The sequence below is a fragment of the Atractosteus spatula genome, chromosome 3 (assembly GCF_055471065.1).
Source record: "Atractosteus spatula isolate fAtrSpa1 chromosome 3, fAtrSpa1.hap1, whole genome shotgun sequence".
NCBI classification, from domain to species: Eukaryota; Metazoa; Chordata; class Actinopteri; order Semionotiformes; family Lepisosteidae; genus Atractosteus; species Atractosteus spatula.
In genome coordinates this window covers 18,508,509-19,070,451 of record NC_142708.1, presented here as the reverse complement: position 1 = coordinate 19,070,451, position 561,943 = coordinate 18,508,509, and the positions used below count along the sequence as shown (strand labels likewise).

Genomic DNA, 561,943 nt, shown 5'->3' with positions numbered 1-561,943 from the left:
CATAACAGTATGCTTAACTGACTCATTTACAAAAGCTGTTTGAATACATGCATTTAAATGTTCATTAGAAAATAGCTGACGTTTTCTTGTGTGGTACTGTTGGGATGCCAATAAGACTACCTGTGTAGTGTGAGTTATAGACTTTGTAGGCTTTAATACTAAGTGTGTTTGAAGTTGATGTTTTGATTGTAAACTAAAGCTTGCTTACTGGCCAATGCTAATTTTTATAGTAACGTCACACAGGCCAGCTTCCTGTGTAAATTCACCATGTGAATAAGGACGCTTGGCAGAAGTGATATTCCATGCCTTACCAGTTAATTCTGCTTCTTTACTAGAAGGTGAAAGAAGCTTCTGTTGACTGTTGAGGTCTGAAGTACTGCCAAGAAACAAATTACAAACTCTGACAAAAAATTCCACTGTGCTACTCTGTGATCAACAGACCACCAAATAGAGTTAACAGCTTACAGTCAATACAGTAAACCAGATGGATTTAATGTCCACAGGAAAATCCCTTCTGAAACTAAAATATAGCACTCTCAGAATTATAACTAGGGAATAAATGCACAAACAAGGTGGAGTGAAGTATTAGATTTTTGGCAACATCACAAGTCCTTCCTTTGCAAAGGGTGGTGATCACCCTAGAAAGTCAATTTCTCCACATTTATATACAACAAATAAGATGTTCTTCCAAAATGATTATTTCTCCTGGGAAATCAAAGTTATCAGTGACATAAAACTTTGATCAATAGTAAAAATAGGTATAATGGATTCTCTGGATGTTTTAGGTAACCAAAGCTATTGGTACATATTGCTGGTATAATATTTGGTGGGGGAAAGGTTATATTCTAAGTAAAGAAAACATTGATGGAGAAATAATATTTTTTGTTAATAAGGAATAATAATAATAATTTCTCCTTTTTTCTACCTTTGAATGAAATACATCAGTGTTATAGCTAATTACATGCACAGCCTGATTGAACACCTTATCCAACAGAGTAAATATTCATCTTCCATATGTTATTATTGAAGGAATAGGAGGCTTTGTGTCAGAACATGAATTATTTGCTAATCAGGGCTTGAGATCAAGGTTGGTGATGTCAATAGATCCATGCAGCAGTGGAAATGTATAATGTAGCTGTTGATATACTCAGATATATCCAAACTCAAACAATACATATAATTCTGTATAAGGAATACCTACACCATTGTGTAAACTCATTGAGAAAAAACATATGAGACCCATGGAGGTGAATTAAGCAAACAAGCTGGTTACATACAGCAGGATGTACACACTGGCTGAAAGGTCATGACCCCCCCCCAACTGAGTAATATGATGTGTTGGGCATCCTTGAGCAGCAAAGACAGCTTGAGGAGTACAGGCATGGATTCCAGAAGGTTCTAAGGCATGTGCAGCCAGATTCCATCTCATTCTTGGAACAGGGTGTCAGTTCAGTTGTGATTGTGACAAGAGTAATGGTGTGTGGGATTGAACTGCATGTTCTACCATTTGTTGTTGTGTTGCTGTGGTTGTTCTGGCCAAGGAGGGAGATGGACGTCTGTCTTGTGCTTCCCAAGCCAATCACAAATTGCCTGCAACAAAAAGAGTCTCTGTCTTGACTGGGCTCCCCTATACGTTTTGCCAGTGAGTTTATAAACCTATGCATTTATTCTTGTAAATACAATAGAAACACATTATTATTTAATCATTTTTTAGTTATTTCAGTTTACATGAATTGCCATTTTATATTATTTAAAACTGAAGGATAATTTAATTTAACATTTCTTCCACAAAATATAATTATACATAAAACAGATCATTTGACATTATTCTTACAATTAAATATGGATTTGTTTTGTCAACTGTACTTCTTGCTTTTGTTTAGTATCAGAGAGCTGTTATTGCCCAGCATCTCAAGTATATTTTAAAATTGAAAAACATTCTCAATTTAGTAAACATTTCAAGAGAGAAGAAATGAATCTAGATTACACTGTTATTCTGAATACCCCAGCAGCCATGTTGCACACTTAAATCCCAAGATGTACCTTGTAAACTGAATGATCTAAAATGTCATTACTTATAAAAATATAAATTGGCCAGAAACATATTATTCATTTCTCCTTGATGTTTTTGAAATATGCTGCTTTAGTTTTATTATTTGCTTTTATCATAACCTGTTTGTACCACTTTTTAGACAGTAGGTTTCAAATGTCTGAACTGTACCGCTTAACAGGAATACCTGTAGTCACACTCCAGGGTTAAGAGAGTAATGCACAATGTTGTGTATAAGTATCAACCATCCCCCCACAAACATGCTTCATGCCATGTGAGCATACTTCCCAACTTTAAAATTAACCTTTATATGTAGAATCTATATAGTATTCCAAGTAGTACATTTACATGGACTACTTGAAAACATTTTTTAAAATCCTATAAATGTTAAATACATGAAATTGACAGTGAAAACAGATTACATTTGTTTTCTTGATTATTAGACACCTTTGCTGCTGCAGCTCCAGATCAGCTTAGGTGTACATGAATTGTTTGAATGGACACAGACTTGGTGAAATGGTATATCCCTGTGTTCAGTGAAAGTGGTGTAACATGTAGATAATTTCCCTCAGGTATTTCAAGGCTGTCAAGCTGCAACTCTTAGTGATCCAACAAAGCAGCTATTAAGACCGAGGAGCTTTATGAACAAGTCAGGGATAAAGTGGTGGTGGAAGCACGGAGCAGGACAAGGGTACAAGAACATTTCAAAGCCGCTGAATATCCCTCTCAGCACAGTCAACATTTGCATCACACCACCCGAACACTACCCAGATCAGATCACCTTCCCACACTGAGCACCCAGGTAAGCACGAAGCTGGTTTAGAATGTCACTTTGTGGCCAGCAATGACCTCGACAGATCTGCCAAGTTCTGCACCCGGGATGGGAGTCAGTGCCCGCATATCCACAATATTATTTAACAGCCATTGTTGAAAATAAACTCATCTTAAATCGCTTTTGAGATATACTGCATACATGAGCCACTTGTGGTCAGATGGGACAAAAATGGACGTTTTTGGTATAAATTCAAAGCGTTACGTCTGCACTAAGCCCAATACAGCATAAAAACAAGTCAACACAGATCACCGCAAGTGTCAAGCATGATCGTGACTGCTTTATGTTATGGGGGATGCCTCCTGTCAGCTGGGTTTGGGAAGCTTGTCAAGAGCGAGGGGGAAATGATACAAAGCATATGCAAATCCCAGAGAAAAACCTGCTTGAGGCAGTCCAAGAAAATCCAAGACAAATGGGATAAAATTTACATTATTTCAGAGTGAATGGTCCTTGGGTATCCCAGTCAAAGTCCTCACCTTGATGCAATACAAAATATACATTTCAAAGACTTGAGATTTGCAGCCCATCATTGATCCCCAGCTAACTAAGCAATTGTACCAGGAGGAATGGGCACAAATTACACTGTCCTATTGTGGAGCGCTGGTAGAGACCTTTCCAAAAATGTAGATAGTAATTACTGCCAAAGGTGCTTCCACCAGGTATTGACCTTGGGAGCTACATACTTTTGCAATCATTAAAGTTCACTTTGAATATCTTCTTTGTACAAATAGTTATCCTCCCCATCGTGTGACAGTGTTTAGTTTAGCTGCATTCTTTGAATGAAAAAGTTTGTTTGAAAAACTGCATACTGTATGTTACACAAAAAGTGACAATACGAGTCACCACCATAACCTAAACAACAAGACTGAAAAAAATGTTAAGCGCCATTTTTAGATATATTTTTTTCAGTGCTTTGGTCTGTTAATGGAGCTGCTTGCGATAGATGTGAGCACTTTCAATGCACACTGCAACGTAGGTAAAATCACTCTAGTCATGGACCAATCAAATGTAATAAAGTGCTTTTCTATAATCTTGCCAGCTATGAAACACACAACAATTGGTGTTCCAAGCATTTTCTTGATTTAGAGAGGCCACTTATCCCATTGTTTGGCACAGATATGTTATGGCTTCTAGTCAAGCATGCCAGAATATAGAGTGTCCTTGGGCACAATGCCTGTCATACCATTTATGACCAACCTGTGATATACATTCAGATTTCAAGTTGTTTTTATTGTTTTTGAAAATCTTATAATTGAATTAATTTTACAGTACATTATTTTCGCAAATGATAGCACCTGTTCTGTATCATCTGTGATGTTTTTAACTTGCACATTTAAAAATTAAACACACAATTTTATTTTCAGTACTAATAAAATGACTGCAAAGTAGTTGTCAGAACATGTAAAAGAAATGTCACCATTAAAACACATGGAATTGTCAAAGCAGGCCCATCACATGTCAAATTTAACAAGGTTTGAATCAGCCACTGACAGTTTAAATTAGTAGGGAAAGGAAACACAAAGATGGTAAAATGCAGTATATTAAGCTCATAAACTTACTTAAGAAGTATTTGCTGAGGCAAAACTAGTATTTTCTCATGTAATACTGCATGCAATTTAAAATTGTTTGACTCTTTGAAATATGAAATATTTCAAAATACATTCATTGACTTTTAATTCAGCATCAAAGTTGTATTTTCCAGAAGGCTAATGAATTTCAATAGTATAATTAAGTATAAATAGTAGATTTAGTATAAATCTTCACTATCCTTCTTTACATTTTTAATTATCCTAATTAGTTACCCAGATCATCCACATTCCAGTTCTCTCCCTGCATCCTCTACCCTCCCACCACAGTACACCAGGAGTATAAAACTATACTGTTTCTGTGACTCAAGCTCCATGTGTACTTGATTTACTAATGTCAAGGAAAAATTGAAACAGTTATGTGCTGTGTTTGATCAAAACTTGGCAAACTATCAAAATACAGCTCATATTAGAACTGGCTACTACTGCTGTTTGTAACCCATGTACTGTACCTCAGGAGTAAATGTTATTGTTGTTTCCAGCTTATTCTGCTCATTATTTTATATTTTTTACTGCTGTTCCTCCTCTAAATGTTCGATTTGGGCCTTTTCTGTACGGAATCCTAAAAATGTAAAGAATAATTTTGCTCTGTGTTTACCTGATCTTAGAGTTGCACAGCTTGCTCCAGCTGGCTAAGAGGCTACGTTGCTATTCAGAAAGATCCGAGATCTGACCTGATTTTCTTATAACTTTATACCTACCTGTCTGCTCCCTTTGCTTTGCCTTAGCTGGTATGCTATATTTTTCATTTTGGGTGAAGCTAACATTTGTATTGATAATCATCTCACTACTACATTTCTGTACATTGAACTCTCCCATTCAAACTTTCATCCAGTTTATGTGTTTGGATGAGTGTCTAGCCCGTTGACATTATACAGTTGGAGACATTTTCAGTTAGAGACATAATCACTATTGATATTAAATTTTGTGCTTTCAATTGGTATTGCCCTTTCCTTGTATATTACTAAACTTAGACAAATCTTATCTCATCTGACCTGTATCATGCTAAGCACGTCACTTCTTTTTCTCTGTGGACTGCACTGAAGATGCAGTACTGGTGTAAAGGTTTACCTCATAAAATATTATTGATTTGGTAGGCCCTTTGAAAATGTGGTGGGTGAAGCCAAATCAAAACTGACCCTGCTACTGCCTGAACCTCAGGGAGCTTAACACTAAAGGCAACATGCTTGAGTGGCAGTGGAGGGCATCCTGAACTGCTGTTCATCTAGGTATTTGGACCAAACAGCTCAACTTCTTATCAAGAGGCTCTCACAGCTGACAAGATGAAATATTACTCCGAGATCACAGCAAGACGTTAGAGCAGCCATAGGAGTCTTTTCAGAAATTGTGACAGATGCCTGTACACTCTGAGCAGTGGGAAGATGTACCCACTTTGCTTTTTAACTCACTTGCATTGATTTACTTTTTTTTCTGGAAGGAATTGAAATAGTTTGTACCCTGCTCTGTTCTACCCTTTAACGGCAGGTTTTGTGGCTGTAGCTTCTCGATTCTATTTCCCTCTTTGGGCACAGCATCTAATTACATATTAAATCTAATGCAGAAAGAAAGTCTGTCATTTTGTCTTGTCCCTTGTGTAAATGTAATATTTCTAGAACCTCCATGAATGTCTAATTTTGTTCTGCTGCAACTGCGATAACAATACACTGACGCAACACAGTGAAAAGTTCATTGATAGTATATCATGGAAAGATTCCATATACAATTTAAAACATGCTTTTCAAAACTAGGTTTTTATATCTTAAATCTTAAATCAAATCTTAAATCAAGTATCCTGTAATTAAATTTAATATTTTCAAAGACATCTCTTATTATTTTAGATTTTCTATGTAATCTACTTAAAAGTTACTTTAAAATATTAATTTATATAAGTTTTGACTTTGTATATTCATTTATTATTCATGGATATGCAAAATAAGAGCATACGTACAATCTGCAAAAAGCAGCAAACTTTGAAAGTAATTATTGATTTTTGATAAATTAAAATATCAATAAATTAAGAAGATTGAAAGCGATAAAATCTCATAGTTTTTCAGGATCAGAGACAGAAATTGACCATATTGATAATGATTAAAACTAGGAGGAACAATAAATGTTGAAAATTCAAGTCACTGCACAGTGTGGGATTTATAAAAAAACTGAATGGCTTTCAAATGTTTTTGATAGTTGATAGTTCAAATCTAAAGTAAAACAGATTTCTGGTCTGACAACCACATGTTTAACCTCATTAATAAAGAAAGTTTCCATTACAGATACACAGTTCTGTTGTGGTAGCTAGCACAATCTACAACCCTCAGATATATTCAGATCGGCTTTTTAAATCAAAGCACTGGTTTTAACATAAAATGTATTGGACAAAATTTCAAATTCAATAGTTACATCACAGTTATAGGTTATGGAACATGTGCTCAAATGAATTCAACGATATTCTGTTTTATTTTTCCTAGTATTTTCTTTTCTTTTCGAGTGTATTTTTAAACTGTTGGGGAACTCATTTCCAGTCAATATAGTATGAAGTGCTAAATTTTAGAAATGACAGGAAGTCACAGGAAGGGAATCAAACAGATATTCCTTACTATTTAATTTGTCTATACAGATTCATTTTTAAAACTAAAACTTTTCATTTACAAATGCAATATGCATAATTTAACATCTTCATCATTATGCAAATAAGAATAATGGGAGCATATCATCGGAATGTGCAATTGAGACTATCTTAAAAAGTTAACAAAATAGGCAGAGTAGAGCATTTAAACAAAATTAACTTTTACATACACACACATTGATCTTTGAAATCTTTAGAATGACCAGATTAATTGATCGTGAAGCATAATTTTAAGTAATGGACTGTTGTCTGCTGCCTTGATGCTGTCTCGTTTGCCATTTTTCTGATGAATTAACTGATACGGGAGACTATAACCATGTTGAAGACAAGAAACTACAAAATGTATTTGGTGTGATGCGTAATCTGCAAAGATGTGTGTCTTCTCTTTACCGTAATTTTTAATGCTACAAATAAAAAATAATATGGCTATTTTTCCAATGTGGCCTAATTATAAAACATTCATATAGGACTTTAAAAGCAAAGATTCTTTCAAAAGTTTTACAGTGCTGTGGCTCAGATTTTCATATGAACTGCACTATGTGACCTGGTGATTAATTACAACTTGCAACAAGAACAAGAAACAAGTAAAATCCTGCAGTATTAAATGTTTATCACTAATAGGTCTTTACTAGGATATAAGAGCTATATAAATTGTATATTAGATGTTTTATTGATATTTTATCATTATTCTAGGATTTATTTTTTCTTGGGGCTGTCTTCTGTGGAAAAAGTTATATATTTTATCATAATGGAGCAACTGTAATTGCTTTTTTTCTTGTGCAAATTCTAATTTCAGTATGAAACCAAAACCATCCAGATACTGTGCATTTAAAGAGGTATGAAACAAAGTGACATTTTTTTTTTCTTCAGAGCTGTCAGAATTTTCCAATATACTTTGTCAGCATTTTGCTTGGAAAAAAAGAAAGTAATAACTGTGTCATGCGTCATGTCACTAAAGCTCCTTCGTATTTGTACATATTTGCAATACAGAGGTAACAGGAGTTAATATGGAGGTAAGTGAAATAGTACAATAGAATACAGTGCAATACACTGCAAAACATTATTAGCTGTCAGGAAATAAAGCATTCCTACCAATGAATTTCACCATGTGTAGGGGCTGTAAGTCTGTGCAGAGTGTGTCCATCCACTGTCCCTTGGCAGACAGGCCCAGAAACCGACAACAACCCTCATATCTTGTCCTCTCCCAGCAGGCTTGGGGAGTTTATCCGAGTCAGAGGTGTAGCAATTGTATTTCCTGACTTGAGATTTCGGGGAAGTAGATTCCTCTTATTTTTGTATATTGGGACGATAATGGAGGAGGTGCATCTCTGTCTCTGCCACTGTCAACATCGGTGAGCACACAGTCTTTCCTCTCTCTTAGCCCACAGTTTTTGTTCTGATCAGTTTCTACGGTCAGGCTGTGGTCACTGAGCCTGTGTTCTTTTAACGTTTGCTCTAGTTTTGAATTTTTGACCCTAACAAGATATTCTGCTATGGTAATATCTCCTTTCTGCATATGTTAAGTTCAGTATCACAATAGGATTTGTTGGAAAAGTTGTATTCCTGTATAATAGTTGCTGAGTTTTTTTTGTTTTTAGAGGTACTGTAGAGATTTGTAGAGAACTTTAGTTCAACTGATGAAGATAGTACCTAGATCTAGATCCTCATTGCTTGTTTCCTTATGGAGTGAAGTAAATGGATCCAGTCCAATGTCTTACATGCAGATGATGTTGGACGCACTCCTGTAAACTCTGCAGGAATTCTGACAGAACTCCATATTTTTTAGGGCTTTTGTCCCAGTTTTCAGGGTGCCATACTTTTCTATCACCTGCTTAACATTTTCTGCCAATTTTTCCAAATGGTTTTATTTTGTTGAAACAGTGTCCTGTGCCATAAATTGCATTATATATCTTATTTTTTACTGCTTATGTTGCCAGATAAAAGTATCCCTGATGGACTCACAGTAAGGCCCAGCTAGTTGTAACTTGCACTGTGCTACAGGGTGGTATTGCCCTGTGTTACGACCCCAGGTGTCTAGGAGTAAAGGGGTGTAACATTTAGGATGGGTTTGGATGCAGGTGGGTTTCTGGTGAGGGACTTAGGAAGCGTGACAACAAAAGTTTGGTGCAAAAGTGATTTATTTTAAAAAGTGAATAAGGTGACTGTTACGTATACAGGACACAATGCCACAGGGAAAAGGAACTTTAGCGGTGCCAAAGGAAAGAAAATAACAAAACCAAGTGGATCTAGCTAACACAGTGAGGTCTAACCTAACCCAAACAAACAAAAATCAAAAGGGTCTTCGGCATCTCTAACTTCCTTACACTGAACTAACTAGAACCAAAATACACGAGTGGCACACGCCCCTAATCTAGTGTGTCTAGACAAAACAAACCTACGTGTGCACAATGTAACCCGACGACCTTACCTATACCTTTTCCCCTGGTGTACAACACGTTCACAGTTAACAATGACACGACACAAGTGAACCAATTGCACGATTATGGGAATAGGGTAATACTGAAGAAAATACACGAGCAAAGAATAGGGTAACAAAATGAGCCCAAGCAAGGTAAAAAGGAAAGTAACAAGTGCTGGCAAGGTAATAACAAAACACAGGTGATCAAAACAAACAAATGGAGCCGAAGCTAACAATGAACAAATGTGAACACTTGCGAGTAAATAAGAACACGAGTCGAAGCTAACCCAAGTTGAGCCGAAAGCTGACCGAAGCAGAAAAGCTCTCGAGATCGGAACTTCTTTGGTATTTAAACTGTAGATCTAGTTGCTGATTGGTCAGGAGTTGATTGATGATGATGTCACAACTGCAATGATGGTGTAGTGATGGACCAATTGGGGGGGGTACCTGAATACCGAAGCCGAAAAATCAAAACAAAAACACGGACACGCACAGGGATGTAACACCCAGTTTGAAGTGATACCTGTTTTCCTGAGATCTGGTTTTCTTTTGGAATATAATGAATTTTTTCCAATTACTGACAGAGCCCAAGTGCTCCTGCAGTCTCATGATCTGCAGCTAATGTCAGCCAGGTCATTGGCATATTGTATGCATTTAATTTTAACTTTGTGGCCACTTTGTTCATGTAGATGATTAAATTTGTTCTGCTTAGACTACAGTCCTATCTCACTCCTTTTCTCCAAATATACAAATCTCTTACTTCCAATCATTACACTGCATTTATTTTTTGTATACTTTACTGTCAGTTTTCATTTATACTTTTTATACCATCATACTTTATACTTCATACTGTATACTTTATAGTGTTTTGTTGACTATACAATGTCAAGATTTGAAGCCAGCAAAGTGTGCAAATATTTCGCTTTTCTTGTTACACTATTTTACGAGGGTTTAAATTCGGTCACAGTTGTGGTGCTTTGGTAGGAAACATCCATTTTCTCTGTCCATTTTTCATCCATTCATTTTCTAACCTCTTTATGCAATGCAGGGTTGTAGGTGCTTAAGACAATCTCAGCAAGCAAAGTGCACAAGGCAGAATACACAGTGGATGGTGCACCAGTCCATCACAGGACTGACCCATACAAACAATTTTTGTTATCACCTAGGTTAACTTAAAATTCTCTACTGTCACTCTTTGTTAGGCATGTTTCAGTGATTCCAATTGCATCATACTTGCCTTTTAATACAGTAGTTTTTAGCTCTTGTATTTTGTTCCAAAGGCTCTTGGCATTTATTTATAAGCATTTAATTATACAATCCTTTGACATTTTGTTCCCTGTGTGTTTCCCTTGCATATTTTCCTTGTGTTATATTTAGATTATATTCTCCTCCCTTCCATTCTAGTTCAAATGATGTTGAATTCCATTGTGAGATCTTGCCACAATCAGGACAGCCAACCAGTAGGATATTACAGTTGTTACCTGTCCTAAAGATCATTTTAGCTTGTCTTAAAATTGGTCAGCCATTTGGCTTAACCTGCTTTACAGAGGGCTACCGTCCTGGCCAAAGTGAGCAAGAGGCAGCTGCAGAGGTGGAGATGGGGTGGAAGTGGGATGTAAATAGACATATGCGTGGGAGAGAAGGAGGTTACGTGTAGTATTTACAATGGTTCTGGGTGAGAAAATGATGTCAGCAGTGACTGCGAATCACTGACAGCTGTGTCTGATTGAACCTGGCTGTTGTCATCCCTCCCAAAGCTTCGTTAGAAACACCATTTAACACATTTAAATATGTGTACGAGAGGTTTACTCTTTAGCACCTATTAGTCATACATATAAGCACTGCTCTCATGTTCCAAGTTCTAAGTTTACCGTGCAAAGTTTGAAGATAGGGCAGACCATTAGCAAGACAGAAGTGAGCATTTAGAGCCCACATACTTATTTTTATATTAGTTTTAATTTAGATAAATTTTGAGCTGAGAAATACATGACAAACACAAGACAGCTGCAACATTAACATTAAGAAATTTAAACAAACAGCTGCAATTTTGTTTAACATACAGTACATATTTATTTATGGAAGATAACACTGTACATGTTGTAAATGAACATCGATGTTTAAAAAGTCATAAAAATTACAAAGGCAGTTCTATCAGTATTACAAAAGTTACATGCATAATATTTGACCTAAAAGAATTGGAGGAAGCAAATACACCCATTTTATTTCTTCTACAAATCAACCCTAAGTAGTGTTTGGGACAGAATTATTGCCTTTAAATAGTTATTTACTACAGTAAATGTATAAAAACAATAAAAGCATTGCAAAAATAGTTCTTATAAGATAAGATCATGGATACAATCCATGAAAGTCACATTTAGCCATTAGACACAATAACAGACACTTCAAAGTATAGAGAAAGTTGATGTACATATGTAACTGGTTTAAAATCAGACTGTGCCACACCGCCACTTTGGTTAGGTTATCATAGGCCAAAAAGGCATCAAAAAAAGAAAATGTAAATTCTAATAATGGCAAGCATGCAGCAGTACTTCTGCGCAAAACCTATTTATTTTTCTGCAATACATTGTAAAAAAAACAATAGACATTTGATATCACAACCTTTTGTATTTCTGCTCAAATACTCTCTTCTCTCATGAAACAGGCCCTTTTATGCCTCTAAGGCCGTGGTAATTCTCGTCCTAAACTTTTTAAAAATTTTTTAAATAAAATGTATTAAGAATGTACAAATACAAATAGAGTAGCATAAACCAGTACAAGAGGAAAAAAACACAATCAGAAAAAAACAATTAACTGCCAGCGATAATGAAGTAAATTATATAACCAAATTATTTTTTACATTTATCAAATGTTATCTTGCTTTCGCACTTTTCACATTTTTTATAGACTTAAAATAAATGTTTGAACTCCATCTTAAAAGTACTAAAAAGGATGTATTATTGGACCATTTTAATTTATGAATATGAAATTTACCCAGAATGACTAATTTACTATAAATAAATGCTTTTTTTTTCTCTTAGTACAACAAAATATCAAAATTCTTAAATCTAAAAAACAACTTTAATGCCTACAAACAAAACTCTGCAAGTCCGTCCAATACAACTTCACAGATATACTTCTTGTCCTAAACTCCTCCTCCAAGTCCGCACTTCTGTGGCATAGCACAAGTGGTACTTCATGTACGCGAGCATTCAAGGTGCATCCTTATGTAAAAAAGGTGATTGGACACCCTCGCATGACGTCACCCATTGCTTACATGGTTCACTGTCAAAGTGCTTTCCGTTGTTGATGCTTTTTTTCCAGGGGCTAAGTGCACATCTGTATTGATTTTTTTAAAGCAATTTTTCATACTCCGCTCGCATTTTGATGGAATTGAATGTTATCTCGCCTATTCTGGAACAAAAGTTGTGACATATTGTGGTCATTCATGCTCAAAATGGGCGAAGTAAATAACGAAAACCTGTCAATATCACTGTTCATTCAAAACATTGTACTAAAAAATACATTTCATCTCGTCTGTCCCATTATAAAAATGACAGTACAAAGAACATAACGTGTTCATTCACATAGAACAGGACTGATTGAAAGTGGTCAAAGTAAATAAGGAAAACATGGCAGTATATCAAATCTGTGCCCTATTAAATATTTTGTCTTTCCGTTTACCTAAGGTAAACAAATATCCATCAGTCGAAATGGGATAAAAAAGCTTTATGTCAACACTTCGTACCTAGAGTACATTCAGTATGAATTTAAAGTAGCCTAATTAAATGTTGTTTTCACATAAAATATTATACGTTTTAAAACTGTAAAAAAGTTCAATTTAACTAAAACATAAATATTTTATTTTCTGTGACAAATCTCAGTTTTGATAGATTAGAACGTGAAACGTCACCATTCTGTGATGAATTCTCTTCAGCGAAGTCACTCCGATGCGGACTTCTAGAAGGGTGCATAAAGGGCACATTGGGGGCGCTCATGAGCATATAAAGGGCACAACACTGCAAGTGTGTATATTGGGACATGGCCTAACTTGTCCCCTAGGAAGCAAACCATTGAGATTGATGCATTTCACAATATGTATAAAATGTCAATTTTGCAATTTCCTTACTTTATACATAACATATTAAACATATCATATTTTAAACATACTGTAGCGCTCTCAGGTTCACGTGGGTATGCGCCCTCAGCACTGCCGCCTCAGGTCGGCCCCCCCATCTCTGGGGACTCAAACCCGGGCCTCCAGCATCACTCAACATGGACCCAGCCAGCTGAGCTAAAGGGAAATCTTCCCTCAGCCCGACGGCTGCGGTCCCTGCTATTCACCGGGAAGGGCGGTGACATCACCGCGCTGGTAAGCCGGCTCGCACAACCTCTAATGTTGGCCATATGCGTTACAATACTATAACAATTAGACGTTATTTTACCCAATTTAAATTGCATGCATGATTAACTTTATTAGGGATTACTTGGTCTCTTCCAGCTCCGGAAAACATTTTTCCTCTGGCATAACAAAGACACCTATTTTGGTATGGGTCCAGTCTTTTGGGTCCTTAAAGCAGGAGGCAAGTATTACTGCATTACTGGGACAGGTATTCATTTTGAATGCACAGATCAGTGTTCCACAGCTTACTTTCGTGCAGGATGAATCAGGTTAGTGTTTCAGCAAATAACTGGCCTGATAATAGTTTCAGCATAGAATGAAAAGGAAAATTATATGTTAATCCGGAACCAACGCATTTCTCCCATTTCTGGGTTTGTCCTCCAGCTGCACTGACTCTATGCATATGTCATTGGACAGACAGGCCAATTATCTGCAAACAATTTCATAGACAGCAGTAACCTGAAAGGCAAGGTCGGAGACTATATTATAGCATTTGTGCATCATATAAGCAGTCTTTAAACTTCTAGAAACTGTTCAGTGTTTGAGTTTCCCTGAGTGAACAATAGTAAATAATCATGCAGAGAGCATATAATAGAATAAGAGGCAAATATGAAAGGAAATAACAAGAAAATGAAGATGACTAAAACTATTCATTTCTCATTGTAAGAGCTCGTTTCTGAGGTTTCCATGTAAATGGTAAGCTTTGCTTTCACAATATCTTCCTATATAGAGAGGTCCTTACCAAGTCAAGGCATTTAGATTGTGCCAACTTTGTAGTGAACAGAAAATACAGACCATGAAATCATAGACAGAACACAATCAGCATTCTGACCTGCATTAATACCCTTCCAGCTACGTTTTGCATTGTGACTATTGCAAATGAATACAGCTTCCTATTCCAATACTGATTTACCATTCATACTCTGCCCTTGTCTCTGATTTAAGTTATCTGCCAAGGGATGGCTCCCCTGCAGATTGCTTCATTATTACTTTCAGTTTTGTGAACATTTATATTGCTGTGTTCAAATAATGCTGGAAATGGGCAATTACCCATGGCAAGAAATAAAATGTGTTTTTTTTTCCCGCAATTTTACAGAAGTGGAAAATATATTTAAAACAAACCGCAAACAGGCAAACAAAAGACCAACAGCTTAGAAGGAGTCATAAAAGGAGTAGACAATCACATTGGTAAAAGATGCCAAATTACAATTAAAAGCCTCACAATTATGTGTAATTGCTTCTTATAGTTCACAAAGGGAATTTGCAATTGACTTTGACATTTATTAGAAAGGAGGGGTTCCTAGGAGAGATCTTATGAAATTTATCTCACTAGTTGTGCACATGGTTTGGTAGTCTTTGCCAACAACGTCTGATGGGTTATTATAGAGCCATGCCTGTCAACACAGTGGACTATTTCATTTGGATTCTAAAATTATTTTTTAAATATTTTGTTGAAATTTAGACATTATATTTATATATAAAAGTGTTATCTACCAGAGTAATAGAACTGGGCTTTCTTTCAAGTCTTAACATCTGCAATACAATAAATGTGCACTTTCATGTACCTTTCAAGGAGTAAAGATGCTGACATTAAATCGACTTTGATTTTAATAGTGTTATAATTGACAATTTCTTGATATGGTCCTTTAGTGCTGTAGTGTTATCTGTCAAGGCAGTTGCTGCAGCGGGTGATTGGTATGTTGTCATCTCAAACAGCAAGTACTAATTGTTTGCCCCAGGAGAGTTTTGGTTTGTGCACAGCAGGTCCTGTCTGTTCATGTCTTTAACGACTCATCATCTGGATCAAAGACAGCTACACTGCTGGAAAAGCATTATAGATCTTATTAAAAGTGTTTTCCCTAATTTCCTAAATGTAGTGAACAGACAAATGCAGTGAGTGATATGTTTTCTATCCTGACTGGATTGTGTTACAAACTTCGTGAGAAGCTCGCCTACCTACAAATTTATTGGCATATATCCTAAAAAATTGGTATTCTAAAATTTCATGTGACATTATTCTGTTTTTACTGCACTATGGTAAAACCAAATAAAAAAGAAATACTCCAAAATGCAAAAAAAACCTAAAGTTACTTTTTCGTGAGAAAATTCTGCACTATTGTATTTGTTTTAGTGTTTTATTGTTCTGATCAATGCTTTCTTCATATTTTAGATGGTTAAAATATATCCTAAATAACAAACTGTGCATAATTTGACATAATATGCATGCACCTAATTTCTTAAGCTACTTTCTGTTATCTTCCTTCTGTCAATTACAATATCCTTTTCATTATTATTAATTTGATGTGTTTTGCAAAGAATACAGATTTAGGCATGATGTTATGCACACAATATACTAAAATTAATATTCACAGAGCCTGCTTTGAAAAGATGTGAGAAAACATTTATTTTCTGTTCATTTACAAAGTAAGCAGAAAAAAGATTTGAAATTATGTTCCTGAGAAACAATAAGTGTTAGAATAGCAATTGTTTTGTGGAATTAAGTTAAATCGACTGGGATTTTTCTCATTGTCACAAGAGCCTGTGATGTAGGCATTACTAGGATCAGTAGTGAAACAAGAGGGAATACATATGGAAACAAGAATGTCTGACTTAATTCTCAGACATCTGATACCCTTTGAAAGGCATGGATCATAAATTAAACATATGCATTTGAATAATGCTGGGAAATTAAAGGGGAAATGTTGCCCTTAACAGCCCAGCATGTCAAGATCTTGGCACTGAGCAGCAACAAAAAAGCTGCAAATCCATTTTCCTATATAAAGCCCTCATTGCATTACAGATGGTGACAGATTTGTTTCCCAAAAGTAAAATGTGAGAAAGGATTCTTTAAAACAAAACAGCAAAAGCAGTACCAGATTTAACAAAGAATGTTAAAGGTTAAAAAACAGTGAGCAGTATTAACTTCAGATGCCATGCTCTGAAATTTGAAAAGTAAGAAAAAAGTTTAGCTGAACACAACGAAGTGACTTTCAGATCTCACTGAAATCATTTGTATGTTTTCTTATTGCTCTTTAAATGCAGTGTACCTTTATCATTAAAGTATTTTGTTCTGAATTCCTTAGAGTTCATTAAACACTTAAATTGTTAAATTATATCAATGAATACAAGTCAGAGTTTCACAGGAGTTTTTAAGGATTTCAAGGATTTGCCTTGAAAGAATGTAAAAAATGGTTACTTAAGAAATCATTACAGTTTAATCCAGCTTTTTTATTGCCAAATGCATTCTGCTTTGCACTGAAGGAGGTCAAACTGCCTGAGTAAAAATGTGTTATTGCTGTAGGTAACTGCTGCACTGTCTAGCAGAAGTCTTATAGCTTAAGGGCAAAAAAGAATGAGATTTCCATATTTGGCCTAAGGCACACCCCATTCATTAAGCAAAGACACAGAATTGACCCGACTTGTAAAATGTGGAATAGTATTGTATCAAGGCAATAAATGATTTCTCAGAAAATTGAGTTTATCTAAAAGTAGACTGTTAGGCGTGGAATATCACTAGAGAGCAAGTTAACAGCATACCCGATCACCTGAACAAGTTTTCATACGCTTTGTAAACAATAAAACCTGGGTATTTATGGGATATAGTCATTCTGATCAAAATATAAACTAATAAAATGTATAACAAAAAGCTACTGGATATTTCTGAAAGAAAAAAATAATTCTGCTTAAGTGAATTATAATTAATTATTTATAAGTTATTTTTTAACCCTTGAAGTTTTATGTTGCTTAAATTATGGAGCTTATACGATTGAAAAGTCCACAAAAATATCCTAAAGCAAAATAGCAAAAAGTAGTATTTTATGTTCTACTTAGGAAGATGTAATATTTTTTCTATTAAAAACAAGTATGTTTTTTACTGTTCTTGTTTAAAGAGAATGCTGTGCTTTTGCGTATACCTACATTTGTTTGTACTGTATCTATGGCTGCTGTTGTATTGGTATGCTTTATCTCTATGTTGTCTAAACATCTTTGTTGAATTAAATAAAAAAAACATCTGTTATGTAATCTTTTTATTCTAACCTGATCCCAGACCATATTTAAGAGATTAGCATAGTTTACACATTAACAGTTTCAGGCCAGGCAAATGCCTATTGTACTTCTCTTTGACAGATAGTGCACCATTAAAAAGAGATCATAATCAAAGTTTACTCCTATGTTTATTGTGTTGTTTAATGTTGCATGATGGAGTTCTGCAGATCATCAAAGAATTTAATTCTACTGTGCTGGTCAACTGCTGAATCTTTCAAACAGAAGAAAAGAATTGTGTGTTACAGCTGGGAGAGCAATAACATTTATTCAATTGCTAATTAAGACAAGGGAGACAGCTTGGGGGAAGACTTGTGATTCTTGTTGAATATTATCACAATTTTTTTTTTCTGAAATTCCAAACAAATATATTGTAGCAGATGAAAGGATAAATAATAAAGTTTAGCAATAACTTAAAACTAGTTCATCTAAAAACTACACTAGAAAAATACTATTGATGAAAAAATCCCTTCTTAAATTAAAATGCTTTGTGAAATCTCCTAACTTACAAAATTCAAATGAAGAAATGTGTTGCAAATGAATGTGCATACAATTAGACAAGAGAAATCAAAATCTTTCATTGTGCATATTTATACAGTCAAGGCAGAAAGTTAAGCATCATTTAAATTTCCTCTGTTGTCAACCCATTTCCTGGCTTTATACAGACTATGTAAATTGAAAGGAGTGATTGCTTTTCAAAGTTATCTGTCACATCATTTTAAAGGAAAGTGGCTTTTTGAGATGTTTAAAACTCATGAATTCATGACTAACAGAGCCTCTGCAAGGGATCTGAATTGATTTGATTCAATCCGACACCTCCTTATACAACTCAAAGAAAGCAGTGTTTCAGAGATTCTCTCCTGCATGCCTGTGATGACATAATGGGCAATATTAAAACCATCATCACCTCAGTAACTCTGACTCGTAGAGTGTTATAATCTGGTACATCATTTTATTTAAATGCATGAAATTAACATGTTATCTATTAACTAGTACTGAACCTGTCCTTTTTTTTACCGGGGGTAGGGACAGGGCAGCAAGGAAGGGTAATAATATTTGAAAACCTTGGTTTTTTTGGACCTTGGAGTCCTTGGTTTTAGAGTGTGAGATGCTAATGAAATGAATTGTGAATGATAACCCTTTGATGGTGGTAATGTAACAGCATAATTCACACAGGTTATGGCATGCAGGTATATGTCGCTGACAGGGAGGTGGGAAGAGAGAGTGAGGGTGCCACACACATCACCCACCCTTCGCTGCCAAGAAAAGAGCACAATTGTTTTATATCCCCACAGGAACAGCACACAAACAAAGGATTGAGCTGTGAAAGCTGGATATCATTATTACAAGAATCAGGTTACATCAGTCAACAATTAGTACACTGAGGAATGTTGTTTTATGGATACTCATAATAATAAATCTCATGCAAGAATGTCCAACAACATCATGTGAATGCATTTCTTTTATTGGGGAAAATACTGTATGTACCAAAAACAGTACAGTATAAAATAAATCTCTCCCACAAAAGCTTGAGTAACTGAACTTACTGTAGTAGTTCTGTGTCCTTCAGTCCTAGTCTTCTTGAAGACAAAAGTGACAATAATCTGTTTCAGCCACGAACTGTTCCATATACCCAGAATACGATGGCAGTACTCTACCTAACTACTTGCCACAATCTTGATAATCCTGACAAAAAAGCTAGGAACTTCTCAAAACTCAAAATGACAGCACCTTATAAGGAACACCTTTGATCAGATGGAGGGATGAGGGCAGCCTGGAAAGAGAAAGACTGCACTATTTCCAGACTTGTACACTCTAGATATAGTTTTGGTTTAACAGTAATCCTTAGATCACACTGTCGGTGCACAAGCACAGTCAGTGCTGACAGTTTGGGTATTTGGTTCAAAACACAGAAGACCGCGTTTTGCAGGTCTCTCCTAGCAGGTCTCCACAAAGCAGATTGAGGAACTCTGCCTTGCAGTCACTAGTTCCAGGCTTTGCCGAGACCTCTCAGAAGCAGAACTTTTCCTGCTTCTCACTGGCAGGTGGCCATTCTGATGACAAATCTAAACAGCCCAAGACAATAAAAACACTAGATCTGCACAATGAAGTCATGAAAACCTGAGAGAACTAAACTGTTTTTTATTTCTGCACTGTCCACAAACAATGAGGGACAAATGTCCTGCTCAGAGGCAGTTCACCCACTCAGTTTCCTGTTTACTGCGCTTGTTCAGTGTTGTGGTCAGTTCAAAGTCAGTTTCTTCCTTCGCTCTCAGCACAACACCACTTTCTCTACGCCTGTGGAAACTTCCCACCAAAGGTTTTTATGCACCAGTAAGAAGGGAGATGAGCAAAAGCAGGGTGTTGAAGCAAACCAAATGAACAGAATAAACAAATAAAAAGTAACTTACAGCAAATACAGTAGACAGAGAAAATATGGATAAAACATAATAAAGTGTTTGAAAACCAAAAATGAGAAATTGACATGCATTACAATCTATCAAATAAACAGTTATTTCCCATATGACTTAGAGTTCTGAAGACCCACATTTATATATTTAATTCTATAATGAGGGTGATACATACAAAATGTGTTATATAATAGTCATGTAAAAAGAAATAATTTTAAAACAATAAAGAAGAATACCCACTGCTTGTTTTTTTTCCTTCTTTGTTTCCCTGTTTTCCAGATATTACATAAATATTTAATCTAGTGAAGGAATGTCAAAGACCTGAAAAATACTTACAGGTACTTATAAGGTATCTATAATGTTCCCATTAACCATTCAAGGAGTGGAGAAGGGATGTAACCTGTTTTAATGGGATATCTATAGTGCCTAAAGCCTAAAGAATGTTATACTCGTATTTCAAGACAATTGAAGTACTGAGGGATTCATACCAGATAGAGAGTATAACATTTCTTTGACCTTAATTATACTGCTTTGATAGTCGAGGTAGGAGGGGATCTGAATAGATGTGAAAATCTCTGTCATCATAAAAAGGTTGCTAAAATGCCTACGTAACCTAGAATTTGAAATGACATACAGATTTTCAGCTGTATTTTCTATTTTATAAAATGATTTTCAGCTGTTCAAAAAATAGTAATTCCTCTGGAGACAGGTAAAATTATTGAAATGCACAAATCCTTTCCTTTTCTATTTGTGAAATGTACACCTTAATGTATGCCTTAATCTAAGTACTTAACTGTTTAGTTTCACTCCTTCAAGAGCATTGTCTGTATATTAAAGATACATAAATACCAGAAAACACCAAACAGTTAAAATATAATGAACATATGCTGTACTATACCACATGCAGTTGTTCTCCATTTGTACAGTACTTTATCCATGTCTTCCTAAAAAGATTAAAGAGTAAAGAAATTAAAATTTACATTACTAATATTGGAATGTGTTGTGTTAGTGTTTTTTTCTGTTAATATTATAATAAATTAATTATGGATCGGATAACCTGAAAGTTTTTTGGGCTATGTTTTGTTCTGCATTTTCCCGCTGATATTTCAGTGACCCCCTTGTGAGGCAGATGTGGTATCTGACTGCTTCCAGCACATTGACTATAATTATTATCCTGTTTCTGAAAGAGGTACTGAAGCGTTTTAACAAAAATGGTGCATGACATTGTTTAGTTTGGCAGGAAACAATACAGTCCCATGGTAGATGTCTAGGATGAGGTCATCAAGAAACAGTCAATAACGATTAAGTTAGATCTCTGAGTTGTCTGTGAAAGTACTGCAGGAATTGCTTGAATAGCAAACTAAGGATAAGTGTAATTTAAAAGGTAAGTTTTCCTTCATGATGAGGTATTAACTGGGATAATGGGTCTTTTCAGTTCAAACAGCTGTGCAGTAATTAGAGCTTTGATTTGAATAAAGATACCTTGTGTTAAAAATTCAGCTTCCTAACTGAAACTCTCTGTTTCACATTATTCCTGTATTTTAAGAAGCTTTCTGGGATGTTTCCAATAATGTGTCACTTTTGTGACACTTTATATCCCTCAAAAATGCCATCTGTAAAAAATAGTGTCTTTTAATGCATTACTCATGCAGAAATAGAAAAGACAACAGAATAAAAGTTACTTATATCCTGATTAATATGTATTTAACCGGATGAGATACACTTGTAAAAATATTCAGGGGGAAATTCATAATTTTGTAACTCAGAGTAAGCAATTATATTTTATCCTTAGCATTATAAGTGGCATTATGAAAGGAAAGAGCTACTTACGTGTACAAATTAAGAACAACTGGGCATCATTGTTACCACATTGTTTGAAAATATTTTGCCTTTCTTTTTAATATCACAGTATTACATTTTCTAATCTCGCTATTTTGTTAATAAGAAAACAATTTATTTCCCACCGTAATTTTAACAACAATTGTTTTTGTCCAACGTCTTTGTCAGTATTCAAAACATTCTTCATCTTTCATTCAGGCTTTGTATTTTTCCAAGATTCACACTTGTTAATTTTTATTATGTCGTGCTCAGAAATGTGCATATTCTGGAGAGAACAAACCTATTCAGCAGTACAATATTCATTATCAGCAATATCGTATCAGCCCTCAGGTTCCCATCAAAAGAACCATAGAAATTAAACCATCTGCTTTTGCCATCTGTGCTCTGTTTGTTAATTATTCCAGAGCCAACACTATTTCCCCCCCTGCATCCAGTTTTCATAGTAATATTGTGTGGCCAGTGTACTTCAGAGCTTTCAACATGTTAATAAAGCCTGTGTCACTTACAGAGCTATTATTGGCTGTCATCATTATATCAGTCATCGGCTCTTTAGCAGCAGTGATCTTGGTATTAAAGTTAATAAAACAAGACTGGATTCTGTAAGTGGCTAAATCAGGCTAGTATCTATTAAATAATGTGAACCATTAACAGAACCTTATTCTTGCCCCACATTTTAACTACTGACATGCTCACATCTGACAATGTGCCCTGTCCACTGTTTGAATACTCCTTTGTTGTTGTGTTTTTGTGTTTTTGCAGCTACTAACAATATCTATCTATGATTTATGTATTTAATATCATAAATCTTATACTCTATGAACTTATACAGCTGGAACTTTGTTTGCTATAGTTTTGGATGCTTGAACAAAGAGCTGGTGCTTTCTTTCTACAGTTGTTGCTAACTTAATTAAGATTCTCAGCCTTTCCATCCTCACACACAAGATTAATTAGTTAGCCCCAGTAAATTACAAGGAACCTATCTTAATTTACACAGGCTTTCATTTGTAAAATTGAAGCTGGAAACATGATGCTGTATTTTGATAGAAATCTAGAAGATATTATAAGCTGATCAGCTTAAAAAGGAGTTTGCAATAGAATATTGTGAGAGTGTTATTGACTATAAAATGACAAAAGTTATCATTTGGATTTCTTTTTCCCAAAACAAAATTGCATGGTTATAGGTAAGAAAGAAAAAAATCTTTAGGTGAAGATTTCTTGGAAGTCATCAAAACACTGCTTTTGTCTTTGCAAATCTTTTAAAAACCTAATTACATTGCTGTAAAGGTATATCAGACAAATCTAATTACATTTACATTTTTAGTAACTATATTTAATTCACACACTCACCTTGATACATTTAACAGTTATTTCCTTGAAGGTTTTGAACTCCTTCATGTTTTAATATTTGTTGGTTTTAACATACTGAAAACCTCTCTGTTATTATTATGTGAATTCTGTTACAGTGGTTGTCACTTTATGTATGTGATAAACATAGCATGATTTGCTATGATGTCATTTTTGTCGTAAGAGATGGAGAAGGTATGCTATGGTTGAACATCTTGAATGTTTGATAATGATTTGTAAGGGAGAAGACTTATTTGATGGCTGACTGACCTCATCTTGTTTTTAATTTTTCTAATGTTGTATGACAGCAGTGATCCTAATATACAGTTTTGTGGTATCAGCCATTACTATCACCCTTATATGTAAAGTAAACCCTGCTTTCTATTCATTCACCAGTTTTTACAGATGTTCAAATATAAGCATTATGCTGAATGCTGAATTATGCTGAATGCCTACTGCCTGCAATTAGGACATGAAACCTTTACACAAACCTTTATCTAAATATTTCTGAAAATATAAATAAACCATATCATATGCTCTGTGCATGTCCACTGTTCTATTCTATCTCTAGTTAACTAACATCCCATTTCCATACAGTCAATTCTCTAGTTTAGTTCTAATCATCATCAGCATAACCTTACAACTAAAACAAATTAGACATTTAATCTGTCATTATTTGATTCAATTTTCTTGCTCTTCATATGGGTGGATGTTACATTGGCAGTTTTCCAATCAATGTGTATTAGCCATCATGAAAGAACTGTTTAAGAGAGTTGTAATAACACCCAATAAACACCTTGTATGATAAGTACAATGACACTTTAAAAATTAAATTAAAACACTAGATAGATAATTGTTTTATATAAAGTATGTTTACTACAGTTTCTCTGAACCACATAAAAAGTAAGTGGTAATCATGACTTTTTTTTAATTGAAGTAACTGAGTAAAAAGCAAGTTGTGGAATACAGATTTCAGTTTTTCACCATATCAAGACACACTTATGATACAATAAAAATTCTCTCCATACTGATTAAAATTAATTATGCTTTCTAACAGTGATTTGATTTAAATACTACCATTCCAATCAATATCATTATTTGGTGGTTTTAGCATCAGTAGAACAGTAATAATAATAGTAACTATGCTGATTCTATTTAATTTGAAACTTTGTCAAATGTCTTTATGGACCCTAGGAATGTTGCAGATTTCTTCTCTGTGTGAGTGAAATATATACCGATATTTAATAATTTTGCTCTTATTGCCAAGAACATTCCCATTTTTCTTCTACTATTATCCCAGATAATTTAGTTTGTACTGTCATTTTGTTTCTGTAACTAGAATATTCTTCAGATCAAGATGATACTCTCCACCTTTGCTTGGAAATCACTAGCATATTTTGTAATAGCAAGTAAAGATACAGCCTCACTAGAAAGCAAAGTTTTGCCAACTGTAGGGCAAAGGGAGACTGAGTGAGGGCAACACTGAGGAACTGTGCCAGAAGAGCAAACACTTTTAGAAGGTGAAGGCGCCTTACTCTTTTAAGAATCTGAGGAGCCAAGAAATAGCTCCCTATTTCCACATCCAGTTTGACATCACATACAAAAATAGCAGCCAGTTACACCTTCAGGATGGATGATGTCTGTCCCTCATCCAACAAAGAGTGCAAAAATTGCCATCGGGCAGTGGGCTGGGACTTGACCGCTGTCCAGACAGCACTGTCTGAACAGCTGCCACCTATAAGAATAGAGCCTCCTTTTAGAAAGCACTCTAGCACTCTGAATGATAGTTACAACAGCTGGCAACATGCCTAGAGCCATCTAACTTTCCCATTCGGGGGCCAAACATGTAGTTGCCATACTGCAGAGTTTGGGCATCATTTGGCCACTGTGACCAAGGGGGGGTGGGAGTGACAAATAGGACTACCACTGACTTGTCTGCAGATTGAGACACCAATCTCACAGAGGTGGTCTATCAGCAGAGCTGTGTGTGTTATCTATTGTCCTTTTGGGACACTAAGATGCATTTTGAGTAAAAGCCATTCCGCGGTTTTGGGGCTGAACGTCTTGGATAGCATGCTTGACAATGGTGATTTTATCTACAGGGTAAGAAGGAGACAAGTGAGATGGGGTTCCATTCTTTGACGCCACAACTCCTATACATGGAGGTGGCTTCAGACAAAATTACAGTACTTTCTCTGGACTGCATGGTATTGAGCACCCTAGCTCACAGGGCAACACCAGTGGGTTGTGTTGTGAGGCTGGAACAAGTACTGTGTAAGAGGGATGAAAGAGACAGGTCTATTAAGCAGACTGTGATGCACGGGCCACCAAACAAATTTTTGCTTTAGGCACCATTTCCTGAATGAGGATACCCATAAGTGTGACCTCTACAAATGGCAGAGATGTGAGTGTGGCCTGGAGCTGAGACAGATGATACCATAATCTCAGAAGTGCAGTGTGGCCACTGCTTTCTAGGCTGCTTAGCTATTTGAGCCTAATGCACAGGAGCAATGTCATTAATGAGATTAATGAGAGGCCTCCTTCATGTGTGCAACCAGTACGATACTGCCTATCGCTGGGCCAAAGGCAAACCACAAAGTGACAGGGACATCTAACACAGGCACCTTTTCGCTGGCCAAAATTCTTGCCTGTGTCAGCCAGCGCTGGCAGTGCCCCCACTGTAATAGACAAAAGGCTCCAACCGGTGGCCTTGCTCAACTTCAGAATTGTGTCTGCCACAGGCAGCAGCAAGGGAAACAGATGAACAGAGACCTTCACTACGTCTCTTCCTGTGTCACTGTGGAGGGCACAAGCTTGTGATCCTGACCCTGAGGGAGGGTGAAAGCTGCAGGAAAGCAGCTAGGACTAGGTAATAGCGGGTTCATGTCTTTGAGGGGTGTATCCGAAGTGGATGTGGATGATAACCCATCCAATCCATTACTTGATGGGCTCTTTGCTATTGACCTCTGTGCTGGAAGGTTGCAGAAAGAAAAACAAAAGGTGTTCAAGAATATTATCAGCATGCGCCAAACCCAGGGATATAAGTGTCTTAGTCATCATCTGTTAGGAACACTTTACCTCACAGGTGATACTGATGTGAACAACAGACGCGGCAGACACAACACAACAAGCTGAAATATACATTGTGCAGCAAAGTAGCTCTTTGTTTTATTGTTATTGAAGTTCTGCTCTTTTGTTGGCGGAATATCCAAGGATCAAGATCAACTTGGGATACAACAATTGTAATGAGGGATCTGCCGGATGTTGTGCACAAGGGAGCACTCAACTCATCAGCTCTCAAGGATGTGTGTGCATCTGAACTCTTAATCCCTGACACACATCCTTGCCTTACATACAGCCCTTTACATTTCTTCCTCATTTTTAACATTTTATTAGGTACTGCAGGAAGCAACAACAACAACGTGATGTCAGAAAGCAGCCAGTGTGCTGTCAATATGAGGTGTGGAAGTAAATATCCTTTGCATCTTCCCTAGTGGTGTTTTTTTGTTGTTTTTTGAGGGGATCCTGCAGGCAAAAGCAGCCTAAGGAATGCAAAACAACAGACAATAGGTTGTCTACAGTATGTGACTTGCATAGCAAAGGGCTCCTTAGTTTGCTTGCTGCTTGCCTTGTTTTTCAGTTGTATGCTCCAACTTTCTTTCTTTGCCCATTTCTTCAGCATGGCACTAAAATACACAGAGGCACCAGGTGCTGAAAAGTGAAAAGAGAGGTGGGTGCACAGAGGGACTCACACTCACAGACAAAAAAAATGGAATTGTCTGGCTTTTCTAACTACCACCCTTCTGCTGTTGCTTTTTATGATTTAGGGCAGGGAGGGCCGATCTAAAGGGTCAATGGGGAATTCGGTTGCGATTCCTCTTATGATATTAATTCATTATTTTGCTTAGAAACGGGTTCCCTTTTTTTACACACTTCCCATACCTGTTCTGGAGAATGGTTTTGAGAGGAAGTACGTTATTCTTTTTTTCTCTCAGCTTTTCAAATATTTAATTCCAAATGTGCCATTCTAACACCCATAAATCAGAAAAGGAGGAATAATATGAATGATAACAACAGTTCAGCAGTTTGGTAAAAAAAAATGAAAGAGACACGATGATGGAATTACAGGGACAGCAAAGTAACAATTTGGCAGGACTCACCATTATGAGATCTATAATGTCAAAGACTCCCCCCCAGCTGCTTTGTGGGAAATGCACAAAGGAGCTGCTGCAAGGGTGAAGACGAGCTGGAGGAAAGGATGTGAGAAAAGATGTGTACAAAGGGGTGTTCAAGTGGGGAGATATTTATGCATAGGAGGAAAGTGGGCCAGATTAGATTTCGGTCACCTCCAGAACATCTGTTTAAAAACTCCATTAAATATATCCTTTATCTTAAATAACATGTTTCATGATAGATTATCTTAAGGTGCTTTAGAATAATACAATAGAGACAGGTATACAGTTATAAATACAATAAATTAAACAAAATTCAAACCTAGGGTATAGGTGTGTGTGTGTTTTTTAAGACAGGATTTTAAAGTGGTGACTTTCTTCAAAGATGTAATGTGGACTGTGAGATCATCCACCAGCCCTGGAGCAACAGAGCAGAAAGCACAATCTTTCAGTGTTCAGAGCCTGTTTTTTGGGAACTAAAAGAAGAGTCCAAATAACGCAGCAGAGAGGTAAGTGTATAGTGAGATATCATTTCACTAAAACTAAGACATACTGTTTAAGCCCTTAAAGGTGAGCACTGGTATTTTGAAATCCACAGGTAATTAGTGCAAGGAAGTTAAAACATATATATGCCCTTGCGTTTAATTTCAGTTCATTTAAGCAGCTGATTTCCAAACATGCTGCAACATGTTAAGAACATGTTTGGATAAACTAGCAGCAACTGCTTTTCTGCATCAGATTGGGAGAGATGTGAACAGATACAAGCAATGTTACAATGAAAAAGAAGCCTTCATAGCTGTCATAACAAGAGATTAAATTGCAAGTAATGGATGAAATGTAGCCCTAAGATTCTGAACCTGAATATATGAAGTAATTCCAGTTCATAAGGAGACTGTCCCGCCGTCTAAATTCAAGATCATACATACAATGACTTACGGGGCAAAAGGTCCACTGTGTCCTCAGTTATAAGTGGGTATATAGACATGTTATGTAAAGCCAAACACTTCAGGAGAGCACAGAATTCTGCCAAAAAATGCAGCATGGAGAGTGAATAGTAAAATCTCCTAAAAATAAAATGATTGTACTATGGATAATAAAATAAAAAATAAAATATAGAATTCAAGATACATTGCTAGGAAAACTTTAGAAACAAGTTATGGTGCCATGCATTTGAATGATATAAACACTGGTGCAGGTAATGTTATCAGAGCAGTGTTAAACAAATGCACAACAGAGTTTCTCTAAACCAAGTTACCCAAGAGGAAGAACCTGATTTAGAAAAAAGATGCAAAGGTATTACTATATTGTGCACTGTGGTGCCTACAAGAAAGGACTGGTACTAACAGTAAATTATGTCATTTAAAATACAATTTGAGCTGTGCAAGGTTTATGTATAAGAAACTTGCATGGCATGTGAATAAAAAATATGAAGCAGTTATGAGCAAAAATGTTCATGTTTTTGTTAGAAAAAGGAAATCTAATGTTTATAGAATAACAAGAACTGACATTATGAGAGGTTTGAAAATAATTAATGATGTGGAACACAATGTGTCAAAAGAATTGGCAGTTATTCAGCAAACTAGATAAGGCATGTTAACTCGGTATGTGTACTTTTGAGTTATGTTTCTGTTGTTGTGGTACAGTATAATTATACACCACTTACTCAAATGTTTAAAGGAAATACAATAATCTTTCTGATGAAAACCACCTAAAGGTGACTATAGTGTGCTTTGCCCATAACCTGTTGATACATGTCAGAATGAAGTTAAAAATGAACGAAGAATAAAACATAGAGCCACTGATTTGGGGAAACACAATAAATACATCTGACCTTGCACACAGCTTTCAGAATGAAAAATTCTTTCTAGTTATTTGCAAAACACTAATAAGCTCACCATGTCACTAAAAGGAGCATTAATTTTTAGTATCAGGGGTACTAAGAAAGTTCATCAGTCAGATTAAGTTCTCTGTCTGTGCTCCTTGGAGCCTTCCAAATGGAGAAAGGTGTTATTTTACTGATGTGTTTTCTTTTCTGAGCACTAGTAAAATCCGGGCAGTGGCACTGTAAAGCTGTGCTAATGAGTCCGGGCTGGGGAAGGGTCAAGTCTAGGTCCCAGGCTGACAACCTTTTTTTAGAAGCATAGAAGTTAAGAACCCTTAATCATTTGGAGCATTGTGGTTGCAATGTCCAGGCAAAGACATTTACAAGTAAAAACATACAAGTATAAGAGCAATTACAATAAACTGAAGATTGAAGAACAGTTCAGTATGCAGTTTCTAAAATCTCACAACAGAATAAGAGAGGAAAACACTTAATTACACTGCTATGCATCATGAGTCTTGCAATGAACCCTGGGTCATTAATAATGTCTTTAAAGAGCTAGATTAAACCTGAATGTGTGAATGCAGAGTTGAACTGTCTACATGCCATTAATCTCATGACAATGTTTTTTTTTAAAAGCCAAATCCAGACAAAAAACATTACAGCAATGCAGGTCTGCCTATACATTTCCAGGAAAATTGTGGTTCGTTCAAACCAATTAGAGAAAATTGAGCTCCTAATGTTAGCCCTCCCAAAAATCAGACTAAACAAACGTATGTCCTGGCTTTAATTAAAAATATATATGTATTTAAAGTATGTCATTTATTAATTCAATATGATAAATATTGAATATCAATACTAATAATGTAAATGCTTATTAATATGATGTACATACGTATACTATATAGATCCACCCATCCATCTACTACCATATGCCACTTATACCTGGTGAGGGTCTGTGCAATTCTGGAAATTATCATGTATAACATGGGACCACACCCTGGATGGAATGCATCTCAGGGTGGTATATACACTGTATATATTACAAGGAACAGGACTATGGTGGCTTTTTAAGAGCATGGAATTTCTATGCATTTTGAGCACAAATATTGTCTGTTCCCATATCTCAATGCCTAGGAAAAGGAACCATCTTATGACTTATAATTCTGCTTTTTGCTTATACAGTATAAAGTCAGAATTATCATCTCAAAACATCTGTTTCACCATTATTAAGGCTCATCAGTTTGGCACATTTGTACCAATGAAATAATCAAGCTATATATACTGCATGCATCTACTGTATAAGTTAGCTATGTCAGGCTGTTGAGCCTTAATAAGCTTTACGATATGGAAAGAGCTAATTAGAACATACGACTGTAAAAACAGTTAGAAACAAAGGGTGGCCATTTGGCCCCTATATAGCTTGTGTATGTTCTTTTCAGTAAAATCTCAGTGGGTTTGTTTAAAATATGTCTTGACGGAATTCCCTGACCAGAAAGATCAAGCAAAGAAGCAAGATGGGCAAAATGCTTTCTCTTGTTTGTACTGTAGCCTTACTTATGTTCTTATATTCATATTTTATAATTATGCACTATACTCATAACATATGAGTATATGTCTTGGGCTTTTAACAATAAACTAACCAGGAGATGGATTATTAAGCCCACCAAAAGCATTTGCAACATCTTCCAGGTGGTCTTCTGTGAATCAAGCCACTCCATGGCACATACAGATGACAGAGATGAGGAGGCACTATAAGGGTAATCTGTTGTATGAAAATATATACAGTAAGGGAAAGCTTAGAAGAATGCGGTGTACTTTTCAATCAAGAACCATCAGCTCACAGGCAAAACTAAATTCTTTAACAAGAAAAAACACAGTTATAAAATACAATCTTGAAGTGTCAAAACTACTCTAAATACAATGTCCCTTGAATCACACAAAATGTATCCAACTGACATATCCAGAATAGACAATTCAGATACCCATCCTAATATTTGAACCAAACAGGGAAGTGAACCGAAACTCAGAAATAGAAAGGATGGGATTAGGACTCATCCAGGATTGTGTGAATTGGGTATCTTTGAAAATATTTGTTTCTAGGTGAGAGAACATCTAAAAAGCATGAGATTGCAATGATTTGTGGTATATGCAGGCCACTTCCGGAGGACACTGAAGGAGACACACACAAGGTGTTTTTCCCACAGTGCCCCAAATTCTAACAATGTTACAGAGGGTTTAATAGTCTGAGTCCAGCTATCTTTTTACCATGAATGGTGGTTTAAGAGTATGCATTCTACTTATGGTTCAGTGGTTATTCTTGATGTTATTCTGCCTTTTCAGCTTTTTTGTGGTGTCACGTACAACAGCAAGTGTCTGCTCAAAATTCTCTCAAGCCAGGCCAGAGCCAGATATCTACAGTATGAATATGGATTAGTTTCCTTCCAATCAATCAACAAATAGATTGATAGAAATAGTTCCATTATACAAATTGGTATATAAAAGCAGAGGTTCATTCAGAATGGAAAGTAAGAGTGAAAAAACATTTCAGTTTTGAAACATCTTCAGATGTGAAGCAGTATTATGAAGGGAAAATCAAAGAAAGAAAAGGTAAAAACAAAGATGGGATGTTGGAAGACAAATTCCAGTGGGGCGTGTGAAAGGCAGACATTTGTAAATAAAGAGTTTGAAAAGAAAATGACTGTCTGGTGGGTGTTGGGAGTATATGTGAACACGATTTCTGAATAAGTCTGACTGCTCATATTTTCCATTTCTTAGAAGTCTTCAATGGATTTTTCAATGGACATTTGGATGCTTCTATTTGCATACATATACAATTTAGTACAAGGTAAAGGCCATTTAATTTCATCTGGACACATTTGGCAATATTTGAGTTTTATTTGGTCATGGTTTCCTAAGGGGAAAAAGAATCATGCGGAACCTTTTTTAATCTTTGTGCCGTTTAAGATGAATGATTCAGTGAACTGTGAGGCCCAAAGGCAGTGGAATTTATGGTGAAATTTAGTGTACTCATTAATTAAGTCAGTAAGGAACTTTTGACTAACCACAAATGGCAGTGCAAAAATAACTTTTCTCAGCTGAAATGTTTGTGGCTCAGAATTAACCACTCACCTGCTAAATCTTTGTTTTAGAAACCTTAGCTTTGCCCTATCACGTTTTCCTTTGAGTCTGTGTTATAAATTAGCCCCACAAGCAGTATTTTGAAAGCTAAATCATTCTGATTTATCCTGGCCATCACTTTCCTCTATTAGCTAAGAGTTGACTACATATAAATATCTAAAACAGGAATAGAGGAGGAAAAGTGTTTTAAAGTCAAGACATGGTCGGGGGAGGTTATACTTAAAGATTATCAAGACAAGGTAAACTCATTGTTCAGCACTTCAGTTCCTTTGGCACTTACTGTAGAAAACAGTTAGACCATTCTCTTAATTAGCTGGCTGCCTGCAGTCCTTTTAATCCCAACTATTTTACAAACACAGTAAGAGAAGTTTTAATTTGTCCATTCATCCTACAGGCAATGAGTCCAATCGTGAATCTAAGTAAATGAGATTTGACCTCTGGTATTTTTTACCTTTCTGAGGTTGTTTTCTGCTTCACCCTTAAGTGAAGTTTTTGTGGGTATGAGGAATTATATCATGATTAAGTCAGGCCTGCATTTTGCTTGTAAGCAGTTACTTTTTCATTCCCAACACAAAACTGAACAGAATTCACTGACTGTACTGCTAGTGGGTATCAAAAGTAACAAATGACGTTCTTCAGTGGATCACAGATACCAGAGGTTCAGCACCAACTGGAGGAGAGGCAGGTCCCTGAACACCAGCACTGTGTCCTACGATGGTCACTGTGTCATTGAGAAACAAGAGACCCCTGGCCAGCAAATCCCATCTTTCTTTTAGCAGAACTCATTCAACTGTGCACCAGTGTTAATGATTGAAGGAATCCTGGTGACAGTCCACTAGAGGCCATGACCAAGTCTCAAACCCATGATCATAAAGCTCAGTCTACACTGGGCTAAGGGCCTTTACTGGTTGAGCAAACAGAGCTACTCAGGACACCTAAATTGTGTTCTTTTGCTACCTTACATTGTCTCAAAGATGTGTCATCATAGATAACCTAAGTCTTTTTCATAGGTAACTCCTTGAAACTCAGCTTGAACTACAGCACATCTAATAACTCTTCCTTATGTTTCCGCTACCTTCATGTAACGCTATGTGCTTGTACAAATTAAATATTATCTGCCAGGTTCGAGTCTTTTGAATTTCTTTTGCAGCTTCTATAGTTTTTAGTAATAGTCCTCCTATTTTGGCTTTTTCTGCAAACTTTTCTGTACTTTTACATTAATTTTTAATTTATACTTTCCTACTTTTGATCATGCTTTTCAGCCAACAAGATAGCAAAGTACTTCACATGCTGGAACCAATTCATGCACCACTGAAGCAACCGAAGCACTGCACTTCAGGGTGACTCAAAGCAGCCATTATGCACTAGTTGCCCCATTATACCTACAAATCAGGTGGAGAAATCACTATACCGGGATCTAGATCATTAATGAAAATTAGGAGGAGCAGTGTTCCTTATAAAGACCCATGAGGGTCTTTGCTAATTACATCATCCCAATGTGTGCATTCACCCCATGTGCATTCATATTTACTCGCTATCATGTCCATTGAACAGTGCTTAATCCAAAGACTTAACATCACCTTGAATGCCTACCAAATGCTATTTAAGTTTTATTTTTATAAGAATTTTTTCAGCTCTCAAAAACTTCAAATACAGTACATCACATGCTTGATCATTTTTGTATCTGTTACCGCAATTACTTGTTAAAAAATAACTAGTTAAGCAAGAGCCGCCTAAATTATTGATGAATTTTAGATTCTGAAAATTGCCTATCCTACAGCATTATCACACAGATGATCCTATAGCATACAGTAGTTCTAAGTAAGATGTATTGGTCTAAAATTATTTGGTTCAGTTTTGTCACAATGTTTATGGATAAATGCTACATTAGCAATATTCAAGTTGGTGGATACTGCCCCATCCTGAGAAATTGTTTAAAAAGCTTTGATAATGATCTATAAAGAACATCTATTGTTTCCTTAGGAAAAACTAACAGAGAATGCTACCATATTGATTTGGTTATAGTGTTCCATGTCCACTGGCTATCTGTACTGTATAGTAATACTCATAATACAACTTATTACTGTTTATGTAATTTAATCATTCCTTACATATGCTATATATTGCAGTATCTGTATCATTGTAAGGTGACTTGAATAAGAATGTTAGCAAAACAAATACATATAATAACATTTCTAAACTTACAAAGCTCACATGGATTTTAAAGTAGTTATTCTTGCCAAATTTTGGAATTATGATTCACATAACTGTAGATGTTTTAGTGTTTTCCTGAGGTTATTGATTAAATAAAATCCCACTAAGGATAGAACACAGCATGAAATCAAGTAACCTCATCTGTGAAGAAATTCCCACCATTCTGCATTTAGTTTCTGTTATGAACATGGCCAGTGTATTCAATACATGTGTTATGAAGTACACCATTACTAGCCAGTACATCATAACTATCCTAAATCCTCTTGAGAGGTTTGTCTTTCACAGGTCACTTTTTTGGAAACAGAACACAAAGCCCTAGGATATAAGGCATTAGATCATTTTTTACTCTGTTCAGAGATTCTCTGCTGGAAAAAGGTTTTAATAAATTCAGTGACTTCATGAGTTATCTCAAAAGTAGTATTTGTACATTTTTCTCATATTATAGCCTGTTAGGTTAAGACAATATCTAAACAAGGTATTTGCCTTTGCAGTGACACAGTACATTTTTTCTAGACATCCAGACATAACATCATAACAATGTCCTATGACTTTCACAATAGTAGGGTCAGCATTCACCAAAATGTCTTTGATTATGAACTCTATAGTAGCTTATCTTTATTCTATTTTTCTTTCATTTCATATGATTCTGAAATTTCTTTGTTAGCTGTCATCTACCCATATTAACATAAACTACATCCTATTCCTTAAGGAAAATAAGCAACTTCAAATATTTTTTTATTAACTGCGTAGGACAGCCTTAAGCTTGTGTCTTGAAGAATCTCATTTTGAATTTCTGGTGAAGTGCCTGTTTTTTATTCATTCCAGTCAGTAAGTCAATCTTTAGTCTTAGGTTATAATCAGATTGTCTGCATAAGGTTTAAATCCTCTACAGTACAGTACTGCCTTCATGTAAAGCCAGTATTTTTTGGGGGGTTTTGTTGTGGACAACTAATATAACTTGTGGACAGAAACATGAAAAGTTTAATTTTTCTGACACTTTAGAAAGTTTGAGTGCTCTAGAGATAGAACAAGAGTATTTGCAGTTGGTTTGTCACTTACAGATGAAAGACAATCTTTATAAGTAGTAACATATAGCTCAATATTCATTTATACACAGGACACAAAGCACATGCTGCTTTCATAACTATGAAAACCATTCCATGTGTGAAACCAATGAGTACTGAATCTATTTACTACCTGTATATTTTGAAAACTGCCATTTTAGAAAATTGCAAACAAGTTGCAAATGCAGGCTGCTGGAAATTGCTGGGTGTTTGAGTTTTCCACCGAATTGACTGGAATCCTGGACTCTAAGTCATTCAGTTCTTTTAAAATGATCTGCCTTAAGAGAACCGACATTGTATTGGCTGAGCCCCATAATCAGCATACAGCAGCCTAGCAATGATCAAGGTTTTGTGAACAGTAGAAAGTGAATACAATCCTCAATGTTCATAAGGCAGAATTTGTAATGCTTTAGCTTGGGAGAAGAGATTACACAGGCACTTAGATCTAGTGTGGCTCTGCCATCCCATCCGGTTCTTTTTCTGCCCCTTTTCAGACAACATCTCCATCAATTGCACTAAAGATAGACCTCCAGGGAAGGAGAACTAAGGCTAAGAAAAGGTGTTCAGATTGTTCCCTTATCCCACAGAATAATGAATCAATTCCACTTACTTTCTGCTTTGACTCTGTTTTGAAACTGCAGGACTTTTATGTTTTAATGCCAGCAGGCAAATGCATGTGCATCAGTTGTGATCACGCAAATTACCACTTATCTTCAAATCTATGGTCATCTGTTGAGAATGTTATTAATTAAGATAGAAGCATGCCACATGTTTTCATTCAACTAAAGAGGAATTATAGTATTTTAATAGCTAATCCATGACAAAAACATATCAAATGTAATCAACTCATTGTCAGGTGTAACTCATCCTTAATATAATTTGTTCCTCTCTACACATTCCTACAGCACAAAATGCTTTAAATCTATCAGGATTAACGGTCAGCTTAAAGGAAAATGGCCACTATTTCAGTAGATCTGTATTCTGCACAAAGAAGATAAAGCATTAAGTGAAAACAATAAATGCAACATTTCTTCCTTGTATTAAAACATTCTTAATTAAACTATGAGAAAATATATATAAATAAGAGAAATACTGCAGCTCTTAATTATTATAATATATTCTCTATGACTACATTGAACTCTAGTGCTTCTCTAATAAATTGACATTTTCTCCATAAATATTTTCTAGTATTTGTTTTTGTTTTGATAACTCAAGTTTAAGTACATTTTTTTACTCTAGCAGATTACAGTATATAAGTTACAATCATACACTCTTTGCTGCCTTCAGTTTGGGAAACTAGATGGTAAACTTCAGTTTGTATCTTATAGAAATGAGAATACAATCACTAGTAAGTCAGGTGTTTAGTAAAGGTTTTGAAAGAGCAGGACAGGCATCATAAAAGGGACACAGGACACAACGAAATTTTGTTGAATACACACAGCTATCTGTGTATATTCAAATCTTTGTGGAATTTTAAATGTATATCTGTTTCTTAAAATATAACGAAAGTTTCCATGATAAGTAGGAAGTGACTGAATTTCAGGAACTCGGCAAATTTCCATCCATCAGTGGATAAAAATGACTGTTTCTCAAACCCAATCCAGACAGGACGCGAACTAGAAATAAGGTGGGGAATGGATTCATACTGACTTTAATGCATTTCTTATGTAGTGCATGGATTCCAATTGCATGGGCATTTTTCAGCTTATGCGTTCAATCTCAACAAGTGGAAATCCCCACGACACCTTAGTTGATCATTTCCAGCTAAAATATTCTGCATCAAATCCAATAAGGTGCAAAAAAGGTTTCGGGTCTTTGAAATTTAAGTGTGTCAAACTAAGTCTGCTCTTTCCAAAACGCTTCGTTTTAAAACCTTCATAAACCCAGGAAGGCATTTATTGTAGTGCATTATACTTCACAATTTAGTCATAAAGAGGTTGAATCTTTGGTTTTAATGGCCTGTAATCAGTATTCCTAAATGTCAAGAGCATCTTGACTCTTTTTGAGAAAATGCTTGTAGGAATAAGAATGGTGTCATTATTACCTCACTAATGTCCTTTAGCTGTGCAGCTATGTACACAGTTGATAGGTTTGTTTTGCATTATATATAATTATATAGTATTTTTAAACAATTCCATTATAGCTGCCATTTCTCAAAGGATCAGGGTGACATTTGACGTCATGCTCCTTTGACACATAAAATCTACACTCAACAACCAATGACTAATGTTCTATTTTAAAACAGAATACATGATTAAATGTTAATGTGTAACAAGTCAATATTTGAATGTTTGATGTGACAAAAATCACATTTCATTGTCTTACTGAAGTCACATTTGTTAAATGGATTAATTCAATAATCCATCTGATAAATTTGTCATTTTAACATTTGAGTTAATTAAGGATAAAACTCTACTTTTTCAAAATAATTATTCCTATAAATCCGTAATTGAAAATAACTGATTTAAAATAACATGGCCATCCTTGGGTGTCTCAAAAATTGTCATGATGTACTTTATTATCTTTCCAGTTTATAATAAGGAAGATACACAAAGATACAGATGCGTATTATTTGAGCTTCTATTAAGTACATGATTACTATGCCACACATGTAATATATTCGTTTTCTTTTTCAGCGATACAAACATCTGTATGTGTGGTCCCCCACAAACCCAAAAGACTAAAACAATGAGAACGGTCTAAACACCTATGACAATTATAAATACTTCCCTGAAAATTGTTAAGATATTGTATTCACCTTCTTCCAATCATGTCCATACACATTTTTATGAATGACTAAACTGAAACCATTTAAATGAGCTTAAAAAGTTAAATGAGCTGACTGTGAGCAGAACCTGCAAAGAAAAATCAAAACCTAAAATATACTGGTTACATAAATATTCACCCCCCCGCCCCCTTTGATATGGTAAACCTAAATTAGTTCAGGTGCTTAAATTTACTTTGACAAGCCACGCAGTTAGTTGAATCCCTTCTGTGGAAAGTGTTAGAGGTTCACTGATATCAGATTGAATACACTTTTATCTGTAAGATGCCTTTTTCGGGTAGCAAATTTCAAACAAAGATGCAATCACGAAGACAAGGGAGCTTTCAGAGAGACACAGGGATAATGTTGTAGAACTGCAGTGATCAGGAGAAGGGTATAAAGAACTCACCCCTAATACTCTTTTGAACATGGTGAAGTTGATCATTAGAAGTGGAAGGAGTATTATGCCACCCTGCATAGATCAGGTTGTTCCTGTGACATCGCTGGTTGAATACTTTTGCAAATATATATTAATTCCTCATAAGTGAGGGTGTCATTTCCTCTGCTGGGCACGTTAAAGGCAAGTTAATGTCAAAATTAAAATATTAAGTTTCGATCCTTTTAAATTTCATCGCTTCATCCTTTCAGTTAGAATCTAACTGAACTAGAAATTGAAACAATTTCCAATCTTTGTTGCTGTCTTAAAACTTTTTATTGCCACATTTAAGCAGATTATTTTTCTTTTTATATTTAAACAGAGCAGAATAAAATCAACTAGGACTCTAAACAATTTCCATAAAAAGCACTCCTAAATAGATGTATGTTTTTGTAGGCTCTCCTTCCTCATCTCAACAATAGCTCTTCCTGCCTCTAAATAAAGAAGATTTGAAATAGAAGTTGGTTATCTAGACACTGCCAGTACCAGATTCTAATTTTAATCCATTTTAAAGGTTTGATTTTTACTGAGTGATTTCGAATCAAATTATTCTGAGTTAAACATTTTGTATTATAAGCCTCTGATATCCAATTTATTTCGAAAAAGTAAACTTAATTTCTTTCATCTCAAGTGTCATGACCTGTTTACATGGACTCACTCAGCTGGAGTAACCACAGAGCATGAACAACATGATACGTTTCATATGATTCTCCTCAGCAGATTAGGAAATATCCAAAAATAGAAATTCTCAAACACTGCTTTATTTTACCGATATGAATGTGAACACAATATTCACAAAACTGCTCTATGTTGAAGTGTAGATATTCTATATAAATTAAAGGTTGAGCAATGTTCCTTTTACCCCAAAGCCAATCAGCTCAATGAAAACTATTCATTTATCACCTAGTTTTCTTCCACTCTCCCAAATCCATACAAAAATCAAATGCTTTTCGTTTTTATTTTTTTTGTCACTTTAACAGATTTTAACTACAATGTAATATCAGTGACGGCTGTTAATCGTAGCCGATCGTACGTATTGCCATAGCTTCAACCAGGCCATTAGTGATGGCGATGCACAGTGTCACAGTCTCGTCCTTCAAAAGTTTAGAGATGCAGATGAAATGTAGAAATAAGCGACCAGCTTCTCCTATCTCTCTTCTCCTATCTTGAGGAGCTCCTTTTCTAGGTTAAACTCCTTCCCCTAGAATATTCCACTACAAAGCAAAAAAGAATTCTACAAAATAATATTCAGAATTCTGATATACACCTTTCTCCAGTGAATACACAATTAAACAACGAGCATATTATTTATTATTAACCAAAATAAAACATCATACTCCTTTTATGTACAGAAATATTTTAAAGAAAATATTACCCCCCTCTTAATGATATGTTCTTACAAATCGTACTACTAAGCCAGCCCCTGTTGACAAGTCAGGGTTTGGGTCTTACAGTACATACTGCGGGAGAAACCATTTTGCTGGTGAGAAATCAAAACAAGGTATTTGTTTGAAATGCGTGAGTTAAACACCCAGTACGTTCATTTCACTTGTAAAACAAAGAAAACGGTTGTTAGGTTTGAGTTAATGTTTAATTTTGACCATACGTGAACAACCTTACTTTACTCTGTGTGTGCACCCACAGAGCAAGCAAAGCTATCCCCGGAATTCCAGGTAAAGTTTGTTTACGTTTGAAACCAGATTTATCGCCTGTGTTTAGATAGTAAAATGTTAACATATGTGTATGTGTGGGTACACGTGGATACCTTACGAGTGCCTGGTGATCTGGAAACGGAGTCTTCAGTCACACACAGAATTAAAGATTGCCAGGTATTAAAAAAAAGTTGTACCTGTTTCTAAGTAAGGCAATTTGTATCTCAACAAAAACTTTTGATATTACTTATTTTTAGGGTCTTAACCCAGAGGTGCTTTCCTATAATTTTGCTGTTTTCTGAAATAGCCAAAGTACAAAAATTAAAACAGATTAAGGTTACATTACATAAAAAATACTGTAACGCAACGGGGGCTCTGGCGGGCGCCCTTGCCGCATCAGGTCGGCCCCACACTGTCCGGGGCTCGAACCCGGGACTTCCGCGTCTCTCTGCAGCGACCTAGCCCCGTGAGCTAAAGAGAGATCTCTCTACAGCCCAGTAGCTGTAGTCCTGCTATCACAGGGAAGGGCGGTGACGTCACCTGCTCTGGTACGCCGGCTCTTACACAGTACCTGTCGGCCGTAAGCGTTACACTCTCCCCCGCTTAAATCGCCGTCCCCGGCGAAGGGCTATCCCATCCCGCTGCTGACACCAATGTAACGCAACGGGGGCTCTGGCGGGCGCCCTTGCCGCATCAGGTTGGCCCCACACTGTCCGGGGCTCGAACCCAGGACTTCTGCGTCTCTCTGCAGCGACCTAGCCCCGTGAGCTAAAGAGAGATCTCTCAACAGCCCAGTAGCTGTAGTCCTGCTATCACAGGGAAGGGCGGTGACGTCACCTGCTCTGGTACGCCGGCTCTTACACAGTACCTGTCGGCCGTAAGCGTTACAATACTACACCTCCTTTTGTCACCAATAGGCATTTACACTATAGGAATGAAAACAGTTTATTGAAAGTTCATTGTTACTTTAGTGGTGGTTAAAGTGGACACAGTCACTGCCAATGAAGAACCTGACTTGATACAATCCATAAAACTGTGGTTTCCACTGACTGCCAATAATTCATAATTGACTGGAAAAAACAATTGACTGTTGCTCTTTTTACAGCCCCAGGTACAATGAGTATTTTTGTCTCACGTTTAAATTGAAGTATTCTTTAAAAAAATATGTATTTAAATTAAAGTCTTTTGAAATGAATGTTTTGCTTGGGCAAAAGGGATTCACCAATTGCAAACAACTTGACCATTTATAATAGCACCATTTGACTTTTTCTATGTAAGACAGAGCCTTTGAATCATTGGCCATATTGTACACTGTGCTGTAGACAGTCCCACATTACCTACAGCAGAATGTGAGGACAGATATGACTGCCACTCACTGATGATACTGCAAGCACACAGGTACCCTGTAAACAGGGTGCTGTTGTGTAGCAGACCAAGGATACTCTGGCCGACTCATGCCCACAGTACCTAGCAGCCCATGGCCATTTGAATGCCCCTGTTAAAGGAATCCTGGTCACTGTCACCTAATGACATGGCACAGGCTCAGATTTGCTATTTATGGACTATAGAACTCAGGCTGTGCTTCAGATGAGAGCCTTTACTGGTTGAGCCAATCTGCAGCCTCAATGATTGCTTTTTTAACCTTTTCACTTTCATTCCACTCTACGCCTTAGTGCTCTGTTATTTCTATATCCATTTATATCTTGTATCCATCTATCTAACCCGGCTCTCACTTTAAACTTCAGTTATTTTTAAATTTAATGCAAATTAATCATGCCACTGACACATTAATGTCTTACTCTTCCTTCTAAATACTGAAGGAAATGTTCAAAGGTTTTGCACACCATAAAAATAGCTAAGCTAATTATGAAATAACCTTCTTCATTGCATAATATAGGAGTACAAATTTAGGAATATATTGCATTTTTAATGTAATACAGAGACTTGTGTTTTTTTATTTTTACAAAAACAAACTTGTTCCACTATAATTTATTCACAGTTTATATTGATTTATATTAGTTGAAGTTGAAGCAGAAGGGCGATTTAAAGAACTCCACTATGGGCAGCTTTTATTTTCATGAATCTTTTCATTTTTAAAATAAGTGGTAAGTTGCTTCTATGAATGTAGAGCATCAACAAACAGATGCAACACGTGAGATAGTTGTAATCGCAGAATAAATATAAATGCTACACATCCTGAATTGTGTGAATAAAATTAGAAGCTGGTGATTGCATTCAAATACTGCAGATAGCTCAATCACTAAACAACAGTGAAGATTTGGACCAAAATATTGTACTGCAAAGAAGAAATGGAACTACTGTCAATTTTGGAGCTCAAAATTGTAAAATGTATAAATTGTTTTATTTATTAACTTATCTGAGAAAATTGTTATTTATTTTCCATTGGCTTTACCATTCATCCGCTGCAGTTTTTTTCAGTATCAGTGTTAAAGGTGAATATTATTTTTTTTAATTGTATTTGTTTTTATTTTCAGAAATTATGTATTATATATTCAGTTTAAAAATCACTCATTGAGTGTCTTTTCAGGCATATGATCCAATGCATTTGCATATAAGAGAAACTACAGATAAATTATGCAAATTTTATTATCATTCAATACATTAAATTTTCGCAATAAAATTGGAATCAGGTTAAATTGTACCCCAATTATTTTCAGATACATAGAATCATTTTTAAACTTGATTTTACTTACTCCTTCAAATCTCAAGAGGTGGCACCCTCTTCAACTTTCCAACAACAACTCTGGTATGTTTGGACAATACAATGGTGTAGAATTCCAGCATCTACACCGTAAAACGAATTAATTTGACACTGACTAAATACACCTTTACAGGATTTCTTTTTCAGCTACCCGTCACTAAAGAGTCAAATGGCAGTTGGTGTACTTATGTATTATACAGTATAATAGGACTTGAAGAGTTTAGAATAGAACATGTGTTTCATAAAATTATTTAGCATAAACAAAAGGAGAATAAGCTGTACTAACAAATTATACTTTTGAGAGCTGACCTCTTGTTGTTGGGCACAGACCTGTGTCTTGTAGAAAAAAAGCTGAACAGCAGTGTTTAACAGGGTCCCAGTGGGTTTGGGCCAAAGAGAATTTTATTATTTTTTGAGGAAGTTAGGGAACACTCCAGATCAAGATGAAAAACTAAGTAAATGCACATGAGAGCTATAGCAGAGCATGTCTTCCATTAGCAATGGCAGTTTTATAGGTGACTGCAGTGCTGTGGAAGAATGCCAGCTGTTCAACAGTTTCTAATAATTACGGCCCTGTGCAGATATATATTGGAATGATGTCTAGATTCTAATAGACCACAGCACTTCAAAAGTATTCTGAACTTCGGAATCTCCTAAGGACAACACCATGTGTCCAGCACTGCAGATCTGGTTAGGAAACTGAAAGGAGAGACATTATTCAAAAAAGTAAGGGAAAGGTAGAAGTTGTCAATGTAAATAATATATTTTTAAAACTTTTTGTAGAGAAATATTCTTTTCATAATGTTTGCTTTCGAATTTTTCCGTCTACAGTAGAATCTGCCACAGTTAATTATACTGATTAACATGCAACGAATCAGTCCATCAATTACTTAGTGTTTTAATCACAACAGGAAAGATGATCAGATTATGTCAATTGTATCAGAAGATATTAAAGAAATACATTATTCCAATTAAAAATATTAATTATAGTAGTAATTATTTCCACCATACACGCATTATTTTTGTTCAGATGGAGGCGTTATCATGGTTTTTGTGGACAATATTTTGGAGCAAAAAAAACTTTCATTCCTTGACAGCTGCTTACAATTTGTTTGATCTTTTATCTTACTTTTATTGCTATTACCCTCAGAACATCTTGGGAAGGATGAAGACTGCTCTCCTTCAAAATAATGAGGACTGTCATAGCCATCCATCATTTATTCACCTCTGGGTTCAGGGGTTCACTTGTATGTGACAGATAGAGGAAACCCTGGCTAATTCAAAACCACATAGGAATGGTAGTCCCTTGCCAATCACATACTACTGTTCTGGGTATGTGATTCAACGCTGTGATTCAGAATCTGGTCTCTAGGATTTCAGCCTGCATTCCCAACAAGTTTTGTATAGGTTGAGCTGATACATTATTAGCTACGACCTGATAATAACCTCTGAAGATGTTTTTTTTTCTTCCATTTAATTTTTTTTGCAATAATTAGCTTCTTTCATTTACAATAAAAATGTTGGTATCTCATTTCAAGTGCTTTTTCTAATCCACAGCTTACATTGAGTAACTACTCAATTTCAGGTGGGCATGAGCTTTTAAGACCTAGGATATAAACTTCATTTGAATTGATAAACATTTAACATCCATCCATTTTCAATAACTGCTTATTACAATATAAGTTTAGGTGTATCAGGATATACCCTGGACAGAATGTCAGTACATCACAGGCTGCGCACACCCCCAAATTCACTCACACTTCATAGTCAAAATGAAAGGCTCTCCTGGCTAGATATAATCCCAAGATCCAAGAACTATAACGTAACATGACTAACTGTCATGCCACTGTACCACCTGAACAGTTAGTGGTTTTATACAGCTCTGATTCATATATATTAGCATACTGCACAATCTTTGTCCATATCTGTGAGGAGTCTCTGGACTGGAGCTATTTGTTTAGTTTCTCTAAACACTTTTTTGTCTATTTCTAATACAAAGTGCTTTCAATTTTTTATTTGTCTTTGTCTTAATAAAGCAAACTGAAAGATTTTAAATTGCTTTTAATTCCATGACATTGGTGGTATGTGTTACATTGCTGGATATACTTAAGCACAATGTAAACAAAATGTTTTCTTTTAACAGTACTTCTTTTACAAGGCCTGTTATCAAAGATGAACATTGTCCAGCAGTTACTCCAAATGTAGGCTTGTAGAAGGTTCACTAAGGTCAACAGTGTCTCTGTTGAAAGTCCTTCACCCTTTACCTTTGAAATCCTCTTTTTATGGTTCTCCAGCTCTGTCTCTGTTTCTGGACCTTGTCACTTTAGTTCCTCTCTAATCAATACATACAAGCAGTCCTCGGCATAACGCAGATGACCGTAGAAGACACAGAAGTATTTACAGATGCATGACAGAAAATCTTTGTTTACCCCTAGAGAGAGAATTATGTCAAAACTTGTTGAAAGGGTGGATATTAAATACAGGTTGTGTTTCATTCACAGGAAAATCCTCTTGACAGTGGGAAAAAATGTTATAAAATGGTGAACTAATAGGAAACTATACTGTTATGACGGCTGTCCTGCGATGTCTCTCGGCTAGAATTGGCCGTAAGTCACATTCTCACAAGAGCTCACAGTTTTCCAGGGCTTGCTGCTCTGAATGGATCTCCTTTTGGTGATCCTTCTTAATGAAAAATTATCCATTTCATTGTTCAATTCCTGTATCTCTATTTAATGCCAAGAAAGGGCTTTGATGGTGCTTCTTCATTATTCATTATTTCACCCCATCCTGTTTCCAGTACTGCTTCCTGATCTCTGGTCCATCAGACAGATACCTCCATGGCTTTTCCATGCGGCCATCTCACCCAGGAATGCTAAGCCCATTCCAGTTTGCCCTGTCTCCCAGAATTTGCTCTGCACTGCAATGCTCTGAAGTAGTCTGCCCTGTCTCTGGCTCAGGATTTCACTTCAGTACTTTTTTTCCCAATTTGCCTTTTTTTCAGGTCACTACTCTGCACTGCAGTTTCAGTTCTACTCTGCAAGGTGGCTGCTGGCCTCTGCCCTGCAACCTTGGACTCCTTTGCTGGCCTCCTCCTGCAGTTCCATCCCACTTTCAGGAGGCAGCTTCCATCAGCCAGGACCCTAGGGCTCTCCCCATGGAGCCATTTTTTCCCCTCTTCCTATCAGTCCTGCTCTTGTTCTGTAGTCCTGCCCTAGCAATTTGGTTTCTTTCTTGGACTGCCCTCTTTCCTGCTGCCTTTGGACTTCTCTTTGAGACAGCTACTTCTCCAGACTTAGGGCTCTTCTCTATTCTTCAACACTTTCTCTTGGGCTGTCTGGGTTACTTTTCTTTTTCTTTTTTTCCTGGCCTCCTCCAAGCACCCCAGGAGAGCCTTCTGTTTCTTCCCAGGGAGCCAGGAATCTTGTTTTCGCTTGAATGTCTGATGAGCATCACTCGGTCAGCCTGAACTCCCCAAGGATTCCTAGTTCTTGGCTCTGACTGGGACTGCCCCCTATAGCTGTGCTGACCCAGGGCTCTGAGAATTGAGAGGGGACTGAGGACAGGTCCTTTGCCTCCCGTCCATTGCAGATGTCTTCTCCAGTTGGTCCAGAGGGAGCCTGAATATCCAAGCCTGGCGCCTCTGTCAGAGACTTGAACCTCGGAGACCGAGATGACAGTGCACACCTGGCCTGGTTGTGGAGGGAACCCCCTGTAAGAGTGTGCGCCTTGAGTCAGCAAGGCGGACCTCTGTTTCAGTTTTCCCTTCCCTCCTCTCAGTTAAATCTAAGGGGCAAAGCACAGCTGTGCTCTGAGAAGGTTCCTTCTTTTTCTTTATCCTGTCCAGTGTATAGGCCTGTTGGTTTGCCATCCTGCATCTCTGGCTACTTACAAGGCTGTTCCCTTGGCTGTTCCAGACCAGTGCAGCCCCCCTCTTTCTGGGGACTTGGCAGCTGGTCCTGCCCTGAAGCCGAGGGTCTCGAATTCCAGTTGGTTTGCTGGGATGAGCAGTTTAATTTAGTGCCGGTGCTTTGCCATGCAATCCCGTCTCTTTACTCACCAGGGATGCAGAAAGCCAATATCTCTCAGACTGATGCACCTCACCTTGTTTTCTTTCAACATTAGGTTGAAATATATTTGTTAATATAAAAATATTAACCATTTAAAAATATTTTAATTTTTAAAGGACCACATGATTATTTTCAATTTTTAATGTTTATTAGATTTTGAGCATTGTCTCCATGAGATGGTGTGGGACCCAGAATAATGTAAATCTATTTCCCTTTGCAGCTTGGATGCTGACACATCTCCCCACACCAACCTCTTAAGACATACGCAATGTCTTGATTCAGGACTGTATGAAACTAGAATCTGTAGTTTGTGGGGTATATGAGCAGCTATATAGGAAGTCATTTAAAAATCAATTGGATGCTGCCAAACTATTTAATAGCAAGGACAATAAACATTTAATTTAATAAACACCTAATGTATTTTAAGAGTCAAAACCTTATAGCAACAAAATTGATTCTTAAAATACATTAGGTGTTTATTAAATTAACTCGCTGTCTAGTATTCTCACCATTAAAGAGACTGAAGACCATTTCTTCTGTTACTTCAGTGACTTTGTGCAAGTTTCTCTGCTTATTCCTTTTCTGGGTGCCATATATTTAATCATTATATTTAGTGTGTATTGATACAAGGAACAATTTGTTTTCTTTTCCTTTGTTAAATTCCATGATGTATACTTTTTGATTTTCTATTGTATAGATTGAGCTTAAGATGTAACACTCCAACGCTGGCTGGAGTATAGTTGTATTGTACTCTAAATTTGTAACATAATACATAAATGATAAGATCAGTGCAATTTTACAGCAATAATTTTGACCTTATTTGTCATTTACAATATTACTTTCAGGACATATTGTTGATTTTATAGTTTTAAATTAACATTAACAGCACAAATAAGCAATCAATTTGAAAGTCTATATCAGTTTAATAATGGACTCACTCAGGTGTAGCTAACTGATCTTTAAAAGACAAAATTTCAGCACCCTGTCTTTAAGGCACTCATCCAAATTGCACCACAAAAAAATGATAATTTCTAAATGGCAGGGACTAGTCTTCTTAACAGAATGAAACAATGCTACCTTTTGAAATGAACATGAGAAAATGATGTATGGACATAGTGTCAAAGAGTTTGAACCCAAGGAATGTTATGGATAGTGTATGCTTTATTGATTTCATTGGTAAGGGTAGACAATCATTTCATGCAGATAATACTAAATCTGAAGGCCAATAAAATAGCGTAGCGTTGAATCTTAAATATTTAAAAATGTTACAAAGCTTTAGTAAAGCAAATTTTTGATTTACCAGGCAGAAATATTTTGTAGAATTCTGAATATTTGAACATCACAGAGTCGTTTACCTATTTGTTGGGGCAACCTTAAGCAAATTTACTTATTAAAGTTACATGAAAATTGAGCTCAGCAAGCATGTAAAATCAATCAAGAAGTTCAGTTAGAGCTATATTTACTTAGAAATGTAAATTTACTTATTGTAAGCCACTAGTTCAATTAATTTGCCAAAATAAATGAGGACATGTAAAACCAATATTATTTGGAGACTGTTTAATGAATACATTATTTATTAACTGAAAACAGGTATTACCTGTTTGTAAACTCATCTAAAATTTAATCAGCTCTGCCTGGAACATCATAAACACATCTTTTAATGATATAGAGAGGTAAAGACTATAGACCTACATAAGAGATTTTTGCATTTTCAGACATTTTGTAATTAACTTTGACAATACATGATCTTCTACAGTAAAATAAAACACTTTTAATAAACATTTTACTGAAATAAACATCTTTCAAAATATTTAGGGACTCTTGAGTGCCTCATCCAATGTATGTGTTGAGTTAGGTCTTAGGAACAGCTTATGCAACTCACAGTAAATCTATGCTGAGCGACTCTGTCTGCAACTAGTATTCCTTAAGATAGTGATGAAATGGCAAAGCAGTTCTCCAGTTGAACTATGTACAGATCGCAGAGGGTCACCATATGATTACTTAAATACCACTCATACAGCTGAATGGCTTCATCAAGGGCCAAGTGGTGTAGTAAGAAGAGCCATTTTTGGTGCAGGTGCATTTAAACTCTACTATCTTTTTAAATCAAAGTGAATATTGGCAATTCAGTCTTGGAGAAAACTATGTATTTTGCTCCACTTGGCAAGTGCAAGAATCAAGCATTGAGAATGTTTGAATAAAAATATATATAAAAAAACCATTATTGTGAATTGAATACCATCAAATTAGCTAGACAAAACATTCATGCAACACAAGGGAAGATTTAATTGCTGAAATGCATGAAACATTTTACACTGATATTTGGATCTTGGATTTTTTTAAGTTAGGGATGGATAGTTACATGAATAGAGAGTTTTTGCTTACTCTTTTTCTGTTTTTTATTTTGGCTTTAATAAACTTTAAAAATATTGTTTCTCATCTTGGTACTTAATTTTCAAATACAAAGATAGGTGGTTGAAACAGCGGTAGGCAAGGACTGTTTTTTAATCTGATGCCTTCAGTAATAGGGAGGTCAGTGCAGGGACTGGAGTAACAGTGTATCGAGAGAAAAGCAAAGATCAGTTTAGCAGTAAGGATAGCCAAGAGAGAGTGTGTAGGGAAGAAGGTACCAGGGCTTGGACTAGCAGTTGTGTGGACTAACTGGTAAAGAAAGGGTAGGATTCATGCACAAAAACATGGCAGAAGCATGCCAGGGAAGAAAATGGAGGAGTCAAGTGAAACAGAAATAGAGATCCACAGAAGAAAATGTAGAAGAGACTAAACTGAAGTCAGTGTTTGAGATCTTGAGTTTAGTATGGTGGACTATGGCAGAGATGAAGGGGTAGTATCAGAGTAAGGGACAGGAAGGCTTGACCATTGTTAGTAATGGGAATAGATTAAAGTATACTAGGAATGTGAGAATACAGAAAGAACTGCAGAGGGCCTGTGGGACCCCTGAGGGACACCAAAGGTGAGAAAGTAAAAAAACAGACATGGAAGTCTTAACCATGAAACTGGAGGAGAACCAGATGAGAGCAGTACCAGAAATCAAGGTCAGCAACTGTTGAAAGGACAATAAAGGTGATCCATATTGTCAACGGTGTCAGACTGAAGGATTAGGATAGATCCGAGGCAGATAGTTTGAAGAGTGCATGTTGTAAGAGAAGGGCAGAGAACATGCTTGAGGTTTTTAGAAAGGAAGGAAGAAGAGATGCAAGGTTCTGAAGACCTGAAGAGTAGGATTTTTTAGTAGGGGCATACTGACAGCACATTTAAAAACTATTGGAAAACAGCCTGAGAGAAGAGAGGTGTTAAAGGGGAACTGCAGCACTCTTTTTATATTTCAGGGTTAGAAGGAATTCACATTGATGAGTGCACTATAAAACAACAATAAAATTAAAATCTACACAGTAACTTGTAAAAACCTCCAATTTACCATATTCTGCGATTCAGAATGAGGAAAAAAAAACTTCCAGTGACATGATGCAGCCTTATTACACAACCTTGCACAACCTGTATGTATTCGTTCATACATCACATTACATTAGTCATTACAGTGACTAATGAACAGGAAGGGGCCGCAGCATGTAGCAAATTATGGGAATTCTCGTTCTTGCCCATGGCAACACCAGGGGTTTGCAACAACATGGCAACTTACAGTACTTTCACCAAATTCATGATTTTGTGCTTAATTTGAAGTTGGTAAAGTTTTTCTGTAAAGTCAATGAATTCATTTTGTTACCGACATTTAATAACTGGTCTGAGAAATTAAGACTGCAGTTCCTCTTTAAAGAGGAAATGTAGGGAAGGATTAAAGGACGTCAGCCTGGCAGAGGTGAAGTAAGTTTGATCTTGGGGCAAGAAGATGGGCCAGAGAGAATCTGTAGGGAAAGTAGTTGAAGGTGGGGTGTTAAGTGAGGGAGGAGATGAATTGTTAAGTGGTTGTACTGTAGATGTCAGAGATTTTGGAGGAGAAAAAGAAGGCAAAATTTCACAGGATTTCACAAGACAGGGGAAAGGCTGAGGAGAGATAGGAGAAGAACGTGAAAGGATTGTGCAAAGAAGGCTGAAAATTGGAATGGTTGGCACAGGAAAATGCTGAAGAAAAGGATTAAAGAAGAGAGCAGTTAGAGGTCCATTGTAGAGGGCAATATAGATCTCTTTCATTTTACTTCAGCTCAGTGCTGAAACATTTAGTTTTAATGAATCAACTATGAAGTCATTTAAACTTACTTAAGATTTTTCATTAGGCTGAAAACCAAAGGAGCAGTATGAATTTTTCATTACTTTTCCAAAGAAATCAATTTTGCATCCTTTGACAGGAACTAGGTGTGACATTACTCTTAGAGTACGTAGGCACTAAACACTGTAATAAAACAGCTTTTCTAGAACCAAGAATTAACTACCTGGGTCTCTGTGATAAACAGAAATCAACAGCATTCAAAAGAGATATAAATTCAACAAAGAAAACCAAATCCATTCTTTAAAATAAAATACCCTCTTCATGAGAAATATGTTCTTTAAATTGCTGCTAAACTGGAGAGAACATGACTCCATGTCCCAAATACATACATCAGAAGAAGGGTTTCTGCCTGGTGGGTACCACCAAAAGGAAATCGTTATTTCCACAAATAAAAGAACACAGCCCTTTCTTCTAAACTTAAATTCAGTCCCTTCAGATTTTAATTATGGTTTTCTGTCTCTCAAGGAGAACGCCCAAAGTGCTGAAAACCTGGCAGCACCCACTCTCTGTAATGCTGCATCATAATAAGAGGTACAGTAGAGAGAAAGAAATGTATCTTGGCTGAACTTTTGATTGACTGCCCTGGTCTCTTGGTCAATTCATTCACCTTTTATCTTGCAATTTGAATAATGGGTGAACTGAGTAGTGATCAGAATGCACAGTGGTCATGCAATAACCCATACAGATATCCTTAATGCTCTTGGGGTGTGATGTGATATTGTACAGTGACATTACTACACTGGGTTCTCAACAGAATACCAATCTCATGGGTTAAGTCATAATTTATTCACATAGTATAACTGAGGCTTGTTTGGATTAAAGGGCCAGAAGGCATACCGTAGACAGTATTCGAGTCTAAACCTCTGTATTATTATAATGTGGTCACTATTCAAGTCTACTGCAGTTAGTCAAGGTCCAGACCTAAAAAAATCCTCCTTATGCCCTCTAGTGAAGTGGCTTTGAATACTTTTGAGAACACAGAATCTGACAAGCCTAAATCCACTTGATCCCGACCATAACCACCACAGTGCTTTTTTGTGCATAGGCGCATTCATGAGAGCCAGAGTCGTACACCCTAAAGGACCATGAACTGCTGCAAAAGGGTGATAATGGGGCTGACTTGCCATCATCTGAATGGAGAACAATTGGTCAGGTGACAGTTAAAAACCAGGAAGAAGCTTCTAGCTGTCAGTCTATCTGTCTGGGGGGGGACATCTTGTGCTATTCTTTAGAGGGGAAAAAGAAACGGACATGTCTGACCAACCAATCATGGAACTTCTAAAGCATAGTACTTAGTTGTGAGTTGCAGAATTCAGAGACACTTTGTATTTTGATGACCAATAAGCAGCTTAGATGCCTGGCTTTGTATTGTGAGGAAATTTACAAGGAAGTGTAAATTAAAAGAAGAGGTAGGTTTTCATGTTTTTTTGAAGACACAAGCACCAAATGACCATTTTGGCCAACTTATCACTTTTGCTTTTCACATTTTGAGTGAATAGTCCTTATCCCACCAGGGATCGATCTACATGGTTGTCTCCTGTTGATATAAACCATCCTGAAAGGTCCTCTTCCTTTCCAGTTGCTCTTCACTTGGATCTGTTCATACAAGCCACTGTATCTTCTAATCAACTCATCATTCTATCTTCATTATTTACCAGACACAAGAGCATTAATATTTGCTCCATAACACCCAGCTTCTAACATTCTCCATCTTAAGGATCACTTTTTGTCAGTGCTTCTGAGGATTCTGAATAGTTGAATCAAGTTCTCAGGTAGTTGTTTCTGTTCAAGACTAAAAAGTAATTTCCAGTCATAGCCAGAAACCCCAACAGAATGTGTTTTAAAGCTTGTGCACAAATAGTGCTGAAAATTGGATATGTAGCACAGTGCAATTTGCATCGTAATGATGAGGTAACCCCATTTCTTTCATAGGAATCTATTTTGGAGGATAAAGTGGCTTTTAAACCTAAGAGACATTTCAATCAGTGAGCTTGACATTCCTGGGTCTATTGAGGGATGAGAGACCATTAGTTCAAAAAGTTCTAAAAGGGGCTTTTCTATGTATTTCAGTTTTCACAGTCAAACAGGCTTAGACAGATGAATAAAAGGTCCACAGACAACCTTCTCTAGATTGTATTTCATTCACCTCCAGCAGCACCACTCTTTTACTCCATATACCTCATCTTTGTTCAAATGACTTTTGTGGCACTACATATCACTACTGGGGTTACAGTGCGGAGGCAGGCATCTTTAATAGGTCTTGGGATACAAACATTCGAACAAAAATGTAAGGTTAAAAAAACAACAGTGCTTTTTTTTTTTTACAAGGTGTGTAAATAAAATTTACAAATTCCAAAACAAAATTCAAACAAATCCTGAGCTTCTTTGTGCTGTAACTAGACCTTCTATTCCCTTTAAACTTCTCCACAAACAGCCAGGGTTGCCATAATATTAAACAGCATAAAAAACCCAAAGGTCTTTCTGGACTCTGCCCCCTGGTATTTAAACAGTTTGTGGTCCTCTGGTCCTTCGGTTGGTTAATTGATGAAGGATGGCAGGTCATTCCCCACAGCGTGCTGGGAAATGTGGTTCTGACAAGATTCTCCATCTTGTATTTCACATACAAATAAATATAAAAAAACAACTCGTTGAAATGGGAGTTTCACATACAAAATTGTTGATTGATTTACAGCTTGTAATTTCTGTCCAAATGAAGCCCTTTAAATATTTCAAATTTGTATAAAGAATGTAGAAAAAGAATTTCTTCTTTTTTTACCACCACTGTTTCACATTAAAAGGCACTGATGAAAACAACAGGATTATACCCTGGACTCAACAGAACCATCAGCCAAAACTGAGATGAGGTAGCTTGCCACCCTAACTTCCTCATGATTGGCAGATCTTGACTGAAATAAAATCTCTGTTCTCGCTTACCTATTGTCGATGGCCAATTGGACAATATAAGAGCTGCGATCATGTCCTTGGAAAATGCTGTCAACACTCTCCCACAGTAAGTGAAATCAGAAAATGTTCAGTTGGAAGGTGAGGAATCGAGGAACTGGAAATCAATTGTTTTTGTAGGATAATTAAATTCCTAGCCTGATTTAAAAGATGGGTTATTTTTATATTCAATGATGAAAAACATTGGGAGGCACAAACAGGAACAAATGGATTGCAGGTCAGAACAATAAAGGAGCAGAGGACTGTAGTCCTCTGTTTTGAATTCCATTGTGGCCTGTCTTGTTGGACCTTCCCTGCACATACTGTAGCTCCTATACATTTTACACCAATCAAGATCATAGATTACCTGGACCTGGAGCATGGCTCAGTCCGTTACCAAGAATAATTGTAATTTGCTTTCTGCATCACCACAATGATAATAATAGAAACCTTTATTTAACCAGATAAATCAATTGAGGCTCTCATTTATAATGATGAGATTCATCAACAATGAAGCAGCTATAGTGCAAGTTTCCAGGGGAAAAATGAAAAAAACAAAACAGAATGCTCTCCCCAATGAAAAGATGACCTATAGATTTCTAGAGAAATGTCACAAATGGAGGATCATTTTTGAAAGGGCCAACACATTACAATATGTACTGACAGTTTGATGATGTTTTTGTTGCTCATTAGAGCATTGAAGTCACAAGCCAACTATTTGTTTATATCTACTAACAAGTTACTAATAAGTTGCTAATTAGTTTTCTTGCAGCTCAATATTAAACAACAGTACCTTTAATCAATTAGTTAGCTACTACAAAAGGTTATTCAAATCTAGAATATGCAAACATACGTATCATATTTTCTCACAACCTGTAGTTCTCTAACAACCATACATATCACCATTTAAAAGATAAAATAAACATTTGACAGCTTGACATGATATAAATACACTTCTACTGTTAATTAAACCAGGAAAAGAAAACACAAAGCCAATGCTGACAGAAAAGTTCAACAAAGTTTTAGGAATTAAAAAAAAATGTAGCTGTATATTAAAACACAATCTGTCAATGATTTCTCTCTCTTTGCAAGGGACAGAAGCCAGGACAGTCCTTCTGTCAGCTGTTGCAGAATGATTGCATGTGCTCCACTTCCTCTGCAGTGCTGTCAGCTGGAGTTTTAATGGCAGCTCCTCTCTTGTTTCTGGTGCTGGCTAGTGTCATGGCCAGTTTTGTTCTGCTTCACCACTAGGAGTCCTGCAACATTTCCATTACCGGTGTGATGGTCCTCTTGGCCAACACTGATAGCATTGGCCTTTTCCACTACAATGGAGCTTGTATTGGCCTTTTATGTAGCAGCTGAACCTATGTTAGCAGAGGTATCTCCAAAGAGCTACTTTTAATGTTAACTGTCCTGTGTTGTGTGACTTAAGGACACTTAACTGCCCTTTTGTTATTTATAGTTAATTTTAATCTTTTCATTGTTTTACTGATATTTTCTAGTCTTACCTCATCATTGGTCTGCAACACTGTTGAATGCTCATTGTGATCCTTATCATCATATGATATATGACTAAATCACTTCAGTATGTCTTTCATCAAACTTCCCCTAATAGGTGCTGGATATGGGTAATTAAATGACGTTTTTCACATGCAGTATAGCTTCTTGTCTTACTTTGTAGAAGAAAATACAATTTTCAGCAACTTCGTCACTATAGTTACCCCTTTCCAAGAGACCAATTTTGCCACTTAGAACAGACTGTGGTGGGGAAGATATTGTCCAGGATGTATCCTGCCTTGTTCCCACTGTTTGACGGGATAGGCTTCGGCTCCCAGGCAATCCTAGATTGGACGAAACTTTTAGAAAATGGATGGATGGTTACAGACATTCTCATGAACAGAAAAAGGCCTTTTATTTTAGAACAACAGGTAAATGACCCAAAGGGCAGGTTTGTCTTGATTGCGGCTTCCCCAAGATTAACGTAAAACATGGTGTTACTGCAGAACAAGTAGTCTGTAGCGGCAGGTGATTTTAACTGCATAATGAACAGCACACTTCACAGTTTGTCAATGACACCTCTTTGGAACTGAAAATCACTTGCATGTCCCTCAGTCTGTGACTCTCCTGCTTGTGTGTCCTTCAGTCTGTGACTCTCCTGCTTGTGTCTGTGACCGATTCAGATCATGGCAAGCAATACTGCCAGATATGGAAAATATAATGCTTGCTTTCTTATGATATAAGAATAAGACAGTTTTGTGGCAAGGTTTGAAAGTGGATTGTACAACCTAGACAGCATGCTGAGAACGCCCCTGCTTCAGCTGCATTTACAGGGGATGCCATCAAACCAACCATTCAGTGACATTTAATCTATTATGCATTCATGTACAAAATATCACAACAATACAACACAAAAAAGTTTGATCTGATTGTCTACAGTACACGTAGCTACATAAACAAACTCAAAGAAGTAAATCACGTTTGCACCTACTGTATCCAATGCAAACCTCAATCTAGTATATACTGTACCAATCATACTGTACCAAAATACGATTTGTTGCTAAGCAGAAACTCTGATTACTATGGTAATAAAGCTCCTAGACAGCTTGTTGTTAAAAAGGACCCAGGCTGAGTAGTCTATCAAAGTACTTAGAACTCTGGAAGGAGCAAATACTTACAACCCCCTGGTAATGAATTACAGTGCCTTGCAAACGAATTCTATCCTTTCCTGTGATGTCCCATTTTGTGAAATTATAATTTGATGCTTATGCATTTTATATTCAAAACCTGAATACTTCTACTGAAGACTTCTGAGGGTTTGACAAGTGTCAACAAAAAAAAATGAAATATGATGATTTCCTAAATATGTATATGCTTGAACTCAATATTTAATGGAAGCATCTTTGGCAGCAGTAACAGTAGCAAGTCCTTTGGGTAAGTCGCTGCCAACAATGCATACTGGCTGTGTGCAATATTTGCCCATTCTTTTGGCAGATTTGCTCAAGCTCTCTTAATATCTTTGTGGATTGCTTATGGACAGAAGTTTTTAAGTCCTTCCACATATTCTCAATAGGATTCGGGAAACAATCAGGACTTTGACTGGGCCACTCAAGGACATTCACTTTCTTATTCTAAATCCACTCCAGTGTAGCTTTGGTTTTGTGCTTTGTCTCATTGTTATGCTTAAAGGTGAATTTTTGTCCCACTAAAGTAGGATTTCCTCTAAGAACAGGTTTGTGATTACTTTGCTTCATCTCTTTTTCCATCAGTATTACATATTTTTTTCCTTTCCTAGTTTATTCCGTTTCGAGGGACATCCTGATCTAGTGTCTAGTGGCGGTGTCTTGCACATCCTAAAGATTGACTTCACTATATCAAAAAAGTCTCAAAGTTATGAGACTAAAGAACAAACGTGTTAAACGTTTCTAACACAATTTAATTATACTTTGGTCTGAAATGACCAGTACATCTTCATAGACTGCAGATAATCCAGAAGTGCTTTGAATGCCACTCTCAATCAGAGCCTTTTGCGCTCTTTTAGCAATGTGATCAAATATTGTTCTTTTGAAGGTGAGACCACCATTCAAGATATTTTAAAAAGGTTTGAAATGTCAGCAGGCGTGGACATCCTAAAAAGTGAATAAAAAATGTTTAATCTAGAATTGTACACACTAGTCTGTGTTATTGTATATAGCCACATGCATAGTTTTATTATGGGCTTTATTAATTGTGCAATCTGTCAAAATAGGACAAAATAGGTCAAAATAGGACTTATACTGATCACTGTTACTCTTCCCTTAGAAAAGTTCATGTATAATGCACCTGAACTGTTTATCAGATGTGGTCTCTGCTGTAGAGTCATGTAGACAGAGGATCAGAAACAGATCTTCACAAAAATTTACCATGTGCCCTTTGTGCCCTTTCCATGTTAAATTGTTAAATGTGTGAAATGTTTATTCGATATGTAGTTAGGATCTGACTCTTACTCACATTGCATGATCTATTCTCAAGGTATCTGCTCTCTATCCCTGGTTGTAAACTAAATAAAAAAATAAAATTTGATTGCAGTGGTAAGTATAAAATCACAATATTATATCACCTTAATTAAACCAAATTAAAATGGAATAAACTTTCAAGACAAGTTTTCTTCTCCCACTCTTTTTACATGACTTATAGTTCATGCTTTGGATAAACACATCAAAAAAGCAAGAGACAATTTTAGAGGAAGCTATGTCAATGGTGTCATTACTGTATATCTTATCCACTTGACTGTTTCAAGGTGATAGGATATAATATTTCTCAAGTTATATGCAATTGGTTAGAATATAAATTAAGTTCTCAAAAGTATGCTTAAATGTGCTATTTGTTAATTTGTAATCTTGAAAAACAACACTCTGAATCTGAATCAAAATATGTAAGTCAACTAGAACAGTACCTTCTGCAAAAGGCCATAAAGCGAATAGCTCCATTTTAGTATTAGAACTGGATATTATCATTGTGTTAAAGGATATTGTTTGTAATAGGCTCAAAATTCTTTGCAATACACAGATAATGGGCAATCACACCCAATCCTACACACTCATTTCAGATACTTACCTGTCATTTGGCACATTAAAAGAGCTTGTCTGAACTGAGTCCAGAAAACAGGAGTGTGCTGTGCTGGGCATTCATTTCATGACTCTGGGTTATTCTTTGTGTGTGGAATTAAAGTGGCTGCCATTTGATCTCGTACAGAAAAACAAGACACGTCTTAGCTGCCCAATCAGAGAAACACAAACAAGAACTGTGCTCTGCTCTTCAGTTTGTCTTCACCTCTTTCACCTTCAGTTTCTGTTCCTCTAAATTTCACACAAGCATGCCAACTATTCTTCAGAGAAGCAGTTGAAGCTGAAAATGGATAATGTTTTTAGCACTAATCACAGATCTCATTTCCTAAACACAAATAAATGACATGAATTTTATAACGGATACAGAACGCTTGCTTTGTACCTCTTCAGGCAAAAAGTGAATAGCGCATTCATTGCTCTACAGTTTTATGCCGTTAAGATTTCAGTATTTTTCCTTAATAAAATATACACTAATAATGTTATAAAAGCCACTGTTCAGAATCGCATAATGCTTTCCAATTGTTATTACAGAATGTTATTATAACCTAGCATGTATTCATTTATTTTTATTATTAAGATCTCTATTTCATATTTTAAAAGCCTAATCTTTTTTTAATAAGCATCACTAAAATTAAAATTAAATTGCCAAATTTAGGCAGGAGCAAAAAAGGTATTGAAAGAGTCCACACACAAGAACATTTTACAGAAAAAATAATTTGTTTCATATGAACATAAGAAATTTTACAAATAAATTAGGATATTTGTCCTGTTTAGCTCATTGGATTGTAATTAGTATCTAATTGGTCTAAGGATGTCATCTAGCTGTTTCTTAAAAAACCTCAAAGTATCGGTTTCAACAACGTAAAGTTGTGTAAAAAGGTACCCTTTGTTTGAAGTTCTTAAACTTCCACTCAGTTTTCAATTGTACCTTTTGGTTTGTATTTCAGAGTTTTATTCTCTAAAGGAGCTGGTAAAGGTGAAATCCATTAGGTTGTCTTTGTCAGTATCTGTGAAAACTTTGAATACCTAAAAAGTTAACTGTAGCCATATTGGCACCTACAACATCTATTTCAACATGTGCAAAGAATGGGGAGACATGTACATAATTCATAAAACAAAGTCTGGGTACTCTAATGCCTGGCAATAAACCTTTTATGTCTCATGAAAGAGGAGTTATGGGGGTAAAATGCCCTTCAGTTCTCAACGAATCCAATAATTCTGAGATGGATGGGTACAATTACAGTACCTCGTTTTAAGAGGCAACATGTTATTGAAGTTGTAATGGCCGATGATGATAATTATGTTATAGTGATGATACTGTTTTCCATTACATATAAGATAAAATGATTGAAAAGTTTATGTAGACAGATAAATAGCCTGGCGTGAAAAACAAATGCATCTGAAGGCTGGCAGGGTTTTCAACAACTGTAATTAAAAGAACTGTATTCGGGCAGTTATGTACATTAGAACAGGCATTTAGAAATTTACAATTCACAATTTAGAAAATCCAGATTAACCTGCCAATGTTGTGTCAATCCCAAACATTGCTCACAATAAAGGGAAGGCATGCCTGCATTAAGCACATCTGAAAGGTCCGTCAAAGGGTCTTCTCTCCAACAACCTGAATATGTGCAATATCACTAAGAATCATGCGTTTTGTGCTCAATTCCAAAACGTCAAAAGCAAACACTGTGATAGCTCTCAGCAATAAAGGATGAAAAATGTTGTAAATACAATATGATAAAAGTAATTGATCTTTTTTTTTCTTCCCTGTCAGAAATAAAGCCAGCTGTTTTAGAGGTAAATATTTGTGCCTGTGTGTCTCATGGAGAGCAAGCTGGGGTAAGCGAAAAAGACAAATTCCTAATGCAAGAAATTGTATATGGCCAATAAAGTGATCATATCTTATCTTATGTTTGTAAAACAATTATGCAATTAAAAGTATAAAATTTACCTGTCTTGTTGAATTATCACAAAACTAAAAGCATGACTAAAAACCCTGATTTCAGGAGTAAACATTTACTCTTCTTTATCTGAAAAAGTAATGTAATAACCAAGGTGTGCTTATTACTCTTCTCTACAAGTCTTATAGGAAAAGAAACCTTGATGTGGAAAACAGAATGTTAGATTATACTGTATAGTTAAAGGCATACATTTTAAATTGAGGGATGTTGTGTTAAATATTTGACAACGCACTAATGGGACCTCAGCTTCATACTGTGGAGTTTTGTATCATTTTAAAATAAACAAAAATACCGTACATATACAGTAAGTGCTCTGCAACCACTCAAGAGAAGAGCAACCAGGCTCATTCCTGGACTTATGGCTGGTTTGGTCAAGTCTGGCACTGGAGTCCTGCATTTGCTTCTACAATATTTTTTACTTAATCTCAGACCTTAATGACCTAACTGAGGCAATTCAGTTGATGAGAATTCAAACCAGCTGTGCTTCCAGGTCTTAATTAGCAGCTAATTAAAAGGGCCCTCAAAAGCCTGCAGTAGACTAGCTATTGAGGACTTAAAAACGTTACAAAATGTCCTATGCTGAGTAAAAGATCTCGATCATTTCAGTCTTAAACAGAGAGTATTGTGAATATCATATTGTATAATAGAGTTTTTAGTTTCATCCTGTGCAATCTATTCAAAATAAGAACAGTGCAAGCTTATTGAAGAGTAAGAAATTATTTAAAAGAAAATATAGCTATCAAACATTATAAGTGTTTTTAAAAATGTGTTGCTGAACTGTTAGAAGTGAACATTCATAAACTCTTTAATTCAATGCACAGCACCTCATTTGTTTATGTTGTATATGGTATACAGTACATATGTATCTTCTATATGGCTTTACTTAAAGCTTAAGTTCTGACACCCTCAGCATAACATGTCAAACCAAGCCAGCAATAATTCATCAACAAAAATTGCAGAGCAGAGTTGGCATAACCATCTTACCAAGAGCACAAAAACATACGTCTGTGTCTTGAGTCTGCAAACAAATAACTGCTGTATCTAGTGCCACAACTCACAACCAACAGAATGTGTTCTCTAATTGGCCAGTTCATACAAAGTATAAGCGTATGGCAGAATAAGGAATTAAAAGGTAGTAACTGTGGTTAAAAACATTAACAACAGAAAACAGAAAGCACAGTTTTAAAAAAAAGAATTGTAGGACCTTTGAAACAGGAAAAAGAGCCATGGGATTTTTTAAACGAAATTTTTTTTGGACTTCTTGCTAGCTTAAGTTACTAGCGGCCACATGGCCTGCTCTTATTTCTAACATTTTTTATTTTTTTGCATCTCATAATTGTGCGGAATTCAAAACAAGGGATGTACAGCAGAAATATATGCACTACACAAGGTAAAAGCACAACCACATTTTAACACACTATTTGGTTTTGGTTAGCATGCAGCTAAAATAATTATAATAGTCTGCAAAGAGTTTTAAGAAGAGCTACTACAATAATTCCTGGTATCAATGATTAGGCCTACAGGAACAGGTTGAACATAATGAATGGCTTCAGCTTTGAACAAAGAGAGTACTTCTGGGAGCTTTGATTGAGGTATTCAACATCACAAAGAAGTCACGTCAAACAAATGCTATAAACATCTCAAAAGGACCCAAGGGCTAATATGTAATTTAAGAACAAGTATGTTCTGCAATGGAAATTGGAGGCATTTCTTCACACAGTATGTTTCATGATAACATGTGGAAAAGAGTGTTTTTAGGACTGAAAACACTTTATTTCACGAAGAGTTTTGGGACTATGGAACAAACTGCCCATCCATATTGTTGAAGCTGATTCCTTGGCATGCTTTAAGAAACATCTGGATGAGATCCTTGGATCAACATACTTCTAGCAACTAAATGAAGATGATGAGCCAAATGACCTCCTCTCATTCAAATGTTTTATGTTCTAACATAATACTAAGCCAACTGTTTGATGAGGCTCTTGGATAAGTCAGCTACTGGCAGCCAGTTTAACAAGATGGGATAAATGGTTTCCTCTTTTATGCAACCCTTAATGTTTTGTTTTTTCTTTAAAGGAATATGTAATATATATGAGAATCTGGTCAGGTATGTGTGTACCATTTTCCCCCTTACAAAGATTTATCATTGAACAAAAGGAAAACATTAAGAACAATGAAAATATTCCTGAAATACTGGTGGACCTTTTCCTTTTTTTGACCGAAGTCACTGAGTTATTGAGTTTGGATACAATAGAATTAGCAAAGACAAAATATTTTTATCTTTTAGTTTCAGCCATTGCCTGCACCAAAATGATAGTCACTCTGCATGTCAACAGTATTTAAATAACTATTTCTCATTAGTAAAACATGCAGTGGGGCACTAAAGTGCTTTATCAAAGTTAAAGAGCAAGGCCATGGTTTTCAAGTGCCTTTTGAAGACCTTGACAATTAAAGGAAAAATTATCAGCATATCAGGCTCTTCGCCAAAGCTTTCCAGCACTTCATTTACACCTGCCAAAAGCAGAATTTTTGCCATCAGCGCAGAAATGAAAAAGTAAGGGAAACAATCGTCAGTCTAATAGGTTGCAGTAGTTTACTGGGAATTGCAAAGGTTAGGGTCCAGCTATAATCACATTGTTTGTTCCTGTCAACCTCCATTGCTTCTGCACTACTTCATTGAGAGGTATTTATTCTGCCATGCTGCTAGGAACCATTTTTCCCAGTGAGCTATCTCAACTCAGCAGGGTAGCCTTTGGGACTAAGAAACCCTTGATCACCAGCCATGGCTGCACCCTGATATTTATAAATACAAAGCCAGCCGAAATGGCCTCACTTAAAGTTGTTTGTCATCGAATGTCTCTGCTGTTGCTACAGCAGCCACAGCCCAATTTGCCAACATGACTCAAACCAGCTTGCATCTGCAGGTGCATTCCTAGTCAGGATTTTAACCCTTGATATAGTCTGTTCTTTGTTGCTTTTGAGATGACATTGGAATCTGAACTTGTAGGAAAGAATGGCAGGATTGTTTTCAACGGGAATGCATCATGCAAAACAATGTACAATACCAGGCAGAGAGCCCATGGATGACTGATGAATGGCAGTGTGTCGTGAACAATGCACTTGTCAAGCTTGAGCACGTAATGCACCCTGAGAAAAACTGTTTTGGTGTTTTACTTGCATTGACAGAAATGGATGGAAGTATAAGCCCTTTGACACTTTTAAATAAACATATTTACCATGTGCCTGATGGTAAGCCATTGTTTCTTTTAAGGTACGCACAAGTATTGAAAGACTGCTGAAGTAACCCAGCAGCAAAAAATATTGTAAAGAAAGAACTATTCTTAGAATATAGAAATAATATATTAAAAATACTGAACTGCAAAGAGAATTTTGTCAACCTATCATAATAATACAAAGTCTACAACATGAAATTATTTAAAATGCTCAGGCATTCATAACTGCTTCACTATATCTTTAGCCTTGTTTATAACATTTCAATAGTTCAGATAAGTCAATAGTTCATTCGAAAACTTTTTTATTATTAAGCTAGGTGTGGTTCTGTGAAAGTATTTTTAAACTACACATAAAAATGCAGGAATACTGTGCTGTGCCAGTACTTGGATGACTCACAGCTTTCAGAGCAATACTTTCTGTTCACAGACAGTTTCAGTTAGAAGACTGGACTGGTTCCTGTATAGACATGGGGGCTGTGGGGTTTTAACAAAATGTAAGCATGGAGATCAACCCGCTGGGTAACTTTATTGAAAATGTGTGTATGGAAGTGTATGGAAATTAAGTCCATCCATTATTTATATGTCTTCTGAATTATGCTTTGTTGCTCTGAATTACTGATGTCTTCATACTTGCCTGGATAATGCACGCCTAGGCTTCAGTGTTACTGTCAGCTTGAGATGAAAAGTTAGAAACTTGCATCAAATGCATTCACCTGGGGTCTAGATGAAACGATTTATTTTATCATTAAAAATATATTTTTTGGGGGAAAATGAATGCTTATTTACAAGGAAATACCTCAGAAGAGAATTAACGTGCAATTTCAATTTGTCACCCATTAATTTCATCAATTGAAATAGCAAAACTGTTATTAGTTGAAAAGATTAACTGATTAACACTTTTGTAGAGGTGTTTTCTTCTGGGTAAATATGTAGCAATATCCCATATAATTTTTCATATTGAAAATACATGAACACTGTCTTTATAGTCAGGTATTTCATCTCCTGACAAAAACACTACAGCAGTCATTTGTAAAGATAGTAAACCCTTGACAATAGCAACCAACTGGAGTTGTGTAAGAACATGGAAATTAGACGTGAGGAACTCTGGATGACTGCTTGAGTTCTGTGGCATATTAAATTGAGCACTGGTACTGAAAAGTCATTGCAGTGCTATCTCTGCAAATGTTTTGATTTTGTCCCCTATAAAACTGATATTCCTAAATTTCAAAACTCAGACTAAACTTATGTGATGCCTTACTACACACAAAACAAACTAAATCACAAAACTAAACAGGTTTACCTTTTTAATAGAGAAACTTATGGCACTATGACTAAGCTTTTCACACAGATATCAAAGACTGATCTAGATGCTGTGAATCCTAATGGAGCAGCAAAGGAACAGTGAGAAAGAAATCATGTTATACATAAAATATGTGATTTGTTTTTAGATTTGTTAGTTATTGCAATAGATTCAAGCTGTTCTTGAATTAAACTTTAAAGGGAACTGCTCTAGGTTCCATTACCTGGAAATCAAAATGTAATTGATTGGCGGCAGACATTTGGCAGCTGGAAGTTCTCATGAATCTGTAGGCCTTCCCAGAAGAAACAAGAAATGCTTGTCCTTTTGCAGAAATATCACAAATAATCAATGTCAAAGAAAATTTAAATGAATTCACACCAGGAAAACGCCTTTGTTCCTCTCCCAGGTAGAACTCAGACTGTCAAGATGTTTCAGACAACCAAACATGGTAAAGGTCAGGGCTTTTCAAGAGTTGCTTGTGTGATTTTTTAAATGTTTATTTTTAGATCCTTAAACATATGGTTTAAAAGAACATATAGTTGACACACAGCCATATACTTTCTATATATTATACTGTGTGTGTAGCAGTACTCTTAGGCAGAGATGATTTTACCAAAAAGACCTGTTTAATTAAAAATAATGTTTTTGCAGCAACAAGAATTCTGAAGTATATTCTATCAGCAAGATAAAGTGACCCACTTTGTGAGTCATTAAACTGGAAAAGAGGAACTGACAGATTGAGCAACTTACTGGTTAAAATAATGTGTATTTTATAGTAAACCAATGAGATTCAGCACCTTGTAAAGACACTTTCTTAGATCAATAGTGCTCTTTGTAAAATATGAAAAGTATTGATCTGCTCCATCTCAGACAGATTTGTGGATTGAGAGACTAAGTAAATAATGTAGCTGCACTAGGTATTTGCACTCAATAAGATTTTCATTTGTATAAATTTTAAAAATATGTTACGACTTTGTCAACTGATAGATGATTAAGCATTCATTTAGGCAGCAGTCTTTTATCTCAAAGAGGAGGCCTTGAAGATTAATCACAAGCAAAGCAGCTGTCAAAAAATATTGGCAAACACTTAGACATAAGCTTTCTTATATATGCCATTTTTTTCGTGATTGACTCACTATCTGATACAAAAAAAACCTTCCACACATTTTAATGCAAAAGTAAATGGCAATATACAATGTTGAGAACCTCTGTGGAATCAAGATGAAATGAGACAAGCCTTGCAGACATGTGAGAAAAATCAATCTGATGGAAAATTGACAAACTTGTTTAACGTGTCGGCACCAGATCTGAGAGCTGACCCACAGAGACCTTTGCTTAGAAGCACCATGAAGCTACTGTCAGTTCTCTTAATTTGTTCAATTACACCACAAGAATCTCAGAGGAGGAGTCTACAAAACCTGATTTCACCTTACCTTTCTCTGTTCAAATAATAGCTTTACAGTTCTTCAGCTTTCCAAAAAAGTCAGAAAGTAAAGATACCAATAGCATTCCTAATAATATTAAAAATATATCATTAGATAGAATGGAATTCCAGATGCAACACATCTCATCTAAACAGGCATGAATAGCTCCCCTAAGAACAAAACTTTTGAATGAGCTTCCTACATTCTGCTTTGAAAAAAAAATGTCTGTTGCTTGTTCTTTGATGAAGTCCTGTGCCAATAAACAACAAGATAAGGCTCAGTCAACAGGCGTTGTAGCCATAAAGATAGCCAAACCGATGAGATGGAGAGCACATGAAATGTGTGTGGTCAAACTGCATTGGGATTCTGATCCTGTCTGAGCTGAGGTGCTCTGTGCCAGGTCAGTGATTGCATGGGAGACCTGAAATGAATAGCAGAGAAGCACAGTAAGTGGAGTTAGAGGATCACTCTGAGGATCTGTCCTCTGGGTCACAACTTCAATAATGCCACTGTGTGGTATTGCATTTAGTGTATAGTGCCAGAACACTTTATTTGGTACACTTTATTGTTAACACTTGACTGCTTTCCTACACCACAGTATATTACTTTTCCAAAATAGTAGTGTTAAACTAGATATGCTTTATGAAGTCAATTATGAAAGTGACACCCTTCTCTGCCAAACCACCACATATCCTTCAGTTTTCTTAATTCCTAAACGGAAACCAAGGTAAATATATAGAACCAAATGAGGTATTGTCATTTGTAGCATTTCACTGACTATTTCAAGGAACACAGGCTTGTAGATTTGGCAGAATATATTGGCTGTCTGACTTGATACATTCCTCCAGCCACATGACAGGACTCCGTCTGTGGTCAGACTGTATTAAACAGTAAAAACTGCAGAGTGTTTCAGCAACATTATTTTGGTTAAGAATTTATGAAGATTTTTTTTCACACAAATTCGTTTATTTTTAAGATGCCAGCATATGATTTGCAGGTTATCTTTTATTTTATTACTTTTTATTATTAATATTATATTTCTTATATTATATCATGTTATATATTATTTTACAGTATAGCAATAGAGATAGTGTAAGCACAGAAAGACCTCATATGGAGACAACACAAGACAACAATGTTGGTAAAAAATATAAATAACAGTTACAGAAATGAAACTGAATCCCTCATAAATGAACCCTTTGCAAAGTCTCTTACATGTGAAAGTATTTTAAGTAGTATTTAGACTATTTGAAGGAGCTATACATTGAGCTTTATATTTGGGCCTCATAATGAGCTATGATATTATCCAGAAGTTCCCAATTAACATTAACCTCATGTGAACGTTCCACCTGTAATTAAAGACTTTTGAAAAAAGAAAAGTGATTCTAACATATAACAATCTGTCATTTGAGGAAATATGTTAAATATGAAAGCCTAGGAATGACTCTAGTAAGAACGCAGTCTGACCAAGAAGAAGTGGGGACAACATGTTGGGTGTACTCCATGGAAGAATTATATTTTTTGAGGGACTTAAAGTGACTTGTGACTTAAAGTGATACTTGAGCCAAAATTGCTTATAAAACATTATCAGTTCTGGCACAGAATCATAAGTGAAAGACACAAGCTTGAGATTTTAACATTTTATCTGACTGCAAAGAATTGACTATGTACAAACCAATGATTTGGATCATGATGATTTAGACAAAAGATAAGAATAAAGGAAGATAAAGCAATATTAAAAGGTACAATTTGGAAATGGTACTACTGTACTAGGAAGGCACAATGTTTGACAAGGACCTCAAAGAAGTAGACAAGTATTCTTTCTCAAATATTATTTATATAATGTCTTTCAGAATGAACAAAGGAAGCACTTGTTATCCTTTTAACCACAAAAATTAATTTCCTGTAATTTGGTTGCCAGAACTACTTAAAAATATTGTCCATGGCACAGCTGAGTGTCAAAATATGTTGAAAGTAAAATGAGAGAGAAAAACTGCAGTCTCAGAATTTCTACATTACAGTGGGTTACAGGTAACATATTGTAGTTGCAAATCCATTCAGTAATTTCTCACAAAAACACAAAAGACTCAAAAAAGGAGATGATAATTGTTTTAAATGTATTAAAACTTTAAATGAACTTTCATTTTCCTAGAAAATATTTTGTTTATTACTTATGTTACAGTACATCTCTTTAATATTAAGTCCTACACTAAGTGCACACTTTAAACACAGATGATGGTAAGTTCAAGAGTACATTTTTTTTTAATTTCAATACTAAAATGAAACAAAATGTCATTTTAATCTTAAGTATTGCTGGCAAGGAGGTCTTTATTTATCAATACTTATGCAGTTTTTAAAAGAAACATAATACAGTTGTGAATGTTTAGAAATGAGAAATCTATATGTCATTGCATATAAAAGAACAAATGTCTTTAGTTGTAACAAATGACTGTTATCCAAATAGAGTACTTTATTTTATGTTTCTCCCAAGAGAAATTTCCAGCATTTTAATAACAAAACAGATGAAATAGCAATGATCATAAATGCATTTGTAATATTCTGGTTAAGTCAGGTGTTAAATTTCCAATCTGAATACAGGGTGCAATCTTGAGCTCTTTTTACCATCTATTGCAACCAATTAGGAGACTAAGGTTCTCCACAGGAACAGAAGCAAAATGTTGGAAATGCTTTCTTTTTTCACATGAATTCATCCCATTTTCTGTTAAGATAATCTAACATGAGGTCATTTGGCAGTTATTTTCAGTTCCTGGTCCTTAGTTTGTTCCCAGAATGGGGTGCTTTCTATAAGGGGCTTACATGTTCCCTCTGTGTACAAAGTTATTTTTTTGGGTGCTTGGTAGCTGGCTAGGTTAGCTGGTATCTCTGTTGTCCCTGGATTGGGATGGACTGGTGTGCTGGCCAGGGTGTTGATACCCTGTTTTCTCAACATATACTCCTGGTCTCCACAACCCTGACTGGGATAAGTGCCTTTCTGATAATGGATGAATGATATACTTGGGGAGATAAGCATATATTTTAAGTACACACAACACATATGCTGTCAAATAAAATACAGTGTGACAAAATGTTTGCAAAACTGGACCTTCCTAAAATCAGTTTAATCACTGTTTTCTGGCACATTTAACTCCATACGTCTGTCTCGAAAAGATTTTAACTTTCAGTTAGACTTTTTTGCTAAATAACATTAACCTATTTAAATACCCCATCATAGTCAATCCTCCTAGGATGAAGGTCTCTTCAATAAGGGGATAGATGACAACCTAGTGTCCAAAACATCTTAGTGAGGAGGTGATTGAAATCTATTTCTCTGCACAAAGCTCTATCAAGTGAGCTGATGTAAAAGATATATGATGGGGCATTCAAAATGTTTTGCAAATCACATAAAGACTCTAAGATTGTTGCATGGCTCACATTTCATTATCAAAAGAGACATCTAATTATTAATGATTGTATCCTCTTCTGTGAATGTTCATTACAATTCAGTTCTCTTCATGGTCACTGAAATGAACTTTTCAAAAGCTTGAGTTATTAAGCCATCGTTAAACTTTTGTGCATTATGGATGCAAGACTCTTGACCCTCATAGTGATGTGATAAGTAAAGTAGTTTAAACATATCAGAGAGCTGAGTCTGCTCGCTGATATATCCTTTATCTCCAGTCATGGACGACCAGTTCAGAAACAATCTCTGTTGTAGCTAGAGCTGTTGACCTGTCATGTTCATCTGCTACTGCATGTCAGTTCACAAGGCCAAAGTTGTATAGGCCACCATCTGCCTCTGTGGGATTGAACACTTAAATCAACTGCCCTGTGGCCCAGACTCATCCCTAAGGGACTATTATTGTTCTGACATCTCAGGTTGGTGCTGCCTGGTACATGCTTTCAAGATGATGAGTACTTCAACCATTCTATTGAAGAGAGATTAAAGGAGCAGTCAGTAGAGTTCCTTTATCAAGAAATTGCTATTTACAATGAAAATTGATTATAGTACTTTGAAACATAAAGTTTAGAAATTATCTTGATTCTATATACAGTACATGAGTTTCAGAACTTTCTGAGCTTGTCTTATACAGTATATACTGTATATATATGTATGTTGAGCACCAAATTACACTACCTCTTATTTTTTACCTTGCGTTATTTTTGAGTGGACATGACATACAGTAGGCATATTCATTATAATGATTAACATTTGTGATCAAAGATCAATAGCTGATCTACTGTGAGGTCCCCTCTAATAGCATGTAGCCTCCATTGGAACCAATACAAGATGTACATTAGTGATGCATGCTTTGGTTGTGTGGGATTCTGCAGCACTCCTATAGTGGTTGAGTCTTGACAAGCATGTACATGTTCAATGTGCCCTAGATGCCACATGTTACTTGAGCTCATCCCACAAACGTGGCAGAATTGTCACATCCTGATCCTGGGAGAAAGCTAACATGACATGAGCAATGTGATATCCTGCTAGTCCAGACTATCAATCTGTTTAAACATGTAGTCTTCCTCATCAATTGTTGTGTCTCACACATACCAATGAGCATATGGATTAGCACATCTGTGCCATACTCTCTGACTTCCATCTGGGAGCATTGCTGGAGAGAACATCTGAGGTGACCTGGTCCAACTTCCGATATACTGACATGAAGACATTACCTATGTCCAATCAACTCTTTCTGGTAAATTCACTTAAGTGTGCAATGGTGATTCATAAATGATCGATTAGTTGTAACGACACCAAACATTTAATCAGTATCCAAAATATGTATACTTTTTTATTTTTCTACAGAGCATAAATGCATAGAGGGATGTTTCTTTTATTGCTTGCTATACTGTATATACGTAGTAACACAAAACATTTTGAAAACTCCCCTCTATATATTTATAAATATACTGTATATAGTATTTAATATGCAGTAGAAAAAAGTATTGAACCCACTGTACAATAATCAGGGATGTTGTTTTTTTTTCTTTTCATTGGCAATGTATTAAACCAGCTGGAATATTTCTTCAGTGTTATTTCCTTTTTGATATCAATATTTTATAGCTATTCATACATTGTATTATTTTAGTCTATTCTGCAAATGCATTTGCTGAGTTGCAATGATATTTTCAAATGTCTACAAACTTGTGACATACAGTATCATGGTATATGAAAATGCAAATTCAAAATAAATGTTCAAAAGGGAAATTACAGTGGCAAGTAAACAAACTGTCAAAAGATCTACAGAGCCTATACATATTCATATTATGTTTTAAAGTATTAAGGCCTTTGTGCTACACGTACAACTATTTCTTTACATTTGTAACTGGATTTAGGCTCACAGGATGAAAGTGTTCACAGCTTGTGACCTTTTCAATTGAAACTACAGATTTGCACAATTAGCTACTCCTGAATGTCACTCCCCCCAAACAATTTGCATATAGATCAACATTAAATTTTGCATAGAAATGAGATGTTTTGGTTTTTGTGTTACCAATTTTCCTTTTTTACATTTTCTATTAAATGTCAGCATCACGTCTAATATTACCCATTTGCTTTTTCAGTTAAACTACAGCTGCTCTGTGAGTTGTAAACCATGTAATGGGGGTGGATTTGTCGAAACACAATCATGAATCTTGTGGGGTGCTTAATGTTTTAAATCAATGTTTTCTAGTATTGCCCTTTGATTTGCTACTTTAATATTGTAGGTTATCAATATTGAACAGCTCCTTCAGGGTTGCCAGCAGCCATATTACCCTGCAACTCACAACTAGCAACCCACTGAAGCTCAGCAGGTGTGAGCCTGGTCAGTACCAGGATGGGAGACCTCCTGGGAAAACCTAAGGTTGCTGCTGGAAGAGGTGTTAGTGGGGTCAGCAGGGGGCACTCACCCCGTGGTCCATGTGGGTCCTAATGCCCCAGTATAGTGATGGGGACACTATACTGTAAACAGGTGCCGTCCTTCGGATGAGACGTAAAACCGAGGTCCTGACTCTCTGTGGTCATTAAAAATCCCAGGGTGTTTCTCGAAAAGAGTAGGGGTGTAACCCCGGCGTCCTGGCCAAATTTCCCATTGGCCCTTATCAATTTCATGGCCTCCTAATAATCCCCATCTATGAATTGGCTACATTACTCTGTTCTCCTCCCCACTGATAGCTGATGTGTGGGGAGCGTTCTGGTGCACTATGGCTGCCGTCGCATCATCCAGGTGGATGCTGCACATTGGTGGTGGTGGAGGGGAGTCCCCATTACCTGTAAAGCGCTTTGAGTGGAGTGTCCAGAAAAGCGCTATATAAGTGTAAGCAATTATTATTATTATTAACATATCTGTTTTTGGTCACTTTGAGGCCTGGAGAATAGCCACAACTGTTCAATAGAAAAAACAGAAATTGCATGATATTTTATTTATAGTAGCACTCTATACAAACTACTGCTCCATACCAGAATGCAACTGAATGCCTTACATGTATAGTTCTAGTACTTCAAGGAAGAAACCTTTTATTATTTTCACATCGAAGGAACAGTCTATGATTTAGCCTATTTGACCTTTATAGGTGGCCCCTTATTGAGAAGGGAAAATGGCAAGAAAAAAAATGCAGATATGAATTCTATCTACATACAGTTGCTTTTTTAAAAGCATGAAAAATGAGTAGAATTCTGATACTTACAGCATTATAAAACAGATCTGCTTTAACTTTGTATCACCAGATTTAGAATTGAGATTTTTTGTATATTGTTTTGGACACAACTGATCTTGCTACAAAGTAACTATTCTAATACCTATTATATTTGGGGGAAATAATTTTAATTTTTTTATTCTGTTATTTTGTGATATGCATTTTGTGTTAAGTATAAATAAAACTGCATTTTTTAACTATTTCCTTCACTGTTTTTTGTCTGAAATTTTATTAATTTAATTAAACATTAAGAACATTATATCCCTTGAAATTTGATCTTACCCCTTTAAGTGCGATGAAAGAAGAAGAATAAACCTTTTGTAGGAAATGGGAGAGGTTTTTCTCAGTACCAAAAGAAGACCTTTGGAAGTGAAGAACCCTGCCTGAGCATAAACATGATTCAAGAATAATATTTTAAAAGCATCGTTTGAGCACCTTTAGAGCACAGTGGACCTTGAAGATGATTTTAGCAGTCTGGATGTAATTCTAAATATCCTTTGACTTATTTTTACTGTGTTTGAAGAATTGAGAATTGCACTTACTAACATAATACACTACAGAACTAACAAAAACACTACCTAAAACAAATCCAGGGAACACCTGGAGAAAAGAGTTCGAATAAGTTAAGTGATGATCAGATTTACCAGACAGTCATTGGAAAACAGAAGAAATGGGTTCTGATTAAGAAAGAAAGGATAAAAGGGAAGCTTTTAAAGTTTAGTTATTATTAAAAAGGAATAATACTGCAAGTTAGAAACTGCTCACTAAAAGCAAATACGTAAGCAGTAGGAATGTAATTAAGCCTGCGATGGCTTCAGCATTGAACTTTAGATTTTGAACTTCTTGGTAGACACAGTTCATAGTTACTTGCAAAAAGCTATGGTTACTAAAGATCTTCCATTCCTGAGAGATCTTACACTGCTGGATGTGGAGGCTTAGCAAATCCTGCTCTTCAGTAGGGTGCCTATTTTCTTTTTAATACTGAACAATGGCAGGTCTTCAGTAAGGATCTGCAAAATCCTTATTGCCACAACTGTACAGAGCATCAACCATCAAAGGCATGAAATGCTTGCTAGTTGCATTCCGAAAACTGCCTCACTTCACTTTATCTGTTGATAGCATAGATATTTACTGATATACAAACATTTTGTATTTCTGATTTATATACAGTACATTGACCTTAAAAGGCGACTACAGTGCAGCATCCTTCAAAAATAAGTAGACTAACCACTGAACTAATGGTTCTGGTCAAATCATGTGACACAAAATATAGAAAACTAAATCTATTAAGCAGCCCAGTAAAACTTAAGACATATCCAAAACAGTTTCTTCTTATCTTTGAAGACAATGGGTGCACTGTGTAAAGATATAAATTGACTGTGAGACAGCACTTAAGGCCCTGCGACATAAGCAGATCGGAGTTATATTGATTTTTTTAAACAGGTATAATTGCATAGTATAGTTATACTGTAGATAATTCAGATTTGCCTTTCAGAATACAGAATTTTAAAAAAGCAATGAGGTGTTAAACCAAACGACACACTAGTAATTTTAGTAATATTTTATATTATGTGTCTAGGCGACTGTATGGAATTGTCTCCTATACTAGAAAATTAATTCAGCCATTTGGCTGGTCCTGCACAAAAGACTTTCACAAGTTCTGCACTGACGAAACAGTTTTTCAATCACAGAAGTGAAGCCACCTTCAGGGCAGAACACCACAGCTATTTTAAGTAGAAACAAAATAAACCACTTCCCTGATTTTTTTTTCTCCGTGGCTCTTTAGAAAGAAAAATACAGTGATTGGCAGGAGGGCTAGCAGAGAAAAGCTGATTTAGTAAAGAAAAAATGTTTTCCTTATGTCAGAATCCAAGCCAAATAGATACAGAAAGTGACACTTTGTTTAAGAAAGCAAGGATATAAATATGTAAACAGTCTTGATTAGTTTGAGGTTTGATACAGTGATGCAAAATGAACTCAGTAAAACTTAACAGATATTTGTAGACTGAAGGCGAGGAGGTTTTTCTCCTCTTTACAAAGGATAGCCATACTGCAAATACTGTACTGTCCAAGAAATACTGTAGCCTTCTGATTTATCCCACCGGTCACATTATCAATCCAATTAATATGTACAGTTTTTCATTCTACTATTCTTACAGTGTTGAGAAAATGTTTTTGACCCCCAATATAATAATCATAGGATTTATAATTTCCTACTATGATACCCTTGTTTAATTGAAACATTTTTTAACCAACAAGCTTTATATTTTCCAATTTAGTGCTTCATAGATACAGTGGTAGAACAAAATACTTAAAAATCATTGTATTTGAAATAGGTGAAGCCCTAGTGTACTTAGTACAATTATAGTAGGTGATTATCAATCATGTGAGGTTAAGCAGACCTGCCTATATAATAGAGAAACGTGATTTTTGTCTTCACCATACAGTACAACCTAGTGGAAAAATGTCATGCCATGATCAAAGGAGTTCTCAGAAGACCTCAGAAAAAGATTAGTTAATGTTCATCAGCCTGGAGATGGTTACAAAACCATTTCTAAACATTTGGAGACCCTACAAATTGAAAAAATCAAGACCACAGGGACTCTAATCAGGACCTCTTGTTCTGCCAAGATCTCTCTAAGAATAACTAGTAAGACACAAAGAACAGCAGAACAACATCTATGCATCTGGAGGTCTCGCTCGCAGTGTTCATGCCTCAGATATCAAGAAAACCTGAACAGGAATTTTCATGGGAGGGGATAGCCAGGAAGAAATCAATTATCTCTGAAGAAAACATTGCTGCTCATTTCAGGTTCACCAAAGAGCATCTGGATAGTCCGCAAGACTACTAGAAGAATGTTCTCAGGACAGAGGAATCAAAAATAGAACTTTTTGGCCACAATCAGAAACAGTTTGCGTTGGAAAAACAAACACTGCCTTCCAATAGAAGAACCTTGACTGTCAAACTTGCCATTACTGACACAGCCATGAATTCTGCATTGCATCAGCAAATTCTGGAAGAGAATGTCAGGCCATCCATTCTTTAGCTGAAGCACAGCTGAAAGTGTGTCATGTAGGAAGTCAACGATCCAAAACACACAAACACATCTACAACAAGAAAATTAGCATCTTGGATTGCAAAATGCCAGATCCAGACTGAAACACACATAAATATTATAGTATAAACTGATGCGAGCTGTTCATGCAAGGAAACTCTCAGCTTCACCACCTCAAAGAGTTCAAACTGCTTTATTAAGACTTTCATCGAGTTCTAATTATGTTTTAGATCTAATTATATTAAAATATATACATTAAGAGTTCAAAACATTGAGCTCATTTTAGCACTGTACTTATCTTCTCTATAAATTATTATAGTTTGACAGCTGATTTTAACATGGTAAGTTCTACAAAGTCCACAATTTGCTAATGAGTCAATAGCAAATAAGTGACAACATAGTGACCAACTTTACGAGCTCCCTTGGTGCTAGCAGGGAATGCTGAAGTCATCACTTGCTAGGAAATTTAAATTCCTGTTTAATCCAGATATCCAATGTATGATCACAACACAAAGTTCATAACTCGTCTGCTCATAACTTGTTATTTCCAGTGGTTTCCACCTACTTTACCCTACCTACTGTGAAATTACATGCAATCTACAACTTAGGAGTTATAAGCTCTTTCCACTAGAAGGGTCTGCACTGGTCATTGCATGCATAAAGAAGAAAATGCTCAGTGTAATTATTGTGTAATTATACATCTATTCCTAGTAATGTAAAATGGCTCTGTAGCTGAGCTTGACATGGTAATGGTGTTAAATTTGTTTTTTTTTCCATTATGGAAAGGTCATATGAACATCTGGAAAACAGTCTAAGGACAGTAGCTAATATAAATGTATTTTCTAATCATAGTATATGTTTTCAGAGTAGATACCTGATACAGAAACACATATCAGTGTTGGGAAAATTACTAAGAAAACCTTAAAGACAACAGCTAAGTCCATGAATTAGGCAGTAAAAATTCACTAACATTGGATTTCTTGTGGAACCTCTGGTTCAGAAGTGATGCAGTGTGTCTGAGTACCTGTAAATACTATATGTAAGACTCTAGTTTTAATGTACTTTATGTTTAACATCTCAAAATAATATTTGTCACGTACAAATGTTGAAGCAATTACTTTCTATGCATTGGTGTGAAAATTAAACTTCAGTTCATTTACGTTGGGTTTGAAATTAATCAAGCTTCCAAGCGTTCATTTCAAAATTACAGTAATATTTAATACTGTGTCTGTATCTAAAATTCACTTCTCAAAATGAAATGAGAAAAAGAGTCAACATTCACTCAAGATTTCATTTCCATTTTTTCCAGGCCTATAGAGAATTTCATAGATTCTCCTTTTCAGGAACTTTTTCTATCCATAGGATGACATTGCCATTGTTTAATATGGGGCTTTTTACAGTGTTGTAGTGATTCAAGATGTTTTCCTTGAATATGTGCTACCAGCTTTCAGTTTGTCCATCCATGCTTTTTGGAATATTTAAAATATCCTATTATTTGCTTTTACCTTTATACTGCTGTGCTCCCTAAATGGAATGGCTGAAATGTAATCAACTCAGTTTACTGCTACAACCCTTCACAAGCAGCCTCTGCTTGGTCACATTGCAGGTGTACAGGTATCCTTTAATTATCAATTACAAGCTAAGGGGATTGGAGAGATGCAGTTCTCCCTGATACCTCTAAGCTCCCAAACACTTGGCATGTCACAGGGGTTGCCATTGCTCATGTTAATTTAAATAAGCAAAATCTCAACTGACTGCCTTGTCTGCCTGTAAAAGTTTACAGATGGCAGCCACCAGTTTTTGTGGGTCACTTCAGCTAGTAATGCAGAGGCAGATGAAGGGTTGATTAACTGCTGTCTGTGGGTGTCCAATGCAGGTCTTCTAAAAGAGGAAGGTGTCAAATTAAAAGTCTGTCTGTTTCCCTTGGTATTCGTTTACAACAGCTGCCCTGTCACCCAGTCTGAAAGAGAGCAAAGGGTTGTTAGCTGGTCATTTGGAATCCCGGTGATTGACACTATTAGGAAAAAAAAAACAGGGAAATTTACTGTACAGTGTGCAATTTTAGCAGAAGAGATAGTTTATTTCCTAATGTACAGTAAGTCATGTCCTCTTCTATTACCAGCTGTTTTATTCTGTTTTCCACATGGGATGGGTTTGAACAAATGGAAAAACAAAGTCACAGAACAGTCTCATTTTCTCTGCAGGTCAGTACTTTCACTGTTACTTTGGTGTCAGTTGCAACTGACCGGTTGCTTGCTCAAAAACATCACGACATGATCATACTTTTGTCTGTCACGGGAGACTTAACATCAATAAAACCTTTTTGCAGGTTTCATAAATCAAGCAAAGAATTCCTCTCTGCTCTGAAAATACATGGTAAGTCCTGATGTCTGAACTATCAATGACTCAAATAATGAAGTCAGTTTCAATTGCCATTATGAAAATGCTGGATGTTTACATCAGAGACTTTCTTTAAAATGAGTGAGCTTCCTTTAGTCTTACACATCCAATGTATATTTCCTAAAGTGAACAAAAATACAACCATGTTTTTTTTATTTTTTTATTACTGAAACAGAAGAACAATCACAATCAAACAAACTTAACAAAAATAGCATTATCCTTTTTTTTTCATTTTAGGTAATAAAATCAAATTGTCCAGGCGTTGACATATACTGTCTTCAGGGTAAGTGATTGAAAGTCAATGAAACACATGAACCCTCCTGGAAGTACCGTATATATTGCTGACAATTTGGATATCTCCATGACATACAGTACTTTAAAGGGTAATTAGTTCACCTATAGCCCTTTTTGGACACCTATAGAATTTCTATGGGTCTTAAAAATAGAAAACTATTTTGTATGCCTGAGCATTTGCATTTAAAATCAATGGTACGAAGGAAAAGAACACTGCCTTCTTCAAAATGACAAAAAGATTTATAAAAAATTGAACTTTCTCATAACAGAGAAAGGGGCTCTCTTTTACCTTTGTTATACATAGAAGCTACAAAAATGTAATCCTACACACTTCTGTGGAATTGAACTGAAGCACACTCTTCTTTTAAAATTAAGTGTTAGAAATGTTAAATGTCAAATTACATATAAAGTGGATATATATACCCTTTTTATAACTAGCATCTACTTCAATGTGTGTTATAAAAAGGAACAAGTAGAGGTTATTTCCACACTGAGTAGTACAAAGACGTTACACCCGAAGGAAACTCCACCGCTAGTGTTTTGTTGTCTTCCTTTCTGAGTGAATCAGCCTAGAATTCAGCTCTATTTGTTCCTTTTCAGCTTGTGTGCTGGTGAAGCTTCCCATTTGAACTTCTATAGTTATACAATGGCCTTACACCTAATAAAAAAGACAATGATATCATTCTAATAAAAGTTCTAATAAAAATCGGTCTTTCATATTTGCTTTGTCAAATAAAGGTCATTTATGAAGATCTTCAAAAAGGAAGAAAAGCAAGAAGTTAAAAATGAAAAATGTTTGTTTATATATTCTACATTCCATTATAAACATGGTAAGATGCGTGTTCTTTAAAACTGTTTAAGTACTTTAAGATTATATAATTACTGCATTGAAACAACCTTCTTTAGTAACTGATTAGGTTAATCAGCTACGATTGTCCAAGACTTTGCTATTTTACACAAACAATACCCTGCCTTACTTGCATAATCACGTGGTGATAAGATTACTTACTAGTGAGAGAATACAGGATTGACTTTAAAATGACACAAAATCCCACATAATTACAAGGTGTGCTTTAATAAGTAGCATATAGTTTTCTTTTGTTTTTTACTAAACAATTAAAAAATGTAATGGTATACAAATAATACTGTATATATGTCCAAACAAATATTTTCACTACACAGAATTAGGGCTTTTTAACTTTTTTATTGATCATTTTCTACTGCATGAAAGATCCAGGATAGAAATGATCAAGAACTCTTTTTATAACCCATCTTCCTTTACAACAAAAGGAATAATCTTTTCTTGTTTGCTCAAAGAAGTATGTCTATATTTTAACTTAAAATACAAAATCAGGTGAACCTGTGGTAGAGATTGGCAGATGAGTTATTCCAGATGTGAGCTTTAATGTTGTATTTTAAAGCACTGCAACTTTATAAGGTTGCACACATAAAAAGTACAAATAGAAACGCTTGAATACAATTTCAGCATTGCTTCAAAAAAGTCTTCCACTATTTTTTCTTCTAGCTTCTTATACTAATTGTATTGTCAGATTCACAAAGTATGATCACTTTTGCTTTTAAGCTTTACTAGTGTGTATAAAAAGATCCAAAATCCAACCATTAAATCAAACAAAAAAAGACAAACCAATTCCTAACTATTAAGAGTTCTGAGAAGATCTTAGTAATGACTTCAGACTGACTCTGAGCAAGTGTGCGAGATGAATGACCAATTTGTCAGAGGTTATGACAAAGAGGATCTGTTAGGAATCCAGCCCATTTGATAGGCTCTCTCCAAGGTTCTCTTGCAATCCTGCATCACAGTGCTGAATGTTATGTGTGGATACTGCTGGACCAACTGCTCCACAGTCTCTTCATTCACCTGTCAAAGAACGAACAACAAGGAAACCAAGTCAGCAATTAGTCACCCACTGGTAGCAGCTAAATTTGTTTGTTTCAAACACTTAAATGAAATTCAGTTTTTGACACTCTCATTAATGCATAACCTCAAGCCTGAGAAATAGAAATTGCACTGAGTCAAAAACAGAAACCAGTCAACTGTACATGCCACAAGTAAAAAATTCTGTAAACCTGACACCTAAAAGATGATAAGCATTTTCTTTCTTCCAGTTTCTTGTTTCAGACTGTCTGCTACATGAATGCCAGTGGTGCTAAAGAAATATGTATGACATAATGGTTCCCCTTAAAACTTCAGAATATAATAACTCAACATGCAACTCAAGAAACTCAAGTCTGTTAATCTAACTGGTGTACCTGTGCATTTTCAATTTCTTATAGTAGCCAGTGGGGATGCTGTAACTCTCAGGCATATGATTTACAAATGTAAGTACATGAAGTTCTTCTGGCTCTAGCCATACAGGCTGTGAAAAACAGAGTTACTACAAAACAGCAACCAAAAACTGCTGGAGTTTTATGTCTTGGAGTTTTACATTAAACCCATAATGCATTAGAGCCAGAGAAAAGTTAAAACAAATAGAAGCATGTGATGCAGAAGCTCAAAACTTCTGTTCAAAACTAAAACACCGCATATTCATCTACTTTATTTTTGACTACATATATGTCTACATATATGTCAAGACTACAGCACTTGACACTAGTAATAATAATAATAACAACAATAATAATTTTATACTGTATAGCACCTTCAAAGGTGGCTTCTCAAAGTGCTTTACAAAATGACAACAACGATAAAAAAATACACAAGATATGTACAATGAGAATACACAAAGAGAGGAGACAGTAGATGGAGGTACTGAATACTGTACAGTAGGAGCAAAGGGGTAAAGAACAGAACCAGTTAAGTAAAGGCTCTTCTAAAGAAGAAGATTTTAAGTCTAGATTTGAAGGAGTTTAGAGAAGGTGACAAGGAATGATATTAGGGTTTGAAAGTCTTGAGAAACAGATATACATGCAGCTTGCACAATATCCTTATATCTTCTAATCATCCAATTCAGGATTGCAGGGTAGCTGGAGCCTATATCCTTGTCAATGGGTACAAATGGGATACACCCTAGACAGGGCACACACAGACACAAACATGCACACACTCACTCAATGAGCCAGTTTTCCAAGTAGCCAACTGACCTACCAGTACCTCTTCGGACTGTGGGAGAAAACATTGAGAAAACATACAAACTCCATGCAGACAGCTCCCCAGGTCTGGAACTGAACCCCAGTCACCAATGCTGTGAGGCAGTGAGCCAGCGATACTTACCACTGTACCACTCCCAACTTGTACAATACAAATAATGCAAATGCTTTGATCTCAAGAGCAATACATCCAACAATGATTACCTTTATATATACGGTATAATAAATCAAAACACAGTAAATGTAACAGAAAACTCCTCAGCTACTGTTGACTGGCCACCCTACAGCTTGGCTCTAAAGTGTTGCAGTATGCATACAATCTAAGCATTGCCAAATGTCTGTCTGCAGGAGGTTTCAGTTTTACCTCTTGCCTAATGCTGCCAAATATGTCTTCTTATAAATATTATAAATATTGGCTAAAATGTCTATGTGTTGGAACTTCTCAGTATTTCAGACCAAGATTTTGAGCCTGGGTGAATTTTTGAGCAGGAAAGTCATGATTTACAGCTGCAAGTCAGTTCCTTTTGCTTATTTGTGCAAAAGATACAGGAAAGCTAGAGGGCACATCTTAACTGCCTTAAACAATAGATGCAATCTTCGTGTATTTGGGTGAACAGAGTGCGAGCATGTAGTTTACCTGTCTTTACAAATTAACAAAGTGCAAATGTGGTGTTGTACTGTGTTGCTTCAAATTTCCAAAACCACAAACAGAAAGTAATTCAACATTGAATTGTCCATCTACCAAGGTAACTCGATTATACCATCAATTCCCGTAGTGCTAGGCTGCCAGTATGTCAAACAGAGCCATTTCTTTATGCTCTGTTTACCCTTGATTTCACATTATGCACACTGATACACTGGTCTGTGTTATCTGTTGGTTAAGATCATTTACAGCTTCTTCCTAACATTTTTGATAAAGGCAACTTCAGCTGTGTGTTTAATCAACTTTAAGTCTGGAGATGAAAGTGTTACCTGACAACAGCCTGTTCCTATTCCCAAGATGAGATAAATACAACAACAGCATTATCAATGCTAAGAATCTTGAACAGTCTGACACTTCAGTGAAGAGGTGTGACACTGCTCTATCATGGTCACTTCAACAAGATAAGAACCCTGATCTAAAAAAAAAGTAACTAATTGAAATCTTTAGAGTTTGATGTTCTCATTGGCACAGAAATGTATGACAAATCAATCCAATTTTCTACACTCCACCACTTAAAAATACCTTACAGCAAAAACATGGATATTGAGCACCTAATTTTAAAACACTACTGTAAACAGATGCAGCCATCACAAATGCACAAGGTGTCAATTAGTGACAGTCATACCACTGTGACTGCGGTGTCACGGACCAGAGCATGTCGTGGCTTTTTTATTTTTTCTGATAATCGAATGTAGGACTACAGTACTATGTAAAAACTCCAGGTGGTGCAGTGAATCCCAACTCTCTTTACGGAAGTTTGTACAAGGTTTCAGTGTAGTACGTTCACCTTAAATAGTGATAAAGATATATGTTTTTAATAATTTCACAAAGTATCAAAGCATTGCACAAACAAGTGATCTCTAATATCCAACAACAATAATAATAATCTTTATACTTATATAGTGCTTTTCTGGACACTCCACTCAAAGCACTTTACAGGTAATGGGGACTCCCCTCCACCACCACCAATGTGCAGCCCCACCTGGATGATGCGACAGCAGCCATAGTGCACCAGAACACTCCCCACACATCAGCTATCAGTGGGGAGGAGAGCAGAGTAATGAAGCCAGTTCATCGATGGGGATTATCAGGATTGGTAAAGGCCAATTGGAAATTCGGCTAAGATGCTGGGAAAACACTCCTACTCTTTTCGTGAAACATCCTGGGACCTCGGTTTTATGTCTCATCCGAAGGACAGCGTCTTTTTACAGAATAGTATCCCTGTCAGTATACTGGGGCATTAGGACCCACACAGACTGCAGGATGAGCGCCCCCTACTGGCCCGACTACCACCACTTCCAGCAGCAACCTTAGTTTTTCCCAGTAGGTCTCCCATCCAGGTATTGACCAGTTGTGTGTTGCTGGGTGATACAATATTTAACCATTAAATTTAATTTCACAGCAGTAAAACAATTTTTTTAAATTAAGATATTAATAAACAGGACCGACCATAATAATGACTGCAATAGAAAGTATAGCTCTACTGGTTGTTTTTAACAACTTTGAGCAGCAAAATCAATCTCTTTTAAATCCTAATTCTGCAAAGCAATCATCTTATGTAACACCTTTTTCCTGATGACACAGAATAAAAAAGTGCTATATTCCAAGCCCACGTATGGCTAATTTGCCGTTTTTATAGAAATATACCATCGCAAAAGCAGAACCTTGCCAAAATAAAAGAAACACAACATCCTTACTGTGAAGATGCAAAGAAATAGGCAAAGTATTGTATACAAATGAAAAATAACACACCTGGAAATCAAAACTGAAAGATGAGAGAAATGGGAGGGGGTGTTCATACTAAATTCAAACTGTTCACGATTAGCTTTTTGTTTCTCTGATGAAGGTAAAACTGTCAGTGACATTTAGAAATTTAGAAGAGGTTTATAGGTGCTCAGAGTGAATGCTATGTTTTATTTTCTGGTTAATCCCCCAACCCCCCAAGTCCCCAGAGGTAATTTCCACCTGGAGTGTATGTGTCCTTAACATCTTGAATTCTCTGGGAAAGTATAGACAGTATAGGCCTGGTTCAGGGGTTGAATTCAATTTGGTTCCTCTTGGGTACTAAATCTGAAACATCAGATTTTTTTAGATGTCTTATTCACTACACACACTAGGAGGAAATATGCAAAAAAAACAACAACATTTACATTTGTGGGAAATGTAGTTTTTTGGTCCACTAATTCAGCTCACGTGCGATTAAAAAGTACAGTACTTCCTGTTCTGTTCTAAAAAGGCCTTTTAAATTAAAATGTAAAATAAAAAAATAATATGTAGAACTCTAAAATGAATAAATTAATAAATAAATTAATATTAGTTGATAGAATATGACCTTATTTTAGTCTAAGAAACCATGAAACTATCACCAGCAAAAATGTCAAAACATTGCGTTAAGCCATGTAAAAATTAAGCAAACTATTACATTTATATTCTTTTCTTTTTGTGGCATTTAGGGATGATTGAAAAGCTTTTTTGCAAAGTGCAACTGTTTCTCAAATTACATTTTTTGAAGAAAATAAAAAAGTCCCACTTTATATGAAAATTGTATCCTGTCTATCTAAGAGGTCCTTAATACTGTGTGCAAGACACTGAAATGTCATTCCTGGTGAAGAAACATTTTAAGGATAAAAGGTATCTTTTATCCCAAGAGAAATCATCAGTTTCTGCCACCATTTGGTCAAAGGAATAAACAGCTGAATTCAAAGATGTGGTCTGCTCTATGGTATACACAGAGCTACATACATAATGGATACATATGCTGCAAAATCCGTTCCATGGCGATTTTTTACTGTGATTTTGGTTTAAGCTAACAGTTAATTCTTAAAAAAAAGTATTTGGTATTGATGGATGTGTAGAGAGGAACAACTGATTTTAATGACAAAGAACATCTGACAATGAGTCATTTAGAAATGGTTAATAAATGTGATGGATCGGCTTCTACAGCAGTTCATGTTAGTGGCTTTTGTCCAATTTACAGGAGATGTTACGAAAATCTTTTTGATGATTCTGATCAATCTGAGTTAAAGATGGTTAAATGACTAGCTCGGTTCCTTCTCACCAACCCTAAGCTATAGTAATAACAATTAAACTAATTCCTGTTTCTGTTTAATTCTAAGGCTTTTGCATAAACATGGGCTAATTGTCAATACTTTAACAATTCTTTGGCAGTTATCAGGTACTCTAAACTACACCCATTTGCTTACTCAAAATCTATCTTTTCACTAATTCATATTTCCATATCCCAGACCAAATCAAACTTTTTTTTATCTCATATACATCCTATTGTTCAAATAAGTAAGACATACACAGAAGCACTGCACTTAAAACACAAAGCAGGCTTAATATGGTATATTTACAACAACTATTGCAATAAAATCAATTGTGAATTTATGTACATTTAGCAATAACAGAAAGCCCTTCCCATTTAAGTCTATTAAACCAAGCATTCAATATATTGTGAAAGTATACTACAATATGCAGTAAATATGTAGTAAATATATTATTTAATTTCACCTAAATTACTGGGACAACTTATGAAATCAAGATGAACCAGAGTCACATAATAGAGAAAGTGGTTCTGGCATCAGAAAAGAGTGTCTAATAGAGCTTAATTGTTCCAGATGTCACCCCACCCACGTGTTTAATGTGAAGTCTGAACTGAGTTCAGCATGTTGCTGAAGCATCCCCTTGAAATTGGGGTTATTTCTATTACAAAAATCCTGGAATGCCTACCTCCTCATGACTAGCAAAAAAGACTCAGCTAAAGCAATTTATGACTCCGCTTAAAATGTCAAAAAGCCAGCTGTGATGGTAAACTTACAGTCTAAATAGCAGCAAAGCTTGTCATACTGTCTGATAAGGGATGCCTGTATCTCATCTTATCAGAATTTCAAACTACAGATAATAGGTAAAAACAGTCACTGGGGCTTTGGTATGCTTCTTTATAAATGAGTTGACATTAGCAGTACCTGTAAGACTGCTCTTTTCACTGGAAGTGTATTACCACCGGACTATGAAAAACCCCTTCATTTCAGAAGACTCAGACATAAAGCTCCTTTGAATATGGAAAAGCGAATCAGTTTTTCTTCTTACAAAAAATCCTTCTCCTTCTTAAATAAGAAACAAACATTCTTGTCATATGATTCAGTTTTAATCTGTTAATCTCATCTTCTGTACAAACGTACATTGGAAAAGTGTGACTTGAAATTAGGATGCAAGGTTTGGCAGCAATGTGAAAACTGCGAGTTGTGAGTTCTGGAAATGGTTATCATCGTTTACATCAACTCCAGGGACTTTTAAATACAGCTCAGTGCAAAATGTCTCCTAAAGCAATGATGTAACTAAAGCTCCACATTCCGACGCTGACTGCAAAAACATCTAAATTTTAAGAGTCTATTATTTGAGATATGGAATAAGGTTTGAGAAATAGGTCTTCTGATCCTACAGATTCTACAAAATCCATAACATACAACATCTCTTGTATTTTATTTTTAAAAGAAGCTTTGTAATCTGTTAAAACAAACATCCAGATACATATTTTGTTAAAGTTACAATAACGCTTCATTATTCAGTTTTTTATAGAGTTATTTGACCATTTCAAAGCACATAGTCTGTATGGGAGGTGGAAGAAAAGATATTACATTCAGCCAAAGTGTCCGTTAAAAGAATCTCAAAACATGCCAATTCTTGCAAGATCTCTACAGTTTTGTATTGTTTTCAAATTTCATGAACACATTAAAACAGTGTCAGAATTATAAAGTAGATTATCCTTATGCATTATCTTGCCAATCTTTATTTCCTATCACATTCATTTCTTTACCACAGAGATTAGGCACTGTCCCCAGTCCTGAGCTAAGATTTGTTATTCAATAATTTGTAACTGACACATGTTGCATACTATTTTTATTGATACCCTGTAATTTGTACAGTGATAAAATCTGTGGTTAATAGCTGCATTACCCAAATACTGCACCAAGAATACACATAAAATGATTTTTTCACAATATGTCATACAGATGTGTGATAAGAAGCAAAAACAACAGATTCTTTCATATTACCAACTAGAGATGTTTTTTTTAATATAATGCATATTTCCAAACTTCAACCCTTATGTCAAATGGAGATTTTAATTTTTTAGGCAGATGGACAAACATTATGATTCTCAGTCATCTGTTTTACCCAATGAGCTATTCATTCAACACAAAATGAATAAAGATGAAAGGCAGTGCTTAAGAAATTTGGAAAAAAGCTGCAGTGTTATATAACGTTTCTTTCTCTCCCACGATTTGCTTCACACATGGACCTAATGTGAAAAATGAGAAAAGACACTGTAGTTCTGTGGTTAATCCTGCAGGAATTCTTAATTAATAAAAATGCCACCCTTTCCATAATGACCTGTAATATATAGCCAACAAATAAATCATCTGAAGACATTGTTGGTCCCTCTCACATGCACACTTTTCGCACAGTGCTATTTAGGGGAAGGGCAACATTTTAATGAAACAAAAATGGGAATATGGGCAGGCTAAAGCATCATTCACATATCAATAGTAATCATTGAACCGTCTTTAAAACTAGAGTCTGCTAAATCAACAAATCATTTTTTTCTCATTGGAAAATTGCTAACAAATCATTCAATGTTTATCATTTTTTGAGGTAATAGGTCACTTATGAATATCATAGGAAAAAAATCTTAAACTCTTGTGAGCACATGTTCATAATGTATATGAACATAGTGTGGAAGGTATTAGATGGATCACAGAAAAATAAAAGCTAACATGTCATGTTAATAACTACAGGTAACGTGCAGTCCACGTTAAGTTACTAAGTGATATATTTTTGTCTTTCTTTTGCTTAGTTAGTTTTCAACTCACAAAGTCTGTGTGTATACAGCTGCTACAAAATTAAATGGTGTATTACAGTAACACGGATTCCAAAGAACAAGGATTCCAAAGAAGCTTATTGATGTTTAAGCCCAATGGAATTTGTCTTGTAAAGTCTCAATAGACTTACAGTAACTGAGATTGCTTTTCCTGTCCCTGAAGTGTATAGACAAGGACCCTGCAGCCATCCTGAATGTTATCAAATGATGTTTGCTTAGGGACTGAACAGGTGCTCAGAATGCCCTAGAGAGAAAGAACTCACTTTTTACTTCTTATGTAGCTGGAGTATGTGTCCATGGGATCATACTAACGTACGCTCAAAAAAATTATATATTTTAAGTAAAATTACTTTCATAAGTTTTTATAGGCAGTAAAAGGCATCAGAAGATGCACCTTCAGTTGCAGCTGTTTGAAAGTGTTTAACTGGAACTGCAAGACTAATGCTTCTCATGTTGTTTGGGTTGGTTTCATCTGTAAGCATTGAGGGTGTATGTGTGATGTCTGTTTTCTCTTTTAAATATGAGAACCTATTTTGTCTTAGTAGCATACTTTATGCGCGTAAAATTGAAATGTGGATATTCTAATTCCTCACAGAAGAATCCGAATGTGGGACAAATATGGAGCAAAGAATGAGAGAGACTGTGAAAGGCTGGACTGGAAGCGGAATCAGAAAACATCCCATGACTCTTGTCCTTGTCCGTGTTTGGTGTAATAATTTTTGTGAGACATAAGCAAGGAAAGTCCTCCTCTTAATGGACCTCCCTTGTTTGGCTTTCCAGTTTTTATATCATTCAGACTAATAACATGCAAACATCTGTAAAATTTAACCCTGAATAATAAATACTTTTCTAAATACCTTAAAGGTGTGTGTTTTAATGTTTTCAGACACAAACCTCCAGAAATTCTCACATAGGCTTTTACTTTTTTTGAAGCATTATATCTGTTTCTCAATGCGACAGACAGAAATCCACCCATTTTCTTCCTGCTTCATCCAATACAGGGATGCCAGTCAGTCACAAGGCACACACAGACACTGACACACTCCACTTACACCCAGCCAGACATGGGAAGAACATACAAACTCTCCCCAGGGAGCAACCATTGTTTGGAAATGAACCCAGTGCCCCCAGTGGGGTGAAGCAACAATGCTAAACACTGCGCCACTGTGCTGCCACCCTCCCATAGACACAGATATAATTATATAAAGATTAAATCTTATATATAAAAATATAAATAAATATAGTCTCAGTGGATAAGCTTTTATAACACACTCCATTGACAAAGTGTCATGAGGTTCACAAAAACACAGTGCTACCTTAGGCACTGGCTCTGTTGACTTCCTTCTTAGCTCTAACCTCATTCAAATGTAAATAAACTTTCTGATCATGTCAAATTGCGTTACCGTCTGTTTTGCTTTTTCAAAGCAAACATAAAAACAAAACAACAAAAGAAGCAGACTATGAAGGAATGAGACAGATTTTAAGAGAAGCAGAATGGCACAGATTAGATATGGAATGACATATCACAACGAGTGGCATCTGTCATGCACCAGAAGCTCCTCTACACAGTAGATAAAGTGAAGACGAATTCAATACACTATCTGAATTAAGGGGAAATTCTAATTAGACCAGAATGAACAATCACAATGTAGAATTAAGACAGGACAGTGGGATTGGCACCTCTACTCTTAAAGGGGAACTGCAACGTCATTTTTATAATTTGGGGTTAGAAAGAATCAGCATCGATGAAAGCAATTCAAATCACAATGAAAAGTAAAATGTATACAGTAATGTGTAAAATCCTCCAATTTACATTGTAAACTGCATTACATTATAAAGAAGCAGGCTTGTGAATACATCTGTTTTAATCCAATAGAAATATTGCGCTCGACTTTTAGACTGTTTTGCCAGCACATAAAACTTGTTTACTTTGTGTAGAGATCACATTGGAACATTTCTGCATTGAAATGTCTGCTGCACAACCTGTACTTATTCATTCATACATCACATTATTTGGTTAGTCATTACAGTGACTAGTGAGCAGGAAGGGCCACTTCATATCGTGATTTTCTTAAACCCTCTCTCTCGCCCATAGCAAGATCAGGGATTTGCAACAACATTTATATACAATACAGTGCTTTCACAAAGTTCACAATTTTGTGCTTAATTCAGAATTAAACATTTGATACGATTTATTTTGTTACCAAGGTTTAATAAACGGTCTGAGAAATTGGGAACGAAGTTCCCCTTTAAATGAAGAGTGGCATGTAACAGATTAACCACTATGCATACAAACAGTGCAAAGAGATAATTTATGACCAAGTACTTCGGTCTTCAGTTTAACTTCTCATCTGAAAGACAGCACCTAATACAACTCTGTTTTCCCAGTCACCATACTAGTACATCAGTCCAAAGAGAAAAGTGCAACTTAATACTCCACTAACACCACTTTGAGCAGCATTGTGGTTATTCCATGAGATCTAACATCCTAGTACTGACCAGGCCCAGTCTTGCTGAGCTTCTGAGCTGCAAGGTTGTAACGCAGCTGCCAGAAATTATGTTAGATTAATAATGTTTAGACTAAATATAACTCTCTTCTGAAATATCCTCTCATTCTGGATGAACGCAATACATTAAAAGCATTTTATCAATGTGAATATTTTAGTACAGCTACTGTACAACTGTAGATAAAATGCACCAATATAAATATCTTACAAATCTGTCTTTTAACTACTGTATGCCTATATTCTCTAGGATCCACATTCAATAGAATGCATGAAAATATATATTTATTTTCTGTTTAGTCCAACATATTTGCTATAACAGTCCACAGTTGTAGTATAAATACTTCACAGTTGTCCATAAATATCTGAACGGTGCTTATCTTCACATTCCCCATGGATGAGACAGAAATCAGTCATGTAATAGGACGTAATGAAAGAAGATCATCACACAGGACTGAGGAGGTCTGGATACTAGCCTTTTAACAGGTCTGGACCAAGTGTGTGAAGGGATTTAGAGGGCTGTAGAGAGTAGAATGTTATTAGTAGGCAAGAGTGGTTTTATTTAATGACAACTTGATGTAAAAATGTCTGCATGTTTTAATTGTTTTCTTTTATCATTGTATTGTACAATCCAACAGGCAGTGATTATCATTGCTGGGGTCTTGCTGTGTTTCCTTCTGCTTTGTAAATACCATTTGTATTTCACACGAATAAAACTGCCATTAAAATTTGCTAAAAGTTTAATTTCCCTTTTTTCAGCTCCACTTCCACAAGCCTGTAAGTGCTACAATAGTAATAGTGCCAGATGTACTCATTCCAATGGGATGATTTTCTTTAATAACATCCCAAAGAAGAGGTTGTTTTCTGTCAGATCAGGTGCATATACTGTATAATCTGTTGGTATTTCCCCCTAGTAGCCAAGATTTGTCTTACCATTCCCCTTGTTCCTTTTATGTTTGTAAAGTATATGGGACTCACTAATGTTTTTCATTACCTAAATTTAAGCAGACACCCAACAGTAAGTCGTGAAAACTTCTTCTGAAAACATGAAGATAAGTGGGAGTCACAAGCTGTAAATAAATATTTCTCCAAAATCTGAGTCTAGTAATGTAGTTTAAGATATGATAAAAGCACCTGTGGCTCTTGTAGCTGTAGTGCATATTGTCTGTAAAGAACATTGAACAAATAGGCTGTAAAAAAATATGTGAGTTTACCTAAACAGTAAAACATAAAGCAGAGGGCATAAGAGGAAACTAGTGTAAGTGCATTTAAAACCACGAACAGGAGGGACATCCTATGTATAGGGCTGTGGGAGCATACTGTATAGTAACAAGCCATATTGCTGGAGCAAAGAAACTTGGATCAATAAGCATGGGCCGAATGCCTTCTCTTCTTATATTTATATGTACTCTAGTCAGTATGTAGCAAACCTGAGCATAAAAAGGGCCAATAAACATGAAATGACAGATGCATTATGACTGCCTCCAATCACTTTAAAGCAGCTGTCTGCTACTCCATCTCTTGACAGCTTGTTTTGTCAACTGACTCATTCAGTTCACAAAAGCAAAAATAATCGAAAGTGCGATGAACACTTATCCATCATAATACTTCTTATACAATTCCAAATTGTCATGTTAAAAAAAGAACAAGAATATATGAGAACACACAATTGTGATAAATCAAAAAGAAAAGGAAAGGGAAAAAATGAAAGACATGCCATATACTAGTAACTTTGGGGGGGGGGGGGGTAAGCACACTTAACAGACAGCACTATATTAAGTTCTTTGCGACTCGAGACTATGATCTTTAGAGCTGGAATTTCATACTAGACATAGTAAATAAAATGACGTGTACTGTACTTCCAAATGAAAGGGTGTTTTTCCCCCCATTCTTTCATAATACTCTACATCAAACATGTGGCAAACAGTACAGAAAAAGGTCAAACAGCACAAATCTGATGAGAAATGAATTGATTTGATTATTTTCATGGTCTGGATCAATAACACTCTTTCTCCACCGGGGTTCCATTGCCTGAAGGCAGTGGTGTAATCAATTGAGCCAAACAGAGCATGTCGTCTCCAGGCCCCGCGTTCGCTCTGATCTTTTCGGGGGGACTCTTGACGCCTGTGTAATTCTAATTTATGTTAACTGCACAGCTTAGACATTCCAAAGAGCGCCAGTTCGGTGGATAAAAATGGAGAGGCAACTAGTTTGAAAACTCTTATTACAAATACTTCGGGAATGATTTCCTTGGCATTTCATTTAACAAGATGAAATGGTTTGTAAATATGTTATTCTCTCTGGGCCTATATCTGCATACAAGACACTGAATACAGTTGATTTAACATAAGAAAATGCCCTTTACTTCAAAGCATGCTTCTGTACTTCAACAACATGGGATAGATGGGCATCATGTTATAATTCAGTATCTAATCCACATAAATTCTGGGCATTTCTCTGACATTCAAAATTGAAATGTGATTTAATGAACCACAGGCTTAGTTTTTTATAAGCATGTTTTATTTTTTCCTCAACGTTTTAGGATTTTCTTTTCATTCTAGATTCCTTTCTGCACAAAATACTATTTTTGGTCTTGATTGCAAAGATGGGGACCCCACAGTGAAAAACCAATGTAATTAATTTAAAATAAATCTCAGATCTACGGTTTCTTAAAGTTAAACACCGGAATAATTTTTCTTTGACACATTTTATGGTTTATATTTGTTGGAGGCACTTTAAGACTTTCTAACAATATACTGCAAAATCAAACACACAGAGAATGGGAATGAATTAAGTACTGAATGTAAATCCTGTTAAAAAATGGAATCAATGTGTGAGCAACATTGAAAACCTGTTAAATTAAACTCTCCAGCTTCCGACAATTTCAAACGAATGCACTAAGAGGGAGCTGCCAAAAAAGAACCACAGAAACTATTTACCATGTGTCAATGTGAATGACTACTTGTGCTTTCTGAAAGTGACAACAGCTAAAATCAGATTATTACTGACAGTTAAATCTGACCATAGTTAAATGGAAGCAAATGCAGGAAGCCAAGAAATGTGGGAAAGTAGGGTATTTCAAAATGACTGTACATCCTTTTGGTAGATGCCAGACTATTTGTATTTTATTTGTATCTCATTTTTAAGCTATGGATTTAAATATACAGTATACTCATCCTTGCTATACAAATCCAATTGGTACCAAAACTGCTGCCTGCAGGCGAAACCTCATAATAGACTCTGCAAAATTGTCCCAAGTGCTCTTAACTGGACAAAGGCCAACTAAGTTGTTGTGACCTCAAGTAAAATTTCCCACCACTTTTTATACAAGCATTTATGTTTAAATGTATTATGAAGCAGTTATGTGGAGAAATCAAATTTGCACAATCTCAATAGTACACATGATTAATAAACATGATGTGAGCTAATTAGAATTTCTCACTTAACAACAATTGTTTACTATGTTAGAGAATAAAGCTTGTGAAGTCAAAGACAGAATTAAACTCCTAACTGTAGAAGTAAGATAAAGCATCAAGACAGAGGCTCAAGGGGTCAGGAGTCATCAGGACCATTATCATTACGAGTGCAGAAGACTACAGCTGAGAGGATCGAACAATAAAAATGGAGGAACAAGCAGTATTTGCAGGGGACATTCACCAGTCGAACAAAAACAGGTATGTACTGTATATGTATTGCTTGTTTAAACGTAAGTTAAGTGCTCACTTAGAATAGTGTATGGTTGTTTGCTAATTTGATAAGTTTAATAATAAATATTAAAATTATAATGGCATGGGTTGACGTGTTACGCATCTGGGATGGTTCAGTACAAGGACACTGGCCTGGAATTTCATCTATGGAGTTTTCTCAGGACTACGTTACTTATTCAGCCCCATACTACCAGTCATATGACCCGGATTTTCACTTTCTATAAATATTTCTAGTTTCTATAATGTGTATTAAATCCCACACTTTTCTCAGTTATACCTAACATATGATTTTTCATCATATCATGTAGCAGTTAAAATATTCCAGTGTGTTAAAACAATTTAAGGGACAATAGTTACAGTCTATGTGCAACTGGACATTGTGTAAATATAGGACAGCATATACAGTATAGCACATTGAATACATAGTCCAGTGCATCCAAAATGTACATAGAGAATAACAATTGAGAACACAAAAGGAAAGGTGGGTATACAGCACAAATTCTAAATTACAAATTGATAGTTTTTGTGTTAAAATGAAATGTTATCTTATACAATATTATACTGGCATGTTATAATGTGATCGCTTGATAGGAACCCCATCAGATTGTGCCAAACCACCTCAAGGCTAATGGGACTCTAGAACAAGCTACACTTCCCAGCTACGCTTGCTTCATTCAAGAAATGGCTGGATGATATCCGCGGATCAATAAGCCACTAACTACGAGACAGGCTTGATGGGCCAAATGTCCTCTTCTCATTTGTAACCCTTCTTCTTATGTTCTCATAGGCAATAATATTACTGCAGAGTTTTAAGTATGTGGTGAATACCATGGTTTTGGCTAATGAGGGCTGCTGCTAAGAACAGACTCAGCCGAGCTCCACACTACATGTGAGAATGAGGAAGAGATGTAAAACTCCTCTTAGTAAATTCTATGTTTGGTAGACAACAATCTAGAGATCTAGAGGAGACTGTAGAGATGCAAGATGTTACAACTCAAGACCAATGAATGACTTTACTGCAAGTACAGGAGTTAACTTTTTTTCAAGAGCAAGAGAAAGAAAGATGAAGCAACTCTGTGCTGTGCGGATGAGCCCTAATTAAAGTAAAGAAGATGTTCATGGCTGCTGACTCTTGACTATTAGAGAAACAGAATGAAAAGTCTCTTTACACAGATCTACTTTCTAGAGTAGCGATACAGTCGGAGCTAATTAATATTCATGCAACCCATGATGCAGAGTGATGTCAGTCAGTTTGTTCTTAGAACCACTGTAACCTGGACAGGTGTTTTCATAGAATATATCCCATATATTTCCAGTTCATGAAAAGGTTGCCTGCGTATTGTATGTCAGGAGTACCATTAATGCAGCCATTTCTTCTTTTTTTCGAGGTAAGTCTATTGAGAACTTATTTCTCATTTACAACGATGACCTTCTGACGCTTTTATACGGCAGGGTATTTACCAATACAACAGGAAATCTGCACCCATGACCTCCCCTTCCAATGCCCACAGCACTAACCAGTACTCTACTCTGCTGACTAACCCTCATCAATTTATTGAAAAGGAGGCTAAAGCTCATCATCAAAATCCCTTGGGAATGTGATATAATAGATTTTTCCACTGCAGCAGTATCCCAGAGTAATGTACATCACACAGAAACTCAGGTAAATCAATGCAAAAATCAAGAGAGAACCTTAATTCTCCTACATTGAAAAGAATATGCTGCTGACATCCCTCACCCCAAAGCACGGGAGCAAAGAATGTCATAGTATTTGCACTCTTCAACACTACCAAAACTGATCCTGAATTTTCAGTTTTAGGAGTTTCAGGGTGTGATCTTCTGCCTTTAAGGCATGTTTGCTAATTACAGGCAACCTAGTCCTCAAATGCAGGTGTATACTCACACTATTAATATACATAATTTAAAACTACGTTTTTGAAAGTACAAGGCATGTTTATGTAGCATACTCCTTATAAAGTAAGTATTGTTTTGTATAGTATTAAAAGCTGTGGGTTCTGTCTACTAGGGCTTTTAATGTTAAACTTCTAAGTGTACCTATGCTGATAAACATACAGTACTGAAAGCTTTATGTCATGTCATGTCACTTTCTTTACTGTTATTTGAGGAAGCCGTGGGCATGAAAGTAACAGCACACACAGTCTATCTGGAGCTCGACTGAGTCTTGAGTTGTAAGTTAAGGCTGGGCTCTCATTTGATTACACAATACTGAACTGCTTAGGACTCAGTTCTGGGCTGGAGCCTAGGTCAAGAAAATCTAATAGTCCTGACGCACATGTGTTTCAAAGGCATTACATTTGTCATCACAAAGGGATAAATTGTGTTATGATTTTCTCTTGTTTGTGCCTGGAGTCATGACTCAGATATTGGTCTGAAAATGTGGGAGAGTGCCACAGGTGTATAAATGGTGTACTTTATGGTGTCAGAGCAATTATCCTGTAACACCCACAGATGACTCTTGGTACTTTAACAAAACAGCACTGACACATGAAGGCGAGATTAGACAGACTTAGGAACTGGCTGTAGAATATGCCTGACAAATTTTGTGACATCAAGAAACCGAAAGTCTTTGTTGTGCTTATTAGTGGGGATAGATCTGCTAGGCTTTGGCTACATGACAAAACTAACATGACAAAAATCTTATTAATTGCATTCTATACCAAAACAATAGGGAAAGCAAAGGAAAGTAAATTCCTCCCTCATATTCAAAAACTCAACAGGCACCAGACAGAGAGTTGTGCCAGTTAATTTTTAGAGTTTTAATTTATTCCGGATAAATCTATGAAAATTGTAATGTGAGAGTTTCATTTAATTTTGTTTCCACCACAGTAAATGGAGACAACATACACAAAACACCCTTTTCAGTCATTGAGGCTCAATGGTGTTGATATAAGCTCAAAGCTTGTTTTGGTTTCCCTGTAGGTTTTACATTGATGTACACTTTCAGCCATGAAACACTTTTTCCTTAATGGTTTTTATAATAGATCATACATTTAACCAGGCAAAAGGTGACACAAATGGAAACAAATAAATTACATCAAACACAGTAATGTTTTAAAGGACACTGGGAAATGCTGCAGTTTGAAAAAGTCAAGGGGAAGTGAATTAAGACAGGTTTTATACAAAGAGTTGTGGCAGTCTAACAAGCTACAAAAAATCTAACACCCCTTTCAAAAAGTGGCTGGATATGATCCTTGGATCACTTAGCAACAGACAAACAAACAAATAAGCTAGCGTGGCAGAATGGATGGCTTTCACTTGCAACCTTTCTTATAATATATAAAGATATGGAAATTCTCAGTGGAATATAAAATGGTGGGAATTCTCAGTGGAATAACATGAAAGTTAGTCATGTTAACCAGCAATTCCTACAGGGGTAGTCTCTGTAAGAGATACGGGTTTAGAGTCTGTATTGACACGGCATATGCACATTTGGTACATTTCACATTTGATCCACATTTTGGAAAGTAATTAATGCACACCAGGAAAAAAGTAGATATTGATATGATCCAAGTATAATTTGTGATCTTTTCAGCCAATAAGACCTTTGCCACTGAGAGCTTTACTCTACATATTACATGGACAGTAAGCAATTCATTAGGATACCTTAAATACAGTAGTTTCAGATAAACCTTAATGACTGAAACAATTAAAATATGCTGTGATACAACCCTTAATTCATTATAAATTTAACCCATAGCTTATGCATTGTTCATTTGTATTATATGTGTGTGCTTGTATTAGCTATTCTTATTGTATGTGTGCTCTTTGTACTGACATACCTCAAAACTGACTTTACTGACTACTGCACTCTGAACACTAACAGGTAAACAAAACAGTTCATTTCACATGGGTAAGTTTAGAGGTTACTACATAAGATTTACTGAGCTGTCACTTAAACCTGTTTATAGGATTGATCCACGATACTCTTGGGAGGGGTAAAGATCTATTCTCATTGTCATGGCAAAATGCAGTTCACCTAACACAACTTGATAAGGACTGAGTGTGAATCTTCCGAATGATAATTAGCAATGTATCAACACCTTGATCTAAGCAAATAATGATATAAAATGAGCCACTGCTCCTATGAAATTAACTTTAAGTTAAGTAAAGACCATATAAGTGACACATTTTCTAGTATATTTTCTTCTATTGTTTTATTAATCGTTTTGATGTTCAATTCCGTTTTAAAGAAGAGAGTACTGAATTTCTTAAGAGCTTTTCAGTACAGCTTATTACTTAAGTTAATAAATATTAAACAACATTATGTTTAATATTATTCTCATTAAAAAAACAAATTAAAAAGGCCAGCAATCTGAAATATTTTGATTGGTAGGAACATGTATTAATACACAACGAAAATGTAGGTTTTACATTAGTGGTTCATTGAACAAATAACTTTGGGAGACCATCTTAAAGGTTAATTGCAATGCTATTTTTATACTTGGGGGTGAGAAAGAATCAGCATTGATGAGTACCACAATAAATCACAATGAAATTAAAATGCACACAGTAACTTGTAAAACCTCTAATTTACATCACAAAATAGTCTAAATGTCTAGGTATGCGCAGTGCCATGTTCTGTGATTCAGAATGAGGCCACAAAACATCCGGTGATGTGAAGCAGCCTTATTACATTGTAAAGAAGCATGCCTGTGAATACATCTCTTGTAATCCAATAGAAATATTGTTTTTGATTTTGAGACGGTTTTGCCTACAAATACTACTTGTTAACTCAGTATGTGGATCACATTGGAACATTTCTGCAGTGAAATGTCTGCTGCACAACCTGTACTTATTCGCTTATACGTCACATTACATCAGGCTTTATGGTGACTAGTGTACAGGAAGGGTTGCATCATGCTGCAATTCGTGGGAACTCGAATGTGAGTTTGGGACAACATGACGACTTACAGTACTTTCTCAAAGTTCACGATTTTGTGCTTAATTCAAAATTTGTTAAATTTTTCTATAACGTCAATAAATTTATTTTGTTACCAAGATTTGAGGTCTAAGAAATTCGGACTGCAGTTCCCCTTTAAGAAATGGCTGAGGTGATATGGCTTCTTATACTCATAAATAGCCACAATGGGTGTTCATAGGATAATTTGAAGGCTGTTTGGAAGCATTTTCATATCTGTGTAATTAGTCTTTGTGTTTCATATATAAAGGGAGTGCACCCAAGTGATGGTTGGGATTTTTTTATTAATTGCTGTTGTCTCCTTTGTTGTTATCGAAAAAGGCAAACAACAAAAGTTGCTGGACTTCACTTTATGGCGGCCATTGTGAAATTATGTGAGTGTAGGCTGATGGGATCGTCCTAGTTGAGGGTACAGTCTGGTACAATACTATCATTCACATTTTAAATAGCAAACACATAGGTTTGTTGATTCTGTAGAACTGTTCCTGAGGATAGAAAATAAACTGAACAGCTAAATTCATGTGATTTCAGAAAAACTGCAGTTCTAGACCCTTGACAGGTCTGACAGAGGACTGTGTGTAGAGTGTGTGGAGATTCCATGGTGAAAGTTATACTGACAGCTGCGATGTTCAAGCCAGTTGGTGGGATAGCAGAAATGTGTTGATTAGTGGAGCGATCTCCTTTAACACAATAACACCTTTGGTGCTGACTGAGGACAACATTTCTGCTCAGTGTGTAAGGCTATTCCTGGAGTTTTTCCCTCCTGCAAGCCAATCAAGATGACATTTTTTAACAATTGTTTTTAACAAAACCACACAGAGCTAAGATTATGATAGAGAAGACTTCAAGAAAACAATGTTGAGGTTTTGCAGTGGGCATCTTTTTCACCTGAGTCTAACAGCATATACATGGGACCAACTTGCCACAGATGACAATGCCATTAACAGGAGACAGATCAGTCTTCAACAGTTAGATGTAGCCATACAGCAGGAGTTGCATCAGAACATCCCGAAGCAGTCTGTTCAGAGGCTGATCAGGTCTATGCATAAAAGTTGTCAGGATTAAGGTCAGGATACCTGGATACATATTCTAACATTTTAATCTGTACACTTTAACACTGTTGTCTTTCTCAATAGCAAATAGTGTGGTTTTGATCTGCATTTCTTACTTGACAATTTAGTTTCATCTTTATTTAAACTATTTGTATAAAAATATAAAAGGTCAAATGAAATGTTAGGATACACAGTTAAAGGTATAGAATTTACATCAAAGGATGTCAATGTTGCACCACTAAATATTTACAATTTTGGTCTCCACATTACAGAAAACATATTGCTGTTGTGGAATCAATTCGTGGCTTAAGGGTGTTAATGGCCTATGCTGACGTGCTGAATGAACTGAACCTTTTTAGTCTTACAGAACTCTAAGAGGGACCTGATACAAAGAATTCAAAAAGGCCCTGACAAAGTCCAACATAGTGGACATCTTCAGAATAAACAGTGAAACACAAACCAGAAGACACACTGTCATTGTAAACTATGTGTGAGTGCATTTAAAAGGTACTTCGTCACAAAAGGGTGACAGGTGTATAGAATAAACTAAACAGCCATGCTGCAGAAACAAATATCCTGGCTTACTTTAGGAAATGTTTAAATGAGATCCTCATTAGCTACAGAGTATAAAACAGGCTAAATGGGCTGAATGGACCTCCTCTCTTTTGTAATTATTCTTAGAACAGAACAAAGCTCTTCTGGAAGAGCACCTGAAGTGAGGCGATTCGGTTTCTCCACTCAACACTGTTGAGCATTTATTAAAGTATTTCTGGATAAATTTGTGGATGCCGTCTGCACTGTAATGTATAATGTATTTTGTATATGATATGTGATTTTTATAATTCTTCTTGTATCCTTTTTTTTATTTGTACCTTGTTTCAAGCACACCATAAAAAAAGCCAAACAACCCAAAGGACTGGTTTGGCAGTAAAGCAGACTTTTTAGACCCAGGTTTTGTTTCATTCGTGCGCCAGCATATATACTGTACAACTACTTATTTCACAGCATTATTGTGTATTGGAGTGGGGTTTGGCACTGTTTCAGACAAATGCCCCGCAAAGGGTACATGTGCTGCAGGAGGTACTGTCCTTCAGACTGAGAAGTTAAAGGGATGTCCTAATTAAAATTCCATGATACCGTTCATGTAAAAGTAAAGGTGTTAACCTTGGTGTCCTGGCTAAATTCTGCTTTTTGCTTGTTTAACCTAAAGTTCCCCCGCAGTTCATATTTTTGTCCCCTTGACCTTCTCTGTAGTGGGCCTGCAGCCATGGATTGTTGAACACAAGGACATTGGGTGTTGGATGACTTTGTGTATGAACTAAATAAAACAAGCACCACACCTTGGAGTTATTTGTACACTTAGGCTCCTTTTATACTGTATATTACTAATATTTTTTATAAATTACTAGGACCCACATGATGTTCTGATATGATTCAGTGTTGACCATATGCAAAATATTAGAAAAACTGACATGGGCCCAAAAACTTTTTCAAAGAAACTTCATGCTTCTTGCCCAGTTTGTGTCTGTCACTTTATTAACTGATTTTACATTATTGCACTCACATGATTATTTCTTGTCCTTATGGACAATATTATATATTGGATAAGGGTATCCGCAAGGCAAATAAAAAAAAGATGCTTCACAAACGCAACAGACTATTGCTCCATTTTCTGTATTGACACTAACACTTGAAAAGAGCTTTATAGAATTAAATCCATTCATGTGCAATAATTCAAATAAAACACAATGATGAGATGCGAAGTATGTTTACCAGAGGTATTCTACAATACATATCTGCTTAGCTTTCAAAACAAACAGTTCTGCGTACTGCAGTATTTTCCAAAATACTGCCTGGGTTTCAAAAGGGCTTTAAAATTTTTACAGAATTTTTAGCCATGGCTTAAAAGCCTGTGTCCTTGCTCTTTTTCGAACAAGCATTATGTAGTCATTAAAGCTGAAACAGCAGGTGAGACCTAGTTTTTACATTTCATATGATGGATGTCAGTACTTTGCATACAAGCTGGGTGCTGGAAGCAAAAATATGTCCAGGTTCATATCTGGCAACTTTTGAATCGCTGACCTGGTTGAGAGCTAAGTGCACTACTGTCTATCTGCTACCAGTAGGGGAGGGCTGAGCTCTGCCTTTTGGTTTGTGTGACTTTGCATTCTTTACAGTCTCCTAACTGTAAATGAAAGACTGTAATTAAAAAACAATTCTAAAATGTTAATGAAAAATACAGATGCTGCAAAGCCAAATATACCTTTTGTTTACGTTTATCGATTACTTGCATCCTCAGCAGCAACAGACAACTTATTTTTATTATTATTTTTATGCTTTTATTTTCATTTGTTCCAAACTGCAACAAAAGAGTCTTTATGTTCCCACAGCCAGAAAACATTAAAAAGGCATGATTCAAAGAAAAGGAACGATTTCATAATGTGTCATATGGAAAGCATTGTCTGTAAACAAGTTGATTAAGCCAAGCTGTGGATTAATCCTTGATCTGCCCTTTCTATTGTTTACAGCAGGCAGTCAATAAGTGCCAGAAGCTTCCAGAGGAACCTCTTACCTTATCACACCTCATCAGTCCCAAATACCTCAGGGATTTGCTTGTTTTAGCAATCTGGGTGGCTCCCTGATCTGTGATTTCTTTACACCATCCTGCATCCACCGTTTCAATGGTGGTGCTGTACTGGCCAATAGCTATCAAAGCTGCAAAGGAAAAAGAAAGTAAAATAAACTTCTGTAACTCTTTCAACAGTGGCAGTTACAGGTATACAGTATATGCAACAGCTGAATCCACACATTACATTATGCGTCCAGTAAAAATCATTTGATCATTACAACTTCACATAGGCTACACATCAAATAAGAGAGTAAATCACGAAACCAACATGTTGAACAACTTTTTCCATGCAGGTCTTTTGTTTATGATACAATTCAAAGCATCCATTATGAAACTTGCATATGTCAGAGGCATGCCAACACAAAGACATATGAACTTACAGTTACATTAATACTGTGCAATCTTGGCTACAATTGCCTTCCTCACCCTAAGGTACTGTACACAGACTTTACATTCCTCTGGCACAAACCCACACTTGGTCTGGCCAGTTCTTGAGCAATAAGCTCCCACAGACCCCATACTTCTCACGGGCACCTCTTCTTGACACTATGTTAAAGTTGCTGCCAAGTCCGCTCAATAGGGCTTAGATCCAATAGCTAATCCATCACTTACATGAGCATTCTGGGTCACTGTCAATCTGGAGCACCAGTCTTAACCTTCAAACTTCTTAAATGTACTGAAAAACTCCTTTTCTTTTGCTCTGACCGAAGCACTTATTAACCTCAAAATTGTAACTCTGTACCAGTGTCCTTAACCTATATTCTCAGATTAATTTAAAACTTTATTTATGCATTAACAACAAAATAATTAATTAATAATACTAGTTCTGCTTCTACCACAGCTGCCATTCTGTCCCTGTGTAATAACCATATGACTAATGTGACCTTAGTCATACAATTCTTCCACTGAAGAGATCATTTTTCTGATCAATACCTTGAACAAATTCATGAATTTGTAACTAAATAAATTCATGACTAAATGATGAGATAGTGCTTTGTAATTAATAGAATAAAATTGCCTTCTTCCTCACAGCAGGAAAATCAGATGCTTTATTCCCCCAGCACAACCACTAACAAAGTAAACAAGAAATAATTGTAAAATTGTATCGAGATCCCCATCTACTTAAAGTCTGTTAGATGCTGTATCATGATCTCACTCCCCTTGTGCAGCTTCTGTGCAAGCAAGCTCTTCATTGATGTTTCTAATTTAAACTGCTTTATTTTGTATTTTGTGAAGGATGTGTTATAGTCATTGACTGGCAAAGTGGGAAAAATTAGCAGACATCTATCCCAAAAGAAAAACTCAAAGTCAGGTTAAGATGGACTTCAGCATATTCTCTGTAAATGGAAATAGGGATCATATTATTATTTTTGTCTGAAATCAGTATTATTTCTCCAATACTTAACAACTTGTTACAGTCCCCCATAAAAAACATACATTATGGTATCATCAAACAAACATTACATTTTAAATTATTAAAACAATTGTTGATATCAACTTAGTAGAATTTAATAAAATCACTCGTAATTAATTGACATAATTCTGTTTAATGGGATGTCTCAGTCAAACTATAGTCCATAAAATGATGTAAGAACTATAAAAAAACATCACTCACAAAATGATCAAATTAAACACAAAAGCAATCTGCACAAGGTTAACAGGCCATATGCACAGTGCTCAGTGAAACGTGTTTTACAATCTGACCATTATTCTTTTGGGGAAGTGTGAGTTGGGAGGGAGGGGGTTCAATTAAAGATATTTTTGTTCAGAAGACATTATACCAAGTGTCACTGCTTTTTCTATCAATGTGCAAGCTGTACAAAATTACCAGAATATGCCTCAGCCTTTTGACTGCAAAATAAACTTTTCTTGAGAATAGAGCAGCCCCTATTGTTTTGAGGGTGATTTTTCTATTTGACTGCAGCATTTGTTTTCTGCTTTAATCTTCTTGGTTCAGAATAGCATTTTCTTCAGTTTTAAACCAGCCTGAACAAATGTTGAAAAGAAACCCAACACTAGACAGAGAATGACCAGGCCATCACATCTGCCAAGGCCTTTTCACATCCAGAGTGAAAACATGATGCTAGGTAACAAAACACTTTAGCCAAAACACTGTTTATTCCTCCAACTGCATTTAGATAATCACTGTGTGCAGTTAGGTTGCATTTTTCTTTGTTTTGGAGGACACAGTGTTTGCATAATAAACATAAGAAGGCTTATGAACAATAGGTATCCATCTGGTCCATCTACCCTCTTTGGTAGTTAGTACCTAATTCATCCAAGGGTCTCATCCAACCATTTATTGAAAAAAGCCAGGGCATCAGCTTCAACAACATGGCTGGGAGGCTTGTTACTCCCACAACCTAATTTTGTCAAGACTGGTTAGAATAAACCATATAAAATTACTTTTGAAAGACCATTCAAATTTGTTTTTTTGGATTTCTGCATCACCACAATTATGTGTAGTGATTTGTTTATGTTCAGATTTTAGATAGAATTTTGTAGAGTAATGGTTGATCAAATATTTTTTTTTTAAGTTTAAGCTTATTATTGATATGATGCATATATTACAATGGAAAATCAAAATGCATCAAAACTGCTCTTTGATTCCATGTTCATAGGGTACTGAGCAAGATACTTGATCATTTTGAGAACACTTTTAAAGCAAAGCGCTTTTCTGAAACTGAGATGGACAAAAGTACAAAGAACCATCAAAGACTACAGAAAAACCTCTGCCAGTGCTTTTCTCCTTTAAGCATGTAACTAGTAGAACCATGTGATAGAATGGGGATTAATTCTAAAGCAGACTGCTCACAGAGTGTACTTTCCTCCCACAGAACTGAGTTGCAATGGATATCATTTTCAAAATCTTTTGCCCTAGAACCAGTGACTACACTTCAAAAAGGAACATGTTATCTTTTGTTTCATTTTTTGCCTGAGATATTGTACTAAACAATGATTATACAGTATATTAACAGCATCACATATGCAAAATATAACAGAACAGATTAAAATTACTGGACAATACTTACAACTTTGGGATTCACTTTATCTTTTGCTTTTTCTTGTTCCCATCACTTTGCGTGAACAAGTGTTCACACCCTGCTTGTCTGTCATATGTGCTGTCATGTGTACTGGATTCAATTCAAACAAGCACAACTCACCTGACCCATGGTGGCTGTTCACAAATTGAGTTTTTAACTGAATTTGGGAGGGATGACACTGACCAAAGTCTCCTTTACCTCTGCAATATTAACTTGTAATTATAAATCCCATGTATGAACTACTGTATAAATAAAGTACCACAGAAAGCCTCGCTTGCACGAATGTGTCTTTCTGCATTCCTCCTTCTTCTATGGCCAGGTTGTGGGCCCTCAGACAAAACGGTTAAGTCAAACTTTATTTGGACTAAATTCTTAATAAAAACTTCTAGAAGCATTTTCGTACTGGGTGATGTTATTCCCCCGTGAATCACATTTATTTGTCTCTATGAAGACATAAGCAAAAGGTATTGCTTAAACTCATGAAACATTTGTCTTGCCAACACTTCTGATGAAATTTTAATAAGGAAAATGTCAAATCAACTTTTCATCAGCTAAGGTGAGATTTTTTTCCAGAGTGAGTCAAATTTACAGGTGCCTGAAAGCATGCAACTTAACAGCATCATCACCTTTAAAGTATAAGAAAGGTTCAGGTAATTTATTATACAGTACCTAGCATTTATACTTTTCCTCCCACAAGATCCCAAAGTGCTTTACATATAGGGGTGGACTCATTTCATCCATCACTAGATGAACTTCACAGCCCCACTAAATGGGAAATAAGAAATTGTTTCAGCAGTTGAATTATAGGAGAGATTTAGGAAGGCCAAAATTGTTTATGCGCAGAGTTGAACCTAATCCCTCTAATCTTTCAAAAAGTATCATGGGTCTTTAATTACCAAGTACTCAGGACCTTGGTTTAACATCTTTTCTCTAAGATGGCACCTTCTGCAGCTCAATATCCCTGGTCTCCATACTATGGCAATAAAATAAAAACATCTCAAAACACAAGGATTCATGACTTGTGTGGGTGTGGGTGGGAATCTGTAAGTATAATGTAAATGTTTGGCACTAATGGCAAATTTCTTTTAGTCAGTGGCAGAGAAGGGAGCCTACATTTTACTTGCTGAGATATTGCTTCGGAAAATTGTATTGCATTTCTCCTCATTTGAGAAACCCACATCTCAAATTACCAGTTCTAACCAGCAGCAGGAAGAGAACTTGTTAAAATGGAGGTCGGGATTTTCTTTAAGACGCAAGTCATTATTAAAGGTCTGCTGATCACATGTGCAGGAAATTGTCTTCTGTGATGGATAATGATTTCCTGTCTAAAAAGAAATTAAGCAATATGCAAACGCAAGACAGAAAAAGAATCTAATCTTATAAGCAATAATGGTCTTGAAAGTTAAAAAAGACCAAACGTAATACATTCCTCCATCAAAGGAGTCAGACTACACTGCACACAAGCTGTTCAGTTCCTTCTATACATCTTTACAGAAACTGGAAACCTAAAAGAAGGAGAACTTTTGTGATTATTAAAGAAAATAACTCAGAAAATAACTGCTACAAATAAACGCAAAGGTCTTGAACAGAAATAAAGACCACCATTGCTAAAGTTTACCAAACAGAAAAAAATAATAGTGATGATGATAAAGTATTTAAAAAAAGAGTAATGAAATATGCGTTGCAGTACTTTAGTGCTCAAACTGGTTTTGAATCATTTTGTTTTATTAAAAATTAAAAATTGTGCTTTCTGAATGCATTTAAACAAAATGACTAACTCTGCTAGTGTTTAACAGTCCTAAAAAAAGCCAAGAGAAAAGTGTAGACAAAGTTTGTAATTAGTAAAGCATGTAAAAATACAATATATCACTCAGTATATTTTATATTATACACTATATTTTTTACACTATATATCTCCAAAGATACCAAAGCTCTTTGAACAAATAAGCAAGATCAAACCTCATCCACCTGAGCCTACACATGGCAGACATTAATTAATCAAATTAAGGAGGACATTGATGTAGGCCAGAGGGAGCAAGTCTTAAGTGGAATTGTGCCAGTGCAATAGGGTTGCTCTTCCAAAAAGTGACATGTCTTCTTAATGACCAGGTAGTTAGGACCTTCATGTAATGTCTCCTCTGAAGCATGACACCTACAGCAGAGTGTCCCCTGTCTTCACACTGGTTTGGTTTGGAAAACTGGTTTAGTTTGGAAATTCTGCTCCCGAGTGAAGAGCACCCACTGCTGGCACACCAAGGCCACTGGGAGCAGCCACCTGGTTTTCCTTAGTGGGTTTACATCCTAGCAGCCCTGCACTGCATAGACCAGGACCAGCCTTGCTTAGCACCTGAGATCTGACAAGATCAGACTACAAGGGGGTAATGATGCACTAGAAAATGTGAAGAACTGATAATATTAAATTAGCATAATGTAAAATTAAAGGATCACAAAGAAACTACAGTTGTAACTTGGCACTCACAAACACTAAAAAGTTAACTACTCAACAAATACTGTATGTTCATAGATTTTTATAACATAGCCACGGCACAGAAAATGAACAGCCAAACCACAGCGCACTGAAGTAAAATTTGTGTCTTCACAATATTACGACATGATATAGCATTTTTAGCCCTTTTCTATCTAACAAAACTACTTGGAAAATTTGTCCTGAATTTGATCAATTACATTGCAACATCAGATGAACGTGGTTTAGAAAAAAAAATATTACATAAAACATCATTTCCACCAATGGAAATCTAGTTTAAATCAGATTTCAGCAGACATGGTTTTGCAGCTACAATGTGCATGGATAGAATTTGCAAGGAACAAATAAATATTTAATTTTTGGACCTATGGGGTGGCTATATGGGAAAATAAAGGAATCCCCAAGCAAAGCTCTCTTAACAAAGATGAATTAACTTAAGGTCAGAAAAGAGCATTTATTATCAAAGATAGCTAAACCCAGATTTAAAATATAGCTTGTTATGCTTATACATAAGAAAAAAACTTACAATAGCTTCGCCAGGAAGGGAGTTAGTTTAAAAGTGCTCTTTGAAGCTTTTTATGGTAGTCCAGCTGGAGAAATCAAGTGTATGAATTCTAATGACAAGGTTTCAACTTGATAACCTTTCAGAGCTCGGCAGGCACACTACAGTGAAAAACGTGACTGATCTCTTGATTGACATGCCTTTGCAGACTACCTGACAGACTTTGCTAAGAAAATTTCTTGTGTTTTCATGGCTTCAGTCTACACTGAAGACTCGGGGTGCTGAGGTTTCAATACCTAGAAGATAACTGTACTAACAATGAGATGGCCTGGGTAACAAGTTAAAAGAATTTACAAGCTTGTTCTTCACAGCTTATCTAGTCTGATTTATCATAAAACAAGCAAATACCATAAAATAAAGATAAGCATCAAAAGAAAAAGGCTCTACCACAAGTAAACAGTATGTAATTTACCTTGTTTATCTCAGGTTAAGGAATTGCATGAATTGTAACTATCAGTGCTGGACCCTTTCCCTTATGTGTTTCTTAAAATAACTATAGGACAAAACAAAATACACAAGATTTCAAGACACACCTTGAATTTTCTAATATCCATGCGCAAAACAGGACACAGTAAGATTAATAGTTAACATTTTAATTATTTTAAAATAGTGTACATAACAGAAAGCAGACCCAGGAGTGATTGCCACTAAAACAGATAATTAAAATTAAAAACATTTTACTTTGAGAATACTTTATTGCACAGTAGTACATACAATAAAGAGTGGACAGAAAATCACAGATTCTTGTTTATTTAAATCTTTTGGTCTGATTAAACTTTTTAAAAATATATCACGTAAATATTACAATTGTTTACTATAATTTCCAAAAGCTAATAACACTACAAATATAGTGATAATGGAAGTAAAATACTTAAAACTGCTCCTTAGGCAACAACTTCCATACTGTATAATGTATAATGTAATGTACTGTGTAATGAATTATATAAATCTACTTACTGAACATTAAATTGAACTGGCATGCTATTGTACCTGAATCAGATGTAACCACAAGAATCTCAATCTGTCCTGTCAACCTGATTAGTTTATATTGTTGTACATCTGAGGGACGTAAAAATGAAGAAAATGATACATAAAAATGGAAAAATAAAAGAACATGGGCAGGTAAAGTTAGCTTTACATCAGTCTTTCTTCATCCACCATATGGCGTTTGCTTGACTTACTTACAACTTGTAACGCTTCATCAACAAACCTTTGTGTAGGTCGTCTTTGAAAACCTGCTAATTATTTGCTATGGATCACAAACCATTCTGAGAAACTATTGCACACACTGGTCCTAATTAAAAACTCTTTGGTCAAACAAGTTCAAACTTGTAGCAGGTATAATGCTAGTATCAAGAGAATAAAATGGTATGAGAATGAGAATAAAAAAGAGATACCTGTTCATACCAAGATGGCTGAGAGGCCACCATTTTGATCTCACACCCAGGCTGCCTGTGTCTTGACAACTGATATACCTATTTTAAAAACTTCAGGCTTTACACATAACATGTTGTCGTGATGATTTTTCTTCCTATTGCGGGTCATCAATTGCTTGGTCAAATGTGCCCTCATATTCAATCTACTCATATCCGAGGACTGTTTGGGCAATTAACTCCAAACTTGGTAGGTATCACCTAATGACAGTTAACATATGATGAAATTGTGTTCCTGCCTGCTGCCTGACCACCACTGCCTTTGAACCACTGCGCCAAATTGCTTGAAACTTCACAGTTTGTAGTAAACAACAAGAGAAATACAACTACAAAAACTTTACGATACTTTTCTGTAAACATTCTGTTCTACAAATTTGTTAAACATAAGTTTTTTACTTTGTAGCAAAATTTATGCTGGCACTTCGATATGAGGCATCTGCCTTTTGTTAAAGGCTTCCCTGCAGAGAAGAATTCAATTCAGCTTGACAGGGAAAATTCTACAGTAAATGGAAGTAAACTCTGAGAAGCACTCATCAACAGAATAAAGGGATAAAGAATTACTTTAATTACAGTAAAATAATTCTCCCGTCTAATTGAAATTTTCAGCCTACTTCAATGCAAGGTTTATTCTATATGTCATCCAGGAATAACAGAAAAAAATACATTGTGCTAAAAACAACTCTGATATTTTACCAGAATCTACACATGATCTCTCAAGAAAATAATGTTTTTTTCCCAATTAATTAAATAATTAAACATGAATTACTAATCAAAATAATAAAAAATTTAATGAAATATTCAATCGAGCAGCTAAAGACATCCTTTTATTAACTGCACATGAATGAAATGAAATGAACTGCAGTCATCACAGTGTACAGTACATAGATGTGACAACAGGATGGTTAGACTACTCACCAAACAGAATGAGAAAATTTACGATGTCCTCTATTTTGATTGGATGTGATTTTGGCTTTCAAATTATTTCTTGATTTCTGTAGTCACTATAGTCTTCACTCAGTGTTGATTTGCAAAGTTGAAGAGAAGAGAGTTTGGGAAATTTACTACAGGACTAAATTTATCTACAGAACTACTAAGCCCTGGTCTGTTTCTCTCTGGTGGGCACATTAGGACAGAAGCAACCACTGTATTAATTTATAACCACAACTGAACAAGGGTGGGAGAGCACTTTGATCTTCTAAGCCTCATATGCGGAAAAGAAATTTTGTCTTGTTTGATATTGTTATACATCATATATAATCCTTACCCTGAATTAAAACTTAATAGTCATGAATGCTTTTACTCCTTACTCTGTGATAATAAACACCATGTACTCACATGCATTAACTTGGTATTTTTAGATCTACAATATTCCCTTAATAACTTTGTGTGTGTACGTTATGGAAAAGAGTCTTTGGGGGAAGTATGGTTTCTCCTGTCACTAAACTAATGTAAATGTTCTCTTCAAGCAACAAAACATATTTAATAGATACTATGCACTCTATGAATTATTTTTAATAAAAACGTGAAATAACAAAACCACCAGCAATATTAGCTCTAACTGCTTTGTTCTTCTTTATTGTCCTAATGGTTGACTTGGTAACTCCCATGAATCTCCTCACTGAAGCCGCCATTTCACCACGAGCAAGCCAATAATCCACTTCTAACTAATTGTCTTTCTAAAGACGTTACATATTTTCCCCTTTTTGCACCTTTTTCAAACCAAGTTGAAGCCTGGGGATCACATTCAAAGGCAAGCAGCAGCCCAGATAGACTGCGGATATGCCCAATTCCGTACTACGGTTGTGGAAATGTTACAAAAAGAGGGAGACTGTACATACACAGTTTCACAGTTTGTAAAGCCATAGCTGGTAAGGGGCCTAGAGGAGCTTTAGGCATTGTCCATTTAACGACTGCATTGTTTGTGACGGATCCTACAAGGAAGTACATTGAAGAGCTCTTATAACCCTTTGGGAAATTAACTGCATTTGCAAGGGGTCTTCTTTAACCATGAGATGGACAGCTCTGTAATCTCATTCACCCATTCAAAACAATGGTGAGCTGTCCAAGAACACCTCCTGTAAAGGATGGGGGAGGTATTTTGAACAAGGCAACCCATAGTCCTGAAAAAAACAAGATGTCTTTTTTCTACTTCTTTTTATCAGCTGAACTGGATGGCCAATATGAAGTATGTCTTCAGATATTCTATGTACCCTATGTTTGTACTGCATGAGATCTCTGGCGAATTAATCTTGATTTCTGTCTAGCCTCATACTGATGACTGAGAAACATTCTTGCCACAGTATTTTTTACTGAGGAACTTAAGCTTTTAAAAGCTTAATAGTATGTCGAGCGGGTTAAGCTGACCCAGACTGGAAACACCTCAGCCAGACTTGCTAGCTCAGCAATGCCCAAAAAAGGTAGGAAATTCGGCAATTAGGTAAGCTTACAAGCTGAACTGACTTATCGTACTGAAAAATCTTAAATTTCCCTGACATGAGAATCAAGACATTGTAGGACCTGCAGAGTCAATTTGTCTACTCCAAGAAGTGAAAATAAACAGGTATTATGTTTTGACTTCGAAGGGAAATTGCTGAAGCATTCCTAATATCCCTGGGCAGGGAATTCCACAGTCACAGGAATAATGTGCCTCCCTGCTCGAGCCTGAAAGCCTGTGTCTCGAGACCTCAGCTGATGCTTCAGTTTGGAAGGAGCCAAGAGTTCAGAGTGAGACTGGTGTCAGGTTTAAGGTCTCAGGACCTTATATGTAAACAAGTGGCCCTTAACACTTACATGAATGGTGTGTGCACATTAGTGTGTCTTACTGAGCAAAAGCAGAAAAGAAAAGAAAAGAGAATACAATTTTAAAAAATGGCGCCCGTAGCAAACTACATGAGTTTATTTTTTAATCTTGTATGAGGTTGTAAATATCTGTTGGGTATTTTCATGTCTCCAGGGCACAAACAACACAGAACATAAGGGAAATCCTTGATGAATGATCAAGTCTAATTTTAATGCAGTGTTGTTTAAAAAAAAAAAACAAAAGGGATGCTTTTGAATTTTTAATATTTATTTCATGATGCCTAAACTGCTGTTTCAGCTTGGTAAAACACAGCTATACATTATATTTTGAATACTGTGGAACACCCTTCGTTGTAACTTGCCATATATTTTTTTATTTTTATATGTATTTGTATTTAAAGTATACAGCTTCTATTCAGGTTGTGCCATTTTTCGTATTTTCTTGAACTGATTTTTAATGTTGCAAAGAAATATTTTAGTCAATACATTTTCAAGCAACAATGTTTCAAATGCTTATTCTCCCAAACACATAAACTAAAATTTTATGCAAGTTCTTTCATAGATGCTCAGCGCTTTCCCCAGAGTAAGAATGTCCTGTTGCCTATGGCCAGGATTAAATCAAAACTTCGACCCAACCATCACTTGCAAATTCCAAATTATGTCACTTCGTAGCAGCTTTCTGAATTGCCAGAGGCTTTTTGAGTCTAACGAACAGTAGGCCACCATCAAGTGCTGGCTTGCGCATGGATGACTGGCGGGTGGGTCAAAGTTTCAATTTAATCCAGGCCTATTTCTCACACAAATGAGTGATGAATGTCCACTGACCTCACTGTGTAATCACATTCTCTTTTCCTCCCATGAGCCTAATCAACGCATACAGTTTAACGTGTGCACTCGTGTGTGCGCGTCGGGGGGGTGGTGGTGGAGGAAAGTCAGCCCAATGTTGTGCTTATCAGGCCTTAGGGCTGTCTTTTTTGAGTGGGTCAGTGTGTCAAATCAGTATTAGGCAATGTTTTCTCCATATCTTAAATTGGTACTTCCTGTGTCTTAACACAAGACCTCTCCCACAATTCAAATAAGCAGTCTTGTCAGTCTCATTTCACACATTTGGTGTTTGCTTAGTAACAGGCATCGTTTCTCCCACATCCCATAACTCTGATACTGAACAACAATATCTTGTTAATTCATGTAAACTCAGGGAGGATGTCTGGAAATAAAAAAGACTGTCATAAATGTCAGGTTATGTCAATTGGAACAATACTCACATAGTGTATCCATTTTTTTAAAAGGCCTATAAATAAGTTATTATAGTAAACAAAGAAGTACTTAAGTATTGTGTGTATTACTTAAACTGCATTTATAATAGTAGAAACTCATTTTCAACTTCTGAAAAGTTATTAAATAACTACATTCTCTGACAGGAATTTGATCCAAAAAACTGATCAAATTTACCTTAAAACATTATTTACAGGCTCCTCCTGTGTGAATGATTTTCTCTGCTTTCTGACAAAAGTTAGTAAAAATCCTTAGTCTCCCTAATATGTTATCTGAAACTGGAGGAAATAAAACCCATTTCAAGAAACTTAACAAGGGTTAGGTGACCCAAGGATGAGAACCTAGGAGCTACGCAGTGAGCTAACAAAAAGGTATCTGGTTTAAGAGGGTTTATCAGGAAGGAAAACCAAATTCTATTAAGTGAAAAAAGTAAAAAGTTACAATAAAAAATTGAATTGGAAACCTTAAAAAATCTATACAAAAATTAATAACAGTAATCCAATAACAGAACATAAGTAGATTCTGCTCAAAGTACCAAGTAAAAGTACTGTAATCTCATTTTACAAACTAAAAAGAACAAAAAGACTAACAATAACACTTTCCAAAAAATCTAAATTAAAGGATTCATAAATAAATTAGTCACTCATATTTCTTAAATTAACAGAATTGTCATATTTCCTAAAAGCACACATCACATTTTTTAAATGAATTCACTTGCATTCTTTTCTTTGCCCAAATGTTAGCAAAGATTCAAGCAGAACACACACATTTATTGCTGAGGTGGTTAATGTTCCAATTTCTAAAAAAATAATATAAATGCTGAACACTGTAAAACAAAGGCATACAATGCTACTGTAAAATTAAATCACAGTTTTCCCAACAAACATTGTTCAATGTCCTTATTTTTGGATAAAACATTTCACCCTGGTCTGAAAATTTTCTCTTGTATTAACTTACCATTGTATTCATTCTACCATTTTTTCATTCTAAGAAAAAAGACATGTTCCATAGGAAAATACTGAATAATGTGCAACTAATACTAACCTACATTATAAATGAATTAATGCTCATACAAGATTCACTTTAGTGACTTTTTTTGCATTGTGTTTCTTTTTAAAAGAGAAAACAGCTGGGGGAAAAGGATCAGGAAAAAGATTAAATACGACCACAATTAAAACTTAGCTGCTACTGCGGCCTTACTTTTCTGTGAACAAGAACATAAAGTAGGAGAGAAATCACAAACCAGTTATCTAAAATGCAAAACAAATCCCAAAAGCACAATTTATACACAAGCTTTAAGTTCACCTCAAACACCAGCTAAAAAAAAAGTACATTTCATCTACTATAATGACCCTAGACCCTGCCCCAAGCTTGCTTACAGCCACAGCATATCAATGTTTTAATCTTGAGCAACAGTCAGATGCAAATATCGGTAAGATGCTGTGAAGGCAAATACTTATAGTTAAGAATGCTACCCCCCTTTCTTCACACCCACCAAAAAAAGGTTTTGAATAAGGCCTGGAGTGAGATTCAACACTGTCTTCATCTCCAGCATGAGTTAGCTCTGGGATTCAAGCTGCTGACCTTATGATTCAGGTCACTGACTGTCGCCACATCGTCCTTTATATGAAAGCTAAATATGCAACGCCATGGTCTAATACACTTAAAATAATAGAAATAAAGCATTTTATTCTTGTTTGCAATGCATAATGCATTTTGTTAGGTCTGTAAAGATCAGACAGTTTTTGGATCAGGGTATGTGGTCTCAAACCATTTCCTCTTTTAACGAGAAAACAAAACTTTCCTGCCAATACCAGCCTCATGTAAAAGTAAGACCTGTGTGTATGAGGACGGCTGGAAAAACTACCAACACTTCAATTCACTGGTGTAAACTGCATCAGATCAGATAAGATCAGCATGTCAGTGGTCTTGTTCTAAGTTTACTTCATACTAAAATAGAAACGAGCAGACTTTTCGACTAAACACTGCACAAGAGCTGTAAACGTGCTGCATTACTAAGATTTAAAAAATGAATTGCATCTAAAGCTTACAAGACCACTAAGCACATATAATAGGTTAAGGAACTACACGTGGACTAAGTGTTTCGTTAAGACTAAACAATGAGAAACAGCCAAAGCAAGACAGTTGGAGGAGGAGTAGGTAGCGACACAGCAGACTGAAACTACTGCGCAGTGTCTGCATCCACAGGACATCTATGGGAAAACAAATCTAATAAATGGAGTGGATAAAGATGCAGGTACCACTCAGCAGTTCATCTACAGACAGTGAAAGGATGTGCCGTCGTACATGACTGCATCGGACACTGAAGCGCAGCATTCTGCTTTTATTAAAGCCCATTTCACTGACCCCAGGTGGCCAGCGGAGATTTGTCTGTGGAGAGGCCCATGAAAACTATAGTGCCAGAGCTGGGAAAATAATAAAAACGAGATTCCCTATAAAGCATATTTATACATAACAATAGGCCGAGGGAATAATGCAAGCAAAGCAGCAAGAGTTTCTCTTTGACCAGTGAAGTAGGAGATTTCGAAGAGAGAAAAGACCCAGGTAATGCAGATATAGCACCGTACCAAATATAAAAGGAAAACCAGGACACCTCCAGTTCTCATTCCTGTAATGTTAATGGGCTTCCGACAAAGCTTACAACAGCATAGAAAACGGTATCCTTTGACTGCCCTTGCAGGAAAAAAAGAATAAGAACATAGACGGATGAGAGGAAGATGAATTCTATTATATTGTACTCAGCATAGTCATATATTAAACAACCTGTCACTAAATCATTTTAGTAACAGATTAGCTGATCTTAGTAAACTTGCATGTAGCAGCGTGAAACTGACTACATCACTTCAGCCCATTGCCCTATCATCCCCGAGTGATTACCGAAGAAAGTGTCTAGATTGTTCCCTGCTTACCATGAGCTGTTGTAAAATCTATACTCACTCAAAATAAATGCATTGTAATTACTCCCAGTGCCCAGAGAAGTCTAAATGAAGTAAGGATGTATTTTTTTAGCCTGACTTAGCTGTACTGTTGGATGACAGCGGTATTGTAGCTGAAGCAAAAAAGCTTCAAATTTACATAAGTCTATTCAGATTTTTAAGTTTAAATTATTTATTCATCTTATGTCATGCAGGTAGTTTGCAGCTAAAGCCATTTCCAGCATTCAAACAGTGCATATTTTGCTGCAGGGGAAAAATCAGATATTTGTGTTTTATTGTTAAAAGCTATATAATAATTGTATAAATCCACATTTGTAAAAATACTTTCTACTGTACATACCCAGTTATACTAATTAACACTTAAGTTGGAATAATCGTTACTACATTGATTAAAATGTACTTTGATTTAAAGAAAATATGTGGACATCAAGAACTAAAAAATAAATTTAGATAATCTAATATAATATCTAAATCGACATTAGATAGTGTTTTCACCACTTCTTTCCAACTTTAAAAGCATAAACTGAAGCTTTTTCAATATAAGATTTTACAAGAATGCACTATTTTTATGAGACTCTGCAGGATCATGCCAATCTGCATGATATGCACAGTGTCTTGTCAAGATTTGTATTTATTATTGGAGCTTTCCCAAGCCCAAAGGTTAATGACTAAGTGAAATATAACACACAGGATGACCAGCATGTTACTGACATATTGAGGTTGAACACAGACCAGAACGACCTTACTTTAGGTCATTTTCTGCTCACAATTACAACAAGAATATTACATGAAATAATTTTAGCTTGCTCTTTTATTGATATCTGTGCAAGAATATTACATTTCATATACTTGCTTGTTTTTGGACTGGGGGGCATTAAAGAGGTATTTCTAAAAAAGATGAATATGCAAATGTTCACATCTGAACTTTGCGCTTTTCTTTACTGCAGTGATAAATGAATGCAATCCTTGCCAATCCTGGCACCAGAACAAGCTCCTGAAGTCTTTTAATAAAAGTAAAATATGCAGACAAATAAAATTCTACTGTTGGGCCTGAAACTGGCTACACTAAATAGTTCAAACAAGGGGTGGAGGCAACTGATTATACAAAATCCCAGCGTCTGTGAATCCTCAGTCTTGTTCCCTAATGACTGAAATCCAGAAGGGTTTCTACATACTTCCATTTAAGACCTGTGGAGAAGGGTTAAAGCTCTTATTAAAGCTACAGTTAACTGCGGTAATTTAACCCTTTTTACGAGGGCATTTGCAGAGCAGTCATGCAGATAAGGAAAATCTTAAGCTGCATGAAATGTTCCATATTCCCTGAGATCATTGTACAGACCAAATTACGACTGTTGTATATTCCTAAAAAGAAAAAATATCTTAAATGTTTCCAAACATATTAAGCATAATAATAGGATGTTTGTTGTATTAAAGATTTACAAATTAATCATGTATGACTTTCTACAACAGCTAACAGACGCCTGCAGCACTAAAAGTCTAGAAGAAAGCAGCAGTGATTTATGTTAACTGTACTAAAGAACTTTAGGTTAATACCCTATGATACAATGCTGCGGTCACTCTTCCATAAATTTAAAACTCATTACATTAATGGAGTCCATCTTTGTGACCAGCAAATAGGAATTAAGACTGCACTGCCACGGTTCCTCATTCACTTCAAGACAGCCAAGCACCACCTTTGTCACAGCTATAGTATTGATAAATGACTTTGAAAATTCAATACTGGACTTCACTGTGAGTGGACAAAAGGTAGATTGAAGCCTTTTCAATCCCATGTAAAGTAGGATTTCTAAACAAAGAAAAGTCAGAGATGAGCCTTTTGAAAATAAAATAAAATCCCAGCTTTTATAGACTCAAAAAGCTGCCAGGTCCTAGGTTTATACAAACTACAAGTCAGATTCACTTTTCACATTTCAACTTCCCCAAAAAAGCTAGTTTTTGATACATCTAGAGCACTATACTGCATACCTATCTCTTCTTGAAACATTCAAAACAACAGAAAGGGGAGTTGTTACACTCATTGAAGGCCGTTGGTCTTTAACAGCTCACTGAATGCTATTTCTGCTTCCAACATCGCACTCACAAAAATAATTTTGTGATATATAGAATCAAATTAATTCAACTTTATACACAAATCCGTAGAATGCTACCACTCCTGTTCTTTTGAAGGTACAGTGAAATCTCGACAGGAAGTTGTAACGAGACAGCTGTTAACATTCCATAAGCTTCAACGTCTCAGTTCACTGTGATTCTGTGTGGTCTGTTGAAGAGCATGTTTGCTCTTTTCCATGTGCTGTCTATATCTGTATCACTGCATTCAATGGTGGCAGTCAATACTCTACAGTACTAAGAAAACATTTAATTATCTCTGCTGACCACCACATGTGTGAAGATAACTCTTCCAAGTACAGTGTGTGTCACTGCATATCAGTTTACTAAACTATACTGTATAGAGTGCCACTCTCATCACACACACTATAAAGATTTCTTTTAGCTCACAGTGAACTATGGCCCTGCACAAATACTTTGTTTCTGACTTTTCCTCTTAAATCTTTATTTCACTGATCATTTAAAAAGATTGTTTAAGAATTAAGTAGAGATACTGTATATAATACATCTGAAAATGTCTGGGAGCTTTGCACCAATCTAAATATGAATCCATATAATTTAAAATATTTACTGCACAGCAACTATACTAAAAGGAATTAAAAATGCAAACAAATGAGTAACTAAGAGCATCTATTGAGTTTCTAATGTTGCTCAGTGTAAAGTATTTGGGCTATTCTGGAAATTTAATAGCACAAGTAAATAATTTCAATAAACATTTAAAATATTTCTAATTTTATTGTGGTCTATTTAAAATGACCAATGTCAATTGAAATATTTCAAACACATTACCTAGTGTATTATGCTTACAATATCATTTCTATGTTTATCTTACCATATTAAAATGTTTGTGTTTCATTCACACTCCAAACTTCCATTCATTCACCATTTTTACAAGTGTATTTTGTTTAATCATTGTTTATTGATAATATCTTAATATTCAATTTGATATCAGTACTGTTATTGGTAACACTTCTATAATAATTTAACATGATAATAACAGCAAGTCAAATTAAAACTATGCACAAAAATGACACCATCCTTTTTCAGTAAAACACTTAACCTGACAAGAGCCTATCCTGGACACCTAGCAACCTAGGTGGGATTTAGTTTATAACTATGATAACAAGTATTAAAATTTAAAAAAATATTTTAAGGAGGTAGTATTACACAAGCGGTTTTAATAATTTAGTGTCAAGATGAGATTACTGCCTTTGGAGCAATTTACTGTATATCATCTGCATTTCCTGGTTACTTTAGTTCAATAATTCTGTGTTGTGTGAGTTCATTATGATGGTCAGCACTTATGGCTCCCAAGACTGGTGCAGTACAATGATGAATGGAAAAAACTCCAGCCATGTCCTAATGCTTTTAGAAATATACTTTTCTCTGGCCACAATAATGTTTATAGTGAGATATTTTAAATACACCATATAAGAAATAGTAGCAGTTATGATGAAAGTCAAGCTCATATTAAATAATGGTGTAAGAGTGCATATTCCTTTCAAGCCTATTCATTGACATTGTCACATTATCAAACAGTCATTACTCAGGTATGAGAGAAACGGTAGACTTCACATTTTATGCTGTAAAAGAGTTCAGTAGTCTATTTGAAAAACTGACAGAATATTCAGGGCATTCTCAAAACACTTACAAAATGAAACACTCGTTTAACAAGAGTGCTACAGAGAAACTCAGCCCTCAAAAAATAGTTCTTTTTCATTGCAATTATAGGAAACATGGCTAGAGTGCAGCTCTGCCCTCTTGTGGCACATGAGATACCACTCAAGACTTGTGGACTGGAGAGCTGGCACTTCGCCTTTTGGGATACACCAGCTCATGCAAAACTGCCTGCATACCAGAGAGCCCAGCTGTGGCACTGTCACACAACAAGCCGAAAGGAAAAACATTACACAGAGAGGAGTGTTGTCCTGGATAATAACTGGAATAGCTGACCTTTTCAGATGGTATTTTCTTTAATCTAATCAATGACAAATCACCTTAAGGTTTCAAATGAACTGTTTCGTATTTTTACCGTATACCATTTCCCATGCCCTGTGATTCACAATGAGGGATCGAAAAGGACTGAATATATTGTTCATTCAATATTTTTTATTTCTTCTTTAGGCTAAAGCAACCCTTTTAGACTCCAGTAGTTTCTATACAGAAGATATTATTCTAAACATTTACGTAACTCTATGTTTTTAGTAAAATGTGTATACACGGTTGAGATAGTGATTAAATATTGTGGCATCATCTTGATTAGGTGATCATTACTGACTGGACCACGATATGCTTAAGGGAATGACTGATACACAAGCACTTTACCGACTTGTTAGGGAATTGTTTGGGTACTGGGGACAAAGTGATTTAACATGTTGAATATTAAGCTTAGTTAAAATCAAGAAAAGAACAACAGAGACAGGAACCAATAAGCTCCTCTCACAAAGAGTGCAACATCTTCATGCCAGGGGTATGCTGGAGTCTAGATGAAGTGTATTGTTGCCTGCTGTCAGGAGTGTTCACAACCAAGAATTTCTAATCTGACAAATATACAGTAGTCCAGCAATGACTGGCTGTTGTCTGGGAGAGTATGTGTCATGACACCTCAAGATCCAGGCGTGGTCTGCTCAGGAGTATGCAGTCCCTGCAGAGCTCCAGTGGCTACATGGCGCTACACTACTCAAGTCCTCAAGACCTTACATACTGCCTTGCTGACCTTCCTGCATGGTCATCCTGATGTGACAACATTCCATGCCTGTCATTCAGACGTGACATCTCTTGTGAGATGAGAATGTTATGTCATGGATGCCTCGCTCATAATACTTGAGCTTTGAACATCTGTGGCATGAGCCACAATGCCATGTGCTATCTAGGACAGACAGAACAAAGAACAGGAACAAGCTGGTCCATGTTTACAAGAAGAATGGCACAGAACAAAGTTAGAATCTGCTTAATGGTACAAAGCATGCGTCATAGATGTACAGCTTGCTATTCTTATTATTATTGCTTCCTGCTTCCTGGTGGTAGCCTGACATTTTCATAGTAGACTCTGCTGATGGCAAGTGTTAATCAGCATATTTAACTTACCTATGTTCTGTTCAATAAAATGCCATTTTATTGAGATTGCTATTTTTGTAATAACTTTGTAAATTTGTTGCAGGGGTAAAAGAAGTACAGTATAAATGTTGTTTTATTTTTTATAAAGTTTGTTTAGCAGCAGGTACACAAATACAGGTATGATGTGGTAGCAACACATTAACATACTATAACTATATGCTTCGCAGAACATTAGGAATACTATACTGTACACTACGGTATATTGCCCTTTAATACTCTCCCTAGAGGACATAAATTTAAGTATGGAAACTTAAGCTTCACAATAAAAGATGACATGTTCGGTCAAGGCTGATCACCAGATAATGTTCAATGATTTGGGATGTTCTGCCACTCTTCTTGTGCTGCTGCAGGCTGCTGGCGAGTCTTGGCCAGTCCCAATTGTCTCGTGTTGCTGAGATTCGAGAGTTGGCCCAAACCTGAGTCCTATTACTTAGGGGGAAAAACTGGCCATGGCACGACCTTGAACCCGTGCCAAATGTTATCTTTGTTCTGTGTAGTCTTGCATTCTTCTTCTTGAAAATGCTACTTCTAGATTGTAGAAGGGGGTAGCTGTGTCAGCGTGCGTAAACTGCAAAGGAACAAGTAAAAGTTTATTCAATGCTGAAAAGAGAAGAAAAGAAACATAGCCGAAATGTTGTATCTCTTTTCAGCATGGAATAAACCTTCACTTGTTCCTTTACTTCCAGATTGGTTTGCCATGGACACACTGTTGACTCAAGGAATTTTTCAATGCATAACTCAGCAGTAACGTTGCATCAGTTTATACCATGTTGCGTGAAAGGAGATTCCTTTCCGCATCATCAAACATACACCACCTGACTGGACGGCTTGAACAACACTCCAAATAATGCTCATCACAATGTCTCCACACACATTGCTTTCTGTCACGTCCGTATAGGGAAAAATGTCATTCTTTGTGTCTTTTTGTCTCTCTGCCATTCTTTCATTTACCACATCTTCTGCTCTCCTGAATGCAGACAATGGGAGTTTCATTGCCCCACTGCTATCATTAGACTTCCAAAAAGTCTTTGAGTACACACATCATCTTCCTGCAGAGAGCAAACTAAAGTCATTCCTGAGACTTCTTGTGCTGTAGCCATCTGAAAATGATTATGCAGATTAATCAGATGACTACAATACTCCTGGCCCGGTGCAGTGGCCTCTGCCTTTCAGGAAGTGGCCCATACTTTATAAAGCCTGTTCCCTGATTTCTCCCATTCTCCTGGTAACCCCACTCACAGACGAGGCACCTTCAGTTATGCCAATAGTGACCAACCACCTTCATTTTTTTTACAAGGCATGGCCACAACTATCATTGTTTCTGCACAATTTAAAATCAATCTTTCTGACTGGCAGTTTGCACAGATTTTTGATCAACACCTTTTCTGGTAATTTCTAAAATCCAAATAATCCAAAAATACAAATCACTCATTACCTGATGAAATAAAAGTCATGAAATCACATGACTTGAGCTTTATATTTTGTGATGCAAGGAAACAATACTACTCAGAAATAAAAAAAAAATAATTAAAAAAACTAGCTGCATACAAAGTTCATAACTAAATTAACACTATGTATTGTACAATGAGATACCGAAGAACAGACTTCTGCACTTTCTTTGTGTGTATTTACACAAATGCACCTGATCACATTTACTGGAACCTCTGGAAAATTTTAATACAGTTAGGTAGAAATCAGTCTTCTACAGGAAAAGTCTTCTAGGCTGAATGCTTTTGTAAATGTGCGTAGAAAATTAAACTGTTTTGAATGCAGATATGCTTTAATAAAGGATTGATTTCACGAACAATATTGACTCTCATCCTCTTCATAAATGCCCAGGATTATTCTTCTCTTCCACAAAAGGCACAGGAAGCACCAGTGGACAAGCAGACTCCATGGGAGCTTTGATACTTTTCAGAGAAATGTTGAACTTTTCTGGAGACTTGCCAGAGAATGTCTCAGTTTATAACCTTTATATGTGAAACTGGCCAGTTATCACAGTGGGAACAAAAGCCCAGATGCCTGTGATTTCTCATAATTCCTATCATATTCTCCTATAGGCTGAAAAGATCAGAGGCCCTTTCCAAGGGGGGAGTCTGGAATCACCTGAGAACGAGGTGGAGAGTCGTAAATAACAGCAAGCTACAGGGTCAATGTGGCCCGGTGATCAAGTCAAAGCTTGAAAATCACAGAAAAGAGATAACCCTATAGCTTTCAATAAGGAAAACATCTATATAAAGCTCAAACTGCAAATGCAACACACTTCTTTTAGTTTCAAAATCTATTTTTCTAACATGGCTGAATTTATACATTTCAACAAATGAAGAGGATTGAGAAAAATAAGATAAACTGTTTCTTGCCAAGAGAAATGAAAGGAAAGTGAAACAGTTAATATGAAGAGCCACTGAAAATTTAAGGATAAGAAAACAAACAACACAACTGTAATTCTGTTTCTCGGGAAGTGAATCAGACAAATAGCATGAGAGCTAAAAAATCTTAAATATTCAAGTTACTAATGCATTCACACAAAGAAATAACAAATACAAAATTGAACTGATATTCCTTCTAAAGTAATCACAAATGCTATTTGAAATGCCATTTGCGTGATTACAGAGACCTGATGTGACCCGGCTTGTGCATTGTGAAATCTCATACAACAAAAGCATTGCCATCACTACTATGCTTGTCATGCAACAGCAAAAATGTAGTATAACGTACTTAATAACAACTTGCACTACATATATAACTACATATATAACAAATGCACTACAAAACAAATATTTGAAATGTCCTACAGCAGGCATGTGTAGTCAGACTGAGAGCCAGACTATTCTCTCTTTGCATTTTATCCTGGCGTGAAATGCTGACACAAAAGGCATGCTTTCAATTTGTAGACTGTCAGAACTAATGTGTTGTTGTGTGCGTTTCCCAGCTTAAGATTCTTTCAGCACATAATATTTTTCTGGGTGAAAAGTGTGGCTTTAAATGTCATTTGCATTACTGACTGCTAATAAATGCATTTTTTTTCTGTCAGGAGATGTTCACAGAGCTTGAATAATTATTTGGTTCCTGGTGCCCATTTCCATCATGCAGATATTTGTCATCATCCAAATGGTTTTCCATCTGAGATTTCTAGGGCCCTAATTTACATACCTGCAGCTGAGGTAGGAGTTTTGCACTTGAAACTCCTCCAGTTTTCAAACAATGCCTCCATTGCAGTTCTAAAACATCCCAAGGCTTGTTTATCTAAAGTGCTTTTTATTTATTATGAATAAGCAATCAGCATTAAGATAATCCTTTTTAGTACAACAGTGGGATTCATTCCTTTTTGCCCTCTACTGAAATGACAAAACAGAGAAAAAAAACTTTATTTCTGGGCTCTATTCACATAAAAGGCATACCTGTTAAACTATATTATCCTTAATAAAATAGTGACATACTTAATTATAAATAATACTAAATACAGGTTTATTTATAGAGTGCACATTTGATGATTCCTAGAAAAGGAAATATTTTAGACCATAATAAAAGTTTCAAACGAAAGTAAGTTATTCAGCTCACTTAAAAAGAAAAGGTGTTTCCTTTTCTTTGAAGTCTTTTTTCAAATTTAGTTTAATGGCAACAAATAACGTGTATTAAAAATAAATGTTATTTAAATTTATAAGGCTTGTTATTTTCATATCCTGAGGAGTGTTATCTCATTTATATAGACATCTCATTATTATCAATATTTTAAATACGATTATGGATTACACATTGTTTCATTAACCTTCACACAGCCTCTGCTATCCTTACAAATAGCTTTAATAGTTAAGCTTCTTGGTAGCTAACTGTGTTTGCAGGCTCTAACCTCAGGACTTTAGTCTTGTGATTTTTTTTTAACTGTCTTGGTTTCCTTTTTTATGTAAGGTATATTCATAGTAGCCTCACAGTTGGGGCCATGGGTTCAAATCCAGACCTGGGGTGCCGTCTGTGTGGAGGGATCCCCCTCCCAAGTGCTCTGGATTCCGCCCACAGTCCAAAGGCATGCTGGTACGTTAATTGGCTTCTGGGAAACTACCCTACTGTGACTGTGTGCGCGCTGTGTCAGTGTGTGTATTGTGCTGGACTGACGTCCAAGGTGTATCCTGCCTTGCACCCAACTCCAGGTGGATGCTGCACATTGGTGGTGGTGGAGGGGAGTCCCCATTACCTGTAAAGTGCTTTGAGTGGAGTGTCCAGAAAAGCGCTATATAAGTGTAAGCAGTTATTATTATTATAACTCTCCCACAACCCTGAACTGGATTTACCAGTTAGAAAATGGATGGGTAGATTTTCCTGGTGACTTATATCATCTGTATGTAAGCAGGTATGAGCCTGGCCAGAACCTGGATGAGAGACCTCATAGGAAAGCTGAGGTTGCTGCTGGAAGAGGTGTTAGTGGGACCACTAGGGAGCGCTCAACCTGTGATTAGAGTGTCCTAATGCCCCCGTATAGTGATGGGGACACTATACTGTAAAAAAGGCTCTGTCCTTCAGATGAAACATAAAACTGAGGTCCTGACTCTCCGTGGTCATTACAAATCCCAGGGCATTTCTCAAAAAGAGACGTAGTATAACCCTGGTGTCTTGGCCAAATTTCCCATTTGTCTTTACCAAATACGGCCTCCTAATAATCCCCACCTATGAATGGTTTTCATCACTCTGTTCTCCTCACCACTAACAGCTGGTGTGTGGTGAGCGCACTGGCGCACTACAGCTGCCGTTGGAACACTCTCCACTCAAAGTGCTTTACAGGTAATGGGGACTCCCCTCCACCACCACCACCAATGTGCAGCATCCCCCAAACCCACTACATCCACCATATATCTGCTATCAGTGGGGAGGAAATTCCCATTAAAGTCCCATTAAATCTTGAAACGCTACCTAAATGGACAGAAAAATGGAAAAAAAACAACAAACCAACTATTTTGCCATTTTAATGTTTTAAAGTAATATGTATGGTTTGCATCCTAATTTAATAAAATAAAGCATTTATTCTGAGTAGAAGTTCTATTTGTATTACCCTAATTTTTGTGGAATAAACTAATTTTATATTGTAATTCTTGTGATTCTAATGACTGCATGGATACTATCATAGTGAAGTGGCTGAAATGAACTGCATCTCGGGTTCATCAAATGCAATAAAATGATAATGACATAATCAATACTATTATTACTGTTACCAACATCACAAATTTACTAAATAGTAGGGCAGATTGGATTAGAATCAAATTTCACACTTAAAAAGAAGCATTCTGCTGTGCTGTAAGGTGTATTCTTCATTTGTTTAGACACATTATTCTGCAAGTAGAAATGCTGACAAAATGTTAAAATGCAGCACAATTCAACTCAATGGAAGAAATGCAAGAATTATGTAATACATTGTAAGGCCAATTAAAATATTGTGTACAGTTTACCTTGGTAGGAAAAATGCTGCTCTGGAGTCCGTCTCAAAAAAGCAAAGAGCTTTTAATTCTTGACTTAGCAGAATGTGTTACACAGGCTAAAGGAACTGAAAAATTTAAGTCATGATTGGAAAACAAATTTCATAGATACCTCTACAAGTATTTTAAATCCTGAAAGTTACAATGTCAACCTAGAAGATGACTTCAGGACACATGAACCTGAACAGTAACTGAGAGGAAGTGCATTTAGGAATGAGATCAGGGAAAACATGCTAAATGAAGGGCTGTGGGACTCTTGAACAAATTCTTTAAATTTTCTTTAAATATACAGTAGCTGGAGAAGATCAAGATTCAATCAAAGAAATGCAAGCTACCAAAATGACTACCTAGATGTCCCTCCTCTTGTTAGTATCAGATTCAACATAGAAAACATGTTTCCTAAACCAGAGAATACAGTTTAGATATTAATGTGAAGCTTCTAATATTTTTATTAGAAAAAAGTAAAAGATAGACCTCTCTTTATAGGGAGAGAAAAGAGGGCTAACTTCGTACATATTGTATGTACAGTGTCTATTTCTTTATTCTAAGAGCAACTAAGATTAACTGGGTTAACAGCAGCTCTTTCTTTCCTTCCTTTAACAATCCTATGATTTTTATTAAAGCAGCACTTTTATTTAAGATAACTATTTTAATTGTGTGCAGCAGCACATTCATTTTGTTTATCACAACAATGGTTCCCTTCCCAAGATTCATCAGTTAACCATTTAGGTTGACATTAAAAAAATTAAATATACTTTAAAAAATTACCTCATTTGTTAATTTGATGATAAAACTGAAAAATAAATTTATTTTTCAATGTGTCATAAAAACAAACTCAGTAAAATCCATTTATAATACAAGGAAAGAAGAGTAAGCCAATAAAACAATACAAAATGAAAAAAATGAAACCCTACCAAGCTAGGTAGTTACAGTGAATATAAAGCTGTAGCACAATTTTGGCAGATGGTTTAATACATTTTAGAAAATATTTATCAACTTTATTAAATTCAGTAATATATAAAAGAATAGTGTGCAACAGAAGAGAGCTACACTGCACATTATTGTAAGAATCAGTAATTAAAGCCTTCAGTTCGAATAACCTTTATAATAGCAGGAGATTATTTAGAGTGACTCTTTTCATTTAAACTTTCCTTTATACAGTAAAGGATTGGAGAAAAAAATCCATTATGCTGTCAGAAGATTCCAATAAAGCCACAAACAGCTAGTTTGTCTGTCTGGTTTCCTAATGAAACAATTATGCTTCACTATCAGTCTTTACAGCAACATTCATTTCCACTATGTAACTCCCCATACAAACAAGTGTACATGCAGCACTTTTTTTTTAAATTATTTGTATATACACACAAGCTGTGCAAGAGTACAGGTACTCTATATATGCAGACACAAACATATTTGCCTCCAATATCAAACAGCAGAAGAAACTAAAGATGACCACAGTATATACAGTACAGTACATGTCTTCAAAACAATATTGTTGAAAGGTACCTTTGCTTATTGCAAAAAAATGATTATAATGATTGTGCATAACTGCAATAAAACATATTCATTAATCACAAATCAGTCTGTTGATATTGATGAGAAACATGTAATTAACATTATAAAAGGGTTCTTTTGTATTCAAAGCCTTATGTCATGGCTGTCCACAAATTAAGAGAAGTCAAATCTTAGGACAGCCAGTAATGGTGACTCAATTTTAAATGGTGAATCATTTTAAGTGACCATTTTAGTGTTGAGCAATAATTTATGATCTTTGACTACACGGGCAAAAAGCTCTGTCAACATGTGACTAGCCACACAGCAGATGGCAGAGTTATGACCCCTGCCTAGAACCATTCAATCATAGTCATCATTATCTTCACTATCCTTTCCACAGTGCTTAACAAACTGCATATAAAACCGCAAATCATAGGATTAGTTCCAGTACTATTCTGAGGTATCCACATAAAAGATATCCATTCTACTCAACCTGTTCAATAGCCACCTCTAGTTTCGAGAGGTGCCCAAAATCAACATAAAAAGGCTAAACAACACATCTGTAGATGTCTGATTCACTGGGAAAATTTGCCTTTCTTGATGAAATGAGATTCAAATCCTCACATGCATTACTGGTCATCACTGGCCATCAGGTCTAAGCAACTCAAAGGCATCCGTAAAACCCCAGCAGAGTTTCAGCAGGAGCTCACTGGGGTAAAGAGTGCCTTTCAAGGGTCCAAGATGACCATTGATCATCACTAACAGGAGTAAAAATTAACTACCTGCTACTGAAACTGTTATCTGGCTGCCTCTGCACGAAGGGTGCTAAAAATCACATACAGTACAGTATATATATGCTGAAAACCTGAGGTCATGGAGATCAGCATCAGATGGTATGGTAGTCTAGGATAACTCCAAACCTATGCTACTGACCTTACTTTCATGCACCTATATAAATATTATTCATCCATTCATCAAACTTGCAGCAGTAACACGGCCGAGTTCTAACTACTGTATGTCATCTCCATGGCTACAGTGTTTCAAAAGTTGGTCTTTACCAATGAATGTAGCAAAGCCTTTTCACAGTAGATCACAAATCATCTTGGTTTTTGTAATTTATTCCAAACAGATATGTGCATCTTAGTGCAATTTTTTTGGTTAGCTGTTCCAGACAGGCACTTCAGATATATTTGTTTTTATTTTCTAGTGCTAAACGTGTACCAAAATGACTAAATACAGTGGCCGCCAATACCTGTGATTTTTTAAATGGCAACCGAAGAGGGTTCTTCTGTTGATAAAAAGAAATAGCAGCTAAATAGTGAGCAGTTTTTAGATGAAAGAGAACCTCTTAATGAAAGCAAGTGGATTTCATCCTTTGAGTGAATGCTGGCAAGGTTGTTAAAGAAAGCATTGCTATTTGTGGATGTCCATCACACGTTAACATTTTCTCGGGGCAGTTCAGCTTCAATTTAGCCTGTGCATTTTGACGTGAAGAGTAAAGCAAGTAAACGAACACGGAATTATTGTTAATGACCAAATCCCCAGAAGACTACTTCATGATAAAAGAATTAAAATAACTGTCCTGCAATATACTGCATCCTTTAAGTATTGCATGGATATTAAAAAAAACTCATTAAGAAATACAAGTCATAACAGGTCAGAAAATCCACGCACCAATGTCCTCTTAACCTGTTCTCTGAATACAATGTCCTTATTTTTCACCAATATTTCAAATGATATTCTTTGGCAGGCATGCTACTCAGACATACAGTAATTGCTTACAATGGGAAAGGGAAGATTGGCGCACCAGCTTTAACTGCTTAAACTTCTTTCTAGCGCAATTAATCAATCTAAAAGAACACTACCTTAGACATGTTATACTTGTCACATCTGTCTTTCACGTTTCTGAAATCTTCCATTTTAAAAGTCTAATGTCAAGAGATATGTACCTTAGGGGTAGAAAGATATGACTTTGCTAGAACACAAAATGAAGCCTAATTTTAAACAGCACTGACAAGAAAATTTATCAATGTGTTAAACTTGTCTTACACGTCTTTGCTAGTTGGTATATATTGTGTTTGATTTTTTTTTAATACAAGGACACTTCCATTAAAAAGAATGGCTGAATACAGTATGTTCCCTTATATACAGTACATCTCGGCTGAAACTGTGCAGAACTTTGCATATCCAAGTAATTTCTAGCTTATGTGCTACACAAACACAAAAACAGATCTATAGCTCTATAGAAACAGAATAAGATGATTTGAAGAAGTGCAGTCTTTTACATCATAGCATATACAGTACGGTTGACAGATGAAACACTTGTGAAATCAGATGTGGGATAAGAAGGGACAAAACCACAAGAATAATAAAATAAAAAGGTTACGAAACATTAAAAAATGGATTTAGAGGAAACCTTGTTCAGGGAAAATGTAAGGTTCCTGAATGCACTGTGACAGAAGCCTTGCAAGAGATGAATGAGACCATACTATTGATAAGGTCACAACTGATTTGCAGCAGACCTTTTACATTTGCAAACTGTTGGCCTACTTTGTGAATTGTCAGTTGCAATCCTTCCTAGTAAAAAATAGATTGCCTAGCAGGAAAGAGAAACTCATTTTTAAAGTAAAATATGCCGCAGAATAACAAAATCTTTCCTGAGTTGGCTTAGTTATTGTTCTTATTTATAGGAAACAACTGTGCAGGTGTCAAAAGTTTTTCTTCTGACTGTATAATAACTGTTAAAAGTCAGGTTCATTTGTTTAAAAATCAATTACTTTCGCTGTGAAACCATATCAAGTACAGAATAAAAAAAAACAAGACTTCAGAGTTAAAAATAAAAAATAAAATGTCTAATCTAATCAGACACAAATATAATAAATATTTGGAAAGATGTTTCCTTCAGTTTTTCTGCCACTGCAGAGATTAAACAGGCTGAATGCAGACCTTGGGAAAATAGATTTGGAATTTGGCAACTCTGGGGGGTCAAAACATAACAAATAACATTGCTCACACCCTTTAAATCTTCAAGCCATGATAGTTTTGACCAAGTTAAAAAGAAGTTTAGGCTATGAAGCAAGAACAATGAAAGTGATTGCAGTTATCAGATGCTTTTATTTTAATCACATGCTTTAACAATAAGGAATGGATCCTTAACGGTTTCTAACGATATTGGGGGTAGGTATTATGATAAAGAACTAATTTTCCCTATTTACAGTATATGCGTTTTCAGAGGAATAAGGTTAAAGCACTGTAACTTCCTGCTTAATTAAAATAAATCATTCCAAGATAGATCTGTTGCTTTATAGCCTACATTTCAAAAATAACATTCAACCACAGCAGCGCTATGACAGGTTTTACACATGTATACCCTCTCATAAATCTTGAAAATGCAAGAGCTTATTACACCTAAACCAAATAAACCCAAATACACACAGGTCTATTTTCAAATTTATGAACTAAAGGTTTACTGTGTGACCAGATAGATACAGAGACTGCTAGAAGAGGAAATACAGAGTACCCAACTCAAAAACTTTTTAAAAGCAAAAAAATAGAATTAACAGCTCCTTGGGAACAACAAAGTCAACTAAAAGACATCACAAGGGTTTCTCCTTCAAATTTAAACATACATACAGAGCTTATTCCTTCAGATGGGATAGCAATCATATTACACTTTTGCATTAGACTTGAATGAATTAACATTACAAGCAATAACTTCACCAAGGTACTAATTTTAGAAAACAGATGAAGTTCATACATTTTAATGAGAATATACAAAATACATTATCATATTTTAATCTTATCTGTAATTAACATTTTCAACAGCACATAATACAACATATTCCACTTTATGCAAAGATCCTGCTTGCACCCTTTTACTAAATCAACTTTTACTAAATACTGTAGCCCCAATGTTATCACCAGCTGAAATAAATATATGATGCTCTACAACTAGCTTGGTTAACTCACTAAAATGACTGATACAGACACTACATTGTACTTAGCATAAAGAGGAACCTACCATTTGTAACTGCAACAAATACACAAAGTTATCAGGAATATGATAAAAACTTTTTTAGCAGGTGCACTGACATTTTTATTGAACAGATGTGAAATACTGTAGATTAATTCATTATGCTGATTAACATTTGTCATCAACAGGGGGTCTACAGTGAAAGTCACAGGCTAGTAGCTTGTGTGGCTAATGCTGAAAGCAATAGAAAGCTCAACATCTGCAACACATACGTGACACTAGGTAGCATATGCTGTCTTGTGGGATACTGTCCCATTGCTCTTATACAGCCTGGACAAGAATGGGCCTGTTTACTAGTTTCTGATGCCACAAGGCATCCCAGTTCATCTCACAAATGTTCCTGTAAACTGAACAGGGAATCTACAGCCTGTCGCATTCTTACCTTGCAAGAATGCCACTGTTACAGTACATGTCACATCAGCATGCTTAAATGTTGTCAGGATGAGCCTGCAAGCGCAGAGGAGGTCCCAGGACTTGATCAATGTAACAGAATACAGTCAAGTTGCCATTAAACTCATAATTAAACCCGTTACACATAGATTGTCTTATGTCTTATCTAGTTGATAAGATACACAGGACTGTTACCATCTGCCAGATTCATCTGTGTAATTGTTGTTAGCCTCAATCACAAGGCATCCCAGGAAGAAATAACAAAAGCACCTGCAGAATAGCTGAGGCTTGCTGTCAGCATGAAAATGATCTGCATGCCATTCGGGTGTATCGTGTTGACATAAGACACACAAAATCGCCATCTGCTGTGGGCAAGAAAACATCTGAAGGGGCAGTCGAGGGAGTAGTGGAACATTTTACTCTCTCATGAACGCTGTTCTACCCCTGACAGACACGATGAAGATAACAATTTGTGGAGATGTCGGGATGAGCATGCAGCCACATTGTTCAAGACAGCCAGTGGGACAGTGCAAGTTCGATAATGCACAGTAGAAAGGAATTTACTAAAAAATTACATTCGAATACGCATAAGTGTCTTAAACTAATTACGTAAGACACCAAGAAAATTGTTTCGAGGGTAAGCACTCAATGATGAGACTAAAACCCTGATTGTCTTGCTTAGAATATGACACAGTCCTTAGAAAGCTACCAACACAGAAAGCTTGTGAATCCAGTCTTATCCAATGTAGTTAGTCAAGGATGAGTTGCTAATTGGGGGGAAATCACATGAAAGCACCTCAGAACCCAATTAGTGCTGTAGTGGTGAAGGCTTAACCATTCATTTGAGACTTTTCTTTGATCATATTGTGAGAAGTGTCCTTTCTTAAAGCTTCTGTTTTGATTTTTGCTCTTGGTAATTAGTGCTAATTGTAAACCCACGTCTGACCTGATGCACCTACATAAGTTTGTGTAATTGACACAGCAGCTTAATTCTTACTCATTCACTGTAGTTTGTGTGTAGTTGTACTACCTGATTATAAGCTCAGCTACATTACCCAGTAGCAGGACTGTACAGTGAACTCAAACATGCAAGGTTAAACCCTCAGCATGCCGTTTTTTTATGGAAAATAAAAAGAGAACAAGTGTAATATTTTCTCGGTGCATGCTTTTTATAAATTAATCTGTATTCCAAATGTATTGATACTAGATTGTCATTCTTGATCAAATTAAAAATCATTTCTTGTGCACCAAACTAGAAATATACTTAGCACAACTCTTCAAATGCATATAATTATTTTATACTGTAGACGTAAAACAAGATGGATATATATATATTTACTTACTTTAATGAAAACTAAAAAAGCCTTAGGAAATAGTCATGTCTTTTTAGAGATTTTCATGACTGGACCTGATTTATCAGATCTGCAAAACTTAAGAAAACAACGTGCTTTAAATTACATTATAAAACACAGATTATAACGTGAATATGGATTTGCTCCCATTTACCCAAAGGGCTAACCCTTCAGCATTATCCAGACCGCTCACGGCTCCTATTGTATTTGTTCTATTACTTCTTGCCTGACCTTCACTGGGAGATTTGACAGATATGTTGGAGACGAAGAAAAGCATACAGGAGAGTCCCAGGCTGTGACTCAGTGGATCAGTCCCAGAGGGGAGCTGATGCCTGTGATAGAAGGAGATCCCCCCTCCACTGGGCTGAATGTTCAAGTCAATGACCCCTGTCTGGGTGGTGACAGTGCTCTCAGCTCAGACCTCCTTCCAGCCCTTCCAATGGGAGGAATGATGAGAGGGTTGATGAACATCCAAGGGGGGTCCCTGCACTGGTCGTGGGTTGCCTCCAGCAACTGGGGTCCAAAACTAAAATGCTCAAGTCTGCTCTTCCCCACATGCTGTGCTAATAGTGGAGCCGGCTGGGACATGTAGCATTGCCTCAGCATAATCGTGCCCTCGTGAAAGACACAAGAGTCATGTTTGTTTTCCAGGGGCGACTTCACGATTCCCAAGCGGCAAACAAAGGGAACAGTGAACCGAATGGCACAGGTCCTGGAATGAGGATTGTGGACGGTGGGTGCCCATGATGGTACTCACTGCTCATCGGCATGGGGATTCTATTCCATCTGATCAGAATGGAGACTGAGAATGAAGGAAGCCTTTGACAACACTCAACTTCTGTAAGCACAGGGGTTGAACGGAGTGCAACTGGAATGAAGATTGAAGATTGAACAACACAAGGGTTGTCCACAACGGGAGCAGTTATGTGGGCCAGGTACTGTAAGGGTCGGGATACAGGAACGCCTGCACAGGGGCCAAATGGAAAGGAGCCAGGCACAAAAATGAACACAGCAACAGCATGTGAATGGAGCCCATCACTAACTACGGAAACCAAATGGATCAATTCTGTTTTGATCAGCTGCCACAGCAGTATCACCTCACACAGAACTGAAGTTAACTGTGTGGCAAGATGCTCACACTAATTCAACCACCTGCAGGAGGAACATGATCAGTTCTTACTGCCTTACTGGAGAAGCAGAAGTGATAGTTCATTACCAGCTCAGAAAGGCAGGAGTAAAATCTATCTACTAAAGCAGGACTACACATCGGGAATGCGAACAAGACCTGGCAGCACAAACTCATACTGCCTGAGGGCTGGAGAATGAATATAGCCCACAAGGCCTGTTAGCACAGCTGTCCAAATGGAGCAGAAGAAAACCTTGTAAGTCACGGCTTAAACCTGCATAAAGAACACACAAAGACATGGAGCCAATGGCACGTTACTCTAAAACCAAAGTCAGGGCTTTAGGGGGGCACTATTTCACCATCTCTAGCATGTTCTCAAACAAGAGCAAAGTGAAACGACTGCAGAGAACCAAAAGCAAACAGAAATAAAATAATAATAATTGCCATATGGTGAACATGTATGGGGTTATCAAGCATAGAAAAAGCCTACATAAGAGATTTAATCCCCAATGAAGGGGCAGAGATTCGCACATCCATGGCAAACTGAATGAGAAGAGAAACTGAACACCCTAATAGACCTACATACAATAAAGCAGGCCAAAATGGGAAACATGGAGAAACTGAGAAGCACACTTACTGTATCTGTCCCAGCAGAGCCATTTTTCCAGCTCGAGCAGAGAAGAAAAAATTGGAGAGTGGGTCCCCTGTGTGCAGAGGGAGGAAAGATCCTAACATGCAGTACACAGGGAAGCTCATAGAGGTCTTGGAAATAAGAGCCTTCAGCATGGGAACTGTGGGACTACTAGCCATTTAGGTAAAAAGGGAGTAATTCACATTTGAAAGGGGACCATACATTTATTTATAAAGCACTTTCTTTCAAATGCTGGCAGCATGTCTAATTGTATTATAAGCATATGGTACAGTTTGGCAGAACCCAAATCTTCTCTTTCTCATCAGTTTATACTGTACCTGATATACAGAGCATTGAATAACACCGCTGTGGGGCTCCCATGGAGTTTATTTTGAGAACATTTCTAGAGAGCAGTGGTGACTTCTCTCTGCTTCCACGTATCGATACTACTGTATAGTGCACAGCTAGTTTGAATTGTTTTCTTCAGGTAGTTTTACTTTGGGAAGAACAACAGAGAACAAGTGTGATAAAGTGCAAAGATACACCGATAAGAGAAGTATGAATCTGAAGGACTTGGTTTGTTGATCATCTAAAGGCATCTTGAAACAAGTCCATTAATTCTGGGAGAACTGAAAAAAGCCCATTATTAGGGAAAAAGGGGGATGCTAGCCAATCAGCAAACATATAGCAAACGTTATAATAAAATCAACCTAAAAAACGGTAACAAAAGGTAAACACAGTAGAAAGCTGTATATTACTTAGCTGAAAATCACTCTAACAAAGTCTGTGAAGACTAACACAGTTATATATTTCACTGTGAACTATAATATCTATTTTGCAAAAGCAAAGTACAGAATCACACTTTAAGTGTCACATTAGAAATCTACTGGTAGTGTTCATTTTGTATATTTAATAAGTTAACTATGTGAAAATAAAAATGTCATTGGTAAAATGTTAGTAGATAACTTCTGCTTATTTACTTGGTGCTGTTCATTTTTGTAAAGCTCTGTATGAGTTATATGCATGCTTGAACATTTTTTACTTTTTTATTTTACACATAGAATATATCCACTAATTGTGGTGATAGAATAAAATTTACCACAAATAAAAGCTATTAAATTAAGCCATTGTTAAATTTAATCTATTTTTTTTAATAATTGCTTCATTCAACAGCTATGACAAATGTACAACTAAAATTAAATACTGTATATATTTTAAGTAAATATAATTTGATTTTAACTTTTAATTCAAAGAATGTAAGACATACTGTACATGAAATATAATTATAACTATAATTATAAACACAATACATCATATTTCCTATTCAACATGCTTTACACTTATTTTTCTAGGTTTGAAGAATAATGTGTTTTCTTAGGAGACAGATGCATTAACAGCTGAGGAGACAAAAAAAGCAACAAACTTTCCATCTATATTATGTACTACATTTACAGTGAGAGAATCATAATATGCGCATGTTCATTAAATGGTAAGATACAAAAATGTGACATTTATATTAAATTATTGTATTGTTTATATATTATGAGGAAATTGTTATCCTATTTATTTTTTTCTGTATTAACTAATTTTAATGTTGAAAAAATCCTAAAAAAGCAATAAGTTAAAAAGATTTATCTCTCCACAGTTCATAACCAGGTTGAAGATGATACTGTAATTTGAAATATAAAAAGTAGAGAACCACAAGGGATTGTTTCTTTTAAAAAATGAAGCAATAAATTTCCCACACAGGATTCCAAACAGAAATATTAATCTTTCTGGCTTTGATAACTTTACAAGCTGGTTCAAACCTTGACATAATTCTTTGCAGATTAATGATGGGAACTGTGGAATGATATGTATTCTTTTTGACCTTGCAGTTGCTGCTGCTGTATCAATAAGATGCATTATTAAAAAATACATTATATCACATAGGAGATATTGCATTTTTTTTACCAAAGTAAAAGTGTAAAATTAAAGTTTTATTAAAAAAATAAGGGCAATATTTATTTTGTATAATTTATGTGAATAAACTGTTAGCACTCAACTGGAATCCACCTACAGTATGATTTGCTCCAGAAAACACACACATTTTTAAAGGAACTTCAAAATCGTTTTTATCAATATGACTCAGCTGCTGTTTCAGCCTGATGACCATTAGAGAAATAAAAGCCGAAATAAGAGAATGTTTTTAATTGCTGAGTTGCAATTTTTTGTTCCAATGAATGACAAATTTTGCAAATCATTTTCATGTGCGCATATCCTAAATCTGGCACTCACATCTTTTTCCTTTCAACAGTTTAATGTGAGTACTGCAAATCGTTTTCCATCCCAAGCCCTTTAAAGCAGACACTGGCTAAGGAAACCAAATCTTGCAGCCAAATGAGTTCCTTGTCCAAGACTTGATGAGAACTTGACAGGTAAGCAAAACCTTTCTTACAGTACAACCAAACACAATGTAATTCTGTTATTGCAAGACCCCATGAACCCTCAGAAATTAGCCAGAAAATGTATGGAAGGAAATTATATCCACGCTCATCCTCCTTCCTTTTGAACTAGAAGCCTGTATATTTAACCACATGAGAGAATGTTAGCCAGAAAAAGAAACACAGGCAAGCCAGGGCCTCTATGAGGACCAGATGCTGCTTTTTTTTGTACTTCACAGTTAACTTTAGGTGTTCCCAGAACAGTCACTTTATTTTTACAACGCCTTAAAATTTTGGGTTATGCACTGATGAATTAGCATAAGAAAATAGCATCAGAAAATAAAACGAACATACAGTAGAATACAAAGAAGGGGGTGGCACGGTGGCAAAAGTGGAAAGCATGACTGCCTCTCAGCACTGAGGCCCTGAGCTCAATTCTTGCCCTGGGTGCTATCTGTGTGGAGTTTGTATGTTCTCCCCCGGTTCACATGGGTTTCCTCCAGGTGCTCCAGTTTCCTCCCACATTTCCTCCCACATACTGGCAGGTTAATTAGCTTCTGAGAAAATTGGCCTGTTTGAGTGTATAGGTGTCTGTGTTTCCTGTGATGGACTGACGTGCTGTCTAGGCTGTATCCTGCCTAGCATCCACTGCTTGCTGGGATAGGTTCCGCCTCCTCTGCGACCCTGACGTGCTAGAAAAAGGATGAATGGATGGAACACGAGGAAGGACAGTGACAGCAAACACAAATTATTTTCATTTTTTCCCCCACAGAACTGGGAGTTACTGGCTGGTTCAGAACAATGACAATCCTCGCATTGCCTGAGTACTGATAAAGCTAACAGCGAGCAAGCAAACAAGCTAGATGGGCCAATTGGCCTTTCTTTTGCAAACTCTTATGTTGTTTGCTTAGCTTACCAGCAAAAGAAGCCCAGTACCAGGGGAGAATGAGGACCAGAGAAATGACTCCTACACTTTGTCAGACACAGTATTATTTTATATTTTACTGGCTGAGGGCTCTGCTCCTCTGTACCTGCAGGAGTGTTAGCAATGATTGGACAAGCAGTGGGTATCACTCCTAGCTATTCAAGCTCTCCTACAAAGCAATCTGAGGAAGCCCTGGCTGATTAAAGCCCATCTAATTCCAGAAATCACTATATTCTGAAAGGGTTTTACATGTACACAGACTGAATCTATAATCTAATACATAATATTGTACGTATGCAAATTATTTACATATCAATACATCTCAAATCCTCTGTCTGATGACTTGCACGAAAAAAAAATCAATAAAGTATTCTTAATTAGTATGTGAAACGATTAGTTCCATTTTCTGTAATAAGCTGCAATCTATCTTCGCTGTCATAGTTAATGGATTTTCAGTAAACAGCCTACAAATATCCCCAGTAACAGGTTTTGAATAATAAAAGATTTTGGCTAGGAACATCAAATGGAAAGGCTAAACTTTCACTTGATAACAAGCGAATGCACACATATGTTTCCTGCAGGAGAAAAAAACCTTGGTAGCACACAGAAAGTCTCATCCAATGTTCTGATCCCAGCAGTAGTCACATAATCATAGCTATGCTGAGGCTGACCTAACTGGATGCACTGAGACATTAGTAGTCAAGAGCAAACACATGCAAAATACACAAAGCTGTGAGTTTTGTTTTGTACTTCCTATATCTCACCTTGCATCTCATACTACATTGGGTCTCAGTTTCTAAGTGAGGTTTCTGCTATTAACACTGTTGTGTCCAACTTCTATTCATTTTTTATTGATCAGTTCTTTTTAATCTACATTTGAATTTTCCTGACTGCATACTGTAGCTGTTGCCGATTTCTTTGTGGCTTTGGATTTCTTTAGTTTTATTCAGCAAGTCAACTCCTTAACATGTAACCATGGCCATATATTAGACTCTATCACATTCCGATTTGGAATACTGATGATTCTGAACTGGGGATTTCTGACATTACGTTTGTCTTACAGGACATGGATCAGCCGATCTGCCGGAGGAGATCACAAAAACTTTGCTTAGTTTAGGTCAGTCTGATTTGCTTGAGGATGAACATACTTTTTATGAGAGACTATCAGAGATAACTGAAACTGCCAAAACCTGTCTTGTTTCTTTTAACCTGCTTTTTCTTTTTACACCATTCTTTTTTACACCTTTTTACACTTTTTTCTTTTACACCATGAGCATTTCTAGAAAAAAGATAGGGTTGAAATTTCATTTCCAGGCTTCTGAACAACATCAATGGTCCTATACAGATGCTTTAAAGGCTCCTCATTTTGTTCCAGGCTTCTTGAAGAGGTCTGCAATAATCCTACAGTCCTGCTTTCCCACAATCAACAAAATCCTTGAACCACTTAATGAGTTTGCTTTTCCTTCCCCTAATAAACACATTCATGCATTTTCTCACCAAAATGCACAATATTAATAATCAGCTGCTGACCTCATCTTTTGCTTCCATGTCAACTACGCCCACTCCTGTTCACACAGGTTTGAGTTTCTCTCATTTTAATACTTTTGTGGCTTCGTTACTAGCTAAAATGAGACCCAATGCCCCCCACTCAAATCTAGTTTCTCTGTGCTGTCAATATGTTACTAATCTCATTAAAAAGTCCATTTGGTCTTGCACCTGTAGACTTAAATTATGGTGCTAACACACTCATATTAAAAAATGATGTAGACCTTAATGTGCTTAAAAGCTTCTGTGCAATTTCTAATTTTCCTTTTCTTGAAATAATTCAGGAACAAGTGGCTGCAGCTTCACTGAAATCCTATCTTGCATTTAATGAACTGTTTGAATCTTCCGGTCATGGTAAGATAAAGAAACAACACTTGTTACATTAGTTAATGAGTTACTTATGGTTTTCTGACTCTGGGCCACTTAATATTCTCCTCCTCCTAGACCAAGGTTAGGTAACCCTGGTCCTCCAGTGACAAGTTCCTGCAGGTTTTAGAGGCATCTTTCAATTAGCACCTCATTAAGACCTGGAAAACTCTGCTGACTTGACTTCTTATCAACTTAATTGGTTAAATTAAGCTATTAACATCTGAGATTGTGGGGGGAAAAAAAAGAAAAAACGTGGCACTCGTGTACCACAACTGCTGACTCCAGTCCTAGATTTAAGTGCAGTGATACTGCAGTAGCAAATTATTTAGGGATTATAGGTACTTCTCTTCATTGGTATGGCTCTTTTCTGGATAAAAATAGATTTGTAAATGTATTAACTCATTTACGCTAGGTGTTCCACAGAGTTCTAATTGCTTATAACAATGACCTATATAATGTAGTTTCACTGCTAAGAAAATGAGACTAGTTTATGTGCAGAATAAATCAAATAGTACTACTGAAGTTTTTGTAATTGGAATGGATGCCCGTCTGTTCAGACCCAGGCTGTCATCTCACACATAAGCATATGTGAGATGAATCTGAGACAACCTGTGCCACCCAGGGCTCAGAGACCAATGAACAGGCACAGCATGAATCGTACATGAACAGCTTCCAGAGGTGGCCAATCATACAGTACTACTACAATGACCACAAGACCACCTGTAGATGACAAATGTTTATCAGTACAATGAATGTATTTATCTCATATACTGTATGTTCAATAAAATACCAGTGTGTCTGGTAATAAAAAAAATACTATTTTCCTGAGAAAATGAAAAAAAAAACTGTTGAAATGTTTAAGTGATAATTTCTATTGATGCTCACTATATTCAAAAGACCATTCCACTTATTCCTGATTTTACCTGTCTGCCTTAACAGACTCCTGATTATCCATTTTCTTGCTCCTGTGTTTCATGGGACAGAAAAAATATACTCTTTCCATAACGCCCACAACAATTGCGCAGAAGAAATATCAAACCTTTCATGTGACGAACCACCTTGCAGCAATAGAGGTTTTTTTGGGGTAAAATGTTTGAAGCCATAACACAATGCATACCTTTTGAAAAAGAACTTTGCTCAAAATGCAATTATGGTAATTATATCACCATTATTTGAAGCACATTTTCTGTTATTTGCTTTGGCAGCGTCTTCAGTTGCCCAAAAAAAGAGAATATGTATTAGGAAATTCCTCCAGCTGAAATTTTTGCTTGTGCCAAATTTTGTGAATGTCAAGCAACGCGCTGGCTGCACTTACACAAATTTAAGCAAAATGTATTCAAAAGGAACTTTATTTCTAGCCCTGTCAATTGTTCCCTGTGAAGTTCCTTTACAGTGAAGGCTTGTGACAGCATGGCGCTGGCAGGTAAGCCCTGGTGGCGGCATTAATTGGGGAAAAAAAAAACACCTTGGCCCTGTGCTGCTGCACTGATTCGAGGAAGGTTTACATGCTATTTCCCAGCATGCAGAGTGTAGCTGTGACTGGCCCCTGTGTCCCTGGCATCCGCCAGAGATGGAATTGTGCCAAGTCTCTAAAGAGGATGATGGAATTTATTTAAGACCCTTATGTACATGACGGTGCCCCCTCTTCCGAATGTCTAACATTAAATCAAGCATAGAGCTGAAGCTTTCTGTGGGCACTGATAAACAACCTGGGATTTTAAAGACTACTGCAAAACGGAACTTGATGGCTGGCAAACAGATGATTTCCAGAACATTGGGTGGAATCAAATGTCCATGTCCTATGGTGGGCAACAGATATCCGAGATTTCTCAGTAGAGGCATATTATTTGGAGGCTTCCACAACAGAGCTTGGAACCATAATATGTTAATACAGTTTCTTAAAGATCTGAAGTAGTTCTATTTTTATACAGTATGTGGACAGTCCCATAAAAAACCTTAATTTATTCTTTAACTGCAAATCATTAGAAGTGTTAAGACAAATTGATTTCAGTTACCATACTTAACAAATAAATATTTGTGTCAAAAAACCATAAATTTTGGCTCAAGGTCAGAAAGCCTTTTCATATAAAAGGTATAATTTAATATGTTGATTTTCCTATCTACAGTTACCAGCTTTCAGCACTGAATCTAAACTGAGCCCATTCCAAATGTATCCTTTTATATTGCTGGTAATTTACTTTATACCCATTAATAGTATATAGTTGGGTTCCTTGTTTAAGGGTACAAAATCCCCACCTGGGATCTGAACCTCCAACATTCCAATTGCAAATCACTAACCACTGTTCCCCACTGCCTGATGGTAAGCATACCACTGAAAATAGACTTAGCCTGGGAACTGCTGCATTCAAAATATATCAGCATCAGTAGTTTTGTACATAGTTGAAATATACAAACATGTTTAGAATACATGTTTTGCTCAAGGATATGCCAGTAGAATAAAATATTAAATATATTTAATATTTAATATATAAAATATAATATATATAATATATATATAAAATATATAAAATATATAAAATTTTACTTGTTAAACATTTTTTTGAAATGTTAAATCCTTGTGGAAATAGGAAAATAGGAAACACCACAAAAAGTCAGTAAAATGATGATTTGTGACTAGATGGCAATACACTCGCTATCCATCCATTTTCTAATCACTTTGTCCAGTACAGGGTCAGGGGTAAATTGAAGCCTATCCCAGCAAGCAACAGGCACAAGGTACCCCATGAACACAGGGAACACATAGAAACTCCACCCAGACAGTACCCCAGGAACGCTATGAGGCAGCAATGCTAACCACTGTACCACCCCTACTCCCATTATATATAACTAAATTTGTAGCACTTTCATAAATGTTTTATGCCATCTCACATTAATGTGAAAGTGTGTTTTCTAGATCCAAAACAATCTTTGCACAAGTATACCATTAACTACACTTTCTCTTTTCTTTCAGCAAGCAGGAAGACTTTTTAATCTGAACATTTTATGATTCCAAATTAGGTTCAGTTCCACAGGAATGAACAACAATTTGAGACTGTTATCAAAATTTGTTCATGTTAAATAAGGATTTACAGTTTCTTAGTCACGCAGGTTTGATCCTGGCTGTAAAATGCCTTCACTCATGCCAGCTCAACAAAAAAAAAACACTCTTCCATGGCAATCATTCCCTGCATACAGATATACCATCACAGATTTGAAAAGATGATCCAAAGTATTTAACAAAAAGTACAAAATGGAAGATGGAAGGAATCTCTACCACATGTCTATGAGAATGAATTATTCACTGAAAACAAATTAAGTAGCTGTCCATAAACTAGCATCACTGGCATTAATCTATGTGCAGCTTTATTATATGTTCAGTGAGGTTTGAAAATATAGGATAAAGACAATATACAAGAATAGATATTAAAATACTTCTGAGAATTTTTAAAAGTCATGAATCATTTCTTTTTAACTCTTTAATATCTCCATATAACAAATATGCTACCTCATTTTCATTGGTTTTGATATGATAAGGTTTTTTTTTCCTCTGTGTTACAGGAACAAAGTAAATTAAAAAAAAATAAATCCAAATTAGGAAAGGAAATAACCTTATAAATCCATATAACTCTGGAAGATAAAGCCATTATATTTATCCGTTGTACCTAAAAGTAGACCTGTGATATTTGTATTTATTTTTCCAAGAACAAACATGACACTATAACCCATCAATGGTTTCAAAAGAAAATCACAAATTGTTCTTCTAATTCAGAAAAGAACATCTGCCACAGGGTTTCCTGCTTAAAGAAGGAATGTCTCTACAAGCTTTTTTTACTGAATTTTATGGCTTTTCTCCTCTTTCAAGACCCAGGTTTATGTTCTATCAACACTAACAACCCAAAGAGTATATATTAACGGCTGGTTCCTCTAAAGCTTTTGACATCTTTTAATTAGAAATTGTGTCTCTCAGTGAATACAGCTAATAAATAAGCAAGCTTGGGGCATTAGATAAAAGACAATTGGAAATGATGATATACTATTAAATGTGTTGGGTTACACCAACCTTCGACACTTTAAGATGTGGCGTTTGTTGCACTTAATGTAAAATATAATTTTTTAACATAAATTAAAAAAACAAAAAAACACGTAGCTCTCAAATTTAGCTCTAGCCAGCTGCTCTGAAAACTTTGGGGTTTCTAAAATATGTATTTCACAAGCAATAAAAATGCTAGAGTGTGAGAAGTATTTCAAATAATAACCCCAATTTTTTTGTGGTTTAAGTTTCCACTCTGTAGGACAGACTTAACAATCCAACTGGATTAGTTTCTAAACTGAGTCTGCTCAGTCTGAAGGAAATGCAAATAAAACCCACATGGTCTCTTGCAGCTACTGACCTTTTGGCCAGGTTGTCTCCATTGTGAATTAAAGAGAATGGCTGTCTTTTTCACATAAAATACTTAGTACAAAACAAATTCCCAGCAGCGCTCAAATTTCTGTCAGAATGCTTTAAGGACAGTTGTTTCTCAAGATCAAATCACAAAACTTAAAGAATGTTTCTCAAGAAAACAAGAAACAGGTTTATATCCCAATAACAGAGATAATTACTAAACTTTAGGATAGATGGTATAGAGATTCATACCAATATTAAGAGTGTGATCCATGGCTATACAGTACATCTCCACTCAGGAGATTTATAAACCACTAATTGTCAAACATTAATTTAAAATAGATTGATTTCATGGATTAAAGATGAAATATTGCATTTATATAATAATTTTAAAATGCAGCCCTTTGTTTAGTCTTTTGCTAACCATGTAATCAATTTGCACAGAACATCCCACTAAAACTAAACATCCAGGGAACCTTTTCACAGTTATGCCTGTCAAGATGATACCCGGATTAACACACAAGGAGTCTTTCTCCTTTAGTATGCCTTATAGCCTTACAGTCTTAGTATTTTTTCATCAAATTAAGCCAGTTTCTTAAATTATACTTTACAAAAGCATAAAGGAAGGATGTGGAGAGTAACAGCGATAAGAAGAGACACACAATCAAACTTGTTCCAAGAATCAGCAAGTGTTCCATTTCAGACACACTAAGATGCATTATGCTCTTTGTTTCCCTGGTCATAGGATTACTAAAGCAGAAGAAAATCATTTCCCATCACAAGCAGGGACACCAGCAGGCCCTTTTTGTCAAGATTTATTACTTGCTCCTTTTTCTTTGAAGCTACTTCCTATATTTAATACAATTCAGGATGTGGAAGACAGCAGACATGTATTGAATAGCCTTGGAAACACCCTGGAAAGAAATGGGTTTGCAACAGCAGTGATTACTGACTATATTTGTGGTATATCTGTAATACTGTGTGTTCACTTAATTCATCAATAACTGCTGGGTAAACATTATTCAATACATTATTGTCTTAATATCCATGTGTACCCCCAAAACACAGACACAATTTATACTGTACATATACAGTATATAACCATATGCTTGTTTATACAGTACATATGAGGGGTATTTGGAAAGTAATTGCCTTGTTGTTCTTTCAAGAATGGGCTGGATGAGATCCGTGCACCAATTAGTTACTAGCTGCTAAACAAAGTGGGCCAAATTACTGCACCTCCTTTTGTTTTTAGCTTTTCTGAAGTTCTGATATTTGTGAAGACAAATCCCATGAATGCTTCTAGTGATAGGACTATAGGCGTGGACAAGATGACAGATCTTGGCTGGACTATATTTCCTAGATTGCCATTCCTCTTGACTAACTGACTAACTTGAAGACAATTGTCAGTTAATAGCTAAAAACCAGGAAGCAGCGGTTTCCTATGGCCATTGACCTCTACTGTTTAAGAAGAGAGCAGAGCCTCAGCTATGCATTGCGCCAGAGGAACAAGAGAGTGAGGATGTAACAGACCGAGTAATGGATAGTAATTTATAGAGATATATACAGCAGATATATACAGTAGAGGTTATATAGTAATTTATATAGATATATATTATTTATATATCAGAACTGAAGAAGTTTACCAAGAGTTCAAAAAGAGCTAGGATTTTATTGTTTTATGTCTTTTTTTTCCTTTGCTGTATAAAGTGCAGTTTTTTTTACTTTTCAGCTATGTTTGTGTGTTTTACCAAGACCCATCTGATAAAAGATCACTGCAAATGGACTGTCCCTCTAGCAGTGTCACCATCTCAAATACTACTTAACACAGCAGCGAGCTGTAATCAGTGGATAAGAAAAGTAGGCATTTTACCCCACTCACACATTAGAGACCACTGTTTTCCCAGTCTAAACAGAAACTGGGTTTCACCATTAAGCCGTGATTAAATTCTTCACAGAGGATGGCAGAGAAGTGTAACCAATTCGGAAAAAAAAATCTGAGAAAGATCTGAAAAATAAAAAATGTGAAGATGTTTAAAGGAGGATCAATATCTTGGCTTTAAGGGCGCTCCAGGGTGCGAAGTCCCAGAAATGTTTACAAAAATTAATCACATCCTTTGTGCAGATAGGTAATGTTGGGGGAGACATTGCCTGTGCAATGCTGTGCTCTTCAAATACCAACATGATCAGCACAATCATAACACATGACACTAGTCACTAGTTGATGAAATATTACTATATTGAAAGAGATGAAGTTCTTAACTATAGTCACTGGTAATTACTTTTATGCATTATATACATCCATTGTGTGCAGTATTTTCACTCACCCTCTACACCACTAGAAGAAAAAAAACACCCTCAGAATTGAAGGTCATTGCAGCTATCTTCTAAGACAAATATGGGCTACTCTTGATTTACTAACCTCCAATTCAACACCACTGTCAGTTATGTCTCTGCATAAAAACTGAAAAAAAAACTGCATTTTTTTTCAGTGCACTTTCTGCATCATGATAGTGTTATGGGTTTAATATTTCAAATTACTCGGAGATCCCAAGTTTGCTGAAAAAAGATGGTTAGGAAACACATAAACATTAGTTTACTAAACCAACAAGCCAAGCAGGGATAGAGGAAATGCTTTTGTAGTGGGTGAGGGCTGCGATGGAAAGTGAAGCCATGTAAAAGAGAGCAAACAACCCTTTAAATTTCATTTAGAAACATCACCATATTTATATGTCTCTTAAGGTTATTCCAATACATTGATCAGCCTGGAATATTAATAAAAAATTAACACAGAATCATAACAAATATTAAAATGTATTAAAAAAAGTAATGTGGAAGAAAACTGTGAAAGTGTCTTTTTCCCAGAACAGAAAATAATTTTCTTTAAATGATTAACGTCTACATCTATAACAGCACTCATAAAACACCACAGTAGTTCTGCTTAATGATCACATGTTTTTACATAGTCACTGTTCCTCCTGATTTGCATGAAAAATCTGGATAGTAGTACAGTTAATTAAACCTATCCTTGATCTAGGAACCTATATTCATTTGGTAATTTTTTCATCCACACAACACAAGGAAGGCCACAAAAGAAACCATAGACATGCTGTGAAAAATGAAGAATTTCATTGAAAGGAAGTGATGAAAAAGGCTAGAGAAATCTACTTTAGTACTAAACAGAGAAGATTATGATGAGGATTGATTCAAGTTTTCACAATCTTTTTAAAAAAAATGTTGATACCAATGCAGAGTTATAAAAATGGAGAAAATTAGGAATTAACCAATAAGGTTAGTTAATAAGTAAAATAAGTAATCATAACCCTCAACTAGTAAGTATTTTGCCAAGAATATACCTGCGCGGTTTGTATGATTAGAGGCACATGAGTTATTTGTTCTCTGGCACAGCTTTGGTGAAAAGAGTCAAAGTTCAGGCACCGTGGGTTAAACAAACGTTTATTTAAAAACATCACAATACATACACTAAACATACAACATACAAGGTTCTCTATTTACAAGTTTACATTTACAAGTTGTGGCATTACAGAGGCCTGGATTTAGACCACCCAGAAAAAACCCAGACTACTATCAAGTATTCATCCTCATAATGCCTACAAAGGCCAGAATAAGATACAGCTGCCTTCTAACCTAAATAGAATACAACGTGCGGTTAAATCTCTCTATCTGTAAACCCAGATGCCACCAAATGAATGGGAACATATCTCCCTATTCTAAAAATGCATCCAATAAACCAGGAGAGGCTGTGTTTAACTGAGGATTCTTCGCTCAGGAAATTAGAGTTCCCTAAAAATACCAAGCTCTCTTACAAGGTTCAAATACCTAGCTCCAATGTGGTATTTACGGACAATCCAGACAAAGAACTCTCGGCTGGCACACGCTTTATAATCTGTGTCCTCCTGTATCCTCTCTTGTTCTGTTCTCATCCATTCCCCTGCTTCTCTGTCATTTTTTCCTATACTTTTGACACTCATTTACCCAGAACTTAATTAAGTAAGGCAAACCAATTTTCCTTTTCTGCAATTTCCCTCATGGGATCAATGAAGTATCTATCTAAAACCAGAAGATTCTTTTGATCAGTGTGTCTCACACTCAGTACAACTAAGAAAATACCCCTTGGTTAGAAGCTCTAGGAAGTGGAGATGTTCACACTTGTTAAGTGTTACACAGTAAATTTAGATTCTAAGAGACACTTCCAAAGTCACCTACCATAGCATACAACAATATTGTCAACCCAAGGAACTAATTTGAAGTTTACAACATGACAAATGATCACAGAAAAGTAAGAAAAGATGCATTAAGCACAAAAATTAGGAGTCTCTACTTCTTATAGGAGCAGAGGTCTAGAACAAACTACCCACCAGGGGTGTGGAAGCTGATACTTTGAGATCCTTCAAGAAGCGGTTAGATGAGATTTTAGGATTAATGAGAAACTACTAATCAAATTAATGTGTTGGGATGAACAGTATCCTATAGTTTACAATCCTTCTATTGTTTTTATTATCTACGATTACTAAGGAATTTCTTGCCATCCTTGAAAGATGAAAAATGATTTGAAGTACAAGCAGCCACAATGTAACCATACAATTGTGTATGGGCTGTTATACTAGTTAACACAGGATGCTACTGCGGACCTAGAAAAGAAAGGGAAGGTTACTGGGTATTATATTAACGTTATATTGTTCTGACTATATAGTGTACAGTATTTTTTATTTTTATTATTTGTTTTGGAGCAAAATTTAAAATATCAGAATTCTATATATTAATATATTAAATGTACATTTCTAAGAATTCTAGTCAAACTTACTACTTCATCATTTCCTCACTCCTTGCCTGCAAACACTTACATCTGATGGATTTTTGATCGGACAGTTTTATTTCTCTGCATCCTGCTGTGGAATCCATTACCTCCTGGTATTCTTTTCCCAGAGTTAAAGACACATTAACACTAAACTTGTTCCATTACCTCTTATCCGCTTCTTTTTCTTAAAATGAGTGTAGTAATTAAATGATTTTTTCAAGAGGAAGGTCTATATGTAATCTTAACTATTGATCGATGGAAGTTGGATAATATACATCACTCAAATAAGGTCTATTTTGTATGATTGAAAAAAGACTATGAAAAACTATCTTCGCATCTGGAATGAATTCACAGATCCGGGAGAAGCAATCAGAAATATGACTTTTTTTTTTACTTCAGTGTCATGAATTATTTCTTGCTCTCTCATTTTGCTTTAAAGAGAAGCACAAGAATATTGATTCATGTCTAAACAAAGAGTTTAGGACAAGTCCCAGCTGTATTCTATGCCTTTTAAAAGTTTTAAAACCTAAATTAACTTGCCAGCAATAGAGGATGGTGCTATATCAAAAAGAAAAATTCACACAATAATGCTTTTGCTCAAAATCATAGCTGCAGGTTCTTGAAAGATGGCAATAGTGAATAAAAACAGACAAATATGTCCAGTGTTGTTTTGTGTACTAAAAAAGAGTTATAGAATTCCACAGTTATGAAGAGATGATGAGTACAATATATAGTACTTAACAACTCAATGTACTGTACAACTTAAGTTATTAAAACAGTATTTGTGGCAGAGGTTTGATTAATGTTCTGAAATACTCTGAAACTTATGAAATAAATACATCCTGCACTGACCTCTTCCATAAAATACAATGTGTACATTTTGTGTATCTGACAAATGTTTTGTATGCAACATCTAAACTACAAAATTAAAGCGTTGTGTAGAAAGAGTAGAAATGGAGAAATTAAAAAATCAGATAACATTCATTATGCGATTGTAATGATGGGCTCCCAAGGTGGGACTCAGAGCGCGATCCAGGAGTGTGAAGAACCCACCTGCTGAGTGAGCAGGCAGCCAAGCTGGGCAGAATGAAAACAGCAAACGGGGAACACCCAGAGCTGAGCTTTCCCGAGACCAGGGTGAGAGGGGAACGTGCATTCTGGGATCAGGGAGCTGGCTGCCTCCAGACTGGTGAAACAGAGTATCAGATTTGTAGTCCAAGACAAGCAAAGTTTCGTAACCGGGGAGACAGTGTAGCAGACAATGCCAAGGGCGAAACCGGGAGTAGTGATCGAGTTACAGTCTAAGTACAAAGGCAGAGGTCGAAGTCCAAAACCAACAGTGAACAAAATCAGAGGGGTTTAACCAGGAACAGGGGTCGGAGCACAAGCTAAGCCAAACAAGGGAACAAACACAAGATGTTTTTCAGTGTCCAAACTCAATGACAGGGCCCCGGGCTCTGTATTTATTCGCGTTTGGACCTGAACCCCTGGAGTATATATTCTGAGGACCACCTGGAACATGCGCCATCGGGAGATGACTCCTGGTGCTCTGAGCCTCCAGGTGGTTAGTTTTCTGCCGCAGCAGGAAAGGCAGGTTGAGGATGACATCAATGGCTGCAGCACCACAGCTAGCTCACCTTTGCTGTTCAGCAGTCAATGCGAGCATGACAGCTATAAGATGTTGATCAAGGTCTTTCACATCTTCATAACTTCAAACAAGAGGTACAAAAGATTATTTTCCTTTGCATGGTCAAACTGCCTATCCCTGTCAACATTTACCCTCTTACTTACATTTGCAAGAAAAATAAGGACATACAATTTTTGTAGAGGAGCTATAATATTTGATTTATCACAATCATAATTAATCTCTCTTAATGCACTGGGATTTAACTTACATTTGCATTAGCATCGCTATTAAAGTTACACCTTGATAAGAAGAGCAATTTGCAAAAGTAAAATGATCATACTAGATAGATCTGAATATTAAATAAGGCAAATATTCAGCTTCCTCAATGTGCTGTGATCTTATCTCCACCTGGATTTACATATAATTTTAAATAGCAATAGAGTTTATGCAAAACCTCTCTTCAAATTTAAATTTCTCCATTTTTAAAGAACTGCTTAGAAATATTCATTTTTCTCTACTACTAAAAGGTAGCAGGTAAGATTAAAAAAACACATGAACACTATCTAAAATTTGCAGGTTTCCTGCACCTGCAGGTTTTGTATTGTAGCCCTAGACAGATTATATGGTGATTTGGTTGTCATTGACAATCTATGAAAAAATTGTTTGCTAAGTCTTTCTTACTGGACAGAATATCAATACACTGTATTGTTACTTCCTTTTATTACCTGAACTTTAACAAGGCATATGAATTGAACTGTTCCATAGTAAACTATTTATTTAAAAAAGGACATCTACCTGGGAAAAAAAGATTCTTGTAGACATATTACCAGTACTCAGCTGAAAAAGAATATTAAGGTCTATTTTTAAATACTTCACAGAAATGATACCAACTGTAGTTTAGTATTTATACAGTATTAGGCATCATATTGTCCATAATATAATGTTAATAGATGCACAGATACCACTAAGGTGCACACACTGCATGCATGTTCCTCTACAGTTTTGGTCCTGGTCTGAAGCTTTTCCTTCTCATCCTATCCTCTTTAAAAATTCCCTAGAGACACCACTAAGGAACTCTTCATTAGAGAGTAACAGACCTCAAGCAGCACAAATTAAAGAGTTGTCTTTTTATTAATTTACTGTACATGTGGAAGAACTGAACAAACACGGAGTTACCTTAAATGTGGTTCTTTTAATGACAGTGAATTGCAACACAATTAGAAAATGTGCTATGCACTGCAGTACACAAATATATTTCCTGACAAAAAAACATTTCTTTCTTTGCACACTTCACTCTTGTTTAAGACAGACTTATTTAGGTGATAATTTATAAGGTTGATCACAAAGAACTTAACATGGCACTAATTTATGTTTCTCATGTCAGAGGTCATAACTGTGACATACAGTAGTAATCTACTCATACATGTAATTAAATATCTTTTTCATAATCTATTGAAAAGACCTTTCTGTAGAGAATCATATTAACATGCTTTCATACTGCATACTACACACAGTCCTCATTACTAACTGAATTGATAATAGCAGAATGGTTGTTGGACTTTCCAAATACAATCACATAACAATGCAATAGAAAGGCCAGTTGCTGAACGCTGAGTTATTTCTTCCTGCTGGTTCTGTTATGCAGCTCTTTTAACGTAGCTCAAAGTATTAAGAAACTGAGATTTGCAATAACACGACACTATAAATATGGTTTCATGCTGTGGGGTGGGATTGTAACCTGAGAATATTAAAGGAATATATTATTTGAATTTTAGGGGATGGTCTCCTGTAAGGGTTTTAAACTAAAAATAGCAGTGCAGAAGAAACATCTAAATAGTTAGCTACTAGATGAAACCCATATTTTTAACTTTACTTCATAGTGATCCCTATACATATATTTTATGCAACATATGGTGTTCAACATCACAGTATTTTGTCATCAGAGATCCTTTGATTGAAAAATAGATGACAAACGTCTTTAATTTAACGATCACATATTTGTTAATCGTATTTTTTGTCCAGCCATCTGTTGAATTGTGGTAGTTGACTGATATATGTTTGTTATTAAATACAAAGTTCTTTGGGGTTTACTGATACTAACACTACACATGCACTTCAGAGACATTATGACAGCATATATGCTCATGTGGCTTTCTTAACATGCTGTGGTTAGCAGACCAGTTGTTTCACCTGACTTGGGGCGAGTTTGGAAATGCAATAGCATTCTTTTCCAAAAACATGTCTTGTAGCTATTGGCTCTGCTTTTCCAGGACCAGAACAAATAAATAGCATGGTAACTTTATTTGAATGTTGCTGCATAATGGCTTCATAATCCCTTCATAACTGGTAGACAAGGCACTACAATTACATGAATGACACTTTAAAGGGACGTGCAAATGACATAACGTGTGTGTAAAAGGTCATGACATTTGTTTTAACAACATATCTTACAAAATGCTATACATGATTCAGATAACGTGTTAACCATACTTTCACTTTATTAATGAGGGAAGCCAAATGAAATGTTGCCAAAATATGTTGCCAAATATCTCAGTACATATTCCCGCCCCGTCGTTCATTTGAGAGGACTTTTTGGCTAAAGCAAAGCACCACCGCTCAAAAACATACGGTCTCATTAGTTTTCCGAAGGAAATCAAGACAATTACAAACAAATTCAGTGCATACATAAGCACTAGAGATTCACCTCTCTAAAAAGCACTGGTAGGGCGATTATCAAAGCTTTTGGTTCCAATGTCCCTTAGCCTAATATTAATCCTAAACATTAAAAAATACAAATCCAGTTTAGTAATTGCTGTTAGTTATTACTAGTAATTTAGTTTAGTAATTAGCAAGAGGTGACATTGACTCTTATCTGGATTTTAAGAACATAGTACAGTAGATGCATTGCTAAAAAATATTTTTTTAGAAATTAAATACTTTTAACAACAGACACTTTTTTTAGGAACTAGACAGCTAAAAACATTTAACAGATCCTAATGGTATTTTCTCAGTCATACTTACAGTTTGAAATAAGATTAAATCATGGGATGTGCGCAGGGCCTTAGCTAATTTGTTTCAGTTTACATTGCTGCTGTTCACAGCAACAGAATTGAAGCAGTACAGTTCATCAATACACACAATACTACTTTATATATAGAGGAAGACCAAACTGAACCAGGAAACTTTAGTCCAATAGTTGTTACGTCTATTACAGGTAAAGTTTTGCAAATACATTAATAGAGCTACATTAGAACAATCAGAACAATACTTTTAAGAGGCAAGCAACATGTCCTCAGAAAGGGTAGTCTTGATTTAACTAAGCCACTAGAATAATTTGAACATCTAGGAATAGTTAACATTATCATTGCATATATATAGTATATATTATAAAATGATATAGTCAAAAGGTCAAAAAATGTTTTGACTTTAGACATTCATGAATTAGGCATACACCTAGCAAAACAAATTTAACACTGGCAGATGCAAGGCGATCTACACTGCATTCACTTTCATTGACTCTGGGCTGTGTATCCACACACCAGAAGAATCTGGATGTTTATATAGATTCTTCAATGTCCCCATCAAGACAAGGTGGTGAAGCCACAAGAAAAGCAGAGGAAAAAAAATTGAGTTTACAGCACACACAGTAAATCAAATACAGAGAAGTTATATGTAAGCTTTACAACGCACAAGTAAAGTAACAATGTACGAGTACCTCACTCAGGATACTGTGCCCAGTTTTGTTCATCATAACTCAAAAGTATATTACAACTGAAGAAACAGTTCAAAGTGCAGCAAGATTAATCCCTGATCTCATGGGATTGTAATATACAAAGAGGCTAAGGGAAATAAATCTATTCAGTGTAGAACAATGGGCATTGAGACCGATTTCATACAAGTACTGTACATTAGATCCTGAAGGGTACAGATAAGGTTAAAACAGGGGAGTATTTCTCTCTCAGTAGGAAAATAATAATACAAGCTCACAACTAGATAGTAAATGGGAATTCATTTGAACAGAGAATATGAAAAGCTTTTTAAGAAGAGGTGTTGGTATGTGGAACAGTCTTCCCGGTCAGGCGGCTAAGGACCAAACTCTGGACACTTTTAAGAAACATCTGGATGAAAATGTACTTTCACTTAGCCAATAAACTCACAAACTACCAAGATTGGCACTTCTCATTTCCAACTTTTCTTATGAATAAATCATCCCTCTTACGTCTCATTAGAGCTGGTTAACATGCATTTTAATGTTATACCACAACAGATTAGGGTACTAGGTGACAAGGTATTATCATAGTAGAGTACGAACATGAGCATGTGGCATAATATGCCACAGTTTACATTCTTTTGGAGGAGTAAGCCACTAATCAAAAGAGTGGGTATAAATCCTCCTACAGCCTGACTCACAATCCCCTTGGTTAGTAACACAGATGTTTGGAGACATGCTGTAAGTTCCTCTTAAAACCTATAATCTACAGTGTGAAATGATTGTGTTTTTGTTAAGGATAGATTTATTCATTTGTTTCATTTTTTAAAAAACGATGAGAAAAGGTACTGATGACAGGATTTTTTTCTGCTTCTTGTACTTAATCAGCTGCTGACACAGTGTTTTAATTACTTTCCTTGATCTCAAAACATTCAAAAACATATCCAAACAGAATGACACATACTTTTGTGTTGACTGTGCAGTTTAAGTGGATTATTACATTTAGAGTCAAATAAGCCTCTTGAATAAAAGATATATCTTTAAAAATGTTTTAAATGATAAATGCATCAATGTCTTAAATTAATGTCCAAAGACTCATATTTTACTCATATTTGAAGAAGGGAAAAGTGACATTATCAACATTTTAAATGGCCTTATTACACAGGATTTGATTCCTTGACTTGTCAACAAACAATAAGGCAGGTCTTTACAAATGTTTTTTTATAACTTACATTACGACAAGCAAATAACTGAATTGAAGGTATTAAGTTAAACTATTCTTTTATCTCACAGAAAGGCAGTCTTCTATGAAATTATGCAATTTTGTCTGTTTTACATTGAATTGCCATTAAAACAAAAACTGAGAAGTCAAGAGAGAGAAAAGTCAAAAAGAAAAGTGAGCCTTTGAAAAGCAACTGGAAATCAAACAATAAAAAGTAAAAGAAAGAACGTCTTAAGCTTGTTAAGTGTGTGCTCATGCATAAATGCATAATAATGTATAACCAACTTCAATGCAAAGTGATAGTAATGATATATGACAAATAATTTCCAAAGATATTCATGTCCAGCCTCTTGTACTGTGTTCTCTGAAATGAAAAGGAACTTAACGCTTGATGGAAATCTGACAGGTGCCATTCTAACCAGCACTGTAGAAATAAAATCATCCAATAGCAAAACTGCAAGCTAGAAAGACAAAAAAAAAACCAACTAGGAATTGTTCTGAACATTATAATTTTTAGCCATTCAAGTATCTTATAAGAATTATGATTCTTGGGACCAGAACTGATTTTTTTTTGGTTATGTATCAATTGCACTTGCACATCAATGTGAAAATAATTAAATGAACAATTGAAAATGTTTTTTTTCATTAACTCAAATACAGTTCCTATTCTTAAAACAGCATAGGCCCAGTCCTTCAAAAATATGGTTAGCATAATCCCCACTTCTGGTGAACTGCTATTAACAACTGTCCACATGTGCCAAATGTATGGTTTGCCAAAGAAAAAGACTATAGCAAATTATAAAATGACAGTGTATGAAAGAAATGGCAGTGAAGAGGTGGCGAGGCAATGTGCTTTGAGAACGCCTTGAACAAGTCTGTTGGTCAAGGTAAGGTTCAATAACAACTGATTTCAAAATATCACATGCAATCCATTAGCATTAATGAATAGCAAAAAAATAATCAAGGTCTTCTGATTTAACATCTTGCCTGAGGAGATCTCTAAAATAACACTTGAGAAAATAGCTAAATTTCAATCCCTTAGCAACTGTCACAGTGAAGTGCCACTATATTAAGCACGTCTCTTTCGGATGTTTCAGGAAAGTTACAAGTTATCCACAAATAAAAGCAACTGTGGAAATGGCAGCCACAGGCATTGTACTACTTAAGGAATAATTTGAAGTTCTTCAAACTGGACCAGCTGTTCTGGTCCTTACTTTCTGAATTGTAACAGAAATTCTGTGCCTTCCATGGGGACTCCAATAGGCATGCGCTATGGAGAAGAGAAGCACTCCATAAATTATAGGAGATCCTGTAATGTACAATAGTATCTGTTCTTCCCAATATCTAGCACAGTGTGAACTCCCAAATTAGAACAATGATGGAAAGGGAAATGGTGACTGCCAGATACAAGAGCTGCATTATGAAAAATAGATTAAGGCAAATAACACTTTGTCATGATTTCCATGTTCTTCCAACAACCGCCATACTATGATCAGATAAGTAACAACAGGAACAAATCTTCATTTAGATTAGTTAAAGGAAATGACAGAGAAAATTAGGTGCTGAAGTCTTTAAAGTCTACATTTTCTTCTATGTTTGTTGCCATTAAACAGGAACATCACATCTAACTCGAAATGTGACCAGAACTCTAATGCCTGGTTGAGATGATCCACCTGAGGATCTCATTTGTCACAATGTCTGAGATTTGACACTTGGCCACTTCCCCTTCCACACAAATTAACAGATTATGGAGTGCATTTATCATGTGCAGTAAATGCATGAAATTCAGAGAATTGGGGATCTGTTTCATCACGTAAGCCTGAACTTTAAGAATGAGCATTTTGGCGTAAACTTTATTACCCTAATGCACAGGGAGATGGAAGCTCAAACAGTTCAACCCTTTTCTTTTTTCGGCAATAAAGAAATAGCAGTATCGATATGTCCAGTAAAGAAGCCCCTCCTTAGTTTTCATCTTCTCCACTAATTAACATAGGCAAGAAAAGATCATGTTTGCACATCATCAAAGTCAGGAGACTTACCTTTGTTCACAGCCTACATTGTCTCTTTTAACTAAATCGGGGAAATCGTGGCTCCCAGAGCAACTGATGGACTCTCTGAGAGGTGTGACATTGTGGAATGTCATTGTTAAATCATCTCAAATAAAAAAGTGGAATTCAGAACTGATTAGAATTGGATTAGTGACTACGTCACCTTTTGAGGTCTTTAACAGAAGGAATATTCCTAAAACTGTCATTGATATGGATTCTTAGAACTAGAAGATGACTTGCTTGATCTGCTACCACGAAGAATGTGCTTAGCTAGTTCTTTCCTAGTGAAACTGTTTCAGAGATCCAGTTTTGTATTATAGGTATGTGCTTGATGAGTGCTAATTAAGAGTCCTTTTTTTTCTTCTGGACAAAAGGCATTTGCTAAAATTAGAGGCAAATAGTATAGCAGTTTTACATCCTATTATGTGTTCATGAGAGAGATCCATCATGTTTGACTGAAGTCTGAATCAATATATTTGAAGTTATACTGAAGTTCCATCATGTGTTTCAATTAAGACATGTAGAATTATTAGGTCACACTATACTATTTTGTGATCTCAAATTATGGGAACATCTTGCTGTTTAAGATTAAATTCTTTTATCTTAGCAATACCTGTTTTCTCTATATGCAAAACATTACTTATTAGAACAGTTTAAACTGTGTGGAGTACATTCCTAGGAAGTAAATTAAATTCAGTCATTAGAATCAAACATAACTTCAGAATAAATAAGACAAAATAACCTAAATCCAATATTAACAGCAAAATCTACAACAAATGTAAAGATTTAGTTGATACAAAGATAGTGTTCTATTTAAGTAAAGGGTCTAAGATAGAGGTAGTCACCAGATTATTAAATAAGGTGCCCTACAAAAGTATTCAAACCACTGCACAGTTTTCACATTTTGTTGAGTTAAACCTTGCGATTATTACAAAACAAAATCTCATATCCTTCATGGAATTTGTAACACAGCATGTGATATTGCAAACATGTGACAAAATGTTTCTGTGATCCAAAGAGACAGAAACATTTTGGTCTCAATGCAAAATGTTACGGTTAGTGCAAGCAATACAGCGCATCACTCCGTCAGCACCATCCCTACAGTCAAGCGTGCTGTTTGCAGCACTTTGTGGTAGGTCTCCTCATCAGCAGGGACTGAGACACTTGTCAAGAATGAGGAGAAATGTACTTGGCAAAGAGGCAAATACTAGAGGAAAATCTGTTGCAGTCTATTAAAGACTTAAAACTAGGGTTAAAATTCACCTTTTTAGTAGGAAAATGATACAAAGCACAAGGCCAAAGCTACACTGGAGACACCTATGCATATGAAAGGGCATGTCCTTGAGTGGTGCAGTTAAGGTCTTGATGTAAATTCTATTGAATATCTGTGGAAAGACTACACAAGCAACTTGAGAGTGCTTGAACAACTGTCCAAAAAAATCATGGAAAAATACAGCACCAAGCCAGACTGAAAAGTTAGTACCAACTTAGCCCAATAGACTTGCAGCTACAACTGCTGCCAAAGACGTTTCCAACAAATATTTAGTTCAAATGTAAGTCTGGATACTTACATTTCAGTAATTTCTCTTTAGTTTTTTCTAACATTTAGTGTCATTTAACTACTTTAGTCCTTAGAAATCTTCAGTCTGAGTATTTAGGGCTTGAATAAAATACTAGCATGTATAAATGTGTATGCATCATAATGCAATTTCACATAACAGAACACTGTAGGAAGGGAATGCTTACTTCTGCAAGATACTGTACATCAAAATCCACATAGATTTAGGCTCCTCAACAACTCCCCCCTCATATGTTACCACACACAATCAGAACACTGCTCTTCCTAGCACTGCCCTCTATGATTCAGAACTGACACATGATGGAAAGATAGACAGTGCTCCTAGGGAACAATAACACCCACATAGACTCTTGCTCAGAAAAGTCATGAACAGCAAAGCAATCCTACTCTCCCGAACAACCTCCTCTCCTCCTACCAACCCCAACAACATTGGTTACATGGTGAACATACACTAATATTATGAGTATAACCTCACTGATATTTCAGTCCCACAAACCTAAAGAAAAAGAAAAATGAGGGAAGGATCACTTAATTATAACCCCCCCACTGCAAGTTTAATTTAAGAAAGACATCTGAAGAGAAAGACATGACAAATGTTAATTTATTCATTCGTGAGATACATTTCGGCCTGCTTTATTGGCTTCACTGCTGATCCTGATCTGAGCCTGTCTATAGACAATGTTCATTAAAAGTTAAAAGTACATGGTTAACTACTCAGGCATGAGGTCTCTACAAAAAATTAATCTAATCTTAAAATGTTACACTAAGAACAACTGTAGATTAATGTGGAAATAGACTTTTTCCCAAAAATAAAACAACCTGGACTGTACCATCGAGTTTGATCAAATGTGTGCATCTCATGCTTCAGGTTTCTGTTGAGTCCTCTGGAAAATGTACAACACATGACACAGTTTAAAACTCCAAAAAATGTAGTGTCTCACACAGACTCTGGGTTTCTATAAACCCTCTTTAAAGTTTCGGCTTACAACAGTGGTGAGTAGCACCATTACTCCCTTGATCTCATCAGATCTCAACGTCCAGCAAAGCTGGGTCTGGTCATTACCCGTGAAAGGGCTACTTCAAATAAAAAACAAATGGTATAGGTGGACCAGTAGGTGGGGCATTTCCATCTGGACCAGAATTTCCAAACGAATGTCCCCGGATAGCGACAGCAGACACTAAGCTGGGGGGGGGGGGCACTGTGCTTTGGATGAGAGGTTAAACCAAGGTCCTGACAACTGTACTTGGTCACCAAAGATGCCACTGCAGTATCTGAAAGTGTAGGGCTGTTAACCACAGCACCTTGGCTAAATTACACTTTGAATTTATAGAATCGCCTTAACATCTCCCTACATTTTAATAATTTTCTTTCAGTTTGGCATTGTTCACTCTTAAACTGGGAGACCAAAGTAAAAAAAAAAGGTCGAGTTGAAAAATGCAGTTCACTTTTCTTATACTAAAAATGAAACTCATCATGAAGGACACCTGGAGTTTGCTGGTGGCTTATCAAAAGATATTCCTCTATTATAAAAAGTCTTTCATTCACGCACGTACAGCATTCACCCACTTTGTTTTAATACTCAACATCTGAAAAACAAGACATCAGTATCTTGACAAGCTCCAGTTTCTCGAAGACCTATTCCACGTACAGTACATGCATAACAGTATAAGCCATAAAGACAGAAACTACTACAGTACATTACAACACTATCAGGAACATTTACCTTTAGAATTTTCAATCAATGGAACTAGAGGTTACATCAAAATTCCATACAAAGCATAACCTGAAAAAGGTGTGAAACATTCAATGACCTAATATACTGGACAGGTGATTCTATTCAGGAATAGGATGAGCTATGCTAGCACTGCTTTATAGAAGTCTGTTCTCATGACACCAAACAGATATGGTCTTACTTTTCCTACAATCAGAGTTTTACAATATGTAGCCCTAATTTTAAAATTCCGTTATTATGGTAGCATAAAATTAATTAAACTCAAACTAAAAATAGTTATCTTTATAGGCAAAATAAATAAATCAAACCAGGATGTTTAAAAACAAAAAAACATTTGGAGTATTAAGGAATTTTAGGATATGTGCATCTTATTATATACAGTAAAAATAAGTCAGCTATATACTAGGCTTTAGGGAAAAGTGTAAGATACTATAATACAATTACAACAAAAACAGAAATTTAGGCTGTATCTAATATTAATATCTCATGATCGATTTTGTATTCATTTTAACCCCTTAAAATGGTAAGGGCTGTAAGAACCTGGAACTTATGTCAGTCATAGAAAAACATATTATTATTGTAAATGCTATCAAAAATACTAATATAGAGAATTAATATTTTACTAAATATACCTGTTTTTTTCATTCTTTATTTTAGAATAATAAAACTACTGGATTTTTCTTTGTATTCTCTCACTTTCCTACTCCTACATTACTGCTCATGAAATTACTTCTTTTCTGGGTTATTTTACCCCAGACCATACTGTAGTAGAAACCCCTGGAGTAACATGAAAATTCATTCTTAAACAATTTAAATGCCAACAGCAGTAGCCCTATGTGTCTAACAGGGAGGAACTGGAAGTGAAGTACAATCTATCATAGTCTCCTGCATTTAGAATGACCACCTCAGATGAGAGAGAGCGCAAATCACAGATGGTGGACATGAGTGCTTGTTCTGCATACAGATGAACAAAGACCATCTTCAAAGACTACAAGATATGTGCCTTTTATTCAGATATAATATTATACTGCTCCTCTCTGGCAAGGCTAAACGGGCAAGATTACATGTCCAATCTGTAAACTCTTTTTTGTATAAAGGCATTATGATCCAAGAGAAGCAAGGTTCAAAATATCGTAGAATACCCCCTGAGAAATATATTACTGCCAGAAACCAGAATATCTAAAAGTGAGATTTTAAAAATGCACTGCAGCAATTGTTCTGAATTTTGGAGTAAATTGCATAGAATTTTTGAGACAGCAGGGGCATTTTCAAAAGGTAAGCACAGAGAATTGATTTCTGATAGTTCTGAATTACAGTCTCAGCCTCTCACAGAGAAAACTAACACTCTCTTAGAGAAACCTACATTTGGGTTATGCCTCCAGTCACTAAGACTCATTTGTAGAATCATACTGTAGCAGCCTTGTTCATGGAAATTCAGCTAATTGTCTTTCAAAACAATTCTTAATCCATGCCTCAATTTCAGAAAATAGCCAAATAGTGGCATATTTAGAGTCTATAGTGTTTCTAACATACTACCACACCTTATTGTTTAAAATGAGGTTTCTATTTAGTGTGAACAGTCCACTTATGATTTCTACAAGTTGTATATTTATTCTTTTTAGTATTTTTTTAGTATCTATGATTATCTTAATTTTAAGCAAAAAATCTAGGCTTTGCCATTTATGTATGTGCTCTGAGAATATGTCAAACTATTTTGTTGAAAATTATTCCAAGTGCACAGGAGAATTAAAACGGACCCCCCCCCCCAAATAAAAAATCCTGAACCAAGTGCACACAAAATAATAACACTATCTACCCAAGATTAATATTTAACACATAATGGCCCTTCAGATGGTTTAAAATCCATATTAGAGGAGTTGTGTTCTATCACACACAAAAGCCCCCCTTTCCCTTTCCCTAAGCCTGCTAATGATCCTTTCAAGACCCAGTCTAGTGGTCAACTTTGTCGATCCATCAATCCTAGCTACTGTAGAGATCGCTCTCCCAGCTAAGATCATTAAAGGCTGAAAACAACAGTAAAACAACATCGAATTAAAGAACACAAAATTAATCTTGCATATGCAGTGAAGGACAGCAGATCAACATCATTTCAACAAATCGCAGCAACAATGATAAGCCGATAAAGTATTTCTTAAATGATTTAAAGGCATACCTTCCTAAGATGTTCTGGCATTATTTTTTTCTTGTCATGCCTGAAACATAAGGTTCTCAATAGTGCTTTCATGTATTTCCTGAGTGCTATAGCTCCCCAGAGGACACCTAGACCTCTCCCCCTGCATGCACTACATGGCCCTGGAGCTCACTGGCTAGATTTTAAAACACGGTGTTGCTTTATTTATTCAACAGCAGCAGTTCAAGGTATGCAGCAGAAGACCTCGACACACTAAGCTCTGCAAGGGCCAGAAGTATATAATCTGGTTTTCCTTGGTCTCCTTTTTTTCTTTTTTGGAGAAACGGTCAGTTTTGTTTTTCAATAAAAGGGTCCAATTTTATTTTCTTGGCGCATTTTTCAAAGTGCACACCGGAAGATGGAAAAAATTAAAGATTTTCAGCTGTAATGTGTCTGACTTAACTCGACATCCTCAGATGTTTAAATGTGAAATAAAGATATTGGATATGCCCTAAAATATTTTTTAAAATCATCTCATTTGGCTGTGTATGGAAAGTTCTGCAGAACAGATGAGTGGCCATAGTTCTCAAGTTAAGAATCCTGATTCTGTATGCTGTACTGCAACCATGAATACTACACTGACTTTAATGGAACCTACAAGGAAAACATCTACATAATTTTTTATGTTATCAACTATCCTTGACAGTATTGAACTGTATGCTCACCGGTACTCAGCCTGTTACATTGAGATTGTTAAATGAATGGTTCAAGCATCCAAACATTGGTTAACCAGGAGTAACTGGAAAAAATGATTTAAGGAATTTTGTTACAGCTCTCATGTTTGTGACTGGTTGTAGATTTAAGAATGAATGTTAGCTATCATATAATGGCTTATTTTCATGCTTTTTATACTGTTTTAGTGAAGAAAGAAAAGCTACTTTTATCACGAAGGTAATGTTCAATGAAGATTTAGACATGTCTACTGTTTAATGCTGTCTAGACCTCCTTCAATAAAAATGCAAGGAGTTAACAATAGGTACTGTTATTATTAATATATCTGTATGTGAGAAATGGGAAACTTAAAAATAATTTTTATTAGGAAGACAAAATGAAAACTCATAAAATGACGTAAATGTTGTAAGTCTCTGGTGTGAGATGTTCGCACATTAATGTAGTTCAAAGAGGGAGCCTCATTAAGACACAAATCATTAAGAAGATGAGCATCGGCATATGGATCTGTTGTATTTCTTCCAATGCATTTTTTATGAGAGCAAGGGATTCCGAGAACGTTTTTCATTTTGTTTCAAGGCGAGGATTCTTTGCATTTCACAATGTGATTCTTTAACTGACAAAAGTTGCCACGAGTTCTCTAAAAAAGATATTACACATTAAACATTATGCATATCAAATGAATAAATAATGCAATGCCTTAATACTTCCAATCAGCATACTTTCTTCGGTGAACAGTTGGGGATTATCAAGGTCTTCACTCAGGTGAAGGTCGAGCAAGGTCAAGAAAGATTCTAAATGCAATATCAGTGATCATGAGAAATTATATAAATGAGATTATATACATCACCCTGCAACTCACAACTGGCAACCCACTGAAGCTAGGCAGGTGTGAGCCTGGTCAGTACCTGGATGTGGGGCCTCCAGGGAAAACTAAGGTTGCTGCTGGAAGAGGTGTTAGTGGGGGCAGCAGGGGGCGCTCAACCTGCGGTCTATGTGTTACGGGGACATTATACTGTAAAAAGGCACCGTCCTTCGGATGAGACGTAAAACTGAGATCCTGATTCACCATGATCATTAAAAATCCCAGGGCGTTTCTCGAAAAGAGTAGGGGGTGTAACCCCGGCGTCCTGATTTCGAAATTTCCCATTGGCCTTTACCAATCATGGCCTCCTAATAATCCCCATCTATGGTTTGGCTTCATTACTCTGTTCTCATCCCCACTGATAACTGGTGTGTGATGAGTGTTCTGCAGCACTATGGCTGCCGTCGCATCATCCAAGTGGGGGCAACTCATTGGTGGAAGGCACTTAACCTGTAAAGCACTTTCAGTGGAGTGTCCAGAAAAATTATTAAATTGTTATTAAAAATGATAAAACATTAGTGTCAACAAGGAAGGAGTCATAATAATTGATTTTTAGCCCATGCAGCACCCAGATATATTTAAGGGAGAGCTACACATTTTCATTCAAAAACTCAATACAGTTTCATCATTTTACACAGCTTCGGCACTGTTCTCCTCAGGTTTGCCTTTATTTGAATGGAACTTTTTTTCTGGTATCATCATGATAGATTGCAATTTTCTGTTACCGTCAAAGAAGTAAATCAAGATTGCATTGCCATCGGTCCAACATCACCCTTAGCCCCACTCATTTCTCAGATTTCCCCCTATAGGCTCTTGTGATTTGAGACACATAGCTATTTTCCTTGAAAGAGGTGAAAAATATGGGTAGATCTAAAACATGTCAGATGACTAGTTGAATAGTAATAAAGAGGAAATTATTGAGACACAGCTTAAAATGCCATATAAAATTATTACATGTACTGTATATATAAACTTTAGTTTATTAAGTTTTATAGTTTTCTAATGTTTTACAAGTAATCTGTCTGGTCTGTACTGTCCAGGGACTGAACATACTTTGCTTATTAAATTGCTGAGATGTCAAATTACGTTAATGGCATGTGGGAACACTCTCTTCCCTAGAATGCACCACCGTTTTGTCAATTTTTCACTGACTTAAATCTGTGCTATGCATCCATTTGTAAAGTACCCAGGCAGTCAGTCTTTTCACCTTCACTGATAGTGTTTATAGTGGTTAGTGCAAGTCCTTTTGAGAAACAATCCATCATAAAACTGGCTCTATCCAATGCAATTAATTACAGGAATTACAGAGGTAATATATTGATCATGCTTGTTTCTACTACAATACAATTATTCAAAACATCCATCAGCTCTTCAGATACCTGAACTTAATAGATGTGTGATAGTGAGGGAAATGTAAGAGTACAAAGCCTATGGAATTTCCACTACATACACCACCAGTTTAATTAACCTAATTGCACGGTCAATAGACGGGAAGCTACAGATACTATATGCATGCGCTACTTGAAAATGGATTCACTAACCTCTTAGTGGCAGAGACCCATTTAGCCAATGTCCGCCTGGAATTTTCACCCCTTAAACATTGTTATATCTCTGCAGCAGAACATAGCAGGAGCCTGGTTCAGGTCTTAAATTGAAGCTAACCCCCTTGGCTTTGAGTGTGAACAGTCAACTTTCTTATATTTCTTAATGTTTCCACTCAGCAGACAAACATATGAAAAAAAAAAACAGCAGGCGAAATAATGTTGTTTTGGTCTTCAGAGGTCAGAATTTTCAATCCTAGGCCTGGAAATGCCCTGGGAATGATTTGAAAACCTTGCTCTAGGTGACTACTAGCTTGGATAAAAATCTGGGTCAAATTGATCAATTAGAAAAAATTCTACATCATGTTTTGTGAAGACCGGACCTGGAATGAAATTTCACACATATAATAAAAAATCTTAAAAATATTGAAAATAATAACAATAAAAACCACTGCAATTGCTATAAAAACCTTTAGACACTGCTAGAGAGCCTTTATCTGCTGTTATGCAATAAAAAAAAAACCTCAGAGTTGCCTTCTGGTGTGAAAAAAAGGAGAACTGATAAGAAACTGATTAAAAACCGATTGATTACCCCTTCTGAGTCAATGATTGACAGCTAAAAGGCAGGCGGAATGCAGCCTGAGGCTTCTAGAGGAAGTCTTACCCCCTAAGGGCTCTGAATGGCTGAAAATACAATGAATGATGGCGCTTTTTACCAATCAGATGGCCTTATTTCTGGTGGTCCTGCTTCAAACATTTACTACAAAGTCAATAACCTTCAATAGCCTCCAGGTCTCGAGATAAGCTAGTCTAGGCTTCTGTGGATATATATCAAGCTTCAGAATAAGGTAAAACATGGGATATATATATATATTGTTGTTTTTTGCTTTTGCGGTCTTGTTTTGCTGGCTTATTGATTACCTTATCAATACATATTGGAAGTTTGGAAGTGTATCATCAGATAAAAAGTGACTTTGGGATCAATCGTGTTTTTTTTTAAAGCTCCTGTTGTACTTTCTCGATAACATGGTTTTGTGGTTTTGTTGGTAAAAACGATAAAAAATTACGAAGGAATCAAAGGTAGATATTGATTTACACCGTGGACGTTTACGACCAAGCTGAGGATAGCACACGTGTGACCGTCTGAAAGTTTTTCTACAATTTCTAAAAACGGTTTTGTGAAGCCCTAGTTGAACACATTTTGATTGATAAAAGGTTTTCTGTAAAGGTTTTGTGGTTTTGGTAATATAAAATGATGAAGTGAGACGGAACTTTTGAGGCAAGTTTTTCTTAAAAAGTGGCATATAGGCGCACGTCCAACCAACTGTCAACCACACACATCACAACTCATTAATGACAATAATTCTTAGCAGGTGGCAGTCCATAGTGACTGCAAATTTTTTTGCAAAAACTGCGAACATGTTTAAGAAAATCACAAGATTACATTTTGCCATACAAAACAACGTACCTATATATATATACAACGTATAGACAAATATCGTAAACTGAGCAGCGCTTACAAGATTGTCAATGTAATCATAACCTTGCTGACATTAAAGAAGAGACTAATTAAAAGTGGGTAAGATAATTTCAATAAATTCAGCGTGTTTTGCAAAACTACGGCTGCTTAGCTTTGTTTTCCCGCTTTCTCACTCAAATTGAATACATCACCTCAGAATGGCACACATGCTTTCTCGCAAGGGTTTCCACATCCTAATGCTTGTGACTGAAAGCCTAGATTCTGAAAAGGCATTTGTAAAAGAACGTATTTCTGAAAATCCTCCATCCACAATAATCAATTAACGATATTGAATAACAAGTTAGAAAAACAAAATGTGTGCAGGTTTAATTTATAATTCAGTTTATGAAATGCTTTCCATAGATTCTACCAATTTGTATCCTAGAGCAACAATTTTAAAATATACAGTACGTGAAATTTTCAAAGTGTAATTTCTTGCAGTTCTCTTTCTAATTTCTCCCTGCAAAAGTGTCCTAGTAGAAATATGACGAATAAATAACTAAAAGAAAATATCAATTCTCTACTTAGCTTAATTCAATAATAAATTACTCAAGTGCACATGTATTCTATTAAGGAAATGGTTCTCAAACTTTTGCTCATTTCACAGCCTCAGAACAAGAGATGCTGGCATTCTTATCCAGTCCTGTAAAGCTTTTTTCATAGCATTTTCCTAAATCTTTTTTTTTTGTAAGCACTAACCGTTAGAGTACCGCAACATCCCCAATGTACAGCATGTGCTGGCCCAACTTCCTCACAATAAACCAGTAAATAGCTGAAGAGCCAAGAGCTAAGAATGACAGAATTAAAAGTGAGTTTAAAAATAAGAAAATTCTGCTCCAGAAGCTAGTTGTGGAAGAAATTCTGAACACTAACAAAACTGAAAGCATAACATTTTAGGAAAAAACAGAAGTGACTAGCTAAAATAAGGATCCCTGTTGAAGTCTAAGCCCTTCCTGTAAAAGCATCCTGAAAATGGAGGCCACATGTGCAAAGGGCAAAACTTTCAGAGTCCCTTGAGTGGATTTATAGACATTATTATACCACGGTATCTCCCTACAGACTGTAAGTGACACTGCTATATATAATAGTGTCTAATGCTTTGAACTTGTTGCAATTTTTCCTGTCACTCAGTGTGAGCTGGAACTGGCTGGGGCACAGTGTAACCATTCAGAAGCTAAAGATAGTAGAGAACAGCTGGCTAGATTTGATATTTTAGTGATGGGGTGGGATGTTGTTACACTGTTTGATGCACAGCAATGTTAAATACATTGTCAGATTTAATTTAATTCCTTGAATAAGAAAACACAATGCTAGGGGCATTGAAAACAATCTTCACCATGAAGGGGAAATGACAATTTGACTGTTTTTTTTTACCAGTCCGATTATTCATTTTTTTCTGATTTTGCAGTAAGATGTTTTCTACAGGTATGACACTTTATTCTCTGAAAAAATGTCTACTGTGACAAAATCGAATTACGATTACAAATAACACGTGGCATAAAAACTGAACATGAAATGTTCTTTATTACATTTCTGTTGAAATTTAGACAATGCAGATATTAATTTAGTCTTCATTTGGAAATGGCTGTGAGCACTGAAAACTTTTTTTAATAGCAAACTGCAATTACAGATTGTGCAAAACAGAATTTCAATTCAAACTGCAGTAACTAGACTAGTGAGGTAATTTTCAACATGTATGAGATTTTTATTAAAAAAAACTTCTGCTTACCATAGTCTGTGATTTTGCACGATACCAAATAAATTTCTTTGAGACTTCGACCTTCCTTGGCTATGATTTCCACACATCTGCAAGACAAAAGGAAAACACATGAAGAAGTAGCCTTATAAAAAATAATAAGAATTTTAAACATTTTGTGTAAGATGGATTATAGCCATTAAAAAGCATGTCTTTAGAAATTCAGCAAGATTTCTTTGGATTTAACACTCTGTATATTTCCTAAATTTAAGTCATTTTTAAGCATTTAAAACAAATCCCTTAACATAAATTAAAATTAAATTGCAAATTAAACATATCAACATGTCAAAACAATATGTAAGAAAATCTGTATTCAAACATTCTGCTAGTCTCTAAGACCTCAGCATGTATATCATGAGTCCATAGCAGATGCTAAATAAGGACTACTGATTGCTTCCTCAATGGTTTATTTTGAACTATTGTACATCTTTAAATACGTACAGCATATAATTAAAGTTTAATATTTGCAAGATTTTTACAGTTGAAAATATTTAAATAGGGGACACAGAAGAACGCAAATCTAAAGCACACTTAGCTATGTCTATAACTATGTACATACAGTAAATACTACATAATTAAAAAGTTCTGATTCTATATGCGAAAGAAAAACTTCATAAAAACGTTCGGTATTCATAAAACAAAAAGAAGAAAAAATAAAATCGCATTTAAAAAACAGATAGCAACAAAAATATATTTTTCTAGACTGGCAAACACCCAGTAATCTCTTTTTTTCCCAAATACTGTCCCTATCACCAACCACCAATCTCTGAAGAATATTCAAAGTTGTCTACCAACTTCTATGTTGCTGTGTGACAAAAAAACAACCAGTAATCAAAACAATATTTTATACCCATCTCTATTTTAAAAAATGTTTCACTAATGTCACCCGTGTCTGTTGAGCAAACGCTATAGTTTTAAAACGTAGCTGTATCGTACCCTGCACATGACAAAAATCTTCTCTGATGATCCTGTTAGCTTAAGCAACCAGTAAAATAATGCCTGAACTATGAAACCGAAAATCAAGTTTGATTTTTTTTCTTTCTAGGAGAAGCCTGGAATATGACATTAGTGACAATTGAAGAGAACTAATGAGGAAATATGTCTATGGTTGCTTGCAAAAAGAGTGGTCCACAGAGATCTTGTTACTGTTTGCCACACACTCAAGGGCGAGGCACAGCTAATTAGAACTGACATCCTTCAGTAACACTCACACTTTTAAAGCCTGCCTAAATCACTTTTGAGGAGCTGAGGTAAATGGAATTAATGGAAGAATCTGATAACTGCAATGCTACACACACCTGCGTCCTTCACCCTTTACAAAATTAATATCCTTCCCACCCCCAACACACAGCATAATAGACGTTCTTATAGAAAAAGATTGAAATGAAACTAAAAAAAAAACAGAAAAACAGTTTTCAGATGTGTGTTTTACTGATTCGGTGCATTAACAGCATTTTACCAAGGGGACCCACCTGCATGTAGTGAAGCCTATGAAAAATTATCTATATTAAGGATATATTCAAATACACAAAAGAATGAATTGAAGTCACAGAAAAGAAGTCGCTAAAAAAAAAGTAGCATTTCAAAAGGTAATGCATTGACTGCAAAAACTCTCTAGGTGAAAAAGACAAGGGCTTAAATGCTAAGATAGCAGTAGTTAAGAGAAAAAAAAGTATGTAGTTTTACTAAAATACAAAAAACAATTTTGAAAATGCCATGCTTTTCAAAACCACTGAGCAAAACAGAACTATATATATATATTATACAGGTCATAAACATTACCTTGGAAATGTATCACTTTTATACATACACATACATTTTGGTTATAGTCATAAATGTTCCAGTAGAAACTGCAGCTGAAAATGTTCGGTGACATTTGGCTATTGCATATTTTCTTGGTTGAAGCCTATTCCTATAAAAATACTTGGAAGTATGTTGGATACTCATGACTTGAGGCCTCCTTAGCCAATCAGACAACCTTAAAGAAGTTTCCATGACGACAAATACACTCTACAGCTGAGTGATTAGTTCTAGTGCCACAGCTGAGGAAAGCAATGCAGAAACGGCTGTTAAAAATCATGTCCCTGACAGAGCAACATTGACCACAGAGAACACAACTCTGGGAGAGGAGACAGGACTGGGTGGACTGATGTTGTTGCCTGTATGTTTATTACAACTGTTTCTGTTAAAGGGACGATCCATTCAAAGAGGTTTCTTCATTTGTTGCATTTAATGAATGTAATAAAATCAGACAATTCTGATACACCGACATGATGAAAAATGTCTTCTCTGGTGAAGGGGTTCATAACGGCAGACCGTCAGCCATTACAGACCACAGGGTAAAATGGTAATCAATGTGAAATAAATTCTGTACCTTTTATAAAGCATGCAGGTCATGTGTTTACAGTATGTGTATGATGCTGGTCAGGACACACTGTAAGTAGGAATAGTATTGAAAAGCATGATTTAACTAGGAAAGAAATCTAACAAAATATTTAAAGAAAAACTATAGTTCTCAGATTATTTTAAGTAATATTTAAGTAAATCTAATTATTTTCTCATGTACATTTACATCATTCACATTAAGTATGATTGTTTCGCATACAGCAATTTCACAACAGCAAGCAGAGCAATTCAATGCTTTAATGACTCAAAGCTATTAAATGCAGGACACTTGAGGAGATGTGTCAGAAATAGTAGTTGAGCAATTGGAAATCACATATTTTATGTGTGCCTTACTGAAAATGATATGGAAAACTACAGACTACTGAATGTTAATAATAACTTTAGAAATGTTTAAGTACATTATAAGCTGATGGAGACATCAACAAGACTGACACACAATGCTCAGCTAACTACAAATACAGGAATTGAAGCTTTATGTCTCCTGTTCTGAGCTAATGAGCACATTGAAATGTATCATTTTAATGTCTTAGTCTAAAAAGACTATACCATTCAGTCTTTCTTCCTAGTCATAATTCTCAAAGGTTCCCATAACTACACTCAGAACTTTATTAAAGTTTGTTCTTCTTAACAAAGTGAGTTAGTTTTCATGGTTTTAATAATTAAGTTCCTATTCTGTAAATCAGTATTTTGTTTTTTTTTGCCTGTCATGCATAAAGATTTTTGATAATCATCATGTTGAATCCCTTCCTTACTTAAATGTCTGTGAAAAGCAATAAAAATAATTTAAGAAACCCTATTAAATACAGTTTCTGCAGGATGGATTTTTGTAGTGATCAGGAAACCCAAAGCTGATTCAAATCTGAATTTGAAAAGATGTCAATGAACATAAACTGTTTAAAATGTATGATAGCCTACAAAGTTAGCTTTGTAACTTTTTTTTAACTCTGAAGGGGTGCTGTCACTCAGATTTATTCACCAGTCTTTCAAAAGACTTCACTGAAGAAACTTTTGACAGAAAGGTGTGACTGACGGCTCAAACTGACAAGAGTTTGTTCGTTTTTACCTTTAACAGTGACACACCAGTGTCAAGAAGTTGCTTGTGCTTAACATCTAGGCTTGTAAAGGCAAGAGAGGAAGGAAATATATTTGACTTGTGAACTCAAGAGTCCAACACTTAAGGCAATAACGATGTTTGGACTGTAGACTTTATCACTATTTTTTTAGTTTCTACAAACCTAATAGTTTGCAGCCGATCCAGAAAAAAACATCCTTTAAAAAAAGAAATGTTCAGGATACAGACACATCCAATGACATATTTTCATATGACATTTTATGGTCATACTGCAGGAATGCTAATTCAGACAAAAGAGCCAGAAAATCGGGAAGTTAACTTTAAAATGCAGCAAAATATGGAAAAAGTCAATGAATTGCTGAAGCACTGATTAAGTTGAGAACATACAAGGTCAGACATACTTGTTAAAATTTTAAACCTGCCTCCAGTCTTAAACAGAAGACAGGACAGTTCTGAAAGAATACAGACATTGTTTAACACTTCGGCAGAAGTGCTTTCTTTTTCAGCTCTTGCTGTAAATTGTGTTTACAAGGTGGCAGCTGAGATTCAGAATGGTTAGCAATGTATCTAATCTAAAACTACTATTTTTAACAATTGTATTGTTAAAAAATACAATATACAAATACACTGTATTTAGTGTATGTTAACCGTCTTTGGGCTAGAGGGCAAGTAAAGATGTACAGTATGAGGACTAAATAAAAGGGGTTCCTAAAAATCCACTCAATTAAATTACCTTACAGTAAATCATTAGGACTGCCATATTAAAGAATCAACATTCAACAGTTACCAGGCCATTCACTGAGGTTATTAAACCTCCACAGGAATGGACCATAGCATAAATATTGAAGAGAAAGAGAGAAGAAGGGAGAACATACTTTACCATCACCTTCCCTCTTCTTCCTTCATATCTGTGCTGCAGAGAGCTCCATTTTCCAAACAGACTTGAAACTAGAGTCTGTCCAGGCAATCTGAATCCTGAAACAAGTACCCGTCTCTGAGCTGAGAGTTTCCTATCTACGTTATTTGGAAATTCTGATTCTTTTTTTCAGGGGATCCTCAGGCTAAAATGGGCTCTCCACTTGTAATGATATATAGTTTCAACAGGCAAATTGGTTAACATTCATTTGTGAGCATCCATGTTTTAGAAGGGGGGATTTGGTTTTAGTTGGATTCAATTTATTAGAACACACATTGTATTTGGCCTATTAAGGTGATGGTGGTATAAAGTCTATAAGGGTATTTCTATGGATTTTGTATGACTACAGAAGTCACGACTCTGAAACCCAATGATTACAAATATCTATCTAGAGTATAACTGTTGTGTGTGTTGCACAGTTAATTATTGCTAATAAATCTTTGAATATGGACTTGATTATTACTGTATTATGATAAAAGATTATAAAATAGCACATCTTGTGTAATGCTTATTATTCCTTGACTTACAACGTGAAATTCTTAATCTTTATTAGTTGCTTGCACAGCTAGTGGATTTCAGAATCTGAATTTACTATTGAATGAAAAAGATCTCTAATTTAAAGATTTATATCACACACCCTTACTGTAACAATACATAAAACTATACACAGTACAGACACCAACATTGAACATTTACAGCAAACCTTAAGTGTTCAACAATATTTGCTTTCCCACACCCAAGGAAAAAAATAATATAATTTAATGTGTGAGATTACTGTGCTGTGTAAAATCACAGTCACGAATAATTTAGAAGATTCTAATGTCTTTTAGTTCTGCAAAGATCTTAACTTCAGGTGTGAAGGGATGTGACGATAACTTAATTGAGCTACTCACACTTCACAACCCAAAAATATACCTTCATTGTTTACAGCATATTCTGCCAATCTGGTGTCAGGTGAAGTTTTAGTTCATACTGCTGAAAGTATATTTGCTACACTGCATTAACTATTCCATTCATGTTTTTATCTATTGAAAGAATGAAGTGTTACACATTTTTATTTTTAGAAGTTACATATTACAAATGTGCACTGAAGGGCAACTGGCCTCTGAGCCAAAGGCACATCAGAACACTATTTACAAATTGTGACAAAATCAAGCTATGTTTACAAAAAGTAATAATTATTCCTGTTGTTTTAACTACATAGAACATGAGCCAGAGATATGACTGACTGCACTACTAATGCACTTTTCTAACCTGATACAAAAAATGTATGATATTTGTGACTATATGAACAACTATATGGAAAGCTATAAAAATGTATATTTATAACAATGCAGGTAAAGCACACTAGAATACTGTTTAGTTTGTGTTTCAAAATTCTATTTTGACTTTGAATAAAGTATTATTGACACAGCATGTAAATGTATTATTGTGGCAATGTTTTTTTTTTCATTTCTGCATCATAATGCAATATATATAGATACTGTATTTTTTCTTCTTTATTCTTTGCACCAGTTTTGCACAAACGTATAAAATCCAATGAGATTCTACAGTAGAAGTCAAATAGAACTGCAACACTTTCAGCATACGGAGTACGGAAACTCAAACACCAGTATTTTAACAAGGGTTGAAAATGATTTCCAACATATTGCAATATCTGTAGCTTTCATTAACCTTTGTTTCTGATCTATCCCCTCTGCTCTTAGAAATTCAAAACATGGCTTATAAATTTTCAGACAGGAAATAAATTTAGCCCTTTCTCATTCAGGTGGAACCAAAATGTCCCTAAAGCCTACAGAAAAAAATGGTCTGACGACAGTTCGGTATTAAACTGTTAAAACATTAGTAATAAAAAGGGCCCAGGAGGCTGCAAGTGTCCTGGATTTGAAAATGATGATTGAATGCAATGTCAGACAAGTCTGCAGTGGCACCTGGGGTTTTTAAGTCACTGAAATAGGATTGCCAGTCAGTGCAAATGGTCGCAAGACTGCACTATTACAGCTGTTTAGCACTTCTTCAAATGATACCCAGTACAGAATTATGAGAAATGTCATGTAACTAAGGCTATTCACAAGATTTTCACACTGACATGAATGGTAAGAGAAAGACTGGAAAATTAGCCTCATACCGCTCTATACAAGTTAAGGGAAAGATTAGGCTAAACAATTCAACAACAATCTTCCATTTTGTATTACAACTTATGTAATATATATATTTGGTGTGGCAGGGCGATACAGTGGTTATCATTGCTGCATTGCAGTGCAAGGGCCCTGGGTTCAATTCTAGACTCGGGGTGCTTTTCTTGCTTTTGTATGCTCTCTTTTCGTGTTTACATGGGTTTTCTCTGGGTGCTTCAGTTTCCTCCCACAGTCAACAGACATACTGGTAAGTAACTTAGCTTCTGGGAAAACTGACCCTAGGTTGGAGTGGGTGTGTGTCTGCCCTGCAATGGAGTGGCATCCTGTCCAGGGTGTATCCTGCCTTGTGCCTGTTGCTTGCCAGCATAGGCTCCAAATGAAAGGATGAATAATATTTTATTGTGACTTGGGGGGGCAGGAAAAGTTAGCAACACCCAGTTTGATTACCTTACTTAAAAAGTTTCACTTTTTAACAATGGAAACTGTTTTGCTGTATTTACATAGTTGTCCTTGGGCTAGGAAGCAATTATTTGGGAGTGCCATATTAAAAAAATAAATATTCAACAGTGACCGGGCAGTTCCTAGTGAGGTTATTAAGACAGCCCCAAATAGGAACAGTCCACAGCTTAAATACAGGATCAGAAAGAAGAGAAGGAAAGAAGAAAAGGAAGGTAAAAGGGAAGGAAGGGAGAGCAGACCTCATCACTCATTATCATCATTATCTTTCAAAGCTCGGCCGTGAGAGAATGTCTTTTTCCAATCAGTCTTAGAACCAGATTCTGTCACGGTAATCTGAGCCCTGCAAAGAGTACCGGATTCAGAGTACCAGGCTCTTATTATAAGAGAGTACCATCTTATTTCAGGAAGTTCTAATTTTGAGTGAGAAGGAATGTTCTCTCCTGTTTTAGTGATGCACTGTAAGAACAGGGAAATTGGTTCCCATTGACTTGAGGGTATATGTGTTTTAGAGAGGGATTCTGGAAATGTCTATGTCTCAAGTGAATAGGACTCTGAAACCCTACTAATTATACAAGTACTGTATGTACTGTATATAGCGTGTGTTGTATAGTTGTATAGACTAGAGTTAATAAATATTCATTTGATTTGTCTAAATTTTGGCCTCGTTGTTACTCCATCAGAATTGCTCCGGTGAACACATGCTCCACATGCTCGCTCAGTTATTTTTGTGAACACTTGGTTATTTCCTCCTGCCCTATATTTTGTAACAATATGCATCATATACAGCTTAGGGTACTGGTTCAATTAGACTTGGAATGCATCCCAGTGCAAAGCACATTAAAAGGCAAATCGGATTTGTTTTCCACTGTTAATCATATCTTGCAATAGCTTATCTGAACCCTCAAAACAATTTTCATCAGGTTACTGTCGTCGACTTGGTGGAAATGTTGCAGTCATGTCATAAAATACTTTATATAAAACAGAACACTTTCATACATCAGATTCATCAGGAATTGTTTTTCCATTAAGGTACATGTACACTTTACAGCATCTAAAGAGCTTTTATGAACAGATTGACTTAATTTAAAAATTAAAAGTTTAGGAAATAAAAAGATACATTGTGTTCAGAGAAGTTAAAGCAGCTTGGTACGACAGATGTTTCATCTCCTAAGACTGCACAGGAAAAAGGTTCGCCATTAATAGCAATTTCACATTCTTTCATGTTTTTGTTAATCTGGCAACATTTTGAATAATTCATGAAAGAGAGGGTTTTTAAAATCCACACTAAAAGTTTTCATTCAACAAAGAACAACCTACTTTACTATACTGCATGGGTGATGCAGTTTTTAGGGAATGCCACTCATAATGAGTCTCTCTTGAGAGTTTGATAGCATGAGATTTTTTATTCAAAAGAAGATATATAGTCAAGATGTTTGAAATACTCCAAATCTTATCTGTGTACAAACCTCAGAAGGATTAGATGTGTCTGGTTTTCTGGCAGTGTAATGGTATATATGGACTGCCTCTAGCTCCCCATTTAAAATCGCATTCCAAGTGGAAACAGGTCAGAAATATGGCTGTAAATTCTGCAAACTATCTGTAAGTTACCCTTGCCATTGCTGGAGATAACTCAAGCCTGAATCAGGCCCATGGTCAGCCATGACAGGAGTTACAGATAGGAATGTATGAAATGCAGTCATGGCAATACCAGACTCACAGAGGAGAGCAATAAATCCTAAACAATGCTTTGTTCTGTTTTTGTTTTCATGTTTGTTTCAGTGCAAACCTCTAACACTGAAAACCTAAGCCTAACACCACAGCACAAATTAAAAAAAAAGTTTTCTCTATATAAGATGTAGTAGAAAATAACTGCATGCACACAAGTGGAAACTGAAAATACTTAGCAAACAATTATTTAACAACCATTAGGTATTTCTTATTACCCTACAGTACATGAGATATTGGGTTACAAAGTAATGAATGTTATTAATAAGTCTGTATCTGCATTAATAAAAAAAACGGTCTAGTGTCTAGCAATTTAAGAAATATACTATACTATATAATACTATATACTATATGTATCATATTTTATGGGTTTCCTTCAGAAAGATAATATTACATTTTTAAAACATTTACATTTTACATTTTAAGGTCAATTAAGGCCAATTTTAAGACAGTTTAAGATCAATTATTTGATTTAATAAAGAGCTCATGCCTGTGGTGACCAGTTTCACAGTGTTTCAGAAAAATATCTCTGGACTGTAGCACTACCAGATATATAAGTTGAATTTAGTGATAGGGATTGTTATAATGTCTCCACAACAAAGCATTCAAATCATCAGATTATGATCATCAAATCAACACAATAAGCAATTACAAAATAGCCATGCTGATCCATTGATCAGGTGTACTGTACATCTGCACTGGAAACTGTTTTGATACACATACACATGACTTCTTCCTATTTAAGCTTAGGTTTTCATGAACATTTCTGAAAGATACTGTATTATGATGAATTTGTCACGTACGCAGTATACCCACATGCACATAAATGCAGCAATGTAATGTATTCAAGGCTGGAAAAATGATGAAGGATAATACTTTCTAATAGTTTTCTAACAATGTTGTACTCAAAATAGTAGACAGTTGGCTGAATATTTTCAATTAATCATTCACCATGTGCTATTTTGTTTCTGGTTGCCAGGTCGTCATAATTGATCTATAAGCATTTGACAAAAATGAAGAACAGCCCTTCACTATCTTTCCAATACAGTTTTCACTGGAGCTTGTTTATTTTTTCCGTTTCTGCCCCTTTGAGCAACTAGGACTCAGAATGGCTAACTAATTTATGTTTACAGCACAACTAGTTTAATAATATTACCAAAACAAAAACACAAAATCACAGGGTCGCTGCCAAGATCCATTCGCTGATATATTGCTAATTGCAGCACACTTTTGATTACTATCATTATTTTAATGAGTAAGCACCATGCTATGAGCTGCAGCGAGAACAATATTGCTGCCATGTTCATCATTGTTGGTAAATTGGAGAGTGTTGATTAAGTTAATGGATATGAATATGAAAAACAGATTCTGTAAGATGAAACAGCTACTCATAAATGGCACCTAATTTCTAACAAATGAAGGGGAAAGCATGCATTCACCATATAGCATGCATTTTCTTTTTAAATAAATGGTTGCACATATAAAAAATGTTTTTTACAATCTCCTTTCTTCTTACAAGACCTGTTTTTATTCACAGTTCAAAAAGAAGCATCTTTGTTCAACGGGATTACTAAAAATACATGTGCTATCATGTGCATCAATGGAACTATAATGTCCTAAGATTAACTAAAGCAGCAAATTAGTTTTGATTAATGCCAACAATTACCAGGACCCATCAGTTAAAATGCAAACTTGCATCAAATTTCATACCATTAACTAAACCTATTCCCAAAACAAGCTAATAAGAAGAACTTTTATTGTAATTCCACTTGAGTTACACACAGGCTTGCAAGTCCTCAAAAATCTTAGCTACAATTTTACAGCACTAACACCGGGACAGAAAGCAAAGATTTATTTTTATTTTCATGACAACTGTCTAATGAGCATCCTCGGTCATAAACAATAAAGGTGAAGATGTGTATGAGATATCACGGTGCTAGGGTGTCCATCTCAACCAGAAACCACCATGCTAATGGGAGCTATTGTCCTCTGGACTGCTGCCCTTTGCAGGGCACAAGCACAGATTATAAGACACAAACCACTGGAGCTTCAAGGAGAGTAGTTAGGAATTTCAGAGCTTGTAACACAATAAGTCATCCCACTGTCCACTGGAAGAAAAGCAGAGACAAACTCTGCAGAACAAATAAATCAGTGGAATTTATGAAGGCTGAATACCAATATACTTTCTCTACCAAAAGTTATCGCTGCCTGAAAAAGAAAGGAACACACGATTTCTTTTAGTCTGCAATGTGTAGATGCAATCTTAACTACAGGGAAATAGACATATCACAAATAATAAAAACAAGGTTATTTTGTGAGAACTGAAATATTCTGCACTTGAAAAATGAACTACGGTAGTCTGAACAATAAAAGTAAAAGTTAAAAGTAAGATGATGTCTACTGATCTCATAATTAAAACATGCAACACAGAACATTTTAAAGAAATTAAATGAGAAAAAAAACAGATTGCCCCAATTTGCTTTCTATTCATGACATAGCTGGCCTGGCTACTGATTTGGATGGAATTTCAAGTTGGCTGCAGAAGCTGCTGGCAGATCTTAAATTGTTGATTGGCCTTTTTTTCTTTTGGCAGGGGTCACTCACTATTCTCTAAACAGCTGTAAATCAGACCGAGAAAGAAAAACACAGAGGGAACCCCACTGCAGTAACAAACACAAAAGAGAAAGCTCCCGCGTCTGCTCAAGCCATCCAACACAAACATGCACACAATGATAGATGCAGCTGTTTGTTCAATAGTCAGAATCTCATTTAAGATAAAATCATGTTCTATATTAAAACGAAATTATCTCGTGCACTATGCAAGCTGCTGCTTGTATCCTTTTCACTGAAAATCAATACCTTTTATAACTTTAAATGACAAATATACAGTAAGTGACAATGAAGATTGCATTAATCTTAACCATTAAGTTACATACTATCTACTGGTCTGGTATACAGCAAAGCTACAGAAAGACATGTTTTTTTATAAATACTCAGTTCATTCAAAATTTTCACCCATTTAAACATCCAAGTACTGTGAAAGAAAAATGGTAATCACTGTATTTGTGTTGTGAAATGGACATCGGCTTTACACCTCATGTACTGTACATCACACAAAAACCCTCCTTCATCAGTAATACAAAAACACACAAGAAGTGACAAGTGACAAAACACATAATATAGTTCTAAGAGGTCATGGGTTATTAAAATAATCCAATCTAATTAAAATAATCAAATTAGATACTAACATTAAAAAGCAATGCATGGATTTTTTAATCACATACCTGTTATGCAAAACCTCAGTAAATAAATTAGACTTAAGCAAACCAAAGCTCAGTGAAGCTGGCATCCCTAATGTACAAACAGCACAAACAGTAAAACCCACAATCGCTTGTGCTGGCTTTTGCCACTGAAAGCAGTGTTTGTGCTGCTTTTGTTCCAGAGATATAGCACCCTATTTCTTTGGGGATGTGATGTCACTCGCACCCAGCAGAACGGCACAGGAGAACCAAACCTTTCTCATTCGTTTGTGCTCCATCTGTGCTGGTTTGTGCCTTTGAAAGTGGCATTTGGGTGCTTTCATTCCCGAGATATAGCCCTTTCTTTCTTCAGGGTATGATGTCATTCACCCCCACTACACAGCAACAACAGTCAAGTGACGAAAAAAGAAGACGCCATATCTTGGGAACAAAAGCATCTACTTTCTACGGCACTAATGAATGTGGCAGGTTTCATTTTTGTGCTGTTTGTTACAGACAGACAAACCAATACTATGTATTCTTATTAAAATGTCATTCACATAAGAACCATGCTCAACCCAAAACATTAAAGAATTACATAGAAAATGGCACAAATACTGTCCATTGTCATCCCTTTGCAAGTTCATTCACTCAACCAATCACAAGGCCGCATCATCCTAAGATGAACACTGATATTCCTTTCAAAAATCACACAGTCAGTTCAAACAGAAATGATACAGGGAAATTCCAATCCTTACATTTCATTGCTCTTACATACTCAGATATTCCTGTTTAAACTCCTACAATATAAACAGCAATCCATAAGGATTTCATGAACAAAAGTGCCATAATTATAACACATTTCTGACACCAGACCTGATCTTTGAAGTTATACATTCATAAAGTTTAATTTGCAGGTTAGTACTACTCAGGATAGTACACCAGTAGCCGACTATTACACACAAAGAAACCTTGTGCACAGCATGAAATTACCATCGGGACACGCAATTTTCAATGTACACCACTCTCTTCTGTTTTCAATTATGCTCTTAACATAGACTCTGAGCCAAAAGATCATTCTCAAAATATCTAAAACACTGCAATTAAAAAAGCCTGGATAATCAATCATTTGCGATTTGATAAAGTAATTTACCACACATTATATAATCAGTGTTTTGCAATACCTGTTACTATAAAAACTGGGAAACAGACTGATAATAAACAACTTAACGTAAAGTTACTTCCTACAGTACAAGGAACACCTAGGTGCATTTTAGTCAATGATAAGTGAAACAAACAGCTGCTGTTGACCCTTAGATCATTAAAATGTGGCCATTTATTTTAGACTTGCCAGGAATGAAGACAAAAGCACCCAGATAGGCACATCACATATTAAATGGGACCTTCGCACTGAAAGTTAGAACTTTTCTGAGTTTAATCCTGTGCCTGTGTTAAATCCCTAGCCAAGACTTATACTACATCACACTGAAGATTAAAGATTGTATTCCTAATCGTAGCATGATGTCAGCCTCTGAAAGCAGAAAGTCCTGGGGCAACTGAACAAAGCCCAAGTTATCAAACAAAAAGAGAACTGCATGTTAAAAAAGTTACTCCTACAACAAAGTATATTTTTCTTCGGTTAAGAGGAAAGTAACAACTCTCTTTAGGCTGAGGCTGGACATACATTTCTGAACAGAACCATCACCATGTTTAATAATTATTTCTTTGGGAAACAGTTCACTGTACAGTATATCACAGAGCAAATGATTTAACAATGAAAATAATCCATGGCAATTTGCCAATGATTTTTTATGCAAAAATATTTTTTTGCCAGATCAAGTGCAGGTGATGACAAAATGAGAACTTTCAAATTTTCACATTCACTGTTCTCATAGTAGTTACTGAATTGGGAGAGCCCTTCCTTTGGGTTGCAACAAACAATCCAGGTTATCTGGGACCCAATCAAAGTTCTTGGCCAATTACTAGCTCTACGGTGCCCTTGCACATTTCTATTTTAATCACTTTTATTACTTTCATACCAGTTTTTTACCAGTACAAAACTTAATTTCAGTATTTATTCATTAATTATTTAATTTCCACTACTGCCCAAAAGTATATTTTCTTCTTCTTTTTTTTTTAGAAAAAAATGATTTAAAGTAGGTATACTATATAATTTAGGTACTGGTTTATTTCTGTAGTCCTTAATGTTCCTGTCTTTAAAGCAATCTGAGCTGTACTGCTCAAAATCAAATCAAATCAAAGTATATTTATCAAATGCGCAACAATACAGCGTGCAGCAGTAGTTGCTGGCAATGAAATGTCTTATAAATGTCTTGATCATGAAAGGGGTGATATAAATTTAGCATTGCAATGGCACAAATTCAACTTCCCTAACAGAACAAAAGTGAACTAATGAACCCAGCTAAGTAATAATAAGTTGTCCAATGCTTTTTCTAGCTATCAGGTTGCTTATTGTTAGCACATTGCTCTTTTGCTTTTAATGCTGAAATTAGCCAGACACTATAGTTTGAATTGCAGGAACATGCCTATGCACTGCCTAGCCAATAAAAACAATTACAGACCAATTAGTCTTACTTCTATTACATGTAAGGTTACGGAAACAATAATTAGAACTAGCTGCTAATCTGTAGGGTAATATGATTCGAGGTAAGTCATGCTTTACTAACTTCTTAGAATTTGTGGAACAAGTAATAACAGTGGTTCATGCGTACAGAGCATACAATATGTTTGTTTTTTTCAGAATGCTTTCAATAAAGTTCCTCATAAAAGGTGAATCCTCAATTTTCACGCACAAGGTATTTGGGGAAATGTTAGCATTTGGATTGAGTACAGGTTAATGAACAGGAAACAGTACAGATAAGAGAGGAGAACCACAGGGCTCTATACTGTATAAAGACTACTGCTCTTTATACAGTACCAATGCAGAATTCACAGCAATGGTCTAGACTCTGGAAAGGTTAGCAAGTCCATCGATGATTCTAAAATGGTAGCAAACACTGAAGAAAAGGAAAACCTGGGAGTAACCTCTGTATCCTTAGAGGGTCACAGTGAAGAGCCTAACCCGACCAGCACAGAGTACACAGCAGGTCTGCACACTGGAAGGGACAGACACACACTCAAAACCCAGGAAAAACATGTGAGAATGTGACAAAAGTAGTGCATATATTTCATCCCATGACCTCTCTTGAGGTTGTCATTTGTTGTTCAATGGTCCTGTTTTGTCTTACTTATGTGGATCCACTGTCTATCCTTGTTTGGTGTGCAAGGGTATCCCTTTTGTATCGGGTTACAGAGCTGGGCCCTCCCTTAGCCGAAATGGAGGCTGCCTGTCACTCAGTGGGAGCTGGGGGTGGAGCCTAAGGTATTTAAACTCAGCCCCAATGGTGGGGGAGAGAGTCTTGTCTGTGTCTGTGTGGAGTTTGTTTTTTCTGTTCTGGACGCTTTCTTTTGTTTTGTATGTTAACGGAGGATAATAATTTTTCTCTATTCTCTCTTTTTCTTAGCATTTCTTAAGGTGGGTACCCTGCGGGTCAGTTTATTTTTTTATATAGAGCTGTTGTTAAAATAAAAAACCTCTTTTGTGTTACATTTTTTAGATTTCAGATTTTTTCCCTGCCACTACTGGTTATTTTTCTTATGACCCTGTGGCCATCCCTGTTTCACTTGCCAGGTGGTTGGTTTCACAGGGAACATGTTAACTCTCATAGGTGTCTCAGACTAGAGTCGAACCCAGGACCCAGGACTTGTGTCACACCCCTAACTCCTATGCCATCCTGCAGGCACAGAGACAAAATTTAAATCAAGGAGTGTTATGTTAAAGGAGTACAAAGCAGTGTCATGACCTCATACTGTATAACATACTGTGCGCATTTCTGGTCATCACATTACAATATGAATATTGCTGCTCTGGAAGCAGTCCAGGGAAGAGCAACCAAATACACACTGGTTACCATGCTCCAAGGTACAGTAAGTCCAACTTTGACAGATGAGAAGAACTGCATCTTTTTAGTCTTGACCATGGAGCATTAATGAAAGAAATTAACATCTTCAAATACACTGAATAAGTTACAACGTATTTTGTAAAACGATCTCACTATACAATATCCTGTACATATATATCTCACTGTCTCACTATAAAACTAAGTTTTGCAGTGAGACAAAAAGGGTGAGTGAGTTTAAAAGTGAACATTCAGCACTTTCTCATGCAGAGGGTTGTGCTAGCCATGTTGTTGAAGATGATCCCTTAGAAAAAACTAAAACTATTTCTTTCAGAAAATGGCTGGTTGAAATCCTCTAACACTACTGTAGCTGCAAGAAAACAAGCTAGATGGGCTGAAAGACCTTCTGTTATTTGCAACTTTTTCTACGTTTTTAACAATACTGCCTGGATGTTACTCAATTTGACGCTGACACTGATTTGCTGCCAGATGTGTGCTGGAGAGTGAAAAAACCCATTAAAACATCATTAATTAACGTGCTTCCAGAGACTGCTGTTGATAATAAACGGCTATTCCAAAGGTCATGTTTACATTAAACAAAGTAAATTGCATCAAAAAAAGGAAATGCTGTGTACTGACAATAAGCACGTCAACATCAGGTGCGGTTAACTAAATTATGAGCATTCCTTACACATATATATGTACATATACAGTACAGGTACTGTATATGAAATCAGTGTTTTGAAGGAATAAAACTGTATAAACTATATTTGTCTAAAACAATTGTACTGGGCTTCTGAATGCTTCAGATCACTTAATTCACATTTTAAAAGCAAAAGACTGTACAAAACATCACAAAATATTGACGACATGCTAATGCATGCCATGGATTTATAGAAGTTGCTAATTCAGGAATTAGGCAAAAGCAATCTTTTAAATGTCAAATGAAATGTAAAAAATGTTTTAAAAAATAAATAAAAAACAATGAAACTATTCAGTAATAGTTAATATTCTAAGCAGTTAATCCTATTTTTAAAAGAAAAACAAGTAATGAATACCTTGTGGCTAAATAATAATGGAAGAGACACTTTGAAAAAGCATTTGACTCCAGTGACATCAAGCCATTAGGTATTCAGTAAAACAGATGTCTCATGACTTGAGTGCTTTGCACAGCCAATGGCCAGAATCCCAAATGAATCACTGAGGAGCAGCGTTTGATCCCGTGCCAAGAAAGAGCAATGAGATTTTATCCTCCCAGAGAACGAGGAGCATAACAACGTGGTTTATCCTACTTCAAGGTGCATAGTCTTTTCCTCTCCTCCTATTTAGAAAGATGGGATCTTGAAAAAAAAAAGATCCTATTATCTTGGTGCTGAAAAGAAATTCTTAAGGAAATCTAAAACAGGCAATGTTCCAATGGCTTATCATCTACTGACCAGACCGAGATTATTTTCAACAATCCATAAAAAAATTCCCATGCTATCAGAAAAACAAATGAGACCTTCAAAATACATAGTGTACATCAGTGCGGTATGTCTGTGATATTGAATAAATTGTATAAGTCAAGATGAGTTCTTCGTGAGAAGTTGCTATAGATGTTGTCCAAAAGTCTATGAATTACGGTAAATTGTGCTGACAAGCCAAGTTCTTAGAAAACCATTTTCAAGAGTCCAAACTTCATAAAAAATAAACATATTGGTTATCATTCAGCAATTCACATTTTTTTGTAATAGAAGGGAACATGTTAATTAGCTAACTATTTTACTCAATATGCTGTACAAAGGAAAGCAGGACTAAAAGCTCAATAAATGTAGCAATTCAACACAAATAAGAGTGTGCTGGTTACCAACGAGGGAGAAAGTACTTATTTTTTAACTATTAAGTGAATGTCAAAATATCAAAGACTTTATAAAAAGGCTATGCATGAAAAAGCAGGAGCATAAAGATTCCCAGTGATCCTCTAGTACAAATAGTGCGATATTAAAACCTAACAATAGCCAGTTTAATATTACATTATTATTGCTTTAACAGCCATATTCACTTCACCACAAATAGTGGATAATTTCATTGAAAATGCCAAGTTTTTTATACAGGACAGAGGAAGAAGAATTGGAAAGAAATGTTTTAAGGAGGCTCTAGCCGCCAAATTCAATGGCCCCCGGACTAATAAAATTTATTGCACTGAAACATGTTCCTAAAGCTAAGAAGAAATATTACATATAAAAAGTAAAATATAAATGGAATAGGGGCCAAAGGAAACATGAAACATTTGTGAAAACCAACCTAATAATTCAGCAAAGTGAAGGAAGCAATTATATCTGTTTAAATTCCATATTCTATGGATTCCAGATGATTAGTTTCTAACCAGATTACTGCTAACCATCTACACTACTTTAACAAGGGGTTATTTGAGCTTTTCATATAATCCCACCATACTTATTTTTATTATAGATTTCGGGAGAATCTACTGAAGACATATTATACATTTGACAAGGAATTAGTCTATGTAGTTATACGTCACTATTTGCAATGAGCTTTGAGAAAAAGTATGCACTTGAAACACAAAATAGCCTCTCTCCCATGGATACTGCCTAAGTCGTCCAAAGTGTGCTACACTCCTTAAATAATAAACTGCAAGATAAATGACAAGAACCAAAGAGAAACAAACAAAACAAAAATGCATTTTATTTTGCAGACTGCAAAATGCAGACTTCAAAAAAAAAATCAAAAACTGCTTTTTTGGAGAATGTTTTTTCGTTGGTTGCAGATTTTTTTTCTGTCACATTTACATTTCTGTACAGGTTAAAAATATGTTTTTATTTTATTGAAATAAAACCTTTTGTGTAAAAGAAAATGAAAACATGTTTGCCTCCAACATCATTGCAGGTAAGTGTTTTTTCCATTTTTCGTTCATGATGTCATCTAAAATCTCAGATAAAAATTCTGAGGTCTACAGTATGTGAAGAATGAGTGACACTCAAATAACCCTGAAGGAAACAGGTGCCCAAATGTGAGGAGATTTTTTGTTCACCATAGCAAGAAATATGATAGCGGGGCCAGGGGCACAAAAGGGGTTTAAGACTTTTTATGAGCTCAGTGTAACAAATTTGCCCTTTAAGTAAAGCCAATGTGTTGTATGCATGAGTTAGGTGACAAAACGTACTGTACATGGTATCTTTCCTCAGATTCAAGGAAAAAAATTAGAATCACTGAGCTCTCCGCCATGATATGCGAGAACCAAAAAAAACCCAACACAAGTACTGTAGCTGGGCTTGCAGTGAGAGAAAAGTGGTTGTAATTCCATCTCTGGTTTTGTAGAATAGAAGCTTTCTATAGCTCTTTTGTTGAGCCTCATATCTGTTTATATTAATTCCTTCTTTCTTTTTTGACAAAACCATGACCACTTGTGGTTACCAGGCAACAACAGGTAAGACCATGGTGGTGGAAGACCTTTGTTTTTTCTTTTTGAAGAATTATCTTAACAAACATCACATGTACAACATTGTCTTAACTTACCGCTATACAGTACTTTTGCTCCCTAAACTTCTTACAATTACATTGCAATGAGTGATGAAGGTAAAAAGGGTAAATAATGTGTTAAATTATAAATCCCTATCATGTGGAAATAAACTAAAAAGCAACTTTTAATGTAAAATAATCAAACAAAAGGCTTACAAATAATTGAATGGAAGTCTGCATTTTAGGCAAAAAAAACACTGTATAGATCAGTGAAGTATTATTCTTTTATAATACACACAATATTTACACACCTGAAGAAGGCTCCACGGCCGAAACATTGTGTTCTCTTTCTTCTTTTTTTTCAGCATGGAATAAACCTATTACTTATTCCATTGCAGCCTACGCATGCTGACGAAGCTACCCACCTGAACTATTATTCTTTTAGTTTGATTCTGCCTAATATTGAATTTTGGGATAGATGAACTGTTCACATTAAAAACCCCTGCAGTGGGAGCAAGTGAAGAGAAAAGCTGTCTATAAATGCAGAAAAATATGAGCACACTTCACATACTTAAACCACACCTGGTCTGGGGCAGCTAAAAATCCAAAAATGAAAGATTTTTCAGACACTGGTGGGGAGCGAAGCAGAGAACACTATTATAATACTCCTATTCAGGGTTATGCACAAGCTTCTTTCACATTTATAAAAGAACCATACATCACACCACCTGTTTCCTCTTATCAGAATTCCTAATCAAGTACCTTAAATGCGGAAAGAATTCTGAAATGGAAAGTCAAAACCCAATATTATGAATGTCTCTAAGTGTTATTTATGTTAATCCCAAAGCAGCTGTTATCCATTTATCAATTAATCTTAAAAGCCAGTCAGCTCGACAGGTTTGTTTCTTGAACACCCTTTATGTAGACTAAAAAGGTAAAAGCAACTCCCTCTATGTGTGTAGCAGTGTCTCAGCTGTATTTCTGTTGATACTTGTAATTTCTCCCGCTTATGAGAATCCAACAGACTGGCAAAATGAAAAAAGTAAGCTATTCTAAGAGGTAGCAAAACGTGGCCTTTGTTTATTTAAGGCTTCTACTGATGATGGCGAGGTGAGACAAAGTTTTTCTTTCACATACCCTCCTCCAGCAGAATTCTGCCAATAAACTGTCGTATGCAACCTTAAAGCCTTGTACCAGTGACTGATGTGATGTCATTACTATGTTCTGACATAAGAAAGCATATGCCACGTCTGGTGTCAGAATTGCAAGTTAATCATTCATGATTTCTGGGGAAAAAAACACCAGTACTGCCAGAGCTAAAAAGGAAATAACCCTGTCATCCCCTGTCACTGCTGACCAGTGCTGATTCGTATGCTACATTGCCAATATCACGGTGACAATGCAGCAGGATTCCACAGAGGTACTAATTGAAAACTACAATTCACTCTTGAGTTATACACTAGACTTCTTCCCTGTGGTTTTAATGGAAGTTTATAAGAAGATTTGCAAAGGCCTCCTCTGCGTTCTCAACACTATAAACCATGAGCTTATCCAAGTGTTTCAAGCACTGTAGCCATCTCTTCTGAAGAAGCCTTTGACCATTGCCTCTTGTCAACTGTCTGAGACAACTTTTGAGCTTTACCATGCATGAGGTTTTAGTGTATTGTAGTTAAGGTCATTAATTTAAGGTTGTCATATACTAAAGTTCTGCCAATTAAACCATTTGATGAGAGCATGCTTTCTGGTGCAGCCAACATTAGGTGATAAGCACACTACAGAATGAAAAAGCTCAATGCTACATCGCAAATTCATAGAGCTTTTAATGCAAGTATGATTTCCCACAAGTTTAAGGAACCCTTCACAGTAATGTATAGCCATTGAAAAGAAATGCCCCAGTAACATAAAGCCATCAGAGAATCGAGTCTGATCACACATTGACCTCTTACACCAGAAGGTTTCCATCAACTCATATCCGAGAGGGCTGAGATAGAGAATGCATTTGGGAACACAGCATACCCCTTTTCAGGATTTTTCCCAAGAGGGGAAATGTCCACATATGAGAGATGCATTCCATTCCATGACATTATACAGCCACTCCTCTTAGATATGGAGAAGAAAGAAAACATTCTTTAAGATAGCAACTGCCGCAAAACATACTGCAGAGAAAATAGCTTGACAATAACTTGACTTGACTTCCCTAATATGTACATATGGAAGAACGTGCAATTGTCTTATCGCAAATTACACCATATTAAACAGCATACCAATAATCGCATGATGTTTCAAATTGTTAATTAAGCCAAATTCTGGCATGTACATTAAAACACCCTCAACAACATGCTTTAAGCTCAGCTATCAAAAATATACTGTAGTTACAATTTTCCCATCCCTGTACTGGACCCTTTAGCCTGTATCTTGAGGCAGCTGATTGAATCCTAGCAACTAGGATTCGACAGACAAGAAACAAAAACAAGATGGCAATGAAGTGGAACATTGAACAGACTAGAGGCGTTATCAAAGGTTTATCGGCATTACCTCAACATTCAAGAACTTGTCCCCCTTTGTTGCCTAAAAATTAGAATGTGCATAAGAAATGTAACATAAGTCTGCTTTAATCAGGAGTAACGGGAGAATGATAATATATTAATGACATGCAAATGAGGCCTTATGAGATTAAGAAATTGCACTATAAAAACACTGTACCTGATACCTGGTCTTTGGCGAACACGTTTCACAGTTCTACCAATTTTGTCAACTTTAGGCTCTTGGATTTGGAAAAAAGAAGGTGGAGTACGAACCAAACAATACAGTCCAACAATAAAATATAAATTTGGAAGACAGCAAAGACAGCAGAAGCCAACCTGCAAAAACAGTGACTAAGCCAGAAAAAGTCTGCAGTGAATTTCTCAGGAACAAAAATCTGTTCTGTGTCTGATTTAACACTATGGAAAGTACCTTGGTATTTTGATCCAAAAAAATCAAAAGAACACAAGCTTTGCGCACTGATATTATATTTGAAGCATCAGAAATGTCTGATATACAAGGACATAAGTCATCTCTTTCCCTCAGGTTGCAGTGGAAAGGAATTTGAATTCCTGATACTGCTAAAATACAAATCTAAAAGCATAATGTAGTTAAGCAATTGATATTGGGGAGAAATATAATTTCCCCCCAAGCACATCCTTTTATACAATATTCAAAGCTTTTTTTCTAAGATTATTGAATCCTATGTCTGTATAAAATATAATAAACTGTATATTAAGGCATTAAGTAGAATAATGAACTTGTCTCATGCAGTGATAATTTTGCTTAAGGTTCGGTATCAGTTCCAATATACTGCCCTTATATTACTGCTGATTACTTGTTCCAAGTCTGACAGCCTTTCTTAGTTTACCAGAACATTTTCCTGCTTTTATTCTATCAAAAGGGATGCAGTCTTTCATTTTTATTAAGGTATATTCTGAAGTTAAAAAAACTTAAAATTCTCATTTGAAATGTATTTTTAAGTACATTTCTTATGTTCTTTGTTGTGCTGAGGCTATAGATGTGTTTACATGTGGTGGCCAAAAAAATAGGAACCAGCAAGAAAATGACATGCAGGCACCAACGACCTCTTGAACAGTTCATTAGATTTTTACCCAAGTTCTCCACACTGTTCTAGCTGATCAGTTAACAGAACTAGTGAGTTGAGGTTGTGATAAAGTTAATGGTGCATGCAACTGAACTGCACGTTCCACCGGCTCTTCCAGTTTTTCACAAACTTGAGATCAGAGAACTGTTCTGCCCAGGAAAGGTGATGGAAGCCTGTCTCATGCTACTTTAGCCTGTGTCACATTGCTCGCCACCAGGTCAAGCTATTGATTTAAGTGGGGGTTCACAATGCTGACAGTATATTAAAAGTATATAACTATCATATAGCATATCATGATCCTTTCAAATCAAAAATTAAAAGCTCCTAATAACAGGACTCAGGGATCAAGAGGAAATGAATGTATTCATAATTTTTACAGAATCACAGAATTTACAGAGTTTCAAATCTGAAAATTTCAAATCTGAAAATCTCTTTCGTTTAGTCTGATTTATTATACTTTTACCCTTGATTTTCTATAATAAGTCAAGGAGATGCATAAGTTTAAAACCAAGTGAAATTAGATTATACACTGATTAATGAGATTCTTGTGTAACTAGTTTATTTTAGCCAATTAGTTGATTGGAACACCTAGCATTAATTGTTGCATCTGCCTAGAATTGCTAACACGGATGAGGTGCTCCTCCATACCTGTCACAGATCCACATTGATATTTGCTTGTTTTTTAAAGTTTTGGGAGTATATTTCTGATTAGGGCAAGCGCTTGATTCTTGTTAAAAAAATACAGCTTCGTTAGCCAAAATGAATGAGGGCCGCACCCTTTCAGAACACAAAAAACACAAAAAAAAACAAAGTCCTATACATCAAATCCTGATACGCACAAGAAAACAATTCTCGATTGTGGTCATGTTGTGAGAATAGCCAGAGGGAAGCTAAATTACCAATTTTCTGGTTTAAAATAGGAAACCCAATAGTATAATAAGGGGTACACTAAGTAGATGCTATTCAACCTCTACAGCTGTGTCAAACATACAAACATAAAGCCCTGGGTAGTGTTACTCAGTTATCCTCACTGTTAATTTGCCGTTCCCACATTTAATGCATTGTCTGTGCTGCTTCTACATCCCCCACATCACATAAATTCTAATCAGAGATCTTCAAATCCCACCTACCCTTTCTAATGCAGCTTGATCCCCTGAAGCCAAAGAACCCGCATCAACACAGCAGGAAAATCAAAGACAGCCAATCAAGATTTGTGCCTGGACCACAGCGGAGATTTCACATTTGAAACCATTTGTGTTGGCTGCATTGGGCCCTTTTGCTATTTATCTAAAAACCCCAAAGATGTACACAAGTTCAAACAAACCGCAGAGTAGAGATGTACAAGTTTTTTTTTTTTCTTCTGGCCCACAGATGAATCATTAAATTAAAATTTGGCCAGTAATAAAATGAGCTTCAGCTTAGCACTTAAGGGAAAAATATAGTTTATGAAGAAATAAAAAGAATGTTAAAAATAGACACCTAAATTGAAGGCATCATAAGTCCCAAGGCCTTATGAACATTATTTCAAAAATCTATTCCTGAACTGCACAAACCCTGTTTCACTGAGACATTTAGACATTTTTTCCAAGCTTAACGGCTGGTTTCAGAAAGAAAGACTGTGAAAATAGAGAAATACTAGCAGCTGCACAGATGCATGGGAGAACCCCAAGTAAAGAAAATAAGACACCGTCACTTGATCCATGAGGCTTACTTACAAAGCTCGGGAAATTACAACAAAAATGCTTTAGCAAAAATCATAGAGTTTCACCAAAATGAAATATGACTTGAACAATTTCAATGTCAAACACTATATGACCATAGAAGCAGCAAAGCTTGGCCACAGGTAGATCACTAACACTTCTCCAAACTGCTGATTTAATTAAACATTTCCCCAAAGATGCGCAGGGCTGCCAAATAAAACAGTGGAAAAACATTGCATGACTGTTTACTTTAAGAATTGGCTGTTGTAATTTATGTGGCTGGTTCCGATTCTTAAATCACAGTGTTGTTGTGATATTTATTGGACATACTGAATTGGATGGACAGTAACATGTAAACTCTCCAACCGCACTAACTTATTAGATTTATGCCACATTTAATTAAATATGTGGATTTTCAATTTTGTTAAAATACATCAATTAATCACTTAGGAAGAATAACATAAAACAGAGTAAACACCTTAAAGGTCCACATTATGTTGTGTGTCATTGTGAACAAAGCCAGTCTGTTAAGCGTGGCTTTTTATGCATGATCCATGAGACAAACACACTGCGTGTAACCTTTTGTTTCAGAAGGCTAAGCTTGCAGGTTTGTACGCAAGTTGCTGGAATGCAGTCCTGTGGAACAAGGGTACTCACGCAGAGGGCAACAGAAATGAAAAGGCACTGTATTGCTATGCTGACCCCTCATTAGTTAGTCTGTGTTTCCTGGCATCAGTATAGCTGCTTGTTTCACTGACTCTACACGGGGAAAACAGTTTTCAAAGGTAACCTTGCTAGAGGCTGAGTACTGTCTTGGCAAAAAAAGCCTGTTTCTTCTCATTTATTCCTCTCCACCAATCAGCCATGGGTGCTTTGGAAACAGGTGCTGTGAGATTAATCAGAATTTGGCACGCCCCCCCCCCCAGAAAGCAGAGAAAATTCAATAGAAATCTTGCAGCACAGAATTAAAGCCAGAGTTAAGGAAATGTTTCCATCAGGTAAGACAAATCATCCGTGTTGTTTTAAGAATGTAGTTTCTCAATGCTAGTTTAAACAGAGTTAAGCCCCAGATCTGTCCTTTTCATTTATTAGTGTCATGTAATGCTTTGCACCCAGACTGAGTTGCCGAGATAATGGTTTTACACTTCAGGACAAGTCCAAACCAGGGCTGTGTAGAAAAACATTGTGATTCTAAAAGTGAGTTTTTTACATTTCAGGAGAATATGTTCCCTCTTAAACTACTGTTTAGAGTAAAATATAGTAGGAAAATATAGTCGCCTAAATAAATGAGAAATACATCTAGATTTTTTCTTTATATTTTAGCGAGAGGCATTTAAGCTTAACATAAATACTAAAAAGATTTACAGTAAAACCATTTGTGTGATCCAAAATTCAAATATATTTAAAAAGTCCCATGTTCCCTTTCACTTTCTTGAGAAAGCAAAATGGAACCTTGAGGTCTAGAATTATTTTGTGACACAGACAAAAAACAAATTATAAGACATATGCTTTTCCATAAATGTCTGAACGATTAAGTCTTGCTATCAGAAGATTTGCACTACACTGTGAGCTCTGCTTTAGATGGAAAACTCAAACCCAGAACTACAGATCACCCCTAGACACTTTGAATTACGACAAGAGCAACAGTGTTAAATTAAAAAAAAAATGCCTGCATTTTCCAGCTGTGTTTGGCTTCATTTTGTGTGGACCACATTCAAGTCTTCTTTTCCATGATATGTATTCCATCAAACTTAACTAATGGAAACCCTTTTCAAAGGTGACTTCAGTAAGTGCAGGGAACACCAAAGTAATGTTGCAAAATGCCCAAGGGAGGTACAATGTGTACTGTAGTCTGAGCTCCTTAGTGCTTCACGTCTTCCAGGTCTGCCCTGAGGAGTCTACTCAAGATGAGTTTTGCTGGAAAACTTACAGAAGTTAGCCATATAATTAATGTTAAAACGAGACCAGAGAATGACTACATATGCCAACACCTGGCCAGGGAGCTGAGTATTAGAAGAAATCCAACCCATGGACCTTCCAGATTCTTACATGGTGTCTCCCTATACAACAACACAACAAAAAAGGCAAACTACATTTAGCACAACATAGTCACAGCATGAATTTAGTTTAATTCAAGTTATACAGCCCACCAGCTTTTATATTTTAATAAACATAATTAGGAGCCACTATTATAATAAACTAAACTTCAAAGTAAATTATTGTATGCCTAATTTCAAAGGTTAGCCTGGACCTTCAATGTTGCTTTAGCAATCACACAACGGGTACTAATTTATTTTCCTTTTCTTTTAAACTGAACTGAAGCTCATTGATTTTTTTTAACACAAGGCTGTTTTTTAGGGCACAGAGAGAGAGAAAGGAAAGAGAGAGAAACTAATTACAGGTTTGAAAGTTACAACATTCATTAGCATTTAAATTGTTAGTCACTAATGAGACTACTGGCATGCCCCTCTGGATTACAGGCCTGTCTTTAAGCCTGACAAGGAGCTGGAGGGGACCTGGCAGGCTCTGGGTGATGCAGGTGAATTACACAAGGTGCTCAAGGTGAGATCGGCACGAGGGTGGTACTGGTGATGGGACTGGTAAGGGCGAGTGATTAATTCTGCTTAAACAGGAATGTTTACTCTTGTGTAAATGCCACAGCAATGTCAGTCAGGATAAACCGAGCTCAAGTGCTGTCAACAAAACTCCACATCCCTCCCCTTTTGTTTTTCTTAAACAAAAAACAAAGGTATGAAAAAGAGTTGTTCTCCAGCTGTGGCCATGGCTTTCAGGTTCTGTCAAAAAAAAAAGTTAAGAAGTATGATGTGTGAAACTGGAAAACATTCATATTCAACAGAGGTTTAGGGCTTAAACATTACTGTCCCCCTAAGAAAAGAAAAGAAATGTCAAGACAGAGCACAACATAACAACATACGGTAACATCTCAATTTTCTGTGTATCCCGAAACACCAGTGCAGTGGTTTACAAAGACTTACACCTCATAGAACACATCTTTCCTGAACAGATAAACCTCTGGATGTATCCAGGTAGACATTTCATTTTGAAAGGCAGAGTTGAAAGAAAAAAAATACATATACAATTTTGATAATCTCAAAGGATTTGTGCAACTGTGTTTTTAAAAGTCCCAGGCCAAAAAGTGAAATATATACATATCAGTCCTTTGATAAATTCAGTATTAAGCAGATTTATATAAATTGGGTCTATTGAAGATTTTCTCCACTAGTTACCCGTTCAAGATTGAAATCAATCTATAACACCATTCCTTGGATAAATTGTAGAGATAAAAACAGCACAAAATAAAATCTTGTTCCCAGTACAATAAGCAAATTAACCAGGATTTGGAAACAAGGCTGTTCTGTTGATTATTTGTAGATGACTCTAGCCACCTAGAAGCAGAACATGGCTTTGACTCTATTTTAGAGGACCAAAGCTTTGACAAATCTGAGATAATGCGAAACAACTGCTACTGAAGATTAAGAAAAAAATAATCCTCATTTATTATCTCTTCCTAAACATTCTCTCTCGTTGAAGACTACAAATATTTACAGAGGAAATAAAGAAGCAGAGATTTATCTAGTAAATTCCTTCATAGCACCACCTCAACAAAAGAAAATGACTCATTTCAACAGTATTTTTTTTGTAATTTCCATCCAGACAAGTGTTTAATTCTTAAAGGACCATGATGGGCTGGTCTATCCCTGCAGCCACAGGACGCAAATTAAGACGCCAGTTCACCACATGGCACACTTGCTAATGGGGAGCAAGTTTAGAGGTGCCAATTAAACTGGACAGAATGTCTTTGAACTGAGGGAGGAAACCAGAGCTTTATTGTACTTTTTAACAAGTTGTCCTCCTTATCATGAGGGGAATCAAATACACTTTTATTTATAAGGGCTTTTAAAACACTCAAAGCACTTTACAATGCCTCACATGTAATACACATAACAGGAGTAAAAAGAAAGAAAGAAATAAAAAAGAGCACAGTAGACTAACCCAGTAAAACCAAGAGGAAAACTAAATTACACATTAAAAGGCATAGTGAAAAGGTAGGTTTTTAAGTGTGTTTTACAAAAGTAGACAGTTGCACTAATTGTTAGAATATACTCATGCAATAAGCACTTTATTCTTGAGCAGAAGAAACTAAAACTCTACTCTGAATCTCAAAGGGAATCAGTACAGTACAATAACACAGATTCGAAGTTTGCGCTAATGTAGAGCAGCTTTAGCACACAAACCACAGAATTCTTGGTATTTTATGACAGCTATCACCTAACTTCCTTACTTCCCCTTTTATTGGTCGTGGGAAATGACTTGGTTGATAAATCACTAAAACGACAGTGCCCTGGACCACACCCCTTCATGTAGGCACATGCTCATAAACTGTACCTGGTGGACGGATAGACAGAAGTTGTCAGTAGCAAGATTAAAAAAAAACAACATTTCACCATTATTTTTCTATTATTATATTTCTTCATTGTGAAGCATTAAACATGAAATGTATGCTATTGGCTCCAATACTTCATATTTTAATCATACTGAAAATTTCACTATGCCTGTGGACAAGAGCAATAGTTATTTAAGCCAAGTTACTAAATGGATGGATGGTCAATAAATTCGCTCATGTTTAGTTTTCTTTACAGGATATGTACACAATATGTATATATATGACCTTCTTACGGCTTTTGATTCTCTATGTATCCTTATTTTCCTTGACTTCAGTTGCTTTTGACACTGTTAACCATGATATCTTATTTTCTCATCTTGAAACTGCGTTTGGAGTTTCTGACACTACTCTTTAATGGTTCAACTCTTACCTTACTGATCGCCAGCGTTTTTCTCTCCTTGGGGTTTTAGTCCTGAAGTTCAGTGAGTTAGGTCTGATGTTCCTCAGGGCTGTAGGTCACTGGGTCCCCTACTATTGATCTTTTAAACTTTCCCACTTGGTCGGCTAGTAAGATCACATGATCGGAATGATCATTTCTATGCTAATGATACTCAAATCTACTTCAAAACTAAACCTGACACTGAAGTGGCCATTTCTTCACTCTCTAATTGCATCTCTGACATAAAAACCTGGATGACTCAAAACTTCCTTCACTTAAACTGTGACAAGACTGAAGTCATGCTTCTCAGCACCTCCCATCAATTACTGTACGTAAAGTCAATCCAGTGACCTATCTGTGGATGGCACTGTATTTGAATTTCAATCTAAACTGAATACTTTGGGGGTGATATTTGATCCAGGCTTGACATTTGTCCCACATGTGCAAAATACTGTAAAATCATCATCACTCCTTCATCCCAGAAATATTGACAGACTACCTCCTATGTTGTCTCTGACTACAGCTGAAAAGCTGGTTAACACATTTGTCTTTTCTAGAACTTAGTACAACGCCCTACTTAGTTGGTTTTCTAAATCCACACTGAACAAACTTCAGTTTGACCAGAATTCAACAGCTGATCACATTACTCCTGTTCTGGAGTAAAGCCTTCAACTGGCTTCCTGTCAGGTTTCGTGTCGACTTCAAAATCCTCACACTTACCTATAAAGCTCTATATGGCTTGGTACCTCAGTACCTATCTGACTTACTATCTTCCTACTCCCCACCTTGCAACCTTCATTCGTCTGATTCTGGTCTAATGATCATACCCCAAGCTTGTCTACACTCTAGGGGTGACAGGGGCTTTTCTTGCTATGCCCCAAAGGTCTAGAACTCTACCCCCAAAGACATCAGTCACCTTCCTTGAGCGCTTTCAAATTCAGACTCAAAATACTTTCTTCTTCACAAGGCTTTTACTTAATCGGTTTTGTGTCTGCCCCTTGCATCTTCCTCTGCATTCTAAACTCTTGCTTCTAATTGTGCTAATTCTGTTATACCTCTTCACCATGTTAACTTTTTTCTTCCTGTAAAGTGCTTTGATATGTTTCTTTTCAAGGCATTATATAAAATAAAGTTTATTATTGTACACATCTAGAAAACATTGTGGAAATGTTACCTTTTGCTTGTACAGAGTATTTTTCCCATGTAGTTTACTAGCCCAGTACAACAGACTTTGAGGATTAGTTTATAAAAGCAGCAAAATCCTAAATTTACTATATAGTGTGTAACACAGCATTTGTTATTACCTCTGTGCACGCTATAGTTCCAACATGCAAAATATAAGTTTGGATGAAGCCGTAAGAAAAGATAAAAAAACAAAATATTGACGAGCAATTCTAATTATCATGAATATACCTTTACCTGATCTTGCCTCAAGTGTTTTCACATCCTTGATGGAATGGCATCACAAAAACTTTTAATTAGAAACAAAAAATAAGAACTAATGCAACAAACACAACAATAAAGACACCAAGTGTATTTCTAATACTTAGAAATTAAACACCTCACACAAAAAAACCCATACTCTATATTATCACTAGCTGCAAGACATCGTGACGCAAGTTGCCAGGATTCAGGAACAAACATGAAACAGTTTAATAAATGAAGCATTTGATTTGACTCTCAAGCATCAGACATCAATGTCAAGTTACATTAGTTGAAAGCATGAAGCCGAAAATGTCTAGGATATTTTCAGAGACAGCCTTTGAATGGCAACACTGTAAAAATGCCTAAGTTATACAGTCAGTTCCTTCATTTAGTGAAAACAGCCTATGTTGACGTGACCTCAGTCCTAAATTTTCAGCTTTGTTTTTTCCCTTGTAATTCTCTTTGGTCCAAGTTTGTTCATTCTGCCTTTTATGTGCGGCTCCAAATGCTACAGCTCTGGACAAAAAAAATCCTCATCCTTACATCAGCCACTTGTCTCAGGGCATTTTCTTATGGAAAGACATTCACAAACTTCTTCAGTACTCGGCCAACAATGCTCAATTATGAATGGAATACCATGGGAGGGGAATGAAAAAGGAATTCAATTTGTGTACACAGCCCCAATGTGATGCAGCCAAGATTTAATTTCCGAAAAGGCTGCTGAGGCCTCCAGGGACACAATGCCCATGTTTAGCTCATCATTCTGAGATGCTGTGGGTGCCAGTGCACTTAAGTCTTCCGATGTTCCACTATTCATTGAAACATATATATCAACATTTTCAGAATCTTTGCCAGGGTTAAAATGGAGCCCATTAACTAAGAGCCCTGTGTTGCTCTCCATCAAAAGGAGTTCAAGCGAAAACATGAACAAGTGTTTTGTATGCAGAGCTTGGCGTCTGTTGAGGTCTGTAAATGTAGCACTGTTCTCAGCTAATTCCTCTCATTTAAAAACTGCCTTTTGAACTAAATTGAGCAGTTACCTCTCTTGGATCTACTAATCTCCTATACAAGCAGGCCCGCTCTGACATACAATAAAATAATAGCTTTTTAGAACGTTGCTTTCCAAGAATTTCTCTTTAATTTCTCATTCGGGCTTAAGAATTCCACCCCCTTCTCTTATGGAGTACTGACACACAACATTCCAAGCAAATCCTAATTGTTTAAAGTAAATAAAAAAGAAAAGGTTCTTTATCAATGAGGCTACAAGCAGAAGTTTCTGACAATAAAAGAAGCAGATGTCTCTATGACTGGTGTTTTCTTATCATGCTGCTTGGTTCAGCAGGACCATATTTACATGCCAATAATTCTAAAATAATTTTATGTAAGATTCACAGTCTGTATGAATCGCCTCAATTACAGTACCACGCAGTTGGTCGGTAAAAGTAGTCTGCATTATTAGTTTTACAACTCTAAAGTAAAACAGTCTATGCATGTTATTAGATCTTCTCTATTTTTTTTCTCTTTCTGGCTAAAGCACAGACCCATTATTGTATTCTGCCCTTTTCAGAAATATGAAATGCAAAACTAAGCCTCTGTTTCCAAGCATTAAGTATAATTTGATAAAATTAAGGATGTGCACACAAAAAAGAGTATTAAGAAAGAGAACAGAGACCTCAGTCAGGTAGTGTAATGAAAATCAGCTGGTAATAAGCTACATGTTTTATTATCTAAGGCAAAGGAGAACATTGTGATGTTCAATGTACTGCAGAGAAAAATGGGACCATTTGCTATAAGCCTTCACATGAAAATCAAATACCTCTGATATTAGAGCAGGTGTCCCTTTTAATGATCTTGCAAACAGTGTATTCAGCAGTAAACACAAATTGAAGCGTTACTCAGATGATCACATTTTAGTCATTACCAGAAGACACGTTTCTACAGATGTTACTTGGTATGCAGCACAGAAATTGCTTGTTACAGGAGGGCACATTCTATGTGGAAACTGAACTCTGAAAATAAGAGTCATTTACACGCTGTGGACAAATGTCAACAGCAACAACAACCACAACAACTCAAGCTTATACCCGGCCATCTCAGGCCAATTCATTCAAAGGCAATTTGTAAAGAAATGTAAAAGGAAAGCTTGCCAAATAGAGCAAGAAAAGAATGATTGTTATGAAAATGGAAAATGAGCACTGTAGCAGCTTGCATGCTAATGTGTCAATTCTTTGCTTTCATATCATTAATGTTCTGAAATTAAAAATGCAGAACCAAAGTATTTTTTTCTCGGAATGGTACACTATTGGAAAAAAAGAGAAATAATGTATCAGAAAAGCAATAAAACAAAGATTATAAGATATTTTCAGATTGATGAATGTGAAGAGCCATAATGTGTGATAGATAGTAAATGAGAAATCCCTAATGCTTATGCTTTTACAGTAGCAGTATATGATTAAAACAGGGGAACTGAGTAATTTCACTTAGTGCACAAGTGTACTGATTATGCTGTAGGTTTTTTCAAGATTAAATAATAATAAAGTATGTATACCTTGTCATATAGCGCGTGGCTGTGATTAAAGCAAATTGGATTCTAAAGTATCAGCTAAGGTGGCTAAACATTCAATTAATTTTGAGGCTGAGTCATAGAGTCAGTGACTGGAGTGAAAGACTAATTCCAGTAATGTCTTCCCTTGAAATGTCTCATCACTTTGATTCTTTTCACATTGTTTGTTCACTATAATATAGTAATTATCAATTATTATAAAATATTAATCCAGAATGTGAGTCGTAAACAACACTTTTTAAAATGAATGTACAAACTGGAATACGTTCCTATGAAGGACACGATTATTGTGGCATTTTCTGCCAACAAAAGCAAACATCTGAATATCTATTTTGGATGTAAGCTGAACACTGTCATAACAATTATTGAAGAAGCATAAACAAATGGAAGAACTTTGTTATTGGTACCTTGATGTGTGAATTTTCTTTTAGCAAAGTACATTGATACAGATACACTTTTTGTTTGGAAAGATCTTTGAATAGAGCCCATAAACCAGAATTAATATGTTTGATGCTCTCTTTAGTATTAATTCAACACTGCTCTAGTTTTCCTTTAAGTTATGCAGAACTTCTATTCTTGGGATAAAAGAAAACTTTGCCAATGAGAACAAATACACACCACATGAAGTGAACTGCAAAACAGGCACAATGACCATAACCTGTGGTTTGTTAATCTTTTTTAAATACTAAATTAAACAGAGAGGTATTAAAATGGAACAAATGTTTTTAATGCCTCTCAGTATAATACTTTCTACAGTAATTTCTGAGTCAGACACAACTTTTAATGAACCTTATGGCACAAGGTGCAAAAAAAATAATAATCTAATGTTTTCAGCTTTCTGTTTTTTAACTAATTAGTAGAACAAAAGACCACTAAATTTATCTTGCTCTACAGACAGGCTATATCTTTGCATGGACATTCTACAATTCAGCTGAAGAAAAAAAAATTGAACAGTTTCAAAATGTTTTCAGGAAAACTGAAGCTTCAACAGAAACCTTTGTGCTGTCCGATTATCATCCTAAAGTGTACAATGTATCCTTTCTTCAAAAAGCAATTTTCTTCTGAAAATGGATTTAAAATCTGTTTTGTGAAAGCTTTAAGATGCTAATAAACTAATTCCAGGCTGGTGCCGTGCATGGACTTTTGAATTGCTGCCACCTTTGTTATGGTTTGTCTTACGTGATGACGAGGAGAGGGAAAAAATGTTAAAAAGGTTTGTAGGCAGACCACTCTGTTTTCAAGTGTCTATATTCATAACCTTTCATCATTCCGGTACATATTTTTTCCATTTACAACATTAAAATAACAGAAGTTAAACAAATATTTTGACCATATACCAACAAATTCAAAGAAAAATTAAAATTTTTAATGTTCAAAGTTTGTTATAGCTAGAATGTTTTTATTCAAAGATGTAAATCCCATGAAAGTATCCCTTTTTACTATAAACTACTAGCTACTATAAAAACGACAACATCTTTCAGTGCCAATGTACTGTACCAATCTAATACTGCAAATAATGCTCATGCATGTACTGCAAAAACACCTGCCGGTTTTCAACAGAAACACAGGTTCACTTAATTATTTTAACTCTTAAGCTTTCCGTTTTCATTTCATAATCAAATAGATCGAACTGGCAAACAGTGAGACACACAAAAAAAAGAAAATTCCTCTGATTGTTTTCATTTGTTTAAAAGGGTGTATCACTTTACATAAAGGCAAAGCAAATTACAGGCACCTCCATCTAACCCTATTTTCAGCTTCACAGCAGGATAAACAAATATATACAAGAATGTATTCTAAGTGAAGATTATATATACTGCACTCTATAGTACTAAGTATTTAAGTGTAAATGTATGCTACACCCATCTACAGTATATACCCATTATCGCAGATTAAATCCCCAGTGCAGGACAATAAAGACAGAGGCAAAAATACTGCATTTAATGTCTTCATCGACATCACAGCAGGAAAATAAAATCACTAGAAATCTGTCCTTGAACTTCAACAACCTTCTTCAGCCCACAGAAAAACTGTTCTTGCCTCACAGAATCATATTTCCCCAGGAGGAACACGAGATACAAGAATGAAAGAAAAAAAGAAGGTTATTAACATAATCAAAGCTTTCTACAGACTTACAATCATACCTAGGTTACATACCTTGAACTGCCCAAGACAATCAGTCTCAAAGCTATAATGCTGAAAAACCATTTACTTTACTAAGGTACCATTTCAATGAACATAATTTAAATATAACAAACAGATTCGACATTTCAGCAGAGCTTATCTGTTGGCTAGAATCTGTTTTCTGACTTCCACTTTCAAATTCTGTTGCAATTCTGATATTTAAGCAACTGTATCCACACATAAAGATGGCCATATCAGTTTGAGAGGATGTGAGAGGGCATTCCATACATTTCAAAAGTTCAATCACTCATGACTCTGAATCTCAGCCGCAGACTGATTTTCACAGTGGGAAGAGAATACCCCTATGTACCACTGCACTGATATACTGCGCTGCCACAATCTGTTATAGTGATCCAAACTGAAAGTCACAGCTAGGTATATACAGGAAGCTCATATAACATCAATACTCTGCACGACGACACAAACAACTACAGAAAAAAAGACCTCTGTGCAAGTTCTCCACTTTGTTTTCACTTGCAAAATCTTTTTGTGATACAGAATGACAGCAGTGGGCTTGGGAAGACCACAGACTCTCATTGTTCTTGCTTTGCCACTGGGTGCCGCAGTAGAAAGTATTAATTCTGGCGCCACATCTTTTTAACTGTGACACAGGTGACGAGAACAATGCCAACAGCATTTCTGCCCAGCTCGTTCCATATTCAGCAGACTCTGCCGCGTGGAGAAAGCCATTTGAAATTCCTCTTTTGCACTCCATGCTGTGCTAGAATGACCTATTATTTCACACTAGGGCAAACTGTTTGAATTCATAAATATAAATAACTAGTTGCAAATTCTACTTTTCAAAGCACCGTGGCCGACACAAAAAGGCATGCTAAATTTGAATAGAAAGAAGAAAATGCTGCTTTCGCACGCAGAGACAATTATGTTGGGCTGGAGGTAATAGGCAGAACCTTTGCATCATACAATCTGTTTTCACAAGGGCAGTAAAAACTTCCAACTAACATACAGTACAGTACCTCACTCAATAAAATAGGTGCAGGCATTAGAGGGCAGGTCTAAAATGAATTTCTTTTCACTTATTCATGAAGAACACAGATACATACCCTGAAAGAAACCTGTAGCACGTCAAGAATAGGACAATAAATTCAGTATCATACAAGGCAAATGGAGAAACATACCAGTGACATGTTTCTCCATTGAAACATTGTCACCAGTGACAGTGACAACTTTTCCTGGGTTAAATTCACAATGAACTGAAACGTGCATTCAGAAAGATATTAATGTCAGTTGGAATCCTGACTAAAAACATGCCACCTCAAAACAAGAAAAAATATTTTAGTTAATTTTTTGTGTTAGATTTGCCAGTCTGGACTTTCCCCCATCTTGTTAACATGTGAGTTTAGTGTTTTCCTTAATTAAAACCAAAAATATTGCTATTGTTTGCTATGGATGTGTCTTTATCAAATGCATTTTTTCAGCCTCTCTCCTAGTAGCTCTAAATTTGCAGCTCCGTCTTAACTGGCTCAGAAAGTCCTTACTCACTTCTTCACTAGTTTTCTGAATAATAAGCCATTAGTATAAATGATTGCCATGCACCACTTCAGAAAGTGTGTGCACACCTCTGTTAGTCCTGCTAATTGCAATGCACTTTAAATCCTTTGGGATGCAAAGTGCAAAATAAATGCAAGATGCTGCCATTCTGATTGTTTCATTTTTTGTTCATGTTAAATTTGAAATTAGTCATGCTTATGACTAAAAATTGGAAATTCGTCATTAAATGTGTTCCCAGTCCTGAACAATACTGCTGGTTTTATAAGTAGCTGGACATTGTCAGCAACATCACAATTTCTCAACAGGATTACTGAGGGTCATATGCATTTTTGGCTGACATTGGGATTCTTTCCATTATGTTAGTGAAATCCCCAGAAATACTGGAGCCAGACAGTTAGTCCAAAACATTAGAGAAAAATTGAATATTTTATTTTAAAATCAATTAAGATCACAGTTCAATTCCATTAAGGTAAAGGAAAGCATTTGCAAGACAGCATATACTGTACAGTATATCACAAAGGAGCCATTAAAAAAAATAGAACAATAAAAAATCGTCCCTGTGATGGGATAAATTAAGGGAGTCATCTGGAAGTCTCACAGAAAATGTACCACGAAAGGAAACTACTTAGCACCCATTTAAAATAAAAAATAGTGACTTTTACCAACATTTTGGCTTCTGATATTTGTGCCATGAAACTACTACTGTTTAATATTGTGTACATTCCTGCTCAGATGGTTTACTGAACCAAGTTTTCAGACCTAATTCAGATTAGGAAAACAAAACAATGTATAAATGGCTAAAAACTGGCTAAAAAGGCTTCTAGTTAAATTAGACAAGGAGGCTGAAAAAGTATAAATGAGGAGTTACTACAGCCCTTAAATAGAGACCAAATAAAACACTTCAGCACCACAAACTACAGACCACAGACAACAAACATTGTAAACCTGATATTTATCCAAACAGGCTGAAGCAAAAAACAGAAAATAATTAAGAGAACACTGTTAAGAGGCTCAAAATCTAATCCTTTCCTACTCACCACTTCAACATGGTGCTACTTTCAGTTCTACTTCAAGTACCTGCTTGTCAAAATAAAAATGGAAACTTTAGTTTTTCCATACTGTATCTGTTATGATGGAAAAAGTAGTTTTAACACCTTTGTCCATATGAGGAAATGCAATGGAGACACAATGTTGTGTAGAGGCTACAATACAATCTGTACAATGTAAACTAAAACGGTATCATTCCATTCTTCAACATGATACATGCAGCTGAATGGCATGTTTTTTCCAACAAAATGAAACACACCCACATGTTTGCTCCACATTTCCTCTATGTAATAGCATCTAAAAGAACAACTGACTTTAAAATTAAATTTAAACATTTGGCTTTCCCAGTCCCCTATTTCGAGTTCGCAGTGCCTAAACTTGACAGTAAAGAACACAACAACGGAACTGGAATAAAAATTCTCTTGGACATGATTCAGAGCAAAAGGACAAAAGGATAAAAATGGGTGATATACAGTATCACTAAACTTCTGTCAGACCAAACCTGTATGCACAGCTGGCATTGCTAACAAGAGGATACGTTGATTAAAATTATTTATAGAAAGCACCAACAAAGCATGTGTTTTACAGAATGATTAACGTGGTTAATTCATATATTACATTAAAAGTATCCTTCAAATTAAGTATAACCGGTTTCTTCTCTTCTTGGGCACAATATAAACCTTGAGCTTCAGCAAAGTATTATTGAATTTCTTGCATTAATTTAGTACTTAGCAGATATTGTAGTATACATTTAAAAATGTTTTCAACATCAGATTATCATACTATAGTAGTTGGAGTGCATTTTTAACTAAGCCTGGAACAGACTAGATTTCAGAAAATGAGCACACTGTTATTGCCCAGCCTCTGTCAATGAATGCAATCTAGCAGGCTGTCAACAGTGCAGTGCAGAGAGATCCCTCCCTCTCACCCTCATCCTATCTCAGAAATAAGGAACTTTTGGATTCACTTATCTCTATTTCAAGAGACAGACATAGAAAATCTGTATCCTCGGGGTTTTACCTAGCAACATTGACATTTTCTCATTGGATATTACATCCTTTGCCTTTTAGCTCCAACAGAGCTTCAGTGGGTAGAAGCAGAAGAAGCATTGTTTTTTCCTGGGAGGCACTGTTGGACTTTGCTTAGCAAACTGTGCCCTAGGTTTTGCAAACACCAAACCTCCACTTTGATTTACAAAGACAGAAAGGTTCAGCTCCTAAATTCATTATCTGTTATAATGAAGCGTCCCATTGTTTTATTGTGAGTGAAATACTTTACCCGCAATACATTTGCATTTGATAACAATCAGATAATTCAACTGAGAACAAATTCTCATTTACAACAATGACCTGGAGATAATTCAATTGAGAACACATTCTCATTTACAACAATGACCTGGAGAGTACTGCTTTATATAGCAGGGCATTTTACAGAAGCAATCTGAGTGAAGTGCCTGGCTCAAGGGTTCGACAGCTGTGTCCCTGCCAGGACTTGAAAACACCAACCTTCCTATTACAAGTTGGGTGCTCTAATCGCTACCCCACTCTGATATGTCAAAGTCCCAGAATGCTATGGATTTCATATGAAATAAAAAAAACACTTTTCCATTATGTGTATTGGACCCAGGAGTTACAAGATTAAATGCTAAAGAAATAGCTACAGTGCCAAGAAAAGGTTTGTGAACCCCTAACATAAATATGGAAATTTCATAGTTTTACCATTATAGCCTTCTTGAACCAAGAAGTCTTTATCTAAATATCCAATAAGGTTTGTGACCACCAATTCTACGGAAGCTCACTGCCTCCATCGAGAAAAACAAATGTGTATCTCGTAATTATGTGAAAATTATCTTGTCATTACATGATAGTAAATTCTTTTAATCACAAGGTTACCATGTACTTTATGTGATAATCACATGATAGCCCATTTGTCATGCAATACCTACATTATTATGAGTTCGCTTTCAGTTTTAAGCAGTGGAATTTACTGCAAGAGGCAGTCTTTCTTGTTTAACGATAAGATTGAGTCCTCATGTTTATAACGATTGTTATCACATTAGCTAAAAATTGTAACTTTTCATTATGATTAAAACCCAGTCAGAGTCTGTGCACATTCTGCAGCACTGGACACCGTTACAAACACTGAACCCAAAGTTCCAGCTGTGCTATCGGTAACTTCTTGGTGCTGCCATTGCACAAAGTAATAGGATGTGCATACACTCAAATGATCATTTTTATCTTGTAATAATGAGTTACTTTGCTATCTCATAATAATGAGATCATTTTCACGCAGTTATGGGATACCTTTCTCAATTACGGGAAACACATGAAATATTTTATTTCCTTGATGTCATCGATGTGCTTCTGTACAATAAAATGTCTCTTGAAACAAAATGACATATGAATTAAACAAACAATAAATAAGGTATTTTAAAAAGATGTGAAAAAGTAAGCGAAACCCCTAGTTTAGCTTTAGCCCAATTAAGGGAATAATTTAAATCAATAATTAGTTATATATTTAAATAAGTGCTTAAATAATTAGGGTCGATCTTGGGGGCTGAACTTAGAAGGACCAAACCTATATAAAAATCAGAAACGAATGAGGTCTTCAACATACAGGTCAGTGGAAACAAGTCATGCCACAATCTATATTGAAGTCTCTAAGAAACACAGAAAAAGAGTTATTGATGCTCAATGTTCCAAGTATTTGGGGGTCCACAAATCCACTGTCAGATAGTCTACAAATTGAGAAATTTCAAGACCATAGCAACTCTACCTAGGAACAGTCGTCTTACCAAAATGTCCCTAAGAACAAATAAAACTAACCGGAAAATAATTAATGGAGTCACAAAGAGCCCCAGATAAACATCCAAGGAACTGCAGGCCACTCTCACCTTGACAAATGTTACTGTTCATGACATAACTATCAAAAACTGACTGAACAAGAAAGTTGTCCATGGAAGATTAACAAGGAGAAAGCCAATGTTCTCTAAAAGAACATTTCTGCCCGCTCACCAAAGAGTGCATAGATGATTCACAAGGCTTCTGGAAAAATGTTGGGACGGATAAGTCAAAGTTAGAGTTATTTGAGCTCAATGAGAAATGTTATTTTTGGCAAAAAAACAATTGCTTTCAAACAGAAGAACTTCATACCGCCTGTCAAGCACAATAGTGGGAGTGAGAAGGTTTGCTGCTTTGCAGACTGAGGACCTGGACGGCTTGCCATCATTGATACAACCATTAATTCTGCATTAAATCAGAAGAGTCTAGAGGAGAGCATCAGCACAACCGTCCATGACCTGAAGCTGAACTGAAAGTGGATCTTGTAGCAAGACAATGATCCTAAATATACAAAGCAGCTCTTCAAAGGAATACCTGCAGAAGAAGAAATTCCACATTTTACAATGGTCTAGTCAGAACTGGGAACTAAAGTCTATCAAAATGTTGTGGCAGGACCTGAAGCGAGGTGTCCATGCAAGGCAGTCCTCAAATATCACAGAGCTGAAGGAGTTCTATAAGAAAGAATGAGCCAAAATCCCTCAAAACCGATGTGAGAGACTGATCAAGCTTTACAGGAAACAAATATCTACAGTATGTTGCAATCCTTGCTGGTCAAGGGAGTGCCACCAGTTACTGAATCTAACAGTTCACATACTCACAGATCGCAGATGGATATTAAATTTTGTATAATAAATAATAAAGAAAGAGTATAGAATACATGTTCTGTGTAATATATTTCATTAGGTCATGTTTATCTATTATTAGGACTTAGATGAAGGTCTAATAAAATTTTAGGTTTTGAAATATGTGGTATACTGTATGTGAAATCCTATTGGGTCCACAAAGTTTTTTAGCACTGTAAACAGTGCATGTTAAATATATACCTAAATCATTTACATAAGCTTGTTAATTCTCTGAAGTAATGATATCAGATATTGACAGGGCTGTAAGTTCAATTCAGTAAATGTTACAGATCACTTAGTAGATACTGTACATATACTGTATATTTAGTAGAGAGATTAAGCTGCTTAATAAGGAAACAAAACCGGCCTCTTGTGTCGGGAGCACTAAATAACATGCAAAAACAAGTTAAAAAAAACCAAGTCCTCCTTATGCCACATGAGTGCAGAAATGACAACCAAAGTGATTAAAAAGCTACTTGAATTCCTCAGATGTGCAAATGTTTGATAATTATTTTGCCAACATAATTTAGTACAATAGAGCTCCTTGCCAGCTTTATAGTAAGCACAGACAAATCAGGAATGAACATAATAAAATCGACTGCAAAATGAATAAAAAAAACAATTGTGAACATTAATATTACAGCAAACATTATATTTGCAAGTATATTCTACTTCATAAAATCTCAACCTTTTAAGACACACTACACACATAGATGTGCAGATAATAAAAGTTAAAACAGAAGGTTACATTAAAAACTTTTTCCTCCCTGTGTGATTTATTTATACAATAAAATCTAAGGACATATCTAACAAGTCACACCTGCAGGACCAATAGTGCCATCAAAATTAAAAACTAAAACCATACTTATTATGTAGACAACATTTACAATATGCAAAGTTTTAAAAGACCTCCAGTTTTCACAATAAATGCCCCTTGTCAATCCATTTTAATAACTGTGCTGACTGATTAGGACCATTGGCTTCACAATCCCTCATTTAACAAGACTCCAGGCATTATAGCCTTGATTTTTATCATTCTCACAAATCAGCTTTTTATTGGTATCAAAAGAGAATTAAAATGTGTTATGAAAAGCATTATTTAAAGAGCCAGTCACAATGGGAGATTAATCACTATTTATCCATATCGCACCCATTGCAAGACATTATGTGCACTTCCTCTCATATGAGATGTTAATTAAGAATTAATCAGAATTCTTAGAGAAAAAACACTCTAGCTGAGCCGGAGAACCTAAAGGTGGTGGCTCCAGTACCCTACCAATGAGCCTCTACATCTAAGAATGGGTCCACTTTTAACTCACACTATGACACAAAATGAGGTAAATTCTGTGTTTTAGAAAAAAGTTATTATTCTTATATGCTTACTGAGATTCACTTGTGTTTGTACCATGAATATTGCATCAGTGTCTCAGTCATGAGACTTTGTAAATAGTTTCATGTCATTTGCCAGATGACAACGTTTTTCTTAAAACAGAATCCAGTTAAGGCCATAGGTTAGATCTGGGCTTGTACGGGTGTACTGTATGGATATAAAATTTAATTAAAATTTACCTAAATTGTTTAATTGATGAGCTTTACATGGCCGACCGCCCAAAGGTCTGTGGGGAAATACATCGATTGTGGCATTTCAATGCAGTAATTACAAACTAAAGCTTTATAGGGAAAAGACAGGAGGAACAAATACAGAAGTCATCAGCAGAATACTTATGCCACTAAAAGTGGTGGTCTTAAGTAAGAATAAAGCAGTGTGAGACACACTGACTAAAGCTGAGATGTTTTTCTGGGCTTCAACCAGCTAAGAGATTGAGTATGAGGCCTGTGTTTATTCTGGCTCACCACTTGCTAGCATCACACTGTGCAGTGCTCCTGTGGGGACTAGGGAGGAAACAGTGGAACGCAGAGCGATGAAGAGGAATTGTCTCAACCAGGGATCTCCAGTGATCTCCAATATCTGCAAGGATAGTGAAATGGAATGCAGTAATGTTTATCCCACCAACAAAGGCCTTTCTACTGAAATAATAGATGGACAGGGAAAGCTCAATATCGTATCAAAGCCTTCTACAAAGGGATTGTACACGAGTTTGCTGAGTGTGAGGCTCACAGAGAGTGTGATGTCAGATGTGGAAGAGGGGCTCATAAAAAATATTTACATCCAAGTCTGTGATCTATCAGGTGTCACACAGAGAACCGTAATCAAGCATTTACACCCCAGATAATTAAAAACACAGCCTTTTTTTATTTTTCGTGACTTCAGAGGTACTGGCTTTGACCACACGCTAAACTTTCTTTCAGAACGAGACATAAAATTAAATGTGCGGGTGGTCCAACTGATTTCCCACTGAAACGAACACTTTTCTTCTGTGTTTTTTTCACTGCTTCCACAAATGAAAAGAAATTCATGGCACAACAGTACAAATTAATAATACACACAGTGATTGTGTTTGAACAAGGCACTTACACACATATATGTACAGCTGTCGCTGGTTCGTATCTGGGTCATGCCACTGTGACCTGGAGTGTGAAGTGGATTTTCAAGATAGCCTGGGCCGAGCACTGCTGGAATTTGGTAGGTAAGACGAATGGGCTTCTTCGATTTTTTTATTTTCCGATTTTATATGATGCTTTTTTAACATTCATGACATGTCTACATTCCATCTTAAGGCCCTGATGTTTCTAGGGGGTGTGATAAAAACAGAGCACCCTGGATACAAGCCAAGAGAGCACAGGAAGAGCTTGCCAGCTCCACAGAAGAAGGTGCTAATGTCTGGAATCCAATACAGAACCTCCTAGCTGTGAAACAGCTGTGCTATCTACCATGACACTATAACACCCAATCAGTACTTTATCTTCTGTGTGGCACAGTGGAATTTTCATTGTGTTACAAATGCGTGGCTCCATAAGTTGGGGTTTTGGAAAAGCAATTAAGTTTTCCTTGGAGTTCAAGAGTGGTAGCAATAATCACAAGATTCACTACTGGTGATTCCTAATTGATTGGGCATACAAGACTATTTCACTCAACATTGAATGTTTAACATATTATTGGCACATTAATTCATCCATTAATCACCCATTAATCAATACCTTTTGTTTACCATGAAAAAATGATTTTGTATGCATTACGCCACTTCAGTTCAATATTCTTATTGTTTGGATATTAAACATGCTATCACTTTTCCCTTTTATTTGCTGTTTATATAAGAATATCAGGTTAAACAAGGAATTAAATAGTGGTGTGGCTAACTGGACACATGTAAAGAGCATGAAAGTCTCCAAAAATGCAGGTTCTTGGCAGCATTCTCATTTCCTTTAGAACTTTGGATCAATAATTCAAAATTACACAACTAGTGCGATCATGACAGAAAAAGTTATTGTAGAAAAATGTAAATCCAACAGCCAACAATGAGGTTGTTTTGGGAAGGAACCCTTGGTCAGTAAAACTACATTTATCATGGATTTCGATTGCCATGTGTACTGGATGGAAAATATCACTGTTGTTTCTTGCAAAGGTTAAGCTGTCATGGTTGATAACATTTGGCTTTATACAGCCATTATTACTCGTTCCTCCCTAAACAATTACAGATGGCTCTTTGGTGGGATCAAAAAAAAAAAATTAAGGGAACATTGTTGTTATCTGACACTGAAGTTCACATACTGTAATACACTGCAAAGTCTAGACAACTCCACATTCTGCAACTGTACTCGGCCTCAATGATGTGAGATAAGGATATTTAGGTTTTTTATGGCTCCAAAATCATGAAAGGCTAGCAGATGCCTGAACTTTATTTACAGTACAATCTGTACAAGCACTTCTGCTGTAACAATGGGAAAAAAAAACAACTTTTGGAAATTCTTAAAACTGAGGTTGTCTAGCAAATATCTTAAGCCAGGTTCTGGGAGAAGCATATGAGGGATACACTTACATCAGGTCGGTGAGAGACGGTGTAAGACAGGCTTTAAACTTCATCATAAAACAATCTTTGAACCCGTCCACAGGGGCTGGGAAAAATTTAGAACACAGCAAAAAGCTGAGGGGTCAATGGGAAATTGATTTGTTAACTGTATGTATGAAACACAAACCCTTTTTAAAGAAAACAAAGGCAGGGCTCTGTTGCTTTTACTGTTAAACAAGGTGGGTTTCAAGCGCAGACAAACTCTCTGTGGAGCAGAATGCAATGTAATAAAGAAGTGCGAGGGAAAGGCTAAATAGAAGGATTCCAATTACTTTGTAATAGGAGATAAAAATGATCATCCTGAATGCAGCACTCATCTTTGATAGCATCTGCAACATACAATTTCCTTTAAGATCATGAAAAATAGCTCTGACTTTCTAAGGAAATGAAAGGATCAAAGGTACTGAAACCACTGTATTCTTAAATTCTTAAACTGCATAATCAATCACAGATTGATATTTTACTTGCATTGAAAAGAGCAGATCACCTAACTCGTTCTCAGAGCAGATTGAGCGCTGAGGTTTGGATAATACTGGTTGGAATCTGGGCTATGTCTTCAGCTGACTGTGACTGGGAGTTGGGACGACCATTGTGGGATGAATGGCTTGTGCTATCTTTTGGGGACCTTCTAGATGCCCGTGAATAGGTCCCCAAAAGATACCTTTTTGGCCTGCCACCATGTCAGTGAAAGCATCCATCTTAAAGCCCAATCAGTGTTAATTCTCCAGTAGACACAGTGTGAAAAGGGGATGATGAAACTTTCGGTAAGAGTGTAAGGGACTCTTGTTAGTAGAGTTAACCATCCAATAGTGGATCTGGGAACTGGGAAGCAAATAAAAAAAAATAACGAGTGGTTCTAATTTTTAAAAAGGCTTTCTTTCATAACAATCAGTGGATGAAATCCTATTACCACATTCTTACCCAACTCTTCTGTCCCTTATTATAGTTAAACCACACAAACCACCAGACAATTATCTTCCCAAGGGTCCCAGAGTGAGTCTTATTAATAAGGATTTAAAATGCCATGGTTCAGATTAGGAATGTTTAAACCTCTGCCTTATGCTGATGTAATACTCATTCAGATAAGTAAAGCTTAATGCTTTTAACTAAAGGTAACGTTGTTACAGCAGAATGTTTTACAGAAGTATTAAAGGAAAAGATAGAGACATGACTAGGGAGTGAAAATTAGATTTTTTTTTTCTATCAGGTGATATACATCATTTGGTATAATGTGACTGCTTTAGCTATTTATTTTTCATGACTATTTAGAATTAAATTCTCCAGCTAATTTCTGAATAGAGCAGGAAAAGCCTGTAAAAAAGTATTTGTAATCATTGCTTTAAATTCTAATTTTTATTATTTTATTTTTTTAGAAATAACAAAGATACAAAGGACGTTTACATTTACGTTTACATTTTGTCTCCAAGCATTTTCAAATGAATTTGAACTGACATGTATGTTTATATTTGCAATGTTGAGTTTGGTTCAGTAAACAAATGAAATGAAACTTAAAATGTGAATGTACATTATGTGTTCTGAATTCCAAATATCATACAGAGCCTACAAATACTTAGAAAAATAAAAAAAAACAGATATTGCAAATGCATTTATTCACAGTTCTAAAACAGCTTAAATTATGTTAATAATTAATATATTAGCCTATATCATAAAACAGTGATTAACAATTGCTGACTTTAATGTAATTATAGTTCTTTTAAAGGTTTATTAAATGTAAACAGTTATATTAATCCCACAGCCCCTATACTTTCATTATTAAATCCAACAGTATCACCAATATTACTGGAAAAAAGTCATTTAGAACTTGTATTTCGAATCATGCATTTCTATAGTGATTTATAACATGTGTTCTCTTTTAAATTAATTCTTTATCTTGCAACTCCTTAAATTTCATGTGCTGAATGAGACAGAAATCCAAATGTGAGACTTCATTAGCTTGGATGTTGACAGCCACAGAATGGAGCAGAGAAGAATTGGAGGAGGTAGAATTGGGACAAAGGCAGAGAAAGAGAGAAAAGGGAGAGTACTACTTATATTTGCTTTTAGTTTTGAGTTTACTTCTGCTGCAATATGATCCACAGTTTACATTCTATACTAACATTAAATAAATAATTATATCAAATCTCTCTGAGAAGTATTTAAAACCTTTTTATAATAAACATCTGAAATTAAACATACAGTCTTGTTATAAATGCCCTAACTCTCATTTCCCTCAAAGTAATCTATCCATCTATCATCAGAAAGCTAATTATTCCTGGTATGGGTCATGGCAACCTGGAGTCTATTCTCAAAGCACAGACAATTACAGACATATATACCTCTAATTCATATAAATGTATATATGCCTGTATAATATACAGACAGCCGGTGAAAAGTGTAAGTGTTGGGGCACTGAAGTGAAATTGATCATTTTTGCTGTATACAAATGAAATATGTATTTCGGATCAAAAGATTAATGTGAGGCAAAACTATAGAATTTCGGCTTTTGTTTCTGGATATTATTTTGCAGATTTTTCCTGCTCATTTCTGAATAGAGCAGGAAAAGCCATGTTAGAACAAGGTCATTTGTTCCCATTTATATAGGTATCAAACACGGCATCTTATTCGGGGTGTAATCCAACAGAAAGGGAGTTACTTTAAGAGGCCAGTCTATTACAGGGCACATTCACACACAGACAACTATGAACCTTGCAGAATGTCCTAGGAATGTGGAAGGAAACCACAGTACCTGACAAAATCGCATGCCGACGCGGGCACAAAATTTACAAAAGGCATCCCAGTCGAGTACGAGACACGGGAGCTTTGTGAATCAGCGGGACTGGATGCCTTGCCAAGTGTGCCACCCTCAGAGAGAGAACAAAAAGAAAAGAACCCAACGGCGTATTTTTCATGTATACTGTACCTTCACAGGCTAACACAAAATTAAACTGAACACTCGGTCAAAAAACCTATTCAGACTTCACCAGAGCTAAAAAATGCATTTTCCAGACATTAAATAATACCACCAAAATTTCCCTCAAGTGTCCATATGAGGTTTTAAATTTCATTCTAGGCAAGTGAAAGAATTATAAATAAAGTCCACACAACAAGAGCCTGACATTTAGAAATCTAGCAGGGTTGTTCCAAAGATATTGAAGAACATGTGTTGTTAATAGAAAACCACCTTCTGGGCTCTGAATGAAGTTTATCTCATATGTGTCTTATTTTTTTCTTTTATGAGTGGGAGAGTCAGAGTAATTAAGGGCGACATCAGTCCTGTTTGCTAATATGCTGAATGATATGAAAGTCATTTCTGGAATTAGATTTATGTTTCTGTTTAAATTACATCAAATCAAAACACGATGCAACAATTTACAGAGTAAAACAGTGTTGATGATCAAAATTTAACCTAACCTCACATCAGCTTGAAAATATGTTTAAATATTATGCATAATACACACAGTACAAAACTCTGTTAATACTGTTATACAGTACTGAATATAACATGAAGCATACAGATTCTCATCAACATTTAGACATTTATTTATCCCATCATTATGCCCTTTAAAGATGATACAGCAGATAATTTAGACTTACCTCACGTGAATTTTGTCAATCTTTTTTTTTATTCTCAATTTACAATAACAACTCTGGTACTGCACAGAGAGTCATGAAAATGGGTAGCCAACTTCCACTGACCTGCAATTTGTACATTCACCTCTTAACACCACTGAAACTAAGCTCCACAGCCTCTTAAAGTGGTGAATTTCACTCGGTGTGCGGAGAACTAAGTCTGCCGTGAAATATCATACAGACATAATGGAAAAATCATTTTAAAAATAAGGTTTTTAAAACAATTAACAATGTAAACCAAATATTTCACCTTCAACAATAGTCAATCCAACCAGAATTACAACTCACAAAACTCATGAGAATTAATCTGCAATTACTTTAAAAAGGAGGTATTGGTCTTTCAATTCTAAAACTGTAACATTCTAAGTACAGGTGACCTAGAGGAGAAGCTGACGTAATTTTTTTTTTTAGTGGCCATGGAAACCAAACAATGCATTTGTGCACTTTTGTCGACACTGAGACAAAGCAAGCGGGTATACTTAAATCAAATGCATTTATGCTTTTTGTTTTTTATGTCAATGTTGAACAAATATTATTGATTTCCTTTAAGCAATATTAACACGCTAAAACAGCAGGGTATAAAAGACTCACCCCTCTTCACAACCAATTAAATTAAATCAATTAAATGCCCAATACATCTTCAACAGAAGCTGAAAGATAAATATACTTTGCAAAGGAAGTGGTAGCACTTCATATGCTACTATTATAATTAGAGGAAATGAAAAATCTATAAATCTTTATCAGAAAAATCTGAATCATGTAAAACATCTTATTAAAGGCACATTTTAATAAGATTCCTTAAAATGATTAATATTAAACGTCTCCAAAATTATTACATATTTTAAAACATGAAAGGGATGATGACTAATAATCAGAAAGAATAACAGCATTAACAACAATAATAACAGATCATTATTTAAAATAATAAAATAATTATTATTGTAATTGATAGGTTTTCATTCTGAAGGAATTAAGAGTCTAAAAGAAAAAAGCCAAGACTTACAAAGCACCTCGATAGCAGAGATCTCTAGTTGGGAACTATGCTTTTATAGTGAGAGATTTGAATATAATTACAGTAACAATATTTTCATTATTATATCATTCCAAACTGCTGAATGTTATCTTCACACGTTTAAAGAATGATCTAAAGCACACTGGACCTCTTCTTTTCTTCCCAAGAATGTTTGACTACATCCTTAGGCACTGATGCCAAGTCCTTAAGGATGCAGTGTTATGTTAAGACTCTGCATTAGAAACAGTCTGACAGACAGGTTTTCTCAACAGAGCTATAGTTCTCTGAACATAGTAGATAATATTCAGCATTGTGGATCCTCACTTTCAGAATCCTTTAGGGTTTTCAGGATCAGGTAGTGCAAGACTGTGAGGTATCTTTTGAACTCTTCCAACTCTAACACTTGTATTTAAATTGTGGTTTATCAGACATTGCAGTGGAATTGCAAAATTGTATTTATGTATTGTCTGCAGAAAATATATTTCAAATTCATTCATACCCCTGATAAAACACAAAATGATTTAGAACACATTTTAAAATGATATAGAAAATGCAAACATACACTCATTCCACACATTCACAGTTTCAAAAATGTGAAATGTTTAAAAATGTTAAAATGTGAAAAGATATGAGTTAGCACATACAGTATAGCACATGTAGAAACAATGGAATATTTCTACTGTATATATGTTCAAATGTATGCATAGCTGTAAAAATGTAAAAAATACAGCAAATAGAGAAAAAATAATCCTCCAGTGTTTTAGGTCATTGTTAGTTTCACAACACCCAAAAAAGTTCATACAAACTTTTGGAATTCACTTGGATCATCACTGGGTACTGAAGAAGACGGTGTGCAGAAGCAATGCACTCAGATACACAGATAAAACAAAAACCCTATTTCTATTGTCATGTCCATAATCAAAAGGTTCAAAGCTAGTGTGAAGGGCTGTAACCTCACCAGGAAGAGGGCACGAGACCATTTTCCTGAATGTGTGGAAAAAAAGTAGGCTGGGAAGCTGGCTCAGTCCAAGAAGCAGCAAGGGGACATCTTCATGAAACATTATGTGCATACAGTAGAACATGGTGTCCACAGCAGTGACATAGCGACATAAACAGAAAGGAAAGGACATGAAGTTATCAAAGAGCAACAATTCACTCTCATGTCTAAGGCATTTACACCATTTGATTTGGGTGGCTGAAATGTAAATTACGTTTTTTTAGACACAATCATCATGTTTATTTAGCAGTGAAGTGAAACTCATGTAGAGAATAATATCATTCCCTCTGTCGTGGGGATATGTTTGTCCTGCCGTATGTCCGTTTTGCATGCTTTGGTTGTGGTCTTCTTGTTATAACTAATGGGCTGATAGATTTCACATTCTGAAAGGGTATAAGGGTATTCAGACAATAATCTAACAGTGCCTAAGCAGAAAACCCAAACATACTCGTCTATAACTGCTAGGTACAATTTTCTCAAACTTCGTGTGGATGGACACTAAATTAGCAATTCTCTCTATTCTGAATATTTCAGCTTAGTTGTAAACTGTAAAAAATTATTTAAAAAACTTTCTAGAAGCCATTTGCAGTAAATAGAAAAGATCAAAATAAAAGGATTTTAGTCAAATACATTGCTTAAATACATCGTCTAAATTTCAGCAACTTAAACAGAATTATTTATATAACAGAAGCATTAATGGCAAATAAAATTTGCATACAAATAAAAAAGGATCTGTTAAAATAGAAGCAGTACATGTGTTCCAGGTGCAGCTGTCTGGTATTCAAATGTAGGCCCAAACTTAGTTTGTAGGTTTAAGCACAACAACACTGTACAGAACTTTGACTTCAGTGGGAGGAACTAAGGCAGAAATTAGTGGTTTCAGATTATCATGACAGAAAAACCCTTAAGACAAGATGGATTTAGTCATTTTTTTTCTGGGAAGGACTGAGAAAGTGGGAGTTGCTCCAAGTCAATGTGCAAGTCCAAGTGAAACCTTTCTAGTGTTAAAGGTAAAAAAAGACTATTTCCACATAAATTCAATAGACATTACAATAACATCCATTTTTAGCATTACTTCATAAACACAAACTTCTGTCAGTCATTTTTAAAATCTACAAAAATTACACTACAATCTATTTTTTATTTGAAAACAGAGAATTGTTACTGATGTACTGCATACTAGTATTTAGTGTTTATGTGATAAATATTGTGACATGATTACAGAAATTAAGACACTATAGAAATAGGTCACTAAATGAAGCACTAATGTTAGACATTCACAGCAACAGAAGGAATTAATTTAATTCGAACAATTGACCATTAGTCACGTGAAATGTTTTACTGGGTTCACTTAACAGGAAAACTGAAAAACAGAAGGGAAACAAGGTAATAAGGAAATAAACATTATAAATTCAGTGGTGTACTAGGGCCAGGACCACGAATATTGAATTCAATATTTATTAAATATGCATAGTACCAAGGTCCACATGATCATTACACAAAATGTCACAACTGCAAGAAATCAGATCTGAAATCTATGTAAAAGCACTAAATTAAAACCAATTCTTCTCTTAAGCCTTGTGTTCCTAACCCAATATAAATCTAAGGACTGGAACAGTATTTCCTTTATACAGAATACAGCTCAAATCTTGTCTACGGCTGGCCTATTTTGAAACCACTGAAAGGAAAATTAACTGGTTCACTGGCAGAATAAATCAGTGTGAATAAGGGAACTGTCAAACACAGTGCCACAAACTGCAGTAGTTTTAGAAGTATGGAGGAAAAATGCACACTTAAAAATCAATATTTCAGTCATGGGCAGTTTTAATTTTATTGCATGCGATTAACATTTATCCATTTATCACATGAAAGTGATTGTTGCATTGTTTTAATAATGAATGTGTAATACATTGAAATGATCAGGCTTTTATTTCTGTAAGTCTGCTTTTATGTACAGTATACTGTATATATATATAAAACAGAGTTGCTAAAGCGTCTTAACACAGAAATGAAAGGATATGACATAAAGGATATGAAAGTAACAAAATGTTAATGTATTACATTATTTAAATATGTTATGCAAACACTGAAGGAAAATGATATGTTCGGATTGTTTTCTTCGTGAGAGTGGTTACATTGGCTTCTACATTGTGACCACATACAATACTTGCACTTTATAAAAAGTCATGAATATGGTTCATACATACAGTATAACAGTATATATGAGTATGTAATTGTACTGTAGATATTCAATAAGGTGTTTTGATAATAAGTTGTGTATATCTTTATTGAATGGTTTTGGTATGTTATATTTTTATTTAGGAATATATTAGCTTATATTTAGGAATTTAGTATAAAGGCTGGGGATAAAGTCTCAATTTATATTTTAGTGTATTAACTTTTTACCACTCTGTATAAGGTCTTTAGCTATTTTATACATTATCTATTTCATCCTAGTTAATATTAAAAAAACTACTAAGGGAAATTTAAGAAAAGATATAATGTCTAGTTAGTACAATAGAAGAACATACATCTTTTCATTATTTAAAAGCGGAAAGAGTTCTTCTTAGAGCACCTACTGTAAATGCCTTGTATGCTTCATAAATATGTAAGTGAAGTCAAGTGCAATGCATGAACAAATAGCTGTTCTCTTGAAAAAAGACATACAAATCACATAAAATAGGACTTGTAACACCAAGGCAATTTTAATTACTATGCATCTGCATCCACTGCATTTAATGAAGCCCAGGAGCTTGGTATTTAAATTCAGCTGTAGGTTTAACATCTTCTATCTCTTATTAGTTAAACAAGTGTACTGCGTAATAAGTACAACTTCAAGTTCCACAACCGTGATAGATTCCTCTGGCACTTTCTATTACTCCCATTTATTTTTTAATCAAACAGGGAAAAAATAATAATTATTGTGCTACATTTGCAGAACAAAAAATAATGTCTCATGGGAACACTTGCTACCTCCGTGCTTACTGTAAGTGACGCGTCATCATAAAAAGTGTTAACTAAGCCAAGATCGAAACGTGCTGATCCCATACACAATATGCTTGAACTGTTTAGATAATGAGAATTTTGTCTTGCTTAAAGCAACAGTAACAGTGATATACATTTTACTTACATTATTTAATTGTAACACAGCAACAAACGGGTCGGTAATGTGAACCTTGATATTTACCTCAATTAACTTTTTTGCTAAAAAAGGGTGAGGAAAGTAGAATAAAATATTAAAGATTTCTGCCTTTTCAGTGTGCAGACTTTAATGCAATTGTGTCTGATTAAATTGTTGTTGGACAGGATTCCAAGGAAAATGCTTTTTTTTCTTTTTAGCTGCATCCTATAAGGGCAGGACTCTACAATAAATTAGCTTTGTATGCTATGTTAGGTTAGTAGGCTCTGTTACAAGTGAAATCTGTATAAATAAGTAAATAAATAAGATGAAATAAGACAAGGAAATACATCAGTGTTGCGCGGACCTTAATGTTCAATTTTTCACTTCCTGCCCTTAGAGCACTACACAATGTTAATTTATTTCTCCATTACATTTCTTTACAATTAGCTTTGGGAAATCTTTGTGGAAGCTATTTTTGCCAAACAAGGTAGCATATAACAAGAATGCCAAACTAAGCAGGCAGAGAAAATTATATAAAAGTTATGTAAAACAAGTAAGAGGTAAAAGAAATACTGTAAGAGGTAAAAGGACCAAAAAAAAACATTTCCTGCAACTCTTCTCATATTATGGCTTTAATCCTACAGAGTTGCATAAATAAGATTTCACAGCGTAATATAATTTAAACTGATAAATAAATGCTATGTAAGTGCAGTTTAACAAATTAAAAAATCATAATTAGCAAATAACTGTGTTGGAAAGGGAGCCGATAGTTATTTCTGAGACTGAAGTATAGGCTTAATGCATTAATTATATAAATATGGACCTTAATGTGATATTATAGAATTCTTGTCAATCAATACATATATTCATGAATCTAAATATTCTGTCCATCACAGAAGTGAAAGGATAATGTATTATTGTTTCTGTGTACAATAGAGATTAAATTAAATGATGGTACTGTAAATGTGATTACTGCATTTAAAATAGAGTATTTAAAAACTTTACTTGGTTTGTAGATTTTTTTTCCCAGGCCCACTAGCAATATTTCTTCTGGCCATCTATATCCTCAACAACCTCTGGAGAAGTAAATGAGTGTGGAGTCAGCACTATCTATAAATAATAGTAGCAAACTCACAAAGCTTGTCTAAATACCAAAACCTCAAGTGTCTCTGCAAGCTCATTTATGACTTTTGAAGTTATGGTCCCTGAATTTCATCACCAAATGAAAATAAATGTATTGTACAAACCTGCCTCAAAGGAATTTTAAAGCCTTAACTCATTAGCTAATATTCTATTTTATCTGTCTCGCTGTTGAAAATGATGAAACAATTTAAGTGGCTAAAAAGTTTTAAACCCAAGACTTAAAAAACGCAAATTATTTTACATGAAGGATTGAGAGAGGCACACTAAGGCAGAGGGAGAATAATTATGAAAAATTTACCTGATTTCCCTTTTATTATTTTTGAACTGAAGTATACAGAATACCTCCAGAGGGCCAACTCACAAACAGCTAAATCACACAAAGTGACACAGTGCTAGTTCCACTTCCCTCAAAACATGCATTTGCAAATAATACAATTTATACCTATTTAAATTTTCAATCCAGCTGACACAGAAGAACATTGGACAATAAATAAAATGCCTTTCTCTTCAGTTAAGTGTAGTGCAGTATTAGCCATGCTGTCTCATCCAGGACGTTTTACTGTTGTGCAGTCACACACAATATTATGCCCCCACCCATCGACCAACCTGACACAAAATGCATTTATTGTTTGAACATGAATGTGGGTGATCAAACATTTATTTCTCTTATTTCACTAGTTTGCTTTTACTGTGTAAATAATTTACGTACATCATTTTACTAACTATCCTGCTAGAATAATGGAAAATTACTGATATATTATTGATAATTAATAATGATATCTCTCACATTTGACATATTTTTACATGACGGCAGAAAAGAAAGTGTGCATCCTCGATGTCTTCATGCTTATTGGGGTCTAACCCCATGGATGAAAGCGTACTTGGACTCCTTGCATTCATCTGTTTTCCAATTATACAGCTAAAATGGTTTAAAGAATTGTAACGCAAGAGCCTTACATGATGTAAAGCTTTTAAAATTAAAAATGTATTCAGAAAACACATCTGAACTAAACCAATTTAAATAGCGTCAAAAATATTTTGTGTATGCACATATGCGTTTGGGGTTTTCTTTATACAGCCTGCTGCTGTAAAACAAATTGCCCCTTGCGGTTAATAAAGACTCTCTCTCTTTACATATAGTTTTAAGTTTGAAAATGTTGAAATTTAGGACAGTTGCACAGCCTGTGAAGTGAGAGGAACAGAAAGAATCCAGTGCAAGTATAGTTTTACTGCCTCACATTACTACATATTTCCTATTGAATTCATAGCAACGTGTACAGTACAGTATGTAGCCTAGCTCTGTACTAATTCCCCCACAGGCATAATGAGGTGGCTTTGCACAAATCTTTTTTTTCCCCGCAAACTATACCCTAAGTGCAGTAGAGTCTCGACATCTAGAAATTTAACATTCGTGAGTTTGCTTATTTGCGATTTGGTCTGGCCGACGGTATCTAAGACGATAGAAGCGCAGCGCAGGATGAAACTGAGCTGAAGGATGTTAACCATAACTGTCAAATTAGCGGCACAACAAACTAGGACTCCCTGCCCCCTGCCCAAGTACCCACTGCACATCGTGAGCATCTCAACATGGCCAACATGGTTTTTATATTGTAGCAAACACTCCCAGTTCTGCTCAGCAGCAAGGAGAATGACAAGCTTTACAGGCTCACTGACAGTTTTATTGCCCGTTTCATTACAGTGTGGCAATTAGCACAATTAGTGTGCTCATCACGGAGGTAGAGAGAGAAAGTGCAGGCTGGATGCTGGGGAGGGATTCACATGTATTTTAGTTGATTATTGTAAGTTTGGGAATACGGTTATTTTTTTATCTTGATCAATGTTATTTAAATTAACTTAAAGCCAATTATTACTACTTTAATTATCATATAAGAGAGGGTTATGTGTCTTTTAACCGTACTGTACATACTATATATACTGTAGCATATTATGCAACAGTATAGGAATAGATTTGGTTCAATGCTAATTTCGTTATTTGCGATGGTACTGTACACCGAACCCTCGCAAATGTCAAGACCCTACTATGGTGTTCTTTAAAATATTTTGGCATTCTACTCTGCTAGAAATCATTACTCCAAAAATGTCCATTATCTTTGCGTCAAATACTTCTGTGATGAAATTTTGCTTTATGAGACTCTTACCACAACATTTGCCCTAAACAGATACATGGATCTGTGCAAACTGATCAGCAACAAGATACTGTATTCATCTACTACAATATATAACTGAATGTCCATTTTACTTAACTGTTTTTAGTATGAAAAGGAAAACAAAGCCTCATGAAACTGAAAGCAGGTTATTAAAAATTACATTATGACCCCTAGTCCATATTTTCCAAAAACTGTATTGCCTGAAGATTTTTTTTTAAAAATATACCCTTGTGTTCATATACACAAGATAATAAAACAGCTATAAGACAAAATAAACTAAAATTATGTAATTCCACATGAAAACAAACCTGAGCCCTAAACATTACTGACCTATGAATATGGAAATGAATTCAGAATTAATACAAGATTAATTAAAATATAGTTTATCTCACATCCAACAGGCTTCAGCAGTAGGCTGGGCTCATCAAGTAAGAAATGATGGCTTTTAGAAAAACTGGGTACGTATGCTTCATACCGGGTCAACCAGACAAGGTGGAGGCTGAGCAGCACGTCCCAGGCATGACGATTTGCAGGCTGTGTCGCTGGCCAGCTGAGCCCAGGACTGCCCAGGTGATGGTGCACAAAGTGGCAGAGCATTGCCGAGGATACAGCTGGAACTAGACAGCCAGGTCTCTCTCAGCAAAACAGCAGCCCCTTCCCGGACAGCTGCAGGCCTGTGGGTCTTTTGAGATGCTCAGAGAGCATCTGGTGCTGAACTGCCTATACAGTGCTTTGTAGCCTGTGAATTGTTAAAAGATTAATGGCTCAAATGTGGGAAGGTCAAAAAGGTCTGGTTACATTTCCTTATTTTTTCCCCTTGTGTGGTTGCAGGGTGGATAGCTGTGAGCCAAGACTTGAAAATACACTTTTGGCAATTCCAAAATGGGTGGGTAAATAACAAAGCAATTGGAAAAAATTGCTTCAGAAAAGTTCCTCAAAAAGTTCCTCACAAAACATATGTGAACCATTGAGTATTTGATTTGCAACCTCCCGGCTCTTTTTTTCGCTTTCTGTACTTTTCAGTCCGGCTCGAAAGCTTACATGCTCTTGCGGGTGACCGCTGACACAAAACCTAACGAAATGACGGTCAACAAATCCCAGCTCAGCAAGAAAACAGCTCAAGCCCTACGCCAATTCCAAAAACAGCACAAACTGATTTAGAGAGGGGTATAATCTTCACGGGATCTCTCTTTATTGTGAGGCTCTCTCTCCAGGCACTGAATTATCTTTCGAGATGAAATTCCAAAACAGCCCCGTCATGCTAAAGACTGCTTTACCTTCCTGACACTTTAGAAGTATGTTACTGTAGTACAAGAGACTAGTCAGAAAATTAAATTAATATTGAAAGGGTTAAAGTCAGTGACTGTAGTCTGTCACCTTATTATAACCGGGCCTCAGGCAAGCAGCTGTCGAAGATAGGGGATTCTGATGGCTGTCACCATGCTAGTACGATTTCAAATGTACTACGGGTCTACAAAGCACAGCAGAAAATTATGTGAAGTTCAGTTGTGCAATTTCATTTCTGGGCATTTTTTAAAATTTAATAAGGTGCTGATATCTCTTATCATTCACTAAGAAAAGCAGGAAGAGGATGGCAGCAAGCAGGAGTTGCTGTAACTGGCTCAGAGCAGCAGCAATAATACTGGAATGTGAACTGATGCAATTTTAACAAGTTTTAATCATGTATTATTTAAGGAGGATGGTAATAATCAAGATTTAAAAAACATCTCCAGACAGCATAAAAGCAATACTGCATATTTTAGAATATGTTGCAGAAAGAATTAAAATTGCATATATGTACTGCAAATGTTACACTTGCAGCAAACAGGTCAGGGTGATTTTTTGTTTTCTCTATGATCCTATTAGAACAGAAAGGAAGACATCGTCTTTTATGTTCAGATTAAAATTCACTGCTCGGGAATCAGCCCAGAGAAAAGCAACCAGATACATTCCAGTGCTTAAAGGAACACCCCTACACTGATAGAATAAAAACAACTGATCATTTTTAGTCTTAAACAAAGAAAAAAGGGCACGTAATTCAAGTATTCACAATTCTCAAAAAAAAAAGTAAAGCCAGTGAACTTCTTCAGTATCAACAGGGAAACATGAACCAGAAGTCACACATGTTTAGTAAGTGGAAGTGCATTTAATTCTGAGAACAGCAGATGCTACTTCACACAAATGTTTATGGAGTATGAATCATGCTACCCAGACAAGTTGTTGAAGCTGAAACCCTGGCTACTTTCAAGAAGGGCTTGGAAGAACTCCTTGGCTCAATTAGCTGCTAACTACCAAATTGGCTAGATGGGCAGAATGGCATCCTCTGGCTTGTAACCTTTTTTATGTTCTCAATAAAGCACAGACATATAATAAATCAGAGAAGAGGTCAAGCAAAACCATCTTGAATCAGTTCAAATGTAACTCAGAATTGGAGTACATGGAAGGAATGGCAAAACTGAACACGAAGAGAGTCAAAAGATAACTACCGGCAGAATTTATTTTTCATTGCATGTTTTTTTTAACAGTGTGGTGAATGCTTCGAACGGACCTTAGTCTGTCTATGCCGATTTTATTTTCCTTTTTATTAACGGGCTGAAAACAGGGTTCTCATGAAATTAAGAAGCACAAATGACCGTCACGTCTTCTCTCCCTGTTTATTCCTGGGGCCGTTGTCTCAAAAAAAAGGTTAAGTAACAGACAAAAATACAGAAAAGCACACAGTGAAGAGAACCTTAACATAACTACCTGAAAGCAAAGAGAATAACTGGGAGAAATGTTTACCGAGTGAGATTCCATTCATCATTTCTCACTGACTTTGTTAAAAAGATACTACCTTAAGGCTTTTAGAAGATCTAAATTCTTGCATAAGTATATTTTAAAGGAATAATAGCCTGCATTTAAATAAATCTGAGCTGGTTGCATTATATCCTAGCACAGTCCAATTTTACACACATTTCCGTTTGCGAAAAGAGAAGATGTATCAAAGAGCTTCTCTTAAAAAATAAGTTTTGAAATGAAAAGAGGCCTTTGAGGTTTTGTGGCTATTTGATTCAAGGATCTCACTCACGTGACACTACCAAGTTTGGCAACACAGCCTGGCAGTTTGTTCCAGACATCCACAACCCTTTGTCTAAAAACGAACGCTCTGAAGTTCCCAGTTGTGACTGGTTTGTGTTTCACTGTAGATCTTGAAGAGGAGAGCTGAGCTGACTGTTGTCAATGCCTTCGAGGATTTTGTATGTGAATCAGGCTCCCTCATAAACCTTGTAGTCTGGAATAGAGAAGACTATGTGTTTTTGAGCCTGTGTAGGGCATTCCATAGAACCTGGGAAAATTTCAAAGGCATAACAACTGCAACTCCCCTCGTATATTCCCATGATATACACAGAGCCTTTCCGATTGATTGATATCCCTTGATGACATCTGAACAAAAACGTAATGTAAGAGAACTATATAACATACAAATAAATACATTTGATCCCCCTTCGAGAATAGTATCGTCCTCACAATGTTAGTCTTTCCTTCTTTGCAAAAGGCTTTGTTCCAATGTGTAGATGTCCCTTTGTATAACACCCTCTATATAACACCATCCTCGGGCACTGTCCATGCCAATGTCTGTCCCAGGCGTAGGAAAATATTTCACATGAGCGGGTATAGCCCTGGCAGTAAACAGTGGTGGTGTTATACAGTTTTCAAAATAAGAACAATGAAAATATAATACGACAACATAACCTCAGCCCACGAAATACTATCAACTAAGGCACCGTGTCCAATGAATTGGCTGTGTCAGCAGTAACACTCCAAGCCTCCACTGTCCCCCTCACTGGCACCTTGGTCGCAAGCCGCAGAAGGCTCTGTATAAACGACCTCAAGAAAAGCCAGAGCTCATCTTAATGCTCACATTTCATTGTGTTTTGGGAAATGAGAATACAAATGTATTAAAAAAGGCCGGGAAGCCATGATATGAATTAGCAGCAGTGAAACCAGCTAACCAGATCAGTCTCTGTACTGTAGCTGCAAGAGGCGAAGATTATACTATCCATGTTGGATATTCTCCCTAACAACTAACTGTTGAGATATATCTTTAAGTGAGTTGCCCAAACTTAACATTACAGACAAAATACAACTTTACGAGCGATTAAAGATTTAAAATGCAGGACTATCCGACTCCCCTTCCTTCTTCATTATCTGTATTTCATGACTGAAGTAAGTAATCAGACAGATGGCAGTAAAATTGTTGCTCTTACATAAAGAGCAAAATGATACTGGCAGCAACATTTCAGTACAGCAGCATGTCACAAGAGCACAGCTAAACTACAGTAGACCTTGACAGAGTTTCAAACTACTAAAGCAAGCAAGGTATCTAGTATAGACATCTTACCTTATTCTGAATAAAGCTATACTGTGCTAGGTTCTTTATTAGCAAGTAAATCATTAGTTCTACAGCAGTGGGCTCACAATAAACTAAAAAAACTGTTTACATAGCTGTAGCTGTAGCTCATGGGTTTTGTACATAAAGTGAGAGGTCAAGGAGTGTACAGATATGAAGATTAGAATCACATGCAACACCTTGTGGAGACAAGTGAGATCCTCAGGGTTCTGCTGGACACAATTTGACTGGTGCAAAGAATTCCAGAGTATCATGACAACATTGATCTCTCACAGCAAATTTACCTATTTATATTTTAGCTGTGTAATGATGGATATTCAATGCAAATATTGGCAGTAAATGCCGGATACTGATTTTAATTCCTGGAAATCTTTATTGATATTTAGTCTTGTGAAGAAGAAAATTAATTGGTGTGTTATAACTTTCGTAATTGCCAGTGTGATGACCCCTCTTATTTCCCCTTTGATCAAACCCTTGCTCAATGTACAGTATAAAGCAGTTACCACACACGAATCAATGAAGTGCTTAATAAAAAGGTGGACAAGAACCACTTCATTCAGCTTCCAGAAAACAGCATTTAGCCAGCCAACACACTGCGTGTTTACTTCAAAACATGCGGGAGATTGGCAGGAGATTTTGGGGCTCTGTGACACTGTGGGCTACACTCTGTATCTGCATTGAACTGACTACTGCTGAAGCTCCTACCAAACTGCTTCTGCTTTTCATTTGACTTTCACTGCTCGCTCCTTCTTGCTGATACAACCAAAGGTTAGCAAATAGTTCAATTCTAAAATCAGCACTTGTCTCAAATAACAGCCTAACCCTGAACTGCAATATGAAATACCAGGAATGGTCCAGAGTCTCCTAAATTTCAGTCCACAGTTGTGGCCAGTAGACAACTGACCTATAGCAAAAAACTGCATTGGCTCATCAGATTGAAGCCTACAACCTGTAGTATAGTGTAATTATTACTATCTTCCATCAGATATTTTGCTCTTACCAATGATCTCTTTGCAAATAACAATTTTTCAAAGACTGGTCTGGGATTTTCCACTACATTCAAAGTCCCGGCAGCAGGTGATACTTTAAAGGAATGCAATGAAGTAAGTCTGTAGATGAACTCAAAACCCACAATCTAAAATTCTGTGCTTGGAAACATCCAGATGTTGCTAATTAGCAAAGAAATGTCAACTATAAGCAACAGTGCTTCTCATACCCCCGGAGAAATATAAATGATTTCCCACATACAGGAGAGTGTAGAAACTTCAGCTCTTGCCAGCAAATTATCGTTCGATCTGACTTTCAAAATCTTTAATGGGTGGGAGGTAAGGAAATCTTGAATGTGAGCCACACATTTTACAAAAGCAAGGGCAGTGATCAGCAGAAAAACATTAAAGTATTTGTAAAAAAAAAACAAGTATAATTTTTCCATGTCCTTTTTCTGGCAATGGAAAAAGCAAAACACAGCTTTTGCCATTAAAAGTAGAGGAGTATTCCATGGGCTTTCAAAGCCTTTTTCTGTAACCTGTTATTATATCGACTTATGTTTCACCAAGCTCACTGATGTCTCTATTTAAATGTGCATTCGAACATCTTGATGTGGTTAGGTAATGATGACACAGGAGACAGCACACTAAATGTTATTCAAATGTCTTAAGTTCATTTCCTATATATCTCCCCTTAAGTTGCTAAGCTAGCAGAATGGGTAAAACAGTTCACAGGTTTGGCAAAGTTCCTAAAGTATAATTTCAGTGTAAGAGGCAGAACAGTAGAAACCAAAGATGTTCACCTTTGGTCTGGCAAGCAATAAAGCCTTTGTTAATGAATTCAACATATCTTTCCAGTGAGTCGAAAGCATAATCACAACACACAATAAGTGACAGGAGTCAGGTACCACAGATAATTTCTTCCATCACACGGGTTACAGAAAATTCAGGATATGAAACTTACTTACACTCAGAACACCACTGCTCATTATTTATTTATAAAATAAAGAACCGTAACCAGCAAAGATCACACACACTTGTGAGCTTTAGATGGTAAAATAGATAATGCAGAACAGACATGAATAAATGACTGCCCTCGCATTAAGTGTATTTAAAAGTTTACCATCAGTAGCAGAATGGGACAGCACTGTAGTGATTAAATACAGAATATATGTAGGCATTACTGTACAACATGACCTTTACGTTTATGTAATAACTGAACATAGCTTGTGCATGTTTGGTGAAAAAATATGTGTAACTACAGTAGATACACAGTAGATTTCTAACTTACAATTAAGGTTCTTCCTTTTTGTGGTTATTTTCCAACTTATTTCCACTGTTTACACAGTAATTAGTAGTTACTGAATGTTTACTAGATCCCAATTTAGGACACAATATTCATCCACTTCAGGGTTTAGAATATAATGTTTTTAAATACTGTACAGTAGCTTTGGTTATTGCATGCTACATAGACACATCTTTGGTCTTTGAAAAGGTCTGATGGATGTCTAATTAACAACTACCAAAAATATATATAACCAAATTGTGAAACAATATATTTGAAATGCAAGTTAAACATACTCTGGGATAAAAGATCAGTGTCACCCGTTAAATCTGCTTTAGAGACTGATTAGGCAAAACATTAAAGAGCTGTAAAGGTAAGTGAAAACCAACTCACCTTGTTTGGTTATTGGCAGAACATTAGTGCTTTAACTAGGCACAATAATCAGCTTACTGCAAGTTAAATGGGATGTCACATGATTAAAAATACAACACAGAAATGAAGAGGACTAATGAACGATACACAGAAATATTTAATTCCCCAGAAGTCAATGGGCCCATGGTACCCATTTGGTTACTATCCATCCAAGGGAGTCATTGAGAATTTTTTTCCCACAATCCTAGAAAATCAGCTTCAATAACACAGAACAGAGTTGCATGTCCTACACCCACAGAACCCTCTGTACAGGAAAGGAAAATTTACACTTTTTTCAGCTACATTTCTTTAATGCTTCAATGAAGAAAAATCTCTTGATTTCTGTTTCCAGATTTCATTGACTACAGCGACAGCTCTGAAAATCTCCCGTCAGCTTCCTACAGTATGTGATGTGTACAAAGCTTTTGCAGATATGGACTAATACACATATTAAACTGCTTTATTGTCCACCGCAAATCGTAAGAATAAAATAAAAGAGTGCATGACACCTGTAAGTCGATCACTTGTAATCCAAAATGTCACAGAAATACAAGATGGTATTATTGAGCACAGGTCAAGTTAAAGCAACATGGCTAAATTGCTCCCAAGAAGACTCACTGAAAATGCAGTTTGTTGCTCAAACAGCTCATAAGATACATGGAGTTGAAAGTGCACTTCATCCTATAAACTGCTGCCATTTCTTTGCAACAACAAAGTACCAAGAAGAAAGAAATTAAAAAAAAACTACTGCTGATATTTACACTTTGGTGCACTATGATCAAAGAAGTAACTACAAAACACAGCAAGGGCTTCTTATTCACACCTTCTTTTCATTACCACTACAACCTGACCTCTCTGAGCAAGCTCCCGACATCCTGTGGAACTGATAGCAAACACATAACGTGTCCGATAAAGAGCAAACTCCATCATCACTGCACTGGGAGCCTGTCAAAGCCAACTAACACTTCAAACAGCATAGCCAATGCACATGCTGAAGGCATGTCAAGAGATCAACTACCAAGATGCCCTAAGAGGGATAGATTCTGCATGTTCAATTAGAATACCATTTCATTGGCTTGGCAGAAACTGAATTTAACGAGCCTCAAGTTAATTTTTTATTAGATCTGGGTGTATATTTTTACTCCTCTTGAGACAAAACAAAATAATTCTTTGCAACCTTCAAACAACACATTAAGGATTTGTTACTGTAACCGGTTTTTGTGATTTTGTGCACACTTAAGAATACAAGTTTCTTATCTTATATATCAAAATAATAGCTGCATTCTTTTGATAGTTTACTAATAAGCATCTTTTAATGAGAAATATAGGGTATGTACATACTGTATATGGACAAATGCACAAATACAGATTTTATTACCACATTCCTCAGTAGAAATGAAGTCCTCAAATCCACACATTCATCTATTTAACCACTACTGCAGTTGACTTCTGTTGATTCATTACATTATATTGCAACTGAGTAGGTTGTGTCACTGAAAAAAAAATTCAATCACCCACAGTGCCGTGGCAACTGCTGTGTAATACATAAGTCACTCAAATCTATGGCATGTCAGATGTAATAGCAGACTGAATATACACAGTATGTTTTAGGTTTTATTTAATAACCATGAAAAGTCACAGATTGACAAATCACATATTTGTCACAGCTGAGCAACTCCAACAGGGCAGTTAGCTTAAACTCATTCAGATATTTTCGTTTATTCTTAATCTCGGGTCACTCACATGGATATCTCTGCAAAAACTGCCTTAAAAACAGGGCACGAAACAACGTTTCTACAGGCAAAGCCAGATGTTACGATTCCTCAAGGAAAGGATGGAAGTTGTAACTGGAAATAGAGTCCATATTGGGCTACATGTTGATATGAACAAATGGAGCCCATGGGGATTTTTTGTGCACTTGCACTATGGAGGTCTGACAACAACTGAGGCCGGGACTGATTCAAAGCTGTGATTGATGGTTTTGGTCTCTCTTTTCTTAAAAATTGAGTCATTTAATAAAGGTGAGTTGTTTTTTTTAAATAGCCCCTTTCTTCTTGTCTTAAACTGGCATGGAAAGAGTTTACGTTTCAGCATGAGTTGCTCTTTGTTTTATTCAGTTTAGCTGGTGGAGCCAGTGCATAAGCATAGTTCAGCCTGTTAGTGGTCTCAGAAGCTAAGCAAGGCTGGAACTGGTCAGTACTGGGATTGGGGAACTCTAAGGAAAACTGGGCTGCTTCTTTTAAATGGTACTAGTGAATAAGAAAGCTTCACTCTCCCCTATGGAACAGACTTTCTAAAACAAATGCCCCAGTATGGCAACACTTATGCAAGAGTTGTTATTTGGGTGAGACATTATATTGATTTTGACTTCTCATTTAAAAAGTCACAATATAAAGATCCCTGGCACTACAGGAATAAGGAAGTTAACCCCCTTTCCATGGCTAAAGTCCTCTCCGAGTCTTCACAATCTAGCTTTTACTTAATTTTCTCACTTCTCTGCCTGATCCACTGTGCTGTGTGGCTGTCATGCATCACCTGCAACGATTACTTCTGCATATCAAGAGTGGATTGTAAAGCTCCTTTGGATTCTTTAGGATGAAACATGCCATGTGAATGCAAGACATTACCACAGTTTACTCACATCAGGTGAACAAACATTCCCCCCCATGTAATCTGCAACTCAGCGTTAACAGCTTAACACGATGCAACCTTAACAAAGAAGCACATACAGTATAGAGTACAGTATTTGGTTAATTTTCCAGAGATCAGTACTGATATATTAATCAAGAAAGTTCCCCAAGCTGTTTCTGCCTCTGTTCAAATTTATAAGCTTATTAAGCTCTCTCAGTTGCACTCAGTGGCAAGGTTTTTTGGGGGTTTTTATTTCTTTGTGCAGTAGAAGTATGTGGTTGGGACATGAAAAACACTGCCAATTAAACAGACGGTTGACATCCCCAAGGCTTATACAATAATTACACAGCTACAATATAAACCAGAACTTATGAGGCTAATCACTGCCTGAAGCACACTTGATATTTCCAACTTATTTTTTAAAAACACTGCATGGAGATAAGAGGGTCTTAGGTCTAAAATGCAAACTCTATTAGTAGAAAATTCCATAAAATGTGGTTACATTATACTGCTTTGTGTGTTTTTGAAGATTTTTTTTTCATGCTATGGGTCTCATTAACATCAGTCGCATTAAACACTTATTGTGGGTGTCGGTTGCCAAAGCTGCACAACAATATGAGCTGTCAGAGAGCACTATCACAATGGTGACACTTCAGCCTTTCTATCCTTTAACCGCCTTGTTGTTTCAGGATTGAGTTCATGCTTTTTGAGATAGCCAAGATAAAGATAACAAAAGGCCTCATTTTCTATTTTTGTGCAGGAATTACAGCTTGACAACCAATAGGTCACAAGATTTGAAACAATATCAAAATCGTCCTTCTGTGTCCGTAAGCGACGAGGATATGGATGTCTTATGATAAGTGAAAGAGTCCAAAATGTGCGGCTTTGAGCAGCCCTGTCTCCTGAGTTCTTGGTCATTCAGGTCCTGAAATCACCGTCTACCCACAGGCAACCATCTATAGAAATTTGATCAATATTACAGCTATTTAACTGAAACCTTTGGAGTCACTATGTGACGTAGCATGGTGACAGAAGTCTGACTATGGATTAGTGTCCATGTGTATGTACAGCTGAGGTCTAAGAAAAATCATTCTGCCACTAAAGTTAGAGGTCTTGAAGGTGAAATAGTGTTAAATGTTCCGATACAATATAGTTCAGGAATGCCTTTTCAAATATTTCTCACAGATTCCACATTTATTTGGAGCAGAGCCTTAAAGAAGCCTAAACATTTAAATGGCTATACTTGAGCTAAGACAATCCCTAGCTTTCTCAGTTTTCTATTTACACTGACTAAACAGTGATGGGTCTTCTAGGATATGAAAGTTAGCAGCAAAAGCAAGCTGAGGATTTGATTCAGTTTAAAAAGGGTATTTTGAATCTGTGCTTTTAAACACTTTCTGACTCATAAGCCCCAGGCATTTCAAATCAATAGGCTAGAATGCTTTTTGATTTGGGAAATCTGTGAACCACATTCCCAGATATAAATTGACCACAAATTAATCTTTGCTTTCACATTAAGTCCACCATGTCCTACTTCACTTGTGTGCAGTCTGTGTTTGGACGATAATCAATGTATATGGGAGAGAGGGACGCACTTTTTTCCGATAGCAAAATGAAACTCAGCATGGTAAATAATTGAACACAGCATGCTGATTTCAGACCTATTTTGAAGAACTACTGCTGTGATCATTAGGAGTGGATTTGAACTAGACCTAAGGGGTAATGCATTTGACTTTGCACAATAACACAATCAATATAAAGGCCTGGAGGGAAAATGAGAGCTTCCTGTAAAGGAATATCTGCAACTGAAAATTAACATTTCATGAATATTTCTAATTAAATGATGCTCTTGTTCTTTTGAACTGTATTCCAGCATTACTGTCACTCTTATTACTAAGGAGCAGATGACTCCAGTTTAGTTCGTATGCATGTTTTATTATTTTCCCACAGGTAAAGAAGGAGTTGAAACAACCAATCAAGTTCTGCACAAACTGTAAAACATTAAATATTGTTATCGCACCAGACCAGAATTATAAATTATTAAAATACATCTAAGAGAGTGTCTACAACAGCTTCCCACATTAAAACACATAACAACCTTTAAGGGAAATAATATCATTGAAATGTATTTGTGAAATGATTCTCTTGCACCCATCCATTACAAAAGACTTTCTCTTATCTACTATTTCACTTTCTTTCTCAGCAGGGATACCATCTTTTCTATGAGAGTTTTCACGTCTCATTGCGCATTGTCCCTTTAGTAAAGTTATACTGAATATAATACTGTTCTCCATGATACAGTGCTTTTCTCCTAACATACTGTTACCAGTATAAAGTATCTGCTGTACTACAGGTTTCCCTCCCCACAACTACACTTACAGTAAGTGTACATGGAGCTTTCTGTCAGAGCACTAATCCCTTGAGGGCTTTAGTAGCAATGAAAAGTACAGTTATGTACTGTCACTTCTACATGCAACCAGTTCCAATATTCAAAAAATGTTAAGATTTACTATTTCAAATGCCTGTTTTTATCCTGCAAAACCTTTCTTTACAGTGTCCCTGCACCTAACCATCCTAAGTTCAAAAGACATGGGAAATGTACTGCTGTTGATCTGCAGCAACACTAAAGGATTCATAGAAACCTATTAATAAAGAAAAAGAAAACGGAATAAGAGATTGCGACCTTGACCTTCTTGAGTGTTATTTACGGCTATATTTTCCTTGCTCTGTTTTAAGTAGAATGAGTTTAAAGCTGGATATTTTAAATATCCACACTGACTCTTAACATTCCAGTCTGACAGTGGAATTTTAGCACTCTGGGATTGTTTGGGTTTCACACAGTCCAAACTCCACAGTGCATAATCCAAACCATTAAGTTCACATCTGCGACTTAAGTCCTTGCTCATGGCTGTTTGGGCTCCCATCGAAATTTTTTATTCCTTTATCAGGTAAGTCAATTGAGAATAAATTCTTATTTACGATGGCTAATCAAAATTTCAATCTGTCTAATGACATGGCTATTCTTCTCGATGTGGAATTTTTGTCTCTCATTTTACGCCTTTATAGTCTGTAAGCTGGTTTGCAAATGGTGATAAGTTGACCATGTTAGGGTTTGCTGCTGATTCTTCACTTTCTGTCTCGAACACACTGGAAGATAAAGTGCAGCTGTTCATTTGCTCCTGATAACATACACTCGATGCCTTGGACTCTCTTAAAACGTTCCATGACCATCTCTGCTCAATGAAGGCAGTTTCTTGGAAATAGAAGCATAAGCAGAGAGTTTCTGTTTTGAGCACACATCTTCGATCATGGAAAAAGTACCTCTATTGATGTAGGGATGTTATGGCAAGTGTTAGATATTAATCAGGTAAAAAGCCTAACCATGGTGTCACATTTATGTGACATTCATTTCATTATGCAAAATTCCTTTTAGATGTTTTCACAACCACGCTTGATAACATATACAACACAAGATTCCCACCTCTTTGTACTGTATATCCGACTTTGCTGGTTCCTACTTGACACATGGGGTAGGTAGGACTATTGCTGAGCTTATTCCTGGTGTCGGAAATATGAGACCCATTTGCTGTCTGCTGGACACTGTTACCTTTATTTTGCCTTTATCTCCTTGTCAATTAACATTTCAAATGATTCCCTGAGCTCTAGTGTAGCCCCAGGAGCTTTTAAAACTGTGGCAGTTACACCAGAGGCTAAAAACACTAACATGGTATTGGATATCAATAATTTTCAGCCCATATCTAAATTTGAATCTCTTTTCTTGAAAAGGCATGATAATGTGCTTTTGCGGTACAATCAAATAGTCCTCTAAAGGTAAATAAACTTTTTGTACTCTTTTAAAATGGATTTAGAAAATCACACTGAAACTGCTCTTGTGAACTCATGGCAGCTGAATCTATTATAATTCTCACAGTGCTGCATGCAATACTCATTTGTTTCAGTTCTGAGACTGGGTTAGGTGCATCTGGTGTTCCTTAGTATTCCTTAATACGGAGTATTCAGGTCTTCAGAACTTATATCCTACCCTTGGTCAAACACTTAAAAAACACGTTCTGAATTAGGAATTTCTTTTCACCAATCTATGTCCATACTATACCTGTACATCAGCAACAACATTTAATCAGAGAGTATATCAATAACAGTTCCAGGCCATATAGAGCCTTGAATGCAAGGGGAAGAGTTTTAAAATAAACTCGGAACATCAATAGCTATTACTGAACTCTCTGAAAGCATTTTGGAAACAAAAATGTTTATCTTAGTTACGAGGTTATGTTATTCAACTCCTCCTATCAGTTATGTAAAATCAATTGGTAACACAGAACTGTGCTTGACTTTTGATACAAAATGAAGCATTTGGATTGTTCTTTAATCAACTTCTGAATCAAATATAAAGAACATCCTAAGGACATATTTTTCCCCCATCTGAGAAATATTGCCAGGCAATGTCTTATACTGCCTGTGTCCGCAGCTGAAAAGCTGATTTACGTGATTGTACTTTCAAGGACTTGTTACTGCAAAGTCCTTGATTGCAATTGTCCTTAATGATCTTGACTATGTCACGTGGAAGCTATCACTCCTGTCTTTGAGTCTGTGCACTGGCTCTGTGTCATGTTCCAAGTTTATTTTAAAACTCTTCCCCTTGCATTCAAGGCTCTATATGCCCTGACTCACTATTATCTAGCTGATATGTTATGTTTACTTCTCTTCATACTGTATGACCTTCTCACAGCTGAATCTGGATTAACTGTTACCTAAAAACCTACTTTTTTATAAAGCACATCTGTGTGTTATCATTTGAATCTGGCTTTCTTGGCTTACCAATTTTCTTTAATTTTAATTGAACAATGTGTGCAATTTAATCAAAACAAGTGAAAAGTATGGCATAAAGACAGCACAAAGAAACTCTAAAAATAAAATGTAAAACTCAAAACTTGAAGAAGCAACCTACTGAAAAGACAGAGGAGATTACATTGACGTTATTCATCTTCTACAATAAGTAGAAGCAATACATAAGGCAAACAGAATGTTAGAATATATAGTGAAAACTATAGAAACATCATGGCATATTTATGTTACAATTCTACCATATGCAAGACCTCATTTAGAAAATTATATTCAATTGGTCACGAAGATTGTTTTAGTGGAGTAAATCCACAGCCAATGTTTCCTGGGAACAATGTGTTATTCTAACAAGACTATAAAACCGAAACTTTAGTATTGAACAGAAAAGACTACAAGGGTGCCTGAATCATGTATTTAAAATCCTCAAAAGGCACTAACTGGCAATGTCAGCCCAATGGACTTCGTCAACAGAGAATCACAAAGTAGAGAACACTAAGGGGATGAGCATTTAAAAAACAGGGGGCAATTCCTAGAACAAGCTCCACAGCCGTGGTGCCGAAGAGAACACCATCTCTTCCTTCAAAAACCAGCCACCTTGGCCTTGACCTCAATTGCCTACCAAAACTCCAGGCACACAAGATGGTTCCAACGGCCTCTTTTTGTTTGAAAACTTGATGTTCTTGTTAGATGAGTAAATTCATATGAACTATTAAAAGCTCTCTGAGGAATCTGCAGTCCACAAGATATGGCACTGGAGGATGTCTTTTACTCCATATGAGTTCACCTCTTCTACTTATGTGAGCTAATGAATCCATCTGGTACATCACTTTGCATGCAAGAATGCCTGATAATAAGAGCTTTTTCTGAGATTGCTTGGAGTCAGGAATTTTGTTCTATAGATGAGAATGAAAAGGAGCCCCCACTCACCCACCCAGTGGCAAAACTCTAGGGGTTTGTTCAGCTTAACCTTTCACATAAAGACTCTTAATTCTGATAATACACATAACACGGTCTAGAAGATAAATGCAATTGAAAGTATGAAGTAATATTACTATTGCCCTGCACGAGATACTAGATGACTTGAAAAAAAAACTCATTTTGTAAAAGTAATTGCATTGGCTGGTTTACTTTGGGGAAAAAAATCAAAGAATCACATAAGAAAAAAATAATAGAAGACTTAGAGTAAGTTAAAAATTTTAACCTGAAAAATAGTAGTAAACTGAAAGAAAGCTATTGATCAGGTTTGTTAAAATTAACCCAGCAATCCAAATAGTATAGTGGTAACATCGCAGTACAGGAACCCTGTGGCAGACTCTAGAGAAAGTTTTCGAAAAATTCTTTATACTATTGTCACAACCAAAATGTAACGTTACCAGTTTGGAATTTTGTAGCATTCTGCATCTCAATAAAGTACATTTGGAAATGTCTCTATCTTGTTTTGTGTTAGCTGGGAATATTCTCTTAAAATATTAACATCAAGATACATAAATGTCTCTTACAAGAAAACTGATATTGACTGACTGGATTCTAAAAGCTTTAACAAGATCTGCTAAAAGCTGCACTTAATGGTTCCATCAAAATTAGGTTTAGACAGTAAGGAAAAAAAAAGTGATGGGCCAGGCAGCAAGACTCATTAACGATCAATTAACTTGATTTTTTTTTATCTCTCTCAGGCATAGACCGGAGAATTTCCTCATCTTAACTCGCAAAAGCAACCAGAATAATTAAACGGACATTAGAAACAGCTTGTTTTTCAATATACTGGTTTAAACACAGCAAATAAATCTCAGCTCTCTAATGACCCCCAAAGCAATTGGTCAGCAGGTGAAATAAGTGTGGGTGTACAGGTTCAACATAAACAGGTTGTCAGTCATTTATTCACATCCTGCAGAACAGGTCTTAGTGATACACACAAATTACCTAGCTGGTTTCTGAAAAGTTTAGAGTTTAATACATCTTCAAGAATTACACCTGGTGAAGAAAAAAACTTTTTCTGGTCTCAATCAAACTGCAACTGGGCACTACTCCACATTATAAAACCACAATGCAATTCAGAGAACAGCAGCTTGGAGCACAAGGATGAATGGGAAAAGAACTACACTTAGGCCCTGATGCAGGTGGTCCCTTCGCCGGAGGGAGGAAACACATTTGCAAAAAAAATGCCTTTCATTGTTATCTTGGAGTGCTGGCAGAAAAAGGGCTGTAGCAAATTCTGAAAACAAAAAAGAAAGGTTCATGGTTCTATACAACTTAGAACACACTGCTCCCACCGGTGTAAACTTTACTGAATTAGCAGGGAACATTCACACAGATGTTTCCTCCCGGACCTGTACTAAAATTATAAAAAAAACACTTCTTCCACTTTGAGCAGCGTTTAAATGAAATTTATAAAACAAAGTACAAATAAACAAGTGCCACAACAAATCAAGATGAATGAGCTTTCACAGCCAATATAAAGTACTTTGAAGAAATCGTTTTGATTTAGTTTAACGCAGTCAAAGCTGTTTTGGGGCCATTTCTCTGGATTTAGAAAACATTATGAATGGAGGTACAGTAGGCGGATACTCCGATTCCCAAATTTTTTGAGTGAGATATTTCACTTACAAGGTAAAACAGCAAAACTTAAAATGATACACAGGATTAAATTAAAAACTGCTGGCAAATATTTAGCATGTACTGGCCTTTTCAGCTTTTAATTTAATCCAAGACTTCTATGTTCACTGAAAAAAATGATAATCCATGTTTAGAATTTTGTTAATCAACTTACTATTCTGTAATTTAAAATATAAAAAAGTCAGTTATGGAAAAAATGTTCTTTGTACCTCTCAGTTCGGTATTGCTGCACACCACAACAATTGGCTTTAACCTTGAATGCAAAATTGCTAAGGAAGAAAATGTTGTGGCTGGCTTACAGGTAACTGTTTATTTCAATGTAGCAGGGTTTTTACAATTTGAGCTTCACTTCAAAAGAAATGTGTATTCAGTCTTTCAAAAATAGGACCAAATAAATAGATGAAAGGCACAGTATTAAACATTTTAAAATACTAAACCATCAGACCACAGAATGCTACAGTGAAATAAAATTTATAAACATAAAAAGGTAAACCAACAATTTTGAAAATGTTGGAAACTAAAGAAAGAAGCATTAACATTCCGAGAGACAGTCACTGAAGAGATGTCAAGGGAGAGAATACAACAATTATAATTGCTTTCAACATCAAACAAAGGTTAAATTTTCATATCAAAAATGTTAATATTAACTTTTTAGCAGGTTTCAAAAGACTTAAAAGACACTTTTCAAGTAGAGATCCTGGTTAGTACTGTAACACAATGGCATTTGCATCTCATAAAGGAAAAAGGAGTAAAGCAACATGCAAGGAGTTCATTAAATGTTAGGAATGTTTTAATTTTGAAAGTCTCCTGACAACCACAGAAAAATGCTCTTATGGAATGGGTCTGAGTTTCTAGGATGCATTCCAAGGTGACAGTCACAGAACACTCATATGACATATGGAACAATAAAAACAAAAACACAAGTAAAACAAGTGGAATATAAGTAACAATAATATCTATATTGTACATGTGGTTCAAACAAAAGCACATCTGGTTGAAATTTAAAAATCTCCTTCAGTCAACTCTACAAGTAAATACTGAGGGCTCCATGTCCAAATATAAAGACTTTAGCTGACAATGTTAAAACACAAAACTGATCATGTCTGGCTAGCTGAGTTTTACTTCAACTCTAAGGTATAATTTTCAAATAAGTTATTATTTTTAAAACTTTTCACCCAACACAGAATACAGATATGAACAGTTAATTGGGGCGGAGTGGTGGCTCTGTGGCTAAGGATCTGCGCCTGTGGCTAGAAGGTTGCCGGTTCAAATCCCGCAGCTGGCAGAGGAATCCTACTCCGCTGGGCTCCTGAGCTTAACCCCAACTGCTCCAGGGGCGCTGTACAATGGCAGACCCTGCGCTCTGACCCCAAGCTTCTCTCCGTGTCTGTGTGTCTCATGGAGAGCAAGCTGGGGTATGCGAAAAGATAATTCCTAATGCAAGAAATTGTAAAGGGTTAATAAAGTGACGTTATTATTATTATTATTAATGGGTCATTCATGTGTTTTTCAAACATGACATAAAAATCATATACCAAAAATGGCCAGATGAAAACAAAGAAAAATAAAACTATTCTGCGTCACCCAAGTACTGGTTAAAAAAGGAAGTGGGTGCCATGCATGACATGATTGAAAAAAAGCTTAAATGCCTGAGACCCGGTGGTGCTAATCACTCGCTCTCAGTAGGCTTTCAATACAAAGGTATAAATCATCATTAAAATCATTAAATGTTAATTCATGTGATGACCAGCTGTGAAGCGTACATCATGACATGACAGGGACAGTGACACCACCTCGGTGTCTCCGAGACACTGGAAACTAACAATAAGCTGAAAGGAACTGTCAGCCAAGGTGAAGGAAGAGAGAGTGGTGAAGAGAAACCCACTTCCAACATGTAAAGAGGCAGACTCAAGCTTTTCTTCCTCAGTGTTGCTCTTTGTTTTTCTAGCTGTTCAGACACGACTAACACAAATATCTCAGTGTGAACAAGAAATCAAGCAGAGGCAACACCAAAGCCAGGGAGAACTCAGCATGAATTATGCAAAACATGACGTAATACACGCTGGAAATTAATATCAATTGCACCGAGGTAGACTGGTCAGACCCATGTCGTTTTCAAAAGTTGTGAAGCTACTTGGGATTCGAACTTTCTGCAGGGGTTTAAATATACGCAGTGATGCAACAAAAACACATAAAATTCCAATAAAATCATTATTTAGAGAAAACCATCTAGAAAAGTTGACATCCATTTAATAAAGATCCTTAATTTCTAAATATTTTGATCACAGCTTCTGTTCACAAGATAGCATTACAACTGGTTCAGATTTGCAAATGATCCTGACATTGAGTGATAAATGAGCCACATTAGTGTATCTCATCTTTCTTAAAATGTTAGCTGTCCTCCTTCTAGTGCAGCTTAGATACGTTATTTAATAGAACATTAAAGATGCAGTGAAAGGTCTGATTCTGACAACCCAGGGAATGCAAATTCTATATAGAAAAAAATATTTTTAATTACAGGATTTTATGCAGTCATTTTGCTTAATGTATAGTGGATAGTGGTTGGTGGATAGAACATTCTAACTCTTGCTACAGCACTAAAATCAAGTACTACACAGGGAAATAATCTTACCACACAGGGACCTAGAAGGGCAAAAAGAAATGTAACAAAATAAACACACAAATAGTTGTAAAACTATTTTTCAGGTTAAAATAAAGGTTTATTCCATGCTGAAAAGACACCTGAAGAAGGCTCCACAGCTGAAACACTGCCACCTACAATACTTGAACTTCTTCAGGTTAATAATTCATTCAAAATATATACTACATTATATACAGTAGTTATAACATTATAACCAGGCTAGTGTACCTGGAAAGCTTTCAAGCACGCTGCAAATGAAACTGTTAACTAGCTCACAAATAAGAAATGTTTCTTAGTCTCATTGACATTTCACAAGTATAAATTCAAGCAAATCCAGTTACAATAAAACTGCAGTAAAAATGAAAAGATTAACAGAATAATACTGCTGGAGGGAGGCATGGAATTATGCACAGAACCATTTGACCTATAATTAGTCTTTGATCCCATTTGCTGTACACACTGTCTTTGTAACTGTCCCAATATATCTATGAGTCACCGTACATGGCTATAACTTACATAAAAGGACAAAGATCTGGAAACACAGAGACATGGATACAGACAGAGTATAGAACTGCCAATGACATGGCCTTTTAATAAGGCATCTGACCTATTTTACCCCTCCAAGGAAATTTTAATTCATCCACATCATCCACACCAGTTGTCTCAAGAGCTTCAGCCTACTGATAATCTATTAGTCACAGCTTTTTGCATGGGGTGATGAGCCCCCCATGTTGGTACAGTACTCACATCAATGTTAAAGAACACCTGGAAAAGCTACACCACCATATAGTCAAACACTGTATTGCAGAAATGGTCATAATTGTATACCTATTAAAATCCTGGTGACAAAGAACAGCACCCAACACACTCTTAATTTTATAGACATGCAAAACACTCATACTTTACCACAACAAACCACCCAAAAAATTAGGTATTCTTGCAGCAGGTTGTAGAATGGGTTCACAATAAATATGCTTTTTAAAAAATCATATAATCCTTTTGTATTCTTTACCTTATATTGTTAAAATTCAAAGATATTAATATTACTGCCTTACAATAACACAGAAAGCAACAAAGTCAAGAACTAAGTCAAGATTCAAGGAATTCCATTTCTAAATTCCATTTGTAGATCATTTTTATCCTCTCAGACTGACCTCATATTTCCAGTTGTATACTACAGCATGATAGTGCAAAAGGTGTTCAAGTACATGTCATTCTAAGGAACAATCATCCAGTCAGCACAGCTCATTAAAAAAAATACACTTGCACCCTCTGTAGATACCAAGTTTAACATGAATCCTGAAGAACACAGTGAAACACAATGAAATAATGTAAAATTAATGGAAGTCACTTAGGGTTATCTTGCCTTTGCAGCTGCAACTTCTTATAATAGAGCAAGTCTTCTGTACTAAGAAGATAGATTAGATTTATATATGACTAACAAAAAAATGTGTTAGGCGCTGATGAGCAGCATTTAATTGACATAATGAGTCATCTGGTCTGTTAATGTAGATTTTTTTCTACTTTAATTGGAGACAACTAGTCTGACCTTTTCTACATAATTGTAACTGTAGTACAGCTATTAGACAAACTGTCAACTCTATCATTTGGCTCATGTGTCAAAAGAGACAACCTTATGCGCTAACTGCCTTTTGACCAAGGCTCAGCGAGAACACACTTTCTGAAGTTGACTGGACACCCAGAGCAAGCTAATCAGACATGGGAGAAGAGCTTTAAAATATTTCAAGCTGTGATATCACATCCCCAAGAGAGTAAACATTATCAAGGACTATGAGAAAGCAGACGGGTATCTATGGTACAGTCTCTCTCATGAAGCACGCCCTTTGATCTCGTCAGCACGCAAGGCGAGTTCATTTGCCTTCGATTTTTAGGAATTTTCTTTGAGGCAATCACCCTTCCCCTTTGCCAAATATCAAAGGGAAGTAAAGGTTAATACTTATGAAGGTTTATCTTTGATTTCTGAGCACAATTGCTATAGGAACTTCAAAAGCTTTTTTGCACATAAATTATGTGTGAAATAGTAATTCAAGTGTTTCTGACCACCAATTTATTGAGTACAAATTAATTGGTTCTTCTTCAAATTCAACTAATCTGATATATTCATTAGAATACAGTTCCATCAGTTGCGTTAAGAACTGGTTCCGTTTGTTCCATTGTGAAGGTTTGAAAAGAAATCTGGTGGAAACAGTACATGTGCAAAATTAACGACATGTACTGTAAGCACTGTACAATTTTCAGGACCTTCTAGACACTTTTCATTCTCCGAGGCAAAATGAGATCTGAAACCTCACATTACAATCCTGAATTTTGATGTCAGAGTACCAACGAGGATCCCTATTAATTTACATTCACTGACTGCATAAACCGGATGACCTGATTTGTCATTACAAATGAAAACAGATATAACTGCCAGCTAATTTATTCAAAACATGAAAAGAAGAGTAGTAATATCTATTAGACAATTGACAGCTGGTATCTTTCCAATACATCTATCAGCAATTAGCTTTCATCTCCATTTTTTTTTTCTGTTTTTTACTGTGCATAAAATGAGATACAGCTCTGGGTTATTTCCTGGTCAAGCCTAAAAAGCATTCAAAAATGTGAATTGGAAAAAAGCAAATGGTTTATCTCCAGAAAGGCACATCTTTTTCAAGCAGTTTCTGCACACCAAATGTTTTTTCTACATTAACTAAATTGACTCGGAAGATTAATGTGATGTAGACTTAGTACTAAGGCTCCAAACAGCCCATTGTATCGATCTAGAAATAAATTTTTAATGTCTTTTTAATTTCCCTGTCTGTAGATCAATGGTCCAACAAGGGCTTGAAGGTAATGATGGAAGCTTTAAAAAATGTCCAACTGTGAGCTTTCTGAGACAATTAAAACAGACCTTTAGTATCTCATTCATAATGCATTCTGAACAAATAAAAGTTTCTAATAAAATTCAAATAAGGAACAGTAAGTCACAAGATCTTTTTGTTAATCAGCATTCCTCCAATCTACTCCTCTTCAGTTACATATTGCTTAGACAGAAAGATCATTTCAAATGAAAAAGTAGAAATTCCTCACTGTCTCTCAATCCTGGGCAGCATTACAATCAGCAGAGGTTAAGTGGCTAGGTAGGAGAAACAGTGCTGGTTTATAGCTTGGTGACACAAAGAATCAACAATCAATACCTGTTAAGAGTATTGTAAAACACAAAAAGGTACAGTAGAAAGCCTCATCAGGAAGAGGCAACTCCTTTCCTGGAGTACTGGGCTTGGGCAGGTTTTAGGGGCATATTTCAATTGGTACAGCATTTAATTGAACTACTGAAGAAGTCTAGTCAGCTGTGTTTCTCGTCATTTAGTCAAGTCATCAAGGTCTACATCAAGATGTAATGAAAACCAGAAATGAATGCTGCACTTGGGAATGGATATGCCTACACCTGCCCTAATACCATGGACAAGTCTAAATTCCCTGCACGGAAGATTCTAAAAATCCTGTTCGAGCCTCTATGTGAAACGGAAGAAGAGCTATCAATAACTGTAAAAGCATTACGGCAGTAAAAGAATTTCTGATTATCAGAGCTGTTTATTATTGACCCTGTAAAAGCATTCACCAGATGCTACACTGCATATGATTTTTTGTGTTCCTAAATCCTATGAGCGTTAAACACTATGTGAAATTGTTTTTTGGATCCACTTCAAAGCTCACCGGCACACTCCATTTTGGTGCTGAACAAATAATATATATTTATGCATTTATAAATCTCCCATTTCAGCTTGCTAAACCAGTGCGTTGACTGAAGTGCATCTTTACTGACAAAAAACAGCCTGTAATGGTCTTCTTCTCTTTGACAGCAACTGCAGGAATAAATGGATGTTACTGATATGAAAGATGTTTGCATAAACGTGGGATGAGGAACATTTGGTAAATTTCAAGGTCTCTCTTTGTAATCTTTCTCTATAGTCTATCAAAATCGAAGGCAGATTTTTTTTTTGCTTTAGTAAAAAACAAAATATTGTTTTTGCTGTGAATTCCAAAAAGACAGACATAAAACAATTAAAAGTGATGCATGTTCAGAATTTCTGAAGATCTTTATATAGCATTTTTTGAAAATTACAATGTGAATGTGATAAGCAGGTCAAAAATAGATATGTAATCACATTTTACTTTAGAAGGTAATTAAATTGATTAATCTCACATAACTGGTATTAAAACATACTAAGGATATATCAGAGATTAAGATGTTATCCATTGGTAGAAATCAATTAAAAGTAAATGGAATAATGAATAAAATGTGCTTTAATGCATTCTACCACCAGAAATTATGCATGTATTCAGAATTCCACATTAGATACAGTATATAATAAATGTATAGCAACGTGTTTTAATATGATAATAATATTATATTAATATTCAGCTGCTTCTTTAAAATAAGCCATTGTTCCCGTATCCAATACAAAGGAGCACATGGCTACTATTTCCAGTGGACCAAATAGCAAAAGCCTCCATTACAGACCCTCTTGCAAGCCGTTACAACAGCTTGAACAGGTTGTGGCATGCATCTCACAAGATCTGAAATATGTGAAGTCCAATCCCATTTATTTTTTCTGTCAGGACAGCCTGCAGTTATGGTTTGTGACTAGTGTAATGGTGTATGGGATTGAACAGTACATTCCACTACTTTCAGCAGTTTTCGATAGGGCTGAGATCTGGGAAGGAAATGGAAGTTGTTGGTTGTTGCTTTTCAAGCCAAATATGCTGAACCCAACACCCAAACAAAATTATTTGACCAGGGTGTTTTACATATTTCTGCCAATAAGTGTTCACTTGAAGTCCATAACTGAGCCAGCTTCATTCATGAATGGTCATGAATGGTTCATGAATGAAAATGTAGCAGTGAACACTGTGATTCAAGAGACTCTGAACAAGGGTGGCAGAGTGGGACAATAGCAATAGCCTTATACTGCCAGGGCCCTGGGTTCAATTCTGGAAATGGGATGCTATCTGTCTGGAGTTTGTATGTTCTCCCTGTGTTCACGTTGGTTTCCCCCAGGTGCTCCGGTTTCTTCCCACTGTCCAAAAACATACTGGTAGGTTTACTGATTTCTAGGAAAAACCTGCCCTAGGTGTGAGTGTGTGTGTGTCTGTGTGTTGCCTTGTTGTCTGCCTTGTGCCCATTGTCAAACCAGGATAGACTCCAGCTCCCCAGGGACCCTGAACTGGAAGAAGCAGTTAGAAAATGGATAGATGAATGGTTGGACTTTGAACAAAAAAAAATATTAAAAGAACTTCTGATTTTGCAAAAATAGGCCTATAAGTTTAGAATAATCATTGAAAGTGTTAAGAACTGCATGTAAGATTCAATGCATAGAATGTTTCTTATACGAAAGCTGTAATTGTAAAAATAATGTATGATAATATTTTCATCATAAAAGCATACTGAAATGTCTGGTTATTTTACAACATTGTAGTTTGCCATCAAGAAGCCTTTTCATCCAGTTGGATGACCAGTTTGCGATCAAATAAATGTGCTTGTCTTTGGATTGGATGTCTTTGGAAATCCATTCAGGTTACAAAGAGACATGTCACAAGAAATTCCACTTTTCAGCTTACCCCCTATAGTAAATACTGCTGAAAGCCAGAGCAACGTCACTACAGCAGTTTTGTAATGCTTCTTATGTTAATATGGTTTATTTCCTAAAAAAACAAAATAAAATTGAAGAATCTTACGAGCATTTGAGTAAATACGTAACATAGCAGGAGAAATAATACAAAGCTTTCACAATTATCACATTAAATATTACCACAATATTATCAAAATAAGACAAAGCCTTACTAAAAGCAACAAGTTCTGGCAAATTTCACCAGTATTAATTACCATTACCAAAATTAATTAAATATTTGGTATTAAACATTTAATTAAACATAAAAAATGCAACAGGCCTGAATTGTAAATATGAAATGTAATTAAATTTAATATTATTTTTTCTATGTAAAGAAAATATATTTATGAATATATTAGGTAGCCATTGCTAATTGGAAACAAATCTTTGAAAACCCTATTTGTAATAAGTGGAAAGTGATTTGTAATTGATAACTGCAGTAGTGCACATGGTAGGAAGCAAGAAATTATTCATATTGCTTGGGTGACTCTTTGTAAAGCCTCCTTTGGCGAGGATGACATTGACTGGATGCTTCCAGTAGTGCGCTATGAGCCTCTGGCACTTAAGAGAGAAAATGTATTAACCTTCCTCTATGTAGAATAACAGCTCTAAGTCTCTCAATTTCCATGTTTTAATTATTATTGTTATTTATTTCATTTATAAATAAATGCCTTTATAAATAGATTTATTTGGTGCACAGTTAACCATTCTTCTGTCAATTTGGATGTATGCTTTGGATCACTGCAGGAGACTCCATTTTGGGCCAAGCTTGAGCTTCTTGGCAAAAACAACAGGGTGTCTGGCCAAAATGTCCCAGGACGTGTTAGAGTTCATGATTTCTCCCAAATTAACATCCAAAGGAACTATGGAGGAACCCAAAATGCAAAAAAAACAAAACAAAAGATAATAGACTCCCACAATATTTCACAGTGGGCATGAGTCTTTTCTCAACAGGGCATCATCTTTGTACGCCAAAGATAACACTGATGAACGTGTCCAAAAAGCTCAAATTCATTTCATCTGACCATAAGGCATTGTTTCAGTTGTCACTCAAATGAAGTCTGGCAAGTCTGAGTCGTCTCTTTTTGTGGTCCCCCTTTAGAAGAGGTTTCTTCCTTACAATCCAGATACAGTATGTTGGCCACATTCATGCAGGCAACTTTGAATAGTAGTTTTCGACATTTTGTGTCCGGACGAATGGCACAATAAAAAGATATAGTTTTGCATGTTATGGTTTTGAAAAGAAAAATGAGATTGTGCAGACAGAGAATTTTTTTAAAGGTGTCATAGGTTCCCTTAATATAAATATAGTAAATTACATTGGCAGGAATAAAATCTGCATCCCCTGGCTACCCTGAAAATAGAGGCAGTTATAGTTTAGGAGGTTATCAGAGTATGAATGCGAAACCGATGATGACATATCTAAAAATATAACATTGTCATCTTCTGAAAACCCAGTATATATTCCTGTTTTTCTGCAGATGCAATTTTCTGACCTTCTGAAGTGCTGTCATGTAGACAAAATATTGGTCTTTTCAGTAAACACCTGTCGTTCTGAATCACTGAGATCAGACAACTTACTTTTTTTCTGCCAGATGAAACAGAGATGGTAAATGTTGTTAAAAGCAGAAAAGGCTCCAAAAAAACCCAACAAACAACCAAGACGTAGGCTCACAGCTACTTTCATTACCAACCTTGAATTGTTGTTTTTTTTTAAAAAAAAGCCTCTGTAATGGAAAATATTCAGACAAAGCCCAGACAAGTCAATGGCAATCTGCAAATTTCACCTATTATAACTGAGCTCACCAAGGCAATACTCAATATACTAAGCCAAAAGAATCGGCTATTGTCTACACTTCTGTGGTTAAAATGTTAAAAGGAAGGATTTTAGCAGATGTACATTCAGATGTTCAAACTTTGAACTGTACTATGTTGCCCTGGGACTACAAAGCTGCTTTAAATATTGGGGTTTCAACAGAAACCTCAATATTAATTTCCAAAATGAACTGAACAAGGTTTTAGCATATGCTATTAGCATTGTAGTAATCATTATTATTTCAATGTTGTATTAATGAAATAAGTTGGGATAAACAGATAGTGGACCAAAAACTGGAAACACCAATGTAAAGTCACTTGATAGGGCATAGAGTCTACCAGCATCTAGAATTCTGCAGTAAGGATGCGGCACTATTTTTCCACAAGAAAGTCAATCAACTCAAACCTGGTCCACAAAAGTGGAAAAGGTTTCTCAGGCTTCTTTCCAGAAAATCCCACATGTGCTTGACTGGTTTCAGATCAGGTGACTGAGTAGGCCAATGAACTGAACTTTTATTAACAGCCTATACAGCATATAATATCCCATTGAGAAATACAATTTGTAGAATACCTGCAAGCCCTGGAGATTTATCTTAAGGCTTCTGCCTCTTCTATGCTAATACTATTCAATACATAACTCTGTCTTTCCTCAGCTTGAGGCCTGCTGTTTCTTCCTTTGTAAAAATCTGTCTGAACTATTCATATAATACAGTACATCAGTCATTTCCCTTTCATAATCTAAAGGTTTTTCATTATCCCTGAGATACTATATTTCATCTGTTACTGTTCTTTAGCTGTTGTAATACTGATAAACTTAATCTACACTGCAATATTGCTTTCTTAGTGTTTCTAATACTCTTTTCTACCTGTGCTTGTAATCATTTGATTTTTTAAATGACTGGATTTATTTACTTTTAGGATTCATATACTTCCACACTCAAAGCATAGTTTCTTTAAGCTGTTTTCATCCATCCTCTACTGATTCTATGTTAACCAGATCTCATTCTACTTCCGTGAATCTGTTCACTTAGTTGTACTGTAGCTTGCTTTCTTCAAATAGTAAACCTTTGTTTTATAATCTACCAACAGTTTCAAAATATAGTTCAAATCATACCATATTTTATGGAACTGTTAGTTCACTAAAGGTTCTCTCACCTTTTTTTTCTGTTCTTTAGCTTACCTGTTTGAAAAGGTAGTATTTCCTCTAGTGTGCAGTGACAAATTAAGACATCACTTGCTGACAATGTCAACAGATGAAACTGAAATCACATCCTTAATGCCCCCCCTATTTACAGTACATGATGGAGATTAAAAACTCCCATGACAACATTTCCTTTACAAATAAGTTCCAGATGTAGTTCAGGTGGGTAGCTGTGTCAGCATGCGTAGTCTGCAAAGGAACAAGTAATAGCTTTATTCCATGCTGAAAAGAGAAGAGAGAAAATGCAACATTTCGGCTGTGAAGCCTTCTTTACTTGTTCCTATGTTCCCAATGGCATTATATATGATGCCATTATAACTGATATCTGTAATTGGTAGTTTACAGCAAACTTCTAACATTGTGCCCTTTGAATGTTTTTTTTTTACCACTCAAACTGACCACTACAGTTTCTGAGACACATAATTGATTTCTGAGTTTGGGTTCCAGTGCCTGAATGTTCTTTTGAGGTATATCGTTATGTATAATAACCACCCCTATCTCTTCAATCTGTCACTGGGAACCTGCTCAAAATACTCCATGGCATTTCTCTTACAAGTTTTCTTAAGATTTCATTTCTTTTTAGATCAGGGATATGCAGCTCTGGTCCTGGAGTGCCATATGTGTTTCTACATTTTATTCCATCTTGGACCTTAATGACAACCCAAGAGGATACAAAAGCAGATCCACTCTTTCTTCTCATTCTTAATCAGGCACCAACTGATGAAAGTCTCTAACACCCAACACAGAAACACACAATTCAAGATCCAGGCTTGCCTACCCCTGTACTAGAACCTTGCACCAAGCCAACTGGTGCCCAGTTCAGTCTGATCCAATCAATCTCGCCTAAGCAGAGAGCCTTTGCCACAGAACTGTTTCCAAGAAACCCAAATTCAGTGCATCATCCTCAGTAAAATAGCAATAAATTATTATTTCACGAAAAAGGAGAGCACAAACAGAAAGGGAACACTTTCCCAGAAACAGCAGTTAATATATAAACATACCTTATCACAAATATGCTTCTATAGTTTTTACACTTACTGTAAGAAATGAGCACATAAGTGCAAGGAATGATGAATAAAGTGTTAGGAATTTGCTCACACCTGAAGAAGGCTCCATGGCCGAAATGTTGCGTTTTCTTTCTTCTCTTTTCAGCACGGAATAAACCTATTACTTGTTCCTAAGTGTTATGAAGACATTTAAGACATCCAGAGACATCCATCCTTCTACCCATATTATTCAATATACAGTCGCAGACGAGCCCGAGCCTAACCCAGTAAGCAACGGGCCCAAGCCAGGATACACCCTGGACAAGTCGCCAGGCGATCTCAGTGCAGAGACACCGACACAAACGCACACTGTCACAGCAGGCCCAGTGTTCCCCAAAGCCAAATGAACCTACCAGTACGTCTTTGGACTGTGACAGGAAACCAGAGCACCCGGCAGAAACCCCCACAAACACGGGGAGAATGTAAAAGCTCCTCGCAGGAACTGGCCCTCAGGGCTGCGGAGAGGCAACGCTCACCACTGTGCTACCCTGCTGCACTCTGATGACATCCAGTCCTTAAATGTTGAAAAGTTTTGTCATCATTTCTGTATTTATTGCATCAATGTGTTTTGTACATTGATAATGATAATTGTAATGTGCTTTGCACATTGCCTGTTGTCTCTGTCTTTCTTTTCTTACACAATTGTATCGCTGTTTTTTGTACTACAGTACTTACCGCCTGAGAGCCAGCTAAATAGCATTCCGTTATACCATATACAGTACCTGTGTATGAGTTTAATGACAACAAAATGGAACGATCAACTTCTGTAAATTAAAGATTATAAAGAATAATACAAACAATACCAATTAAGCTGTTTATAGTACTTAGAACCCGTACAAAAGGCACTGCCAACCCTGCTCCTGCAGATTTTATCAGTAAGCATTAAATCATTAATTTACAAAAATGCGAAACAATTTAATTGTGACCAATTGCTGGTGATTTATTCGCTTAAGAAATGTGGAAAACATTTGGAAAACAAATTTAGCCCCCAAGGCCCTTAATTGATGAATAACTCACATTCTTTAGAAACAGGCAATTTAGGATGACCTATAAGATTTATTGGATTGGGGCTATCCAGGAGAATCCTGCTACAGATAGGGATTTGCTGGTGAGGACAAACCATCCCCTTTTGCATATGAACTAATACCATGGTTTTTTTTTTCTTTTTCAGATTTTTTTCAATCAAATGAAAGCTCGCAGGAAGGAAGTAGTTTCAGATTTTCTGTCGGATAGTTTAGGTTTTGTAAAGCTTGTGCTACCTAAACCACACTGCTCCCAAGATTTGATCCAGTACATTCCCCAGAGGACATAGTGCCTGCATATTAAAGAGGACAATGAGTGGACATGTAGAATTCCATTACATTAGTACTCTTCTCTTGCTATATCTGATTACCAGAGGACCATCAGCTTCTCTCTAATACAGCATGATGCCTAAAACTGCAATTACACTCTTTGCTCTTTTGGCATTTCTTCAGTTTTCTCTCTTTTGGGTTTTTTTTAAGATGAGCTTCAATCAGCAAAGAAGAAATCTGCCTTTTTTCCCTCACTTACAGGATATAAACACCTCTACTGAAATTTTGGAACCCATAATTGCAACCCAGCATCTTATTTTCTGCAATATGTTTGGTCAGAGATAAATTCAGAATTACATTTAACTTTCTACTGCAATTTGACAGAAAAGTATGCATCAAAAACTTTAAAATACCAATTCAGCTGGGACTTGATTTAAGACTGTTTCATGTTTGAAGGATTAGATAAGTTAGGGAAGCAAAAAGGAGTTTAAACTGGTAATCACTGAGTAAGGAGAAACAAGACTTTTGAAGCCTAAGGTAAATACTTATTACTTCCCTCAAAAGGATATGTGCGTGTGTAGAATTAACACTCACTGGCAATAAAACCAAATGCATCTGAGACCATACTCTCAGAAACAGACTACACAATTCACAAAAGAGCTTTACTTTATTGCAATACTACATTATGATCAGAAATAATGACTCTCTACAACTTCCATATACAAATCTGCCCAGCCAGCTTTAATAGATACACTGTAAGAGTACACATCATGAAACACCTTAAAGATGAGAGAGAATACACAGAAGAACTCCACATATCAAGTGTGTATCTGACACACAGTATACTGTATAAGTTACACTAAATTGATTTGGACCCATACTTTCTACATCTTATTGCTTAATTTAATTACAAATTCTAAATTCAGTTTTTACATTCTTTACTTAAAGAAGTACAGGATATTATGAGAGACTTACTGTACATATACGAATGGCACGTGCACAGGAAGAAGGCAAGAATGAGATATATTCTAGGCAAGGGCCTACAGTATACGGGGAACTCCAACATGTCACAGACACTTTGATAACATTTCAGCCTCAACAAAACTCCCATTAATATTGTGGTGGCTTCATGCTGGCAGATGGAGGTGTGGGACAGTGATACTCTGAGCAAGTTAATGCAATAGGTTACCTTTGGAACCACAAAGCAACGGTTATATTGTTCAACCCCAGTGGCACTGAGGGAGCTCCACCACGCAGAGAGCAGGGCTTAATTAGACATAAGGGTCATATCAGAGAGCACAACGGTATAAGTGGATAAGTGGTAGCCCAGGGTGTGATGGTGACAAAGTTAGGCACTACTGTGTACATAAAGGATGGCCAGGTACAAATTTGCAATGTTAAACATATTTATGGCAGACTTTCAAATTTAACATGTATTAGTACAGACCGCATGCTGTAGGATACAATATTTGTGGCACTAAAGGCCCTGCAAAGAGAAGTTTAGACACTGAAAAAAAGCAATTTGGTTGATACTGCTGAGAAACTCTACAGATACTTAACTCAGTAGGGTGGTTCTCAGCCCAGCCAGCTTCACAGAGTGTAGACTCGGTAGGGGGTGTCTACACTAAGGAAAGGCATAACAGTTTTACTTCCCAAGCTCCCTGTCTCACAAAAGCCAACCGGAATGTTTCTACGGGTTCATAGCCAAGATCTGCAGCTTAGTTCAACAAGGAATCAAACAGGCTCTCAACGGATGAAAGCGCAGCCTGCAGAACCATGTCCAAGCTCCTTTTAGCAGGTGATCGCATCATGTTCTTCATTTAAAAAATAAATTCAGGATACTCGCAGAAAGCAAGAGAAGCACAATGCTAAAAAAAAAGCACACTTCCGGGGTTGTTTTCTATTTTATTTTTTAGAAAGGATGCAGCTATTGAAACACAAATTCAAGAATTTTAAATGCTTATGCTTAATTTTCTTAAAATCTCTAAAGGGGGTTTGTTGTACTTTACTTTATTGGATTACCACTGATGATTAAAACAATTTGTTGGATACGTTTCTTGTTGTAAGGAACACTGTTTTCAGAAAGCTATGTATCTTGACTTACAGTCGAGCACAAAAACTAATGTAAATGTCATAGCGATACTGTGCTCCTGAGACTCCACTTTCTACCCTTTTCAACAAGAGCTTATGTGTAGGGTATACTGAAACATTTTTGAAAAGCCTTCCTGTTGTAGATTCCAGACAAACATCTGACAGGATAAAGTTGGGTTTATTCTACAGATTTTGGATGGGGCATTAAAAACCTTTCTGATCTGATTTCAAAAGTTATGTATGATATGGCTCTTACAACAAATGAAAGTCAAGTTCCCCCATGAAGTTGCTTGGCATCCTTTTTCTTCTAACTTTCATACATGCATGGAAACGTTATGCCGGACAGAGACATTCCACATAGATTGGAGTAATGTCCCTCCACTAAATCTGAGAAACAGCAGGATCTGCCACATTATCCAGCAGTGGCTTACATCTGCATGTTCATCTACCACATCCCCCAGGTGCTCGACTGGGTTAAGAGCCAGGGATTCAATGGCACAGTACATAGTATGGATTTCAGGGTGAAGCAGAACGTCCAAAGAAGTACTGATAGGTTAACTGGTTTCTGGAAAAAGTGGTCTTTGAGTGAGTGTCTGTGTATCGGTTTCTTTGTTTTCTATCTGTGTGTGTGCTGCATGGACTGGAGTCCTGTCCAGGGTGCATCCTGCCTTGCGCCCGGTGATTTTCGGGTTAGGCTCCTGCTCTCCCACAACCCTGTACTGGACAAAGTGGTTAGAAAATGGATGGATGGATGGATTTATAAATGATTTAATTTCCAGTAAAATACATATCAGTCACCATTAAGCTGAAGGTAGATTTGAGCTGAGCTGTTTCATGCATTTTCATGCGTTTTAAAAAGTGTGTGAATACGTTCTCTCACAACTAGATATTTTTCGACTGTTCTCCTTCTCCACCTTGCAAAAACTCATTTTTCTTTCTTTTTGGTAGAATTTGCTTAGTCTCCCCTGATGCAAAGAGCAGTGAATAATTTTCATAATCTCCACAATATTCTATGCCTCTGCATGAAAATTTTCACTTTTATGCCTGCCTAATAGAAAAGTGCTTTAATATGCAATTAAATTCTTCAATAGCAGCCCCTAATTAAAGCACTGTTAAACAAACAGTTATGAATATAGACGAACTACCAACACAATAGGCAAGGCGTTACTATTATATCAGGGGAAATAAAAGACTCAATAGAAAGCACAAATTCATTAAAATGAGGTTTGTTGATTTTCTTGTTCCCCTCAGACAAATGTCTTTTTTTTTTTTTGCACGCATCTATGTGTGCGCACACACTCTTAAAGTTTCAGCGACCTTGTCTTTGTGGTTGGCGTTGTTCTCTTTCTTCCCCTTCCGGGGAGACAGCCACCACACACTGCAGCTCTGCCTCTGTGCCTATCAGGGCTCTGACTGACAGGCCCACGCTCCAGAGCCCTGCACTCCACTCCAGCAGTCACACCAGGTTTCACTGATGGACGTCTGCCATGAAAAATCACAACAGACAGTCTCTCTCAGAATGATGATGACTTTCTGGAAGGAAGCGTTCTACCTGGGGAGAACAGTTGCTGTTCAGTTAAAGAAAAATCTATAACTTTTTTTTTGTAATAAAAAAAGTACTTGGCACTGAAGTTTAAAACACCTCAGTGATCACCAAGCTGTTCTTTCTTTTTTTTTATTCAACACCCTTATCAGAGGTTCCATGAAGGTGACTACAGAACCTATATTGAAAGTCTGAAAGCCAGTTCTAATTTTAATATATTCAAGTGAACAAAGGAGAAAGATTTTTCTATCAGAAAGGAGATTTTCTATCAGAATGCAAACATTTATTTTCAATGGAACTTTTTAGAAACCATAAAGTACAGCAAACTAGAATGCATGGGCCGACCATACTGCAATGGAAAGTTTGCTTTCAGAAACCATTAAAGGATCAGTAAGCTTCTACTGGTGTTGATGCAAGAAAGAACAAATTGAAGTCTAATGTGACCAGACGCACAGAGCAAAAATTCCCCTTCACCTCCTCACTTAAATGTTGAGATTAAGGGTGTAGCACTAAGATAATTAAGACAGTGAAGTCAATAACACAATTTATAGAAACAATGTTGATATTTAATGCTTACGGTATTTATTACCTAAAATGTTATATGAAATCAGTGCCTGAGCCTTACATTACACATGTCTGTCTTGAAAGGAGTCTTTCTGTTCATTTCTTGTCTCCTGGGATCTGCTCCAGTTAATTCTTTCGTCTACCAATGCTTTTGCTTGCAGTGTTAGGCAACCATTTCTACTTCCTCTTGTAGTGACAAACCCCTTATTTCTTCCACTGCACACATGATGATAACCACTGGTGCTGGAGTAATCTGGTGTTTTTGTTCTTACATTCAGTATCTATCTTTCACCTCTCTCATACTGATGGCAGCACACTCTGCTTGAAGATTTTTTTTAAAAGCACAAAAGCAGGTTGTCTATTAGAATGTTACTAACTCTTTGTCATATATTTATTTGCATATTGCAATAGATTTATGCTTTGTAACAGCACTTCATTTTCAGATTTTTGTTGATGGATCAATCCATTTTCAGGAAACCAGAACCTATCCCAGCGAGGATACGGTATGACAGTCCATTGACGTGGTGATTGATACATATTTGAAAAATGGTCAACAGTCAATAAGAAAACTTTGAGCACCTACAGAAATGTTCAAATGTTCATATCTGCACATACACCTACCTAAATTCAAATCAGAAATGCAAGTATCTCCTTCAGACAAAGTGAAACCTTTTAAGTGATTAAGATGTTAGGTGATCCTGACAGAATATATTTCACTTAATTCCAAGCAGTTTACGTTTTAAATCCAACTTAACCTTTACACCTGTGGCCCAAGATTACTAACCATTGAACGTTTTCAGTGTCAAAATGTATTAAACAGTTTAGGATGATGGTGCAGCCATTACTCAAAATTAATAACCACAGAGAATGTTTATCATCTCATGTTTTTTACATGAGTTCTGTCAGAAATAATCACCTTCTTCATATTTTTTATTTACAGTTCATACCCCTCATTTTTCATGTTGTTTAACTGTCTGACAACAGAATCTTGAAAAAATGCTTTTTATTTCCTTCAGCTTCAGGAACATTTTGTGCAATTCACAGAAATGGGAAAACTAAGATCTGTAAGAAAACCATCATAATTAGAAAATGGAAAAAAATCTCACATAAGCTCCAATTCTACCAATATTCTGCATGTACATCATCCTTTGCACATACCCTTAGCACAACTCAAATGTCAACAGCAGAAGCAGAAAATAAAGGGACGCAGGTAGCAGAAATGTGATAGCTTTTCTTTACCTGACATTGACATTTAACAAACACTAAGGGACAACTGCAACTCTAAGATATAGAGCAGAATTAATAAATTATTTAACTCCTACATTACCAGAGATAAAATGAAACCCTAACCAGTCTAAATGAAAGACTGTCCATTCATTTTATCAGTTTATTAAGAAATGACAACGCAATCCAAAAAAATGCCTATTAAACCAAACTTAAAAATTTGAGATTCTTCGGATTTGAAGATTTTAAAGATACTGCCAACTGCAGCAGATTCAACAAGAATTCACATTTTATGCTTAGTCCAAGTTTACTACTTGTGTGGGTTTAGATATTTTGGAGCCTCTATTAGAGCTGACCCCTAAGTAACAATGACAGACTTAATCAGTGCAGAGCTGATCAAAGTCTTGATTTGTGACTTCATCATGGAAATCGTTACCAGATGTCCAAACGGTCCGAACTGCCAGTAAACCTCGGACAAGAATGGTGAAGTAATTCCTCATCTTGAATGATTTATATAAAAGCCCAAAATGTTAAACACAATCACCCCACTAATTTGTGATTTTCATAAGTGATTAAGATTTGGTGGGAATGTTTGGCAGGGGGAAATGGCTCAAGGCAAGGGTGCGTGAATATTTATTTTCTGGTTTAAATTACTCTGTCAAAAAGGTATGAGATTTTGCTGTAAAAAAATCTGTCAGATGCCACCACAAAGCTCTTCATCAACTCAAACACTTAAGAGCAGTTTGTCACAGGTGTTCAGAAGAATTTCAGCTCTCTTCCCTTTCATCCATGAGACAAATGAATAACATCAAAAAGCTACGAAACTTTCAAGTTAAAATGCGCAATAAAAAAGACCACACCAGAAGCTGTACCCACAGTATAATTCCTTTAATGACTGAGGAAATAAGAACTGTCAAAAACTACTGTAACAAAAAGCATATTTGAGTTTCAAAAAATGCATGTCCTTGTTGAACATTATTTAATAGTTTCATTTAATGTTTACGTAAGTAATGGCTATGCAACTTTTTCTTTACTGTAACTTTATGTGCATGTATTTATTTTAAAGTGGAGGGAATTGGACTTTAAAACATCATAGTGACGTAGGGACGCATCTCTCCATAGTCCCACAGCAGGCCACATCATTTTTTGTAACTTGTTGCGTCTTATTATAAATGTAAAACAATTATTTTGGCCTTTGGTTATCACCTGTTAAACAAATCGAAGAAGAAACCGAGCTTTTCCAAGAGCCTGTTCAAGGCCAAGTGCGAGAGGAGTTGGGAGAGCAAATCACTGATGCTCTGGGTTGACAGCACGATGCCTGACCAGCAGGAGTTAGATTGACAGGAATGCAAATTGCTTTCCTCTGTACACTTTCTTTGAGAAATCTTTTCAAAACATTTTTTAAATAAAGAAAATAAGTGTACAAAATGACATGAAATAAGAAAATATAAATGATTTAAGCTTGTTTCAATAATTTAAATCCTGCCAATTCTGATTTTTTTTCTTTATGGATTTCTTCACTCTGTTTTTGAAGCAAAATTAAATACTTCATCACTCCCCTCCCAGCACCGAAAACTATTTCATATACTGTATACTAATGAGAAATATCTAATTTCCTTTAAAAGTACTAGGAAGTAAAGAATTAAATTTCATTCTATACTTAAATTTTAAAAATCATTTTGGATGAGTTGAAGAACATCTGTTCTAATGATGTGACCTTTATTTTTGAAAACACAAAGATATGACCTGCACTTGAAAGTGCCCACCATTCTGCAAATACCACACTCTGTATCGCACATAATATTACACACATTGTTTCTATGTACACATTATAGAACTCAAAGCAAATCATGCAGGAAATTACTCTACCGAACAGGAGACCCATTGGCAACTCTTAAATCTGCCACGAAAGTCACTTTATATAAATGTTACATTACTGCCATGATGAAATATAACTGAATATTTGTTGGAAATGTACACTGAGTGAAAGTGAGCAGCTGCACTTTTTAATTGATTTGAAAATGGAAGTAACTTATACATCAACATCCTGGAAGCTTCCTATTAAATGGATAGTGCCAGCGAACCAGGGAACCTTGCAGAACAAGCTTTCAATGAAAAAAAAAAACCTCTTCCTGAATTTACTGGTTTTTATAGGCGAGGGCACCTTGGAAGCTGTTTATCAAAGCTTCTTTTTTAATCAATAGAATTCTATAAAACATCTCTTTATTTGAATTCCACTACTTTTGTAATTTATTACCCTTTATACCAGCAAGAAATGGCTTCTAATTTTCTATACAAGCACTTTTTAATTCAAAATCTTGCCAGCCCCCAAATGACTGTCAGTGTTGTTTCACTGTTAAAGCTACACATTTCAAAGTATTTTCACTATGATGAAAGAAGTCTAAAAAATAATGTTCCTGAAATTTAAGGGGATGTGGTTCTTCTCTTTCCATTTATTAGTGTCCAACAATCCAAATGAACTTTGAATGAAAATTCATTGAGTTCTCCAATACTTTTGTCCCCTAATTGGGATGTCAGTCTTGTATCAAACACTAGTTTTAAACCAAGATTTTACAAAAACAAAAAATTTCGTATTTAATAAATCTTTTGTGCCATTTATATATATTACCTATACATTACATTCTACTGTACTTACAGTACATACAAAAGTATTCTTACCAATGTATGTGCAAAGCTTTAGAGAGTTGGTAAAAGTGAAAAAATCTTTTCCAATATTTTTCTGAGTCCATCACAAAAACTCTAGATGAAATAACCAGTTTGGAAACAGTTCATCACAAGCAATTTTGTATGCACTCAGTAGTTATGTTAATAACTATAGCTTTTGTGGTCGATCCTTAGACATAAGCTGCATACAGATGAGATTTATTTATTTTAATACTGTATCAACAACATCTTTTTGTTAATTTCCTTCAAAGTATGCTGAATACCAGTGAGATGGGAAGAGATACTATTCAGCTCCTTACTCAGCAGAATTCCATAAAACCAATTTCTCTCTTACAGAAAGATCCAATCAATTTATTCTACATATTTAGACATTTTTCAATGTTACATTATGAAAACGAAAAATAAACTACTGATTTCTTTCAGTTGTCTGCCTGATTATACATTTTCAAATACGGTTTCAAAGTTTATCAAAAACAAATAGGCAGATCAATTTTACAGAGGTTCTTTTGAGCTGTTTTTCTGTTTTGTCAATAATACGTGTTCCACACTTTAAAGTTACATTCTAATAAAATTTCTAACATAACTAAAAACTAATGGATTTCAGACAATAAACATACTCACAATTCCTCATTCTTTTTTTTCCAACTTCAACATTAATTAAAAGCATTTTGCATTGTTTAAACCTGTACCTGTAATGGTACAGAACAAATTATGGGAGCAGACATGAGCTAAGTGCAGAAGAAATCATGTCATTACATAATCACACATTTATACTTGAGAAAAAAGCTGTTCAAGCTATATTTCTTTGTAGATCTGTCTTTATCGGACAAAGGTGTCAAGAGTTGTGGTACAAAGATGAACGGCAGTAATTTGAAATTTTTTTAAGGCTGCGTTTACAGCACAAGAAGTTAAACGAGGTTAACCTTTGGTGAGCTGTAAAAACACTTAATGGCTAAAAGGGAAAGTACAATACAATTTAATATGTGTTCTTTTGATGAAATGGTTTGATTGGGAGTATTTGTTCTTAGGTTCCACAGGAGCAGGATAAAGGATGCTTATTACACTGCTGGTCATGGGCTGAAGAGCATGGTAAGATATGTTATCGTTCTATGCTTTACACTGTAAAATATATGTGTTTGAGGCACAATAGAGAAATTACAAGGTACTGTACCCCCACCAGCCAAAAAAAATGAGGGCATAAAAATATGGCTTTTAGATGTGTTCCCATCAACTCTTAAATTACATTTGAAAACGATGTGATTTTGCTTTTCCTTCCACCTCCATCAGTTGCCTTCTATTTCTTCTTGCACCCTGGAGATGTAATCTCCGGAGGTCAAAGCACCAGTTTCATCTAAGAGCTAACAGTTAAACTGTTAGAAAAATTGAAAAGTTGTTTCAGGCCCAGTTCAGATCTTCTGCAGTAGGAATATCTCCAGGTAGGAGCCTCTGGTGACCACATTAAGTTTTAGTTATTTACAGCAGAGTAAAACAGGCTCCTTTAAAGCTCATTCCCAAGTTAGATGACCCTTATGCCCAGAGCAGTAGCTTCAGCTGTTCTCAAATGGTGATCGAACACCATCTGGGGGCAAAACTTTCAGCAGTTTGGTAGAGATACAACTCTAACAAGCAAATCAATAAGAAACACTATTCTAGATACTTCGATCATGAATAAGCTTCAAATCATATTCACAAAAAAGTTTTAAGGGTTGGGTTTACATGATTTCCTAGTTCTATTTTTTGCCCTGCACTTATTTCATGACTTGTTACTCCAGTAATGTGATTAGCACTTCTACTACTCATTTTCTTAAAAACATAAGAGGTAAAAAAAAAATCAAATGACAGGAAAGCAGTGCTATTTTGTAAATATTAATTTGCCTACAAAAATAATCTGATATGAAAAATTCTTGTAACGTAATAACCAAAGATTGGTCCACTGCAGAGTCAAACTCCCCTACAGCCCTCTATGAACTACAGCAAAAGTTTGTATAGTGCAGGTGTTTAGGAGCCAGCATGAATCAATCAAAAGAAGATCAACTTGACTTGTTCATCACAAGAAAAAGGAAGAAGCCAAACCCGAGAAGGCCAAATACTGAAAAATAAAAAACATGTTCATCGCAGACATTCTACATACAAGTGCAGAGTACAAAAAGCACAGAATCTAAAAATTGAAAACATTTCAATTTTCTTGATTTTTTTTCAGAGCTATCAAATAAATGTCACCGGATAATTTTTATAACCCATGAAATGGGCATAGAAAGTCATGATTAAAACTATAAAAATACAGCAAAAAAAACAATCATAATAGTGGATCAGGTATGGTTTGCCATTTGTGCTGTTGCTGTAAAGTGACAGCAATGTCTGCCAATAATAAAAATTGGAAACCCCTAAAAACTGATATAGTATCTTGAAACCTATTCTCAGTTACAGGTTTCCCTCATCAACCATGGTATTCACCCATAAAGAATGTCCATGTTGAGTACCAGCTTTCCCAGCCCTGGGAATCCCTTGCTCATACTGGGTTCTGCCCACAAAAACTTTTATCAGGCACTTGGCTTCTCTGCCAACATCTGGCAACTCTACGTTGCCATTTTCCCTTCCTCACTCATCAGCAAATCTCCACCAAGCTGGGTGTTCAATGCATGTTTTTCACATTTGTACACTTGATTTCAGTGTTCTCTCAAGCATATTCAATTCGCCTGCTATGTTTAAGCCACAGGATGCAAGGCAAACAGAATTTTACTATTAATTCTATTTCATATGATGAATTATAGCTCACATTATGTCAGCCGTTGATGAGGGTAAGGCAAGCGGTGTGATCCTACTCCCTGTATCTGTGAAATTCTAGGATTTACAAACCGCTGCAGTTTTCAGGAATGTAACCCCTGTGTTTGGGGAGGGAAACCTGTACACTTTGCCAGCAGTGACCGAGAGTTCTGCTGCCTTTCCTTTAGACGCACACCTGCCCCTGCCCACTCTCACCTATGTTCCTCACCAACACAAAAGCGAGCAGCAGATTACAAAGTATGACAAGCGTGTCAGACAGTTCCCACCTGCAACTAAACGGTCTGCTGAAGGTATGGATGGGCAGAGAGGGCGACACATTATTTCTTCAACTGTAGAACTATAAGATTTTTTTTAAAAAGTGCCGCCTGCAAAAAAGTCTTTCTGAGTCTTAGTCTCTAAAAATGATTTCAAAGAGTGGAGCTAAGTAAACGACAAAATTTATACAGCTCCAGGGGATGTCGATTATGGGATTTTACTCTGTTGCCATGCATACTAAAGACGGTTAAAAAGTTGCGCATATATCACTCCTGATGAAGGTAATCTTCCAATCTAATTCTCAAGAGGGATGAGACATTTGAGCGCGCTGCACTTTTCTCCCCTACAGTCCTCTATGATGTGACATTCATAAAAGCAAAGCAGATTATCTGCTTGTGATTTGGTTCACAGGTTCTTGAACATTCACATATACAATACACAGCATCAGTTTATAAAAACAGGTCTCAGGAATTATATCACCCCAGGTGGCCTGCAAATACTCAATACCCTATGCATCAGAAACTGCAAAAATGAAGCTGAAAATTTTATATTTTTTTATTGAATCAATCTGAATTTGATTAATGTAAAAGAAACTCTGAAAACCTACCAAGATCCATTGAGGTATCCCTGCTAAATTTAACCTCTTTAGAAATTTAAAAGTACAAAGCAGGAATTCATTGAAAAATTGCCCAATATTTCTTGAGGTCTGCCATATACTGTAACAAAACAGCAACATATAACAGAATTTAGCAGAAGAAATAGCCAATTGAAATCCCATTTATGTTAACACTGCACCAAACATGATAAATAAGGTTTTTCCTGTTCAATAAAATGGCATCCAAAATTACACAGCTAAATTGAAAAGAATACACTAGAATATCTTAGGAAAACATCTGAAGAGACCTTTAACAATGAGGTCAAATTTAAAAGAGCAGTTTGTCTGAATACTCTGTAACAATGTTCACCAAAATACTGCAGGTTAACAACAGACATTAATTGGAATGGGGTGTTTTTCTATAAGTTTTGACAGTCCTGTGTTTTTTTTTAACAAATTAGGTTTTGATCATGAACTTCAGAAGTCATGTGTTGTGAGATTATACATACTGCAACCTTATTTTTACTGCCTGATGCCTTTATAAACCTGATATGGTTTATCTTTACTCTTTTTTATACTAGCACCATATATGTATATTTTTTAAATGCATGTACTTACATTCCCCTTAATTCTTATTGACATATTATTGCTTTACACAATGCCAATGACTGGACTGTGTTCCAAAGGTTCATTAGCCTGAAAAATCTCTGCCTTGAATACATTTACTGAAGAGGACATGATGGTTAGGATCAAGAATTAAGGAACTTACAAATGAGCATTGCACATTGAGCTGCCAGACGCTTTGTGGAAAGTGAGTTATAATCATTTCTAGTACTGTACGGAGATTATATTTTAGCCGCTGAAATAATAATTATTAGGATGGTGTCAAGCAACAGTGATTTATGTATTATTTTCCTTTGTTATTCTCAGAGAGCGGCACCATTTCCCCACCATGACTTTAATAAAACCCAGGGAAAGGATGGAACTTTGGTAAGCAGGAAATTAAGTTGTATTTCTAAGTAGAATGCTAAAAGTACTACATAGTTACACTATCATTTATATTAATTGCCTTGATTTAAATTCAATTTTATTTTCAAATTTCAGCCATGTTAAATTTTTGCTCTTTTTTAATGCCTGGCATGTACAGTATATGCTCAGGTCAGATGTATTCAGACACCCACTTCATAAATGATCATTATAGTACACCGAAGAACATTTAGGTTACAAACTTAAAAGTTGAACAGTATAGAGGAGACCATGTGGTCCAATCATCTTGTTTGGTTGAAGTGGATAATTCATCTCGTTTTGAAAGATGCCAGGCAATTGGGGTCAATAACATGGCTGCATAGCATGTTTCAGTTTTCTACCATTCTCTGTGTAAAAAAGTACTTCCTATTCTAAGTTTTAAATGTATTTCCACTTAATTTTCCTTGAAATCCAGAAGAAGTGCATTGAAATGACTTTGGCAATACCTTAGAGAATTATGAGCACTTGAATTAAGTCTCCTCATAGTTATTCTTCTCTGCTCAAGACTTAAAAAGGTTCAAATCTTTTAACCACTAGGAAATTCCTTTGAGCCTGGGAATGTATCTGATCGCTCTTCGCCACACTGATTCCATCTTCTTTGGTACGTAGTAACCAGAATTGAACACAATGTTTTCAATGAGGTCTAACTAGTGCATTGTACTATTCTAACATAACATGCATAGATTTAAACGCTATACCTCTAACTGCACATCCACTCTGCATTCCTTTTGCCTTTTTTATTACTTCTCCACATTGTCTAGAAGGTGTGATATTTAGTGTCCTCGCAAGTGGAAGACAAACAACAGGGAACAAAATGACAAAGACACTGCACAAAGCCATGGGCCCTTCAATTTGTAAAGCACCTGGCTAGACTGGTTGTGTTACATGGTGGCAATAGAAACTTCACGACCATATTCCACAAAACTAGCCGGCACAGCAACTGCAGCCTCTTACCACCAATTACCATCCATCCATTTTCTACAGGGTTGCGGAGGTCCCTGCAGGCAACAGCCACAAACCAGGATACACCCTGGACAGGATGCCAGTCCATCATCTACCCAACTTTTCTTCAAAACATGCTCTGCTTCAACCATATAATTGAAGCAAGGCGGAAGTTGCTGTGTGCGGATATGTTTTACTGTGTCTGAAAGATCAATAGGTTATCCTGACTTTTGTGTCGCTGTCACAAGAGGTAGAGCAGGGGTGTGGTGTAAACATGTGATCAACTTATGGTAAGCGAGAGGGCACTCGACAACAATAAACAGCTCCATCCATCATTACAGAAGTGCCTTGTATTCTTTCTGCAGTTATTTGTTAGCAGTCAAACTGGTTATATGGAATGGATCCTTCAGGTAACCTATTGAGTCATTACACAGAGCTGACTGCTACTTTTGATTTGTTGATCAAGGGTGCCTTTCTGTTACCTTGAAGATGACTAGGGGGTAGGTAGTTGGGACCTGAATACCCCCCATGACTTCATATTGTCACATGCCTGCGTTTAACATATCCCAGACCACAAAGCATATCACTTTCAATGATCCAATACTATCTTGACAGCACCATTAAAACCACGTATCTTTACTGCAAACACATCAACAAACAGGCACAAATCTCTTGCCTCATTGTGTATTAAGACTTTAGCCACTGCATTCTAAAAAATTAAAGAGAAATGCAAAGAGGAAGTGATCTTCTACAGGCCTCTTACAACCTCTCATAATATTCTACTCGCACAGTTTAATGGGTTAGCGTTCAGTAATAATAAGGAGTGGAATGACATGTTGCATATCATTTAGTTTTCCAAATGTCACTCATGATATTGTTTCCATCTGCAAAAGATTCCTGTTTGAAAAAGTGTACACAGAGTTTCAGTTGGGTACATTTAACCTTCCAAAAACTGTTATACGAAAGCTTGCCAAAGAAAACAGAACTTATTGTTCTTTTTCAACAGCAAACTTGCTATTATCCTTAGTTGGGTTTTAGCCAGTGGTCATACCACAAGTAAAACTGTTTTTTCTAGAAATGTCAAAACAAAATCATAACAGCCAAGAAGTAAATATATGATCTCTTAAAATTAACATTAGCCTTTATCCTAAGCACAGTAGGAACGTGTTTAGAAGTAGCAAGAGAACCTGTAATAAAATCACTGCACTGATATTTAATGTAGTGAAGCTGAAAATGCAAACACTTTCTAAAGTACATTTCTTAGTCAACAGAAACCAAAAATGTTTTGTACACGCCAGGGTGTATGCGGGAGTAAACTCAATTTGTAATCAAAGAAAAGAGTAAAGAAAAAGCAGTCAACAAATTCCAGCTGTGACATTGGAAATATTCAACAATAATTCCAAAAGGAAATTGGTTTCAACACAAACATGCAAAAAAATGGAAATGCTATGATCAGTGTAAGGTAAAAATAGTTATTTTGTATTCATGATATTAGATCTGTAAATTTCAATACTCAGATTATTTAAATGCCATATGTGGCTATTTCCGTGTTAACTGCTTCTGGCTCACATTTGAATTTCTCTTGAAACCTGAAGAACAGAAGATCAAAGGACTATTATACAGCCGAAGAAATCGGTCCAGTTTCTTTCAGACACTGTCCTCCACAAAGAATTTGCAAAAGAAAACCATCTGCAAACCCGGACACTACTTATGTGTCTGCATATTGAAGAATAATGACTGCCATCTCAATTAGAGCATCTGCAAGGTCATAGTTTCATCACATAGTTTGTAACTGCATCTCTAGCATTCATCTAAACCATTAAAAGTCTGACCAAACCAATATAACTGAAATACAAGTGATTATAAGTCCTTGGAAGGCAAAGCAAAGAATTAATTTAATGAAAAAATAGCTTCGCTGCTGTGTTAAACAAATATCAAGGTTAGTCTCTCAGCTCTGTGCATTTTAAATCTGTAAGGAAACTCAAGGATGTGGTGGGGGATAAGTAACTGTTTTCAAGGAAACCACTACACTTTCTCCAAAGGGCTTCTAATCAATTTACAGGTCCGCCTTAGTGTTCTCCTTACCACATTCCACAAACTACCTGCCACAGCAGCTGCAGCCTGTTAGCACCCATTACCATCCATCCCTTTCCTACAGGGCTGCGGAGGAGCCAGTGTCCCTCGCGGCAGGCAGCGGCCGCAAGCCAGGACACACCCTGGACAGGACACCAGTGTCCATCGCAGGGCACACACAGACACAGACATGCACACACTCGCGCCAGAGCTCATTTTTCCAGAATCCAAATAACCTACCAGTATGTCTTTGGAATGGGGGAGGAAACTCAAGCACCTGGCAAAAACCTACTCAACCATAGGGAGAGCATATAAACACCAGGAACTGAACCTGCTAACTATTGCATTCTCATGCCACCCCATGAGAAAAACACCTCACAGAACCATTAAGAAACAAGATACCTTGTGTGTTCTGCATACTACTCCTGTCATATTATACACTGTAGGGATACAAAAGCATCCAGGAAAAAATAAAAGTTTTCCCTAGAATAACTTGAAGTATAACGAAAGCTGAGCTAACCTTACATTCAGAAGTGCAAGATATTGACTTCATGGTGGCTAGATTATGGCATTAAACACTCTTGTTTTCCCCACTCATGGAATACTATCACAGCTTTGAGGTTGCAGAGCGTACATTCACAGCGATGACAGTTTTCAAATAAGCTAAGAAACGTTTTTACCTGTCATTGATGCTCCAGTTCAGGCAGAGGTTAAGTGAACTCAAACTCGTGCATTTCCTCACCACTTCAATGACGGTTTCGTTATTCAACTCCGAGATGTGACGCAAATCCAGGCTGCTCAAATTCTTAAGCTAAAAATAGAATGAGGGAAAGACTAGTTTAATCTAAACCATATCGTAATTAAAATAACAATGCTGAGATACAAAATACTGAATGATGCATATACAGAGGCTGCATGTTGGGAATGGATGCACGATCTGGTTACTATTTGTCTGTACCTCACTCTGAAGAAACATTCTGGCACCAGTGGAATTGGATTTGATAAACAGAGAGGAATAAGACATTAAGGAATAACAGCTCACAGTTATCCATTCAGATAAGCAGCCCTAACCTAATGGAGACACTAGATGTTTTTCTTGATGACTCTCAAGAACGGAATAGTAGGAGCTCCTTGACTGACACAACTGGAAGAAGCACTTGCCCAAGAGCAGGTTATACTTGTATGATCCAAGCATGACGGGTTCAAACCCTTTTCCTAGCCGCCTGTGACGGGGATTAACCAAGTGACAGAGCACAACTGAATGAACCTTTCAAGTATTATGCATTGGAGACACTCAGTTTAAACTTAGGAAAAGGAGTGATAGTTGTCAAACACTGTATATTGTGGAAATATTTAACTGCCATTTTCAATCCTACAAAGCAAGGTTTGTCGCTCTTCCATGTTGGAACTCATTTCTGAGAGTTTTGTCTGCAGAAATACCAAAAGGTGGCATTATTAAAAGGATATACAATAATTATATACTTTCTGATAAATACCAATATCCACTTCTGTGTGTATTCAGGGTAGTCAATGTAGGGAACTGAGAAGGCTGACTGCACAGTTCTGAACTGCAGAACACACTGTAACTTCACACAGCAGTTTGTGTTATGTAAGTTTGTAGTTTAAACTGCTTTTTTATTTCTCCACTCCCCAAATTCCCATCAAACTGTTCAAAGAAAATTCTCATGACCTTGCTCAGCTGACAACTGGGAGCATGTTTTATGATTTAACTTTTTTCTAAATAGTGTGTATTCAAGCTGGTGTCAGGGATGACTATTATTACTTAAGATCTATTTAACTCTTAATTCCCCCCTTAACTAATTTTACAAAAGAGAAGCCATTTAGGCAAGCAATTTATTCTGTTTTCTACAATTATGTGGTATTTCTATCCCTTTCCATTACATTAAAGTATGAAAAATGTTTTAAAGTGCCATTAGGTATTCACGTTCAATTCAGCCACTCATTAATTTATGTCAACAAAATGCGAACAATTAATAGATACAAAATGTTCTGTGCTGCAAATCTAGTTACTCTGTACAGTGATGCAATGCAATACTAAAGAATTACATTACCTTGAATAAATAACTGCAGCCTTCTAAATTTATATAAATGACCACTTCTTTACAGTCCATTAGCATGGAATGGCCCATACAAGAGACTGAAGACTCTTGAGTTTAAGAATAATCCCTCAGGCCATATCAATTGGACTCACCCATTGTACCTACCTTGTACTAATTATACCTAATGATTATGGCTTAATACAAAAAGTATGCCAAAAACTTTCACAGTTTGATTATAAAGAAATTAAGTACTGGAATGTACACCGACAGCAAAGGTTTATTAGAAACCAGTCTTAATACAGTATAGTCAAAAGGTCTTACTAATGATCCTGTCATAACTTCATGGTATACATACTGTAACTAAACATTTTCCAATAGTAATGCAAATACAAATGAAAAATATTCACACCTGTGGAAAAAGAAATTAAAATTAGAAATGAGAAAATTAGAAGATTTATCATTTTTTAAAAAGACAGATGTCTCTGAGAAAAGTAGATTGAATTACTGTATACTATCTCTTGAGGCAAAATGATTTTCAAGTTGGAAGATTGTTCTCTCCTTTTAGCTTTATAAACTTATAAACAGTTTTGTAGATGTCAAAGTATGCTGCAGTCACCAAGATGACTCAGAATACTGCTATCGTAATTAGAAGTTTACTGAATGCTGTTTGCCATAACCTTGTTTGGATTATCAAATAACTTGTGCTACAAATAAAACTAAACTTAAAAAAATATTTTAAGTTGAAGTGAATATCTTACCTGACATTTAACCTAAGAAAGAAACACATATGCATCTTCCTGGAAGTTATGCCTTGTGTGCCATTTGAGACCTGTATTAACATCACTGCTGCTACTGTATAATTCTTCAAGACACTTTACAGGAAGGTATAATGATTAAATCCCTGCATTACTAGACACTTTCTCAACATGAAATGTCCATTAGTTAACACTATTTTGTTTGAGTATATACAGTACTGTGGAGAACTCGATCACCAGATGCAAACAGGCCCAGCTATTAGTAATTTCAAATTGTCTGGTAATTGTGTCATTTTTATTGCTGTAATGGTTTATCGCCTCTTGTGTTTTAAATTTACAAGTCTGCAAATTGCTGCATTAAGCTCACTTTTCCCCACAGAATGACTCACTTCAATTTATTAAAGGCCAATCAATGGACCCACTTCGGAGTTTCAGAGGATTAAACATCTTCTCATCCTTAAATAATCAGCCATACTCTCCTCATAGAAAATAATCAGCATTAATAAAGCTTTGCAAAAATGTTTCACATTGATCTCTTATTGAATACAACTGCCAAATACAGGTAGGCTTGAAAAGCAGGATAGAAGAACTCACCTTAACATAGGTCAGGTAAGGATTACAAAACGTATTCAGTAAGAGGATAAGAATAAAAGATAAGAATGTTAAATCCTCTCCTATTCAAAATAATTAAAATGAACCAGTAAATGCAAACCTACAAGAAACAGACTATTAGACTAATTAAAAGAAAAAAGACATATCCGATGCATCTGTGTATTGGAATTAATCTGTTCTTAATTTAAAAATGCAAACATAGAAGTCACAATACCAAAGTAATCCTAGCTCACGTTTTAATTTAAAAATTAAAAATGCAGGAGACCATCCTAAGGACAGATCTGCAATTTCAGAACACCAAAAAGACACACTCAAGAATGAATTTCAGTCACCAAACTCCTGGTCCTTGATTCCCCTCTGCTAATATTCTTAATGCAGCACTCCTTCTCTCATTTCTCAAAAAATATTTATGATGAGACAAAGGAGACAAATGATCTAAAAATTACAGAGTGAGGAGATTTAAAGGCTATCGTCAGCCCTGTGGAAATGGCACCTGTAAGAACACTGTGGGCTCCTACAACTGCCTCTGCTTCCCCGGATTTGAGCTCACCCACAACAACGACTGCATGGGTACGTGCACAGCTCTCTACTCCCAGTTCCTGGAATATGCCGCAGTACATAACTTGGTAGAATTTAGAGACGATGGTCAACACCTAGCTAGTGTCAACGTTTACAGTTCTCGGGAGCTTTAAAGCAGGCGGAAACAATGTGTGGAAGATGAGATATCCACAGAGTTGTCCAGTATGTGGTCTCTGCAACACATTGATCAAATGAATTGGTAAAAGAATAAGGGTCATCAACAGTTCAGGCAAACAGCATAAAAGGCCACAGAAGACGGAGAGAAGGACGTGGGAAGAGACAGAAAGACGGAAGAAAGTGCGTGCTAGGTGAGAGACCCTTGTTCCATTCAGCCTTTGATATCAGATACAAGTTGAGTATTTTAACATTAAGAGACCTCGCCACTCTCTTACTTACTTTAGTTAAACTCTGATTTTCTGTATAGAAAATCCCTATGTTAAAAACGGCCTCCCATGGTTAGTGGATGCATATTTAGAATAGGGAGATGGGTTTTTCATTAACTTTAATTAAATTATTTTTTTCAACCTGGGATTGGCAAAATCAGATGTTATTGTTATTTACTGTTATTTACTTTTGATGTTTGACAGGTATTCTCTTCACATGTTTTCTTTAAGGTTACGCTATTAGAGTGAACTTCACTGATTCTTGAAAGAAACCGAATACTTGACCTTTAGAGCCCATCCCTGCTCTTTGCCTTCTGGACCACACTGCTGCTGTCTCATCTCGTGTTCATGTTTTTGCTCTTTAGCCTTTGGTGAATAATATTAGCTAGTTAATATTAGCAGGCGTCGGGCAGGGCTCGCAGGGCTTGTTCCAGGCTTTGCCCACATTGTAATTCTTTTACCAATTCATTTGATCAATGTGTTGCAGAGACCACATACTGGACAACTCTGTGGATATCTCATCTTCCACACATTGTTTCCGCCTGCTTTAAAGCTCCCGAGAACTGTAAACGTTGACACTAGCTAGGTGTTGACCATCGTCTCTAAATTCTTAACACAACAAGCCCTTACAATAAGCAACAGTACTTTTTCTTATTGTTCACTGAAGACTGAGATATGGCTGATTTTATTCAATACAATTAATCTGCGACTCATAAATGTGTTTTGAAAAAAATAAACAAACTGAATGTAACACTACATGCTTAGAAAAACACACTACAGTCAAATTTACCTCAAAGGATTTTTAATATTAAACTTTAAAAACTGACATATCTAAAGTAATAAAACCTATTAGCATGCAAACCAGTTTCTAACACAGTTATAGCATTTCTCCTAGGAGAACTCATATGTTATGGTTTGTGACCTTAATGTAATCCGAATAGGAAATGAGAGCTAAATTAGTAATGCTCTCCAAGCAGCACTAAATATAATGCTAGAGGCTACATCTTCCTGCCATTTAAATTTCTTTGGTGTTCAACCAAAAACCAAATCTGCTCCCAGATGTGTTGGGAGACATTAACATTTACTAAATACAATGCTGTCAAGCTGTGATGTTTATTTTCGCTTTTCACTTTTGATTGCATTTCACTTCCATTACAGCCATCGCTTACTCATTACGGCTGACAGAACTGCACTTTCCTGAAAGTGGTCAAAAAGTCATTTTGCCATTTGTCTCTCCACGCCCTCAAAATCCAGCAATGACGAACCCAGATAGTTTTTCATTCAAGGCTGTATTATGTTCAGTTTCTCCGAAGAGCTCAGACAAATGTTATAGAACAGCAAACATAAGGACACTTTCATTAACCTTTGCCGACTTCCAGCTACTCTGAAATAAATCAATGTACTGTTCCCAAAGCCCAACACCAGAAGGTCAGAGGCTGCTGTTGTCATGGGTCAAGCAGGGTCCATTTTAAGACACTAAAGTAGATGGGGCCATATCAAGTTCAGGTTCATGTCTTCTTTTAGACTGTGTTGAAAACCTCATTATCATAAGATCAAGTCATTGGTCAGCATCTGCTAAAAATGTATTCTATTAAAAACATGGTGGGATATTTCACACATTACTTATTTTACAAAGTAGAAATTGTGTTGTAAAAATATTTGTGCAGTAAGTTCTGCACAAGGTGAATAAAAGGGTTTTAGATGTACAGGGTTTTTGTGAAAATATTTTGAAAATATTTAGGAACGCAGAACATTTAGTAAACTATAACAATCTAAATCTTTAAAACTATTTACAAATATAGAAGGCTCCGCGGCCGAAACATTGTGTCTTCTTTCCTCTCTTTTCAGCATGGAATAAACCTATTACTTGTTACAATGTATTTCAGTCAGGCAGATATCAAATGCAGGGCAAACTAAGTCAGTTTATAAAGCCATCTAGAACTGGTCCACAGCAAACTAATGCAATTAGACAATCATAGAATATGTATACCCATAAACAAATGGATAGCTTCAGAGAAACTTTGACTAAGAGTAATGTCTTCATTTTTAAAAAATAAATACCTTTAATGTTACAATTATTATCATAAAATACTGAAAAGCTATTTAAAAACGCATGCCTTTTTAATATAACCCACCCCATGGACAATGGCTTAAAATGATTTTCTGTGTAATTAAATAAAAATACAAAGTATGGGGTTCACCGATCTCTAACAAATTTTAAAAAATCACAGCTATGTAAGAGTTTTATAATCGACTTGAAAAACAGAAAGCTTTCACCTAGAGGGTGACATTTCAATAAAATGTGAAGGAATAGAATACTTCTTAACTGAGTCATGATGCTACACTTAAGGATTTTCAAAGCCTGTATTACCCAGCAATAATTACAGGGCCAGTGGCTACATTATGCTCATAAACTGGTCAATATAAGCATATGCGAAACATTTTAACTGTCAAGAAAGCTTCTTCTGTATTTTTTTCCTGTACATTTGCTGTGATTTACAGAGAGGCCTTGCTATTTTCAAGCAGCAATGCAGATAAAAGGTTTGGCATGATTTCTGGAAAATGATTATAAAAGAAGAAAAGCACAAAGATCTTCAACCTAATCATGTCACACAAGTGCAAAAAACATTGTGATTTATATTTTTGCTGGCTCGAGAATCTGTCAGCAATATATCTTAAACAGTATTATTCTCTCTGCAAAGCAGTCAGAATGGAAGAGAAGTTAAGCAAAAAAAAGACAAGAAAAAGGAAATGGAACAGACTGGTTCGTCACTATACACACTTTACAAAAGTTAGACTTAAAACATTGTGTCTCTTTCATCAAGGAATGTAAGTTTAAATATAATGATTAGCAAAGAAATGAATCACTTCTAATTGTAACAGATTCATAAAGTTGTCAGGCAACTGGCTTTTCCTGGCAGGTGCACTGACATTTTATTGAACAAACATTGATAACATTGATAAGGTAAATTTCTTAACATTTGTTATCAACAGGGGCTCTACTGTGAAACTCACTGGCTACTATTGTGTTTGGCCACCACTGGAAGCAATATAAATTGTACATCTGTGACATTGTCAAGTACAGATGCACTGTCACCGTACATCTGTGTTTGCAGCAAGTTACAGATGGTGTTTAGTGGGATTCTACCCAATGTGCCTCATAAACCTTGAACAAGCAATACCTCTTCACTGGTCTCTGAGCCCTAGATGCCACACACAATCTCATACTGTATATGCCTACAAATTTTCAATGGTTCTCAAGTTTTGCAGTGGGACATCCAAGGCATAGCTATCATCCTGAAAGAAAGTCATTATAACATAAGTAGCATGATGACATGCGTTTTCCTACTGGAATGTTTTAACATCAAGATGAGACTGTAGGAACACAATATTGCTGTTAAGTCGGGTTACCATCAATCACTGTAAACAGAGGTCAGCAGCGATCTAATACTCCTGCCCAGACTGTATCACTTGGACTTCCCTATCCACTGATTTGTTGTGCATAATAACAAATTTATCGTTCTGCACATCACACTTTTGGACAACCATCAGGGTCGTCTACACAAACCCTTGATCCACCTGAGGTGACACCTTCAACATACCAAAGGCTCAAAGATGTTGTTCTCTTCAAAAGCAGAGCACATTGATTCCTATTTGTGATTTTCTTTATTTCCACCAGGCTTGACATTCTACAGGTTAAATTATCTCATCAACTGTGCCAAATCAACTCTCATTACTAATGCTCATGGAGAAGTCAAAGTGAGGTAAGTACATCAAGGTCATCTGTGAATGGACAATTAGGTTTAATAAACATCCAAAATCTCTATAAGTTATTTTACTGAAAGCATACATGAATAAATAGTAATGTTTAATATATGCAAGAAACTTTCTAATGTCTAATGTAATGCATTTTTAAGAAGGTCTTGTATTTTTGTGCTGTTGTTATTATATATTTTAGAAAATACAGATTAATATTTCATAAGGATAACACAAATCTAAAGCATGTCTCCATTAAATCCTCTCTTGTGCATGTCAATGGAAATGAGAATCACACTGGCGTCTACAAAATCAACTAGTGCCCGACTGCTTGTACCTATGGTCATCTGAAGTCATGGTGCTCTCTTCTTTTCCCAAGTTGGGAACTAGTTCCACGTGTTATAATAAGCATGTTCAAAAGCTTCAGAGGATCCAGCACACCTACATACGGTATATAACAGTGGAGCAGCAGAATGTGCAAACTAAACAGTGCAGGAGATCAATGATAAGCAACTCAAATACATTTGATATGAAGCACAGTGCAATGCACTGATATATAAAATATGTCAAATGATAAAAACCATCTGAATGACTTCCAACACTTTTATCACACCCCGGGACTACCTAGCAGTATATCCTTTAAGCTGCAGATCCTTTTGAAAGAGATCCTAGATGGGATTGAGAAATTTCTTTCTACCTGAAGGAGAGAGACATTAAAGCTAAAACACACACAAGGAGAGCTGGGATGTTCTACACTATAACCCCAGGGATGTGGCACTCATCTGAATTACTCAAAATGAGACTCTTGTTCTGAATATCTGGTTTTATAAAATTATTCAACACTGCCAAGGGAGATGGAAGTCCTTATAAAACAAATCGAATTTACAGTACAAAAATATAAACAACTGGACCTTGCCTGTTACAAAAAGAACAGGACTAAATCATTGATAACATCTGTTCAGACTCCTCAGAGAAAAAGTATTTAAGAACATTAGGCTTTTCAAAATGTTCAGGATTGCAAGCCTACTGGAAAAAATGTAGTTGGAAAGATTTCAGTTTTTTTTTGTTTTTTTTTATCCCTGAACAAAGCTGAAACGACCCAAGTTTTCTAGGACATTACTATGTGACAAAGTGATCTCCAGCACAGTGGAGCTTCTTCCTGATCAAATTTACACTGGATGACACCCAACTCTGAGCCTGTCCAGTAAATCTGAATGTGCAGGTCATAAACCTGACGGAACAAATGTGATGCAATCTCATGGCAATTCTTTTAATCAAAAGAATCGCCAAGGTTTTATTTTCCTATGGAGGCTTAAAGTGTTGACTGAGAATTGGATTATTCTTGAAGCTGCAGAAGTGGTGTGCAGATTGTTTTTTGGTGTCTGTGAAGAGAAGATTGTTATAATTCCCCTCAGTATTCTTTGGGTCATCAGCCCATCCTGCACTGACACACAGGTACTCCTTATTTATTTTTCATTAAAGCCAGCTATAGCCTTAGAACAGGTGGTAACAGGTCAGTGGTCTTAAGAAAAAGTGTATATTTTAAGCTCTGGTGACCAGGATCTACACATGCATAGTACACACAAAATCAGATTACATTTTTTTTTAAATAGGATTACACTAACATAAAAACTGAGAATATTTCCTGACTTCAAATATTTTTCAAGGAAAACAGAAGTTCGTATAAATGTAAAGTAAATTGAGAAAAAGGCATGTCATTTATCTCTCAAGAGCTCCTTTCTTGGAAAAACAATCTTTTTTCATTATACAATAATTTCATTACTTGAGACAGAGGTCTGAAAAACAGCCACAGGGCAACTATGGAAAAGGTGGGTCATTCCGTGTCAAATCAATAAAGATTGTGAAAATGTCACCATACATCTCAGGTTTGAACGAAAATTGGCACAACATTAGTAAAGGCAATTTTATGGAAAAATCTTAAGCTTGAGAGGTTATCTATAATGGGGTATTAAGATATGTCTTAATGTTATATGTTATACCTCCTACAATCTCTTTTCCAGTTCTGTGGCTTTTCAGAACTTTCAAAAGTTAGGAACCTTGCTTTTTATGTGTGTGATAAACTAGATGAATTGATATCAATACAGATTTTTAGTCACAGAATCTAAAACCTCAACATAATTGTAAAACAGACTTTTCATGATTAAATAGAGTTACAGTGTGTCATCAAGGGATTTTCTTAGCTGTGTGCTGCCGGGTAAAAAATTATGTGGCGTAGGTACTATAAAGCTGAGTTTAAAGCACAAGGGCGTCATAACATTAATCTAACTCTGGATAAAATTATTTTCAGATCTTTCTCAATTCCTGAGACAGAAAGTTACATGGGGGAAACAACTATTTTCTACTACATTTGTAGGATATGTTCTATTCCAATTAGGGCAAAGAAAGCAATTTCTTGATAACAATGCAAATATGTCTTTTGATAGATTGCTTACTTTGTTAGAATTGGGTTCTGTTTTAAATACACATATTAAATTATTAGGCGTACAGTGCTAATGTAACTCCGGATCCTATTCATTTTAAATTTAAATTCCAATATCCAAATACTTAAAATAATTTGCACTGCATTTTTGGTGGTGTTTCAAATACTTTTCAAATCTTTGTACATAAGGAATGAAAAAAATGTACTTCACATGAAAAACCTGCATACATTCAGGTGCAGAAATGGTACATGTGCAGATATTTCCCGTGGGAAAAGGTATAAAGAAGTCACCAGTGGCGATAATGTTTCTTCTATTATCTTTCTATAGTCAGCTGTAGCAGGAATGCACTTCATATCAGGGGTAGCCATCCCTGACCCTGATCCAGCAGGTATTATAGATAAGAATTAACTCAGCAACTTCCAAACACATGGAACAACTGAAGGAATTAAGCATGTGGGAGTAATCACAGAATGGTCTGGTGGGCACAGTGATATACTGGCAAGTTCATGCACCAGTGCGAACCTTCAAGACTGTGGTCATGGCCAATGCAGTTAGATGAATGCCATGTACCTGTTGATCACATCCTGTGTTGTTTATCTTTTTCTTCCTTGACTGATAACAGTGGGAAGCTGTACAAACTTGAAAAAGCAGAAAAAGAAAATAGAAACAGAACCTAAAAAAGTTCAATAAATCTGGGCTTACACCATTTTCCTCATTCACTATTGGAGGCTACATGGGTTATTTGAGGTCAGGATGTTTGTTTCTCCCTATAAATGTAATTAAACGCAGGAAAATATATTTGTTTTTCCTTTACCTGCACAATAATTAGTTTGACATAAATATGGCGGTGAATTAAAGGAGCAGATAAAAAAAATCTGAAAACCTCTGGGGCACCCAAACTAAGAATTGTGAAATGATAAAATATCTTTTTGGAGCGAGGGGGTTGTACCAAGCTGGTATTAGATCAAGATTGACAGCAGTTGGCACTATTTAACACTTAAATAATAAAAAAAGTATTTAACACAACCAAGGTCACACAATAAATGATCTACTTAAAGACATGCTTCCAATTTCAAACGCTTTTATTCACAATTTCCTTGACACTCATCGGAATCATTTTTTAAAAAACAAAATAATGACATTAAAAAAGGCAAAAAAAAAGCTTTTTTTAACACAAATGTGTTTATCTTGGGATTAAAGACCCCAATTGAAATATGATATATAGCATGATGTTACACTTTGCTTCCCATCTCATAAAAAAAACTTTATTACCCACTGTGCCCAAATTTAATCATTAAATTTTGGTTCCAGAGTGCTCAATCGTCAATCATAGTTCCAGAGACTACAGTTGTCAATCATTATGGCAGTGCCACACTTTCTTTCAAAGTTTTAAACGTTTTTTAAAAATACATTTTTCTTCAGAGCTGAAAAGGGGTAACCCTCCTATAACATACGTATCAAAGGAACTATAGGAATGGCCACTAGCTCAATTTTCACATACTCCCATAACATTGCCTTTACTAACACTGTACTGACATTCAACCAAATTTGAGATCTAGGCTGACAGAGGCTGACGTTTTTTTCCCTAATCTTTATCAGGAAATTTAAAATCTCCTAATTTAAAAGCAAACACTTCTTCCTTTACACATGCATCCCCGATTTCATCGTATAAGACACCTTTAAAATTCATATCTGAATTTGCTGGTCTGTAACGTACTTTACTCTTATTGCTATGTTTTTTTATAAACAATACAGATACATAGACCCCTGGGCATTTTTATATTGAACTACGATTAAACGGATAATATATAAAACTCTTTCATACCTTCACAAAGCTCGTAGGTACGCACCCAAAATAAACAAAAGTCCTTTTGTCATTCAAAAGTCGTATACTCTGATCAAGCAACACTTCAGCAAAATTGACAACCCAGGAAACAGCCCTAGCTACACGTGTGCATTAAGTGGACAATGTATAATCAAAAGGGAAAGACGAGATGAACCTCTTAGAAAATCAAACTAGTCAAAGCAGACCTTGCACTCTAACCTGCAACACTTCAGGCACAGCCTACTTATTATTTATTATTTCGTTAGGGATTTAGCAGCAACTTCAAACAGCTGGACCTGCTCCGTTTGACAGGTGGAATAAATATATATTTAAATAATACTCACATATAATTAAATCAGATGGCTCATCCACTGACATTTCTAGTAAGAATGTATACATATCTAGTTGAATAAATTCTGAAAAGAACTACAGGAAGCACAACATAATTCTCAAAAACAAATCCTGGTTAGTAAAGATTATTTCTAACAATTCCATATTCCACAATTGGTTTTCTGTCTTTTCCGAGAAAACTATGCTTATACAATGAATTTAAAAGGCAGAACCACCCTCCCCTCAGCCCTCCATATTAGACCTATATGATTCTGAAGCACTTGGCAACAGCAGTGGATAAATAATTAAGAAAGCAGTCTTTCTAAAACAGCATTTAGATTAAACTATTCCAGATATGACAAGGTTAAAAATAACATGGGGAGCACAGGAATACAAAAAGATACAGTTGAGACAGATATACCAGGACAAGCAGAAAGATTTTTGGCTTAACCTAACCTAAAGTTGCTTGAAAAAGCTCGCTAACCTTTAAATAATAACTTCCAAATGACAGAAGAATTTCAGTCAGGGTAGGGTATGCTATTATTATAATAAATGCATGTCTATGTCAACCAATCATTGCCAAAGCCCCTCTGGGTTCCAATATCTGAGAGTCAATTTTTATTAATAGTGGTGTGGCCCACAGTCTACTTTTTCATTATTTGCGTTTTACATAAATTCTTGTTCATGAAAGTAAACTAAAGTAACGATATATAGCAATAAAAATGAAATAAAGGCTAGGTATTTTATTAACGTCCAGTGAGAACCTGAAATAATGTTTCCATTTCAGTCAGCTCCTAAAACATCCAATAAATCATAAGGCTCTGTCAACTGACCCTTGGCTTCCAGCAAAAATGCCACCACTCACCCCTTTCAAAGGTGGCATGAAATCTCAAGAACACACCAAACAAGAAGGAAAAATAGTTCCCAAACCCAAAGAAAGTCACTGATGGACACCAGAGAGCTTAAGACGTGAAACTGAGATCACATTCCATCAGTGCTTAAGGATATGATAACTAAGCTGTGTCAGGTACTACAGTGACAGGGTCACTTTACTGATTCAGACGAGTACATCCCTTCAGAACGCTAGCTTGTATGGTCGTACAGTATGTATTTGTAATACAGAAACATAACTGTTTTTACAGAAATATACTCTGAAAAAATATTTTTTTTTTTACATTCACACTTCACTTAAGATCACACACAAGAAGTATGTGCATGTTTGTGTCTGTGTGTGTGACCTGCGATGGACTGGTGTCCAGTCCAGGTTATATCACCGGCTCTGCAGAGATTTAAAAGTATGAAGCAGACAGCTAGGCAACAAAATCTGCATAATTCACCTGAATATATTCTAAAGTTGAATATAGAATAAAAAAAACTTGTATGAAAAAAGCAGCTAATAACATTAAATTTACTACAATAAGATCACAACGTACACATTTATGTCTTCTAAGTGCCTTAGTGGTATAAAATAAATGTCTTGAAAATATACTGTGATACTATTTATAACATACTGCCATGTTTTTAATACCTCTCGGTATTGAGCAAGTCAAATAAAAAAGATGGTCTACAGATTAAGTCGTTGGGTCATAAATATGAAATAAACAATAAACTATCTCTAACTGACAATATAAACGAAGGTGCACGAAAAGATGCATGAAACTGAACTGGAACAGGATTTTCCAAATTGGATGCAGCCATTGCCTATCTATTGGGGTCAAGTCCTGAGGATCTAATGAGGTCTCTTTGGGGTACGCAAGCACTTAAGTTGAAGAAGTGTCATTAGGAGGCCTGACTGCAGTATGGGAACAGGTAAAGGTTTATTCCATGCTGAAAGGAAAAGAAATGAAACATAAGTTTTAGTCTGTGGTGTCTCACCCACCTGAGGAATGCTCCACAGCTGAAAAGTTATGTTTCATTTCTTCTCCTTTCGGCATGGAATAAACCTTTACCTGCTCCTTTGCAGCCTACGCGGGCTGACACAGCTACTGAAACCTACTCAAACTTGTTGCAGTATGTACAACATCAAGGTATGAAGGCTATAAAACTACCTTTATTTGTTCCATCATAACAGAGACTCCAATAGGCCGGAGAAACACCACAATGACAATGCCATCTCCCCGGCAACACATTATGCCATATCTGAAATATACAGTGTTCTCTATACCTGTTTAATAAAACTTATGTCAGATTCAAAGGAAAAACGTACTTTACAAGAACAGAACAAAAGCAGATTGTTTTTTCTTTCTGTCCTTGTTGTATGGTCGCTTCACAGTGTATTGATACAAGAAATACTGAAGCCAAAGAGTGCCCCCAAAGAATTAAGCTCATGTCTCTGTCTTACATATTCATTTGATCATATTCAATAGGTTTCAAACTCAATTCCTATCTTCTTTGCTTCTCAGACATAAGAAACTCTTAAGAACAGATAAAATAAAAGGAAGCATTCAGTATGCTTCGCATTTACTGCTTTTAAGTTTCAAACTGCATTCAAAGTTCTTCTCTTGATCTGTTAATATCACTGCAACATTATCTCTCATTAATTCTCTGATCTGCTGACTGCATGTGTTTCTATGGGCTGTCCAAGATCTTCTAATTCAGGTCCACATGTACATCCTTTACTTATAAAGGCCTGAGAAATTAGCTTTAAAATGGTGCACCTTAACTCTGGGACACTCCGTTGCTCATTTTTAAAAAGCTCCTACAACTTTTCTGTTCAGATCTTAATCAAAGAATCATCTGTTTTTCTGGGCTTTACTTTAGTCTGCTAAATTTTACAGTGAACAATATGACATGTGTTCTCAAACTGTGCACATGCAATCAGTTGATACCAAATTCGGAGGATTAGCCAGAACTGTAGAAGCAACTACTGAAAAAAAGATCAAATTTGGGCAAACACCTGGCAGAGGGCATTTAACGTTGCCATGTTGGAGGATTTTGTTAGTAAAAACAATGAAAACAAAACAGAAAACAGAGCTTCTTCTAAACAATATGGAGAATCAATAGAAAATGCTAACTAAATGCTGGGACATGCTAGTTAAAAGCACAGAATTCAAATCAGGGGACATTGGGTAACATGCTGTATAATGTACTACCATAACTACGTTTATAATACCCCTTAGCTCTTTTTACTCTTTTTATTAAACTAATTCGTTCCCAGAAACCCGTTCATACAGCGAATATTTCTAAGAAAACCTATTTCCATTATTCCATTATTACAATCCGCTCCGGACTCCAAAAATGCTCCCCCTAGTTTTGTTTTTTTTCACCCAAAAATGACAAAAGAAACAATAATAACTAACATTCATACTGTGGTTTGTGTTTTGTAGTAATAAAAAACACTGCTTACCAACCTAGACATCATTAATCATACAGTACCTAAGTACAGGACAATAATCACTTCATTTGCGTTTTATGTAATTACAAAAATGCATGCAAAATGTCAATTTTCTTAACACCTTTAGGGTACATAAAAGTTTAAAAAACAAATTTTCTTACACGAAACGTAAGAGCGCACAACGCACGAAGCAGGACGTATCACACAATGGTACGTCTTAAACTGTTTCACACGTCTCTCGTGCCACTCCGTATGTGCTGGCTCTCACCCATACCACTTAGTGTAATGTGAACCGTACACTCAACATGAAAAGAGTCGTATGACGCTTTCCTCTTCACTCTTTACATTTGGCAAAGGTTTTGAATTTTTTCATATTGCTTCTTCACAGTTTCAAACTTGGCTTTCGTTGTTCGAAATGTGGGTAAGCATTCCCATGCTTTGTAGGATCCAATTCCATAAAAAGAACATTTGTGAACAAGTGGTACTGGTGTACTCTGTACAGTTTTGGTCACAGGAAGATATTGCTGCACTGTTATCTAGAGAAAAGAAATTAGGTGGTTCATTCCAGAACTTAAAAATGAAAGTCCTACACTGACAAGCTGAAAGAACTGAACTTTTTCAGTCTTGAATAAAGAAGTGTACAACGCAGTAAACATTTAGAACTGAGAATAGGAGGCAGGTCTTCACACAAAACATTGTGGGAGTGTGGAACAAGCTACTCAGTCATGTCGTTGAGCAGATACTCTTGCCTCCTTTAAGAAAGAAATGGATGAGATCCTTGGACAACAAACTACTAACTACCACACTAGGTAGAAGGTCAAATGGCCTGCACTAGTTCAAAATCATTCTGACGTTTTTATGTATTTTTCTTCTAAGACTTAAAATGTACTGGAAAATTAAGTTTTTAACTTCCAATATATTCACAGACACATTGTGCTAATGATCCTCAGAGTCCTTAACCTAGCACTAAGATGACTCACCCCATAAAAAGATGCAATGTGATATAAAGAATGATCGATTAATAAGTTTCCAGAGACAATTTACTCTCTTTTTCAATATTATATTACATTTTCAATAGATCATTTTAGTAGTAATGCATTTCTGCAGGCACAAGAGGACTAAGAGTTCATGCTGAAATTATGATGTGGAGGATACAGAATTAAAAATAAGCATTCATGTTAACCTTAAGATCATTTTCATCCAGGCTGTAATGATTAACCCCACAATCCAATTAGGTTTTTTTTAAGCTTCTGCTCATAACAATAAATAAACAAACATTTTCATACATAAAGAGAATGTGTTTTTTTTACATTTTCAAAAGGTTCACTTGCAAGTGTTTTTTTATCGTAAAGTGGATGCTAAAACAGAGAAAGAGTAAAAAAACAGAATTCTGAAACCACCTAAAAATAAACAAAGGTGGTGACAGTATCAATCAGACTACATTTAAAACAGTAACAGTATACAACTCATCACACTGATTTTTAAAATCAGTTGTTGGGTAAACAACAGGCTGAAATGGTAGAATGACTTCGCACTCTAGAAAGAAGATGTTAGCTTCGGTCCAGTTTTCCACTTCCCAATTAGTGTACAGATGTCTGAAGAGACAGCTCTGACAGTTATTACAGGTGCAAATGACAGCCATTTCCAAGCTGGTACTTACTCTGGTAAGGTGAATGACCCCTTGGGATGTAACCGAGCAGCCCATAAACCCGACAAATTGCAGCTCCGGACAGTGCTCAGCAAATGCTTTTACTGATTTATCTGTCACCTGTGAGGAGCAAAATGAGAGAAAGAGATGAGGCTACATGCAACCTGTATAGGAATATCGCAACGAATAATGACTGTCAAAGCAGGAACATTTGTTGAATGCACTGCAGCTCACCCAAGTCATCAGGGTGCTAACAGCTCCGTAATTTGTAGGCAAGACTTATGAGAAGGTGAGTAATTTAACTGGGCAACTACTTTTATGCAACTCCTTATGAAATCACTGACTTGAAGACAAAATGCTTTCTGTAAAATAAACTGTTATGGTTTACTGTGTAATATATAATCTTACATTTCATTATCAGAAACATTTTGGGGGGACATTCTGAAAGGTTTAAAACAAGTCACTGCCACAAACTATAACCTTGCAAGTTCTACTCTGCTGCTCTAAAGAAACTGTACATTTTATCCCTGACTTGCTTTTCTGCCTCCAAAAAGCAACCTTTTTTCTTCCTCACGCTTTTAGTGAAATCTCTAATTCAGTTACATCAGGCTTTTATTTTATTACCATTTTCAACGTTGTTTCATTTTAGCAACCCCTCTCTCCTGACAGTTATATAGATTGCACCATTAACTAATGTTAATAAATTCTCAAGGGGCAAATAAATTATGGGGTAAATCCTTTTTTTTTTTTCTTATCCAGTAATGGTTATTTTCCCATAGGTATTACATTTTCTTTCTTTGCTCTCATAATGTAAACCAATGTTTAAGTTCCTCTTTAGTTTCCAAAGCATGTACCAAATCTACTGCGAGAAGCACACTGCAGTCCATGGTATGTCAGTGCATATAAATCTGAAATCCATCTATGTACTGTACACTGTAAGTGTTGACATTAGAATGTACCCTGTAATTCCATTTTTAGCAATCCTGAAGGTCACTGCCTGATACTCTGCTCTTTTAGTATATTAGTTTTTTTAAAATGCCCCCAGGATATTATACAGCCAGAGGCTCAATGCATTGTCAAGTGTGCCTTTCTTTGAAGCTAACTACTATCACCACAAAAAAATAAGTCCAGCAAAAAGCCCAAACCATTCATGACCTTTCAAGAAGGTAAAAGATAAATATTTCTTCAAAGAATACGAATAAATAATAGAGAGAAAATGTGTTTTACTTTGCTTAACACATTTAATATGAGAAAGACATGTTTCCAAATGTTTCCAAAGAATGACCTTAGTAAACTTCACTTTGAGATACAGCAACTTTTCTTTAGAGAGAATGTGCATTAGTTAACAGCTGATGTCAACCTCTAGGTCACAAACTGCGAAAACAAAATCTACACCAGAGAGAGAGGTAAAACAAAGAAAACGTTTAAAAAAAAAAACTTCAGTAAAACTTAATATCCCCCACCACCACCACCACCCTGGTTTCACTGGAGCCTTGCTCTACAAATCTATTTCCTTCCTTTGGAAATATATTTCCATTGGTAATTGTATGATACTCATATAGGTGTACTGCTTAAAAACTCAAAAAACTGAATATCATGTTACTATCTCATCTATGCAACCAGAAATACATGGAGAAGGCTAAGAAAAATAACATTGAAGAAAGTAAACATGCTAAATGGTTAACATTTTACCAACATCCTTTTTTTTAGTCAGAAGTAGTTCTTCATGCAAAAAAAACTTAAGTGAGCAACTGACTTAATCAGTTTCAACAGAATTAAAGCATTATCGTCCTCCAGCTGTACTAGAAAGAACCTCTTGTCGACAAGAGTATAGGAATCACATTACCTCCGACCATTAGCGCTCACTCAGAAATCTGTAATAATTTGATTGCTAGTTCAACCTTCACTGACATTCATTCATTCTGTATGGTACAACGTTCTAACATCATATCAACAATGTGCAGAGATTTTTAAGTTATGCACTATGGCTTACGAATGGGAAAGATACTGGCTTGGAACTAATAGCATATACAGTAGATATTTTTTCTACTTATTACAAAGATATATGGGAAAATACAATTGGCTAAATGGCATTAAATAATCTGCCAGAATTCTATGGCAGAATTATTGATCTTTGTTAATATCCAGGTTATGTACATGGAAAAAAATACATTAATGTGAAAATGTATTACATCAAAATTTGTCGCTGGATACTGCATGCAAAAAATATATTTAATCACATAAACTGGTTATTTTATTGGGAGCGGATTTTAAATTAGACTGATTTACTAATTTACTAAGAGTAAAACATAGCATTTGTTTTAAGCATGTTTGGGGACATTAGTTACTAAGAAAAAAAATGTGATTATAATCCACTGAAAGTCTCAAGATGACCATATATAAGGTAATATAAACATATAAACATATAAGGTAATAACAAACTACCTTTATAATAATTATATAATAACAAATTATAATATATAAGGAAATAAGAAATACCCACAAAAACTTGTATTGTGCTTTTTGATGATGCTGATATACATTTTTATTTATTTTGCTCAGACAGGACATTCAGTAGGAAATATGTCAATGTCTCATAGTGAGGTACAACATGACTAATACAGTTGTTGTTTTTTTTGAAGGAGAGGCTCATTAAAACAGAGAAATGTTCATAGTTCAAGCACATTTGTGACCAAGTATTGTTGTTTACATCCCCTTCTCTGTGTTCTTTAAAACTGAGCAGCTCACAGACATTTACAAGAACATAGCTTTTTTCCATTATTAATTTTATTTAGGGCTAATGTAAATGCTATAGTCTGGTTAATATTAAAAGCTGGCCCTGATATTGAAGAACAAAATAACAATAACATTAAAAACTGAAAATAAATAAGCTAGTCTTCAAGGGATCTTCTGACTTAACCTACGACAGAGGCACAGTTTTCTAGAATGATCTGAGCTCATGCAAAAAGAGCTTTTATGACACAGATTTCCGAGTACAGCAGCTTAAGGCCTTTCGCTCTTTACTGGAGTATAATATCCCACCAAAGAATGTTGGCAGAAGCACTTCTCATTAATGTGATAAAACCTTCTAACAACAGGCGTCTGTTGTACTCTACCAAAACTGTGTGGTTAGACCACAGCTTTTGATCTGAAAACCACTTGAGTTTATGCCAATCATCAGCTCTCGCTGACCTTTTCCAACTTGACCTGATGAGACTGTGGTTGTCAGATGAAAAACAGTCTCATAGTTTACAGTGTAAGCTGTAAGGGAAAACACAGACACTTCATTTTGAAGCCTGAGAAATAAAACATTGAGGCTCAAGCCAGAAAACTGCATGGATCTAACTGTTAAATCTATCTGTTCTCTGCTCACATATTGAATAACTGAGAACAAGTCATAAACAGCTTGCTAGTGTTTTCTACATGCAAATACCTGCTAGAGTTTAGGGTGAGTGACTCTTAAGAAAGGTACTGCTTGTTCTTTAACATCCTGTAGAAATAAACTGCCTATGCTAGAACAAGCACAGTTTAGATATAAGTGTACCTATACATTCTTAGTTTTAAACCCTTAATTGTTACTATAAATTGGACTTCAAAGGCAACAAATATTTTCTTTTGGTGCTGAGAATAGCTCCGTTGAGAGGCCGTTGTGAGCACACACTTGCTTTCTGCGTTGTACTATATTAGCCCACTAACTCTTACCATTCTTTTATGATTCCTTGTGTTATCATAAAGGTTATCGCTAAAGCTTTGAATAGGATAAAAATCCTGTGAAAAGAACAAACCGTGCAGCGCACAGCCCGACTTATGTACACCATCCCCGCTGCCAGCTTACAGCAAAAAGGTATGGATCACTGTAATTCTTGCAAAGCTGCAATAACACTCACTTCCCCATGGAGAAAAGTAATGAGGGGAGGTCTTTGTTAGGATTACAGTGGATTCAAAAGTCCTCCTTCCAGATATTAAGAAATTTATCTGATTCCTCACAGCCCATCTTCAACATACAACAATGTGCTGGTCACCTAGGATCAAGCCTGACATTTTCTAAATGACAAACCGACTCCTTTTCTTCTGCTAAAAATCGTGTTTGAAAAACATAAAAGGCACCAAAGGTGTGCGTGAAAACAATTTGCTGTGATAAGAAGCAGCAAAGAGCATTTCTGATTATCTGAAACTCTAATCAGCTGCACCAATTTAATTTTTAAACAGGACCCAGGCCTGTTCTGATTTAATAGAGGGTAATTATGTTTGAAATAACATGCAATGCAACACTGGATACAAGCTGCGAATGCAAATGCTGGCTGTCCTGCCCTGGAAAGCCTGTTACGTTTTATTCTGTCAAGTATGTTTTTGCAAATGTAGCGGAAATAACACAACTGGGGGCCAAGTTCCTTGCTCAAATCTCTGTGTATGGTTCGGGCCCTGGAGAAAAGAAGGTGACAAGGTTGTCTACATTAGACAAAATATCTTATCATGCTTGAAATATTAGTAGTTAATACATACATTTGATTTTCAAATTCAAAACTTAAAAGGTTCCCCCTAAAGCTTCCATCTCAGAAATGAGGGAAAAGCAATATTCCCCTTCAACTCTGAATGGCGCCCAGACTGTGAACACCACTCCAAATAAGAATCACTGCTTGTCCCCATACATACACACAGAGATTAGGATGAAATAGCAGATTAATAGAAGTTTCTCCGAGGAACAATTCTAACAAGAAATTCACCCCTCTGTTCAGGTTTATCCCTAGCAACACAGTTTGATGACAAAGCTTGCCAAATATTTCTGACTAGAAGCTGAGCAGACAGGTCAATATTTCTATTTTACTCGCATCAATATCTGGATCCCTCAATCAGTTCTAATAACAAAATGGAAGAAGGCATACAACTAAGCATTCTTTCCGTCTGATAAGCAGTACAGAACTAGGGTCCCCGAAAGAATGAGTCTAGATTTTATCACTGGTATAATACATTAAACTCTGACAGATATATTGTCCATCCATACTTTAAACAGGTCCTTCACCCATTAAGAAATGCTCTCTTGAAATGAAAGGAAATGGTTTCACAAGGTGCATAGTTCCAGAAGATCTTACAAAATAGATATATTTCTTTTCCAGTTGATCTTACACCACTTACATTTCAAGTCAGAGAGTCTGCTTCTTATAAAAATATAGTATTCCAATCACAATATTATTACTTTCTGGGGTGCTAATATGTTCCACTCTGAAACATAAAAAGGCAGCATTCTGTTTGGATATGTTTCAGGATGAAGCACCAGCTGTATTAAATTAGACATCTCCACTATAGGATTATGAAGCATTTTCCAGCAAGCAATATCGCTTAAAGCAATTAGCATGAAGTTATTTTCCTTTACTACTTATTAAAGGTTAAGGGGCTCCTGACCAATTTAATCATCTGAAGATCCCTTACATTATTGTCACTGGGGAATGAGAGGAGTGACAGATTGGTAATTAACTCAGAGAAACAGAGAAAATAGCAAGTTCTTACTCAGACTCACTATGGCTCCAACCTTTCGTTTCAAACTTTAATTGAATCAATCTAGAGGAAATTGCAGCCTTGAGAATCAAATGTAATTTTTCCCCTGTTTCTGACACTAACGCTAATGGTTATCTCTATCCTTTAAAACAGAGGATACGTCCGGAAAAAAAAAAGAATATGGCGAATATTACAAAGTTTGCTTTTCAAAATGTACAGTTCTGAACAGTCAGTTCAATTATTATGCATCATAATTTGGAAGAGGGGTCGGGGTCACTTTGCAAAAACATAAACATCACTACTTTGACGATAAAAGATTTTTTCTTAGTAAATATATATAAGGTGCAAGAAAAACACTCCTAGAAATCACTGTTTTCTTTCCCTTGAAAATGAAAAGATGAAAAATTGCCAACAGTGTGTCTCACCGCCCCACTTAAAGAGTCTTCTGACTGCAAGGCCGTTGTATTTTTTACTTTAGTCACTGCTCATCAATGGTTAAAAACTTACAGTGCAGAGCCTAAGGCAACATGTAAAAATGGGCATCCCTCATCATTACGATGATGGCTATAGAACATTTATATTAATCTTAAGAACAAATGACAATAATGGGAAAAATAATGGTAAAGCAGATTAATTAAATGACAATAAGGTTAAAAAGTGTTGTACACACAAATAAAATAGTGAGGAAAAAAACTTTTGGAGACAAAACAGTAATGGAAACATGCGGGACCTGTCAAGTTTTCTCAACAACACATTAGACGAGGTATAAATATCAGCCCTCTGCTTGAGTGTCTGCCTAAGGCCCTCCTGCATGGTACATAACGCCAATCTACACGTCTCCGCTGTGCTTCTGCTTGCTCTGTGTTGAGCTTGTCCTTGTCGAGGCTGTTCAATATAATGTGGTAGAGTTCCGATTAAGACTCATGTGACTTATGTACAGTATTTCCATCAACCAAATACACTGATTGTTGTAGAAATACACAAAACAATGTATTTGTTTCACCAAGTCCTAAGGAAAATTAACCAAAAGGTTTGACAATGTTATGAGCCACAAGGGTGGTCAGGCTGGGTGCTCTATAAAATGACACAGAAGCTTATATAGTATATTATTATTATTTAGAATGCCGGGACTCTACCCAGGCTGTTTAAAAGCTTCTCTCTGTTTCCTGTAAATAAAGTATGTCTGTTTCAGGTTCATGTTCATTACCACCCTCTTTTTAAGCAGAAAAAAATGAAACCAGGAGCTGAGATGAAGACAAAAAAGAACAGGAGCTGATCTGTTTGTAGGCTTCAGTACCATGAACAATCCATTCTTACACTTCCCCACAGCCCGTTTCTGATAAAGCAGAACAGAACTACCCTGACTCACACTTGCATCACAAAAACAAAACTAAATTAACCCATCCAATACAGGTTTTGAAAATGTGGCACCTATGCGTACCCATACCTTATGGGTCTATCTGTATACTACTATTGATGCTGAATTAGTTCATAGCAACAGCAATCTCCATTTTACCCTAAAATACACAATACAGCACTAGACTGCAAACACTAAAAAGCTTTTATCCCTCTTCATATAAATAATAGCTCATATTACTTTTCTGCATCAAAAGTTACCAGCAAATGTTTTGCTGGATCCAGGTGAAGAACCTAAATAACACTTTTTTAATCTTTCTTAAGATGTTTTGAGCAAACAAGCATAAAGGATAGATGCTGTAGACTAGCTTATTTTGCTAGTCCTTGTCATTATAATTAATGGGTTTTTTTACACTGAATTTTTTTCTGTCAAACTCCAGACGTAAAGAGTTTGTGAGAGAGACCGAGAGAGCAATAGTGTGTACAATTAGCAATGTTCCTGTTTAATGAAATATTTCGTTAAGCTTTCTTCTTGTCCCTAACTTCCACTCGGTGTCACTGCAATTGTTTAGGCTGGATTTTAAAAACTGCTTGGCCAAGCGCAACCTGATCAGTGTTTCCCTGTGAGTGCAATTATACTGCTAAGATGTCAAACGGAGAAGGGCTGTGTGAAGTATGGAATGCACAGTGCCATTCATCAGCACAGCTCCAGCGAGGTTTGAATTCCAGGTAAACTGTTTACTCATTTTTATACACTTCAACATTAACAGGGGTTTATGGGTTCGGCTGCGAACTTTAAAGCACATCTCTCTCTTAACAGTGCTCCAGAGGACACCCCATGAATCCGTGAAAGCGTGGACTGAAAAACGCAAAGGGGCAGTTAGGGCTGCTCAGATTAGACACAAGGCAATTCTTTCTCATTACTTTATTTGCAGACCTTAACAAGAGATGATAACTTGCAGCAATTTCAAAAAGGGTTAGCACAGCAAGTATGTGATCATTAATTTTATGTGTACGTCTGGAAGTGTATCTGTTTGCTTGCCAGCAGCAATTTCATGTTTTCTTGGAAGACAAGAAAAGGAATAAAATGAAGCAAACCCAAATTAGTACTGGAATGTTCCATAAAATTAAGAACAGATTAAAAGTTTTTAAAAAAAGCATCAGAGATTTAAAACATACATTTATAAATGTAATAATGATAAAATATGCCGGCAACAAAAATATTGATTATTGCTAAATGTTAACCTGGGGCATTACACTCTATATGTCTAATCTGGGCATATTTTAATTATTCAAATCAATCAAGTCTAGACATATTGCAGAAAGTGAAGAAGACAGAAAAGTCACAATTAAATCTGCGCAGGTCAGATCCTGTGGCGCTATGGCAACTGTAATTAATGTAGGTTTGTCCATTGCATCTGACAGGTTGGCAGAACAGAAAAAGACCTAATAGAACAGAAAACAACACAGGAGGCGAAAATAATTCTGGACAGTTAATCAGATGCAATCGTAAAAGTTTTTGCATTAAAATTGATGCGGTGTCTAAATTTATGAACACATTTTATTGCTACCTTCACAAAAGCTTAAGCGCTTTGATAGCGGCACAGAAGTCATGTTAAAAAAAAGCAATCTATGCGAATGTTTCAGATGAGCCAGAATGATTGTCATTACACTGCTTTCCAATGCAATAACCCCTTCCATAAACACAACCTATTCCACTTTGAATTCAATAAGACTTCCTGTATAAATGAATGAGTCCTGCCGGTATGGAACCCACTGAATAATAAACAGCCATCATCATCTCACCTTGTAGGTGCTACACACCAGTTAAGGTTACTCTGTTCTTATGGCAGATGTCTACAGAGGCATCCTGCACTTGAGATGAAGCAGGATCATCTCCATAGAGTTCTCCTCCTAAACACACTGTTCCAGTGCTGATATCTACATGCTGAGGCATCCCCATCAGCTGCCATGCACACATGTAGAACACAGCTATTCCACCTTTCACTTGCATGATAACGCAGAACTCTGGGTAGCCTCTGCATATACAAGCTTACCAAGAAAACCTGCCAACCCAAGTGCACTTGAACACAATGTTTATTCGTGCATCTCTCATACATTTGCTTGCACAAAGAAACATTGTAAATTTCACTGGGCAGAAAATCTCAAATCTGAGGTCATTTCCTTGTTTGGATTTCTGACAATAACCATGAAAATGATGGTTCATTCTTCTTTGCAAACACTGCAGAACACAACCACTATAATATAACTTTACGATATTTCTGTGACTTATCCTCCATAATGTAGCCATGGAATTAGTCCTTTTTACAAACTGTGTATAATGCTCCCGCTTTTTTGACACATTCTTGAAATGGGGCATCATGGAAACATTAGTTCTGATAAGAGCAGTGGTGCATCTCCTACCAGCAAAGGCAACTGCTAAAGAGGCTGAGGATAGCTGACTCAGTCCACCCAAATCTGGGGCTGCTCAGTCATTTCCACACCACTGCTTGGCAAACCCTACAAACTGCTGGGAGTCCAGGAAAGGACTGATGGGACAGCAGGTCATCCAGCTTTCATAAACACATTCCATCCAGGACTAGAGAAGTCTAGGAACTGACTTCTAAATCTCTGTTACACTTGAGGTCAGCTCACACATTGCCATTTGGTATTGCTGACCCAAAAAACACAGAAGCAGAAAGAGGGTCTCATTAGCACTATGAACTTGTGTGAAGCCCCATCAGTCTGGCCAGCAGGATACTAGTTTACATTCTCTTAACTGCCACAGGGAATGTTCATCAATTAAAAAATGAACCATAATTAACAACCTTAATTATGGAAAATACCCTCTTTTCCAATACTGTTGTTCAGCACCCAGCAGGGCAAAAAGAAACTTTAAACAGCCCGGTATGAAAAGGCAGTGACCTTGATATTTAATTTGATTAAATTAGATTTACCCTTAACTTAAAAACAAATTCTAACTAAATCTTTAAACACAGCAAATGATGAAGGGTTTACTTCAAACACATGTAACAAATTAAGGACTTCCTGGCTGTACTGATAACTTAAATCTTAGCATAGTCTGAAGTTTATGGTTCAGGTATTTTTTTGAACAACAATGCATGTTGAAATTTATTTTATCCAGTTAAGTCTCTTCCTCAACACTAGTTTACACACAAGACTGGGCTCACTTGCTATCTTCAGTAAAGATAGCATACAGTATTATGATATGTAGCAACAGCTAAATAAAGTCTATCCTATCAGAGCATTAGAGTATAAACTGTATATTAAACAGCTCTAATTTTCCTAGCGTCCTCTTTTCAATAACAAAAGCACAAAGATCCTTAAATGTTACCTTGTGGAGCAGACTTAAAATAGACAGCGGTACCTCATCACGTCTCTTCTGTAGCTTTTGCAATTCATATTCAGAAACAAAATAATTGAAAAACACTGCATTACATTGTTCCTTGTAAATATAATGGATTGCTTTTTCTGATATTGCTCTAAAGAAAAAATGCTTTAACACTTCTATTTGGAGGTGCCACTTTATGACTGAGAATTGCATATTTTGCATTATACAGTTTATAGCCCAATTGGCCACTTTTCAACGGGACTGGATAATTCCATTACTACTGAAATGTATACGGTACTATGGACACATTAGCACTGTTTAAATTCAACATGAAGAAAGCATATTATCTAAAACATATAGATTAATGCTGCGGGTTAAGGCATATAGCTAAGTATGAAGCCCGACAGACACAAAGCACTTCAAATCCCTTTGAAATACTTTATTCCTCAGAATAAATCAAACACAAAATGCATGATGCTTAAGGGGAAATCAATAGAATCTGATTTCTAGACTTCTCTATTTAGATCACTGCCGTTTTTTTCTGAACTTCCCAGATCTCCAAGCTTAGGAAGCGCTCCTTTCTGTGTATAATATTGATATGTTGATGTGAAAGTGCAAGTAGTTATAATTAATTTCAGAACCGGGAACTTGAATGATTTTACCAGTGTTATCTGAATGGAATATGTGGGTGAGCAAGCTGAGTAATTCTTCCCAGTCTGAAGTATAGCTTTCTCAGTAACACGTAGATTAATGGACCCCATTTCATTCTTTTTTAGCAACACAAGCAATGCAATACTAATCGCTAAATAAAGTCACAAGTAACGGAAATCTCCTTAGCAGGTTTATAGAACATCAACTAAATGGCACTGCTTTCAGTTTTATTTCTCGCTTGGACTGATTGCTTATTAAATACAATTATTGACTACAGTCCTGCAGAGAGATCACAGCTAGCATAAAACAGCAGGATTTGAGTCATTTAGAATAGATCTTTTTAACTTTCTATACCCAACAGCAATTATTCTGAAAGGCGCCACACTGTCAACATTATACAAATTGGACCGTAGAATTAAGAATGTAGTTACTAATACATTATTATGACTATTCATCAAAAACCACCCAAAAGATCTGAATATAAACTAACATTTTGGTGTACTTGTGAAGCACAAGAGTTAATGTAATACGGGGCAAGCTAAACAAGTCACAGGTCCCGTGTGGTTTATAATTTTGAGGGCCACGAAGTACCTCCTAATACAACAACTAACAGACTATTAAATATATAGGAACAAGTAATAGGTTTATTCTTGTGCATTGTTTCACGTGCACAAGAAAAGGCTTTCATTGCATAGTTATTTCTCAAAACATGTAACTTCTTACTTAATCAGACAGAAAAGGCCTCTATGAAGCCAAAGCTATTTGGGATCAGTAAGCATTTTCTCATTTTTCATTTTTCCAATCAGGAAAGGAGTATCCAACATCAATGGAAAATGCAGGTTAATAATAATCAGGTACAAAAATGAAATCTGTCACAAAGCCTGAGAGTTATCTCCCCAGAATACTACTAAGAGCCAAAATCTCCTGAATTTATCCAATACATATTTTTTCACTAGTAACTAGTATAACTTAAAAATACAAGTACTTGCCTTTCTTTAGAGGAACGATCAGTCTGGAGAGACATGAGAGGAAAGCATAGTTTATTCTTACTGTGACGAACAAATTCCCAGCGGACTACAAGCTGTCATACAAGAGCTACTTTATGCTAATTATTTAATACTCAAGAAGTGGCATTTACATGACAGTTTGAACATCCCAATTTGTTTTTTGCCGAAAATTTGACTACAAGAAAAATCATAATGAAAACCCAGCAGCAGCTATAAATCACTTTCTAATTAAAGAAGGGTTATTAATGAAGGATAAGAGACTGCATACTTGTTCCACTGTATATCACTCTGAGACAGAGTGCAGCCCTCAGAGAAAATCAAAACAAATGCTGCAGACGCTCCTTGCCACTGTTCACTGCAATTTAGTATTGACAGGCCTGACAATTAACGACAGGACTCTCATTTTCCACTCCATGACTGTGCTCTACATGTCTTTAAAATCGATAGGGAAAGAACACCTCTGAACACAATGGTGGGTCTACACTTTTGTTATCCCACTGAGCCGTCAATATTCCCAACCTCCCTGCCTTTCAGCAGCTATTATTTATACATGATCACAGGCGCCAAAAACAATTGCCAAATCAGCTTAATGCAAATGTCATCTTTCTGACTTTAATACCAAAGGCAAATCCTTAACTGATAGTAGCACAGCTCTGTCTGCCTACTAAATGTCTGAACCAGACAGTAAAATGCCTGTCTTCACTTTCAAATACAAAGGAGCCCAAGTTTTTCTAAAATCAGCTGGCAATAGAGGCAGGTACAGAAAAAATCTTTCGATTTGCAATAATAGCAAAATGTATGCATGCACTGCAAATTCCTTTCCTCTTCCACAAACCTTAACCTATTGTTTGGAGGCAAAACTGATACCAATTTGTACAACCATTATTTTTACTGTAATAAACAGCATAAGTAAGTGGAATGGCAATGTAAAACACTTCTTGGGAGTAGACAATGCTATGACCAAGTGAGAAGTAATCGGCAGACGGCCAGCAGTCCTTGCTCTGATTCAGTTTTAGGAACAAGTGAAGTAAATTCTACTTTCTCAGCTTGGCTTTGACACTTTTTCGAAAGCAAACGCAGTATGGCTAAATCTCGCTCTAGACACTGGAAATGAAAGGTTGAGAGTGAAAAATATTGTGGCAACTACCATTTCTTGCCCCAAATAAGGCGATACCTAGAGGCCTACCACCAATCATATATACATAGTATCAGGATGTGCAAGCACTTTTTTATTCAATACTTTGAAAGACTAATAAGATCCTCACTGGCCATTTATACATGAACACTCTGTATAAAAACATTGGCTAAAGCTTTATCAGTGCAGCGCTTCCCCTTAATCTATTTCCACACTATCCATGTCTCTCTTTGATATCAGCTTTATATATACAATATTACAGAATGTACTGTGTGCAGTAAGTGTTAGTACTGCCTGAAAAAAGAAAGCTTCAAGCAATCGCTTATCACTCAAAGAAACATCTTATCTTCTGGTATAGCCCTATAATTCAAAAAAGCTACAATGGAATTGAGACTTACCAGTAAACAACAAAAATTCAATAGCTAGGCAAAATGAAAAATGTATTGTAGCATTTATTATATATAATATTGGTCTGAAAAGACCAGGTAAAGATAGTTCCACAATCTAATGCCTAGTGCTTACAATCTAAAATTTCCCTGGATAGCTTTTGTTCTTGCTGATTTTCTTATACATAAAATTAAATGGAACCCATCTAGTCAGTCCTAAATATGATTCACATTTGCCAAACAATTGTAAGGGATCCAAAATCCCATTAAATAACTACAGGGTTTTATATTAAATGCGTTCCTAGACTACAACTCCTAAGATACTGTTATTCGTTAAACAGTAGTTATCTCACTTTCATCAGCACCATGAAAGGGGAATTGCAGTCCCAATTTTCCAACGAGATATTAAATCTCAATAACAAAATAAATGAATTGACAGTATCGCCCTTCCTGCTCACTAGTCACTGTAACGACTAATGTACTGCGATGTACGAACGAATAAGTACAGGTTGTGAAACAGACATTTCACCACAGAAAGGTTCCAACGTGATCACACAGAGTAAACAAGTAAGCTGTATTTGTTGGCAAAACCCAAAGTCAAGAGCTACTGGATTAAAAGAGATGTATTCACACGCCTGCTTCTTTACAATGTAATAAAGCTGCTTTGCCTCAGCAGAAGTTTGGTTGCCTCGTTTTGAACTGGAGAATATGACGCTGTGCATACCTGGGGATTTTGATGTGAATTGGAGGTTTTGCATGCTACTGTATACATTTTACCATCACTGTGATTTGAAACGCACTCATCAATGCCAATTCCTTCTTACTTATTCTTACAGTTGCAGTTCCCCTTCTAGTCTACTCGTAAGAAAAAATATGCCAACCTAACTTGGGTCACAGCTTGTACCATGTTTTACTGGGTCTTTTTGTACAAAGTCTGAAAGGAATACATCATGTCCAAAACTGCTTTTTTCTGTCCTTCTTTTCAGCCTCATACAAATCTATAAAATTTCAATCATATATTTCTGTTCCATAAAAAAAGAATATTTTAAGCCTGTTAAAAGAGTTTGACTTTTTAAATGCATTACTTCTTGTCTCTCATTTACAAAACGCTAGGGGATGTCACAGCAAGCATTCCACAAAATGCTTGCACCATGATCGAATATGAAAACAATATCTTTGTAACATCAACATCAAATGACCTTGAGAGTCTGCATTGCATTTGTTCTAGTCTAGTAAAATCTACATGGACACTTACTGTGATGATTGATTTAGTGATTTAAGCCTACCCTGGTTAGTTGGCAAATGAAATTGCCAGTCATTTAAGCAATGACTTCTGTCAGAAGACTTTCATAATTTTCTCACTGGTTTTAACAGGCCTGCAGCTTAAGAACATCCTCATAGATTTTAGTCTTTATGGATCAATAGTGTATAAGAATGTATAAAGTACAGGAATTAAACTGCACTTGAGAGTCAGGGAAGTTACTTTTACTCTTTTGAGAAGGCAGAATTAGAACAATATTTAGAACACAAAAAGGCACAAAGTGCACAGCAACTCATTTTGAAGTGCATGAATCTGGTCTGAAAAACTACATTTATGCAATTTTAGTATATAGTGAAAATGTAAATTATTAGGCTGACTCATTATAACTTATCGACAATCATCAAATATTTTTTTCCACTAAAAAAATCCTGGTGATTTACGTATCTCTTAATGATATTGTATAAAAGCATTTTTGCATTTAACTGTATTGTCAGTAGGGTTTCTTTGTACAATTTATCCCTGTGGGGTGCCTTGCTGGCCTAAAACAAGATGCAGGAAATGTTCAATGTATCTCTTCCTTATTCAAATGATATCGATTTTATTCAACTTGTTTAAAAAAATACACTTTGATTTTAATCCAAGACTATTAAAAGTCTCAATCACTTTAACCAGAGAAACTCTTAGCCAAGCACAGTTGGACTTTTACAGAGAAACACCAATAAAACTGTGTCATGCCCTGTGAAAAATGCATTTAATTTGCAACTGGCACCATCCAATTACTGGAATTCACTTTGTATGTTGTCATGCCCGTTTGATCCCTTAACTCATTCTATTTTAATTTACTTACCCAGTAGTTAACATACCCTTAGTTTATTTCCTTATGCTATAATCAGACGCATTCACCACAACTTACTTTTATACAGATATTTTATATCTAATGTTTGAATAGAGAGCTGCATCAGTGTGCTTTAGCTATCATATCTAATAGCTAGCCCCACCAAGGAGTTTCATCACATAACTATTTTTTCTGGTCAATGCCATAATAAAACCACAGCAAAGCACAGCACCTGAGCAATGGCAAAGCAACAGACCCAAAAGACTCATTTCCTGTCATAAAACATCTGCTCTGTTAATATAATGCAAATACGCAGGATAAGTAAACCTTTTTGTTTGGTTGGTTGGTTTTGGCTCAAATGTTCAGAAACACCAATACTCAATGTGAAACATAAGGCAAGATGACAGAGAAGAAAAGGACAATTTGTTTCTGTAAAAATGAATTTATCAATTGTGTTACCTAAAGAAAAAAAGGGAAGAGTTTTTATCTTTTCTCTGCTTCAGTATTTCTAAGTCCAGGGATACCGTTGCCTTTATCCAAACTGAATGGGAGAAAACTGGTCAAAGGAGAATTTAGTACTTTCACTCTTGGACTAGGGCCACCAGGTAATAGACATAAGCACCTGTGATATGAAACAGAAGAGCCAAATTATATTAACCAGTTGCAAGTTCACATAATTCAGTTTCACAAGCTATTTCAGTTTTAACTCAAATTGAAGAACTGAAGATTAAGATCATCTCCCTTATTAAAATTAACATTATTTAGGTAAATAACACCTTCTGTATCAAGTCATTCTCACATGCATTACACAGAAAGTAAAAAAAAACAAAACAAAAAGACACCCACCAAAAAAAAAGAAAACTAAATGTAAAAACAGGTTAAGGATTGAAGCTATATCTCAGAGGTGTTCAAGGAGCTCCTTCTTTCCTTCGTCTTCCTCTTCAGTTTTATTCTCCTTGTCAATCCATTTTATATATAATTCTAATTTTTGTACCTCAATTTGAAATTCGTAAATCAGATGCCCGCTGGTCCACCTATTACAGAAGCATAATAATCAATATCTCGCATACATGAGATATAAAGATATCTACGGTATGGAAACAAATTTTTTCTCAAAATGCAAATGGCCAAATAAAAAATAAATCTTAAGTAAATACAATCACTCTCCCATGTTCACTTGACTTGATGGTCACAGTGGAACCTTTACTGGGATTTTACAGAATTACAGACTGTTTTGTCCAGCCAGCCTATTTCAAGTTGTCCTGAAATCTTTATACTGGGTATTAGCCTAATGCCATCAATAACCATGGCCTGGTAATTCCAAAAACCAGTCAACAAGCGTATGGCATGAATATTTTTTCCCCTCATTACTTTTTCAATTACAGGGGATTACAGGCTATTTCTCCCAAGCTTTCAGTTAGGAATCAGGAAAATGTGATGAAACAGCCAAGTGGCTGCCTGCTATACCAGATTTGACAAAACGAGGACTGCCATTCCAAACCTTTAACACTGCATCGAGATTCTGATTGCTTAGCTGCACATATCTGAGCTACCAATAGCTGTGAGTGATCACATTTTAGAATGAGCTGTGCCTTTGACTTTTCCCTGAGCTAAGTATAGATTAATTAGTGCTCTCTTTGCAATAATAACTGAGCTTCACACGACCAGAAAAGCACTGAGGCTTTTTTTTCCTGATTCTCTTCCAGGAGGGAGCCATGATGCATGCTCCTATCAACTGAAAGCCCTTGCCTCATAAAATGGTGGCGAGATTAGTGAAAGGTAATTTTTGCAACCACGGAGGCATTCTTGCAAACCTTCATCTTTAAACACTATATGGATTAAACATTACATACTGCCTGATGATAATGGACCAATGGCTTCCTTCTGCTTTTGGTTGCTTATCGCCTAGTGCTTTATTTTTCTTTTTAATCAAATGTACAAGTTCATTTGAAGCAAAGATCTAATGGCTTATTCTCCATCTCGTTCCACATCCAGATATACCACCATTTACAACAACAGTAATAGCAAGAAGGACTGTATAGGATAAAGGACCATATAACCATATGCCCACTCAGAAATGCAACAGAAACTTGCCTCTCAAAAAACATTTTACAAAATTTAGAAGACACTGTTTCCTCTGGTTTCCTTTCCTCTTCTGTGTGCCGAAGCGCTTGCCAGCTCAAGAGCCCTGATTTCCTGTCTCTGCGCCACACTGGGCTGCAATGCCCCGAGGCTTCCCTGCGGCAGCTTCCAGCCAGCAGCAAGTCATGATTGGAACTGCGAGGGATCCGTAGGGCAGGCGCTTACCTCGTCACCTTGGGTAGCCGTCTTTATGACCTGAGCTCGCATTAACAATCTGCAGCCGCTCCATATCTGAAATCCCTGCCCCATCCCCGACACCTGCAGTATTGTGATTAATGATTAAGTGAAGCAGAAGCTGCAGAAAAAAAAATAATAAAAATACACAAACTGGGCACAATGCTGTTTGATACATTGTGTCCTCTGTGTAATATACTCTACAGGGACCTGCAGCTGTCAATCCCTTTATCCTTTCATTTTCTCCCTCCGCATTCATGTGGATTTTATTATAGTAAATTTTATTGGGGATTCTTGCTGATATCACCTTCATGAAAGCAAACTGCTACTTAAGTGCAGTTCTTGGGTGTACTAAAGTATAGTAGGAAACTCGGTGCACACACGTTTATGAGTTCAGAGGATGATGCCTCACGCTGCATGCAAACAACTTTAGAAAGAGAATTAGTTTTGTACCCAACAACAATTTATAATACGCCATGCCAACAGATTGCACCTTTATTGTAACCATCAAATCACAAGAGGAAGTGGGGGGAAAAAAAAAGATAACACGCAATCTCCAACTTGTAAATGATGAGGTAAGGTTAAAGGAACCAGAAAAAAAAAAGATACTCCCTTTGACAAATGATAAATTTCTTACAAATAAATCTACAGTATACCCTCTATTGCCAAGAACTGCCCCATGTAGAGTAGGACACCCGGGATGACTGAAAGTCATCCCATTCATTCAGCAATGAAACATGTAGAGGTTAATTCCATGCTGACGGACAGGAAACAATACCTCACATGTGGTTAGGCTTAAGCTGTTTTTTCATTCTACTTTTCAATGAGGAATTAAACTGTTTGTGTTCCATTGCAGTCCACAAGCTGATGCAGCTCCCCTCTAAATCTTCTTCATCCAGCCATACCGAGCAATAACTATCGCTCTGGAATATGGCAAACGTGGGTAAACCGATAAGCACAGTGGCACATACAAGCCCTAAAGAGCACTTTATCAATGCTTTCCTCTTCTAATTCCATATGGACTTAATAAGATACAAAAGACGGATAAATGTTTCAATTTATGTTTGACTGTTAAACCTGAAAGTAAACAATTAAGACAAGATTAATGGTTGCTAGAAGAGAGTAATTGGGGATTCTAACTGCCAGAGTGTTGGCTAATTAGAAAAGGTTTCTCACAGTCTGCTTAAGGTCACTTGTGTGTGGCCATTTTCTGCCACATTAGCTTTGTCAATGCCATTTAAACAGCAAACAGAAATTCCAAACTGAAAATAAAAGGAATTCCATTTGTTTCAATTGTTTTGAATTGACATTTTACAAAAAAAGCCCAATTAAAATCAAAACAAACCATAACTAGGAAAATCAGAATGCTTGCTATATGTCTGACTTTATCATTTTTTTCAAAATACATGGACACTGATGTAAATTGCTTGTAGAGACTGAACAACACTGATTCTTTACTCTTGTTGCTTAGATTCATAACACAGTCATTGTGTTTCTTCTGCAGCTGTTACACAACCTGATATTCTATTAAAAATGGTCAACAGTACATCTGGCATCATCATAAAAACTAATCTTGGAGCTTCTTAAATATTTGCAAAGGACACTGAAAATCATCCCATAAATGTTACGGTGGATTCATCGCTGGAGAGTAGCCAGTGCAGTCTAGACAGTTTAATTCATGCCATTAGACATTTTATTGGCAACAGAGAGGTATACAAGCCTATCTAAAGTATTATTTCATAGCAGCTCTGCTAACAGTGAATTAATTTTCTTGTTCGACAGCTAAGGATATAACTTGAGTGGTATTTTGCGAAACCTTCGACATTTGGACGGAAAGACTTACAGTATTAAGATGATGCACAGGAATCATTTCATGTATATAATCTTAGCCTTCTTGATAAAATCACTTTTATATTCAGCAGCGATAAAATTAAAAAAAACAATAAATCTGGCGCGATTTCTGTCCAACTTTGCCTCAATGCCTTAAACAATTCCCAGGAAAAATTCAACGATGTAGTACACAGATGAATCTTAAAAAGCAAAACAAGACTTGGGTCTCAACATTTTTCAATATAATCAAGAGCTTTACAACTGTAATATGCAGACGTGTTGCACACTTATCTCTCACAGACACATGGGAAAAATCAGACCCATGCTGTTGCTGTGAATATGTATGAGTCCTTTGCACACACGTACATCTCAAGAACAAATATCCCTGATATTATGGCAATATTAAATTTCTGGGTAGAGATAAGTAGGTTTTGGATGGTGAATTGATTTGAGGTGCAAAACACAGCCAGTGGTGTTTAAAGACTGTATTAACACAATGCATAAAAATCAGAAATTATGATGCATGTATGAACTCCACAGTGGGAGATGTCACCGCGATGTGATCTCCAGAGGAAGCCCATAAGTTAAGAAGAGGAATGGAGGAGCATGTGCGATCAGCAGGCCTGCTAGACCTCTTGTATCTGATCATCACAACAGACATGCTGACAATCCAGCTGTAAATCAAGATGCTCGCATTTCAAACGGTGCAGCCAGCACTCCTTAGGACTGTTGTTAAGAGAAAAGGAATTTTGTTAAGATAAAAGGTTGCATTTCAGCACACAAGACCTCTCAGCCTGTCTGTAAGAACTAAATCTAAATTGCTGCTAAGCTATATGGTTTTTATTATATTCACTTTCTACAGGAAGATACACAAGAGGTCGCAGGGAAGCCAGAGCCTATCCTAGCAAGCAAAAGGCAGAAGGTAAGATACACCCTGGATGGGACGCTAGTTCATTGCAGGGCATACACAGACATGCACACCACGCAACAGACTCAGTATGTCTAAGGACTGTGGGAGGAAAGCTGAGCACCCAGAGGAAGCCCACATGAGCACAGGAAGAACATACAATCTTTAAGCAGACAGCACCCCAAATCAGGAGGAATTGAACCACAAAATTGACAAACGTACTTTTGTTTCAAACTTATGTATTATTCCAAAGAATACAATAATCATTTTAATGCATAAACAAAAATAGGCATATAAATTTCAATATTTTAACTATTCGTGAGGTTTGACTCATGGCATTAACAATGATGTAGGGAAAATTTTCCTCCATGACCAAGTTACTTTAAACATGAGGCCACCAGGATTTGTCAAGTTTTATTGAAAATCTCAATTATTTCCTAAACTGTACTAAGATGCAAATGTAATTCAGAGGAGATTCAAAATCAAACTGCAAAGTCAAGACCACAAAGACACTACTTCACCCCTATTTAAATTGCAGGCTACTCAGAAAGCAGATACACACATTTGCGACTGCAGACACTGCATGGCTGATTGATTTACATGCTGTCACACTGAATGACAGAAACAGTGGTTTTGTATGTCAGTCACCGCTTTTGGTTCAAAGATTGAAAAAGTATCAAAACTCATATAGATATGACAGTGCCCGAAAGCGCCCAGCAATCACACTTTCATATTGAAGCTTTCTTGGACAGCTAAGAAATAAACTCCCATCTCCACAAAATCGGAATACTAGAAAAGCATTAGCAGAACTATACTTCATTTTTAAATCTATAAACAGAGGTAAAAAAAAAACAACAACTTGAGCTCATTAAACCAACCACCGAACTAACCGAGCAGAATATACATTTCATTTTAATGTGAAAGAAACTACAAAATGTAATTTGAAAAGAAAAATCTGAAATAAGAGTGGGGCACATTCTTCTAGTCGCGTATCGCTGTTTAAGAAAACGGAGGTAAAAAGCATTTCAGCTATGGAAGACTGGACAGCTCAAAAGAAATATATTATTAACTAGCTCTCCATGCTGATTGAGGCACAAACTCCCAAGAGAGAAAAACCAATCTTTTAGAGGCCCCGAGGCACTGATTTATTTACTGCACATTATTAATGTATAAGGGTTAAGACTTTGATATGGCCCTGGTGCTTGCTTTGATGTTTGAACCCCCCCCTCCAACCTCCAGAAAAAAAGATGCTATTCTTTGCTGCTGGCTTAAAAGTCGTTATGTATATTTAACTCTCGGAGAGCAATGTGAAATCCTAGTATCCTTGTATCTTCACTTAAATTTCTATATTAAAAAAAAAGGTTTCGAAATGCTACACGGATATGATGTTTGGTCAAAAAAAAACCTTCTGGGATGTTATAATATTGAATAACTCCTGCATTAATTACAATTATTCCTTTTTTTAAATTTAAACAACTTTTGGTTTGGGGTTAAGATCTTTATAAAAAGAACTGATAAAAATTGGTAGTTTTCATTTATTTTAAATGAAGCTCAAACTAATGCTCTCATATTATATTAGCAAGGACAGTGCAGTGCATCTCTGTATAATTCAACCTATGCAGTTATCTGCTAAGGATCTCTCAGATTTTCTTTAATCAAAATAGTCCTGACTGTACACTCTTCTTCAATAAGATGGATCAATCTAGTTTCTAAAAGGATAGCTTGGTTTAACTTTTTCATTACACAAATGCTAATTGAATAGGAGTACGAACTCTCAGGGTCAAAACACAACTGTATTGAATATTACAGGATAATTTCCACTGCTAGCAAGTCTTCCAGCACAGTCTCCCTCAATGTTCAAGGCTGCTTACTGCATTATCCACGAAGGCAAATCAATAATGCAGGTTCAACAAAAGAGACTTGAAGTTATAGCCTAGAACTGTTTCAATTAAGCCTGGGGCACAACAAACAAAGCAAAAGTAAATAAACAATAAAAAATCACCTTTTCTGTATAATGGTATAGATATGTATAAAAAAACAAGACAATATTATATATATATTACAATAACTACAGCAATGAGCCTATCCTGTTTATTTGATAGTGACAGTAAGTTTATCTTTTCATACAGCAATTTCTTAATAGCCCAGAGTTTGGGCCTCACCCACCACAATCCTTTACTATTCTCTTCTTTGAGATTTAGCTCTTATAACCTTATATGACAATCCCCTGAAAACAGGAATGATACAGCCCTTGAAAGAGCACAAAGACCAGCATCATTTGTTTTCTGATATGCTCACCAAAAATGAACAAAATATTATAAATGAGGCTCATAGTTAATAAACTCTCATTACTCTTATTGCAAAGATCAAACATAATGTCCCTGGATTTAAATTCCACACTGCTGATAATGAACCCATAAAACGGGTGTATAATGTGTATGACACTACCTATGTGGATAACATTGCACTTGTTAATGATACATTTCATTCTAATTCAGGCTGGATACAGAGCAGGGATTTGGGTTTATTTTGGTTGATTACTGTAAGTTTGTGATTACGTTTATTTCTTTTACTTCATCCATGTTATTTAAATTAACCAAATGCCAATGCATTAGTATGTACTTTAATTATCTCATAAGAGAGGGTTACTTATGTATTTTGCCCATATGTACTATATACTTTAGTACATTATGCATCAGTATAGAGGTAGACTTGGTTATATGCAAAATTTGGCTCTTCGCAGCTATCCTCATGAACATCAAGACTCTGCTATATGTTGATTACATAAGTATGCAACATCTTCAACATCTTCTAGATAGGATTTAAATTAGGATTTTGACTGGACCACTCAAGAACTCTCATTTTCTTATTCTTATGTAATTCCAGTGATGTTTTGGCCTTGTGCTTTTAGTCAGTCTTGCTAAAAGGTTTTTTATTCCAGTTGTAGGCCTGATGCATTGGTCTACAATGACCAATACTTTGCATTATCTATGGTGCCTTTAATCTTGACAAGCTTCCCAGTCCGTCCTGAGAAGCTACACTATAAAGCTGCCACCACCATGCTTGACAGCAGGGATGGTATTAAGTGAGTAATGAACTATGATGGGTCCATTAAAATGTACCTTTTTGCATTTAGACCCAAAAAGTCCAATTTTGTCTTGTCTGATGACAAAGCTTTTTGCAGTGTCACTTATATGTTCTGATACAATATCTGAGCAGAATAATGTACGGATCTTCCACTTTTCCCATACAGCAAGCTTTCTTGCAAGATCTGACAATACTGACTGATGCATATTTTCTCCATTCTAAACCATTGGACTCCATAGTTCTTTTGAAGTTGTCTTTGGCCTCACAGTGGCATCCTTCATTGGTCTCAAAGGGTTTCAATACTTGTACAGTCATGAATTTTCCATTTTTCTTTCATTTTATTAACCCTTCCCTTCTCTTACTTTCGTTCTTTGAATGTGTGGAGTAAGCTATGTATATAACAATAATTGTTACTTCAAAGTATCAAAACTTCAAGCTTTAAAGCAGCAAAATGTGAAAAATGTCCAAGGTTTCCACACTTTTGCAAGGTACTGTACTTCAGTGTCATCTAGAGGTGTTGTTTAGTGAACGAATTTAACAAGTAAAACTTCCTTCTCTAAATCTTTGTAATCTCTCTCTTAAAATGTCACAAATTGCTCATAATCTTTTCAGTTACACCTATTATTTCCATAATTTGACATCAGCAAAATTATGACAGGCTTTTATATTTACAATTGCCCATTCTGTAGGTACTGCTCCTATTATTAGTGACAGCTGAAACTTGCGTGCATGTTAAAAAGTCAGAAGTGATGATGCACATAAGTTCAACACTAGAAACACGGGGTATTACAAGAAATTTGCAGGGATTCAGGAGGGGGTGCTTATTTAGCCTGTGTTCAATCACAAGCTGTGAGGCTGTCATCTGTGGCCGACTCTCCTCACTGCACCACATGGCCTACAAAGAGGTACGGTAGCACCTGATGAGCTTGTGCTGTGCTCACCAGAGCTGGCTGAGGCCGCTTGGGTCTCGGGAACATGGAAATATTCCTTTGGATCCACCGAGGTAACAAGCGGTACTGATAACACTCACCAATCATCTCTGCCTCCGTCTCTACCACTCTTTCTATTCCAGAGCTGAGGAAGTGTTGTCCTTTAGGAAACCCAGTTCAAAACAGTGAATTACATTTGCATTATTGTTCTGAACAAAGGACTGCAACAGTGAGGAATGCATATCAAAAAATTACATTTTAGCAAACAGTGTTCTGTATGCAAGAGCAGTGAAGGTGCATGTACCACACATAACCTGCAGAACATACGTACAACTGTTTTAGATATGCTACACACTTCACTAAACAAACCACAGCAAGTATGAAATACATTTTTAATCAATCTAAATTAAAAGCAGGGGAATAGAGCGCTTGGTGAAAGTGAAACCAGTTCAAGACATGCAAAAGAAGTGTGCAGTCCATACTGCAGAAGACCTCACAACCTGCACTGCTGTTTATAAATTGATACTAAGGATTTTACTTTCATAGACAGGATTAAGCTGAACTAATTATTTAATTTGTAAAACACAAAAATGTTCACTGTAACTACATTAGAAACTAAAGAAATTAACTTTGCCATACATCCCCATTCAAGCAGAGACCTATGAAATAAAGAAGTGATAATACCTATAAATTCAACATTAGAAACAGGGGGTCTTGCTGGCAATTTGTGAAATGCTACTTCTCACCGTAATGAAAAAAAAAATAATTTGAAGTCTAGCAAATATCCCTATCTTTATCAAAATGACCAACGTGTGCCTTTGCTGCACTACAGCTACGTTAAAGTTTAGAGAACAAGTTATAAATAAAAATTAATTATTTTTATTAAGTTTCATTCTACTTATACTCATAAACATAAACTGAATACTGAATAAACATTGTTTAAATGTGCATACTTAGTCTCAGATTCCTCTGCTGTGGCAAAGGACTAGTGATTAATTCAGACAAAACATTTTTCACTTTCAGGTACGTTTTTAGTTCTTGACATACTATTATATATGCAGAAATATGGTGAACCCAAGACTTCAAAGATCACCAATGTTCTGAGTCAAAAGAAATAAACTACCAACCTCACTCACTTTGCAAGCAGTTATAAGGTTATAAAGTGCAGTGGTTCTGTGGCTAAGGATCTGCGCCTGTGGCTGGAAGGTTGCCGGTTTGTATCCTGCAGCCGGCAGAGGAATCCTACTCCGTTAGGCCCCTGAGCAAGGCCCTTAACCCCAACTGCTGCAGGAGCTCCGTATAAAAATGGCTGACCCTGCGCTCTGACCCCAAGCTTCTCTCTCCCTATCGGTGTGTCTCTTGGAGAGCAAGTTGGGGTATGCGAAAAGACAAATTCCTAATGCAAGAAATTGTATATGGCCAATAAAGTGATCTTATCTTAACTTGATACTGCAGCCCAAACATGGGTTTCAGAAAGGAATTATACAGGAGAGCTCTCTCTCACCTTATCACCATACCAGATTCTCTTTTCAGCCCAAAAGCAAGCACACACAAGTTGCAATTTACAGTACAGGCCTGCCATCTGACAACCTGATACCCACTGGCTCTTGCCCAGTTCTGTTTCACTGGAGAATAGGGAAACCAGCCAAGCCCAGACAACATCTTTCCACATCCAGAAGGAAGAGCAGAACCAGTATAGCACTTTCTGCAGGGCTGGTAATTCCGCATATAGAGTTCCCAATAGCTTCTCAGCTTTGCGTTGGTGGTGTATGAAAAAAAGCTTGTTTAAAATAGGCTGTCAAGAATAAGAACTCCAGTATAGAATGCTTAAGTTGAAAATCAATAAAATTGTTTTCAGGCATTATATAAACATTTTAGTTAAAGTGATAGCATAAGTTTTAGCAACACCTACCAGCTGAAGTATACTGTATACTGTAAACAATGAAGGATTATAGCTAATTAGGATTTAAGGAACCTTTGGAAGACATAGTTAAAACAGTTAACTTAAGCTATGCAAGCTTAGGTTTTCTCCAAGTAAATACTAAATGTATACTATTAAAATATGTCGTACTCTAAAGAGTATGTAGTGAATAAATCAAACATGCTTGTGATTGGAAAAATGAACAAAACCAGCCCATTTAATCAGTGCCTCACAGTACACAGTATACCTGCAAGTGAAAGATTGACTGCAAATTACATTAGTGAAGTCTGCATAGAGCAGGGGTTGCAAATATTGCTTTCTGCAGTAAAACACAAAGCTTCAAATTCTCCCAAGACCTCCAGAACTTTGCCCCAAAAGCCTGTCACACAGGAACTACTCAATTACTGGGGCAAGGGGAGATGAGGAGCACAGTTTGTGTGAAGAAATCAAACACCTTCTGTCTATCAGATCTGAGTATGGAGAAATACCATATGAAAGACCAGTCAAATGTAAAATGGTTGGCTGAACTGTAGTAAATGTTAATTATACTGCCTACGATATCCTTCAGAAGGGAAATTTAACTCCACAGACATGAGAGCAAAGCTGAGGAAAGTCAGTTTGTTATATCAATTAAATATTTCACACCACATGCTCTATAAAACAATTTGAGAGTGCCCAAGGACAGTGTATGGTCTAGCGGCATGCAACAGCTGCTGTATAAAGAAAGTTAGCAATCGTTCCCCCTCCAGTGGCGGAGTGACAAACGAGCCAAGCTTTAAAAAGCCTGGGACCAGAGGCCCACAGGCAGCCAATTTACACACCACTGGAGAATAATCCATTTAAAAACTTCCACACATCTGCTGGGATCTAGATTTCTAGCACACAAGAAGGTGACAGAGATGAACCACATTCATTTGTTTCAGCGTTTTCAGCAATCATTAAATTGGCATGACTGTTGAAGGACCTCTGGCCTCTTTAAGACCCCATACAGTGATCTCCTTCAATACAGCAACCTGTGAAGTGATCCATCAATCCAAAACACTATATACAATGAAAATTCATTGCTAATACCAAATGTTCATTATCACCAAGATATGGCTCTTAAAAATGTTAACAATAAATTACACAACGGTAGCACCATTTGGCAAACTGCATTCATATTGCAGAGACTGTATATATTTTACAGAGATTAGACCTTCAGCTTCCTTTTGTTCTGCTTTTGAAACATGGTTAGCAACAATGTTTCTTTCTGATGAGTTTCTCTTAGTAGGACTCAAAGCAATCTAAACAGATCACGCAATTAATGACGCAAAACTGTCTGAAATTCATATTGTAGAAAAAGCCAAAAGGTCAATAAAATATTTTCACTCTATTACATACATTTTACAACATATGACAACTGAATAAATGTATGATAAAATACAGATAAATCAGCAATTATAAACAACCATTTGTCCAATGTGAAACCAGCTAGTAAAGAATTCCAAACAACATATTAGCACAAAACACCTGAGGCAAGGAAAAAGAAACTATTTAATCATAATTTATTATTCTCTACAGCTCTTCACAATGATGGAGCAGAGGGGCCAATAAAATGAGCAGTTGCTTCTCCTCTCCGAGTCAGAGGAGACGAGGGATCGCTGTTTTGAGCCAGTGAATGGGGAGGGACAGCAGACAAACAGTCGGTGCTTGGGTCTCAACTCGTTTCCCCTTCAAGTGGCTGCTACCACAGCTGACAGTAATTGCCACTGTAGTAATAAATCTCTCAGACAGGCTCCATAAAGGACTGGCATTGAGGCTGAACCACAGTCTCTTTTGCCTTCCACTAAAGTGGAGTTCCTGGAGGGCATGACTGAGATGCATTGACAGGAGAGTAGGAAGGCTTGGCATTGAAACTGCTAGTGCAACTCTCTCTTTCGAGGTAAGACACCTGATTTCCCGATGCAGTCATACTGTTCATCTACCGGATCTGGTGGTATCCAGGGGATTTAAGGTGATGTTTGTACGTTATGACTCACAGGAGCCGTGGCAGTGAACGCTTCATGCGTTGGTACACATTTAACATCATTCACGATGACAACCGTATGGAAACATCAAGGCTGGGTTGCCTGTACCGAATGTGTGGTCGCTTTCAACAGCAGTAGTAAACCCACAGTTCATAAAAAGTCTGTTAAATCTTCATTCAGAACATTTAAAAAGAACAAAATACCTTAATAACAGTTGTGGCTTTCATTTACCAATCAGGATAGTCCTATTATTCAACCTGCCTTCTGACTGGAAGGCAAACCTCTCTGCTGACAGCCAGCCAACACTGCCCAGCTGCTCTTTTCTTATCGCCCTGACATTACGGAGGGCATTTTTACCACTGATTACCACAGAAAGAGCCAACGGAGGGAGACTCTGTAACTGCTTTGAGGAAAGGGTTTCAAATCAGAAAGGTTTCTGCCACATAATTATGCAGGTTGGAGGAGTTAAAAACAAAGTTAAAAGCTTTTCCTGCTGCGTGAAAGTGATTTGAAAAAAAAAAATAGCAGTGTAACTGTGGGCTATGTGACAAGCCGAAAGTGAATGTCTTGCCATTGACTCCAGGCATTATGACAAGGGCATTTTGGAATCAGTTCAGACAGCTGGATTAATCATCATACTCGGAGCGAAAGATACATTAAATAAACTTGTGAAAGAATAAGTGCATTGACAGAAGGACAGCTAATGCGCGGCCATTTCAGACAATTTGAGCCCTGCGCTTTCATATTAGCACTTTCATCTCAGAAAGCATCAGCAAAGGTTAATTAACCCCAAAGTGCTTGTAAATACAGATCTTGAAGTCTATTTTTATCTAGCTTTATTTGCCATTCTGAAGTTTTTCAAGGCGCAACTAAATCTTTTCATATCTTCTGTACAGAACAGAACATATATATATTCTATAAACAAAGATCTAAATATTTGAGTAACGGAAGAAAAAATAAAAAAAATTCATAAAATGAGACTGCATTTTCTGTGCTTTTGTACCTTTAGTCGAAAAGGAATAGTAAGTAATAAGGGCTTCACTATACATCTCTGAAACCTCAGACATCACAACATGCAATTACTAATCCACCTCTGCAGACAGTAGGAAGGCAGAGTTACAACGGATAGGCTAAATCTCATTTAAGGAGTGCTGTATTTAATTAATACCTAACTCAAGACATAATTTAGCTGGCAGGTAGAACCCTATGGACTGGAAAGCATAATCCAGAAGCAATGTCTGAGCTGCTAATTGCCAGCCCTATGTAGCCCTACTGGTCTGATCATTTTCACAAGGATAAAATGTGGACTTTATTAAACATACTCCCTATTCTCAGTGATATAAACAAAAGGAATTTGCTTCTGTAGAATGGGCTTTTATTTTTTAAATTACTGTATCACTCTTGATTACACAATGCCACAACATGTTTAAATTAACTGAATGTGCAATATCCCAGGGGACAGATTGGCAACTTTACCTTTGAACAGTTTTTTGAACCAACAGTTCCCTCTTAAAATGAACAGAAACAATCACCTGTTCATAACTAAATGCCATTTCCTGTGGTTTTCTTTCTTTTTGGAACATTGTATCAGTACTAATCAATGTTAAGAGAAGTAATCAGTTAATTCAATTATCCAAATGCAAAACAAATCTTGTCTGTGACCCACAAAAACACTATCAATTGAATGAAGGAATATGTCTACATGCACCCAATATAACTTCCCAATGAATTAAGTAAATGGAATTTCCATTACAGTACACAAAGATTGTTAATAAATGCATGATTCTGCTACTCGTCCATAAAAAAATCTTTGCAGATGTAAATCTTCACTCACTGCCAATGTAAGCAGTGGTAACAAAATTTGGTATGGCAAATTGCACCCTTACAATAAAGTTGTCTACTGTAGGTGCACTGTGGTATTCAGCATTCTAACTTGTTGTTCTGGCAGGCTGGCTCTAAAGAGACCCTAGTGATTCCAGTAGAAACCACAAGAGGGCGACTGCACCTCCCTGAGGAGCAGAAGGTTCAGATAGCACTGCAGTCCTGCACATGAGAATGTGAACCTTAACAGAAGAACACTCAAGTGGAAATAGCCACAGGTACGTAGGTTCGCAAGAGGTGTATGAAAGAGCACTCTGAAGAGAACAGAACTGCAGTCTGCTGCACGCTTCAGCAGAGGAAGGACCCTGTTAGTGCTGTTGAAGACATTGCAAGTCAGTGCTGAAGGAGGGAAACGAAGAAGGAACCAAGCTTCCGGACCAGTGCTCAAGGAGGGTGACGTAACCCAAAAAAAAACCAGTGGTGATGCCCTGGAGGGAGGGGGATGGAGGGAAATGCTGCCTGAAAGGAGTGACTTTATCCTGGACCAGCACTGACAGAGGGACGGGGGAGATTCCCAAATCACAGCCTGCAAAGGGTGTGTTTGAAAAGACTTCCAGGATCAGACAGAAAGACCATGCACCCACAGAAAGAGTACTAAGCCATCAATAGGAAAATCATCTGTAATACTGCATGTGCTCCTAACAGAAGTACCAGTTGAAATCTTTACTCTTGCCTCAAAACGCCCAATTTATATTGAGGATCTTTTCTGCAGACAGAGGATGAGATAAGCCTCAGCATGGGACTGTTGGGTTTGGGATACACAAGTAGCTGACACATGGGGAAAAAGGAGAATAAAACACAGAATGCACACATCCCACTGCCTGACATAGACCAAAGCCAAAAGAGAGACAAGAGAAAAAGTGCACAACCATCTGCCAAGCAAAAGCCAAGCAGAGCACAAAGGAGACTGGTAAAACTCCATTGCGTGAAAAGGAAAGGCACGCACTGCAGCATACGAGCTAGGAAAAAGACAAATTTCATAAGAGAACCTACATAAAGCACTGTCTAAGTAAGGCACATAAGAATTCACCGGATGAAAGCCTACGCAGGTCCATAATCCTGTAGGGAATGAGGCTAAGAGAGTCAACTCTGCACAAGAGCAAAGGAAAGGTTGAGGGTGCCACTGGAGGTCATATAACCAGCTCTTCATTGTACATGAAACAATAACCGCACCATGGAAGGCCTAGAGATGGCAGGCTAGTGAGGAGAGCGCCCTGGAGAAAAGGGGCCGCAGAGCAACTGGAAAAAAAAATCAACCCACAAGCCAACTCAAATATCACACAAATCGGCGGAGGCCATGAACCATGAGTTACAGCCAGGGGTGAATATCCAAAGAGTGAGTATGGACACACCCATTCCAGCTGATGAATGGTAACCTTAATAAACTGTTTTCACTTCTTAAAAAAAGCATCCTTTCTGTTGCAGCATTATGCCCATAATGTAATACTAGGCTACTAGTTTTAGACTTGTTATGCCATAAGAAATGCATTACACCTGAGATACAGCTGGTAGCCAACTGGACAATAGCAAAAAAAAAATACTGTATTTTGTGCCAATTATCATATGCGCGGACAATATACAAATAGTGAAAAGAAGTGGACGAAAAATGAAGCCTCAAGGAACACCTGTTTATATTAAATTTAGCCTGCGGGAAACCAAACAATTCAACATGTTGTTAATGCATCTTCAGTAACCCAGTCCAGCCGGTGCTTGTGGTCAACTTAAGAATCGCAAAATGGAGTACAGTATCAAACGCAATGGAAACGTCAGGAGCTTGAAACGGAGAGGGAGATCCAAAATCAATATTCAGAAGCAAATCAGTCAAAATCCTGATCAGAAAAAGCTCTGTATTGTGATTAGCTGGAAAGCAAAATCGACAAGGTACCATTTATTAGCTGAGTTTTAGCCCTCTAATTGATCAGTTTCAACATATTCTAACATCAATTTATGATAAACAGACCTTAATGTGATGTTAAACTATTTTATTATTCCATTTGCGAGACAGGAAAATGGATGTTCGCCAATATTCCTTGTTTAACTCCAATTTCATTGCACTTGTGCATATAACAAATAAACTGAACTCAGAACTTTTTCCCAGTAAAATCACACGGGGAGTACTACCCATTTCAATTTCATTTTTAAAGCATGTAGGAATTCACACACTTGATTGTATTTTTTGGTACATCACAGTTTGACAAATCAAAATATGGACATGTCTTCCCATGTATTTATTAACTGAATCCCACACCCAGCTTCATGTTATAATGAGTTATAAAAATCCCTATATTTTTACAGCATCTTTTACACATAGTACTGCAAACACCTGGGTGACACACAGCACCCGTGTCTATACAGATCAGTTGGTAAAGGGAAAAAGAGAGGGGAAGTTAAAATAAGAACATAAGAAAGACTATAAATGGGAGGAGGCCAGTCAGCCCATTTTGTAGTGGCTTTTGTAGATATTAATTGATCCAAGGATCTCTCTCCTTCATTCCTCAAAAGAAGCCAAGGCATCAGCTTTAATAACATGGCTGGGTGGATAGCCCCATTCAGCCTTTAAGGTAATTAAGTGCCTCCTGTGCCCAGTTTTACACTACCACACAGCTACCATACCTCACCACTGGTGCATGTTTCACTGTTTATTCTGAAGTCCACTAGCTTAACTGTGTCAATGCCTTTGAGAGCTTTGAATACCTGGATCAGCTCACCTCATAGTTCTCTCCACTTAAGACTAAACGATTTAGTCCTTTCAGTCTAGGACATTCCCTTAATCCTTGAAATGTATTTCTTATTTGGACTGATCCCAGAGCACTTATTAACAATATTGTGACCTGTACCTAATTAAGAATTAGTTTATTAGTAATTTGGGCAATTCAAATATCCTTTTAACTACATATCTTAATTTGTTTGCCATTATATTGCTTCCCCAAATTGTCCTGTAGATGTATATATTAACAGAAACACCTTCACAAGTAGCCTTGTCAAGTTGAGCATTTCCCATTTTGCAAGAATAGTTAAGATTTTTGCAACCTTCAATTAATATGCTGCACTTGTCTTCATTAAACACCATCTGTGATTTATATAAACCTTTCTGAATTTTCTTTTGCTGCATCTATGGTATTTGGCAGTTATCATATTTAAGAATCATCTGCAAATTTTACAAGTTTACTACTGCTACCTCTGTATCATTTTAATAAATTAGAAATAGCAATGGTCCTAGTACAGATCCATGTGGAACTCCACTAATTACATAATTATTCACAAGTAAGCTACCATCCCTTATCTGTACCCTGTTTTCAAATACAGATTTTCCTGAATGTTCACTACCTGTAATTCAAGCATTAATCTTCTATGAGTAATTTCATCAAAAGCCTCCTAAATTGAAATATACCATATTGTATGTTCTGTGTCTCCATTACTGTAGTAGTTGCTTCTTCAAAGAACACAATTCATTAACTGAAACCTACAGTACCTTTCCTAAGTCCTAAATGACCAACACCCCTGCTCTTTCAAACAGTGTCATGGGATCTTTAATGACCAAGTGGTCAGTACCCCAATTTAACATCTCATCCACAACACAGATCCTTCTACAGCACAGCACGCAGGACATTAGTTTGGATATTCTGAACTACAGCGAAGAGTGCTGAACCAATAGGTGTCAACCAATCACTGCGGCAACCTTGTTTTTTCCTTCAAAGTCTCCCATTCAAGTTCTGACCAGGTTCAGCCTTGGTTAGCTTCAAAGATCTGACAAAATCAGACTTGTTGAAATGCTGTCAAACTTTATGGTATGCACTACATACTGTACTGTATCTCAAACAAGCTTGTTTTGGAACTGTATAATTAACTACAGAAGAATTAATAAAGCAATTGCTTTCACGAGATACAGAGGAAAAAAAGAGCCACAGACACAGGATAAAACTGGGACTTTGTATGCATAAATTTGAAATGTAAAACAATGAAAATAGATTTATTGACCGCTGTGACATAACAATGCCGTCTTTTTGCCTCACAAGCTGTAAAAACAGACGTTCTACTGACCGGAATGCATAAAAGGCTTCAGTTCAAGGTAAGATATCTCAAACACTGACCCTGGTGGATCAGGCGCTAAAGAATACTGCACAACCACACAAAAAAGGTAATGAAAATAAAAAATTATGCATGATGCTGGAACATGTCAACTTTAACTCTTTTACTGCCCAATAAGGACATCTTCACATGCAACATGCTCAAGTTCATTCATCAAGTTAGAATGCACACGACTAAACGAGTTAAAAAATAGAAAAAAAACACAGGGAAAATGTGCTCATTTTTAGTTCTGTTCAGCAAACCACACAATATTAAACAGTTCACCCAAGGATTTCAAGTGCTTTATCTGTTAACTTGAAATTCATGCTTTAGGAAGGAAGGCCACAACTTGGTTGTAAAACCCAATATAACATGAAGGTTTTTGACCCTAGGTGTGTTTAAAAAACCCATCCTTTAAGTAATTGATATGGAAAATTCTGTTCTTGTGAAAGATGCCCGCCTTTTACAAGTCCCTTGGAAAGTGCCATGCTGACCCATACTGGCTGCAGGCAAGCTAGCAACTCTGTCAGTCCCAGAGATTCAGACCTAAGCCATTACAATCCAAGGGATATGGAGAATTAGTCAGAGGTGAGCTAGGGAATAATGTAAGATAAGATCACTAAACATAACCTGCAACAAAAAGTCAAGGCATGTAAAATACATAAAAACAGTTCATCCAATAAATGCACACAGTATCACTATATAACCTTTATAATTGCTCCATTAAAAATTGAGACCAAAGTGCTGGGAGCAGTGCTGCGGGCTGTAGCATTAATTTTTTACATGAAATGAGCAGAACTTAATTTCAGAGGAGATATTATCTTTCGTTATCAGTCCTGAAGTACCTTTTTTTTCCTTTCCTGCCTTACAGTGTGAGATCTAAAGGCTGCTCATTATAATGTGCCCTCTGTTATTGAATGCAATACTCAAAGAGATAGTTTATTCTGTCATTACCTTAACAGAGAGTACTCTTCACCCAATATCCTTTAAAATAATAAAATCATAAGGTTATAGAAAAGGCACGTTCATAATAGTTGTACTGTACCTTCAAGAACCTAAGCACAGTTGGTATGCATTCTGACCACCTTAAATCACTCGCCAATCAAAAGCTATTTACTGAAGTGTTACTTCAACACTGAAAACAGGAATATTTTGCTGCAGAATGGTGTTCTGTTAAGTGGGAAATAAAATATCTTTCTCTAAAGACTGCACACTTTCCACTTGCTGTTGAAGGACAGTTTGGCATGCATTTGTGCATTTTGTTGAATGTGGTTCGTCGATGTTAACATGGCAATGCTGGTGGATCCTAATAGTAATCCAGGCATGTGCTTTAATACTTTGTGAAATATAGTTTGGGAGATAGTTTGCCCCTGTGTAGTTAGTGTATAAAAACAGTCAAGAAATGCCCTTCACTTATACTGACAGTACTTATGAAGCACAACACACTGCCAAGCCAGAAACTGGTATAAACAGCCATGAAACAACAGAACCTATTCCTAATCACTTCAGTTAACATGTTTTCTCCTTAAAGAGATGGGAGCGTATATACCACCACCACAGACCTGCCCCTGTTTTTGGGGCTGGGTTAACACATCCATTTACCTCACCTCCTGGACAGGACTGTGAATCTTTACTGAAAATGTTATTGTGTGCTCCATACTTTCCAAAAGGTCAGCTAGTGTTCTCATGTGGCTTGAGTGATCCAACTTTCCAACTAGAGAAAATCAGGGCCTCCCTGTGTTTCCCCAAAGAGTGATCGGACCCCAACTGTACACCTTCTGGGTGTAACATAAAGACTTAGGACCACTTGTTAAATTTGTTACAGAATTGTTAGGAACTTTTTGTCCTTCTGAAGACGCATAGCCCCAAGCACTGTTTAACACACTTAATCAATTATTACTAATTGCTGAAAACACCACCCGTATGTTTGGACATAAGACCAAAATAAGACAAAAAAAAAACCTTTGTTAAATTTTGAAAGGCCTAAATAAAAAAATGAATAAAATGCTAATTAAAAAATAGTCAAATGTTTGCTTAATTATCCATAGACTATTACACTCATAGTTGCAGGCAAAAGACCAAAGGCTTTCTGTGTGATAGAATGTTCAATGAGGAGAGACTACTGCATTTGGACTCGGGGAAAGAATTTGAAAACCTCTGCACAGCAAGTAACTGAACACTGGAAGCCATCATTCTTTGTGAACACTCTCCTCTCCTGCCCTTTAATACCTTTCCTAGACTGAATCTGACTTATTTCAAGCGCTTAAATCAATTCCTTTCATTGTTAACCTTGCCCAGAGATATGTGCCTGGAAGGGTCTGCGTTTATTATTTTGTTTTGAAAAACATGAGGACTGATGCTTTGTTTTCTATCCAGATTTCATCTTTGGAGTTCTCTCTCTCTCTCTCTCTCTCTCTCTCTCTCTCTCTCCCTCCCTCTCCTTTTTTAGGAGAATAGTTTGAATTCCAAAGCAGCAATAGTTCCCACTACTTTATATTAAGAAATTGCTGCTTTGTGCCTTCTCCTTCATGAATTGTCAAAACAGCCTAGAGGCCTTGACCCCCCTTCTATTGGGGATTTAACGGAAAAACTAAATAAAATGAAAGTTAAAAGAAAAAATATATATTCATGTATAACTGAATAGACCACATTTAACTTTTAGGGACTGAGTACATGGTGTAAGAATCTAATTGACAATCTGGCTTGATTTCAAGTGATCAAGTGTTCCACATTAAAATGAAAAATGCCTGTCAATCACTGTAATGAGGGGCAAGATACCATTGACTGAAAGTAAACACAGTAGCTCAGAACTGATAACTGGGAAGGTAATAATCTGAAGAGGAGGAAGACAGACTAAACTCACCAGAAATGGAAATGCATACCCATACACATCAAAAAAGAAAAAAAAAGTTTTGAAGGACTAATACAAGATGAAAAGACAGGGAAATTAGACAACAGGGCATTACCCTTCTAGCAAAGGTACTGAAATCATTTAGAACAGTACAGGTACTTTTAAACATAAGTAAACTTTTTAAAATCTGAAATATTACAATCTCAAGCCCACAAAGAAGGGAAAAGAGATGTAATTGGAAATCTGCAGAAAAGAAAAATATATAAAAATTTAAATATCTCCAGATTAAAGAGTGTAAAGCTTAATGGTTATAAAAATGAAAAGAGCAGAGAAGCCAAGTATTATACATTTTATTCTCTATGCAAATTTAATCAATTACATAGGCAAAAAATACACTCAGTTTAGTTTTAAAGCAGTTGTCTAGGGACAGGAGTATAAACCACAGCACAAGGGAAAGAATATCTCTAATTGTACTCATCTTAAATGTTAAATGTCACCAATTTGCATACCACTTTAATCTTTATTTTTTCCAGTGTGGCTTAGAAAACATATACACAAAAGGCATTTCATGTTAAAATGTGCCAATACAAATATGTTCGTTTATAGGCAGCATTTATATACGTAATTAGGAAAAAACAAAAGACTGGAAACTAGCAAAATATCAGTGTCAATTAATAAACAGTTTGAGGTTTTTTTCCCCCATTTTAAAAATCTACTTAGACCCATTACTTATACAAAGTTATTATAACAGTTGCCTTTCTTTGTAATACAGAACTGGCATTAATTTACAATTAATGGGAACACTTAATTGAAGCTCAAAAGATTAAGAAAATGAAACAGAAAAAATAACTTTGGATTATACGCAAAATCGAAGTATAGCTCTCCACCACAGAGAAATGAAGGAAAAAGTGGTTATTTCATTTTTTTTATCTGGAAAAATATGAGAGAGAGAGATTCAGTTGTTGCCGTTCTTAAATATGGAGAGGTGCATAGAACATACATCGCGTTGCACGCGTTACAACTACAAATTTACGTCACAGAAAAAGTCTTAAAGCCTGCTGAAAAATTACGACCTTTCAAATACAATGAGTAATATCTCAGATTTCAGTGGATAGTAGCTGATGCCTAATGTAAAAACAAAGAAAATGAAGCATACAACCAACTGAAAACTTACCTAACTGCTAAGGTAAGAAGAAAAACCTTTTCAAGCAAATGCAAACCAATGTATAAAACAGATAAATGTAACAAAAATATTAAGTGAAAACAAAGCATAAAGATACAAGGTGGGGGCAACTTAAACTAATTCCTCAAATATACAACTGGAAATGGTCACTGAAACATTTGAATAAAATAACAGGGAATGAAAAATTAAACTGTCAACCAAGAAGTAGAACCACTTACATTCAAATAAGTCTTCAGGTGAAATAATTGCTATGTATTCTTCAATACGTCTCAAAACTAAAAAAAGAAAACATTCAATGTGTGTAATATCCTGGGGAAAATTAATTTAAAATTCGGGCCTTCTACTACGAGTTCATCTTCAGTGTAGTGTTCGAAGTTCAGCCAGTCTCTAAGAAAAAATAGGAGCAAGTGATGCTAACAGAGGAACTTAATCAACACTTGCTTTGGGGGATGTAATTTTAAAATACAAACTACAAAATGCACAGCAGACAACTCAGCTAATAAGTCATTAACCGAGGAAAACACCTTACTCAATTTTTTTAACTATCACCTAGACGTAGACAGCAGAGTGTGCGCATTGACACCAATGTCTACCCTGTCCCAAGCAAGAAAATGGTAAAACTACCGAGAATAAATGGCTAGAAAGTGATACATGTAATCGCCTATATATGCACAATTCTGCATCACAGATATACACTTACATCTGTACAAATGCATTCTTTATACACTTGCCAACCAGTGCTGCCAATAACAGCAAAAGGAAAGAACCTGAGCTCTGAAAATTTACAGCCCTGAGAAACAGACAGGCCAATAGATACACTGTACAATAATAAATTCTGAAGTAATTACTATTTGTGATTTTACTGTACATTATATTCCTGGGTTTAGCTTACCCTTCGTTTTAGATGAATACACATATACAGTAATACAAGTTTAGTAATTACACACAATTTTTAATTTATGGGAAAAAAATGTATTACAGGATTGTTTTAAGGATAAATGTCAACTTTAAAATTCAGTTTTTTTTTTAATAAAAGTGCTATTTACACTATTGCTTCTGTGAATACAAAGTAGTAACTAACAGTAATGTGAGTAAGGCTTGTTATCAGGCTTGTCACATTAAAGATTACTATCTACACTGAGGTTGAATTTTTTTTGTACTTTGCTTTAACAAAATTCGAAAAAATAACTTAAAAGTTATTTTAAAAAGGAGACCTATGAAACATACATGTAGAGTGAAAGAAAAAGTATATAGTATAGAGACAAAACACTTATTCCTGGATTTAAAACGATGAAGAACAAATTACACAGCAAAGATCGGAGTCGGCGTTACCATTCACATAAGAAACAAGCCTTTTAAATTTCACCGCCATAAAACCTCAAATAAATCTGTGCAGTTCACTCAGACCATGAAAATGTGATTCACTGTTTACACAGTACTCACTTCATAATGGATGTTATCTGCAATGGTTCATTTTCCCCTATGCCAATGTAAGCATGCTGTCGGTATGGAGAGTTAGAGAGTAACAAAATGCAAGGAATGCGCTCAAAGCTACAGGAGGATAGCATGTATTCACATTTTTAAGACGCAAAAGCATGGGAATTGATTTGAGAATTTGATCTCTTTCCACCTCGGCACTTCTGTTAAAATGTATTTTCCATCTCTGATTATATATTTTTAAAAAGGCTTAGCGCAGGGAGTTGTGCTAGCTTCTGAGCAGCAAAGGAACAACCAGAAGGAAGTTAATTCCAGGCTGAAACTTATAAAGAAAGTAAAAAAAAACAATATCTCAGCTGTGAAGCCATCCTCATGTGTGTAAGGAAGACAGAGCACAGGAATAAGCAGAAAAATTGAGAGAGTAAAGCAAGAGAAGTTTCTGAAGCGGTTTCTAACTAAATAATATCTATTATTATTGTATTAATGGGTTGTTTTTGAATGTTTCTAATTTTTTTAGATACACAAAAATGCAAAACAAAACACTATTGAAATTTACATTTAAAGGATTTTGGTTAAATTGCTCATTTAAACTTCCCTTTACAACATCTGTGATAGATTAATTTGTTTTTCCCCGTTAAAAGCTAATGGCACAAGCACAATGGATTAAGTCTAGGATAATTAACATTAACATAATTAACAGATGTTAATTAATGCTTATAGTTTTGTTTAAGATGACTGTGTACATACAAAAGAAACTTTAATAACTGCAAACTATAGCAATTAAACACTTCATACAATAAAATATTTCCATTATCCATGCAACAAAACAAAAGTAGCCATCTTTATGATGTTACAACATTTCTTCTAAAATGTATACGTATTAAAAATGCTTAAAATAATACCAAGCTCAAAAAAATTAAATAACATTAAACATTAGAGGTTGAGCTCATAATCCCAGTCAAAATCAGAAATGAGAAAAATAATTGCTAGAAAATTCCATGTATCCAGGAAGGGCATTTGGAGTCCCTGAAGTATTGTAGTGAAGCTACAGATGAAAGAAAAAAAACTGGAAGAAAAACTACCAAATCACGAGTTCAGAAAAATTAATTCAGCAAAACACGGCACCACAGCATCTGTAATCATTTTTAACCACGAGATTACCAAAGTGAGGCCTGCACTTGAAACGTGCAAGAGAATTCGACCTGGAACAGATCTCACTGGGCCCCGATTATCCAAATGTAAATTTGAGATTTTTTTGGCAGCAACAGAATACGCGAGATGAACAAAAGGAGACTGTGAGCCTGAAAGAACGATATGAAGTGAAGTGTCTGTTAACGTTTGGGGGTGTTCATCTTCTGAAAATAAAAATACTAAGAAATTACCAAAAAATAAATGAACACTTATAATAATTGCTCACAGTGTGTAGTCCTTCTCACCCTAAAGGATTCTGAAGAACATCAGTGCTTAGACTCCTCAAGCTGGCTCAGCACATAGCAGATCAGGTGGAGAGGTGAAAAATTACTTTGCCAACTGAATTAGGCTCATATTTTAGGTAGGCCAAACTGTGCAACTAAATGCCTCATCGAAAGTAAGCAAATATCTATGACAAAGTGTTCTATCGCTAGAAATCTTAGCTCAGAGGTCAAGTACTTCGCTCCGGTCCACCAACATCACGTATGGCAGCAAACTGCCTCTCCTTAGGAGTCTCCCTTCCCAGTACTGACCAGTTTAGCTTCTGAGAGCTGGCTAGATCAGTATTGCCAAGGAAAATGATAAGCACATTATCCAACATCATGCTATACGTTCTATAAAGATAATAAATAAGTTCTACTTTTCAGCCTGACTGTGATGCAAAAGACACTGCCATGATGGTCAAGGATTATTTAGATCAAGAACAAGCTGGAGATTTGAAATTAATGCTACTACCCCCAGAGTCTGAATTTCAAAGAGCTGAAACAATCTGGGACTACATGGTCTGAGAGAAGGATAACAGAAGGTGTAAAAACAGGGATGAGCTTTGGAATGTTCTTCTGAACATTTGGGACAATAATGCAGTACAAGACGCATTCAGTACAGACTGCTGCTGCAGAAAAAAAACACAGTTTGGGCCAATCTTGTTGCACACTCGAATAAATAAGAAGGCATTTTTTCAGTTGTTGAAAATTGCCTGACCTGCAATGCTTCTACTACACTCCAATTAAGTCTTCACACATGTGCCAATTTTCTTTCTCAATTTTTGAGCATTACTACACATATTTCTGAAGAATATCTCTTGTATCTTTCTAAATGTTCTATTCACAGCAAACGTCTTTCTATTGTTGGCCCAGAATAGTAAAAGAAACTAAATACTGAACTGTGGGGGTCTTACAATCATGACAATCCTTCACTTCTAATTGAGGTTTTCAATTACTACATATTAAGTAATACACAGAACATGTATTGAAGACAGTAAACGTGTTGAGAGTTTAACATTTTAATTGTGCTACATTCAGGAATAAAAGGTACTGAAAGTGGAAAAAGTGGAGTTTCCTTGTGGAGAAAAACATCTGCAGTTAAAATGGCAATTCTCTGGCTTTGCTTCCCTGAGCTCTGGAAAAGTATCATTTATCTTTAAGATTTAAGCTGTATTTTCCTTTTAAAGCAGTCATAATCAGTTTGAAGAATTAATTACCACAAATAACAGTATTGTTTACTGAACAACAAAGGCTAAGTAAAAAGACTCATCACATTTTATTATAAGCACACAAAAAGTTTAAATGTTATTTTCCATAAGCAAAAAGCAAGCAAGTAAGCTACTGAATATTTCGATTAGTTGCAAAATAATGTTTGAAATATAACATGTACAAGAGTACATACTTATATTTTCACCCAATTACAGGTTGATCTGAGGAGTATTGAAAACTAAAATTAAAAAATATTTTTTCAGCACTCCTTTATGTATGTTTTTCACCAATATCCATTAAATGGCCCAAATCACTTTTTGTTTAAATTGCTTGTATTGCTTGAAAACATGGGTACTGAGAATATTCAATTAATTACAGCACTGTAGTGCGTGGCTTTCAACATTAATTGCTTTTATCAGCATAACATAATGAGGAGCAATACTCAAATCAAACTAAAAAAATAACCTAATTGATGAAGAACCAATAAGAAAATCTTATTTTCTACACTGAAAATAAAAGATCCCTAATTTTAAGTTGCAAAGTTTAATTAGTACTGAGCACATTAGCTGTCTCATTCACAAAAATGAATTCTGGTGTTAAGGTTTAAATATGTCTTGAGGTATTCAAACATATACGACAGTTTTATAGCTACTAATATCAAATCTCAGCAATCCAATCTTAACATCAGATTTTAAGTTATTTTTAAAATGATAAACTGTCACTTGTGTCATGTGTGGAGATTTACTGCATTACATAAATTGCATGCAATTTGACGTTTTTAGAATAAAAATGAAAGCTAGTCTTAAAAAAGGCATTTGCTCAAATAAAATTGTCACCTGAAAACCATTAATCTGTCACATTAGTGCTGCAATTCTAAAATTTGATGTGCAAATTATAAACAATTCATTCAAATTAAGCTAATTGGAATTAGGAAAAAACAATCTTTTTTTCCTCTAGCTTAATTTTTACAAAAAAAATATTAAATATGCTTCATGTTCTGCATGTCATACATTTCACACAAATGCATTAAATAGTTGTAAAAGGGTCTAATGTGCACATTTCAAAAGACAAGAAAATTCTTGCAAGATTTTTTTCTATCATGTCTTTTGTTCTGAGTTTTCATCTAAAAAATCCCATTATGCTGTTACATGCAACATTCTTATTAAATGTTTAGTACATTTCTAAAAGTTGAGACTGTATTGCTAAAATTACTTATATGAAATTATTTTAAATATTTTTATTGACTGTTTACCTCCGACAATATCAACATATACACTTACAGTGTATCAAATTTGATGTTTCCATAATTCTAATGACCCAAATCTCAATATTTCCCTCTCCATACGCATTTAAGTGTGATTGTCTTCTCAACAAGAGACGAACATGGGAAATAAAATGTTAAAAAGAACCTGTGCAACACCATGCTTATGATTACCATATCAACATATTGTTTGCGGCTGCAGACATTTCCTGCATGTCTGTGACACTCACTCTTTTCAACGCCTGATAATAATTACAATACTTATTAAAGACAAAACGGAAAAACAAGGCAGTGTGAACAACACAATACAGCTGGTTTTACACTGTGCGGGTCTCTCCAAAAACCGCAAATAAGTAATGCATCACAAATGAAAGGTTAATTCAATTCACTGTCCTTCCTCGGTAAGATGGGTTTGTCCTTTTATATTCCAAAGTACATTTATGCATATTAGATGGTTTAATGGCCATCACTGCACTGGTTTTCTAAAAACCATGGCCACAGGACTCTTCACCCTATCCCAAATATAAATTTTACCTTAGAAAATGTATTCAGCATTAAAATCTGCTTTCTTTTCAGTTATAGGAAAAACAACATATACCATATTAATAAACTTTAGTACTTTTTTGGTTTCATAAAAACTTTCATAAAAAATAATCTTGGTGAACAAGGCTGAAAACATACTAGAACTTTTTATTGCTGTACATATGTATAGACGTTGTTACACTTTGAAAGTTATTTTTCCTTTACTTTTAACTCCAAATGAGAGCCCTGGATCACTTGTTGAAAATAACATAAGTTAACTGAAATTTTGCAACTTGCATATGTGATTTTTAAATAGATATTGAAAAAGGACATAAAGAGTATGGATGCATTTTGAAGTGCTAAAATAATAAGAACTGATCTGTTATCACTGAAGTAGGAAAAATATACCATTATTCTGTATACACTATTAATACAATATGCAATGGGTAAGGAATTTGATTGGTATTTACCACAAAAAGAAGTACCACAAAAGATACTCCTGTTACACGATTACCCTTTAAAAAGAAGGTTCGGTATTTAGTCAAATGAAATGAGACCAAAGAAATGTGTATTTTTTCTACAAACTAACAGCTACAAATTGCTCGTTCTTTCAGGACTGGAAGAGACTTTAGGAGGAGTGTACAGCAAATACAATCAGGAGATGTGATTTCAAGCACAGAAAACCCACAAATACTCTTCACAAGGAATCAGGAGCGAGACTTTCAAGAAGATGGTATAAGGTTAAGAGAAAAGGCTGTCCAACACATATTCAGGCAAGGAAACCAACAAAAGTATACAGAATCAACACTGAGCTATACAGTGTGGTAAAGAAATATTGAGAAGTGACTTGGCCAGATCAGATAAGAGCAGGTGGCAGTACATTGTTTCAGTTGTGTAAGGGAATGTTCAGAGTGTATACAGTATATATAGTTACTAATTAAAAGGGATATTTTGATGAATAAACCTTACCATAAATTCCCTGTAAAGCAGAACCAAAACAGAGATCAATATTTGTCTGATACTTTTATCTTATGTGACTTACATTTGCCGTCATTTATACAACTTGATTTACTGGAATGGGTGCAATTTTACTAGAACCGCATTGTGCCACGTAGGCTTTGAACACACAACCTTCAGTTACAAGTCCAGATCTACTATCCTGTGTCATACTTCCAAGGTGCTTTTTAAAATATAAATCAATTTATGTACTAAATCGCAGTTTATTCCAATTCTGTGACATTTCAGTAAATCCAGTTGCCCCCTACCACAAAACTTGACTGCTACTGCACATATATGCTGATAATATTCAGTTTAGTACAAACCTTCACATACATTAAAGGAATGTAATGTTGCATTTTAATATTTTATGTCAGTGTCTGTAGCTTTTCAGGACTTGGTTGGCACCAATTGTGCTGAGAAAGAGGATAACAAATTATCACAATAGAAATTGATTCAAAATACCAAATGTCTGGCCTTTTGGCTTTCTGCAAGACTAATAATTTTACATGATAATACAGGTCCGTCTAAACCAGCATATGTGTCTTAAAAGGAATTATGTTTGAAAATAAATGTAAAGAACTGGACGAATATAACCAATAATAATTGAACCATGCTTTATTCAAAAACTGCATCTTTATATTGCATTTGTTGCCCTCTAGTGGAAACTGTAAATAATCTCAGGATCAATGTAAATCATTTCAACACATTACTGAAACCTTATGCTATTTTACCATGCTGGCTAAACAAGTTTTGAGAAAATAAAAAAAAAATACTGGTATCAATGAACTTGAAATGTTGTATGAAAAATTAAAAGAACATGAAAAAGTTGTATTTTCTGAGTTTCTTTTTCCTGAACCAACCAGAAGTTTTTGCATGTACTGTTTAACCTTATTTTTTTCCCCACTAAAAATGCATGTTTTTCCATCAACTTAGACGCATGAATTTAACCTAAAATTTAGAGAATCAAGACGTGTATTTCACTCTGCAAATGCAGTGACGTCTTTCAATTCTTTAAAGTTATAACCTAACCTATGCAACATGTTGGAAGAGTGCCTGGTACGCCTTGTATCGCACTTGTACGATCTGTCCGCAGTGCACGTGTGGACCATGGCGAGAGGAGGTACGTGATATGACCACTCCATGCCAGCTTCACCAGCCTCAGGCAGGCCAGGAGAGGTGCACAAACAGGGAAACTCCGAGTCAGGCCATGACAGACTGGAGCTTCAGTCAAATAAAAGGGCTGGCAGGCTAGTTGTTTTAAGACTGTATTCCATTCTGCTGATTAATAAGATCTTTACATGGTGCTGTACAGGTCCTAAGAAAAAAAAAATTAAATTCATTCAAGCTGATGCAAACTCCACAGAACATTGTGCATATTCTGTATTATGTATTTAAGAAATTCTTTAAAATCTTGCTTCACCAAAGTCCCAACAAAAATTTACCGACTTTGAATGTTTAAAAATTACATAATAGAGGAAAAAAAATTGAAACAAAAAGGCATTTTCTTAACAAAATGCTTTGCAGAAGAAGAGGATCTTATTTTGATATTAGAATTCTTCATTCACAACGCGTATGTGTTCTTATTTTTCACATTGTTTCAATTGTAATGATTTTGCACTTTGCTTTCCTTAAAAACCCTCTAACTCCGTGCAAATCAAATGTCAGGCGTTATGAATTATTATCGGGCCCACCATGCTGTCCCTAGTACAGGCAGCAAAACTGAATTACGTCAAATACTGCAAGCAGAGGACACATGGAGGGTAAGTTCGGCTTACCCTGGGATGGTAAAAAAAAAAACCACAAAAACAAGGCATGTTTTTGGAGAAGGGCATCAAACTGAGCTGTGGAAGTTGATGTACTGAGATCTTTAAAAAGCATTTTAGGGACATACCTGCATGCAAGTGGGAAGGGTGTGAAACGAACCCACACAAGGAAGACGTGGAAGGCCTTCCATTCATTTAGGCTACAATATTTCTTCAACTCTTAAAATCTATTTTGTAGTTTGAACTAATTAATTGAATGAAAAAATGCAACCTTTCTATGCCGGTATTTTAAAAAAGCAATATTTTTATTCTGAATGATTCGTCACACTTTGGGAACTTGGGAATTGTGCAAGAGCACGGCTGCTGAAAAATAAATAAAAATAACTGACCATGCAATCTTAATTCCCAGTGTAGACCATGCACACTGTGATCTTGATAACGCATCTAAAAACTGTCAGTGTAAGGTTAAGGTATTGAATAGTGATCAATAAGCACAGTTTTAAAAATAGACGTGATTCAAAATTTACAGTCTTTACAAAATGAATCTCCAGAAATATCCTCACAAAATTCTGTAACTGGCATCTTACTATACCCCTGATTTGTCATGAAAACATTTTTTAGCACAAAAGGTATTATATATATTAAGGAAATCTTTACTATTTAAAAATCCGATTCTGTGATTTATAAAGGTGTCATTTCCAATAAGATGCATATATAACACAGGACCAGATCAAATAAAATGCACGTAAAAGTTTAATTGGAATAATTACTCCTTCCAAGTGTTTCACTGTTTATCAATACACCACCATAAGCATTCTAAAAAAACACATCTATACCTTTTTCAGCCTAACACTCTCCAAGCACAAAATAAAAATGACCTGACACCAAACTGGTAATCACTAAGAAAACACAGCATGCGACGCATAAACTACAGCAATTACAACACGAGCTATAAACTGCATTTAGGCCAGCAGCCAAGAGTTACATTTCATAGGTTTACGCCAAGTCTAATCTTTCAGAATAATGAAAACATGTTGCCAATGGGTGATCCAACTGTCTTGTCCTGCAGAAAACAGCAAGTACGAAGCTAAGAGGGTATCCCCATAGAGCCGGGCTATATTTTGCTTCCATGTAAACTCCTGACCTGTTATAATTCACTTGCAACTGAGTGCATTTAGCTTTCCCTTATAATTTCCAAGGTGATTAGCCTTCATCAGTGTTTTAAGGATTATGGGATACTTAACAACAGCATAGTCATTAGTGACAGTGTAATGGATTCCACCCTAATGAAAATGGTCATTTAAGGTCTATTTTCTGCAAGTGTAGCAGTGAACATTTCCAGTCTACTTTTTCTTGAGTAGAAAATCATTCTCTTAGGTTTTAGGAGTTTACATTTACATGTACGGTCAGTGAGATGCCATCTTCCATTGTCTGATGGAAAGGAATCTGGTCTTAAGCACCCATTTTTGGAATCTTTGGCTTGCTTAAATAAGGAATGTAAAATTCATTGAAAAGATATTTTAAAGACCCAGTGGAGTCATTGTTATAACATATCCTGTAGTGATGAAAATCTGTCTGGCTGTGAATAACTTTAATTTGACTTGCTGTACAGAGAATTTCATGCCACCTGTTCCACTGGTTGTCAGTCAGCCAGTTGATGCAGGTGTGGGATCTGAGCTGATCTTTCCCCTTTCCATAGTGGGCTCATTTCTAAATATTTTTCATAATGCTATTCATGGATTTTTTAAACTGATTTTTTACCTTGAGCCGCTGTACCATCTCATCCTTTTTTCACAATTCAATCAGTTGTGTTATGAAGTGTTTTTCATGATTCCTCAGTGTTTTGCAAAGCGTACAAGTGATGTGGCTACATGAATGTTAATATTCACCAATTTAGATACTACTTATACCACATAGATAGGTAATTAGAGGGCCTTTTATAAGAAATATGACTGGAGAACATAAAGCAAAAATGTTGGCATTTGGCTTTGTGTGGGGCTTTCTTGATCCTTAACAAGCAGAGGGCTTCAGAGCAGGGCTGCCTCACATCTAAAGCTGCTGACTTGGTAACGGTAACCTCAGAGAAGCACTGGGCACATAAAGCATCACAGAGGAGGTAGCAGCTCTCTCTACCTGATTTCCTGTCATTGGCTCATCCCGTCTCAATACTGTACATTTTTTTCACATCCCACCCAGTTAAGATTGCTGTTTACACTATAGCTTATGTTACCTCTTTACACTACAATTTACATTTGTACCCAAATTTTTTGACAACACCAACTTTCACTTGTATCATTACAGAAGTGAAAAAAATGCAAAACTCTCTCACAAAAAGGGGAAATCTTATTTGGTCTTTGGTTCACAGCACAGAGGATCATGCAGCAAACAAATGTTTACTGAACTGTCCTTCTTGGTTTTGATTTGCAAAAAAAAAAGTACATCAGGGTTACTGGCAATTCTGAAATGTAATAAAATGCAATTCCCATGTCTGCTCTTTAGAACTGCAGAGTGTATGGCTTAAAAAGACAGCTGTGTTACTGGCTTAAGGCAATGAAAAAAGAAAAAGGTAACAGTTATGACTCAAAGAATACTAACAACCTCAACAAAAAAACTCTTGGGATAGGTTAGTACTATAAAGGAGGTTTGATTTAAATGTTTACTCCCTTTGGACAGTCATTAGCTAGTATCATGGTTTACTCTTGATGACTGTAAACTGCTCAAGACTACATACAGAAGAAGCCAGAATGTATTGCTAATTATGCACATGATCTGCATGCACAATATTATTTTAAGTTTTTTTGCTAGAAAACAATGAGGATTACTTCCAATGACCTTGTTCCCACTTTCATATTCATAATTTGAAAGGTGCAGTATAAGAAGATGTCTATTTACAATTTATGTAGTATATTTACTTCATTGCATTGCTCCACAAAGTTTGGACTGATGGTAGTCGGTTTAAAAAGTTTAATTACCGATTTCCCTGTTAAGCTATGCAGAGCCAGAAAGGATTGAAGAGGTATCAGGCACCAAATGCTTCGCTGACTAAAAGACTATTGGATTCCAATTAAGGTAGCTTAATTTACATCCAACTTACTTTTTGAAGTATAGCCAGCCATTAAAAACATTTTCAATGAATAAACTATTTAAATGTTTCAATTAAGATTCTTTGATAAGGCCTTGTAGCAGAGAGCAAAAAAAATGTGGAATATATTTCCTTATTAAACTACTATACTTCCATTTTGAAAAACACATGATCACTTCATTTAACACAGCCCATTTCACTATTTCCTCAGTCATATTCCACACAAAATACAACCCAAAATACTGAATATTGATATAACGTTTGCAAAAGACAGAAAAAAGTCAGAACATTTCATAGAAAATCAGAGTTGGAGATAAAATGGTTGAATGCAATGTGAACTTGATCAAATAAAATGATTGGTCAATAAAGTCAAGAAACTGTCATTTTAAATGTTTCTTATCTTAACATATTCAGGAATTCACATTTCAACTTTGTGCAAAGGACACATTATGAAATTCAGCCATTGACTCAAAACTGAAAAACCTAGTACCGTAAACGGCATAAGCTATAAATCCCAAAGAAACGTAAATTTAACTACTGTAAAATGCAATTTCAGACTGACAATAAAAATCATATATTTCAACAACACTCATCTTCGCTGCAGTAGAAACAGTATAATACACCAAATATAGCTAGTCTAATTTGTGTCCCTCTGTCTATTAGAAGCATTACTGAACTGTGACTGAATCATTTCAATAGTGCCTCAGGTTGCACTTTCTGTGTTTAATTAGGTAGTTAAATAGGATGGCAATTATAAAAATCCATAATTTTTCTCATGAGAACAGCTGGGTGCTGCTGAGAGGTAATGTATTTTGTACATCTTAATGTAGAACTTTTTAAGGTGGACAATTCTATTAAGCAATCGCAGTTAACTAGATTGTTTACATTAAAGCGAGTCCCTTGCTTTACTATTCTTTCAACTTACATTTTGAAACCCATTAGAGGTTCAATTAATGAGATTATTTTTCCAACTTGAGACAGAGGAGAGCATGCTGAGAGCGTCCCAAAAATTCACAGCCTTCAAATTTCATTACATTTCCAAGTTTTAGTGAAAAGATATTCTCAACATTTCTTCAAGAACTCTACAATTTATCATAGTCTCCAAAGAGAGCTTGGAAATATAAAATTTAACAATGCAATATGAATGCAGAGACACTACTTAGAGACTTCTGGCTATGCATAAAAGAGATCAAAATTGATTACTTACCGTATGGCACATGGAATATAGACAACAAATAATAGCTACTTAAAACTGTCCAGCAGAAATGACAGAAGACTTATTGTGAACACCTTTGGTCATGCAGAATTTTAAAAACCTTTGACAGCTACTTCTCTGCAATCTTGAGTTTAAAAGGGGCAAGGAAAATAACCAGGAAAGTTTCCTAAAAGTGAGATCTGCTTAAGCAGCAGACACATTTCTAGCTGTTGTACTGTGCTGTGGGAATAATTTGATCAGCACTAAGACTGCTTAGTAGTTATTTACACATCTAAAGAGGTTTTTGTCATACTCTTTCATTACATTCATATTTCAGACGAGCATGCAAATTCATATGAAGGAAAAAATAACAGAAGCGTTCTTCCAAACGTGTTTCCTCCACATTTAACAATTCATTACATCAAGTTGTATATACAGTACCATTCATGTTTTGTCGTACAAGTTTTTTTTTTTAAGGCGGGGGGTGGAAAACATATACATATATATGTATGTGTGTGTGTAAACACAGGCTAAAAAATGTATTAGTATTGAGCTTACGGGTATTGGCGTGTCATACGAGAACAAAGAAACATGCAACTTCCTGTTGAGCTCAGCTGAACTGAAGACAACCCAGTCCCAGATCAGGCCACCGCTCCACTCTGTAGTGCCTGCACATCAAAGTGGATCAGCTCAATCTGACACGCTTGCTCTTCTCCCCTTAGTGATTAGGCAGATGTCGGGGGGCAAAAAAAGAAAGGCTTCTTCCACAAACCTTTGCCTTGTTTGATCACTGGGCACTTTTGATCTGACACTGCCCTCACTCTAGTGATCACTTCCCCCTTGCAGAACTTTCCCTGCATCTGTCAGACGGAATAAAGGGCATCAAACAGAGACCTGACACGGACTATGAGCCATGACATGCGCTGCGAATGGAAGGGCCCACAGCTCCCACCATTTCCAATTCAGCTGCTTTTGTTCCCTGGTGCCAGGCCAGGGCGACACCCGCAGCAGAAAGGATTATGCACCAACTGCAAGGCTGAAGCTCTTTCCAATTCACCTCGCCTTCAGGACTCCTACCCCCCTCTGCAGATCCAGGAAGCAGTGTGCCGACTGCCGCGACATAAATAATCAGCGGGTTTAAAATCCTTTTCTTGAACACAACAAAGACCTGTGAAAGTTCACGAATATGACAATGCCGCTTTAAAAATGCTTTTCAAACTGCCTGCTAAACCTTTTCTGTATGAGGTCACTGAAGGCCTTCTGGCAGACGGCAATCAAAAGCCAGCTTTTCGGGTCAAAAGATTAATATCCTTCTGTATAACGTCCTCTAAATTCCATGTTGCTACTAATGGTAGAACTACTTAATAGTGCAAAGTTCACGCATATATTAAACAAAAACTGTCTGGAGAAACAGATACCACAAGTTTAACTCTTCTCTAAAGGATATGGTGCAAATATTGTGCAAAGACTGTAAAACCCCGAGTACTAAACTAAACTCCTAGAAGGGTCCTGCCCTAAAAATGTACAGATGCAAAAGCTTTCAACATTCAGGACACTAGCTGAAGGAGTGCCTTGTGTCTGTAGGTCAAATGCTATTGCTAATTTACTTACATTCCACCATGAGGACAGGCCATGCTGAGCAACACAGGGTTTTTAGTTAAATAAATCAAATCAAACCTCTTTATTGATTAGCTTTGTTGAGAGCTTAGTTGTATTTAAAAAACAGACTATACAGATTAAACCAAAGTAGGCAATGCCCAGGTTCCAAAAACATCCATTTACTTTACAGCTTCCAGCTGAAATTGCAAAATGACAAAAAGATGTCCCAAAACACAGCTCTGCCTCAGCCCAGCCAATCACCAGAAATCAACTTCATTGATTATGTGTTATCCTGGACAATTTCCACAGAAAACTACACATCAGCAGAGCAAACTGCCTAAAAAAACATTCTTTAAAGAGAAAGCAACATGCAGACACATCCAAGTGCTTACAATATGCACAATATATACAGTAGTCAGCCCTTTACAGAGATGTGGGGTAAAATTGAGGGTGGGGCATTCTGCTGACCTTATTAAACTCCATACGCTTAGGTCAAACAAAAGAATGAGAAGATTTCTCTCGCTAGATAATTTACCAACTGTAAGTAACAAACGAAATTTACTTCATTCTCAGTTCTCAAAACAGGGCTGAAAGAAGGAAACATACAAATCATGTATTTTTTTACAACATACAGTATGTTGTGGAATTTAAATGTATGTCATCAGATGGCTTCATATGTTTTGTGGTTCAGTAAACATCTTAAAACTTGTTCGTGACTTGCTCTACTAAATTATCAAGTATGTACCGTACCTGTAGGTTTGCATCAGCACAAAAATAAGAAAAATAACACTGAGGCATTTAGGGAAAAACATGTTTCTCCTTCAATCCCTCAGTGGGATCTGCTGTGAAAGAACACAGATATGAGGCAGCTGTTAAAATTTGTTCTCTGTGTTTCTTGAACATCCTCAAACAAACAGGCCACTTCAGAATGTTCTCAAACGGCTTTTTAACAGTTATTTTCTGGTGAATTAACTCACACAAAAAGATTAGCAATTAGCCAGGCCAGTTAACTGTGAATTAAACAGAGAAGTAAGACATTTCAAGAAAAAGAAGATAAAAAATGAGGCCTACACTAATACACAATCTACTTCTTATGCATTTTTAAGCTTGCTTAACCTAAAGAGTATCTTTGACTAACATCGCACATGGAAAATAATCTGCAAAAACATTAAGCTTAATTTAAAATAAAATCATTGCCAGGTGAAAATTGATTTAAAAATATATTTATCATGTGCTTGCATTACAATTGGACGGCAGGTCAAACACAAAAGAAAAACTAAAGGTGCACTTATTCTAAAAACAACCTACTTTCTACTTACCTTGTTATTGCATGGTTTGGGCTTCTGACAGATACACTGCACAACACATTACAGTGATTTCCAATTTCATTTATACTGAGTGCTAAACCTAATGTATCATGAATGGGCACCAACTTTAAAGTATCAATTATATTCTGAATTAATGTACCATGAAATAATGTTTACAATATATCATTTCAGAAGGATATAAATTAACAATGAAATAATGCACTTTGATTTGATACTATATTGACCGTTAAAATGAAATATTAACTACACACCTGTGCACAGCAAATTCATCTGTGCCTATTATCCAGAAAGCTATTATATAAAATGCATTACACAAGTTCAAATATCAAGTAAAACCTAATAGACTTCTAGCTGCATGTATAACAAATCAGTTTTGCTTTTTTAGCACAATCAACATGGTTTTATTCCTTTCTGAATTGTTTTGCATTCATCACCAAATACAAACTTTCCTCAAAAAAATCAAACTAAAATCTTTGTTTTTTTTTTAAGAACAGATGAGGAAATGAGGAAGACAAAAAACCTTAACCATGCTGGTTTACTGCTCTGCACACCTCCTTCAAAGTAGTGTCAAGCAGATCTAGGTTACAATATGACTTCTACATGGGTTACTTTGCTATTTCTTTTTTAAAAAATGAAAACATAAAACATTTATTACTCAACATTTTTCCAGGCATCCGTTTCTTTTCACTGTGCTTTTTCGGTGAGGCTTTTTATATTCCCTGTGTTTCAAAAGGATAAAGTGGGCGCTATTCATGGGAGCAAAGAGTCTCTCCATGGCTCTGTCCTGCATGGTTTATTTCACACAGTTCTGCCTGATACAGCCCAGAGTGTGGAAGATTAACAAGTGTATTTGGTCCCAGGTGGCTTTGTTCTGTACTCAGCATGCCAGAAGCATTACAGCTCATTGTAACTGCATAAATTTAGCTGCACAGACCTCCATAGCCTCCTCACAGTGATACACCTGACCTCATTCAGCAAATAGCTTCAAAATCTCTGATGTAGAAGCCCAATATACTTGCATAGTCTAATAATGGGACATGACCCTTTCTACTGCACACTGCCTGCAGGAACCCATTAGGAAGTGTCTAAATACATAATTCTCAGAGACTTGCGCTTTTGCTTATTATTGGCACCATTTCATCTTTTACATGCTTAAATTAGCCATTAAGGCTTTGTGACAAAAATTGGTTCATCAGCTTGCAAGAATATCATCTTCTAAATAAAGCACAATCGCCTTCAAAGAGATTTAAGGAGCCTGCATTTTTCAATACAATATCTGTGGTTTGTGGTGTAACTTGAGATGTGTTTTGATAACTACAGCAAGAAAAATGGAGCAATGGTGCAGCTTGTTGGTCAAGACTGGAATGAATAAGATCGATGGTGCAGCCCCACAGACCTCACTTATATATTTCTGAAGTCAATATATTCTCCAAGGAATCTCTTATGGAATCCAGGAACTTACTCTCTTTACAATGACGAAGACCAACCTGATCACCTGTTTTTCACATTTCCGTCTTAATCGTTTTATAGGAGTGCTGCAATCACCAAAAGCCAAATTTTTACAGCACACAAAAGTTAGATTCTCGGACACGGCAGATCCAGTTACAGCACATTGCTGTATGCACCTACACATTACAGCATAAGGATCCTGTTAAAAATGGAAGACAGAAATTGCTCCACAATTAATCTGTTCAGCAAGTGGCATGATAAATGACTGTCTGCTTGGTGAGCTCAAACAGAGGTTTTAAACAAAAGGCTGGGCTCCATTATTTCTGAGAGATATTAAACTGACACCTACTGCCATTTTACCTCTTCAAAATTTACCACATGTAAGTGCAGGACTTACATGCATGTGTCCTGACAGAGGCCTAATTTCTGTCAACAGAGCTGAGCCAAAAATGAATATTTTAACCAGATGTCTATTTAATAGCGGAGAATAAAAATAAAGTTTTTCCCATCTCTATTTCAAGCCCATGTTAAGTACATCCACAGGCATGGAGAATCTGCAATTGAACAATTAGGTAATTACAGGACTAAAAAATATTGACTATATGAAATTAGGTAGCAATTTGTAATAGTGCCTGTTAGAGAACTATTCTGCCATGAGCCATGAAATTAACGAAGAAGGCATTTTCAGAACTGGTCACTGTGATCACCACATTACAGTATAAAAAAGAAATTCAATGGTCCATTTAACTACCAGCTCCCTAAATAGTGAATTGCACTTCATTGATTTTAGATTGGTTCACTGATTAAAATAATTCATCTTTATAAATACACTAGTCTTGATGTAGCCTTTATTATTCTTTTTAACCCTTGGACTCTTTACAAAATGTGCATTTGATTCTAAATAACAAATCCCTACATTTAGAAATAGTGGAGATAAAACATGGCTGCCCAGATGTGTTTCGAATGGGATGAATAATTAAAAAGATGCAGAATAAAATCAAAATAAATATAAAAGAAGTTACACTTCTGTCAAATTAACTGATAAACCTTTGAAAAGTCAGTAACAGATGTACAGTATTGCTTTATAGATGTTGATACTATGCAATTCTAAATTACAGCATTAGCCACCTAACAAACTGACTTTATAAATCTAGATCCCACAGGATGAGATGAAACTAAATCGTGTTTCTTAAGGAAACATTCAGAACTGCACTAGCAATGTAGCAATCATGTTGTGTTCAATATCATGAAGTATGAGAGATACTGGAATACAAATCTATTTTTCCCTTTTTGGGAGACAAGAGGATAAAAACATGCCCCTCTTAGTAGATATTCATAGAACTTATCAGCCCTTGTTAAGATAAGCATGAGAATTTTCAGAAACCCCATGTGTATTTAAAACAGAGGACATTCACAAGATGAGTTTAAAATCTTACATTACTATGGTGAACTTGCTTCCAGTTGTTATGAAGGTTAACTGCAACAGTTAACCTAAACGGAAAGAAGTATTTGTTGTTCTTGTATATATATATAAAAAAATAAAATCTGACATCTTAATGGTAACAGAAAATTTAGAGGACATTGTTAAGAATCCTATTAATTCTGACATGGTCACTGGAAGTCATTCTACACTTTCCACTGAAACTGCTGCACCCCTAATCAATGGCTCTGCTAATCTACACTGTCTCTTTATATACTAATTTGGATAGAGCACATCATGGATCACTGGCTTATCAAGGGCCTAGCTTATTAAAAGTTATCAGAAATATCACTTAAGCTTTCTAACGCCAGTCTTTTTACATTTTACAATATTAAGGACTTTATGGCTATCACTGGAAAAAAAACACAAATGATTCAATAGTATCATTTAATGTTATAACCCGCCCTGTCAGAGGTTTGATAGAGAAAGCCCTACTGCAAGAAAAACAAACATCCAATAAAAACCCTCAAAGGGTTTGTGCTGAGCGAATTAATTTCTGTAATGCACTTCTCTAAACTATTCAAACAGGCAAAAAAAGGTCTTTTTCATTTTCAAAACATTTTTAAAGCCTGATATAGGCTTTGTCAGTGTATTTACTTTCATATTATAAATTGTTATTATTAACTAGATAACTGTTCTGTCCTGTTCTTTAGTTTATTTTTAACAGTGGATTCATAAACAATTTTATAACGGTTATAAAGCCACTGAAGTTAAGGTAAATTTCTAAAACCTTACTGTGGTGCTCATAAACACAGCACAACTTAAATATTTCTGTTATTTAATAAATATGATTTTCATGAAAATGTTCTATCAGTAATAAAATGTGTCTTTTGTAATATACTCAATGTCTTCTTTAGTTATTCTATTTTTTCTTAAGGTATCTGCCAAGATCAATCTTTCTGGCTTCCTTCCGATTTCACTAGACAGAATGCACATTAAAGGGTTAAACTTCAATATGATGTATCTGATGCTAGTAAGACACAAAGCCTCACAATATTAGTTTCACACAAAGAACCGCATCTGTAGTTTCCTAGTCAGCTACAGAAAAAAAAATTAATCTACTTTATTGCTTTGAGAATACAGTGGCTGCAAGTCTGCTACTAAACCTTTTCTACTTTCTTTGCCTTGCTTCATAAAATAAAGCAGTAAAGCTTTTTAATAAATGAGTTTCTTAATACTTTCTGTCAGCACAGCAAACTAATCCCAGCACACTAATACAAGCAGACTAACACTGAGACTAGCCTTTCTACAGAGACGCACAGTATGTCCACAGAATTTTTTAATTTCGTTTTACAAGGAACTGTTCAACTAGTGTATCCTTCAAACCTTGATCCCACTGAATGTATTATATTGCATGGATGCTTAAAGGAGTTACTGTATGGCCCCAGTAGACAGTTTCAGGTTCCCTGTACTAATACCTGTACCTTGCTGACAGAATAACAAGACCTACTGGGATGAATAGACTATAGCACTCCCAACACCTGCATGCTCTCTGGATACTTTGAGTACACCAAGCTGTTTGTCTTACTAAGCACTCAAGTGTAGGAAACCTCACCTGCTACCATCACAGACCCCAAGTGCCAGTTGCACAACCTCACTGAAAACTTCAGCCCTGAAAACAAAAGCTGTGTCGCATGAGATGAGAAGCTGAAGAGGAGGCTGTTCTCTTTAAGCACATTTGCCATGAATGGGCCGGCAGTGAGATGTCTCTATTGCTGGCTCTGATGTCCTGCCTGTTTCTTAACCTCTAAACATGGCTTCTTAGACATGGCAACAGCTGCATCGATATACAGTATAGGCCTGAGCTACCATTAATGGGGAGCAATAAAATATTTTCCTTTTCGTGCAGGCTGTCTAAAGGTGTCTTCTTCCGTTACATCATCATCCACAGACTCACAGAGCCTCCTCTAATTAAATGCTTTACCTCCCACAGTCAGACCTGGCCAATTTCAGAAAACAAAATGTTAATTTGCATTTATCAGGCATCTCCCTTCTCAAGTCATTTCACTGCAAAAACACACAGCTCATGGGTAACCTCCCAAAACATGATCCTTTCATACATGCATTTACAAATTTAAACTCTGACAAATGATGGGAAATTAAACACAGATGAACACTATCCATACCATGACCAATTTGCAGACATAGTTTGTGTCAAAAAAGGTTTGAGCAGATTGAAGAAAGTAAGTGAAAAGGCAGTATACTAATAAAGTATAGCATCACTGACAATCAAAAGGAAACAAAAGAAGCATGTTTTGTCTTTTCGGCAATTAAATGGGGATGGATTTGCTATATGAAATAACCATTGTATAAACCTAGTATGTCATTAATTTTTTTTTCCCCAATAGAAAAGGCAAAAACAGGTTGATGCAATGGTTTCACGTGCCAGTTTTGCAGTTGTCAAGACTGTATTATACTATGTCTTGAATCACCATATAGAAGCGCCTTCTGCGCTTACTGGTTTGTTAAACCACAGCGAGAGAAGAACCTGTAGTTTACTGAATATTTCCACCTAAAATTCTACAATTCTGTAAAAGATGTTTACTATTCAACGTAATAATGCTAATGTTTCAATTCAATTCCCAATTGTGCATGTTACATTTATTTTACTTACTATTGACTTCAAAAAAAGCTTGTTGCTCAGCTATTTTATCTTTTCCCATGGGCCTGATTCATAGACTGGAGTGTTGATGTTATATCCCAGAACTGTCACCTGGCTTAACAGGACTTCTATTCTGAAAAGCAATTTCTTAAGATTGCTGGTACAGATTTTACTACTCTGAATATTATCCTTAATGAATACTAAAATCTACAAAAAGGACAAGCAGAAACACGAGTCAGTGAACGTTTGGCATGCCATGAATATTTATATTCTGTAATACCTTTAAACATCACACACCCTAATCCGCATTTGTCTAATTAGAAACAACTGAAATAATGCCTTATTCAGGGACAGGAAAAACAGGAAACACCAATGACCATCAGTCAACAAATGACGGATGAAGACAGACAGCGTTGTCCTTTTTTCATGGGCTCTGCTGTAAGGAATCGGCTTCTAAAGCTTGGTCTAAAAGCTAAAATATGAGGAATGTGTCTGTTACTGATAGGCTAATCCAAGACACCTGTGGTTCAGGTCAAGATAAACCACTTACATTTTCTTTGAACTGTGTCGTCCAACCAACACACATCTGGTTCCTAACAACAGAAGCAAAAAATGTTTAGGCTTTAAAGAATGTCTTCAGTTGTTCAAGATGGATGAAGGATAAATAATGGAGTCATGGAAAACTTATACATGTTAATTCATCTTCATATTAAAACTTTTCTGCCTGTATACATCTCTATGCAACTCTTCCCTAAGCGTTTCTGAAGTCCATTACTTCTGTGCACCCAAAATAGCAAATGTCTACTGGAGACCATTTGCACTGTGTGTGCGTTGTAATATTCTGCAAGTTTCTTTGGCTGCAGCCGTGCTGTGACCTTTACTTACCCATGTGTAGCACTTATTGCCTTTCCATCTGATATAATGTCTAGAATACATGTCAGTCAACAACTTGCTAATAGAAATAAAGAACCTGCAGCTTTACAGATTGTATTACAATACCACAGGAAGTGCCTCACTGCTCTGGGTGGGAATTATGAATGTTAACTTCATGGAAATGATAAAAACAATGCGTGATCTTGCACAATTGTTTTATTTCAATACACTAATCATCAGCTCTTTTGCATACTGTATTACTCTAACACTAAAATAATCAATCTCCAGCATTTACGCAGTGAAATTTCATCCCAAGGATCCTAAAGCACTTCACATAGTATATAGGAGGGCCTCCTTATTACTATTTCTTCCCAGGATCGCTAGGGAACACTGGAATGCCATGGGAACACCAGAAGGCTGATTGAAGGGATTCAGGCTCCAATATCGCTTCCAAGAGAAAGTGTTCTTCATGTTCCCAATTGTACAGTATGTGCACCAAATGTCACTACTCTACACTGCAGTCTTCATGATACTGTTGAGTCAGTCACCCATCTGACTTCAGAAGCACCCCAACATGTACAAATATACAGCATTTTTAAACAAAAACCAATTGCCCAGTTGTCTATTAACCTCACAGTTTGTATATTGTATATTGTCTCTGTCCCAAGCTTTAGTCTGAAAACCAGTTTTCATCGTTTATTATATCTTTATTTTTATTTTTCTGATGTGTATAGAATAATACCATTGTGTATCTTTATTAGTTGCATTTTTCTTTACTATTATTTTGTTTTTTAAAGTGCCTTTTATCCAATTCCTTTCTAACATAGAAGTTTTTTGAAAGGTATTCTACATGAAATCGCACTAGCTCTTTATTTTATGTGACAGATGTTTTCCTGCAAATCACTCCGTAAATCAAAAATTCATATACCATAAGAATGGATATAAAGAGGAGGGGATGTGTTCCAGGCCCCACTCAGAAATAAAAACAATTGCACACATTTGTTCATGTTAATGTTAATACAATTACACTTAAAAGTTATTTTCCAATTAAATAATTACTAATGCTTCTCATCTTTATGTACAGTTTGAAAGGAACACTGTTGTTAGTGGTGAACATTGTGGGGAAAGAAAGCACAGGTAATGTGTGCATAATCACATTTAGACTGCACACATATCTTCAGTCCTTTTCTGTCAGTGAGCCATTTAAATGCCATTTCTTTTAAAGTATCATTATTATGAGACTTAAGGAGTAAGCATGAGACGATGTGAGATGAACAGTGGCGGGAAGAGCCACTTCACAGTTACAGATCACCCAGCTGCCTGCGTCTCATCCGAGCTGTTTATCCCTGTGCACAGCATTTCACACAGTGCAAATTGTCTCCAACGCTGCCCTAAGGCACCTGTTGCATGCCTTGTCTAAGTGTGTTAAAGTGAGAACTAGTAGCTTCCTAAATTAAGATGCAGTATTCGTTTTTGAGGCATGTTCAACCAAAAACTTGCAAATCAGAAGTACGTCAATTGATAACTGAGTGCATACTGTATATACAGTGCCCTGCAAAAGTATTCACCCCATTCCAATGCAGTCCTATTCCACTTAAAGATGTACTGTATATCCATTTTTAAAAGTGAATATTTTAATGCACAGAGAGACTCATATGACACATATGTTATATGTGTCATATGACACATATGTTATTGAACACAGATAAGGCCCATTCAAGTAATCCTGTGACTTGTCAAAGTAATATTGCCTACCTGAATTAATTTGGGTTTGTCACGTGAAAGGGGTGAATACCTGCACAATCAACATAATTGATTTTTCTTTATGGTTTTTGCTGACAACCTCGTTCATCCGCAAGTGTTCCATACAAGCATCGTATTTATGACTGAAATATTTACTATGCAGAAGTGTATAGATAAAAGGGGGTGAATACTTGTGAATTGCACTGTATACAGAGAAACCATAAATTGTCTATTTCATAAAAGAAGTCCCATACCCATACAGTATATATACATCAAGCATATGCTGACTCACAGCAAATTTCTAACTGTGTACCAACTGGTAATAAAAAACAATACCTGTATTTCTTAGTAAGGTACTCAAAACTGGCTTTGACAATCCATAAACTGAAAAAAAATGCATAGACAATGTAGAAAATGTTTTCGTTTAACAGTAATGCAGACATAAAGCACAATTTGGGTGGCTATTAAAGGATATATTTCTTTTTTTAACTCCAGTAGATTCATGACAACTTTCCATCAGAGCACTATAAGGCAACGGTAGCATATGACATTGACAATCCTTCATATTAAACACAGTTGTACGTCACAAAAATCATGTGTACCACCGCTTTGTCCACTGTCGGCTCAAGGATCTTTTCATTTTAAAAAACAGACACTCGGCTTTGATCATTAAAACATGTCTGCTTAGTGCCTGAAGCCATGTGTTGGGAGGGGAGCACGGTAGAAGTCAGATGTCGAGGTTGTGACAGACCACCTACTGCACTATTGTTTAAAGACCAAACATTGCCCCCAGAAATATCATCTCTGCACACTACACACCAGCAGAGCTTTTCAGCTGTCATGTTCTCCAATCACAGTGACAAATCCTACAACACAGTGCCACTTTCACAAAATGCAACATTAAAGGCAAAAGGATTGATGGATTACGACTCCATAGGTGCATTATAAAGTATTTAACTAAGTAGGTGTGGAGCCAAAGTCAAAGCAACATTAAGGAAAGAAAGGCTCAGCTCTTGCCTTGGCTTTGCACTTAGGAGAAGCATTGATTTATTTTGGAGCGTGCACGAGCCATATGACAAATTGATTTTTTCCCCCCTTTCTGAAAGCGTTGCAACGTCTGCCACTCATCAATCAAAGGTAGTAAGCTTCTCTTGCATAATGATTGATTTTTTTTTTCTCTCCTGCAACCATTGTCTGTTACAGAACCTTTCACACAGACATCAGAAACAGGTCCAATCATTTCTGCATTCACTGCCAAGCTACTCCTCCCTTTGCCAAATGATGAAGGTCAACAAAACTCTTTATTTCTCTTTAGCGGCTTGCTTTTTATTATTCCCGTTGGGCAACCGACGCATTGAAGCTCAACTGGAGACAGGAAAGACTAATGGGATCCATTTCTCAGATTCATCTAATGCTTTCAGAATGCCTGGGATCAGCAGTTTAGTGTTCACATTTAAAACAGAAATGGATAATATTGCGCTTCAACATCACCCATAGCACTATGTTTATGGCAGGATTTTAATGGTTATAGATTAATAATCACAACACTGAGGATAAAAGAAAAAATTAAAAGTAATTCTGCATATGCTTCAGAAACACTGTGTCAGCTGTAGTCATTATGCAAGTTTAAAGAAAAACTTGAGATTGAATTTCCCTGAACTTAATCAGCAACCTACACCTATGCGCACTACTGCAGTTTTGTGTGCCACTGAGTCAAAAAGACTTCATATGGAAATACTCAAGAAGCTTTTATTTGATATTAGAAGATCACCAAGTAGGTTGCTGTCATTAGCAGCATGCTCTTCGGTTTCATTACACAAGTAATTTTTACAAAATTTCTCAACAGAAACTACACCTAGTTAATATGATCTGATTGCTTAGACTTGATTTTAAAAATTACTGCAATTTAAAAGCTTATAGTTTTATAGTTTTATAGCAGCTTTTCGCCAGCAAGTCTGTTTCTGAAATTTATGTCGGAGGAACGTTTTCTGATACCTCTTGCAAAGCACTTAATCTTAACAAGATAATGTCAGTGCAGATCTGAGTGTTGAATAAATTAGTATTCAACAGACAGAGTCGCAATCTGGGAGGCCCTGATTTGTATTTACTGTTGCAACAAGAACACAGGAACAATTCCATATTATTCCTCTCCAAAGTCTATTCCAGAGTTTCACAAACCTTAATCAGAAAACAGAATTTAATCGCCAAATCTATTTTTGAATGCATAATATTAACTGTTCTTCTGAACGTCATGTGTTCATTTACTGCTACTCTTTAATCTCAACTTCACCAGAGTTGAAGGAGGTTTCATCCTAGAAGGCCGCTGACTTTTAGAAGTTATAACTAATACAAACGCTATAGTATATCTTCATCCATCCATCTATTTTCTGACGGCATCAGCCCGTACAGTGTCGCAGGGCAGACAGGGCCTATACTGGCAAGCAACGAGCGCACGGCAGTATACACCCTGGATGGGACACCAGTTCATCACAGGGCACAGACGGACACAAACATGACCACGCGAACATAGGTAGAACTTACAAACGCCATGCAGATAGCAGGCACAGAATTGGACCCAGGGCTTCAGAGCTGCGAGGCAGCAATGCTAACCACTGCGCCACCATGTCACCCACTATATCTTCATCTATTCCTAAAGATACCTTTAAGAAACTGAGTACAACACTGCAGATGTTGTCACTGATACTCAGATTTCAGATTTCAAAGACCTCTCAGTTGGACTTCAGAAGATACTTCAAAAGTCCTATATCATATCTGGCAAACTAATGCCCAGATTTTAACACAAACATCATATTTGCAACAACATCGTCTTTAAAATAACACACATTTCTAAGTTTCTAGAGCAAGTCTTTTATTTAATAATACGTTTTTATCTTAAAACAGCATCAAGGAAAATTAAATCCTTGGGAAAAAAAAAAGTCTGGGAGTTTCATACACTTGTTTTACTCATGGGTCACGCCTAGAGAGAAGCATACATTGCTGCCAACAACTCAGAAGTTTAATTGTTTTTTATTTACTTTTAATTTTCAAGCACAGATACGTTAATCTAATCCGCTTGCTCACTTCATACAGAGAAAAATATGAAACAATTTCATGCAACATTATCTCCCCATCTGCCATGTGGAATCCACCCTAAGACCAATTTCTTTTCACTTCAGTGTTCCAGGAAAATCCACCCCAGGGGAGATATTAAAAACACAAACATATTCAAAAGTTGTTTTCATCTCTGCTGTGCTAACAGCTCCCGAACTGTCAAGGCAATTAAAATATGATCTCTGAATCTTTTCTAATCGTGATTCATACAAAATATAAATTATTGAAAAAATATATTTCAATGTTGCTATAGACTAGATCGCAATATCAAGTGCAATCCAAGGAAAGCTTATTCATGGTAAGGGTCAGCATAACCTGGAGCCTATCGCTGAAGCACAGAGTAGGATGGGATGCCTGTCCATCACAGAGCAAACACACAGACAAATTAGAGATGCCACACACACGCACACTCCTTCCAGAAGGACCCCCTTCGAAAACGCACATGGGACCTAAGAGCAATGAAGGAGCAGTCCCATGCCCCTGTACCACCAAGAAGGTGAAAAAATATTATTTCAACATCAGGACTTTCTTGTATGCAGACAAAGATATTGTACACGATATCAATGAGAAATTTGTTTTTTTTATTGTTTCAAATGTGGTTGCAATGCCCTCCAGAAGTAATGGGAAAACAATACTTATTATTGCTTTACAGACACGCAACTTATAATCGTGGAAAATGTTATAATGGCCAAGTCAATCTACAGGTTTAAAATCCAACTAAGCATTGCATTTTATTTGCTGAAGAAAAAACTGAAGTCACATACAGTTGTATGCAAACGTTTGGTCACCCCTGGCCAAACTAAATGTTTTGTTGATTTTTTCTAAGTGAAAAGAAGTTAACACAACCTCTGCAGCGAACAAACAAACTTGACATATTTCTGCAAATTTTAATGCCCAGTTACTATTTATTTGCTGATTTTAACAGATTGAAAAAAATAAAACAGTAAATGTGGCATAGCAAATGTTTGGGCACCCTATCAGTCAGTACTTAGTAACACCCCCTTTGGCAGAAATCACAGCCTCAAAACGTTTCTTGTAGCCAGCTAACAGTCTTTCTATTCTTGCTTTAGGAATTTTTTCCCCACTCTTCCTTGAAGAACGTTCTTAGCTCGTCTTGCATGCACTGCATGTTTGAGATCTACCCACAGATTTTCAATAGCATTCAAGTCGGGGACTGTGAAGGCCATTCCAAAACCTTAATCTTTCTTTTCTTGAAGTAGTTCATGGTTGATTTTGAGGTATGTTTTGGATCATCGTCTTGTTGTAATATCTAACCTCTATTCAGCTTCAGTTTCTTCACTGATCTAACAAAAATAATAACACTAGTGGATCAACTTTTGCACATGCCACATTTACTTTTATTTTTTTCACTCTGTAAAATTTAGCAAATAAATAGTAACTGTGCATTAATATTTGCAGAAATATGTCAAGTTTAAGTTTGTTCGCTGCAGAGATTGTGTTAAGTTCTTTTCACTTAGAAAATCAACAAAACATGTAATTTGGCCAGAAGTGCCCAAATTTTTGCATAAAACTGCACATCATGTCGCCAGCAGCTATATCACCCTGCAGCTCACAGCTGGCAGCCACTGAAGCTCAGCAGGTGCGAATCGGGTCAGTACCTGGACGGAAGACCTCCCAGAAAAACTAAGGTTGCTGCTGGAAGAGGTGTTAGTGGGACCAGTAGTGAGAGCTCTCCCTGTGGGTCCTAATGCCCCAGTGTAGTGATGGAGACACTATACTTCACAAAAAATGGACTGGCTTTTAGATATAAAACTGAAAGCCTGACTTTCTGTGGTCATTAAAAATCCCAGTGCCCTAACCAAAGTCCTCCTAGCCTTTACTAATCATGGCCTCATCTATGAATTGGCTTTATTATTCTATTCTCCTTAGCTAGCTGATAGCCGATGTGTGGCGAGCGTACTGGTGTACTTTGGCTGCCATCACATCATCCAGGTGGGGCTATACACTGGTGGTGGTGGAGGGCAGTTCCCATTACCTGTAAAGCACTTTGAATGGCTTGTCCAGAAAAGCAGTATATAAGTGTAAGGATTATTAATTAGTGTTATATGAGGAAAGGGGAAGGACCAATTGTGGCAGCTGCAAAGGTTTGAGAAACCATCTCAAATAACACAATGAATTTGGTATCATCACTGTGCTGCAAGACACTTGCAGCCAAATACAGACTGCTTTTACTCTCTGAAATTTACTTAAACTGAATGTATCCCATTATTTATGATCATTTAAAATCACTTGTTTATCATAAAATGTTTTTATTCCAATACGATCAAATGTATACATGGAATTACCCAGACATAAAACATATCGTACTTACAATTTATGTTAATCTGGAAAACAAAAATATTGCAGCTGCAAGCTCTGACCTGCCTGTTCCAATGAATCTGGAGGCACAGCAAGCAAAATGATTTACAATGACCCTCAAAGAAGCCATTAATAAAGGAGGTTTAGCAATCTGAAGCAATCTGAAGTCTCTTGCTCACATATGAACCCACAGCCTTCCTGTTACAACTGCAGAACCCTGACAACTCCACCACACCACTGCCCCCAATAAGACCTATCTAAGTCACACAACGTTTGGTTCCCAGTCCAGTTCGGTATAAAGGCTGAGCTTGACGCAACAGCCAAGTCCGGAAGTATTTCCACAAAAACAATCCCCAGGAAGGCATCACATGAAGATGAGTGAATTTTCAGATTCTATATCCTTTGCGTCTGCCACAAAAACCTATTTCCTAAGTGGTCGTTTCCAAAACAAATGTTGTTCCAGTAATGCAGAGGGAAAGGAAAATGGAGATCTAAATTCTACTCCAGTTCACAGTGCATTTCAATCCTGAGAGCTCAAAGGCAAACGGATGTAAGGAGCTGTAGACACTACGCTCCTGATTCTATCTGAAAATCTCAGTTCACAGAACAATCAGCTCTTTAGTCAACATCAATGGATCAGGAAGGGGCACTCCATCTTCCCCAAGATGCTTTTCTGCTGATTGCCGAGTTATTGCACTTTGTAAAAAATATGCAAACCCTCATCTTGGTTCTTACGTTTGTAGCTATATTTCATTCGAGGTTGCTAAACATAAATGACAATTCTCCAGAAGGCTGAGGTGCTCGCTCATGTCTGGCACCAGTGGCCAATCCTCAAAAAGCTGACATTTCAGAAAAGTAAAAAGCTTAAAGAGCAAAAGCAATCCATCAGACAGGAACATACTGCTGCTTCTGATAACTATGCTTCATTTACCTTCTTTCTGAATTACTGTCGTAATACATCTGAAAACTGAGGCCATCCATATGGCACACAGTCACTCATACACACAGAACTCATCTGGATAGATGACCTTCCCCATCCACTATTCCAAGCACTGTGAAAAACAGACTACCTTCTGGGTGGGGCAGTTTCAATTTACTGCTGTTTATTTAACTGACAAAGAGCAGTCTGACATTGTCAGCAGACATCTGATTAAAACCAAGGACATTTTGATCGCCTGTACTGAACCGGTCACTTTCCTGCCTCAGTTTTGCTTTTACAGGTTAACATGATTAACTAACCCCATATACCAAAATCAGGTAATCTATATAATGCAAAGGAACAAGAATAGGTTTATTCCATGCTGAGAAGAAAAGAGAAGAAAGGAAACACAACGTTTCGGCTGTGAGCAATCTATGATGACCTATATGTTGCGTACGATGTGTATCCATATGGTATACAGATGTGTATCTATATGTATCTGATCTATATGATGTGTATATTTTCAGACACACTACAATACACAGCACTGAAACTATTCCTAATAGAAACACTAGTACACAATAAACTCAAATAGAAGAAAATCAAGAAAGTCATATATTTTCCTTTTTTCTCCAGGGGTAGACAGTCTCACATTGAGAAAGGAGAGGCACCTTGCCAGAAACCTAGGGAAAAGGGCAAGGTATCCAACTGAGTTTTTGTTAAGGAGATCTTCCTGGCCTTTGGACTCCAAAATGATGAGAGAGGTGTGAGGGATAATGGATTTCTGTGTTAGCTGCAGAATACACATCCAGAGAAGAACCGCCAAGGGACAAACCACAACATGGGACAGGAGGCTTAGGTCTCTCACAGTGTGGGACCCCATTGTGCTAAATCTTAGCTAATGTACAAATAGGAATGTGCATGCATTATAGGAAGCTGAATTCAATCGGATCATATCCAGTACAGAAGTGCTGCACAAAGAAAGTTTTGTTCTTCTGTTTTTCCTTCAATTTTAGTGCACATAAAAAATCATGTGTGTGGATTTAACTATAACTTACAGGAGAATGCTGATGGAAATAAAATGAACTGACTACATAATTGGGTAGACATGTATAAACCTTAAGATACTGGGAGTTGACTTCCTGGTCCTTTAAAATGGAATGGGGGTAGGGTAAAATTACAAAAAGGTTCATATCAAAAAGAGTCATTGCATGATAGTCTTACCAAACATGTGCAAGGTTTTCAAGAAAAGGGAAAATAAATTACTAGAATTCACAGGAGTGATCTCAGAAACAGACTTGAGGTCAGAATGCTGTCTGAATTGCACCTACGGTTTCAGGGGACTGTCTGACCAGGAGATTAGTGCTAAGTGTGAAACTGAAAGAGAAAAACAGCAGTGTCAGTAATGGCAAGACTGACAGGAACTTACTTCCATCAGAGGCTACAGGAGACAGATCCTTTCCGAATATGACTGGAGACAATACAACATGTCCTCACAGTACTGTCTGGGCAGAAATAAGGAAATTAAAAAAGAAAGTAAGAAATCACTGCTTTCTTTGGCCAAAACCTTTTGGATTGTTTTATGTTTTCAAGGAACATTCTCGGGCCAAATGAAAACATTTTGCCAAAGAGAGCAGAAAGTAAACTTAAGACTGAGAAACAAACATTTTCTAGAAACAGGCTTAGTAAACGAAAGCAAAGAAGATCAGAGGGGTGGGGTTGAGGCCTGGATTTGAAAATATGCGAGCAGAAACACGTTGCAATGATTTCCAAACCAGTAACTTTCTCAGTGTCAATTTCAAGTCTACTCCTTGGCTCCTAAACTGGAAGAGAAGCTTTCCCTTTAATTAGGTCAAAATTAAAATATATCATCAGGATGCAACAAGCAAAAAAAAACTATCTTCACTCGTCATTCTTACATTGGTGGTATTATTGACAGCTAAGCTGCAAAGGGAAACACAGGAGTACACGAAGACAAGGGACTGGAAAGTGAAGATGGGGACATAGACTGGGGTGTAAAAGAAAGTGTCTTTTAATGTGGTGTTTTGAGGGAATGGAAGATGTAATGGTTGAAATAGAAACTGGAAAACTGTTCATTGATCTCCCTCTGGTCAATGGTGTGAGAGACAGATTGCTAGCGAATCTGAAGGTATTAAATGAGAGGCAGTAGACTGGTGAAGCTGATATGGAGGACTTCACTGACCTCACATCCATACCATAAGACCTTGTCTTGCTACTGTTCTGCTTGGCTGATGGACCTGGGCTGAACTCAGTCTGCAAAGTCAGATTTTTTTTATAAAGAGCAGGAGTGGGGGGAATTCGAATGTTGTTTATTTAATTCCCAAATTAGATTTGTCAGCTCTGACAGTCTCTCAGTAAGGTTTTATTGATTCTTACTGAATACAAGATTATTTGCTCAAGCAGACAGGCCTTCGTTGTGTTCCACTGGGTCACAAAGGAAATATCTGGGGGAGCCTCTGTGTCAATACTAAGGGTAATGGGAGCACATATAAAAAATTAAATTTTGATGAGAAGAGTGGGCAGAAGTGTCACAGGCATAATGGTACAGACCGGGGAAAGTTCCAGAACTAATGGAAAATGGTCCAATCACTGTAATGGCAATCCGATACAATAATAATGATTATCAAGGTAGAAAGAGTGCCTCAAGAAAAGACTGACACTTTCCAAAGAGCAGACATTGGTGAGGTTTGGCACAAGAATGTGCTAAAATGACCTTTGTTACTTTTCAATTATCATATATCTATTCCCAGTAACCACAAGTATTGGCTGAGCAACTAAAGCAGGTGAAGTTTCTTGGACTACGTTTAAAGTTGTTTATACTTGAGCAAAATATACCTGGTCACTGAATATGACAAACACCTAGGATAAGACTTTCTTCACTTTTCACAAACTACTTTTCAAACCCTAAAGTCCCCATAACTTTATTTGCTTTCAGGGTTGCTAATCGCAATTACATTTCTACACGTAATAAACACACTTCACTAGGCTCATAAACACTTTTCTTAATGTTTCTGCAGTATAGCCCTAATAGCAACAAATAATATTTACTATTATCTATGATGTGCAGTAGGATTACCACCACTATCAAGCTACCATATTGTATTTTTGTAGTATTACCTTTGTACTTGTCCACCCAGAGCACAAAAAGAGTCTGTGCTTACAAATTATGTAATGATGTAATGAAGCACAGATTCGGCTAAAAACAAATCTTAAAAAGCCATCTTACGTGTATCTTTCTCTTTTTATCCAATATCTGACATCGGACAGCACAAAAACATCATAGAAAGGGTATAGACAAAATCCACTTGAAACAGTATACGCTCGGAAACAGCTTAAAAGTACCAAAAGCAACTCTGATCCGTCTATGGTGCCTGTGTTTTTCTTCAACAATGTCAGACATCACAAACTGAACACCTGTTAGATTAAACATTAAACTCCAACTCGTCTGAAAAAGTTATTTTTTTCCCCAATAGACATTTAAAGAGTAAATTGCTAATAATGCAGGAAAAAAACGAGAATAAAGAAACAGAATAATTGACAAGACATCAAAATTACAGAGCTGAATAACTAAGCTCTCTGTATGGTCAATTCCTCAGAGCAGAAATACTGCTCGGCAAGTCGGTAATTCATCCCGCCAGCCTGGCAGCAGTTAATCAAGCTCGCTCTCAGACCTCCGACTCTGATGCGGTACAACTTACGAAGGAGCTAAAGCACACAGAAATGTTTTGATGTACTATGTGGCCTGCATTTCTGACGACTGGGAAGCTGCGCCAGCGTGCGAGCTGCATGGGAACAAACAGAACTAAATTCCACGCTGAAGGAGTTCCTTTTTACTTTTCAGGGTGGAATTAAACTTCCTCCTAAGTTAAAGTGCTGGCCCTTTAACAGTGATCAACATTCTAGAACATTGCCAGTTAAGAAATCGCATGAATTTGGCACCAATTCCACAGATCTGCCTGCGGATCCTGGATGTCAAGGTGCCTAAAGGGCAAAAAAAAAACAACTTCCTTCCATCAGGTAGCAATCTAGGCATGTGGGAAAAGAAGAAATAAAAAACTGCAGGTTAAATATTGAAAAGTAAGTCATTGTGTGCTTTGTTCAACATCCACAAAATATAAAGCAAAAATATTCATTTGTTTTTCCAACACCAATAAAATAATAAGCACAAAACGTACAAATATAATATCAAACGTTTCCGCATCATTAATAAGCCGGTGGCTCTACGCAATTAAAAGTCACTAACCAGAGTCACAGCCAGAAATCGGAGCTACAAGTGCATATATTGGCAAAGACTTGTGTCAGTAACAATGACATAATGTCTACTCAGACACACAGCGATATTACCAACATAATGAAGAGATTTGTGCATTAAAGATGCTGCACTTTTGACCTTCTCATTTGAATTGTAAATGGTCTTCACTCATGCAACGTCTCAAAAAACTACCTGACTGATAATTGCAGTGTTATCTTAAGACATGTTTAGCCCCCCTAATGTTAATATAATTGTACTACTTCGAAAAGGAATTAATACGACTCTTCAGCGTTTTAATGAAGTAAGGGGTTCCTTTAATACACAATGAGGCATTTCTAATCTCATATAATTCCTAGTTCTTCAGGGGCTTCACACTCAAAGGTGAAGGATCTAATTAAAGTCAGAATGTGGGATTAGACGCTGTACAAAAAAAAAAGTTTGTTTTTCGTTTTTTTAAAGATATTGCAATAGCTTCAGAAAAAAGGTGATGTCACATAGTAACAAAACCCAATGGCATTAGAAATGTCACGAATTGGATTATGTTTCCAGACCATGTTAATGTACGTTACACACTACTTAAATTACTGCATTATTTCAAATATTGAATAAAATGAATGAGCACCGCTGACTTTGGAAGAGAATATACAATCCCTGGCAAAAGTATTCGCCCCCTTCCAAAGATTTCCCTTTTTTTTTTAATTACAAAAGGTAGATAGAGTAAAGGGTGGCACAGTGGTTAGCACTGCCGCCTCGTGGTACGGCTCTAGGTTCAGTTCTCGCAGTGCATCTGGAGTGGAGCTTGTATTACCTCCCGCTGATCGCGTAGGTTTCCACCAGGTGCTCATTTCCTCAAACACAGCCCAAAGACCTATCGGCAGGATGACTGGCTTTTGGAAACACTGGCCCTGGTGTGAGTGTGTGTGTGTGTGTATCTCCTGTGATGTCCTGGCGTCTCGTCCAGGGTGTATCCCTACCCTGTGCCTGCTGCTTGCCGGGATAGACTCTAGCTCCCCAGTGACACTGAATTGGATAAAGCGTTTAGAAAATGGATGGACATAAAATAAAGGCCATGGTATTAGCAACTTCTAGGTACTTTACCTTGAAGTCTCTGTGAATGGCGAAATAGGACTTGACTCCTTATGGGGAAAATAGCACTACTCAAGAAGAGTAGGGGTGTAACCCCGGCGTCCTGGCCAAATTTCCCATTGGCCCTTACCAATCATGGCCTCCTAATAATCCCCATCTATAAATTGGCTTCATTACTCTGCTCTCCTCCTCACTAATAGCTGATGTGTGGGGAGCGTTCTGGCGCACTATGGCTGCCGTTGCATCATCCAGGTGGGGCTGCACATTGGTGGTGGTGGAGGGGAGTCTCCATTACCTGTAAAGTGCTTTGAGTGGAGTGTCCAGAAAAGCGCTATATAAGTGTAAGCAATTATTATTAATTATTATTATTATTACTGTACTGTGATAAAGTTTATTGCAGCACAGTATTAACGGACAAGTAAAAGTCTACTCACTCTCTTCCCACTCAATCGATTCACTCTCCTGCTCCCACGGTTTGTCAAATTCTTTCTTCTAATTTAGTTTTCCACGAGATTCACGAGAACAGACTGCGATAACTCCGGAGACCACAGAGCCTTTTTTATTGTTATTGCAGTCTATTATTTCGCAACAAAACACTCGTGTACAGGCATTACTCCGATAACACACACAACATGCATCTAACGCTTTCCATGACGGAAAAGGGATAACTAAAGCACATCTACACACACGCTAACTTCTAGTTAACCAAGCTATGACTTCTATGCAGAGCAGGTGAAGTAGGTCCACAAGATGGCGATACACAAGAGGGTGCCCGCATTTTTACTCATACTGCACACCTGCGAATACAGAAAAAGCGTTCACTAACAATCACAAGGCGAAATCTTGAACGCTGAACTCCCCATTATCGAGGTCTAACTGTACACATTTTTTAAGCAAATATTTTTAATCGAAATTTGAATACATAAACTGAAAATGTTTCTGGATGAAAGAAGTTAAATATTAAATAAAAAACATGCCAAGAAAAATAAAAATCTGAAATACGTCAATTGCATAAGTATTTAATAGTTGGTGGAATCACCCATCACAGCAATTACAGCTGGATGTCTCTACTGACTTTGTACAATAGGACAGTACACCACTCTTATTTTCCAACTTTCTCAAGCTCGGTCAGGTTGGTTGTGGATTGCCGATAGACAGAAATTGTCAGTTCCTGCCAGAGATTTTTTATTGGATTCAAGTCAGGACTTTGAGCTACTCAGGTACATTCATTTTCTGCTTACTAAGTCACTACCAATCTAGATTAGGGTCATTGTCCTGCTGAAAGGTGTTTTTTTTGTCTCAGATTTAGGTCTTTTGCAGACCTAATGCACGTTTTCCTTTAAGAGTTGCCTGTACAATGCTGCATCCATTCCCTCTTCAATCTTGAAAGACTTTCAAACTGCTGCTAGTGAAAAGCAGCCCCACAACATAATAGTGACATCACTAAGCTAGACAGTTGTGCTGTTTGCCGGCTCCTTTGTCTTCACGGTTGAATTTTTCCTTGAAATTCACTGAGGGACCTTAGAGAGACATACAGAGACCACTCAACTTACTGTGTGATTTGCCTAACTAATTTTGAGCACCTGAATTAATATCAGTGGCAAACGAAAAAGGAGGTAAGCACAAACAATATATCATTAGACTGTTTTATCTTTGCAGTTTTTTCCATCTTTTGTGCTATGAAAATCAGTTTTATCAGTTATGACTCAAATTAATTGCTTTTAAACAGGAATATACATTTGGAACAAAATACATCCTGGGGCTAATACTTTTGAATACTATATTTCTTATAAATGAAAAATAGAAAATGTGGATACCCAAAAAACTTTCTTATATGGGATTTTAAAAACTAGTTGTAATGTTTTCTTATAAAGGTAACTTGTTTCAAAACGGATAACCTAATTACCTAAATATTTCCAGTTTTGAAAATTAACATCTAAAATATTTAAGGTGAAACTCCCAGTATTAACTGTTCTCATTAACCATGCTCAAATAAAACCCGAGAGCTAATTTCACAACACCGCGCTAATTGTTTTGTCAGTGTCTTCGTATTTAGTGCTCAATATAAAAAAAAACACTTATTTCATACATCTTAAAAGAAAGTGAAACTACTGCAGCAGAATAGTAAGGGAATAATCATGAGTTTATCTTCTAAAGTAAAAACAATTGTATCAGATCATACCAAAGCCTTATGCTGTTTGCCTATAATGCAAAAGTATTAAAAACACAAAGAAGTGATCTAACTTCTCTAGGTCATAACTCTTGTAAGTAAAGTCAGATGACCTAGACAGCCTGAAAGCTGTAAAGAAATAGCCCACTGTCTTCTAACTACATGAGGCTATTAACAGTGGCCTCTCCAATCCCCCTTCAGGCCTTGATTGATGCCATCACAGAATGACGTCAAGCCAATTAATTGATAGCAATCAATCAAAAACATAAAAAAATCAAGCACAAAAAAGGAAAGGAAGTGAAGTTTTAGATGAGTATCACAGTTATGCTTTATACTTTCCACACAAAGGAAAACGCATTCACATGTATTAAATGGTCATAATGTAGATTAATCACATATCATTTCAACACATGCTAGCACTGTATCATGTCCACTATCTACATTATGATTTGCGAGTCTTGCTTTTAACTTCAGGAACATATGTCCATGCACTGATAAAACACATTTTGCTTCACTATTCATTATGTTTGTTTTAATGAAAAGAGAGTGAAAAGTATTTGAGCTCGCTTTCTGTTGGATTTTACATGAAGCCGATACGGATCACTGATTCATGTGTAGGCGGAGGCAATGAAAGTTATGAATTTCCCATCTTCAAAGAGCACTTCTCATGGATCGGAGTTCCAATAAAAAAAAGGATGATTTATCTTTGGCCGATTGTATCTTTGCGTTTCATTTTTAAAACGGAAAACAAACTTTTCGGGTCTAGTACCCTGAAACGTGACCTAATAAAGTATGCATAGCAAACTTCGTTCTGGCCAAAACGATGCCTGAAGGTTTATGAAGTCATATAGGCAGCAATGCTTTACCAGCTACGATTATCTAAACACCCTAAGTTCTGTTACTAATGTAGCAGTGTTGTAATAATAGTTGTAATGTACTAATCTCCAAGTGTTCCTTCCAGTTAAAAAAAAAACTGGAAAACATCACTTTCTAGCAAAAGCATAGATATTAAACAAAACAGATTTTGATCAAAAAACCTAAAATGTTCACCCACAAGTTTCTACGAAGTTACAAGCAGAAAGATATACTCACAAAAGAGAAGACTAGCATTTAAAAGTACTCATTGCAGATAATAAAGATTAAAAATCCCTATTTCTCTCAAAGGAAAATTAATCACAGCAGTATATCACAGAAACTAATGTAAACTAATACAACTCATGAATAATGTATGTCATATATAGCATATATTAATTTTAAAAGTATTCATATCAGAATATTGGACATCAACTTTAAATGATCCTGATCAAGGTTTGAAGTATCCAGAGATACTCCAAGTGATCTACAGGGCATATTAGACACTAGTTCAAATGCAATTGTCTGCAGGCTGTCACTGAAAGAAATGCGCTTAGGTTAATTGAGCATAGTCAAACACAATGAGAAGACAGAAAGCATCATCTGCACCTGTCTTTTCATGCTCAGCCATTTTTTTTTCATTTACACCATAAATCATGAACAAGCTACTCTTCTGACAGTCTTCGGTCTTTGGCATTTATTATTTATTTGGCAAGACTCTTTTTGATTAAAAATCAGATCTAATATCCTAAATGATGCATCACAACAAACAAAATGAAGTCCATTTCACCTTAAAAAAGATGCAATAGATATAACATGCATATGTAAATGTAATATTTCACTAGCAAAACAAAATCTAAAGATTATACCATTATCTTCCCTGAGAGTTGACCAGAAAAGAATGCTATTTTAGGCAGGCTTTTATTGGCATTCTAACAAAAATATGTTTTTAATCTAAAAGACATTTAATGAATAGTTTAATGCTTTGCTTTTTCTCCATTTAAGTGCATATCGACTTTAATGATGGGTGCTTTTCCATTTTTGGAAAGGGCAGCAGTTGTACTCTTGTAGTGTCTAAGACATGTCACTAATGCTCCTTTAATTGAAACAGTCTTGGGGAGCCCTCTCCTGGCTGAAAAGGTCTGTCAGAAAGGAATTCAGGATTCATCAGTGAGGTGTCAGTGGACTTATACTGGGATTAACAAATGACCCAGGTTATCACATTCTCTCAATCAACATGTGCGAGATGTTTATATTCTCTGTTCCCATGTCACACCGAGCAATAATTTCAGGCCAGTGCAGCTTCACTTTCTGCAAGTAAGTTCTTTCCCTAGAGAGCAGGTCTGTGAAGCATTTCCTGGGGTGCCTGTTGAATTGTTAAAATCCAGGAACTACTTCACCGTACTTCAAACAAAGTCTTCTATTGCCTTGTATTGAAAGGACACCTGGGATAACTCAGTTATTTCTACAGAACAACATTTTTAAACTCAAAGAGGAGAAACAGTCTTGTTGTTTTACAGCAATATTTGCATTTCAACTTCTGATGGGAGGAAAAGCCTCTGCTGGATCTCATGACTTTTAAACTCTCTGGGAAACTTTAGATTTGTCTTCATTTTTAACACTATTATTTTATAATGAAGAAAAGCAAACTAACGTACCTACGGGATCATAATCTGCTATAATTAACAGTCCAGGTTAAATGACAGATGAAAACAAGACATCACGGGTTCAGCATTTAGCAGGTCACCTGACAAGGCTTCCTGAATTCAAAAAGCTTATAACAATAACATTACACTACTGTACAAGTAAACCTAAAAATAAGATCCATTAAAACTATAAAGGAGTGATTACAATAATTGCTTTATGATGTAATCATGAGATAATTACAAAGGAGAGGAGGCCATTCAACCTATTGTACAAAAAATCTCATTTGCATCCCATTCTCTAGGAATGAAAGCTTTTACTACAGTCATGTGTGTTTTTTTTCCTAATGGAACTGTTAGACTCTTCCCACCCACTTGGTTAAGCTTTTTTTTTTACAAATATAGAATCACCAATTATTTTTGTTATACTCACCAAAACTACATAGAATAAACAACTGTGTTTTCCAAACCTTGTACTTGCAGCTACAAACCCCATGACAGCAGGGACAGAGAGGGGAAGTGTAGGTAGGTTCCTACAAGCTGAACACCTTCAAACACCTTCATACGATCGGTTTTGGAACACTTCACAGGCATTACTGCCCCATACTGGATGTTCAGCACTGACTGAAGAAAAGGCGCATCCCTCACCAACAGCATCACTTTCCTGCAAGCACCTGGGAGGCCACAGAGGTCACCGAATTGCCCAGAGAGCGCTGGCTAACTAATCCCACAATGCCCTCGGCAGGGCTCAGCCAGCTGCAGCATGGGGAGTCCTGGTCACAGTTGGCTAGTGACGTGACCTAGACTCAAACCTGTGATCACAGAGTGCCTTTACAAATTGACACACAGGATGGCCCTGGCTGTTTGTCTCGAATACAGTAGTCAAATGTGTGCAAAACTGCATAATAGCTAAGATAGATCAGAAACCAGAGGAGACCATGTGACTCCATCTTGCCCATTTATTTGGGCACAGAAAACCCAGCAACTGAAACTTCAAAGAGAAATAGGATAACCTTCAATCTAGTGGAAGTAAATAGTATTGATGGGATGTAATGAAAAAGTACATATACAGTAGTAGACTGGATTACGACAGAATACTTTACCATTATAATTGAAACAATGAAACAATCAAGTGTCTTGTGCAGAGTACTATCTCACCTCATTAAATGAGTATTTAATGGGCACAGCTGATGAGGCGATTTAACTGCATTTACCATCGTCATGTCTGCTCTACAAAAAAGTTGCTCAACACAAATAGCAGTGCATCTGCTATAAAAATATTTTCTCCGGAGTGCCAGAACTGATCAAAAGAAAAACAATAATAACCTAAGGACAGTTTACCATTCTGCACCAATCTAGCTACAGGTACGATGTCACTGATGGCCCAATATCAACTATTCTCCAAGAGTGGTTCCAAACTAATAATGTCATCTTGGACATCTTACTGGAGACACTTCACAGAGATAAGACAAGACACACAAGCCTTATTAAAACCACAACGGAGAGATGCAAAAGGCCAAGTAACACAAATAAATTCCTTTTAAATATACCATATTTATAAATATGTACAACTTCACCATTATTTCTCTTATGTAAATGATCTGCAACTAAGGATTATAATTAATTTATAACAAAGAAAGAAAAGGCCAAAAATGATGTCAGACATACCTTTGTAGTAATAAAAACTTCAATAATGTACTTAAATAAGATACTGATGCTTACTAAACTATAATTAAATATGACACAGATGCTTACTAAACTATAAATTGTGCTTAAGAATAGCTGTGAATATAAAGATACAAGAAAGAAAATAATTTACCAAACACTTTATATAATTTTGTCCTTAATTGCATCTCAATGCGATTATCCTCATACATTCCAACAGACAGGAAATAATACTTGGGACAGCACTGCAATTAGACAAATTGAGAACTTGGTTAATCTACTTTAGGTCATCAACAATTCCATTTACATTAAACATTCAGCCTAATTAAAATCATCATATTGACCTCTATGATTTTTCGTAGATTTGCAGACTGAAGATACCAGTCATTACCTATGATGTCACTGAACACTGAAAATGTTGTGGTTTTATGAACACAGTATCCTGCGTAATGACAACTCAGCGAGACACGTACTTCCTCTTAATGGGCTTGCATTAGAAAGGAGATTAATTTGTTTGAACTTTATATTGAAAAGGATCTGCCATGTATAATATGTACTGACTGGAAAATGAAAACACTGAACCGAATAAAGTCTCTACATTTCTAGACATTATGCAAGACAAACTGTTGGTATAAAGCAGTGAAGTGTTAAAATGTTTGTTGATTTTTTCCTCCTTCAAGAATTCCTTGTGCAAAAGGAGTTAACATACATCACATATTAGTTTTCCAGGTGTAGATGGAAACTTGTTAAATAGCAAAGCAAGAAATGTTACCACAAACAAAAACAGCATGGTCCAAAAAGTCCAACTCAAGTCAAAATTAGATGAACAGCTGACAAGTTTACAGAATATAAAAATAAATAAAAGCTCATATCTTTCACTTTATACTATGTTCCTTATTATTTTGTGGGTATACGTTTCTTTTTACTTTACAAACATCTACCTTGGCCAAAATAAGACTTACCTGACTGATAGACACCGGCCTTCCATACTGGACTGTAGAGCTAAAGAACTGAGACTTTTTTAAAACCAAATATGCCTGGGTTTAGTCTGTTAAAATGGCAGACAAACAAACCAAAGACTTTTTGGTTTTGTTAGGAGTAATACCTTCACTTACAGACAACAGAGTTTTGATGTGTTTTAAAGCTATGTATGGAGGCCATACGTCCAAAAAATGTATTGGATTTTTCTTAGGTTTTACCATTTATAATTGGTTTTGCTGATACATTATTGATTTTACATTACTTTGAGATTACCATAATTTTGTAGTTAGTTTTCCAACCAAGAAGTTTTTGATCAACTCAATCACACCTATCACCATCATGGATAGCGGCATCAGATTAAATGAATAACAATAACAGCCATAATAGCATCAGTGCATAGGGCTAGGACCTATTCATATCACAGACGGAATATGATTCTGAAACTGCTTATACCAAATTCATATAGTTATGTGAGTCTATTAAAAACAGCCTTCTTAAAACAGCAATCCAATTATTTATTCTTCATTGAGAGACTACACATTTTTGAAAGGAATATTATTTGTTTTCTCCATATTTTTTCCTCCCCATCACCTTTCATGATACAGACCCATATAGTGCTGACGGAGAAGTTTCTTCAAATCTATGTCCATAACAGCAGCTTACTGGGCCAAAACCTAACCTCACTGTTCTAGCATTATGGAATGCTACTCCATGATAAGGGTACCCCTAGCAAGAATGGTACCCATTTGTATAATTGGGTGAGCAAGATTAATCAGATAAAGCACCTTGCTCAAGAATACAAGACCAGGGTCAATACTGGGTAGTAATGCCCTATTGATTTTCTTCAAATATATTGACAAAACACTTTCATGTTTTGGGGAACGAAAATGTGAGTTTTCAACCCACCTCACATTTATAACCAAGAATGTAATTTAGAGATGCATAATAAACTGTATTGATTGTTTTTTCATTACAATTACATTTTTCTGATGTACTGTATCATCCTCTCTAGTTATGACTCTTTCCTTTGCAACTAAAAGGATGAGTCACTTGGGTTGTATAAAACAAACACTGGATTCTAAGCACTATTAACAGTCATATTACTATCAAGTTCAAGTGGGGAGCTGGGTCAGTGTGCAAGAACTGCAAAGGAGCAACTAAAGGTTAATTTCACTCTAAAAAGTAAAAAGAAGAAACCAGGTGTTTCAGCTGTTGAGTCTCTCACACACCTAAAGATAGTTGAAACAGCTGAAACACTGTTTTCCTTCCTTTTTTCAGCATGGAATTAACATTTACTTGATCCTTATTACCATATCTCCAAAATTCGCAGCGGAACAAAGCCAAGTCTACTGTATGATTTTAAAGTTTCTCATCCGAGTTCTTTATGTCCAATATCCTGTACCTTCTTACCGCAGAATAAATGTGCTTCCTCTAGCTACAGGCAAAACAAAAACACTCAATGTGCAATCCCATCAATGTGCATGTTTCCATTAAATGGATACTTCGTCAATAGACTAAAAAACACAAAAACTTCCAATTAAAATAAAAAACAAACAAATCACTCTCTGAATGAAGTCACTTCTGAAATCTAATAGTAACCTGTCCTTGGTTGCAAATCACAATACTTTGGAAAGATTCATGAGATATACTGTAGAAATAGCATTGTCTACTAATACATTGGTACATTGTTATGTATGTTTCCTCTGGTATTTTCTTATATGTATTCTCGGGTTTCAGAAAAATAAAAAAATGATTTTGTTTCAATGTTGAAAGGAACATGACAAGATTTCACTCCAAGAAAGGTGCGCTTGAAGTCGAGGCCTTGAAAATTCAGGGCTCAAACAAATATCAGGAGAGTTAGCTTATCACCCTTCAGTTACTCAATTATTTCAAACACTTAATAATTCAACTTGGAAAGCAGGAAGCACACTCAAAAACAATATGTCAAACAAACACTTGATGTTATTTTATCCTTGATCACAAACTGACCTCGATCAAAAGGACCTGAAAAAAACGCTAACTCCCCAAATACAGCTGTTATACACTGAGGGTCCATACTGAGCATCAAAAGACACAATTATATTTTAGTAATCTTGAATACAAACATTTGATATTGATTAAATGTTTTTGGTGGTATTCTGAATGACCATTCATGGCTGACCCTGATACACTCAAGTGATAATGTTGACAAGCACTAAGATCACCTCATTAATGAAAGAACTGATTTAACCTTTTGAATTTCAAGTCATGGTGAAAATCAAGAAAATGACATAAAGCAATCCACATGCCCCATCTATCAAGACACAAACTCTTTCATATAATAGGTTCGTGGAGGTTGAATTGAATCAGCACACTGCTGCTCGGCCTCTGGAGCATTATAACCCAACACACAATCCAACAAGCCAATGATGGACCACAATCTGAAGACCACGTCAAAACACCACTCCGATATCATACCACATCATCATCAAAGTACGATTCAAGCAGCAGTGTGCATTTTACTACTGAACCCTGCTTGTAGCCACTGATAGCAACCTGACTGGTTGGTCCTATGTTGCCTCCTCCTCATGTGTGAATGCTCTTGCAGAACAATGAACTTGCTGCAATGGCTTTCTTCCTAGTGAAGAATATGGCAGTTCTGTTATAGATATCCTACGTGTGAGACTTGAACCCCTTTAAATAGTTATTGGATGAGGTGGGACAATTGTACAACATCTGGAGCTCAGAGACCAGTGAACACATACATCCTTGTCCAGGCTTTGTTTGAAGAATGACAATCCCACAAGTCAGAATCTGCAAACTGGCACTGAGCACGTTTATACTGCTTCCAATGGTGGCCACAAGTGCTACTAGCCTGTGATTTTCACAGTATACCTTCTGTTGAGCAATGTGTTGATGCCAAATATTAGTCAGTAGAATAAACTGACTAAGTTAAACCGTCAGAGCTTCTGAAATCTGAGAAGATTAGGCTACAAACCCGGAGTGCTACACTTAACACTAAGGGAGTAAAGATCTTAAAATGTTTTTTTTTTGATACTTTGGTGCAATACTTTTGGTTTTTTTTATCCTTTGTTATCACCCACACGCATCAGTGATACATTCCCCTGTACACCATGATGAAATGTTGTGCTCACTTGTCTCTTTATTGCCACACTGATGAATACCACGTTAAAAAGCATTAAGAGCAAACCTCCCTTCCAAAACACAGTAGGTTACGAGCATAACCTTGGTTCTCTGGAAAGAAACAGGGTCAACACATTCACCGCTGCTCCTCTGCGGAGTGCATATGAAGGCTGAAGATCAACGGGACAAAGGACAAGGCAGCTCAACGCTATTTGTTGCCAAACTAGCACCCTTCTGGGGCCGACAGTGAAGTGTACACCCGTCGCCAGGCAGATGTGTACGGTCAGGAGAAATGCCACACTCAAAAAGAGAAAACGCAAGTCTGCACACCAGGGAGGTTCAAAGGGAAGCTGTAACAAAGCCTCCATGACTAGGAGACCCCACCCCCCCGGTGCTGTGGACACAGTATCACAGCCTTGCGTAGGATACGAGAGGCCAGATAGCACAAACCCACGGGCTCTTGGGCTAGCCTTCCAGAGCAGGGTGCTATGTAAAAGCCAGGCTATGTAATGACTTGTGGAACAGAACCCTTCTGTGATCAACACAACATGGGACCTTAGGCCAACGTGAAGGAGTTGCTCTTCTCGTGGATACAGCACTTCATACTGGCTGTATAATCCCATTTTTGAAGACCATGAGCAATGTGAATTAAAGATGGCTAAAGGACAAACTTGGGTTCTTCCCACCCAAACTATACTCTTTCAACAACTTTTTTATAATGGTGGCTTTCATTATTTATATTAAGATTTCATTTTCATTTCCTAGACAAATGACACTGCATATACTAAAGAAATACAATAGAATCTGAATTAAGTTCCCAGTTGCAATGTTCTAGACATTCCATTTTTAATGCTTTTTGCACTGAAACTGTTCTAATATGTTAATCAGGCAGTTGTTACTGAGGGATTACTCAAAAATAAATGAGTTAATGATTTTTTTTTTATTTGGAGAATCGAGTTCTAAGTATGCCATATCCTGCAGGGTAAGACTCTATGGATTTATGACTACTGATAGAGAAATTTATTAGCCTATATTCCAGTTTTGAATTAAATGCTCAAGGAAATCAGACCTTTTAAGAACAGGCCGACTGTAAATAATTCAGAAATGACTCTCCTTTTTGGTAAGGGAAATCAATGTTTTAATCTTCTTCTAAATTTCTAATTAAAAAGGGTAATTGCTTATTGAGCGATTAATCTACTCTCTATTAACTAAGGTAGAAACACTACAATCATATCAAATGCTTAAAATAATTACCAAAGCCTGCTAAGGAAAACAATTTCTCTACGAAATTTTAAATAGGACAGCATTAAATACATTCTCTGGTCATCCACTGTAAATCTAAACATACAATATTCTTATTACTGTAACTGGCGGTACTGTAGAAATTGTTTTCTAACCATGAAGCGAATACCAAATTACCAGCCGCTATATTTACAAACATTGAAGGCAAATACCATTTGTTAACATTAAAGATTTCTATATGCAAGCAGAAACTTTAAAAATTAAATTTCCAAATAACATACAATAATATATATACAAAACAAGTAAGCCTGTTTAAGGAAGAGATAATTATATGAAAGCATTAAAGCTCTCGTATATGTTAAAAAAAAAACGTAAAACTTCCAGGACATTTTTGCATTGCTTGCTGAATTCTGGCCTTGAAAAACCTAAAACTGTTAAATACTTTCGTGGTAAGTAACATATTTCAGCAAACCAGAACCTAACACTTGGTCATTATGAAAGATCCGTACTACAGCCGAAGACTGGGCATGGCATGACAAAGCATCAATAAAGATCACAACCATTTGAACTCTGCTAAAATGTGTTTTTCAATTGATGATGGTCTCATATATGTGCAGAAGAAACCACGAAAGGTTTAAAAAGGCCTGTATGAAAAGGACACCATTTTGAGGCCACAAGTCTAATGATGCACTCATTAATGAAAAGGCTGGGTAATTCTTCATGCTGACAGTGATATCCCTCAAAGTGTTATTTTAAACATCTCCTTTTCTTACAGTCCCACAATCTCTTAGGCTTTTAGCGCAGTAACACTTAACCCCTCATGACAGCTAATTCAGAGCTGAACACCACACATGGATATGCTAAATTGTCACATCTTAATTTGAACCAGTGGGCCAAGCTGGACAGAGACAGACATCAAAGCCAAGCATCAATATATGACTGCAATGTTCCGGCAGCCACACTACTGATTGAAAAGAGGAACATCCCTTTAGTCAATGTAAAATGTCTCCGACAGTCTTTGCCAGAGCTTGTACACTTGTGTTACAGCGAAAGGCAAATCCATCAGGTCTAAGATTCTTTTCTGTAGCATATTTGACAAGGCAGCACAATGTGGCCCACAATAAACAGAAGTTTTAAAACATTCTCATAAAAACGCTTCCTAATGTCGAACTGAGGTCAGAGGCAAAACGTACAGAATAATTATGATGGTCGTCTTAAATCTAGAGTTTCTAAAGTGTTTCAGTATTAATAAATGCAAACATTCAAATTCCAGGGATCTGGTTATGTGTCTTGTTTTAGGTTTCTTTTGTGTGGTTTATCCATTAGGCTTTACATAATCAACAAAGCTACGTAGTTTGGGCTTGCGGTAAAAGGACTTTGGCTAAAAACGCAGGAACCAGATGGTGCTTAAGAAAAATCAGTAACTTAACCGTTTCCTTCTGTTGCTACATTTTATGAAACCACCGTATACTGAGATATAACACTCCAAAAAGATCAGACAAACGCAATGATAAAATTCCAAAGGATCAGATTTCAGACTTGATTCATTCCTACATCCTTTTCTATTGCTGCCCTCTTCCAGGTTATAATTTCCACCACCTAGTTCACATTTTCCTGAAATTAGAACTGCAGCTGGTTATAAATTACCAATCATTTTTAACAGAAGGTCTTCATAAAGAGCTACAAGTAAAATAAAATCTATAACAAAATGCAGACCTACTGTATCTGAAATGGAGCACCAGTGACATCTACTGTTAGCACAGAGACACTGTAAAATTATCTCCTCACTGTGGGCCTCTCGTCTCTCATCAAACTATACCACGCTTTCAAAACTTCATACACTCTTCGATTTCCTCTTGTATTTTAGTACAAGGCAAATAATATGCAGAAAAAAAACTTCTGCAATACCAGAAGTGAAACTACTATGAACTGTACATTAATTGTATGAGCATAGGCAAAAAGACACTTGGGAAAAAATCTGAAGGAAAAAGAGAACAGACAATATACCTATCAAATTGCAATAGAAAGGGAATACTGCATAGAAGGAGATATTCAGAATGTCTCAGTGTATAAGGATCAGGGAAGATACAGTTTCCAAGACAAGGCTTATCAATAGTAATATGTCTGGCCTAAGCAGAATACTGTTTGGTACAACTTTTTTGTTAAAATAATTGACTTTTGTAAGCCTTCTGTTACTGAAGTTCTGGAGTAGCTAAAAAGAAACCAGACATATATCAGGACTTTTTAATGATAAAGTGAAATATTATTAGACATCTCCAAAGCTCGTAAAAATGAGTTGGTGGTTTCTTTGTTTTATTATAGCTTTATCACGAAGTATAATGTAGTAGCCTACTTTATTCCTCGTAGATACAAACATAGCTAGGAATTATGTTTTCTTCTTTTGCTTTTTTGCTGTTGCCATCATACTCTTTTGTTTTGGGCAAAAGCAGCTGAACGTGGCAGTTGGGGGGAAAAAAAAAGGTTTCTAAACAATTTCCACATGTTTAGCAAGGTTAAGCTTCTGATATCTGAGCTGCGTGAGCTCCAAAATGAAGAATTAAATTTGAACCTGCTGCTTTTTCTGCATGACTCAGAAACACAGCTTTGATATAATCAATCGCAAACAAAGATCATCTAAGGTTAAAAGGGTGGATTCTTTTAATGACATTTATTGTCTGTTTGCACTCAAAAGCAGTTTGAACACATACAGAACTCTTAATTATTTTAAACAGACTCAGACCTCTCGTTGTTTGGTTGGCTGTACAGTATATTCCTTGACTAGTGATAACAGCTGTTTCTAAATAACTATTATTTGTGGGGCTTATTGAATTTCAGTGTGGTATAGCATTTGATATTTATGAGAAATGGCAGCTACTAGTTTACCTAAAGCAGACATGTCTTACTGGGGCAGTAATGGGCATGGATTTAACTTACAGTTTGTGGTGAAGCAGTCTCCATGGCATAATGTTAAAATCACTTACATTTCTTCCAACTGTGCCTTTTTGTATAAGCAACCTGTAACAGAACACGGTGTATGTTTAAGGAGAGCTGGTCACTATGGAGGAGACATACCAGTTTGTTTTCTTGCATGTAGATTCTCTGCAGCTTTGGGCAGCCCTTTGCCAACGCTATCATGCCTTCATCAGTCAAGTTGTAGCACTGTCCAAAGTGAACATCCCTCAGCTCTGAACAGCGCTCCCCCAGCTGTAAGGAACAGAAAACCACATCAGAAATTTACAACGATGACTTTCTTTTTTCCCCACCAAAAGGAGATAAGAAAGGAAATCGTCATTATGCGCAACATGAAAAAAAAACGACAATTAAAAACACGAACAAGCGGACATAACTGGAAAATATTTAAAACCAAAAACAGAAGGCACTTCTTTTAAGACACTACTTGGGTGTCTGGAACAAGCTCAAAACCCAGTAAGCTGCTGGAGGAGATCCTCTGATCAATTAGCTACTATCTACCAAACGATAGATAGGTAACACATGAGGAGAGCCCCTTCAGACTTTCTTGTGGAAAATAATCTTACCACATGAAGCAATGGCAGTTTAAGTGCTTAAGTGTTTTAAATACAGGGCCCTCTTTGTTTTATGCAAACTGAAATACCGCCTCATCAACACCATAAAAACAGCAATAGTTTTTGGGCCCATTTTAATGATCTGGCAGTTCTCTGTGCAGACAGAAAGAATCAATACAAAAACCCTTTTTATTGCCTCCAGGAAAATAGTTTCCTGAAGCAGCTGATTTCTGTAAAGCCTCAAGGGCTCCAGGAGGTAGGCATGTAGCCTACTGAAACATGCGGTTCTGACTGGTCATTAGGATAGCCCTGATAATAAAAACTATGCTTTAATGTATTTATAAATAGCAGTATAGAAAACCCTACTAAAGATATGCTAAAAAATTGCACTTGAATCCCTTAAAAACAATGCAAGACTTTAAAAAGAATCATTTATAAAGTATTTCTGCAGCTAGGATCACACATTCTCCCTTCTCTTAACGACAGACTACTGTTCTTTTAAATTTTCTCCATTCATTGGAAGTTTCATTTCACACCTCTCTGCACCCATTCTGACTTCACACCTCTTGATTGGCCTCTCTTTCTGTCCCCTGCTCCCGCCTCTCACTCCTCCTCCCTCCCAACCCTTGTTCTCCCGCTACTTAACCTTTGCCTACTGCCCTGTCTCTCTCACACCTGAAGAAGGCTCCACAGCCGAAACGTTGTGTTCTCTTTCTTCTTTTTTTCAGCATGGAATAAACCTATTACTTGTTCATTTATAAAGTATACTTTACAGAGGTATACTGCGCTGTTCCATACACTTCTCAATTTTTCTTCTTAGGTTTACCTTTTTGAGAGCCTCGTCTGTGAGTTTATCCTGGTTGCCCACATGCACTTTCTGAAGGAGCGGGCAGTGTGCTGCAATAGTCATGAGGGACAGGTCACTCAGCTGCTTACACCGATAGGCCGTGTACTTCAGGAGACCTGTGCACTGCGAGGCCAGAGAGCAAATCCCATAGTCTAAAACATTCCGGCAATCAGAGATATTAATTTCAGTCACATTCTGCCTCCTTGATGCAATCTTTATCAAAAGGTCATCTTTGACCTGCAAGAGACACATAAAAAAGGTGCATTATTTTCTTGCTTTTTTACAACAATGGTCTGCAAAAGGACGTACTCCGTTATTAGCACAATGCCAACATCGCATGTGTGGTATATACTCTAATTCAAAGCATACACGTTTTCACTTAATACAGAATATATCTACAGGTCAAAATGAGGGTGCAAAAATGATTCTGCAAAAGAAAAATTCACACAAACCTGTTGCAAGCCACTGAGGTCTATCTGTTTCCAGAACTGAAAATCTAAACACAGATCATACCAATACTTGCAAACTAGAGATGCAGAGAGACAGCGTTCCCTCACGGAGAGATGAGAAAAAACCTGCAGGGAAGACAAGACAAAGCAGTCATTTTATTCTTATATTTCCATGCAGCTGATGTCCAAGCCAGTACAAGGATTCAACGAAAATAGAAAATAAAAAATAAAAAAAATCAACGTGCCCTATGTCACGCAAGAACAATTTTTAGCACATTGGGCCTATTTAGCCTGGAGAAACGTTTCTTCTGGGCAAGTGCCAGGAAGGCCTGACTGGGGTATCTCACACTAAGCACCGTCTCCCAGTTCTCGGCGGCTGAACATTAGCTGATAAGTCAGCACTGGTTGCTGGAAAGAGGAAGCAGGACAGGGAGCACAACACACAGTCAGGACAAAGCAACAAATTCCAGACAAGTTTTGCGGGAAAAGCAATATGGAGAAAAAAAACGACTCGTTTGGAATCGTTTGAATCGTTTCTTTGCAATAAGTTATTTAAGACAAGGTTTCGTCTGGCTCCCTAAACAAAAAGGATTCAGGCTTTTATTTTTTCTTTGGTCATTGTTGCTTATTTAAAGGCTTAAACAAATTGTTAATAAAAACACACCTTTCAGAAAGTATGCCCCTATAAAGAAAATAATCTTCTAGCTGGAGTACTGCATGGCTTCCTTGCCAATATAATTATGGGAAGACGGAAAATGTATTGTCAAGGCACAGATCATTAAATCTCTGTGATAGTGCACTATTTAATTTTCTAATGAAATTAGACTTCATTTCATTTTCTTTCCTATGTAATTTAGTTTCACCCCAAACTGAGTTTTTGACAGATATTAATATGCTAATAACTGCTCATTACGTTACCATTAATGTAAGCAACAAGCTGAATTAGTAGAATGCCTTTCTCACCAGGGATCTGGACTCTCATAAGTCTCTAATGATCCTAGAACACAGCAGCTAATCATACAACACTAACAAAACTCAATTACAATTCACCCACTGGAATTTGATTTACACGAGAACAGAGAAAACAAAGAGAAAAAAAGCCTTTAAATCTGACCGTGAACTAAGCATAACACTTTTGGGATTTACAGTAGAGGCCAAGCGTAATAAGCCCTAACAATTCTAAAAGGGAGGGCATTTGTAAAGCATGGTGTTGGTGACAATGTGCATTTTTTATTGTTAATACACTCAGCCAAAACTAAACTAGAGAAAAAAAATGCAACTGGATAAAATTGGTGACAGCAAGACAGCAAGTCTTCAAGACCCAAAACACTATTCTTATCACCACCTTGCAGTAAAGGACAGTATTGTGTATTTATCAAGACGGGCATTGCCAACTTTGTTTTCTTAACTCCAACAGCGTTTATTATTGCAGTAGAGAGGAGAAAGGTGGTGCCTCTTGCTCCAGTTACATCCCCCACAAGCCCGTGCAGGGGTGACAAGCTGCCTGCCATCTCTTGACCAATCTGGCAAAGGTAACCGGCCAGGAGACTCTAAATAACCAGGAGGAGACGGACCTACCAGGAAGTCTCATCTGCTGCCTGGAGAGGACGCAGATCCTCAGCAGAGCATAACATGAGATGGAGAGGGAAAGCAGAGCCGGCGTGCCAAAAACCGGAAGTGTTTTGGTAAAGTATGTGAACTTTGTTACTTGGTATTTGATCTGTGTTCTGTAAGTCCTGAAAGCTGGTAAGCAGCTTACCTCTCTGACTACGCCTACAGAGGAACTCAGAACAAAGAACTGGTCTTTGGTTTTGGCCTGGTTACCTGTGTCCCCTAAACAGTGAAATAAAAGATGGTTTTCCACCTCAGTGTATTGTCTTTGTGTGTCCACAGTCTGAAACTCTGTCTCATTAAGAGTCCCTAAACTGCACTGTCTTGCCTGGTGTAACAAGGGCATTAAACAGCCCATGAGACACACAGCTGGGCATTATTACAAACCAAATTGCTATCTGATGAAGACATCCACCTCCAACAGTCTGAAGCAATGTTTTCTCAGAAGCAGATATTGCATGGTTTGTGCTGGATTTTAACTTTTGCAGGAAAAGCTGATCGGATTTGAGACCTAATGGAAATACAGCCAATGCAATCCAAACAATATGAGTAACCACTTGATCACATGATGAAGAATGAAGAGTCACTTTTATCAGGTTAATATAAAACAAATAGCATCAACAATACTTCATGAAAAGCCATCTAAGAAAAAAGAGGTGATAAAGAGTAATACGTCTGACACAGCTCTGAGACTGCAGAAGTAATTTGTTGTAACATCTGAAATAAATTTATAGTTGGATTCGACTGCTTACCTCCATCCCAGGTAAAAGCAGTATAGAAGAAACCTTGCAGATTATTGCTATGGACACATTAAATGCACTCGGCAGCTCCCTCGCTAATGTTCCGTGATTTTCTGCCAGGCATCCTGTTCCTAGCAGTCTCATCACATGCACAGGAAACAACTACATTTCAATGAATTAAGTTCTTGCTGTCCATGATCCCACATATATCTGCGTATATAATATATACTCCACAATCCATTTTCTAACCTTTTTATCCTGCTTACCCAGGTGTCGGGGAAACTGGAGCCTATCCCAGCAAGCAATGGGCACAAGGCAGGTTACACCCCAGATGGGACACCAGTCCATCACAGGGCACACACAGACACAAACACACACACACATTCATACCAGGGGCAGTTTTCCCTGAAGTCAACCAACATACCAGTACGGCTTCAGATTGTGGGAGGAAACCAGTGCACCCAGAGGAAATCCACACAGACACAGGGAAAACATACGAACTCTATACCGATGGCACCACATGAACTGAACCTAGGACTCCAGTGCTGCAAGACGGCAATGCTAACCACAGCACCAGAACACTGTCCAATATACTTTCCAGGCTCCTTCTAAATTACTCTAGCCAGATGTGATCCTTGATGTTTTATCCAGCTCATTTCTGAACGTTATAGAAAACCTTATGGCATTTAACAATAAAAGTACTGCTGTGCATGTTTCTGTATGCATTATCAAAACTGCTTGTCCAAAATAATTACAACTGTTGATATTTGTATTCTATGGTCACCTTATCCATTTTCTTTTCAAATGATATACACAGAAAAAAAATCTACTGAGCTTCAGAACCAACTGTCAAACTGCAAGTCTCAGAACGTTCATCATGTAAATACCCTCTTTCTACAATGTCCACTACTGACATCTCAACATACAAGGCATTTCTACAGCCAGACTCTGTAAGTAGTAAGAGTATGTTGGGGTTTTTTTAATAATTCCCCGAGTACAATACAAGATTAAGTTTCTAATACTGTCTGTTGAGCAACAACCAAAGCTGTGGGATGTGATTTCATTTCCAATGCCTAATTAAGTTGCTCAGTTTAAGTGAATTAATCCAGTTATAATTATGCTGAACATGATATTCAGGTAACACAGGTACTGTATGAAAGTGGATAACAATGGCAAGCAGTTTACTCACTGTCAACAACACAGGATGATCTGTAAACAGGACTCGTATAATATTTTTCATGTCATTAATTAATCCTGCTTTAAGATCATTTTGTGCTGAAGAATGATTTGTTCCCTGACCTTGGAGTTTTGACACAAGGCAGTAATTCCTCTGTACACAATGAACAGAACAGTAATAGTAAATGTTTACAGTTTAAAATGCAAACCGTTGAATATGCTGTTTTTGGTGATTTTCTCTGGGGGTGAGCTCAAATATCCATGACGATATTGTATATATTAGAATTCTCTAGCCCTGGTCCTGGACACCCACAATCATCAAATTCCAAGGACAACGACATGCAACAACTGCATTGTGGTTTAGTTAAGCATGGGATAGGATGAACAAAGCATGTCAACCGGTGCTTCCAGTGGGTTAAAGTGACATAAGAAAAGATAGGACTGGGGATATTCCTGGATCAGTGATGTAAAGTAAACAGAATAACAGCCAGTTCCAAATCAAAATTTAATACACAGGCATTAGAAAGCCACGTTTGTCTATTTTAGAATAAGGCAATGCACTTCTCTATCGATATATTGTACTTCTTGATTACTAGAACGTGTTTAGAACAATAGAAAGTGTTTAATTTTTTGCATGCAAATGTTTTTGGAGAACAGCACTTTCGTACCCTCCTAAAACACTGACTCTTAATCTACCCTTACATACCTCCTTTTGGGAATCATTCTTCCTTTATTTTAGTGCTTTCTGTTCTTAAAGTGTGCATATACACTTGTACAAAGCAGCAACAGGTATTTCTTACAGGCAACTCTGCCTGTTTATGCACTTTTTATGCATCTAAATATGCGCTTTCACTAAAGACAGACTGACACTACGTTGTATGATGTATAGCAAACCTATCAAACTACATCTAATTTTAACCAGCACTTTAGTCCAATAGAGGGCATCACTGAGGCACAGCCTAACTACTTATACAACGAGTGCAAAGCAGGGTATACCCTGGAAGGGATTTGTTCTTATCAAGATGCACACGCCCACCAGTTATCCATCCGAACTGTGGAGGACATTGGAGCACCTAAAAAAAAAACCAGGGAGGGAGGGAGGCAGGCACAGGGACAACATGCAAACTCCACACAGAATGTGCACCAAGCCAGCATTGAACCCAGAAGCCAACAGCCATACGCCAACAGCCCTCACCACCGTGCCACTCCATATCCCAAATCATATCAAAATAAAACTTAATCAATTCCTTTATCTGCTAAGAATTTCATGAATAAAAACGCAAGGGATCAATGTGACGGATATACAGTAAGACGAAGCGTTTAACACCAATAAACTAATAGTTTCTACTTAACGATTAAGGTATAGTCTTTAAGGACCAAGGAGCATCCTGTGATCACGCATTATAAAATATTCAAGACTGTTTGGATTTGGAAATATGAGACTATGGATTTTTTCCAATAGAGGCTGGGAGGGGCAGAGGTCAGATTTCAAACAGCTTCAGCTTTTTTTGTACCTTCGGATATCATTGGAAAGTGTTAATGTAGCCGGAACTCAAAGAGTCAAAGAATGTTTTGTGCCTTGTCAAAATGTCAATGTTTTTCGGCAAGTTTTTCATTAAATACCACTTCTTTTCCTAAGAGTCCCTCTATTTCCTTGAAAATACCAAATATAGTTTTGCCATAATACATCACATTTTAAATTTTAAAAAATGAATAAAATTTATGAGATGTGAATAAATAAAAGACTCTATAATGTGCCTCCTAAAGAGATAAAATAAGACGATGGACTTAAATTATAAACTCGCATTATAGCACCACTCAAAAAAAGATTTTTGTTTTCCGATTCAAATAAATACGTTTCTGGAATCTTGTTGCAATTGCACTGCAACTAAATACAACTCCTTTTCCTTTAGCTTTTTGTTTGGCAATGCCTGATATCGGGCATGCACAAACAGTCAGTTCAATCTAATTCATTGAGAAGGAGTACAGTTAATCAATTAACCAGCAGAAACCAGAGAAAGATTAAACAGATTTTTCATCCGTTAAAATTTCTCCAGTGCTACCAGAATGCGTCATCAGTGCATCTCTCCGACAGTTCCAGAAAATTGAGTATATAGACCTGAATGCTTTCCGCACACAAAAACACACACCTGACTATGTCTTCCTGTAAGCACGGTCAGGAATATCTGTACTGATACCAACACTCTGGGAATCGGTTGCTAGGTGCACAAACCGGTGTGACTGAATTAAATTGACAGTTTTCTATTAATGCACTTTTCATCTAAGTACGCTGTATAATAAAATAACTTCCTTACACTTACAAAGTGCTTTTCTGGACACTCCACCCAATGTGCTTTAGAACCAATGGGGACTCCACCACCAATGTGAATCCCCACCTGGATGATGCGCCAGTACACTCACCACACATCAGCTATCAGTGGGGAGATGAAGCCAGTTCAGAGATGGGGTTTATTAGGAGGCCATAATTGGTAAAGACCAATGGGAAATTTGGTCGGAACACCCCTACTCTTTTCGAGAAACACCCTGGGTTTAACGAGCACAGAGAGTCAGGTCCTCGGTTTTACTTCTCATCTGAAGGATGGTGCCTTTTTACAGTACAGTGTCCCCATAAATATATACAAATAAAACTCAGGCAGTACCCCAGCCCGCAGGTTCCCCCTCTCCTCTTTTCACACTCACGTTTAGCAGGATCGACGCAGGGAGGTGGTTGATGCTGGGCATGTCGGCCTCAAACGCTTTACAGTCACCCTGGCTGTCGCTGGGCACCAGCGGGGTGCTCTCGGAGGGGCTCTGCGGGGTCGCAGTGCTGGCGGTGCCGGCGGGGCTCTCCCCCGCACCCGTCGGGAGCCCCCCAGTAGAGCCCTCCGAAGAGGACGAGGAGGGCAGGATGCAGAGGGGGATGTGGAACTGAGGCGGCGGCGGCGGCGGCGGCGGCGGCGGCGCCACCGCGGCTGGGGCACTGCCCGCGCCGTTCTCGGCCGCCTCCTGGAAGGCGCGCCGCGCCTGCTTGCAGGGGGCGCCTCTCTGCGCGCCCGGCGGGCACTTGCGCTTGCAGACCATCTCGGAGTAGTCGCCGGCGGAGACGGTGCGGAAGAGCTTGGCGGGGACGCCCGACAGCAGGCTCTTGCCTTGCTCCTCCCACAGGGCGAGCTCCTTCGGGGACAGGAGGAAGCGGGCGCAGTCCTCGGGGGAGCCGAGCGCGGCGTACCTCTCGGCGAGCTTGGAGGCGCTCTCGAGCTGGTCCTCGGCAAGGCTGCTGGTGTTGTGGACGATGAAGCACAGCATGCACGGCCCGTGCAGAAAGCAGTTCCTCCGCAGCTTCCTCTTCTTCTTCTTCACGCGCTTGCCATTTTTAGAGAGAAGATGGCCCATATAGATGACTCAGGGTGCCTCTGTGGAAAAGCCCAGTTGGGGGGGGAGGAAACACACCCTCAGATAAAAGGCAAGGTAAGGCTGTGGCTCGCTTACAGCCACAGTAAGAGAAACTGCAGTGATAGAACTCGGTCATCTGGGTGTTGGGGAGAAAATCGGAATCAAAATCCGCTTTATTGTCTACAAACAGCCGACATTTTCCTTTGGCCTTGCACATGCCTTACAGGAAACCTCCAATGGACTTTATAAGATGTATACAATCAATGCAACCTGAATAATACAATGCAGTATAAAAAGTACAAAAAACATAAGACGCTGTCAATAAAAGCACTCTGAAGGGGCTCGCTCATACATCACAGCTTGAGTAATTGGGACTCGGAATGAGCAGCCTAAAATGTCGACCAGATGGCAAATCAAAATCAAGTCGTGCAAACATTGCTCGTTTTGTATATCTACACAAACTGTGTGATATCACAAACAGAACTGCTTACACTCAGGCTACTAACATTACAAACACCTGTTGACTATGATTAAACGTGTTCCACATGATAACTTTGCCATGATGTTGAAGCTTCTTTCAAGAAATGGCTGGATGAGATGTCCACGGATCGATTAGCTAATGACTACCAAGAAGGCCAGAGGGGTTAAACAGCCTCCTCTTCTTTTAAACCATTTTTATATTCTTAAAGCACTGGTCCAATCCTGTTCCGTCAATGGTAAAAAAGCAGCTTGTAAAGCATGTGGGGGCAACAGGGGGATGCCATCATGCCATGTAAAAGCTCACTCAAACCAGAGAACACAATAAGAACTGTATTTAAAACTTAGATGAGGAGGCACCTATTTACACAAAGGGTGGCGGGAGTCAAGAACAAGCTACACTGGTGTACTTTGAGAAGTGGCCAAATGTGCTCCTCAGATACTAAAAAGCAAAACAAAATCTAGATGAACCGAAGGGCCTGCTCATTTTCGTAAAGATTATGTTAATTAATTAGTTTCTATATCTATTTTGGAAGGGAAGTACATTCTTAATTCCCCAGGCCTTGGCTGACCAGCCTTTCTGTTATTCCAATTCAAGAGGCAACAAAACTGTGTTGTCAATCATTTAAGAGCCAAGTGTTGTTTCCATTAGGCTATCTAGGACAACAGCAGTGAGCTTTGCTTTCCACCCACTGATGTGATGTGCTGTGATGTGAAACAGCAATCTGAGTACTCTCAAAGTACTTTCACACACATACAGGCAAAGACCTTTGTATCATCTGAGCTTAGTCTGATAAGGTTTAATAGACAGTGACACCTCACTGCAGAAAACTATTTTCCCTTTCCCTACCTTTTAGAGGGGATCCTGACTGGAAGACACTCACTCATAATCCCACAGATGGCAGCTTCGCATCATTGGCTCCTCAGCCAAGTTATGGACGACAATAACTACACGTGCATTTTATCTCCAGTGAACACGGGCCTAAATGCTAAGCTGCTCTTGTAGGATCTACTGTCCTTTGAATTGATGGGCTCCAATTCATATTGCTAAGTGTCAAAATAAGGTGCATGTTCACCTTACGACAATGAATCAATAATATTGGAAGCCTTCCACAGAAACACTGAAGGAAGAAAGGAATATGTGCATTTTTCTAACAAACACACCACTGATGGCTGAACAATATACAGTAGTTCATGGCATTCAAAGAGAGCAGGTGAGGTGATCAAGCCTAGAAAGCAGTTTTTGGTTCTATGGGTGTTATTCAGAAACCTACTTGAATGCTACACTAGTAACCTTAAATGTGCTGAAAAATGCGACTGGTGACAGATCAAGCGCATTTACTGCCTTCAGTTTACTGGCTGCTGTTCATTCAAAACTACAGGAAGAGGTTAACAAAAATCACATTCCAAAAACTGTTGTATCTTTTTTGCATTAAATCTGAATTTGTTGGAGACAACGCAACATATAAAATTAACTTTGGAATCATTGCGTTTATTACTACTAGCGCAGTAGTAGAACTGCATTTATAAAATCATACATCAAAAACCTTGGGAATCTTTTAAGTCTTCATACGTGCTTGTTCGGTAGTTCTACACACTACATAGTTTGGGACGGGATTTTGAAGAGCGTTATTGGTTGAAACTGATCTCTTGTATACACATCTTGAAAACTGCCTAAATAGTACTGTTCAGGCATCCTGGTACTATGCAATTTTAAGCATTTAGCGTTGCAGGTACCAGATGCTCGTCTAATAAAAGAACTATAGTTTTATAATCAATGCCTTGCATAAATCATATAACCAAATGTATTATTTTACTTCTTCCGAGAACTGATCACACACACCATTATTCACAATACATGAGCCGTGGGCTCCACACTATATTATGCAGCGAGCTGCTTTTAAATTAACAGGGGTACTGACCTGCAATGACCTGACATGTACTTGTTTTAGTACAATTTCTATTTACACCGTAAGTACCGGGCCTTCCTCGAAACACAGCAAAAATAATCATTATTTTGCCTTCACCTCGAGAAGCTGAATTCGTGCATGACAAATATTATTTAGACATCTCGGAACACGAGAACAGGCTTGAAAGGCAAGGTCGTTAAGTGATTTTTTGTAAGTTTTTTTTTAAAATATATAGCAATACAACACATTCAGCTGGCAATGTCTAACCTGTAAGAAAAAAAAAACAACTTTCTAACTGAATTACATGAGAAGGAACAGTTCGTCTTACTTACAGCAACGTTTTCTCAACCAGTTCACACAATTCTGGTCGCCTTCAACCCGTGCATTCATAATCCACGTATAAAACACCACCAACAGCTCGACAGACTTAAAATATTGCAGACACAACGCTATGTACGAACGTGTACACACATCATATATATGTTATTGCTCTCTGTGGAAAGTGTTCCGGAATAAGCACAAGAAAGGAAATCCTGCCCCCTGCTTAAAGAGTGATTGGAAAATTCCCTGTTCCTCACTCACGAGTACTGGCTCTTTCCTTGCTTTTTAATTGGAGGACTTCCCTGTCAGTCAAGCCACGGCTTCACGGACTGCATGCTCACCTTGTCTGTCAAGTTGGGTGATGCCCGCCTCCGTGCATAGCAACAACGACACTGTATCGCTAAGATAAAACACCCATAAGAAATAAGTTTAATTGTTTGAAGGGGGAGGAAGGAAGGGAGGTCTTCTGTCATACTCACTATTACTGCTACCGTTCACGTTTTATTTGTTAAGAAAGACGTTGCCTAAGGAAATTCGTCTAATACACGGTAGATTAAAGGATCAGTGGCGTATTATTTAGAATAAAAGCAACTCACAAATATCAGAAATGCTGATTATTTTCCAGCATATGCGTACTTTTCATGATCATAGACTTTAGCATGGCACTGCGTGTCATATTAATAAAGAATTCATGGTAACCTTTATGCTAGATGTCTGCCAACCAATTAGAAACGTTGGGAACACAACAGCCTAAGACTACTGTATGTAAAGACATAATTGTTTTTACATAGAAAATTATATCGATTTCATTCAAAATATTGCTTTTTAATCTTTAATGTATGCTTTTATGACAACAATTATTTATTTTAAAATACTTTGAACATGCTAACACAATTGAAGATAAATACAGAGACTGGACAAGGGCTGCAGAATATCCAATTTTGCTCTGCTTTCGATTTTCTTTTTAAATAAAGGAATGAGAAATCGGTCCTTCTTCAGAAACATGTCGCTAACTGTTCGGTCTGCAGACCGAAAATTGAAAGTATTGTCTGTGAAGTGTTGTTGTCGATTCCACGCATTCTTTTATTTTTGGTACTATATTACTGTCATATTTAGGAGAATGTTGCAAACAACAGCGCGCTGTAATAAAAATGCACAAAATGCAATACGCCAAATTGTCGCTAGGCGTCATAAAAGGCTACTGAAATAGCATTAGATATACAGTATATTTTACAACTATAAAGCTGAATATTTTCAGTGTTCAGCTGCTGCATATCATTAGTGATTTATCTTAAGTCGACAATAACTCAGTTTTTGTCAATTAACCAGTTATTTGTAGCAGGAGCGATGAAAACCCTTTACCAAATGCTGTTCTTCCACAGGGCCGCACAGACGCATAAAACTAGAGATCGGCGGGGAAAGTTTAAGAAAGCAAATAAATATAAATCATCGAGATACAGTAAACATTTATCAGTAGTCCATAGGGGCATGTAATAATTCTGTTTCCAGATGTGCGTTATTTCTCCATGAACTCGGTTACTTCACTGCACATGAAATTGTTAATTTTGTGGGAGTGGTTTCTGAGTTTTTGAACACTTTGCATAGCAATCCCAAAATAGCTCGGACAAGACTTGAGGGAAAAAAAAAAGTTTTACTGTAAGTGGATTGAGATGGCTGCAGATCTTCCCGTCACACAACAAATCGCCAGAGCCCAGCAAGGCCACCAGAAACACCCGGTTAATATTCAGATCTCAGAGGTTGAAGATTGTTTTGTTTACAACCGGCACGGGAAACGGATTCTTTTTAAAAGTTTATATGACGACAAGAAATCAATCATTATTTTCGTTAGGGTAAGAAGCTTTTTTTTTCTGCTACCAATTCCGATACTGCGAAAGCCCTGTTTTAATACCGATGTATTCAAACGTTTCAATACAAGCATTAGAGATCCGATTTAAAGGAATCTGCCTTACGAGTGAGAAGGATAGTGCTGATACATTAAACACAGAGGTGTTTAATTAAAAATGCAGGTATTATATACGTATATTTTTAGATGATTGCATTGAAAGCAGTATCCGAGATGGCACCGTTTTCTCGTGTTGGTATACTTTCATTGCGATTGTGAACTCTTGTTTACTGAAGTATAATAGTTCGTCGTGGATTTTGCATTTAAAACATATATAGCCTATGTTCAATTGTTTCTAATTGAATATTTGACTTTTGTATTTATAGCATTTTTTGTGTTACACATGCAAAGAGTATGTGGAAGATCTGACCAAAATACCTAAGAGGTTCCTCACAGTAAGTAGCAGAATTATTACATTTTTAAAAGTTATTTAAATTTATTTTGATTATTTTCCATTATTTGAAATGTGAATGGTAATTACCAGCAAACAACAAAAATGCCTTATTACAAGGCACATCTCATAAAAGAGCTTAGATTTCTGGGAATAAAAAGGCAAAGGTTATTTTTTCACTCTGTTTGTTGTTAGTACAGTATATTTCAGCTCTCAGGAGCCAGAAGTTCACTTAAACGAACAGCCCACCTGCTTCATTCATCAATATCTTTACAGGTGTTGCCAATCTTTTGAAAACAGATGACCTACAGTATAAGAATAACTGGATTGGGGCTTTGCACAGGCAGGGCTGGGGGTTCAGACCACCAAAATCGTAAAAATAATTTTCAAGAGGAAATTCAAAATATTAAAAGATTTAACTGCGTGACAATATATGTCCCAAGCATAGAGTTGCATTTAAATCCTAATTTCCCAGAGTTTCTACTCCTTTTCAGTAGAAAATATATAGTTCTGTGGAGAATATCATGGTTAAACTCATATTTATTTCAATAACAGGATGCTGATGTCAGGTTGATAGTAATTGGACAGTCTTCACACCATCACATTGAGGTATGTGTTTTCCAAAAGATGAGATAGGTCAGTTACATTACAGCGTTGTTTTAATTTATGATTAACACAGTGCTATACAAATTGGTGGCATTTGCTACCCTACAGTGACCTTTTTTCTAAACATAACATAACATTTTTCTAAACATGTCCTCTCTTGTTCACTAATGTCATAATCAGACCTTCTGCAATGTTATACCCTTCCTTGCTACCAGAATCTTGTTAACAAGGCCGCCACAGATTTGCAGTTCATCTGAAACATCAAGCACATGTTCTCCTTTAGAAAATGCTAGACGTGTCTGTTTATTTTTATGCATCACTCTTACTTATATTACATATGGGTCATACATACAGGCGTTCTGCACACTGACAAGCTATCCACATGAAATATATGTTGATCCAGAAAGGCAAATTTATAAAAAACTTGGAATGAAGAGAGGAGAGGTGTTCACAGAGTCAGGTAATTTTCTTTTTTTTAATTTTGAGATGATATACAGTATCCTCCAGATACTGTATATGCATACATGCAAATAACAAATGAAGGATTTGTATGACTTTCAGTACTGTAGAGGTTAAAGAGGGAGCTGTGTTGGTGTGTGAGTTGCAAAGTGACAAGCAGAGGTTGATTTCACGCTGAAAATTAAAAAGAAAGAAGGAAAAAAAACTTTTCGGCTACAGAGACCACACACCCGAACAAGGTTCCAAAGCCAAACTTTGCATTTCTTCTTCTTTTTTTCTGCTTTTCTGTATGGATTTAACCTTTCCTTTTTAAATAATATTTGTATAAATAGAACATCCATCAATAAAATTGCAAAAAACTAATGCTGAAATGTTTGAATTCCCTGGTGAGGAGTATTTCTCTAACCCTCTTTTGGCTCTGATGACTGGATTCTTCAACCTTTCAGCCTCTTGACCAGAGCTGAGCCTCTTCGGCTTCTCCAGCTTGTGCAGTCTGTACTTGTGATCTGCTTTCCTCAGATCATATCATAAATGTCCTGCTAGAGTCTGCAATGACACATCATGACCTATCATTTGGTTTTTGCGCCCTCTTGACCATCTGGTCATGAAGTGTGGTGCAGACTTCGAAGTGGTATCCTTCTGTAAAGTCAATTTGAGAGCACACTTAAGTTTCTTGACAGACGGCACACACTGTTGGCTGAAATATGTTAGTAAACCTTGGACTCCACCTGCCCCTCCATTCTGAGCCGCGTATCTGGACCAGACAATAGAAAACAGCACTAAAGCAGGACAGGTCCACTTATCTCCTTTACAGAGGGTAGGACATTCGTTTTTCAATGTGAGAAAGAAACATTTTTACCATTTCAGATGCTGCTTGTACTGCTGGCAAACCTATCCACAATCTCAATTTGTGTTTCATCCAACCACGGGATTTGATATAATTTGGTTCTGGGGAGTCAATAAGTTTCTTTTCAGCAAGTTCATATCTCAGCTTTTTAAGATGGTCTGTTAACTCTGCAGTATACAGCAGATTATTGAAATCACCCTGCTGCCAGAGTTTTAGGAAGATTCACAGTTATTTGGTACTGGTTAGCCTCCTTTTCTTAATGCCCTCTTCTTCATGAGGTAGTGATCATCTCATTATTGAACCTCTCACCAATGGACGCCTCAGTCAAAACTGAAATGTCTTTTGTATTTTTTAGTCATTTCTAGAGCTGAAGCAAAATGCATGAGAGAGAAGCTACTGCTTGTAGACGTTGAATATAATGTAATTGGAATCCCAGAAATATGGCTAAAAGAGACTAATGATAACCAATACAACATTAGTGGATCCACAGATTTCCAGAAAGATGGGAACAATGGAAGAAAAGGAGGTGTAGCAGTGTACAGTACTGTACATCCAAAAAGAGCATTCAGGCACAGGATATTAACCTAAAGGAATCAAGGGTTTCTGAACCAGTATGGATCAGGCTTATAAAAACATTCAAAATGTACAGTGTTAGAAGTATGCTACAGACCACAAAATGCAGACATTGATTCAAAGGTAACATTATTTAAATGAGGTCAGCAACGCATTTGTAAAGGAAGAAGTAGTCTTTATGAGAGACTTTTTCACATAGTCATAATGTCTTGGGAAAACCAGCTGCAGAAATAGTGAAATATTACAAATGGCTACTCACTCCCCCCTTACATGGATTGTCAGAGCACCTATAAAAGGGAATGCCCGTATTTTTCTACAAGATAGCATGTAGAAAACACAGGTGTGAGAATCATTAGGAAACTCTTATGATAGCACAGTGTACTGTCAAGTTTATTGAGAAACTACAGGTAGAGTCCAGGACACAAAATTGAGGTAATATTCACCATCCATGAACAAAAATGTACTTGTAGCTTGCCTGTGAATTGTTAATGTATTGCCCATCCAAAAAACTAAAAAGGAATTATAAACCCAATAATTATTTTAATAATTATTTATTACAGTATAAAGATCAGTAATTAAATTGCTTCCTTTTCTTTATGTTGTGGAAATGATAATTATTTCATTAATATGATTTAGGAAACATAGGTCTTACTTAATTGACTTGTTAGAGTTATTTGAGCAAAAGAACAGTAATGGGCATGCACAGAACATACAATATGGCTTTTGAAAAAGTTCCGCATAAAAGATTCATTTTTTAGTTTTAGGACTGCTGCTTTCCTAATTTAAATCTGTGATCTAGGTTCTGGTAAAGTTAGTAAACTAGGAAAGTTTGCAGATGACACCAAATTAGAAGGACAGACAAACGCTGCATAAGCAGCAAAGGCAATTGAAAAGCATTTACTGTAGACAGAAGGCCTGGGTCATTTTAAACTAGGTAAACATCTGACGAATGATATTAAATGTAGACTAGAGCAGAATAATACGTGCACGTGGGAAAAACAAACTATAGACATAAAATGGGAAACATCGAGTTTGAAGAAGCCACCAAGGAAAAGGACTTAAATGTTTGTGTAAACTCATAATATCCATCTTCTACACAATGTGGGGAAGTAATTGAAAGGCAAAAAGAATGCTAGGATACATCCTTAAAAGCACAGAATTCAAAATTGTAGGATATTATGTTAAAATTGTGCAATGATTTAGTAGGCCTCATTTAAAACATTGTGTATAACGTAGGTCACCACACTACAAAAAAAGATGTTACTGCTCTAGAATCAGCCCAAAGAAGAGCAACCAGATACAGTCTTGGGATTGAAGGAATATTGTACACTAGTCTCTAATCATGAACTGAGATTAGTACGATGCGATCTGATTCAACAATTCAGAATCCTCAAAGTCATGCACAGTATCACACCATCTAAATTTGGTGGTCTGTAGCCAATCTATACTAATAAGATTGTACATTTTGAATGTTTTTATAAATCTGATCCATACTGGATCAGTTGACTTCTTCAGATTTCAGGCAAATTAGAAGATAGAATAGGAAACTTAGAACCCAGAGTAGCAGTTTTAAACAACATCTTCCCAACATATTGTAACAATATGGAACAAGTTCACTACCCCTGTTTTTGAACCCTGACATCTTTCAAGAAACAGCTTCATGAGATCCTTGAAGCCACTTATTTAATAGCAAGTAAACAGGCTAGACAGGCCAAATGGCCTCCTCTCATTTCTGACCTTATGTTCTTACATGGTTAAGGTCATTCACCTTTGCCTCAGATCTTTAAATAAATCTCTGACTTGTCCCGTGAGGACAGGGTCTGAGCTACTGTATTCTTCCTACCCAGTGGCAATCCAGGAGGCTCCCAGGAGCTTCTCTAAATTTTATTAAAGTACCAGATGATTAAAAATCATAAGAGGGTTTAAATCTTCAGTATTTCTTTTCTACAGACTCACAAGGTATGGATAACTTTAATCACTCCAATGTTTCGGCTGTGGAACCTTCTTCAGGTGACGCCAGAAGAAGGCTTCACAGCAGAAACGTTGAGTCTCTTTCCTTCTCCTTTCAGTGTGGAGTAAACCTTTACCTGTTCCTTTGCAGCCTACGTATGCTGACGCAGCTACCTACTTGAACCTTAATATTGCGTGTTTAGAATTGTGTGTAGTATGAATGCTGAAGTACGTGTAATATGAACTCTGAAAGACAGAAGAAGGCTCCACAGCCAAAACGTTGAGTCTCTTTCCTTTTCCTTTCAGCATGAAATAAACCTTTACCTGTAATTTTACAGCTATGCTATTGATATGATTTAGCACTCTTTTTCAATACATTTATCATCTTTTAAATCAGAAGCATTTGCTTGGCGGATTCAAATTATAGTTATAGTCAATCAAGAGCATGAATAAATTTGAAGACTGCTGTAAATATGAGGTCACTCTTCATTAAGTGCAGTTCTGTAACTTAACATTGGTTAGCATCGGTCGAGAGCATGAGATAAATAATTCAGAGGTAACAGTAGACATTTATCAAATTACTGTAGACTACTTTAGTGTGTTTTTTGTTCTTTTGCTCAGATGTCCTTCTCCTGAAGATGTTCAGGTGATAGTCTATAACATCCCAAATTACAGAGCAGATTTGTGTTTACTCCAACTGTAATACAATTGTACGACTATAATGTTTTGATGCTGCAGCGGCCCCATGCCCTCATGTGAAGTCAGGCACGCTCATGGGAAGTGTGAAAAGCTTGTGGCGAGCAATGAACAGCCCTGCTTTTGATTTTCAAGGGGATCTTAACCAACAAGGAGGATGCTTAATCTTAGGCCCAGGTAAACTTTGTTGTGCTCTTAATTATTAATGTTTCTTAAATATGTGATACACTACTTAGTTATTGATTATATAACTCTTGCATTAAGACAGTTTCATTTTTAATATAGAGAAAGCATCTGTCCTGGAGCACATTGTAAACAGTTTGCACCGCGAACTCTTGAAACTTGGTAAATGAATGCCTCAATGTGAGTGACAGGTTTGTCTTTACTCCTGGTTGCACATTTTCAGTTTCTTCTTCAGATTTGTATTCCTTGTTTTGATGATGCTCCTGCAAACATACCTTTAAAGCTCTCCATTTTAAGAGCAACACTACGTTTGATCACCGTACTCCAATGTGATTACTCTGTTTTTTTCTGCATCTTTCCACAGGATCTGAAGTTCACTTCACACATTTTGATATGAACAGATTGGATCACATGCCAATAAACTGGTTACTGCAGCTCGCAGGGGTGCAGACGGTGGATTTTAGAGATCAGCCCAGAATTCTTGATGTGTAACACCATGAACTAAAGCAGATGAGTTCGAGCTCATATAAGTCTTACTGTGCAATTTAAACTGTTCAATGCTTTTTTATATTTGCTGTATAGAAGAAAGGGATATAGTTTATGTCAAATTATTCAAAGTATTCACCAGTATTTTTTTAAAGGTTTTAGGTATCACGATAATCACTGTGGGAAATACAGTGTGCAGTATTTAATTAGCTAAATTCATTCTCCTCATACAGTGCCAAGTAAAACGTTTTGAAATGTAAACGCACCATGAAAAACATGTCTGGACTTCTCCGCCCTGAATGCACAAGCCTATTTTCGCTATGGATTCCCAGTCCATTGCGTGATCTGTACGACGAGCCCTGTTTTTGGGCCCTCTCTTGTGTTGTTGACTTACCTTGGCCATGCTTTAAAAGGCAGTGAAATCTAAAACAGATACAACAGCATGTCCCTAGTCCACGTAGTGTAGTGTCCATGAATTTAAATGAATCCAACCTGCATTTATGATCAGTTTTCCCCTTACTGTCATTTTATAACAAATTGATCCCAAAAGAAATTCACTTTTAGAATACCAAAGTAATATGTGCAAAAAATGCAGGGAAAATACTATCCAGCTGGAGATTTTGTTGACTACTTTATTTATTTATGTACCATATTTTTAAACCACATTCTAATTTATATAATATTAAATAGGCAAAGGTCCTCATTTGCAACATTTCTTATGTAATATTTTGCTATTTAACTGTACTCTTCATCACGGAATGAATAGGAACAAGTAGCGCACTGCATAGCAAATTGCTTACTGAGTTGTGAATTGAAAGAATAAAATATGCAGCGTTTCGGAGCTTTCATTCTAATTAATTGAATTAGATTGTGAAATTAAACATGTATTTAAAGGGTAGGGAGAGGACAGTATTGCTTCTTCTTTGTCATTGTAATTCAATTTCTGTGAGAAAATGGACATCGGTGTTTACATGAGATGGCTTTGCAGCAAGTTCTCACTTTCTTGTAAAACTATAGCTGGGGTGCCTGTGTTAACGTACGACCTGTCCTACAATTTGAGCAGCAGTCCAAAGAGGGAATCTGACATGATTTCCCCAGCTGGACAGCCTTCCTCTTACCACAGTGTCAAACCTGGACCTCAGGAGAGACAACTTCCACATTAATAACCTTTGCAATTTTTAAAGAGCTATTCTGTTGTGCAAAGTTCCTGTTGCAGATCTCTCTATGCATTTTGTTTCCATAGGTTTACAAAAATAAAAGTATAATACAAAGTTTTATTACAAAAACAAAAAATAATACAAACAGTATTTCCTATGGCTTAATGTGTATAGTATATCATATCACATATGCACAACCTCCTTAGTTTATACTTCATCATCAGTATTATTTGAATATTGATAGACAATTGAGTAGACAATAATGAATGGTCCAAAAATGCAGATGAAATTCAAATTGAAAAATTTAAAATATTTATTCTCCCCTCTGGTCTCTTCTTGCGAAGGCGCTCACAAAGTTTTTTTCTCTAAAAAACGGTACTATGCGAAAACATACCGTCTGGGTGAGGAAGATTAACAGAATTTTATTCTCAACCAAGAAACGTGCATTTTGAGACTGACGTCACGTCAGAAATCCCAACTTGTCTCCTGTGTGAACGCAGTCGGTAGGAGAGGCTCAGGAGTTTGAACCAACCTCGACAAAGAAACGTCACAACGTGCAGAATTGAAGCACAGCTGCTGCAGAGCCGTAACGGCCAGTCGGTGCATTTGACTTCCACCTTGCAGGAGTGCTGTGCACTGAAGTGTGATTTTAGTACCCCGTATGGCTTTGAATATGATCCCGAGGCACCTCTGAAATTAACATGAAGCGTAAAAGCGAAAGACGGAGATTGGAGTCGAGGAAGAAGCGTTTTGTGGTCAGACGTGAAGAGGCGGAGCCGAAGTCCGATATTTACATCCGTATCACAGGTAGAAAAGAGAAAATGCTTTCACCTGCGTGCTCTTGTGGTACTGACAGGATGTTTGTGACGGCGAAAGTGTCTTTTATGCGTGTATTTCTGTGCAGTGTCTCTTGTCTGGGACAGCCGCAACCTTGCACATTGGGTGAAAATTTGCTTTTAACCTAAAATGGCGACACCAGGCAGTTTGCCACGGTATTTCAATTGCATTTTAACAAAACCACAAGTCAACCCAATATTAGGCTATTGTTATCCGTCAGGATCATGTTTGCAAAGTTTGCTGTCACTAAATCATCAACGTTTATTATAAACCCTGAACTCTACTGAAATAGCCTGTTTGACTATAAGCAGGTAAATAACACATAAACACAGTTTATCCTACTGCATGCATAGTGTGATACTACGTTTAAAAGGCAATAATGTGAATGAGACCGGTGTGAATTAGTAGTATTATTAAAAGCCCGTTGTGCGTGGACAACATGGACGACTGTGCTTTTGAGGTTTCACAGTCGAGTTACAAAGTAAAAATTTGATGGCCATTTTACGTTTTAGATTTAACCGTTTTGTTTGAATGGGTAACTTGTTTTTTTTTCCAAGGCATTGTGAAAACAAAATGAAAGAATCATGTTTTCTTATATGGAAAATAGCAGGACTCCAGCTACTCATTTTAAAGATTTGGACAGCGGTGTCTGTTTCAAATTATATTGCACAGACCTTGATTGTTAAGACATGCAAACAAATGCACACTTCTCTCAAAAACATTTTCACGACTCTAATAAAAGTGGAGTTTTAAGTTCTCCTTTTGATTGGATTTAGTTTAGATGCTCTGTAACAATTACTATTGAGAAAACCCCGTTACATTTTCAGCTGCCAAACCTGTTTCAGCATAGTTACTTAGTAAAAAAAAGTCTGTATTGGCATATGAAGTTATGCTTTGTAGAATGGTAACGAAAAATCTCATTCTAAAGTCCAGGCGATAGTTCCATAGGGCAGAGGTTATCGCTTTTGGAAATCTGCCGCGTTTGCCAAATAATGCGATATTTGAAAATACGTTCCGGATTCAAGACAAGGACAATTGTTCTGTAGCCTTGTAATATTTTGGTCTTTGGTTAAATTGAATATTGGTGAAAAAAAGATACTGCCTGCTCCCTTTCAATCGACCATCTGTTACATAACTCGTATCTTGCAAAAAAAAAAAGGGTTTGTCACACATTTATCTTGCCCTGTATCTTAATGCCGACGTTGTCAATAGATACAATAGGTATAAACCTGAAATATAAAACTCAATATGAGCGAGTGATTAAAAATGTTGTGGATTTTCATTTAGTAGTGTTTAAGCGCGTCTCATGTCTTTTTAATATTTTCCCGTGGCAAAGAATACAATGGGAGTGACTGCGGTTATGCTGAATTTGAGGCAGTAATCCGTGGTATTTTTCCTAATTCCTGAGAGCGACCGTACATGAACCTTATAAACTGTTAATATACCCCTTCACGGAGAGAAGAATTCGTTTTTGAGCAGTAAGCTAATCATTCTCTTCAAAGTATTTTGCACCAATGAATCTGGACGGAATAGTGCTGCAAGGGAAAAAAAAACTTAAATTACCATACCAGTGCTGACGACTTGGCATTTGATCATTTCAGCTGTGTTGAGGAGGAGATGCAGTCTGTTTAGATGGAATGACATATATTTACGGTCTGTAAAGGAACGTGCTAGAAGCACATTTTACATGGGATTTAACATGGCTTAGTAGTAGATGCTACCCTCCAGTACAATCACTTCTAGGGTATTGGATAAAATACCGAAAATTTAAATATTTTTCTTTCAGTGTGAAAAGCTTCTCCGTTCTGCACCGAAGACTGAGATAGCTGTACGACAATATCGGTAAAGGATCTTCCCAGACACTCCGGAGAATATGATATCAAATAAAATACAACTTCTTGACAACTTTAATAAAACTTCCTCTTTTTTTCTACCGCCAGACGTTTTACAACATACCCTCACTTCGATGTAGGGTCAGTCTCTCCCAGTCCAAATGGTCCCATTTAAAAAAAAAATCACAAAAACAATTACATCTCTGGTGCAGTCTGGTTTATAAATGGTTAATAAATATTACATTGTGATGTACAAATTAGCACTTGTCTTAAAACATGCATGAAAGAATTAAAGCCCAGTTTCTAGCAGCTCATCACTATGTATGTGTGTCTTTGTTATTGTAAAAGAGCGCACATTGTTCTTTTATTAGCTGATTAGTGTTAGATTACTATTCCTATTAAGAAGGCAGAGACCAATCAAGGTGAGTTTTAAGCAGTCGCTTCATATTCCATGTAATTTAATTAAACGTAAGGACAGCACAGAAAAATCTTACAGTACCATTGTGCAAACTTCTGTTTCGTGCAAGTTAGTGTCCTGTCATCTATGTCCACCAAAAAATAAGAACATAAAAAAATCAGCAACGGTTCAAGAAATGTGGGACAATTTTATTTTTAATTGTGACAGGGGTGCTCTGTAACATTTTTACCTTTTGAACGACTACTTTTTTTTGCATCCTTGGAGACTTAAAAATGTGGTAGGCCCATTTAGCCTTGAAATGTGACTTTAGTATTGGCCTTTTGCCTACATTTAATGAATTTAACAGTGCACTTAGAAAGAGCGACAGAAAAAGATTTTTTTTATAAGTAAGCGATTGACTCATCCTGGACTGGCTAGATGTAATCTTTCAGCAAATATTTGCATTTGCTGTTACATGCAGTATGGAAATGCTCTTTTTAACAGATGCGCATATTTACTGAGTGTGTGTCTTTGGGGTTCATTATATTACTGTTTTTGTATGTACTGCATGCTGAATTACATGGTGTTGCAATGAAGAGCTGTATTCACATGGGCTGTATACTCAATGCAGAATGCTGTAATTGGTTCAGTGGCTCTTGTAAGGAGAGCTAGTCTGCCAAGGAATTGCGTGAATGCTGGGGGACAATACCAAGAAGTGCTTTTTTTTGTATTACTACACCATCATGCTTTTGTAAATAGTTATAGTCTGGACAGTGTTTTGTGAAAATCACAATAGGTTATACTCCAAGTTAAAGATAAAATGTGCTTGATCATCTCTCGTATCCTGAACTCCTGCAAGCAATTCATGCTGAATCCTGTTTGAAGAGGGTAGGCCAAGCCTGCTATGAAACAGTTATAGCCATCTTAAAATCCCAATTTAAATTTGCCTGAGGGAAGTGTGAGCTGGGATTCTAGAAAAGTCTGCAGTTTATCTCTGCCAAGTTCAGAGCATAATTATTTTCTCCAGCAATGAAGTCTATCTCTGTGTGTAAAACTGTGTCCAGTTATCAGCCAGAAAGAAAATTCCAGTCCGACTTCTCCTGTTTACCGTTCAAAAAGCAGTCTTTTTTTTCTATTTTTATGTAATCAGCTAAGTCAGTTCACAAATTCCCATTTGTCTAAGAAGCTTACAGCATTGTAGCACGTTTGATAGAGCAGTGAAAGGAAAGGACAATCAGTCAAATGTAAATAGCATAAGATAAACAGGATGTGGCTGTGTTAAGTGCAAGAATGGGGAAGAGCAGATTTAACTACACAGCTGAGAATGCCCCCGATACAAAGATGGACAGTTTCAGCTCTGTCTGCTGACCAGTACAGTAGTTGACAGCAACACATAAAAATGTGCCCAGAAAACATGGGGTTTCGGTGTGTTAAGTGCAACTTACAATTAAACTAAACTTTATTGGACAGTTTAACACTGTTATCGGCTGACGAACATCGTTTAAAAAGTATAATTCCTTTAAATGACTTTGGAATCTGTATTTATCATTGCCGGAAAACTCTACAATTTGCAGTCATTTTTTTCTTCGTCTCTTGCAAATATGTCTTTACCAGTTCACCAAACGTTCGCTGCTTATTTTAATAGTTAATGATTACATTGTTCGATTTGACCTAAACGTTGCAGGATAAACATATCCACATAAAACTATTTTTTTCTTTTCAAAAGGCGTTCTTGTTGCGTTATAGTTAACTTACATTTTTTTTTTACCTGACGTACTCTTGAGTTTGAGCAAACAAAAAAAAAAGCTGAGACTCGCAACAAAGGTATTCGGATCGTATCTCCCTACACGCTTTAATCAATGTGTACACTGGTGTAGCAAGTAGAGTTTTCTATTGGCTGAACAAAGCTTTTCTCCTAGCAACGGCTTGGGCAGCGTTCCAATTAGAATCTTCCATCTCTTTTCCGCAGAACTTGAAATTCCGAACTCTTGTGTCGAGAGATGATTGGCGGGTGAGTCGTGCAACAGTGTATCGTTTGCTGCAGTTATGTCGTCGCCGAGCCAATGGGTGTTATGAGCAGAGGCAGAGGAAGATTAGCTGGGTGGTGCAAAGAGCTAGGAGTTTGAGGGACCTTGAGTACAGACGTTTTTGTGCTGCGCACGGTATTTTTTTCCACTATTCTGGACAGAAAAGGGGTTGCTTAATTTCGTTTTGTTTCGGTGGGGTTTTGATTTCTTTCTGCGGAAAAGTTGCAGCGTTATGCCGATCAGGGTTTCACGACAGCCCGACTGAGGAAGTGCACTTTTTTAATATCATCTCTCCGAATTAGGTGGAGGGGGGGATTTAAAATACGCTACACTATACTGTACGGTGCTTGAATATCGCTTTTTTTTGCCATTAGACAGTATTTTGTATATTTTTTACTAATGTGATATTAGTAACTATTAATGCGACATCCCGTCAATAGAGGTGAATGATTTTCTAGTTTTTTTTCTAAAGAAATAATTGACGGTTTAATTAGTACTAGCGCCTTGTTCCTTGATTGCCTTTGACCGTTTTTTTTTACAGTGTAGCCATTAACACGTGCCTTATCGATTGGCATTACCTTTTATTTCGACTTTGTTACTTCTCAAAACAAGGTCTCGGGGGAAATAATTATTTTTTTAATAAATAGAATGGCGGAGGACAATGTCATGGTAAACGCAATCGAATTCATCGAAGGTGAGTTCAGACTTCGCTGTCGTTTTTAATTGTTGATTTTTTTTTTTCGTCTTTCAAAGTCCGCAAAACAGAGAGCCCTTTCCGCACCTTGCGGCAGATAGATTGAAGTTGTATCAATCACGGTTAAGTGCGGACACATCCCGCTAGGGGCCTGGCGAGATCTCTCCAGCTCGTTGTTTTTCCACAGCGACGGAGGGTCGTGTGTGTCTGCGAGGGTACACCTGTGTGCGAGATGAAGATCTTGGCGTGTGAAACGTTAGGTGAACACGTTTCATTTTGACACAAGCCGCAGAAATGCCTCAGTTAATAAAGTGTGGGGTGAGGGTGGCTGTCTGTTTTTGTAACGGCAGCTGAATGTGAAATATGCGAATATACAATTGTTTTTTAAAAAAAGGGCAGGGACGTGATTCCGACGAGGCTCATCTGACAGCTTGAAGTCAACTCATTTCCTTTTTTTTTTCTTTTGCTTTTGTTGACTCTAGACAAAAAGGGACATTTAAGCTATGCTTTTCTTTCTAATTTGGTGTCCTCTCTTTGCAGATCAGCTGTATTTTGTCATTCTTCAACAGAAGCCTAAAAGTACCGCAGAGAGGCACTTTTTCTGTATAGATGATGAGCTGTCTTACGAGAAGTGAGTATGATTAGTTTGTGAATTCCTCCTGTTTTCGCTTCAGGGAGGGGGAATTCCAGCCTGTACGTATCACTATTCTGATTTCTCATTTATTTACATTCATGTGCATCTGTTTGTACGTAGGTGATGCATTCAGTGAAGTAAAATGTAATGTAGTAATTAGGCCGATTGTAGTATTTAGGCTAGTTTTATTTTCTTGATTGCATCCTGTGGTATTGTCCGTATTGAGAGTATGCAGAAAAGATAATGACAAGCCTAGAACATTCCTCAAGGAACGGCCTCATCTCCTAAAATTGTTTTCTCCTTTTTGCTTGCAAAGAGACTTGTTAGCTGTTACTTTGGTAAATGCTGGAAACACGCTAATGCTTTTCATTATTTTTCATTTGCAGTTTCTATGCGGATTTTGGACCTCTTAACCTGGCGATGTTGTATCGCTTTTGTTGCAAGCTCAATAAGAAATTAAAGGTAAATATATTTTGACGAAGGCTTAGGATTTCTGCATAATCGTGCTCGTAGAAGCCTCGGGGTTGAAAATTTCACTAAAAGAATCTCATACTATAAACCGTGTGGATGATAAAAATGTCAAAGCTGAACCAGTACAGTGAACACCAACAACAGTCCTGCACTATACATTTAGGAAGTGTGTTGTCAATAAAAATATACCAGTGGAGTCTCTTTAATGGGAGTTCATCATTTATAATTAAGTCTCTTCCTCCAAGAAATGCAGTCCATGGTGTTAAATTGACTGGAAGATTAAGGATGGAAAAATTTGCAGTCTTCGGTTTGATCTATATTTTACTGGAGTATTACTTTTCAGAGTGATTTCTCTCCTACAGTTACCTTTCTTCAAGCTTTGAAAATTCATTTCATTTGTGTTGAACAGAGACAGTAATTGAAACTTAATGCACTGCTTATCTATTGCGACTTATGGGGACAGAGTCATTATTTCTTTGGTTGTTCTTCTGGGATTCGATTGAAAGGCTGGAAATATTTAAGTCTTTGTTTTTTTTTATTTTTAATGGGACACATTCTAAACCCCCCGTGTTACTGCTGAACATCTCTTAAACTAATAATTTGGCATACCAGCCACTTCCACATTGTAGCTAATGAAGATCTTTTTTTTTAAAACAGTCCTTCACGCTCTCGAAAAAGAAAATTATTTTCTATACCTGTGGTGACCAAAAGAAACAAGCCAATGCCGCCTATCTTATAGGTTCTTATGCAGTAAGTATATTTTCCATTTTTTCCTTGGGAGTTTGTGCAGCGATTACCAATATTGCGTTTCATTTTCATCAGAAACCATTTTTCTCTAATTCACAAGCAGACTAGTAGAACAGTGATCCTCTTTTTTATGTTGTCTGAATTATGCTCGTTTAAATAGTGAGTGACGTCTATTAGACTTTCTCTGTAGATTGTAAAGGATTTTACTCATCAATTAATCTTGGGGGGGAAGCACCAACAAAGCTGATAAAAGCCGAATCACTTGAACGGGGAGCACAATTTATTTTTTCAAATGCGAAAGCTACTACCTGTCCTCCCTACTTATCCTAATTGCTGTGCCAAATACTAGCATGTAAATAGCACTTGCTGCTATGATGGGATGTTTTAAGAATTTGCCCTTGCTCTCCCTTGCTTAGACCTGATGGTTTTCCGTATTTGGCTTGAGTGTTCTCAGATTGCTGATCTTGGTCTGGCCGCCGGAAACGATCCAGTTCACTGGCAGTGCAGACCAGACAGCTGCTAGGGCATAGTGCTGTACTGTACTGCTCTGCTGTTCAGCAGCACTTTCCAGACCTCTGAATTAAATTCTTTCCCTCGCAAGATGAAATCAATATGCAACTTCTTGAAATTTAAAAAAAAACCTTGTCCGCACACAAACGTGATTAACCTTAATCTTCCCTTTTTTCATTCAGTAGTTTTCCTCCCCCTTCAGGAAAAATGACTGCACAGACAAATTGCTTTAGCAGGTTTCTTTTACTGCCGCTCAGACTCTGTGGACTTTAGATCTAAATGTTGGCTTTATTGCTTGTTTGTTTGGCCATGCTCCTGCGTCACACCTTGGATATGAACATCTGATTTCAGAATATTAATCAAGGCTTAATCTTTGTTTTTCTGAAGCTGTCTGTGTACTCGAGGATATTTGACCACAGAAAAAATCCTATATTTTTTTTCTGAAACTGGATATGTGGCAAATCTCCTTTTGTTGTACTGAAGTCCTTAACTGGTAAGAGCCATAACCAAGTGAAGCTCTTTCCCAACGAGCATTAATACTTTAGATGCAGTTTGTGGATTCCTAATTCATGGCCTTGGGTCTTTTTAATAGGCCTGTGCACAGGGCTACATCTGAGCCAATAATGTTTAAATAAGCCACGAACTCAAGAGTAGTAGAAAAATAAAGAACAGCCAGAGACATCTCTCGGGGCACATGTGTCATTTGGATCTCTATCAGTTGTAAATGTTGGGTTTAGAAGATTAAGCATATGGTTGATGTTATTTTCATCTGCCTGATCTCGTCTGCACTCGTTCTTATTTCTTGGACAGCTCAGTTAAACGTAATTACTGTTGCCATTTTCTTTTGTTAAGGTAATGCATTTGAAGAGAACCCCTGAAGAAGCCTACAGCCTTTTAGTATCTCGCAACACCACATATTTGCCTTTCAGGTAATTTCCTGTGTCTTTGTGTTTATTTTGTGTAGTTGGGGAAATGCACAGGCTGCAGCTGAAAATGTTAGTACAGGAAAAGCCTGACTATTGGGTTAAGAGCCTTGAACAAAATGTAATATTGTTAAAATAAAAACAATTACAAACGAGAGGAGCCAGTTCAGCTCATCGAGCTCGTTTAGTAGTAGCTATCAGATTCAGTAAAATCGCAGAGGTCATTTGAGAAAGAATCTTCAACAATGTGGCTGAGTAGCCCGTAATGCCACAATTGTTTTCTTAATCAAGTACCTCATGTTCTCGATTTTAGTGTACTTTTACAATGTTTCAACTTGTGTCCTCTGGTTTGTGCTTTGCTGTTTATTCTGAAAAAAAAATGTTGGCACTGTCAAAGCGTTTGAGGATTTTCAATATTTATCAACCTCTGACCTTGACTATAAAGGTGCATTTCCTTCAGTCTGGGAGTGAGGGGAAAGATGCCTTGTATGTTAAAATATTACGCCAGTGTTGGATTATTCTTTAAATATTAGTTTTGATTAGATGCTAAACAAGAACAAAATCCTCTGTTCCATTTTTTAATTATGTTTAGAAAATCTGTTGATTTTTGCTACTGTCTGGCCGAGTTCCGTTTGTGAAATTGCTTGGTGATTTACAGCAAGGACTTTGCATTTTCTCGATACGAACTTGCTTTTAGATTTTTTTTATAGCAGGAAGTTGAGTCTACAAGTTGCATAGTTATTATTACTCAAAAACATGAGCTACACCAAGATGCTGATTAACTTACGTTCTTTTTATTTTCACAGAGATGCTTCATTTGGCACTTGTTCATACAATTTGCACATCCTTGATTGTCTCAAGGGAATATATAAGGTAAGAATTAAATTGGACGTTGGCATAATGTATATATGTTTTTGAAATATGTGAAATTCTTATTGCTAATGTGCTCATTCAAAATCTGCCGCAGGCTTTGCAATATGGCTGGCTGGACTTCACCAAATTCGATGTAGAGGAATATGAGCATTATGAGGTACAACTTTTTTTTTAAAAGAACAGTCTACACTCTTATTGCTTAGCCTTGTGTCTCTACTAACTCAAAAGATGGGCTTATAATTCTTATTAGTAGCAATGAACTAACTTCTCAATTCTGTTATTTCTTACGGTATTGAAACACTTTACAATTGCAATGGATGAGTTGTTAACACTTCTTAATTGGGTGTTCCTGATCCTTTAAATCTAAAATTAATGTTGCTTTGTGCATAATTAAATCTTCTTTATGGATGCATATTAGCTAATATATGCCAGTTACTCATTTATAGATTTTTATAATTGACTAAAACATGGGTATATAAGGAATTTTACATGTAGTGTTTCAAGGCTTGATTTGTGTGGAACATGTCAAAACAGGCTATTCTTAACAGGCATTTTAAAATTGTAATAGCTGTCTTGTTCTGTAACTCTGTTAACTACTAATATTTTTGCACAGAGAGCAGAAAATGGGGATTTTAATTGGATAATTCCTGGGAAATTTTTGGCCTTCAGTGGACCCCATCCCAAAAGCAAAATTGAAAACGGTATGTTAAGAAAATTAAAAATGCGATGCCTCTTTTCTCACTTGCTTAAGGCAGTGTAATTTGTAACATTGATTACATTTTGATATATATTATTAATCCTAGTCTCTGAAATGTATTGTCCTTCCAATTGTATGGATGCATTGCTGCCAGATGACTTAGTGGTTTCAGGGTTGATGGCGAAGGTCACAGCAGGGTCTACTACACACAATCCCATGAACACATCGTGAACTTCTGCTTTTACAGTGGAACTGCGGTCCCGATTTCTCAGACCGCTTATTAAATCTCAGTTACAACAAATTCATTGATGGTAGAGACAAATTTCAAGTTAAGCCCAAAATCTGGAATGTTATGGAAGAGTCGCCATGTTGTCGCAAACTCGCATTTGAGTTCCCACGCATTGCGATGTGAGCAGGAAGGGCCTCTTCCAGTCGCCATAATGGCTGATGCAATGTGATGTATGACGAAACAAGTACAGGTGGTGCAGCAGACGTTTCACGGCAGAAATGTTCCAACGTGATCTGCATGCAGAGCTACCAGGCAAGTCAGCAAAACGGTCTCGAAATCAAAAGTAATATTTCTGTTGGATTAAAAGAGATGTAAAGGAGTAGGCTTGTCATAAAATAATGCCACAACGTGTCACCGGAAGTTTTGTTGCCTCGTTCTAAATTGCAGAACATGGTGCTACACATACCTGGAAATTAAAAAGTATTTTTAATGTAAATTTGTTGCTGTGTACATTTTACGTTTATTCTGGTTTGAAATGCAGTCATCCATGCTGGTTCTTTCGAACGCCAAAATATAAAAATAGCGTGGCAGTTCTCCTTTATTTTTTTTGGAATGGGCATTTTTTCCAGTCTGTGCGTAGTCAATAAAAGACCATAGCCGTTTAGGTCTTTGAAGTAACTGTACATCCATATGTTTTACAGGTTTTCCCTGTATACAGCGTATCATGTGAAAATATATAAATTTAAGTATTCCATATTAATTAGACCTGTGTAATTTTAGTATTGCTGAAGGATACTTAAAGGGTAATTGTGTAAGAGCTTCTAATTGAACCAAGCACTATTAGCGTAAATGGAAAACTTGCAATTAATTTTACATTTTGCAAGTGGTAGTTTGTATAAATTAACTTCTTTTTTTAAAATTTATAGAACGGCACCAAACCAAACCAGGCAATTTTATAGAATAAGATTTTGAATTTGTGCCTGAACTGTATAAGACAATAAACTAAGTTTAATATTTACTAGGATTTTTATAGGTGGACACTTACTGACTTTTTTTATATATACTGCTCCCTTCATCAAGAAAGCTACAACGTTTAATGTGTTCAAAACAGATATGCTGTGTGGCCTTTCTTTTCCTTACTGTAGCTAAAGAGATCCCAACTTTAGATCCGGTGGTAGTACACAATGTCCATGGTGGGCATTGTTGGTTACATGTAATATTCTGTTTTGAGATTGCAAGCAGGACTTGAAAGCCAAAGTCGGTACAAAGAAGAATGACTAGCAACTTGCTATGTGTGATTTTCATTTCTGCACTGTCGATTATCATTCATTGTATTGAAAGACAGGTGGACTAAAATCATAGCTAGTTTTTCTAAAATATTTTTTTTAGTTTAAAGCACAAACACAATGTAGTATCCAAAGAGCAGCATTCTCTTATTGTGCCATTTGTTGCTTGGGAAGATTGTTGGCCGTGTGTGTGTGTGAGATTACTGACATCCTTCAGTGATTGAATATATCTTTCCTAAAAATGATCCATTTGTTTTTCACTTAAATATTGTTGGTTACAAGATCTTATTACAGGTGAGAAAAGGTCTGACAAAGCCTTTACATCAACAAAATTTCAATAAGGATGTGTAGACTTTTGATTATCCACTGTACACCCCAAATTTGGAACCTACATTCCCCAGACATTTCATGCACATTTGAGGTATTCCTGACCAATGTCTTGAGCCATGTCAACAGTCCTCACACCCTGCAGGAATCCAGCAGGCTTCTCTCCAGGTCTTTTGTGTCTGTTGACTCTGGGGGAATGCCACACTCATTGGGCAAACCCAATAGCACTGGCACTGGAACTGAACATGGGCTATGTCGCCGATCTCATTGCCTGGTATTTGCCTGTGACTGTAAATGTCCCTTTAACTTAGTGAATGCAGCAAACTGCAAAATGCAGCATCATTAGAATAGGTTGGAGGACTGTCAAGTTCATATGTGTGGTAGCTGCCCAAGCAAACCAAAAAAAAACAGTGCATCAAAATTAAATTGACTTGATTTCCATCAAGAATTAATTATGTCTCTTAACAAAAAGCATGGCAATATTTTTAGATAGTGATATTTCTCTTGATACCTTGCTCAGAAATTGACTGCTTTACATCTTGACCACAGACTGCTATATTAATTCTTTCTTTGTTCTACAAAGGTTACCCTCTTCATGCTCCTGAGGCCTACTTTCCTTACTTTAGAAAACACAACATCACTACAGTTATTCGCCTAAACAAGAAAATGTATGATGCCAAGCGGTTTACCGACCTTGGTTTTGAGCATCGCGATCTTTTCTTCGTTGACGGGAGCACACCAAGTGACGGCATAGTCAAGAAGTTCATAAACATCTGTGAGAATGCTGAAGGGGCCATTGCTGTTCATTGCAAAGGTATTTTAAGCATGCTTTTCAGCAGTGCATGAAACAGTGTTTGTTGCATGAAATTAGCAGAAGTCTTCATGATAAAACTGTGTTTTAAAGCATTCATTTACATGGAAACTGTGCAACTCTTCCTTCCAGCTGGGCTTGGCCGAACGGGCACTCTAATCGGATGCTATATGATGAAACACTATCAGCTAACAGCTGCTGAAGCCATTGCCTGGATAAGAATCTGCAGACCAGGTTCAGTCATTGGCCCTCAACAGAATTTTGTGCAAGAGTAAGTTTAAGTGTTTAAATGGTATTTAATTTAGGCAAGGGAGAGATTGCATAACATATCTTACATTTTAAATCTGCAGACATTTTCTCTTAACTAGGCTGCACTCTGAAGGTCAATAAATGTCTAAGTATGTGGAAATTTCAGTTTGTTACTGCCCATAGGACTCTAGTTTCTCACAGCAGGGACAAAAATTCTCTTTATATTCAAATTAGCATGCCTAAACTAGACCATAATAAAATATCTATTTGTCATTTTAAGATTTTCAAGAGCATCGTGTAATTATAAGTGTTAGTTTGCAAAGCAAAAATAAAAAATGGAATTATATATATATAGTAAAACAAGAAAGCAGGTAGAAAATAACCAATTGTTACAGTTTTGTTCCTTTTATTTTCATCTATAGATTAAGCAATAGGGTAATAAATCGAGCCCAAACTTGTACAAGACAAACGTTTATGTACAATAAAGAACATAACTATTCAGTAATTACACTGTGGCACATACATACTATCTGTATGTTTGGGAGTCAGGAGTCCAACTTCTTATAGGTTTAGAAATCTAGGATTCTGCTCTTGTAATCCAAATACGCATTCATAACACGTTAAACAGGCCAAAGTGCAAATAGCTGATAAAATTGCATATTTCAAATGCATGAATCTCTCTGCCTAAACATGGATGTTCATAAATGAATGGGAACCAATTTCTAACAATGCATCATTAACATAAGGGAGAATGTTTTTAGCCTGAGGATTCTACCATATAGGAAACCAGAGTCTCCTAGAATCAATTAGACTGCAAGTTCTCTTGTAATAACATTGCCTTGCTAGAGTTTGGTCTCTGAGACTGATCAGAACAAGGATTACTCACAAGGCTCAATATTGGGAGGAAAAGGAGGATGTTTCTTCTTCTCTTCTTGTCCTGCTCGTTTTCCCCTACTGTTTTCCCTGTGTTTATGCTGTGGTTCTTTCATATGGAAGCTGACTCAATGACCTCCCTTGGAATTCAGCCAGTCACTGTTGAAAATGTATTCTTAATTATGGCTGTCTAGGTGATTTACTGTTTTTGGTTAACCATAATAAATCATTAGGAACATACTTTGATTATCTGTGCCTTACCCTATGTTTAGTTCACTTAGCCCCATACTATAAAAACCTCTAAACAAAAAACATTCTTAGTCTTCTGAATAGTTTGATCCTGCAGGGAAATGCAAGTGTAACTAAACTTTGATACCCTGTTCCCAATCATAAAATGTATCAAGTGAAAATGTTTAAGGTTTGTTAGACTTATTTCAGTAATCAAAGAATCTTCTCACTTTTCATTCTGGAACAGAAAACAAGAAAGCCTTTGGGCAGAGGGACGTCTCTTCCATGAGAAAATGAAAGAGCAGGAAAATGGAACCAGCAAAATTTCGGTGACGAGAATCCTGTCAGGGGTTGATGATATTTCAATCAATGGTAACAAGAACAGAACATCTGGAAAACTGGAAACAGAAGTGGTACTATTCTTTTCCTTGTTTTTGTGCTTCGTATTTGGTGTACTAAAATTCTGGGTTGCTGGTACAGACTATTTTGGATGTGCAACTTATTATATTGTGAAATTTCACTATCTGCTTTAGTTCAGAACAGCCTAATTAATGAAAGTAGTTGCAAATCTGAGATTTGACTTGAGATTTGAAAGTGTTTTTTTTTATTGAAACTCAGCCTTCTGTTTCTGTTTGCCTTGAAGTATAATGATGAAGAAGAAAGAAACGGTATTACTCAAGGAGACAAACTGCGTGCTTTAAAAAGCAGACGACAGGCCAGAGCTTCCACAGGATCGTTATCGTAAGTGTCTCCCTTGACACCTTCATTCAATACCACGTCCACGTTTGTTTTAATCAGCGCTCTCCTTTTCCATGCAGGTTCATAAGTTGGGTGGTGGAGAGTTTACTTTCAGGCTTAAAAATGTAATTTAAGAGATGCAGCAAAGTAACAGGGGCATTAAAATAGTCAAAACCCATTTATCAGCATACTTAATGGTGGTTATGAAATTAGTGACTTGACCTACAATATTACAATAAATTGTGAGGAGTCTGCTTATTTGTAGTGCATCTTCAGATGGAGAAACAGGCCACAGGCATCTCTGAGGCAGTTATGCTTTTAGAATAAAGTTCCATAGAATATACCTGATGCTGAACGGTCAGTAAACTGTTAATTTGTTCTGTCTAATAATAAGTCCCCAATGTTCACCAGTAACGGACACAAAAACAGCACAGTTTATCACAGTATCTTCAACAGTCTTACTGATTTCACACCCACCCTGTTGACACTAATCAGTATGTTATTTTTGGCACAAACATGAATGCAATAGCACAATCTGGCATGCCTGAAAATAGTTAACTGAAATTGATCAATCTGATATGATTTGTTCTGTAACTTAAAAAAAGGGCAGATGAATATTGCATTTTCTGTCTCATTTCATTCCATGCTGCCTCATCTTACATGGATCATAGGTTTCTTCTTAATGAGAATGGATTTCACTAAAGCAGGCTATAATGAAATTGTTACTTTGTCTTGCTGATTTTAAAATTGATCATTTCCTCTAAAAATAAACCTGTTTCCAATGTATCTGCAGTGAAGCATTTTAAGCCTCATGGTAAACTTTATTCCCCAGTCCCTTAAATAAATGGCAGTGGGTCAAATGCCCTGTCATCAGCATATTGCACAGCTTGCTCATACCATGGCAAAATCTGTGTCAAAACTGTGATTATGGCATTGAAAATCATTTTATTACACAACAGGCAAACAGTAGTAAAATGCTGCAGTCTCCTCAGTGCTATCTGGGCTGAATGTTGTCTCACATTGAAAAGATAACACAGCTTTCTGCAGTGGTGACTGTGAGGAAAATAAAATATGTATTTCCAAGGTAAGCAACCTTTTCTTGAATACATTGCCTGATGATTTTAATGTAGATTTGTTCTTAATTTTTCTGAGGGGTTATGTACAGCCACACACTCATAAGTGATTTTCACAGAATGACAGATTGACATTGACAAGTATACTGATCATGTATTCTGTGAGAACTTCTTTTCTTTTAGAGACTGCTATGCTGTACACTAGAAGAATGACTTTAATTTCGTAACATCACGTCAAATATTTGAATATAATCATGACAAAATCATTCAAGACATTTATCCTTCTCTGTACCCCTAATATCAAGTAATTCTAAGAGTGTGGCTGTCTAAACCACAAGCATGTCAATAGTATTTGCGCCTTTATGTTCAATGTGATGGACCACTTGAACTTAATAAAAACTGAGATGTGACAGCTGGGTGTTGTGGGCACCTAAGTGTATTCTTTGTTTAAATATGTACTACACTATGCTAACATTGATTGTAGAAGCATATTCTAAGGATGTATGATAATCCAAAAGACAGCTGTATGTTTTCTAAACATTCATATGGACCTTTTTCATTCTTAAGTCTTTGTCCTTATAATAACATATAAAAAGCAATAGGTATGAAAGGAGAGCATACTGTGCAACACGTTTCTGCTTATATATGCTACATTTTCACTTCTGCAAACATTTCTGTTTGCAAATGGGTTTAAAAAATCAATGTGAGACTTAAAACTCCTTTTACTTTCTGAATTGCCAGTTGTAATTTGTCAGATGTTCCTAGAAATTAAATATAACATTATCAAATTAAATGTTTTGTATTAAAATGTTTGTAATTAAAAATGTGGAGTCTATTGAGAGGTCTACTTTCCTACATCTGTTTTTTTTTCCTGTTGCTGCTGTCAGACATGGCTCTCCGTAAAATAATACAGCACTAATTTGATTTCACAAGTTTTAGCTCCATTCTGTGACTGTAGGAGTAGGAATGGACTTATTGTCTTAAAGATTCACCTGCCCTTCACCATCCTGTGGTGTGTACAATAGGAAATGTGTGATAGATTTCCGTTCCTAGATGCTTCTCATTAAGTTGTAAATTGTCACGGGGGAGAGAGAAAAGACAATTTGATATGCAGATAATGGTGAGGGCGTGAGCATGGTTAAGTTGAAACGGTTTCCTGGATTCTACAGCTTCTATCGAACTTGATGGCTGTCCCCTCACTCGTGTCTTTTGCCATTAGAGGTGTAATTACACACTTCTTGTGCCAGGTGTTTTGCTACTTTTGATATGACTTTTCCATTCATCCATAATGGAGGATGAACTTTCTTGAACCACTGCCATCCTGTCAAGAAGAGTTCTGTACTGCACTATATTTCTTCTAATGTGGGGAAAATTATATGAAGAACTTTTTTTAATGAAGGGGTAGAAGCAGCTGCAAAGGATTGAAAAGATGGCTAAAACCCTCTGAAGTCCTTGACGTGTTCTGCCTTTTGCATGACCCTTCAAATAACATCTCGATGTGCATGGCTTGTTCGTGTATTTGCAGCGTATTGGGCAGCATTGTTCTTTCCAGATTTCATTAATGGCTTGGAAGGTTTTTGCTTCTCCACTCTTTTTTCTTTTATTTCATATTTTTCCCCTCCTTCTAGATGGCTGGTAGCTATGCTGTTCTCTTCACTGTGTAGCATTATCATCTGGTGGATTGTTTGTGGCTTCCCTTCTCCCATCCTACTTATCTGTCTAGAGGGGTTAGGATTATAGTAATCTCCCTGGAGCCTAACAGGCATCTCCGTAAGTGCTACTCCCATTTCTGTACTTTTGTGGGTCAACAGACCTTGGCATTTTAACAATTGGATATTAAAATGTAATGATACTGACCATTTGCAAAGTGCCGCTAATATTTTAAAATGCAGAAGTAGAACTGAACTCTTTCCCATAGGAACCTGAAAGCGATCAAACATCCATACATTGTCATCTCACCGAAGCCTGAGCTGCGAAAACAGCTGTTTTCATTCTCAGATGTATGTAGGAGCAAGTAGGCATGCTCATGAAGAAAAAGAAATTGTGGAAATTAAAATGTAACCTGGCTGATGTTCAAGAGAGAATTTGGCCTTGCTCGCTTGTTTCGATGTTCAGATATGAAGGAGGGTGGAGTCCGACAGATATTACTGGACAAGATCTAGGACTTAAGAGTACGGAGACGTTCCTAAACAGCAAAATAAGGACACAGTTCAATCAGTCAAGAAATTAAGGATACAAAAAAGTGCAATATTTTGTTTTGTACCATTAAAATAAATTTCTGCTCAGTATTACATGAGCCAAATAACCTGGATGAAGGTGAATGCCTCCATTTGCAGATTATGGATTTTGCTACTGTTATGTGAAGTGGGCATTGTGTTCCTGATTCAGATTCCTGCCCCATTTCCAAAATCTCCTTTAAAAGGGGATAATGGTGCTAGCCTGATGATGATATCGAGCTCCATTCGTGTATTTCATATTTGTAGTAGGGTCAGTTTCAGACTAGTGCTGTGAAATTCTGACAAGTTTAGAGTGAAGAACTGTTTCGTTGACTGATAATATTGACCATGATATTTACATTGCCCAAGGCACTTGCTCTCTACTTGGAGTGTTAAGGCTGCTGGTTGGCTCTGTTTTTTAGGCCCAAGGGCAATATTCTGTTACACCTGGGTTAGCTCTTTTCAGTGTCAAGTCGACACGGCCTTCTTTGCTTCTCCCAACGGAGGGGAAAAAAGGCAGAATTGTTGCTCGCCTTCCTTTGTGCTGCTTTTCAGTTGCTGCACACAAAGCCAGCCCTGGCTAAGAAAACTGCATTCAGATGCTCTATTCCACACCCTGCAGAAATCTGTTTTGTTCCCAGGCTTTTCTGCAGTTACCATGTTTCTGCTGAACCTACTGAATTTTAATGTGAAACTTTATTTACAGCTTTACTTCAAACTTGTTTGAAATACATTACATTATACCATTTCATATCACCGTCACTGGACTGTATAGGCTTGATATATCTGGTGTTTTTAAGTAATTCAGTAATTACCAAGTTAAAGCATAAAACATGGAATAAAGTATTTAATCATTTTTAAACCATTCCACTGAACATGAGTATCATGTGTGTCTAATTACATATGTATTTTATTTATCCACATATCTCCTGTAACATGTAATCATTCTCATTAACATGTTCTGTATATCTTCAGTACATGAATATGTCTGTCCCATGCATTAACATTATTCTGGAACCAAGTACAGAATAAGTAAATCTTTAATGGAAGCATTAAGAAGATCTTTGCTCAGTGACAAAAGGTTCCATGCTATCATGTCATGTAAAACTGTCATGTAAAAGCTTGAAATGAAAACATATTAAAAGGAGTAAAATTAAGACCAGAATATTTCAAGTATTATACTTGAGGAATAATACAGATCCATTCGGAAAGTCCATGTTGCTATTTTCATGTTTTTATTTACTTAGCAACCAGTTGTAGGTTACATGCTGTTTTAAGTTTCCTGTGCTATTTGTTTTATCAGCTTTCCATGTTTCTCCAGTCTTAGTGCTCATAATACTCTTGGGGCTTACGTAGGTGCATGGCATTCAAGTCAGATTGCAAGCTCTAACAGGGGTAAATGTCTGCAGCTCTTCTTTGGGATTGCCAGTGGTTGAGGAATACTACAACATTTGCATACCATTTGCTTAAGAAAATGCTGAAGGGATCTATTCGTCAGTCTTGACTATTGATCGGTTATTTGTACATTGTTTTGAGACTGTACCTGCCATCACAAGCTTATATAAGTTTAGACAGTAAATGTATTGATGGAGTGCTGTAATATGTTAATGCTTGTTTTTCAGATTGGAAGAGAACAAAATTCATACTCGGTCATCATCGCAGTCATTTAGGTATGTTTGTAATCAAATATTTTTATAAACAAATTTTCAAATTAAAAAAAAAACTTTAGTATTTCGATTATTTCACACAAGAAGGCTTTTGTTAAATTTTTATTATTTAGTTTTTTTTCTTGTTTTAATGTTTTTCATACTTGGTATTAATGTTTTCTTGTCTTGCTCAGTAATTGTTTAAAAATCCTGTAAAATGCAGTATTTTGATTTTGGCATTCTATGCTGTAATCCCCAAACCTGGAACTCCCTTATCTAAAAATTCAATTTCCTGCTGCTCCCTGCAGACAGACCACTGTTATCTCATTCTTTCCTGTTTCACCTTTTTTATCATCACAGCGATGACAATGATTTTGTTCTTTGCGGTTTTTCTAATGTCGTACTTAAAACTGGTCAATCTTTTCAATCCAGGATTATTTTGCAGTCCAGTGTGCAGAGCTGTAAGCCTGTAAAATCACCAAGCCTGTCAAACAGCACAGATGCTAGAAAAAGGACTAGGTCTACAATGGGATATGATGGTTTGGGGAGGTCAGTGATGTTTTTCATTGATAGCCTTCTAATGTAATTTTTTGGTCATAAAGTCTTATATTCCCTAATTTAAACCAGTAAAATGGTTTATTTCAGGAGCATTCTGTGGCAGGACCTTTTATTCTGGTCCTGCCTGTCTCAAATTTAAAAGTGGATGTTTTGGATCATATTCAGGATTGACTTCTGATATGCATTATGCAGTCTTGAGTATAGTTTTTCCATGGCTATCTGAAATTGTTTTCATTGTATTAAAACTTTGAAAAAACAGATTGCTTTTGATAAAATTACAGTAAATGACTCTTGGCTACATCACATTTTTTGCTGATTTGCACATACTGTAGCTATTATAACCACAGATGTATTTGAATTGTACAGGGTAGGTATTAATTTACCGATGTGAAACATCTAAAGCTTTACTCTGTTTGCTACTTTAGATGCCATTTATGGCACATCTTTATATGCTGCTTTAGGTTTTGATAGAAAAAATAGATCAAGAAATACATCTGTTCTGCAATGTGTTCTTGAACCTGAAATGCATTTTTCAGTCAAAATATTCATGCTTTCAAAAAATAATGGTAATCTTTCATGTGACAAGTTATTTTTTCATTTGATCCGTAAATATATTTGCAGTAATTTGGCTCTTGAGTAACACATTTGCTTTTTATCAAACATGTTATGTTTTCATAGTTAAAGCCAGTGTTTGAAGCAAACTCAACAGAGCAATAGTTTCCAAACATATGAATTAACCATGTCTTCCTTCTGTAACAGCCAATTGTTAAATTCTAGGCTAGCCAGATCCCTAGGCAACTTGTATGTAGTGACTAATGACCAGGATCCAACCCAGAAAGAGGCCATTTCAGGCTCTAAAGTTGTAAGCAAAGCAGACAACCAGATGAACAACCTAAATGCCATTAACAACAACCACAACCCTCAGAAGGCAGACTCAGATAGCCTCTCCACCATCTCCTAAAGTGCTTGGTGCTTCAGTCACTCTCACACAGTAAGTGTGTACCTCTTAATTGGTTTCAAAACGGCTCTTTCATTTTTCAGGATAAATTAACTATCCCTTCTTTCCCCCTGCTCTTCCACTATTGCCTCATACAGCTCTCAGACCTCAACAGAGCTATAGCTTTATTGAATTTGCTCACACTGAGTAATATGTCCTGGTTTTCTTTTAAAAATGCCACAGTCCTGTCTGAAGTGCCACAAAAGTGTGTGTTCCGCCTCTGCTGCGTGCATTTCAGCCTCATTTAGTTCTTGGCTCCAATAAAGGTTTTGTGTTCTGTCTCGCTCCTTTCCCATTAACAGCCACATTGTTCCAAGGGGAAGGAAGACGCGACGCTCTTTACAGCAAATGCGCTTTATGAGATTATGGTACTTTTGCTTTCTGTCTCTTCTACTTCTTGCTGCTTTCTCCTTCTCTGTTAAGCAAAGAAGTGCAAAGCATTGTTAGAACACTGACAATACATTTGCTCCAACATTTACTCTGAAATTGTGCTTTACAGTCCTTTTACTAGCCATAATGTTAAAACTAATAATTTTGCACAACCATTGGTGGGTGATAATCCAAAATAAATTGGAGAAAAGTTGTGTATTTTTTTTTTATTTGACCAAATTCCATGACTATGAAGTGGAATACGTCTTGTTGTAACTGTTCTCTTTAATGGACCAGAATTCAGCTGTCTGTACTGCAGATTCCACATGAACAAACCAATGCCTTAGGCTCAGTGGTACAAGCCACTTTTGTACAGATTGAATATTAGAATTTATGAATACAGATACTTCATCTGTGTTAGTAATAGTAGCTTAATGAAATTTATAAAATAAGAGCATAAAAGTGCTGTTTTGAAGGTTTGATTTTTCATTTCCATAATAGTTCATTTTTTTTAGAATGTATTAACCAAGAATTCCAAATAATTCTGTGCAAATTCTTTGTGTTAGTATCTTCAACAAAAACAACTCGTGTACAAACTATAATTGTATTGTACAGATTACAAGAAATTCTTTGTTTTCAAGATTAAAATTTCAAGACATGCCAGAAAATTATGAATGGAGGGTGCATCTAAAATTGAGAGAAATATGCTTCAGAACTTAAAATAACCAAATTCTGGGGCTGGGCTTCTTTTCTCTTAGGCCCATGAGAAAGACCTGAGAGAAAATTTCATTGCAAAGTAGGCTGCACACATTTCAAAAGTATCTGTCTGCATCAAAGGGTGGAAAGTTGGGGGGGCTTTTACAAACTTGCATGAAAATTTGATTTTCCTTGTTCGAGGTCTGAATGTTTTTTTTGTTCCCCCAGTCATTCCATACCCAAAGCAAGAGCTCCGCTGCTTCGCTGAAAAGGAACAGCAGCGTCTTTGCTGGGAACAGCTTGCAGGCAGTGAGCAGTACACCGCAAGCTCAATGTCTCTCTCTGCAAGTTTGGTACACTGTACTTCTTACAGCAAGGGCTAACCTCCTAATACAAAGTCAAGGACATTTGCTTTACGAAGAATAGTTTTATATCTGATAAACTGGGGAAAATGGACAAACTGAACAGAAAGCTTTATTCGGTGAGGTTTAACTTTCACACGTGGCCCGTTTTCAACTTTCAACAATGCTAAGAATGTGCAGTGTTTAGCCTGGGCTTTGGAAATCGGAGCTTACTTCCATTGTACAGGGGACCAATTGTGATGGCAATCATCATATTGCTTTAATTCCATTAAAATCATGTGATGACTATAGTGTGCAGAAAAGTATAACTATTAAATGTGGCATGACCGTAACTTTGATATATCTGTGAGATGCATCACACTTCAGATCTTTTCTGATATTGCTGCATCAGTTCATTTTAGGCCTTTACTGTCATTGTGACTAAAACTGAATCTTTACACCAGTTTCAGCTTTCCGTAAAGTATTTGAAATTTATACTGTATATAAGTAAACCTTTCATATATTTACAAAACATAATCCCAGATCTTGTAATTTTTTATATTCAAATATTTATATTTGGTACTCAGATTTTTAGATTTGGATCAAGATTGAGTTTTATTTTGATGGTGAGTCTTTTCTTTCAGTTGTTGAAAGTATGTATGTAAATTTAAATCATGTAACTTCATTGTATAGAATAATTTTCATTTGTTTTCTGAACCATGTATTTCCATTTTTTACAATGTATACATTATCACTGGTATTATTGATTATTGCAATAAAATCCTCATGGTCATATTTGATTTTTAACAATGTAGTCAAGTTGTTTTTAAATCTGACATTTTAGAGCTGAAAATGATTAAAAAAAACCTCAACAAAATCTGACAATCCTTAAAAAATTGGCACTGGGGTTATGTATTTTACAAATTCTGTTCAATCTTATCTGTTTTCACTTTCTGACCCATTTATGCCATTCAAACTAGTAAGTTTACATTTCTTATGTAATTCTCAACCCAGAATGAATGTTTTCTTTTGTGAATTTAGCAGGACTTTATTTTTATGCTTCTGGGACTTGGTTGTGCTTCATAATCTTAATTTTTCTTTCAAATGCCTACACTCAGTTTCCCAAAGCCACATTTAATCCAGTTTTATCAATAGCATACCCATCTTTAAACCAAAAGGTGAAACAAGCTGGCATTTCTATCATCTGAATCTACATGTATCTCACATTTTCATACTGTTGCTACCAGTCTCGATGTAAGTTACATAAGATACCACTGCAGTGAACTAAATAAAGCTGAGGAACCATAAGGACAGAGAGAGAACTGTAAACAGGGTAGTCAGTGTAATGCTTCTTATCTTTCAATCTTATAATGATTGGGAGTGTCTATGTAAGCTATTCGATTATGCTTTTTAGTTAAAAGAAATCTGGTCTTTCAGTGCTTGGCTTCATCACTGGGTAGATCACTTGCTTCCTTGATCACAGTGAAATTTTTCCAGGTTTTTAGAAATTGATCTGATACATAAAACCTACTGGATTGGGTACCTCAAAATATACTGGCTGTGGTGAGAAGCTGATGTTTAAGACATTTCACATTTTGAAGACTTTTTGGCCTTGGTAAATCTGTCTGTTAATTGATTGAGCAGGTATTACAACTTAAGTTTCTGGAGGAAAGAAAGGCCTAGTTCAATGGATGAGCATATCTAGTTTTGAGGTAGTTGGCTAACCAGTTTCCTTAATGTCTGGAAGAATAAAAGAGAAAGTGTCGTAATAAAGAACAAGGAGAATGAGCGGGACAGATTGCCAACAGAGACATCTTAAATTTTGACGTGAGGTTAAGGCCTTTGTTGGTCATATGACAAATCATGATATTACTACAGATTGTAATAAAACCTGCATAATGCAAAATTGTCTGAATGGGAGAGCTGGGATATTTCTGAAAGGTACAGGCTGCAAACTACTCTAGCCAGCAGCACACTTGGAACCCAATAGAGACAACCATCTTTTTATCCAGCCAAAGTCTTCAGAGGAGAAAATGCAGGTGTAGTCGTCAATAGTTCCAATAACCTTACACCGCAGATGGTGTTTAGAATAATGGTAATGTAAGGAAGGCACAAGAGAGGTGAGAACAGAGTTGGAAAGGAGCAATGTTGAGAAATCATGGATAGAGCCAAAAAGGATTGGAAACTCAAATGTTATATACAATAATGGAATCAAAGATGTGGAGGGAGATGCTGGGTATCTCCTGGCCAGAGGAGCACAGGAGTAAAAACCAAAAACAGCTCATACCACAATATATGAAAAAATGTGGGAATTTAGGGTGTTGATACTGGGTGTATTAGAATTGAGGCTCAAAGATAATTATCTTCTTTGCCAGAGTAACCAAGAATGGTGACGCCTATTAGAACAATCCTCAAGTAAGAGGAAGAACGGGGCTGATCATGAATACATCATCCATTTCATTTCAACAGAACTGGGACTGGAGAAGGACAAATGAAAATTACCACCAACTGCTGTAGAACAGGGGTGCCCAACCTTTTTTAATGCAAGATCTACTTTCATTTGCCAGTCCAGTGCAATCTACCAGTGTGAATTTGAAGCTCAGATATAGGAAAAACAGACTGTGGGCACAGCAGTACAATAATGATACCCATCACTAAAATGACCACAAATAAAAGCAAATGACTTGTTACAGTGAACAAGTAATGTTCCTCCTTCTACAAAAAAAGAATATCCTACCTTAATGTAAGCATTAGCACTGAGAAGCTTACTTCACTTTTTTTTTTGTGTTGACACTGCTGATCATGTCCATGACCTTTTGTGTCCCTGCTGCTCGACCTTCAGCAGTTCAGTCATGTCTGTGAAGAATGCCAAGTCCAGAAGCCACTGGTCCTCCTCTAATTGAGCGTATTCACCATATTTAGACTACTTGAAAAACTCTTTGATTTCAGGCAACAGCTGTATGAACCTTGCCAAAAATGTTCATTTTTGGAATCTGCAAACAGCAAGTCAGCAGCCTCAGCAAACACTTTATTACTTCTCAATCCCTGACTGACCTTTTGTGTTTAGGCAGGATGTGGTTCACACAGAAGGATGCGTTTGCTGCTTTCCCTCTTGTATTAGGCCTCGTGAAAACCGACTGCTGCTAGTTGAGATTTTAAATTTTTCTCCATTTCTTTTCCACTTTTAGCGGGAAAGTCCACATCCTACAATTTTGTGTACAGTTTTGAAATGTTGTTCTACATTTCCCTTTCTCGCATAGACGCTAGCATTTTCAGATTTGAATGTGAAAGTACAAATACATAATCATGCTCCCATTCCTTGTGGTAACAGTAAGTTTTTGGTCTCTTTGCATCATTTTCACTCAAACACCACAACTATCAAATAGGCAAACAAACTTGTCAAACTGTTGGTGAAGGTCACGGCCAGTCTGTCTCGCTCCACTATGTACTGTAGCGAATGTGGGGTTCGTGCGGCAATAACCAAGAGAACGTTCTGGGGCAGCACACGCAACACTTTAACCTTTTGAGTCAGCCAAAACTCAGGGAAGAGACTTTTACAACCCAGTTGACAAGGGTTACAACACACACAAGGGCAATAAAAGTTTTCATCACCCCTTGTTTGAAAGTACAGCTTAAGTTCTGGTGTTCTCTCCCACTGCTCATTAGAAAGCTTCTTTAAAGCCACCAAGGAAAAAATCCTAAGCAAGATGCTCAATGAACAAAAAAAATAAAATCACACAACTCAAAGTAATTTAAAAAGTAAAAAAAAGACCCCATTTCAGAGAGCCCAATGATCAATGATCAAAACTAAAACTTGTTCAAAGTTCAACAAAGCACATAACCCATTATTGCAACTCTGGCCTTAAGAACAGACCTTTTGTTTTGAAACTATGTATGAAACTGTTCAATTCTTTAGTAAATTTACTAAAGCACCAGAAATTGATCACAAAGTATTCCAAGTCTTTAGAAACCTAATGAGTCAACTGTAAGAACTGCTGAATTAGAGCTAGCCAGGAGCAAGCCTGGGGATGCCCAAGCTATACTCGGTCTATAATAAATACAGCAAAACTGGTCTTCATGGAACCTCAACAGTGCATTTATTATTTTTATACAGTTACGTTATAATTTATATTTCCCCTTATAGTGAATAACAGCTTTCAAAATATACAGCAAGCAGAAATAAAAGCTCTGAAAAATAGTCCTTTGGCATAGTTACAAACAAAAACCAGTGTTAATCCAAAAAAGTGCAACAAACTTTCATCAAGAGGCAAACAAATTTCAGCAGCTGGGAGCCAGTTCTTGAATCCGCCACCATACTGTAGGCTCCCCGTCTCACTCTGGATCAACGTCAGCCTCTTCAATCCCTAACCGCTGCCTGTGCTCCTTCAAGCCAGGGCAGGGAAATCCTCTGGATCATCGGGATTGGGGGCCAGAATCTGTGCCTGAAATTAAAAGTATTTCAAAGGAGAGCAAGAGACACTTCATAGCCCTGCATCTTCAGCAGAGAAAAGGTTTCTCCTTTCGAGCAGCATCCATAGTAGCACAGGTTTGTGTAACCTTTACGAAGCCAATTTAACTATACTGTACAGTCTCGATACTCATAATTCCTTACACTTGTATAGCACTTTTCTGGAAACTCCACTCAAAGCGCTTTACAGGTAATGGGGACTCCCCTCCACCACCGATGTGCAGCCCCCAACCTGGATGATGCAACGGCAGCCATAGTGCACCAGTACTCTCACCACACACCAGCTATCAGTGGGGAGGAGGAACAGAGTGATGAAGCCAGTTCATAGATGGGGATTATTAGGAGGTCACGATTGGTAAGGACCAATGGGAAATTTGGCCAGGAGGCCATGGGTACATTTCTACTCTTTGAGAAACACCCTGGGATTTGTAATGACCACAGTGAGTCAGAACTGCAGTTTTACACCTCATCCAAAGGCGGTGTCTTTTTTACAGTAGTGTCGCCATCACTATACTGGGGCATTGTGGGTCCCACTGCTACTGGCTACTCTAATACCTCTTCAGCAGCAGCAGCAGCCTTAGGTTTTCCCCAGGAGTCTCCCATCCAGGTACTGGCCAGGCTCACACCTGCGGAGCTCTTTGGCAGCTGGGGCCACTGCCGCAGAGAGCAGGACCCACCCCCGAGGCAAGAGCGGACATACCACTTCCGCACGCGGTGGTGGCGGCGGCGGCGTTGCCGTGGCCTCCGTCCTCGCCGCCGCTCCCCGGCCTCGTCCTCCCCGGCCCCCGCGGCCGCCGCGGCCCTGCCGCGACAGGCTGCCGAAGTTGATGTCCAGCTGGGTGGTGATGTCGTTGGCCGGCCTGCGGAAGAAGTGGTGGTCCTCGTCGTCCTCATCGGATTCCTCCTTCAGGTTCTGGATGGGGAGGAAATAAAGGACAACACTCATGGCTCGGAAAGCTCCCCGATAGAAAGAGACAGAACAGCACAGAACTAGTGCAAGAACAGGCTGGACACAGCCCCAGAGTTGAGCGGACTCTTATTTGGAAGTGTAATGAAAATTGATAGGATGCTCTCCTCCGAATGGAGCCAAAATAGCCTACACTACAGATCGTTTCTGTCCATTTTCCATCTGCCCCTTTTGGCTGCTTCTTTTGTGCACCTCTGCAGGATCGCCAAAGGGAGGAAGTTAGCTACCGAGTCGGCTGCCCTAGGAAACCAGCTTCCACCGGGCAGAACCAAGCGCCGCTGGATCCATCTGCATCAACACGGCAGAATTTGTTAGTCAGCATCCTAGTTATATTTGCAAAATGGTACAAAAAAGGGGGGAAGCGTCAAGACGAGGAGAAAAAAATTCAGACAACTGGAAATGAAATTTGATATTGACGCAAGAGCAAAGTGATCCATGCTGTAAATCGGAACATGCACCTGGGAACTGCAAAATGAAAGGATCTGGGTATTTAAGCCGAGTATGCCATGGCCTCATTGCGACACAGGGAACTACTTAGAACTGAATGCCTGATTGTATTCAAAGGTGTGTAATTTAAGCCAAGAAAAGTTACACGCAAGCTTTAAAGCACACTAGTAGGATCTTACTTAGATGTTCAGTTTTGTTCACCATATAAAAAAAAAGATAAAGCCTTAGAAAAGGTTCAAAAGCACAAGAACAATTGCTGGTTTAAGGCGGATGGTCACTTACAGGCAGATTTAAGGAATGAAAATCGCGTCAGTCAACAATCAAAAGTTTTATCCACTTGGTTCAAATCCAAGGTGTAGTAAGTTCAACCCATAGGACTATTTAACACTTAGTATTGAAATATGGACACTGTGTCTTAGAGACTAAAAGAGGAGCCATTTAGGAAATATTACAAACTGCATAAAGCTGTGGGTATCTGGTTCTCCACTACATGGCCTGTTCCACATTATGAGCTCCTTCAAAAATAATTTAGATTCACTAATCTACCATTCGTAAGTAATTAGTAAGGTGCGCTGAATGGCATTCCTCTGTTGCCACCTGTGTTCTTTAACACAGAATACAAGGACTGCTTACATCTAGGTACTTAGACTTGTGAATCACAACAGCCTTTGAAGGCACACTGGTCTCTGGTTTGCGAATGTTGAATTCCTTCTTTGGTCGGTTTTGTTCCTGTAGAGCTTTCCACTCGTCCAAAGTCATCTCCGCCACATAATCTTCGTAGGCTTCTCCCTCGCCCTCGGTCCCCCTGCAACAGCAAGTGCAGAGAGATGACACGCCAGAGTCACCCGCGTTGCCCTGGACAGCTGAAGGCTGCCGAATCAAGGCCTACTCACTGGTTCTCCGCATCCCCTTCCGGGGCACCGTGCGCCTCCTCCGTGTCTCCCGCCTCTTCGTTGGGAACGCCGTGCTCCATGTCACTGCGAAAACAGCCTCCGCTCATTAGCATCCTCCTCCACTATTTGCGTATTCAAGTGTGGACATCTGAAAACTGGGATTTTCCAGCTTTGCTCTGCCAGGACCTTAATATGTATACAAACTTTTCATACAAACACTGAAAACAGACTTTAAACTACATCTACACCCCTGGGGTCCAGAATACAGTAGGTATTCCAACAAGTGTAACTGCAAAGAACGGGTGCGATTTTCCCCCAGTTAAACCCCTAATTGGACTTTAGTGCTGTACAGTGGCCCTGCTGGATTGTACTCCCAGAAGTACAAAGGGAATGCTATGTATTCATTAAGCCATGGAAAACACACGTTAGCCACATGCTTCGAACAAAACAACAAACGTTACATAGACCAGTATTACTCATTTTAAAAAATCATACCTCATTTCATCCTTAACGCTGCCCCAGTTCCGAGGTCCCCCTCCTCCACGCTTTTCTTCAGGCCTAATACCCCTAAAAATGACAACACATGGAATTCCCTTTAGTCACGCAATAGGACTCCCAAGGAGATCTACTTGATTTAGAAAGCAGGTGGGATACACGTTTTAAAACGGGGATCGCCTGTACAAGGCAGGTCAACGCAACACTACCTACCCCGTCCTCCGTCTCGGAGGTGGGAGATGCCTTGATAGGACCTTAAAATATTGCACTGAACACCGTAAAGACCAGTCAAGTTTGGGCTTCAGAAAAAAAAAAACTCATTAGGATCAGTTTTTCTTGAGTCATTTTCTAACCTTTTCGCTTGACTTAATTTCGAACCTATTTCGGTCCAACACCATGAGTGGTCAATTAGTCATTTATTCTCTACAACTGCAAATGCAAGTTTGCATATGCAAAAGCATATAAATGAACAATGAAATATATGGCTATAGAAAATTGGGAAATGAAGTACAGAGATCACAAAGGCATCCGTTACATGCAAGTGTTTTGTTTGAAAAGAAAACTTCAGTCATAACAGCAACAATTAAGATGAAGTAGCTTACTGTATGCAACTATAAAGTGGGGAAAAAAATACCAGCAGTTCATAATGAGAACTAAATGACAGTTTAAAGAAAGGAACCACCCAGCATAATTTATTGTTTCAATTTAGCAGGCAGTTGAGCTACCCAATATTTAAGTATTACCCAGTGACTTTTTAAAATCACCTTCCGTGTTAAATATATTGCTTATATTCATGAAGTACATCTTGGGATGGAAAGCTTTATCCAGGGAAATATTACCACAAAAAAAAGCCTCTTTCACATAAGAAATATCAGCACTATTCATCCCTTGTGTTTTCTACATCAACTACGTGATTTATCAATTTACACTAATAAATTCAATTAGTTTCTAACTATTATTAAAGTGCTACTTGATTGCCGACACTACACTACAGCTGGGGTGCCCAACCAGTCAAATCGATCGCAAGAATATTTGGCAAAAAAATAAATGGACTATTCGACCATTTACTTTTTTTGATAGCCTAAAAATTCATTCAGATCTGTGCATGTAATGTCCTACATTTTACTGCTCTTGTGCGTGTTTAACCCTTGTCGAATGGGTTGTAAAAGTCTCTTCCCTGCGTGCCGGCTGATACGGGAAAAAAGGGCTACAGGAGCTCCGTAAATGAAGTGTTGCGTGTGCTACCCAAGAACGTTCTCTTGGTTATTGCCGCACGAACCCCACATTCGCTACAGTGCATAGTGGAGCATAGAGGAAACAGAGTGGCCGTGATAAATTCGCCAACAGTTTGATAAGTTTGATTGCCTATTTGATAGTTGTAGTGTTGGAGCAAAAATGATGAAGCAAAGAGACCGAAAACTCACCGTTACCACAAGGAATGGGAGCATGATTATTATTTGACTTTCGCATTCAAATCTGCAATGCTAGCGTCTACGCAAAAAACGGAAATAGAACATTTCAAAACTGTATACAAAATGTATGACGTGGACTTTCCCCACTAAAAGTGAGTTATGGAAAAGAAAAGTGGAAAACTTAAAATCTCAACTAGCAGCAGTCGGTTTTCACGAGGCCTAATACAAGAGGGAAAGCGGCAGTCATCGCATCGTTCTGTGTGAGCCACGTCCTGGCTGAACACAAAAAGTGTTTGCTGAGGCTGCTAACTTGCCGTTTGGAGATTTCAAAAACAAACATTTTTGGTGAGGTTCAGATAGATCTCACACTGGTAGATCGCGCTGGACTGGCAAATGACAGAGTAGATTTTACATGAAAAAAGGCTGGGCACCCCTGCTCTACAGGGACAACAGCAGAAAAGCACTGAACTACAGGACCCCAAAGTTCAGGAGGTCGAGAAAACCTCCATGCCGTTCCCATCAGTCATTATTCTGACCGACACATTAGCAAAATAACATGGGGGCAACAGCTCCAGTGCGAGTCAAAGCAATACTTCTAATGAATAACAGTAATAAATGGAGGTAGGTGACAGCAAAAAATAAGGAGGCAAATACAATTCTCTTTCAACAAAACCTATTGTTTATATTGATTAGCATATAACTGGACGTCTACCTGTTGCATCGCGCCAGCGCCTGTAAGCAATTCTGCTGAAGACCCCCCCCCCCCCAAAATGAATCAGCTATCTCTATTTAATAAAAGGTTACTTTCATCAAAAACTCAAATCTTTTAAAGAAAAAAGATAAGCAAAATGATTAAAGAACCCCTGACTAATGGCTTTGCAGTCATTCGGTCTAGTGATATTTTTTCCCCACATAAGATCAAACCACTTAAACGGTATTAAACCAGGCCTTAAGAGAATACCGATGACCAAGTGCCTGATTTTCCCCACAGTCCAGCTCTAATATTCGTCGCCAGCTTAATCTCCGTGCTGAAAATCCAAACTTAAATCAGACTTTCCAAGTCAAACTTAAACAAGAGTGCCAGGAACCAGACACATTTCTGCAAAAATGACACTTTCAAAAACTCCACGACTTTCAGGTATACGCAAGTTGTACATTTCCAGTTCTCTCTTTCGGTCTCCCCAGCCCTATTCAGTTTGGGATAGAAACCAAAAACTCATTCCTTACGCTCGGTCACTTCCACTGTGGCGTTCAAATTCTCTTTTGCCCCTCTGATCGAAACCGTCAAAGCTTCTGAAAAAAGTGCCGCCTCTTCCTCCCCGGCCTCGTCCTCCTCGGCCTCTCATCCCCCGGTCAAACTGGTCAGATGGCCTGAAGTGGCACACAGAGGTATGGGTTATGCAGGAAATACCTGAATATTTTAAAAAAAAAGGGAATTATTCTTTTTTCTACATAAAGCCCAGAATACAAGGCCAAGCACACAGTAATACAAAAGACACTGCATCTCTAAGTTTGTCCTAGGTACATTTGTGTGGATGTGAAAGAAGAAAATGCTGAATCATGTTCCTGTAGAGAAGCGGACACAAACAAGCTCTTGATTTTTATAGATTAAAAATTTTTTAGACCGTTTGTTTTGGTAAAATCAGAAGTAAACATTACAAGGTTTGTGTATTAACTACTAAGCCCAAGAAGTACAGCAGAAAACCCTACTATATAAAAAAATGGAGCAGTTTTGGGCTCAAACACAAGGATACAATCCGTCCTGATCAGCAAGGTGACGGAATAATTAGCTTCAGGACAGAAAATAGAAAAGGGATGATACCAATTCCCAAATTTCAGAAATCCTTAAAGCATTTTAAATATCCCTACCACTGAAATCTGTTTATGGGAACATTAACATTATTGCAACAGGAGCATTTTTCAGACAGTACAAAACAAACATGCTAAGCAGTCCTTACTCAAGCCTGGGTTTTCAGTCTTCTCACTGCAAAATTGAAGCTATACATAACCATCCCATGCCTGAAAAACTGAAACTTCTGACAAATTTTCTTCCATCACTGTGGTTATTAATACATGGTGACAACAGTGCAAACCCAGATACATCTTTCCAAAGATAATTTGATCATTTAAGATGGCCACAACTGATTGCAATTCATCAAAAGTTAAACCATAACGGACATTTTGATATCCTACATGAAGCAGTTTTTCAGATGGAGCTCTCTGGGCACAGCTTAAATAAAATCAGTCTGGAGGAGGGCAGGGGTTTTACAAACATTTTCCCCCACCACCAAAGTATCTACATCGTGACACTGCTGGATTCTCCCTCCTCATCTCTCTCTGGTCAGGATTAATTAGGTTACTAGCCTGTGTTTGATCTTATTGTGAGATTCCCTCAAAATTAGAAAAAAGTAGATGTGTACCCATTGTGAGCTTCTGCAATTTCAAAGCAATTAATCCTCCTGGAACAAACAGTATTTCAGCAGGCAAGCAAGCAACTTGCACAACCTAAAGTAGCACCCAAATCCTGGCAGGTATGTACAAATAATTCTTTGTAGTGTCACGCAGCAGAGCAGATTTAAGAATACGTTTCTTTAAAAGGATTCTGCATGGATAGAATTGTGCTGTACTAGTACACCCATAACTTTTCTCTAAAAATGAATTTAGGTAATTGTATTACATTTTAAAATACCCCCATGCAAGAATGGTATCCAGACAACTGGATATCCTAAAAGAAGCAGTACTTCAGATGCAGGGCTATAAACTAATCACACTGCTGAGGCCCCACAGCTACAGAGCACCAAGAGCTCTGAAGCACATCCACAAGACACACAGCACATACAGCCAGCAGCTATATCACCCTGCAACTCACAACTGGCAGCCCACTGAAGCTCAGCAGGTGTGAGCCTGGTCAGTACCTAGATGGGAGACCTCCTGGGAAAAGCTAAGGCTGCTGCTGGAAGAGGTTAGTGGGGACAGTAGGCGGTGCTCACTTCGTGGTCTGTGTGGGTCCTAATGCTCCAGCACAGTGCCAGTACACTGTGGAAAAAAGTGACGGCCTTCAGATGAGATGCAAAACCAAGGTCTTGTCTCTCTGTGGTCATTAAAAATCCCAGGGTGTTGGCCGATGTCCTGGCCAATCTTCCCCCTGGCCTTTACCAATCACGGCCTCCTAATAATCCCCATCTACGAACTGGCTTCATCACTCTGTTCTCCTCCCCGCTGATAACTGGCATGATAACTATGGCTATATGTGCACACATTGGTGGTGGGGGGGGGGGAGTCCCCAGTACCTGTAAAGCACTTTTGAGTGGAGTGCCCAAAAAAGCGCTATATAAACGTAAGGAATTATTATTACTTCTCCACCGAGAAGTCAAGGGGGGCTTCCAGCTCATTGGGGCGCCTCTCCCGGAACACCTCGCGCCGCTCGCTGTACACGACCTTCACCTCCGTCCCTCTGTTCTCATTCTGACCCAGCAGGCCGGGGGCGCGAGGGGGCTGCTGCCTGGAGCCTGCAGGCGAGGAGAGAGGCACAGGGTCAGTCACCTTAACGTCGACACTGCTCTCCATTCCCCCCAAATCGCACGGCTCCTGCCACCAGCTCACCAGTCTGCACCCACACCAGGGCGCCTCCCAGCCGTGACCCGAGCAGGTGACCACGCACCTCTAGAGCGTCACACAGCGCTCTAAACGTACTACTAGCCACAGTCCCATATCGTTGTTCCGTTCTGCCCAGAGAGAAGAGCCCAGCGCACACCGTGTCAACAGCAGCACTGTCACTGTGCAGTGCTGACCTAGGCATGAATCAGTCTACATTCTGCACAGGCATTTTCAGCTGCAGTAACACGACTCTCCCCTCTCGAAAACATGCTTATTCAGGCACTGTCCACAGGCCTGGACAGAATTCGCTCCATACAGGACAAACCTTCAGAAAGGTCATTCGATGAGGCAGTTTTTTCCATTTTTTTTACCTAAGGAGGGGTATTTTTATTACAGACCTTTCTGCACCGACATTAGCATTTCAAACATTTTCACTGAAAAAAAGCCTTTTCACCTAGCTAGAATTTCAGGACACAAACGCCTCCTTTTAACTTATTAAATGAGACGACATGCCGAAACTACAGCGGCTATCCTAGAAAACCGCTAAGTGGATCCAATCTACATCTGGTCCTCCAATGATTCAGCACCCGCTTGGTGCTGACGGCCAGATCACCGCCAGCACCCCTCTGCTTCTGAAAGCAGATGAGAAACGATGGATAAAAAACGACGAGACTGAACACTTAAACTGTCATTTAAGGTCTTGCAGGGTCTTAAACTGTGAATTACGTGCACAACCATTTATATAGCTCAAAATAACTTGGGGGGGGGGGGGGCTATAAACCTGCATTTTTCTTTACCAGTTATTTACTCCCGCTGTGCGACTTTTGCATGCAGATGGAAAAACTCGCTGTGTGGGAGGAGGTACAACACGAACTTGCATCACAGATGTACTCAATTGCGATATATAGAATAAAATTAACTGCACGGGCCTCATCCAAACTAACCCCAAGACGATGGCGTTTGTATATTAAAAAAAAGGAGTGCTACATCGAAAGAGACTGTAGAGGGGGGGGATTCTAACAGCACTTCAATAAACACTACGCTGATAAAAACCATTTCTTTTAAATGGCCAAGTATCGGAATGCATCGGAATACCTTCCATGAAAGCAAAGCATCGTATCTAGACAAAGTACTTTATTGTCAATGCACCCTCCCCCCCCTTCCGCCCCGTAATACCAATAAAACCCCAAACCTCTACATTTAGCCCACAAATGACTTGCCTCACATCTAACCTGCGAGTGTGGAAAATCTGCCTCTGACTTTAGTCTATTTTTGTTTACCCACTTAATTTCTCATCTGAGCTTCATCACCTTCGCCTCCAAGGAACACGGGCACCTTCCTATCCTTCTGAGATTCCTTTTTCCCAGGCTTCGCTGTCCCGCCGCTTCCTTTCTTACTCTCCTCTTTCTTCTTCCTCTTCTTCTTCTCCTCCTCGGCCTCCCGGAGGATGTCAAAGGGGTCGGCTTCGTCATCCAGGAGCTGATCGAAGCGGTTCATCACCGCGCACCCGAAACTCTCTTGCATGGCGGTAGAGACCGGGCTGGTCACTACTCCCTTCATTTCCAGCGTCTTAAACAGGCAACCTAATTCCAGGAAGATTCCCAAACCCTAGCTCTGCTTCAGGAGGCTGCAAGGAGGCGACGCGTTCATCCCTCCGTTACTCCACAACCACTGCCCTCACTCGCTGCCGCCCGAGTTGCTAGTGCTGCTGCTGCTGCTGCAGGTCAACAGGTGAAACGCCAATATGGCGGTTTCGTTAAATACGCCCCGACCTCTGCGCCTGATTAGTATTCATAAGCTGTTAAAGGAGAAGAGGGAGCGACCTCCCCCAGTCGGTGCATCTGGGAGCACCTCGGTGTGAGCATGTTTTCTCCGCGAAGAGTCAAGATCTCCAATTACTGCGCGTGCAAAACATTGCCCAGGACCGATTCGAGCAATATATGGAAAAGAATCCGACAAAAGTTTTAAAGGCAAAAGTAATGTCTACGCAATGTATCACGAAACATGATAAACACAAGAAAGAGAGGATATTAAAGGAAAGGGAGGAATGGCAGCTGTTTGATCCAAGAAAATACGTTAACCTGTTTCTTCCCTTGTATTTCTGTCGAATGATTTTCCTCAACACGGACTCGGCAGTTTGTTCCATACGCCTGCTGCTCTTTGTGTAGACAATGGTCTGCTGTTTTTATTCCTGAATAAACTAGATTTGCAGTTGTGCTGGTCTTGAAGGTTTTGAACCATAGCAGCTCGACTCAGTGGAGGTGCTGCATTATTAATTGTAGTGATTTGCGTGAATACATTTTTAAATGGGTACAAACTACTACATTTACTGTAAATGAACTAGTGTTGACCATTTTAGTATACAGCTTGATTTTAACTTATCCTTTTGCTAAACATCCCCCAAAAAATCTTGGAGAAAGCAGGAATGTAAGAAAACCTGTTATGTTATTAAAACTACCATGTCTAAATCTGCTTCTGTCTAAGCTGACTAGCTTGAACCTCCCAGACACCCAAAGAATAGTCATCGTTAAATATTTTTTATTTACCTTTCCTCAGTTTTCAAAGCCTGATTGAAATCTATTTTTATTGCTGTATGTATTTACTTTTGATTTATGAACGTAGTGAAGTGAGTCAGCAGCTTCTTTCATTTGACCCCACCTGTCACCTTATCGTAGGATGTGCTGTAGTATTTATTAAATCATTACCTACTTAGCAGAGGCACTAAAATACTGATAAGCATTCTTTTGGAGACAATTACAAATACATTAACTTCCTACCTTCTCCTTATCCATTATCAGACAATCAGTTACTTCTGCTGAGGGTTGCAATAGCCTGGAACCTATCCCAGCAGTACAGGGTCCAAACCTACACTACACCCTGGACAGCAAATCCATCCCAGTGCACACACATACATAAACACAAACACCAATTAAAATAGCCAATATTTCTTTTGGAAGCTGACAGGAAACCAGACTACCCAGAGAAGTAGTATGATGAAATACTACTAGGCAGTGCGGTGGCTCTGCGGCTAAGGGTCTGCGCCTGTGGCTGGAAGGTTGCTGGTTCATATCCTGTGGCCGGCAGAGGAATCCTACTTTGTTGGGCCCCTGAGCAAGGCCCTTAACCCTCACTGCTCCAGGGGTGCCCTATAAATGGCTGACCCTGCGCTCTGATCCCAAGCTTCTCTCCCTGTCTGTGTGTCTCATGGAGAGCAACTTGGGGTATGTGAAAAAAAGACAAAGTTCCTACTACAAGAAATTGTATATGGCCAAGAAAGTGATCTTATCTTATCTCTCTTTGAACATCGATAAAAGAGGAACGTGCAGGCTCCACACAGAAGGTACCCCAGTCCAGAATGAAACCCAGGACCCAAGAGCTGCATTGTAGCAATCCACTGTGCCACTTCACCGTCAACCATTTTATTTAACAACAACAACAATAATAATAAATCCTTACACTTATACAGCACTTTTCTGGACACTCACAGTGTTTTACAGGTAATGGGGACTCCCCTCTACCACCAGCAGTGTGTAGCCGCACCTGGCTGATGCGTCAGTACACACACCACACATCAGCTTACAGTGGGGAGGACAGAATGATGAAGCCAGTTCATAGATAAGGATTGGGAGGCCATAATTGGTAAAGGCCAAAGAGAAATTTAGCCAGTATGCCTACACTCTTTGAGAAACACCCCAGGATTTTTAATAACTACAAAGAGTCAGGACCTCAGTTTTCTATCTCCTCAAAGGAGGGTGCCTTTTTACAGTATAGTGTTCCCATCACTATACCAGGGCATTGAGACCCACACAGACCACAGGGTGAGCACCCCCTGCTCGCACCACTAACACCTCTTCCAGCCACAACCTTAGCTTTTTCCCCAGGAGTCTCCCATCCAGGAACTGACCAGGCTCACACCTGCTGAGCTTCAATGGGCTGCCAGTTGTGAGTTGCTGGGTGATATAGCTTCTGGCTCTTTATTTTCCCTAAATGTATTTTATGAAAGTATGTGACAGATCCCAGAATTGTGTGTACTCTGTACATTGAACATTGAATTGTATTGCCCATTGAACATTGCATTGTATTGCCCTAACAAAAGCGCACACGCTGTTCATGCTTTACTTTGTGTGTTATCTTTGGCATTATGTGGACTTCAAAAGCAATCACCACCAATGTTTACAGATTAGAGAGATTATGTTTATCAATATTTGTACATAGGCCTCCATCTCAATTGGTGCCAATGGCCATATTGTGACAACATGATTTAGTTTAATCTCATTACTCGAGCTTTAAAAAACACATTCAAAAAATGGTTGATGAAAAAAGCAAGAAATATAGATTGTATGAATCAGTATGTGTTTATTGGATCTGTTTAAATATCTGCATGTAACTCAAAAAGTGATATAACAATTGTTATTTCATAGCATTTATATCTTAATTTTTTTGTAAGAAAAGAAAACAATATGTTTAAATGACCGCTCAAATCGGAAATGAAAATAGAATTTCTAAAAAAATTATGAAAACATTTTCCCCATGTGGTCTTCATTCATCTGATATATAGTGCTATATAGCACACCTGCTCACACAAGAGAGAGAACAATTATCTCCTAGGTTGACAACTGACTTAAACTTGAGATGTTCTCTTCAGCAAAACGTGAAGCATTTGTCACCATTGTAAATGTGACAGTTTAATACAAAAACTTAAAAATCACCCTAAAGCCAACAGGATAATAATATATGATTCATGCTTGCTGTACTTTTTTACTGTTTGATAACAATGTGTTTGAGTTTTAATGTTCCAGTTGTATGCATGAAAGTGTTCATGACGCTTAAATGCATGCTTATGAAAGATTTCATGCATAAAAACAGGAAGTTGAAGATGTAGATCTTATGAATAGCATGTGGGTAGTTCCTCAGTGGCCCGTATCTTGTTATACTTAATGTTAAAAGCAGGGGGCACACCCCAGTTGACTCTTGAGTATTTATTTATTATGGGAGGCTTAGCATGATATCAAATCAGTTTTATAGGTCAGAGGGTGAAGGTAACGTTTGTGTGCTGAAAGTAGAGCCTCTAACATCTTACAATCTCACTCCGGCTGTAGATTCAGAAACTTATCTAAAAGATATGCAGTACCTTTAACAAAACTCCGCATATAAACTGAATACGAACGTTATAAGGTGTTTTATTTGTCAAGGTTTTGCCAATGATCTTGTCTTGTATACTTTGAGAAGCCATTTGCTACAACACGACCAAATGCTGCTGTTTTTAAAACGATATTGTTTTGTAAAGCCAAATATACACGCATTAAAATTATTGTGGCAGTGTGATTATGTCTACAACGTCTGGAGACGGGAATTCTAGCCCTAGCGGTGTTCATTTTGAGATTCTGTTTCTGTTTTCTCACCGTCGCTCTCTTTTCTTTCGCTATCGCCGGGTTTGTGCGGTTTGGTTACATAACCAACCTCACACCCAGAGCATCGCCTACTTTCCCTTTAAATCGCCCAAAACAATAAACAGACGTTACAATGCGCGCGGGAGAGACTTTGATCGGAAACCGGCCAATCAGAGGCGGGGAAATAACCGGCGCCCATTGGCCGATTGATCCACGGGGGGACCGCCTTTTCGTGCGCGACGCGGCGATTGGTCGAGACCGACGCTGTCCGCGGAGAGCGCGGTTAGAAATGTTCAAAAATGATTGGATTAGCCCTCTGAATCGACCTCCACAAGGATTGTTCTTCCAGCGCTGTCATGGGATAGCCATTGGTTACACTGTTGCAGCGCCTTCGTCCTTTTTTACTAGTCCGACTTCTGCTATAGGCTCGTTTCGCCCGGCAAGAGGGAGACGTCAGACGCAGCACAACACATCCTCCTACACGATTCGTCCCTGAAACGCCCAGGCGCGAATTGTAACGCGGGAAAAGTTTTAGGAGGTCGAGTTGCTTTTTTGTGATTACAGTCTTGAGTGCGGAGCTCCGGGGCTGATCACACGGAGGCATTACTTTGTGTTTGCGCAAGACTCGAAATAGCGGGGCTGTTGGGGTTTTTTTTGTGGGGGGAAATGCTGGAAATCTTCAAGCCTGATTAGGAAATCGGAGTTTGCCGGTCACCGTTCTTTCTTCCTGCAAAGTAAAAGAATATTTTAATTGAATCATCTGTTCGTTTTTTTTTAGACCGTTGTCTTGGATTTTGTACTTCTTACAAAGGTTTCCCCATTCCTAACTGGGAGTAAAGCATTTACATTGCAGTATTTTAACGTTTCTTTTTCTATCTTTTAACCATGGCTGAAAGCAAACAGCCCCCAGTGATTTTCTGCAACGATTCTCCAAAAAGGGTGCTAGTGTCTGTGATTAAAACTACTCCGATTAAACCCAAGAAGATGGAATCTCTGATGCCGACGAGCCCGGGATTCAGTGATTTCATGGTGTACCCGTGGAGATGGGGAGAAAACGCCCATAATGTCACGCTGAGCCCCGGACCCGTGAATGGAGCCGCCTCCCCTACAGGGAGCAACACGGGCGGCGAGGGCGACCCCGCTGCGAGCCCGGAGCATCTGAGGGTAAGATCGCGCACATGGCGGCTGACTGAGGCGCAGTGCACTTTGCTCAGCCCCCCGGTCGTAAACTGCTACAAGTGGGATTGAGCCGCGGTTGGTCGGGTTTCCAGATTAAAGAGCCGGTTGCTATCAATGATGCTTGTGAATATTACAGGCGGTTTTATGGTGCGATCATAGTTTTACGTGACTGTAAAATATTCTACCACCTTAAGAATGGGGGTAAATGACAGCAAAAAGTTTGTTTTCTTCTTTTCAGACCGTTTAGGAAGCTGAACGCTGCCTTCTGGCGTCTCACTTTAACATATCGTCTTTGGCGTTAACTATGTAGGTCTTATTACGACTCTCTCGCGTAAAAGTTAAGGTAGTGGTTGCTGTTTTTTTTTTTTTAAACGATGTGCCTGCCCTGGTCGTGAGCGCGGCGATGAAAAGCAAACGGCGTTTGCAGGGGTTTAAGAAAAGGAAAGCCCCCCTTTTGCCCGCGCTCTTTGTGTGCCTTGATGGATTTTAAAGAGAACCACTTCCTACAGTAGCAGCTGCTGACAATCGCGGTGACGTCAGCGGCGCGCGCCAAAAATCCCCCCCCTCCCAATCCGCTGTTACCGGGAGACGGACCCAAGCGCGAGGAAGTCCAGCCGCCGCGCTGCACGTCCCGGCGATCTCGCTGTGGACCCCAGGCAGACTGGCCACAGCGCGACTGCGGTCTTAACACTGTTGCAAAAAAAAAAAACAACAAGCAACAACCGGTGCGACCGCTTTGAAAAGTCCCCAAAAAAACTTTTAAGGGTTGTAGTCGCCCGTCAACGTGTCCCCATTTGCACTCGGAAAATGACACTCAGTGTTAGAAAGCTGAACTCTTGCAATGCAGTTCCAGCAGTTGGAATGAATGTTTTTGTAACCTTGCCGGGGGGCAGGTTTCAATTTGGAGACTGCACCAAATATCCCGGGTTAGAATGAACCCGGTCTGCTGTAAATATTCACGTGTGACTTTAAAGGCGGCAGAACACTTGTTAAGTCTTGGGTTTTTTTGTGCTCTGTGGTATTCGGGTTACGTTCTGTCACCGTTTGCGGTTTGTTAACAGATGAGATTATTAAACATCTGCATTTGGCTTGGTCGTGCGGTCTGGTAGGAGCCCTGAAGAAGCTGAATCAGGGTTCTAGGGTAGCAAGGTTTTATCTCTTTAAATCGCTAGCTGCTGAGATCGCTGCAGACGGCATGCAAAATAAGATTAAATCGATTAAGGTTCAAATTTGTTCCGCATGAAAAGCTTTTAGAATTCGTGGCGACCTCGGTAAACTGCTTGATTCTGGACCCTGAGGACCAGAACTGGTTAATCCCTGTTAAAAGGTCAAATTGTCACTCAGTGTGGCGCTAGTTGTATGGCTATGGCGTTAAGCAACGTCGTTTCACCTATAATCTGTTATTTTCCAAACTGATTCCTGACTTGTAAAACGACTGTTAAGAGTAAATTTAGAGGGCAAGAAATGTTTTCGTGATTTTGCTTTCCTGTCCTGTCCTCTTCCTCCTCCCTGCGAGCGCCTAGCCTGGACTGAATGATCGCCTTCCTATTTCAGGATGGGATTAGACGCGGCCGCCCGAGAGCGGACACCGTCCGAGAGCTGATCAACGAAGGCGAGAACTCCTCCAGCCGCATCCGCTGCAACATCTGCAACCGCGTCTTCCCGCGGGAGAAGTCGCTGCAGGCGCACAAGAGGACGCACACTGGTGAGCGGCCCCCTTTCCATCATAAATGGGGCGGCCTTGCTTAGACGTTTTGGCAGTTAAATTTGTTCTTCCAGTCCACAAGGTCGCCCGAAGGCCTTGGCTTGAAAGTGCGAACGGAATGTGTTTTCACCACATGGCTCTGGGGTGTAGTTTGTGTTTAAAAGTCCGTGCTCCCTAATCACTCGATGGAGATGGAGGGGTAAAACGAAATTCCAGAGTGTTTTTTGTTTTCTTGTAGATATTGATAGAAAAGCAGGCTGAGGAAGAGCACCTGTTGAGCTGGAAGCTCAGGATATTTAATCATTCTAATGTTGTTGTTGTTTATTTTCCTCAGGAGAGAGGCCTTACCTGTGCGATTTTCCAGACTGTGGCAAGGCCTTCGTCCAGAGCGGCCAACTGAAGACGCACCAGCGCCTGCATACAGGAGAGAAACCCTTCGTCTGCTCGGAGAAGGGTGGGTTCTTGGCTCATGCAGTTCACAAGTCAGGATGAGGGGAAACTCGTGAGCTGTGCAGCAGATCGTACCATTGCCCATCACTAAACCTGCCGAACCTCTTCCTTCAGGCTGCGGGAGTCGCTTCACCCATGCCAACCGGCACTGCACCAAGCACCCTTACGCAAGGCTGAGGAGAGAGGAGCCCACTGGGGGGCAGGGCAAGTCCCAGGCTGCCGATAACAAGGCTGTGGCTGAGTGGCTGGCCAAGTGAGTGCTGCTTCTTGTGTGTGTGTTTCTGTGAAGGTACTTGTGTGCAGAGCTTCCAGAGAGCCTTAAGAACTGTGTGAATGTGCACCAGTTCTATCTAGGAAATGACTTTGGTAAATTTATCAAAAGGTTGAAGATTCGTCCTCAATAGGAGGAAAGTCACAGGCTAGTGACATGTCTGCCCAGCATAGGAAACCACACACTCTTCTGTACACCTGTATCTGTGCCACATGCTTTGCACTAAGTTGCCGATCCCATCTTATGAGATTCTGTCCTGTTCCTCTTGTAGAGCCTGAACAAATATGTGCCGGTTCACTGGTCTCTGAGCCCCAGATAACGTCGCCCATCTCATTCCACACATGTTCAAGAGGGCTTAAGTCAGTAAAGTAGGGCCTCCGTAGCACGATTAGCTGTCTCGTCTTGTCTCGGCAGCGAGTGAAGTCCTAGGACTTGATCGTTGTCGTGCCATGCAGTCTGGTTAGGCGTGTCCTACACAATTAACATATCGTGGTGCAGCACACTTGCTGATGTCCATCAGGGCAGTCTACACACAGAAAAGAGTGTTCACAAAAGAGGACCTGGCTCCATTGTTGTCACGTCCACTGGTGGTTCCCAGCTTCCAACACACAAATGGCACAAAGCCATTGTTCTCTTGACAAGACCCACATATTGGTTGGTTTCCATTAATTTACAATTCCAGCTTGTTAACTGTGTTCACCAAATCAGTCCTTGTTGAGGCAATTCACTGCTTGTGCAAAGGTCAAAGTTACTAGTTTGGATCAGTCAGTTGTAAAAGATAGTCCATCTTAAAAACGTGTTATCAGTACTCAATAAGCAACATTGTTTTACCTATTTGTACAAGATAAGGTTTATTTTGATGCTTTGTATTGGATTGTAATATTGTGCCCACAAAACTATGAAACAGGCCTTTGGGACCACTGCCTAGGTGGTTTGTTTTGGGACCTTTTTTGCCTTGTGACAATTTTTTGGGTGTGTGTGTGTGAACCAGGTGTGTGGCATCTTCTGAATATAGGTGAAAGTCGAGTTCCAGGCTTTAGATTCCTTTTCACACAGTACAGAATAGTGAAATTTAATAGGTGGTGCTGACCAGCATTGAAGCCTAACCATGTGTGGCATTGTGGAAGTAGCTGTATAATTCAGAAACTTTATTCCTGCAGTATATAAAATTGAACCTGAAGTTTCTAAACTAACACCAGGTCGGCTTTTTTTTTTTTTGTTGATTGAGAAGAGCTGAATTTGGGTCAATAGAAGACTGGTAATCTGAGTACACATGTGTGCTGGGAGAAGGGAGGAGAAAAGGGCAGTTTTTGGCAGTCGAAAGCTTGTCCTCAGACACCACACACTGGGGATTTACTGGGGATTCCCATCGCCTTTCCCTGCCTCTGACACTGAAGCTGCTCTTCCAAGACTTCATTCCTTCAGGTCCCGCTCCTGTGCCCGCACGCTGACGCTCTCTCTCCCACCCCCCAGGTACTGGCAGACCCGGGAGCAGCGCGCCCCCCTGCCCTCCAAGGGCAAGGGCCTGCCGAAGGAGGAGCGCGACCAGGAGCAGCAGGACCCGCTGGAGTACCTGCAGTCCGACGACGACGAGGAGGAGGAGGAGGCGGAGGAGGAGAAGGGCGGCAGCGGCGCGGCGCGGCGCCGCCTGCAGGAGCAGAGGGAGCGCCTTCATGGGGCCCTGGCGCTCATCGAGCTGGCCAACCTGTCGTCCCAGCTCCGCCCGTAGACGGTGCAGGCCCGCTCCGCCCTCCCGCCGTTAGCTCGTGGGCTCGGCACTAGCTAAAGCACCTTACTGCTTACTTTTTAGGCTGCTATTATGTAGATTTTTATATAATATGAAGAATGTTGTTTCTGGTCTTTCGAAGATTGGAGGCAAAGGTTTTTTTGCACTTTTTGTTTTCGTTTGGTAACGAGTTTTCAAAGTGGAATATATTGTAAATACGTGGGTTTAGTCATGGCGGACTGCGCAATACAGGGTGCGTACGCGTCGGCAGAAGTGAACTGTAGGCTAAGCCACGGCTGTTGCAAGCCTAATTCGAGGCGCCCGCGGGGGCTCGTCTCCGAGCGCCGAGTGCTGTCGGAGATGCCGCGTTGTAGGAGATCTGCTAGTGACCACGGGGCTCCCATGTGGCGTGTTTGGATTTTCCGTGTTCGGTTCCCAGCGGTTGTTGGGATGCCTTTAAGTGTTAGTGAAATTATCTTTTAAATTAAAAGACAGACCAGCCTGACATCCCAAACCAGGGCCTTGGTGTCCCAGCCGAGGCAGAAAGAAGAACAATGTTTTTCTGCTCACATTTAAGCCATAATTCCTCATCGGTCCTGTCGGTGCATAGCAGCATCTATAACCCTTATTTATTGCTTGGTGTTTGCTGTGTGATCACAGGAGTCCTCCACTTAACCTGTATTTTGTGAGGTAACCTCGTCCTCAATTGACTGTTGGAAATGCCATTGCTGGACAGTACTATTACCTGGAGACAAGTGTTCCAGAAATTGAAGAGCTAGGGTTTATTCAAGCTGTCCTTAAGGACGTTCCTGGAAGTTGGCTCACTCTTGTCTTTGTCTGGAAACTTGTATAATATACTGTCAGCAATCTGACTCCCCAAATGAGCACTTAAGCCTCAGGCGCAGTTCTAAATCCAAAGTAACTTGGAGTCAGTACCTGGCACTCCATTGAATCCTTTATTCCAGCACTGAACACATTCAGGCTCGTGAAAGACGATGAGAACCTCTTTGGCTGAAACACAAGCACCTTTACTTGTAATTTGGATGTTAATTGTTGCAAGAACCTGTACATTTCTAATTTATTTTAAAAAAACCTAACCATTTATGTTAAATGACCTTTTTTCAAATTTTAATGTTTTAGAATCATAGAACTTAAACTAAGATAAATATAAATTATTTTGTGTAAAAAAAAGTTTATGGTTTAATGAACCTTCCTTGTGTTAATCAGGTTTCCTGAGCACCTTAATAATCCTTTTAATAATTTTCCTTTCTGTAGTGTAAATTAGTAGTCTGTTATTCATTTTTGGAATCTGTTTTTAAATTAATTTTTCTGATGGCTCATAATTTGAAAATTGTGAAGATAGAAGGTGTAATAAAATGAACCCTTTGCCTTGGCTTGATCAGCAGCAGTAACATTGATAGAAACGTGAAAATGATCCAAAGATTGTTACATAGTGGGTTATGCTGCATCCATTACCACCTGCACAAAATCTTTGAACTTCAGTGTAAAGAGTACATTTGTGTCAGTGGTTGAACGCTAGAAGATGGTGTTCTGAAGCACTTGCCTTCACTAGCACTTTGTTACAAGTCCTGTTTGTCTGCTCGGTTAGACACGCAACAGGCAATAGAAATATTCTCATCAGTATTTGTCCAAGAAATTAGGCTTGCAAAGTCGTCAGGCTATAGGATGAAGGTATCGGTATGAACCCTGTAATGAGAATGGCACTTGTTTATATTGTTAATAATAAAAGGTATAATTTGGTGGTGGTGTTTAGTTGTCAGAAAGATAGAACTTTTGTTTTGCAACACTAAATAGTCGAAGTATTGCTTTGTAGAGTGTATTTAAAAATGTTTAGGCTTTTATATGTATTCGATAAAGCTACAGCTTTTTGTTGCAATATTTGAATTGCCTTTCTTAATATATTGCTAAGAGTGTTTGCTTTACTATCTTCTGAGTTGCATTGAGAACATGGCACTGATTTGGCAGTTTTGTTTTTTGGCTTCATTTTCTAAATTTGAAAATAACCTTTTTAACCATAGTATGTTTTTGGGGGTTTTGTGTTGGTATCAAAATGTAAACTGGAAGGGAGGTTCTTTTATCTCTGCCATATGAAGACTCTACCCGTGTCTGAAATATTTTAAAATTATTCTTCTATCCTTGGTAAAACCAAGGTCCGGTCAGTTCTGGCTGGTTCTGATTATTTGCAATCTAATTGGGCCTTTTAAAGGTTTTACCTCCTTTTCAGAACCTACCAATTGGACTACTTTGTCTGTTGATTTGCATCCACACATTAAGAAATGCCTACTGGAGTGTAACACAATAATTGGAAAGCCTTTGCTGTAGGATGATGGGTATTAGACATCTGATCCTGTATTGAGTTTAGAGCAATGCAAAGCTCTTGAGTAAAAGTGCAGTTTGGAAGTTGCAGAACTAGAGCTATATATACAGTGGTGTGAAAAAGTGTTTGCCCCCTTCCTGATTTCTTATTTTTTTTGCATGTTTGTCACACTGAAATGTTTCAGATCATCAAACAAATTGAAATATTAGACAAAGATAACACAAGTAAACACAAAATGCAGTTTTTAAATGAAGGTTTTTATTATTAAGGGGAAAAAAAAATCCAAACCTACATGGCCCTGTGTGAAAAAATGATTGCCCCCTAAACCTAATAACTGGTTGGGCCACCCTTAGCAGCAACAACTGCAATCAAGCGTTTGCGATAACTGGCAATGAGTCTTTTACAGCGCTGTGGAGGAATTTTGGCCCACTCATCTTTGCAGAAGTGTTGTAATTCAGCCACATTGGAGGGTTTTCGAGCCTTAACCGCTTTTTTAAGGTCATGCCACAACATCTCAATCGGATTCAGGTCAGGACTTTGAAAATAAGAAATCCTGAAGGGGGCAAACACTTTTTCACACCACTGTATATTAATTTTAAATAGAGCTAGTTTCATGGACTCTTAACAAAGATGAGGAACCTAAGCAGTTCCGATTGTACTGAAGTGACGTTTTCTTCCTTCTGTCTTTTCCAGAACTTTTTATCCTTCAGGTTTAGCTCTTTGGTTTGTGTCTTTGTACACATTCCAGATGGCCTATTGAGATTGATGTACAATTTCTGGGGTAGAACACTCATAAAGTGTGTACCATCACCATCCCACAAAATGCTCTCAAATGAAAGAGAGCCTCTAACACTTTGCTTTTACTCAACAATACAATACCATGGTTGAAGCTGCTGTGCAAAAAAAAAAAACCCAAAAAACATTTAATAATCAAAAATAGTAGTTGCTGTACTGGTCTTTCACTTTTTCTGCTGTACCCAAAGTTGAAAAGACTGAGACGTTTACTGCACTCAATGTTGAGATTTTGGGGTTTCACTTCGATACCCCGCTACTAGTTTTTGTTAATGCTGTTGTGCAAAATGCAGCACAAACAATCTGTTGACAATCAGGACAGTTATAGTTTGAGTCTCAATCAAATCTAGATCAATGAGAGCCTAGTGTCTTTATCTTTACCAAAGAACTGCAAATACACCAGCTTTGCAGGACTATGATTGTGCAGCCACACACTAATGGGTTTACAAAAACTAAAAACAGGGGGTTACAACTTCCGATTTAGTATCTTCTGGATCAGGTTCCAAAATGAGTGTTTACTTCACTAACCTTTTCTCCTTATGAATGTAGGATTTGTTTTAAGGTCTTTATTAACATTCACTTCTTTAAAGGTAAGGTTACCTGCAAAAATATTGGGATCCAATAAGAAGTATTACAGTCATCTAGTTGAATAAATTGGACAAACTGTTACTGATTTGGGGTGGAAACAGAAGACACTAGGCCCACCAAAAACTGAGTGAGACTTTTCCAATAAACCATAAGTGTCCTGATTAAAGATTTTCAAAAGATGTAATGTCAGTTTTCCCCCTCCATATGGAGTACTTTAAAAGATTGTGGGGAAAACCTTTAATTAGCCCCCTGAAATTCCTTAATCCAGGAATTTCTTACATGTTCTGATTAAATGCGAAGCCTGGTTAAATCTAGCTCAGTCTGTTGATTGTATTAATGCATATTTATAAATTATTTAGCAAAGTTTGAAGGGGATAAAAAGGGAATCTTGTATATCAATTTTTTTAAGAAGTTATATAAGTTCTGCACAGAAATGGCCAAAAGCAACCCTTTTTTGTATAGAGTTTAATCACATTTTGTTTGTATGGTTTTCCAGGTAGGGTGTTTTTGAAACATGGATTTTGCCAGCGTTGATGCAGGGCTCTCCACTTAGCTAGCTGCACTATTTGTCTGCCATGAAGCATCGGGGCTAAATTTAACCAGAATTTAACAAGAAAGCAACTCGATCATGGCAAGGTCGAGATGCAGCAAAATGTTTTCTTTTCTTTTTCAGTCGGTTTATTTTCAACATTTTAACTTGCATTAGCATTTGAATCTGATTTGCAAAGTATTATGTACAAAACCTTTGAGTTAATTGGATTGGATTATTTTGTTTATGCTTCTGAGAATGGTTTCCCTTCTTGTTATTTCTCCTTTGATCATCTTAGAGGAAAGGTATTTGACCAAGACATGAAAACATTTAGTCGTTCTCACATGTAGCTATTCCTGGGTACTTACTGTTACTGTGGTACTGTATTTCATTTCTCCAGTAATGGTTAATAATTTCTACCTTATCTGGGTTCTTATAGAAAGCTTTTATTGAACACCATTCTCTGTCCATTCCTTTTTCCTTGTTATTAAAGCAATTGTGGAGGACCCTGTATTGTTTATCACATTTGGAATTAATATTAATGTTCACTTTTCTGCTGAGGATGCGAGGTCTGTAGTTTTTGATGATGCTTCAGTGATATCCGTCTCCACAGACTTGTATGTATGAGCGCTGACTTTTTCAAGTGTGGAGTAAGCCACACGATGAGAACAAGGTTTAGAGGTTTATTTTAAACTGTGCTGTGGTTTCATGAGGTGACCGTATCCACCATTCCACTGCCATTGTTCAGACGCCAATGATGCCTCAGATGTCATGCGTTTTGTGTTGCGCAAAAAAGTGGCTGTAATTTATATTTAGTGCTTTAAATAAAAATGAAAAATGACTTGTCCTCCATTTTTTTTGGAACCAAATGGTCACACAGTTAAAACAACACTGTAAATATAAGTACAACATCGAATGTTGGAATGCATACAATATAACACTGAGTTCATCTAGGCATTTTCAGGAAAACGTGTTTATATTTGAAACTGAGTTGTTAATGAACTTGGCTCACCACAGGATACTCTCAAACCAGCCAAGTCAGGTGGGGGTGGGGTTGGGGTTGTGCTCCCTCTTCTGAAATATCCACAGTTAAGCTGTTTGTTAAGTACTGGTAAAGCTCAGGACACTGAAAGATGGTTACCCATCTTCTTGAGGTATCTGAATCTTCAAAGTCTTTCCAGTTTGCATACTGGTATTATCATACTTGTTCTCTCGCAGCAACACCAGTGCATGCAATCAAAATACCACTACTGCAAGACAAGCCTCCAATCAACCATGTGCCACCTGCGTGCTGTTAATACTGACCAGCGGATATTTAGGACTACAGGATTCCAGGCTCAGTCATTGAGTCAATTCTCAAGTCTAAGCGTTCCTTCGGGCTGTGTTTGTTTGAAAGTTTACTCTTGGCTCCAATCCTGTTTAGTTTTGACTACCCACCCTTAGGTCAACCTTGTGTTCCACTGGCTTTCCTGAGTACTGACCCTTCCTGTTTGACTGTGCCCCGAACTGACCTTGTGCCTGACAACATGCCTGTGTCGTGTTTCTCCTTCAGTTTTCCCCTTTTGTGCTTGAACTTCAAACCCCAGCGTGGACCCCTGCTTGCTTTCGGTTTCGATTTTTCTTTTGGGCTTTAGACTGTCTGCTTCACTCCATCTGTTTGCTGCAGGTCGCTCGGCTATGAGCCCACAGCTGGTTTCAGCTTCCGGTTTCAGAACCGCTGCTCACCGGGTCAGTATGCGGGTCTTACAACTATTCAGTAGGTGACAATTGCAATACAAATAAGTAAACTTGCTAAATCCATCCGTCTATTTTCTGATCGCTCCATCCAATGGATGGTGACCTGTCTTGGCAAGCAATGGGTGCAAGGCAGGGTTCATGCAGATAGCACCCCAGCTTCAGTATTGATCCCAAGGCCTCAGCGCTGCAAGGCAGCAATGCTGACTACTGCTCCACTGTGCTGCTCTTTATTTGGTAAATTGCTTTCCAGTGGACATCCTGCCCGGATGCCCGTTTTCCTACAGTTACAGCTTAGTCAGCACTCTACCCATGGAAGCAGTGCCAATATAAGAAATGCAACCCAATTAACCATTGTAAATATCCGCTATTCCAAAGCATGTATGCAATGTAATGCAAGTTTCTACATATCACAGAAAAAGCTAGTCTTGCTACAAAGGTTCTGATGTACACTTCATCTTGAAAACTTACAGTGCTTTATTGGGGCCTGTCCTAGTCCAATTCTCCAAAACGTCTCTAGTACCAGAAAGTTCTAAAAGCTTTTATTTGATTAGAAAGTTATATAATATATTAAGTTACATATTAATTAAATTCATTTTATAGAAAGAACCACACATCCAGCAAACACTGAAAGCTTCTCGCAATTAAAAACAGAATTATGTCTTCATTGGAATATAACAAAACGATATGTTAAATCTTTAACAAACTTTCCTAATTATGTTCAGCGACCAACATCCATAAATGTCTTTAAGTGAAAGTCCATTTTTACATTAATCACTCTTAAAAAATGGGCTTCCACTTGGAAGTAAAGATGTCAATCCCAATAACTGGATTAGACGCACATTAAACACATAGACGTACAGACAGTTCAGAAAGGCAGCACCTAAAAACATAAGATAATTGAAAATCGACAAGAAATAAGCCTCAGATGACTTTAGAAAAAGAAAAGGAAGGGATCTTTCCCTTTGAGTATTTTCCATGTTACATTTAAAAGAGTACCTAAAATATAATGTTTCTCCTTTTTATATACTGTACTTTACCCCTTCTGGAAAATACAGCACTTCCTCCACTCCCAGTTCAGGTATTCTCAGACCTGACCAGTCGATGCAATTGTTGTGACTTGTGAGGAGACCAGCACCTTGACAGCTGTAGTCTACACATTTCCTTACAGCTCTTTTAGTATGACTGGCCTGAAAGAAAACACCAGAAAACTGTTTGGTCCAGTGGTCCATGGTATTTTAATGATTCAGCTCATGAATGTTTCTACTTATACAGCTTTATTTATGTAAGCTACAGTATCTGGGGAAAAATGCATGTAACATCTAAGGCATCGGGATGTCTTTTATAGAGATACCACTATATCCCTCAAACCAATCGCATCTTTTCCAAGTGTTAAAAAAACATCATTATACATTCAGGATAATATAGATCACACAATCATAAGACGCTGCTGTGCCATTCCATTTAAAAAAATCCTACAGACATGTTCAACCTTTATTTACCCTGTTTCCCTGAGTATGTAAAGTTGTGGCTCACATTTGTTTGCCAAGTGAATTATTGTAAATAAAATACACTTGCATAAAATGCAATAAAAACACTATACAAATGTTAGCAATACACCATTAATATATATATATACTGTATATACTGTACATGACAATTAAATATACTCTATTGGATGAAGTTGATTCTGTCACATTCCCGGTTTTGGGTTTTCTATAAGGTGACTGGCCCTTTCTGCAATTTGATCAGTCAAGCATTCTTGTGAAGCTGAGCTGTTCCCATTACTCTTGGAGGGCGCGTTGCTTTGAAATGTTAAGAGAGAGTACGCAAGCCCTCCTGACATGCTGAAAAATAAACAAAGAGGAAGGCAGGCTTAAGATGACATTAAGATGACAAAAAACAACAACAAAGTCAGCAAAGTTTGCCAACACCGTTGGGATTTTAAATAAAAATTTCCAACTGTTGGCCTTCAGTTATTCAGGTATATTTTGGATCCTTTACAGAGTTTCTCCAGGACAAATGAGAACTGGAACCATGTGATCTTTGAACGTGACAGAACTTGACATAGGGAAACCACAGACAGAGAAGACCAGTCTATTTGATGAAATCTGTTCCTTCACTTACTGTATCTGTTAGTTCATTGTTTTATCAACAATCATAAACAGACCTTTTATTTATTTTAGAAGTACACTGAGCTATTCTCATTTTTTTTAAGAAAGCAAGAAAAGGTTCACAAATGTTTTATGGGCCTTCATCTTCAGACTCAGTGACATACTGTAAATGTGTCATTACAAACTTAGGAAACCAGACAGTTTACAAACTGATCTCCTCTTGGGTTTGCTTGAGAATCTGAAGCTCATCTGTGGTTTCAATGTTCTCCAAATACAATATGTTGTTATAGGCATTTGCTGAGCAATGGTTTTGCTCATTAGACTCCTAATGAAAAGGGAAGCCTAGGTTACTGCTGTAATTATTCTTTGGAAAAGCAACATTTTTACAATTACTTTTGTTCGAAACATTCATGATAAAGTACTTTAATTACTGCCTTTTATTTTCTGCATTCAGTTTCCTGCATTCATATTGCTTACCAGATATTTAATCCTATGAAATTTAACCATGAAAACATGTAATCTCCACCAACAAACATGCCAATGTAAGCCACAGCCACATTCTAGAGAAAAAGAAAACAATTTCAGTAAGAATATGATTCTAATGAAGTGTCATGAAATGTGACTTATTAAGAAAGGTAAAATCATTGCTAGAATTTCAATGGTACATTAAAATATATATGTATGTATCAATGTATTTGAATATACAGTATAAGTACATTTAATACAGCTGGTAGAACAACATATTAAGCCTTTACATTCTAATACAGATTCTTGTTTAAACTAAGGGCTCTAAACATTTTTCATGACTCAATGACATTTTATGATATCACACCACACCTGAAGAAGGCTCCACAGCCGAACCATTGTTTCTTTTCTTCTCTTTTCAGCATGGAATAAACCTTTACTTTTTCCTTTGCAGCCTACGCATGCTGACACAGTGATCTACATGAACCACATTCTATGATATCTTAATAGTATATACATTCATAGTACTGATTTTAAGTATGAAGAGCAATCATTTATATTGCATGTGATTGTTTGTTTGTTTGAGTGTGTAAAAGGAACTAATCACGTTATTATTCTGGACATACCTTTATAGCACCAACTACTGTAGTTGTAAGAGCAGAGTTATAATGACTGCAGACCACAATGGAATACATCAGTATAAACCTGCAGGGTAAACAGAGCGTTAGTCTTTTAACACGGTGCGTCCCAAACCTTTTCAGCTCATGGCACTCTTGAAACATCCTAAAGCTTTTGAGACACGCCAAAATATTTCAGATAATCAGCAGTCATATTGCAAGAAATAACAAATATTTTAAGCTGTGACATAGACTTCAATGTCATTGAGAAATATTTGACTTTTTGCAAGAATATCAATATGAAGTGTGAGCTTGTTCCAATGAACATAAGTTTTAAGCGTTGGAACGAGCTACACGAAGCTCCTGATGGCACGCTTTTGAAACACAATCTCTTCTGATTCCACGGCCCGCCAGTGGCACACAGTTTGGGAAGCACTGGTTTAAAATCCACACTGAGCTGGCCAGGAGCTTTACTGCGACACTCTAGGAAACAGATGGTGAAGGAAGGCTATTCTTTAGCTTTGGTCTTTATAGACATCAACGTCCAACAAGAGGAAGATCCTGTTTCTTAGCTTCTTGAAACCCTTTCCTTTGATCCTTCTAAAGAGGTATCAGTTGCTGTTTCTCACCCCATTATACAAGACAACAGGAAATGACATAAGAATGTGTACGACATCCAGTGTTCAAACGCGATGGCCTGAAACAGAAGAACAACACATGTCCCTTTTTATTTTGATTGAAAATTTGACTCGTTTCATTTTCCCCTGAAAAAACGCTGTGAAATGTCTTTACCTTTTGGAGGTCTCCAGTACATATACATGCCAGGATGGTTGGTAGGATCACGAAGCACGCATTGTAGAAAAGTACTCCATGTTTTCCAAGACCCTTTGAAAGAAACAAGAGTATTTTTGTGCTCTCCACACTTTTATGTCAAGGAAGGGATTGACTCCATAATACTAATGGTGGAAGTAAAATTAACCAGAAGGATTTCTATATTGATCAATGCGACTGGCATGGCATGAACATTATTATTATCATTAAGAATAAGAATAATAAATTGACACATCTGAAAAGATTTACACTTTTACGGTCATATGCAGCTAGGCATTTGACTCAAACAGAGTGCAGACTGGGCCCTACATTCCAGCTGATGCCAGCATGTTGGGCACCTGAGAGTGATGATCCCATACTCCAATCAGCAATAACTCTCCTCTAAGGCACTGCAGAGCATGCGGCTTCAGATGGTCACGAAGGAGGAGTGTATCTGAAGACTCACATTCTCCCAGGTCAGTACAGGAGCTGTAACCAGGGGTCTGAGTTCTTAAACAACTGATGCTCCAATTAGGTTTGAAAATGTGTGAGTGTGCACCAAAAATAATTGTTATTGGTATATAAATAATGAATCAGTCACTATACTTTAAAAGTTGTAAAATTTATGATAAATTAAAATATTAAAGGACATAAATTGTGATAATATACAATTAATCTAGAAACTGCTTGTCTGCAACAAAACCCTAATCCTGTCCATAGCATGAACCTTACCCCTAACCCGAGGACTATGGGTAGCTAATGATGGTATAAACAGTTATCAAATAATTAATAACGTTAAAAAGAAGCTGAACCTAAAGTGTAACCACCATATCTCTAAACCCAACCAAATTGATCTACATTTTATAACATTTAAACATCACTGATAATACATGAATAGGTTGCTTTTACATAGGGAGCAATTAACAGTTACCTTAACCAAAGTGTTGCCATAAAAACCATTCATCCATTTTCTTCTGGGCCAATTTTCCCACAAGCCAATTAACCTGCCAGTATGTTTTTGAACTGTGGGAGGAAACCGGAGCACCCGGAGGAAATCCACACAAATACAGGGCGAACATACAAACTCCAGATCGGAACCCAGGGCCCCAGCGCTGCGAGGCAGCAATGCTAACCCCCACACCACCATGCCACCCTACATGGTACCACAGCAGGGTAAAAATTATTTTAAAAATATCTCTGGACGGTCACAACAAGTGTTGTGAAACTGTGTGCTGAGGAGGGGTTGTTTTGCTCCAGAATTCCCCCTTCTCCCATAGCCGGTAATTGGAAAGTACCTAGAATTAAGGAGAGAGGAGTGCACTGTCTACATTGCACAAGACAGAAAATAGACAAGCTCAAGATGAGCGTGTGGTATTTTATTTCTGAGATTGATTTTGGCAGTTGAACTGATATGTTACAGAGATATCTTGGAGGAAATGGGGCAAAGCACTACAACAGTAAATACTGCCCAAATCAAGCCTAGTCTTCTCAAAACCTTGAGGTCTGCAAATGATGTTAGGAAAGAATGGAGTGTTCTTAACCTTCTGAGCACTATGTGAAACGTGAAACAAGACGCCCCAAGTCCAAGCTGCTGTTTACCTCAGGACCAAGCTGTTTTTTGGTGTAAACTCCATTGGCGGCTGTGAACAGGTCGTTCAGAAGAATGAAGGTGTATCCTTCAACTTCAAAGGCAAGATCTGAGCTGGCAAACAGAGAAATAAAAGTCTAAGCCATGCATTACTTCTCATGGAATTGTCCAGGGAAATGTTAAACCTGTTCACACGAGTCTGAATTTTCCTTTATACCTTAGAAAAAGCATATGCAAAAATACAAGGTGACATTTGCTTTTTCCACCTGTTTCTAAACAGTTAGAACTGGCAACAAGCTCTATTCATGGATGACTAAGGGATTGAAGGTATGAAAGTGTGCTCATACATTTGGGCCAAGTACATATAAAAAATATGTCTTTTTCATTGTTTTGGAAAAAGGTTTTACATGAAGACTTACCTAGCTGCTACCAAAGCTCCAAGGACCATGGTAAACACACAAAAGACAATGCGTAATGGGAATGTTTTTCTGAAAATGACAAAGCAATAGAACTATTATAGTTCTATTAAAAGTGCTTAGTAAAACTAAAGCAACGTTAAACAGCCTTAATTGTTGTTCTTTAATGACAAAATATAAAATTCTTAAAGAAAGTACAATGCTTGTGATCATCAGATTTTTTTTCTTTCTTTGTGGGTGTGCTACCTAATTTTATGAAGCAGGTAGACACAAAACAGACAACACTCAACATGGCGAAGCAGTAGTTCTAAGGTTTCTATGATGTAGTGAAGAAACTTTGGTTGTTTTGGTAAAACCTCTGTGTTGCCCTAAAGCCCCTCAGAATGGGTAATATAGTGTACAATACTTATGCTGTGGTTTGTTTATCCCAGTAGTCAAAACAACTAAATAACAAATTAAAGCCCGTGTACTGAATGAAAAGAACAGTATGTTAACATCATTTTTGTATCAATGTTAAGATATCTTGTGATTTGTTTTATCTGGTGATCTGGTGATGCAACTCCATTGTGTATATAGCACTCCACAGTATATATTCCCAAGCTCAGGACTAAACAGGATCAGACAACAGATAGGCACATTTTTACATTAAAAGTTAGTACTGTTCGCAATATTCATTTATGAATTGTTATCAAATATACGAGTTTGTTGTTTCCAGATAACAAATGGATGTCAGAACAGACTATGTGACTCTTACCTAGTACTTCTGCAGTTCATTTTTATGTTTTGTGTGATTTATCATGATATGTTATGCCTCTTCTAAATGGTCTTATGAAAGACACCCAGGAGATGGTTTCCAGCTGGATGAAATGAAGGATCTACAGTGGCTGAATAATGCTGGGGGAAATAAAGATCCTGTAACTAGGGAGTTGGAGATATGTGTTTGGTCAGACAGCAACCAGAGCTGGAAGCCAGAGCAGACAAAAAAAAAGTTATTCCTGCTCCAGTTCTAAAAGCTTTCCTGTGTTATTTTCTTTCCTGTGTTCTGTTTGCTCTATATCCCTGCCCTGACTTTCACCTTGAGGGAACTATTTCTTTAGTTTCAGCACCAGTGATTTCCACTTTAGTACATGCTGCAGATGAAGATGAGCAGCTATGATGAAGGAGCGCCCGTTACCAAGTGATGAAGACCTGGGATGCTCAGGCAGGATGGAGACAGTGCTTTGTAAGAATGATTACACTCAGTGTGCCAGTACTCCACTGAAGTGATCGCAAGAAACAGAGATGAACTCGGAACCAGCTGAATCTGGGACCGCAGAATCTGAACAATGCATTCCTTGCAGTTTAGCCTATGGTAAGTCACTAAACAGGAAAGCAATAGAAAGCACAAAGCAAGACACCTGTCAGTTTTGTTTCCCTTCAGATGTACTGTACATGCCACTTTGCTGTTTTAGTTGTCATAGAGGTTCCATGTACTGATAATGTGGAGAACGTAACCGGTGGGAAAAAATCAATTACCTTAATACCCTTGCTTCCAAGATCATTGTCATCACAATGGTAAACTTCCTGAGAACAGTGAACATCGGTAAACTGGAAAATAAAGAAAAAAAAGCATCACCTGCTTTGTGGGTTAGGTTGTAGAAAGTAGACATTTCAGAAAATTTGTGGGAAAACCGTGTGATAGCTTTATTCACCTCTGAGAAGGTTGAACTTGAATGCTAACGTTATGTTTTCTTAAAATAGTTGAATGCAAGAGAAAAACCAATTGTGGGTTAACATTTCACAATGGAAAATCAGACCTCAAGTTCTTTGATCATTTTAATTATCTTCCAACATTTAGGAAGCAAGCTCAGGCATGAAGAGACGAGGTTATTGAGCCAGATCAGGAGACGTAGTGGCCGAGGCAAAGCATTTGATATGTCTGTATACTGTATACTGATGCAATCACAGAGATCTTTAAATGAAACCACTTGTACTGGAGTAAATAAAACAGAATTCTTCTATTGCTATTTAAGTTGCTTCATGTTTTATCATTGCAGAGATTTATCCCAGTTTCTGTCCCAGAACAGATCTGTTACAGTCCCAGCATCCCACCACCAGAGGGCACCCCAACCTTTAGTGCCTACTTCATCTGTTCAGCGGAGGCGCAGATCAAGCAGACGGATGTAGCCAATCCTTGCTTGCCCAGTGTCCCTACATCACCACGCCTCCCCAAACCTATTTAAACCCTGCACTTTGTTCGCGCTGTGCTCAGTATTGTTTTCAACACTTTGAGATCTTGAGTTAGCCTTTGTTGAATTCTCCCTGGATTCCCTACCTGACTTCTGGATTTTGGCCTGTTTCATGAGCTTGGCTCTGGATTGTGTCTCTGGCGCTTGATCCTGAATTTTCTTCTGGCTTCGGACGTTCACTCACCTCTTGACCCTGGCCTCGGACTTTCCTAATTGTTTGTCTTAGGATTTTCGTGATCTAGAAACCCGCATAGGGTCCATTCCTGGTGTACTGAGCTGTGGACCAGCTTAACAAAATCTCAGCAAGCTGAGAGTACGACTTTCCCTAGATGCAACAGCAGTTCCATTGCAAGGCAACCACCACCAAAAACACCATTCTGCCCACTGAGCCCTTTAGGTAGTAAGTGTTAACACCTTTAAGATGCATGATAAAATCTCAAGCACAAATATTCTTATGAATAGTAAGAGAGCACACAATAGAGAACAGCGCACAAAACAAGATGTGGAGAACTGTATCACCTCTATCTCATGCCACTCTACGCTCTGTCCTAGCTCTCACCCAGACTAGTTAGTAGAATGTGATGCGTACACTTGATATAAAACAAGTCCTCTTCACTCTGTACATTTGGTGGAGGTTTAGACATTTTTCTTTGTATCGCTTCTTCATAATTTCGAAGTTGGCTTTCGTTATTCAAAATGTGGGTAACAATTCACATGCTCTGTATTATCATGTTTTCATAAAAAGAACATTTGTGAAAGAGAAACATTTGTTATCTCCTCACAAAGCCTATGGATCCACCTTTGCCAAGAAGATGTAAATGAGGTGTCAGTGTCAACACCTAAATCTTTTTGATAGACGGTTTCTTCAAGATCCACAATTTCCACTTTCCTGTCTACCGTTAATGCATGAAACATTCTGCACCTGTCAGTGTTAAAATGTCATCTGCCAGGTCTTTTTGCTCAGTCCTGAACTTGGAAGTGTTGCCTTGGTAGTTCCTACAGTGTTTGCCAACCTTCCTGATTTGATACTTTTTATTTCCTACAACAATACCTCCCAGCTGGATCTCCCACCCTTCCCTTGGAAATGGCTTCTATGGTCTTACAAGAGCAGTTTCGAACCTGCAAACCAACAGAACAGTTTGCTGATACGCTAAACAGTTCCGTCTGAATGTGGCAATGCCACTTGATAGGTTTCGATCCAATTAGAACCAAGCGTACCTTAATTTCTTTGTGCTTGCTAAGCCTGTCAAGTGATTCCCAACATAAAGCAGAGGTAGTGGAAAAACCTGTAACATAGAAAAGCAGAACGGAAATGAACATGTTGAGACCACATGGCGCCAAGGATAATCTGGGACATCATTTAGGGCGATAAATAGTAGCAGCCAAGGCTCACCCTAATCTCCCTGGTTCTGGATTGGCCCCAGGTGGTATTTAAAAACAGAAATGGAGATCCTTAAGAAGCCATTTAAGAGGGCCCTTAAACAACCTGACCACAAGCATCAGTCATGACATGACTTCTTCTAGCTCTTCTCATTTTCCAAACCCTGTATCCCCACATATTGTATCAGTTCCTGTGGTGAAACAAAACTGCAGAGGATAAATCAAACAGATTTGTACCCTGAGACGAAAATAGAGGGATAAAAACACTTGCACATCCACCGTATCGTGAACAACATACACTTCGGGAAAAACTGTAGCCGTTGCAAAGATTTCAGACAGGAAAAAAGAAGGAATTGAGGCTTCTTTTGTTGCATCCTGCAATTACAATCAGAAACCTTATGATTGTATATTAAAAGCAGAGACTTTCAAAGTAATCACACACTTACTTTGTATGGTATATTTCTGTCAAAGTCCTGGAAATGAACAAATTGTTTCAATTTTGCAACATACAGCACACATATTGTGGTTGTCATCTGGGGAAAAAAAGACAGAAAAACATTCAATATACGATACCTTAATTATAGATTATATGCGTTTACACACAAAATGAATGAAAAATACTGGATTATTTCAATATTCTCTAGTCTTTTTTACTCGAAATGAATGGGGAATTACTAACAAGATGATACGATTGTTAGAATGAACAAGAAATAAACTTGCTGAAATGTATTCATTGCTGACAATTCATCTTTCCTTTTTCACTCAGTTACAGGTTGACCCATACATTCAATTTCTAGAGAAAGCATCTAAATCCCCTTCCAATGAGAAGAAGATAAACGACATACTGATGTGTCGTTAGCTGTCTGATACTCACCTGACCGATTCCTAGAAAGAGGTAAGAGGGGAACCTGTGGATGAAGTATAACAACTTACGTGAACAAATGAACAAGTAGAACTGTACTAAGAAACCAGAACTCAGGTGTGGATGTTACCCTGATCAAACCACAAACCTAACACTCATGTAAGTAATTGCATTGTGAAATAATGGGAAAAGAGTCCTCATTTGAAATGTAAAACAACAAATCGTTTATTTTCACTACTGAGAGTTATGTCCCTAGTACCTGGACGCCTTATTACATTTTAAAATCCTGGATGAGGTAGTTTTAAATTCCTTCTTTGTGTCAGGTTAGAATCAGGCCACTATTTCCCACTGCAAATTCGTGATTTCGCAATAAGACTAACAACATTGCAATCAATTCCTTGGGTTTGATCCTAAAAAAAATAGATAATTAATCTGGCATTTTTTAGGGTGATCTACTTCATGGTGGTACTGAAGATCGAATGCATGGAGAAACGGGATTTGAATAACAATCTGATTGAAATTATTAGATATATCACGTCAGACACTATCAAACACGTTTAGTTCAATATAACCCACGTTTTCCTGCGAATAGATAAGCATTTTACAGTCGGTAAACAACGAAACGACACTCGGAAATTGATGTACATTGGGATTTGCGACACAAGCAGTCGCACCTCACCTGTAGTTTGTCAGAACAGTTTTGTTGACGAGAATAATTAAAAAAGAGCTACTGGCATAGAAAGCCGCGGATAAAAATTTACTGAATCCCGATACTGGCTTTGAATCTGGCATTTCTATAGTTGGCATAATGTGCGTTGTCTGTGTGACTTCCGTACTGACCGCTCAAATGGTACAGGTAACTACACCACGCCCAGGACATTGTATTAAACGCATTTAAAGGTAAAGTTAGGTTCCGTCTGACAGGTGTTGAAACCGGAATGTACAGGCTGCTGAAAAGAGTCGGTCTGGCAATTTAAAAACACAAAAGTAAATGACAGATTTTAAATGCGATTGAAAATTATTGCTTGTTGCACCTTTTTTTGCAGTCTGATCGATTGCATCTCTGTTTTCTGACATTCCCATTTTTGGAATTAAAGATAGAGAGATAAATGGCATAATTGCTCACTTACTGTCATTGTTGCATTGTAGGTACGTTCTCGTAGGGTTTTGGGTTATTGGGACTGGCGGTATTTAGTGTTAGGAGCGCGGGATTTAAAGACGTTAAGTAATTTTACCATCAAGCATATTTCCAATTGCATTTTTTCTATTATCGTTTATCGAGGGTGTTCTATATTCTGTGCATTTAAACTATTCTGTAAAACTAGTATTTGTCTTTGCTATTCTAAAAAGTTACCGTATAATTTATAATGATTTTAAATATAATTTACTACAGTTACCGCATAACTAATAATGTATAATGTATTTGAGTTTTAAAAGTTAAAAAACGACCTAAAATCACGTCTTGATTAAATACGTGAATCCATTCTGAATATCTGAATACGTCCTAAATAGGTTGCAAATGTACTGTGCATTTGAAGACCGCTAGTAACATATGTATCTACTAACGTAGTAGTTCAGGTGGGTAGCTGCGTGAGCATGCGTAGGCTGCAAAGGAACAAGTAATAGGTTTATTCCATGCCGAAAAAAAGAAGAAAGAGAACACAACGTTTCGGCCGTGGAGCCTTCTTCAGGTGTCTTCTTCTTGACGAAGCCGAAACGTTGTGTTCATTTTCTTCTTTTTTTCAGCATGGAATAAACCTATTACTTGTTCCTTTGTATCTACTAACAGCATACTATGATACATTTTTCTGTGGTGCCACTAGTTAACTTTAAATACATGTGCAAATAACATTTTTTTAACATTGATCGCACAGTGGCAGTTGAGGTATTTTATACACTCACTTCTGGAGCCTTTTTAGAAAAAGTCTTATTTTTTCTGTTGATTTTTCCACAGAAAAGTAGATCGGAATAATAGGGATATTAGCACGATTCCATTAACCTTTTTGTTCATTAAGCTGCTAAATGCTATGTGCAGTACCAGAATTAATTTCAAGTACTTTCAAGCCACTAGATGTCGATATTTTACCTCTGATTTAAAAGTCCATAACTATATTAATTCAGTTTCAGACTAATGCATCCTAAGGAAATCACAACCGCCTGTCATCTAATTAGCGTGTATACGATAACTGTATAGCGACGTTAATGGTGGTACGATTGCTGAAAACAAAATGGCGTCCAGGAACTACTCGAACAGGAAAAACTAATTCAGGTGGGTAGCTGCGTCAGCATGCGTAGGCTGCAAAGGAACAAGTAATAGGTTTATTCCATGCTGAAAAAAAGAAGAAAGAAAACACAACGTTTCGGCCGTGGAGAAGGCTCCACGGCCGAAACGTTGTGTTTTCTTTCTTCTTTTTTTCAGCATGGAATAAACCTATTACTTATTCCTTTGCAGGAAAAACTAGGGCTTGTCAGGTCACAACCCTTTCTTCCTGGACTCCAGCTCATTGTAAGCAGGTGCGATTAAATAATGTGTCCTCACAGCTGTATTTTATTTCAACAGGAAAATGGATTATATCCAGGTGGTGAACATGGATTAATAGACTCCATACAGCTGCACAGGAGTTCACTTTGTTATGGCATGATACGATAATTCTTATTTGTGTTATTTCTCAGAAATTTGTTTTGCCTCCAAGCTGCTATGTTTTACACACACACAGAAATGTACATGTGAGGGATCACAGGAGATACAAACAGTAAGTCTCAATATACTCTTAAAGTTAGCAGTTTGAAAGTGCTGCTCTTGTAGCTCTATTCATATTATAACACACCCCCAGGAGTCTGGACATCTTGGTTTTTTATAGCACAGAGAAACATTATACCAGATGGTTATTCAATGATGCTTTGTACCACAGAACTGAAAAGTGTGGACAGAACACAGAGTAATGGGTCAGGGTCAAGTTGCTTTCTGATATATTGTTTACAGAATGGTGATGGACCTTATTGGTACTGCTACTGTATATCCTAAAATCATCTTACATCTTGCTCCGCACATTTCAGACAGATTGAAGTAAAAACCTGCCGGACCCCAGTGTTAAAAAAGGAGCTTATTCGTTTTACTTAAGTATTAGTTATTGGACTCATCATACTGTAGGTGCAATACTAATGTCTTGTAGGTCAAATAAAAACATTTATAAGAAGTCTTTTGTCCCCTCTGCAATAAAAGTGCTCAATGAATGTATGTAAATGCCGTCCCCCCACTACCTATATATTTATTTACCCCTTTATTTATGTATCACATACTGTTGTTGTGACTCCATGTACTTTGTTATTTTATGTGACTTTTATGTTTTGTTTGTGTGTTTTGTACTTTTATGGGAGAAGCCAAAGACAAATTTCCACAGTAGTGGACAATAAAGTATCTATCTAATCTCCAAACAAACTCTGTGATGCATTTATACAGCTGGGTGGAACAGAGTAAGCAGCAGTAAGCTCTTAGTCCACAGAGGCTGTGTGAGTACAGCCCAGGTGGGACTACATTCCCCAGGAACTTCTGCTGCTCTCGGTCACCTGACCAGTTGGAGGGAGTGGTCAGGTGACTTTTAAGATGAAGGAAGCAGAGGTTTTTCTGTTTCTGCTAGTTGGAATGATGTCTATTGTCTGAGGACTGAAGGCAGAACCTCTGTGTGTTCCATTCACCAGAGGGAGAAGGACTGATCATGGACTAATGAACTGTGAGTTGGAGGACTTTTTGTGAATCCAATATGAGTGAGAATGTAGTGTTGACGTTTTGGAAGCTTTGTTTTAAAGAGTCTGAGAGAGAAACTGGCTTGTTGGGCGGAGGCCAGTACTACAGGAGGACTTTTTATGAAGACGTTACTCAGCAGCTCAAAAAGCAGCTTACGCTTTTGTTTTTAGCTTTTTTTTTGTTAGTTTGTTTTTGTAATTGCTTGCACTGTAAATAAATTGCACTGGTGTTTGTGAGCCTTACAGCTGTGTGTTTAGTGTTCCTGCCTATTTTAAAGATCCCATTATAACATATCCAGCAGGTTGTCCCAATAAAAAAGCCCTGTCTGTACCTAGGGCTTGTACCCATGACCCTCTGGTGAGGAATACAACATCCTAGCCATTAGACCAAGCTTTCCTCATCTCAGACTGGACACTAGTAAACATGTTCTGTGGCCTGGACAAAAACATTTATCCATCACCTGTACTAAATCCATACCTAGGCAGTCAGTATGTTTTTTTAAGAAACAATATTCTTCCAAATTTATGAATTTTAGACTTTGAAGTATATTCCTTAATAATAATAATAATAATAATAATAATAATAATAATATGTCATGTGTGTTGGAACAGTTTCATATTTGCATTATTGTATGTGTTTCTCATTTTATGTGATAAAAGACCACAAGGGCACTTTATCAAATGCCATGTGCATGTGGTGCTTGTTACACTTTGCACAAAAATGTTATCATTGTTTATGCTCCGAAGAACATGGTGTGACTTGAAAAGCATCCTGATTACTTAGGATTCTGGCGTCAGAATCAGTGTTACAGTGTTGTGCAAAACATGCCAAGAGTAGCATTTGGTATATACAAACAAGATATAAGAACATATTGTTTTTGTACTGCAGCTTCAACTGCAACCTTCACCAGCCTTCACATGGTTACTTCTTTCGTATACAGGATGATGACTTTAAATGAATAGAAATGCTGTACAACAAAATTCAGGTATAGTCTGTGCCCTGAAATTACTGCCGTTCCAACATTAGTGTCTTTCAGGAGGACTGGAAACATCATGTTGTTTTTGCTGCTGCTGTTGTTAGTTGAGTTTTGACTGTAACTTTTGTTCCAGAATATATGTCAATAAAAAGGCTTTGCCAGAACGTAAACTGTTTGTAATGATCGTAAAAGAGACTGTCACTAACTTTGACTCACTGCAGTTGTTGTTGATGTGCCGTTGAGTAATGGAGAAACCAACAAAAAAAACTGTGCACTCCTCAGCAAGAGTGGATGAACTGGTGACAGTGGTTTGGCATGCACTGGTGGTTTGCTGATCTCGTCGTCTTAAAAAAAAGTGTTCTCCAAGAAATGTGAAATTTCATGGAGTATAGTAAACCATTTTAAAGGTATACTATTTCAAACTGGTAAAAAAAAAATTACTTCAGAATATGGGCTGTTGACTTTAGAAACGGTCACAATATGCAGAGCGGAAAAAGGAATGTTTTCTTCAAGCAGTTACAAACTGATCCCATGGCTACACTGATCGAGTCCTCACCTGCTGTCCTTCCACTGAGCTCAGCTCGACATCAGAACATTCCAGCAGGGCAAGGTGTGTTTTCACACTGATCATGTAACAGCAACTCTGTTATCTACATAAATGAGGCAGATATACCATTAGTGCCTTGCTCCTCGAATCTGAGCCCCATCCAACATTTGTGCGGTGGGATGATGTGTGGGATCTAGGGCTCAATAAACAAGCACATGCGTCTTTGGGACTCAATCTCACGAGAGAGCATCTTCTGCTTTGTGCAAAACATATGTTGAACATGTTCACTTTGTATAGCTTGCAAAGACGGATACATGTGCTGCTAGCAGGTGTATCTAGCAGTACAAGCCCTGCTTTGTAGTGCAAAATGACAAATGTTTAATCAGCAGAATGAATTTACTTATGTCAGTACACATGATACAAAACAGATCGTCATTCTTTGTGAACTTTGTGAAGTTATTGCAGTGATTACAAACAATTTATTACAAACAATATAACACGTTCTTCATCAGTTTAATAGAAAGTGTGCTAAGTGTCTGGGTATATAAACCTGGCAGTTGATCAATCAACAGGGATTGTTTCTTTTAATTACATTACAGTAATTATCATTTAAAAATCTGTTTTTATTTCTTATTGCTCATTTTCCCAACATTTTTTTTCTGAACATCTCACAATCTTATCCATTCAATTAATGGCTCCCAAGCACTGCTTGTGAGAGAAGCACTTTCCATGGAAATTAAACATCAGTGCATTAAAGGATTCAACCACATATCTTCAAGATGTGTTAGGGATTTCAAGAAGAAAAGAATAAAAATGTTTGTATCACCTGGGAAGACCTCAAGACTTCTTATTTTTAAGACAAAACACATTTCTTTCAGCAGTATCACCTGAATGAAAATTATTGTTATGTATGATCTTGCGTGACTTGTGAAAACACATTCTGTAAGCTAAGGTCACTATGCACAAGTCATGTGCATAGTTAGCAAGAAGAGAATGGAGAAAGGTGACTGTAAGATTTCCATCTGGAAAACAATGATGCCAAAACCAGGTGTTTTAAAAAAACATATTTTTTTAAAACGTTAAAAAATAAAACAATGTGATTCTGCATTACACTCTACAGTACAGTAATGAATAAATTCAATGCAAATTGAGGCACAGAAATTGGGATTAGGAAGCAGAAAAGGGGTTCTATAGAAGTAGCTATTGTAGTTCAACATGCATACTGTCACTGAACTACACTACTGGTTCACCTTATGGATTTGTCACAGTAATGCAATTATCAGTACCTACAGGTTTTTAAAGTATTTCAACTGAGCAGTCAAACAGGATAGATCTGGATAAACTGTAATAACCAGTTACAATCAGATATCTCTTTGTAATTAATTTATACATTTGAATTTTGTATTATTTTAAGTGGGAGTATCATTAAAGCTTGATTTACAACAAGATGACACCTGGAAAGAAATGCTGAAGGTGACAGAGGTACTTGGAAGAAAAAACCTCTCAGAAGTATAATTTAATTTCCTTTATGAGCACTGTTCTTTTATCTGAAATACCAGTTACTAGGGAATTGCATGGGTTCTTACATTATTGCTTGTAATATGCACCATTACGTAGTTTCTGCCGTTTGCTTGTTAGGTTTCTCTAATTTGTATATGGAAATTCATGTACTAAAAATATGAAGTGACGCGTTTCATTTTATTAGAAAATGAACTAGTCTTTCAAGCTTCAAATGTTTTTCTCAGTGCAAAATACCAGAATAATGTGTGAGCTGATCATTTGCATTTGAAATCTCTTCATGGTGCACAAAAACACCTTTTCAGAGATTGCCAAATAAAGAAAATAGGATTAAAGCGAACAGGTTACAACTTGCCACTTGAAGCTATTTTGGTATCAGCGGGGGTGAGAGCTGTTTATTATTGTAAATGTGAAATGATTTCCCTGTGATATTTGTTTCTGAATGAGGTTCAGAGCAACGTGAAAACCTGAAAGGGATTCTACCACATTACAGGTTCCTATTGTTACTAAAGAATCGCTATTGAAATGTGGCAGTAAACATTTACCGTACATCACTTTTTGACAATAAAAACATAAAATCAACCCCCTTTGATTTCTATAAACAAGAATGGTGTGCACTAGGTGGCACAGTGGTTAGTATTGCTGCAGTGCAATGCAATTGCTGGGGCCTCGAGGTTTAATCCATGGCCTAGGGTGCTAAACACGTTCTCCCCGTGTTTGCATGGGTTTTTTCTGGGTGCTCCAGCTCCAAAGACATACTGTTGGGTTAATTGGCTTCTGTGAAACCTGGCCCCAGTGTGAGTGTCTCTGTGTGTCCCCTGTGATAGACTGGTGTATCCTGCTTTCTGTCCTCAGTTTGCTCCAGCTCCCCCGTGACCCTTCTTTGGGTAAAGCAGTTAAAAAATGGATGGGCGATGTTCCTGAGGTAATGCGAGAGCTGGAAAGGGGTCTTTTGAGACATCATATCATACAAATCTTGTGGTGTCATCCCCCCCCCACTGTATTTATGAAAAGAGATGCCCCTGTCAAAGTAACATCACTCTCATCGTCAAGGAGGGGCAGAGGGTGCACTGTGATTGGATAGAGGTGACTGTGTATGTGAGATATAATACAGTAACATCACTAATGATCCCTGCTTCGTGTGTGGACTACGCAAGCGCAGGTAAGGCACAAAATGAATTCTGGCCGATGGCTCTGAAGGTAACTGTTTGCAAGCCATATGTTTGACACCCCTGTGGGAATCATTAACACGTTGTTTATATGATAAAGAGTATTCTTGTTTCTACTTTCTTTCCAGGAGTTTTATAGATTACAGCTCTCACATTTCCTTACAATTTCTCTCTACCATTAACAGAACTGTAGCAGGACTACCAATCACAGGATTTCTTCTTCCGTGATCTAGGCCAGAGGCCGAGTCAAATCTTAGTGGGGATTCTTTTGCCTTCACCATGCACATCTTTGCTTTTCGCGTGGCTCGTAACCTAGCTTGCACTGGGTTAGAAGCCATGAGACACTGACGGATTTCTGTCATGTCACAGTCTAAGGTTGTATCCAGAATTCATTGGATATTTTCAACAGCTCTGCCTGGCTCTTGGACAGAAGATTGTGTATTTTGTCATAAAAACCAGGTCGTTTTGACTGCTATTGTTGTGCTCTGGACCAACTCTGGTAATCCTAACGGCATAGTGGTGCTGTAATGTACTAGAGTACCAATATTTAACTGTTTATATGTATACAGCAACTGCAGAAGCCCCAGAAGTATTAAATTCACACAACTACAATCTACATTCTGCTGTCCATCACTCTACCAGTCTACTAAGAGCTTGACAGCTGTTTGCCTCAATAGACTGGCAAACAGGCCAGTGTCAACAGGTAAGGCAATGCAGTTATCTAACTGGTCTACTTGTGCAGAATCCAGGACAGCCACACAAAGGATCTTCACTGCAATGGTAAGGTAAAATGGTAACTACTTCTCCTTCAACAATTGTCTATACCTTTTGCTTTCACATATTAAAGCATATATTGTATGAGAGTCTTTCATATTTCCCACATATTTTTGACTCTCATACAATATATGCGCAAAAGGGAAAACCGATGCCTTCTAACTCAGGACTTATGTTTTAAACTGTTGCCCATGCAAAGCCATGCAATTTAAAATGTACAATTCCAAAACCAAAACGGAGCTAGCACAGTAATGTGGTGCGTTGTGCTTCTGTCCAACAGATTCAACAATGTGGATTTGACTCTGGCCTTGGTCACCTGTATGTGTCAAGTCTAAATATTGTAATTGTGTACGTGTGGGACCGCATGCCAGATTTAACAGCACCTCTTAAAGATGTGCTGGCTAGCTTTGATTGAATATTCTAAATTATAGTGTTCTCAGTGAGGTTCTCTGCCCCTCCTTGTGCTTCTGTATTTCTGAGGCTTACCAATAAAGGCTGGAATTACTTTCATTTCAAAACAAGAACTGTTCTAGTTTAACTTTCTTTGGAAAAGGATTCGGCAGAATTAAATATATAGCTGAAACATTACTTTTCTATTTATTTTTTATGTAACGCATGAAATTATACTTGTTTTTTTTCATGGTGGGCAACCCCTTTATCATAATAACAGTTAATTTAGATCTCATGCCAAAAATACAAATCGAGCCGTTTTAATGTTAATGCTTTGTGGTCAGCATAGCTAAGCAAAAAATGATTTAATAAAAGAATTGGTGCTTCGACTCAAAAATCGTTGTGCTACCTGGTTCTTCATTGTTTCCTCTTTAAAAATCGGACTGTTTTTCAGACGTTAAGGAACTGTGCGGCATTCACCCGGTTACTGATTTCTATATGAAACTGATAAATGAGATCGTTAGGATCAATGAGCTCCTGTGGATGTGGATTTTTATACAGATATTAATCAAATTTTACAATGCTTTAAGTCACAGAACGTCCCCCCTCCACACACACACAATATTGAAACGTTGATTTCTCTAATTCGTTACTTTTTCTCACAATTTGCCACCAAGGCGAATTGGCAAATGCTGAGCCCAACACATGGTGTTCTGTTGCTTAGCAACGCCCAGGGCTGCCGCAGCTACTAAATACTGATCAAAATATGAATGATTAGGTACAAAAGATAATGGTGGCGCGGAAGTTGGCAGGGGACAAGGCTGAGTACTCAAAACAACCAAACCCGTATAGCCATGTTATCAGCATCAGTCGTGTTAAAATACCCACTGTCCTGCAACATGATACATTCGATTTTTTCGATTTTCGTAGGCGTGATTTTCCCACACATAAGCAGCGCACCTGCTAGGTGTCTGTCTGCACACTTAGGAAACACAGATCTGAAGTGCAGACGAGGCTGTTTCAAGTGCATCCCGAGCTCTGCCTTTTCACTCTGGCGTTGCAATAGATTGTTCTTTATGGCTGTGCTTGTAGAAGACCGACTCTAATCTCTGATTGGATATACCGAGTGCCACTCTACTGTGTCTTGAGTTTTTAATGTGCTCTGCTGACAGAGGTTCTCAAACATAAAAACCCAGCAGCCAAGATCTCAAACGCAAGAGCTTTAATACGAAACTGCAATGGATTCCTTGGAGCTCTTCTTTATTTCAGTAGGCGCCCTTGTTTTCCTGCTTTACCTGATAAAATTAATTGCCTGTGTGAAGATCTTTTTCCCCAAGACATGGTACCCCTTGCCTCAGTCTTTTTTCACCTCGCTTGGGGAGTGGGCTGGTGAGTTCTTTTATATCAATGTCATTTATAATATCAATCATGTTTCCACATTTGGGAGCACGTCGTCCCAGTGGACCTGGTGGTGGAAAAGGGTTCAGTTAAAACCGCGATCTGGAAAAATGGTTTGCTGTAACTCTAATATTTCATTAACGTAATATAAAAACTGAGGGATTTCACCGTGATGAGAGAAAAATGAAGTTCTTTAACCCTGAGATTAGTTCTTTACGCAATAAAATTCTAAAATGAGTTATCAAGGGTGACCAAATTAAACGATAAAGCTGTTTTATGTATTATTATATGTAAAGACAGTACGTGCATGATTTTTACTTGTGTATAGAAATTCCATGGTTAAGCATTAGCAATAAAATACTGTTAAACTGTACAGTACTTTCTTTAAAAATGAAAGGTTCTTCAACTCTCATTCACCTTAGCTAGTAAGTCAATAATATGTATAGTAAAAACTGAAAATTTTATAAACTTTAAGGAGTTTCAAAAACAAGCATTTACAGCACAGGTCTTTACACTCTTTTAAAACAGGGATGCGCAGGTATTTTAGGATTTCTAAGTGCTTAGACCCATGCATGCTGGCTTTCTTTAAAACTTTTAAAGAAACAGAAATAGATTTCACTGCCAAAACATCTTAGACAGTTTCATTAGCTCGAGGCTTTGGAGTTGCAGTACTATTTAGGCGCTTGTTGAATATCTGTGATTTTTTTTTTTGACATGGCATTTTAACACCCGTTTCTTGTATTTGCACATTTTTGTCGAAGGTGTGTGTGGCATTTCGGTAATGCTGCGAATGTTTTAGGGAGTCTGTTGAGGATTGGGGTCGTATTTGAGAGAGAGATTTGCGTGGAAAGCTAAGCCTGCGTGCTATTTGAACATCGGAGAAGTATTTGGTTTTTGATGCATGGAAAACTCAGCGGAAAACAGCGGAATTGTGAAAAACAACCGTTGCACTCAGTGACTTGAAATGCGATTACTAATTTACATGTTTTGAAGTTTTTATTCCAAAGATTTTTCTTGCTAAATCTGTTACATTATAAAACATTTTCATTAAAACTCGTATTCATTAATTAACCATGTTATACCTTATGTAAAATATGCATTTTAATTAAGAATTTAGACTACATTTCATTAAAGCAAATATCAATGCTAGCAAGTGTAACATTGTAAGTCATATGCATATTGATTGTTGAAAGTAATAGAATGAGTTTTTTATTTTTATCGCATGTTGTATATTTAAATATTTTTCTTCTGAGTTCTACAAAAAAAAACGCCTTGGAAAATATAATAATTCAGAGACCATAATAAATCATCTCCAGATCGGTGTTTTAGTGTTAAAGGACACTGGCATTAAGACCAAATTCGAAACAGACAACATATGTTAGGAGAATCCAGTCCATTTATAATTAATGTCGATGATACGTTCAAGGTTGAACAAAAACAAAACAATAATAATACCTTATATATTTTGTTTCGAAAAGTCCAATGTTGAAGGATTGCACTGGTAAACCCGTAACAGACGTAAAAAAATTAACACAGTGATATGATGGAATAAAATAGGAATTAATGCAAAATTCTACATTAAAACCATGATAAAAAAAGATGTTCACAGTCCTAGAGTACTACGTTTGGGCAGTCACAGCGAGTTAGCTGTTACCTGTTGTGTGGAGCCTGGTTTTAAGCAGACTAAGAATGCGGGATTTGGCAGGTCTCATATTACTTTTAATAACACTCTAAGCTGGACTGTTAACGTGCGTAGCACTGAGTGTTCTGTGTTTCAGGTGTTCGTTTTACAGCGACATAACTCCTGTTTTTAAAAGCCATCGCTTCTTCATTACTCCCCAATTTCGAAAACACAGTGTCCCCTGGGGGTGTTGGATGTACTTTTATTGTTGATATTAATATTAAAGTTAATGTTATTATGAATATTATACACCAGATACTAAAAGATACTAAAACCGAGACATCTGCTTTAATGACGGACGAAGATCAATGCAGAATCATATTTCAACTGACAAACTGCAGGACTGAAATGTGACCCAAACGCTGGGAATTAGCGGCTCTTGGTGGTGTTAAATTTAAAGCAGTATGCCTTGTTTCGTTATGAGGTGCCTGGTGGTTTCACACTGGAAACGGAGTCAGTCACCGTTTAAATATAAAGGTACGTGCCTTGCAAAAAAAAAAACAACGTAACATTATCAGCTGGCGGGAGATTCTTGAAAAGTCCACTTTGCGTGCCAATTCATTTCACACAGGACAGGAAGTACACGCGAAACCAGAATTGTTTTAGCACAGAAGCTGCACAGGCCAGGCAAATTTACTAAAACTTTCGAACAGCACCACATTATGTAATATAGTAACACACTTTAAGAATGTATAATATAGATATATGTTTCCAACTCGAATTAGGAATTAATGGTAACAAAACAACTCATTGAGTATTACAATATACGAAGTCATTTCTCTGTGACTGTTAATATCTGAGTGCACGTCCCTTTCTGCGTGTAAGTATGAAATGACAAAATACGTGGCAAAACATGAAATGTGATCAGTGTAAGCTTGCGAGTATGCCTGTGTAACGATGATGTTTGCACAAAGGTAATGAATGTATGTGGAGAGTTAGAGCGGCAATCTGCGGGATGTGTGAGTTTCAGAGTTTATGTTAGGAACTTCTTTACAAGTGGATACAATGGTGTCGCAGACAAAACACTTATACAAATGATTGTACGGGTTATTCAAATATGTGGGGCATGAAAGTTAGGGGATGAATTTTATAAACAAATGGCAAGACACTGGAGGTACTCGGAACTCGGCCTCTCTCTTGGCTGTGGAATATCACTGCCTCCTTGGCAAGCGATTCCCCGCTCTCTTCTAACACCTCCAATAACTCTGGTTCAGCGGGCCTCCTGTGTCTTTTTGTTAACTGCTTCGTCTTGGAGTGCAAGTACTGCTGTCTCAATTTACCTTTTAAGCCTGTGCTCCCACTTATTAAACACATGTGGCTGTCCCTTTCAATGAATCATTCTATTTGTGTTTCCAGCATAATGAATAGCCACTTTATGTGAGTAATGAAAGTACATTTTCTACAAAAGAAATTAAATAGTTTTGTATATCATAAAGTATGGTAAAGAATACAAGGTACTAATATGTGCTGAGATCAGCCAAAATGTTACTATTAGGAGGTGTGGCCACAGTGGGCATTAGTAACAGAGTGGATGAGAAGCCTAGTACTCTTGCAGCCTCTCTGTCCTCTGTAGTTTATCATGCCGCGCGCAGTTTTCTGAGACATGTTGAGTGATCCTAGTAGCCAGGGCAATATTTTGTTTTTGCCTGTAGTGCTCTTAATTATGGTAATTCATGTTATTGTGTTGCTCATATCAGTTACTTAAAACCATCGCTGTAAGCTTGTTTAATTGAGAGCACAGTACTTGAGTTTAGATTCCAAAATAAAGAATTTGGGAATTATCTTCAATTCTGAATTGAGATTTGAATCTCAAAATGAGTGCAGAGTTGTTGTAGAGACGCAATTTTTCCAACTGAGAAATTTTGCCAGGCTGAATTCTATGTTGCCCTTTGTCTGTAACCTAAAGACATTCGTGCATATGTTTTTAAAATATTAATTTATTTTGCAATGTTTTATTTGCAGGAGTCTCTAAAAATATACTGAACACTCTATGATATGCTGAGAAATTGGCAGCCAGAATCCTGAGCTAGATTTTTATGAAGTTGGCACATCACTACAATTTTGGAGTGCTTGCACTGGCTTCCTATCAGGTTTTGATTGGTTTTCATAAACCTTGTACTTCCATTCAAGGCTTTACATGGTATTTCCCCAGTATCTAGCTGATATGTAATCATTTACTCCCTTGTACAGTATGTGACCTTCACTCTACAGATCCTGGTTTATAGTATGTTCCCACTGAAGGGCTTTTAGTTCACTTGCCCCCAGAGGTCTGGAACTCTAAAAGATATCAGAGACTCGGCCAAAGTCTAAACTAGTCTGAAAACCTAGTTTATCATATAACATAAAGTTGGCTTTGTATTTTTCTTTGGTTTTATTATGTCATGTGCTCCTTATGTATGTATTTTAAATGTTTTTTTGCCATGACTGGTTTTAAAGGAGCTGTATGAAGTACAATTTATTATCTTTTAGGCAGTCACTCTTTTTGATGTATTAAAAAAGACATTGCTTGTTCCCAAAGTCAATATGTCCTCGTGTACTTATGAACAGGTAAAGGTTTATTCCATGATGAAGAGTAAAGAGACACAACATTTCGGCTGTGGAGCCTTCTTCAGGTGTGTCACTTTGTGCATCTCTTTTCTTTTCAGAGTGGAAGGAAGCTGTTCCTTTGCTGCCTTCTTATGTCGACACAGCTACCTACTTGAACTTCTTCAATTTATGCCCTTATACCTGCCTTTTCAGTTCAGTATTTTCTGTCATATCTCTCTCCTGCTGTCCAACATCTCCATTACTTACTGTTGGTGGCAAGGTGCTGTAATCTACTGGAGCATCTCTCAGAGTGACCCAAGTTAGACTTTCAGGAAAAACACTCCAGCAGGTTTTATACAATATGCGTCTTAAATTATTGGCAGATTCACATGTTTTGAAGAAGGTTAAGTGATCAAATTAAGCTCTAACATGGCTAATATGCTCTTTCTGAGCTCTTGTGCTGTATATAACTAATGAGGCTTACATAACCCACTGTGCTGTTTCCTTTAATGACCAGACGTAGGGGAGCTCTAATACATTACCAGTACATGAACAGCATAAAAGACATAGTATGTGCACCAGAAAAAATGTTATCAGTTCCAGTGAATGTATTATTATTCCAAATTGCATGCATTTGATTAAATTCTTACTTTTGCATTTTTATGGTTCCAGCTTCAGCTCAATAGCTCTAATTATTTTACAAGCACTGCTTAGAAAGAAGAGGAAATGAGAATAATATCTTGGTTTCTAAATTGTGCTCTTTAAAAATGGAACTGGATGTTCTTTTCCCTTAATCTGGCTCTCCTACAGTACATTGCCTGCAAACATTTTTCTCAGATAAAATGCACAAGTATGTTTTTAATTCCATTACCTAAACAATTTTTGTTTGTAGAAACGGATCTTTTTGACCAGTGCTGGACTGCTATGTGAAATATGCAGTTCGCTACTCATCTGTTTTTTATTTTACTGGCACAATCTAGATTCTATACGTTTTGGCACAAATAGAAATGAGAAATAAAGCAATGAAGATGGAGAAGAATAAAAAGAGAAAAAAAGAGGGACATCAAGTATATTGAAAGCAAGGGTGTGGCTGATGTGTTAACTAAGCAAATAATATCTCAGCATGCTTAGGGTCATAAATACAAAATGCTGGACAGGCTAGGTTGCCTATAATTGCTGGCATAGCTGCAAGAGGAAATCACAGTGACTTTGACAAGGGGGTGTTTGGCAGCTTGGTGATGTTTCACGCTCAACGCTATCTAAGGTCGACATTAAACTTGGAAGGCAGGACATCATCATCATCCTCATCACCTTAGGAGAACAGTGGGTGGAAGCACTTACGCCAGGACCATTACATTTGTGCATTAATGTGAAGTCAAAGTCAAAACAGGGAAGTGACTGCAGATCAAATAACTGCATATTTCATCTTGGAGCACAAGCACCCCATATGATCAAAAATTGTCCACTGAGAACTTTTCAGAGCAGGGTAGCGTAGGTGGGTTGTAGAGTACTCACCACACCTGGCAGTGCACATTTATGAGTCCAGTGGTGCAAACACCACAGGCAATAGACTTTGGAGCAGTGGAGCACTGAGATCATGTTTTCAGTGAGCAGACCAGTGCATGTGTGGCATCAACCTCAAGAACTCTGTAGCCCTGAATGCTTGAGCCTTGTGATTCAGTAATGTTGTGGGGTACATTTCCTGGCATGAATTGGATCCACTTGCTCCCCTAGAAGGCAAAGTCGGTACTAATCCATGTAACAGAATTTCTTTCCTGCCAGGAGGAGAGTCTTCCAGGATATCAGTGCCCCCATCCAGAGAGCACAAGTGATAGCCCAGTGATTTGATAAGCATGATGCTGATGTTATCATATATTGATGTGTGATGTGTATCATATATAATATATATTGATTATATTTTATCTTGGGTCGTGTTGTGTTCTAATCGAAATTAAAGGTGCCACAATGTTTCTTTTGTTCCTTAGTTGTCACAGGTGGGTCTGATGGAATTGGAAGAGCCTACACAACAGAGGTAAGACTGCAAGATTTGAAAATTACCCAGTTTAGAGATGAGCACCCAATTCATGTATTCTTTATGCCTCTAACAGACAGTATGGTTCTGAAAATATTCTGTATTACAGTTGCTTACCTCCGGAAGTAAAGAAAGGTATTCATTTCAATGTTAAAATTCATGTATCCATTTTCTTACTACTACTAATAATAATTGCTTACACTTATATAGCGCTTTTCTGGACACTCCACTCAAAGCGCTTTACAGGTAATGGGGACTCCCCTCCACCACCACCAGTGTGCAGCATCCACCTGGATGATGCGACGGCAGCCATAGTGCGCCAGAACGCTCACCACACATCAGTGGGGAAGAGAGCAGAGTAATAAAGCCAAATTCATAGATGAATGAATTCTTCCGATCTAGGATCGCAGGGGTGCCAGAGCCTATCCTGGCGAAAAACGGGCACTAGGCAGGATACACCCTGGACAGGACACCAGTCCATCACAGGGCACACACAGACACACACACTCACACCAGGGCCAATTTTCCCAGGAGCCAATTAACCTACCAGTACTGTATTTCTGGAAGTGCCTGGAGGAAACCCACATGAACACAGGGTGAACATACAGACCACCATTGTGCTTAAATCACAGTGTCTTAATCTTTAAGATTAAAGCAAAACATTCCATCCTACCAATGTTTATGTGAGATTTAGTTCCCTTTCCTTTTACAAATGTCCTTGTACAAACTGATTGTTGAGTCGAAGAGTAAAGATCTTGTCAAGCTTGATTACCATTCTAAACCACAACAAACATGTTGTTAAAACTACAGATTTACTAGGCGTCTTTCATTTGGTATGATTGAGAAAGATAAATAGGGGCCAGAGGTGGTAAGTGGGAGGGGCTTTCTGAAAACTTTTCCTTCAGCAAGTATACTCAGCCCAGGATAGTGATACCTCCTGCCACAAACAACTGTATCCATGTATGAACAAGTGGACAGGTTGCTGGCTGCTGGATCTTGTGATTTTTTCCATCTTCTATCCACTTTCAGAAAATCTAGTTTAGAGATGAGCACACAATCTGTGTATTCTTCATTCCTCTCACAGAACTTGTGGTTCTGAAAATATTCTGTATGACTATTGCTTATCTTTGGAAATGACGATTCATTTCAACGGTCAAATCCATCCATCCATTTTCATCCATTCATTTACCGCTTTATTCTATTCAGGGCCTTGGGGGGAGCCAGACAAACCCGGCAAACAGCTGGCACTAGGCAGGGTGCACCCTGGACAGGACGCCAGTCCAACACAGGGCACACATAGGCACAGAGACAGACACACGTTCACTCTAGGGCCACTTTTCCCAGAAACCGGTTAAACCAGTTTGTAAGTTACACTTTGGACTGTGGGTGGAAACTAAGGCCCCAGTGCTGCGAGGCAGCAATCCTAACCACTGCGGCACCCCAATCTTGTGATCTACCTTACCTAATTGGGCCTCATTACATAATAATAATAATTCCTTATACTTATATAGCACGCCCACAGGGGCCCCTGCACTAGGGTTGCCATCTCCAGCTTTGAAAAATAAGGAACACCCTACGGAAGAGGTTGGGGGTAGGGGTGGGGGAGGTTGATTAGCAGAGAGCAAAAAGTCTAATTATGTAACCAAAAACACAAGTTCTGTGCTCAACCATCTGCCAACAAGAACAATGTAGATTAAGATCACTTTTTGGTCATTGCTCACAAAAGCTCTTTGCCTCTACCTCGTCCAACCGGCACACAGCAGGCATCAACATCTCACATTTATTGTGTGGCGGTGATGAACACCCACGTAAATAGACACAAACATTCCTTCTTCCCTTCCACCCCTGAGATCTGGAATTCTCCACCTCCTTCTGTGTTTCCAGATTCCTATAACCTGCCTTCCATCAAGAAGCAGGTCTGTCAACACTTACAGAGACTCTCCTGATTGAGTTTATATTGCTTTTATTTATTTTTTATTACTTGTTTCAGTTTCGTTAATTTCTTAGTTCTGCATTTTGTATTTTAATTTTTTCATTGCCATTTTTAGTTTTTTAACAGTTTTTAACCATTTTTATATTGAGGCTAGGCTTGCTGTGGGCATGTTTGGGTTTTTTTGCCTGTCTCGGTCCTCCTTTATATAAAAAATAATCCTAGTCGATGTATAGGCAATGTACTAATTAATGTTTTAACCCAATGTTACCGTGTTAACATTGTAATTGTATTAATGACATGTGGTATCATGTCATTAATACATACATATGATGGTGAACACAATGCTCACACAACCCATATGCAGGGTTTAATAATGATAAATGAACTGGAAGCAAAAAATAAGGGTGCTTCCTTTATTTTTCCACACAAGAGGACCAAGACAGGAAAAAACCCGCCCACATCAAGCTTGGCCTCAATAAACAATTTATAGGTGTTTTCTTTTAGCCAAATAAATTATATTGAATTAATGATACAAATAAATCGTTCACCGAGATAACATTGATAAATATTACATAATTCCTTCACTTACTCTTGTTCTATTTAATCTCACGGTCGAGAGAGAGAGGTACATAGATAGATAAAGAGAGATTATAGTTCTTGTGAGCTTTGAATGTTGTACTCAGTCCCACATTGTAACTGTACCTCACATATGGCAGGGTGAGCACCTCCTATTGGTCCCACTAACACCTCTTTCAGCAGCAACATTAGTTTTTCCCAGGTCTCCCATCCACATACTGATCAGGCTCACCCTTACTGAGCTTTAGTACATTGCTAGTTGTGTGTTGCAGGGTGATATACAATAGCTGCTGATACAGTGAGCACAGTAGCATGGTGGTGCAGTTGTCAGCTTAAGGAGAATATCACCAGTGGTTTGTGTGGTACAGTCGGTTGTCGAGAAATCGGCTTAAATTTTGTCTTTTGACCATGTGTTGCTCACAAATTCATTAAATAAAAATTATTTATAAAAATAGATGGGGAAACCTTTTTTTTAACTGAAGATAACCAGATTTAATGGTGTCTCGCAGAATTGTTCTTTTCACATGATTAGAAATGTTGTTTCTGTCACAGCTAGCAAAACATGGAATGGATATTGTTATCATCAGCAGAACTGAAGATAAACTGAAGAAAGTTGCCAAGGAAATTGGTAAGAAATAATATTAAAGAATGTATGAGAAAGAGGACTGTTCCTTTTTGTTATGTAAAAATACCACCTGTTAACACTGGGATTAATAAACAATTGCTGATACATTACTTAATTAAACTGTTAATGTAAAATATAATTGTAACATTGTATAAATACTATGGAAGTCTGGTCTGCTATGAGATTTGTTGCAGGATTTCTAAAGCACACTAAATTTGTAGTCACACACATACGCTTTGCATGAATGTGTCAATAATGGGTTAAGTCCCATCTTTTGGAAGAAAATCAGTAATGTTAGAATAATGTAGAATAACGTTTCATGAAATACTGAGCCTTAATTTAATAATTTCCCTTATTTTTTACGTTGCTAAAATTGAGCATTTTTTAAAACTGGAACATAATCTGCCTTTATGGAAAAAATGTTCCACAACTGTGCATTTCTTAATATTCTTTGGTCTGTACTCCCATAAGTGAAGTTACAGTTCACTTGTTGTCTTTAAATCCCCATCAGGGTGTAGAATTAAGTCATCTGTAGCACTATTGTTTGGATGCTGGGCAGCAAAAGATTAGGAATTGGCTATGAAGAACCTGTCTGGTAACCTGGAAGGGAGATATTTGGTGGACAAGCATACACAGGGCCTTAGAAATATTATAGCCTCTTAAAAGAAAAATTAAATGCCATTACTTACATTTCATTTCCCCCTTCTATATCTATAGTTGAATGAGTAAAAACTATACATCCACGTGTTTATTCATACATAGTTACAGGTTTCTGGTGTACACAATAATAAGACCAGGATAGACAGTACATCAGTTTCACATTGCCTCCTTTATGATTAAAGGTAATAATAGGTTTTAAGGTTTATCTTTATAAGATAAAAAATGGCAGTTTAGGGCTGTGAATTGGGCAGTTGAGCATGCCTCACTTGTAACACCTTTGACACACTTGTTATTGACAGTGTGTGGTCTGGCATTGTTCAGCAAATTACTTCCTAATATCAACCCAGGCAGGTGCAGCATTCCTGTGGGTTCATGTTTAAACAGACAGTCATGTTACAGTGCTCGTCTGTTTCAAACCTGCCAGGATAACTCATTTTTCACCATGAAAGGGTGTTTACTACTCTAATTATTGAAATTAAGCTTTTTATTCTAAGTTAACTCATTTTGCAAGTTCTCAAACAAATTCTGCAACACAATGTTAACTTTAGAAGTTCTGTATGCTTACTAATTTTAAAAACTATATTCACCTTGTGTCGCTCCTTAGAGACATCAGTGTGATGGGATAAATTCAGTTTTCTTGGTCTACATTCTTCATTTCTGTCAACCAGAGCTTTAAAGCCTGTTGGGGCTCTAGGTACTGGAGATTTGCTGTTTGAAGTGCAGTTCAAGTTAGGGTTATCCTACAAAAATGTAACAAGGAAACAAATTATATATGTAATATCTTTTTGGCAGGAGGAGTATGTGTTTAACAGTAAATCTACCACAGAAATGATACCAAATGCAGTTTTTGTAGATGGACTTATGATAATAATTGTCCTTGTTTTTCAGAGGAGACAACAGGACAAAGAGTGAAAGTAATTGTGGCAGACTTTACGAAAGAGGACATCTATGAACACATAGCAGAAAGTATTAAAGAGTTAAATGTCGGTGTTTTGGGTATGTTGGCTTTTATAAGCAACATTACATTACATTAGTAATTTTAAATCATGATGTAAATTTCCACTGGTTCATGAAATGGTGTTGTGGCCTGAGCTGAAGAACATTTACAAGATGTTTTGGCATTTTGTCTGTTCCATTTAGCTTGTTCTCTCTGTGTCAGTAGATTATCTGTGAACATGGCTTGGCAAGTGTAAATATTTTGTGTTTTTAATGAAAGGGAACTAGCCAACACAAGCACGAAAGACTTACTGTAAGTGAACTGTTTTGAATTTCTAGTGAACAGCAAGATCATTGTACAAGAAAGTATCTGGAGTGGGTCAACATGAGTTTATTAAACCCACACAGAGCAACATTTATTCTAAACCTAAAATTAAAAAAAAATATATTCCTCATCTCTCATGCTTAACAGACATCAATCACGTATATAATATAAAATAGTTGAGAGCTAAAATCCAAATGTTCATGATTTATTTAGCATTTCAATAACATTTTTTTGCTTTTTTCTTTCAAAATGTGAAATGTTGTATTTGAAACATTTGTTCTTTTTTTGTTCTTTTCTCTTAGTGAACAATGTAGGGATACTAAGCAGCAGTATACCCTGCCGGTTTCTTGACACTGATGACACGGATAGGGTAAGGTTTAATGTACATGATATTGGTTTGTCTTTTTCTAAGTGACCAGAAGGGAAGACGGGCATTTACAGAAGGTGATAACAGCAGAAATACACTGTAATAGTCAATGTGAAGAAATTAAATATAGAAAGCACGGACCCTGCGATTGATACTTCTTGCAGTTGGCTGTATTACTGTAAATGCTTAACCACGCAGATACTCTGAAATGTATTGTTGTGTAGTGTATGGCTTCAGAGCCCCTTATGTACTGGATATCTACCGATCATCGGACTTTAGACTAAGTCTAGGTAGGTGTACTAGTAGATGGAGATCTTCCTTCTGACGCAGATTTCCCACATCTGTGACCCAGTATGACATACAGGACATCAGGGATGCTGTGCTGAAGCTGGTGCCTGTGGATGAAACATGAAACCAGGATCCTGGGCTCCTTGCCCATTAGAAGGTCCCATATTGCCATTTCAAAGAGTGTGAACACTGGCGTTGTGGCCTTCAGCCATTTAGCTCACCTAAAGTAACTGTTTAAATCAATTGGAGAGGCCATTTCTCACTATCTGTTCCACCCTGTATGCTGTGTAGACAGGCTGTGAATGTATGTCTACTGCACGTCACTCGGGTGGATGAATATACAGGATATAGGTGAGGTCCCAGATCAGTGATGGATTAAGTAGGGACCTTTCCTGTATGTAAAGGGATGTAATATAAGGCAGAATATAAAGGCAAGTGTTATTAAGTGTAAACCCCAAATTATTGGCATTTCATTGTTATTACTTGTTGGGCTCATGATAGATCAGTGTGTCTCATAACCCCTGGTTGGAAATTGTACAAGTAAAAAAAACATTAAGCAAAGATCTATGAGGACTGCTAGAACCCACCTGTTAAGCCCTTGTAAGGGTAAGGGGGTTAATAAAACTGGTTTTAAAGGGCACGCCGGAAACAGGGATCCAGAATTAAATGAAAAGTTGAATATTTAACACATACATTCATATTTTCTGTGGGTATGTAAAACATTGTGCATATGTTCATATTTAATACCTTTCACCTTCTGTAGTATGGCTTTATTTTTTATTTTGTCTCATATTTAAGATATTGTATCTATTTCCAGTATAGCGTTGATGCTGCCTATCTGCAGTTTTCAATGAAAGTTGTTCATTCATTCATGAATCACATAATGTACAGTACTTGCCGTGTAAGCAGCAGATCATAAAACCTCCAAGCATCTTATATTTAAAGCTAGCTAAATTAATTTCCTTGTATTTAGTTTTACTTGTATGCATTAAATTGTGATCTTAAATACACAAGAAAGTAATTTGTTTCATGTGTAAAAACAATCGTGTTCATATTTTTAAGTGCTCTATCAGTTTTAAACCTTCAGATTAATCCTTTTACTATATATATATAGTCAGGTGTTCAAATTATGCATAAGCTGCAAGTCTTTAAAACATGAATAATGAAAGCGAGAGTTAATTTCATGTTGTGTTTTAGGTTATATCAAATCTCATTAACTGCAACGTGAAGTCTTTAGTTAAGGTAAGTGCCTGGAAGGAATGTTTTAGTTACTAGAATCTGGATTTCAAAGGATAAGTAAGTTTTGGTGGATAAGTAATGAAACAAATGTTATAGTGTATGAATTATTCTCTATTCAATTTCCATATATGACATAGGATAAAGAAAATTCAGATTTGATCTGAGCTGAAGTCATACAATGCTTAATATCAGGAAAAATCAGTCTTTATAACAGCTTGATATATAGCAACTAATGTTTTCGTTTTCATTCTGTGTTGCATAACTGTATCTATTAAGAAAGTGCTTCATTGTATTTTAAATGTGCTCAATTGCAGTTTGAAAATAGGGCCTTAAATTAAAAAACATTTTCAATTCTCTTAAACAGATGTCCAAGATAGTCTTGCCAGGAATGGAAAAGAGGTAGGTTCCTCTCCAAAGCATCTTGATAACGAGATAAGGCCCACGATTGTCTCTTCTCTCAGTGACATGTGAAATGTTTCCCAGTTCAATATAGTAAATGCAAAGAGGACATTGAAGGAAAGCTTCTATAAATAAAGGCACCATTACACTAAGTTTTTTTTAACTGAGTGTTATCCCTAATGAGGAGATTATTGATGAATGTGAATAAAACTAGAAGTATTCCTCACCTATTATAGAACTGGATTTGTTGTCATTCTGCTGAAGGTTGATAAATGGTAACTAGAATATTAATTTTTATTGTACTTAATTTTTTTAATAGACATCCTATCTGGTTTTGAGGCAATATGTGGTTATGTCTCATGTGAAAAGGAAAATATTTTTTGTAGTATATGCAGGAGAGGTCAGAGGGTATATGTACTGAAAGAAGCTATTTTTTTCAGCAGTCAGTTTAAATTTAGTAATGGTCTACACACAAGCAACAGTAAAAATATGGCCCACTGTGAAGTACTACGGTAATTAGTATTGTAGAATGCCTTTTCTCTGTATCCTACCTTAAAGTGCATGATTTGGAAATTTTAAGTCTGTAAAATAAGATCTTAATTCTCATTATATCATTTGTAAATTTGGAGGTTTTCATTTACATAATTTTGATGTTACAAAATATTTTTGTAACAGACATTGCACACAAAGGATATATTTTTTTTCACTTTTAGGCAAAAGGGACTAATTCTAAACTTGTCATCGGGTCTGGCAAAATTTCCCTGTCCACTGTACACCATATATTCAGCATCAAAGGTTTGTATGACATCATTCATTTTTAATGTTTTGTCAAAGATGATCATATTGGGTAATGTTGCTCAGAGACCTGCTACTTCAGCAGTGTAAACCGGATGTCCAGGCGTTTTTTCACACTTTTTTCTATTGACCACAAAATCGTCCTTATATTGAAAGCCTCACAAGACGTTCTTCAAATACTAACACAAACCAAAGTACCCAGTCTCCCTACACCAATCCTGTACACAAACGAACCCACTAACTGACCAGTGTGAGAATGTGCCTTATAATTAGTCTAATTGTAACTAATTGTATTACTCTCAAGTGAACTGTATCAGTAGTTTTCAGGATCTTATTTAGCGATCTCTAGTGGCAGGCCCATGAAAATAATAGCCCTTCCATGGGATAGCCTGCCCCATGGGAAAGCCACAAACAAGAGGAGACGATTCGGCACAACTGGTTCATTTGGTAGTGAGTAGTATTGATCCAATGAACTCATGCAATTAGTTTCTTGAAGGAAGCCAGGGTATCAGCTTTAACGACATGGCTGGGTAGCATGTTCTAGCCTCCCACAACCCTTTGCATAAAGAAGTGCCTGCTGTTCTTGATTTTCTGTGCACTTCCACATAGTTTCCACTTGTGTCCTGTGGTTCCTGTTTCACTGTTGATGCTGAAGAAGCCCACTGTGTTGCCTTTATCAGTGCTTTTGAGGATTTTGAGTACATTTGTACCATGCCCTATCGTCTCTGTTCAAAACTAAAAAGATTCAAAGCCTATAAGTTCTAAAGTATACAAGTGTATTAATTGAATTTTAATTAACACAGTTTGATTTTTGGTGCAAAAACAAGAGTATGGGTACAGCAGCAATGATATAAAAAGGAATGTTTGGGACATAACCAATTACCATATACACCAGTAGAAGGCAGACTGACATTTGTGATCAACTGTGAATTATATTTTATTAAAAAAAACCTTCTTTCAAATTATTTTCTGTTTTAGTAGGACATTCTCTTTTTAATCAGTGTACGTGCATGGTTAAAATAACTGTTAGATTTCTCTAACTTAAAGGAAGAGTTATTCAATACTTCATGCATGATGGTATACAGTAGTTAGACTTTTATATGAAAGAAGACCAGAAAGAATGTCTTATTTGAACATCATTTAACTTTGCAAAGGAACAAGTAATAGGTTTATTCCATGCTGAAAAAAAGAAGAAAGAGAAAACAACGTTTCGTCCGTGGAGCCTTCTTCAGGTGTGGACACAGCTACCCACCTGAATCATTTAAGTTTGACACTCCACTAATTTTAATCTAACGTAAAAGCATTTAAACTTTTTGCAGTTTCTAAGATATTAAAGGTACGAGGAGATAACTCGCTATTATTCAAGTACTAGCTTTTTATTATGTTATCAGAAGATAAGATGAATTTGCTACATTGTCTAAGTGTCGTATTTCGTCTTCTAAATGACTAGGTGTTTGTTGAAAGATTCTCAAGAGGGCTTCAAGCCGAATATAAATCAAAAGGAATTATCATTCAGGTAACAATAATTATGCAAATACACCTTGTAAATTTTACAGTACATCAGTTTTCACATTAGCTACAAAAGAGATCTGGGTGCCAAATTTTTTATTTGTTCCATTTCTTAGTATTGCTTTTAGAAAATTTGCTTTCATTCTTAAGCTTGATGTAAGAGATGATGCATGTTAAATTTGTCATACTTGCGTGCTCGGTTTAGCAGTGTTCTTACTTTTATTGCCTGTGTTTCTATTATCTAAGACTTTTTCAAGGCTTTCCGCTGAATCAAAATTGTCATTACACGTAATTTAAAAATCATGACTAAGCAATGCTTAAAAGCAGTTTTATGTCCAAAATGAAAAGGAATGTTGCGCAATATTTACTTTCCTCTTTTTCTGCAGACAATGCAGAATGAAGCAAAAAATCACTTAAAATGTATTACTCAGTTACGCCACTGGAAACAGTTTTGATCACATTTTTATTTGCATTTTCAGTCTGTCACTCCCTATGGGGTCTCTACTCCAATGACTCAACACCAGAGGCCTAATATAATAACCAAGACCGCAGAGGACTTTGTGAAAACATCTTTGAATTACATCTTGGCTGGAGACCAAACCTACGGGTGTATTCCTCATCAGATATTGGTAACATTTTAAAACATTTTTAGATTATGCCTACTATATGATTTAAATCTTATTCATATTTTAATATCTCACTGTGAAGCAAGCAGTGGTACACGCACTAACCTCCTGATTTATAACTTTTTTTGTCACTCTGGGCAGCATAGGACCACTCTTTCCTGCTGCTCTGGTTATTCCTCATGCAAACTTCAGGCATTTTTAAACCAAAGATCCCTCTTATCACAATCTGAATCTCCCCAAAAGAAAAAAGTAGTAAAACAAAATCACAGGAGCTTGACAGCTACCGCCATGCATCCCTAATTTAAAGCTTTTCTTTTTTGCAACATTTCCATTTTAAAACACCTTCTTGTTTATTTTGAATTAATTTTAAATGTATTTATCCCTGTACTGTCTTGAATGTTTTGTTTTGTTATTTTGTGTTGGAGAAAAGCAAAGGACACTGTATTTATTTCTGTTTATTGTATATATATGTTTCAGGGATGGATAATGCAGACAATTCCATTACAGGTACTACACAGCAGTGTAGTGCAGGAGAAGTTCTTGGCATTTGTGAGACAAAGGGTAGGTGATCTCATATAATCTCATTCATATTATTGCAAATAAAATGACAAAATGTTGAATGAGTGAATGATGTGAATTTCAAAAACGTTTATTGCTATTAATTATCTTAGGGATCAAAGGCCTCATATACAGGTATATACAGTATACATCACTGATGTGTGCCATGTAAAATTGTTAATTGTCAGTAAGCATTAAGCTTTATCTTACATATTATGTAAGGAAGCAGTATATTAATTTTGCCAGCAGCTGTATCACCCTGCAATTCACAACCGGTAACCCACTGAACCTCAGCAGGTGTGACTAGGTTATTTATATTATGGCTCATAGCCATCAGCTTCATTTGCAAAATATTCCAAACTGTTGTTATCAGAATGATTTTAAACACAATCCACTGACAAGAGAGAATAAATCAGCAGGGTTTAACATGCATTGAAATTCCTCGATTGAGCATAAAAGATCTGATATATTCAATTTCCTTTGCTTTTTCAACCATACAATGTCAAAGCACAAGCAAAAGATAGAGGGCCAAAGCAGAACGCTTTGAGATGTTCCAAAGCAGAACGCTTACAACCACACAACTAAATACCTCATAACTGTACTTGAGGACTTGATTTAAAGGAAGCATTGATTTGCCCTATAGAGATAACCCACGTGCTACCACGACTGACTAATGGTCAATAGGGCAATTCTATGTAAGATTGCGAAGTACAATACTGCTTGAAATGGCAGCTTTCAAAGTTGAAGGATGTCCATGTCTGAAGGAATGTGAGGAAATCATTCTCATGTCACTTGACTTCGTAATTAGATTTGTAATAAAGACACTGGAATGTGGTTTTGTGGTCAGATGAGTCAAGGATCATGTTCAGCTTCTGAGATCATTTTGTTAAGGTGTAGAAATAGCGCAAGTTCATCTTTGTTATTATTGGTGACACGATTTTGACTGGGGAAAAAAGTCATATTGACTTTGACTAAATTTCACAAAATTAGTATAAAAGCCTTTAGTGACATTTACATGGGTAAATAATTGATCAAGTTGGGTGGTTCAAAACTTGGTAAGACTGAAAACCACAAGATCCCCAGTAACAGGACAATAAACTCTTTCCATCAAAGACATCAAACAGTCTTTCCAAAACTGCCTCAATTTTAAGGGTGGATGAATGTATTATGTACAGAGTTGTGATAAAGTTTGTGAATCTTCAATATAATTATGGAATACAATGTCTTACCTGGTTGCCCAGACTATAAAAAGACTATAAAAAATGGTCTTTTCTTAAATAAACAGAATGGTTTATATTTACCTATTACATGTTTTTTGGTCAAAATGGTGTATAAACAAGAAAAATGAATAATTATGAATCAGTTGATGTACTGAACCTCTAATTTAATTAGCACAATTAAAGGGCATTTAGAATCAGATGATTAAGTAGCCCTATCCTATATAACGGTTAGAAACTTTGTGAGTTTGGTCTTCACCTTACAGGTTAGTGAAAACACATCATACCACGATTAAAAGATTCTTCAGAGGACGTCAGAAAAAGAATAGTTGATGCTTATCAGTCTGGAAAACTAAATGCAAATGTAACCATTTTTGAACATTGGGGGCTACATTCATCTTGTCAAACAGATCTACACATGGTAAACATTCAAGACCACGATGATCTCAACAAGGACTGGTGGTTCTGCTAAGATCTCCCCAGAAGTAAACTAGAAACTCATCCAGGAAGTCACAAAAAACCTCAGAGTAACACCTAGAGATCTGTAAGTCTCACTTGCTGTAGTTAATGTCAGTGTGTGCCCCAACCATTGGGAAAAGACTGAATGGGAATAGTTTTTCAGGTGAGGACTGCCAGTAAAAAAACCAAAACATTGCTCTCTAAATAGAACATTCCCAGCCCTGCGAAGAGCAGCTGGATAATCAAGAAGACGATGGAAAGAACAATCTATGGATGGACAAAACTGAACGTTTTGACTCTGATGGGAGAAACGTTTGTGTGGAGAAAACCAAATACGGCATTCCAACAAAAGAACCTCATGGCAGCTGTCAAGTATGATGATGGGAGAAGTATGGTGGTTTGTGGCTGCTTTGCTGCTTCAGGACCCAGACAGCCTGACACCATTAACGGAATCATGCATTCGGCACTGTATCGGCAAAATCTGGAGGAGAATGTCAGACCATTTCTTTTCTGTTGTGTCTCGCATAAATATAGTAACAGTTTTAAAATGAATGTTTTTTTCACTATCGTGCTTATTAGTATCACGATTTCAGTTTGCATTAAATGACAAAGTATAATTTACCAAATTCTCTGCTTTAAAAATTGTTATAAGCTCCTGTGGAAAGAATGGAAATATTTTCATTTTCATTAAATAAGACGATTATGACAACACATAAGTGGTTATGGTTTCCATTCATTTTCTAACCATTTCATCCAGTACAGGGTTGCGGGGAGCCAGAGTCTGTCCCAGCAAGCAATGGGCACAAGGCAGGATACACCCTGGACAGAAAACCAGTCCATCACAGGGCACACACAAAGACAGACACACACACCAGGGCCAATTCTCCGAGAAGCCAGGTTACACAGGGAGAACAAATTCGACTGTCTCCACACAGACAGCACCCCAAGTCCAGAATTGAACACAGGGCCCCAGTGCTACAAGGCAGCAATGCTAACCACTGCCACCCTTATTATATATTTTAAATATATAATAAAAATATTTGTATTATAGTAAAAATATTTGTATTATCCATGCACTTAACTAGTTCTTTCTATTTCAGGTAGACAAAAGGGAGAACAGAGTGTTAATGGAAATATTTCATTTTACTTAATCTACTTCATTGCCGAAAATCAATATACACGACAATATAAAATTTCAGGCTTATCTGAAGAATCATCATGGCTGTTATAAACCAATTATTATATTCATGACTTGGTCTGGGTTCACTAATGTCTTGTTTGAAAGAACCAGACATTTATGTTATTTGCTAAATGCTATACACACATAGCCTTGTATGGAAATATTTAAGAAAAAGACAATTCCTTCGAATAGGTGGGGGTTAAGGAAGTAGTCTCTGAAACAGACTTTTAAATGTATCACTGAGAGATACTGAAGAAACTAAATGAATATACTTATACTGCCATTGACAAAAAGTCAACAGTAACAAACTGGCCAGCAAACAAATTCACTGCTTTTTTAAATTGTAAATGCTATTCCTTAAACAAGACACTACCTGGGTAGTCTTCCAATTTGTGCTAAAATCTGATTTTGCCAGACCAAAATTATGTAAAGAGGGTGTGGAGGGATCAAGTTATTTTGTCAGACAATACATCACATACTTTTGTTATCTGTAATGCAATTTTGTGTTAATGTTCTTCGTCAATAGGATGAAATGTACACATTCCTTTAGAGTTACGTTGTCTTGAGTTTTCTCCTTTAATTGAATAATAAGCCCTGGACACACTGTGCTTCTCGGAATAACTAGATGAATGTTCAGAAATCTGAGTAATACATTATTTTGAGTAACAAGATGGAAAATATGAATCCTGTGGAACAAAACTCAGTTATGATTTATGAATTAAAGAAATTCATATTTATCCATATGCTAGTATTTTCTATTGGTTATTTTTATATTTGGCCAATTTGGAATCAGCAGCTGTATGGCTTGATTTATCGGTTGCAACTCTGGAGAGACACACTGCCCTCGAATTTGACCTACAAGCTCTGTGCAGCCTTATGGGATGATTAACACCAGTAGGAGGAAGAGTTTGGCTCTCTCTCACATCACTGTGGGCCCAAAGGAGGTGATGTTTGCCTGAATGCCCAGATCTACTGGATTATTCTCCAACCCTCAGCTGAATGTGCATTACTGCTTGGGGAATACTTACTGCTGTAAGTTAGTGACGTGGTTCAGACCGATGCTGATGATGTCATGTAGTGCCTCAACTCGCTGAGCCACTTGGGAGCAGCCTTTATGGCAACACTTAGCACTGATGTGATTATAAAACATCCCTAGCAACTACAGTATATGACCTTTACACTGATCATCACTTTAAAAGCACATTCCCATTGCCTGGGGAATCATCATAGATTTTTGAAGATTTTAAATGAAATACACACATGCTCCGCAAGATTAATTCAGTTGTCACTGCTTAATTCCTAATTTTTTGTGTCATGCTTTTTTTTTGGCACTGTCAATATTTTGTATTTTTAGCACTTCAATTTTATAGCTTGATCATTACTAATTGGAATGTTTGTAAACACGAGAACATAAATATGAATGACAATATTGGTGAGTAGACAGATGCAGTGTTATTGACTGGTGACTCCTTGCATTAAAGGCTGTGCCAATATGAACGAATTCTGTGCTCTGGTTGTATCATGATTATTGTCCCCGTTTACTCACAACCAAGAGTGCTGGAAGATCGTTTTGTGTAATGGCCAGGAATTGATGGGAAAATTGATCCCAAAGTAGTTCTTATTCACCTGCAACTGGAACTGCACAATGGCAAGACATCCAAGTCAGCTTGTTCATATGGACGGTGTTCTTGGTGCTGGTCAATACTTCTTCCAAATGTCCGGAGGTGTTCTTCATGAAATCAATACATCTGCTCATACAATTGATATGTTAAGCAGTCTGCTACCCAGACCTGGACATCCTGGGCAGTTCTGTTAGAGATTAAAGATGGCGAGTTCCAGAGGTTTTTGAAGAAAAATTACATTTGACACTTTGCACATCTCAGCCCCATATCAAATCAAATCCATGTGCTTAGGAAGGTTTGTGAAAAAGTATAAAATGTGTACATTGGGCCATGAAAAATACTAGATCATGGCCTTGGAATAGTGGTGAATCGCTGCTAGCTTACCATAATCCCACTCCATTCAACATCAGGTCATCAGATCAGGCAATTCTGTTTCTCAGTCATACCTTATTAGCCTAATTGGATTTGTAGGAGCATTGTGTCCATGAGACAGTGCAGGACAGACGGGTGGATGAAGGATGTAGAAGACACAGTAGCGATGTGTGATGTTTCATTCCACTACAGAGATAGAACATTTAAATCATACTGTGCTCATTTGTGCTTATAGTTAAGAGTAAAAAATGGGACAGTAAATGTAAAAGAATTATATATTTGTTGTATAGCTTTAATAAAATGTTAAGTAATTGTGTTGATTATGTTGGTGTTCATTGCATTGAATTTGCTGAACTCATCAGCTATGGCAAATTGTGCTGTAATCGGAAGACGCAGGTTTCAGAAAACCTTCCCTTCAATGTTTTTATTTAATTATCTTAATGAATAAGTACACAACACTATTGGCACCTGAAAAAATAACACAAATACATTATTAAAACATAACATGTCAGAGTTACTTTGTACTTTAGGTTTTACTGGTCAGAATGTTACTGATGTCACCACTCATCAAAGTTTAGCAAGACATAAAATGATCGCCTTTCTCAAACCTGAGTCATTTTTCTGATCTCAAGAATTGGCAGGGTACTAAGTCCTTGTGTTATCACTCTTTCAGAAGTCAAATAAGAAAGAATTTGAGTTACTAGCTTTTTCTTGACTATTACAAGATATCAGTATGCTATGCACAACAACATTGCACAAGGAATGAATCACACCATGTCTGGGCAAAGATGCTGCTGGGAAGGAAGACAGCTGTAAGAGTCGTGGCAAACGAAAGGAGGTCAACTTGATCTTCTGGTTTCTTCGCAGGTCAAATTGTTCTGCACTCTGAGTTAGTCACACATCCCAAATTTGTTGAGCCTTTATCAGAACCTGGGATCAGAAAATGTGGACCAAAAACGAAACAACCCTCAGTATAATTTCATCAAACCACTTAATAGTTAAATGCAACTCCAGGTTCAAAATGGACTATAGAATAAATTTAACTTCCAAGTTTGAATAAATCATTAATAATTTTGTTGCTTGGGTACCTTCGAAAGTTACATGTGGCATAAGTCTGCTCAATACCCTGATCTGTTTCCTTTAGTCTGATAGCAACGTGGCATAGATAGCAGACACAGTGTGCATTGGTCACATAATGTGTGTGATTCTGGGGTGATATTTTAATGTTTATTTTACCCACCTCAACTTTTAACAAGCAAGTGACAACCACTGCGTCTTCAGAAGGTCCCAAATTAGCAAAATGCATGAATTCACCCTCTACCTCATACCTGCAGTAAGTAATTAAGCAACCATCTATACATATGAAATGGTAAACGGTAGGACTGAATCGAGGTAAAGTGGCTTGGGGATTTGTTATCTGTACTATGCGCTTAAGACACTAATGTGGCAAACCACTCAGAGTCTGAGGTGTCGAGTGAAATGTAGCTCACCATAATTTTATAATTGCCAGAGTTTCAGTGTTTTTAACTGGGAAACAGAATCAGCCAAAAGTAACTCTAAGGGAAACCATGTGAAAAAAATAAACACTGAAACTAAGGAACACTCCTCATCACACAAGTGCCTGCTAGGATTGAGATAGACCTTAGATGCAATTGGTTTGGAGTGATATCCCTCAAGGACGTTACTTGATAATAATTGGATTATTTAGTGTTCCATGTAACATGGAATTTTGTGTATATACATGTGTAGTGTAGCTATTAAGAGGCAGAACCCTCTACCAGTCCCTTCAGATCGGACACTCCTTTATGTGGGTGGGCACATTCAGTTGACAGGGACTAGGTGGATCAGACATGCCTTACTGTGTATTGAAAGTGTTGTTGAAGCTAAGTGGAGTGGACTGCCTGCGACACCTCCCAAACACACTTCCCCTTTCCTTTCCTGAGCTGGTGCAGAGTGGAGCTGGATTCTGACATTCTGATCCTGATAAACTGTAGGAATATATATATTCATGTGCTCAACTTCATTGGTCAAAACAGAAGAAATAAAAAAACCCATTGCATTTCAGCTATGCAGACTTCTCTTAAGGTGTGACTTTAATAATGTACATGTAATAATTATTGTGTTGCAGCATTATGAATAAAATTAATAGAATTAATAAAAATTCTCAGAATACCTGACTATACTGTAATTAACTGTTCTCCAGTTTGAAGCATATCTCATATGCACACTGTTGAATGGTTTTTGCACTTTTAAGAACCCATTTTTCTTTTCCTTCATTGTACACTTTCAACTACAAGCTTGAGCTAAAAGCATTTCCCAAGCTGCCCACTGAATCAGTGGCAGTGCGCCTCTTGGCAGGTTCTCTTTGGACCTATCATTTCAGATAGCATGGTGTGCTCTTTCTATAACCTTTCACGCAACACAAGCCAAACCAATTAGAACACAGAGTCCTCTCATTGTGTTGCATAAAAGACCTTGTGCAGCTTTCTTCATTCAGCTTCTTTCTTTCTGTGTTTGCATGCCAATGCACTCAAAAAATGGTTTTATTTAATTTAACAACGATAAAGGAAACGTTTTGGACAATATTCTTCTGTATGATTCTCTCTCTTTATTATGATGAGGTCATAGAAGAAGTGGTATACACACCCAGATCACTTTTGTGCCTAGTTTCTTGCAGCTACCAATGTTATGTGCTACTACTTTGTGCATGGATCACTTTGTCACTGTTGCATTTCATTTGCTAAGTGTCTTTAAATTCATTTTAACTGCTTATTTGTCAGTTTCCAGTTTCTGAAAATTTAACTGGATTGTTAACTATACCAGAATCTAAATAGTTAATTTCGACCACAAAGAACTGTGGGTTTAAGATGGATCCCTGCAGTACGCCACTTACAGTAGAGGTCTTGACCCTTCAGATACAGTAGTTCATCGTTTTCTGTTCGCTAACCAGTTATGTTAACATATTAGCTTAAGTTTCAGCAGCTTTTAATTTGAGAGTTAAGCTTTCATAATGATCTTTATCAGAATCTGTGGCAATATAAATATCTAATGCTATATGCTTTAATGGGCTCAAATGAATTCTAGTAAGTTAAGCTAGACTTTTCTTTTCTAAATAATGTTGTCTGTTACTTAAAATACCCAGTATTGTGTAAATCTTTTAGTTTTGTTCTTATGGTCATGATTTGTACCAGTAACAGAAATGAGCCTGACTGATTTTCTGATAGTTTTCTGGGTCAGATCTACCCCCCTTTTATGAATTTTAAGTATAAGATAAGATTTATTGTCCCTTGAGGGAAATTTTGTTGTGGATACACAGCACTTCTGTACATTTAAATAAAAAAACATTACACTTCACTCCATTGCACATGTATAACACATAACAACATATAGCATTTATTAACACATTACAAAATATATTGCACACAAGTGTATTGTAAAGGTAAAAAATTGTGTTTATCCTTGCCATTTGCATTGAGAGATTTAATGGATAGTGGAACAAAGGAATGTTTGTATCTGTTTGACTTACACTTAGGAACCCTAAAATGTTTGCTAGAAGGAAGAAGTTGGTATTCAGAATTGAGGATGTGGGAAGGATCTGATCTGATCTGACGGGTAATTTGCGATTTTAATTGAACTGATAAATTACCAAACCACACTGGTATACCATATCCGATAATGCTCTCGATTACAGTATGGTAAAAGAGTAGCATTATTTCCCGTCGAACCCCAAGCACTCTTAGTCTTCACAAGAAATATAAGCGCTGCTGAACTTTGGAGCAGACACTCTCAACATGAGTAGTCCAGCACAGGTTACTGTCTATGTGTACTCCCGAGTACTTATATGAATCAACCTGAGTGATAGATCATTTGAGTGATCACCAACTGCTCTGGGATCAAAAACTATTTATTTTGTTTTATTAACATTCAAAATTAGGCTATTGTTGTCGCACCACTGGACAAACCTATGGATTTCTGACATTTATACAGATGAGCTTCTACCTCTTTGCATTAAGCCAAGCACACCTGTATCATGTGAGAATTTGAAAATGGAGTTGCTTTGACTACTGCTCGTACAATCATTTGTATAAAGTGTGAACAGAACTGGTGAGCTCACACAGCCCTGAAGGGCACCTGTGCTAATGGATTGTGACTCCGAAAGAGTTTTATTGACCCTAACATACTGGGTACGACTTGTTAAAAATTAGTGATACTATCTTAGAATGTTATGGTTAACAGACATTTTCTTCAACTTGCTTTTCAATAGATCGGGATACAGCGTATTAAATGCCGAGCTGAAGTCCACAAACAGCAGCGAGCATAGGCATTGGGGTCCTCTAGGTGTTTAAGAACCAGATGCGTAATGCTGGTAATTGCGTCATCGGTGCCCCGCCGGTGTCTATATGCAAACTGATATGGATACAGTACAGTGTTCACTTCTGAGCACAGCATGGATACCATAATTCTCTCAAAACATTTCATAACAACAGATGTCAGTGCTACTGGTCTGTAGCTATTGTTATCTGAGGGACAGGGCTTTTTGGGTACTGGCACGATTATTGCTCTTTTCCACAGTGCCGGAACAGAGTGAGAGTCAACAGACTTCTGAAAGATAGGGCACCGTGCTGGTATTAATTCCTCGGCGCAAGGTTTTAAAAGAGAGGCAGTGATGCCATTGGGATCTGTTGCCTTTTTCGCACACATGTGCTTAAAAGATTGTGTGGTCGTCTGCGGACTTATTACAAGCCTACCAGTACTACTGTCAGTGGTGATAGTATCTAATATACTATCACATGCACTAGAGAAGAATTGTGTTATATTTGCAGTTTTCCAATCTATTGGGTAAAGCTCCCATCCTTTACAGCAACTGAAATATCCTAACTATACATTTATGGATAACATCCCTGATTTACTGAAGTAGAAATGGAAAAAACAACTGGAGCATGTATTAACATCATCCTTTAGAAAAATCTGCTTGACGTATTTTGGCTTGCATGCATTTTCAGTATTTGCTATCTGAATATCCCAATCTGTTTAGAGAACTTGACATACACTAATAATACCACACCACCTTTGCTGATCTTGTTACAGTACATAGTAAGCTATTAGCAACCAGTGTTTCCTGACTGTGGTGTATAAAATACACAGACTCTTAAGCCTTTAGAATTTTCATTTACCAGTTTAACCCAAATTGCTTTGACACTACCTGCATCCTCCTGCTCAATAATCTGTTTTACAAGTTCCTTTTGATAAATAGTCTCACCCCACCACCTTTTTGATCTATTTTTATCTCTCTGCAAAAATTGTAGAGCAGTACCCTTGTGATCTAAAGTAGCATTTTATTCTTTATGCTTACAATAAAAACATTTGAAGAAGGATGTGTTCTTGAATTTGTTTTTAGAGGTATCCTGTACTTCTTTAGGTTTGGCCTATTAAACCCATAAACATTGTAACATTATATTTCTTCAATGTGTCATTTGGTGCATAATTTCAGGAGCTGTGAAATTCTCAAGACTAAGACTTTTCATTCTCAGAGATGGTAATACAGAAAAAAGAATTGTGTACAGTACGGGTTACTGAGTAGGCTCACTAATATAATTTGTTGAGAAAATAAAGCTTATTACATTGGATTACAGTAAACCCATGGTTTAAAGGATTTTGTTTTAAGGGACTTCAGATTTAATGGAAAAAATATGAGGAATTTTGTTAGTAAAATCAGTAATTTCTGACTTTCCCTGCAATAAAGAATTGTTTACTACGGTTTTTGTTTGTGTTTCATATACTTTAGCGAAAGTCTTTAAAAAAATCCTTTTAAAACATGATAATAACTTTTATTTCTAAAACACCTTTTCAAACCCAAGGTCTCTGTACATTGTGATCAAGACCGGCAACCTTCCAGCCACAGGCGCAGATCCACTGCACCACCCCAAAGTGCATAGCAGAGGATGTTTTTTTAACATATTGTAATTTGTTGAGAAGAGTGTTAGGGAGCCCGCTGAGTAAAGTGTAGGAGAAATCAAGCCTTGATGTTAGAAATGCATAAATCAGACATTCATCTCCAGACATTGATATAAAATTGCCCAATGAGGGCAATATTTCTAAGGTGAAAAAAAGATGTTTTAATCTATTTGTTCACATAAGGCAGGAGAGGATTAAGTGTGACTCCCTGATTCCTGACTATGACTGATGTGTGAATGGGGGAGACATCAACCATTACTGTGAAGGTTTCCAGCTTTTCCAGCTTACATTTGCTGCTCAACAGTAAAATTTCTGTTTTGTCACTACTTAGCTTTAGTAACGGAGATGGAAGATCAAAGGAGGAGGTATTAATGTAAATCTGAGTATCATCTGCATCACAGTGGAACCGAAGTCCACGTTTGTGTATAATCTGACTGAGAGGAATATAGTAATAAAAAGCAATGGGACAAGACTGAGCCCACTAAAAGACATTAAAACCCACTGAAATACACAAAAATACTAACAATATGTAAAATAGCTCAGTAACATGCACAAATAATAAAACAAGGTAAAAATAAATACTACACAGGTTTACAATTCACATTTACATTCAGGCAACACAGACACCCCATCCCCACTAGTAGTCCATTAAATCCAGGATTTACCATACTCTGAGGTAAAGTAAAAAAAAGTCATGTAAGGTCAAGAGTATGAAACCAATACTAAATCAGCAGTATTGAACAAAGTAGCCCGTCAGTGTGGTGTCTGAATTCTGCTAAGGCACTATAAGGAAATTATGTCACTGTATTAGGGTTATTTTCACTCTCTGGGAGCTCTGTTACACTTAAAAGTAATATTCAGGATAGGTAATTATATTGACTTCATGTAGAAGTCAGAAAGAAATTTAATCTCAAAGCACTGCATTTGCTGGTTAGTAGACAAAACATGTCAGGAAGGCTCCTAAATGACTCTTCAAAAATAAAGATAATAAGCATTAGGACTAGATAGATGCTTTATTGATCCCGTGAGGGAAATTGCAGTGCAACAGCAGCTTTACACAGACAGCACAGCCACAGTGATCCACAGTGATACACGAATGATAATACAATACATACAATAATACAATTATAGTACAATACTCACACCTGAAAAAGGCTCCACGGCCGAAACGTTGTGTTCTCTTTTTTTCAGCATGCAATAAACCTATTACTTGTTCCTTTGCAGCCTACGCATGCTGACGCAGCTACCCACCTGAACCAATACATACAATACAATCAGTACAGTGAGAAGTGCACTAAGAAGAGTTACTCACAGTCCAGAACACACAAAGAACAAAACAACACAAACCAAACAGAACCGTACACAAAAAGTAATATTGCACAATATAAATATAAATGTATTGCACAAGTCCCTGGCATATATTGCACGAAAACGGTTGTAAACGGGGAAAAAATGATTGCTAGAAGGACTAGAGGATTGCTAGAAGAATGTGGTTTTAATCAGAAGGTATTTGGTTTGCCACCCAATGACACATATTTTTATAGACCCGCTTTTCATGATTGCGATAGTATTTTCTTGAAGTCAGGCTAATTTAGCTTCATGCGCTCAGTATTTTTCTCTAGGTAAGTACAGTACGCCCCCTGGAGGCAGACAGCTTACAATCGTCATAATGTTCTGAACATTTCCACTGAGTTGATCTGCCAAGTGAAGTGATAGTCTGTCCAGACTGCCCCCCACCTTCACCAGTTAAATAGTGTAATGGATCTTTATCCACTCTTCATGTCCTCCAAGCAAGTACTGGGAGTGGAACCAAGCCCAAATACATACTGTGGGCCTGTAGCAGTGACAGGCATTCACAGTAACAGTATAGGAACAACCACCAGACAGCAGTGAAGCAGGAACAGCATTTTCGTATAACTACATTAATTTATTACAGTTCAGTTACGGCCTGGACGGTCCCCATCATGCCTACAGAAGCAATGAAGTCCTCAGGAAGCTACAGTACATTGCAGTTCCATCTCCTGCCTCCAGGGGTACGAGCTACTTAAAATCGTAAATTGTCATTGAAAATGCAAAATGTCTGTTGAATATTGGACAATAAATTAAGAAATTGTATGTTTACTAGACACATCAAGGGAGGGCCAAAGACGTGTGTTACAATGTCATAGTGAATTGAATAAGGTACCTGTTTTCTTCACTGCTTTAATTTACATATAACATAATATGCATAAAAAGCAGGTATAAAATTATTTTAGACGTCCGAGTAAAGAACTGCGTCAGCATACGTAGGCTGTAACGGGTAAAGGTGTGGGTCCTAATGCCCCAGTATAGTGATGGGGACACTATGCTATAAAAAAGGCGCCGTCCTTTGGATGTGACGTAAAACCGAGATCCTGACTTTCTGTGGTCATTAAAAATCCCAGGGCATTTCTCAAAACAGTAGGGATGTTAGAGTAGGGCAGTGTCCTGGCCAAATTTCCCATTGGCTTTACCAGTCATGGCCTTCTAATAATCCCCATCTATTAATTGTCTCCATCACTCTGTTTTATAGTTGGTGAGCCTACTGGTGCGCTATGGCTGCCGTTGCATCATCCAGGTGGATGCTGCACATTGGTGGTGGTGGTGGAGGGGAGTCCCCATTACCTGTAAAGCACTCTCAGTACGTCCAGAAAAGCATTATATAAGTGTAAGGATTATTATTATTACTTTATACAGAACACTTGAAGGAGTTACAGGTTATACTACTCAGAATGGCCACTAGAGGTCACTGTCACACCACAGTTTTGAATTTCATTTATTTTTACCCATTTCCCAGTTAGAGCAATCATACCGGATTCCAGGCTAAGACTATTTTCATCCCACTACTTACTCTAGGCCAGTTTTCAGATCAGACAGCCAGCTTCATCCTAGTTTGCACGAAACTTGAGGATAATTTCAGGATAGGCACAGGTAGATGCTTGATGCATTCAGGGGGAATCCCCACATTCTGCACCAGACTGTAATGAGATGTCATAAAATCCTCCCTACAACTTCTCCCTACAGGGATTTCATTTGAACAGATCAGTACCAAAATTATTATTTTTTTGACTGACAAGGTAAATATGGGTGTTCAACCATTAATTATTTTTGTTTTGATTTAGGGGATTTCCAAAACGAGCATGGAAACGGGATCATAAAAAAAATCACAGAAACTGCAGTAACTTTACGGCTGGTTTACATTTCAAAATCGCTCCCTGGAATACCAGCCATTTTCTTACCACTCTACCCAATGCAGAAACGCGGGGGAGCCGGAGCATTTCCAGGCAAGCAATGGGCTCAAGGCGGGATTCACCCTGGACAGGACATCACTGACTCGGAATACAGAATCGATAACACGCTGGTCCCTTCCTATATATGTAAAGTGTGTTGGGATCCTTTGAGATAAAAAGTGCCATTATAAACACAATTAGTATTTCTACTTCTTGATGCATTGTTGTGTATATTCCTCGAAATATATGGACAGCAGCTTTGTCACCATGTAGCCTGCTCTTGTCACATTTCAGCATATAAGCAAGGTTGGGCCCTACTGAAATGGGAGACCTCCAAGGAAATACTGGTGGTTCGGAAAGCGTCACTTATTCCTTTGGATGAGAATTTCCAGAGCAACTCCCCAGTATAATGACAGGTGTCACGGTAATGAGGGGCTGCCATTCTTTGGATAAGATGTAAAGCCAGGGTCCTTACCTGGTCATTAAAGATCCCATGGGATTTTTTAAAAGAGTAAAGGTTTTACCCCAGTATCTTAGCTAAAGTTTGCTCTGGGCTTGTACAATCTGGTCACTCTGAAGTTCCCTTTAATTCAGTTGGCGGGGTGATTTCTCATTTCTTCACCTGATCTGCTACGTGCTTTAGCTGCTGAGGTACTTTGGGATGGAAAGTACTGTATAAATGCAAAGAATTGTTATGTAGAAATCTAATGAGAATTGGGATTTTTAAACCTAGGAAAGAATTGAATTTGCTTTTTTTTTTTCCATTTGATGATCAGTCATCCAGCTGAAAACATAGTACTTTCAATGATGGTTACAGCAGGTACAATAATGTAGCAGCTTCTTTACTTTCATAGCAACATTACAAACAGTCCTTTTCACAGTAGAAATAATAGTTTTTCAGAAAACCAGCTCTGGCGTGGTTTATTGTTCTACCATGTTCTACAATGTTTTTGTACTCTGTAAAATGGCTGAATTCTGAGGTGGAATGCAGGCCTAAATTTCCAAGTTACCATTGTAGATGTGTGTTGATGCTGAAGGTTGAGTTGACCTGAGTGAAGAGACTCTCTCCTGTGAGTGTAGGGATTTTTACAAGTGTGATGGAACCTCTAAACTAGGGCCCCTGTCAGCGAGTACCTCTCTGTCCTAGACATGTGTGTTTCATGCTATTCATCGCCTCTTCTTTATGTGATTGTCTGTGTTTGATATGATGGGATGTTTATCTTTAGGTGTATCCTGACTAAAGTCAAATTCTGCAGGGATACAGTGTATTTACGTAAATGTTTTTCAGCCACTTAGTTAGTGGCAGTAGTTTCAGAATATAAGTAGTTTAAAACATACAGCTCAACTTTTGCAAGCCATCTGGTTCCCTAACAAAGTGTTTCACATTGTGTCATGTAAGAAATTGTCTTTCCCTGTATGCTGATTCTACCCCGTGTCATGACAAACCCTTTTCCATACTGTATCTATCAGGCCCTAATTTGATGCAGTGGATAAATATGCCCTTTTTATCCCCTCACTGACACCAATGGTCAAGTCATTCTTACAACTATGAAGTGTATTTTATGTCAGATATTGCATTAATTAATGCTGTTTAGGACTAAGTGCTGAAGCTCTGCATATCCACGTTTGAATCCCACAAAGGAGTTGGAGCAGAGGCCTTATTACAATTCATACATTTCTAAATCTTTCAGGTATGTCAAAGTTCATCCCTTCATTTAGCCATAGAGGTATTTACTACTACTTCGAATACACTCTGTTGCATTAATACCAAAGGAATATAGTATTTTAGTCTTCAGTTTTTCTTTTCAGTTTTTGCTGGAGTTTGAGCATCGCAATTTTGATTAGAAAGATTCATTTAAAAAAATGTTTATACACTGTTTGTAATTTGACAGAATCATCAGAAGCGTGTGAAAACTTTTGCAAGGTGTGGTAAATAATGTCTGAAATCCAGAACATGTCATAGGAATGTAACTCAACCAGTAAAGCTTTTTTATCCCTGTAGCCAGTTACCTGTACTTTTAAAAAGTAATCCATTACGGTTACAGTATACTTGTATAAAGTGCCGTGATGCAGCAGCAAGATTGAATAGACCATGTCTGTTGGACAGGCTGAGGAATCTAAGCGCTTGATCCTAGTGAAGGCACGAGGAGAATTGAGAGCTGGTGGAGATAATTGAGCATGTTAGGAGCTACAAAGGCAGACAGAGATTGCCAGGCAGGATTAGGGCAGTGAAGGTGGGTGGAGATTGACGAGTAAGATATGCACTGTGAAGGCAGGTGGAGATTCCTGAGCAGGATGTGGGCCGTGCAGCCTGGCTGTTGAGACACTGAAGGCTTGGCACAGCTAACAGGACAGAGCAGGCTTGGAATCTAGACAGGCAGACATGCAGAATCGGGGCAGAAATGTTTCTCGTACGTGAGCTACTGTATATATGCTGCAAGCACCTTCCCGGCAAAGAAGGAAGCTCAATGACAGAGCACCAGATTGTAGGCAAATCAGGGTTTAAATATCCAGGAGTTAATGGGGTGATAACCTGTTTAAGTGGGGCGCAGGTGGCTGGGACAAGCGACCTGAACGAGTCCTCACGGCACCTGACTCCTCAGCTGGTTACCAAGGAGACTGAGGGCTGTGAGCTATGACTTGCCCGGGTGTAACTGTCACGCCCTCATCCAACCAGATTCCCACATGGAAACGCACTCGTGCTAATTACACTCCAGCCCTGAGCACTTCTTTCAAATGACACCCCTCCTACCAATCAACCAACCACGACACTCCTTCAATCAGCGCACCTTCCTCTCACAATATTTAAACCCTCCAAAACCCTCTGCTCTTTGCCGGGTATTGGTTGCCCTTTGGAGCTCCTACCTTGCCTTCTATTTCTAAACGTCTACGAACCACAGAATTTGCCACTGACCACGTCTCTCGCCTAGCCCTCGCTTGCTCTGGAAGCTACCTGCTGGTTTCCTGACCACCTGAGGTACCGCACAGGGTCCATCCTCCCATTTGCTCAGCGGGTCATTCGTGACAGTAACAAAAGATTGCTTTAAAATGAACAAAAAATCATTTTAAAGAAAATTTTATCAGTAATTTTCATTGGTTTATGAATTTCATGATGTAGTATATACTGTATACAGTAGTTACTATGCAAAATATATATATATTTTTTAAATAACTTCTTATTTAATTAAAAAAGTAATCCTTTACACAGGTTACTTGTAAAGTTTTAGGAGGAACCTTCCCCACCACTCCCTAGGGCCATGAAAATATTGAAGCTGGACTACAAATTAAGCCAAAGCTCAAATGAGGAAGATCCTTCTAGGAAAAGACAGATATTTTAAATCTATATGCTCCCTGATACTTATGAGTGCAGTCTAATGAATGTATTTTTTTCAGCAATGCAAAATGTACAAGGTTATCAATTATTTTAGAGGATGGACATGGTATTTTCAATTCTTTATTCTTTATTTGCTTTTTGATCTTAAAGTCATTATGTGTCCTCCCATAATATGTCTCCACATAGACTTAATAAGTAACGATGGTAGCGATCCAAGATTTCTTGGCAAAATCAGTGAGCTGAAAACTTAGATTGGAGCCCTTCTCCCCTTCGCTCTTTACTTCAGGGCTTTGCAAAGTGTGAGTATCTGCCAAGTGTACTTTGGGGAACAGAGCCTCGAGCACTGAGTCCATTTTTTTGTTCACAAGCAAAGTGCTAATTCAAGATGACATTTCTGCTTTTACAATATCACCCACTAAACTCTATATCTATGTGGGTGGGCGGCTGTGTTGAAAGTGTCTCATCCCATTGAGGACGTGCCCTGTGTGGCAGCACTTGTTTCAAGGCCGAATGCTTGTTATTTAAATAAACAAACTGGTAACTGTCAGAGGTCAGTCATGAATAGGCCTGCAGTTTTTAATAAAGCAGGAGCAGCCAGTGTTGCCCACCCACTAAGTGTTAACCTTGAGCTAATCATTGAGCAAATGTTCTCAGTGGATCCCAGACTGCCATCTGCACTCACTTTTGCAATCAGACTTATCAGGGCTCTGACGACATCCAGCTTGCTGTTGAAGTCGCGGAGGCTGCCAGTGTCCTCTTCAGAATGTAAGACCTTTTACTGGAAACTTTTACCCTCTTCTACATCTTATAACCTCTGAGTGTTACTTCCACAAAAATCAGCATCTTGCAGCAGATTGACAGTTTACAGTAGATAGCAAGTTTTAAAAAGAGACAGTTCTCACTCTTCAAGGTAGATATGCACCTTTACTTGGTGAAGCAGATTCCTAATGCTGTCTTCAAGTAGATGCTTATAACATGTGCTTTTGTCCATGTTTTGATCAAAATGGGCAAATCAAATGGTTCAGAACCATGCACCGGCTACAATTTTTCCCTATATATATACTTTGAAATTAAAACTTTCTGAATATATGCCATTTAGATCCACACCCATATCTAAGTGCTTCCAAAAAGAGAGTTTATGTATCCATGAAGAAGTGTCCTGTCCAGAGTGAAGCCCTGTCTTTCGCCCTGACCTTCCAGGACAGGCTCTGGGCTGCTGTAACCTTCAGCAAGAATAAGATTTCAGATGATGGATGGGAGAGAGTAAATATGAAAAAATTTCAAGTTCTAAAAGCAAATAACTTTATGCGCATAAGTCTTGATATTTTTCTGTGGAAGTTTTCTTATTTGATTATGTGTTTCAATGAATAGAGCTTCCTCTAATCCTGCACATTTATATAATATGTTTGCTCTTGAAAATCCACTGATACACGTGTACCATATATTTATAAAAATATTGTTTTTTCTATTATCTGTGACTTTTTTTTCTTGCATTGTAACTTTAAAAAGAGATTTGTCACGCAATAGCTTATATTACACATCATTAATAAGTATTAACACAATCACTTATCTCATAAGGGTTAAGCCTAGATAACACACCAGACAAGAGAATTGTTTCTTTTTGCCTTTTAATGATGTATTTTTAATGCAGAAAAAAGAAAAATAATGCCAAATAATACATTTGTTTTATTGTTAAACGAGTTAGACAGGATATCATGATGTCTACTAGGTTTCAATCATAACTTTTTGGTCAGCATATGGTCACTTGTCTGTACTTTCCGAGTTTGCTCACTGACATCTTCCTTTTAACTCCTACAAAGGCAATGTCAAGTCCCTGTTTCTTTTTTACGCTGTCTGGTCCTCATTTCCAACCCCAACCCCCGCCACTCCACCCTTTTTTCTTCGCTACAATTGTCTTCTGGCAGAACTGGTGATCTCTATCAGAACAAATTTCAGCTCCAAAGCTGTTTCCTTGGAGATAACTAAAGAGTTTACAGGAACTCTTTAATTCAGGTTGACTAGAAAAATCCTTTCTAGCACAAGGAGTTGCCTAACAACAAAGCAGCTACTATGCTTAATAGGAACAGCCATTGATGTGTAGCACAATTAATTCCTCTCTGGTGCCTTTTCCAATTAATGTTTAAATCATAAAAATGAACTTAACCCTCAATAGTTTGTTGTGCATTTTAAAATCAAAATCCATACGGAAGAGGGGATGCATTATGAATGTGTGGAAGCACATAATAGGGTTTTAAGAATATAAGAATGTTTACATACAAGAAGAAACCACTTGGCCCATGAAGCTCATTTGGTTTTCCGTAATTAATGATCTTAGTATCTCACCCAGATGTTTCTTGAAAGAAGCCAGTATATCCTTTGTGGTGTATAATTCAATGCAGACACACAATTCTTTGTTTACAAATTATTTGTTTAAAAACTTCATTTTAATCACAATTTTAAATGCACTTCTTTGTATTTATTACTTGTGTCCTCTGATTCCTGGTTCACTATTGAATCTGAAGATTCCCCAGGGATGACTTTGTTAAAGTCTTTGAAGATTTAGTGTAGGACATTCCTTTCATACTAGGAGTATATATACTGATTCTTTAGATCTTTAGACTGATTCTAGAACAGAAATATATTTTTAGGAATGGGGTCTTGCTAGTTTATTGTACATTTGAACATACATTTCCCTTAATTTAGAATTTTGATACACTGTAAATCAAGAAGAGCAACGATCCTAATACAGATCCCTGAGGTACACCACTAATTACATCACTATAATTTCACTCCTTATCTGTATCCTTTTTCTTGTCCTTTAAACCAGTTCTTTATCCAAGTACATGCAATGTCCTGAATGTCTACTGCATGTAATCTGAGAATATCTATCTCACTGAGATAATAACCATAATACGAACAAATCTTTTTTACTTCTTAAACACTTTGAAAAAATACAGCAACATTAGACAGTCGGGGAGCTCTGGGAATGTTTTGTTTTCAGTTTCTTATGCTCTTTACAGTTTCACTGTTTTTTTAAAGTGTAGAATTTACATTTTTGTACTCTTAGGCTATTAAGAACAAGACTGTTGATCAATTGTATGCGCAATATTCATAATTTCCCTACAGACAATTCTTCTTTAACTTGTTCACATTGGAGCAACAAAAAGATTCACATTCTAAGAGATATTTTAAATGAGAATGGTATTACTTTATTCCAGGACTTGTAATCACAATATGAGCTTCCTGGCTCTTTGTTTTTGTACTTACATCTCCATTCTGCAATGTGCCCCTGTGGTGTCCCTTGGGGCGAGGTTACCTATGCACCTAGTGTATGATATGTTCACTTCATGGACACAGGACTTTGCTTCCTGTTTTCATGTCAAGAGTTCATATAAATCCTTCATAACGGATACTGTCTGCATTGAGGACTTGAACGTCACAAACGCAGACATTTTCCACGACAATATTTTGGATAATCTAAAATCTGCCTCCAAAAATCCAAATGGTCGTCTTCTAGTTCCTTCCCAGAGTGTTTTTCACCCATCATAGATGGGTTTTGTGTTGAAAAGCCCGTGACTGGCTGAGGAAAATAGGGATCCATCTGCGAGTCGCAATGGAGAGATGAAAAGGTTAGCTGGCCACGGAGACACACAGACACGCAAAGGGCTGGTGGAGAAAACGAAGAGGGGTCCAAGTGAGGGGTGATGAAGAAAGCAGAGGCCGTGCAGATAAAGGTAATGGAGAAAGCCGAGGATGGACCGTAGACACAGAACTGCCACTGTCCAGGTATGGAATTAAAAAGCAGGACAGATTGGACCATAGATCAGGAAATAAAGACTGGGACGGGAACAGGCACTGGTTACTACTGACAAAGGAGAACTAGTTTCATAAGCGAACCAAAATTTTTGGTACTCTTGCCAGATAATGACTTAAATCTAGCCGTCTTGCAGTAGCAGACTGGCTGGCATTGAGAAGGCATAAGACCTTCATGTAGTTCCTGGATGACCAAAGAATGTTGTGGAATGAATGTAGAAACTGAATGCCATCAAACAGGAAATCATGCAGAACCTGTGTAGAAGAAAGAAAAATTTGAAATGATCACGTCAGTATGGAATATACAGTAGCATACTGTATATACAGTATGGAAAAGAGAACAGAGGCACAATCTATTCTTCACTCCATGCAAGGTCAGCCATTGAGTGCACCATGCAACACAGATTCTGCTGTCTTCTCCTGCTACTGTATGTAAAACACTTGTCAAAGTGTTTCACAACTGCATGTGTTCACATCACTTCTGATTTCTGCCCTTGGCAGTACCTTCCAGAAGGAGCTTTGCACTTCAAATGCAATTTTCTATAGCCCTAAAATGAAGTCTCTTTTGATGATAATCAAATTAAGAGGCCAATAATATTAAATATAAGTAAAAGAGAAAGAATCAGCACATTAAATGAATTTCTGTAAAGCTTTACTCACTTCTCTCATTTCCTTATCTCCTTGATTCAAGTAATTAAGATGACCAGGCCTATCCTGATGTGTATAGGAATATGAATTTGCATACATTTTACCCAGTTGGCATTAGATTTGTATATAAAAAACGTTTATAGTGTATTGTCCAAACACTTTTTGAGCAGGAGTGGTTCACATGATGGACATATTTCACAAAGAAGTTTGTGTTCCATTGCTGGTGTCACAAAGGAAATTTGGATGAGCTTTGGTTATTGAGGACAGCTGTAAATTTTCCATTCAATTGGTACAATTGTACTTAAAAAGATTTTTAGTTTTTTTTTAATAAGAGAACACAGAACCCTCAATTTCTGTCACAATGTGTCCCAGTGTATCTGCTTAGCATGAAGTCCCATCCCACATTAACAGTGTGAATGAACACACAATTAATTGTTTTAACAGCTCTGGGAATTTTTAGATGTATGGGACATGTTTTGTCATATGTCATATAGATGATCCATTGTGTGTTATGAAGTTTCATTGCAAAATGTGAGGTGGAAGACTGGAACAGGTTGTGATGTTATGAAACCTGCCAAGTTTCAATCTGTAGCACATAGCAGTTTTCAAGAGAATGTGACCCTGAATTGTGCAAACAGAATGATGCCCGGAAGGCCAGTGTGATTTAAGCAGGAACATCTTGTCACTGGAATGACACCTATCAAATTTGAATGGAAATGGCAAACCAATTTTGGTTGTTGATGATACTGAGCGGGGAAATTGTCACAGCAATTTGTGAGGTGGGAATTTATTTGTTGAAGACATTTTTTGTTTAATTTTTAACAATTTAATATCTCAAAAGATAGAAGACATTTGAGCTCTGAGGGAAAAAAGGCTTTCCTGCAGCTTTCAGTATGCCACATGTATGTTATTGAAGTGCTCACTAGAATGATACTTGCTATGACTGGAGTTTATAATTTTTAACAATTTAATATCTCAAAAGATAGAAGACGTTTGAGCTGTGAGGGAAAAAAGGCTTTCCTGCAGCTTTCAGTATGCCACATGTATGTTATTGAAGTGCTCACTAGAATGATACTTGCTATGACTGGAGTTTATAGGGCCACATTTTTAAAGGGTGCATTATGGACCACATCCCGACAATGATAAAAAAAAGAACTGGTGACACAGCAACCCCAACAGGAAACCATTCTGGCAAATCGATAACAGTGTACCTGCTGATTTTCAAACACAGATTCAAAAGTGCGAGGAAAAATGAAATATTTACAATCACTTCAGACTTCCACTCCTTGGAAGCTAAATATGTGATTCTGAACACATTGTACATGATAAGATCCTATTGATAAGTAAGAGTAATTTGACATTGTATAGTAAATCTGGATAATAGAAAAAGAAACTATACTAGCCGAGCACTGTTGTTAGCTCAGGGACATTCTCAAGAATAGCTGTATAGATATAAACTTTTTAAATGCTGAGGGAATGTTTAGTTTTGTCATAAATTCTGACATGGATTTCGCACACACACACACACCCAAGCACACTGGTAAACTACTTTCTTTCAACAGCTTGATATCATGGTCAGAGTGCGTAACTCATGATGTGTGTAACTTATGCCATGGCCAGGAAGGACATCTGTAGGCTGATAAGGACAGCATGCGCATGATGTCAGACTAATAAGTGAAGCCTAATGTCTGGTTTCCTGCAGGGTGCTTTCAAGCAGTAATTACTTATTCAGAGGTCAAAATCCAGCAATTTAAACTGTTTTAAAAATTAAACTAAACATGCCAGCTATTGACTACTTCAAATAAGCAAACCCAGGGAATGCAAACATGGATCCTGAACTTTTGGCACACAACATATTTTGACAGGTGATCAAGATACCTATTTATCCTTGGTTAACTGACATGGGAAAGATACAAAGTGAAGGTTTAAGAAAATATACCTTCATTTGTGCTTTATGTAGCTTGTGTATTATTGAAAGGTAGGGCTTTAGGTCAATATTGAAAAACAAATCTTTTGAATCTTCACCTGTTTTGAAATAAGTGTAAGTTTCAAAAAGAATTAAAATAGCTGTCCTTGTAGCTTTAAACAGTTCAAGTAAACAAGATAATAATGAAACTGGAAACTGTATTTACATGATGTGACATTTTTTAGTTGTGTTTTATCTGGCTAGTTGATCCATAAGAAGAAATAATACAAAAAATAATTTATCAGATTTATTACTTTTCCTCTGATAGCACCCACTTTTAACAAGAGCACTCATATTGGGGGGGGGGGGGGCCCTATAGACCATCTGGTAGTTGGTAGCTAACTTATCCAATGATCAATCCAGACGATTCCCAAAAGATGCAAGGGTATCGGCTTCAGCAACACGAATGGGCAGCATACTATGGAAACCCTTTGGATGAAGAATTGTCTCTATTTTCAATGCACTTTCACTTACATTCCACCAGTTCATGTTTTGCTGTGTGTTTTGAAGTCCAGCAGGTTGACCTTGTCCATGCATTTGAGGTTTTCAGTGCTTGTATCAAGTCCTCTTGCAGTTTTGTCTGCTCAAGACTTAAATTCAACACTGACTATTTTTAGAAGTTTCCTTTTGGGCCTTGATTCTGTTAAACCCCTGGATCTGACCAGGTTGCCAGTATTGAGACACCAGTAAGGGTTCGGTGAATTGTCTGAAGATCCTCTGCAGTACTGGTGGTTAGACACTTACTGCTGAATCACTATGACTCACCACAACACTGTATTGGACTACATGGTTATTGACTATGGATGAATTTACAGTATAAAGTTAGAAACACAACGGAATCTTTCTGGGAAAAAAAATAGGAAGTTACTGTATCTTTAAAACTTGGTAGCAGCACGGAACCCAGCAAAACAGTTAAAAACGGGGAAAAATTCTGTTGTGCTTTTATGAATATGCTGAGGCAGAGAGTTTGAAGTTTATGACACAGTTCTTACAGATACATAAAGACTCCTAAAGACATCCTGTCTAAACCTGATACCTTGATGAAAGATCACGTATTCCAAGATAGCCTTTTGTAGTACTGAAGGTTATGATTAAACACACCTGATACACTTCAGTTTTACATACTGTACTTTTACTGTATTCTTGAGGAATGAAAAATAAAACATAAAGTTTTGTACTGCCTTACTGTAATACTGAAAAGTAAAGAGCTTCCATCCTGTCTGGGTGGTATATTGTGTAGGGGGATTCTTAGTAGGCCACACAACAGTAGCATCAGTGGACTATGGAATGTTTACTGGGCAAGGTAGAGATTATATCTCTTAAAGAGATTGTTCCAGTTTTTGTAGCATTAAATAAAATCAGTTTGTCCCTGGGCAGGATGTTAAGATACCACAAGCCGATCTCCACAAGCCATGCTGATTCTCATTTCAGCAGCTGCTTTGACTAGAGTAACTAGCCCTGACCATTATTGCACCATACTGTTTAATTCATGTATGACAAATATTGGGTATTAGAACTTCAGAGAACAGAAGAGATACCATTGAAATCATTTAGGAGCAAGACTAAAGAAGCATACGATTGTTTTGGAGGGATTCCTGAGGTCAGTGTGAAAGTTCACGGGGAGCAGAATTGTAACTGATGTTTACATTCTCAGAGGAGTTGATGAAGGGAGAGGGACAAAAGGAGGAGGAAGTAAGCTCTGAAAGATGGGGACTAAGGAATTGTAAGAGGCTTTCCCAGAAAGAGAGACGGAAAAAGAGGCAGTAACACTGAATTAGCGCACCTGGACACTTCAAGAGTTAGGCTGAGTGTGAACACCTGCGAGGGCCTTACATCTCTGAGACGAGTCGGGTTTCAAAGGAGGAAGAGCAATGTCACAGAAAGTAAAGTACCAGTTTCTCAGATTTCAGCCTGCGGTGGTACATGGGAGAGGCAGCAAGTGGAAGATTGCCACCCAAAAATCAAACAATCCCTTCTGCTTTCAGCTGGAGGTAAAAATATTTCATCAGCAACAAGGTGAAGACAGCATGATTACTAAAAAGACAGCCACTAACACTTTCATAGTCTGAATGCTACAGCATGGTTATATACTGTATATATATTTAAGATCAAGTTTGGTTTTGTACATAATTTAATCAGCTGGACACATTTTTATAAACTATGGATTTAAACAGGCAAATTGTGGATATCTATTGTGGATAGATTTTCCACAGATTTTACAGAAAGGTCAATCGCGTATTGCTATAGTCTCACCTGTTCATAGAAGTGATATGGCTGTCTCCTTTCTGCAGTGAGGAAATGAGTATTTAGAAGGGCATTTCTACTTTCCTGTCTTGTTGCCATTTTGATCTATTCTACCACTGTAATTAGACTCTGGTTCCTTTAAAAAAACCTGCACTGAATTATCCTGTGTATTTTGCTGTATGTCAATAAGTGTGCATTAAATAAAGTAAAATGCTTTGAGATGCATAAAAGGGATGAGTCTTTTGCTTAATTTGACTAAACATTCTTTATTAAAAGTACAAAATAACTATTTTATCTAAATTTAATATCCAGTGATAGCCTTACTTTGTCCCTATCTATACATATCTCATAGATAAATACTTTATGTATACTCATCCCTACCAAAATGTTACAAGAAAGGATATTCCATGGGAATGATCCATCATTCAAAGTAGGGGAACAGCTACTAGTAGTAACAGATTGGGTGGTGACAGTAAAGTACTAGAAGGTTAGACCTTTTTTCTCTGATTGTTATGCTATGGGAAAGAAGGCCGATGTAAGCCGATGTAAACCTCAATATACACGATTGCTCTTGGTGATGTACTCACCAATGGAAGTAGACTGATGGAGGATCCAATGGAGCCCATTTTGGATCTGATATTTTAGTTGAGCAATCTATATACTGTAAATACATCTAAACATCATTGACTGTGCTGCTTTTCCATCTCTTTCTCACATCTGATATAAACAGGTGTCAGGAAAGAGAAAAGGGACAACATATCAGATTTCTAAGGAACAAGTAATAGGTTTATTCCATGCTGAAAAAGAAGAAAGAGAACACAACGTTTCGGCCATGAGGCCTTCTTCAGGTGTGTGAAGAAGGTGTGTGACACACCTGAAGAAGGCCTCATGGCCGAAACGTTGTGTTCTCTTTCTTCTTTTTCAGCATGGAATAAACCTATTACTTGTTCCTTTGCAGCCTACGCATGCTGACGCAGCTACCCACCTGAACTACTACCGCCTATCAGATTTCTAGCCCAGCTTTAAACTGGCATAGGAGAAAATGTCCATGAGTTAACAATTTTTCAGTCACTCCACAAAGCTGGCCTTTACGGCAGGTAAGCAATAGCTATTTGAATACCCCTCAGGGAGTTTGCAACAAAGCATTTTAGTGATACTGCACACATGTGGCATAAGGTTTTGTGGTCAGATGAGACAATTTAAACTTTTTTTAAGGACATATGATCCAGTCAACACCATCCCACTTCTGAAGCATGATGGTGGCAGAATTATGTTATGGGTCTGTTTCTCTTCATCGGGGACTGGGAAGGTTTTCAGGATTATGGGGTAAATTGGAGTAAAATATAAGCAAATCTTAGAGGTGAACCTGCTTGAGTCTGCTAAAGGTCTAGGACAGGGCAAAGTACAAGGCCAAAGCCACAATGGAGTGGTCCAACCAAAGTCTGAACCAGATGTGATAGAAAGAAATAACAGGTCTTCAAAACTGCAGTCCATCAACCATTCCTAAGCAACGTAACAGAGTTTGCGCAGGTTAGAAAAGATGAACAGATGAAAATTGCCAAATTGCGCTAGTTTGTGGAAAGTTGGTAGAGACTTATTCAAAAAGACTGCTGTAATCTTGGTTTAAGGTGTTTCCACCAAGTATTGATTTAGGATGAGGTGAATACTTGAAATTAACGTGTTCTGTTTTTTTAAGGAGTCATTTTTGACTAAAAAGTGATTAGCTCATGCTCAATTCAAGCTTTATGTGTGTACATTTGTAAATTCAACAAAATTGAATAAACCTCTATTTACCCTAAATGAATAAAGGTATTCCAAATGAAGAGCTCATAAATATAAATGACAATAATAGACTGTACTACAGCAACAGTACGATACCGTGACGCAAAACAGTTAAAAACATTGCACAGTCAACTCAAATAGGACAAAATGGGTCAAAAAGGAACATCATCACAAGATGCTGAATAATTTTGCAAGGAACTGTATACACTCACACCCCGGTATAACAACGTTCGGTCTACGGGTTTTCACTAATCCGATGTTACGTTCTGTTTTGGGGGGCTCCCCTCCCGTGCGGGGGTCCGCTTTTGGAGGCGGGCGTGTCCCTAAATTGGGTCTCTCTCTGGATTGGACGAAGAGAGCGGTCCGGTTTTAAATGCCGGTACGGGAGGTCTGAAGAGAGGTGTAAGAAGACGAAACGGCGAAAATGTGAGATGTGGTGTAGGGTTGGGGTTGTTGTGGCTCCCGTGTTTTTTTTTCTTTTGTTTTCCGTTATAACTTAGTTTAGTATAGAGTGGAAAAATAGCTTGCGGAAGAGTTTTCTTTGGCTTTGCCACCCCTTTCTTGGAAGACACGTTTAGCAGGTAATTGAGTTGTAGAATACTGTAGTTTTTTTTTTTGGCTTCCTAGCGTTTTCCGCCATCCTACACGTAGTTGTGTGTATTTCCGCCCGTTAAACTCTGGCCCATACGTTACAGTCCCCATTCGCCCCTAGACTGAACCATATTGGAGACGTAACAGCCAAATACGAAGGATTTGTACCTTGTAATTCGTTTTAAGAACGAAAGGTCGCTAATCCGAAGTTTGAAGTTCGAAAGTGATCGGTTTTTTTTGGCCGAGAATCTTCTGCGAACATTTCAGTTCAGCGCCACCGAACCGCTGTTCGGGTCTGCGCTGGTGCAAGCCATTATGCTGAAGGACGGCGTGAGGCAGCTGTGCTTTGTTTTTGATCACGCCGGAAGCTTGTGCTCTCTTTTTCGGTCTTTTTTTCTTGTGCGCGTTTGTTTTGTAGTTGCTGTTCATTATGGGTTCTTGAGGAAGAGAAAGCGATTCTTTAGAGTAACGGTATGCACATCGTTTTAGCCGATCGCTTGGATAGCTATTACGAAAGAATTCAATAAATGTAAAATAATGATATTCTATTTGCATCTATAGTTGACTTGGAGTAGAAATGCGTTGTTCACTAAGCTTGCTATAATGGTCTGTATGGTATTATGTTTAGGGTGGTTTTTGAGTGACTTATCTTCGGTTCGGAACGGGTTGGAATTTTCCACATGAGAAATAATGGATTTTTTGTTTTCGATTTACGATCTCTAGTCTTCTGAACGCATTTTCAGGAACGAATTAAGTTCGGTTACGTGTGTGTGTGTAGTTTTCCGTGGTACTTCATTATATTGCAATGTTGGTACACCTCGATCATTTACCAGCTGTTCCATTTCAAATGAACTCCTCACTTTCTGTTCGAGCTTGGTTGGGACACAATCTGGCATGAAGTCAATTTCAAGATTGGTTTTGTCCATCCAGTGGCCACGGTGCACTGTTGCCCCTCTGACAAGAGAGTTTGGTTTTGACCTTGGCGAAAGGTGTTCTGCTTTTAAGAGCTTCCACTCGGGGCTCTGCTAGACCGTCAAAGAAAAAGGATCCCATCAGCAATGATGTTCCAGAGCTGTCACAGGAGATTTAAAATCTTCATGCTTCAGCTAAAGCGCTGAAATTGATCCCTTTAATCCATTGAAACCGATTCCTACTGGTGTGATGTCTGGCTTAATGAAGCTGAGTTTGGATGTGTCTGGATGCAAGATGCCGTTCCTTAACAGGTGAATGGGCACAGCTGACACTACCTTTTAGCCAGCTCTAACCACGTATGATGTCCAGAAAGTCATGCGAGTGTTCAATGAGCACTTCTGGAAGCGATTGCAAAAGCATTTATCCTGATGAGTCACTACTGGACAGGTCACAGTTGTCCATTTTGTGTCAAGAAATGTCTGGTTCCCTACTACATTCTTGTGCCTTCTGAGGTTTTAATTTAAACAGCAGATTTAGAAACATTGATAAGTCCTGTTGTATGTGAGATTTTGGAGGTGGTTTCCAGGTGTCTAGAATTAATTTCACAACAACCACAGCAAGATTATGATGTATTCAACATTTGAGCTAATGCTCAGTTGTGTCCTTGATTTTTGCACCTCTTTATAAACAAAGCAAATACTTGATTTCAAGATTGCAAATGTTGCACGGGGTGTAAACTTGACCGGGTGTTTTCTCGTCCCTGGAAATGCTCATTTGAATGTATTCCTGGGCTGTCTTTTTTTCCATTTACCAACACGCAGTTAGTACTATCATCATTTCTTTTGCCAGGCAGTTTCTCAGCTAAACGATCACTTTGAGAAAAAAACACCTTGAGGTCAGATGGCGTTATACAGTAGGATCACTCCCATGAATTCCCATCAGTGATCATTGCAGAGATGTTCTTCTCCACGCTGCCTGCTACATCTTATAACTGCACTTTAAAAAAAAAAAATAATTGGTAGTGGTTCACAGGATTAAATACTAATTAAATCTGATTTCAGATAACCCCCAGGAAATAAGAAAATGCTGATATCCACAGTGAGTACTTAATGGAAAACAAAATGCTGCTAGATAAAAGGGTAGAACACCGCCTTTTATACATTCATCCATTTCATCCTGTTCAGGGTTGCAGGGGAGCCAGAGCTTGTCCTGGCAAGCAATGGGCGCAAAGTGGGATACAGTTTCAGAGGGCAGACACACTCGCACCAAGGACAGTTTTCCCAGAAACCAATGAACCTACATGTACAGTATGTCTTTGGACGGTGGGAGGAAACGGGAGCACTTGAAGGAAACCTGTGTGAACACAGGGAGGATGCACACACTCCATGCTGAAAGATACTTTATTGATCCCGTGAGGGAAATTTCAGTGCAACAGCAGCTTAACACAATTAACACAGCACAGTGAAACAAAATGATACAATAATACAACGATGCAGTCGGTCCGACATTGAACCCAGTGTTCCAACGCTGTGAGGCAGCAATGCTAACCACTGTGCCCACATTTTATATTTATTTTAAAATCAGTTTAATAGGTTTCCCAAAATTTCTGAAAGAATAAAATTGGAATCTGAGCGTCTTCTCCAAATGTAACACATTGGACAAATGGTTGAGCAATTTTTGTTTTAAGTTTGTGTGACAACCTGGCTCTCTTTATAATAGTCTACAAAGACATTTGGGGAAATTAGTGTGTGATTCCCAAAAGAACTTTCTAAAACAAATCAGCCTCCAGCTGAATTATGACTTACCCTTATTCTGAGGCTGGAAGATCTAGAGCACCTAATTATTAACACTGATGCATTTGGAAGATATGTTTCCAGACCACCTACAGAAATCGCACTTAAAAAGTCTTATACAATTTTCTGCAAATCTATTGCAGCCACCAGGTTCAGTTTACAGCAACTAAGCTAAGTCATATGCTGTCAATAACATATGTTAATAATTGACAGAATGATATTATTATTATATTATTATATTATTTCAATATTTCCATTCTTTCACTTAAGCTCCTCATTAGCTGCATTGCTTAGTTATGAAGTAATTTTAAATAATTTGACAAGACACAACATTTATGTGAGTAAAATGTGAGAAACATGAGCTTTAGTAAACACTAGCAAAACCCACTCCTCAGTTCCTGTTGAGTGCTGTCTGAATGTTGCGACAGGAACATTGTTTCAAGTGTTTTTTTCACATAACGAAATTGTTAAATATGACTGGTATCCAGCTGTTAGAACAAGTGTACTTCCATTAGTCGCAATGTAATTTAGTGAATAATTTGGCAGCTCTATCCCAAGCAACATGGATTTGTACCATGATACTGAAGCAAATCTGAGTGAAGTACCTTGCTCCAGGGATCAACAGCAATTCCTCACCCTGGATTTAAAGTGCTTTTGACAGCTGCAATAAAATAAAACAGCAATGTAACACATTGCACAGATGTTTTCAAAGTTATGAAACAATTCAAAGTAGCTGAAGGTTTAATATATTAATGTACTGTATATAGTATATACTGTATAGGAGCAAGTAAAGGATTATATTATATATAAAGTATATATTATATATACTTGTGTAAAATCAATTCTAAGACAGTCTTCTACTGATCTTTTAACCACTTAGTTTTAAGCCAACACTTAATCGTGGTACAGAAATATCTGTATTTTGCGGTATGAAAAGTAGCCTGGTAGTTTTCCAGACAGGAACAAATTATGTTAAAGATGAAGAGTGCCTGACGATGAAAAGTCAGTTAGATTCGTCTGAGTGTGATGGCTTAGCTATCACAACTATTCATGTTGGCTGCTCACTGACAACAGTTTCACCTGAAACTGCGGTCAGGGGTTTGGAGATTCTGATCGATGTGAATGAAAAATTTCTAAATGTCAAGAGTGGTTTCTTCTCGCCCAAACTGAACTGTATTCTGTTTTAAGAGAAGACAACACTCGAGGAGACTATTGAGTAAATTGCGTAATTATACTCATGACATAAAATATATTGTAATTACTTATTGTTTTTAAGATGTCTAAGACTTTTGGACAAAGACGTACACTCACATACCGTATATCCAGATATACAGTACATATAAAACACTAGTAAAGCTGTAATGGCTGATATATGACATGGTTCTTTTATAGAAAAAAAAGCATTAGCTTGTTTCAGAAAAGCCTAGTATTACGTAGTGATCTAAATAATGGTTTATTTAAACGTCAAAATAGCGGAAATCGGTAAAGAATTATGGTTTTTAAATTGAAAGTGTACTTCAGACAATTAAAAAAAGTTTACATCCATTCATTTCATAAAAATATTAATGCTATGGATATATATCCACCCTTAAACGCGTTTTTGGTTCTTTTTTTTGTTTAGGGTCCACGATCTTTTACAATTCTATTCATTATTCATTCAGTTATATTTTCTCTTCTTCCACTAGAGGCCACTACAGTACTGACAGTAAATGGGAAAAGCTGGAAAATCATTGTTCACTATTGCGTTGCTCGATAGCTGACCGTTTAAGCATTAAAAAAATCTCTTCTGACTGGATTCTAGTTACGTTCCCGACATATTAATATTACTGCTGTCTTGTGATCGTTCCTTTGATTATGATCTTCAGATTATAGACTGTGCAACATATTTTAGGACTTAAGTAATGCACAAACACTACGGTTCAGTAAAAAGAGCCAGTGTTTATGGTAAGACATGAAGCAATCGCAGACCACACACAGCGAGGGCTATCGAGCAAGTGCTCTTTCACAAGACCGTGATGACTGACTGATTCAGGTCCTTTCAGTGTATGCAGAACAGTTTGTTTAAACACGTTTTCAGTTCTCAGGCCTGATGCTCGGAAGTGTGGAAAATATAGATCCTATTCAGATTATACTGTATCGGGATCAGCGCCCTTTTTAAAATCTAACAAACGCGGTTCTCGAGCGATGACATTCTAATCCACCCTCAGACAAAACACAGATCAGTGTAGACAAAGCAGGACACATTTTATAACCATTGCTAAATTAGAGCTCCATATGTTGATGTACAGCGTTCAGAAATATCAACCATCTAGCTAAATGAAAAAAAAAACAACGACAATAGGCTATACACTTTTCTGGTCAACAACGTGTTATACAAGTCAGCTCCATTGTCCACTGAGTGTAGGCGGAGCGGTGGCTCTGTGGCTAAGGATCTGTGCCTGTGACTGGAAAGTTGCCGGTTCAAATCCCACAGCCGGCAGAGGAATCCTACTCCGTTGGGCCCCTGAGCAAGGCCCTAAACGTGCCGTACAATGACTGACCCTGCGCTCTGACCCCAAGCTTCTCTCCTTGTCTGTGTGTCTGTGTCTCATGGAGAAAAGCTAGGGTATGTGAAAAGAAGAATTCCTAATGTAAGAAATTGTATAGGGCTAATAAAGAAACATTACATTACATTAGATGGCAAAATCCTAATCAGAGTGTGTTGATTTACAGGGTTTTGTACAGGATGAGGGGTTTTGCTCAGTGCTGCACCCTTTCCAATCGACTGGTTGACTGTGTAAGCTGTGACTTTCATCAGAACTGTTCCAGGTCCAATATTATACAGAGGTAAGCTGCTGTTCACCATGTTAAACATCCGAATGTGACATTAGAGGATCACTATATAGCACCTTCAACGTGTAATGTATTAATTGTTCCATGCCAACGTCTGTACGATTCACTGTGCAAATACCTTTTGAACATACCTTTCATACCAGATCGGTATGAAGTGTAGGGAGATCATTAAAAGAAATGTACATTCCTCAGAACTAAAGGATACCTTTTAATCTTATTATTTTTATTTCCCATTCCATGCTTTCCTGAAATGTGTCCAAGTTTATTTTACCAAGGTATTTAACTGTTTACCCATGCAAGCACCCCAGCAACTCCTAACATTTAGCTTTTTAAGTTTTGAAATGTTACTTAAACCATAAAACCTGAATGGTTTTCCTTGAATGTTTTTTATGGCTACAAACATTAAAACTGACTAATTGCAAGAATATGCAACACGTTATAAAACTAACAGATTAATCAATAGAAATTCATTTTAAAGGTGGAATGCAAGATTTCCTGCGTTGCTGCCTCATACCATATATATTTTTTCTAGAAATAGTCAGTTCTTACGACAGAAACAAGAAATCGTCTTCATTGGCACGAGTACAGGTGTCCAGCCAGTGTGATTTTCCTTAATTGGGTATAAAAGGTGATGGGTGCTCTCTGTGAACATAAACCCATCACTAACCAGAAGTGTTGCCTTGAAAGAGTGTGAACCCAGTGTCAATCACTAACGTTGCTCTTCGATTTCCTGATTACATACCAGTGTATCCATGTGAAAATTTAAAAAAAGGACCACCTTTCAGTTGGCCAGTAATTCATAGCAGTAACAGGTTCCAAGTTGATATTTACACCATTTCTCTGTCAGCATGGCTGAGGTCCAGCTCTTTGAAAGGAAAGCAGTAGTTGGATTTGGTAGTATGGAATATCTAAGAGATAATTATATGTCTTCGGGATCCCCTCACTTTTTATTAGTTCTGACAGCTCTGTCATTACAAATATAATCATTTCACTTGAGATAAGAAACAATGTAGTAAAGTGTTCTGAATTATAGTATCGCCACGTAGATGTTCAAATTCAAAATACAGTAACTACCATACATCAATAGCCAGCTATAGTTCAGGGACTCGAACCTCAATATTAAAACATTAAAAGGGTATAAACAGGAGGAGGCCATTCAGCCACTGTAGTTCCTTTGGTAGCTATTAGCAGTGTGATCTGAAGATCTCATTCAGCAGTTTCTTGAAAGAAGCCAGCCACCCACAATTCTGTGTGTGTAGAATGTGGTGCCTCTGTATTTTAATTGCACTTCAGCATAGTTTCTACTCCTTTACTCCGATCCGTGTTTCATTGCTGATTCAAGCCCATTGGTTTGGCTTGGTCAAAGTGTTGAATGATTTTGAATACCTGGATCAGGTCTTCTCATAGCTTTCTCTGTTCAGGCCTAAAATGGTTCAGCTCTTCCAGCTTTGCAGGGCTGGGCATTCCTTTAGGCCCCAGTATGTACTGTATATGGCTGCTCTTTTCCAAACTGATTGAAAAAGCAACAATTTCTATTTTGGCATGTGATGACCAAAAATGTTAAACAATAATCTACATCAGATCTTACTAGAATATCATCCTTTGATCTGAATTCTGCAGTTTGCATTATTCAGTAAAACCTTGGTATTCATGAGGGCTATGTCCCTTGACATCTGCACAAATGGTGAATTCTCAAATACGGGATGAAAATGCTGCGTTTACTCTCCTTCTGTGCAGCCACCGAATAAGCAAATTTGGTCTGCAAATGTAGGAAAACTAGTCACTAAACCCTTAGAGTAAATAGGCAAAATTCTGAATATAGAACTCACGAAGGTTCTATTGTATGTCCTAACACCAATGTTGTCTTTTTATTGCTTCTGCCCAATGACAAGAAGAGTAAAATGTGCCACCTATAAACATTCCATAATTAGCCTCTTCAGCATTTCCCATTTCATATTTATAGTTACCGGTATGACAAATCTTACACTTGTCTATATTAAACAATATCGACCAGGTGTTTTCCTTGTCCTGAATTTAGCCTTCACTCACTACAAGCGGAGTTTCATGGATTGATACTCCTACCTAGACCCTTTCATATCACAATGGGACTTCCCTATTGATCGGTATGTTGTACCCAACGATCAGTGTATCATTCTGCACACTTGCACTGTACTAGCTGATGTCCCATCAGGGCAGTCTACACAAAACCATGCTTCATCGCTAAAGAGGACTAAGCTCCACTGCCGGCAAGTCCAGCAGAAGTATTTCTTCAACACGCCGATGATATAAAAGCAATGTTAAATATACTGGTTTCTGTGGGTTTATTTTCTTGATTTTCATCAGGCTCAACATTCAACAGGTTAAATAATAATTTTTATTTATAAAACAATTTTCCAAACCCAGTGACACAGTACATAGTGACAAATAAAAAAAAAGAAAGTAAATACAATAAAATGTTAAAATCTCTCACTAATGAGGTAATTCAGTGCTTGTGCAACAGTCAAAACCACTTGAATGTATCATGGTCAGTTCTGATGATCAATTAATCAAAATCAAGTGATATTTAATATGCAAAATTTATATACTTTTTCTAAAAGTATACATATATATACTTCCTTTTGATTCTCAATATATTGTTGTGTGATGAAGGGTATTGCTGTATTAGTTATACCAATATGGTTTATGACATAGCCATCTGATTTTCAGGAACATTTAACAAACATTGAGTAACCATGAGTGACATCTGGCACTCAGAACCTCTTCCCTTTGAAGGGAAGGGAGAAATAGGCAAAGACCTGTGGGATCGGGCCAGTTAAGTGTAGTCCAAGATGGCCAGCTAGTGCATGAGAAGGGTGGTCACAACTGAGATCCTTCTTCCACATCCTCACTGGCAGAAGAAGCAAGACACTGCGAGTGAGGTCCACCTGCCTATAGATCCAGAGCATCAGTGTTTTGAACCACTCTAGGGACTGAAATATAGCTGGTATTGCTGATCAGGGAAGAGACTGGAAATACAATTTAGGGGAAAAGGGCTGTGTTTTTTATATTTCAGTGAGGACTTAATTCATTACATTACCTGAAAAGTTTTTTTTTTTTCAGTACCAGGCAAGCTTGTATCTCTTAAATTCATCACTTGTAAAGAAGAGGTCTCACAATTTTGCATTAGTTATAATGAGCAGACTGTCATGTGGAGGGTCTTTGTCATATAGACACCAGGGTTACCTTCCTAAGTTGCCACGTTTCTGTCAGTTTACAGGAAGGTTGGTTTACTTTTGATCAAATGAGTGAGAGCATCTTTGGACTACAGAAAACCAGTACTAGAGGAGGACTTCGGCCTTTGTAAACAGTAGTTTATTTTACTTTATAATTATAAATTAAAATTTTGACTCTGTACCTCCACATTGATCCACCAACTGACTGTACCAAGGAAACAAAGAAATAATTTGAAAAGTTTGGTTGTTATTTCTACAGTGTGAGGGTATTTGTATTACTGGGTATCTTAATATGGTTACTTATGGTTACGGTTATTTATGGTTACGCGCTACTTTACCTTTGCCTACTGCCCTGTCTCTCTCACACCTGAAGAAGGCTCCACGGCTGAAACGTTGTGTTCTCTTTTTTCTTTTTTTCAGCATGGAATAAACCTATTACTTGTTCCTTTGCAGCCTACGCATGCTGACGCAGCTACCCACCTGAACTACTATCTTAATATAGTATCTTTTGGATACATTTTCATCCCCAAATCTTGTGGCATTTTTTTTTAAATCAAGAATACCATCTTCATTTTCTGTTAAAACCAGTGGTGAAATTCATTGACTTACACGAAGGTCTGAGCCTTTTTTTTGGAACTCTTATTTTTTCCATAAAAATTTTTCATTCTTTTTCCAAAGCTGAGAGTCTTGGTTCAGATCCTTGTTTTTAGCAGCAACATTAACACCCTCACACATCCTCTCCACAACAGATAAATCAGTAAGCTTATTCATGCTCTCCTCATTTTCTTCATTCAGAATGTCCCAAACATCTTTGCTCCGGCTTCTTGCCTTTTTTACGTGGCCTGAGGCCGAGTGCCTGAGTGATTCACTCTTCGTGCTGTGCGTTTTAAAGATGTCATCCAGTATGGAAGTGTCACCCAACAGCTCTGTGATGAGGTCCTTCTGAGAGCTTACACTCTCTTGTCTGCGTGAAGTGCAGGTGTCTGCTGGAGACGGGGGTGGGGAGGAATTTGGTTGTTGTTTTGCCTTGACAGGGAGACAGCTGGAGGACTTAGGGGAGGGTTTCTGTTTCATGTCAAACAAGGCACAAGACTCTCCACTGTCCTGGGTAAAGCACAGATCTTGAAGGAGGTGGGGAGATGCTGAGCTGCTGCATCTTTCTTCACTTTGCTTTAAAGAAGAATCAGAATCTTCTGAGGTTTGAGATGCAAAGCAAAACTTTTTGTTTGGCGGTGCACATTTTCCTAGACCTTTAACCCCTGAACCTGAAATTTCAGGCACTCCAGATTCAGACTTGGACATTTTGTGTCTTCTTGAAGTAGGATATTGCTTCCCTGAAGAGCCTGAATGGCTTGTTTTTGACGATACCGCTGGTCCCTGACGTGTGATCGTCAGAATGGTTTTTAGTTCTGGATACTGGCTGCTGTAAAAGTCCCTCAGCATGATCTGCCGTGATTCTGAGGTGCTTCTCACGATTCGCTCTGCTAGTTCCTCTACTGATGCAGCTTTGAAGAATGATCCCATCTCAATCAACTGTTTTCTAGAAAACAAAACATTGTGTTAGAGAAAGACTCTACTGTTTTTTGAAAAATGAAAATATTTGAACGCATGGCTGTACTGAAGATCACAATTTTTTACATGTTTCTGTATATAAACATATTTCTAACTCATGTTACATGTTAACTACAAAACATTTTTCTAAAAATGATGCTATTGTGTTTTGAAAAAAATACAAACGTATTTACTCGTGGGTTTTCACCACCATAGTTTGTGGCGGAACAGAAAAAAAAGTAACAATAATAAAAAGTTTGGATCAAAAACCCACTTTATAATGTAATCCAAACACACTTTTTTCTACTACATTCAAAAACATTTCTCCCATCTCAAATAATTTAACAACAAATTAAACAAAAAAAAGTCAAATATAAATTGTTTCCTTTTACAGAGAAGTCGCAGGAGGAGAATATATGATTCCCAAGGGCCTAGGAGGTTCTGTGGTTGGAAAGCTTCATCTTTTACTTCTCGAGACTAAAGCTGAATCCAGCAGATTAAACTCTCCCTGTTGTCTGTGGTCTTGGTCAGAAAACCACAGTGCAATTGTGCATAACTTGGCATTTTTGGCAGCCTCAACAACAACAAAAAAAGAGAGGCCTAGCAGTGAATAAGCATGGAAAATGAAACAGTGTGCTCAAGGGTGGTCCCCTCCTGGACAGGGCTGAGGCACACTGCTGGGGAACTGTGGTGGAGACTGGCAAACTGCCCTGTAATACGTGGTGCAGACATTTCCCTTCCCCGGGCCCTGGTGCCTTTTTATCACTGCTTCATTCATTAACAACTTGAAGAAATATTTATATATTCTTAAATTACAAGTGCAAATCAGTCTTAATTGTTTTATTGTGTGTGTGGATTTGACTGTTAAGACTTCCAGGCTATTTCAATACTACTGAAATTAATGCACTGAAATTATACGTATATATATATGTGATGAGGAGAACGTGTATGCTGTAGTTAAAAGTTTAAAGATGAGCGGCTGTTAATTCATGTGATACAGTTAAGTCAAGTTTAGGTATTGTAAAATTCTGTCTTTTCCAGGTTAGAAAATAATCAATGGCAGGGACTGACAAAAATGACGGTCTGAAAGGATGCAAAGAAAAATGTACATATTGTGCCAAACTTTTGTTTGGACAACAGTATATACTCTTATATATAGTTTCTTAAAAAGTGCATTATGATGTAAAGTCAAGTCTATGGTGCCAACACTGCTGTATCACTGATATAGACACGATTTAGAAATTTGTGATTTTTCTTGCATTGAAGGTACCACATATGCCAGAAATAGCCAGCCCTGTTCCTGGACAGCCATAGTTGACTACCTATTGTAGATCACTATTAAATCACCAATTTGGCAGTTTTGACCAATTTACAGAGTAAACTAATTTAGTTAAATCAGGAATGGTCAGCTGTGCACTTCAAGACCTACAGGGTGTTAGTATCTTAATTTAAAAAAATCTCGAAACAACTTAACATAACCTACCTTCTTAAATCGTCAAAATGATTTATTTCCCAGTGTTTAGAAACTGATGATAACTTGGGAGTAACCTATAAAACCTGCTGGCCTGTGGCTCTCAGGGTTGGTCACCCCTGATGTACTTTACATTTTTGTAACTAGAAATTTCTATTTCAGCTGTGATGCACTAAAAAGGCAAATGACTCAGTGTCTGTAGTTTTTGTGATATTTCTGCTAGATAGCTGTAGAGTATTTTGAATGCCTAAAGTTATGGAAGATCCACATACAGTATACATATACAGTACGGCATTTCTTTTAGAAACTTATTTTTAATTTACTCTGCGACACAAGCAATACTTTTTCCCCAATTGTAAAAAGAAGCAGAAGAAAACAACTGGCTTTCGTAGTCTGATTCGAAAAGGGAACAAGCAGAAACATGACAGAACATGACTCTGTGAAAACAATTCCAGTTCAAATTTGTTGTTGCAAATAACAGTAGAAACATGTTTTGGTATTTTGTCTACCACAATAAAACACTGCAATGTGAGGCTCTGTTTCTGTAAAGGCTGGAGGGGTTTCTCCTGCTCCAGTCTTCACTGTCAGTGCAAGACAGAGCAGTAGTGACATTATCTGCTATACAGATGTCTATCAATAGCTAAGTCCTTTATTATAATTTCTAAAAAAAATACTTTTTTTATTCACATATCTCTTACAACCACCGCACATTTAGTGAAAGTGACAGGGTGTACATTCAGTTTGCCTGTGGGGATACTATACCCCAGAACTGACCAAATGCTTGTTCATGTGTACAGAGTAAGTTACATGAGGCCCTACAAGGCACATGTGAGCTTGCTATGTTAACAGTGAGAGCTGCATCTCTCCTCTAACTGATGCCCATCCTGCTGTTAACTTGAAGAATGCAAAACAGAGAAAAGAAGGCATATAATCTTTATCCTTACATGCTGGAATAAGAGTTGCAGAAAAAGCCAAGCTGCCTAACTACTGGTGATAAAATATGGGATTTCAGAAAGATTAACAGTCTCATTTTCACAAGGCTACAAAATCCATGCCTTTGACTTCCTTGTGCGATAAAGCAGCTTTTCGCTAAATATTTCCACCCCAAAAAACTCTCATCCCCCTTTGGCATTGCAGTCTCGTGTCGTGAAAGCTGAGGTCCTTCATTCCTGCTCACCTGCACACGGCCTGGGGAGTCTCTCCGATCAAGAAGGTGGTGTGTCCAGTCCTATGCACCCTCCTCAGTGTCTGTGCCACAGGGTGCCCCCAGGGGCTCGAGTCACCATCGGCTTTCTGCCTAGCCTGAGCTGGAGTTCCTTGCTTTTGGTCTGACAATATCTAGAGAAACAAACATTTTTTTTCCTGTTATAGGGAATACCACACTAAATTAAGCTAAGCTCTTAATCAGGAATAATTCTTTTTGTGTGCATGTAGCTTATGCAATGCATTGGGTACATAAACAGATGCATCTATAATACATTGTTATTTTATAGTTATATTTAAGCAATATTGTTTTATATTTAAGCAACATTATAATTTGGAAATATATTCCTCTTTGTTGCCTTTAGTATGGAATATATTACATTCCTTTTGGCATTTCTATCAAAGCTAAATAATGTAAGACAAATGTATAAAGATTGAAAATTATTTTCATTTTTCCATTTTAGATTTTCAGCTTCATATTTTTACATTTCCATTACAATCAACAGAATTCCTTTCACTTTACAGTGAATCCTGGTTAATATTCTCATACTGTCAAAATAGAGGAACTGTATATATAGTCAGGATATATGCTGTGTATATTTCAGCATGAAATGCATATGTTTTGAATTTAAATAACTGCTGTTTACACCATAGTCTCTTGAAAAATATTCTCCACAAGATAAATACGCTTACAAATTAGGTATACTTTAACCAAAATAAGCAGTGGGAAATCAAGAAAAATAAAACATCACTCAAACCATAAACCACCTTTTTCTGTGCTCGCAGGAATCCTTCATTAATGCATAAACAAAAACGGCTTTTGCCAAGTGCCAGCCCTTTTCACACTGATGTCAAGCTCTGTATTCTGTTTATTCCATTGCACTGAAATGTAAAGGCATCTTCAAATTAAAGAGTTTTGCCTTGAGGTCACTTGAGTTATGGTAAACACAGATTCACCGCACTGTGCTGAACGCTCAGCCAGAATAAAGTGCCAGCTCCACCAAAGCTAGATCCAACCAGCTGCAGTTTTAGAGTTTTAACACGATCAGAAGTGTGTGCAAAATAATTTTAGGCCAGTCTTGTTTAACCATTCCTGTTTAGGAAACCTGACTGCACTTAACCCAAACCCAAAGTTCCACTTACAGATGATGTTACAAAAGCTAATATTTTTTTATACCAATGTAGTGTTTTTTCTTGGAAGAATGTTTCTGATGTGATACAAACGTAGATTAATTGCTCAGTGGACATTAATGTTCACATAACCGATATTTCCTGGGAAATTTTGTACAATACTGCTGAGGATTTTCTTCACTGAGATCAAATTATTACATAACACGATAGCCAACACTCCTTAACTCTGTCTCTGGGAAGTGTTATCCAGAGTAATTGTTGATATTTTTGCAAGATGGAACCACCTAAAACCGTGTTTCTGAATGTAATGAAGTAGGTAAAGTGAATGTACCATCAGATATACTGAATTATTACAACCCACACACTTCACCTCTGCAACAGATGTGTACTGTATACACTTGTTCAAGCACCAAGTACATTTTTTAGAATGCTGAGCCATTCTTAAACTCTGGGAAGACTTCTCTTTAATACGGCAGACCTGAACTTGCATTAATAACAACAAATGAAAAAATTCACGTATTATTTCTTTAACTAATCCTTTAAGACATGTACTATAGCCATTAATTGCTAAAAATATCTACAAATTACTAATGGTTATTGTAAAATCAGCCAGCAGTATGATGCACAGATTAGCTGACCAGTATCCGTCAGATTAGTTTCTTTGGTTTGGCTTGATTAAACATCTTGACATTTGGGATTTAAGGTTGGTCAGTTTGTTACACCTCACAAATAATTTTCACAGGGGCCTAATCATTAACAATGGGATTCTACAGGAGTTAAAAATAAAGTGGAAACATAACATAATTGTCTTCACGTACAAGAGTTCTAATGTGTTTGAGTTTACCTGTGTAGTGTCCGAAACTCGATTGGCGGGGACTTGGGAGTACTTCTTCAGGTCGAACACATCGCGTAAGGCAGAGCGACTCATTCGGTTCTCAGCTTTGCTCGATCCTACAATGCGCTGATTTGAATGTGTATATGCAACTTCCTGAAAACCATCTAACACAAAAACAATGGTAATTAATTTTCGTAAAATGCAAGAGGCACAAGCTTTATGTTGGTATGCCAATGTGAAACACGCGCTGCAGTTTTAAATATGCCATTAATACACTCTTTGAATGAAAGGTTCAGATAGTGCGACAACGCAAGTGGAAGAGGTGATTGTGGAGTAAAAGAAAATGTAATATAGCCTCTCTCTGCTTGTCAAACACTGTCTGGCAGACAAGCCAGCATCAGCAGTCATGAAACAAGACTGAAATAGTACTGAGACTATTAATGAAGAGAGAGACTATGATGAAGATTTTCCTAGCATTAAGTCTTGATCTTACTCTGAAGAACAAACATATTTACAGTTCTTTATTTTATAAGTCAGCAAATAAAACTATTGAGGTAATAAGACTATTCTTAAGGATGTCTTTCAGGGCTCATAGAAACTAGTTCTTTTGTGTTACTGTGTTACTCTGAGCATGTTACAGAAGTGGTATCACCTGGAAACGTAAACAGATGTCTGGTGTGGAGCAAATGTATTTCATCACAGGTTAATAACATATCTACTTAAAAGCCAGCAACTACTTTTCAGGACCACTGGCTAGTGCTCAAAACTCGAGAATTCTCTTGAAAAGACTCGTGTCAGAAAGTCAATTTGCACTTCTGACTTTTCAAATACCAAAATACAGAAGATGACCGAGTTATTGTACGCCAATATTGCAGCATGAATTTACTCGGTTGTCTTCTGGAAGTTTGTTAAAAAAATTAAAATAAATTAATTAAAGAAAGATACTCAGTGGTTTGATATGTGAGTAATAGTCCAATTATTTCTTAAAAAAACATCACTAGGAACTTTAGTTTCCATCCCAGTTTGGAGACTATAAAGTCTCACACCCGAAGAATCCACAGCTGAAACGTTGTGTTTCCTTTCTTCTCTTTTCAGCATAGAATAAATCTCTTTTTGTTCCTTTGCAGCCTACGCATGCTGACGCAGCTCCCTACTTGGACTATTAAAGTGGTTCTGTAAAGTCTTTTTAAATTACCTAACAGTTTGTCCATGGATCCTAGAATCACAGCTGTCTTAAATGTGTCTTTTTCATTGAAGGAAGTCTGTTTCACAACAGCACTTTTCGGTTTTTGAAATGTCAGCCTTGCTTCAGAGGTCTTGAGAGGACCTTTACTCCTGGAAAGAGGATCACTGGATACACTGACTTTAAATTTTTTGAGTTCTTTATTGGGCTTGTTTTTTTTGACAGGAACTTCATCTTCAGAGGATGTAAAATTCTCTATTCTTTGGACCTCAGTCTCTATGTATTTAGGCTTGTCGTTTTCATTGATAAACTGGACGTGCTTCTGGTTTTTCTTTGACACAATGGTACTTCGAGCTCTTACAGCCTGATTGATTCTTGTTTTATTTACAGGTTGCAATCTTGAAACCTCAACATCATCTGACTCACTGCTGTCATAATCACAACCAGACTTCCATTTTCCTTTTTTATTGCACGACACCAGAGAGCTTCTTGTGGGGAACTTGTCGGTCTCATAATCCTTGGATGTTCCTGGGAGAAAACCCATCCGGGTTCTTCTTTTGGCCATAACTTTCCTGTCGTCAACCATCCTCCCAAAAGGACTAATGACATCATCACTCTCATCAGAGCTATTCTCTTCTGTGGCAACACGAGTTCGTCTCAGATGCCTTGGTTTATTTCCTAAATCCACACTCTCCTCAGAGTCACTAGATAAAGTCCAGTTCTGGCGTGCATATGGTTTCTGAGGCTCCCACTCTGAGGTCTGTCCTGTGGGAAGGCAAGAGTGTGTGTTCCCCGTTTCAGGGGTAACTTCCACAGTGCATCCCTCTTCAGAGTCTTCCAAGTCAGAACTTGCATCGTCTACGCTGCTTTCTCCTTTGTCTGCTGCGCTGCCCTCAAGGAATTGAGAGAAGCCAAAGTGGAAGAGACTGGGCTGGCATGGAGTGGCACTGCTGGGTTCTCCCTCCTCACCGCTCTCTGGTCTGGATTTATTCTCACGCTCGTCCTCGCTATCACTGCTCAAGTCTAAAATGTCTTTGGCCAATTTGGGATCTCTTCCACCGTTTTCCAGTTCCATTGGCAAATATTCTTTTGATGGGTAGCTGTAACGCCCTGATGACTAGGAAAGACAGAGGGGGGGAAAAAACAAACGTGTAAGGTATCTGCTTATGTACAGTTAATGTTCATTAAAATGAAGAAGCAAACAAAAAAAATATCTTTAGTCGCACAAGAACATCCAACCATCATGAGTTTCTGCTTATTCTGTTGACGGCCATGGTAAGCCATAGTTGTCCTGAGTACAGGGCAAGAAGCAGGACAGCTGTGCTCTGGAGGAGACACTTGTCTATTGAGGGGTCGTTGAACAAGGCAAGGGCTCGAATAGACAATATCTAGCTAAAATGTCTTTAGAAGGTGGAAACCAGAGTGCGAGATCTTAGTCTTCAAATCAGAGATCATATGGATTGTCTAGCTTGTATGTTTTTTTAGGAGCTAACTGATCATAGGGTCTCATCAAGCCACTTCTCGAAAAATGCAAAATAGCTCGGAAGCTTGCTCCAGACTCCCACAACCCTTCGTGTAAACAAATGCCTCCTGTCCACAAATTCAAATGCACTTCCCATTAGTGGTATCGATTACATTTCCCTTCAAAATGGATATCGACACGGGAAGAATATCCATGCCTAAGGAATCGAACCCAGGACCCCGAAGCTGTGAGGCAGCAGTGCCAACCGCCATGCCAGCACGCATTACGCAGAAACATTTAAAATAAAACAAAAGAGAAAATTCCTCATGAGAATTTCGTGATGAGCCCTTATGAACTTTTTTTCTCCTACAATTTAGTTCTGAGAACCATTCTTCATTAGGGTTTTACTCATGAGAAATTCTTCAAGTTGGGCCCTAATGTCCTTGGCAGCCATGTGTGAAGGCGGACAGTGTGAAAAAGCTGAACGCCGAGTGTGCATCTTTCACATGGGAACGTCGATATCTGTAAGACAAAAGAATCCCTGGGAAAGTGAGGGTGGGAAAGAGTGAAGAGGCACAGGGGGTGTTCAGCCTCCATGGGATCCAGATGCTGTCAGTCATGCCTCCCTGAGAAGACAGAATACTCACTGTTTCCAGCTTCTCTCTCATTTGCGTGACAGCTGTCATTACCCCAGCTTCCACTTGCCCGTCCCTCTGAAAAGCCATAAATTCACATCCTCACAAAGCAGAACAGGCATGGCATGTCTCTCTTTCCCTAGAGTTGTGTTAACATTAAGATTAAATAAACGTCCGAGCCCAATAACACTAACAAAATGAAGGAATATTACAAATATAAAAAACAAAATGACCCCTTATACTATAAATCTCTTTTTCTAACACTGCTTCAAATTAACTGCCGAACGAAATAAAAACAGAGGGGAGAGGGGAGTTCTGTGCCTCCAAGTTATACTGTGCTCACATCGAAAATGGCTATAGATCTCCAAACATCAAGACTAAAAAACAACTTCTTTACACGGTTTCTTGAAGGAATCCATTTCAACAACAACCCTTTTGGTAATGACTGGTGTATACATTGCAGAAGGTCTAAGTTTTCCCTATAGTGTAGAATTGGAATTTCTTTATTCAAATAAGTAAATCTATGAAATTGCAAGCCAAAGAAATGGCTTCAAAATGTCTTGTAAAGCACTATTTGAAAAGAAGGAAAAATGTTCTACACCATAACAATGGTTATGTTAGGCATATGGATGTGAAACCCAAAGCACCAGTCAATGCATACAGTACAGAAGACTAGAAAATGTGAAAAAGTGCATCGAAATGAGAACTTGGAGAGAAAGAGTTTCACTAGTATGATTTTTCTGTATATCCAATTACTTAAATTTTCATAATTTCCAAGGTATCTGCTTATATACAGTAATTTTCATAATTTTACAAATTAAGATAAGGAAAGCTTGTTCTGTCAAAATATACTACATGTCAGTGGTATCGAGGTAGTGGTATTCCACCAGGGCCTTAGCTTTAACACTGGGTACTGTGCATTTCCGAAGACCTAAGAAAGCCCTGGGCCACATTTCATCACTCCAAGTGGTATTTATATTTCATGGGAAAGGACTTGTACTGCCAGCCGTAAAACAAGAATCTCTTCTACATGCAGTAAATATTTGTACCTCAAGAATTTGTCTAGTGAGACAGTTGCCCCCGGTTTGGAAACGAAAAAGATTCTTCATGCCGAACAGCTCCCCTGAAAACCCTTCAGGTCCTTGCACTGCCTCAAAGTAGCGTTTGGCATTTTCATTGCCAACAACCGCACACTGGAGTTGCTATAAAACAAAGCAGAAGAAAACATGTTGTGCTAAGCAACCCCTGTTCACCTGAGTTTTTTAAAAAATGAAAGCGTACAACACTGTTAACATCAATGCAACGATGAAGTCAATAAATGTACCTGCTTATAAACCTGTCGTAGGTATATCACTTCTTCCACGGTGCCCAGAGATATTAATCTGAAGACCTTCACATCTCTGCATTGGCCTATGCGATAAGCCCTAATAAGAACAGATACACAGCTGTCAAAGCAATATTAGTCTTCAATGCAATTATATTTCCCTTCCAGAATACACAATAACCAAGTTAGATTAAAAGAAAAAAATGTAAAACTGCTTCTAGGCTAAGATGTTTACATTTCATTTTATGATGATGCATTCTGCTTTAAACAAACAGGCATGAGTCAGAATGGTTTTAAGTGTTTGTTTGCAAGATTTAGTTTTAAAATAGCATAAAGAAACACTGGGAAATGAAAGCTGCTGCTAGTGTTTCTGCCTTTTTTGTTGCAGTACGAACACTTGGAAAAAAATCCAACAAAGCTACAATAAATACACTTCCAGCAAAGTTCAGCAGCTCTCAGGGAAAATGAACAACAAATTCACAGATGATCTGCCACAAAATCCCTGATATTTATCCCGGACTATTTGTGCACCAGGGAAAGGGCACCTTCAAGGTACTTCAAACCTTACAAATTAGAAATAATGGTGCCTTAAGATCCACGGTGCTTTCTATGTGATGTAGAAAAACAAATAACCATAAACACTCAAAATAAAAACAATCTAAACTGATTTAGAATCTGGATGTACTCCTAGTTATCTGTGATGGTACTGACAAAGTGGCAAAAATAAACAGGCAACCTACATGCACATAAAAATTAAGGCATTTTAATAATTAAGTTCAAATAAGGTTCACATCAGAACTTTACTGGTTAATGCAGTGTCATCCACACATTAATTCCATTTATTATTAATTTTACACAATTGTGACAATTATGTATAACTTTATAGTTATCACTGTTTATTATTTTACATTTATATCTGTAGGGATGTTTCACTACACATTCATTCTGTGGATATGTAATAAAAATTTAATTTGCAGACATGTCCTGCGCAGAAAAATATTTTTGTACATTTGCACTTCTAATGTTATGTCGCCCAGCTGAGTGCTGGACACTGTTAGGATCATCATGATTCAGTCTGGAAAATAAGAACGATCAACAACAAAAAAAAGACTGAATTTTTTTTCTGTTCTTTCATGATATAACCTACAATTGTCAAACAAAGAATCCCAGTGTGGTCTCATGCAAACAGCAACTTGCACTGTATAGAAGTCAATAATGGAGCAAGGGGCAGAGTGTTAAAAGAAAACTTGCACTACGGCGATGAGTGCATTATATTTAATATCACTTAATCCCTTAGCAATAGCGTATGACTGCATTCACTTGTTTAGGACATTGAGTGGAAAATGCAAATGAAATCCATATTAACACAACCAGCAAATTAAGCGACTTAAAGTTTTGTCTATTCTATTATCTTTGCAAATGCAAAATCAGTGAAAATTTGGAAACATCTGTACTACATTCATATACAATTAAAATTAAACCAGATGAAAATATGCCATGAAAATATGCCAGTTGTGTGTAAACCTAATTATCTGGGAGGTATACACAAAGCACAATAAACAGACATACCAGAAGGACTTCAAACTGATTATTCCCGAAAGCCAGGACATTACACAGACTGATGCCTATACATTATACATAAACATTAAGTCAGAAGACCATGTATTTTCCAATTAGTTGTATTAAACATACGATGTTTTGTCAATCTGGTTTCCTGTTTAATTGATACAATTACTGTATGTAGGCGGGTGTTCTGCTTCTATAAATAACAATAAACAATTTTCCTCATCAGGATTCCAGTCTATATTGTTGACTGTTTTAAACTGGGGGTTAAGCTGCCATTTCTTAAACCGATTTCAAACGCTTCAGTGTCTTTTTATCACTATAACTGATGAATGTACAGTACGTCTTGATTCAACATATTGTTCTGCACATATTTCATATTGACTTTTACTCAATACAATTTCTGCCAAAGATACTTATGAACAGAGCATGTTTTTCTTTCTCGAAACAGGAATTATTTTAAGCAGTAACGAGGACATTGACTTGTTAGTTCATGAAGTTTCTTCAAACATTTGCAACACACATAAGCTTTTAGCACTGTAAAGTCCAACCACTGTAATGTCAATGGACTTAAGAAGGAAATGTGAAGATTTGTTACTCTGGCATTTTGACATTGAGGAAAGGATCCAAAATTTATAGAAGGACCAAGGAAACTAGACAAGCACTGAGCACTGTCCTGAGACTTACAATAAGCAGAGTATTGTGATAAAAAATATGCATAGACTAATACCTCAGTTGCTGCATATTATCACTGCAAACACCAAATACTATTTTGTATGGAGGAATTATTTGTCAATGTTTCAGTGGATATCATAATTACTTAATTAAAGGTGGTTGGATTACGGTGAATCCATTTTAAACCTTTGAAATCGATGTAAAAACATTTTCCACACAAACCATAAATAAATTAAGGTAACTACTTTCTAATTCAATTCTCAGTAGTACAGCAAATATCAATACATTTTATAAATACTATTTAGTCTTCAGAATTACATTCTAAAACAAAGTTAAAATTTAAAAAACAAGATACCAGATGAAAAGTATAAAGAAAAGTACAACATTTAGCACAAAACATTATGGATCATTAAAAAGGGAAACATTATTTTGGTTGTATGTTTTCCTGGTGACATCATTAAATAGAAACACTTAAAAGAAATGTTCTGAAAGTCAACCCAATTGAAGATACATGGAAGTGAATTGTAAACTGAGAACAGGAGACAGTTCTTTACGCAAAGGGTTGTAGGAGTCTGGAACAAGTTAGCCAGACATGTTGTTGAAGCTTGAGTCAATCAGCTGCTAACAGGCTAGATGAGCCGAATAGCCCCATGTCATTTGCAACCTTTTTTATGGTCTTATGAAAAGTGACATCCTGCTTTTCCACATTATTAGTAATAACAACTGCAACTGAACAAAAATAACATGGAAAACTTTCTATTATTTATATCATTTTTTGCTATCACTAACATGCTCAAGTTCATTTTACTCACTTTCATAAATTAATTTTGCTTTGAAGTCTGTGTGTTGCAAGCTATTGATCCAAGCCCTTTTTCTATATAGTTTCTTTATCACCACATACAGTCTGTAACCACTTACGAGGCTGAAAAGGGGTCTTTCCATTAACGTTTAAGTTTGTTTCTTTAAAGTATCAGTCTTTCACCACATGAGCAAATGTATATTGAATGGTAGAGGAATGAATGAATCCTAGAGGAACCAATATTTTATCAATAACTCCAATCCAGACTTTCTGCATATAGGCATTATTCTACATTGAATATCAATTAATCCCTAAGAAAACACAAGCTCTGAATTATTTTTGTCTGAAACAAATTGCCTCATATCATCTAAAACAAATATTAACAATAATTCCTTGCATTTGTATAGATCCGAGAGATTCCTTTATCATTAACCATATTTAATTATAAATTCATAAAAAACATATGTAGCTGATTTGATTTCCACTTCAATTCAAAAAGGTTTCGCTCTCAAACGAGCAAAAGAAGAACATGTTGAGTTCCAAACATGCCGCTAGAGCTTCAGCAGTAGTTTGTGAGGGAGTTTCTACTTTTCGTTACTGCTTCAGAGCATGTCCATTTGCTCACCTGTCAATCGCTTGGAGATCATTAGCAGGATTCCACGTTGGGTCAAACAGCACCACAACATTGGCTCCAACAAAATTTAGGCCTACCCCACCGGCCCTTGAACAAAGGTCAAAAGCGAAAAGAAAAGGTGAACACAGAAGTGGTGAAAATGATGAGACTGTTATAAGCGTTCTCTCAAAGGAAATACATGATGCTTTGTTTTGTAATAGAAAACGATTTTCCCATTCAGCAATATTCTTAAAAGTAGAACTTTAAACTGTTTATGAATAAAACCCATGTTCAGATATTGTTATGAAATAGCTGTAATGTCAAAACTTGTGTTCCCCGCCCTACTTCCACACAAATACCATCATATAACCTATGACCAAACAGGCCACTCTTCACCAGCCTTACATTGTGGACACAAGACAGATGTTGATGTCCTGGGTGCTATTGAACTCCTTCACTGTCCTGACTCTGTCGACTGATTTCGTATTTCCATCTAGCCTTCTGTATTCAATTCCTTCTGCCATGCAGTAGCTCTCTAGCACATCCAGGAGCTGTGAGAAAAAAGGTCCAAAATGCACAGGCATTATTAAAAAGTAAGTCGAGTAAGAAAGTCCACTTCCAACTGTTATTAAAATACTACTGCAAATAAAACCCTGTTATTACACTATTAACACAGGACACACACTAAACCATCATGCCAAACTATTATTAGTAATTCTATTTTGTTGTTAGAATTTAATTACATAGTTTGGCACCATGGTGCACAGTGTGCATCACAGCTCTTGGTCCTGGATTTCGGGATAGGATTCCTCGACCATGGCCAGAAATAAGCAGCTTTCTGATAACGGGTGGATGGAAATAAAATATTACTGTTGTTTGTATTACAGACTGGGAGGCTTTGATTTCAATACAGTTCATCACAAAGAAGTCCGCACCCCTCAGTATGTGTATGAGCCTGAAACATGTTCTTTCCAATTCCTCCATATCTACCTGCTGAACACTACTATATTTCTCTATGGGCAGAAGAAGCAGCAGTCATTTTAAAAAATAAACTACTCATTAGCACTTTGAAATAAATTGAAATTTTCTAAATGTTCCTATTTCAAACAGAAGAGTAAAGCATATTAAGGTTCGGAGCGTATATATTCGAGTTTATTTTCTGGCCGATGGACACATTTAAAATTAAGAACATATAAATCAGCAAAAAATATAATCATGGGGTTTTTCTAGGGTTTATTTATAGAAGATCTGTCTTTGTTAACTGGTACAACTTACTACAAAGCCAAATATTAATATACACAAAAGACATGTGTTGACAATAGATCTAATATGAAACAACTGAATTTTTCCAATTCCTCTGACATATGGTTCAGTTCTGTTAATATATACACTAAGCCAGGCTCATACAGATGGGGATCTGGCTGACATCTGCAGATGTACTTAACGCTCCATCACACTCTCAGGGCAGCACAAATTATTTGGCTGCAACCTCTCTGTATTTTTTGAAAGAGGGGTCAATGAATGGCAGGTCAAAGTGAACATCAATCTTACAAAGCTCACCTTGGTTGAGAGGGAGAAAAGGAGAACTTTGTCTTTGTTCATCAGGCAGTGATTTAGTAATTGCTGCAAAACCTAAAAAGGAAACAGGAAAATCTTGAATATCTCTGAAATGAAGTATTCTTGTCCTAAATTAAGCAATAAGGCCATTCTTCATGTCAGTATACACACATACTATGCAACGGCTTAGACAGAGCAAATCACTCATCTATAGGGAAGAGAATAATATATCCATTCTTCTTAACTGTATTCCCTAATTCACTAATACCTTAAAGTCCGTGAAGAGATAACTGTCTCCTCTTTATGATATATTACACTGAAGAAGGAGCCATCTAAATGTTACAGAAGACCAATCAGCCCCCTTTAATTGGGAAAACTGCATAACTGGGGAGGGTGTTTGTGCTCTAACAATTCAATTCAGAATACTTGAATATTGATTATGTTATTTCCTTTAAACAGTTACTTTCTTCTTCCAAAGTTTGGAAACATTTAAAAAACACACCTACGGACGCTGCGAGCGATATTTGCATAATCCCCAGGTTATAAATATCTTTTAGCACCCCTGTCCTCATTGAAAATGTGCTGCAGGCATAAATAAGGAAGATGTCTTATACATGCACAGGTAGTCAGAAAAGCAGAAATGAAGTTAACTGTTGTTGTGATTATATAATTATGATAGCTTTTCTATGCATTGAAGCCCGGGAAATAATGCAAAAGCATGTATTGTTTTTGGAGTAGATCTAATCCAAATATTCAGATGGGTACTGCTCTGTTTTGCTGTCTGGAAGACATACAGCTTTCTTAAACTTGTATAAAGGCGTACCTGCCAATAATCTCACCCTCAGTAGGTTCCTCTGATGGAGGAAAAAATAATCGTGTGAGGGCTGTATAACTGTAACCTTGTTATTTTCAAGAAAAGCATGTCCACATCTGGCAATGGGGAAAACTTTCACCAGTGTGTCCTGGAGCTCAAAGATTTCTATATATTCTCTAGCAATTTTATTAAATTTAACACTCCAGAGATAATAGTCATCGTAAAACCACACACGTGTGTACCATTGTCATCAATCCTGATTCAGTACTGGATGAAGGTTTGCTGACAACCAGAAATCTACAGGTTATACGTGTCTGTGTACCTAAATATTCTTGTGGGAAACTGAGTCAGTGTGTGTAGGCTGCAAGGGAACAAGTAAAGGGTGATTCCACTCTAACAGACAGAAAAGAGAAACAACATGTTTTGTGTTATTGGTGCGCCTGAAGAAGGATCTACAGCTGAAATGGAGTTTTTCTCTTTTCCATTTTTGGAAGTAATTGGAATTAACCTTAACGTTTTCCTTTAATATTCTCAAAGGTTTTATGTTAATATATTTATAAATGAATTGACATGGGCTACTTTATATAACAGTAAGCTACTAGGGGGTTACATTAATGTAGCAGTGTCTTAACATCTATGCAGTTGCCAAACACATTTACTACAAGGAAAACGTGATGGCTTATCACGTGATCATGAAATGCATAGGAGTACATTTCCATTGTTAATGTCACACATTTGATACACACCAAACCAACGAACTGTAGCTCTAATTAATTACATGTTTCTATACATCAAATGGCAGAATACATCTTACCATTTGAAAATGATCGATAAGAAAAACATCCACATTGAAAGAAAGGGCAGGCAATTCCACTTTGTAACACATTAACTGCTTCCTACCTAATATGTTGAAAGAGGGTGAATATTTACATCAAATCTGGTGAGGCTTATTCTTCATTATACAAAGCAATTGGAAGATTCTACGGATTTAAGTATGGATGTATCCATTTCAACCAAGCTGGTCAATGAGGCAAACTACAGAAAGAATCTTGGAACTTGAAAAGGTTTCGTTTTTGTAATGAACTTCCTTTGACGTACTGCATTTTTTAAAGCATGTATTACACCACACTCTTAGTGTATGACATCTCACTGGTATTATGTACCTTCATTTTCCCACTGTACTTTGGGTCAGAAATCGTTTCAAATGCAGCTTCTTTGCTCCGCTGTATAAAATCTGGAAATTTCTTAAACACGTCTTCGCAGATGTCATTCACATACTCCTCCTGGAAAGAAAAAAAAATACACATGTAAATTCATTAAAAATGGACTCAAGTAAGTTTTTCTCATTATTTCTGTTCACTCACCCAAAGAAAGTCATGTAAGACCAGATTATAAACATAGATATGTAAAACATTCGAGGAAATGCCACTTGGACAACAAAAATGATAAAAAAAAATTATTTAATATCTATAGCAGTGGCAAGTACACATATATCTTTGGGACACTTCACCAAATATGCTAAATAAAACATTTTATTTAAAAATAATTCATAGATGGAATAGACAGGAAAAATGAGTTCAGTCTAGTTAGAGATAAATATAAGTCTGCATACCTGCTGTTTACTGGTATTCCCTTTCGACTGCAGGAGGGCCACATGGTTTGCCACCTTTCTCAGAATTGTTAGGTAGCTGAAGTACAGAGCTCGCATAGAAACCCCCTTTCTGGTTTTCTGATGGCAAGGAATCACATAAAACAATCACGATGAAAATGTTTTTCTGTGCATTTTCATAAAAACAGACTTAACTGTCAACCTGCTGAGCTGCACTGCATATGTTACTCCATTTCTTTTGCCGTCTGTAGTGATGCGCGGGCCGGCTTTTTTTCACCCCGCACAAGCCCGCGGTCGTGAGAAACGAACCCGAGCCCGCCCGACCCATTCTAAAAACTTTTTTTTGAACCCGAGCTCGCCCGCGGTGTGAGTCAACCTGCGCATCACTACCCGTCTGCTCTGCCATGTCTGTCAAGACCAAATCTCCAGACATATCCCTGCCAATTTGTGGAATTAAAGCAAGAATCTGGTTAATGTAATTTTTTAGCAATAAACATTTTTTCCTGTTGTGTGCTATTGTTTTTATTTTCCGTACCCTGTATTGCAAGTGATACAAAACACCAGAATAAAAAAGGTAGCAGCCTTCAAACTTAAGCAACTTAAACTTCGTTTAACAAAGGACATGAGCTCTTCCTAGATCTGAAGATCTGTTCTCTGACTGTCTGTTCTTTTTACAGAACCTGGCAAGGAAACGTACTGCACACACCCCCAAATACATACAAGTCCACTACAGACACCTGGCTAGGAATTTGTCATTGACTCTCAGTGTGTTCATGTACAAAACCCTGATAAATACAATTTAAGAATTTAATGTTTCAAAACCTTAAAGCAACATCTTTTCCTCTGGAGCCCACTGTTGCAAGTGCATGGCCTTCCACTACTTAGCAACAGACTGACGTCTTCGGACTCCAAGACAGCCTGATAAACTGCCTGCTGGAACTCTGTCAATGAGCAGTACACAACCTAGGGGGAAGAAGATGAAATGATCCGAGAGCAAAGATAAAGGAGAGCAGGGAGTGTTGAAAAGTCTTAATTGTCTGAAACACAACTGCATTTCGTGGTAATTATTCTCAGCTCTCGTGCATGAATGAAACAGACTGAGCCAGTGAGCTAGTGAAACTCCATAACATTTCATGTGTCATTGTGTCATACCGGTCAGTGTCCTATCCGCCATTTAAGAACATTTCTTCTTTAAGATGAAATTCTTCCATGCCTAAGACAGGGGTGTAAAACACATAGCCTGCAGGCCCATGTCTGGCCCACTAAGCCCATTTGCTCAGCCCATGTGGCAGCTGTGGTCAGAGCCATTAATCAGGATTCACTTGGGGCCTCGTCTGAGCCTGCACAGGCCACACAGCAAACAGGCGCACTGGAGATTACTGGAGTAGTCTCGTGCACATGGTCTGCCTCTGTCCCGGGCTTGAAGTGGAAAAAAACCCAAAGTGCCGGTACCTTTTTTCCCCCCCATCTACAAAAACGTGATGTTGGTAAAATATTTCAAGGGAACAGGCCCAACTGAAAAGCCTTGTCTTTTGCTATGGGCTATAAAGATAGAAATTCGCCTCACTTCTTGGTGGATCTATCATTGTGATTTGAAAAAATCGTAATCAGTCATAATTCATCTCAGGAACATCAAAATAAATGGACAGGAAACATGCTTTTTTTGATTCATCATCTCTCGGTACTAATGTCCAAGATTAAAAAACATTAATTTACTAAATGTTTCAATATATAATTTTAATTAAAATATCGTAAATGTAAAAATATTCAATTTTACAAACCATAGCCTGAAATTTGCAGCATCTATTACAACAGCACAGATGACATACTTTAAACTGGGAACCGTTGTGTGCTGAGGAGCATGAGCTCAACCTTAAGATGGATAGTGTTCAGGATACCTGATGACAATTAGATGTATTTTGAATCATGATTAAAATTGTAATAACTAGAGTTATTAGGGAATTTATTTAGTTCCAAAAAGTGCTAAGTCTTAACAAGACTTGCCAAGAGTTAACTGCCGATATGCAAAATCAATAAGTCTGACATGCTTACTGAACAATACAGGTCCAGCACTGCCTCCATCTCTCTCTGGTGTTAGAGATCAATTTAAATAGCGGTGCTGCTGTTTGAAGATGTCACAGGTCTAGTTTGACAGGAGAAATGTCTTTGCACAAAAAGGGTGGAGAAAAAAGGACTCAGATGAGAACTGTACACACATTTCTTCAAAACTCCAGTCTGCAGTTATCAACATGCTGGCAAACTAATAAGAAAAAAAAACAGCTTTTACCAGTGGCCGGTTTCTCTTGATACTTACTCTATCATCTTTTTTAGGTAGCTGGTTACTAATGAGAGACTTGGTTCTTCTCAGAAACCACTGAGACAGCTTCTTTGCCAGCTTTCTGACAGCCTTCCTTCCTACAGCTAGCTCTCGCTTAGTTGCACTGTGCTTCTGCCCCTTTTCAATTGGGTCAGCAAACATCGACCTAAAATGGCTCAAGCTACCCAAACATCCTGGAAGGGCCCTAGAAAACAAAAACAAAGAGACGAGACTCTCAAAATATTATTTTTACACTACAGTTACTTGACAAAACAACAGTGTACCTTATGTTGCAACCAAAAAGAAGAGAGGAAGGAAAGCACAAAGTCTCCCTTCATCTGAAACAATGTTCTTGACTCCTTTAGTTTCATAGTGTTTATTAAACCACACTTATTTACCAACATTTTCTGAACTCTTACTCATCCTAGTGAGCAAGGGTAAAGATTCCCGATGGATTATAGTACTTTCCAATCGTACTTTCACACTGGTATGCCCAAACCAAGCCAAGCTGAACTGGAATCTTACCATGCTGCTCACCCTGTGCACGTTTCCAGTCTATACAAAGCTCAAGTCACCCTGCGAGAGTGATCTGTAGACACAGAAGAGGTGAGGATTTTGTGACACATTTGGGTGTTGGGTCAGTCACTAACTTCTTTCTTTTCCCTTCTCCTTCTGGTGAAATCGCACAACAGGGGATCTGCCCTCTATCTCCGGATAGAAGATGTTGACCAACCACTGGAAGCCTCTGCTACCTGGTTTTTAACTCTTCACCTGCCCACTTTGTTTTTCCCGCTGGTCAGCTGTCTGAGGGTAGCAGCTCATTCTCCATAGTTTTCTGGGGAATGTTGCTCCTGCAAGGATTTCAATCTAGCCTGAATCTACTGCTCCATTACAATCTGTATTGACTGAGAATTGAAGCTGAGGTCCTGCTCTGTGTTGTCTTTTCACATTTTGCTGAATGCAAATGAGAACCAACCATGGAACATGGAACAAGAAGACGAAAGTAAAGACAACCTGAAGCACCTAATGTAGAAAATGCTTAATGAGGTGTTCCAAGCATCTTTACTCTTTTTGCCACACCTTTGTGCCTTGAGGCAGACGGCCTGACTGATTCAGCCTTCCTGCTGTTCATTTTAAAGATCACAATATAAAGGATCACAGTCAAAATGATACTAAAACCTTTCATCAACATCCCAACTCTGTATACTGTATGTTTTCCAGAAACATACATAGAGTGACACGTTTCTTATGATGCACAGTATGCCACTGTGCATGACACTGTGCACTGTGCATCATCAGAAACTGTAACCAAGGAACTGCAAAGAAATATTATAATGGTTGAGCTTAAATTTATAGGATAACAATTAAGAAACAGTTTCTATTAACACAACAGATGTCCTACAAAATATTTTTGAACTGCAACTGTAATCTTTCTTCTGCTTACCAGTCCATTACACACCACAGCTCCTCCATGTTATTCTGGAGAATGGTCCCCGTCAGTCCCACTCGCACTGTGCACTTCAGTTCCTTCATTGCCTGCGTTATCTGTGAGTTGGGGTTTTTAATCTTGTGGGCCTCATCAACTATAACAGCAGACCAGTCAATGCTGTAAAAACAAATCATCCAGGTTATCACCACATGAGTATTTACTTGTACCACTGGATCGTCCTCTGCATGGTCATTCTGCATTTTCCTCAGTTCACTTCATTTTTTTCACAATATTCAAATATATCATTTGTTTATAATAATATTTGGGGCACATGCCTGTAACCTAAAAAATTTGTTGCACCTACATATAAGTGTTTTCCCAGTAAATGTAGCTGCAACATCAAGTTTCCGATCATGAATAATAAATCAAGTTGAATTTGTAAAAACTGCCTCTAGTTTGTGCCTTTATATGCAGTATACTGTATCTCTCACCTCACACACAGAAATCACACACAGAATTGAAAACATAGTGACTTATAGCAAGTAAAAACTTAAGTAATGGAACAGTCTGACTGCATTTTCTATGAGTCATACAGTAAGGTCTGATTTATTACAGTCATAATCACTAGATATTAAAACTGAATCCATGTAGGCTGAGGACTGAAAAAGTAAAAGGATGTATTTCATTGAATCTTTTTCTAATCATCTTTGCATTCAGAACGAGAAGAACTCACTCAAGACAGTACAAGGAAAACCAGACGTAACTGAAAGCAAAACACATTTTCTGAAATTACATGCAATTCTGGAACAAACTGTGGTAATCTTAGGGATTTCTGGAAAACAGCATCACTAGTTGTTGTTAACAACCTTTAGATATTAAAAGGTACAGTTTTTATGTTCTCTTTTAATTCTTATAAACAAAGTTGGAGAAAAATCAAGACACTACCTGTTAAAGTCATCTAGATACAGGCGGAGCGTCTCATATGTTGTCAAGGCAAACTCACACTTGCCTTTCTTCACTCGAGCAAGCTCTTCCTCTTTCTTTGTGCCGTGTAAGATGGTACCTCTGAAATAACCCCAAGTGTCAAACTCGTCTTTCCAGTTGTAGAGTAATGACAGTGGAGCCACAATTAGGAATATCTAAAATGAACCAAAATATCAATCATTACTTCAACAGCTAAAGGGTAACAGTTTATGACGAAGACGAGCACTGAAGAATTTTCTACTGCTGACCATATTATCTCTAACTTGAGCAACTTTGTCAAACTAGACGCTTATAGTATTATTTTTGAGTCTGCATACTCTATTTATTAACTAAACCAGCGGAGTTGCAACTCCTGAAACCTGCTATTATGCAGGGCTGGTGTTTTGCTCACATAACTATAAATAATCTGTATTTTTTTTTCCAGCTTCTCATTATATTCGAATAACATCTGTTGACAAATTTGTGGTCATTTTGTAAAAGATATTTAACATTAGGATGAATTATGAGTGTGTTTAAGGAAACAATCTTAAGTCCAAAAACTAAAATGACCACAGTAAGCTTCTAATCATTACTTTTTATTTTACCCATTTACTTTACAGTTCCTAAGCATTATTTTGGTCATATATAGAAGATATATTTTTGTCATATTCAAGGTATGCTTCTTACCTTTTTACTTTTCTGTGTTTTAGGCTTTTGTTCGTCAGATAACAGAAATTCCGGCACATTCTTCCCAATGTCTTCCCGTGTCCCTTTCTTGTGTAGCACAGCAGCCAAAAAGGAAATGACCTGAAATCACATGGCAAAGTACATTTTATAAACACCATAAGCCTTTGCATTAAATCTTCTTCATCTATGCAGTCCACTATGCATACAACAGAAAGAACAGCTGCAATGATTTTTTTAAATATTCACTGTGGAGAAATATGACTGATGTTTTTAAGGGCCGCATTTGAAACTTATACCATGCTCGCTCTAAAAGGAAGAAAAAAAAAACAGATGACCAATCTGTGTGAGTCTTCACAGAATTCCTTACCTGTATGGTTTTTCCGAGTCCCATATCATCTCCGAGAACACAGCCTCTGCCTTTCCTGTAGTGACTGTAAATGAACTTTACCCCCTCTCGTTGATAGTCTCGCAGGTATCTGTTGATAGTGTAAGGAATGCTGTCTCCATTTTCTGATAACTTATACGGTACAGCTGCACCAGGAAGTCTCCTGTTGTGGAAAAGGGGCTTTTCCAGGTCTCCATCTCCAAATACGGAAGTTCTTTTGCTTTTGTAAGGGAAAGGACTCTGAAGCACCCGCAGTTTTGTAACTGGCACAGTTTCTTCGTCATACTCAAAAAACGTCACCACTGCCACTGACTCGTCTTCATCAATCGAAACTAACTTCTTTATTGTCCCTTCACACAAACTCCCTTTGCTGGAGCAGGGAGCAAGGCACCTGTCTCCCACATGCCAGCTCAGCTCTAGGGAAAAGAGAATAACGAAAAGGAATATATGAATAACACACAGTTTTGATCAATGTGAACCAACTATACCATACCTGACCTCTTTGGCAAGTACAGCTTGTGAACATACAATGCAGCATTTACATTTTTGAATTAAGAATAATATGGTTACTCCATATAAAAAAAAGATTGTTTTCCAACCGTCTCAGATTTTGCTTTAAAAATTATCTTAGGATTTTGGGACCAGCTGAGTTAAAAAATGCTAGTTTTTATTTTAAAAAAAGAGAGAACCTCTTTAAGTTGTTGACCTTGTAAACGGGTAACCTAAAGCAAAAAGGTGACCTTGACCACAAAAATCCTCTTTAATTCATTTTGGCAAGTTGCCAGATGAGGGGGTAAGCGATTAGATTTATTCAAAATTCATCCCAAACCTTTACCCTATACTGAATGCAAGTCCAACAAAGTTAATATTTATAATCAATAATTCCTTACACATTTATAGCACTTTTTCTGGACACCGTACTCAAAGCACTTTACAGGTAGTGGGGACTCCCCTCCATCACCACCAATGTGCAGCCCCACCTGGATGATGCGACGGCAGCCATAGCGCGCCAGAACACTCATCACACATCAGCTATCAGTGGGGAGGAGAACAGAATGATGAAGCCAGTTCATAGATGGGGATTATTAGGAGACCATGATTGGTAAAGGCCAATGGGAAATTTGGCCAGGACACCAGTGTAACACTCATGCACTTTTTCGAGAAACGCCCTGGGATTTTTAATGACCACAGAGAGTCAGGACCTCGGTTTTACGTCTCATCTGAAGGACGGCGCCTTTTTACAGTATAATGTCCCTGTCACTATATTGAGGCATTAGGACCCACACAGATTACAGAGTGAGTGCCCCCTGCTGGTCCCACTAAAGGTCTTCCAGCAGCAACCTTAGCTTTTCCCAGGAGGTCTCCCATCCAAGTACTCATATCAAATGTGCCATCATAACAAAGAAATCTAGGCCTCACACACAAGTTTACAACCCATCAGCTCCAAGTGAACTTTGCTAATAAAATCCAAACCAATGCCATGGCTCCAGCTGCAAGAGAATGGCCCAGTAATAACATTTATTTTAAAATTGCTAAATATTGACAGCTGAGTCTGATTGAACTTGGTTGTCATTCCCCCCGAACGTTCTTTATAAACTCCGTTTAGAAGACACAGTCGTTTGTAAATCTTCTCTCCTCCATCTCATTCCCGAGTCTTTACCCAGTTTGAAGGGACCAGCTATGTGACAAAGCCAGGAGCACTCCCGGCACCTCCTCCAAAACCTCTCATGCATACTACATCTGCAAATCCAACACTATTTCCTCCTGCCTTGCAAGTAGTGCTGGGCGATAATTCGATAACGATGATTAGCGCGATATAATTTTCCGCGATATATTTTTAACAAAAGTTCGATAAATATTCGATATATATATATGTTTATGCTTTGCGCAAAATACTGCGCGAGTGCGAGTGCGCGTTGCAGACCGGGCAGCGAACTTGGTGTTGTTTACCCACACGGTGGTGGCTGACAGGATTGTAGAGTGGAGAAAAGAGCGACACTGAAGCAAATGTAGTGCTGCCAACGACCAGCTCGAAGGACGATGACGTCGTCGACAGAAAAGGTCATTCAACTTCGGTAATTTGGAGATATTTTGGCTTTTTACGATCAGACATAAAACAGAGCACTTTAAACATTGCAGTCTGTCTGAGCCATCTTCTATGCGTGTTTTATCACACTGCAGTATTTCATTTTTCTATTAAGATATTTATTTTTAAAATTTTACTCATGCATATTTTGACATAAAAAAGACTTGAATACTCTCTATCTCAGATTTGTTTAATGTTTCTGCTGTTTGGCAAGTGTTTGTTGTGTTCTTAAAATAAAGAGTTGTTTAATTTACCAATTAACTGTCTGGTTTCTTCAACTTTCACTCAGGAGAAAAAATCTGCCTTTAAACTTGAAAGAAATAATGATTTGACATTTATCGTGATAATTATCGATATTGACTGATATGAAAAATGTTATCGTGATAATGTTTTTGGCCATATCGCCCAGCCCTACTTGCAAGCTATAAACTGTCTTCATAAACACCACCTTCAGCCAACTGGTCTACTGCATGTCCGAACTTCAAGTGCAATGTAATATAAGTCGTGGTTTCCCATACTATATGTCAGGCAGTACGATGTGCCTCTGAGCCCTCACTAGCTCAGGTGGTAGAGCATGAGACTCCTAATCTCAGGGTAGTGGGTTTGTGTCCCATGTTGGGCACAAGGTTCTCTAATAACCCACACTGGGCAGCAGCAGTATGGGGCGGTGTTGGCGGCAGAGGCTCACATATCTGTGACAACAGCAACAACACTCGCACTATCTGTGTGGAAGAAAGGCCTGGCAATCTACTTCTGTATCTTGCCATGAAAACTCTATAGTGACAGTGGAACTGTCCATAGAGTTGCCATGAGTCTTACCAACTCAATGGCACTCAACCATCACCACCACTATTTGTCTCATGCTGTATTCTTGCATTTTATTAGTAAATTTACTAGGTACTTTTGAAATATCTTCATGTCATCATAAACCTATTAACAGTAAGCTTGGAAAAGGTGTCATGTGAATGGATAGAGTAATAGACTCAGGAAATCTTTCATTCCCTTTGCAATCTCACTCTCCACCAATGTAAAGTGCTCCTCTTATCTCCTGAAACACTGCTAGACAGTCTTCTTTACTGGTAACCTTTGTCTGTCTTTGTTGTATCGGACCGTGCTGTAAAACGAATTTCCCCTGTGGTATAATAAAGCTTGAACCGAATCATGTTTCACTGACATCTTTGTTTTGCTACATGTTGGTTGCTCTATTATGCTGGATTGTAGTCGGGCCCTCCTGCTGTGGTTTCTCCTACTGTTCCTGTAGATCATTGCAGTTTTTTTAACATGGAGTTAAAACGTGGTGTTGGCGCAGACTATAATTATACCATACTACATAGAAGTGAAATTTTGTATAACAAATACCTGTGAGGTTAAAATCACTACGGATAACAACTTACCTGTTTTGTCAGACTGGGGTGGCAATCCTGACGCCATTTCAGCATCACGACTTCGGCACCAGGAGTACAGTGATGTCCAATACCATAAAGGATTACATGTTGCTATCGAGTCAGAAATGCCAAAATGTCGTAAAATCAGAAACTGCAGAATGCTTAGTGAACATTATAAATCTTTGAGACGCATATGTTCTGGCCCATGACGCCATTCTTTACAACCCCTAACCAACCTAAATTACTGCATTAGACACATTAGTTAAGCTCCTGGTTATTATCATTCGGGATTATTATTATACGGATCGTAATTATAAATATACGGATCTTACATAAGAGCGCCCATCGTCAAGAACATCCAGCAAAACTAAAATTCAAAAAGCAATAGTCTAATGTAGTCAGATACGACCACATAATTGTAAAACGTCTAATGTTCAGAGATGCGTAACTACGACGAAAAAGGCACAACGCTGTGATCGCATGTGTGCATTTCAGAACCCGTGTCCAGCATTTAACAGCACACTAAAAAAAAACACAATTACAATATTTTTACGAATATTCTTTGCACCAATACACACTCCTATCTGTATCCGCCTTGACTCGCAATTGGTAGAAGCACTACAGTGAGTAAGTAAATGTATCTTTAATTTCATATTTTCGACATCGCGGGAGGTAGTTTCGACAGAATACAGTAAAGTACTGTAAATTGTGTGATAAAAATAATACTCATATAATACTATATAAAATACTCATAAATTAATGCTTACATCGGTGAAATTTTAGACGGTCTTAGAGTTTTAATTTCTTATTTCCCCCCATATTTTCCCTTTATGGTATTACAAGGATGATAAATGTATGTTCGGGATGGATTGCCATCCGTCTAATATTAATATGAAAGTCAAATTAATTTTAAAATATATTTTATACACTATTGTTCTTTTTCGGTGGAAACAGCATAAAACAATAACGGTGTTGTGAATTCTCGTTTGTTTGAAAATGAACCAAATATTTTGTCATTCTTTTCGGTAAACAATGCGTTGTAAAGTTCGATTTTAGTATAGGCTGCGTATTCTGCATCTTAAAATTGAATCGCTGTAAATGGTGCATGGAAAGTTAAAAGTAAATTTAGATAACTTTTCCAGACCATCAGAATTTGTGTTGGACCTTCCAAAGAAACTAGCAAAGCGGGTGGAATTGACGCACGTCTTTCTATGAAGTCCGGCAGCGACAGAAACTGCAATCCCTGTGATCTATTGGTTCATTATTTAGCAAAAATCAACGTTCGTAAGGGTTCATGTGTTCAATAATTTTACTTCCTTTTGATCTGACACGCTAAATTAGACATGCTGTAAAAAGCAAACGTACACAGCTCATTCCCATACACATTTTATGTCACGT

The 561,943-nt window shown here is 37.0% G+C and overlaps 8 protein-coding genes and 1 long non-coding RNA gene across 24 annotated transcripts; 5 read left to right on the top strand and 4 right to left on the bottom strand.

The window, feature by feature from the left end:
- Positions 1-80,348: 80,348 nt before the first annotated feature.
- fbxl17 (F-box and leucine-rich repeat protein 17) lies at positions 80,349-396,370 on the bottom strand. The gene is made up of 10 exons (XM_088911430.1): positions 396,117-396,370; positions 392,705-393,417; positions 386,481-386,603; positions 386,008-386,265; positions 384,730-384,861; positions 295,835-295,942; positions 278,780-278,910; positions 173,448-173,524; positions 104,204-104,346; positions 80,349-81,616 (listed from the first exon to the last, which is right to left on the bottom strand). The coding sequence occupies exons 2-10, from the start codon at positions 393,395-393,397 to the stop codon at positions 81,479-81,481; spliced, it is 1,803 nt and encodes a 600-aa protein (XP_088767556.1). The 5' UTR covers positions 393,398-393,417; positions 396,117-396,370; the 3' UTR covers positions 80,349-81,478.
- A 1,401-nt stretch (positions 396,371-397,771) lies between these two features.
- Positions 397,772-405,091, top strand: prxl2c (peroxiredoxin like 2C). The gene is made up of 6 exons (XM_088910000.1): positions 397,772-397,955; positions 398,335-398,403; positions 398,955-399,008; positions 399,360-399,465; positions 403,573-403,707; positions 404,078-405,091. Exons 1-6 carry the CDS (start codon positions 397,776-397,778, stop codon positions 404,203-404,205), a joined length of 672 nt encoding a protein of 223 aa, XP_088766126.1. The 5' UTR covers positions 397,772-397,775; the 3' UTR covers positions 404,206-405,091.
- An 88-nt stretch (positions 405,092-405,179) lies between these two features.
- cdc14b (cell division cycle 14B) lies at positions 405,180-429,442 on the top strand. 10 transcript variants are annotated; one of them, XM_088909994.1, is made up of 17 exons: positions 410,392-410,433; positions 411,097-411,143; positions 411,684-411,774; positions 412,164-412,239; positions 412,906-412,998; positions 414,358-414,434; positions 415,235-415,301; positions 415,396-415,458; positions 415,915-416,002; positions 418,424-418,654; positions 418,784-418,922; positions 420,249-420,414; positions 420,645-420,742; positions 425,651-425,698; positions 426,107-426,223; positions 426,992-427,223; positions 428,523-429,442. In XM_088909994.1, exons 1-16 carry the CDS (start codon positions 410,423-410,425, stop codon positions 427,191-427,193), a joined length of 1,614 nt encoding a protein of 537 aa, XP_088766120.1. In that variant the 5' UTR covers positions 410,392-410,422; the 3' UTR covers positions 427,194-427,223; positions 428,523-429,442. The 10 variants fall into 10 exon arrangements, 8 of the variants coding, with proteins under 8 accessions (XP_088766121.1, XP_088766119.1, XP_088766118.1 ...); XR_016090786.1 differs by lacking the exons at positions 410,392-410,433; positions 411,097-411,143; positions 426,992-427,223; positions 428,523-429,442 and adding exons at positions 405,180-406,163; positions 421,699-421,823; positions 423,441-423,582 and having other exon boundaries at positions 426,107-426,132; XM_088909995.1 differs by lacking the exons at positions 410,392-410,433; positions 411,097-411,143; positions 426,992-427,223 and adding exons at positions 405,180-406,163; positions 427,532-427,597.
- Positions 429,443-432,711: 3,269 nt separating this feature from the next.
- LOC148837533 (intracellular hyaluronan-binding protein 4) lies at positions 432,712-442,798 on the bottom strand. The gene is made up of 8 exons (XM_088910551.1): positions 442,225-442,798; positions 440,673-440,826; positions 438,545-438,688; positions 435,906-435,977; positions 435,411-435,494; positions 435,151-435,322; positions 433,804-434,016; positions 432,712-433,077 (listed from the first exon to the last, which is right to left on the bottom strand). The coding sequence occupies exons 1-8, from the start codon at positions 442,472-442,474 to the stop codon at positions 433,021-433,023; spliced, it is 1,146 nt and encodes a 381-aa protein (XP_088766677.1). The 5' UTR covers positions 442,475-442,798; the 3' UTR covers positions 432,712-433,020.
- A 4,066-nt stretch (positions 442,799-446,864) lies between these two features.
- On the top strand, positions 446,865-454,893 carry znf367 (zinc finger protein 367). Its single transcript, XM_088909991.1, has 5 exons — positions 446,865-447,468; positions 449,038-449,188; positions 449,523-449,642; positions 449,753-449,891; positions 451,383-454,893. The coding sequence occupies exons 1-5, from the start codon at positions 447,190-447,192 to the stop codon at positions 451,636-451,638; spliced, it is 945 nt and encodes a 314-aa protein (XP_088766117.1). The 5' UTR covers positions 446,865-447,189; the 3' UTR covers positions 451,639-454,893.
- A 3,945-nt stretch (positions 454,894-458,838) lies between these two features.
- On the bottom strand, positions 458,839-468,959 carry slc35d2 (solute carrier family 35 member D2). 2 transcript variants are annotated; one of them, XM_088910875.1, is made up of 12 exons: positions 468,776-468,959; positions 468,109-468,142; positions 467,681-467,767; positions 467,073-467,140; positions 465,142-465,213; positions 463,630-463,698; positions 463,222-463,324; positions 461,605-461,697; positions 461,442-461,509; positions 460,822-460,900; positions 460,208-460,290; positions 458,839-459,463 (listed from the first exon to the last, which is right to left on the bottom strand). In XM_088910875.1, exons 1-12 carry the CDS (start codon positions 468,901-468,903, stop codon positions 459,310-459,312), a joined length of 1,038 nt encoding a protein of 345 aa, XP_088767001.1. In that variant the 5' UTR covers positions 468,904-468,959; the 3' UTR covers positions 458,839-459,309. The 2 variants fall into 2 exon arrangements, with proteins under 2 accessions (XP_088767001.1, XP_088767002.1); XM_088910876.1 differs by lacking the exon at positions 458,839-459,463 and having other exon boundaries at positions 460,204-460,290; positions 468,776-468,911.
- A 9,229-nt stretch (positions 468,960-478,188) lies between these two features.
- hsd17b3 (hydroxysteroid (17-beta) dehydrogenase 3) lies at positions 478,189-498,075 on the top strand. Of its 5 annotated transcripts, XM_088910309.1 has the most exons (13): positions 478,445-478,604; positions 482,842-482,906; positions 484,806-484,852; positions 487,914-487,989; positions 489,535-489,642; positions 490,210-490,277; positions 491,760-491,804; positions 492,166-492,200; positions 492,914-492,995; positions 494,446-494,511; positions 494,984-495,133; positions 495,608-495,691; positions 497,573-498,075. In XM_088910309.1, exons 4-13 carry the CDS (start codon positions 487,929-487,931, stop codon positions 497,969-497,971), a joined length of 1,098 nt encoding a protein of 365 aa, XP_088766435.1. In that variant the 5' UTR covers positions 478,445-478,604; positions 482,842-482,906; positions 484,806-484,852; positions 487,914-487,928; the 3' UTR covers positions 497,972-498,075. The 5 variants fall into 5 exon arrangements, with proteins under 5 accessions (XP_088766433.1, XP_088766437.1, XP_088766436.1 ...); XM_088910307.1 differs by lacking the exon at positions 482,842-482,906 and having other exon boundaries at positions 478,189-478,604; XM_088910311.1 differs by lacking the exon at positions 482,842-482,906 and having other exon boundaries at positions 478,189-478,604; positions 497,316-498,075.
- Positions 498,076-513,770: 15,695 nt separating this feature from the next.
- Positions 513,771-555,047, top strand: LOC148837529 (uncharacterized). Its single transcript, XR_016090881.1, has 3 exons — positions 513,771-513,840; positions 529,537-529,650; positions 554,303-555,047. It is a non-coding gene; the product is annotated as an uncharacterized LOC148837529 (long non-coding RNA).
- On the bottom strand, positions 532,015-561,136 carry ercc6l2 (excision repair cross-complementation group 6-like 2). Of its 2 annotated transcripts, none has more exons than XM_088912269.1 (19): positions 560,555-561,136; positions 557,057-557,490; positions 556,690-556,809; positions 555,985-556,178; positions 555,055-555,216; positions 553,608-553,815; positions 552,116-552,256; positions 551,297-551,413; positions 550,848-550,967; positions 548,874-548,945; positions 547,719-547,864; positions 547,326-547,421; positions 543,664-543,763; positions 543,389-543,541; positions 542,352-542,417; positions 540,255-541,359; positions 539,069-539,223; positions 537,068-537,228; positions 532,015-534,408 (listed from the first exon to the last, which is right to left on the bottom strand). In XM_088912269.1, exons 1-19 carry the CDS (start codon positions 560,589-560,591, stop codon positions 533,508-533,510), a joined length of 4,488 nt encoding a protein of 1,495 aa, XP_088768395.1. In that variant the 5' UTR covers positions 560,592-561,136; the 3' UTR covers positions 532,015-533,507. The 2 variants fall into 2 exon arrangements, with proteins under 2 accessions (XP_088768395.1, XP_088768396.1); XM_088912270.1 differs by having other exon boundaries at positions 534,323-534,401.
- Positions 561,137-561,943: the final 807 nt, after the last annotated feature.

What these genes read in the sequence shown, in the direction of transcription:
- fbxl17 (XM_088911430.1), bottom strand. Translation starts at nt 393,397, where the DNA reads ATGGGCCATCTTCTCTCTAAAAATGGCAAGCGCGTGAAGAAGAAGAAG. An exon ending in CTGCGTCGATCCTGCTAAAC is followed by an intron (nt 386,604 to 392,704) that starts GTGAGTGTGAAA and finishes TCTTCCCTGCAG; the next exon opens with GTTTTTTCTCATCTCTCCGT. An exon ending in CAGACGAGGCTCTCAAAAAG is followed by an intron (nt 384,862 to 386,007) that starts GTAAACCTAAGA and finishes TGTTCCTTACAG; the next exon opens with CTGGGGGAGCGCTGTTCAGA.
- cdc14b (XM_088909992.1), top strand. Translation starts at nt 406,058, where the DNA reads ATGAAGCGTAAAAGCGAAAGACGGAGATTGGAGTCGAGGAAGAAGCGT. An exon ending in CATTGCTGTTCATTGCAAAG is followed by an intron (nt 418,655 to 418,783) that starts GTATTTTAAGCA and finishes TCTTCCTTCCAG; the next exon opens with CTGGGCTTGGCCGAACGGGC. An exon ending in GCTTCCACAGGATCGTTATC is followed by an intron (nt 420,743 to 425,650) that starts GTAAGTGTCTCC and finishes CTTGTTTTTCAG; the next exon opens with ATTGGAAGAGAACAAAATTC.
- hsd17b3 (XM_088910307.1), top strand. Translation starts at nt 478,454, where the DNA reads ATGGATTCCTTGGAGCTCTTCTTTATTTCAGTAGGCGCCCTTGTTTTC. An exon ending in GTTAAATGTCGGTGTTTTGG is followed by an intron (nt 489,643 to 490,209) that starts GTATGTTGGCTT and finishes CTTTTCTCTTAG; the next exon opens with TGAACAATGTAGGGATACTA. An exon ending in GTATTCCTCATCAGATATTG is followed by an intron (nt 495,134 to 495,607) that starts GTAACATTTTAA and finishes TATATGTTTCAG; the next exon opens with GGATGGATAATGCAGACAAT.
- prxl2c (XM_088910000.1), top strand. Translation starts at nt 397,776, where the DNA reads ATGGCTGCAGATCTTCCCGTCACACAACAAATCGCCAGAGCCCAGCAA. An exon ending in CAATCATTATTTTCGTTAGG is followed by an intron (nt 397,956 to 398,334) that starts GTAAGAAGCTTT and finishes TTGTATTTATAG; the next exon opens with CATTTTTTGTGTTACACATG. An exon ending in ATGCTTAATCTTAGGCCCAG is followed by an intron (nt 403,708 to 404,077) that starts GTAAACTTTGTT and finishes ATCTTTCCACAG; the next exon opens with GATCTGAAGTTCACTTCACA.
- ercc6l2 (XM_088912269.1), bottom strand. Translation starts at nt 560,591, where the DNA reads ATGGCGTCAGGATTGCCACCCCAGTCTGACAAAACAG. An exon ending in TATCTAGATGACTTTAACAG is followed by an intron (nt 555,217 to 555,984) that starts GTAGTGTCTTGA and finishes TTGTTTTTACAG; the next exon opens with CATTGACTGGTCTGCTGTTA. An exon ending in TCACTAGACAAATTCTTGAG is followed by an intron (nt 542,418 to 543,388) that starts GTACAAATATTT and finishes ATGGCTTTTCAG; the next exon opens with AGGGACGGGCAAGTGGAAGC.
- LOC148837533 (XM_088910551.1), bottom strand. Translation starts at nt 442,474, where the DNA reads ATGAAGGGAGTAGTGACCAGCCCGGTCTCTACCGCCATGCAAGAGAGT. An exon ending in CACAGTGGAAGTGACCGAGC is followed by an intron (nt 435,978 to 438,544) that starts GTAAGGAATGAG and finishes TGTCATTTTTAG; the next exon opens with GGGTATTAGGCCTGAAGAAA. An exon ending in AGCGTTAAGGATGAAATGAG is followed by an intron (nt 435,495 to 435,905) that starts GTATGATTTTTT and finishes CTGTTTTCGCAG; the next exon opens with TGACATGGAGCACGGCGTTC.
- znf367 (XM_088909991.1), top strand. Translation starts at nt 447,190, where the DNA reads ATGGCTGAAAGCAAACAGCCCCCAGTGATTTTCTGCAACGATTCTCCA. An exon ending in CGAGCCCGGAGCATCTGAGG is followed by an intron (nt 447,469 to 449,037) that starts GTAAGATCGCGC and finishes TTCCTATTTCAG; the next exon opens with GATGGGATTAGACGCGGCCG. An exon ending in CTTCGTCTGCTCGGAGAAGG is followed by an intron (nt 449,643 to 449,752) that starts GTGGGTTCTTGG and finishes CTCTTCCTTCAG; the next exon opens with GCTGCGGGAGTCGCTTCACC.
- slc35d2 (XM_088910875.1), bottom strand. Translation starts at nt 468,903, where the DNA reads ATGCCAACTATAGAAATGCCAGATTCAAAGCCAGTATCGGGATTCAGT. An exon ending in TCTTTCTAGGAATCGGTCAG is followed by an intron (nt 467,768 to 468,108) that starts GTGAGTATCAGA and finishes TTTTTTCCCCAG; the next exon opens with ATGACAACCACAATATGTGT. An exon ending in GTACTGGAGACCTCCAAAAG is followed by an intron (nt 461,510 to 461,604) that starts GTAAAGACATTT and finishes CTTCTGTTTCAG; the next exon opens with GCCATCGCGTTTGAACACTG.